The sequence below is a fragment of the Aquila chrysaetos genome, chromosome 5, assembly GCF_900496995.4.
Source record: "Aquila chrysaetos chrysaetos chromosome 5, bAquChr1.4, whole genome shotgun sequence".
In the NCBI taxonomy this organism is placed as follows: Eukaryota; Metazoa; Chordata; class Aves; order Accipitriformes; family Accipitridae; genus Aquila; species Aquila chrysaetos.
Genome location: NC_044008.1, coordinates 14,013,090 through 14,570,414, shown reverse-complemented (window position 1 = coordinate 14,570,414; position 557,325 = coordinate 14,013,090). Strand labels below are relative to the sequence as shown.

General features: G+C 40.5%; 6 protein-coding genes across 16 annotated transcripts; 4 read left to right on the top strand and 2 right to left on the bottom strand.

The window, feature by feature from the left end:
• Positions 1 to 43,765: 43,765 nt before the first annotated feature.
• On the top strand, positions 43,766 to 119,036 carry ORC5 (origin recognition complex subunit 5). 6 transcript variants are annotated; one of them, XM_041123824.1, is made up of 16 exons: positions 46,186 to 46,366; positions 46,740 to 46,923; positions 47,163 to 47,263; positions 48,524 to 48,616; positions 52,049 to 52,246; positions 57,016 to 57,090; positions 59,716 to 59,827; positions 60,174 to 60,304; positions 62,963 to 63,011; positions 63,558 to 63,648; positions 65,892 to 65,944; positions 68,170 to 68,282; positions 71,812 to 71,859; positions 78,674 to 78,784; positions 114,732 to 114,844; positions 118,484 to 119,036. In XM_041123824.1, the coding sequence occupies exons 4-16, from the start codon at positions 48,590 to 48,592 to the stop codon at positions 118,527 to 118,529; spliced, it is 1,167 nt and encodes a 388-aa protein (XP_040979758.1). In that variant the 5' UTR covers positions 46,186 to 46,366; positions 46,740 to 46,923; positions 47,163 to 47,263; positions 48,524 to 48,589; the 3' UTR covers positions 118,530 to 119,036. The 6 variants fall into 6 exon arrangements, with proteins under 6 accessions (XP_029871444.1, XP_029871446.1, XP_029871445.1 ...); XM_030015584.2 differs by lacking the exons at positions 46,186 to 46,366; positions 47,163 to 47,263 and adding an exon at positions 43,766 to 43,833; XM_030015586.2 differs by lacking the exons at positions 46,186 to 46,366; positions 47,163 to 47,263 and adding an exon at positions 44,515 to 45,338.
• A 29,954-nt stretch (positions 119,037 to 148,990) lies between these two features.
• RELN (reelin) lies at positions 148,991 to 454,071 on the top strand. 2 transcript variants are annotated; one of them, XM_030014297.2, is made up of 65 exons: positions 148,992 to 149,494; positions 201,046 to 201,156; positions 235,893 to 236,028; positions 273,427 to 273,497; positions 282,600 to 282,632; positions 284,279 to 284,357; positions 292,524 to 292,620; positions 297,996 to 298,047; positions 314,553 to 314,649; positions 317,409 to 317,649; positions 331,647 to 331,792; positions 335,892 to 336,043; positions 339,008 to 339,120; positions 340,844 to 341,052; positions 344,053 to 344,181; positions 345,339 to 345,448; positions 348,384 to 348,450; positions 349,399 to 349,632; positions 350,215 to 350,376; positions 355,283 to 355,519; positions 361,301 to 361,493; positions 364,128 to 364,240; positions 370,899 to 371,036; positions 371,681 to 371,867; positions 375,648 to 375,853; positions 378,776 to 378,947; positions 379,327 to 379,527; positions 381,666 to 381,901; positions 383,999 to 384,156; positions 385,027 to 385,234; positions 390,828 to 390,904; positions 395,004 to 395,162; positions 397,029 to 397,217; positions 397,439 to 397,712; positions 399,130 to 399,270; positions 399,366 to 399,543; positions 401,017 to 401,101; positions 404,320 to 404,502; positions 405,967 to 406,138; positions 406,221 to 406,323; positions 408,850 to 409,079; positions 411,834 to 412,054; positions 413,092 to 413,239; positions 416,569 to 416,827; positions 418,093 to 418,342; positions 420,777 to 420,945; positions 424,216 to 424,356; positions 425,716 to 425,893; positions 426,710 to 426,903; positions 427,433 to 427,689; positions 428,465 to 428,619; positions 429,441 to 429,655; positions 430,332 to 430,509; positions 433,049 to 433,224; positions 435,148 to 435,254; positions 435,673 to 435,915; positions 436,434 to 436,609; positions 438,243 to 438,316; positions 439,151 to 439,312; positions 439,657 to 439,814; positions 440,679 to 440,898; positions 441,905 to 442,102; positions 442,546 to 442,644; positions 447,632 to 447,637; positions 452,934 to 454,071. In XM_030014297.2, the coding sequence occupies exons 1-65, from the start codon at positions 149,266 to 149,268 to the stop codon at positions 453,028 to 453,030; spliced, it is 10,389 nt and encodes a 3,462-aa protein (XP_029870157.1). In that variant the 5' UTR covers positions 148,992 to 149,265; the 3' UTR covers positions 453,031 to 454,071. The 2 variants fall into 2 exon arrangements, with proteins under 2 accessions (XP_029870158.1, XP_029870157.1); XM_030014298.1 differs by lacking the exon at positions 447,632 to 447,637 and having other exon boundaries at positions 148,991 to 149,494.
• A 6,610-nt stretch (positions 454,072 to 460,681) lies between these two features.
• Positions 460,682 to 498,673, top strand: SLC26A5 (solute carrier family 26 member 5). 3 transcript variants are annotated; one of them, XM_030015241.2, is made up of 20 exons: positions 460,684 to 460,818; positions 461,608 to 461,699; positions 475,577 to 475,790; positions 477,538 to 477,677; positions 480,931 to 481,041; positions 481,592 to 481,773; positions 482,303 to 482,467; positions 484,527 to 484,679; positions 485,934 to 486,016; positions 486,111 to 486,258; positions 488,006 to 488,119; positions 488,428 to 488,505; positions 489,988 to 490,083; positions 490,862 to 490,968; positions 492,152 to 492,221; positions 493,690 to 493,782; positions 494,722 to 494,844; positions 495,736 to 495,948; positions 496,203 to 496,257; positions 496,811 to 498,673. In XM_030015241.2, the coding sequence occupies exons 3-20, from the start codon at positions 475,624 to 475,626 to the stop codon at positions 496,951 to 496,953; spliced, it is 2,241 nt and encodes a 746-aa protein (XP_029871101.1). In that variant the 5' UTR covers positions 460,684 to 460,818; positions 461,608 to 461,699; positions 475,577 to 475,623; the 3' UTR covers positions 496,954 to 498,673. The 3 variants fall into 3 exon arrangements, 2 of the variants coding, with proteins under 2 accessions (XP_029871101.1, XP_029871103.1); XM_030015243.2 differs by having other exon boundaries at positions 460,690 to 460,818; positions 461,618 to 461,699; XR_005932517.1 differs by lacking the exons at positions 490,862 to 490,968; positions 495,736 to 495,948; positions 496,203 to 496,257; positions 496,811 to 498,673 and having other exon boundaries at positions 460,682 to 460,818.
• A 2,099-nt stretch (positions 498,674 to 500,772) lies between these two features.
• PSMC2 (proteasome 26S subunit, ATPase 2) lies at positions 500,773 to 510,508 on the bottom strand. The gene is made up of 12 exons (XM_030015248.2): positions 510,341 to 510,508; positions 507,997 to 508,034; positions 506,683 to 506,764; positions 505,503 to 505,602; positions 505,032 to 505,163; positions 504,330 to 504,402; positions 504,081 to 504,176; positions 503,659 to 503,823; positions 503,059 to 503,146; positions 501,777 to 501,979; positions 501,139 to 501,235; positions 500,773 to 501,042 (listed from the first exon to the last, which is right to left on the bottom strand). The coding sequence occupies exons 1-12, from the start codon at positions 510,408 to 510,410 to the stop codon at positions 500,885 to 500,887; spliced, it is 1,302 nt and encodes a 433-aa protein (XP_029871108.1). The 5' UTR covers positions 510,411 to 510,508; the 3' UTR covers positions 500,773 to 500,884.
• A 278-nt stretch (positions 510,509 to 510,786) lies between these two features.
• DNAJC2 (DnaJ heat shock protein family (Hsp40) member C2) lies at positions 510,787 to 530,113 on the top strand. Of its 2 annotated transcripts, none has more exons than XM_030015244.2 (17): positions 510,787 to 510,966; positions 511,723 to 511,913; positions 512,539 to 512,614; positions 515,447 to 515,545; positions 518,315 to 518,456; positions 519,670 to 519,750; positions 520,558 to 520,623; positions 522,401 to 522,492; positions 522,595 to 522,716; positions 523,603 to 523,752; positions 524,063 to 524,151; positions 524,238 to 524,307; positions 525,913 to 526,097; positions 527,352 to 527,452; positions 528,423 to 528,530; positions 529,301 to 529,455; positions 529,993 to 530,113. In XM_030015244.2, exons 1-17 carry the CDS (start codon positions 510,909 to 510,911, stop codon positions 530,065 to 530,067), a joined length of 1,860 nt encoding a protein of 619 aa, XP_029871104.1. In that variant the 5' UTR covers positions 510,787 to 510,908; the 3' UTR covers positions 530,068 to 530,113. The 2 variants fall into 2 exon arrangements, with proteins under 2 accessions (XP_029871104.1, XP_029871105.1); XM_030015245.2 differs by having other exon boundaries at positions 510,830 to 510,966; positions 511,812 to 511,913.
• A 41-nt stretch (positions 530,114 to 530,154) lies between these two features.
• PMPCB (peptidase, mitochondrial processing subunit beta) lies at positions 530,155 to 538,894 on the bottom strand. 2 transcript variants are annotated; one of them, XM_030015246.2, is made up of 13 exons: positions 538,760 to 538,894; positions 536,456 to 536,596; positions 536,044 to 536,130; positions 535,436 to 535,565; positions 534,847 to 535,045; positions 534,595 to 534,674; positions 533,910 to 534,022; positions 533,105 to 533,248; positions 532,365 to 532,528; positions 530,917 to 531,002; positions 530,753 to 530,841; positions 530,463 to 530,538; positions 530,155 to 530,367 (listed from the first exon to the last, which is right to left on the bottom strand). In XM_030015246.2, exons 1-13 carry the CDS (start codon positions 538,847 to 538,849, stop codon positions 530,303 to 530,305), a joined length of 1,464 nt encoding a protein of 487 aa, XP_029871106.1. In that variant the 5' UTR covers positions 538,850 to 538,894; the 3' UTR covers positions 530,155 to 530,302. The 2 variants fall into 2 exon arrangements, with proteins under 2 accessions (XP_029871106.1, XP_029871107.1); XM_030015247.2 differs by having other exon boundaries at positions 532,365 to 532,525.
• Positions 538,895 to 557,325: the final 18,431 nt, after the last annotated feature.

The window sequence follows — 557,325 nt, the reverse complement described above, 5'->3', positions numbered from 1 at the left end:
CTGCCATCTCAGAAGGGTCTCCCAAGGGTCTCGACTAATGTTTGCCCCCATGTTTCTGATACCCTAGGGTATTTTACAACCTATTTGTAGGAAACCAAATACAGACCCCTTAATGTTCATTGCTGCAGAAGAAACCAAAGCAGGTATTTCTTTTCAAAGATAGATGGAAATCTAGGTACCTTTCTAAAGAAACTCATTCCAGTGACTAACACCAACCCCCCAGAAACTTTATTGCTATAGACTTTTATTCTGAAGACATGTTATGAATACTTTTTGTGACTTCTATACCTGAGCAGAGAAGTGTTCAGCTTGTAAGAAAAAGTACTTTTCCTGTTCGATAGGTTTGCCAATTCAGTCAGGAGTCTGATGGTCAATGTGTTCACTGGAACTATCACTGCAGAAGCTGTAGTGAGGATAAGTAGCTGTGTTAGACCCTAGATCTGAGCTTAAACAGCAGTTGTTGCTGAAACTCCAGCTTATTTCTGTTTAATGTAGAGCTGTATGCTTTTAAAACAGAAAAAAAAGTGACATTCTGATCCTGAACAATGATTTCCTCCTTCACCAGCGTTACCGTTGGAGTAGCCCTGAGTCAGTTTTAAGGGCCAGGATTCATACACTCAACAATTTTACATCAAAACAATGAAAAGAAGTATTTAAAAACAAGGGCTTGATCTTGACAGCACTTCAACTGCTTTACGCCTTGAAGATAGTATAAAGTTGCCATTAAGTCACTCTTGGTAGGAGAAATCTTTGGTAGCATACAGGCACCAAGTGGGCTTTTGTGTTATCCCCCCTCTGGCACCATTTAGAGCACGGCTGAGAAACACCAATCCCCACAATTTTGTTGAACCCATTGATTTAAGTAATTGTAGCTGTGGGGATCAATGGTGCCTGCTCTCATTTCAGGTAGTTTTTAGGCTACTCTATGAGTTGTGCTAGGCGATGATACTAATACATCTGGAAGTAACCTTATCTAACATCTGCTTAAAGTTGTGCTGTCACTGCCCTCATCAGTAGCCAAGAACTGGAGCCAAGTCCTCAGTCTACAGAGCAAATGATGGTAAAGTCAGAAGCAGAGCAAATAATGAGGAATAATGCAATCTGCTTCCAGAGGACATGGATCATTAGGTCGATTAGACCAGCAGATGGTAAAGGAAATTCAGTGTAGAATTCTGTAAAATAATTAGTCCAAGATTGAGGAAACAGCCCAAGAAATAGGTGCTAAATGGAACAATCAAATAAGACTGGGAGCTTGTATGAAAACAATAATTGGAATTTTCATGCCAACTAGTGCCTCAGAAAGAAAACTACACCTACTGTTGTACTGATAAAAGACAAACTACAAAAAGGCGATGCTTTTTCTGTATAAGACACTTGTCAAGCACTATTTCAAATACTGAGCACTACATCAGTCCCTGCCCACATCGATAGATTATTACTACCTTGGAGCAGGTACAGGCTAGGTCAACAAAGATTGCACGAGCTCTGCAAAACAGGCTATAAAGAAAAGTTAAAGGAGCTGTGTTTCTTTTTATTAAAGAGTCTTCAAGGGGACACAGAGGAAGTTTTTTCAGGTTAGGAACTAGATCAATAAAGTCAATGTAGATAGTGTTTTTAAACCAGTATGGGGTTAAGACTATTTTTCAGTAGGAATGAAACAGAGAACACATTATTATAAAAGGGTAATGTACAAAATGAGTTATAGGAGAGGCTTGCTGGTATCTGAATTGTAATATCACCATATCCAAACAAAGTAGAATTAATTGTCTGGTCTCGTGAATAATAAAAAGTTTATGAAAAAACAACCAGGACTGGCCTTTTTCTCTTCTCAGAGTCTGCAGAAGTCCACCTGATAGTTAATGATTTTGTTAACTGATATTGCACTACTTACCCTGATGAATCTGAACTCCATAGGTTTGGAGCAGACCCCAGGGATCAGAGTTACTGGGAGCCTGTTCCTGATTTGCCCAGACTGACCGACCTTGTAACACTGAACATGAAGCAGCTCAACATCTTTGGCTGCTGCCTTTTTGCTTTGCAAAGTGCTCCAAGATAACTAAATAAAAGGAACTAAAAGAATGTAATTGTTAATTATTTTTTGTGCTGGGTCTCCTACTAGTGAAAGAGAGAGCTACCTAATTTCTCTGTTAAATCCTTGAACACTCCCACGTACTTTTCATAGGTGCTTGTTTCTGCCTATAATAAAGGAAACCATTCATATGTTGTATTCCCCCTACTGTCAGCATCTTTAATGAATATCACCTCAAAGTGGCTAAATCACACAAAAAGTTCATAGCTGATGACACTTTCCCAAGCCAGAGAGCAGCCCCTGTGACCTACTTCTTAATAAGGAAACACAACATTTCTCTCTTGTACAGTTTTTTCTTATTTTACCACTGGTTGAAATAGGACTGGCACGTAATGCTTACACCACATCAGCACTCCGAGTGTGCATACCAGCACCTCCCCAGGTACTGCCACAGCACAAGCACCTTTTGTATTTGCCTTTTCAGATTTGCATTCTGGAGCTTCAGATCTCCTGCTTCCTCTGTATCACTGGAGATGGGATGCATTAATGAGCGATGGCCTATAGATCATTTCACTGCCAAGTTCCCAGTCTAAGTCCTGGCTAGGGCTGAATATGGCATGCACAAGTATAGTCAGGAGTACAAAGGCTGTATGAGACCAACAGCCACTGAAGCTTTGGGACCAAGGTTAACGGAACTAGAAGCAGTGCTTGGTAGGATCTGGTCTAGAACTGGTCCTGGTTTGAACAGTATCAGTAAAAGAGAATCAGACGGCTAGAACAAATACATGGGGTGTACCTTGCACTTGTCTGATGCTCAGTAGGTGTATAAAAAAAGGTGTCTTGTATGCTGGAAGGATAGAATAATGCTGCATCAGTGGAAATCTAGGAGGAGGATGTGCTTAATAAAGCAGGCCCTTTGCAGCTTCACAGCAATGACCCGAAGCATCCTGGAGCATGAATTCATGCCTGGCAGAGGTAGACGAGGACTAGAACTGAAGGCAGCTGTGAACAAGGGATGATAAAAAGGGAAAGTTTCTTGCAAATTACTCTTCACTGATCATGATCTTGTCCTCATTTTGCAAAACCGGAATCCTGTTAAGGTGGCTGGATGCTTTGTGGTGCCACTCAGGCAAGATACCTTTCAAAATATTCTTAGTTGAGACATGAGCCAGGCAATGATGAACAGGGCACAGCCAGGTTTCTGATCCCGTGGGCTGATGTGCTCTGGCTTTGCCTTGATCAAAAGTATCATGAAGTAATTTATTCAAGAGGAGACAGACTGACAGGCACAGGATTTAATTAAACTAACTTAAAGTCAGTTTTGAACTCCCAGCTCGCACCTACGTGGCACAAAGGCACTGATTCAGGAAGGTAGAGAATCTGCCCAACAACGGTGGACATACTCACCCCAGTAATATTTCAGGGGAGTTCCCTCCCTTCTCCTCTTCTTTGTACTTATTTCTCACAATATTCATTCCCAGAAGCCAGGTTATTCAATAGGGACCACGGAGCCAAAGTGAGGGCTACATGTGTGTATAATGCATGCGCATAAGTGGATCTTCAAGGTTGTTTCTTCTGTTGCCTGTCTCAATTTGCAGGTTAACGTAAAATAGGCTTTGCCACTTTGTTCTTTAAGCAGTTTTTGCCATCCTTGATTCCTTTTGGAATTAACTTTGAAGTTATGGAAAATAATTTAATAAAAGCAGTATTACCAAAAATTAAACGGAGAACTTGAGGTCTGTTCAGAGGAAAATCTTTTCCATTTCTGCAGCATTTTTAATATTATCTGCACGCCTTCACTTGTGTTATTTGCAGCAGGCTTATCGCTGAAGACTGGGGAGGTTTAGGTAAAGAAACAACCTACATAAAGAAATAAATCACTTTACTCACACTTCTTAAAAAAAATGGTGAAATCTTGTGGTAGCAGAGTTTGAATTTCTCCTGTTCAGTTTTTGCTTCTGTTGTGGGTTTCATGACTGTGAGATTTCATCCTTTAAGACTTTTATGCGATTTTGCTTTGCATAAGCATATTTCATTTTATATTATGTGAACCAAATTCAGGCTTGGTGAGCTATGTGCCGTTCCTTTTGAAGTCACTGGGCTATTAACTCTCACAGAAATGAGTAGTAAAACTAGATTTTTGTCTTTATCTCTTAGAATGGGATCACTGCATTGAAGAAAATAAATAATGAAGTCCAGACACAAATAATAATGAAGTCATGTAAGCAGTTCAAATTCATTGATTTATTCCTTGGACATTAAAAGAGTCTGAACTCTGATTTTGGTGGTTCAGGTTTTTACAGTGTTTTGCATCAGTTTCATTACTGAAGCTTTGTGCACTTGCAGCAGAATTTGCATCTTAAAGGTTCTGAACAGAAATGCAGATAGCAATTTTTCCAGTGACTTGCAAGAATGGTCTTATGATCCCCAGAAGTCAATTATTCATTTACCTTTATACAGAGGATTTAATAGGAAAAATATCCTTTGGTAATAAACCATCTCCTGTATTTCATGTGGATTTAGGAAAGCTAATAATTAAAAGAAAAATGCATTTAATATTGTTACAGACTGTAAACTTCAGAATTGTCTCTTCTGAAGAACTCCTATCACTGCCGCAGTCATGCTCCAGGTTAGAAAGGCTCCTTAAAACCAGTTGTAGTTCCCAGAAGTGAGCAGCCACCCAGCACAGCCACAGCATGCTCTTCTGCAGCCTCCAACAGCCACCTGGGCGGCTCCCAGAAGGGTGCAGACAAAAGGTGAGCCCACGGATCCTTACTGGGATGTTCACCCAGCAGCCCAAGGACACCTACTTACACGTCCTCTCCTCTGCTCCTCTGCCTGAAGTACTCAGTGCCCCACAAAGAAAAGGGAATGAGGTGGGGGGAGGAAGAGAGGGCTTCTTCACCTCCCAAGTACCCAGATCCTCAACTCCACATGCATGGTCCCACACCTTTTGGGTATTGTGGGATGATCCCCCCATACCTTTTCCACATTGATCAGTCTGCAGTGCCAATGGATTGATCTCCCCTTCGTAATTTCTAAAACTCTGCAGCACTCCCAAAATGTTTTACTGGAGAAAGTTGAAAGAAATATAGAATTAATAGAAATAGTATTTCTAATAATATTCAATATTATTAAATATTAATTAATTATTATTAATTATTAATATTAATATATTTAATAATATATTTAACATAAATAATACAAGCAATCATTCCTATTCATATTGAATACAACCCAAACCTTTTCATTCACCTGAACTTACCAAAATTCCTCTTTGTCCCAGAGCTCATAATTTTTCTGCCTTGAAGCCCAGTTTGGCTTTGGTGTGTTACAGCCTCTGTAAAGCCGGACTGGGAGGGAATAAAAGATGAAGTCATCTTCCAATCAGCCATGCATCATAATTACTTTTAGTACTGCCATCTTCTGTAATTAATACAAACTGCAAATGAAGTTGTGCACAATTCCTGCTGTGAGAGAGGAGAGCAACACTGATGTAATGCCTCCTGGAAGGATTACATTATGAGGAACCCATGTGGAAAGATGTCATAAATAATTTATTTTTGAAGAATAAAATGCTGTAAGATTCAGAGTAAAAATTTGTGTAGCTTTGGCTATTAACTATCTTCATACTCTCCTGCACTCTTATATAACTGCCCTTTGAAATGCTTTTTTACACGTTTTGAGATCATCACTGTAAATGCAGAGTTTCTTTGGCTTGAGACATACAGAGCAGAGGGGTTAGAGGTGCAGGGTGTGCCATTGCCATTGTTCTGCTTCCTGAGGAAAAGGAAAGAGCAGTACCCTTAGGCACTTTTTCTCTAACAATATCAAGCTGTCTGTTGTGATTCACTGAGGAATAATTGCTCTGGGATGTTTCAAAACTAGTTTTTAAGTGAAGGATGCAAAATTACTTCTTACTGGAGATGCAATGAATCTAGCTGACACTTTAATATGTTTATTAAAAGGCATGTGAGGCAGGTGAAGCAGTAATAAAAATCCATGCAGAGAAAGATCATGCATATCTGTGGGATGCTATCCAGTTAAAAGCATCTCTGAAAAATAAGTGAAGATTCATTGGTTTCTCCAAAGTTTTATTTCTGATTTATTACTGAGACATTTTTGAAAATTACTATCTTTGATAAAGTGACACAAGCTGAAGGGAAATATATACAAACCAATTTTATTTCTAACTTTAATCTCCATATGTCTGGAAAAGTGCTTGAAGAAACATTTTGATCTCTGCCTTTCAGCGAAGTGTAATCTGAGGAGTTTTGACCTAGTGCTGGTGCCTTCTCCACACCCTTTTCCTCAAACAAATGAATTACTTTCCCCTGTGGCTAGAAAACAGTAAAAAGAGCAGAGGTGCAATTTATTTTTATAAGGCATCGTGCATACAAAACCTTAGGAAGCACAATAATTGCAGCAAGGGAAAACGTTGTAAAATGTAGCAGTATAAAATCAGAGGAGATATGGGGCCATAAACTAGGGAATGCTTTGGTAGGAGTAAGGCACAGCATGGGGCACAGCCTGCAAGGCTGTAAGCAAGATAAACTGGAGCACTTTGGAGCTGTAATTTTCAAAGAGATGATGTGTTAATAAGGGAGGTGTAGAACAGCCTGCAAAACGATCACGTTTGTAGCTGGTGTGACAGCAGCAGTGAACCCTGTAATGGGAAAGAAGGTCCAAGGTTACAGCTCAGGCTGGTCTGAGGTCTAAGGAGAGCCACGACATGGAGGTCAGTGGGACTAACTGTAACAGTGCGCACAGATACCACCCATTAGCCCCACTAAGGGACTTTGGGATGATTAAGGTGTCTTTGTAGCTGATAGCAAGCCAAAAGTGGTCCTTCAAGAGAGGAATATAGACCTGAAGCTATACTGATAGGGCTTGCAATAGTCCAGGTGGAAGGGGAAAGCATGTGTAGATGCGCAACTGGGAACTGGCAGAAGTGGTTTATTAGGAGGCAGATTAATGGGGAATTGTGCAAAATGCAGCAACTAGGAGGGTAAAGACCAGTTTCCAGGTGAGGATGACTCCAGAATGGTAGGCTTTTCTTAAGATGTGGGAAGACATGATGCAGAAAGGTGATGACAAGGGTGTGACTGTGGGGATTTCTCTTGCCAAATGTTCCGTTCCTTACTGGGTGCTGAACTCTGGGAAATTAACCTGTCCCAGCTTGCAGTGAGCTTAGTGTGGGAGAGGAAACAGACTTATCTGAAGAAGATTTCAAATTGGCTAGTGTCGGCAAGTGGTAATGAGAAGTGGAGGTGATAATAGATACTATGATAAGCAATCTGTCCAGGTGAAAGGAGATGAGAAAAAGACATTAAGACACAGACTAAATTTTCTGATCTACTGCAGCCACTTTGTACCTTGCTAATGCAAATGAAATGGAGAATTAAACCTCCACTGTATGAAGCAGTCACTTTCAGAGAAGCCCAAAATTTCCTGAGGGACAAAAGCATATCTGAGTATGGCACTAGAGTTGTCAGTATGGACTTCAGAGTAATAGGAAATCAACCATATTCCTGTATAAATGATGAAAAACAGTGCACTTCTATCTGGAGCATTACACAGTGCCAGGAAGGCCATTAGCTGGTGGAAATGCCCTTTGAGAAGCCTGAGAAAAGTCTCACAGTGAAGTTCTCATACCCAGAATAGGATGTGTCAGGATGCGCTGCTACATCAGGAAGCTGGAAGGATGTAAGAAGACTTGCCCTGTTGTCCTGCAGGTGCAGGATAATTTAGTTAGGGTGCGGTGGTAACTTGAACTCACTAGCATGGTGGCTTGCTTGGAGAGTGTTTTCACAGATCACCTCTTGGTGCTCTTCTGTGTTTGAAAGCAGTTGATAATAGGTAAAGGCAGGTGAACTGGTCCCTCATCCCTTGATACAGCAGAGACAGGGCACACAGGCAAACTGCAGTGTGATCCACTAAGTGTCAACATGCTTCTGCAGATAAAGCTCACGTTGCAGCTGCAATCACTCTATCAGCCAATAGCACCTGCTCCCACAGCAGAAGACCTCCCAGTGCCAGAAATCTTTGGTAGCATTCATTGAACTTAACCGCGCAGTTAAGCTTTTTCATCCTCTGTTAGCTGAAGTATTTTGCTCACCTTTGGCAATTCCATTCCACCTTTTGCTTTGGACAAGACTGCAAGCAGCCAAACCAAAAACCTATTCCAACATTGAAACAAGTGACTATAAGCTATATTCGAGCTGCAGCTGGCAGGCTTACATACTACACACTGCAGCTATAACTGAACCAAGGAGCTCCCTCTGAGCTGCCAATACTTTATGAAGTTGGTACCCACTACAAAATGGGGAGATCTGGCGTTGCGTTCTGCTTCTGTGAACGCTGCTTTTTATTCTGCATGTACATGGCACTTTGTACACAATGTGCTCATTTTCTAGAGAGTCAGGTATCACAGCAATTTCAAAATCAGATTTTCTTCTGAATTAAGGAGATCTATGTGCTCTACCTTATGTGAGTGAAAGCTGGCGGGAATTCAAAGATACAGTCGCTCATCCCTGGGGATTCCCTGTAAATGCTTGTCTTGGTGAGCTGGGCTGCTACAGCCGTTATCCAGGGAAGCAGCACTCCAGATGGATCACCTCTGCGGACGTCAGTGGTACAATCGGATTAGGTAAGCTGTCTGCACACCTGCTCATTTCACTAACGGCTCCTGGCATTAAATGATCCAGACATGTCCTAAAATGTTTTTCCTCACCATTAGACTCAGGTGCCAACTTGTGTTTCCAGGTGGAGAGGGCAGTGTGACCTGCAGCCCCCAGTGCAGAAGTCAGCGGAGGAGCAGAGAACAGGGAGGATGTGGGGACAGGCAGCCAGGGCTATGTCATCTGGCACAATCCCCGACATTCAAAAGAAACATGTATAGACTCTAGGTCAAGAATAGCATCCAAAATATTTAACATCCCTTTTCACAAAGTGGATGAACAACCTTCCTGTAAACAATTAACTGAAGGATGTTTTACTGATGACAAACAGGCCAATACTACTCCTTGTTCTTCTCTTCTGTAGCTTTTCCCTTTCTTCCATAGTGTTTCTAAAAATGCTTAGGTTACAGAAAATCTACAGGTCCCCTTTAACAGGAACTACATCTCTAACACAGATGGTACCCCTGTTTTCTGGATTGCTTTTTTTCCTAAAAAACACTTCTGCCCCCCCGCTTCCCTTTTTTGTGTCAGACTTTCTGCAAACTTTATTGCTCTCTCTCTCTCAGGGGCATATCTTTCTTCCTCCAGAAGGAAGATATATCAGGGTCTCATCTTTTGTTCCACCAAACACTCTCTTTACCCACTTTTACTACTCTCTTTTTCTCTTCCTGACCTCCATTTCTCTGTTAGTTCTTCCTTCAACACCTGACTTCAACTCTCTTCCAAACTAGCAGATGGACTCCTGTTTTTAATTCCTCAGTGTCTTATTTCTTCTCCTTCAGTCTCTTTACTTTGTTCCCATCTCCTCTCATTATCCAGTAAGAGGAGGTCTGGAAACATGGGGAATACCATTATGTCCTTTTTAAAATGCAAAATACTGCCCGTATATTCATTTGAAGAGAGCCACCGCAGTGTATGAGATAATCATGGTGCTGGGAGCAAAGAGATACTAAAAAAGTCATTAACTACCTTGATAATTCTCTAATATTAGTAAAAAAATCGGATGTTAAAAGTTGGAAGACAATGTGCAGATTTACTCTGAGTATACACGGACTAATACACTTACATCCGGAAAGAGTGTATCTATCTGGCAGTTCTAGAAAGACACGGATGGACATTAACTGTGTTCAGCAGGAATTTTTGGATCAAACAGGCAGAGAGCAGAGGTGTTGGCATCTTCTCAGAACTACCTCCCTGACCGGTAAGAAGCCCATACAGATCTGGGAGAGGACTTCCTCCAGAGTGACATTAGCAGAGTGATCGAGCCAGAACGGGGAGAGGTCACAACCAAAAGATGTTCGCACACAGGCAAAAGTATGCAGAAAGTTAGTGGAAAAGGGCGAAGGTGGAATCTGCAAGGAAGTGCACGTGATGCTTGAACTGGGATGAGGTTTCAGGAATGGTGGGGAGGAAATGGAAGATAAGTCTACAGCTTATCACATGTCCTACTGAAATTATCACATATGTTTATGGTATTTGTTCTGGACCATAAATATGAAATCAGTCAGACTGGGCTGCCACTAACACTATGGTAAATACATACAGTTTTGAAACCAAATATAAAATTAGAAGAAATTTTACACTGAAAGGAATGCTAATGGCCATATGAGACAGCAGTTTTGTCTTCAATAGGGTTACTTGATGGTTTCATGCCTGTGAGTTAGAGAAACAGCCCAGGTAATGCAGCTGATGTTCTGGGCAAGACTGAGAGTCTTCCACCATTGGACACCTGAAGTCTGGACTCAGCCAACTTGGAAGTAAATTCAGATGCTCGGAAACCAAGTGCCTGCTAGAGCTCCCCCGTGGGACGTCATCACATCGCAGATACAGAAAGTAGATATCACCATTTGTGATGCTGTATTGGGAATGTGATGGTGCTAGAAGAGGACTGTCTTATCTTTCTTTTTCATAAGCTGGGCCCAAATCAGCGTGACTGCCACTGTTGGATCTCCTGCCAAGCTCTCTGTGGCCAAGATTATGTCTCAGAGCCTAGGCTCAAAGTAATGCTGGTTGTTCAAGCAGATCTGAAGTCACCTGCCCCGCTCGGGATACAGGGAGGGCTCAGCCATCCCACACACACGAGGGCTCTGCTGGTTTTGGTTGCGTGCAAGCACTTGCAGCAAAGCAACTTGCACCCACCTCACTGGCCCCGGTGCTGGGGCATTTGAGTGCTTACAGCTTTCAAGTCTGTAGGTGGAACAGCTTGACACATTTGCAAAGACTTTGAGGGAAAGCCAAAGCAGACTAAATACCTGTTACCAGTGGTCTTAAAAGGAAAAAAATTGTTATTTTTACCAATTTGAATGTTTCTCGCCTCTCCCAAGAAGTCTTTTTTTTCAAACTTTCACCATGTCCCTGTCAAGAACCTTCTAAAAATGCCTGACTTTTGACCTTACCCGTGGGAAGTAACAGGATTAGAACCAGCTCTCTTACTGTCTCCCTACAGCTAATTGAGTGAAAAATTACTTCAGCATAAGCAAAACTGATCAACTATTCAAGTACTACACTTCAAGATCAAACATGAATATAGGTTATCATGAGAGAGCGCTCTGAGGTTTATATGAATATGCCCCATAGTGGATGTCAAAACATTTTATAAACCAAACTTAAGTAGTGCATCCGCAGCTGCATTGCCCCCAAACGCCCTTATCTTCTGATTCAGCCTCTCATGATTCTCTCCAGCCTCCTGGCTGCATTAGGCAGAGCATCACCAGTAGGTCGAGGAGGTGATCCTTCTCCTCTGCTCAGTGCTGGTGAGACACAGCTGGAGTGCTGGGTCCACTTCTGGGCTCCCCAGTACAAGAGTGACATGGACATAGAGGAGACAGTCCCGTGAAGGGCCACAAAGATGGTGAAGGAACTGGAGCATCTCTCCTATGAGGAAAGGCTGAGAGAGCTGGGACTGTTCAGCCTCAAGAAGGTTAAGGAGGATCTCATCAATGTGTATAAATACTGATGGGGAAGAGCAAAGAAGATGGAGCCAGGGTCTTCTCAGTGGTGCCCAGTGACAGGACAAGAGGCAATGGGCACAGGAAATTACATATCAATATTGGAAAAAACCCCAACATTTTATACTGTGAAGGTGACCGAGCACTTGCACACATTGCCCAGAGAGGTTGTGGGGTCTCCCTCCTTGGAGATACTCAAAACCTGACTGGACACCGCCCTGAGCAACCTGTTCTAGGCTACCCTGCTTTGAACAGGAGCTTGAAGTAGATGACCTGCAGAGGTCCTTGCCAACCTCAACTATTCGGTGATTTGGTGACTCTAAGATTCTGCAGCTCACAGATTTTTTTGCATTTTTAATAGCCTTAGTTAGAAAAAGAAAAGTATTAAGTAAATAGCAGCAAAATACTGCAAATGCTTGGCAAAGGACAAAACTGTGGTATTTTTAGAGACGTAGAGCCGTGAGCTCTACACATGCAACCAACACAGTAAACTTCTTGGTAGATATGTGCTGGACATCTTCACAGAGGGTGGAAGCCATTAAAACAGCATTAAGTGGCACAGCTGGGCATTTATTCATGTTTTAGAGTAGTGTTTCTCAGCCTATTAAATGAAAGACCATCAAAACTGAAAAGAACCCACAGACCATCCTGTACAGTGTTGCCATAATTGTATTAATTTGCAATCAGTTAAAAGCTCGTTGCATTTTGAATGCCAAACCATTGGTTTTCTTCTACACCATTCTGTTTGCTTCCTTGTGTATACAGCAATTTTGTTGTAGGCGGATGGTTTTGTAAGTCCACCTTGTGTTTTTACAAACAGATAAAGAAAAGTACGCTATGCTGCAAAGAAAGTTGGTTTTGGGCTGATGGTTTCAATGACTCCTGCAGTCAGGGAGGGACATCTGTCTACTGCATGGGAGCTCAGCACATCCTGAGCTCTACTTCAGAGTGACAAATGAAAGAGTCAAGATTCAGATTTTCACTCATGATCTGAAGTCACTAGTCAAAACTCCAAATTCAAGAAATAGGCCTTGAAAGCCATGACATTTTTAAAATAAGATTGTTTGGTTGGTTTTTTAATTATTATTTTGCCATACATGCTCTATGTGAAGCAACCAGCTTTTCCCACTCTCCTGAAATTATTCAGAAAGGTAATCTGACCTTTTGCTGCTGCAGAAATTCCTGTCATTACACACACTTGCCACATCTTTCACTTTGATGTCAAACTCCTGTTTTCACCAGAAATCTGCCAGTTTACTGGCAGCCTACCAGTATTCAGGTACCTGGCATTCCAGGCAACAAACCACCTGGAAATCCTGGGTGAGTCAGCACTGCGTATGGAAGCCGTCCTCAAGCTATCCTCAAGCCATCCTCAAGCCATCCTCCCAGCTATGAGCGCTGAACACCTTCCTTAACATCTCTCATTGCCAGCTCCTCTCACAGAAAGCAAGCATTTGAGGCACAAATGGGACTTCTCCCAAGATCCACAGTCAATGCTTGTCAGAGGGTTGGTAATTATTGTTTTACAGCTAAACTGGCTCCAGCTCCCACTAAAATCCATGGCATGCAAAAGGAATTGCAAGAATTGTTTTGTTGTTCTTAAAATGTAATAAATAAGTCCTTGGCTGTTATTCTTCTGGAGTTGTGCACTATCCACACCATTCAACAAGTTCTGCATAGCAATTTAATATATGCATAGTATATTTCTATATGTGCATAATACATTTTTATTTCTTCCTGTATATGTAAAGAATCAAAAAACAAAGTAGCACTTAAGACATCTCTATATTAGCCCCTACCAACCAATTCCATATGTCTCATCATTTATGTTTTATTTTGTGCAACAGACTGTGCCATCTAGTTGCCTCTGTTTTTTGCGGGCTATTGATACCACAGGTACTGTCACTGCTGTGATGGATGTGAGCTATCTGTAGGCAAAGTGCGAGCATTGATTTGTGTGCAGATGAATAAGCTGTGCGGGGGGCGGTTGTTGACAGTGTGTCTGTACACAGTGGAGAGACCTTCCTGTGACAGCTTTCTATGTGCATGGCATATACAGTAGTGCAGATCCCACCCAGAGAAAACTGCTAGGCAGACCTGGTTGCAGCCTTCCACCCCATGGTTAGTGGGGCAGTACTTCTTCCTCTTTTTCCCTCTTTGCCTCTTCAATGACCCACATTTGAGGTGAAACCAGCTAACCAATTACATCAAGGTCCCGTATCCCCAACATACAAAACTCTAAATACAGGGTCAAGTCTATATGCATACACAAAACCCAAGCTCTCCTACCCTTTCTGGACACACTCCTACTTAGGCTCCCCATCTCTCCCATGTAGAGATGTAGGTTTTGATGTAGGTTTTGCTCGCCAAGCTCTTCCACATCAGCTTCAGGCTGACCTAGCCAATCCCTAATTATTCTCTGGCAGCCAAAGATGCACCTGTGCCCTGCAAGGACGACCTCTCCACAGTGAGGCTCTCGTCAAGATGCGTTTGCATTGTTGGTGTTCGCTAAGGACCATCAGAGCTAGTGCACTCCAACATCCCATAGTAAGTCCTTTTAGCAACCACCCCCCTTGGTTTGCACAGCACTGCAGAGCGACGTTCTTCTGTTGAAAGCCTTAGTGGGTTCTGCAACAGGGGCAAATGCTTAATCGTTCAACTGTGATGGGCTTAGGAGGGGCTAATTCCCACGGGCTGGGCTGTCTGGTTTCCTCTGATCACTGTCTGGCCTTCATGTGTATTTGGGTTAGCGGTTAACCACATATCCCCACAGTGTTAGCTGGGACTCGTCACCTAACAAAAGTCCAAGCTTCCTGACCATCCTTAAAACACTAAACTGTGAGTTCCCATTCTAGCCCAGGGCTGAAGAAAGCCAGCTGGCTTCACTAGCAGAAATATTTTTATGTGAGGAAGGAAATGGCCTAAGCTCAGATCTTGACCCTCTAGGTAGCATGTATGTTACCAATATTTGAATGCCTGAAGCTGTTTTCCCCTCCATGCTTCAAAGATCTCTTAGCAGGTCTTACGCTCTTGCATCTTTCTTTATTCCCTAATGCCAAGCTGCTACACTGTAAGACAAGCTCACATTTCTGAGAAACCTTTTAGCACAGTAATCAATGTTGCATGTTCAAGATATCCCTGAAGCTGTTAAGACCAGAGTTTTGGTCAATATTAAGAAGTTTGAAAACTTGTATAATTATGGACTTAGCTAAGAAGAGATATTACCATACCCAGGCATAACAGCAAGGCAATGCATCAACACAGTGAGAAAGGTCTGTGCTGGCCAGCCCAGAACATGGCACTGGTTAGCCTTGAGTTCCTGCTGGTAGGCAGAACATCTCAAGACCAATTCAACATAGTTAACCCCGTCAGAGGCCTCCAACAGCATCAGAAAACCCTGCCTATCCATACACGCTGTCTACATTAACAAGCATAGTGGGTTGGAAATTGAAACTGTCAGCTGCTCATGGAGACACTATCTCAAAAGATCTTTTCACCACTAACTTTGATGCTGTTGTCTTCAGAAAGACCCGAGAAAACATTTCCTGGAAACCTGAAGGAGTGTATTTGAATTTTACTGATCCAGGAAACCACGTTTATTTCCTGGAATGCTGTTGCATGTAATGGCCAGAATTTGCTGTTGTCACTGACTTTTCCTTGTTGTTCTTTGCTTTAGGGATATTCAGCTGGATTCATGTAGTTGTCCAGACTGTAGGCATCTTCATCTCAGCAAATGACCCTGCAGTCCCTTTACAATAGAGACCTAGTTGATAAAGTCAGTATCATGATTCATCTCATCCTAAAGCAGAAGCTTACTTCTTATCAGATTACTTATCCCCCTACATTAATTAATTGCCACTGACTACACTGACTAGACCGCCATTGGCTTTAGTGGGACCATAGACAATTGGCCGTATGTGGACACATACGAATCCCATTGAGATTTCCCTATTTTCATCATAGGCTTTTACTGGCCACACTGTCAAAGCTGACAGGAGAGAACCTCTCTTTCACCTGCTTGCAATGCACACTGTCTGTCTTTCCTTGACTTTCAGACCATCTTCCCTCCACAGCAGTTTGGCCTTCTGCCTGCAGGACTGGGCTGTCTTGGACTTGGTGAAGGTAGACCTCATTGTCTTGTCCATTGTGGTAGGACAAGACAAGGTCCCCTGCAGTTTTTGAACAATATCCTCTTTCTGCTGTTTTTCTCAGCTCCAGCTGACCTTCATGCTTCCTTTTCATTTTTCATCCTCCAGCCTCGAGCCTACTGCAGCTCCTGAAGTAATTGCTAACCCAGCTGGATCTCTTAGTGTGCACAGGTGTCAATGCCCATATGCATATCTGTTTTCCTTAATGCAAATTCCATCTGTGTTTTCTTGCATATATTTTGCCATGTTGATGTTAAGCGTGAGGTTTGACAGTCCAGCTTCAGTGGGGCCATAACTGCAGCTGAGAAACACACATGCGGTGCAGCAGCCATTTCTCATCATATACCTTGTGTTGCTCCTCTCCGGAGGCTAAGGGGACCATGAGGGAGATTTCAGCCCATACCATTGGTTCCCAGTCAATGATCTGCGGGCAGCAAGGCAATCCAAAGCAATCTGTAGCTCCCCTGGAGTCATGTCTCATTTGCTGTGTTTACAATCAAGAATTCTGTAAGGATTCGGGCTATCTGGATTTTTGAGGGTTAACACAGCAGCCCATGTTACACTGTTTGGGTACTATTACTTTACATGTATGTTGTTGGCAAATGTAAACCCATATAGTCGGCTATAATGTAGAACAATAAGGAATCGGGCAGAGAGATATTTTTCTCTCCTGGCCCTTTCATAGCCATTTCTACTAACCCATCTTCCTCTGCTTTCCAGCAGTCATTCTTTGTCTTCTGACCATATTTGATCATTCTTTTTTCAATGCAGTTTCCCGTTTGATTTCCTTTTACAGAAACATGTGTACACTGACATCGTAGATAACTACCGCAATCCCAGCTGTCTGAGCACTGATTTTTCTGTCTCTGAACTTGTGAACCATATTAAAAATTCAGGATTTATTGCAGTTGTTTCAAGAATTCCTGACAGACAGATGAGCATGATTTCAGAGGAAATAACTCCTCTGTAGTCAGCCTGTCCTGTATTCCCCTTGGCACTCTCTGGGCTTGAGAATATTAAAAGTGAAAGAAAAATGGCTCACAGTTAAAGCGGATTAATGAGACTGCATGTCTTTTTGGCATGCATGGAAACCACATGCAATTGAATACCAGTACCTTCTCAGTAGCAATAAGCAAATCTATTTTGAGTTTATTCCTCTTGGAGGAACTATGTGAATTCCTTCCGTAACATCACAGACAGCCTCCTAAACCCATAAACGTCTTTCAATACTTATGACCTGCTTTGATGGTACTGGTAGACAGCTTTGCTATTACTTTGGATTGCCTCCGAAGAGTGTGGCAGAGGGTCATATGCCCATATGAAAGGGTGAACTCTGTGTGTGACTTGTACTGGGTTGCAGACAGCTCCTCAGCCAGGAAAGGTGACTGGCACTTCACTAAATGACTGTCACTTAGGTGTCCTTCAGCAGGTAAGGGAGGACCGTTCTCTCTTCCCTGTTGGCCTGCTCCTATGGGACACCATTTCCCCCTGGTCTCATAAAGAGGATCAAGAGTGCATCTCAGGGTGGAAACAGCAGCATCCCATTCCCAAGCTCGTGTTCCCCTCTTGCCAGGTGATCAGTGGAAAGGTAGGAGAGCTCAAGTCCAACCAGAGCACTGAAAAAGCTCACCTAAGTGCCCAGGAGATGTGGTCAGGAGATCTTGGATACTGACTTCAGGTCTTGGGCTGGTTCTTTGATAGAAGCACCTGCAAGAGCTTTGAGCACATGAGTACCTTACCTACAGCCAGCCAATAACAGACCAAATGTACCAGCCGTATGTGTTTGTACCGCCTCACAATAATTTGCTGAGATTAAGGCTTTTCTCAGGGAATGAACACACATTTTTAGGGCAATTCCAAATGAATAGTTCTGTGCCTGCTCTCTCCCGGTGGTGACTGAGGAATGAGGAGCTCTTTTCCTCAAGTATTTTCTACTGATGAGCCTAAATTAGTCCTCTCCAAGCGCTCTGCTGCTGTCACAGGACTGACAGAGCTAGCTCCAAGACTGGATCAAGCATGATTTGATTGAGTTGAGGGGAGAGGGAAGGAGGAGCTGAACTGCACAGCTACGCTGCACTACGTGATACCTTACCTGACTGTGGTCTATTAATGGGTGTCCCATCAATTGTCCTCTATCCCACTAGTTCAGAGTTAATGTGAACATTTCTGCGGTGTATAATCACATCAGTGACTGCAGCGGAGGCATTTCCTAGGTCTGACTGTGCCAATGAGATGATATTCAAACACAAGGTTAGGTGGGATCTCTGTGGTACTTGGCACAGGAATTGCCAAGGGAATGCTCTTCAGTTTTGTCAACAAAAAAATTGGAGTTTACTGAAATGAATTTCTTTCATCAAATTTGAAACTGTCATAAATAACCATTTTGATCAGAAAAATTATCATCAAAGCTGTGTCTAATTTCTACGTGTGGTTTGTATCAAGTGCTTGAAAAATGATTGCTTTTCAGCTGGAAATTAATTTGAGGCATGTGATAGATTTGAAACGTTGATTAGCGCAAGGGTAGCAGGTGCCTCTGTGCCCTTGCTGTACACTGTTCTGTTAACAGCAATGGTTCAGTCTTTCTGCTGTTTCTACAGACTGAATTAATGCTGCATTACCCCACAGAGGCAGGATTTTCTGAAGAAGGGCCTGTGGAGAGAAGAAGCCGCCCTGTGTTGCTCATGGTGGGGGTGGACACAGGCGCTTGTGGGAGGTGGGAGTATGGACAGTGCTGGGCAGATCCAGGGCTCTGGTTTTTCATGCAAAGAGAAGAGGATGTTTTAACCTCTCCTTCACTGTGCCTTGTCCCATTCCATGTTCACTATCATAACTACTGACAGGTAAATGGAGGCAAACAGCGGTGAGTTTGATTCTTCACTTTTTTGGCTCTATTGGCATCATTCAGTACTATAAGTTAAATCTGTTTTGTTTGATGATTACAGCTGCAGGTGCCTTACCAGTTTCTGTTTAGATTTACTTTTAATCATAATGGATATCTTGCCTGACAGAAGTTCCAGTGGCTGTGTGTGGCACATTTGCGCTTTCTGTGTTAAAGAAGAACAAAGACAGAAAAGAACAAACAGTGGGGAGGCAAACCCAGGACAGGACAAGGGAGACACCAGCAACTGTATTAAGCCAAGCTGTAAGGAGACATAAGAGAAGAAAGTCAGTCCTTGGACACAGCAATCACTGTTGAATTGAATAAGGCTCATGTAGGAGACATTTGCTGAATGTGACTTCCATCCTGGTATTCACCTCATCTTGCACTTTTAAATCCATCTCCCAGAGTTAAGCTTTCATATTGTTGTCAGACTGATCAACAGATATGTGTGCATTGTATTACCAGGCCATCTTTGTGCTGTCTGTGAAATATCAGCAGGCTGTGTCCCTTCCTAAGAGGGGTAAATTTTGAATTGGTTTGACTTCTCAGGGCTGGATTATTGCAATTCTTTGTTTGCAGGAGTTACCAACCTTGTTATCTCCCAAATGCAGATGATACAGGATGCAGCAGCTCACAGTCTTTTGGGCACTCAGTTGTTTCAACCTAATGTTTGCATTTTAAAGACTCTGTGCTGGCTTCTGATGAAATTTCATGGCAAGTTCAAAGTCCTGCTACTAGTATAGAATATGTTGGATGTTACACCGGTTCCCTTTGCTGTCTGGTAGCATGTTCCTCACTGCTCAGCAAGACCATAATTATTATTCTTAAGTGTATGCGCAAGGAGAGAGCGTCTGCTCCCTGAAGGGTGTCTGGTCAAGTAACTTCCCAATGCAAAAGGGGATAAGAAAAGGAGGAAGCCACAAGCAAGAGGGCACAGAGACCCAAACCTAACCAACAACCAATACAGGAGGCAGTGATGGGAGTCAGTCACACTGATTGATAAGGATATGTGGACATAATAATGTTTATTTTGTTAAGATTATCTGATCCAGGATCTTGTCAAATGGGATGATAAGGAAGAGGGGGAAGCCATAAACCAAACAGACAGAGACTCAAACCTGGCAGACAGATGCAATGTAGAAAAAGGCAAGAAATCAACCTTGATGTGAGCAGCCAGCAAGGCAGCCTGGATACAAGGGGAAAATTACTGAACAGAAGAAATTGTCTGCTGAAAAAATACTGACAGGCAAAGTCCTGCCAGCCTGGAGCCATGAGCCTGGGAACCAGAAACAGCCTTGAAAAATGCCACTGGCCTCTTGGAACTGCAGCCAGGGTACCTACAAACTGGAGACCTCGGAAGGGGCAGGCAAAATCCCTCCTCCCATCTGTGTGATGTACTTATGCTCCCTGCATGTCGCATCCATTTCTTGTGTTTGGTGCTGACCCGACATCTAAAATTGCAGCAGCTGAAGTACTATGGGGGTCCTCATCCATTGCTATCCCAAAATACCTCAGGATGTCTCAGCTTGCTCTAACTTTCTTTCTTTCCTCTGCTTGTTTTTGTTTTGTTATTCTTTTGCCGCTTTAATGATATCAAAAGTTATCAAAAGGTAACTCTGAAAGACACATTTGGAAGGTAAAGGTCAAAATTACTCCTGTCTTCCCCATCTCTATCAGCAAGTAATTCAGCTTCTACAGTGTGCTGCCTGGTTTTGCCATAGCTCCTTCATTTGTGCCCCTGGTACCCGATGTTTACGAGCAATGACACAGGCCTGTGACATTTAGCTGCTGAAATCAGCCCAAATTGAATGCATTCAGCCACATGCAGTGGAGACTGAGATTCTATGGGAAGCTCAGAATGATGCACTCAGAGCAGTCGTTCAGACTTTGCCATGCATGAAATAATACCCTTTTATCAAAGAGACCTCCGTCTCCCTCCCCAAACCCTACGAAAATACCTGCAAATATTGAAGCAAATGGCAGGTGACCTCTGCACCCCGGGGAAGTGATCCTCCCTTGCCTTCAGTACCACATAACTGATGAAATGGAAGCTAAGCCTTTTCTTTCTAAATTACATCATTTTTTTCTAAATTACTTCCTTCTCTTTGTGGGGGGAAGTATCAAAGTCATTTTGCATATTTGCAAATATTTCTAAGCAACGTGGGGCTAATGCTCCTCAAAATGTTGAGGCCTGAAAGCTTGAACTGTTGTTACTGGAGAAACAGCAAGAAAGCTTGAGAACAGTTGAGGATACACTAGGACTGTGTCTTAACACATAGGCATAGTGTCTTGCTGGTGAAAAACTATTTAATACTCAGAAAGATGTTCCCCTTTTGAGTTACTTGGTTCTTCAGATTACTATAGAAACACAACTAATCTTTTCAGAGGCCTGGTCTGAAAGCGGAAAGAGAGAAGGGGAAAGACATTGATGTATAGGAAGAACTGAATGCAGTATATTGCCTTAAAAACTGGTCTATAGTTTTATTAAGTTTCAAAGTTATCTTAAGATGATTCTTAATGCCTAGCAAATGACTATCTCCCACTCCTAAAGAGATAGTTACCGACTTTTTTGCTGCAGTTGTATGAAATAGATTGATCATGGAGGATTATTTATTATATTTAAAAGTTACTTGGCTCTATGTCCTAGCCAGAACAGAAACCAGTATTCTAAGTTTGAATGTGTATTGCTTGTATAAGAGATAATAAGATTAGAAGCAAAAAGGTGCAAAAGTATGTCAATAGCCTGAGACAGAAGAGTAGCTTATACACTTGCATGCACTAAAACCAAAACAAACCAGTGGTGGCACTGCCTTTTTTTTTTTTTTTTTTTTAAACTGCCTGCTAAAACCTAGAAATTTGGGGTTGGATTCTTAAACCCAATGGAAATTAAAATCCAGCCCTGTGCTGTAGAGGCAGCGCTGCTGAGCGGGGCAGGCACTCTTCCCCTCATCTCTCACAAAACCATTCAGCCTCTCCAGTCCAGTTGTCAATCTCAGTCTGTTCTTTCCAGAATCCCTCTCATAATTTGTGTTACCAGAGAACTGAACTTATTTCCCTGTGAATTATAGACCATGGACCAGGGCTGGATGCCTTTCTGGAAGACAGGTTTTTGCAAAACACAGCTAAGTCCAATGCCAATAAACTTCCATGGGTCAATTCTAGAGGAGGCAAGACTAGACCATTCAGCTGTCTCCTCTCCATACTCTGGATTTTCTCCCTCTTTCCCCTTGCATCCTCAACTATTTTAAATTCATTTGGGTTATTTAAAAAAAAAAAATCTTTCTCTAAGTAGCTTGACCCATTTGCCAGATATCCTCTTTCTGTTCTCTGCTGTTGCTTTACTGTCTCTTGCTTTCTTCCCTGAGGATGTAAGGAGGAATTAAAAAGACAGACTTTGAATTGTTTTCATTTGACTTTTAGTTGCATATTTATGCTTTTGCTAGATACAATGAGTTAGCTCATAAATTAGCATTCCCCTTTATATTTAGGGGAATTGCACTGTACTGTGTGATCATGTATGCCTTGGAGATCATTTGCCAAATAAACTTAGATGACCTACTTATAAACACACACTGTTACCCAATCCAGCCATCACTACAACCAAAAGAGGAAGTATTTCTCACTTTATGGATGTGTATTCCATAACCTCTGAATATAAGGGCTGGAGACAACCCAGAATTGCTGCCCTTGGAGCAGTAACAGTCCTTGGTCAGGTACAGAAATCAGAACCAAGAGCAGAGAGCAACGGGAAGCTGGGGTGCCCTCTAAAGTAAACTTGTATCTATTTCTTAGGTCTTGCCAAAACTAGAATTCACACAATGTTATCCATACTGACTTAGGTACAGCAATACCATCCTCTTCATGCGGAGACAGTTTTCAATATCATTGGGGAAATAACGATTCTGGCAGAATAGGCACCCACACATCCAGTATATGCATTGATAGTAGGTTTCTAGTGATAAAACTGCATCAGTTTAAAAGAAAATCACACTGGTCCAGTTCTAAGTCTTTCTGATGTAATTGCTTTGGGAACTGAAAGCAATGGAAGACAAACTATACTCTAAATATTTTCTGACAGGGAAGGTTTCTAATCATTCAGGTGAAGAGACAGGCATCACCATCTCAGATTATGCAGTTTCTGAGTAATCACAACAACCCACCAGGGAAGAGAAGTCATTTCCCTGAGAAAGGCACCTGAACATCTTTTCATCGTTTAGCATGTACCGCTACATTTCCAAATTTATCTGCTGAAGAATGCTAATGAACTTCCTGGCTTCCTGGCCTACTTGTACCTTACAACTCTGACAACAGTGTTTTTTTAATATTAAGTAATGTGGCATATTAATTAATAATTTCCACAGGATCACCCCAAAGAAGATCACAGTTTAACTGCAAGAGCTGTTATAAGATGCTGGATGCAAAAATTCCTGCTCCAAACTCCCTAAAACCTAAAATGACCATGCAGACAAGTGAGAGGAGACCTGGAGGCACAGGCACCTCTTTGTGTGCTCTTGTGCAGGCAGATGCAAACTTATTTCTGCTCCAAGCCTGGAGTCAGCCCTGCACTGTGGTAACACAGCACTGAACCAGAGAAGGTGCAAGTCTCTCTCAGCAGGCTGTGTGTGTAGGGGGGTGAGCCTTATCTTAACTGTAGCTGTGCAGCTTCTGCTTGGACACAGATCAGCACAGCCTGAAAAATCCACACCTTATGCACATGGCAAAACCACTGAGTGGCAGACAAACAGAGCCCGATTTCCTGACACGGGTGGGGTCCATACTCCAGCTGATAAACCACACTACCTCTTCTACGAGGACTTTGGTCATGCTGAGAAAAATAATAACAATACCTGTTTTCTCTTGCATTTGTTTTAGAAGGACAGTTTGCTTTAACACTGGGGTACATTATCTTTTAAGTAGTAAATATCTATAGGGAGGCAACCTGAGTGTGGAGAAATGTGTTATTATTTAAAGCTTTCCAAGATGATCGGACTCTGACAGTGAGAAAAGTTTTGAGAAGAAAATCAACTTACAAATTATAGCAATTCCACATCAGAGCAGGTGAGGAGAGATATTTTTTACTGATAGAGACAAGGCTTGTGTGGAGACATTACTTCTCCATTTGGCTGCCTGATGCAGCTGGAAACAGAGAGCAGAACTTTCAGGCACAAAAGCCATTAGGGTAAGATGAAAAGCACACCCCTGTTACCCAACTTTTTGCTGATCTAGTAAGATGTTACCACCCCCTCGAAGGTCCACCTTGCTTATATTCTTAAATCATCACAGATATGACTCCTATTTAAAAAATCCTTTTCTTGAACATTTTACACTGAAGTCTATTGAACCCAAGAGAGTCTTTCTTATGCCTCAGACAATGGAGTCTCAACTTCTTAGCAGTCTCAGAAATGAGTAGTTTCATTCAGCAGCAGGTCTTTGCACTGAAGAAAGACCGAACAGCATTTTTTTCTTCTTCAGACAGAGAAAACAGCAACTGTTACTTCTGAATATTCCAGTCTGTCTTACAGGGAAACTTCTGTATTTCATATTCTGGCTTACTATCAAAGACAGAAAAAAAGGTCCAAAAGGTCCTACTTCTTTGACATCAGCAATTCAAGGATGCTTTTCCCTTCCTGGCTGCTGGCTGTGCTCTGTGAGTGTGAACCAGAGCTCTATACGAATTGGACCAACTAAGAGCCATGCAAATGTGGGTGTGATGATATTTACTAGACTGAAAATTCAGTAAAGTGAAATAAAATAGGGGAAGTACTGAGTTTCTTGCATGTCCTTCAGCGGAAAATTAAGGTGAGGCTCAAAACATCTAATTCCAGAATTTCTGGATCAACAACTGTAGGTTAAAATGCTATTGCATCAGGTGCATAAATGAACCAAACTGCTGCAGCCCAAGTCCTAGCAAACTGACTGCACAGCTCTAAGGCTCCTAGGATGAACTTTGTTAAAGTCTTCATGTATCTCTTGAAGATTTTACCAGTCAACATGCCTTTCTATGTAGTTGCAGTTAGTGAATCATATTAGGCATTTTGCATACTGTTATTGCTCTCTTCAAATGACAGTGAAACAAAGTCAGCCATTCCTCAAATTAATATCCTTGTTCAGAGGCATTTCAGCTGCCTTTTATCCTAACCCAAGATGCAAAAAGAAAGATTTGCGTAACTGAAGCATACTTGGAACTTACATTAAAAATGTGGATTAATTATGATTTGAGTATTACTTTGTTCTGTATTCCTCTGAAGATGAAGACACAACATCTGCATAAACATGCATACAAAAGTAGGTTTTTTGACTCACATATACAAAATTCATCTGCAAGTAGGATTGCAGCTACTTTCCTGGCAAAAAACTCTCCAAAACACACTAATATAAAAAAATAAGTGTAAGACAATGACCAAGTCCTTTAGAAATGTTCAAAATTCTTCATGATTAAATAGTAAATGATGAATATTTCCTTGTAGCTGCAGTATGTGTTACAGCTTTAAATTATGAAATGTGCAGCAGCAGTGATCAAAAGTCTCCTCCATTAATAATGTCTAATGGACTACTTTTGTACAGGTTTAGGCACAAGGGGCTACTGTGCATGTGGCCACGTACGCAGCATGTACTCGGTGGGTCTGCTGCATCCCAGATGTCTCAGAAATACGGTGCACAGAAATATGCAAGACCTAACTGCACTCTCCCATCTCATGTCATGCAGTTGCATCACCCACCCTTCATCTGGATCACAGCTCCGTTGCTTGTGACCAGTGCTATCTCTGCTCAGCTTAGAATCTAGCCTGAAGAGAGATGGCCAATACATGATATAAAATGTCTGGGGTATGTACAAAATACCCCAAAACTCATTGGGCTTCCTATCACGTCTTCTCCTCAAAACTCTTTCTTAACATCAAGCTTTAGTGAACCTCTCTAAATATAGGACACTACTGCCTTTTTGGAGATTAGGGATCACCAGCCTTCAAGCTAACCTAGTGCCCTGTCAGTGGCCAGTCCACCTAAAAACACGGCCTTCCTGACCTCATAGTGCAGGAAAGGAACAAGAAATACTATACTCAGTGAGGTCATGAGTGATCAGTTACTCAAAAATCCTGATAAAGAATGGACAATTCCCATGCTTGTTGTAAACACATAGAAAAGTTGCTTTGACTCCCCTGAACTATAAGTATTTTTAGCTGGAGCTCCTGAGCTGCAGTGCATTTGACTGCAGTTGGCACTGATATGAGGAAATCCGGAAATCCCTTTGATTCCAAAATTAAATTTGAAGAAACTTTATTAGGGTTTTTATGCTTAGCCGAAAACAGACTGAAATAAAAGTGAGATGCTGTTTACTGTTACAGGAACCAAAATATCAGGAGTTAAGAGAATGAGGAAGGCAGACTCAAGTAAATGCTAATTCCTTATGCTCAGACAAACTTTACTCACAGGCAGTACAGAACTAAGAAGACAAAAAGTTTACAGGCAGAAAGCATTCTGATATCTTCCCTGCTACCAGTGAGGAACTTGAATTGCTTAAGGGTTGTTTGATATTTTCTGAAGGTTTCTTCATATTTTTTAGACTTTTTAAAATCTAAGTGTGTTGGGACCCCTCCAGCAGTATTTGACGATGTACAGATGTTGAAACAAAAAACTTGTAGCATGGACTCTGTAAATTCAAGTATAGAGGTTGGATTAAGGAGGACTTAAAATGACCATTAAAATGTCCTCGTTACACTCACCTGTTTCAGTCTCTGTTCATGTTCTCTGTGCTCTTTGCTCTGTGGTGCTAAGAATATATTCAAAAGACCAGGTTATTTCTGATTTGTGGCTGTTGCAGAGATCGGGGAGCTGAGTGCTGAGCGTTGCGGGTTTTTTGTGAGGATTTTTTTTGCTAGGAATAGAGTGGAGAGTGGTCATGGTTTTTGTTACAGAGATGATCTGGATAAGATGGTCCCTGTAAAAAATTGCTGAAGATAGATACCTTATCCCTGTGGTGGCAAGAAATCATATCTGCTGTCAAGTTCACATGCTTTTTGGGGCACTCAGAGAGAGCTTCCCGCAATAGCGGAGACATGTGGGTGAAGACAGTTTCATTTTGGCTAATTTGGCACAGGGATTCTGCAGCTGGAGCTGCAGGAGAGCAGGTTGTCACTTGCTATTAGCTTTGTTTTAATCCTGCAGGCCAGTATGCATCTCAGACACTGCCTGGTTAACTCCTCTGCTGCTGACGTGGGGAAGGACAGCTGCTGAGGAAGACAGCCTGTGAGGTGGAATATGTGCACTCAATTCCTGCCTCTGCTGGAGCTCACCTGGTCATTTGTGCCTTATTGAAGACTCAAAGTAAGAAACAATAAAGCTGTAATAAGGATTAGTCAGTCAGTGCACTTGAAATTAGGAATCCATTGCAGCCAGGCTACACTGTCCCATTGTCGTGACCCACTCTCATGTAAGGACATGCAGTGCACTGGAATAGCGTGCTATTAGCAAAGAGACCAGGGGATGATTAAAGTACTGTACTTGATGTCCACAGGTTGTAAAGGACACTAGTACCTCTTTATATTATTTTAATAACTGCCCATTCTTAGGGTAGACTTGAAAAATTTTGCTTCCAGGTATGCTCCAAGATATGTTTCCCTCTCCCATGCCTGGTGAGAAGTATGCCCACATAATCTAGAAGACAAGCCTATGGGCTGCTGAAAGAAAGATGGCATGTAATTAAATGAGAATGGTTGGGCTTGCCATTTGCCTTACTCATTTCAGTTCATTTTAATTGTGTCTCACACTCAGTGCTTTGTGTGTTTCTCCAGAGACTGGAATGGATGTGCTGGACATACCATGGACAACAAAACCTGGAACTAAAGAAATGCCTGAGTGGCAGAGAAATCCCAAAGAATATGGACAAAACTGCAAGTATTTTGTCATCAAACTAATGCTTTGTTAATTACTCTGCTTGGACTGTGCCCAGTCCAAGTCTATGTGGATAGATGAGTAAACCCAGAGAATGGCCTGGGGTTTTGGCACGTAGTGCACTGTTCTGAATGATATAAACAACACAATTTTCAAAGATCCTTCTTATATTAATGCTAAACCAATCTCTTGTGAAATAGTCCCCTCTTCTTCGAAGCCATTGTAAAAGGAGGCAAAATAGGCAGAAGGCAGGAGCGAGCCCTGAGCAGCCTCTAGCCTAAACACAGAAGGAGATGAGGAATCCAATGCAGGTAGTTGGCTGAATGGAGGGAGAGGAGATGGCACTGATGCTAATCACTGTTTTTAGTCTCTTGCAGAGTACATACTACAAAAACCAAAGAGGATAGTTAATTATTTTTAAAGACAGTTTTAACACTTAATGGAAACAGCGAAACAAGCTCTGGTGAATTCAATGGTTCGGAAAGTCAGTGTGAAGCAGCCCTTGTTTGTCTGTCTGCCCCAGAACAGGCTGCCCCCCTGCCTCTCATTTCAATTCTAATGAAGACCTGCATTTGTAAGGAAGATAGGCTGGAATCCAAATTTAAGGCTTCTATTTTTGCCATCAGTAAGGAGCTGTATGAGCTTTTTTCAGAGCCCTTACCTTGGCAGGAATGGCTGATATTAGTTACAGCCTAAGTGATACGGTAGAAGTGTGAACATCAGTCTTCCTTATACTGCATATACTTCATGCTAGCTTCCTTCACAGGAGGTTTAGCAACTGATACAGTACATTAAAAAATCAGATGTTTTTCCCTGAGGCTATCACATGCAGTAATTAAATCAAACACACATAAGAGTTACACAGGGGGGTTGACAGTGCATTGGAAACCACTGTGCTTCAAATACAGGGTGATGCACATCAGTTCAGGCTGATCATTTTTTTCCAGTAGAGGTTTGTTCCAGTGCAGGTTGCTCAATTCTGCAAAGATTTAGGCATTCTGGTAGCAGTTAAGCATATGCTTTACATTAAGGATGTGAATAGATCTACTTTGTTTCAGTGTAATACCCATTTATTTAAAATGAAGCATATGCTTGCTCGTTTGCTAGTCTGTAGCCAACTTTCCTAGAATGAAACCCTAGGACAAGGAGAAAGGAACCAGAAAGATCTTTTATGCCCCCTGAACAGGCTGAGCAGCATTCAAAACAGAGGCAAACTTCTACCCTCTGCGTTCAGCTAAAGCTCCCATCAGCAGAACAGGGCCACTGAAAGGCATTGTAGCCACAGTTTGAAGAAAGAGGATGCAGAGCATCCCAGAGCCTGGACCATTCCAGGCTGAATCTGTTTTCTTCCATCCAGTTAGTGTGAGCTCACTTTGGATGAGCCAGCTGAGCTAAACGCTTTGGAGCTGGGTGTGAGCAGGGCTTTGGTCATCACTAAATGGTGTGGCATGTGGCCTCCCTGCCTGCCCGGGTTTGTTGATGGAGACTACAGTGCTAGCCAGGAAACGCCAAATAGTTGCTAAAAGTGGGCTATCGACAACCTGACTGCAATGTAAATGATACAATAAAAAACATTGGAGAGGTTCTTTCCTCTCTCTGCATAAATGCAACTCAAGTGAAATATTACAGTTTTAAAAACTGACTTGCAGATATCTTTCTGCTTTAATATAATGCATTGGAGGTGAAACATAGCTTTGGGGTAACCGTGGGAGCTCCCAAATGAATTTAATACCAAAGCAATACACCTGAATTTTGTTTTAGAGAGGCACTACAAAGCAAAAGTACTTTCTGGAATGAAAGCCTGGTTACGTGATAAAATTAATCCTTATTTAGGAGAACACTCTAACAAAGGCTGAGCAAAGTTCCTTCACTTTTTCTGAGCTGGAGCTGTAGATACAGGTTCCTTGTGTTAGCAGTTAGACTAGATGGAGTCACTATCCCACACAGCCTGGAAGTTGTGAATTGTTCTTAAGGAAATAGTATGTGCTGGTTTGCAAAAGGCTTTTTAGCCTCTGAGGTTACTAAGGAAGGCACAAAGGCCAAACTGACAGTCTCCACCACAGGAGAATGGGAAAACAGGTTACAGACATGAGGAAATTTTATTTTCATGTTCTGTGACTGGTGTTTCCTGGTGGCTATGTGTAATGTGTGTCCATGGGCCCTGAAATGAAGCTTAGCTCGGGGTGCTGCACAGGAACGTTAGGATGCTCTTTAAACCGTTTTGAATAACCCTGTTTCCATTCTCCACCGACACATTTTTGGCAGCTTGTAGGCACTGCCAAGCCCTGCAAAGCACTGAAGTAGGGGTCAGTAGCAGGGGACTTATCTTTAAACATACAGATTCCCTAATTATTTCTGCTTGCTCCCCCATGGCTTCCTCAACGCTTGTGGAGTTTCAGAATAGAACTACTACTAAGAAATGGACTCCACCTGGACCAGCTGCTGGCTAACAATTTCACTGCTACCTCGTGATCTATACTAATGTATATTTTGGCTAGCAGCAGCAGGCACGAAGCAGCCTCTTTTTCTTTTTAACCTTCTCCTATCTTCTGGGAATATGCAGCTATTTATAATACTGCCAGATGTTCCAAGGAGGCTTTCTTGCAGCATGTGTTCATCCTCCATCAATAACTTTGCATGCAGAGTGTGGGATCATCCCTGCAATCTGTACCAAGTTTTTTTATTTCTTGATTTATCTCTTACTATCATGGAGTCAAGAGTGTTCTTTTAAGCCAGTGCTGTTCATGCAGTGACTGTGAAGGACAGGAGAAGGCTCAGGCTCCCCAGTGCAGTAGCCCATGGTGCCAGGAGTCTAAGCAGCTTCATTTTCACCACTGCAGCACCGGTCCAGCTCCACATGATGCTGCAACATGAGTAGGAACCTCCTTTTCCCCTAATAGCATCATGTTCTCAGGCAGAAAGGGCAAAAAGAAGCAGTTTCTGGACTCACCAGCTAATTTTAATACATCTGTTGCATTGCAGATGATGAAGCCAGGTAACATTATGTGCTGCAAGCATCTAATCTGTGCAGGCTTATGAAATCTGTTTATTTACACTCTGCATGCTCTTTGTATTTAACACAGAATTCTCAGTGCTGTGACATAAATCTTTGTTTTAAAATCAGCTGTCAAAGAAAAAGTCCAGTAAGAAGTGGACTGATCAGTATATTACGAGAGGCATCTGCATCTTGGTGCTTCCCAGAAGGTCTCCCCAGTTATCTGTTGCTTGGTGGAATGTCTAAGCACTGAGTTTTGTAATTCAAGTAATACATAAGGCAGCTCTTCTTAAAACATAAGAAGCTGAGAAGTGGCTCTACTGGTAGGCAAAATGTGTCAACCATGGCTTTCAAATATGTCTAAGTGTTGGGCTAAAGTCAGAAAGTCCACAGAAGATCGAATCATAATTCATATTTTGCATATATGGTCCAGTGATAGGAGATGATTTGGGATGCTTACAATTCAGGGTGCCCAACATGAAACATTTAAGGGACCTGGTGAGCATTAAGATATTTTTGAGAATTCAATTTTTTTAGGATGTCACAGGAAAGTGCCACAAATCCATTTTAATATTTTTTTTTTTTAATCCAGACAGCAGTGCTGGTTATTTGGTGATACCAAAGCACACAGTAATTCAGCACAACTGAGTTTTTCTCTCCCCTCAATCAATGTAATACAGCAACATCACTGACATACAAGATTAGCAAATTGCCACAGCATTCTTCTGAATTGTATTTTCATAAAAAATGAATCTTGTATAACAAGATCAGGATTTAAGCTCACTCCTGTGCAGACAGGCCACGTTCTCTGGTAGGATTCTCACCATGACTGTAATGCCACAGCGTTAGCCATAAAGGAGCAAAGATTTTGAAAGACAATAAACAGAGAGGGGTGAGCAAACCTGAAAATAAATTGCATGATAGAAACTTTTAAAACTCCATTAATTGAGATAATTTACCTATAACAAATATATACTTAATGGAAGTTATTTGTTGCTGATTTGCACAACACCTAAAGGAAGTGGTTATGAAAATCCAAGGTTTCTTCCATATTTTGCGTTGTTGCTGTTATGAGAATCCAGTGCTTAAAATCAAAGGTGCTGTATAAAAAAGTGTAATGAGATGTAGAAACAGGAATCTTGTAAATACTAATACAACCAAAATCATATAATTGACCATGTCATCAAGTCTCACTGGAGGCTCGAAAAAGCAATTGTATATGATTTGGTTATCACTAAACCTGTAAATCTATTCTTATAAACGCTACCATATGCTAGTATACATTAGTCATATCAAACTGTCACTAAATGTTTGAAGAAAGCTCTCAAACAATTAATAAAAAATAAAAAGTAACATTTTATTAACTTACAACTGTTTAGTTTACTCCTTAGATGGATGAGTTGGAGTTATTAATAAACTGAATTGATACTTATTGTGATGTAAATTTGAAAAAACAAAGCTTTGGCAAAATAGTTACCTTGTATTTCATGTCCTGTTAGCCTGAAGGTGTAACAGCATGGAAATCTGCTTTAGGAAGCCCAGAAAGTGAACTTTCTCCCATTACATGATGTCCAAATGCTTTGGTAGCTAACCTTTGTAGTGAGGGCTTAATCCTTGCCAATTCTCAGACACAGCAGCACTCACCAAGTTTAGAGACACGGGCACTGGGCATAGATAAGAACCTGGGACAATACTTTGCTGGGGACATCAAATCACTGGCCACATGTGCCACTGCAGGGCATAAAGGCAAGACAGATAGCCATTGTCCCTCTGTTATCCCCTTTCAGAAAGATGGTAATATTACAGCTTTCTTCTGTGAAAATGACTGAGATGTCTCTCGTCAAATCTGTCTGAATCACACTTGCACTTCTTGTTTGATTGTTCCAGATTTAGTATATTCTAGGTCAAGGCTATTTCACTGCCACTATCTGAGCTGTCACCAAAATGAGTTATATCTTCAATTATAGAAACACATGGGATATCACACCTTTTGTTCATACTTGTTGTGGAAATGTTGTCAAGATTTAGTGCATTCTTACATGTTTCATTTCACCCTGAACTCCAGAAGAAAACTAGCATGCTTCATCATATAATAACAGCATTTTGCTGGATGGCTTGCTACTCCTTTGCTCTAGAACCAGCATCCCTGTTTCTCGGAGATATTTTTGTTAAAGAGTATTACAAACTGTTTTACTAGTTGTCAAGGATATATCCATACCTATCACAGCAACTCCTGCACATTCTTATTTCTCATTTGATGCTCGCATCTCCAGGACTCTCTATCACAGCCCTATTTCACTGCTCTCTGCCCAGCATTCGCACTCAGCGAGCTCCCACTTTCTGCCTTCAAATATTCTTGTCTGCTACTCCTCAGAGTCCCTCTGGTCTCCTCCTTCATGGCCCATTGCTGTCATACATGCTGTTCCCCTCTGGGCCGTTGTGTTATTCCTAATTCAGCCAGTAATTTGCACATTAGAATATATGTAGTAGGCATAGCAGACCATAGGATGTCTGCCACTGCTATACATCTTTTGCAGGAGGATGGAGAAGGGAAAAGCAGCAAAGACATCTCTAATTACTAACTTCCACTGGAAGTAATAATATACCAAGCAAATGTGTGAAATAATACATAGGCTTCTGTATTTTTTGAATGTGTGACAACCCACCAGGACATACATGAGGTCTGCAGTACTGGGCATTTCTTCCGTGCCTGGATTCAAGAATTGCTGATGCAGCTGGTTTTTATTTGCCATGGCAGTCTTGGTAACAATAACAACTTAAAAATTAACAACTTTGACATATCAGTTTCTGAATTACGCTGGGTTGGAGCAGAGGTAAGCATTCCCTTTTGAGCCATAGCCATATTTTGATCAAGACACTTTCAATATCGTGACTTGATTCATAAATAATTGATGTGGCTGTTACACCATTTTGCCTTTGATCTTTTCAGGATGAAACAGAATTCAACACATGCAGTGTCTTGACATGTAAACTAATAAAACTGAGGTATCAGCATAATACATATTGACACAAAGGCAGGGTTTGGCAGCATCACTGGTTTCACAAAGAAAACAGTTACTGTACTTTGGAAGTTTGAAATCATCGGTTGAAATGTCCTCAAATGACAACTGGTTTTACTCATAGGTGAGAGAATTCTTCTGGATAGAGTATCAGCAGGTATTTTTTTCTTTTAAATCTTCTCATGTTCTCTACCGAATAAAAACTTGGCTCCTACCTCTATTCTAGCTCAGCAATACTAACAACTCCCTCGCTCTCTCTCTTCAAGTCAGTCCTTTTTGGTACAAAACTAAAAATCACAGCCTCTCTCTCACACATCAGTCTTCGGAGACTATAAGTCATGCTGAGCTGAAAGGGTCTAAACCAGAGTTCTTAACCTGCCTGGACTCTCCCTCTCTTTCTTGACTTTCTGTGGGCAACATCTCCGTTCTGATGGTCACTTGTAGCCCAAGCACCATCATGGATCTCTTTATTCTCAAATGATGTCTCTATTCAGAACAGGACTTTTGCACATATAGCTCATGACCACACACACATCTCCTCATGTTTTAACAGGAAATGTTGCCTGCATCTCTGATCAGCTCATGGTCTCAACCAACATTGTCCTTCCAATCAACACCACCTACATTTAAAAACGTTTTTATACATCTCCTTAAATACCAGCAGAGCTATCTCTTTCCAATTCCTTCCTTAACACTGCCTTTTGTTACAATATATACCAAGGAAAAGAGAAAAAAATGGCAATAATTAGGCTTCCGCTATGCTATGATTATGGCTTATTCTGGTGATCAGCGTGATCCATCTCCAGTCTGTCTGTCTCCAGTCTTTTGGACTGCAACCTCACACATATGCATAGGAACAGAATATATAGGTCATAGTTACGAAGTATGTGATCATACCTTGGAATGAAATAATATTATACAAAGATCCTGGGGGATAGTGGGGGAGAGTCATCAAAACTAGCCTGTTGATTGTGAACTTCTCACATGAAGCTGTAAATTAAGGGGCCAACAACTGCTGGACATACAGATGGGGAACACCAAACAGAAGCTTGAAGGTGGAATATGATGCTCAGTATATGATATCAGTGAAATACTGCATGTGGTTTCAGAACCGATTTTTAAATACTCAGGTTTAACTATTAAAAGAATAACAAGCAAGAATATTGCTTGCATATCACAAGCACAGGGTATACGTGACTATGACACCATACTAGTAAGTAACAAGAAGAAAAAACATTTCTAAGTGTAGCAATTCTCAAAGGCAGCACAGATTTTTCTTTAGATAAAAGCTGAGTATAGGTTGTGTAGGTTAAGTGCTAGAACGCTTTGAGAAAAACTATGGTGGTTATAAATATTGACAAAGTAGCTGAAAGACATGAAGAAGAAAGAGGTCAGTCCTACATGGTCATTTATTGCTACCCAAAGGGTACTGTAAGGAAAAAAATCTGTATCTACCAAGGTTTGTACAGCTTTTCTCCCCAAATCATGTATTATTTATCATAGTTGAAAGAAACCACAACATGCTGGTGATAAATGCAATGAAAGATCTACTACCTAAAACTACCTTGCATTCCTTTGCTCATCATTCACCAGACACCTTTTTATTAATAGAGTAAATTAGAAATGGAAGATTATTACATTATCACTGTTAGTCTTACTGGTTAATTGCTTTCATTTTACAAGCAAATTATTTCAGCTCAGTACAAACAGCAAATCAATTTTTTTGCTTACTGTCATTAGAACTAATCAATAATGAATTAGGATTATTAAAAATTATTAGCACAGAATTTTTCTCCTCTGCACTTATTTAAATGCCAAATTTATTTTGCTGAGAGGCTGGCATAAGACTGAGACAGCTGCATGGCCATGGAAAATAAGCTGAAGAAAAAGTTCAAGCTGAGAAGTAGATAGGATTTCTTATTAGTCTCAGTAAGCAGTCTATCTGCCCAGGGTGAAATTTAGCTGCTTTTTTACTTTTATAGATTAAAATTGTGATATTAAAGTTTAGTCCACAATGTGATGACTCCGTTGCAGCTTCCTCTTACAGCCTTGATATTTAGTTGATTTTCTATTTAAAGATTACATTCATTTTCAATTCTACATTGACAAAAATGCATTGGGATCTATCTCTCATAATTTACTGGAAGCTAGCAAAAAAACCCCACAGAAATGAAGTCGAGCATGATATTGCTGTGACTATGAAACAGCAACTGACTCAACCACTTTTAAAAGAATACCAAGCCCGGATAAAAGAAAACCAGCTCACAATGAATGTTTCAGCAGCTATATGCCCAATTCAAGGAAAGGAAAACTCTCCCAACAGATTATGCTCCCTGGGAATGTGAAACCTGCATCACAGATGATGTCATGGGAGAAAAAAAACACTTAAAGTTTCTAGGACGTCATGTCCCAGCACAGAAGACTCTGTAACTGCAGTAAAGCTGTAAGCCAAGGCTGTCAGCACACTCTGTTTAGGGTACCTCAGGATATGGGCAAAGATAAATGCAGTGTGAGTTACTTTTTTAATATAAGTGAAAACAACTTCAGGTTTACTTTAATTTACTAGTATCTAGAAAGCTCCTGTATAAGCCTACAATTGAGGAAATGCGGTTGAAGTAGAATTAATGACGGAATTAATGAAGGTGTTAAGGGGTCTCTAACGAAGTGTCTGTGTAAACTGTCCATGGTGGTACCCCTGTTAAAACCACACAATTCAGTCAATGTGGCTGTGCAGCCCTTACCTTGCCCCAGCACAGCTACTTGTATCTGGATTGGAGTAGTAATGACCAGATGCCATGGTTTTGGTTCAGATGACCCATGAGAAATTGGGATTACAGATTTTGCATATCAGAAATGCATACAGAGTAACATCAGTCATTAGCTACTCTCCCAGTCTGGACCTGCATGTTTAGTTTTGGTTAATTTCTTGTTAATCGAGGTGCCTTACCCTGCTGTCAGTGCACTTAATAGACACATCTATAGCTTACAACCTGTCTTTGTACGTAACACACCACTCTGGCATTTTTCCCTGTTCCAGGAAACAGTGATGTGAGCTCCATTGCATCACATTGACTGGTTGCACCTTGCACATATATATGGCTACATCAAGCATATCCTCACATGATACTCAGATTCCATGTCTCTCTTGTGGTTCAGCTTTCACACGTTACATTTCTAGCAACTTCAGGCATTAAAACAATGTGGGAAGCTATCTTAACCAATTGTGAATGGATGATTTTCCTTTACAATGATGTGATACCTTGTCAATATTTCCACTACCAGATTAGTAGGAGAACACGCATGGAGTCATGTTGACTATGTTTAGAGAAACTTGGCAAATATTGCTGCATTTCACAGGAGAAACTTTGCAAGCCCCATCAGTGAGCTATATAGACCAGAAAGGCTTGGAGATGCTGGTTACCACCCTAACTTCTGACACAGAGCAAAAGGTATTGCAGCATTGTGAGAGGCAAACATCTCCAAACATGGCAATCTGTTCAGATGCAGTTTTGCTTTGAAGTTTCGCTAGTGCATGATGGGGTACAAACTCAAAGTGGAATGTTTCCTTCGGCTGGGCCATTCCTGCTTATTTTCAATAAACTTCTACATAGCTAGTACCATAGATACAGAAATTCTCCTATATATTTGAAATTGGCAAGTGGATACAAAAATGAAGTTGGCAAGAATGTCTGGACTGACGGAGACACTCATGCATGTATGCAACACAAAACATGATCATAAGGCGAGCTGTATTAGGAAAATGTATTGCCTATCTGTGACACCAAACTGCTGAGCAATGTGTCTTCACCTCTCATTTCACTGATGGGCATATCACTAAGTGCTTTAGTACAGATTTTGGAGCACTGATTTTCCCTGGGTAGCTGCATACTATGATATTTTAGGAAATAAGAAAAGTAAGGCATTACAAATAATGTCATGAAATGGAACATCCCTTTAATTTACGACTTGTTAATGTGCACATGCATGCTTAGTCTTTTGAAACTCTGCAATGAAAATTATAACAAAACAGAATTGGGGAAATAAGAAAGCATGAAGACTCACCTCCATCTTCACAGGTTAGCTGAGACAAATATTTCCTTTTTTGAGCTACAGATACTGTATTTAGGTAGCCAAATTGCTGGTTAGTGGCAGACACAGAAGAGCAGTCTTTTCACGTAAAAGTGACTGCATTTTTTTCAGTGCTTTTCCTCTGAGTCTGTCACTACCCTGTGAAAAACCAAACAGCATTATTTGAAAATTCCACCCAGTCCCGACCCTATCCAGGCTCCTGCAGGGACAAGAAAGTTGTTGGGGTTTTTCAGCCTGGAGAAGAGAAGGATCCGACAAGACCTTATTACAGCCTTCCAGCACTTAAAGGGAGCTTATAAGAAAGATGGGGACAGACTTTTTAGTAGGGTCTGTAGCGATAGGATAAGGGGTATTGGTTTTAAACCAAAAAATGGTAGATTCAGACTAGATATAAAGAAGACATTTTTTACAATGAGGGTGGTGAAACACTGGAACAAGTTGCCTGGAGAGGTGGTAGATGCCCCATCCCTGGAAACATTCAAGGTCAGGTTGGACGGGGCTTTGAGCAACCTGATGTAGTTGAAGATGTCCCTGCTGATTGCAGTGGGGTTGGACTAGATGACCTTTAAAGGTCCCTTCTAACCCAAACCATTCTATGATTCTATGATTCTGTGATAAGAAACAGTTTTCAGTTTGATTCCAGCATAAAATAGTTTTGCATATTGAAGTATGTAAATAAAACCTTGATTCACCTGAGAATAAATATTATGAACATAAGATTTTTCTAACACATAACTAGAGAAATACGTAGATGCTTGCTGGTGATTTGCTTAAATTTTGCATGCCATAAATATCTGCTTTTTACTGAATTCTGAAAGAGGATTGATAAGTCACTAACACATCAGATGCAGTCTCACAAACAAAAGTTCATTTTTCTGAAGTGCACACACAAATGCCAGTTATGGAAAGTCATTAAGTCCAAACTCAGATGCCTACTTAATTTAGTCTACGTGCAGGCATTTAGGCAAGTAAACCAAGAATATCCAGGTAGAACTAACTTCAGCTAGAAGTGGTGTCACTTTGGTATGACTTTCACAATCTGAATATATAATGATAAATAAAAGGTTTTGGTTACATACGTGTAGTGACATCCATCTCCATTGGTCCTCTCGGTTTATAAAGAGTGTAATGTAACTTATAAAAACTCAGCAATTTTTTATGCAAAAATGATATGCTCTTGGTAAAGCATTGTCTGTACCGACATTACTGCAAGCTGCTACATACCTTCTTAAAGAAATACACATTCTACTTAATTGAAGAGGTTGGCGCTAGTACATCATTTTCCCAGAAAAATAAATTGGAAAATAAACAGTGTCTAGAATTAATAGAAATGTAACTAAAAATTAAACTATCTCCAGTATGCGTTGCTGTTGTTTATTGGAAGTTTGAGGAAAAATATTTTTTTTTTCTCCTTCACCTTTAACAGATTGCTCCACTTGGGGCCTAAATTCTAAGCAAACTCGTATGATACTATGCAGCATACTGAGCAACCAGCTGAAATTTTAGCAGTATTTGGCTATGAAGATATATTTATCAAATCTCATTTGGAGATCTGAAAATCTAGATGGTTCATCATATATTTCTGTCTGCAAAATCCTCTGCATTAGATACTATGGGAGTATTTCATATATAGAATTACTGTTTTTCATAATAATGAGTTATAAATGAGAGCTTAATTACTACTAATTGCTTGAAAATCCACTGTCGGTGATTATAATCACTAACGATTAGATTGTTAAACATTCATCTTTGTCTATCTTTAGCAAACTTAGTGAGAAATTATGGATCAGATCCTCAGTTTCTGATTCTACTGCTAAGTGCCAGTGGAAGAGAACCTCTGCTCACCACTGGTATTACCCCCTGGCACTGACACGGGTTGAGTGGGAGACAGCAAAAGATGTGAAGGGAATATAGTGCATTCCTGCAATCCACAGCCCACAGAATTGTCCGCAAGGACTATTTATCCTGGTGTAACTGAATATTTTAGACTAAATCTCCTATTACAAAGCCTAACTACCCTTGATCTTCCTTGTTTCAGTATCAGGAGAAAGAGGGGCTGATACCCTGAAGGCACCTAGTAACTTTTGCAGTTACAAGTGCAACGTGGGCTTGCACATCGATTTATCTACCTCTGTATGATTTCAACTGACATTAAGTAATAACTGTTAGGTTTCTGGTGGGCATTGAAAATGTGTTCAGACTGCTTTGTTAGGCACTTCAGCACCTTTGTACAGCTGGTGCCTACAGCTACTTTCCCCAGAATGGCCAGCAGCAGAGTAGGTGTACTTCAGACTGACCGAAGTTATCTGGTCCAACATACTTTTGCCCTTCAAATGTTCTTTTAGTATGTGTTTAATTATGCATTTTTTACATATCACACTTGCAAAACGATACCAATTGGAATGACAGGTTTCCATCTGGATAAACATTAAGGAGTTTGCTTTTATTAGTGTATTTTACTGAAGTTTGTGTTCCTCTATTGCAGTATTGTACTTAAAGTATTTATTTGCTCTTTTACAACATTGTCCTTTAGTTTAAGCAGCTCTTTGCCCCAGTTTGGTGTCTATACTTCAACAAGGCTCAGATCCCACCCTTATTTAGGATGTGTCAGAAAGCCATTAGCAGATAAAGCTGGAACCTTTTTAAAAGTTATTGCAGGTATCTTTTCTCTTTCATTAAGATTGGTTCCTCTACCACAGTGTGCACAATGAACCACTTGTGATCTCTTCGTCCACTTTGAAGAAAAATCACCCAGTTTATATTTTAAATAATTTCTGCCTGGGAATTTAAGTTAAATGGATGACTTGTGTAGAGGAAGATGATGACACTATCCTTTCCACTGCCTCGGCCAAGAGAGCTGTATCATCCAACAAGGCAGGAAATGTAGTTGCAGTAATTTCTTAAACAACCTCAGTGATGCTTTGAAGAGAACATCTTTCCAGAGCAATAATTTCTTATCTTTTTGCTCTTCATCAGAGCCCTTTTCTGCACCTCTGTCAGCTTGAATTGACTTTTTTGAATAGGAAGAGACTGCTAAGTAATAATCCAGATCCAGTCTCAATAGCATCCTGCATAATGGCATCTCTGGTAAAATGTATCTTGGAAAGACTGAGGAATAAAAAATGAAATACTGCACATATTCTATATACATAATTCTCTCCCTATAGCTCTACATAGAATATGTATATGTTTTATACACAGTTCTATGTATATATGTATATATAGAATTACATATATAAAGAACCTAATGCTGTAATTCATTTAAGCACATGTTTGTAAATTTACAGAATGAGGAATCCCAGTGATTTGAATGAAATCAGTGTATATTCTATAATTAACAATTTTTGCTGAAATGGAGCTATGGATAAAAAAACTTAAGTGAAAATTGATCACTACTTGTACTGAAAATCTGTTTGATAAACAAAAAAGTATTAATATAAAATATTTGACCATGAACACAATGAGAAAAAATTCTCTCCTGCTGTTATACACAAGTTGCAAAACTCAGTTTATTATTTGCATTCTCATTTTGAATATATTTTATATTGTAAGCAACTAATAGTCAGAATAAGATAAAAAGACATGTGAAAGCTTAGTATAAATTAAGAAAACATTTAAAGCTGTGCAGAAATGTATATTCAGTAACAGTATCAATGAAAAATGTGGTCAATGTGAGATTTAAAGTGAAACAAAATTATTATGCTACAGATAACCAGCTAGATACTTAGGCATGAATCCTACCTCTAGCAACTGCTACTTAAGAGTTTCGACCTCTTGAATGAAAATTAAAAATCACACTTACTAAATTTAAGCAGTTTTACTGGCAAGTAGAGACTTCCTGTAGGAATATATGGACACTGATAGGCCTGAGAAACTGGACAGAACTGTTCAACAGTCTTCTGTAATAGTTATTCATCTGTGCAAACAAGAATCCAGGATTCTGTATTACTTTCTTCAGGTCAGTCCTGCAGAAACATAGCATTATAGTCCCATCATTTCAATCAATACAGATATTCTTAGTATTTTAAAATTATTAAAACTCTACAGATACATGTTTTCATTATTTAACTCATGATAATAATCATGCCACTTGGGATTAATAAAAAGCATTATTACTGGGTATTTTGTTTGAATTTCAGACTAGAGGCTAAATGAGATGGTAGTGGTCGTGCCACTCAATAAGCAGGCTTTTGGAAGTGAGGCTGCAACTACTGAAGTAACCATTCTTTTTGTTTGGTTTAATTTCGGCAGGACTGTTTCCCTGAGCTAGCTCTCTGCATAACCACCCAAATCCTAGGCCCAGGAAATGAGTGGAAGTGGAGGTGGAACAGCGAGAGTGAGACTCTCCTCTTTGAGGCAATATGGATTTATGTTGTGCTGAAATGACCCCAGGAGTGACTGCAGCCTGAACCATCAATGCTCCTAGAGAATCAGGAGATAGCCGCAGTGTCAGCAAGCACTGAAGTAAAACTACTTGTTTAAAGACTGATCCCTCATTTTAGGATTCTTGATCAATTCAAAGCCAAATTTAAGATTTGTTCAGATGCAAATTCTGAACATCACTAAGAACTGCTTCTGAAGTATTTTATTTCAGCTCCCACAGACTATACAAATGTGGACTTTCTGAGACTCCTTGCAGTTACTACATTTGTTTTTTTCTGAAACATGGCTTATCTGTATGCAGAGGAATCAGCCCCAGCAGATTTCATGGTTTCAAGAGCTAGAAAAAAGTATTTCATTCTGTTGGGAAGCATGTGCCTCGATACGATGCTTTAAAACTTACCTATTACTTCAAGTTAAAATTTTTTTAACAAGCAAAGAAGTGGACTGAATTAGTAATACTACAGTTTTTGCCCACACATATGCAAACCCAGTAACATTAAAAATAATAATTATATAAATATTATACATAATATTATTATTATGCTTTGGCAAAACTGTAATAAATAACAGACCATTTTAAAAACATGAGTGTACGCAAATTGGTGTATATATAACCATAAATCAGAACCAGTTGCATCTTTTTCTGCTTCTCTTTTCCTAATTCCGTTCAGTATGGGTTTGGTCCATTAATTTACAATATATCTGTAGATCTGAAATTCTGTTCAGGCCAAGATATGATGATTGTGCATGCACACATATATATACAAAAAACCTGTCTGTTAAAAATTAATCATGCTTGATTCACACAGGATTTATTCACTTATTTAACATTTCACCCAGCTCAGACTGCGGAGGGAGAATATCGCTTTAGCTTTCATAACGCTGCATGCAGTTGTCGTATTTATCCCGTTAATACAATGTGCGATGTTTATGCATAATACAACTTGAACTGTAATCTGAATGTATTACTGTGTGCTTTTAGAGAGCACTGTCTGCAAAGCTTGACTGGAGCAGGGACTCCACAGCCATTCCTTTAAGCTGTGTTCTCTATTAACATAAATGAGTTACACGTACAATTTCATGTCAATTTTCTTTTAACATGTTTTCCAGTTGTGAAGAGAGGATGGATGCAACGCCTCCAGACCCCGCCTGTGACTGATGCCCTTGTCCCCTCAGAGGATGCGCCTTGAAGCTGACCCTCATCCCTACGCATCCTACCAGAGACACCAGACGCCATGGGCTCGTCTGCGCGCCTGTAAGGGAGGTGGCTACAGTTACACTAACAAATACCACAACAACCACATACGCACCCACGACTTCCTTCGGACTCTACGCCCCAGGCCTAGGCCTGAGCCCTTGAGACCAGCAGCACCGCTCTCCGCCCCGGTGACACAGCGTTCCCTACGTTAACCTCAACATCCTCCTCTCCCTACGGGAACTGCTGCCAAGCGGCTTCAAACACAGGGCTACAAAGACACCTACGTCCAGGGACGTGCGTAATACGCGGCTCTCCCTGCGGGATGAGGCACTGCCTCAGCCCGCCGCGGAACGGACGGCGACCTCCCCTCACAACCGCACCACCTCGCCCGCCCTTTCCCGCGCCGCCAGACTCAGGCCAGGGACAGCCAGCTTCACGTCGCTACGGCGCATGCGTGCGGGCTCCGCACCTGCGCTGTGTCCGGGGAAGGCGGGGGCTGGCTGGTGGTGTGCGCATGTGCAGAAGGCGGCCGCGGGAGCTGGCGCCCGGGCGGCGTGGGTGCGGGAAGCTGGGGTGAGTCGCCAGGTGGAGCGAAGCGGAGCGGGGCGGCGGGGCTCCTTCGGCTCCGTCCGGCCCGGCCCGGCCCGGGTAGGGGGGTGGCCGGCCGGCCGGCCGGTTTCTGGCGCTTGGGCGCGGGGAGAGGAGGGGAGTGAGGTGAAGGGGCTGCTCCTCTGCGTGCCGGTTGGGAACGGTGGGGTGGGGGCGCCGGGGTCCGGGCCTGCCGGCGTCAGAGCTGCCCCCTGGGCCGAGCCCCGCCCTCAGCCTCACGGGCGCGCGGCGGAAGGAGCCCTGAGCCCGGGCTTCGTGGAGCGGGGCCGCGCCGTGGGGGCCGGGGGCCGGGGGCCGTCACTCCCTCCCCCTCCGCCAGGGCACGCCTGTGCCGGCGGCGGCCTGGCGGGGCGAGGGTGCTTGTGGGGCCTGAGGGAAAGCAGAACCGTGCGAGTCTCTTGAGTTCTGTCAACTTCCGTGCTGAAGTGTAGAAAGACATGCCAAGTGCAGGTATTTTAGGACCAATGAACTGAGGGAAGTGCTCCTAAATCATCCAATCCAGCCGTGGAATCTAACTTCTTGGGCTTTTGGTATCCTTACCTGGACTCAGCTAGAAAGTAGGTGCTTTTTGTCCTTCCTGATCTGGCTGGAGTGACACGTACAAACTCCGTGCAACCTTCCCCGGTCAGGAACATTCTAAATTCAGTCTTTGGCTGATGCTGGTCCTTGTGTCAGCATTGTCATTTAATCTAAATGAACTGTTTTGTGAACATGTTGCTCTAAACATCCTTTCTCTTGTGAACTTTAGGATGGGATCCTGTTGAAGGTGAAGACACCTACATATAGTCAGTAGAGATGTAGGTTTTTATCCAGTGACTTAAATGTGTGTGGTGTAAGCTGACATGTGCTAGGGTGTTTGAGAAGCAGATAGGGCTGGCAGATACAATGTGATCAACAGGCGATTCATGGTTTTCTGGAGTGCAGCTGGGCATCAGGGTGGAGAAGCTGAAGTACCTTACGGCTTCAGATATGTTTAGGACACTGAGTCAAGCCCTGTTCCCATGTAGTCAATGGAGCAAGAGAGCTGTCTTTTTTCCTTAAAGCCACACAAAGTTTTCAGCCTTTTTTAAAACTCTTTCCCGCCTTGTTTGTCCTCTGTTTTGGAGGCTACTGTCTAATTTTTTTTCTTTTCATCCTTCATAGTTACTCCTAGCTCATTTTTCAAGAGCAACCTTAATCAAGCTATTCAATTTTTTGTATCTCCATCTCCATGCCATTTTGAATAGATATGTGAATAGATACAGTGGACAGGTGGGCAGACTCTTATAATGGGCCAAGGCTATTTGTATGGTTGTCTATATGGGAAATAATTTGCCTGATACATACAATTTGGTTTTTTGATAGCTGCATTACTTTGATTTCTGATACTTATTATGTGATTGACTTGTTTATTTTTCAGGTTGCTTCAGACTTAGAATTTCTTGGTATCTAACTGTAGTCCTGGTTAGGTGTGATATGATTACTTACAAGTATGTGTAATTTGAAGTGCTGAATTTCATTATACTGGCATTACTTCTGTTGTCAGGGTTATCCGTTTTTCCTCATTAATTCCACTTGTTTTTCTGTTGATGATTCTATAGTCCCAATTTTACTTCAGAAAACACTGAAGGCGAAGTGTAAAAATAATAGGAAAAAAATCTTTCCTCAAATGTATTTATGGAAATACTTAATAGAGATTGGTACCAAAACGATCTCTATTAAGTATTTCCATAAATACACTTGTATTTATGAAACTCCTTGTAGCCCAACAGCTCCCCTGTCAGTGCAACCCAATACTGCTTTTTTTTCTTCAGAACAGTTTGTTTTCCATTTCTCATGCTATTTCTGATTTCCTTCTGCTAAACTAATCTTTTCTCATGTGGCATTGTACTTATGCCCAGCGTAACATATTTGGCTGTAAATACTTATATTTAAATGTGTTTGGAGTACTTTGTTTATTATCTTTGTCTTGATAACTTACAGACATATCTATTTGCTGATGAGATATCTTTTTTTGCACTACCTAAATTTCCAAACTTTCTTTTTGGGTGTCAAGTTATGTTACATTTCACAAAGTCAGAATCCAGCTCTTGAGGTTACTTAAGTTCTCTCTCTGCATGTTGTCCTTATCACTACAGACAAATGTACCATGTTTCCAGCAGTTTTAGAAGCTGCAGACAAAGTGGTGTCTTTGACTGAGGTGTTTTTCCATATGCTGTCACTAAAATCCAGCCTTTCCAGTGTTTGGACAATCAAGACCCTCAGTCTTCTTTGACTGGTCCTTGTCTAAAAGGTAGACTGTAACTAATATTACAGCTTTATCTAACTGGTTTGGGCTCCTACTATTTTTAAGGAGTGTTTACCATCAGCTGGGTTTTCTTCATGTGCCTCTGCTCCTTTTAAGGTGGGGTAAGTGTTCCTGTTGACATCTGAAGAGCTATTATTTTGTCATCCTCATCTTTCCCTATGCCCTACCTCTTCTCTGTTACTTGTAAATCCAGGTTTATTGGTTGTCCAGGTAGGTGATCATTTGTGACTAATCTACTTTCCTCATTGTATTCCCTTGCTACTTTTAAATGTATATAAAACCAGAACTAAGTATATATTTCTCCAGTTAACTGAACTATGACAATTCTTTGTTATGTTGATTTGCTTATACCCTGTATGCCTTGCCCTTTTTATTTGATTTTTTTGGATTCTGTCTGGTGTGAAAATGTCTGTACAATGCCTTACATAGTAAAGTTTGATTTTGATGAAGTCTCTTAGGTCTGTCATAATTATACCATTATGCTGAGCTAGAATGTCTGTTTAGATTTTTTTGTCAACTCCTGTTCATTTTCCTCCTTTATGTATGTGACAACAAATGATAATTAAAACATTTTATTTTACAGATCACTTTATTTCTTGTCTTTACGCCTCAAATGGGATGTGCATGTTTAGGTGACTAACTACAGGAACATCAAAATGCCTAACCTTGAACATCCAGCTTACCCAGCAGCTACACTGCTTCATTTGGAAAGTTTGGTGCCTTGTCGAGAATCCCAAGTGTCCATGTTGCTGTCAATATTTGGAGAGGTAGTGCTTTTTGTATTTTACGTTTGAATAGAACAAAGACGTTCTGCTGTCTCAGAGGGGAGAGTAGAAATTTAAGGGCATTTTTGTGATGTCATTATGAACATACTTTGGTTGTGTCTTTGTTGTTTGGTGGTGGTTTTTTTTGTTGTTGTTGTTGGGGTTTTTTTGTTACCTGTCTTTAACATTAGCGTTTGGCTGATAGATTCTAGCAAGTTTGAAGGTTGAAAGCTGTTTTGCAGCTGGAAGGACCCAAACAAGCTTACAGCTATTTGTGCCTTGCTGTCTCTGAAGCCTGGTTTCTCCATGACTCTCTTCCATCTTTGCCAGTTAGTATCAGGAAGTAAGTCTGTCGTCTTCCCTGGTCTAAAGTTCTGGGGTATTTTTTTTTCAGTGGCAGTGTAGAAATTCTGTTTGGTTTTAACCTGTTAATCTGATACCTGCATGCCTGAATTCCAAGTATGTGAAATTGGTCTGATTCTTAGTTCTGTTGCTGGCCATGAGATTTGGAAATCACTGGCTTGTTAATTGATTCTGTTACTGCTTGGCAAAGCTGTGGTAAAAAGTAATGGAGGTTTTTACCTGCAAACTTAAAAGCAGTTGATATATCCATTTACATTCAATTAACAAAATGGAAATTAGTATCTGTTTCTGGTTCTGCCTTTAATTATAGATAATAATAATTACATCAAATTACAGCATTTAAGTTTTATGTATTTATTACAAGCATAGTGGCAACAAGTCATCTTAAAAAAAATAGATACTTAAAATCTTGTTAAATATGCAGGTTGGAGTATCTGCATATCTTGCACAAGAGTGCCTTCATCTTGGATTAATTGAATATAATTGTTTTTCATAAAAAGTGTTTGTCAAATTTATTTTTGTATGCATTTTTTAAGTCAGTGTACAAGATTCTTAGAAATGAGAAAAACAAAAATAAATACCTGTTCAGAATGAAATAAAAAGAACAAGTTAATTATTCTCACTACATCTTAAAAAAAGTAATCCATGAAATATACAGTGTCAGTACCATTAAATAAGTAGAGGTATTCTATCAAATACTGCTTTGTGAGAGAAGAGCGAGCTCCTTTACCATCTCCTCCACCAAACCATGTAATTCTTTTCTATTTGGTGCTAATGGAAGGAAAAACAGTTTGTAGTGTTTGTAGAAGTTAGGACAATGTAAAGCTTGCAATTTGTGGTGCCAAGATTTTGTTTCAGTTAGTTAACTAATTTGAATTAAGAACCCACAGTTTTTCTCTCTTGGTGTGTGGTTTTTCGTTTGTTTTGGCTTGGTTTTTTTTGTTTGTTTGTTTGTTTTGTTTTTCCCATGAAAAATGTATCCTCATGTTATAGCAGTTTCACTGGTAGCTTTATGTGATACTTGATTCTTGGGACTTATCCTCCCAGCATTTCAGTGAAGATGAAACATAAAACTTGATGACATTGATTCCATAATAATTGGTGTATTTTATATTTAATGCCTCAATTGAAAAGATAACTTTTCTTTTGGAGGGGAACTTAATTGGTAAATCATTTATCTGTTGAATGAAAAAGAAGAATTGAAACAGCAACAACTTTTTTTTCCCTTCCCTCCACCCAGCGTCAGCAGTTTACTTTTCCATCCATCTTTATCTATGGACATACATCTAGTGGAAAGACCTATGTGATGCAAACTCTTCTAAACACCTTAGAGGTAAGAATGTTCACAACGGATATTGAATTTAGAATTTATCTGTAACAGATGGTCCTCAAACTAGCTTTTACTTTGTCAAAATGGTGTGTTTCCTCAGCCATTTCTGCCTTTTAGACTCTTTTTCTGCAGTTACAGTGTGATGAACGCATCACTCTTCTCACTTGTGCACTTAGGATAAAATGAAGTCATACATAGTGAGATATAATAGAAAACATAATAACTTTTCTAAGAAAGTTTAAAAGAAAAAAGGGAGCCAAATTTTGTTCAGCTCTCTAAAAGGGACTTAACCTGAAATAGCTCCAGTGACAAGTAAGTGCTCTTATGATGACTCCAGTTCATTTACACTATACCTTTTCTGAATCTTCTTGTTATTCTCCTTTAAATTAATTTTACTTTTATATGAAGAATAAGAAGAGTTTGCAGTCATAGAATTTTGTTTTATTTGTTTTGTATTAACAAACTCATTTTAATTATATTCAGTTGGATGTGTGTGATCTATTTAAATGTCAGCCTAAGAGCTTAAACTTAGCAAAATTGTTAAAAGCATTCAAAGCAAACATAAAAGCTACATGTTTGCTGGGGAAAAAAAAAAAAAAAAGTGAGTCTGAAATGGTGAAAATCACTGGCTGAATACCAGGCAACTGCCATTCTTTCTGATACCAATAGTTGTTTTTGCAGTCTCGAGATGAATTCATTGCAGCAAATTTGGTTAGTTCCAATCAGCCCTCTTGTAGAAGCAGGAAAATCTGTCTTTTGCTTTGAAAAAGAAACAATGCAGGAGTTCTAAAATGTTGGAGCAATGTTGCATAGGAACAACTGATTTAATTCCTGAACACTAAATGATTATTCTTTTGCTTAATGAATCAGCTCTAAATGGGAAAAAGTGTATTGATAGCCCTTTTTAGTATTATATTTTCAGAACCTGTTTCAAAACACATATTTTGTGCACTTTAATTTATTCTACATCCTCCAAACACAGCTTGATATGCATCATAAGTTAAAAACCCCAAGAAACAGGATGCCATTCACAGTTTCTAATGTAATAAAATTAATTCTTCAGGTGTGTTTGTGTTTACTAAGCTTGGCATTGCCAGGTCTTTTGCTCGTGGGATGGATCTTATTCTCCCATGCCAGTACTGTTGCTGTTTCCTCCTGTATGAGTGTCACTTTCACAAATGTTAGGACTGTATGTTATTTTTCAGCTTTGCCATCTAACATAAACTTCCTTTGGATTCCTGCTCTTAGAAAACAGCGTAGGAGTAAGTAAGAAGTAGGTCAAGGAGGGCTGATAAGACAGATGTTGTTGGAATAAGTGAAGTGGAAACTACTGAGAATTCATTGTACAGTTTTGAATTTGGAGCCTTACATTCCTAGGAAGGTGGGACTACGAACTTGTCTTCCCCTCAATTGTTAAGGAAAAAAACCCACTTTAATGCTGTCCACTGGGAGATGACTTATATCCTTGAATACTGGAGTTGCTGTATGTTACTAAACTGAAGTAGGAACTTTGTCAGGAATGGACTTATTTCAATTGCAATGACTGCAGGAAGAGAAACCTACTCTTTAAGCATCATGTGAGAATCTGAACTACATAGAAGTAGTGGGTCATTGTGGCTGAATGCATGTTTCTTACAAAAAAAGTTATCTTGAGGAATGATGTAGAGAGGTATCGCCTTAAGTTCTTTTCAGTCCCTCTCTGGTCAGTGCTGGCGGAAGGCTTTTAAGTACTAGGTCCTTGCCACTTTTGTGACCCTTCTTTTTCTGTTAGCAAATGTGTATATTCATGCTAGTTTTATTCCTTGTTCTAATTTTTCCCCAAACAGGTTTTAAAGTCCTCCTAAGTTGAAGGGTGTCATCACAGCAATTTCCATCTAAACTTCTTGGTGCCTGTTTTTTTTGTCAGTCATGTACTTCACACCAGTGACAGGTGCCTGCTTCATGCCTAAACCATAAATTTCCACTTGTGTGTTCTCATAGCCCTGATACTTTAGGCTTGTCCAGAGTGCACTTATGGAATGGTTTTTATGCAGAACACAGTGATCTGTTCATTAAAAATTCTGCAGAGGGAGGAAGGTGGAAGACAGTGGTCATGATCCTCTTTCATGCAGTAGCCTTTTGTGCAGTGCTCCTAACAGTGTGCCACCCACTTGTGACATATACAAAGATGTGGCCAGACCCTGGAAAGGAATAAGATTTAAGCAGCAACTCTTTCTACAGAACTTCCTGTTGCCAAGTATAAGTGTCTCCTACATAATGTGGTGTTGTGAATCACATCTGAGGCACCCAGCTTTCCTTCTGCTATGGAGGTGCAGCACTTTGAATAGGTGCTTTTGGAGACGTAGCCCCTTTCTTTTAGTAGTGTTCAAAATCATAAGAAAGCTTTTTATTACACAGTTTGAGTGGTTTGCTAGCATATACCCATGCTTTCCCACATCTGCTGAATCATATGCCATATATTGTATTTTAAGTAGAAAGACTGGAATGAAGTACTCTGTATTTTTTTTTTTGTTATATACGCACGCACACACACACATATTCCTGTATCCGAAGTTTAATTTTGCAAGTAATGCATATGTATCCCAATGACTAATGTTTTCCAGAGGTTTTAATGTTCAGTGTAAAAAAGAGCATATGCCTTACCAGAGAGTATGGAGCTATGCAAATAATCTATTTCTTAAAAACAGACTTGCTAGAAAATTACCTTTTTTGCCTTATGTAGGTTTGAATACTGGTACTATTTTGTAGTCTATAGTCTTCTATTTATAGACAAATGACCATAATTTTTCAATATTACTAAATTGGTACTTAAAAGTACATTTTATAGATTGTCATAAAATGTATCTCATACTCTGCTTTTTTCACATGGTCTTTGCTCTGAAAGGATCCAGTTTTCTAAAAATGTTCTGCACAAGCAGGCTGGTTACACGTGCCTGATATAGAAGCTTACACTTTATCATTTGTATGCAGTGAATGCCAAAAACATTCAGAGTATTTTGGGGAGTGTGCTTCTAGATTACTTTCTTTGTAATGTAAGTTTGAGAAGTTCATGTTATCCAGACGCTGTAATTTGTAATGGACTACTTTATGATAGTGTAATGTGTTACAATTGTCTAGCTTTTCTTTGATTTAAATGCTATTTAGTTTTCATTTTGTGTATTGCTCACACATTTTAAACATAGAAGGTGCACTGTATGTTTCATATGAGGCTTCATCAGATCTCTCTTCACTTTGTGGTATATAATATTTTGACTAGGTACATAAGTAATCATGCTTTTTTGGCAAGGTTTTTTGGTTTATGCTCTATATTCTGTTGGCAGGGTGTGGTTTCGTTCACTGTCTCATCTGGAAGGGAAAACTGATTTTGGAGTATTTAAACTGAAAAAGCCAAATAGAGTTGTTTTTGTTTTTTTTTTTTTTTTTTATCCTCTTCAGCTTCCTCATGTGTTCGTGAACTGTGTGGAATACTTTACTTCACGACTTCTTTTAGAAGAAATTCTCATCCAATTGCAAAGCTGTTGTTCTGAGACAGAACAGACTTCTCATGTGCCCTGTGATACTTTCAATGACTTTGTACGTCTGTTTAAACAAGCTGTCTTGAGTCGAGAGCTTCAAGATCAAACACTATACATTGTAAGTAATTTAGTTTTAGTGTTCCAGTTTCATTTTGGTTGAGAGGGTGTGGGTGATTGTTAGCAATAATTTGTATGTAAAACATGTGCATTATAGATCGGTTTTCACAAAATTTCCCTATCGACCTAATTAAGAATCTGTTGATACTGTTTAGGTTATTTCTGTTGGTTTACTGGCTTTAGATGAGGTTCTGTATTTTTCATGGTTTTAGACCTTTTTAGACACAAAAACTGTATAGCATAGCTAATAATGAACATAAATTATACTGCATAGTTAAATTAGGTATGTAATAATATTACAAAAATCTTTAAATATAGAGAGCCTGTATTTGTTTTAAAATTAGTAAGTCATGCTTATCTGTTTCCTTGTGAAGATAGCTTCACAAATGAGAAAGCAAAGGTGGGAAGCAGGGCAGAAGTGATTTATGGAACACGTAAATGACAAGAATTGGTTGGCTAGAATAGTTTCAAGTTAGAAGTTGTATTAAGGAGCTAAAATGCATTATTTCCTCTGTAAAAGTGCTGTTGTGATCTTGCATCTTTAACTACACTTGTGGCCCTTGGAGACCAGAACTGTAGTTTTAAAATTCAGATTGGAAAAAAAGACTGCAATGAAAAATTTGATGATATGCTCAAGTGGAATAAACAGGCAGACCGCAGGAAAAATAATCAGAATTTAGATCACAGGAATGATTGAATCAATATAGTACTAGAATGCTAGGTTTTGCTGTGGGTTTTTTTTGTTTGGTTGGTTTTTTTTTTTTCTGTGATAATCTTAACTACATAAAGGAGTCAAAATTTGAAGACATCTGTAACAGCATTTACCATGCTAAGATGAACATAGAAACAAATTTCAGGCATACAAGAGGTCTGAAGAAAGGATATAGACTCCTCAAAACTACTTTTTTTTTTTTCTAGCTCTCTTGGTTGAACAAAATCTATTATCTTAAAAATACGAACGCCATAGTATTAGTGATGTGTAACTCCATATATGCATTGTGGACCTGTGTATTGGTTTTGTGTGGCAAGGTTTTGGTAGCGGGGGGGGTTACAGGGGTGGCTTCTGTAAGAAGCTGCTGGAAGCTTTCCCTGTGTTCGAGAGAGAGCCAATACCAGCCGGCTCTAAGACAGACCCGCCGCCGGCCAAGGCCGAGCCAATCAGCGATAGTGGTAACGCCTCTGGGATAACATTTTTAAGAAGGAAAAAGTTGGGACAGGCAGTATACGGCAGCCGGAGAGAGGAGTGAGAACATGCAAGAGAAACAACCCTGCGGACACCAAGGTCAGTGAAGAAGGAGGGGGAGGAGATGCTCCAGGCGCCGGAGCAGAGATTCCCCTGCAGCCCGTGGTGAAGACCATGGTGAGGCAGGCTGTCCCCCTGCAGTCCATGGAGGTCCACGGTGGAGCAGATATCCACCTGCAGCCCGGGGAGGACCCCACGCCGGAGCAGGTGGGTTCCTGAAGGAGGCTGTGACCCCGTGGGAACCCCGCGCTGGAGCAGGCTCCTGGCAGGACCTGCGGATCTGTGGAGAGAGGAGCCCACGGAGTAGGTTTTCTGGCAGGACTTGTGACCCCGTGGGGGACCCACGCTGGAGCAGTGTGCTCCTGAAGGACTGCACACTATGGAAAGGACCCATGCTGGAGCAGTTCGTGAAGAACTGCAGCCCGTGGGAAGGGCCCACGTTGGAGAAGTTCGTGGAGGACTGTCTCCCGTGGGTGGGACCCCACGCTGGAGCAGGGAAGAGTGTGATGAGTCCTCCCCCTGAGGAGGATGAAGCGGCAGAAAACAACGTGTGATGAACTGACCGTAAACCCCATTCCCCGTCCCCCTGTGCCGCTGGGGGGGTTGGTAGAGAAGCCGGGAGTGAAGTTGTGCCCGGGAAGAAGGGAGGGGTGGAGGGAAGGCGTTCTGAGATTTGGTTTTATTTCTCATTACTCTGCTCTGGTTGATTTGTAATAAAGTGAGTTAATTTTCCCCAAGTTGAGTCTGTTTTGCCCGTGACGGTAAGTGGTGAGTGATCTCTCTCCTGTCCTTATCTCGACCCACAAGCTCTTTGTTATATTTTCTCTCCCCTGTCCAGCTGAGGAGGGGGAGTGATAGAATGGCTTTGGTGGGCACCTGGCATTTAGCCAGGGTCAACCCATCACAACCTGCAAAGGACATGGGCTGAAATTTCAGCCCAGCAGTAGGAATTAAGGGTTTTTAAAAGAGGTCAAATTGATTATTTAAGAAAACATGAAAGTGGTTCAAGATTGAAAGCTTAATGACCCTGGGTAATCACTCTGCGTGTTTCTCACAGCAATCAACACGCATACTGCATTGGTTTTTTTGCAGTCAAACAAGAAATTAATAATTACACTGAACATTCTTTGTTCTGTTTCACATGTTATAGTTAAATAAATTTTATTTCTGTTTAAAAATACTTAACCACTGAGTTAAATAACTTCATATTATGTTTAGTGGAAACAGTACTAACTCATGGTTTCCTACAGCTCATGAGGTTAATAAATTTGATATACTTAAAAATTGAATGAAGAAAAAATGTATCAGTACTTACAATAGATAAGAAGTTATACGTAGATAATGCATTTTAATCTACCATCACAAAAGTGGTATTGGCATCCTTCAACAATTCCATAAGAACAAAATTTAGCACTAAAATAACCTTTAGGGAATTTCAGAAAATACTTTTTATAGTAAAATTTTACTTTCAGATTAATATTTGAATTAAAAAACTGTTCTACATCAGTAAAGAATGCTTCATGTGTTGTATGAAAATTAGTATCACTCAGAAAATTAGAAAAGTTCTTGAACAATGGTTATAGAAAGCAAACCATTAAATACTTAAAAAGGTTCAATTATATCACGTAAATAGTTGCTGAATCAGAAGAATTAAGTATTAAATCAGTATTTCAGTTCTGTTTTGCATGGGAACAGACAGGAATGGGGGAAATCAGTTCATGTATATTAACCTGTGTCATGTGAATTTATTGTAGAGTGGTTTAAATTGAGACTGATGGAAGACCAGCATGCTGGTAACATAAACTGTCAATGCTAATTTATTCTATTTCATTTCGGTAGTAAATAATGTAATATTTCAGCCCAATTAAGTCAGAGCAAATTAAGATAAATGTTTACTTTCAAGCAAAGAATTCTAAATGTTTCTCTTAAGCCAAGCATGGATGCTGAATGCTTGTGATTACTTGTGAAAAATGAATTTTTTCATTCTAACTACCTGAAAAATGGGAACTGATATAACTTGTAGTCATTCATACATTTACAATATTTAGCACTTTACAGGAGTAACAAGCTCCTGTTTTTAATGTAAGTCGGCAGACAGTTCTAAAATGTGTAGTTTTTTAAAAAAGCTGAAGGGTGACAAATCTATATTAAAACTAAAGAATAACGTGTGGATTTATAGGCCTGTGGGTAGGCTGTTTCTGTGAACCACTTGACTCAACTAAAAATTAAGGTCTACTTAGGTCAAGACCTTAAAGCTTTGTGTTCGGTAGATGCATGTCATCGGGTCCAATAATCAGAATTTTATTAGTAAAAATATGTAGCCTCTATTGGTCAGTAATGTAAAGCAGTCTTCATCCTGAAGTAGTTTATTATATGAACCAAATGCAGATGTCAATATAAAATCATATGTTGTATAGTAGTTTTAAATAAATTCCCAGGAAGTGTGAGCTATTATTGCAGAGATACTGTTCTTTCAGGTTTTTTTTTCCTGCACGGTGTGATTTTGAAATACTGTTTTCATAAAATGTTTGTTGGTTGTCCACATAAAATTCTTTTGCTTACTGCAGGCAACAGAAAAGATACATGTCTTAAATGTTTTGGTGTGGGGAGGGAGTGTAAAGGGATAGAAAAATACAATTTTCCAGGGACCTATAGTTTCTCTTTCACGAGCAATAATTCAAACGAAGTAATGAACTTCAGAATTTAGATTTATATTGCGAGTAGTAAATAAAACACAAAATGAATGTGTTTCTATTACCTTTTTTCATTCCTGTCAAGATTGTAAGTGTACTGGGAATATGAATTTTTTTGCCAAAGGATAGCCGTATGTGTTTTCATGCTCCTATTTTTTTTTCTCTAGGCTCCAAAATATGTTAGTTGTTTAGATAAAAGCGTTTCCTGTTTAAGCTATATATATGCTACATATTTGTTAGTGCCATGTCAGGTTTGCATACAATACAGTAAATCCTGTAAATTTCTAGGGTGCAAACTATGGCAAGAAAAATTTCTCTCAAAGTTCGGTTCTGTGAGTTCTGGATGGTAGCTGAGTTTTTGAAAATATCAGCTCCTATTTCTGAAAAATAATTTCATAGTAGGAAAAGATATCTCTCTTACAGTAAGCATGGTGATATAGTGCTGCAGTATTACCCATAATTTTATAATATAAGAAGAATTCTGGACAAAAATTGAGGTTTCAATGGTTGTTAATGATGTCATGGCTTTGTCAGTGTTGCTTTTGACTGGTATATTTATCTTTTAATTCTTACTGCCATAAGGCATGAGAATGTTGCTTGTCTGGGGATTGTATCTTCTTTTAGATGGCATAGCTGCTCGGGCTTCCTGGAAGCACACCTCAAGCAATAATCTCTCCAATGTTGCTTGTTTAAGGGGTCTTGATACTTAAATGGTTTCTGCTGTCTAAGAGCCATTGGTGAAATGAGTTTCCAGCAGCTAAGAATTCATTTTAAGTCCATGTGAGAATGGAAGGTGACGTTGTCTATATAATAAGGTCATTGTTTTATTAAAAGGTACTGGATAGAGCAGAGCAGCTGAGGGAGATGGAAGCAAACATCCTGCCAGCATTTCTTAGGCTTCAAGAGCTGGTAAGTGTCTGGAAAAAAATTAACGTATGTTTTCTGCATAGTGAAAGTGACTGAACGTAGTATCTGTCTGTCCATCTAGGCTCACAGATCAACATAAGTGATTCTTTAGATGAGAAAAGTTGCAGAATTAATCTCCACCTCCCTCCTCCAATCAACTGGCAGTGGTCAAAACTAGAAACCAAAGCAGAATTTAAACATCGGCAGGTTTTTCTTACACCTTTTTTTTTTTTTTTTTTTTTTAATTCTTTTTAATAGTATCTTGTTTTACAGTATCTAATCTGTTGTAGATTCTTTTGAGGGTGGTATCAGATACATAGCTGTCTTTTCTAGAACATTTTTGTTTTTATGAAGAATGTAAAATTTTTCTACTCTTTGTTTAAAGTTTTGTAATAATTGCAGAAAAAAAAGGCAGACTATAATCTATAAGGGGAAAAGCTTCAACGTAGCTCCTATTGGCTTGTTACAAATAAATAAATAAAACCCCTTTTAGAATTTGTCAGATGTTTGTGTGGGAATCCAAAGTCTGCTTCTGAGTCAGCTGCTGATTCAGAGAGCTCAACCAGATTGAGTGAATTCAGCATCGGAAGCGTGAATTTGCAACTCAGGAAACATTTGTCTTCCTCAAGTTTCTCCCATGTGAAACTTCACAACATTGCATGGTGGCTGTCTTGAGGATGGTCAGTAGACCACCAGCTATTTAATTGTGGCTGGAGCTGCACAGCTCAGCAGCTGTGAATGTGCTTTGTAATGGCAGAGAGTTTTTACACTTCTGCTGGAATTGTGCCACAGTATGTTTCTGACTGGAGTAAACCACTGTATCTTTCCCTCTCTCACTTCTGAAGGATCAAAGCATATGCCTTGGCATAAGGAAAAATGGTGCATTCTCTGAAAAGAAACTGAAGACAAAACCAGAAGATGGTGGTACTTTGAAATGTCTGAACATCTAAATAGCTGAAATTATACTTGTTATCTCGAGACTTTTGTGTGGTACTCTTAATCTTCTGGTGATGTTGATTTCTGTATTTACTGAATGAAGACTGATTCACAGCTGTGTTCTTAATCCTGGCAGCTGGTGCATTTTCTGCCTTTTTGTTTGTTCTGCCTATGTTCTGGATTTTCCTGCCTCTGAAGCAGAAACAACCTGTCTGACAGAGAAAGGAGGAAAACTTAGGGCTATGATTGCTGTTCAGGGACCAAAAAAATAGGCTAAGACTTATATATGTTAGAGAAACACCCTCAAATTCCAAAGTAGCCTCAAAATAAGTTTGTCAGCTTTCCTGAATGCTGAGATTCCAGTTGCTTAAATTCTGGATTCTGGACTGAGGCTTTGTAAAATTGTTGTGCAGCTGATGTTGCAGAGGAATGTTATAGGAGCAAATCTACTGCGTTACTTCCTTTCCTGGAGTGAAAGGAGACAAGAAACTTCATCAGTGGTGAAAGATTTCATGGGAGTGGGGTATCATTGGCAAAGAATGGGTCATAGGATGCTTGATTTCTGTGAGGATTATGGTGGGAAGTACTTAAGTTTTTCATATTGAAAGGTCTGTCAGGAACTGAACTGAAAATACCTTAGTACTTTTCTCAGGTAAAATACTAGGACATCTGGGAGAGGATGACAATTGAAAGAAATCTACAGAAAGATGCTCTCTCATTAAAAGAAAGAAAAACCTCCATAAAAATAGAGAAAGAAGAAACAGTAAAGAATATGGGTGGGTGCCACTGGCAAGAAGTGGGAAGAGTAAGTAGAAGAAGATTCTCCCTGAATTTCAGGGAAGGGCAATAGCATTTAAACTTTTCTTTCAGGTCATTCACTGCTCATATTAAGCATCGTCAATTCAATCAGGTTACTTCCTTTTATTTTCTTGAGGTGCCTTCATAGTTTTGAAATGTCTTTCTTGAAGAACCACATTTAAAAGCATCTTTTGTTGTGCAGAATTTTTAGTATGGTTCCAGAAACCTTGCAAAAAGGAAGTAAGGAATTTTTTTTAATATGGAGTGTTTTGTTATCTATTGACCAAAACATCAAACTCAAGGCAAGTATATTGTCAATATAACTTGGTTAAAAAGAGTATGTTACTATGTACGGCCATTGTTGGTAACTAGTAAAACAGTTGGTAGAGTACATGGTTAATACTATGTTTTTGTTTTGGGATGTTTTTTGTCTGTTTTTAAAGACCAGCTTACCTTTGAAATAAAGTACTAGATAGCTTGGTTTCAGAAAGCATTGAGCTTTCTTTCACTTTTTAACTCTTCCTGTTTGTTCTCAAAGTTTGGGTTTAATTACCAAAGTAAAATGCTGTCTTAATTTTGGGAGTAAGAGATAGAATCTACTTGGTATTGTACCAGAGCTCTATCACTGCACAAAGCTTACATGTCAGTGAAATGGCAAGGGATGCAGAGAAATTGTATGTAATTATGAAAATCTGCAAATGTATGAGCTTCTTGATTAGGCCAGCTGAAGCTTTGTTACTATGCTAGTAATTTGTATTAAACTGGAAATTTGATGATTTTTGTGGAACAGAAAAGTCACAATAATAATTTTTCTCATTGATACTGTAACATGCAGTGTTATTTTTCTCTTTCTCTGCCTGTCTGTCACTCTGGTTTTTTTTCTTCTCTGTGTAGACTGACAGAAATGTGACAGTTGTCCTGCTCAGTGAAATAGTATGGGAACTGTTCCGTCCAAATATTGGATGCTTTGAGCCATTCACCTTGTATTTTCCTGATTACAGCATAGGTAAACTAATTCTTTAATCTGCTTTTCAGGGATACTTTGTCAAACAGCATCCCAATGCTTTTTCCATGTTTGTCATTATGCCTTTTGCAGAATATGGAATAGCTACTGGAACGTAAAAGTGTATATTCACACAACCTCTAAGAGACTTTTATTTTTCCACTTGCCAAAACATCTCAAAGTAACATTTTGGTTCCATTATATTTGCTGATTCTTTTTATCAGTGTAGTTTTTGGTGGATTTGGGGTTATTTTTAGTGATGATTATAGTTTGTTTTTCCACTTAACTTGTAAAATGTGGTCAGTTTAAGTTAGCTTTAAATAAACAAAACTTATTTTTGTTTAAACAGGACACCTGCAGAAGATCTTGTCTCAGAATCATCCCCCAGAATATTCTGCGGATTTCTATGCTGCATATATCAATATTCTGCTTGGTGTCTTCTACATGGTCTGTAGGGACCTGAAGGAACTTCAGCATCTGGTGAGATGAGCTCCTTTAGAGTTGTTGTTTTGTTTTGGGGTGTTTGTCAAATGAGCTCTGAAAGTCTGGATTTGTTGTTGAATATGGACAAAGAGAAAATCATAGAATCATAGAATAGTTTGGGTTGGAGAGGACCTTTAAAGGTCATCTAGTCCAACTCCCCTGCAATAAGCAGGGTCATCTTCAACTAGATGAGGTTGCTCAGAGCCCTGTCCAGCCTGACCTGAATGTTTCCAGGGTTGGGACATCTACCACCTCTCCAGGCAACCTGTTCCAGTATTTCACCACCGTCATCGTAAAAAATTTCTTCCTTATATGTAGTCTATATCTACCCTCTTAAGAATGTGTTAGCTCAAAATGCAGTTTCCCTAGAAATCCATAACAAAGGTTGCAATTGTTTTGGTGGCTGTAAAGGGTTTCCATTGCTATGTAATTTGCCAGTCAGAGGCAACAAAAGCTGCACTAATGAGATGCCCATCTGCATGTGGTTCACCCAGCCCAGAACTTCTGTTGGGGTTTTTGAGCTCAAGCTGTTCCTCGATATCAGAGAGTGACTAAGAAGACTAGGCTACCTGTTTTCATCTGTTGATATAACGAGATAAACGTGATGAAACCTTTTATGCCTACTGATAAGTATAGCAGAAGCAATTGCTGCAACTGCAGCAGTTTTTGAGGGACCAACTTCATTATAGGCTTGGTTCGTGATTTTTTGTTTGTTTGCAATTCAATCAGAGGAAGTAATAGTTATGATTTTACTCTTCCAAGCAATGATAGGCCCTGCTGTGCTTCTTTTCTCTTCAAGTTCTTTTTACATGTGGTTATGTGACTTTGCTCTTATTGCACTTTCTTGCTCACATGGACTCCTGTAATCCCTAAATAGCCTTCTGTTGTATTCGTTTCCTGGACAATGCAGTGGAATGTCAGGCAGTTGCTTTCAACATTTGAAGGAATAAGTTCGATTACATGGTTTCAGCATGTCCAACCTCAAGTTCCATTGTTTCCCATGTTTATTAAATGTAACTTGCCACCCAACATTCTTCATACTTCAACTTTATGGGAAATTTAACTTAAAATTGAAATATTTTCCTGTATTATTTAGGAGTGTAAAATTTTCCCTTGATTTGCTTCCTACAGAGGATTTTAAGGTAACCAAGCTGCTACAAGCCAGATCTGTTGCACAATTTTACAGAAACATAGCATATTAATTTGACTCAAAGGCCTAGAGAAGCAAGGACTGACATAAATGTTTTCATTGTCTCTCTTTTGGAATTAAGAATAAAATAGATAAGTCAAAATTCCTGCAATGTAGTCATGCCTGAGAGAACAAAAATACATTGAAGATATTTGGAAAAAGGAGTTTTAACCATATATCAGTTGAAGAATGTAATAGCAAACAAACTAGCAGAAGAAAAATAAAAATTACTTGACAGTGACCTTTGCATAAGAAAAGCTGAATAGCAATAACAATTATTAGCTCATCAGATTATTATTTAAATAACTATACTGTGTACAAGGAAATTTGATGAGTTTGAAGTGATCGGTGATTACAGCCGGTGAACAAATTAGTGCTGGTGAGATGATCTGAATGTCCTGCCTGCATTTCTGTCAGGAAAACAGCTAAACTTCAGCTGAACTTAATCTGTTAACTATACAGGTTTTATATTTAAATGAGATGGCTGAAATCTGGTGGAGACACAAAACTAGGGTCACAGTTCTTCTAGCTATGTACTGAGTGGCTCCGCTTATCAGAATAATTTCATTAGCTTTAGATGCACTGTTTGTGTGTGTGGGAAATACCAATATTATGAAAAGATTTACGTAATTGGACCCTAGATTCTTTTTGTGCTTGACAAGTCTCTTCTGTAGAAGGTAATGACAGACACATACAGCTGTCTGTAGGCTTCTGAACAACTCCATAGTGTCTAACACAGACTCTAAATGTGCATGTTATTATGGATGATTATTAATAATACATTCTGGAATTATATTAGATTTATATATGGAAGTTATTGCATTGAGTTCTGTAAACTAGCACAGAGATTTAATAAGGTGCAGTAGAACAAAAGGAGAATGAAATGTGAGGATTGTTATTTTACAAAATTGTGTAACATTGATTTAAGCATTTTTAGAAAAAAATCTAGATTACAACCTTGTCAAAAGTCTCTCAATCTTACCATAGGCAAAAGGAGTTCTTTTGAATATGAAATGTGTTAGCAGGGCTTTTTTTTTTTAGTAATTGCTGCTTTTTTGTGTGTAAGTATGTGTGGCCTACCTTTGAACATGCTGAACTGCTCCTGGAATGGAAAGTTTTATCTGAAAATGAAAGGAGTAAAAAAAGTTCATTAAAACATTTTTATTGCATTTATAATGTTTAGTTACATTGTTATTTAAAAAAATATGCAACCCCTGAGTACAGTAAACAGGTTTTACAGACATCAAAACCAAGTAACGTGTGATAGATTACTTCTGTTTGTATTTTAATCTACAGAAATGTTGTGATGTTTTACAGTATAATGTTTGGAAGCAAGCAGCATAATTATTGACTGAAAAATAATTAATTGGTTTTGCAAAGTAATGAATTATGCTGCTTGTTACATTCTGTAGCTAGGTCAAATATATAGTACCTTTTTAATATGTTGTACTTTTTCCTTTCTATAGGCAGCGCTCAATTTTTCTAAATACTGTGAACCAGTGGTCAGAGGAGAAGGTAAGTTTCTCTCTTTAATTTGAGCAGGGTATGAGAGTGCATGTGCCCCCCCTCCCCTGTGGATTTTGTGGAGGACTTTGCTTTGATCGTCACTGTGTTTTGACCATTTCTCTGGTCACAACAGCTTTGCTTATTCCAGTTGCACCCAATAGGCAACATTTGCAGCAGAAGCAGTAGATTACATCTGTTGGTGGTGTTTTATGGAAATGAAATGGAAATACCATGAAAACTTGCTTCCCCCTATAAATCTTTCTCCTAACTCAACCACCAGGACTTTTGCGAAGTAGTGAGATAAGTAATTTCTCTGTCAAGGCGAAGAGGAGAAAATGAGAGCAGTGGTTCTGCCAAACTGTCCTAGAGTATCTCAGAGTAACCACAGAGAAACAGTCTTGTGTGGTAGCATGTGCTTGCAAATGGATGATGATGGTGCATTGTCCTAATATAGCATTTCAGAGGCAAGGTGTTAGATTTACTGTGTCATGCCTGTGACTGTTCAGGTGTTGTGTGAGTTAAATATTTAACAGAGTTGATTCTGGCTTGGTGCAGCAAATGAACGTGACACCCGCAAACTCTGGAAGAATATTGAACCTCATTTGAAGAAGGCAATGCAGACTGTTTATCTTCGGGAAATATCCAGGTAACTTGGGGGCGAGGCCTTGTTTGTTTTGTTGATGTTGCTGTTTTTAACAAGCTTCCTCTCTAAATATTTACTCTCTCAATTATGTTTCATGGCTAGTGTTTCTTTTTTGCTAGATAGAATCTTTTTTCTTTAACATGTGTTTCTTTCTTGCCATATAATGTTAGAAATAGGGTATCTCGGGAGGAAATTTTTAAACAAAACTGTATTTGTAGCATATAAAATATTTAAGTAAAGCAGTGACAGTAGGTTGTGTTCTCTTTTTCACTGATGGTCATGCAGATAGATCCATTTTTTGTCATGTATGAAACTGCCAAGCATGGGAATCTGTCACCAGAATATACACAGGCACAGTTTAAAACACACTTGTAACGTTGACTTGACAGATCCTCACTGTTCTGAGGATGCATGCAAGCATCAAAATTCTTATGAGATGTTACAGATCTTGAACATCTGTGTTCCTTAGCTTTGTTTAATGGAGCTAGGTTTGTACCCTTACTGTGCTTTCTGACTGCTTTTTTTCTTCTCCAAGGGCAAAATTTTCGTTACATGGAATTACCATTTTTGATAGCATTAAAAGCTGGTGTCCTGCTAATGGGCTGAGTTTCTCTTGGTGTGGTTTTAGATTCCTTGTTTATTTCTCAAGTTGCCAGACTGCTAGAAAAAAGGTGGTGATGTTCATTTTTAATGGTAATAATCGGCTCGGTTTTAATGTCTTCCCCACTTTTAAGATGAGTGATTCTGATATTATGCTACGTAAAGAGAGATAATGCAGTAGTGTTTGATTTCTTTGTCTCAATACAAACATAATGATTTCTTTCCTTTCAATGTCATTGAGGCCATAGAGTATTCTGGTAACTGAACCTGGCTGTGTAGTGGAAGTCGATGCTAAATGTTATGGAAAAGTGATCGTTCCTTCAAAAAGAGAATTGATTTTACTCCATATGAGCCAGACTTCACTGTACAATGAGGCATTATTCTATTTGCCTTAAATATGTATTTATACTTAGTATTGATCTTCAGTGCACAGTCTACTCGGGTTCTTCCTGACTTATTATATCGTGTAATTGCCTACTCTAATTAGGGTGTAATATGAATTTATGATATAAAATAGTTTATGAATTGTTTCCAAATAACTGAATTTCCCTCTTTACAGTTTTCTTTTATTATAAATTTGAGCTTTACTGGGTTTTTTTATTATAAATTTCAGCTTTCTGCATAACAGTTCTAGGATTTACCTCTGTGTATCTGTAAATGCTTGAGGAATTAAAAGGACCGTATCAGTTTTTCTGGCCACAGAACTGTAATTACTCTGGGCCTTTCTTCAAGTTGTAAGTTACAGCAGTAGAGCTTTGCTATCAGCTGTTGTGCTACCTGAACTGAGATGAAAATGAAACTTTTCTACCTGTAAAATAGACATTGGATAAAAAATTTGCTCATTGATAATTTGGTTGATCATTCATTATAATTTGAGTATTACATCGGCTCTCATTAAAGTGTTTTCATAAGTTTTATGGCTTATGGCTGTTCATAAAGATCTTTAAAAAACAAAACCAAAAAAGCACTGGTGCTTTAACAGACTTTTTTTTTTTTTTATCCCCTTGTGGTATACAAAATGATCTAAAATCATGACATTTCTAACAATGTCATTCCTTAAGGGAAGTTTTAAAGTGAAATTTTTTGCTGTTGTTTAGGAAAACACCAGACTACTTGTAGACATTTCTCACTGACAAAATGTTCCATCTTGATGTCTTCAGAGTTTTTCGGTGCAGAATGAATATTGCTTTGTTTTTTATGTAGACTTCAAAATTACATTATGAAGTAATTATAATATTGTTCTCACTAGTATAAACATTCATTAAGCAGATAAAAAAGACCCCAAAACTATCAGAGTCTTTACTTTTCATCCAATTATGCATTGTTCTTGCAACTTAGAACGCTATTGATATTTTCTTACTGGTGGTAGTTGGATGGAAAGAAATCACTATTTTACAATTAGCTTGTACTCACTTTTATACCTTAATATAGCATTACTTTCTGCAGCTTTTTCAAATATGCATAGTCTGCACATCATTGAAACTTATGTGCAAGGTAGTAAGACTTGGTATTTTTAATTATTCTCTTAGTAACTGTATCCTGGCCAGTGTCATGAAATTAAAATATACATATACCAAGCAGGTAGTTCTCTCTAAAAGACTAACAAATACTTCATCTTTATATATTTGCATTATCTTGTCTTTTAGCTCACAGTGGGAGCGCTTACAGTGTGACAACGGAGAACCTGGGCAGTTGAAAGGTATCAGATACAATAACTCTGTAGGGGCTTGTAATGTGAAATATGTACTTTTCAGTTTGACTTGGTCATTGTTATCTGAGAACGTGTGAATGAAATTATACAAACGAGGCTACCTCTTAGCATTCAGTTACAGTTCAGGGTAATCATGGTTTTTTGAGAAGGTGTTCTACAAAGGACTGTTACTATTTTTTCCCCTAGCATATATCCTGGGAGTAATCTTTCCTAAGGTCCTTTGTGGGCAAAAGCAGATTTCTTTAAGTCAGTATTTCTCATGTAAGAATGGATGAGGAGTGGGCTGACCCCTGATGGTCAAGCCCATGTGTGCCAACTGGCAGAATTATCTGAGTGGGGAGAAGGGAAAATTATACCTGGTGTATTACGCTGGATTAGCACATTCCTAAACAAAACAGCTGTCCTGTGTCCTGATTTCTTGGCAAAGAGAAATGTCAGAATTGCAAGAATTCTTTCTGTTCTTTCCTTGGAGGAGTACAGCTTTGTTGATTTTATACTTTAGACAGGCTTGAAAGTTGAATGTCAATATATGTTGGCCTTCATTTACAATTTAGGAAAGAATACTAAAATACTTTCCTGGCAATGTCAGTTGGTCATGGTCTTTTGACCAGTTCGTAGTTTGGGAACACTTTTGCCATATTATTTATTGTGACAAGTAGTTTCTTCTTTAGATAGTAGGTAAAATAGCTACTTATTTTAAAATTGTCTTAAGATAATTGCAGTCATCAGACTGTTTGCTATACTTGCTTTATGATCAGTAATTTTTTGACATTGTTGACCAAAGGAGTTTGATTCACAGTGTTCTTATTAAACTCCCTCCTTCTGTGCCTAGATGATCATGAAATACTCTTGCGCCTGACAACCCCAAAAAGGGAGACTTTATTTAAAATGCATTTTGTAGGATTTTTAGGTATATGTAGTAGGAAAAATTGTCTTGTTGGTAAACAGCGTTTGATAATAACATGCTTAAAAAACTGTTATAATAAATTTTACTGTGGATGTAAATAAGCAAATCATTCAGTGCATGATGCAATATTGGCCGACCAGAAGAATGGAGTAGAAACAGATATTTCTGTATTAAACTAAATTGTCTATATGTAAGTATTTATTTCGTGTTGCATTTTGTAATTAACATGCAATACAAAACAATCTCTTGACTGTAAATGAAACTAAAACTGCTGTCCTTTTGTGCCTACATGAGAGGAAGTTAATACTAGCTATCATTTAGGATGCTTCTCATCACACTGGGGGCTCTTAAACATGTTTAAAACTTAAGATTAATTCCTTGATCTTTATTTGCTGATATTTGTGGATTAAAGCATAAGGGTATGGGTACTTCACAGAACAAGAAACTGTCGAAGTGAAAACCTGTAAGCAAAGAAGGCACAAGAGAGACCCTTTAGTCATCTCCATAGTTAGACAACTGATGAAGTAAGGTGGTTTGACCATCCTATTCATATGCATAAGCTGTGTAAAAGAAGCAACTACAGTGACAAGAGCAGGGGAATGTAAAGGGAAAAAAATACAAAGTAAAAGTAAAAAGAGGGAAGGAAAATACTCACTAGACTGTAGTTGTGTGTTTTAATGGGTGAGACTTCAGTCTTAATGAAGTATACATGTAGCGGGCTAGGTCAGCTGGATCAAGTTTAAAATTTTGAAAGCATTTTTTGTAGAAGGTAAAACAGTAGCAAAAAATTGTGAGATGCTGAGCTGTTTTTCTGAAGTGCAGCACTGCGCCTTTCTCCACCATGCCAGCCCCGTTCCTGGCTGAGCTCTCTGGCACAGTCTGGAGTAGCCTAGCCTGAAAGCTGGGTTTTTGAGAAAAGCTTTGCCGTTGTATTAAAATACATCTTTTATCTGCCCTGTTTGCCAGAAATATTACTGTAAATGAAAGTAGCCTGGAAATTTTTTTTATTTTTTTTTTTTTGGGGGAGATTACACCTTAGTGATTTATGAATCTCTGATCCTTCAAACGCAGTTTCTGAGATGAGTCCATAAGGAGTTCAGAATGTTAGTTTTGTTTAGCTTTGTGCCATTCCTTGGCCCTTCACTGATTTTATATCTGTGATAATGGGGTTGAGAAAGTTGCTATACTCATTTAGTTACAGGAGTAGAGCAGGAGAGAAGGAAAAGAAGAATGCAAACAAGTCTAATTTGAAGGTTGTGAATGTTCAGAGTGGGTTTCAACGACTCATAAACTGTTTGTTTTATAGGACTTTCTGCACATACACATGTGGAACTTCCTTATTACTCCAAATTTCTTCTAATAGCTGCTTACCTTGCCTCCTACAATCCTGTTAGGACAGATAAGAGGTTCTTTCTTAAGGTAATGAGATTTTTTTCTTAGTGCTGCTGACTGAATTCCTGCATACTGAATATCCTAGTTTACAACTCTTCAACCATTCATTTTGAGCTGTGTTCCTGTGTGTGGTTCATTTGATTTGATCAGAAGTTTTTCTGTAGATCACATGTTGTGATTGGTAATGATCACTTAGTCATTATTAATGTCTAATAAACCCAACTTCCTGTTAATGTCAAAACATGCGTAACACTGTTTTAGCACAAGTATTGTGCTTTGCTTTTGTAAGTTGATATAGCTCCGTTTTGTAAAGATTTTAGTGGAGTGCCTGGAGTGTCCTTAGGTATAAGCCACACTTAAATTTCTGGAGTAAGATACAAACCACAACTGCATTAGCCTTTAATGAGGTAAAATGACATAGTGCATTATTAACTTATTTATACAATTTTAAGCTTCTGAAACAGAAACATACAAACAGTTGCTCTTGCAGAAGACGTGCCAGCTAATGGAACAACATGTTGTGTTGCAATGATGGTAATGCATGTTTTAGGATGAATGTCTTAATCCTCACTACCAAATCATGAGCTAAACCCCATTTTCTGTAAGTTCTTGCCGTATATAGGTTGAATTTTTTTTTCTTCTTTTCTTCTTTGGGCTATGTTGTGGTCATGCTGCAAACAAATGCTGTGGTGCCATAGTTTGTAGTCTGTCTCTTTCTTACCCAGAATCTTCATGCTCCTCAAGCCTGCCTCGTTGCATTGTTTTTGATGTCTTAATTTGACAAAATGTAGGCAGGAAGACAGATATCAGAAAAGTGATTGGGCAATTATGCTTTCTATGCATTTTACCAACATCAAATTTTCTACTTTAGTATGTATTAATATATGCATGTGTATATAAATATATGGTACTCATGAAAGATAGGTGTGAACAATTGAAGAAGATGAGAGCAAGCCAAATTTGTAGAAATATGCTTGTTTTCTTCTTCCTTCTTGAAAAAAAAATTGTGGATACATGTTTTGAGAAGTTACTGCAGTTCCTAGTGATAATATACTAGTACGTTTTTAGTTTAAATACAGGTTTTGTGTTTCTGCTATTATCCTACATTGACAGCTGTAGGTGTTTCACCCTTCTGTCTAGTCCTTTCCTGAGAAGAGTAGAGGATTACTTAGAGTAAGTGCAGATTGACAAGTTTTCTTTATGGGCAACCTTTGTTCTTTTCACTTGGCCAAAGCAATTTCTTTGTAACAGATTTATTTACTGAAGAAGTGGTTATGCCCAGATTTTTCCACATCAGTCTTGGAACTCAAAGAAACAGGAAAGCTTCCAGGAGTCAAGTCAGTAAAGGACGTTATCAAAAAGTGCCACATCTTTCTTGTTTGTGTTCACTGAATAACCTGCTCAATTTTTTTCCTTTCTCCTTTTTCATTATCTCTGAAGTTAGTTTCCACTCTTGCACATGAACCCCACTAATCTTTTGTACAATAAACATGAGCTTCTAAGTTTTTGAAGCAAGGACCATGAAGGTATTTCATTCAGTGATATTAAGTATTTTTCCCAAGAATTGGTGAAACAGAAATTAGCCCTTCATCAGGTGCTAAAGTGAATTTCAGAAATAGCTGCATCTCAAAGCCCACCAAAACCAACACTTCTGGGGGAGGTGGTGTTCAAGTTGAGTGGTTTTGAGTCATGTGGAATGTGAAAATAGAATATGGTTTTATCAGGTTTGTAATGAGATTCCGAGTAGATTACAGAAAAGTATCTTCTGGAGTATTTACCTAAGGACTGCTGAACAGCAAAAGGGATGCAAGCAAAAAGATGGTCATTGAGCTGCTAATCTGCACTACCGGTATAGCTGCTAGACTGTACTACAGCTAATGTCACAGTTTGTGGCAGCCTGGAATGCTGATAAAGCAATGAAGTAATAATTGGCAGCGCTGCTATTAGTTATATGAAAATTCAGGAGCTTTGCAGTAGATAGAGAGAAAAATATGAAGTTGGTTTTGAAAGGTAGTCTTTAAAACAAAAAAGAATAGTGATCTATATGAAGTCTTCATTTTATCATTTTAATATTAAACAGGATTAAAAACTAACTGAAAATTAGCTCTGAATTTCGTGTGCTTGCACAGAAATAGGGCACCTGCTCACTTGCTTTGAAACACGTTTGATATAACTTAAATACACCATATGGAGATCCCAGCATAACCTTTGAAATGCATGAATGCAGTTTGTTGTGATCCATCACTAGCATGCTGTGTAACCTCAGGCTTGATCACTTTCCTCTCCAAAAGGTCTCTTTTATCACTGTAGTCTTCTTTCCAAAGGCATGATAAAAAGATTCCTGTGCTGTCTGTGTGTGTGTGTGATACGTATTAATTGAACGAACCAATTTTTTTTAGTCTGGCAAATTATGCAAAGAAAACTTAAAGCACTGTCTAATACTAAGCTCTTCAGAAGTCAGTCAAGAAAAGCCACAGTTACTGAGATCGTCTTGACTTGGCTGAGTATTGAGGTCCACAAATACTAAGTACAAGATTTTAAACATGATGGAAAAAAAATTCCTTCATTTGAGATATTTTTTTCCCTGATTCACTGAGCATGCTTATAACGTGTACTTATTAATAAGGTATACTTCTCAAGGCTGTGGAAAAACTCATCAGGTGATATTTTGAGAAATAGCACTTAACTATGTTTAAAGAATATTATACTTGTACCTCTCCACCAATTTTACATCATTTTCATGTCTCTCTGTCTTTTTTTTTTGTTTTTTTTTAACCCGTTCATTTGTAACATCCTGTTTACTATATTCCTGTCCTTGTCTTGCCCTCAGATTTTCAGTTGAGATCCAAGAACACTTGATTATTTTCTTTGGACAGCCCTTCCTTTCTTAATGCTGCTTTAAAGCTGCGCCTTTTTAAATGATGTTCCTTTTCCCGCCCCACCTTCTGTTTGTCGTTTAGCTCCTGCACCTTGAACTATCTTTGTATTTTATCGATTGAATTCCTGGTTGTCATTCTGCCAGCTTGCGTACCATCCAAATTTGAAAATGGAGCAGATAAAAGGTGAAAATTCAGATGGATTTTATGCATGGATACATTTAAAAAATGAAGTGACCATCATTTAAACTTCTCTGGAAATAGAAGGAAATGAAACGTCTGTCTTTTTCATTAGACGATTGAGGATAGGAGGAGGATGGTGGCATGAAGTCATATTAAAAACAAATTTTTACTGCCTTTTCTCATCAGTCCCTGATTAGATCAGAAAAAAAACTTATGCATGTCACCAAAAAATATTAGTGTGGTGGTTTTTGGCTTTGCACCATGTGGGACACAAGGAAGCAAGAAGTAAGCCAAGTGTAATTTTAAGGCTTCTGGTAAGAAGGATCGCTGGTAACATCAGAGGCAAATACTGGAGATGTAGTAAAGAAGGACACCCAGACTAGCATATTAACATACATAGTGTACAGTTCTTTGTTGACTGTTTTGATTCTGTCTTTGCTATAGAAGGAGCATAAAATAATTTACATACAATATTTGCTCTTTTCTGTTGTTTACAGCATCATGGGAAAATTAGAAAGACCAACTTTATGAAGAAACATGAAAAGGTATGTATTTTATCTTTCTAAGCTGAGCTTGGCAACAAGTATTTTTTTCTACTGTACTGCTGGTTTTGTGTTTTGTTTTGCCTCGTTTACTGTAGGAACAACAGAATTGCATAAATAACAATTATTGGTGCATTTTTTTCATATGATACAAATTTCTGTATGATACACACATTTTTATTTCACTGAAATTTAACTGTAGCATAAATTTGTCTTCTAAAGCCATATTTCTGTGTATAACAAAATGTGCTGCTTAAAGCTAGTTAAAGGACATCATACATGGAACAGCCAGATACCAGAATTTCTCTCAAAGATGTTAGAGTAATAGGTGGTTAGTAGTTTTGAAAGTCAAGTCACTTTAATTCCCAGTGAGGCATAAGAGCTTAAGTTTGTGTGTTGAGGCTTGGAAACTTTGCACTCCTCTCTGTTGTTTAGGATTCTCTCAGACTATTAACTAAACTTTTCATGGTTATAAATAGGTAAATATCATTGATTTCAGTGGAGCTATACCAATTTTTACTGACAGAGCCTTGATATGCTAGGAAAAGCAAATACCTCTATGTATATTTATTTAATTTATTTAATTGTAAACAGAGAAATCAAATTTTAACATTTGTAACTTGTTGACTTGTTTTTAAACAAATCTGTAAATGAAAAGCAGTGCAGACAGCATTAAATCCCTGCTGAAACAATCATTATATCCTTTTCTTCTCTCTGCTACAGCCAGTGTAAATAATATGAGAAAAATTTTTAAATGATTCTTAGCCCAATAATCCTTTGCTTCTCATCCTTCCTATAGCCTTTTCCCTAATTTTCCTCCTGCCCCTGCAGGAGGACAGAGTCCTTGGCTATCCAAAGACTTTTTTCCAAGTTCTCTTATTTCTGTAGGGGGACAATTTTTGCATGTGAAAGTGTAAGTGAGCATGGTTTTACTTCAACAGTGCAATGTGTTGCACCGCTAGGTACATATTTATGTAAATTTAAGAATTCTGAAGTTTCTGAATGTGTGTGTCCTGTACACATAGACCTTGTGTGTTTTGTGGCTGGCATGTGGACTCGTGAGAACTTCCAGAGCATTTAAATATTTTCAGGAGTGGTAAATTCTTGAAATACCTCCATGTCTTAATTAGCTGATAAATAATTTTCAGGAGAAGGAATAATTATTGTATCTTAGACCAAAATGTTCTTCTTTCCTTGCATCCTCTGCAGGAAAGTTGTTTTGTTTTATTCTTTCTTGGCAATAGATTTCCAGCTTGGGAACAAGCAGGGAGATGGGAACAGCTAGAAACATAAAAGAAATAGGAAAATAGAGATTTGATAAAGAAATACTGAGGTCGTGATCACCTTAACTGTACCGTAGAGCTTGTTCTCTTGTGTCATTATTTATGTTAAAGGGACTTGTATCCAGGTTCACTACTTAGTGTTCAGAAGTGCCTGCATTAATCATAAATTGGTTTTTATTTTATTATTGCTCCTGCAGCAAACTAAATGCTGAGTAGGTACAGAAACAGAACAGAAGGAGGTACTAAGGAAAGAACTGTAAATGAAGGTAACTCAAACAAATGTAAACAAACATAATGTAAACAAAATTAATGGTCAAAAAGATGAGTAAGATTTCAGTTACTTTTTTAACTTTAATTAGATTAATTCTAATTCTGTAGACTTTACATTTACCCTACAACCTAAGCATTGAACTGATTCTGAAAGCATGGTTAAACATGTGTGCAGCTAAAGAAGCTTGGTTTGTTCTCTAGCTGTAACAAGTAACTTGCATAATCAGGAAAGACTTCTAAGACTGCAAATGATCTAATTCTTGCACCTCTTTGTTGTATTAAAAATTAGTGTTACTTTGATGAGAATTAGAACTTCATAATCCTAGTAAATCAAATATAGTTAACAGAAAATATCTCTTGAGTTGACAGTGTTACATTAAACTCTGATTGCATGGAAGAAACAGGAGTGTGTCTTAGGGTTTAACAAACAGGACGGGAACTTTGTGGCATTTTGAGAGTACCTTTGCTTCTAGTTACAGAGCACTGGTTCTCTGCTTATGTGTTGCTTTATAGTTTACAAGTAAGGACCCTTTTGCTCTAAGTATTGATGCCAGAAACTGAAACTGCTTGTAGGTTAGAGAACAGTCTGGTCTTGAAAGTTTTTGAGGCGTGGTAGCTGTGATAGTGGGGAACAGGACTGCAGGTCCCAACAGGATTTTCCAGACCTATGTTCCTTTTACTGTACTGTAACCTTTATAAATATTTGCACAGAGATACAGTCACCCAGATGTAAACTTACATATTTTGGTACTATGATTCTGTAGTGAGGGAACCTGAAATACAGGGATAAAGGATTACCTGTGTAGTGTTACAAATAATGGCTCACTTGCTTCAGTTGGTGTGATAGCTTGTATCAATATACCTTCCCTCAGAGAAGCTTGTCTAAAGACTGATTTACAGATCAGATTCGCCTAACTCCAAGTGGGTTCCTGCATCTAAGCTAGTGTCTTTTTATAGACAGTGCAGAGCTAGTTGATGCAGTCATTGGAGTGTAGGGTGTGATTCGTCTCATACTAAAGTTGGTTCTACGTTCAGTCAGATGAATTGCACCATAAACTGTATTGGTTAGATTTCTATGGCTATAATGGGAACTTAGGAAACTAGTTTGGCTGTATATACCTACTTGGCAGGAAGCTAACATTAAGTGAAATAAATCTTTCCTTAAAAGTTTAGGTACAGCCAGACTAAAAATCTGTTTCTTGATTCTTAACTCTGTTCAGTCCAGAGGCCATGGGTTTTTTTATTAGAAAAAGCAAATCTTGTGAATTAGGGGCAAAAAATTTACTTTATCATTCTATTAATTGCCTTGTTGCTGATAGCAGCAGAATTTGTTGAGTTTCTTTGTGTGATTGCTCTGGAACAATGTTTTTCCAGTTTAGTGACAAGTGAGAGATCTTCTGGTGAAGCTACTTTTGCAGGAGTATGCTTTTTTCAGATGTCAGTCCATCAGAGGATCAAATGTGTTGGTGTGGGTTTTTTTTACTGGAAAAGAGTTTTGTCTAGTATATCTGCTTCAACTTCAGTCTAGGATCTGTTTTGTATCAGAATTTCTAGCTTACAACTAAAGATGATTCATTTCCGTAGCAACCAGGGAAGTTCAGAAATGCTTTCTGCTAAAAAAAGTGAGAAGTATAGTTCTGTCTTTAAGTATATGCTTAAAAGGTTGAAAATTCAGCCAGCTGAGGTTAAGGACTTTCTTTTGTGCAAGTAATTTAGTTTGGGTTAAGCTTTTACTCTTTAAAGAATGCTTTTGCTTCTCATTCTTGTTCATGAAATTTTGGAATGTGAACACATGGCTCGCAGTTGTGGGACAGTGAAAGACTTGGGCCAGTTAAACAGTGGGAACATGAAACTGTAGATAAAAAGCACAAGTATAGATAGTGGCAGCTGGGGAAAAGTCTTTTTTGAACCATTAGGCGAGTGTGTTGCCAAGGTGGAAAGATGATAGAGGACTCACAGAGTTAATTTGATGGCTATAAAACTTTTTGAAGAGGTTTTCTGAATGTGGAAGGTATCTTTGTTTTTAAGTGAGCTGAGGGTCCCTTGGATTTTTATAAATACTATTTTATGTAGTATTCTGCCCTAGCTTCTTGCTGAAGATTTCTAAATGTTTCACCATGTTCTGTTTGGAGGGACTTATAAACCATTCCTATTCATCCAGGAATTTATTTCTGTCAAAGAAATAAAAATGAAGTGGTGCTTCTAGGAGTTACACTCTCTTAGAATTAACTCTTCTGACTTCCAGAAGAAAGCATTTCTCTCAAATAATTTAAAAGTTCAAAATAGTATTCTGTCTAATCAGAGAGCTGATAATATTAAGAGTAAGAAACTTGTGAAGTAATTGTATACTAAACACAATTTCAGGGATTACTACATGCTAATTGTGCTTGCTAGCTGCTTGGAGTGCACACATTTTAATTACTGTATGTTTGTTGACTTTTTCTGTTGATAATAAAGAATATGCTTCACAGAAGTGGCGTATTTAGAAAGAGAAGGGCAGGGGATTGTACGGTTCATAACTTACACCATACCTCCATTCTTGACTGAGGGTGCCGTGCTAAAGTTGTGACTACATGTTTTCATTATTTTTCACACTGCTTTGTTAGCCAAGAGGTAGCTTTGGGGACACCTCCTGGATTTGAAAAGCTAAAGCATGTATTGGAAATATATACTTTTTGTTTTGCTGAAGAAATGAGTGGTTGTGTTTCACTGTTGATTAACGCCATAGATGTGCTCGTGATATATTTGAGACGTGTTCTTTCCCAGAAGCATTTTGAAACAAACTTTCTTTTGAAATTCCTCTTTAATCTTGGCTGCTCTGTTAGTAAGAAGAAAGCAATGTACACTACATTGTCAGAACTTTTGACAGTCTGGGTCATAAATAAATCTCTGTTGTCCTAACAATGCTGCCTGAGTTGTAATACTACCCAGTTCTGCCCTATGAACTGTACTTCTCCTTTTTGTAAAATGGGTTATTTTAAAAATATTTAACATTGAAAAATCAGGAACTCGTATTTCTGTGAATTCAATTGAATTCAACGTTACTGCATACAATAACCTGTAATGCCTAAAGTGTCCATCAGTGCCAGCTAAGGTGTGAAGATGATGTGTATGGTGCAAAAGAAGGGTAAGGGACAGAATAGCTCTGTAAATGCAAAGTTGAGTAAATATGCTGTGTTCTGATAACACAGTTTGTCTGTAGCTGGCAGGTGGCTCTTTATACAGCAGCTCTGACCAGCAAAGGAGCTGACCTTGGGCTCAGCCAGCTGAACTCTGCTTTAGCCAGCTAAACTTGTGTGAGGTGGATGCACTCTGGGCCCTCACACTCAGCACTCTTTGGGCTGCATCTTGAATGCTCTGTCCAGTTTTGCCCCCCTCCAGTACAAGACACATATCAGTAAACTGGAACAAGTTCAGCAGAGAGGTATCAAAATGGTCAGAGGCTGGAGCACTTGCCCTGCAAGGAGAGGCTGAGGGAACTGCAGTTGTACAAGCTGGAGAAGGGAGGCCTAAAAACAGCCTGTTCCTGTACCTGCAAAGAGATCATTAAGGCTCTATGATACAAAGGTGGATGGTGAGAGGGTGAGAAACGACGAGCGTAAGCTGAAATGAGGTGTTTATACTGGATATAAGGAAAACCTTTTTCTTTATGCGGACAGCCAGGCAGTGACACTGGTTTCCCAGAGGGGTGGTGCAGTCTCTGACCTTGGAGGTTTCCAAGACTGGACTGGTAAAATCCTGAGCAACCTGGCCTGACCTCCTAGCTGACCCTGCTCTGATCGGGAGGGGTTTGACTAGAGACCTCCTAAGGTCCCTTCCAGCTGGAATGATCTTATGATTGAGTGTATTTTAAGAAAGTAGAAATATAGTAGTAAAGGCATTTCCTGTGCAAAACAGCAAGTTGAAGTGTTCTCATTTCTAATTTCCTGATCAAAAATGTTTTCTTTGGTTTTGGTATCAAAATGGTAACATTTTCATTGTGGTATAAAGGAAGCAAAAGAGAAAATGAAAACTAAAAAGTTAAAATCAGCCAAAAATATAAAAAAATCAGCAATTTTGCTGGAAAAAAACCGCACAGTTAATACATTTTATTCCTGCAGAGATGGTTGATTGATTGATTGTTTTGGAGGTTTTTTTTGTTTCTTTTTTGGGTTCGTTGTGGTGGTTTTTTTTTTTTTTTTTTGTAAATTAATTTTAGAAATTGAAATTCACAGAAGAGCTGAGGTGGGTGAGGACCTCTGGTCTAGTCCAACCCCCCTGCTCAAGCAGGGTCACCTAGAGCAGGTTGCTCAGGATCATGCCCAGTTGGGTTTTGAATATCTCCAAGGATGGAGATTCCACAACCTGCCTTAGGCAGTAAGTTGTAGTGTTTAACAGCCCTTGGGATAAAAAAAGTTTGGGTTTTTTTCCTATGTTTAAATATAATTTCCTGTATTAGAATTGGTCCCCATTGCCAAGTTAGTCTACTCATGTTCTAGACCGTAAGGCTGTTTATTGGAGTAGTTTAGTATGGCATTTAAGATGAGGAACTCTTGTTATGATTTTGCACCTCTGTGAGAGGAAGTGAAAAGACTGGCTAAAACAATTCAAAGAAAGTGGATATGTTGATACTTTAGCAGAATCTTGTCTTTTTATGCTTTTTCAAAGTGCAAATGCTAGTAAAATATTTGTCTTCAGTAAGCAAAACACACTAAAATATACTTAAAAGTAGTTTGATAGTTTTATAGATTTGTAAAGCTATTGTTCTGTTATGTGCAGTACTTTGTAGGTGATCATGGATTATAGACTGACTGTAGACAATAGACTAAATCTAAACCTTTACATTTTTTCACTAGCTACAAACTCTGTGCTTTTAAGAAGCCCAACTTGTCTTACTGTTGATAAACTGAAGAAAACTATGTGCACTGTGAGAATGCCATAATATGCAGTCTTTCCTCTTTAATCCTTAGATTGGGCAAGGTAATTTAATAGGACAAGTAAATCTATAACTAGCGACAGGAAATTTGGCATCAGATCTTCTGTTATAGCTCAAAAATGTTGCTATTTATCGTGCAGTTTGAACTCTTGCCATGTTAAGTAGAGCTCTGTCTATGTCTTTGTGATCAATAAGCATGTATTCAGTGTTTTCCATAATATGTAAGTGGCTGTGTGAAACACTACTGTGAATTACAGTGCCTCCCCAGAGACTAAAAAGATGTGAGAATAACATCGTGTGGTACTCCAGGAAAGATCTATTGGATTGAAAAGTGTTGTTTCTGTTGCAGACCAGTAATCACCTCCTTGGGCCAAAGCCATTTCCCTTGGACAGACTGTTAGCAATATTATATAGTATTGTGGACAACAGAGTTGCTCCAACTGCAAATATATTTTCCCAGGTGAGTGTGTACTTACTTTCTTTATTTCCTTTTTAGTATCTGGCATTTTTGAAAAGGTTTTACATTGTTTTTTGTAAGTCATCATTCTAATTAAAAATAATGAGAAAACAACCACAACAGTAATTTAAGTTGAAGGCTCAGAGTAATATTTATCTGTATTAATAGCTATGAATTCAAGACTTTCTGTGTGATGATCTGAAACCTTCTAATAGCTAACTTTTTCCTGATCCTGGACTGTGATCTGTGTTGGTTAGTTCCTTGGCTTCTCATTGAAGTCTGTTAGCCTGTTTGTATTTCAAGTTAAGTGTATAAAAGTTCACTGTCCTATGGCCAAAATTAGTCACATTGGAACACATGTAACATAAATGTAGTGATGAGGAAGGAGCAGAGGAAGAATAAGGTATTTGGAGGTGAAAAGTGTTTACTGTGATACATGTATCTTAGGGATAATGTTTTTCATTTGGACCAACTTGTCTTGCAGAGGAGAGTCAGTATCCCGTTTCACTAGATGGCAGCATAACTATAGAGTTGAGTGGAATTAAGTAAATCTAGAGTTTTCTCTAGAGCTCTGAGTTTGTCAAGTGTAAATACTTATTCTGTATAAGTAAAGATAGGGGGGTTTTTGTCAGCTTGATCCTTAGATCTTTCATGTCCACCTTAGAATATCTCAATTTCTTTCCTGCTTTCCAGTTGTGGTTAACTTTTACTTATAGAAATATTTTCTACCTTTCCTTGTTAGGTCTCAAGTTTAACCAAGGATTATTTAAATCTGACGTCTGTATTCATGTAAAGTTCTAGGAAACATATGCTCAAGATACCTAAACAATTTTGCTACTGCTTTTATCATCGCTGTTCAGTGCTCACACAAATGTTTGGCAAAATTAATCTCCCAACTTTTTAGAATAACCAACCATAAATATACATATTGTAAAATCAGGCAATAGAGAAGCTAGATAATTGTAGTACTTTATTTAATGAGTGGTATGTGAATATCTTTGTTAATAGTGGTGGGGACCCAGGTGCTTTACAGATGCAGTAGGCAACTGACACCTTCACATAATATTTTCTCTCATGCTTCTTTAGTTAAAGGTTATTATATGATCTGAGGCACGAGAAATTTAGACAACCACAAAAAATCTGTTAATACAAGCATTTACTTTTTTGTAATTAGATGAGTGGTTTTTCAGCTTACAGTCTACACCCCTTGAGATGTCAATGGATTAGCTTTCAGAGGTGTTCAGGAAGTGGCTGAAAAAAAATCAAGTTTAGACACGTTTATGCATCCCGTACTTGTTTCTTGCCTTTCTTCTGTCATCTCACGGCACCTCACGAATTCACTGTGCTTTCAGAAGGAACCCTAACTCTGTATTTCAGAGCTATGTTGAAGTTTCCTATGGGCAAATGCCATATGAAGGGACACCAAAGGTGGCTGAGGCAGGCAGTTTCTGACCAGACTTTGGATGATGCCTGCAGTCTTGTAGCCACTTATAGGAACTTTGGCGTACAAAGAGCACAGGGACCTTACTGTTCATAAAAATGGATAAATTTGGTCAGCTGTATCTATTCACTTTTTTTTTTCTGGCTAGTGTCAAATGTAGCCTGAGATAAATCCTTTTTTATGAATGTTGTGTTGATTCTTTAATTCAGTGTACTGTGAAGTCTGTTGCTTGAGTTGTCAGTCAAGGTATTGGTCACACCCCTTTCCTTACAGGTTGCTGGTTTTGTGTTTTGCTCTAGGTAGTGCATTTTTTGATTTAAGACACAAAGTGTTGAAGCTGAAACTCAGAATACTGAGGCAAAAGGTGGTTGTCTTGTTTAATGATGTTAGTTTATCAACAACGATTGATCTAGGTTTATTTCAGTACGAAACGGGAGTCTTATGAGACTGTTATAGAAACTCAAAAGAAAATGAGATACAATCCAAGTAGTGTTCAGATTGGTTTCACTTGTGCTCTAAATCTACGGATGATCCACCACATAGGTACTTCTTGTTTTAAGCCTTTCTGCCTGCCTTTCTGCAAGCATTTGAAGACACTGTCACTGTGATCTTTCAACAAAATTTCATTTTTAAGATGGAAAGAGTGCAACCTTTAAGGCATAAGATGAAAGAACAGGCAAGAAGCAAAACAATTGACTGTCCAACTGCAGCTGTGAAATTTAGAGCTTTGCCTGAACTTTGACAGTCTCGGGGAGCAAATTTCAGTTTAATTTATTCAAGTAATGTGAAAGGGGATGATGGTGGTGACACAACTGGGACCACTATGTGGTAAAACTTTTGTGTTGGTGGTTAGCTGTACAGTCTCTTCATTTTTGGCTATCAAAACCATCTTGGTATACTTAAGTCCTGAATGTATTATATAACAGACTTTTACCGTGTATTTTCAAAATCAGTATGTCTGCATATTGAACATGCATTCCAGATGAGAGGAGAAATGTCATTATTCCAATGCACAGTTAAGTAGTACTGAAGACATAGTTTGTATATGGAGTGTAGTTCCCCCTTAGACTAAAATGCAGAATGAAAAAATTCAAATGCTTCATCCTAATTTAGAGTGTACACTAGATGGCAGTGTTATCTGTCATTTTTTATTTTTCTGACTATGCAGATTAATCTATGAAGATAGAAAAAGATTCTAGTAAACCTTAACTGGGTTAGGGCAAAGAAGTTGAAATTCAATCTGTTTATACCAAAATGAGATTTTATATTTTTATTATATTTTTAATTATTAAAACAATTTTTGCATTAAATTTTAGTTAAAAATTCTTGAAATGTCTAATGTAAAGTAATATAAAATACAATAGAATTTAAAATAGATTTTGGAAGTAGTTTAATCTGAGCATAATATATAATTGCATTTTTTTTCTTGGAATAGTTTAAAACAGTTTATATTTCACTGATTTTTGCCATTAGTTATTCTGTAAATATATTTTTCAAATAAAGTAAATATTTGGGAGCCGGGTTATCCTTAGCAGTATTGATCCATTTTATTGGTAGATACCGCAAGCTTTTATTTTCTTGTTTGTGTCTACAGCATGGAAATCATTCTTGAATTGTGCAGAAGTTTAAAATGTTTTAAATCAAATATTTGGCTTCTTAACTGATTCAACATTAATTTTTATGTGCTCTTTAATTTGTAAACTGAAAAGCTGTACATGAACCAAATACTTATTAATTCTCCCCATGTTCTGTCAGAAAATAGCATGCCTTGGTTTTAAAGTTGATCAACAATCTCAGTCAAGATTCAAGAAGGACTAGCAGCTGCTTTAAGATCTGTCATGTTGCTGATTTTGTGATATTTCTTATTGCTTCATGTTTTTTGTGCATAATTTCTATTCACATGAAAATTCTGGTTATTAGCTTTTAAAAAATGAAACTTTTATGCTAATAAGCAGCAAAAATTCAATTTTCTGTTTAATGCTAGGGTTTATTGAAAATGTTTCATTTTCACTAAATAGAATTTCAACTTAAAATTTGACTCTTAATCTCACTTCTGCCTTTTAATGTTAATTAGTCCGTAAAATGGTCTCATACTTATTTCAAACAAAAAGTTAACAAGTTCCTTTCAGATGCATTATCTTTGCAATTGATACGAGACTAAGTTTTTTCTGCTGTAACTTCTTGCTGTAATTGGGTTGCGTGAGAAAGAATTGGGCTCATTCATTTTCTTTCTCCTCACTAACTAGTACAGGGGAGTAGCACCAGGGAGAAAAAACAAACATGCAAATTTCTGCTTCTGCAAATGAAAATTGTTTCAGTTACCTCCATAAAAGTTGGGTTTGTGCTATTTAAAAAAAAAAAAATAATTCACACATCTAGTGAGGATTGTTTGAGAGGCAGTTGAAGTAAGATTTTTTTTAATTTTATTTTAATTTTAGATTATTGATGTCAGTACATATATGAATATAGGTCTATATTCACTTGAGAAGTTTTCAGTGCTCCTTTTCCTCCAGAACATTCATATGTTTTTCTTAGTAGTTCTAATTTGTCATGATACTGGTTTTTAACACATTATGTGTTACTGTAACATGCCACTGAATTTGTTTGAATTTATTTGCTTGGTTTTTAAACCAAGAGATAACAGACATTAAAGCACTATTGATTTCTGCAACCATTTCAGAGGACAAGATCTTTAAATGTTTTTCTTCAGATGCGCTTTTGTGTAATAATTTAACAAGTTGAATATGGTATTGCCACCAGCACTGGGCAGTTACACTCTGTGCCTGGGATGGAACTTGCACAGTTGATGTTCTGGTTGGATATATGGCTAGGTTGAGCATGTGGCTGAAGAATTTTAAAAGATAAAACATTATTTTTTTAATGATGAAAAAGTGTGAATGTACTTTCACACAGTGCTAAAAGCAGTGCAACTATGGGGTATGTTGTCTGCATCCTACAACAACAGATAAGTCATAGGGCTCCCTTACCCAGGTACAGCAGTTGATGCTTTTTCAGGCTTAGGGAACAACCAGGAGTATGATTTGTGTGTCCACATGGACCCACTGTGCAGAATATGAAATGTGCATTGTGTCCAAGTGCAATTGTTAGAGAACAGAGGGATACAAAGAAACTTTATAATGCCTCCCACAAGTGCATTTTGCAAAGGTTCTGAGAGTCTATTCAGTTCTGGTTTGTAGAAGAGTAGTATTTCATTTTAGGTTTCTCACATTTAGACAGAAATATAACATTATTCTCTTTATGAAAATGTGCCTTAGTGTAGGACACATGAGTCAATTTATGCATGAAACGTTCAAGAATTATCAGCACTGCTTTAAATTATATCAGCTTATTTTACATTGAAGGGGACAAGGGCTGTTTAATGTCATATCATAACCAGTAAGCAAGTAGATATTTTTGTTGTCATAGTTATGGTTTCCAAGCCAAAATTAAACAATACTTTTTCCTCTACCAAAATGATTTTTCAATTGCTTCTTCGAATCAATTCAGTTCTTCTAACCGTTTTTCATTTCCTACACGTTTTATCTTGCTTCTGCTTTGTTGTGAAATATGCTTTTCATAAAGAGGATTGACTAGATCTACTTGTACTTTTGAGCTATGATGTTACCTGTAGTAGGTAAAATGGAATTAAAGCCTTTGTCTTGCATACTTTCGCATATTTTATTCCTATTAATACATCCCTGAATGTTTGGAAAGACATCTGTGCAGAGAGGTGTGATAACTTCTCACAATATACTAATAGCTGAAAATTACTGACTAGGTAACTGATCAGTAACTTCAGTTCTGTTTGCATTTTCACTCTAATGCATTAAAGTTGGACTGTTAGGTCATCTTAAAGTTTGGTCTCCACATTCAGAATCAGGTTTGGTTTTACTGTTGCTCATATTCAGCGAATATTTTCAGGTAGATTATAGTACATTTGGAAACAGATTTCTACAAAGGCTATTTATCGCTGTGGGAATATGGTGACACATCAGGTATCTTACGCATCATAGTCTACGTTTCATTTATTAGACATTTCTTATCTGTTCAATACTGGATCTAAGAAAAGCATCTGAATTTCCCTAAGAGTACTACAAATTCCCGAAACTAATGTAGGTACAAATGTGTAAGAATTTGGAACAAAGGTTAACAAACTTAAAATTTTCCAATCTGGCAGAACGATAAACAGCACTGCAAGTTGTTGGCCACAGAGCAAGAGCTTTTTACCTGAAGTTAGAGTAAGTCTGCAGATATGAAATTCAGAGTAGTGTGTGAAGTGCCAATGTAATATGGGTCTATTAGAAATACACAAAAACACTGGTGAACATAGCATGCTTCCAGCTGGAGGGAGCCACAGGAATGTAATTTCCTTTATTTAAAAAAAAAAAAGTAGTGCCCTTTCCTGGAGCATAAAAATCTGAGAGGTTTGTTTTCTTTTTGTCTTGCTTTCTTGTCTGTCTTACATGGATAGATTAAGGAATAGCTAGTATTAGGTATGTAAACTGGAATGGTATGTGGCAATTTACCTGCAAGATTTCTTTGTCCCTGTTGTGTTAGAAGCATACTTTATATCTTGCTTCTTCAGATGAGAATTTCATATTTAAACTTCCCTTTTTTTGTATATTGCCAACTATGGTAAAATTCTGATTGCAAGATGGGAAAGGTGTCTGATTTTGTTATCTACTTATTTGATGAAGGGTTTGCTTTTATTATGGCATAGCCTTTTTGGACATCAGATACCCACATCAGGATTATAGTACTAACTCTGTTAGTGCTTTGTTAGATCACCTTGATGTAGCAAATTTGATAAAAGAGGAATACTGCCAACTTAACAGTTTTTTTCAAATAGAAAACACTGTAATTGCTTCTGTAAGCTCAGATTGTATTAAAGTTTGAAAATACGAAGTTTTCCATTCTACACTTGACAATGCTTGGCAGAATGAGAATTATTCATTTTTGCTAGATCAGCTGTTCTGTATTGTGTTCCAGCTTTCCTTGCTATTGCGGGAACTGCTCATAGGAACATTTTACATCTGGCCTGAGTAGAGCCTTTAACGCTAATAGAATACTCTCCATTGAAAAGTGAGCAGGCAGGTGAGTGTTTCCAGAGAAAAAGGTCTAGTTAAAAAGTGTGTTGTGCTATGCTATTCCCTAAGAGGCCTTATTATGAAGCAGAATGAAGATGAGTGGGAGCTGTTTTTATTTTAGAGTGTGTGAAAAATACAGAACATTCTCTAGTACTGGTTATATGTCCGTAAGTAGATTATTTTTTTGTCATGAGTCTTTTTGAAAACAAGCAAAGTGCTGGAAAAATGAAAGTTCCTGCTGATTCTGCTTTTTCTTCTCTGAAACCACTTTTATTTGCTTCCCCTTTACTGTGAAAGTTCCAAAGTGTTGTGCATGTCTTTTTTCTGGGTAGTCAGGTAGAGTCAGTGCTAAAATTTTACCTGAAATAATTGAGAAGTTTGTAGCAAACATCAGCTACATAAGGGTGTGGGATGACTTCTTGGTAGAATATATTTCTATACTGTTCTCAGATGAATTTAGCATTCAGAACTTGTGATTGAAGTTCATATTGTGGTGAGTTTTCTTGTTGAATTTTTTTTTTTTTTTAAAGAAGGTTTTTAATCTGATAGATAATATTGAGAGCTGATTCAAGACATAATTACAGTATATGATACATTTGAATTTGGAAAGTGTCTTACTTTGCTTTATACACCCATTAGGCAGTACTGAGCAGCAGTACCTCAAAATTAGGTAAAGATTCAAATAGTTGTATACAAAAATGTTGATATATTTGAATAATTATTTTATATGTTAAAATGTTGAATTATTGAGTATCAAGTAGTGAACATTCAGAAGTGAGATGATTGTAAAAGTTAATGTCTCTTGGAGTTGTGTTATGTACATTTTCTTAAATTTTGTTTCTGGGATATAAACAAACATACTGTTATGTATTTCCCTATTTTTATAACTTGAGTTCTAGGCTTAAATTGCAAGAGAGGATGTCATCAACGTCTGCTTCTGCCCTGTTGATTTAATCTGCAAATGATTGTTTGCATTTCACTGTCCTCCTCTTCCTTCAGAGGAAAGTACATAAAATTACACAGCTTAATCCAGTCTGGCCATGGGAGTTGTCATCCCCAGAATGGTCCTGCTGTAATTTCTTGTAGCGGGGAGCATTTACTTTTACCAAAAAATGGAACTAAATGGAAAAGGTCTTAAAAGCTTCTTTTTTCTTTTTTTTCTTTTCTTTTTTTCTTCATAAGAACAGTTAAGATTTATGGTATACCTCTCTATCTAGTTTATCAGAAGACCTTTGCTTCATAGCCTTCCAATGACAAGAATGATCAAATATAAACTGTAGACTCTGGGGTTATCTCATTCTCATTACTGGTCCAAATAAATTTCTCTTTCAGTGTGAGGGAAGATACGTAGACACATCTTGCCAGCAGAGAATACTTGTTAGTCTTATATAATGTCATATACAACATTATTATATAATTTGTATATCCCCTGCAGGTTTATTGTCCAAATGGGTTTGTAATGCAACCTTTTGATCCTGTGACTTCATGGTTCCCCATACCTAAAAGATTTTTTAAATTGTTAGAACAGCTTTCTTAGCGGTTGGGAAATTTGTAGCTGCATTTTTTTGGATAAGTTTATATTATTACTGTTGTACTTGATCCTAATGCCTATATTCTTTTATAGGTGTATTATACATCAAACATGTTTTATTTTGCTGGATCTGTCTATTGATTAGAAAGCGCAGTAATCTATTGATCAGTACTCTGTTGATTTTCAGTAGGTTTGGGAAGATGGTGATAAGAGGTAATAAACTCTTATTTTCTTATTTTCTGTTATTGGTCACTGGACTAATCTGGCAGAAGATCATGAGCTGAAATGGGAACTTTAGTGTGATGCACAGCATAGCAACATAGGTTAACACTTTAGCACTAACTATGGCAGCTTGAGAGAGCCTGCTGTTAAGCAAAAGGAGACGAGAAAACATTATTTTAACCAAATAGCTGACTGTATTTTTTTTTTTTTTTAAGTCTCAGCATGGCTGTGAATGAAAATAAAAGTATTCTTAGTTCAAGTAGTACTTCCTAATTAAAATTTTGAAGAAACTAATACGCTTGATTCCTTTTAGTTTTAGCTGATACAGAAAAGATCTTTTAGAAAAAACTGTTTGAGCTATGTTATGTTTTTTGACCTAGTTTGATCGTGTTTTCATTTTGGGGGTATACTGTTAATACAGCTTTACAGTCTCTTGGGAGGCTTTCTTAATCAAATTCCTTTCTACTCTATTAGAATTCTTTCTTTTCAGTAATTAAGGTAGAAAACTTACCTTGTTTCTGCAAAGAGCTTCTGGTATAATAGTGCCCAGCTTGGCACTTAATCTATGTCTTAAAAACACTTAAGGTATTTAAGACGAGATACTGTTGTGAATTATTGAAAACCAGTTTTATGGAAGAAATTTTGGTTATGACAGGTGAAAGGCTATTGAGAGGGAGGGAGCGAGGACTTCAGAGAAGATCGAGTTTATCAGGAAGATAAAGAGAATTCCTAAATTTGTTCTTTTACCTAGAAAAATTGACTCATTTCAAAACTTTCTTGTTACTTAATCTTAGTTTTTTATTTCAGTAGCATCTCCCTAAGATTTTTCAGACTCTTATAAAGCAGTAAGTAGCTATATGTTACGGCTTTCCAAAATTGATTTACAATAATTTTTACTTTTCAAATACAATCAAATTAAAAAATGTGATTTTGAGGTGGGTATGCAAGTTTGCTACAGTACTGATGAAGAGCTTTATAGAATCCATGAATCTGTTAATGTACCATTTTGCTACCTTGTGCTTTAACTAATAATAGCTTTCACAAATAGTTCTTGTGGCCCTGTGAACTCAGTGTTATATATTCTTTTGTGGCCTTCACATGTCTTAGATTGCATGCTATGTAACATAGGGAATGTGTTGCATCAACCGACAGTTTCTTTAACTTCTGTTCTCTCGGCACATTATTTGTAAACAGTATTTGAAGCTTCAAATTTTAACTTATCTATGAAAATGTGTTAGTGTATAAAAGTAGTAAATATGAATACATGAAAGATGAAACAGAGTTTCACTCCTTCCAAACTCTGACCTTTCCATCTCTTTCTTTACATACTTATTTAGAAATTGGTTTCATGTACTTAATAGAGGGAACACTGTTTAATACTCCAGGAACAAATTCACACTGTGTTTACATCAAGCAGTTGCAGCTGAAGCTTGTTAGTGATTGCCTCCCAGATTAAAAAAAAAATTCTTCACTGTGGTACATGAACTCCTATTGTTTGGAGATAAATAATCGGCTCATCCCCTCTTTAGGGAAGAACAAAGAACATAATAGTACATCTGGTTCATCTGTTAAGACAGCAAAGATTAATTAAGCAAGTACTGCACAACCTCTCTTGATAACATATATCTAAAAACAGCCTGTATATGCTAAGTTTTTTAATCACTTTGCTTTAACCATTTAGTGTATGCACATAATCTATTCCAGAATCACCAGCTATTCATAAAAATAAGTTAGGACACAATACTAAGTAAATTGGAGAATTAGGGTAGAGTTCATTACTTCTCTTGCAGATCTCTTGATTTAAGATGATATGACTAGGAAGGTATAAGACTAGAAAGAACCTGTTGAGCCCCCAGGTGACATAATTAACACTCTTCATAAATTTTATCTATCTCTTTCTTAAAAATAACTTGACTGGTTTCTCTGACAACTTGGATCACAACCTGTTTGGGGGAATGAACCATCTCTTTACTGAGCATCTGTATAGAACCTGGTTCAGTTAAGTACAATTTCAAAACTAAAACTAGCCCTTGTGGTAAAATAGTTATACTGAGGGTCCCCATTTCTTCACTTCTGTGGTGGCTAGAACTGATGTCTAATTCCAGGTTTAAGACTACTCAAGGCCAATTTTACCTGCTTTACTTTTTGCTGCCGTTGTCTTTTAGCCGAAGTAGCTTTACTTGCTCCTTGGTGTTTACTTCAGCAGAGTTGTAAGGACACAGATATCCTGTCAGGATCTTAATTTTGCAAGCCTTTACTTATTAAATATGTCTTTTACTTCCCTGCACATATAATAATGAATATAATTACAACTTCAGGAATAGCATGAAAGATGGTTCAGAATCAGTGGTCGAGGAGTTGGCTATAATTTTATGTTCTTTGTACAGATACGCTCCTTGGACTAGTTCTGATACGGTCCCTGTCTTCCTCTCCCTGCCTAATGTGCTCTTACATATCCCTATCTGGATTATGTTCTCTTTAGGTACTTACACCCCACCTGTTACTTCAATGCAGATGATTTTGCTGTATCACATATGAAATAAATTTGTAGCATTGTATCTGTACCATGGACCCCTTCCAGGTTTTGATGAGGGTGGAAGGTACTGAGGCTGTGTACATGTACAATGTTAGAGCACAAGGTAGCAAAATGGTATATTAAAGAATATGTTGGATCACTTTGGTGAATACTTGCACTGTTTCTGCCCTGCCAGCTGCAGTCAGTTCTAGCTACTGACTTTATACTTGACATCCCTCCTCCTCCCCCAAAGACCCTCTGCTGCTTTTTGTGTTCATTTGATAGGGGATAGTGGGGCTTGCCACAGTATGTTGAACAAAAGAAGAAGCTGCATTACAGTTAATTTGAAAGAGAATATTTCAGAATATGAAGCTTGTTGACAAAAGAATGCCTCTTGATAAATGAGGAATAGTTAAGAATTGACATAATCTCTTTATCTATGGAAATGAAAACTGGAAAACATTTGGGGGGAGCAGTGTGGAAAATTGATAGCAGGTTATGAGTAAATCTCACGAAAAGTTTATATTCTTAGTAAACATTGCAAATATTGCTTATTTAAAATATGAAGAGTGACAGAATAAGCTGAAACAAATCCTACAGTAGCTCAGACTTGGAAAAGCTTGATTCAGAAAAGTATGTTTTTAGGAAAAAATCCCTGTGATTTGGCTGATCAACAGGTGGATCTGCCATGAAATTTATTATTAAGGCTGAAAATGGTGCTGAATATCTGAAGTTGCATTAGGTGCTGCACAAGGTCTCTGTCCTTACCACCTTACAATTTAATTTCTCACATGAGGTGAAGGAGGGTGGATGACAGAAGAATTAATGTGATTATTTTGGATGAGATTGGTTCTAGCTATATATAAGTGTCTGCACAGTAAAAGTATATCTGAGCTAGTCACTTAGTGTGCTTTTCTAGTTAATGGAGAGAAATAGGCATGCAGACAACATCATCCTATGCACCCTGATGTAGAAATGAGCATCTAAAACCACTCTGTTTATGAAAAGTTTTAAAATCTATATTAAGTTACAGTGAACCATGTCCTGATGGACTGATTTTGCTCCATCAACTAGAAATGGAGTCAAGACAGCCTCAGACACAAATATTTACATTCTAGCTATCTAAAGCTATTCTATCCTGAGGGACTAAAAAGTGTTTTCTCAGTAATTATTCTGAATTTCTTCATATTGACCAAAAGGTGTTTTCTCAGTAATTATTCTGAATTGCTTGTAAAACAAACAGAAGAACCCATCATCAAATATCCCATCCTGAATGTCATCATATTCCTTGTCAAAACGTTTGCAGAGTAGGGGAAATAATTGATTTGTACACCTTCCTACTCATTCCTCCTGCAGAGTAAGTTGGCCAGTTCTGCTGCATTGTATACGTGGGAAGGGCATGCCCAGGGTTACATTGCATGGCTGGCCTTCCCATCCCTTTTTGCTGGACTGCTTTTGACTTGTTCCTGAGAACAAGTGCTGAAACCGTGTCTTTTCAATGACAAGGTGTCATGGTTTAACCCCAGCCAGAAACTAAGCACCACACAGCCGCTCACTCACTTCCCCAGGGGAGAGAATTGGGGAAAAAAAGAAGTAAAACTAGTGGGTTGAGATAAGAACAGTTTAATAGAACAGAAAGGAAGAAAATAATAATAAAATGGCAGTAATAATAATAATAAAAGAATTGGAATATACAAAACAAGTGATGCACTATGCAATTGCTCGCCAAACGATGCCCAGTCAGTTCCCGAGCAGTGATCCACCCCCCCCAGCCAACTCTCCCCAGTTTATATACTGGGCATGACATCACATGGTATGGAATACCCCTTTGGCCAGTTTGGGTCAGCTGTCCTGACTGTGTCCCCTCCCAGCTTCTCGTGTCCCTCCAGCCTTCTTGCTGGCTGGGCATGAGAAGCTGAAAAATCCTTGACGTAGTATAAACATTACTTAGTTAGCAACAACTGAAAACATCAGTGTGTTATCAACATTATTCTCCTACTAAATCCAAAACACAGCACTATACCAGCTACTAGAAGGAAAATTAACTCTATCCCAGCCAAAACCAGGACACAAGGTTTTTTTGCTAGAAACTTATTTTGCAGAATTCTGTGATGATGATCTGTCACTTTACATCCTTGAAATTGCAATGTGAACCATATGTCTTTGAACCGTTTTTTGATAACAGCAACTACAGAACAGCTCAGTGTCTTGTGGAAAACACTCTGAGAGTGATCCTTTTCCACATGAGAAAGCCAAATATGTCAAGAAAAGTAGGACCTTCTACCTTTGTTTTGACATGTGAAGAGGCAAAGTATAACCTCTGCAAGTGGAATTCATAGAAGAATTAAAAAGAAAATGGAAGGCCACGCAGTTATTTAAATTTCAGGAGGTGTTTTAGAGGTAAAATTTAAAAATAAATATGACTTGGATTTTTGGTCACAAGTGAACAACTGAAATTGAAATATTTGAAGACAGATCTAGTTCAGATGAGCAGATGCTGATCTGTGTGTTTCATTAACATGTGATGGGGCAACTTTAACTTCATTCAGATGAAATTCCATTACCCTGCTGTTATGCATGTAGAGAAAGATCTTAAAAAAAAAAAAAAAAAAAAAAAAAATCCCAGTTCCAAAAATTCTTTATTTTAATCTTCAAATCATTGTCGTGTTTTCTAACTAATATTTATTTCTGAATATGATTGTAAATTTATATCTGTTGCCATTTCTAACAGGACATGATGCTAGGTCTCCATAACAATTCACGTAGAAAATTGAAAGGTATCTTTCAGTGTGCATGTTTTTACATACTTTTTTTCTGCCTGCTCACCTTCTATAAATGTTTCTTGAAATATAATACAAATTAAGAGTGGGAAATTAATCATCCTTTTATGAACATATTAAAACATTCCAGTATGAGGAGTAGAATATACAGACAGAACATCTGTGTTTTCTGAAAAGTTCTGAACTCAGACTCTGGTTAGTAGTGAGTTTAAAAAAACAGGAGGTGTGGTAGCTGGAATATTTCTTAAAAGGCATAGATAGAGAAGATGAAGACCTAAGTTGATCTAGTTTAATATTTGAAGAGTGCTGGATATGTTGTAGGCCATCTGTGACCTACATAAAATGAAAGTGAGGGCGTGCCATGTTCTAGATATATAGGCAAGAAATATGAAAGAGAACGTCAAAACATGAACTAACGGATCGTATACATAAAAATTTGCTATAGCTGATACAGAGATTAAACGGATTGATTTAATAAGTTACCACACAGACTTGAGAAGAAAACTAAGATTGTTGTTACAAAATGATCTTTTCCAGGCTTTTTTATTTATTACTAGCATATGGCCTAGGAAGACTTCTTGCAACAGATATTTTCTGGCCTGGAGTGGCCTCTAATGGATGTATAACACTGATGGTGTAGAGAAAAGCTTTTTAATAATTTGTGTGACTGTAGTGCTTGTGAAAGATGCTAGACTGACAGTCTAGAAGACTGGGAGACTGAAGTAATCCATTCTGATTCACTGAACAGGTAGGTATAGCAGGGGCATCAATGGCATAATCTCTCTGTATTGCTTTTTAATTGTATCCTGAAAAATCTTATCTTTTGCTTTTAGCTGACTGCCTATTAGTTAATAGTGACAGAGACTTGCCATTTAACTTCATTCTGGATACTTAGCTTTTACAAATGAGCTTTTGACATAGCAAAGCTTTTTGTTTAAATGATCCACTTGTATCAGAAGATGCAATGGGCTACCAGTAGAAGTAGTGAAGGGGGAAGGATGGCTAACTGGGAACACATGGTGACTGACTGACTGGAGCTGTTGCAGGGTAGGCTGGTCTGCCGGTCAGCATGTGCTTGCAAAAAAGCATTGAGACCTCACTGGTTTTAACCTTGTGGTGGGCATTTCACAGGACTAGCCTGTGGAATGCTATTTGACCACTTAATTTAGCATGTTTTGTGTGCAGCCATGACCAGAACCAGACCACTGCTTAATGACTGGGAGAAATGGAGGTACAGGTAGAGAGTTAGCATGGCAGTATCTCCTTAGCAGAAAATAAATCTTTTATCACTTCTATGATTAGATTAACACCTACTCAAACCAACATCTTATTCTCATCTCCCATACCAAAAATAGCCCCAATTTTAATTCTGCTTGGTGTCTGGAATTCACTTCAGTGAGCCAGACTGCCATCTGATGAGAGCGAAGCCGTCTTGGTCTGGCTCAGGTGAGGTTTTTGTAACTTTACATTGTGCTTAGGCACTGGGGATAGCTCGGTGTGTTGGAGTGGTCAAGAAGAAAGGTAGCAAATGATAGGAATCATCAATACAATAGGAGATAAAAAATAATGCTTGAAGTCTTGATTTAATTTTCATGTTGATGAAAGTGTTTATGCAGATACTAAAAAAGATAAATACAAAGAAAAAAGATTAATTATCTGTACTCCAAAAACCAAAGCTGTTTCAGACTGATTGCCCAAAGTTGATGGTGCCTAAAACCTGGAAAAACAGAGCCAAACATAAAAATGAGTAATGTAAACAATTTGAATTTATTAGGCACTTCTGCTTATCATATTTTTAATAAGCTAAAATGCTGTACTCAAGTGCAGGTAATTTTATTTTTTTCTGTGGTTGTTTGACATGAACAGAGGAGAGATTTGATCCTGGTGTTTTATTGGGGGGGGGGGGGGGGGGGGGGGGGGGGAGAAAAAAAACCCAAACCACAAAAACCTACACACATCAGTGAAAAGTCAGGATAAAGTGGTAAATTTAAGCGAGCATGCATAAGTGGAAATGACCTGAAATAAAGCTGTTCAGAGAAAGGAAAATAATTGGAAAGTAGTAACACTTAGAAGATGTAGGCATGAAGAGTGGCAAAAATTAAAGGCTAGAAGGGAATGACTTGTGAAGAAAGATAAAAGGAAATGAACATATGTAATTATTACTTATAGCTATCTGTGTGCTTGGTGATGTTCAGATGAAGAAAGATGATCCCTACACTAATTTGGCTAAATAGCTACCAGGGGATGATGAAAATGAAAGTATTTATAGGCCTCAAGTGCCAAGAAGGATTCATTTAGAGGAGTCCAAGGAGGTCTAAGTAGGAATAATGAAATAAGATGAGGGGAATCTTAGCTTTGAATACCATAAAAAAAGCCTTTCTGTTGGAGATGTTAAAGTGCGTAATAGTCTCCCCTGAAGTTTTAGTGGAATGCCTCACTGCTTGAACTGTTGAAAACGATAGTGGACAAAGCATTCAGACAAACTGGAGGAAAGAATTCTGTTGAAAATGATAGTGGACAAAGCATTCGGACGTAAACTGGAGGAAAGAATTCTGTGTTGGGGGGAGGAGATTGAAGATGACTTAATAGATGTTTTCCATCTCTAATTTCTATGATCCCACATGGTATAAATTGACAAAATAGGACTCGTGGTACACTAGTGAAACATAATTTATGTAAATTTTCTTTAGAATAGGCATTAACGTTGATCCTTACTTCAATTCTGCATTAAGCCCTGCCTTTGATATAGTAATCTTAATTAAAACTGAATATTTCATGATTTAACTCCCTCTGCCTCATGAGTGGAACAATACTCTTATCTGCATTACCTATAAAAGTGCTATCCATATAAAGTATCTATTGCATCAGATGATAAGCTTGCTTAAGGTCATATTTATATGAATAAAAGTACTGAAACACAGGGGTTTAATTTGTAAAAAAAATAGCTAACTTATTTTACAACTAAATGTTAAAAAGCTAGTTAAAAAACTTTTCCTGCATGTTGAATTAGGAAATGTTGTACTAATAAATACCATATTCTTCTGGAAAAAAAATAAACCTGCATGAATGAGGAAGAAAGTAAGTATTGGCAGATGTGATGTGTGTCATCATGAAACTGTCAATCACTGTCATCTTCATAATACTTTTATCTGGATTTGCTTAGGTAGTAAGAGAAAAGCTCCTCATTTTCATGTTAAATCCTAATATGTTTTAAATAGGAAGAGGCAGGAATTGGAAACGAGGCATAAAAGTTTGCCCATGTATTTTTCATCTTCTGGGTTTTTTGGTTTTGTTTTTTAATGTTTATTTGTTTTGTAGTGATGTTAGAACAAAGGAGCACTGTTCTGGAGAAATACTGGAACTAGCCTTATGCTCCAGACAGATGCTCACACACATACATGCAAGACACATCCTTAATACAGGAGTACTCTGTAGTTGAAGTCACTGACACAGTACAGGCATCTTCATGGTGCCCACTGCTTATAAATGGAGACATTTGGAAAATGATGCTTTCCAGCTTCTGAAAAGACGTGCAAGTATTTGTCTTAGTAATGTAATTGAATCTTTAGATTGTTTAATATGTAATCGTAGTTGAGTACCTTATATGTCTTAAACTGTAGAAGGCAAGCAAACATTTGAGTATCCATCTGGAAAGCCATTTAATTTGTGTTGAAATAGGCCATCTCTTTCTGAAATTCTTTAATTCTTTGTTGAATTTAAGGTGATATGCTTAATGCTTCGGATAAAAATGCAGGTGTGATAAATCCTGATGTCTGGACTACATCTTTACTGAGTAGCTGACTTTAGTGATAATTTCATTTGTGTCACTGGGATCTTACGTTATGTCAGGTATTTGGATGACCCAATGTAAGTCACCAGTATTTTTCTTCCAAATATGTCTAATCTCTTGGTTAAATAAGATTTGCCAGTGACTTTCATCAGTACTTAAGATACTGTTTTTTCATTGTCTCAGCTTTTTCTTTGTCAGATCTAAATACAGAGTTGCAGCTGTGGTAAACTGGACATCCATAAACATAACACATATACTGCTATCTTTACTTCCCGTTCTGAGCACAAGGAATGTAGCAGTGTATATTTATTGTGAATAATGGTCATATAATTGAAACAATAAAGAGTATATTTTTGGGCACAGCTGCCTTCCTGTCAGTCTGTTAGATTATTGGATTCTCCCCTTACAAAGAACCTGGAGAACAAATTTGGAAAGTTGAATAGATTTATTTGTTGGAGGGAAAAAACAGAAAGTGAACAGTTGTTAATACCATATTACATCTGTAGTCCAGCCATTAGATCTTTATAGGAGAATTGTAACACCTGATCGTACTGAAGAAAATGAAACTCTCCTGGTTTGTAGCGCCATTTCCGTGCTCTCTGCCTGTGTCATCTGTGGCATTCTCAAATACACGATTTAACAGTTACAAAGAACATGGGAATTACTGGTGCTCTGTGTGTCCCTAGCACCAGAGGATGTCATGTGGCTGGTTCCAGGGACCCCTAAGGGTTAAATGCAGTTAAGCCTTTCCCCAGCTTTCTGGGAACCTGGCAGTGGCTTTCTTTCAGTTGCTTTGTAATGGGAGGAACAATACCTGAATTCAGCCTTGGGTTGTGTTGGAGAGGGGGAAGGATTCACGTTATAGTGTCAGAGGCAGCGGTTGCACTCGGGCAGTACCAGCAAGTGCTTCACCCTATGGCTGAAAAAAGTGGAATGTTAACAAGGCAAGTCTCAGATAAGACCATATGTATGTAGGGTTTTGTTGGGTTTTAATCCATTTCTCTCTGCTTGTGGTTTTCTTTTTAGTTAAATTAATCATGCTGTTTTGAATAGGCTGCATTCTGCCACTGGGAACTGTAACTCAGGCTCTGGCTGGTGATGAGCCAGCCTAAAAGCAGGGAGACACATTTTTTTGTGGATTGCACTCAGGCAGAAGTGCGAGAGTCTTGTCACTTGAAGAAAATAAGCATTTAGAGACTAAAAGCTAAGCCCTGAACCTAGATAACATGATAATGATCCTCAGAAAAATCTTACAGTGAGGTATCATTTCATTAGTCAACTGAATGGAAATTACGTTTCTGAATTAATAACTAACAGTTTATTTGTGAAGCAGATGATCCTGCATACATTAATAGTTACTGACTGTATTTCATCCTTGATTTCTTCAACAAACTACTGCTATTAAAGGCCACCGGGAAGGTTTGGTCAGAGGAGGCTGCATGGGAATCTTATGCTTGTTTCAGTTTTCTAGATTTTCTTTCCTTTAAATAAGGATTAAAAACCAAACCAACCAACCAAAGAAAAAACCACAAAACAAACTTGAAATAAAGGATAAACATGTCTGTTATTGAGTTGTTGCACATTCCTCCATATCCAAACATTGTTTTGTCTGGAGTACAGAGGGACTGCATAAGCTGTTGAGGATAATGCTGATAAGGCTGCCCTGCTCCAGTACTTAGTATGTTTGAATGTGATGATCTTTAGCATGTACCTTATATTCACAGTATCTGCTTTTCAGAGTGCTGCTTCATTTCTTGAGTATATTCTAGCTTGATTTCATAAGGAAACAGACTCAATTGTATATCTGTCAGTTCTTTCACCCTGTTCATATCCTTCACACATTTTTTAGCTTATCTAGTTCTGGCTGAGATTGACAGAAAGGCACAAGTTTCAAAGATACTCAGGCTTACAAATCTAATGAAATTTGGTGTCCATGTTCATACCCTTCATTCAGGAGACTATTTAGCACGTGCACAGGTTGGGTTTTTTGTTTGAACTGGTTCTGGCCATTTAGCAAGGACCTAACCAAGATCCAGGCACAGGGTGTGGAGCATCTTCTGGTGAGAAGTGGGGGAGCAGGAGGAGCAGAAGGTGTGTGGAGTGTAAAGGGATGTAATGAGCAACTGGAAGGAATTGCTGCTCTACTCAACACTTGCGAGTACCACAGGTGGAGTACTGTGTCCAGTTCTGGACTCCTCAGTACAAGGGAGATATGGACATACTGGGGAGAGTCCACTGAAAGGCCACGAAGATGATGAAGGGACTGGAGAATCTCTCCTATGAGGAAAGGCTGAGAGAGCTGGGACTGTTCAGCCTGGAGAGGAGAAGGCTCAGGGGGATCTCATCAATGTATATAAATATGCGAAGGGAGTGTGAAATAAGGACAGAGGCAGGCTCTTTCCAGTGGTGCCCAGTGACAGGACCAGAGGCAGTGGGCATCAGACTGAAACACGGGCGGTTCCCTCTGAACATCAGAAAACACTTTCTTAATGTGAGGGTGACGGAGCACTGGAACAAGTTGCCCAGAGAGGTTGTGGAGTCTCCCTCTTCAGAGATGTTCACAAGCCATCTGGACATGGTCCTGGGCAGCCTGGTCTAGGTGGCCCTGCTTGAGCAGGGGGGGTTGGACCAAGTAACCTCCAGAGGTCCCTGCCAATCTCAACCATTCTGTGATTCTGAGTTGCGAGGGGGATAGAAGTAGCTGAGGTTGTAAGAGACATGGGCAGAGGGGTGTTTGCACTAGGAAAGGCTTATGGATAAAAGTCTTCCTCACAAAACAATTTCTTATTTAAGTCTATTTAAATATTAAATGTTTTATCACTTATGTTTAATCATGTTAAGCATTTTTAATATACTGAAGTTCTGTACCCCAGAATTTACAACTTTTATATAAAGCAAAATTCAAAGAAGGTTTTGAGAGCTTCTGGCCAGAGAGGCTATTTCAGATACTGTCCCAGTTGACGATATGTATTTTTTGTAACATGCTAATGCTTTTATAAACTTGTTTTAAGTCAGATTATAAGGCTTTCAGAACATACCACTGCAGAAAAACATTGCTTTATAGTTCTATAGCAATGTTACTTTACTTTACTTCTAATGGCATTAGTTTTTTATGAAGTAACAGCTTTATCATCAATTTCAGGCAAAAAGCGTGGTTATTGTTCCTGTCTTGGAGGATACAGTACTTGAATGGTCATGATTAATTTGAAATACAACAAGCTTTAAATAAAACTTTTCAACTAGCACCTGGGCTAAGCCTTCCTGTGAGAAACCAGCCGACCCATGCATACACAGGAAAAATAAACTGCGGCATGATGGCTTTTGTTGGGTGAATTTGTCCTTATCATTTAGTTGTTTGTTAAATACTTCATATGCCCAGCTAATTCCCAAATGGTCACTTACTTTCTGTTCTTTAAAAAACAAAGAAGTCTCCACTGCTTCTGTGTGAATTATGCTTGAACTGGAAAAAGAAAGTGTCCATACAAAAACATACTGTCAAATGCAAAACCTAAATTATTGTAAAATGAGACATTATTTATATCTCTTCCACAGTTACAACACTCTTGGGATTTAACTGTTCAGCTGCTGTATGGGAAACATACATCTCTAGTGGTTTTGGTTCTATGTTTCTTAAGATTGAAAGCAGCTCATTGATATTTATGAAGTGAAATCCTGGTATTGGTTGTTGAGGGCTTTGGGGGAAGAGAGAAGGCAAAGAGTAGCCTTTTTTATATGGAGTTTTAAGTTTTACAGGTTCAACTACTGGAATTATATTTTCATTTTCTGTAAGAGCTTCATAAGGAGGTATTAAATATATTTAGTAGTATATGTGTGTGTGTATTTATGAAGGACATGCTGTTACAGTCTGTATTTCAGAAAGAATTCCGTATCAGGATAAGTTGTATTTGGATGTTTTGAAGCATTCCAGCTCCATGAAGACAGCTTGCTGAATTAAGATTTTGCACAGCCTGTATTGTATGTATGCCTGAATGTGCGTACACGTAAATTGTTCCTAGTAACTGAAGAAACCTACCAAGAAATAGCCAAAATTAGCTGCATTCTTTGTTGCTGAAGTTGGATGAGAGTAGTTTTGTTTCTACTCTTTAATTTGTTTAGGATTGTAAATAAACCAAAAAAAAGTGAGGAAGGTCTGTGGCAAATGAGATCATCTTTTTAAACAGTACTTTCAAGTGACTTCTTTAAAGTGACCTTTTAAAAACATGAATTTTATGTATCCCAAACATATTGTTTTGGCTATCCTCTAACTGTGAACATAAGATTAAATTCATTCTTTAACATTTTATATCAGGCAGGCAGATCCACTGCAAATGAAGTAAAAAGATCAAAACGGGAGGTAAAATAAGAATAATTTATCCAACTAATATGTACATGTGATTAGTTTTATCTTGTAGCCTTCAGGATAATACTGTTATTTTTTGTAAAATAGTTTTGTGGAGATCATTGCCTGCTTTGCTAGGAATGTGATTTTCTTGACAGTCACATAAATATATTTGTTGATATCTGTTAGTATCTACATGCCGTTTTATTTCTCTTAGAGAAAACCGAGTTTTGTTGTACATACTCACTACTTGAAAAACCTCCCCCACTGCTTCCAAAATGTCAAAGCCGAGCACAGGGATTTAGCCATACAACTTCTATTGAGATTAATTGGATTTGTATGGCTAAATCCATGCAGTTCTTCTGAAAATATTACAGTCCGTTGTATATAAGATATAACAATATGTTTGCAAACATAATATCACAAAGAATATTTGGACAGAACAGTAAAATCAGGTTTAATTTATGTTTGGAGATGAATAACTTTTGGTTTACTATAAATGTAAGGGTTCCTGTTTAAGTATACTGAGTGAATACTAAGCATGTGCTGTGCTTGCCTTAGGGCTTCATTTTTTTTAAATGCGTGAAGCCTTTACATAGGAGTCTTCTGTACTTAACTCAGGAGGGGGAAGAGCATTTCTGATTCATTAATCCCTTTTTCTTTTTGTAAGTAACTGGGTCCTTCACATCATGCACTCAAGAGTTGTAAAATATACAAAGAAGTGGGAGGGACAAGCGAAATGATGCCTGGCTTGCTATAAGGTATAAATTCAAAATCTATTTCTCTTTGCAAGAAGAAAAATAGCAAGGGGAAAAAGGGCAGCACTAAATTTACTGCATGTGCTTGCATGATATGCAGGTTTGGGATAATTATTTTCTCTCTTGTTCAGTAAAGTGAGTTGTTACCATGGTAGCATTCATATTGCACGATTTCTCTGTTATAAAATAAATTGAGAACAGTTTTAGAGACAGAAAAGTCTTTGTATTAATGTTTGTTCTGTTCTGTTTTTTGGTCTGTTCGGGTTTTGTTGGGGGGGGGGGGGCGGTTCTTTAGTGCAAAATTGCGTCTTAGAAATGTATTTCCTGAGGTTAGGGTCTTAAAATTATTCTTGAGATGATGAAGTCTCGGTACACTTTCCAGATAAAATCAGTCAAGTTTTAACGATATGTAGTGCTTCTGCAGGACAAGATGTGCAAGGATAGAGATAGCTCTGGGACTTCAGTTTTGAACACTGGTTATGTTGGAGGAGATCTGCACTGCTACTTTCCAGAGTGCTACTTCTGGTAGTAAAAACTGAATACAGCCAATAAGAGGGTGCAGGCTGCCAGGCACTTCAGAGGAATAGTCTGGATGTCCTGATCCAATAACTCAACTCCTGGCAGTAATCACCTTGCCTGTGTTCTGTTTTTAATGTGTCATCTTGGACAAGATGTGTTGACAACTTGTTGAAAAACAGGTCTGAGTCTTCAGTGGCAGAGAGGGAAAGGCCCCCAGGGTAAGTGTTTTCAACCAGAGTATACCCTAGATAATGTTTTGGTCTCTGCTGCTTGAGCTTCTCTTACTGAAGAGGAGCAGACTGATAACAACGCTTCCTGATCAGTTAGTTCTTTGATACCATTTTTTTAACATTTATTGACTGCAATGCAGATTCTGCTATGGATATTTTGAGCAATACTTCTGTTTCTACTTACTGAAGAGATTCCAGAAGATAGCCACGGGAGCTACTTACCCATTATGTAAAGCTTATGTGAAAGGCCTCCAAGGAGGTGGAAAAGCGTTTAGGATATAGCACAGTTGATTGGAATGACAAGTAGCTTTTCATCAGACCCTGGTAGTGTCTTTGTCAAATCATAACTGCTTCCCCTCTGTTTCTTCAATTTTTCTCCTTTTTCTCACTAAAGTAGGCAATAGCCCTATTAGTAGGAGGGTGACTATCTTTCATCCGTGAGATCAAAAGACTTCGTTGATTGCTTGATTCTTTCTAGCTTTTTTGCACCTTTCCATTGATCTCTTGTATGGATTTTTCAGAGTATATAGTACTTTTGGAGGGATTTAAGCCTTTTCATGGTGATTTAATTTTAACATTCAAAAAATTCAGATTTATAATTACTGAATATTAAGAAAAGTCTTGACAATGATTATTCAAAAATATATTAGCTATCACAACTGTCAGCTGCAAAAATAAGTTAATTAGTCATGGAAACTGAGAAATTATGTTTCTTGATTGCATCGTATTCCACTGAAACTAAAATAGGACACCTTATGTAGGTTCTTTTATGCTTTTAATCTATTCCTGAATTACGTGAAAATTGCCTTGTGCAGTACATTACTATGTTAGATTCTCTTGCTCCATAAATGATTTGTGATGATGTAGGAGCCATATAGTCAATGTTTACTAACTACACAAATTTTAACTCAATGTGTATAGCAAGATGTTTTGGGGAATCTATGGAGGGGTTGCGTCTTTGAATGTTTCTGTCCATCTAAATGGTATTATCCTTGAATACCATCAAGGCAGGAGAAATACTAATTGGCTGCATACTGTTCCTAAGCAATGCTTCCCTTTTGCAGGTATTTAAATGGAACACATACATAGTCAGTGCTCCAAAGAGCAAAACAATCCCTGTGGATTTCTTGAAATGTAATAGTATTTGATATAAAATTTCTCTCTTCCCTCATTCCAACCTGATCATTCCCTTCCTGCATATCACTTGTCTACAGATACAGCACAGTTAAATTCATTGATCAGCGTTGTTGATGGGTGTGCCAGCATACTGGTTCACTAGTTCATTGGTTGCCTTGGTTGGCTGCTAACTTTTTTACCCAACACATGTGCTTGCCAAACATGTGAGTGTCAGAACCTGTTTTTTTTCCAGGTTAGAAAAGCCAAGTGAATCTAAGTGATATATGTTATAACTAGCAGGATTTCACAGTTGCGTTAAAGGGTGACGGAAACTGCATGAAAAAGTGTTGTATTTGAAGAACAGGGCTTTTTCCTTTCCAGTTAATTGCTGACAGATGATGTTTCATGCTCTTTATCTGATAAAACCAAGTATAACTGAATAAAAGATGGAAAACTTGTAGTTATGACCACTTTGCAGGATCATCTATGCAAGAGGTATAAAGATATTTATAGATATGTTTTGCAGTTGCATCTAACATATTTAATGGGTCATTGAACCTATATTTTTAATATTTCATGACTTATCAATTCATGGATGACTGAAAGCTTTACTTCCTGTAGAAAGACTAACAAAAATGGATGTTATAAATTTAGAGCATCTATTGTAGCGTACCTATTTTTTTTAAACAAAAACAAAATTTCTCACTGTAGGTTACAACCATCAGCTTTGTGCTGTTACAGTAGGGTTTGTTTAATTGGTTTTCAAGCAACTAGAGGGGTCGACTGAGTTCCTGAGTGACAGTCTTCATCCTGGTCTTTCCCTTGCTCCTGGTAGGAGCAAAATGCTATAGATTTACTGATTCAGAGCAGAATATTCTCCTTGAGGGCAAGTATTTGGTTTCCTGGCATGCTCAGGGAGGGAGATTCCAGATCTGCCCATTTCCCACCACTGAGAAGAGAGACTTTGCAGAGTCCTCTCTTCCCTTGTGCTGTATGGTGACAGTGTGCCAACGTGGACCAGGAACTTGCATTCATCCTTGGTGTTTTGTCTGTTCTGCTTAAGGGTACCTGTGAACAAAGATACAGGATTATGTTAAACTTAAATTTCCTGAATTTGTTATGGAAGATTTTGAACAGAAATGTAACGGTTCCTCTCAATTGCTGTTGTATGAGAGCTTTCTTTGTAACTGTTGGTTTGCCCAGGATCCAACATCATGTATCAAATCAAATTCTAATTACAGTCTTATATGACAGTAAATCAGATTTTTTTTTTTTTTATTTCCCCTGTTTGATGGCATAAAACCTAGTGTGACTCAATGCTGTATATGCAGCTCTTGCTGAGAGCTAGGCAGTATTGTTGCTTCTGATGTCTTGGTGTTCACGTACAGCCTCATAATAAATTTTTCCGATGTGTTGATTAGGTGCATTAATGTTAAGTAATGCATTCAGCAACCTTTTTAGCTCCAGTTTGACAATACAAGAACAATGTGAAATGTATTTCAACAGGTCAGATCAATATGTGTGAACAATTCTATACCTAATTACTGAAGTACATGAAATGTAGATTACCAGGAGCCAGTGGTGTATATTGGGAAATTTCTCTTGGTTACAATTTTATTGCTCTCTTCCCTAAGCATCCTTTGCCGGTCCTTTCAAGAGGCAGCATGTTGGGCCAGGAGGGATCTTTGGTTTGTAGCAGTATGATGGACTTACGTACTTTAGTGATTGATAGAAGTTGTTTCTCTTTTCTTTTTTGTTACTATTCCTATTATGGAACCACTGAAATGTGCAGAATTTTATGTAGTCAAAATTAATATGGTGTTGATTGCAGTCTTCTGCAGTGCTTCTCATGAGCAGTTGGGATGCAGCATGGTACTGTGGAGAGTCTGTAGAGATTTGGTTTATTAATCTCAAGATAAAAAATAAATGTATCTTTTAAATTGTCATTTTTCAGAGCAGACTCCCACTTCAGACTACAGTGTATTTTACCATTTGGCTACCCTTGTTAAAATGTCTGATTTTTGTATTTCGGAAGTATTTGGGTCAAATCTTCCTGGGGTGGTTGTTTTAATTAAAAATTCTCAATATCTTGTTTCTTTATGCAAGATGTGGATCAATATTCTTTTAACACCTAATTAGCATAATCATCCAAAAATAGACTGCAGTTAAGACATATTGAAAATCTTTCTTTTTTGGAGAAAGCAAGGTAGTCTAGTCTTAGAAGATACTCCCAAATATCTGATTATGAGAAATCTCCTTTAATTTCATGATTTCTGCACATGGCATATACAGAGTACTGATTTTTGTCCTCAGGACAGGTTAGAAATCCTAATTGCTTTAAGTATTTTTGAATACAAAATTATATTTGCAAACAAAACTCCTTCATATAGCAGTAGAAGTCTAGTAACTCTGTGTACACAGTTCTATATTTTACTGATATAGCATTAAAAATTTAGGGCCTTCTCTAAATGTATCAACTCCTATCAGTATCAAAGATAGTAGTATTTTTAAGGTTACTTTTTTCTGTTCTTGATAGAACTTGTCTTGCAATATCTAGAAATGCTGCCATTATGGGACAGAGGTGTTATAAATTAAGGACAAAAAGAAGGGAAAATTTTCTAGATTTGGGGATTTAAGGTTATATGCTTGATCAGTTGCACAAAGGTTTGCTTCTGGAAAACAATCTTTGTGTCGCCTTCCTCATTGTCTAAAAAAAAGCTTGGAACCTGAGACCTCTGATGCAGAAATGAATCAGGGGGTGGCAGAAGGATACTTCTGTTGGCTGCCTATTGCCTCTGCCTTGAAAAGTAGCCAGCCTTTGTCTGGTGTCCACTTTATGAGTCTACCTGACTTAAGTAATCAAATTAACTGTAAACATCATTCCCCAAGTGTTTCTTTGACCATCTGTTACTATCTTTAGTTGCTCTGATTTTAAGGTATGAAATAGAAAGGCGAGTACTTTTGAATTATCTGTCTATAACTCATATCTGTAGTCCTACTTATGAGTGCCTTTCCTAGGTCATTATGGAGTAAATTAGATGCATGCACCTCCAATAGATTGCAAGTACATTCAAGCCTTATTTTTTGCATGTTTTGGAGTCTCAAAATAAACTCCCCCGTGACTGGTTCCAGGAGTCTTAAATTTCTGAAAAAATTTCCAAAGACACCCTCAGGTACAGAAAATAATTTGATCCTCTCAGGAAATACCATGTTAAGCAAATTTCTAGCATGCTTTTCAGGGCATTACGAAGTACTTTAATTGATCCTCAAAGTGAGGGAACTAACTCTGAAATACTGATTTATCCGTGCATCACTCTACAGAGTTTTTTATACTTTCTTTTAAAAATGATGAGCAGAGTGAGGCAAAGAATGTTGTGAATTGCCTTTTATTTTCCTTTTTCTCCTTAGGTAGATTAATGCTAAAGTAAACGTGCTAAGAGAAGAAAGGGGCTTTTCCCTAATTTATATATTGAATAAAAATAATGAAGAGAAAACAAATTCATTAATACTTTGAAAGATTCCTTTAATAATAGTTCCAAAATTAATAAATTATTGAACTGCTTTTAAAAAGTGATGTTACTGTAACAGTGAGTGAGTCAGCAGGGCTAATCTGTGCAAACGCTTTTGAGATACTGAGAAGTTTTCCAGAGATGGTGGGGGAAGCTGGATTCTCATCATCTTTCTTTTTTTTGGGGGGTGGGGGTGGGGAGGGTGGGTTGGTTGTTTTGTTGGTTTTTTTTAAGACTGCAGAGTATGGTGAGAATACAGTAAGCAATAGAGAGAGAGCCCTTGCAGAGACCCAAGAGAAGGGGAAGGGGGAAACACAAAGTGGCGGGATGTAGAAGATGCAGATGATATACTCTGCATTTGCTGAATGCATTATAACAGCCACATTAAGTCAGACCAGAAGTGAGTTTACCCACTGTTCTACTTCTTAAAAGACAGTAAAACTGTCTGACTGCTTTCCAATTAATGTCAGACATGCAGGAAAAACATAAGACTGCAAGCAGAGAGTGAGTTTAGTCTGATGTGCGTTATACCTTCATATTACCTGTGGCTTAAATGCTTGCTATGGAGTTGATGTTCTTTGTATTTAGCAGCTTGTGGTTGTATTTCCTTCCATGAATACATCCAGTTGCTTTCTTAACTCCATAAAACCCTCTACCACTGCACTAAATTTTCAGCGGCAGAGTGTGTCACAGATTAACTACAAATTTGGATGAAGAAATACATCCTTCTGGGTTTCTTGTTTGCTTTTTTAAATTCTCTTTTTAGTTTTCTGGGTTGTTTCATGAATCTTGTTTCAGTGTCCCTTTTTAAAAAGTTGCAGGGTTTTTTGGAAAGCACTGGGTTTTGGAAGAGAAGATGTGAGGACTAAAGATAATGAGAAAGTACAGAGGAGAGATGAAAGGGTGCTGCTCTGATGAGTCAAGATTTGCAGCTAGTCAGACTCGCTGAACAAAAAAACCCCTAGAAGACAGACTGCTAATTGAAGAGAGCAGATTCTAAAATATAAATATGAATTCTAGGGCAAGGTGAGGAAGTGTCTCCTCAGTGGAAGAAAATATGTTTGCTTCACTTAAGTTTGAAGAGAAAAGCCACAGGGAAGCCAACTGCAGGAGAACGTGCTAGCAATAAGGCAGCTTCTAGTATGCAGAAAGGTGTTCTGTGGCCTGAAAGACAGGAGAGGGTGGGATGGTGCAGAAAGGGTGGAGTGGAAAAGGACAAAGACAAAAAATTCCCACTTATGCCTTGAATAAGTCTATGAAATTGGCAACACTTTTTGTCAAATACTATTTAGTGTAAATGGGACACAAAAAATAAGACTGAGTGGTAGAAGACAGAAGTGGTGAACACTGATTATACGGTGTGGAACATAACGTGTAAAAATTCTTATGATCTGTATAGTAGAAACTGAAAAAGTTTTGCAGTGTAAAATTCAAGGTTATATGCCTTGGGCTTAGTAAACTTTTCTGCTATGAGGATATGCAAAAAATACCTTGAAGGTGATGAGTATGATACAGAATGGTTTTAACAGCATGAAAATCAAGGTCATATACTTGAGGGTAAATAAACATTTCTTCTAAAAACAGAGGGTTTGTCTTTTAGAAACTGAAGAAAGAGGAAGTTTTGGCTGTCTTAATAAATGGCTGAGCCACCAATATGATGAAGCTTGGAAAAAGCCAAAAGGGTCACGTGTTTAAATCTGTAAATCAGACAGATTTGCCTTGAGTGAAGTGAATTCAGAGGAGACGGTGAAGACAGAGATGCAGACTAACAAATACAAAAAGATTTCATTAAAATATAAGAGAGTATTCAAATAAATAGATCTTGAATAAAATTATGTAGGAAACTGAAACAAGTTTTCCTATCTGTGTATCAGTAAGATTCTGGAAGAGTCTTCTGTGGGACTCATTGTGTTGGAAGAAAAAAACTTCTTGTTTCTATGATAAAATTTAGTGCATTCATGAAAAAGATGGTATGACATGACGGCTTCAGTGACATGGACTGATCTCAATCCAGTAAATTCTTTATTGTACCCAAGACTGAAAGTAGGCACATTGCATGATGATTCTTAGGGGAAAATAGGATACAAATCTCCTTCCCTGCCAGGCTGTCAAGGGTGCTTCCTAGTAACAGCTAAAGATCCCTAACATCATGATAGAACAAACATTTTAAAATCCTTAAATGGGTGTAAAAATAAAAGAAAAAAATATCTGTTAGCCTAAGCAACATCGGTTTTTAAAGGATAAATGGTAGCAGAAGCAGTCAGTTATTTCCTTCCCCACACACTCCCCTGCCCTGTAGTAATTAAACATTTAGTGAATATAATGCTGTCACATCTGGAATTTGTCAACACATTTATGTCTTGAAAATTTGTTCAAGTTAGTAATTAGTGTTAAATTCTGTTTGACCCAATCTGAAGTCTTGTGGTAAAGTGTTGTCAACCCGTTGATGAGATATGCAGAAATTACTTAAAAATTTGGAAGTGTGGTATATACTACTACAGATAAAGCAATAACACGCAAGGTCCTAGAGAGTCAACACAAAATAGTGAGGTAATATTTATGTGGGAGAAATGAAAAAAAACCTAGTAGGGGACAAAGGCACCAAACGCAAACATTTCTAGAAGGCAGCTTTCAAAGCAGACTGGGTGACTATGTTTACTGTGCACTGTAGCATCCTATATGGCCACCTCTGTGTGTGTTACCAAAGTGAGGGGCATAGAGTGCAATCCTGTGGAGCACTGCCGAGGCTGTGGCTGTGATACCCCTGTTTGTTGGTGGCTCTGTTAGTGTCAAAAACGTTTTGACTGCATTCATAAGGTAGTTTTAAAAAGAGTTGGATTAATTTAAGCTGAGAAAAAGATAAAATATCTAGGTGAAGCATATAGTAATGAATGCTTTAACTGCACACTGGAAGGCCATAAGCAATTTGGAGAGGTGTCTCTTGTATTTTTTTCATGCATTAAAAGCCTTGCACAAAACATAATTCAGAACCAAAACCTGACTGTTAAAATGTAAGCATTCAGAAAAGTGTTGATTTATTTTTAATAATTTTTATAAAAACAGTTTTGATCAATTGCTGGCTTAAATATATATAATTGTAATATTCTATTGTTACCTTTCTGTATGAGCTTTTCTAACAAGGCTGACATACTGAGCATACTGAGCTATAATTTTGATTGAAATAATTTTGAGCAGGGTTTTTTTATGCTTACATAATTTGTTCTACGGTCATTGAATTTAACTCTAGGAGACTCTTGTGGCAGTCATTTTGACTGAAATGTGTTTTCTAAATGGCATCTGGTTTTCAAACTGTCTTGTTGCATAGCAGTGGTTTTAGCATGTGCGTGAATATAACTCTTGGCAGTGGTGGGTTTTGAACAAGTGCAGTGAGCTGCATGTTTGCTTTGAGAGCTGTGTGATGATGGTGCTGTGCAAAACACTAGGGTCCATATAAATTTTAATACAACTGTGAAAGAATATTGTACCATTGTCTGATGGTACTAAATACGGAAAGTTCTTAATTTCTTGATAGGTTTGAGGTTCAGAATGAAAAAGCTGTGCGTAAAAGTAAGCCAGACTGAAGAGTTACAATTAACATCACATCTTGGGCAAGATAATTGAAGATTATAGACTGTGGAGATGAAAAATACTTCGCAGATCATCTAGTATGTCTCTGCCAGTTTGAAATTGTTCCTGCGTGTGACTTTCATTAATGTTTTTCTACTCCAGTTTAAAATGTACCACTTGGTGAGATTTCAATCACACCTCTAGGGAAAGCGTTTGTTTTTTTGGTTTTTTTTTTTTTTTCCTATTAGTCAGCATCATTTCCTCTGTTTAGTTTTATCCTATGGGTTTGAGATGTGTCACACACTTTGTCCAAACTCTTTCCTGTGACAGTCAGTCATTGCTTACCCAAGCTAACCATGTGTTTCCCTGTATCTCTGGTCCTAATTCTGCTCATGTTTTGCACCTCCATGAATGATTTCTGGCTTCTCATAGTGTCCTCGGGAAGAGCCTGGCCTTTCTCAGTGGACAGCCCTCACTTCTGGAATCCTTCTTGCTTCCATACAGCCATGTGCTGACAAAGCTGGTCTTTGTGTCTGCTCAGGGAATGATGCAAGGCCCATCTGTTAGTCCAGGCTGATAGGAAAAAAAACAGCCTTTAAGGATGGCTTGTGGGTTGCTTGTTTTTTCCAGAGATTTCAATGTCCATATTTGACCAGCGAATCTTCAGAAGCAATCTGAGCAGTCGTTTCCTCCTGGCAGCAACTCTCTGCTGTGCTTTTATGATTATTCTCACCTTGCATCCAACCTTTCAGCAGCAGGTTTCTCACACAAATATATTTCAAAGAAAGCTCAGTCATGGATTATTTTTAAACATACCAGTGACACGTGTTCCTTCACATCTTTCAGATCAGTAACTTTTCTTCAGATTTTCTTGTTGTTCCTGCAGAAAATTCCATTTACTTATTAACTTTTGCTGGTATTAAATCATTACCAGATCTAACTCTAATTTTATTAATAGCTTTAGAATATTTCTTCCAACTGCAATTTCTTTTGTTCAAAAGATTCTCAATAAATATTCTTTCTTATGTCACCCACACAGTTTTTCTGGCTTGTGTCTAGTCTGTTCTTGCCAGATGTTTTTTCCCAAGCTTTTGTGATAATGAAATGGAGCCACTGTACCCGTGGTATTAAAAAAAAAAAAAAAAAAAAAAAAGCTTTGAAAAATTTTTTTTGCCAAGTGCAATTAGTTTGACATTGCATTCATATTTTTCCCACCTGTGTTTCACACTTTTGATGTATCTTCATTTAAGAACAGATCGCCTCCAAAGCTTTAGAACACCTGAACTTTTGAAGTAGTAAATTTTTCAGTGCTTAAGTTATAGGTGGCCCTTGGACCTTAACAGTTAATAGAATATGAAAATTGGTGATTTTTAAAATTTTGCTACAAATAAGCTGTCTTAAACCCACTTCATTCCATTGTATCCTGCTTTACCAGGTGAATGCCCTAAGTAGACACAGAGAGAGAGACTGTTTATATAAATGCAATTTTATGCAAAATGGCTCAGCTCCAGAAGCAGTTAGAATGAAAGTTAGATCTGGTAATGATTTAATACCATACAAAGCTTTTTCTTCCTTCCTCTGCTACCCCTACCCCAGTTAGCTATTACATGTTCAGCGAAGAGGCACTCAAACCCCTTGTGGCAGGAGGGAATTGAACCTTCTGTGTCCTAGAAGACTTCTTAACCTTTTGGTGAAGACAATTGTCTTATTTTTATTAATCAGGTCTAGACAGATGGGTTCAGTGCAAAATATTTGAGGAACTTAATAATTCCACATCTACCACAATTGAATCTAATCTTCTAACAAAGCAATTTATTGCAAAAAATGTGTGTTGTCCAATTCTGTGGCTGACTTATCAGCAGGAGAATCCTGCTATATTGTATAAAGCAGAAAAAAATGAAGAAGTCATTGCTTTGGGGTGACAGAACTCTCATGCTGTTTTTGATTCTCCCTGAACCTGTTGAAAAAGCTGTGCAAACAGAGCTCCAGGCTGCTGCCCCCGCAGCATGCAGGCTTTTGGATTTGTCCTTCGGAGATCTCTGCCCTTCTCCATGTACAGGCTAGGCATCTGTAACTAGGTTTTGAATTCCACTCCAAAGACTCACAAGTTAGGTGTTTTAGCTTCTAACACTTGGCTGTCTGTAGGGGAGCTGGTCCCTATTTACTCCCCTTAGATACACGTTCTTTCTCTTTGTCTCTGCTGAGCCTCTTTGGAGATAAAACTGTTTCCTACCTGCATGAATTGAAAATGGTAGTTCTCTCTACTTCTGTCTCTTTAAGCAATCTCAGGATCAGGACTCAACTGTTTCAGCACTCACTTCCCTGTGATGACATTTTTATTAAACTAAATAAATAGAGGATTTGTGAAAGAAATGAGTAAAGGGTTGCAGTTTGCAAAGTAAGTTTGTGTTATTCGTAGGATCAATAGCTTCATTTGTCTTGTAATACTGTATATTGAGTCTTTAGAGTTAATGTCTTGAGTCAAAAACATTTATGAAACTTAGTATCTAGTCTGATGCTATTTCAGTTTTATTGAGTCAGCCTTTAGTAAGGAATTTTATGTTGCCGACCTCATGTTACACACATAGCATTTGGTGCTAGTTGGAAAAGAAAATGGTTACAATTTGTTATTACAGTATTGCTGGAACATTTGTAAGGCAGCAGCAAGGTCAGTTTTACATCCCACATAAGACTGAGATGAGTCCAGCTCCAAACTATCTAGGCTTTTGCTGTCCTCATTGGCAGCTTTTAGGAGCCTCCTGCCATTCCTTCATTGGCGATTTCTGAACGTGAGGCCAGCTGCAAGTATGTACTGCAGAAGTGATTTGCCAGTAATGGTGCACAGGGGTGTAAAATAGCAGTTGTTACAGTAGATTACTCCATAATGCTTCTTCACTGAATGAATAAGAACTTTGTTGAATGAAGAATGTAGAAAAATGTGCTCTCAAACTCAAGAGTATTTGACCAAATAAACACCTAACAAGTTTGAGGCTGATCCCAATTCAGTGATGTTCAAAGTGATTCATGAACTGGATTTTGACCCATTTTCCTTATGCTAAGTTCAGTTTTCCTAAATGCTGTCAATGCTAACAATTTGTAAATCATGTGCTACTCTTTAATGTAATTTATAGACCTGAATTAAGTAAATGGAATTTGTCTTTGTGAATATGGGTGGGTCAGTATTCCTTAACCAAACTCCACAGACTTTGCAGAATGATGGCATCCAAACTATTGTTGTCTAATATCATATAAAAGAAAGTTAGGCACAGGCTGTTACAAAAATTGTTTCATTCTTGGTGACGGTAATTTTTTCTATTCTCCACAGTTGGTGTCATTTTTCTATATTACGTCGACTTAAGGGAAAACTTTAATAATTATTCCTACCTCCTGCAAGCACTGTCACAAATTCGAAGACCAAGTTCACTTTCAGCAAAAGAGTGGGGTTATTACTGAGTTAGGATTTTTTTTTTTTTTTTTTTTTTGATTGATACTGGTAGGACCTTGCTGCTGCTTTTTATAGCAATATGCTTCCTTGAAGGTTTGAACTGACACTCTTTCCTAATACATTTATTCCCAATACATTTATTCTTCACAAATTCCTTACTATGCTATTGTCATTACACAGAGATAGGTCACAGTTGGCTGTTTTTTTTGAAAAGTAGAGCTGTGGGCAGATACCAGTTCTTCATAAAGTGTAACCTTGTTGCCTTGAATTGTCAGTGGCATCTATACCAAAGGCCAGGGAAATCTTTACTTGTTTTCTCTTTTACCTTTTTCTTTCCCCTGGGAGCTGGGAAGAGGTAGGGAGACAGTAGAAGCACCACAGCGTTTTTTCCTAACTGAGGAAGAATAGACTGGCTGTGCTCAATGGTTACATCCCATGACTGCACTTTAGTGATACCACAGTCATCATTTGGAGGAATGAAGATAGTTGAAAATATGCTGGTACATTGCTATTTTGGTAAAATAATCAATGGTTCTGTCAAAACACTGTGTTTGTAGGCAAATTTCTCTCCTTTCAGGCTCTGCTCTTTTTAAGTACACAATTTCCCAGCCTTTCCTTTCCAACCTTCAAATTCTTTATCTGGAGTAATACATCCATCTGTTCAAAATGTGGTATGAGCTAGCACAGGAATATCCAACTTTGAGTGTGAAAGTTGAAGAGGAGGTTTTCGGGTATAAAGGAAAGAGAATCAGAGTCTCTACTGGTTGTCAGGCAGAGATTTGGAAAATGTTCAGCTCATGCCTATTATTCCTGTTCCTCACATCACCTATCTTTCTCTGATCAGAACTCCAGGATAACTCTTGATATGAAGGGTTTAGCCTGTGTGTCTCACTGCCTGTGCTGAAAATTTAATGGTGAAAATGTATATATGTTCCTGGGTTTGCTAGCTGCAGAACTATGTGAAAATCAGTAAGCAAGTATGAGTGACTTTCCAGACAAATACGGGAATGGTGCCAAAGAGGAAAAAAAAAATAGAAATTGGCCACTGCTATTCACGTTAGCAAAAAAATGACTAACATTACTAATGTCTCTTGTTTGTAGATCACCTCTCTTGTGACTCTCCAGCTGTTATCCATGGTTGGCCATAATGACCAGCTTGATGGACCACGATATAAATGTACTGTATCTCTGGACTTCATCAGAGCTATTGCCCGGTGAGCCTATTAGAGATCGTTTACTGTTGTATGTGCTGACTTGAAAAAGACTTCAAACCCAGTATTTGCTCGGTCTGTAGCTCTCTGCAGACCAGAACAGAAATCTATGGATATTTTCTAAGAGTGAATGAGTCGTCTTATTTATGAGAAGTGTTGAACTTGTGGTAAGTATAGTCCAATCCTGTTTTGAAAAAAATTTATGTGACAGTGGCAGTATGTGTTACGGTAACATACTGTCTTTGTGCTTAATAAAGGTCAGGGACTTCATGTGAAAATACTGCTCTAAAATGTCAGTCCCGTTTCATTACCAAAAGGCACACTATGGTATTTGAACCTGAAATGATATTTAGTTCTTAACAGCATTTGTTGTACATATGATATAAAAACTACATAGATTATAAGAATTCTTTCAGACAGTCTATCTTGTGTGATCTGTAGTTGATACAAACTAATTCAGTAAATGAACGTAGGTATCTCAACAGCTCTGTTCATTCAGAACCTTCAGGTTTGGAGTCTGAGAACAGTTCCAGGTCTATCAGGGGAGATGATGATAAATTACAGACAGAAATGCATGCAATACATAGGCAACAATCAAGCCTATGTCTCATTTTTATGAAATGCCAACAGCATTACCTCACACCTGTTGCTGCAGCCAGCTTATTAGCAGGTCTTGGATAAAGAGTCTGTAGCCAGAACAGAGCCCAGAAATGACACGTGGCGAAAAGGAAGAGAAACATTCTCAAGACCAACTCTTCTTTATAATGTGGGACTTCAGAGGAACCCATGGTGTAGACTGTATCCCATAACCTCAGTGCACATGTTGCTCTCCTGAGCTATTAAATGTCCAATAGCCTTGTCGGTAAACCCCACAGACACACTAATTTCAATTTGCAGTTGGACAGGCCATAGAACGAAACTTCATCTGGATCAGGCCTGGCTGGACCACACTGCCAGAACCTCCACGGCTTCGCTACGTCACTTTGCTATTCCCAGCAATAAAGTCACTTGTGAATGATGCCCTGAAAAAACTCCCACTGGTACCAAGTACAGCAGACCATCTGCTCAGCAACATGGATCATTGTGTATACAAACGTCCCCAAGTTCTTGTCTCTGCTCTAACTCCTACAGTGAATACAGAGACCAGTTCATTAAACTCTGTATGGACTATGAGGGTCCTTGAATTAAGGTACTTGAAATGACAGCCCTCTCCTTGCAACTTTAACATCCTTAGAAGTTTCATTGACTCCATTAAAGTTGCTGGAAAGGTAGAGATAGCCAGAAAACAGGACCCAAACTTGTGCTATGCAGCTCATGCTTACCAGAGAAAATAGTTGTGGGAGATGCTATCACTTCAAATCTCAGTGCACAGTATAGTGCTTTGGCTTGCTTTTCTTTAGGTCACATGTGTGTGTATATATATATATCCTGACTGACTTTTCGTACATGTTATGAGGAAGAAAGCAGGTCTTTTTTTTTGCCCTGTCCAAGTAGTTTGGAAGTGTTTATATGCTGCCTGGATAGGGCCAAAAATGACCTGACAGATTTTAAAGTTGGCCTGTTCTACTTTTCTCCTGTTCCCCCCCCCCTTTTTTTTCTTGCTTTGTTCCTTTGTTACACTTCTTTTATTAAGTATCTTTTGCAGCCTACAGTCTTTGTAAATCTTTGAGGATGATCCATAAAGTTACAAGGTTTCATGAGCCCATGATAAATGGGCTTCCCCCTTGTCTTGATGGGACTAGCTACAGGGCGAAGGCATGATGATCTGTGCTTTAAGAAATTTCATTTTCTAGCTGTGCTGTAGTCTTACAGCTGCCTGTAGTTTTTAACCACTCGTGGGAGAGGTTATATTTATTGCAGAGAAGGAACTACTTCATCATTTCAACCAAAATACACATCAAGTAAGCAGCCCATCTCCTGATTCTTTTTTCTCTGTTGCTGTAATAGTACTAAAGTAATTTTGTTAGTCATTAAAATCTTCAGATACCTCAGCCTTGTTACAATCTCAGCCTTGCTACTCCAGCGTATTTCCTAATGGAAGGCTGAAGAGTGTAAAGAGCAGGACAGAAAATGATGCTGTCTCCCTCCCCTCCCCACTCCCATTCAGGCTGTTCAGATTATCATGTCATTTTCTGTATTTTTTTAAGCAAAAGTGGGGTTTGCATTTAAAAAAACAAAACAAAAGCCACCTGGTTTTGGAAGAGTAAAAAAACTTGTGTGTCTTCCTGGTGGCTTTTAGTGTGATAACTACTGGCCATGCACAGTCTCTCTCCTTAGTACCACAGAACCTCATGTCTGGCTCTATTCTGTTGCATATATTCAGTGTTTGCAGAGATATTCCTGTGCTTTTTACCACGTAGTATTTACATGCTTAGCCGAAGGTAAGGTTAGACATTTCTTTGTTAGAAATTTTTAATTTCTGTTTTAAGAATTTCAGACCTAAGTTCATAAATTTTCTGTAGCTGAAGTGGGGATCTCTTAATGTTTGTTGAATGTAATGCGTCTTTTCATATAGTGTCTAATGAACCCAGTTGTTATGACAGGACGACTGTGTTTAATTTAGTTGATAAGGTCAGCATTTGTTAGAGTGTGTGATTTTCTGTCTGTGGAAAGCCTTGTAACTAAAGCAGTTTTCTTGAGTGACACAATGTCATGTGAGTCTAACAATGGCAGTTAATTTCTTTAATTTTGTCACTGGATTATTAAGTAGACTCAAACACAGTATTTCTTGTTGGGGATCTTGGGGATTTCTGAACTTTTTCTCTGCCCAATATGATGTTTTATAGAAACTTTTTGAAAAGTGGGTTACAGGATGATGCATGAACAGAGAATATTAAATGATTGTAGTCTAACAAATAAGACATTCAGCCAGTTAATCTCACTTAGCATTGTGAGTGGTTATTTTTGCATCATTGAATACTTTTAAAAAAAAAACTTTTAATTTTATACTTGTCATTATATGCAGTAATTTGCATTATTTATTCAAACAGTAAACCTCTAAGTCTGAGTGTTAGATTGTATAGCAGAATGAGTTTAGAGACAAAAAAATAATTATATGTTTTATTCTACTGCTGTTTCATTCTGCCTGCCATTAAAGTACAAAAGTATACATTAAAATCTTCTATCCCATTGAGAGGCATTCTTGGATTTTTCAAATTTAGCTATGAACATGGGTCAACTAGTGTCAAGACTGAAAGAACGCAGACTGCAAATGAGTACAGATGAAGGAGTTACATAGTACATGCTAAAACAGGTGGTTTGGAAGATGAACAAAACATTCAATAGCATAAAAGATTGCTGCTTTGCATCACCAACTAGAGTATCATGTTTACCATGTGAAAATATAATCTTATTAACTTTGATGTATTTTTACTGCTTGATGATTGAAATAAGAATCTTCCAGTTTTTACTAGAAATCTGCTTTATTTCTTTTTTAGAATCTTACAAAGTTTAAATAATCAGAAGACAGGTACTGTGAATAACACTAGAGGTTAAAAATTCATTCATCCTTGATTGCATTTCTTTTGGGGGTATTGCTTGATTTTGATTGTGCAGAATGTCCCGCGTGTGCTGTCTCCAAACAGGTTAAAGTCTTAGCACTGTTAAGATGATTGCTCTAATATACTGTGTTTTTGTTTATAGGACCGTGAACTTCGACATAATAAAGTACTTGTACGATTTCTTGTGAAAACAAGCTTCACAGCCATATGGACACTGTGACAATGACTAAGGCAAGCTGTGTTCATCTCTCTACTTAGCTGGCCAGAAAGAAGAGTATTTTGGCTCTTTTGGATTTGTCCAAACAGGTGCTGGCCCAGCATGGAACCTGCTGAAAATACTCTGATTGGTCTGGGTGGATCTGAGCAGAGGACTATTTACCAGGGACCCTGGCGTATTTGGAAGCAATGTGTTAATTATAAACAGCAGGGTTTGAGCACAATCTGTTCTACTCTTAATGATGTTATCTTAACACTGAAATTGCCTGAAACCCATTTACTTAGGACTGAATTTTGCTCTATGAACTCTCCCTAGTGCTTTGAACATGGCAGCAGCCCTTGTTTGTATGCCCAGTCTTTTCACTTCCTCTCCACAGGAATCTTTGCAATTGCCTGCCAAAGCTGCTTTTCCTGAGGCCACCATTTTAGGAGAGTGGAGTAGCAAAATATAATAAACATAAGAACATATTTAAAATCAAGCTGGTATAAATCCTTCTTTCTCTTCAGTCGTATGTAGGCAGACTGTTACACTGTTATAGGGAGATCACGATGATGGGAAACTCCCAATTAATCACCATACTGTCTTTTTTCAGACCATTCATAAATGTTGACTATGAATCTATTTTTACAAGGCTTTATTTAAAAAAATCGTTGATTCTTAAAGTTCTATCCTGATGTCAAACTTGAAAGGTTTTATTTTTGTTTAAACATTTTATAGTCCTTTTTCACTCATCCAGTTATATTAAGTGCTAATTATAATGCCATTTGGAATGAACATACTTTAAGATACACACTGTGTAATGGCTTTTGTAACAGTATCTGTCCTGTAGAGGAGGATGGCACAGCTGCGTTTCCATCAGAAAGGGAGAAATTCAACAGGTGACAGCGTATTCCTGCAGCAGTTCCCCAAAAGAGGCAGAATAGTGAATAATCAATGTGATGTTATAACATAAAACTTTAGCCTTGGAAATACATGATGGAATACGCTACGATTACATTTGTCTCCAGTTTACAAGTAGAGGATTCCCAACTGCCGCTACCTTTGTGGGGTGTTAAAATCCCCTGGTTCAGTTCTGAATTAATGTCTTCAAGAATCTGAAGATTTCTGTCACCCTTTTGAAAACTCCAGGTCCCACAGCCTGTTACTCATATGTTTTACTCCTGAATGCTGGGCTTTGACTGTTTGACCGTACAAGACCATGCCATGTCCTATGTTGACCGTATGGGTTTTTTCCAAGGAAAAATCATCATTCTTTCCTCCCCTTGCTCTGATACTGGAGATGGTCAAATACCCTGAACATGTGTAGCCTTTTCTTTCTCTATGCCCACCCCCCCCCCCCCCCCCCCCCAACTGTGGGTGTGTAGCCAAGCTTCTGGATTCAGACCCGAATGAACAAGTTCCAGGTGAATCTAAGCAACAAAAGCATCTTTCTGGCCAAGCTGTCGCTTCCCCCCTCAGGAGAGTGTGAAAGGGCAGCAATGAGTCATCTCCGTGATCCCTTTTCCTTCCTACCGCTGAGCTGAATCAAACCCTGCACCTGTCCATGAGGTGGCAACATTTGTCACACTTACTGAAGAGCTTGGATGCAAATACATAACCTGTTTCAAAATGTTTACTACCTGCTTTTGTTTTTACTAAGAACGTACATAAGGTGAACTTTGGGCTAAACTTTACAGCATCTTCCCCTTTTGGAGCTAGTGCTGGGCTGAGTTCAGCTCCTGTGAATCTCCTGTATGACTACCTAGTGCTGAAAGTTGGAAAAGAAAAGGTTTGAGGTGTTCATACATGAACTAGCCCATGTAAAGCAACAGCAGTACATCACAGGTTTTTGTGACATCTGATCTGGATTAGAATTTGATATATGAAACATGGTGGTACTGATACTAATTTATTAAGTGCTACAACTCGAGGCACAAAATTTCAAAAACTCTGCAGCCAACCTTGTTTACAGCTTTCAGCAAAGTGGGGCAGGGCAGTACTGCTGGGGAGGGACAGTGCGAGCTTGTGAAGCTCCCACATACTGGGAGTCAGGATGGCTGAAAACCTTAGCACCTACCAAGCAGAAGTAAGAAGTTCTTCTTGGGGAAGCTTTACTACCAACAGCAAGTTGTAAATAATATCACACTTCCACTCAACCTGCATGAAAATATCACAAATACTCAAAAATAGTTCCAGATACATTAAGAGAATACAAGGAGGGCATAGAAGTCTGCTCTCAGAATACATGAGTATATGGATGCACAATAAATTTGGTCATGTTAGAGACATTTTCAGGCAACATTTATATCTTCTTTCCTATGGGAAAGAAATTAATAGGATTTTTACCAGTTGGCTTAGTACACAGCCATTTCAGGAATATTTCTAATGCTGCTTATGATGGGGGTTGACAAGAGATGATATACAAATTCAAAGATTTCAAGCAGAAAAAGAAGAACCAAGCATAATGGTCTTTTGCTCTAGTTTAATAGCAAATTGGCCCAAGCTCAGTATTGTAGGGTTAAATTAATTCTAGAATCTTAGTCCATAAACATGCATAGTTACTTGCAACAGCACTTAATGAAAAACACTGTATTACTTGTTTTAATGTTAAAATTCAACTGGTTATTAGAAATGAGCTCATAAATATGGATAAATGATTTTTCTTTTCACTGTTACCATAGCTTTTCTAGAAAGAGGTCAAGATCAGAACCAGTTCAAGACTCAATTGCCTATAGCTGCTAGACAGGCAGTGTAGATGGAAGGGACTAAATATGCCGTATTTCAGAACTGATGTTTAGTATATGTTTTGGCAACATTTGAATGAGGAAGAAAATCAGTCATGCAAGTTCTGGTTTAGGATGCAGCTGGAAAAACATCCCTTTTGCATTATGTCAAATGTGCTCCCTTGGTTGTCCCACTTTTTCAGTAATCCCATCACTCCCACATAGCAGGCCAGACCCTCAAAACTACCCAGCCCCAAATTTCAAGCACGAAGTATAGAATACATGAAATAAGGGTCTTAGAAAATAAGCACTGAGGAAACTTGGTGCTGCTGATATTTTTTTCAATGTAATTTCTTCCATACTAGCCTAATGATCATTTCCAGTATAAATCCAAAGGATGAGGATACAAATTTTTGTGGCATGTAGTTAATTTGACTGAAATGAGTTCAACTGGAGAAGGAGCAGTAACTGAGGATCCATTAAACAGGACCACTGTCCTTACATTGAATGCACTTTTGTGACCTTTTTGAAAGACTCCTATCAGTGATATAAAATTTAAAGCTGAATCAGCAGAGTATGAGAATGAACAAGGTGACTGAAGCGGAGATGATTGATGCAGGCTATAACTATGCTGATGATGAATAGTAGGATTTATTCTGACTAACTAGAAATATTTCTATATATCCCTGTCAATGAGTTTATAAATTACTGCAGAGATTCTTACTAGGTACCCTAGCAATACTCTATTCTGTGACCCCGCTTGCATGGATGAGGTGTGGCCTCCTTTAGCCTCCCTGTGGCCAGGATTTCACTCCTTCTACAGGTGGTTTTAAGAACTGTGCAAATGATGCAGAGCAACACAGTTGTTAGATTAATCAAAAGTCCCTCAGTACTTTAGTGCAGCAGTATGTATTTAAAATATACCAGAGTTCTGGTTTTTTTCATAATTCATGAGTCACAAAGCATTGTAATACCGTAAAAATTACAGACTTACAGCGCCTGTCTCTAATGGCTGATCCAAACATCAGCAGGAGCTGGGGCTTGTTCTTACAAGAAGAAAGTAACAGAGCAGGAAATGCAGCTATCATCAGTTGCAAAGAAATTAGTGCCCTTGAATAGCTCTGACTTCATCAACAGCTGCATTTTCATGCACATAACATGGAGGTTTTTTTTTTTTAAAAAGGCTTGCAAGGGTGCATCCGCATGTAATACAGGAGGAGATTTATTCTTTTTTGACAGTGATTTACCTTCCTCTGGTTTTCCCAGAACGTGCTGCTTCTGCAATAACAATCCCCCTACCTATTGTGTTTGGTTTTGTGCAAATTAAAGAAGCATATTGATTATTTGAGCACTTTCTAAGTTCTCGCGCTTCTTTACACCATGATTTACACATGTGAGAATACATCCATTTTTACCATTGGTTAAATTTTTCCAGTATCCACCAAGTAGTTTTGCCAAGACCATTTGGGCGCTCTCTACTCCCCTCGTAACTGGAGCAGCCAGCCATGCCAGGACAATAGTGTGAAGGACAGGATTCCCAGTAGGAATGTAGGAGGTATTACATGTCTGTGACCTGTGAGCAAAATGTACACAGCTGAGTATCCCAGGATTAGATATTCCCTCTGTACTTGTGTTGGCAGAGATAGCAGGAAGAGTGAGAAACAGGAGGTTCTTGAGGGTTGCCTGGAGGTCATCATACTGTGTGTTTTAGTCAGCCCAGCTACTTTTGAAACAGAAGATTTACTTCATCCAGGGGTAAATGCTACCTGAGGTGACAGTAACTTCTCCAGTTTTCTCAACGACAGAATGGCATAAGTTACAAAAGAGCCTTATCGTTGCTAGTAAACATGCATTGGGATAAAGATGCAACTTGATTAGCAAGTCTAATTGTACACTATACCAAGTTTTTATGTGTTTGTAGATACCGGAATGGTTCCACCAGAATGTTTAATGGGAGATTAATACCAAAAACTGCGTGTGTTTTTTATCTCGGCTTCCATGTGACATGTGTTTTACTCTGAACAGGCAGATTCATATAAACTGTACAATACTCAGATAGAGGTAAACATGGAGTAAGCTCAGTTTCAATTTTTGATTCTTTATTTTTGTGTGTGTTTGTTAAAACCATAAAAAAAGTAAATCTGAAAACAATACAGAAATCGTTTGTGTATACCAGCAGAGTTGAAACTGCAGAAGTACAACCCTTATCATGAAGTTTGCCTGAAAACTATACATGAGGATGTCCTTAAAAAGCAACAGCTCAATATATAATAATATATATAATATGCAAATACTTTCCTTTCTGCATTTGATTCTTGCTCAGGGAAATATGTGCTGCTTGTTATTTCTTGTACTGTGTTCAGATATTTGAGTTCAGAGGAATAAAATAGGACCAGCACGGCTGGGAAATAGAGCTTCGCCAGCAGACTTTTCTGAAGCCTACGGACTGGTAGTTCAGCAGCTGAGCGCTTCCTCTGTCTTCACGTAGGTAATGAGGCCTTTCACACAGGTACCCCCTAAATCCTGGGGTCAGAGAATAGCAGGAAAAGGAGAATAGCAAAGAGTAAGGTACATAACCTCTCATTAAGACAACCTTGCCAGATGAGGGAGCATGTTTTTACAAAATTCAGGAAAAGAAGAAAGCACCCAAGAGACAGTGATGGGAAGTTGTTTACCCCTCTGATGGCAAAAGTCTTGATTGTATTCTTGCTGTTTTCATAGTTTCTCTTTAGTTAAAGAGTTTTTACAGTATTTATGATGGTGCTGTTTCTCCCTGTCCCCCATTTCCAAAAGTACAATCCCAGCTCCTTTTTTTCTTCCTACCCCATTGCACCCAGTGCACTGAAAGTTCCCACCTGTGCCAGTAATTTGCGTGGAGAAGCAAGTGCCCTGTGCTGTCCGTGACGCTGCCCCGGCTGCCAGCCCGGGTGTGGGCATCCCAGAGCACCTCTGCTGGCTAACTTCAGCAGCAGAGCACAGTTGTTCCACCTTGCAGACTGTAGGATCTTCAGCAACAACCCTGAAAAAGAAAGATGTGGTGTGAATAAGCGAAATATCTACAGGGGGGCAAATGACGGTACTTGCGTGCAATTACAGCAGTTCCTGAATTCCAGCTGCATGGCTGAACACCCATCCCATTTTCTCACAGTTACGTTTTCTATGCCATTTTTGATTATTCCTTAAGGATGCAAGTCATTAGAAACAACAAATAGCTGGGAGTCCTGCTTGAACTCCTGAGAGCAGCATCATGTTGAGATTTGGGAATTTAAGGGAAAATGAGAAGAACAACCAAAGACAAGTACACGGTTTCTCCGTTGATGTAAACAAACCCGTGGCTCCTGGCTCCTGGGGAGGGGAGCTTCCTCTCCTATCAACATGGGCTCTTTCACTTGACTTAGCTATCATTAGAGAGACATGTTTATGTGTCCTGAGCATGTTGTTTTCTAATGGCTTAGAAGCCTTTAAATAAAATCTCACCTAATTTCAAGAGTGGATTGTTTGGGGGGTTTTTTTGTTGATTATAGGAAAAGTAAATATGATGCTTGTGCAAATAGTCACAGTTACTTTCTGCAAAGTTTTCTTCTCAGCAATACCTCTGTTGCTCACCATCCATGTTTAAAATTAAAAGACTGGTTTGGGGTTTTTGCTTTTAATTAGATTGACTGTGTACATAACCTGGCTCTAAACTTGGTTCCACTTTTCCCTTTGCTCTTCCCGATCTAATCTTAAATACTTCCTCCAAAGCACAGAAGTGACAGAACTTTTCATTGAAGCAATCCCATTTCTTATGTCAACATCACAAGAGAAAACATTGGCTTTAGTTTTCAGTGATATAATTAACTAGATTTTGCTAAAGTTCCTTTACCCTCAAAATGGAAACTAGTATTGCAGACAAACCCACTATAGAAAAATTGAGCTGAAACTGTTAATCTTTGGCAAAATTCTGAGTAGCTAGAGTTTTTATCACAAGAAAAACAAATAATCTTTATTATAGTCACTAGTACTCATGCCAACAATAACTCTGAATAGCAAGTATTTTAAACTAGCTGTTATCTGTGTATCTAAGTACTCACCGGTACAGTTATAAATAGTTTTGGTGGTAGCCTTTTACTTTCTGCTGTGCACCACCTTCTTTGAAAATCAGACCCCTGAAGAGACTGAAGCTGATTCCTCTGATTCATTTGGGTTGTATTTGCAGAAATAAATCAATCTCTTCACTAAATAAAAAGTGGGGAAGCAGAGTATTAGACTGGAAATTCAAACTGCTCTGTAGTGAGTAGTCTGTGATAGCTATAAGCTTTCCTGTTACTTGGAAACCTTCACACTATAGGACGCAAAAGTCCTGATTTCAGAAAGATGCATAAATATGTGGCTGGTTTATATTTTCCTAGGATGGCACAACTTCATGAATTTTTAGTGCGGAAGGCAATTAAGTGTGTGAGTGTGGACAGCTGTTTTCCATCAGTACCTAAAGAATAGCTCATCCATCAGAAAAGACAGTGCTATTTCTGCATGTTCACAGCCAAAAAGATGTGGAGATATTGGAGGAAGTCAGGTGATACTGATTTTGGTCTGCTGTTTCCTTCTCAATTTCCTGTCCTGGGAAAGTGAGGATGGTGGTAGAGCACAGCAGGATGATGAATATCAAATGATACTCTCGGTAAGGCATGGATCACCGCGGGTTTCTGGTGATCCAAGGTCTGTGACTGCAGGCTGCCTTTAGGACTGTTGCAGTCTTTTGATGCTTCCCAAAATGTTGAGCCGGTCAGAGGAGAGAGAGAGGACACCTTTTCCTGCCCTCGTGCCAAGCTGCTGCTGTTGTGCTCTCAGCTAAGAAGGACGAGAAGTCTGTGGAGCAGAAGACCTGGGCTTACGGGTTCGGTCACGGGGATCCAGAATGGTTACATGGATCACTGTGTGGAACGGGTCTGCTCTTCATTCAGCTTGTTTAAATCACAGAAGCGAACCAGTCTCAACAGGGACCGGCCTAATCCTTTTTACTGTTTGTGTCAAGCAGTCCTCGCTCATTAAAAACTGGAATTTCTTTTTGCGTGAAACGAGTAAGTCAGCATAGGCTCCTTACCCAGTTCCAACTCCGGCTGCTGAGAAAGTCATTCTTTTATTTTTAGTAGGTTAAGGAACATCATTTTTATGCTAACCTTTTTTCTTTTGAATTCTTTTCTACAGATGCCTTCCAGAAATCTTTGGATGTTCGATATGTTACTATAGATATATGGTAAAATTTTGACAGCTTTCTTATTGCTCAAAACCTGCGGTTCCCTGCAGAGACCTTTTCTTCACTGTAGCCTTATTGCCAAGTTGTCAGAGCATTAATTAAACTAGAAGAATAAGGCATTGCATGTCATTTCCTATACTGGATGCCTTCATGTCAGGGGCATATCTCCATGGCAAGAACCTGTATATAAACAAAAAATAAGCCTGGCAACAGTACAAAAGCTCACGCAGGCTTTTAAGTGAAAAATGTGGCAAAAGAAAATATGGAATTTAAAGCAAAGTATTTCTAGGGAAAATGAAGAGTTTGCTCAATACTTCATTCCTTAAGCACAAATGTGATTATTTCATTTGGCTACTATGTGTATTCCTATGTTATTTTTAATCTCCATATTTTAGATATTTATTGGCTCAAACCTTAAAAGGTTTCTCATTCTAAAAACCCTCATTCATTATAGGTAGGCTGAATGTTCCTTAGTAGGATTACAGATTCTCTGTGCAAGCACATAAAATTGTGTATTGTAAAACTTTATTCCATATAAACTGCTAATAATTTGCATACGTTTCATTTTGCTGCATGGATCAAAATGTCTTCTTTTCATATATCGTACATCACCTCTCCATTTTATGTACATTTACTCTGCTGTTTAGAAGCCAAAAAATACAGCACACATGTTGATGCTTTTCCTGCAATAAAATGAATAGATGCTTAAACTATAATTGCAATCTGCTGCCTGCTAACCCTGCAGGCAGAGCCACCGCATTAGAGAAACTGGAGTATTTTTCATTCTTTCTCACATTTTCAGAGCTGTGGTTTCTTGTGACTCTTCACAAAACAAATTCGATCATTCACTGCCAAGTTAAAAGAAAAACAAGAAATATTTTCAAGAGCCAAAAAGAAAAAACTATGTTGTGGAGACTGTAAGGTGAAGAGGTGATACCTGGAGGATAAAACTGTCATGGGCATACAGGGGTCTTCCCTTTCTTCTTGCCACGTACAGAGCAGTTCCTGATGGGTTACATACAGAGGCTCTCCACGGAGGAACGCTTCAACTGGTTGTACCTAGTTGTGCTGCCGAGGCCTGGGTCAAGCAGAGGGACAGAGGGACATCCATCACTTACAGGCTTGGTCACGGCCCGGCCAGAGCACGTGAGTGTAAGCTTCTGTGCTACCAAAAAGAAAAGGGACCTGGAGAGCACTGGTTGCAGCTTCCCCCTCAGCTGAACACGGGAGCACCGACAGCATCTCAAGATGTCATTTGAAACATCTGCAAGCTTTAAAGATCCTGGCTGTTGTGAGGAAGCTAGATTAACTCGATGCATGTGTTTCTGGGCTGGAGCTGCACGGCTGCTCTCCACAAGCAACCTTCAGTGCTCCTCCAGGAGCTCCATGCCCAAGGTGGGTGACATGGCCAGAGGTTTCGGCATCCCCGGTGTGACTGTGGTGGTGTAGTCAGTCAGGTGCAAGGACTGCGCTGCCAGGAGCTGCCTGTGGCAGCATATGCGGCACGTTCCCTTTCTCTGGTGTCTTGACTGACTGTTGCCGGTGTTTTGGATGCATGTGCAGAAGCACGGCGTGGGTGCCAGTCTCGGAGTTACACTTCAGCAGAGCAGTTTCACACTTGCGCTACTTCCCATCCTGCACAAACCCTTCCCTGGTAAATCCTGTAAGACGGTTCTCGTGACACCCGGCTGGCTGTTTGCTGGGGAGTCGGTGCCCACGCATTTTGCATCTCAGGCAGCCTCTGAGGCTGTACCTGGGAGCCCAGCGGTGACGGGAACGTGTCCTCAGGACTTGGGGCCATCCCTGAAGGCGTGGGTGAGAGGTCTCCTCCTTCAGCAAAAAGGGTCACCCCTTCGGATGGTCTGGGGTAGTTGGGAGCTCGAGCGAGCGCTGGGCACCCCAGGTGAGAGATGGAAAGTTAAAGTGCTGCCGTGTTTGGCCATGCTTGCACCTTCTCTGAAGTGTCCGAGTGACACTCTGAGCCTCCTGCTTAGAAGCAGCCCCATTTTCAGCACAGTTTCTGCCACGGGGCGAGTTTCCCTGTGCCTGTCCGCGGTGCTGCCTCTGCCAGCAAGGTGCATGGGAGGCTTGTGGTGTTTCCCCGTGGAGAGCTTGCCTCTGCTTAGGGCCAGGGACGGCACTGAGATGCCTCCCACCACCGTGGCGAGGCTCGACGATCTCCCTGGTTCCCTCCCCGCCATCCCCTCCACTAAAGCATCCTCACCATTACTCAAGTAATTGGATTCCTCCTCTTTTTTTTAAAAAAAAAAAAGTCTGCAAAAATTACTCTTTTAAAATTTCTGATGAATAGCATTAATCCCCTAAGAGAGGAACACTCTAGATTGCTTAGCTGCAAACATCTTTTATTCATGAGCAGCATACGCCATACATTCACTCCCTCACTCAAGTCTCAGGCATTATTTCAGGCAGAAGAAAGCACATCTTTAGCATCGTAGGCTTTTGAACAACCAGAAAATGTATAATGAAGTGGCAACACCTCTCAGAGGCAATAAACTACTGAAATATTACAAGCCTTTATAGTCAGTGGGCATTTTAAAGCCTTAACTTGTAACCAACAGAACTTTGTTATTAAACGATTACTTTTGCGTACACACTTGGAGCTCTTTGTACTTTTCCAAAGGATGATGAAGTGCCATCCTTCTGTTTTAGATGCTGTAGAACTTTCTTCCTTCCCCCTATGTGTATGGAGTGAATCCTAAATGATAAACTGCGTCAGTCTGAGGGTTGCTTTCCCTCACAAACTGCTTTGTTTTGAACTTACAAGGCCCTTAACATAATTTTCCCCGGCACATCCAGTAACTCCCTTTCCATTTGTTTGCTGGGAGTCCCAAGGAGAGGCATACAGGAGTTTTTAAGTCTGCTGCAAGCTTATAACCTGCCATTTCCCCTCTCAGGTCTATTCTTAAAAACGCAGGTGAAATAGAAGGACGGGGGTTGTGCAAAAGTTGGTCTTTTCAATCAGTTTAACACATTTCTTTGTGAAGAAATGAAATAACAGCACAGGTGAAAAGTCTGTAGGAAAATCTGCTGCTTCAGCCTAACTTCCCAGGGTCAGCTACTAAGCGTATTTGGCCATCGGGAGAATTAGTTCATTGTTGCTGGAATTTTAGCTTTGATTTCTCATTATAAGTTTTTAAAATCTGAGGATTAACAGCATTTGCGGGGCAGATCCAAAGACTTTGTCTGACTCCAGTGGGTTTTGGAGCGGGCTCTAGATACACCTGAGGTTAATGATAGGAGAGCCCACCTCTGCATCTTGATCCCTGGAAATGGAATTGACCTTCTTACAGCTCAATTAGGGATAAGTTTATATAAATGTATCTTTAATGTTCGACCCCAATCTCCTTTGCATGCCCTGGTTCAGTTGACCTGTGAATAATACGGCCTCCTGTCAGCAAAAGGAGACAAGGTATTTGCTCAAATGTTCGTAGTCAGCAGCCGAGCAGAGATGGCTCCAGCTGAGGCTCTAACTGGGGTGGACTGGAAAGCTCAGACCGGCTGCACAGAGCTGAGCAAAGCTTTCTGCCTTTCACCTTTGGTACTCAGCTGCCGTTACTCCAACTTTTATATTTAGCAGTACTTTCACAGCTGTATGATTTTTGAAGGTGACGTTTCTCTTCCAGCTATAGTTTCTCCATCAAGGGTAAGCCAGCCTCTTGTGCCCAACAAATGCAGTTTTCACTCCTCCTGGCGAAGGAACACAAGAGAAGGGCTCAGCTGAGAGCTGTGCTAATAAATACGCAGTACCTGGGGCAATACCAGCTCTTCTGGGCACCCACAGACTCGGCACTCCTGATCTTCACAGGCTGTGCAAGGCTGGAGGGCAAAGCCTTGCCAAAGCTGAGCATCTCCAAGCCTCCACCGTGCCCCACCATAAAAGGGCTCAGTCCCGCCAGACTGGGTGAGTTATCTCCCCTTGCCAGCGGGTCCTGTCCTCTCTCCCCCCAGCCACCCTGTGCCATGTGCTTCCACCATTTGCTTTGTGCCAGTTCTGGAGCTGGTCTCACCCCGCTGTGAGCCAAAAACTAACTCAGCTAAAAAACTGGAGAGCTTTTTGCTATGTCTCTGGGATGGGCCAGGAGGGACAGGGAAGGGCGCGCTTTGGTAGCCACAAGCCATTAGGATCAGCTCAGCTGCCCCAAAAACTGCACCCTGAATATATGCAGCCCCTACTGTTTCCCTGTAGACAGATGTTCCCTGCGTTTGGCCGGTGGCACAGCCTGCACGCTTCTCGCCAGTCTCTATAGATGGAAATGCTGTTTAAGAAATACTATTTAAAATGAATTATCCGCTTAGTCTTGCAAAGTAGGGATTCTGTAGTCAGGCTTGGGGTATCTTCTTAAGGAGTTGTGGACAAGCTTATGCTGTAGCTGTACATATGACATTGCTAAACAGAGAACACCAAAGTTATTAAACCTGCCTTTTTCATGAGCTTTAAATTCATTGGCAACAATTTTTTTTTTTTTTAAATCACACTCTAATCTTTCAGAGAACAGAGCTTCTGCTTAGAGATGCTGTTCCAAGGAGAACCAGCCACCATATGAGGTGTCCTCTTGATTTATAGCTGCAGCAGCCTGAATTTCATATAACATGATAATATCCTATAAAGTCTCAGAGCTCTACACTGAGTCCTGCACAGATAACTGGTTGAGCAGTATGCGAAGTCAGGATGTGATAATAACGTCTTTCCTTCAGCATGAAACGATGCTATTTGGGATGCCATGCTTCTTGGATGTGGGAGCAGTAATCCTATTATCAGTCATCAACAATAAATGACACCGCTGTAGATATCCATTTGCTAGAGGTGATACAGAGAAGCTATTAGGAAGCAGCCTAGCCGGCATGCTGAGGTTTCACCTGCTATTCCTTTGCAGATTTTCTCTGCAGATATCTGCCCATCTGTGGATACTTTTTTTATCACTATAAATAGGAGGACGTTTACTTCACAGTGATTTGGTTATTATTTCAAGCCACCAGCTGTACTTCAGCACTGATTCAGGGGATCCCCTTCCAGGTCTCGGGGCTGTCTGCCAGAGGGTCCTCGGCCGTGGCCTTCTCCTCTGAGGTGAGGAGAGTGGAGTGTGGAGAGCACTCTCCAGGTGCAGAAGTGCAGGACGGTTTGTAGATACATTAATAACTGCACCTACGGGGATGGGTAGCAATAAATAGCAGCAAAATCTGCCATAAATTACCTGCGAGATCTCAGGAAAGGTAGACAAGTAACACCCGACTGACAGCGCCAAGCAAACAGATGAGTTTTCATCATCTTCACACCTAGCCCGTCCTTTCCAGCTCTGGCATACTTTTTGATTACACTATGTTATTTTACAGCTAGTATGAAATATTTAGGGCTTTAAATTTACATAGTCATAAGACGCCACGGTGCAGTACATCTTACAATTCAAATACAGGAGCTGTATAATTACACACATCCACAAAATTTTATTGGTGGGGGAAACATAATTTTATTCCAGCACACTGTTGGAAATTATTTCTATAATGAAATCATAGGAAGAATTCCTTTAATTAAAGTAGAACCATAAATGAATGAATTGGGTGATCCCTCTTTAGACTTCATGTGCTGGGATAGCAGCTGTGCTTAGGCCGGCCATTTGCCTTCCCGGGCTCCGAGCATTGGTTAATCCAGCACAGCAAAGCAGGCTGAGAGGGAAAATGTTGATGCTGCTGCTCACGACTCTGCCCATCCGTACCTTAGATTTATGCATACCCACTCACTTTGGTCCTTTATTAGCAACCTGAAGGAAGTGCCGCTGACTGCCGACGTACGGCTGTGTGTCACCCTCACGGCATTTCTTGAGCAGCTACAGGACTCTTAACTGTCCGTCATCCAAGGCACAGGTAAGCACTTCGTAGGCACAGACTTGCCCTGGTAAGTAAGATGGTTACTAAAGCGTCCCATCTACTTTTTTCTTGGTGATGAGTTACTACACTGCAAGCATGAGCTTTCCCCATGACAGATGGGCTGGTGCACTTCTGCAGGGGGGGTCCCTTCCCGTCAGCCGACCTGCACCTCTGACGCTGGGTGCCTTTGACACCCATCTGCAGTCAGAGGTTCACCTGAATTCACCCAGATTCACTTCTCCCTCTGTATTTCCTTTCTTCCCTAACTTTGCTTATTTTCCCCAAATTTCCCTACCTTCGCACATGTATAAACACAAACCTCCAGCACCTGACTCTGGTCATGGACGATGTTTTGGGGATCAGTGCCTAAGACAAGTGCTAGTGCCCATCCCGTAGGTGCCCACCTCTTCCACTGGGCACTTCAGCACCTTTCTCACGCAGGAAGGGATGTGGCAGAGGAAGGTGGACACTGTTTGGCCAATATGAAGCTGACGTTGGAGAAGATCACAGGGGGAAGATGCTTAGACAGCCTTCCCATGACCAAAGGGAGAGATGGAAACAATAATTTTAAAGAGAGAGAGGTCCTGCTGCATTCTTACAGCGCACATTTTTATCCTTTTACACATCTACTTTTTCCCTGACCACGGTCACCTTTTCTCACTAGTCAATAGCACTGATGTGAGTGGATTGCTTTCTCCTTTGGGAGATGAACATTTCACACTCCTCTTTGGCTGGGAATCAGAGGAGGCCCCGCAGCTCCTCGCGTAGCACCCCATGCCAGCAGCTTTTCTACGGGCTAGTTTACTTTACTAAACCTTGCACTGGACACCTTATATATTGACACAATGAATTCCTATGGAGAATAGCTTTTCAAAATGACATTTTTGTAAAATCAGCCATTGCCAATCATTTAAAAATACACATGGGATCAAAGTTCTGTTTACCCCAGGTTTAATAATTATCTTAGCGATGCAAAGCTGAGCCCAGTGACACAATAAACCTTCCTGTCCAGTTTGACATCCTGTATGTCAAGATGATGTTGACTCATGACTTCAGTCACTGCTTACAAATATTGGCCTGGGAGGTTGTTATAGATCAAAATAAATGATGTTATCAGGAAAGCGAAGATGGAGGAATCCTACAAAACTGACCCTGATCTAATGAAAATATCCACCAAATTAAGCAGATCATGGAGCTAAGCATCTCCTTCAGGCTTTTGCTCTGTTGTGATCTGTCGAGGGAAGGATTTACATTTATCTGAGCCTAAGGATTCATTATGGTACAGTTTTTAAATGCAATTTACAGAGCACTAACAAGAGGTGAAACCAGGGTCACTATTCAACTCATGGATCAATAAATCTTTTCCATCCTTGAACTGTAATGTCAAATGCCATTGCCTAAAAATTCCTCACCCAATACACCAATGTATATCCATTACAGTTATATCCTCCTCTCAGGGTACAATTAGCATGCACATAGCCTCAGCTACACTTCACAGCTGTATGTGCAAGTTCTTCTACTTGCGGGCAAAAGCATACCCTAATTTCAACATCTATAAATAAATAAATACATTCTGATTCTTTTTACACATCCATAAGTTTCACATTGCCAATGCAGTAATTATTCTCCAACTCTTCCATTTCTTAATCAAAATAAAATCTTTGCCTAAACTCCTTATTCACAGTGACAACACAACATTAACATCTTTGTAATTCAGATAAGCGAGATCTTCTCTAAGAAATTCAGGGGGAAAATATGCAACCTGACAGAACAGCATGAAGCTCTCATATGAGAATCCTAGCAGGAAGTGTCTACATATTTCAGAGTAAAATCAAAGGAAGCCATTAAAAAGGAGCACATTGTCTAAAATGTGTTGAAATGAGACATGTATTCATTCTCTCCCTGAGGTAAAAACCTGTACAACTTTGGGTTTACAACCCATAAATTATCAAGTCGTTTCTCACTTGTAGAATAAATAGCATCCGAGAGCGTCTGCATCCACACATCAGCTGAAGCTGGAGAGCGCTAAATTTACAAAACATTGAATCAGGAGGTATGTGAGACTTAGTAAACAGCACAAAATCCAGTGCCTCCAACAAGGAATATTATAGCTAATCAGCAGGTTTTCGACTTTTCAAGAAGTTTCTGCCAGAGCTCATGGGGTGCTCAGGGCCGCCCTGCGGAGCTCGGTGGAAAAGCGAGCGCAGCCCACGGAGGCAGATGGGTGTAAAGGATGGAGGAGCCGAGCAGGATGCTGACACCCAGCCTGGGCAGCAGCCTTTGGTTCGACCACACTGAACGGTGGTGTTCTGGGGCCGCCGAGCAAAGGCGGGAGGGTGGTGGGTGGTCGAGGGTATTCTCTGAATTCCTGGCTGAGCCGTGCCTTTCCTCCCTGCTCCCCTCCCGCAGCCCACCTGTCCTGGCAGCTGTCCTGCGTGGATGTAGGTCAATATTTGGAAAAGATCAGCAGAGCTGAAGTTCTCCCACCCGCTCCACAGTTCAGTGGCAAGTTGGGTGCCTGGCTCCCACGGAGTCCCAGGCTTGAAAGCTTTCATGGGAAAAGCACAAACTGAAGGGTTTCAGCACAGGGTGTCCAGGAGCCTCAGCCCTTCCAGTTGCTTATGACCCCCTCATAAGACCTTTTGGATAGCTTGCTTTTTGAGCAGAGGTTTGTACATTGGAATGAGCAACCTGGCCACCCAGCCTGCAGAGCAGGGAAGAAAGGGCTTGCGACTTGCCACAGTGCTGGGGTCCTTATTCAAACGGCACGTCAGCTCCGAGAGCTAGATAGAGGTGGTGAGAGCACCTCACGGGGGGCTTCTGGCTCCTGCAGAAACTTGCCCCAGCCTGGTGGTTGTCTGCAGTGATGCTTTGCCCTGGAGCAGGACTGGGATGTGGCCAGGATAGACCCCGGACCTGGGAGCTCTCTGACCCCGCAGTGAGGCACGGCTGGAGCGCTGGGTGTGGATCTGCCCCGAACTTCAGAGCTTGTCGGCAATTACCTGGTGCTTTCTTGGTTAATGACCTCCTGGTCTCATTGCATATTTTTAAGGGCAGGTGTCCGGAGGGTGGACCACACGGTGTGTCTTCCCCGTGCTAAAGATGTGCCCGCGCTGGCAGGCTCTGGAGGAACCGTGAGTGGTTTTGGCCGTGGAGGATTAAGCCAGACCTCGACCCGTGGCGTTCGCAGGGTCAGTGCTGAGCCTCCGAGGAGGCACGAAGCAGACCGGAGCATCAGCCCTAAAGGTAAACAGGAGAAAACACAGGCAAACAAATTACGGGGTGGGGGGAAGAAATCAACAAAGATGAATGTGGCAGATGAAAGGTAACCAAGTGTGTTAATGTGGGGTCAGACAACGACTTAAAAAATCTTGTACTCAGGATATTAAAATTGCACTCCCTGGTGTGTACCTACCTGCACCTCTTTTCTAAACATTATTTCTGCTACATTTGCCTTGAATTAAAAAAGAGGCTTTTCATCTTCGAAGCAGTCAGACCTGCAATTACACCGACCGAAGTTTTGCATGAAGTAATATTTTTTCCTGCCTTAAACACATTTTGTGCTCAAAATGAACTTGTTAAATAGTCTGTCATCTTGCGTTTCCTTCTCTAAAGATGTGGACAACACCTGAATAGTTAATGAGCTGCAGTGCAGTTTAATCAGAGTGGGAAAAACATTATTTCAAACAAAGAACAAAGTCATTCCCTCCGGTTTCTCCCACAGCCTCCAGCTTCTCGCACCGGTCACCGGGTCACCCTGCATGTGGTGTCCTTCGAGCACGCCCTGAGCCAACCTGCCTGAGCCCCGAAGGCTGCACACACAGTTTTGGGGGCTGATGGTCCCCATCACCTTGCTTCCCAAGCAGACATTTAGGCCAGTGGGAAGGCAAAGGCAGCGTGCTGCCGCAAGTCACGGCCCGACAAGCCTGGTCCTGGTCAGGCTGCACAGTCCCAGCGTTTCAGCCTGCATAAGGGCTTACAAGGGCTGGATGCTTACTCACCCAGTATGTAACTTTACTAGGACATGGTCGTACCAGTGTACAAGAGCATTGATGTGCCTCCAGTCATAGTCCTGAGCCCAGAAATTTCGCTCAGAGCAGTCATCACCCAGAGCAGCAAACAGCTTTGGAGCTGTACATGGGAGCGCAGGGTTGAGAGCTGTGCCAAATGTAATATTATTAAAATAGATTTTGTTCCAATACATTGAGCACATAGAAGGAAAAATACTACGTGTTGTCTGGGTTGTAAGTTCCCCTTTGTATAAAATATGAATAACATTTCTTACCTGTGTTTGCGAAATGCTTTGTCCCTGGGTACAGAGTCTATACACAGCCACAGCATTGCCGTTATTTATTACTTTCCTTAAGCACCTGGAGTTATGAAAACGTACATTTACTTTGATCCTTCACAGACCCAGTAGCCTGCAGGAAGAATACAATTCATCAACGGTTTCGTTATGTGTGTCACTGTATCGTAGGGCAGGAATGAGATACAGCACTCCTCTGCCACCTGGGAGCATCCTCTACCCAGCAGCATGAAGGCGGCCGGGTAACGTCCTCTCAGTGGGCGAAGTGCGTGAAAACGTGAAGAAATAAAGTGGTGATTGTGGCTGGGAAGTAGCCGCCAAGGAAATTTAACTCAGCTGACTGTGATGAGTAAAGATGCCATCGACAGTTCCTGGTACTGGCCAGTGAGTTATTGGATACGTGATTTCCAAAATCCAGCTCCCTTAGTGCATTGCTATATTAAATCTGTTGTTGCCTGCTTTGTTTTATCCCCAAAGAATATGAGAAAGGTGAATTGCTGACTTTCCACAGCTTGCTCCGACTGCAAATGGAGCTTCAGCTCCTCAGGGCTTCAGCTCGTGGGCAGTGAAGCAAACAGCGACAGTGGCTGAAGACGGAGCTGTCTCCCACCTGCCTGCCAGAGGTTACTGCTGCGCTGGTGGTGTCGGCAGCAGAAAACACCTGCCCGAGTCAGCTCAAGCTGAGGCACGAGGGTGGAGCAGCAAAGACGTAGGTGCTGAATCGGCTCTGTTTTGGAGCTCGGAGGGACGTTAGCAGCAGCATGGGGATGGGGCGGGGCAGGCCGGGAGCCCCCGGAGCTACTCCTGCAGGATTTGCTTAAGCTGCTATGCCAAAGCCCGCAGGCACTTTTTGCGCTTCTTGCCCCAAGATTATGCTTTGTTGGCCAATAATCTTTGAAAGAGGGAGAAACCGAACATTGTAACCTTGCTATTACTCACGTGAAAGGTCAAATCTTTCTGAGCCTGATGTTAATTTCGTTAGTGATGGGACGTGGCTTAATAAACACAAACTAATACTAAAGCAAACAGAGGGATCTTGCTTAAAAGCTGCTATTATGCTCAAAAGAATTAAAATGGCAAATAGTGCAGGAGCAAGCTGCAGTCCCTGTGGTTCAGTCCTTGCTGCATGTGTTGAATGTTGGGAATCATATACTTGAAAGTCTGCATTTTTGGTGTGTGGGGGAGAAAAATATAATGCACAATAGGGTGCCATGGAACAGAATAACACAGCCGGGCAGGGTCCCCATGACTCATGCCCAGAAGATCTTTCCTCAGGAGTGGGAGTCATAATAATCCACAACAAACTATTGTAATCCGCTGAATGTCGCAAGTGTCTCTGAAGCAGCATTAACTTCCCGCAGCAATGATTTTTCTAAATACGTGACATCGCGTATTATTTTGCTCCGTGCCAAACACATTTAAAGGCACTACCTTGACTTCCCTTTCAGAGGTTCGTCTGAACCGCTCGTTTCTCTTTCTCTCTCCTCTGGCCCCCTCCCCAGGACTGGGTGACGCTCTCTTCACTTCCAGGAGAAATGACAGCAGCATTCTGCTGCTTGGAACAATGTTCTGGTTTATCTCCGGGAGACAACAGTAGGTGGTTTACTTTTTGGCATTTCTGTCTCTTTTTGTTACTTTTCTAGGCCATTTGCCAAAGGGGGGAAAAAAAAAAAAAAGAATACCATGCTTTGCATTTCTATATCTTCTTCCATTCAAGGCTCCTAGAAGATTTGACAAACATCCTTTGATTTCGGGCCAGGCTGCTGGCGGGCGGACACAGCCACTCCAGCCCCACTGAGCAAATACTCCCCTGCCTGCTCCCTGGGTCGCTGGGAGGTGGGACGTGGGTGTTCAGCTGCAGGAGAGCGGCAGACGCGCAGCCGTAGCAGGGCAAAGGCAGAGGCAGCTACAGCCTGAGCTGCGTTTCCACCTCCTCCCGCAAACCAGAGCCGCGGTGAGCTCCCACTTGGTCGTGGTACCTCTGCAGTACCTCCTCCTTCAATAAAAAGCCCATTGGGAGTCACCAGGTTGGACGGCGGTTGCGCTCTCGCCCAGCCCCGGGTGCCGTGCCTGGCCGTTCGGCGAGGTGGACGGGCAGAGCCGGTCGCGGAGCGGAGCCCGCCGGCAGCCCCGGGCAGGGCTGCCCGTGCCCCCGCGCCTGCAGCAGCGTGGCAGCGGCACCCGTGCCTGGAAACCCAGGATTTCCAGCTCTGCGGTGAGGAATTAAGTCTGTGTGTACAGCTAACAAAGATAACTCCTTTCCTCTTATCTTACTGGAAGGAAGAGCAAGGGGAAGGCCAAGAAATGAGCCAGATAGTGTTGCCAGGAGCAGTGCCCCGAGCCCCCTGTGACGGCTGATAAAGCCGTGTTGTGACCATGAAGCGGCAGAGACAGCGCCGTGACCCCGACCCTGCCTGAGAGCAGGAGGTGGAGGATATTTATGTCACTAAGCTGCGAACTCCAGTCTCCCCAGGCCACTTTGGAGACATCACCTGCCTCCTCCTTAGGGACAGGAGGCAGTGGCATGTGCCGTTGTGGCACGTGCCCTTCCAGAAAGGATTTTGGAGAGAAAAAAGTCCAAACCCCTGAGAACTTCTTCCAAATAGCTGAAGGGAGTGGAGCAGAGGGGCTGTCCCTCACCACCAGTCACGGTGGGCATACACTGGGGTGCACCAGCCAACTGTGTGTCTTCTGCCACGGCTTTTGGCGAAAAGCAGCGGGTATGGATGTTCATAGGCATCGCTTTGGCAGATACTCCCTTGCCAACGGACCAGGTGCTGCAGGGACACACAGGCACCCGGGCTGGTCATCTGTTTTTATCGTAGAAGGAGCTACCATGGAAAAAGCAATCCAGGACCGGCACATTGACTGGCAGAAGTTCCTATATGGGTACGTGAAGCTGAGCAATGGAGCTGCACTGGAGCTACTGAGGTCCCCTTTCCAGGGGGGGAGGAGAGGGGGTGCATCCTGGGGGGCTTCAGGTGAACTTTGAGAAAAGAGAAGAAATGCAAAGATGATGAGGGGTTTACAGGTACACCCTAGGATTTCTTCCAGCTCTATAAACATCCATCAGAAATCTTTAAACCTGTTACAAGTCAACACATGATGACCCAGCAGCATATTTTAAGATACCAATTTCACAGGTTCGTCCCCTCCCCTCCGTGGCAGCTCTCCAAGAGCCTGCTCAGTTTTATGAGTGTCTTTTCACACTGTTGTGCGTCGTGTCATACAAGAAACGGGAGGACCCGCATCTGCCAGGGATGCTGCTCTCCAGGGAGTGCTTCTTGAGGGGTTACCACTGCGTGGAGGGCTGAGCAGGGAGCTCACTGGGACTTACAGAGGTTGCTCTACTCAGCTCATTGAAGATATGGAAAAGAGGAGACTTCTTCATAGCTGATGTGCCCCTGCCGTGACTCGGAGCTGATATCTAGCACTGGTGGAGCAAAGTCCAACATGGGGAAGGGAAGGACAATTGTATTAAAAATGAAAATATTTGATACAAGTCAAATAGTTTAAAAAGCACCCTTATGTCATCCTGAAGAGAGAGCAATAGAATTTCTGGCACTGGAAATCTTTAAGACCTTATAAAATGAGGTTGTAGCATGGCCAGAAAGCCCTGATCTGGAGCGAAGTGTCCCTGGTGGAGCCCTGTGATCCACCTTACTGGGCATTAGGATGATGTCCGGAGCACCTTAACACTTAAAAGCTGGTGAAGCAGACTCTTTGTTTTACTAAGACTACTTAGTATTGTTAGCGTAAAGGGAGCTTGGTAGCACTGCAATCGGTATCTAACCTAGTACAGTCACACCCTGAGCCTGCTGCCCATCCTGGGCCAGTTGATGTGGTCTCATGTTAAATTGATGACACTGAGACACGGAGGGACAGATTTTTCCAAGAGGAGCCAAGGGCAGAGATGGGAGTCTGGCAGTTTTCACTCAATGACCGGATAGCTCCTTAGCAGTATAGCCATGATTCCTCTTGAGGATAAAAATGCTGTGGTCTCATTTATACTTTATATTATACAAGAGATTCTCATTGACAACCGCTCTGAGCAATTTCTCAGTGACCTTCTCAAAGGGAGCTGGGAGGAATATTTGACTTGTAAGTGATGAATTTAGACTTCTGGTGGAGGATTTGGAATAATGAAAAATATCTGCTTATTCTATAATATTCTGGCTTATCCTAATGCTTTGCTTTGCTGCTAATACGAATTAAGATTTTTTTTAAACTAACCTATGAGTCTGATTTTCCAAGCAGACTTATTTTGGTTGAAAAAGTAATTTTGTGGGTCAAAACTGAAGTGGAGGTACCACTCCTAACTTCCTTACTGCATCCACATGGTCACTGTATGTTGGCTCCACGTTTTATGGTCCTGACGTATTTCTTGGATAGGGCTTGCTCTGAAAAACAACTAATCTTACAATTTACAAGCAGATGAAATAAATAAAAGTAGTATGACTGTGCAGCTCTGGGGATGCAAGGCTCTGACGAGATATTTTCAATAAATGAAGAGTGCTGGGAAGAAGAAAGAAGTTACCACCCATTTGTTTTCTGTTCTGATTTTTTCATCACGGTGTCAGCCTTTTCACATCACCTTATCATTACACCCATGTGTCAGGCCCACGTGTGTCGAGGTTTAAGGGTCCCTGAAGCTGCGACAGAGGTGGCTTTTTGCCCGGTGTGCCCCTCCGCAGGTCGGGCTTGTTGCTGGTGATGCCCGGCTGCCCCTTGCACATGCCAAGCCACTTGCAGACGGCCAGGCCCCGCGAGGGCACACGCGTGTGGTCCCTTCGCACTCCCGAACCGCCCCTCAGGGCTGCGCAAAACGCCCTGACCTTCACCCTCTGCGTCCCTCTCGCTCAGTGCCCAGCCAGTCTCTGCTGCCGGGCCGCCGTGGGGAGCCTGCTCGTGTCAGAAGCCAGAGCCAGGCTCCCAGTACCACTTCAGAAGATGCTCTTTAACCGCAACAACAACAACAACAACAACAACAAAACAAAACAAAGAAAAAAAAGAAATTGAGTTCAGTGCATAAATGCAGCAACTTAATCAGCGAGGGCGGCCAACACATTAACCCCTGTGTTGATGGGCTGAAAAACGAGTCTGAGCATTTGGTGGCCCCGGTGACCGGGTCTCACATAAGTTATGAGCTCTGACACCCCCGTGTATGTCCCGCGCTGGGCTGCGGGTCAGGGAGCGTGGGGGCAGCGGGATGGATGCTGCAGCCTGGTCGCTGCCCGGGGACGCCCTCCTCCCGCACGCCCCAGCCCGTCAGTGAGGCTCCTGGCTTATCCTCAGGGTTTGCATAAATTTGTGGGTATTTTAAATAGCTTTGATGCAATTACCATTCAGTTTTTGCTCGGATTGTATTTGCGCCCGCAGCTAGAAAGTTTTTGCGGTAGACAGTAGGCAAACAAAATACATGCTTGCAAAATGCTCGCAGCCCCGCAGGCTGCAGTTGTGTGCCTTAGATAAAAGTGTTGAATCTTGGATCTCCATGCACAGGTCCACTGACATCCGTCACACAAATTGTGTATTTTAGATATGTTTTAAATGCAGAGTTGACAAGAGAAAGCCCTCAAAACCTGCGGTAAAATATATATCCAGCTCTCTGCAAGTTTAGCGATCGTTAAATAAAAGAGAAGGAATATCTCTTCCAGGTCCCTGAAAGTTTAGTGATCATTAAATAAAACAGAAGGAATATCTTCTATAGACTGCCTCAGGATTTACATCCTGCTTTCCTTCACAAAGTAAACTGTTAAAACTATCCTCGCCTGTTAGCCCTGTGTACCTGGGGTCCTTGGGGTTATTCAAGCTAGAATAGCAAAGTAGAGAGATAAATTAGGTTGTAAAACAGACTAAGCGTTTCTTTTGTGGCCACTGACATTTAAAAAATTCTTCAGATAAAGGCTACCCACGATAAATATTTGCAAGTTAATGAAAGCCTTGGAAACTTGAGTATGCAGATGTAACACGGGTAAATACCCAGAATTTCTTCACCGAAATCCAGAGCAGTGAATGGATAGTAGGAAACAATAGTCATGGACATGAATACTTGTTGCAGGAGATGCCTCTTTATATAAGACATGTTTATTTAAAGTTGAAAAACAGGTTTGCGAAACAAGATCAAACATTAGAATTGTAAATAACCAGAGGCAAGTGGAATTTCCTTAAATATACTTAGGCACACTCCTCACACAGTGCTAATAGGGCACAGCAGCACAGCGGATTGAAAACAGAAAAAAGTATATTCTTATGACTGTGTTGCATCCAAAATCATACGTTAAAGGAAAGATCATCCAAATTAGGAACATATAAAAGCAAAAACCATAATGACTGTTCTGTATTTGTCTTCAGCAATTTTTATTTTTATGCGTAATAGATATTCAGAATAATTTTAAGCTCAAAGTCCCTCCCGCTACCTTCTTTTCGAAGCATGAGCATAGTTTATTTGCTGTAGGAGATTTAAATCTTTAAAGCAATTTCATAAAAATTAAATACATAAGGTATCGAAGCATAAAAACTTTCTACCCTTTGAAAGTATTCACCCTTAAATTCTGTTATTAAGCCAGGCAATAGAAAGTTGTTAATACTTGTTCCCTCGTTTGGAGGTTTTTTTAATCTTATATTCTTTTTTAATGGCTACAAGATCAATAGTAAATTTAAGGATTTAGGCTCACCTATTTGATAACATCAACAGTATTTGTAAAGCAATGCCTTTCTGAAAAAAGAAAAGCCTTTTAATATTCTCTTTTATATTCATACCTCATTAAAGTTAATAAGCAATAAAGAAATAAAAGTTCAAGCCCATTTGAATGAAATGCTATACAAGAGAGAGAAAAATGTGTACAGTTAAATACTCTATTTTCAGTTGAAATCATGAGATGTCAGTTTACAGAAGATGCATATCGTACCAGCCCACTGGAAAACGGAGCAGCCAAACAGCTGCTACTGTTCCCACCCTACAAAAATTAAAATCTCGTAATAACATAGGCATGGAAGTTGCCTATAATTTCACATTTAGGCCTTTGTTTAGAAATGACTTGGGCTCTACGTAAGAGCAAAGTTCATGTAACTGGCAAAGCAAGACTGCATTATTATCCGACTGTGACAAGTCCTCTGCACAAAAAAGGGATTCATCCCGAAGGGTTATTTGGCATGGCCAAGGCAGCTCCGGAGTGCCAGGCCTCTCTGGTAAGTCCCTGCATAAATAGGAGAAGAAAACAAGGAGGCTTCATGAACAGAAGACTTTGTTTTGGAAGAAGAGGCAAGATCGATTAGCTGCTAATTGCTTCTGACTTTCCTGTCCAGCGTTCACAGGGCAGAGGCTTCAGCTTTGCTGAAGCCAAACTTTATTGACACTGAAGCTTCAGCTTCGCTGATAGCCCCAAGAGACATGGGGTTCATCTCACTTTAGCATGGTCAGACCCATCCTCCCCATTTGGGGTTTGGGGGATCCCCATCTGGATTATGAAGAGATCCTGTACACCTTGGGATGACTGAGGAAGGGCTTTCCAGCCCACAGTTGAAGTGCATCGATGGTGTTGATGGCCCACCTGTTGAGGTGGGCAGAAGAGGTCCACCTCAACAGTTTGTATTTTTTCTAATCTCTGTCTGAGACAAGAAAGGATGGGATGGGATGGGACGGGACGGGACATGACACTGGCCCTGAGTATCTCAGTCTGGTTGTGTGCTGTGGTTTCAGTGTGAGTATTTGCTGAATACTTTGCATTCCCCATCTCCAGAAGACCAGCTGCTGCGCAGTAAAACTCATCCCTTATGTCTCAGGATGACAAAACCATGCCTGGGCTGCAGTCCCTGCCGGGCCCAGGGGTACCACTGCCACCACTAGCGCAGCAATGCTTCTTCAAGGCTGAAGTGATCATGAGCAATTCATCCCTTGTAGCAGCTGCAAAGGTGGTTTCGTCTGCACATCCATCACATTATTCTCCTCTAGCCATTGGTATATCTTTCTTTAGTAAAACCTTCCAAGCAGCAAAAGGGGCAGGTCTGCTTTCTGTGTCTGTCTGATGGTCAACACTGTGTGCTTGCATGGATGAGTAAAAAATAAACCCACTTGGCAGAAAGGTCTCGCTTTGGAAAGTCCACTTTGTAGTCTTTATTAGCATAAGAAAGTAAAAAATGCTTCAACTTACTGTCCTGTTCTCAGACATTACATGCTGTACCACAATGAATAAATGGTACTTGCAACCCAGTGCTCCATAGCTCTCTTATTTGCAGCTGATTGCGTAGAAAGTCTAGGCAGTTTCCTTAATTTTTGTCACAGAAAGTTGTTAAAAGCTGGGGACAAGACGTGCATCAGGACTCTCCACATGGTGACAGTGACAAGAGTGTTTTTCTACATTCTTCCACGAAAGCCTTTACCCAGACCCAAGGAGCTCAGACAAAGCTCATTATTGCTCGGTGTTACTTAATAGTTCCCCAGCCTACCCTGACCCTTCCAAAATGGTCTGCCGTGGCCACATTAATAAAGCAGCTACTCGCCTGTTAATGTGCTTTTCAATTCTGCTTTTGGGGTGCGAGCTCTCTCCCTGAATGAAGTGAGCAGCTCCACTGCCTGAATAATCACTTCCATAAATTAATATGGACTGCAGCCACGTCCATCTGTGCTGTGATTTCCCCCCACTGCCCATGCTTGGAAGGGGCCTGTACCTCCTAAGTAATTATTTACATTCCACCTATTGCATTCTCCAGTGCAGACCACAGCCTTTACTCATTTCTCATCTCAATTTACTCCTTGTTGTTTTCTGTGTTAAAAAAATACTGCACAAGGGATGAGAGCCTGTGGTAACCTCTGTCCTGCAGCGTTAGGTGCTTTCTGCCTTTAACAGGGAATAGTTGTAACTTACATGAAGAATCTTGGATCAGGGGAGTGTGAAAATAGAGTTTATTATGATTTTTACAAGCTTTTATTTTGATACAGGCCGGTTGGTCTTAGTCACTTTTCTTAAATAAACTGGTTTATTGTTATTAATAATAATATCTTAGCCTTGCTGTCAATGGGAGATGGATGAATAAGAAATACTGGCCAAAGATATTGCATAAATCCCTCGTCTTCAAAACCCAGATTTACCCAGAGCAGTGAGGGGATATTAAGCCAATGCCCTGCGAGCCAGCAGGGACAGCGTGGTGGGGCCGGCGGAGGCTCTCTCCTTGCCCGGCCACGCTGGAGGCTGCTCAGACGCAGGGGCAGGGGATAAGGGGGCCACGCCGGTGCTCATGGTCCTAACAAAATCCTTCAGACCGGGTGAGGTTTGGGGTGAGTTATGGGTAAATCATGCTCATGTGAGTGAGATCATGCTGGAGCTGGGACCAGGAAGAAATTTTCCTTTAGGTGAAGACTGGCAGGGTCTGGAAGTTTCTTTTTCTTCCTTCCTTCTGATGCACAGGGCTTGGCCGCAGCCTTGGCTCCCTGCAAACGTGCTCAGCAAATGTCTCCCTGCTATTGTAGGGACATGCAAAATTGTGGGTTTGTGGTTTTTGCAATATCTTGGGTCCCCCAGTTTTGCTGATGGGCATCATTCTTCTATGCAAAAAGGAGCCTGAAATTTGCAGGAGAGTTTTGAGAAGCACTTTTTGACCTAGAGGGATAGGGGCCGGGAGGGCAGGCATCTTGTCTGGACTACATGTCTATTACACTGGTGCTGGTGGCTGCAGGAAACAGGGTTTGAGGTCTCAAACAGTCCCTTTGAGTCCTCTGTCCTTGAATATTAGTGGTCCGGGGTCTCTGCTGGATTCCCCACCAACAGAGCCTGGATGAGATGGCAGGCCGTGACCGTGGGACTAAGAAGAGGTTAGAGGTCTTGTGAAAGTGTAAGGAACAAAGGAGAAAGAGGAGGTGGGGTGGAAGAGAGAGAGGCATAACATAAAGAAATGGAGGAAAGAGGTGACTAAGGAGAGACACAAGGCTTCCGAGTGGAACCATTACCTTTTTTGCCTTCCATTCCTGAATGTCCCCTCATTGGTAAGTGACGCAGACAGCTTGTAGAGGAAAGGGGTGGGCTGGCTGCACTAACAGTCCTGGCTGCTCTGGATACTAAGCCGCTGGAAACAAGGAAAATTGCCTAAAATTCATCAGCATGGGCCCTATCCAAATCTCAATGACTTCAGGGAGCACTAGTCCGAGCCCTGAAATCTGCTGGCAGATTAGCTACCCCCACGCTCCCAAGCTTATTTAGGGAATTATCTCTTGGAGAAAAAAAAATGAAAAGGCCTTGCTGGCAACTGGTATGGCGGCACCCCGGCAGACGCAGCCGGCATCCCCTCCTCCTGCAGCGGTGGGAGCCCATCGCCCCTTTCCCCTGCCACCTTCTTTTTTACAAAATAAGAGAGTTGGCTACATCTGGCAGCCCCCCCCCCAAACCGAGTGGCTGACTTTCCACGGATGCTGGGCAGAGGGGGCACGAGCCGAGGTGCGTTTGCTCAGCCGAAGCCCCTCTGGCACGGCCTGGCCTCGCTGGCGAGTTCGCGGTGGAAGGAAGCAGGAGCGCACGGGGGCGAACACGTCCCGTTGGCAGCGGTTTCGCCAGCGAGACCGCACACCTTTTGCCTGCATGAGATTTTTGGCATGAGGAAATTATATTATTAGTCCGTCACTTTTACAAGCATTGAAACTTATGGAGGAGACACAGATGTTTAAAAAAACCCCAAAACAAACAAATACCCAAATCTGAAAAATAAATAACCCAGCTAAAAAGGAAGCTTTGAAGGCAGATTGACTGCTCGACCGCCGCTGCAGAGCTCAGTTTCCACGGCAGTGGCCAGGGAACCCTGCCAGCCTGAGCGGTGGTGGGAGCTGCCCCGTCCCCTATGCCGCGCACCGCCAGTCCCTTTCGTCTTTACAGCAGGATCATGTCACAGCACGTTTCTTCATCCAAGCCAACGAGGGACATGGCCTCGCTCCATCCTTAGCGAGGCGCAACCCAGTAAGAGGAGAAACTGCAGCAAAGTTTTGCTGGTGGTGGTGAACTCGGGCTCGGTACAGAGCCAGTGGAAAAGGCAGGTCGGGCAGATGGCGAGGATGTCCCCCGGGCCACCGCGCGCGGGCTCTCCGTCAGCTGGGTGGGAGGTGGGCCAGCGAAGCAGCCTGCACGGACCTAGGGCAGCTGCGTGGTGCCATCCATGCGGCTCACGCCTCCGTGGAGGGAACCTTTCCCTCTGGCACTGAAACCAATCTAGGAGGGGAGCCCCTGGACCGTGCCAGTTTTGCACTTCAAAAATGCTGGCAGGTAGGCTCTCCTTTCCAATTACATCATGTCACTACCGCTCACCCGGGCTGTCTCTGGGCATCGGTCGGGATCCAGCAGCAGCGTGGTGGATGCTTTAAACTCTGGTAGATTTGCCCCCATCTCCTGACACTGTGGTCCCTCTGCCAGCCCTGCTTTGTTAAAAATGTATGTTTTTATGAATTATTCCACTTGCCAGTGTTATGTGCTCAGCTGCTCATCCCCCTTGTTGTACCTGTTGGGTTTGCTCCTCTTCCTGGGATGAAGGGCCTGGGCACACATTCTTGGGGGGCTGAAGCCCCCTCCCGGGGACCTGCCCTCCCCAGAGACTCACACACAGACCTCCCTGAGCTGCAGGGCCCACCTCTGGGGGTGTGTGTGCCTGTGTATCGTTTTGAAGATGGTAGTGGAGAAGGTCTAAGTAAAAATCTCCCTTTTCCCCAGCAGTGGGTGCGGGTACAGCTGAGGCAGGGCGGTGGCTGGGGCAGGGACAGGGGCAGAGGGGCAGGGGCTGGGGCAAAGGGGTAGGGGCGAAAGGACAGGGGCTGGGTCAGGTGCACAGGGGCTGGGACAGAGGGACAAGGACAGACGGACGGGGCAGAAAGGGGCTGGAGCAGAGGGACAGAGGGCTGGGGCAAAAGGATGGCTAGAGGGATAGAAGCAGAGAGACAAGGGTGGGGGCGGAGGGAGAGGGACACGGGAGCAAGGAGGGAGCAAGGGCAGGGACTCAGGTGTCGGGGCGGGGGCCGAGGGCAAGGACAGGGACAGGTGCCGGGGCAGCGGCAGCGGTAGGGACCCAGGAGCGGGGACAGGGGCAGAAGCTGGGGCGGGGACGCAGGGGCAAGGCAGGGGCAGGGACCCGGAGGCAGACAAAGGGCGGGCAGCGGAGCCCGGCTCGCAGCCCGCGTCCCCGCAGCGGCAGCACCGCGCACCGGCGCGCAGAGCGAGGAGCGGGAGGAGCGGGCGGCGGCGGCGGCGGCGGCGGAGGAGGCGGAGGAGGCGGAGGAGGAGGAGGGGAGGGACCTTCCCCTCCCTCCCGCCCCGACACCGGGGGAAATAAATTATTCCCAGCCCTCGCGCTCCCAGCTCCGTGCCCCGCACCCCGGCAGCGGCAGGCGGGGACGGCGCAGCCTTCGGCGGGCGCGGAGGGGCCGCCCCTGCCCGCGTCGCGCTCCGCTCCGCGCCCCGCGCCCCGCGCCCGCCTCCCCACGAACTCCCGCGGGCCGCGGCGGGGGGCAGCGCCCGCCCCGTCCCGTCCCGCCCCGTCCCGTGCGGAGCGGAGCGGCGCGGCGGCCCCGCCGTGCCCTGGATGCCCCAGCGGCGCCGGCGGCAGCAGCATGGAGCGGCGGCGGGGCGTCCCCGGGGGCTGGCCCTGCCTGCTGGCCGCCCTGGGTGCCCTGCTGGCGGCGGGCCGGGCGGCCGCCCCCCGCGCCCGCTTCTCGCCCTTCTTCTTCCTCTGCACCCACCACGGCGAGCTGGAGGGCGACGGCGAGCAGGGCGAGGTGCTCATCGCCCTCCACATCGCGGGCAGCCCCGCCGCCTACGTGCCCGGCCAGGAGTACCACGGTAGGTGGAGGCGCCCGCCGCGCTCGGCTCTGCGCGTCCCCCCGCGGCGGGCGGCCCCGGGGGGGGGCGGGGGGGGGGGGTCCCGCACCGCGGAGCGGCACCCCCGGCCCCGCGGGGAGGGCAGGGGGGGGCGCGGGGGGGGCGGGCGCCCCGGGCGCGGAGACGCGCGGCCGTGTGGCGCGGCCCAGGTCAGCCGCCCCGGCCAAGGGCTCCCGGGGCTGCCCGGCCGTGCGGGACTTTGTCTCCACCTGCCCCGGGTGGCCTGCGGGGAGGGCCGCCCCCGCCCCCGTCGCGGCGCCGCTTCGCCCTGCCCCGGCGCGGCTCCTGCGAGGCGCTGCCCTGAGCCGGAGGAAATCCCGAGTCCCCCCTCCTTAACCGGCCCAGGGCCGGATCCAGACCCCTCCTAAGGCGCTGGAAGGCCGTCCCTCTCCCACTCCGGTGGCTTTCGGACCCGGCCGGCACCGAGCGCATCCCCCCTTCCCCCGGTGGCTGCGCGGTGCCGCATCTGGCGGCTGCCACTCGCGGGCCAGCGGGACGCGTCCTCGCAAGGACCGCGGACCCAGCCTCGGCCGGGGCAGCCAGCCTGTTGCTCGCCGTGCAGGGGACGCGGGAGCCGCGGGCGAGAGCGGCGGGTCGGGAGCTCACAGGTGGCTTTGAAGATGGGAGGTCGTGCCCAGAATTAACAAAGCAACCCGCTTTTTGTAAACGCCCAGGCTGAGCAGAATCAACTAGAGCGGGCAAAGTTGTTCACGCAAGTAGGGTCTTTGCTTTCGTGACGTTTTGGGTGAGGGGCACAGCCCAGGGCTGACCGCGGCCTCGCGGGCAGGTTCGCTGCTGTGGAGAACTGCGTTCAGCTGCAGAGTGCCCCTGTACACCAGCAACGGCGTCGTTCAACAGCCTTATCACCATTTCGCTGTAGAGAAAACTTCCGTGTGGGAAACATTTTTTAATTCATAACCGTGGAAGACCGCTCGAAGGTATATTCACTGACCCTTCTTCCCTCTTTGTGTCTGCTTGAGGTTTTGCCATGCTACGTAATAACAGCTAATTCTGCAGTAAGCAATAGAAAGTCAGACGAAATACCAATATTTATTTAAAACACCTTGCTCAGAAACAGATACTGCGTAATGGTCCCTGGCTAAAGATGCAGTAAAACTTCTGAGCTCGATACATTCCAGCTCAGAATTCAAGTTTTAGGTAAATCATTGAATCGTTGAGTTATGTGAAGATGCTGATTGATTTTTTTACTGCAAAGACAGAAAAAAACAAACACGTCAAATATTCATTTTCACGCGACCTAAGGGCTCCCGAAATTTTTGCCCGTGAATAACCTTTAACAATATAGTTTTACCAAATTCATAGGAAACTTTTCTTTTTAAAATATCGGTGTCCTTTTAAACAAACCACGTATGTGAATTATATGACTTCATCAGATGATTTTTTTCCATAGAGCCCCATTTCTTCCGGCCCGTAATACACACTCAGAGCAGGTAAACTGCATTCAACCTGCTGAACCACGAACGTGCAGAGGAAGAAAAAGAAGCTGGACTTCCCATCTCGCACAGTTTTAAATGCTGGATAGTTAAAAATACGCTTCGGGCACGTAAATAACAGAATCGCCCCCTTTCCTCGCTGCTGCCGTGTTTTCCAGCGTGCCGCCGGTGTTGAAGCCCCGGTGCCGGTCTGGGGAGAGGGGCTTGTGGCGGGCGCGAGAGCAGGGCTGCGGGCAGGGCTGCCCGGCCGCCTCGGCCCTGCGGGCTGAGGAGCAGGGATGTGCGTGTTTCTCCGGAGATGCTCTTCTGCCTCTCGCCCTCTAAAAATGAGGTTTAAATTTTAAAATACCAGCTTGCAGAGAAACGCCCCAGCCGCGCGCAGACCTTCCAGGTAGCCAGGGCTGGGTTCTCCGCCGCTCTTGTGCCTCCGACAGAGCGAAACGCGCCGGCTTCGAACGTCCCGCCGTGCCTCCTTTGGGTTTGGTTGGTTTTTTGTTTTTTTTTTTTCAACCGCCCCGGTCTCCCGGGGCGCCCGGAGATTTTGCGGAGCCGCCGCTGCCCCGGCCGCGCGCCGCTCGCCCGGCCCTGCGCGCCCCCGCTGCGCGCTGCGCGCTGCGCGCCCGCCCCGCGCTTCTCCCCCCTCCGCGGGCAGCCCTGCGCGGGTGCGCGGCCGCCCGGGCCGGGCCCGTCGGCGAGGTGCTGGCCGCCGCCTCTTCCCGGGGGTTCCGCGCCCGCCGCGCCGCCCGTCTGAAATTTGCGCCCTGGTTGCGCGTTTCTGTCCGCCAAGCGGGCAGCGCTGGCGCGGCTGCTCTGCCCGCAGCATCCTCGCTGTCAGCGGCGGGCGTCTGCCCGCGGGGGCTGCCAGCAACGCATTTCGGGGTGTCCGTTAAAGCCACTGTATCGAGAAAGAATAAACAAATCGGACGCACCCGGGGGATCCCGCTAACTCTCCCGAACACGGGAGGAAGTCCACAGGCTGAACTTGAAAACCGGTTTGTTTACACAGCACAAGGTGTAGGCACGCGCTGCTGCGCGCCAGCCTCGTCTCTTCTTTCTGTCTTGCAGTGGTCATTTTTTGCAGTTCTGTGCGTTGATTAAACGCTTACCTGTGCCAAAAAAAGACAAGAAGCGCTGCCTGATTGCTATGCACGGCGCGGCCGACGTATCCTTGAGCTAAGCACGCTTATTCAGTTAGATATTTTGAAATATCTCATTTGAGTATTTTAAAATATAACAATTATCAAAGTTAAATGTAGCACAAGAAAAAAAAGCCAACCCAAAGTAGACAATCTGAAAAAAAGAATTTGAAGCGATCTGGGCTTTTATATAATGCAGTTTAATGTTAACTGAAACATGCCAGTCTGCACTGGTTGAGCATTTGTCATTTGAAAATCAAACTTTAAAGGTGGTCTTGTGGGGACGCAGAGGTGGAGTTTTGGGATGCGGTACAAAAGCACAAGACAAAGGGACATTTACATATGTACAAAGCAAATTCACCTGCTCAGAGAGCATATAAAAATACACTGCTCCCACTCTTCACAAGTTCCAGTGAGGCCCTGTTTTACACTTGCTGCCCTCTCATTCAAGAGGGACGGGTGACAGGCAGCATCCAAGAGCATTGAGTTCAAAGAGGAGTGAATTGGATGAAACCATACAGCAAGGGCTGGAGGAGAAAAAATTCCGATTAAAAAAATATCAGCTAACAACTTGCTGTTAAAAATGAAGGCAGTAATATTCCTTACTTTGCATAGTTAAATTAGATACTTTGGGCTTTAGCACTTCTCCCCTAACCCTTAAAAATACTCCAGATTTGGCCCTATTCCCGCAATCAGTAAATATTTAAAAATGCATTCACTGATTGAATAGGACCAGACCTACGCTGCATATAAATACGCTCTTTTATATACAGGACTGACTTGATAAATCGGTAAACAATTTTATTACCTTTGGCAGACTTTTATTCCTTGAATTAGCTTATTTCAAATTTAATTAAGTCCTTGAGCTGGCAAAGCACTTAAGCACTTGCTCAAATGCAAACTGACAAAGTGTGCACTGGTTTAATGTAGGCACCTGCTCAGCTTCCTTCCAGCCAAGCGGTGGTCGCCTGTTTGGAGAGCTGCATCAGGGCCCACTTGGCTTGCTCATAGCTTTTCTGGTAGATAGCAATGCTCCCGTTTTCTTTTTCTCCTGGGCCTTCCACTGTAATCTGCAGAGCAGAATATAATTTCTTTAGGAAAAAAACCAACAACAGTATAAATTTTTATACAAGTCCTTTTGGGTTCATTTCCAATCTGCGGTCAATTTTGATTATCCATGTCAATGCGCCTTCGGTGCTGAGAGCGTGTACCATGATTTACAGGCAGATGAGTACATTGGAAAAGCATAAAGAAAAAAGGATAAACTTGACTGAACATTGAGTCTTCTCTGCCTTTAATCACAGAAACCTAAAAATGAACAGTCAGATTATGTAGTGTTTAAAAAATACAAATGGATTACCTTTACACCATATTTTTTCTTATCCCTTAAATTTTTTTTTGCTGTCACTGCGAGCAGTGCCTTTTTCCCAAGGTTTCAAATTTAGAACTTTTAGGAACAACTTTGAACTGTTTTCCCATGATTGATGTTAAAACTCATCATTCGGCCCTTAAAATAGTTTTCTTTAATGAGACTTGAGTTTCTATTTCACTCTCCATTGTTTCTTTTTTTTTTTTTTTTTTTTTCCCCAGAACAGATTAACCTTCAGTCCCCAAATGTTATCAGTTTCCATCAATGACTGTTACTATTCTTAGATATACTGTATATTGTCTGGAACCATTGCTTTGATAGGTTGTAAAAAAAAAAGTTTTCAACTATTTTAAGTGGTAGTTATGCACTCTTTCAGCACTGATAAAAAGTTGTTTAAAGTCTGGCCAATTCCACCTTTGTTATTAACCGCTCTATTTAAGAAATACAGATTGTGACTTAGTATCTGTTTTCATTAAGGTTACTTACATTTCTGGTACCCACTTTATCTGGTGGGTATTTTCATTGCAAATTCTTATTGATCAGATTATTAAAAAATAAAAAGGTGTTGGAGTTCAAAGTGAGAGAGGGGAAGAGAGGAAATAACTGGTGAGTAAGCAGTGATGCTGGTTGAGGTATAAACCGGATTATAACTAAGCTGCAGAAACTCCCTTATGGATACTTTCTCTACCAGTTACACCAAAGTGTAGGAATCTTTTTGTGAGCCAGTAGAAGTAAAGAGTGCACAGGAGGTGATGTTAGTGATGGTGCATTGCTAACAGAAGAGCAGATTTCGGTCCATGTTTTCCGGCATCAGCCTGAGAAGCAGGTCAGCTTCTTGAGTCTTTTGCAGGGTATTCCCTCAAAAACTTTCATCTCATCCACTTACAGCCTCCTCTGATCTTTGGAAGAATGGAGTCTTCCGTCATTTTTTGTTTTAAATTAAAGAGGCGTGGAGAAATTTTTGCTCGTGGGAGGCCAGTTAGCTCCAGGGATTATTCTGTAACTCTTAAGGGACACTTAAATTAAAAATGTGAGGCTGGCAATAGGTAGCAATGGAGAGGGAGTTATTAAGAATGGGGAAGACCCTTGGTCTTCAGGTCTCTTCTTTCCTCTGAGGTCCCTAGCAATATCTTGCAGCTGCATAAGGGTTTCGTAGCACATAAAAATTTCATCTGGGGTCAGCATTTACTAAAAATGTCCTCATCCACCGAAGCCCCCGGAGCGCACCCTGACCGTGCTCTGCTGTATTGAGCATTTTCTTGCATAAAGTGAACTTTTGCAAAAGCAAGGCTGATTTCTGAATACTGTGGCCTGTTCTTTAGATGGTCTGCTTGAATTTATCAGATCTGAGCCTTACTTAGTGTGTTTTTGAGTGAACGTGGGTTTCTAAATCTTGATGTTGGCCAATGGCTTGTCTATATTTCTGAAGCTTTTGTCTGGCCCCAGAGTTCATGTGGTGTGTCCTTGCAAATTTTAAAAACCTGTGCTTTTAAGGTCTCCTGACCAGAAACTGATGAAGGATGCCAACCTATAAAAGAAAAAGGTAGGCAAGGTCACAGCTGACAGCCTCTTACAAACCGTGTTTTGCTAGGAAAGACGCTAAATTTTAACGGGTTCAGCTGTCATTGCTCTAATTCGTGGGCCAAATCAGCAGTCAGCAGATGGCTCAGCCAACGATGTGGTCAGGCATGGGATTGATGAAAGGAGGTAGAAGGTCCGCAAAGGCCTAAATGAGCCTTTCTTGCAAATTTGCAGAAGAGATGTAATCTCTGGTTAAATCCTTTCTCCCCCCCCCATCAGGGGGCTGCTCCCCCCTGCAAGGGAGACTTGATTGCCCCAAATAACAGAAATCAAAGTCAGCATGGCGTGCCGGCCTGACCCACATTTGTCAGGTGACATCTGACTGTAGGACAGAAACGGTATTGTTGGTATTATGGGTTTGCATAGGGCAGACTACGCTGGGCTTGTCTGTATACATTAAAAAATGATCTCTGCCTCAGTGAGTTCACCGTCCGAGGCCCAGAGCTCGGTGTGGGGGCTGGCGTGTGTGCACAGACCTTTCCCGTAGCACATCACCCAGCATTGAAGTCAAGGAAGAAAAGAAGCCTATCAATGCTGAAAGGGTGCAAAAATACTGTTTCAGTGGGGATATCGCACATATTTTCTGCTTTCTGAGCTTAAAGGAGATATTTTTTAATATGTATAATTTATCTGTGGGATTTATTGCTAAAATCTGCCCCTACTAACTGCTTTCAAGTCAAAATTTTTTTAAAAAAGATATTTTTCTTATAAATAATTAATAATTGTAATTAGATATAAATAGATGTATACAAAACAAGATATAAACCTTCTACTTCAAGGCCTAAGGTGACCAGTAAACAACTTATAAGTAGGTTACTGTGCCGTGGTGGCATGTAGTACGTTTCTCCAATGTTTCCCACATTGATTATTCCACCAAACCCGTGTTGGTTCATTAGGTAGAACAGAGCGAGACTGTCAGACCGGTGGCATTTCTCATTTTCCTTATTGTTCCCTTAATCTGGATTTTTGAAGGCCACTGCTGTTGAAATACTGTAGCATTTTATTTGCATATTGACTGGTTGAAGTACGATTTTCAATCTGATCATAGCCGTGGTGATACAACTGAGATGAATTCAGATGCAACCTTTATTTGCTTTGTGTGTCTCATGCCCTACAGCTGTGGCTTAGATTTGTCATGAGTGTTTGCTGCATGGAGAGGGAAGGAAACGGCACTGTCTTACCTCTGAGAATAAGCAACCTTTCATAGTGGCCCTTGTTATGAGAATTTCAATAGTCTCCGATGAAAGGTTCAGTCTTTTTAACATGCTTCCTTTCTTTGTGCTAACGTTTCCTGCCTTTTCATCGGGCATGAAAGGTGCACAGAGTGCAAATGTGTGTCTGGAATATTTGTGTAATTCCCACTTTCCCCCCCAGCCCCAGTTGTGACTAGCCTCTGGGATAAACATAGGACAAACTCTGACAGTGCAACTTTTAACATCTGTCAAAGCCCAAGAACAGATTGCTTGTGGAAAAGACTTCCCAGTTTGTCAGACGATGCCTTCTTGTTCAGTGGGCGGTTTTCCTCCATTCCCCCTCGCCTCCTTGAAAATGAAAGTCACAGCGTGTGTCAGGCAGTTCGCGCGGCGCAGGCTGGGCTGTGCCAATGGACGGTGGCGTCGTGGAGGCAGAGATCCTCCTGGTCCATGCCCGTGGGACCTTCTCCCAGGTCCCCCCCAGTGCTCAGATGCCTCCCATGGGCGACACCTTTTTTACTCTTTTCCTGAAGGGAAGAGCAGGGCCATGGAGATGGGTTTTTTTGAAGACTTTGTTTTGGTTTAATATATCTCTCGTTAAGCATTTGCCTTAAATAAGGCAAAGTCAGCGAGGTGTACGTCCTGCTTGGAGAGGGAGAACCGGGGTTTGCGAGGGGCATTAAGGCTTGTGCCCGTTTATTCCACAGTCTGGCACCAGGCATTACTCAGTCCTTCTGCAGCTGGAGAGGTCCTGGCTGGGGCTGGAGATGGTACCCAAAGGCTGGGCACAGGGCCACAGGCTCCCTGCCATCATCTCCTGCAACCGCCTGGAGCAGCTGATGCCTCCCGGGCACCACAGTGTTTCCTGGGCAGCTGGGTTCAGCCGAGCTTCAGGCAGAGGCACCCGTGGGCTCGTTCTTCGTCTCACCAACCGCAGCATCACCTGTGTCCAGACTCCGTTTGGTGCAGTTGTTGGCTATTCACCCTCGTCCTGCCGCTGTCAGCGTGGCTTTCTGTTTGGGGAGACTGGTTGGTATATGTGGTTTTTGCATGCCAGTAGCGATCTCCACAAGGCTACTCTCCCTCCACCCCAGTGGGATCCTTGGTCTTCCTGGGGAATGAGGACATCCCTGACTGTTACCTTGTAGTGTTTCCTCACAACCTGTTGTAGGCAATGCCTCTTATGTGAACATCTCAGTCTAGAAAGCAGGAGGTGTTTGGGGGGACTGGACACGAGTGGCCTGTGAAAGTTGCAGAGGAGCAGGTGAGGAGTTCCCTGGACACTTTCCCAAAGGCTTTCATTGCAAAGGGGAGGCTGTTTTTCGCAGTCTTTGTAAGGTTCCTCTTGCCATATTTTTTGATCCTTGGAACAAAACAGAGGAGGCTGATCCCTGCTCCTCTCCAGGCACTTTGATATTAATATTGGTTGTGAGAGTTTCACAGGCATCTCCTCAGGGGGTGAAATCAATGGCGCTTTTCCAGCCCACATCTGTTGAAGTTCAACCTGCAAGAGCCCTGAGTGACAGCAGGCGACAAATCCATCTCCCTTCAGGTGCAAGCTTTACATTACACTACCCTAAGTTTTCAAAAAAACCCCTTCTTTCAGACTTCTACCTTCTTCCTAAAATTGTGTGTGCTGCAGGTTTCTCTCTGACCTGTGCAAGTGCTTCAGTGCTGCCCGTTTCCCATGTCCCAGGGTGACAAACACCACAGGGTGTATCTAGCCCCGCGGCGGGACCAGTGCTCCCCACAGACCCTCTCTGGGAGGATGCCTTGCCCCGCTCCCCAAGAGGGAGGTGGTGTGCCAGCCTGGGGGACAGCCTGTCCCCACCTCCTTGCTGAAGGGCCGGGTGCCGGCAGGGGAGGACATCAGATGGATGGTGGCCCCGCATGCCTCCAGCCCCATCCCCTCCTCCCCTCCTCCTCTCTGCCTGCTCAGAGGAGGGAGCAGCTCCAGGGGACAGTTCAGAGTATTTGGTTGAGATGCCCAGAGTAAAATTTGATTTAGGTTTGGTGGATGAGAAGTCTTATTCATAAGCCCAGCCTTCTGGGTGTAGGGGTTCACTAGGCGTTGGAAATATTTGTGAAACTGCGGGTAAAACTACTGCTGTGTCTCCTCCTGAGGCAGAAGCCTTAGGGCATGCAGACATGCAGGGTGGTCGCCGGTTTCTCTCTTTGGTTTTGCAAGATACAGCGCAGGGGGAACTCCAGTGCCCTTGCTCTTCTTCAGCAGGGTGAGCAGATTAATCATCAGAGATTGGGCTGAAGATCTGTGTGTGTTTCCCTGAATGGCATCTGCTCACACGTATGCATGCGTGTCTGTGGCTGCTTGTTTCTCACAGGAGGCAGGGCCGTACACATCGGGCTGAGGGGATCGAATTATAAAGCAGACCGAGACAAAATGCTAAGAGCTCTTGCACCACGCTTAGCAAAATTATGATCGCCTCAGATTAGCCAGAGTTATTTATTCCTCCCCGTGTCTGCTTGAAGGATAGTTTTGTAAATAAATGGGTATGACGTGACAGAGCTGAAAGACAAGAAGAGGGCCTGCCTGCCAACCCCAGATCTGGCTGTGGCGGTGTGTCCTCCTCTCCGGCTCATCGTTCCTTGCTGCCATGGGTGGCTGGACGCTGGCTCCTTTGTCCCCCCTCCAGTGCCTGGCCACCACGCGGCTGTACACAGAGCGGTCCAGCTGGTGAAAACCACACAGCGTAAGGGGCCTCACCGCTTCCCTCTTTCCATCCCCCTGACGTCATTTTGAGAGTGCACTTAGATAATCAAAAGTTGGCAAAGAAAAACCCCAGTTCGTACAGGGAAATCCGTCAAACAAGCTCCCTTTCATGCACAGGCGTGCATCTGGGAACAAATGCTGTTTTCCCCTCCTTATCCTGCCGCATCGCAACCGCAGGCAGTTCCTGGCTTGTCCCAGCTTGGGTTTGAAGGGATTTGCGTGTTGGTTGTCCACAGGTAGTGTATGTAGGATGCTCCCTGGGAACGCATGGGGAAACTGTGAAAGTTGACAGTCTGTCCATGCGCTGTGCACATTATAGTGGAGAGGAGGGAAGGAAGAGGGAAAAGAGAGAGCACCTAACACTCACAAGCTGGAAGACTTGGAGAAATCTGGGAATTTTCTTCTCTCTGTGGCTGGGAGGTACTTTGTGGTCACATTATTCAACATGTCTGGAAGTATATTAATAAATGAGTTAGCAAGGACACAGAAAATCAGCCTTCCTGTGTAGGTTGCCCATGCTCTTGCAGAGGAATACTCCATGGCAGAGCTGGGTCTGCCCGCGAGTCCTGCAAGGGAATGCTAGACGTAAAAGCAATGAGTAGGTGATCGGCCTTTTTAACATCTGAAAACAGCAGCACGACCCTCTGTGGCCTCTCTTCGTGTCAGGCCCTGGGATGTGAGAAGTCATTCATCACGTCACGGGGCTTGGCAAGGTCTCCGCCGTTTGCCTTCCACTTCTCCCACTGCTCCCCAGGACAATACAACAGATAGGAAAGAACAAGAAATATAGATAATATTTATCTTTCTGGCTAAACAAGCTGTGGTTTCCAGGCCACAATAATCTTCCAGTGTTCCTATTTCACAGAGGAAATGCGCTGCTAGAAAAAAACAACCCTCCTTCCAGAATTAGACACATTCATCTGGACACTGGATGAAACAATTATCGATACCAAGAACTGCAGAGAGAAACAAAACAGCACAACTGGCCAAGGCAAAGATCCTGGTTTAACAAAGTGCTGCCCAGCCTTGCAGCGCAGCAGCTTGTGGGGATGCCAGGTATCACAATTAAAGAGTCAGTACTATAAAGTGCTGTAAAAAAAAAAGTTCCTAGTATGTTTGAAAAAAAGGATCTCTGGCTAAACTCCAGCGTTAAGCATTTTTGTAGAGCAATTCTGACTCTGGCCCAAAAAGACTGTAGCCTTCGGAAAACTTCATTCTGCTTAGTACGAAGACCAAAAACCTCTGGCAAATATTTTTATGCTTTCCAAATATTATAGTTGATTTGCTGATGACTGATACCCCATCAGATAGGTTTTCAAGTTGATAGTATTCTTGCATGAGACACAAGGTTTTAGAATTGATTTGGCTGGAATTGCCATGTTTATAGCGAATTCATTTAAAATCTGGTTTTGCGAAGGATAAAAACTGATAATGTATTTGAGTAGAATTTGGTAAATGTTTTAATGGAAAATGGGGAAATGAAGCATTTGAAATATATTACTGATATTTTCAAAACATATTTTTGATTTTTGTTTTGAAAAGGTATCTTAATTGTGAAACTGACTGTGAAAAAGAAAAAAAAGAAGTTGGCCGCATAATCAGAAAATGAGACTTTTCTGCTTGAACAAAATTCTTTATCTGATTTTTTTGGGTTCATCGAAGATTTTCATATTGACCTAACTGATATTTTAATTTATTTTTTTGTGCTAAACCCCTCAGTACTTCTCCTTTTATGTTAACCCAAGCTGATCTCTTTTTCTTTCTTTCTCTTTTCATTTTGGTCACTGAACCAAAAATCGAACAGTTCTACTTCTGACAAGTTGACCATTTAATTTCCGGCCACTGAACAGATCTGATTCAGACAAGTAACCCTCACCACTCTCCTCACGTTTGTTCCCAAAATAAATTACAGAATAATCATTCGCTCTTTAAGGCACCAAAGTGCAGTTGGTAGCAATACTGACATTTCCAAGGTAACAAACTCATGTTTTCTATAACGATACCTGCGGTTGCTATGTGGCTTCTGATGTATACGTTGACCACATTTTCCTTTACATCTAGTCATTGTTCAGTTTTCTTTTTCAGCAGAAGTCTTTTCCCTCATTCAGTGTTCAGTAAAAAAGGCTTAGAGGAGATCTGTCACTTGGCTCCTTCTGGATGTCTACAGTTAAAGGATATTTCTGCTTCCAAACTTGAAAACCTGTTGTAATGCATCTATAGAATTGGCATTCATTTAACTAGACAAACAGGCGTTTCTGCCTCTAAGATTCTCTTTTTTCCAAGGAATAATATTTATAGGGCTGTCCTCCTCAAATAGAAATGAACAGCTCAGAGCAGACATGGAAATTGGCTTGGAGATGCAGGTTTATTTCATTCAGGGAAATGATTCCCTATGTTCTTCATTGCCCTGCTTTTCCTTCAACCTGTAGTTAATGCAGTTATGGAGTACAATGGAGTTACAGCGGAGCTGTGATGTTTGCAGAATTTGCCTCAACCAGCGGAGATGAAAAGGTGCGGGTTTGGCTGGGGCTGGCAGCACCAGTCCCTCCCCAGCCTCAGGCAGCCCGGATTACTCCAGTGAGCATCTGTGGACCTTTTCACTCAAAGAGATGTAAGTTTTGTTTCATCAAGTGGTAGCAGATGTTAGGGAGCTTTCATGCCATTCATCACCGAGGGAAAGCCAATGTGATGGCATCTGGCCGGTTTCTTAGTACAAATTGTTTTTTTAAACTCTAAACTGTCTTTGAGCAGCAGTGGTGGTGTATTACACACTGGCTACTCTTCTTCTGGGACCTTGCCCAAAACTCCAATGTCCAACTCCCCCCAAGTGCCTTTTTCCCAATTAGTGAGATTACAGTAGAGATCACATTCTCCTGCTATTCGCAACAGTTTCAATTCGAGAAAACACATCGTAAAATTAATTGCAGTACAATATTTCTTCCGACTGCACATTGCTAACTGCTAAGAAACGCTACTGAGTGACTTGCACCGTAACTATTAACCTTTCATTCCAGATTTACAAAGCCTGCGCTTGTTGCAGTTGCCAAGTATTCTCTACATGCAAACAGTCAGAAACGGGGAACCTTTTCTTCCTAATTGACGTATTTTCTCTTAGAGCACGTAGATTTGCTATGAAGTGCAGAACTCATGCAGATGCTAGTAAGCATAGTACCTCAAATCTTTACACTGGCCAAATCGTTGATAAAAATTGCACGTTCTGTCTGATGCCTTGGAGCGCTCCAGCTTTTAACGCTCCAAGGTGGAGGAGGACTGTGGTCCCCATGAGAAGATCAGTGCCAGCAAAACCCACAGCTCCTTGATTCATCTTGTAATACCAGTGATGAGACAAAAGCTTTGGGCAGCAGGACAAGCTTTAACTCTACTCTCTTCTTGAAAACTTTACTGATTTACTCCTCGAGCCAGACACCCGGATGGCAGTTTCCACCCCTCTTGGGGCAGTGCTGCGTCGGGGCAAGCCTGACCCCAGCGTCCAGGTGCAGAAAGGTGAGGCAGAAGGGATGACCATGCATGAGGGAGCAGTCAGACTTTCAGTTTACCAGATTATATTCCCCTCTTTTCTCCTTTTTCAAAGAGCTGGGCTCATTGCTCAGAGAATGTAGCTGGATCGACAGCTTCTGTCTAGTAACTCCCCCAAAAACTGCTAGGCAGATGTATCAGTAGGAAAAAAAATGCCCCGGTCAAACGATCTGGATGACGTTCCAGCTGCGTGCCAGTTGCGTTCTCATCTCTTCTGCTGAATTTAACATGTGTTTATTATGTTTCGCATGCAGAGTGGTCGTAATGAATTTGAATTAGAGGGGAATCATCTTCTTTGTGCTTTTTTTACATCAAGAACACTGTGCTCTGGTATAAAGAGAGATTGATGCCTTTGTAATTAGCTAGACCAGAATTTCGTGGCCTTTTTGGTTTTTGGTTTTACCTGCTGGTACCTTGTATAGGTATTTACCATTGAGGCAAACCAGGAATGAATAATAACACATCACATTTCTTCTCTTCCTCTTGAACAATTTGGAAATGTTTAGGTATAATGAAAGTATAATAATACATTTCTTTTAGTTATACACTTCAGAGCATATTCCATGATGTCCTTTGTTACATACCTGGCTGTTTTGTTGCTTCTTGATCTTTTCTGTTGCAGGCAATCAGATCGCTGCTGGGATAAATAGTTATACATGTTGGGTGGCTAATCATTTAATGTGCTCTTTGGAATCAGAAAAGGTGCCACAAGGAAACATCCGTGAGTGGGGTGGCAGAGATCTTAATATATATTTCAGGATCCTGGGTATTTAGCAGCTATTTATTATGCTTACTGTCTGTGTCATGGCAGGCCTAACATAATTCCTATCATATGCCAAAAGATAGCCCAACTGTCTGGTGTCTTGAAAATCCCCCTTTAATATCTCCCAGGAGGACCACATTTCTGTGACTTAGATCTGGCTTAGGTTTTGTATTGGTGGGGGCACCTTTTATGTGGTACAAAGCTGGTAATATATTGGGCAGGAATTAGGAATTACTGGGACATCTCCCAGTTCTGCTTAGAGAAAAAAAAGAGTCCTGTGATATGCTTAAATATAAACTTACTTAAATGGACCCAAAGGCTCAGGCTCATTTTTACTTTCCAAGAGCACAAAGCTCTGGAAGGATGCAAACATAATTTAAGTTTTTGTGACTTGTTCACTGTAGGAATACCTTTTGTTGAATTTATAGCCTGCAAAATCCCGTGTTATTTAAAAAGCTACAAACTGGAACACTTCCCTGTGAGAAACAGAGGAAGAAAGAAACGTTTCTCAAACTTAAAGCAGGATTTTTACATATTAACTATAAATATCTTGCAACTGTCTGATTTGCTTTTAAATAAAATAAAGCCGCTTGCTGTCTCTGCAAAAATGAATTGGGGAAAAGGATTTATCCAGGGTAATTCAGTCAGATGAATGGAGAGATATGTCCATCACCACTAACGTGACAGTTATTCCTTCTAAATATAAACTGATAATATTATATATTAGAGGCTCGATTATGCCGTTAAGAAGATTAGTACATTTAAACAGAAAATAAAGGCTTATGTGCCCTAAATGTGAAATGAAAAGGAGAGAGTTTTATATATGGTAGTATCACAACATTCAGTACTTTTGAACAAGGTATTTTCCCCATGAAAATACCTGTAAGGAATAATCACTGCATGCTGCCTCTGGGAATAGGTGGGATGCCTTAAATCTAATCTCTTTCAAAGTGGTGATTTAAACATACGCAGGTATTAATCTTGGCATATTTGGGTGTGTTTATTGGAGTAGGCATGATGATTCGATGTAATCATGTCTGCAAGGGCAGTTTTCTGGCTCATCCATTTTCTGTAAACGTTTGGGCCATCTTCTAATTGCAGAAATGGTGGCACATCTATTAAAAAATGTGACAGAAGGGAAAAAATGGTTGATGATGCCTCTGTGATATTTCTGTGAATCAGATATATGAGTTTAAAATATTTAACACATATTAAAGATTTCAGTGTCTTTTAATATTGTGCTTGACTTTACACAGTACCGTCTCTAAGGACATAGTAGCTGAATCTTTTGATGGTATTGAATTTATGACAGTGAATTTAAGACTTTTGTGCTCATGTCATGAAGCTTGTTAGGTAGTGTTTAACATGTCTCCTTTTTCATTTTTATTTTTTTGAAATTCTTGTTCTTTATAAGCTAGTAGTTCTTCTCAGTGAAAGATTTATAGTGAGGATGGGGGAAGACTTGATCCTTTTAGTTATCTTCCTGATAGATAGCACTCCTTGATTTCCTTTTATGCACCTCTCAAATTAGATATTCTGCACCTTAATCACAACACCATCTTACTTACTTTATCTTTTAAGAGTAAAAGCACTACGATTATAAATTAACTTAGAAATATTACAAGATCTTCTGCCTCAAGGCTTGTCTTTGTTTCTGACTCAAGCATTGCTCCCTGGTCAAGTCCTGTCCAGAGAAAAAAAACCCTTAATTGAATCCAGCGGGGGCTGCAGTTTGAAGCGGCTGGTGTGTCCCGAGGCAGAGCTGGAGCTGGCGTGAACCCACAGCCCTGCTCCCGCCATGGGCTGGACATGGGCTGACACCAGGCAGGCACCAAAAGTGCTGTGCAGGTCAAAATTAAACACTTGCACTTCGGAGGGCAACTCAAGGAGATACGGACACCCAGGTATGTTGAGCGCTGGCTTTTCTACCCATTGGCTTCTGAAGACACCATGCAGAGGGGTGCCAGCCCCCCTGAGCCCGTCTGGCTGCAGGTAGCATGTCCGCCTGCCTGGTGCTGACAGTGCTTGCTCTGGAAGAGGAGGTTGGGTCTGGCCTGGGCTGAGATGCTCTGAATTTGCTGCCCTGCTTCCCCAGCGAGCTGGCCGGTGCCACGGGGAAGGGCTGCCCGGCTCCTCGTGTTCCGGAGGACAGGCTGGGGACACAGCCTCACCCATCCCTCCTTCAGGGCTGGAAGCTCAGTGCAGAGCCTGGCCGTTCCTGGGGCTGTATATGCTTTTTGCACTACCCATTTAAACTCTTCAAACGTGTGTTCTCTAAAATACTAAAAAAAAATGAACTTTGCTAGCTTTTACATATGTACAAGAGCTACCATCCTTTAAACACTAAAATTCCCTTTACACATGTTATTAGGACCACTGCATAGTAATGTCCATAATATTAAAATGGTCATGTATGTATTTATTGCTTCTGTTGCTTTGGTGCTATTTTCATTGGCATAGCAAGATGTTGTAGACGAATACGCTAAATAAATGTTCTTTACATTGCTGTGGTGTCGTTGCCTTTTCTGCATGCTTATGCTTGCAAATAAATGAATTTGTCCCTGAAGCAGATTTATGTGAACAGGCTCTTTTCTAAGGCACTCTCAGTACGCTGTCTGTCCTCCTCCCTTTTGAATGTGTTGGTTAACTTCAGTCAAATGTAACATAGGTCTCAAAGATGCTAGATAACTGAAAGCTTGATGGAAATCAGTGGCCAGAAGAGGGAAAAGACCCAGGGTAATGCCTTCACCGAAACGGAAGACAGTCAGGTGAGCTTGGCTATTTATTAGCTCCAGGAGAACTCATGCAGAGAGGCACCCTGCACATGCCGCAGGCACAGAAATACCTTGGTAAGACTCTGCTATACCCTACAGTCACTGGGGGATTTAGCAATAAGGCACTGATCCCTACTGAAAACAGTTTTTATTTCCCCACTGAAAAGAAAAACTACTCTACTGCAGCACCTCCTGTGGATCCCAGCCACAGGGTGTTGGGCATCAGGGCCTGACTGTCCTGGAGGTTGGTTCATGTTCAGGATGGCCTGGGGGCTGCTGAGCCATGGGGCCCTGTCCCGGCCGAGCAGAGGTTGGCAGTGATGGGGGGAGAGGCCTCTCCATTGGGATGTGCACAGATGAGGGACAGCAGGGGTCCCTGGGGGGACGGGAGTGCCCCAGCACGGGCTGCCTCTGCTCCCACCCTTGCAGCAAAGCCCTTAGGAGCAGCAGTGGGTTTTAGGTTTCTAGTCACATCTGGGAGATAATTTGTTGTCCTGGATGCATAACCAGTTCTTCTGGTGACCATCACAAGTCAGTGGCTTTTAAGCCAACAGCTGATCTAGTCCCTGAAGTTTTTTCTTCGTCTCCCAGTTAAAGAGGAGCTTTCTGTAAAGGGCACCCTCTGCAGCTGCGAAGCAGGGGCGTAGTGATCCCCGTGGGAATAAAGTGTCAGAAGAAATAGGATGAAGGCAATAATAACACAAACCCTCCGTAGACCTGTAGGGCCGAACTGCAGTGGTGTAAGATGGGTGGAAGGTGTCTGAGGGCACTTGTTCATCCCCTTGCCTGAAGCCAGCCCTGGGGCAAAGCCCTTCCCGGGCACCGGCCCCAGCAGACACAAGTCCAGGACCAGGTACAGTGAGATGTGGGAGAATATCAGCCATAAGCAGGTTATTTCTTTGCCTTTGATGAGATTTTTATTGTTGTTAGGAAAATTCTTCCTATCAGGTCTTAACTTTTGTGCTGTGCTCCACCCGAGTGTGCTTAAATATTAGATGATTTATTTCTGTATTTTCATTTGTCCTCCATGGGAATGACAAAGATTTTAATGTAGTACAGAAAATCCTTTGAGATCTTCAAATGAGAAAAGATCTACTGAAGTAGAGTCCTTTTTTTTCAAACATAAAATGATTTGTTTGTGACTCTAATTGATGATATGCTCATGAATCCCTTGAGTTAAATAAAGTGAATCAGGTAAACAAAGCACTTTGTCTTGCTCATATTCATTCTTGGAAAAACAAGGATAAAACACATCTGTAAAGTAATTAATTTCAATCAGTTTTACCAAAAAGACACACTTCTACTGCAATGGCAATATTTAAATTTTGTGCATCATCCTGGGATCACTTTAAATTTAATTTAATTTTTGTATGAAATTTGCATTTGGGTCATATTCTGTGCTGGTGGAAATGGGATCGTGACTCCAATGGGTGAAATGTTATCAGCGTGGTCCTGATGAGTGGGGAATTTGGCCTTGAATCGAGTCGTTATGATATCACGCAATGTCTAAAGCAATTGTAACAGAGTATTTTAGGCAAAAGCAGTGATACCACAGAAGCATGCTGGCTTGAAGTCCAACACTGATCAAGACACTACTTTCCAATTTCTCTTCCTGCAATCTGCCTGCCCTCTGCCAGCCACTGGTGTGTGATTAATTGACTGACACGAAGTCTGTTATTTACATTGCAGATATATTGTAAGTAGACTCCAGGTGAAGCTCACAGCATGCTGCATATTTACCACCATATGTTCAGGAGGTTGTGAACAGAAAAAAGTAAGTCTAAAGCCAGAGGAGGTATTAGATGACACAATAGAAAAGCTAATTATAAAAGCCTTCAAAAGCAGTCCCTGCTTCACCGTTTGATGTCCCAATATGTAATTACAGAGAACTAGGAAATAAGGGAAGATAATAAAAGGAAGATAATAAAGGGAAGATATAAAAACCAGGGCATGCTAGTTTGTGAGAGAAGAGAAAAACGGAGCTCCCAACCCATTTCTCCTTTAGCTGCTGGAAACAAGGGAGGGCTGTGAAAGGGGGATGGAGGGGGCAGGTGTCCTGGACAGTATAGGCAGGGGAGGTGTGAGCTCAGGGGGAATGGGCAAACTTTGTCAGTGCCTTTTTTCTGGTGCAAACTGGCGTTTCACTCTCCTGAGGGGGCTTTGCACCAGGTGGGATGGCCAGAAAGGGAGCGCTGAACCTGGCAGCTGTATCATCCCTATTGGCGAGCAATAATTTGTTCCCTTTAAGCAAGGACAGCATGGGATAAAATCACCCCACAGGATGCCACCCTTATTTTAAAGCCCATTATGGGCTGCCTGTGCAAGTAGAAAATCTTGCTCTGCATCTGTTGCTCTTGCCCATAATAATGTATACATTTTCCTTGCTATTTATATCACTTCTGAGTTAGGCTTCCTCTATAAGGATTACAGTGTGTCTCCTGTTGTTTCGCAGAGTGGCTGGTAAGAGTAGTTTAGTAAGGGTTATAATTTTCGATAAAATAGAAGAAAAATATGTATCTAAATCTTAGCCTCAAATCTACATTTATACTAAATCAATATTTCTTAGAAAAATAAAGGTGCCCTGCAATTCTCTTAGCTACACATGCAGTAGGGAGTTGGGGGTCAGGATACTCTTGGTCAAATGATGCAGCTTCTGGCTGGCTGTTATAGGAAGGTGCAAGCAATGCAGGGGGCTGGAAATGACAGCTCTAATTTTGCTGCGGGGCTGGAGGGAGGATGTCTTCACTTGTGCCTCAAAGGGCCTTCCCCAGCACACAGCTCAGTTATATGGACGGTAAGCTGATTAGAGGATTTGAAACCAATCATCCAAAAATGGTTGATGCCAGCCTCCAACTGACACATCAACTTATTCTCAATGAGTGCAAAGACGAGATACATTTCAAATTACAATTTTGTAGAAGTGTTTAAAAATGCCTTCAGAAGGTGTTTCGTAGTGAACGGGGTGAGCAGTCAGCAAACAGCTCTTTAATATACCTTTGTGTCTGTTCTAGCTGATGCTGGAGGCTCGTGTGGTGCCAAACAGCGTTTGTGTGCTGTGCCTGCTTGTGCGCCGTCCTGGCGTGCAGCTGGGCTCAAGGGGATCGGGGGTCCCCCGGGGCTCCCTCTTCTTGGGAGGCAAGAAAGGTGTTCACTCAGGAAGAGAAAGTAGGAAAACAGAATTATGTTGGTTCAACGAGAGGACAAGTTGGAAAAGGTGCCAAGAAGATTGGACACTTAAGAGTATCTGCTTGTTTACTCCTCACTTTCCTTTAAAGAAACACCCAAAATTCCCAAGTAAAAAAAAATCCCAAATTCCCTCTTCAAAACTTAATTCTTTGCAAAATTTCAGTTTCTTAGCAGATTTCCAGCCTGACTTCGCAACAATGATTTACGCAAGTAACCCTGTGGATTTTACTAGAGCAACTGGAGTCAATGAGGTTTACATGTGAATAGAAGTCCACAGAACCTAAACCATAAAAATTCCAGAAATTTATTTTTTTAGTGTTTTGCTATGAATCATTACTGGATGATTACATATGTATTTGTCCATGGTACATAGATGGTTTAATGTTTAAGGCATAAATGTACATTTTCTTACATTTATAATTACATTCAGAATGGAAAATTTGCATTGATAAAGCCTTGCTTTAAATGTATCCACTATTGCTGAAATTAATATACACATTATTATATTTATTGCACATTAAACTTCAAAGGCATTTTTCAATTGTTAAAAAAAAAAAAATGTGTTAGAGAAAGCACGTAAAATAGCAAAGGTGACAAAGAGACTAGCCATGAGCAGAGAAGCTCAAGTTGGCAGCCCTGCACCCCTCAGCCCGGCCATGGAGGTGGCTGGGTTGGAGACAGACAGCTCCTTTCCTTAGCACCTGCATAGTGCTGAGCACTTACGTATGTAGTTATCCATTTCTGCTTTAACCTTGCATAAAGCTGTGATTCAGCTTCCTTCACTGTTCCTGCAGGCACTGCTCTCAGTTTCCAAGACACCAGTCTTGAAGTGCACAATGATGTGCACTGCCTCATACTTTAAATGCCCATTGCGTGTGCTAATGACTTATTCAAAAGTTTCCAGCACACGTAAGCACAGGTGAAGTTAATGGGAATCCTGGTGGTCAAAATCTTTGCAAAATTCAGATTTTAGATATTTCTAGCTGGAGGCTCAAAAACTTAGGGCCCTGAAGTTAGCTGTTTACAAAATGTAGTACCTGATTTCTCCTGCCTTTGCATACAGTGTGCACTGAGAAGGTGTTTGTAACAGACCTCTGTTGTTCTTGTATAAAAGCACTTTCAACTGGTCTGACAATGTATTTTGGTCTGACAATGATTACTGAGTGCACCCTGAACTCAGCTTGCATAAGATATAGTGTCTTCTGTAAAGACAATAATTCTCCATTCACCTCAATGAGATTTTCCGATGTGTCAGTCATTTCACAACCATATCATTACAAGTCTGTGGAGTCTACTTTATAATGTCAAGTTTAGCACAGAAAAAGGTGCGGTATGTTTAAATTCAGGTGCCTTAGAAACATTACAAAGTCAAATGGAAGAAAACTACAACAGCTTAAGTCTGTGGAGACTTTGTTACAAATACAAAATGAACATGGTGCACCATATACCACCATTTAAAGGTTAAAGAAATTAATCCGAAACCCATGGACACTGAGACGACCTCAACATAGCAAGACATGCTACATTGCTCACTCCTGCACCCAGGTATTGTACCTTCTGCAGCAGAACCTGAATATAAAGAGCAATTAAAATATAAACTCTATCTCATGATATAGGTCTCCATGCTTTTCTTCCAACTGCACTGCAATCTGCGAGGCACCTCCTAATCTGCCTGGTAGGATGGAGGTTTTATAAGGATTTGATGTGACCTGGAACTTAGTGAACAAGGAAACAACAAAGAATCTCAAGGTGTAAAAAAGGGGCACAAGTCTTCTGCTATCGTGCTGGGGACTTCCTCTCCTTCCTTGGATTGTGGTTTGAGAAAAAAGATTTTAATTCACACTGAGGACTTCTAGGGGTTCCTGGCATCCTGCTGGTGGGTGAAGTACCAGCAATGTCTGATACAGCAGGAGCTGTAATTCTGGGAGTCCCCAGGGAATGTTGTTTTCTTTATATCCACATATGGGCAGAAACCTTCTGTTTACAGGAAAAAAGGTTTTTTTTTGAGTTTTCTTCTCAGAAAGCTCCCCTTCTGCTTGCAGTTCTGCCCCCCATCTGAGGGAGGAGAAAAGCGGATTAATACTATGTGAATTTCTCAAAGAGTTTCCTTAAATGCTACTGTCCTACAATGGGACAAAAGTCAGAAGATTACTTACTTTTACATCAGAATAAAACCTCTGGTCTAGAGACAGCTGAATGTACAGCTGAGACTCGCATGGGCCTAACCTGCTCCAGGAGCCCTCTTGCAACACAGGGTGTGTTCCTGCACCTTCTCTTTCTCTTATTCCCATCTCAGTCTTCTTGATGATGCCATGTTTTTTTACTACATACAGTACCTTCATAATTTGATATTTTATCCTTTTTGGGAGGGCTAATTATTTGCAAGGTACAGCATAAACTTGTGATTTTTCCCCAGAAATTAGAATACAGTTTTATTTGTAAATGACAAAAAAAAAAAAAAACAAACCAAAACAAAACTTTATCTGCTTCTAATCACAGTATCATTATTACTTTTAAAGGATAGTCCATGTTTGCCTGGATAGTTTCATGTATGATAGTCATAACTATGTAGGATAGTGATTTCTTAAGTGGTTATGTCAAGAAGCTACTGATTAAAGCAAAGGGTTGTCCATTACCAACAGAAAGAAAAATTGGAAACAACCCCACAAACAGCTGCCTTCTCCCAGTAGTTAACTGAGGGGAATTTATGAGCTCAGTTCCCTGTGGCTTTGTGTCTTGAGCTGGGATTAGTCCTCCTCTGCTGAGGCACAAGCTTTGCGTGGGGGTTTTCCTGCAGCTGGAGCACACATAATGTCTTGTGCCATGTGGGTTCTCTGGTGTCTACTAATGTGGCTGCGACAGCCTTCCCCTCCCTGGGGAATGAAGGGGGCCGTGGGCCTTTCTCACATCACTGATTTTTCAGAGGATTAATAGAAGCGTAGTAGTTTTCAGATGTTTGACTTTTTGTTGTGTTTAGTTGAAATCATATAGTGGGATCAACAGTTAGTGAGAGAAGTGTTGAGGAAAGACACTCGTGGTTCTGTTATGCTGTTTTCTGTATGGACATGAGACTTACCCAGTATGAAATGTTCCTTGCTTGACTGCCTTCTCTTAAATGAGAGGAAGCAGAATAGCCGTGGAAAAAAACTCATGTTCGGATTTAAAAGGAAGCTACAAGAGTAGGTAAATAAAATAACAGATTTCAAATGTGACTATGTTCTGATGGGACATACAGAAAGCTGAGGTGGGACAAGGAAAGAGGAAGAAAAACCTGTGATCTACAAATTACCTTGAAGCCAATAAATACATAAAGAGAGATGTTAAAGACCTTAATCAAAATCTGTGTCCCAAAGTGAAAATTTTAGTTTTATTTGTGCATCTCACACGAGGACACTGATGTAATTTGCCTATATTGCTAAATATTTAGTTGTCTGGTGACATTAAGTGGAAGAGCAAGGTTACCCTATCAAAATTGCCATGAAAATTTGACAGCTCCAATAGAAAATCTACCCTCCTCGTCCTTTACCATAATGACTTATGTTAATGAAAAAACTAATAATATTTTACTTAGCTGTCAAATGGCCCTGGGCAAGTGGCTGAGTAGAGTTTTACAGGCCCGGGTGAAGAATATTGAAGAGGAACAGTCTTTTCATATAAGAAGTAAGACTACAATCATTGGGGGCAGGGGGAGAGAGACTGGGGAAGAAAGAGAGGATGAGAACTTGGCCATATGTAATGGCTGTATAAATTTAAATGTGTTCTCTGAGGTGTCTGGGTACCTGTAGTGTGATGGACATATTTAGTAATAAAAATGTGGTTATAGTAATTGTCCTTCATAGAATACTGAGCTACCTGGTATTTTAAAATTCATTGAGGCCATTTTTAGGATATTTTTTCACATTTTGGAAAACCATTTTCTGAGCACTTGTACCAGAGTGGAAATAATTCCACAGCCATCTGACATATTATTTCAGTATGAAACTTTTAAAGTGCATTTTAGTTTTAGCATTAACTTGCCTGATTTTTAAAGGCATTTCATCCCTAGAAGTAACTAAATGGGTAAACCAGTTAACTGCAGGTGGTTACATTTGCTAATCAGATGGATAATTATTATACATTGGTAAAAGAAAGACAGCTGCAATTGCTATAGAAGATTGTTAGGAGTTTTTTAGCATAACAATGAACTGCAGCACCTGCCTTTCCAATATGCTTTACAGTTACACCACTAGTATTATTTCCTTGAACCCCCCCATAGCACAGAAGGATCTAGACAGTGCTCTAGCTGTAGCTAGAAGACAGTTTCATTTTAAATGCCTCTTTGTGCTTGCTTACAACTTTCCAACAACCTTACCTTTTTGATCAATGTTTATTAAAGCTTTGCTTTCATTAAAATGGTGCACAGATGTTTGGCAGACTTATGTATGGCTATTTTAGAATTACTGGTTGATTTGAAAAAGATTTTCACTTGCTGAAAGAAAATCAGGTTCCAAATCAGTATTTTAAACTTGTGCAGTTTTCAACTAATTTCTGCACATGTGTAACTCATAGGCTGCCTGCTGGGACCTTCAGGTTTCCTCCCTTTTATGATTAGATTGGTGATAAATTTGAAGGAATTTGGTTTGCAAGAAAGATGCTTAGTTATTTATAAATCACTAGTATGTCTTTGTTGTGCTATGTATATGGTATTTATTTCCATATTTGACTTATATATGCGCACATCAGTCACTTCCCATTCCCCCTTAATTTAATTTCTGCCAATCCCTGCCTTAGGATATCCTCTAGATACTGCAATCTGGCAAAGAAAGGCTGCTTGTGTCACCCCTCACACATGGCAGGTGTAAAGCAACATCCATCAATGCAAATTGGTGAGGATTTTGTATTTGTGAAAGCTGTGCTATCCTTGCTGTTTGGATCTACTTCCACTGGCTGTTTACCATTCTTCAGGTGAATTTGGGGAAAGCACACTGAATCTGCTGTAATTTGTAGTGATGTATTTTTTCCTACATCTGCTCTTTTACCTTTACAACCACAGTTCCCATCTTTATTATCTGTAGCTTTTCAGTAAGAGTTTGTAAATGGATGGACTGCTGTCTCAAGTGTAGTGATATGACAAGGGGTAATGACTTTAAACTGAAAGAGGGTAGATTTAGGTTAGATGTAAGGAAGAAATTCTTCACTGTGAGGGTGGTGAGGCACTGGAGCAGGTTGCCTGGAGAGGTTGTGGATGCTCCATCCCTGGAAGTGTTCAAGGCCAGGTTGGATGGGGCTTTGAGCAACCTGGTCTAGTGGAAGGTGTCCCTGCCCATGGCGGGGGGGGGGTTGGATCTAGATGATATTTAAGGTCCCTTCCAACCCACACTGTTCAATGATTCTATGATTGAATATCCAGGGTATTTACCCATGTAAAAGGTAAGAAACCTTACAAATATTTTCATTTTGCTCTCTGTGCTTCACAGAAAGTTGATTCTCCATACTTCTTCTCCACAGCTTATCAGTGTGGCATGATACATTGCAATATAATTTCTTATTTGTGATTGTTGGTTTGGAGACTGAATCCTAATGCTCACAAAGAACTATCTGCTTCTCTGTGCTTAAATGTAAAACCACTGGGCTGGGACAAGTGCATGAGAGGGTCTGAGATCCCCCTTTATCCTTACAGCTTTCCCACACTAGCATTTCCTACATCTGCTGTTTTACCCTTACAACCACAGTTTCCATGTTTATTATCTGTAACTTTTCAGTAACAGTTTGCAAATGGATGGACTGCTGTCTCAAATGCACTGAAATTTTAGCAGCTAAAATTCCCCTGAGATCTTGGGCCTCTGAAGAGGCTTTAGATGCTCTTTGCCCTTTCTTGCTGCCTTTGAGCTTCTGCCTGGGGAGACATGAGACCACAGCTCGCAATGGGCAGTTGTTTAGGGACCTTGAGGAGCTACATCTCAACACACTTCATTTTTAAAACATTGGGCTTTTATTGTCTTATAAGAGTTTGGTGCAGTTTTTGCCATCCTTAAATCTGAACAGGGTATTAGATCGTGTACTTGCTTAACTGTGAATCTTTTTCTCAAATTCCTATCAGTTCCAATCAAATCTTATTTTCCCACATTTCAAGGGGACAAATTATCTCTCCAGCATTGTCAGCAACAGACGCAGCCAATTAGGGGTTCACTTTCAAGCTTTTTTCCTGTGTCTATTGAAACAATAGCGATGTCTAAGCCAGTATCCACCGTTCTTTCATTTGTAGTCCATATTACATACTGGAAAACTTCCTTTCTCTGATACTGGTCTGCAAGTCCAAATTAACCTGTGTAGATACAAGTGTTGTTCTGTAATAATTTGTGTTTTGGCTCCATATTTATGCTCTGATACACCAGGAACAGAAGTTTCTTCAGGCCCTCTGTAACGCAGATTCGCTGTTTTCTTTTCCTCTCCTCCTACCCCTGGACTATGTCTGGCCAACTCAGACTAGTGGCCTTCTCCAGGACTTGCATGTGGGCATTGCACCACATGTGGATGTTAATATCATTGTCCAGAGGAAGATGTACCTAAAAACCACAATGAAATTCATATCCAGGGTTATTTTTTCCTAATACAACCACTTCTGGTGGTTCTGGAAATTTTGTTTATCTTCCAGCACATTAGACATGATTTTTGAACTGATTCAAGCTGGTCTGAGCTCACGGGCTTCCCTCTAAAGATTATTCTATCATTTATATGGGATACCCAGAGCTTTCCATTCTGGGACAGCTACATGTGCAGTCAGGGAAGAAAAATGTGGTGGATGTTTGCTGTTAGAGAAATCTTTAGGTCCACCCAACTCAGCATCCAAGTGGCTGGTGTCCTTGTGGGTTGTAATTCTTTAATCTCTTTCTCAAAGTGATTGCTCATCTCTTCAGGTCTGTGTTAGAGTTTCCTTTTTTTGCATACTCCAAGTTAGTCCAAATTTTCCTACCCTCCTGTTTTTGGGAAAAACTTAGTCTGTGCAGTCAGGTCAGGCTGCTAATCAGTTAATTAATTCACCATTCTGACCTGAAAATGGATTTCCCCCAGTCTGCCGTGGCTGTTTCAATAAGAATCTCATCTATCTGCAAGGTTCTTCCTGACTTTTCTGGAAAAAATTCAGAAGTTTTTAGAAAGTCTTTATGACGGTTTTGGTTCATCATTTTGGTTTGGTTTTAAACTCTTTCTGAACTCTTGGATGAGGGCCATACTCTTGTTTTGGGTTTGTGTGGCAGGGTTTTGGTAGCGGCGGAGGGGCCGCAGGGCCGGCTCCTGTGAGGAGCTGCTGGAAGCTTCCCCGGCTCCGAGCGGGACCCGCCTCTGGCCCAGGCCGAGCCCGCCAGCGATGGCGGTAACACCTGTGGGAGAGCAGAGTTAAGAAGGGGAACCTGCAGCAGAGAGAGGAGTGGGATGGGAGAGGAGCCCCTCTGCGGGTACCGAGGTCAGGGAGGAAGGCGGGCAGGAGGGGCTGCCCCCGCAGCCCGCGGGGAGACCAGACGGCGGGCTGTCCCCCCCAGCCCGCGGAGGGGAGCGGGGGAGCAGATGCCCACCTGCAGCCCGGGGAGAGAGGAGCCCACGCCGGAGCAGGGGGCGGATGCCCCCCAAGATGGCCGCGGCTCGGTGGGGAAGCCCGTGCTGGAGCAGCCTGTTCCGGAAGGACTGCAGCCCATGGAAAGGACCCACGCTGGAGCGGTTCGTGAGGAACTGCAGCCCGTGGGAAGGACCCCACAGTGGAGCAGGGGAGGAGTGAGGAGTCCTCCCCCTGAGGAGGACGGAGCGGCAGAGACAAGGTGTGAGGAACCGACCCCAACCCCCATTCCCCGTCCCCCTGCGCCGCTCTGGGGGAGGAGGGAGAGAAAACTGGGAGTGGAACCTGGAAAGAAGGGAGGGGTGGGGGGAAGGTGTTTTGTGATTTGGTTTTACGTCTCATTATCCTGGATTTGATTTGTAGTAAATTAAATTGATTCTGTTTTTTCCCCAAGTTGAGTCTGTCTTTTGCCCGTGACCATGATGGGTGAGTGATCCCTCCCCATCCAGGTCTCAACCCATGAGCATTTCTTTATATTTTCTCCTCCTCATCCCACTGTGGGGGGAGGAGTGAGAGAGTGTCTCGTGGTGCTTTGTTGCCAGCTGGGTTTAAACCACACCAGTCATTTTGATGCCATGTATCCCTCTGTGAGTGTTGTGACTCGTCTATTACTTGCACCTGTTTGATGCAATGGTTGTAACATCTCTCTGTTGATAGTAGATCCCACTGAGATTACCTCTTTTCAGGATCATATGAATCACTTGCTGGAGAAAAAGAAATTGATAACCTCTGTTTTTTTCTTTGATAAACTCCTCCTTATTCTAATGAAGTCTTATTTCCTTGAGTGCAGGGGGACATGAGATGGTCTCTGAATTATTTCCTTGAGTGACATGAGGAAGTCTCTTTGGCCGTTGTGGGACTTTTCCATCAGCCAAATAAATGTGTCAGCCTCATGGCTGTGCTCAGCACAGTTGTTCAGATTGTGTCCTTGCATTTTCTTTCATGCCTTTTCTCTGAACTTTGCCATACTTTCTTCTCTGTTTTTCAAAGAAACACAACCCTTCACAAAGCAACTGCCAGCAATACTGTTTCACATGTGTATGTCTGCTCTTGGACGATGATGTTCAGCACTGGGAATGAAGGACCTGCTTTTGTTTTAACTGGTTCTGTAAAGGAGCCTGGCTGCTGCTTATAAGCATCTCATTAGAGGACAGAATTATCACTATTTTTTTTAGTTCACTTACCAGCAATATTGTGAAATCAGCAAAGGGTATTCTCTGGGGGAGGGGTTTTTGTGTGTGGAAGCTTTGGTTGTCTGAGGTCTCTGGATATGAGTGTGGGTTAGCAGGAGCACAGAGTGGTGCAAGGACTGAAGTGGAACTTCTTTGTTTCATCTGCCACATATGAGCATTTGTGGCAGATTTGGTTACTAGAAGGGAATGACGTTAAATGATGATGCTTATTTTTCCTCAAAATTAAATGGAGAATAAAGGTTTGAGATCTCTTTCTGATTTTGGTTTTTTGGGGTTGTTTTGGGGTGAGGTTTTATTGAGGTTGTTTTTATGAATAGCTGATATGGGGGGCACGCTGTGTCTTGGCTAATGACCTATATATACTGATTTTTATGTGCTGTAGCTTCAACGATAGGGTATTCCTGATAGCTATCATCCTCTTTGAACTTACCAGTACTATTAGGTTTATAGTATGTTGATTTCAGTTTTGTGGTCTGTAATGAAAATGCAGACAAAACCATGCAGAATCATAGCTATATATTGAATTTACACTGACTGACAAGGGGCAAAGAGATGGGCAGGAGTTCAGGTGTTGCAGAATCTGAACTCCAGACTGTCAGTCTAAGCGACTGGAAAATGAGCATGTGTTCATAGCATAGGCTTTACACTGTTTGTTGTCCTCTTACAATTTCCACCAAACTTCAAAAGTTTTGTAGTGTTGTGGTTTTGTAGTGTTTTATCTAGGAATTTTCCAAGAAATTTTTACTTTATCAGGGATCAGGTTAAGAAAGCCAAAACCCTGATAGAATTAAATCTGGCCAGGGGTGTCAAGGGCAACAAGAAAAGCTTCTATAGGTACGTCAGTGATAAAAGGAGGACTAGAGAAAATGTGGGCCCTCTCCGGAAGGAAACAGGAGGCCTGGTTACCTGGGACATGGAGAAGGCTGAGGTACCCAACAACTTTTTTGCCTCAGTCTTCACCAGCAAGTGCTCCAGCCACACCACCCAAGTCGCAGAAGGCAAGGGCAGGGACTGGGAGAGTGAAGAACTGCCCACTGTAGGAGGGGATCGGGTTTGAGACCATCTAAGGAAGCTGAAGGTGCACAAGTCCATGCAACCTGATGAGATGCATCCACAGGTGCTGAGGGAATTGGCAGATGAAATGGCTAAGCCACTACCCATCATATTTGAGAAGTTGTGGCAGTCTGGGGAAGTTCCCACTGACTGGAAAAGGGGAAACATAACCCCCATTTTTAAAAAGGGAAAAAAGGAAGACCTGGGGAACTACAGGCCAGTCAGTCTCACCTCTGTGCCCAGCAAGATCATGGAGTGGATCCTCCTGGAAGCTATGCTAGGGCACATGGAAAATAAGGAGGTGATTGCTGACAGCCAACATGGCTTCACTAAGGGCAAATCGTGCCTGACAAATTTGGTTGCCTTCTACGATGGGGTTACAGCATTGGTGGATAAGGGAATAGCAACGGACGTCACCTAGCTGGACTTGTTTGATGCTGTCCTGCACGACATCCTTGTCTCTAAATTGGAGACATGGATTTGACGGATGGACCACTTGGTGGATAAGGAATTGGCTGGACGGTTGCACTCAGAGAGTTGCAGTCAAAGGCTCCATGTCACAGTAGAGACCAGTGATGAGTGGTACTCTTCAGGGGTTTGTATTGGGACTGGTGCTGTTTAACATCTTTGTTGGCGACATGGACAGTGGGATTGAGTGCACCCTCAGCAAGTTTGCCGACAACACCAAGCTGTGTGGTGCGGTTGACATGCTGGAGGGAAGGGATGCCACCCAGAGGGACCCTGACAAGCTTGAGCAGTGGGCCCATGCGAACCTTATGAAGTTCAGCAAGGCCAAGTGCAAGGTCCTGCACATGGGTCAGGCCAATCCCAAGCACAAACACACGCTGGGTGATGAGTGGATTGAGAGCAGCCCTGCAAATAAAGGACTTAGGGCTGTTGGTTGACGAGAAGCTCAACGTGACCCGACAATGTGTGTTTGCAGCCCAGAAAGCCAACTGTATCCTGGGCTGCATCAAGAGAAGTGTGACCAGCAGGTCGAGGGAAGTGATTCTCCCCTTCTACTCCGCTCTGGTGAGACCCCACCTGGAGTACTGTGTTCAGCTCCGGGGCCCCCAACATAAGGATGTAGACCTGTTGTAGTGAGTCCAGAGGAGGGCCATGAAGATGATCAGAGGGCTGGAGCACCTCTCCTATGAGGACAGTCTGAGAGAGTTGGGGTTGTTCAGCCTGGAGAAGAGAAGGTTCCAGGGAGACCTTACAGCAGCCTTCCAGTACCTAAAGGGGGCCTACAAGAAAACTGGAGAGGGACTTTTTACAAGGGCATGTAGTGATAGGACAAGGGGTAATGGCTTTAAACTGAAAGAGGGTAGATTTAGACTAGATGTTAGGAAGAAGTTCTTCACTGTGAGGGTGGTGAGACACTGACACAGGTTGCCCAGAGAGGCTGTGGATGCCCCATCCCTGGCAGTGTTCAAGGCCAGGCTGGATGGGGCTTTGAGCAACCTGGTCTAGTGGAAGGCGTCCCTGCCCATGGCAGTGGGGGTTGGAACTAGATGATCTTTAAAGTCCCTTCCAACCCAAACCATTCTATGATTCTATGATTATTCAGGAGTAATAAAGCAGAGAATCTCAGAAATATGTTTATAATCAAAGCAAGCATTGTAATAATGGAATCAGCATCATATATGACTCAGTCTCTTCTAAAGAAGTCTTCATGCCTTCATTTTCACCTTTAATATGTTTTTAAACACTATATTTTAAAACTATTCATAAAGTACTGGAACAGTTCTTATACATTGTATTTAAAATTACCAGTATTGGCAGCAGCAAAGACAAATTTAAGTGTTTGCTATTTACGGTGAGGGAATTTGTGAACAGATAAATTTCTATATATATTTTTGCTTACCACAGCTGGTGTTTTGGAGAAGATTTACTATACTAACACACTAACACTAATATGCTACAATATATAAAATGCCTTTAGCATGCCATTTACACTCATCTGAGAGATTTCATGAAAGTATGATATTGGTAAGCCTTCATGAGTAATCCATCATGCCTAGGAGACTTAATCAGATTGCACATGTACTTACCCCTGGCTTAATAATTGTTATTTTCATTATTACTGTCCTTATTCCTGTTTCATCTGTGGTGAAAATGTTGAGAATTTCAGTTGTAGTTCAATACATTATAATCATGGTTCTCCACAAAACACAGCCCAGCACAAAACCTACAGCCACAATTCAGATGTAATGTGTAGTAAAATCTCTTGCTATTCCTTTTAAAGGACCGTACGAAAGTTTAATATTTCTGCAGGACTGTTGAGGTAGCAGCATTAAATATTAAAACTTTTAAATGTGCAGAACTGATTAATTCAGAATATATCAGAGCTGCTCATAAATGCTTAATATCTGTATTTTGCCTGATTGGATATAATTTAAGCTATGTGCTTCTTCCAGCACTGTAGGACCAGGTACTCATCTTTTATTTCTAGGAATGGTTTAAACATCATTCCTTTTATTACAGGTTAATATTAATGCCTGGACCTTCCGCTGTTATTGTTCATTCTTTCATAAAACCTACTTCAGAATTAATCACCTAAAGTCTAACTGAGAGCAGCTGTTAAAGTTCTTTTTAAGTTCATACAGTTCAGTTAAAATTTGCACAAAATCGGTAGGCTGAAAGCTGAAATTTTGTCTTTGCAATACTTATGCATTTCCTTAGAAATGCAGAAATATTTGGGGGGAGGATTGGGACTAAACGAGTCCTGGACTTACGCTGAGGTTAAACTTGGAGTTGTGTTATTTCACAATGAACAAGTTACACTAAAAAGCTGAAGAATGAGCCTTAGTGTCTCTGGGGGAGGTGGGATAGACCTGGCACGCATGTTGGCATGTGGCTGCTGAACCCGAAAGGGATTAAAAAAAATCGCTGTAGTGGTAGGCAAGCTGAATGAACGATGGTGGAGAAAGAGTTTCTCTTTTAAGACTTTGAAAAAGTTCAAAACTTTTCTAAAAAGATGCTCTTTGTTAAGTCTGGTTATGCCTATGGGTTTTGGTAGATTAGAAAAGCTCCCCTCCTGTGTTCCACAAAATTCACGAGATCCCAAACAAAACAGCTTTACCACATTCAGAGACCTGGGAAATGCACCCTAAGTGCAACGCTGCCAGCTGGTAGGGCTGAAAGTGGCATCAGTCAGATTGGGTTTAGCTTTATAAAGTTGTAAATTGTTTACTGTTGTAGTTACATTATCCATCCAGACGTGCCTCTCCCGAGACCTCTCTTCTCTAGCACAGCAGCTCAGCCTCATGTGTTTACCTGTGGTGTATGGAAGATAAAGATCTACATGGAAGGCTATAGATCTGTTTGAAACTTAGCTCTAAGTCTGGTCTGACCCCCAAATGCCTGTATTGTTTAGCTTCCGATTTACTACATCAGTACTATTAAAGCTTAGAACAAACAAATCAGCAAATCCTATACAGGCAAACTCGTGACCACACGTTTTTCTTCCCCCAAAAGCTACTTTCTGCAACGGTGCTCTGCCTGGAAATGTTTCTTCCACTGTGACTGGTACAAGGACGTAGGAGGGATGGACCTCATCTTTTAGCTGTTCATTCTGCTGTAGCATGGCGGGGCCCCCACCAGGGCAGTGACCCACTGGGCTGGAAGAAAAACAAAAACCCTGTAGGAGCATCTGTCCCAAGACATATATGGTCTTCCAGCACTCAACAGGAAGCATGCTTAGCATACAGCATTAGCAATGCTCTATACTATTTCATTTTCTTGCTTAACAGGCTTTAAATTATCTTCATTGCATTTAGTGCTTTATCCTGATCTCTGTGAAGTTAATGGCTAAGGCTCCATTGCCTGTAATGAGGCCCAGCTGCCTGAGAATGCCTCAAGTATAATAACAGGCTAGCCAAGCAATTTGCTGTGGTCCAAGGTAGAAATTTTGCTTTGATGCAGTGTTTTTCTCTTTTGAAGAGTGCTTCTCTACAGCATGATGAATAATTCTGGTTGCTGCGAAAAGCAAACTTGAAGTTTAACGAAGAAGAGAATGAGCACAACAATGCTACAGGTTAATACCCTGGTGTGCATCTGTAAATACCAGTTCCAAGAGTGTTTGCCTGAATTAAATGTCTTGAATTTTTTGCTGTCTAACTTTCTGAGGTAGTTAGATGCAATTTGTCTCTGTAGCACATATTTCTCCTTGCCCTTGGAGAACTGTGGGAATGTGAAGGAGAAGAGGTTGCATACTCTCCATCTCGTTACAAGAATGAGGGACACAGTTCATGCCCTTGGAAGTTGTCCTTGGGTGAGAAAGTGGAAGTCTAAAACCAGCTTAAATCACACAATATGACCTTTAGCCAGGGAATTTAGAGGGATATTGCATCTTGAACTCGGAGGCAAGTCCTGCAGCTCTACAGTGGTCTGCTCAGAGATGTTGCCTAATGACAGCTTGGTTTCATTTTGACTTTGTTCTTCAGGACTTGAGAAAGTGCCAAGTTCTCCCTGTTTTCAAGAGGATAATATAAACAGCAAAATAAATACATTGCCCAAGCTACTTTTGCATGTGAGCTCTCAGGAAAACTGTGTTTAGTCATGTTTATTTCAGTGTTGGCAATAAGGAAAAATGTCAGATGTAAAAGAGAAAAAAAAAAATCATAAAGAGGTATTTCAATACACTCAGTAGAGGCAAAGTGTACCTTTGCCCTGTAGAAAATGGAATAAAAGCAGTTCCAGCAGGAATGATTTATAATAGAAAACACAGCTTTTGCAGAATGAAAACTTTTCTTGGAAAAAATCCTCTGTTTTTCTTGACAATTTTTTTTTTATTTGGAAAACACAATTTTTGAAGGGGGGGGTTGACTCAAAATATTTTTTGCATTTTTTTTTTCAAATTCATTTAATGCATTTTGTTCTTTGTCACCTCAAGATTAAATTGCATGTTCTTGGTTTGGTATGTAGTATCAAAAAGTCTGTGGTTAGGATCTTATTGCCTTTACTCCGTCAGCAGGTTGGATGTATTAATTAGATTGTGAAACTTGAAGCACAGTGAAGTGCTCCTCCTGGGTGAAGGGAGCACCCAGCACAAAGTGTTTGGAAAGGATATTTAAATGTTGATGTAAATAAAAAACAAACTTTGTTGTTTCAGTTAAAAAAAATGAACTGAAATATTCAATTCTAAGCTGAAATGATACTTGGGAAGATCAAAGTATTTAATTTTCATTGAAAAAAAGACATAGTAAGAATTTTTTATCACTTATGAATTTTTAAGCATTTCAGTGCTCTAAAATCCCTTCATTATTCCACCTTTTCATATTTGAGATAACAATAAATGTTCAAATAATATTGGCACTGCATTAATTATTGCTAATATTTATGAAAGAATCTTATTTAGCAAAAGTGCAGAGTCCAAGTTTCTTAAGATTTGGGGTAGTAGAATGTGCATTTACCTCTGAGCTAATGTGGTGGAAGATGTACAGAAGTGGATTCCTAGAACACCTTTTGTTTTGGTTTTTTTTTAAACGTATTTCAGTGCACTCTTGTTGACTTCTCTCTATTACATATTTTGCAAGTATAGTGTACAGTGCATCCCAACTGATGCATAGACCACACACGTATTCAGATATATCTTTCTGTACCAACCTCTGCTTATCTGATTCTCCTTACTCATTCTTCCATGTGCAACACTGAGAGGATTAGACAGATGTCAGAGTCATTCTTTGAATCAACTGCAGAATTTCAAAGACAGAAGTGGAAGAAAGTATTGAATATATGGTTTCCCAGATACGTGCTACTTATATTTATCTATACCTAATTCCTTTATAAATAGATCTTTATGACGTATGAAGTGGCATGACTACTTTTAATGGTGTCTGGCCATTCCTCTGTGCTTTAATTATTGAATTAGATAGAGACATTGAAGATGAACCAGAGACTTTTGCCATTTTTTCTCAAAATGTGACTTGTCAAAGAGTCCAACTTCAAACATCTGCAGTAAAACCAAAGTAGAGTCTTCACCTAAGTAGAAAGTTTCTCTGATTTTATTCAAGGTAGTACAGATTCACAGTGACCTTGCTTGGTGAGTCAGGACTGGGGAGAATGGTAGATGTTCCTCTTCCACATTCAGGCACATGTTTCTTCTCACCAGTTGCTCAGAATTTGCTTCCAAGTGTGGGTATCTGCTGGTGATAACACAGTGGAGTATTTTCTCTTTGTAGTTGTTCTGTGGGAAGGGATGTTGGGGTTTAGACCCATCACAACATATTGGTGTCACTTCTACCTTGACCTTAGTAATCCCTGAGGGGAAGCTGATTGAAGTGCCTTTCTTTATTTTTGCACTGGGACAGCGGGTTGGAAGAAGAACTTCAGCATTTAGGTAAGATGTGGACCAGCTAGTATGCTTGCATCAACAGCCTATCTTATTATAGGTGGCTGGTGTCCCTGGGATCTTATTTGATAACCCAGTTTATTCAGTGGTGTAAAGAGATGCCACAGAACAGGAGGCAGGATGACCAGTTAGGGTCTATGGATTTAACTGCATTCCCAATGTTACATTGCGTTTGTCCAGTCAATGATGTTTGCATCAAATACAATTGACTAACTTTGCCACTTTTTGGAGGGGGGAGTGTTGATTTCTTGGTTTTACTCTTAAAATTTTCATTGACAAACAGAAGAAGAAAAGACAGGAAGATTAAAAACCTCTTCATGTTTTTTTCTGGCACAGATCTGCTAGTTATCATGGCTCTTGGCTAGCTTGGCTTCTTGTTGAGGATACCAGTACAAGTTAGTTTGGCAATTAATTTAGTTCTTCCTGTTACTACCCACCTCTTCTCTAGGCGAGTGGCTGTGGTAGTAGTACATCTTAGTTTGCTAGGCAGCTGATTTTCCTATGGTGTAACTGCGCTTTCTGAGCCTTTTCAAATTGGCATGAAAAAATGGAAATTCTTAATCTCAGATAAGCATTTGTCAACATAGTAACAGAAGATGCCACAGGATATACCACCTATTTCCCACATTTGTCGCAGTCCTCTTCAAACCCCCTACTGTCAAAGAGCACAAGTTTCATGCTCCCAACAGCAAAGCCCTTAAACATGAGGTATGCCATGGCTTCTTTCTGCCCAACTGACTCACATCTCTGCATAAGGCATATCTGCTCTGAGCACCATCACTATGACATGAAGTTGCTCTGCTGATTCCTTGCATGAATACTGTCAAGGCTACATTGAAACATTACAGTTAGCATATTTACCATTTTAGCCCTTGCCATCCTCCTATAAAAATATGCAGAACATCACTTATTCTGGAGGTACTTCCTAGTAATTGTCTCCTTTGGGATGTGAAGACCTCTGTGACACAACAGTGCACAACCCCAGGAGCCATAGGCTTTCAGCAAACCAAGGCAGGCATCTGTGGGATTTTTTTTCCAGAGAGCCAAGTGCCTGTTTCTGTTCTAACAAGATATGAGTCATAGCAGGGACATGGCTGTGAATACTTATCTCTTTCACTGGGATGTGCGGAGCAGAAAGAATTTCAGCATGGAAAGAGGACATGAACTGATTTGTTAAAAACCTGTTATTTGCTTGGGGAATTTGTGCTGGTATTATCTGGGATAGTTGTGCACACCAGGGTCAAGAACCATCCTGTCCCGTCCCCGTCCCCGTGTCCCCCCCCCCCCCCCCCCCCCGTTTTTTTTAAGAACAGAAAGTGACCATTTGGGAATTAGCGGTGTATATAAAGTGTTTAACACGCAACTAAATGATAATGACAAGTTCATCCAACAAAAGTCATCATGCTGCAGTTATTTTTTCTGTGTACATGGCTTGGCTAGTTGCTTTATCAGAACGTTGGGCTCAGATCTTTGTGAGTGTTTAAAGGTGGCAAAGCATCTGTTAGAAAGTATCTAGAAAAAGGAGTCTGGAAGGAACCTCTTTTATCTTCAGATCCAATCCTTTGCCCAAGCAAAACAGAGAGAAGGCACTTTGTGGATTTTCCCCCAGAGCCCTGCCAAATGTTTCCTAATCGCAACCTGCCACAGTCCCACTGTTCCAGCTCTTGGTCTTTCTTGCTCGGTAATTGACCATTATAACAAACATAACACAAAGAAAAAAACCACTCGCCATAAAATGATATACCTACAGTCATACCCTTAGTGAGGTAGCCGTCAATTACTTGGCATGCTCAGGCTTTACAAACCACACTGTAAAGAATTACACCATAAAGGATAAGCATATGTATTGTATTACTGTGACCATCTCTGCCTCTGACCCATTTAACCACATATCCGTAAAGATAAGACAAACAGATGCCACTGAACTTTAATATTGCTCTTATTTTAGGAATTTTATTTCTTAAGCTTATTATTTTCATTATTTTGACTCAATTTTCATTAGGGGTGTTTTTAAATGTCAAGGGACTAGTGAATGTTTGTTCTTATTTTTTTCAGATTCTTTTCCATGTTGTTCTGATTTGAACCTTTGGAAATAAGTATTCTTCATGATTAGACCTTGCAATATTAATATACTATGTATGGTCAAAGGATTGTATTAACATTTGTTACAGTCCAATCATCATTCATATGCCAGAATTCAGTATAAATATTACTTTATATTTAGTATAAACCCTACTATATTTTTCCCATATGAATCCTCATTTGCTCCATCCTGTCTACTTTAACTTAAAATGTCAATCAATCTCTAGGCTATTTTGTAGTTTTGTTCCAGTTTATAGATGGGGGTTGTCTAGCTTGCTTTTTTATAGCATTCTGCGCCAACTAAATGAGGGACTGTGCTTAAGCAGAATTATTTTGTTGCATGAATCATACATACAAAATTATATCACATTTTTAAACTCTCGTGCCCTGTTCCCTTAATAATCAGCATCATGTATTTTGGTCCTCCTCCTTCTGCTCATGGTTCTCAGCAACTCTCAGTGCATTTCAGTCTTTACTTTCCTGTACTTGTTTTCTTTATTTTTGCCCTTCTAATCAGGACTTTTGTGCACTCTCACCCCCCTTGCTCCCCAGGAGGCTATAGCCAACTGTCCCAGAGCCCAACTTGGTATCTACTTTGGGGTTGGACAGGCTGCAACACAGACATGGCTGAATCTGCTGGGTAGATCCATTGTATAGAAAGGACTCTGAGACGAGCAGTTTGGGTGAGGAGGACGATGTTCTGCACACTGACGTCCAGGCAGATGAATCTCCAGTCTGGAATTAAAGAAAAATCTGAGCGTCCAATGCACAGCTGCTATCTTGGATGCCCAATGTATTTAGACTGCAAAGCACCAGGTTACTTAAGGTCTCTTATTACTGTGGTCCATTAAGCAATCCCATTAAGCTGTGATTTAAGGAAGATAAACACAAATATATGAAAGATAAATGGAGTCAGAAAATTTATTGCTCACTCTTGCTTATGATCTAAACTATAAGAGTATGCCAGCTTTCAGCTGAATTGTATCATACAAGGAATCCACTGTGAGGAGGGAGAACTGAGTCTGACGAGTAAGAAGTGTCATTGTCATGGCTTGATGCCTGAAGTTAAGAGTGGTCAAAGTGATCATGCAGGCTTAATAGCAAGGTAACAGCATCATATACCATGCTGCTCAAGGTAGTAAAATTTAAGGCTAACTGTTACTGTTAAAATGAAGGTGGGGAGGGGAGGGGCAGAACTCAGGGAAAAATAATGAATATGTGGGACAGGATATTGGGAGTGAATCTCAAAAGATATCACCTCAGTGCTAAGCATGTGTCAAAAAAAAAAAAGTCAAACTGAACCTTGGGAATTATGAGGAAAGGGGTGAAGAGTAAAATGGCCAGCGTCATTTTGCTACTGGGTGTGCACTACAATGATATGCCCAGATTTCAGTGTTATGGGCAGATCTGGTTGCCTCTGCTTGGAAAAATCATAGTAAAACTAGATGATGAAAGAGATGGAACATCTTCATGTGTAATGGGAAGCTAAAGCAAGTTTTCTCAATTTGGGAAAAGGGATGGTTGAGAGAGATGTGAAAGATGCCTACAAATGTTGAATGGTGTTGATAAAGCAAAAATGTTTTGCTGTTACTGAAAATGCAAGAATTTAGAGAAGATAGAGCTTAAAAAATAAAGGGAAAGCATTGTCACACACGCTTATAATCATGGAGCTCCTTGCCACCTAAAGCTGTAAAAATACACATACAGTTATTTAAATGGACACTTTAATGGTTCACTGATGACTGTTTTACGTCACAACGTGGCGTACCTGGAGATGGGAGTGTATGCAGAGGGGATGTGGGGCTCACTCTCTGCATGCCCCGTTTCTTGTACTCCTCAAAGCATCTGCATCTGGCTGGGGTCAGGACAACAAGGCTGGAAGGGACGTTTGGCCAGCTCAGTGGGACAATTCAGTTGCCTCAATACGTGTGTAGTGCTGTTTGCGATAATGTACAGCATGCCTGGCCCCTGCCTGCCCGTCCGCAGGGGCAGGAGCTTGCCGCTTGGCCTGTGGTGTAATTGCTGCCTTCCTGTGTTCTCGGGGTGCCTCAGAAGGCACCTGTCTTTAAGCAGCTGAAGTGAATTTTAGCATCCCAAATCTTGTACTTCACACCAACTAAGGATGCTCTGTGATTCAGAACTTCTGCTCCCTAGGAGGTTTTAAAAGAAGCCAGTGCTGAAAGCTTTTGAAACTAGTCAACACAGGTTGTGTGCATCACCCTGCAATCACTGTCACACTTGCACTGGTACTAGAAAATAGGTGTTAAATTTTATAATGCACCAATATAATTTTGCGGTACATTAGGACTTGGATAAACATTACTTACACGCTTTAAGAGTAACAAACAGGCCTTCAGTGGGTTGTGTTTAAGGTTTCAGTATGTTTCTGGGGGAAATTTAAGAAGTTTTAAAGCAAGGAAGTAGCTGACCTGTTTTATTTTTTTTTAATCTATAAGAAATGTAATTGGAGGATACAAGCTGTAAGGAATTTCTTTCAGGATGTTTAGGAAAAGATAGACCTATTGTCTTATATTTATCTAGGGTTATATTTTATATTACAGATGAGTAGTTACAAAAGAACACTGCATGTATGTATTTTGATTTGAAAATGCCTCCTTATTCTCCAGTATCACTTGAACACATGCACTTCACGATATTTGCTTATCATAATCATAATTCATGTGTCTATAAGAGGATTTATATTTTAGCCTGAGGTAAACATGTTCAACAGCCTGGTTTTAGTTGGTGTGCTTCCTTAGTTAAAATTAAGACAAAAGTTCTTGCAAATGTTAAGATATTACTGAGTTATAATAAATTCCCAGTAGATAATTACACTTGCTCTCTTCCAAGCCAGCCTTCATTTTATTTTTTAATGCTATTGTTATTTGTGTATTGAGTAGTTGTTTGTCTTTTGAGGACAGCAGAATAAAGGGATTTACCAAACTCTTCTGAAAATCCGAACACTGCAGTAATATTCAGACATTCTAAATAATTTATTGAGAGCACAGCCAACAATATGAAATTTTCATGTATGGGTATCAAAAGGCAACCTCACATAAACTTGAAAGGCATGAAAAATAAGGTTAGTCTTCAAAACGGAGGTCAATATTCTCAGGCTTAGAGTAATAAAAAGGTAATCACAATAAAGTTTAATCTGTTTTTAAGAAAAACCTTACGTTGGCGCATTTTATAGAAGCATGACAAAATTTGAATTTGAAACTTAAGGAGATTGGTGGTTGCTGAATAAGGACACAAAACAGTTCCAACATAGACCAGTGACCAGGCTTGCTTCATATCCTTTGTAGCTGATGAGGTCTAGGAATGACCATCATCTCTTCCCATCTGTTCCTGGGACTTTGGATAAGAGAAATAATACACTATGACTGGCAAAATAAGTTTCACAATTATTTAGGTCTAACCATCATGTACATACTGTTAAAGCATATGTTGCTGGCTGTTATGTTATGCTACTAACTTGCATATTAACAATATTTTGTTGCCCAGAGGTGCATTTTAACAAATAATATGATGGGGTTTGTGTTTCTTAAAACTAAAACTATAAATGACCATCCTCATTAATCATTATAGGAAATAGTATTTAGATGATCATTTTTGTTTTGGCTATAGTATGCAATATAATTCAGTGGTTGAATTTTGACTGTTGGTGGCTTCTGCTAGACACCATTTTTAGAGACATAGCTGATGTACATTTTTGTGAAACAGATTTTGTTTCATATCCAAATTATTGATCTTACTGCTTAAACTTCATTAATGTTGTTCAGGGCTCTGAGAGTTATCAAATGGAGTAACAGACATTTGCTGATATCCTTTGGAGCTTCTTGGTACTACAACAGTGCTCGCTAAGTTGCTAAACGTTAATGATATATTTGGCATAACACAAGAAAGAAGATAAATATAGTCATTGTCTCTAATGTCCTCGGGTGAGCTCTGGGTGCTGGGATGCTTAATTCCTGCTCAGCTCCCTCTGATGTGGGCAATAGCTGGACATCTAAATAGAAGCTGGGTAATTAAGTTATTCTGTGTGAGTGGCTCTTGGTTGGATTCATCTCAGTTTGGCCATCTTCAGTGTTGACATCTACAGCTGAGCTTTACAGTCTAGGCTCCCTTTATAGTTAGTGGGGAGAATCGGGAATTTCTTGAGTGTGATTCATCTGGCCTGTTTTAGACATCAACATTAGGGTGAGATTTACAGGCTAAATGGGGTGACATAAATAGATATGATGTTCTCAGGAGCTTTATTTAGCAGCAGCAGCACATATTCACTGGGCCACTGACTGAAACTTCCATCTCCTCCTTCCAAGAAGGCTGCCCCAACTGCGGGAATAGAGAGCAAGCCTCTCCCTGTCCCAGCTGGTATTCACTTGTCCCATACAAAATGCAGTGCCTGAAGCTAAGGGACAGTGGCTGGGCCACACGGACACTGGGCTTTAAAATATTTTAGGATATTTGCTCAGGAAATTCAGGTTTGAATCCTCTTACCTAGGTGAGAGCCTTAATTACCCATCTGTTGGTTAGGAAGCAGGCTGCTAGGGCAGCATCCAGTCTTATCCGTCCTCTGTCAGGTCTCTGGGGTGTGCCAACATGTTTGGCAATGCCAGCTGGAACAGCACCTTGCTGCTCAATGTGACCAAGTTTCCGTTGGCTTTGGATATGGTCAGAAACATATTTAAGTTAGGGATTTTGATGCATGAGAAGTCAGCCTCTTGGGTCTAATGTTGGAATCATGCACCTGTTTTAGGTGCCAGAATCTGTTCACAGGTCTAACCATTGGACTCTTCACTTTTAATAAGATGCAGGCTCTGAAGCATCTCAGACCTTATAAAAAAACGTGACCAATCTTTGTAGTTTAGGAATAGAAGAATAAACACTGCTTATATCGCTGCTGATGTCACTGACGCTGTCTTGTTATGAACTTTCAAAAAGATGTTATAAGTAGTGTCTCTGCAAATAGTTCTTTCACGAGGCTGATAGGCTACTCTTTGCATCAATGACAAATGATGTCTCTGTATATCATGTTACTGACATCTTGCCACACATCTGCAATCTATTTTCAGTTCTCTGTTGCTCATTACCAATTTAGGAAAGGAATTGAAAAGCTATGGAGACAAAGAGATTTGATGGAGCATGGGGCAGAACCACTGAAACAGTACCATAACATGAAGCAATACCAGATCTGCTTTTAAGCTGCCTAGAGCAAGGTTCAAAACTTGTGCATTTTTACTCCCCTCATCCCAAGAGCCATTGGTAACTGGAGTTATTGGTGAAGGCATCATGGGTTAGAGATGGTGCTATTCAACACACCGTCAGTCCACCTTCAAGAAAAGTTCACTGTTGTGCTGTTGTGAGTTCAGTGCTTTGGTGTGGGCGTTAGAAAACCATTACTTAAGTGAGAATGCTTTCAGTTGTAAGAGTGCTGTCCCTTGCCCGTGTCTGTTTATTTAACCATGCTGAAATGTCTGTCTTTTTTGTATTCTCCCACCTACCTGGGGAAAATCAAAACCAGTATGAGTAAGAATCCCATGGGTTTTCTGCTTTTGTTTTTGCTGGATGAGGTGTAGACCTGTGATTCCCACTGTTCTTGGGTATCTTTCTGGCATTTGTATTTGAAATTGCTGCATAATTATGAATTCCTGGATTTTGGTTTCTTTTGAAAGCAAAGTATTTCTGTGAGCAGTGAAAGTTAGTTTGATGTCAACATATATGTCACTAGTTTTTTTTAAATTCCTTCTTTTTTACTAATAAGGTTCTGAGCACAATTAAGTGTATACAGTTTCTGGATTCTTGTAACAATGCATACTCCACCATTAATTTACAAATACATTTATCAGCACACTATTTTGAATGTATACCTCTAAAATTCTACCTGAGTATTTATAGATTGCTTATCACTGTGGTGTCTAACCAGTGTACCTTTAAATAAGACATCAGAGCTTATTCTCTTCTTGCTAGCAATTTAATCTGTAGTTGACATTTCAGGGGTGGTCTGGTATTTTAAGGATTTGGGCTTAGTATTATCTGTGCGCTGTAAGACAGCTCTACATGCCAGGATGGGTTTACACTTGGGCCACTTGTCTTTGTCTTTGCATGATGGTAGCATAAAGGCACCATTGCCTAAAAGAGGGAACCAACTTGAGAAGGGACAAAGAGCATCTTCCCCATGTCGATTCATCTTTTGCACAAACCCTTCCCCACTTGCTGGGACTGCAGGTAATGAGTCCAGAAATCCACTCTGGGGGCACCACCTCATTTCAACTTTTAAAGCCATTGTGAGCAAAGCCAGAGAGGGAAGATTCGAAACAGGAGCAGCCCAGTGTGGGCTTTTGATCAGGTCATGTTGGCCAAGGGATGCTGAGATGCAGACAGGCATGGCACGTGCCCCCGCCGGAGCTCCTCACACTCACTGGGCTGCTGTTTGTCCCCCCACCACAGCTCTGTCTCTGAGCTGGCAAGGTTGGTGCCCATCCCAGCTCCATCTCTGAGCTGGCAAGGCTGGTGCTGGGACAGCATGAGACCCTACTGTGGGGTGACCTCTTGCCAGTCCTGGTGGTGTGGTGGGAACATGCTAATGGCAGAGCTGTCTCTGCTCTGCCTACTGCAACGAGCTGGTGCCTCTCTCAGCTGCGGGGAGAACATGCAGCACCATGACAATTTTGGCATGAGGTGGTAGCACACTATATACCAGGTGGTTTTAAACCAGGGTGACAATAGTTGTCAAATGCTAGTAAAAGAGATGTTGTTTAGGAATTGTGACTAGAGAAGGTGCATTATCTTTGATGTCCACGTTTTCATCCTCCTGGTATGTTGTGTGCCTAGTGCCTACATAATTGGCGTGGGTACAGTTTAACCAAACCCAGTATTTGCTGAGGCAGCAGAAAATGAGATTCAGAGGGTAGAGTGTCTCTGTGCTGGTCTCCCAGGTGAATCCTCCAACTTGTTCAGGAGTCGGCTCTTCTTCCTGGTCTTTTGAGCTGTATAAGGGAGGTCAGGGTTTGCACGCAAGCATGTGAGCTCGGGTGGTCCCAAGTACACTGCCATCAGATTGCATTCCTGCTGCTGGCTGTTTTAGGGAGTGTTAAGCTCTGCTTGGCTCTGAATGTAACGTGACATTGACGGTCCGGTGTATTTGATGTTAGTCTCCATTTCTTTTTGCAGTCTCCTGTGAAAGCCACAGCACTGTGGAGGGACAGAGGCCTCTCTGAACAGTGCCATTGCACACCCTGACTTGCATTACTTAAAAGACTGATACATTTTTTGAGGAGTCAAGGAAAAAAAAAAAGTATTACTTCAGTAAAAGTAATTTATTTCCTAAGAGGAAGGTTTCTAGCCATGGGTCAGCTGTGCAATGATGCAATATTACAGTATTATAAGGAACTGGCTTTGACCTTCAGAAGACTGTAAAAAAAATGCCTGTCCTTGCTTTGATGCAAGGAAGTATCATTTTGGGAAGTCCGCTGTCTGTGGTGATCCCATTTCACATACCAAAATGATTTTCTGTTTTATTCATGGTATACAAAAGTGCAGTTTTACACTGCGGCTATGTGTCTTGACTCACATAAACAGTATATGGGGCTTCAAAGAGTTTTGCCTTTGTTAATTCTTTCTTGAACTCTGCTACATCTCCACTCATGCTGTTTCATGTGTCATATCTGTATGTCTACATCTAGTCCTTTTCCTTGCCTTAAAGTTTTTTTAACTCTGTGACTGTTATCAACAGCAGCTGCAAATTCTGTGGAATTTCTGTATATATATATCAGCCATTTTAGTGACATTTAGCTGATGCTAAAGAGCAGTAAAATTTGGTAAGACCTGTCAGTGGCAGATATCTCCTGAGATGAGCCCATTCCTCCACCTGGCAGTTTTTCTGCCTTTACAGTTTAAATGCACTGACTGTACTTTGAGTATTTTGGGTATCAGTCAAAATGCAGCTGTCTTTTCAGGGAGTAAGTCAGTCACGCAAGAAAATGTAAGGCAAATTTTATGCAATTACGTACACAGATTAATAGATTTCTATAATACTATACAGTATATGTAGCATATAACACTGGAAATAGTGAAAATGATGTTCATAAGAATGGCATGAGTTTCTTAGAAAGATCTGAATATAACTACAGTTCAAAACCCACTTTATCTTTCCTGTTATGCTGCTACCTCCACCTGTGGTATAATTTCAGCAGCATCTTTGCCAGCCTCCTTCTTCCTGACCCGCTTCTTCCTCGAAGCATGTCAGCTCCCAGCATCACCGGAGGCACCACTGTTCCTTGCCCCGTGGGAGGGCACCAACTTCAGGGCTCTCGCAGAAACCTGTCATGGGAAGTGCGAGGCATCTCCAGGGACAGGCTGCTGCATCCCCTCCGTTCCCAAGGAAATAACACCCCAAAGCTCCCCAGAGATGTGTGGCTTTGGCAGGAGGAGGCCAGCCTGTGTGCTCATTTAGCCGGTGTCTGTAGCAACCCTAGGCGAGCACAGCAGTGTGTGTGTGCTGGGCATGCAAGGAGTTGCAGTCAGCAACTCTCCACATTTTTTTTTGGTGGAAAATGGAACTGGGGGCCTCCTGGTTCTCAGAAATACAGTTGTTTGTGACCACATCCATTGTACAGAAAGAAGAGTAGGGCAAAGCGGCACTGGAGGCTATTTCTGTGGTATTTCCCAGCCCTGATATGACTTTTTTTCATGGAGCCATTTCCTAGGCTTTTACAAAATATACTGAAGTTATCCACCTAGCCCATGTATTCCTATCCATGTGATTCATGGACAGGAAGGTTTCATATCCATCATGCAAACACTGTTCACTTGATTCAGAAGGTGGAGTAAGAGCTGCATAGCGGGTTGCCATTGTGGCTGTTGACCAGCATGTGAGGCTGACCCACACTTCGCCGTTGGGTTTTACAGGTGGTTTTGCACCTTGTCTTTCCCCCTGGTCAGTGTGATTGTCCCTTGTATTGAACATCTGCAGGGTTTCCAGGCCACAGCTTCAGATCCCGTCTCCTCCTTTTCATCACCATCTCTGTGCTACTTTGCCCAGCTGTGGTCCCCTCTTCCCTATTGCTCCCTGTTTTTTCTCCAAAAAGTCTCTCTTCCCCTATTCCCTGTACTGGTTCCAGTGTCATCACCTTCTCCATCCTAGTACGCTCACTGTCCTTTTGTTCTCAGGTCTGCTTTTGTGTCTCCTAAGTTTAAGTTATTGGGGATGGTGTTGGTCAAACTTTAGGAGCAACTTCGTTTTTGTGACATTTTGCACATTTTTCAGCTTTTTGAGAAGTGAGATTCTGCTGCTGTTTTCTCATCAGAAGGCTTAGACTTTTTTTAAACGTCCCTCCCTTTCCCCTTTTCTTTCCAACCAGCAGACATGACTTTCTGCTTTAAAACACTGAGAAACTTCCCAGATCAAAACATCATTGGAAATGATACCTCCACAAAGCACTTCTGCTCCAACAAAGTAGTATAGCTGGACTGAAATATATCTCATGCAACTTTTTTCAGCAAGCTCTATTAGTCAGTGAGTGCTCTAAGAGTGCTAAATGAGGACAGAATCTCCAGAAATATTTAGATGCTAAAAATGAAAATGTCTCTGTTGAGCATGTGTGAACTCTGATTTTTTTATTTTTGTATACATATGTAGAATATAATTTGTCCAAACTTAGAGGACAGTTCTCACACTTCAGAGTGGAAGACCTACTGAAAGCAAAGGACACTGGAATTTTTCAGCCAGGGCAACGTAACATTTTCCTCTAACCTCATCTCAGAAATGAATGAAGTGTTTTGACTGAAATTCCTTCTCCCTTAAATAATTAAATCAGTCTGACACAGACACTTACCATGAGAAAAAAACCAACTGAAAAAGCCCAAGAGGGTAAAAATTGGCAAAGATCTCAGGAACTGAAAATAGAAGGAAATGTTGGGCAACTTTTAAAGTAGCTGTTATTAGCTTTGCCTCTAATATTTGCAGTGTGCTGTTGCCTGATCAGTAGGTTGTTCCCAGTGCAGCCCTCTCAGGAAGATGTTCTCAGTCCCTCTCGCTGGGCTATTTCAAGGCAACCGACGGCTTTCTACCTATGTCTGCACCATGGGCTACCTGCTCCCACGGGCTCTCTCACAAGCTCCCTTCCCAACCTCGGTGTGAGGGGTGAGATGGGTCAAGCCGGGGCTCACCGCTTACCCTGGTGCAGCAGCCAGGAGGACTGGCACAGGGTGCTGCTCTGTGAGGGGTGGCAGGGTTGGTTGTCCCACCTGCCTGGGTTAGCAGTCCCCAATGATAGGAAGGGCTCCTCACTTCTTCACTCACCCAAATTCTCCTCCCAAGGAAGGGCATTGTGGAGGATGGAGCAGAGCCTGGTTGGACTTGTAGATGAGACTCACTGCTGTGTTGCCCATTGGGTGCTATGGGGCAGGTGGTGGGGCTGTGCCAAAGCCCCCCTTGCCTGCCCAGCCTTGGGTGCTTAGTGCAGCTGTTTCTCTCCAGATGTTTTCCAAGGTCCAGGTGGCTCTTGGCGTTGCTCCTTGCTCCTGAAGCACCAGATATTTGGGATGAACTACCTATGGCATGAGCCAGTGTAAAGGCAGAAACAAAGCCTGGCAGAGGGGATCTTGAAGGAATCTTCTTGTTGTTCTCGGAAGGGGAAGCTGAGGGCCCTCAGTAACAAGCCCTAGTCCCTACATAAAATCATGGTCCTGTTGCTGGGCTGTGCATTAGCACAGCTTTCCCGTTCTTGGTCATTAACACTTGGCATGGTGTGTTTTCTTTCATTTTATGGGAATTTGATGTATTTCACCACTGGGTAGAGAAAAAAATCATCACTGAGAATGTCATGATTAATTTTTTTCCTCGTGAAGAACTATGAAATTATTCTGAAATGTATGACACATGTATAATAACAGCCTAGTGCTCTGTTTTTAAAAAATGTGCTAGAGGCGTTGTGCAGTTTCCCAGAGGCTTAATGACGGAGCCATACTGTGTTGGAAATTTTTCAACAATAAAAAATGACCTATTACATGCTCATGTAAAATGAGGGTTGACAATCACACAAATATGTCCAAAATCAAATGCAGGCATTGTAAAATATCACTTCTTTCCCACAGAGAAGCTGGTCACCTGTTCACAGTAGAATTTTGCATTATATCCTATTCAGTAAAGAATAAGATGCTTCCCCACAGGGAAACAAAATGGCAGCAAAGTACTGGCCCGGTGCCCTTCTATCAATGCTTTTCACTGACTGTTTTGCCAAGTCTTCAAAAATAACGCATAGGCATATTTTTTCAACATATGTTTTGCCTCTTTGTTGGTTTAAAGGCACAAAGGGAAGAAAAGGTTCTGCATTATTCACCACTTCATCATCAAATGCAGGAAAAATTCATTGTTTGCTTGTTTGATTTTCTTTTTCTCTCCATAATACTTCTATTTTTTAGAAATCTAGTCTCTTTTGCTGCTTTTTTAACATATATATCAGAAGTGGCCTCTTAAAAATTGATCATATGGCTCTGAACCTGCATCTGCGTTCAGGGAAGCGTCTATTGCAAAACACTGAAATTTGGAGTCATGGGAGCAGAAAAGTTGGATTGAGGAATTATTCAGTATACTATTGAATAATCAAAGAAAGGAAGATAATTAAATATAAAGAGTTGAAGAATAAATTAATCATGGTAAAAATTGTTCCTCTGCTCAGAACAAATTAAGCTACTGTCAATGTTTATATGTTCTTTAAATATTTAACAATAAGTTTAGGCCAATGTGTACCCCAGAGGAAACACTAAATGACTATTGGGATTTAAAAACCCCCAACTGTTTCATTGCTGAATGTGTATTACTAGTGAATGTACTAGCAGTCACCTCGCAGTACCTTGCTTCAGTTCCCCAGCCAGTCACTGGCTTGTGATGTTCCCAGCAAGAGAGAGCAATATGGGCAGGTGGAACGTGATGTGGGGAGAGATGAGAGTTTATCAGCAATCCCCCCAAGGTGGGAAAAAGGATTAAAGTATGAAAGCAGAACCAGCATGGTAACTAAAGTCTTGATGCATCTTCAGTGTACGAGGCTACAAGTCATGAGACTCTTCTTCAGCAAGGAGATCTTTTTGCGTGGATTTCCTTGCAGGTTCTTTGCCCTTCATAATGCAGTTTAAAAAAAAAAAAAAAAATCCTATATGGTAGGCCATAGATTTGCAATGCATTTTATCCACCTTCAAATAAATATGGGTAAAGATTGTAGAAAAGGATAATATTAGATGTAGAAAAGTATGATATTACATTAGAAAAGGATATTAGACATCAGATGTAGAAAAGGATGATGTTAGACAGACAAAGGTGAGGAGAGAAAGAGAAGAAAATTTACCTCATTGTTAAGCTATTTAATTAATTTTTTTTGTAAAATTTCCTAGTTCTGATTTTCAATTCAGAGGTACGCAATGTTAGAATATTAAATTTAAAAAAAAATGGACAGGAGATTATTATGAAGCAAAGAAGGTCGCGTGCTGCTGTAGGATTAGAGAAGTCATTCTGGCTAGAGAGGATATTGCATTTATATAATACGAAAAACCTAAACCTATCACTTAATAATTTAAGTATTTCCAAGATAGAACCACTGAAGCTGATGTTAAGTATACAATGATACAATCTGAAAGATACCAAAGTAAAAATGTAAGAATTATTAGCGTTTACAGGAAGTAAATAAATATGGCAAGATTTATCAATCCTAACAAAGAATGTCTCGATTCCTGTGTTACTTACTTGTAGATGCTATTTGAATGATTACTTTACTGCTAATATCTAAGAATCTCTTAAAAGTACATTAATGAGTTATTTAAATACATACAATCTGTAATGACTCAGATGCCCGTATAACTTAAGTGTGTAATACTATAATATGCATGATAACCATAACTTAGCACTCTGTTTAGGTCCAGAAAGAATACCATAATCCTGGTTATTTCATTGCTTTTACTATATTCTGGTATCTTGACAATTACTTACAAGCCATATATTTCAATGCTATGTTTTACTAACTCATTGTGCATTTAGTGTATAGTATAGTTTTGTGCTTCTAGCAAAGGCAAATGCCCAAGCAGTGATGGCCGTGACCACCCTTTTGATGTTCATTTCAGATCCTGTTGTAATGCTCAATTTGTGTCTAGTTCCTGCTGCAGATGATTACTGGTACAGGACTTATGATTCATTTAGGAATAGAAGCTCATTCGAACACCAATAAATGCCAGTCGTTTACCTCTAAAACAGTCAATTTTCTTCAAGTAAACCCTGAGGAAGTTGTACAGGAGCATACTGAAACTTGGCACACACAGCTTGAATGCTGAACAAGTTGTTTGGGCAAATTACACGGGAAAGCTAATTTAAGTCACTGAAGTGTCATAAGTATTGGGGGAATTCAGATGAATTCGCTGTACTGAATGATGGGATCTCATTCAAGGGCAAGAGTCTGCTCACAGAATGTGTATAGGATCTTAAGTACTGCTTATAAATAATTACACATATTTTATTTCTCTCATTTCAGTGACTATTTCGACAAGCACCTTCTTTGATGGCTTACTGGTAACTGGGCTCTACACCTCTACCAGTGTTCAGGCTTCCCAGAGCGTTGGTGGTTCCAGTGCTTTTGGATTTGGTAAGTCCAGTGTAATTTATATTCTGCAACCCAGGGTAATGAATACTTGGTTGTACAGAGGACACCAATAACAACACAATTACTGAAACAGGTTAATTTAGACTGAGTAATTGACAATACATGCAAGTCAGTGGGAGTCAATGAGATAAGGCAGTAGTGGCTTTTAGACAGCTTTTATTTCTTCCTCTACTTCCTTCTTCTTTGGTCAGGCCTGGTAGTGGTATACTGAATTATATGAATTTTAAGAGAGAAAAGCCTCAGCATCTAAACTGGTTGAAATAGCCATTTCTAAATGGTGTAACATTTTGTATAAACTAAAGCATTTAGCCCAAAGCATCTAACTGTTCTTGGGCTGAAGAACTGATTCCTTTGAGCTTATGTCAACCTATTTTTTCCATTCACTTAACAATAGCATCTTCCTTAAAAACAGAATGCTGGTCAAGGTACTTTATATAACCAATTATTTCCCATGTACAAAACCCAGAATTGTAGTAAAAGGGGGAGGACGGGTTTTGCAGGTTTTGCTATTTATTTTAAGTTCTGCTGTAGCATTCAGCAGTGCAGCCAGGCCAGTTGTGCTAAGGACAAGTGCTTTTGAAAAATCTCTCCTAAATTTGTGCAAGTAATTTACAGCTATACCTTCTGCAGTTTGTTATTTGGTAGCATTTTTTATATCCTTGCAAATAATTGTAAGAATTGCATTCCTCCAGTTGGAGGAACTCAGTGACTCCTAACAAGCAATCTGGGGTGAAGGTACAAAAATAGGTACCAGTTGTATGGGACACCAACTGCGCTGCACTTCCAGTAGCATGTTTAAATGTTCATTTGTCTGTTAGGGTTAAACTTCAGTACTTTCTTCATAATAATCTTTCATGACAATTATGTCTGTTATAAAGCATGTGAAAAACGAGTGGCCTGGGCATGTGAGTGTCATACAGCAGGCATATGTTGACTTGTAAATGAAAGAATGCAATGTAAATAGCACATTATTTAAAACTGTATTGAGGAGTAATTTGAGAAGGGCTTTGCCTTTGTGAATAGCACCACCGATCAGCCACAAACCTTTTGCTCGGCCTTTCAAAGGGAAGAGCACAGCTGCCACAGTTATTTCATTCATGTCTTACGCAAAATGCACTGAAAGATCCACTTTTCTGGAAGAAGTAGTACTACTGTTTCTCCTTTCCCACCATACTCTTTACAAGATGAACAGGATCTGATGGAGCAAGCAGGGTGGAAAGCACTTAATAATGTGAAATTTTTGGGATGGTCAAGTTACTGGCAAGCTATTATCTTGCCACAAAATAGGTGTTTGTATCATGCCATTGGGGACATCATGGCCCTGTACGGCAAACTCACTGGGCAAGGTATACAGGTGATGTTTAATCACATATAAATATTTAAGAATGGAAATTAAGCAAAATTTTAAGAACCTAAATAGCTTTGTGCATTTACAAATATGTCTGTATTTTTTCCTAAATTTGTATCTTCATCTGTAGAACAGGGCTATTATAGTGGGTGTCTCACTGAGACAGATGTTAAAGTAACATGTGATGTGTGACAGAAAAAAGACGTGGCCTTTTTTAATTTGCCAAAGGTAATTTTCTATCTCTTGTGTTACTTTGACCATTCAGTCACTGGTAAGACAACAAACAACTAAACTGGTGACACGTGTGTTCTACGGACCAAAAGGAGATCCAAACCTACAGGCTGGGAAAATACAAAAGCTAAAGAGATGCGAAAGCAGTCACGCGTGGTTGGAGCTCCTTCATTTTGCTTGTCAATACAAATTCTCAAACATCATGCCCAGGGGAGATCTGCTGCTCTGTCTTGAGCGTGCCTCCATCCATGTCAGAGAAAAACTGCTGCCATCTCTGACATTTCTTTTGAACTTTCTGCAGACAAACTGTAGGGTCAGTTGTGTTACAGTTGTTAGCTATGCAACATTTTGAATAAAAATCTCATTTTGCTGTTTTTCTTTGCTATCTCCTAAGCTTGCATATATATTGAAAAAACACAATCTGAATGTTTCAAAAGAGCTGATGCTCTTGTGCAGTGTCTGTGCAGTCACAGTAAAAAGTAAACAGTGAAGCAAAAATGGCAATGGCTTTTAAACTTAATTTTATGTAGATGTTCAATCCACGATGTACTGATGGCTCCCAGGATTGAGAACTACACAAACGTTTCCTTTCTCTGCTCTGCAGTGATAGATGAGAAGGTTGGCCTGTTCCAAAAAGCATTTAGCATGCAAATGATATGCTTTTTAAAACAATTTGGTAGCTTTAAAAATTATTAATATTTTAAAATCTACCATCTGCAGTAGGAAAAGAGAGTAGTCTCCACAGTGTTTAATATATTGTTTAATAAAATAGTAGGTGGGAATGGCATTGTTTTGTTTTCTGAAGAAAACATAAAGCGCTTTCTCCAGAAAACCTAGATCCATCTGTTGTGTCATCATTTCCAATTAGCAAAGAAGCTGCTCCTCCTTTCCAGCAAGCGATTGTGGTGTTCAGGTTAGATTTAGCTTGCTGGAAATTATTTTTTTTTTAAATGTCAAGGACTATGTCAGGTTCAGAGACCTCAATTCAAAGACTTATGTGGTTTATCAGAGATTAGACGGGGGGGTGCGAAGCTGGGCCTTTAAAACCTGAAGATAGCAATATTCTGAAATTGGGTTGATAGCAGTTGCTTACGGAGCAGGGAAGAATATTTTTTCTCCCTTGGAATATTACCATTGAAATGCTCTTGTCTGTGTTACGCAGGAGGTCACGCTAGATTATCATAATCTTCCAGTCTACCCCGACAATACGAAGTCTTCCCAACATACATATATCTGTCTTTTGTGCCATAAGTTACTGTACTGTGGCTACAATTATCTTTTAATTACCCAATTTAGGAAGTTGCTTGACGGAGACACAATCATTGTCAGTTATCACAGTTAGTTAACCGTGTCAAGAAGCTTTGAAGAAAAAAGATAAAATACGTTAGTGCTAACAGAGTTAATTCTAAGGGTTATGTTTTCTTTCTTTTTCAGTATATATTGTGTAGCCAAAGCAATAGTTTCTGGTTTCCTCTGTGGGATTACACTGACATGAAACTTGCTGAAATTTTTATTTGGGAAGCCTTCTAACAACTCTTTTAGGGAGAAATGGGTGAGCTTTTGGGGATAAAACTTAATAGTGGTCGTAAGTATTAATCTTTTGTCCAAGCTGAACCATTGTCTGGGTTCAGATTAAGGTAAAACTAAAACTGCAAAGCTAAAATTAGAACTGGGATAAAATATAAATGTGTACTTGAATCTTCACCACCAAGCTGTGAGGATCCTTTAGCAAAGAAATGATCCTTAAATCTAGCTTTTAAGGATGGTGTTTCTTTCTTCGTTAGATCCCTTGATATAAGAGATACCCAAGTTGCATCTCTCCAGTAGCGTTTCCACTCTCCTTTCCTGATTGGTGCAGTGTGTACCTGGGATCATTTCCACGTCCTTCAGCGTTGCCTGCTGAAGGCTGAAGAGCAATCCCGCTCTTCATGTCCCCCTTTCTCAAGCCACATTGATACCCCTCAGTGTCACTCTCACCCTGTCTCTCTCTGGAGACACATTTTGGACTCCTGTGGGATATCTCCATCCCTCAGTGTCCTTCCCTTCTTCTGCTTTTGACTCTCAGGGTCCTTGCTGGCGTTTGGCCTTTTTTCAACAGCTTGGGTCATCTGCTGGCTGTGCTCTGGTGTTTATCAGCCCACCAAGGCTAACCTCCCATACAGCCAGGATGTCCATACCATCACTTAGGGGCTCTCACTGCTTGACTTATTCCAAACATGTGAGAGGAAAGCGGGAGACAGGAGTATTAAAAAACATGTTAGAAAGTTAAAATACTGTGGTGGGTTTGACAGGAATGATTGCTTGCAAATGAGATTAAGGTTAAATGGGTCTGGTGGGCGATAGGGGTACAGGTCTGTAACTTGGGATAAGTATGAAAATACAGCTCAGCTCCTCCGAAGCCATGTGCACTGGAAAGCGAGGAACGCAGTATCATTTCTACAATTAAAGGAGAAGATTACAGCATAATCCCTCAGCAGCGATAAGGAGCGCTGTGTGTTGGGACCTGAATCTGTCTCATTACACGGGATCGTCCCCGCTGACAGGCTGGTTGAGCAGACAGACGTGCTGGGCTGTGCACATCAAGGTTTGCCTTTGACCTGCCAGTCACACTGCATCTCCGCGCATTTGGGTTCTTCCCAAAGCTTTCTGGCTCCCTGGCAGATTTGCACATCATGCGCACATGACAAATTATTAAAAATTTAAGTTTGGTGTAATTAGTTTCTTACAAACTACAGTGGAAAATGTAAGCCTTTATAGTTAAGCCCCCAAAACCCTAATTTTATGCAAAATCATGATTACTGCACTGATATCTACCTTCTAATAAATGTGGAATAAACAAGTAATTTCATTATAAGTTTTGTATATGCATTAACCTTTCAACCTAAATTGAAAAGGTCCATAGGCTCTATTATGGTAGAGACAGTGGATTCAAAGCTCTCATTACACTGGAAAGTATTGCCTCAGGCCTAATTGGCTAACAGAAAATTTTTGGTTTATCTTCTGTGTAGGTTTATACAACTTGTAATTTACTATCTTTTAAAACAGATGTCTCCTTTCTACTGCAAGGTCATAAACTGCTGGTGATTTTAGATTTTCTTTAACTCTGTGGGCTACTTTATAAGAGGCTATGAGAGTGATGTTACCTGGAAACATTTTAGTGCCTGAACAGGGGAAGTGCATCTGCTAGAAAGCAAAAAAAAATAGAATATGAAAGATCATCTTGCAATCTCTCCTCCTTTGCAATTTTTTGTTTCTATACCATGAAGGTGATCTCACCTACTGTATATAATATTTTGAGTCTCTGGGCTTTTAAAAAAAAAAATTGAATAGTTACAAATGTTCCTTAAAATATGGTGAACAATAAATTTCCTAGAGGAAATCCTGGGGAGAGCAATCACCTGAAATAATTTACTTGGCATTGCATTTTACCTTATACTCTTTTCTTTTTAAATTATTCTATTGCTTTTTGACAGGATTAAGGCAGCCTTCACGTAATCCTCTGCTTGGTATTTTGGTGACATACGTGTTTGCATAGCAGACCAAAACCAAAAACCCCTTTCAGTTTGTAGACAAAGGATTATTTTGATTCAGCTCTGTATGAGCTGAGAATAGGGGAAAAGGATAAAAGTAGTTTCCTGGTCCCATATACCCCTTTGGCTCACAGGTCATGAGCAGTTTTAGGGCAGAGTTACTGTAGGTGGATGTCATTGGTGATGCTGCTGGTTTCATCTCCAGAAGAAGAAGGGGAAAGAGTGTGCCTGGGTGGCTGAAGGGCACCCACAGTGTCATCCCAAGGGGGTACCACAGAAAATGCTCTGGTCGTGCTCCCCAGCTCTGCCGGTGCATCGGTCTGGACTGTGCGTTGGAGGCATCTGAGGCTCCCGCTGCTGCTGGATGGGGCGTGTGGTTTCGAGCCTTCAGAGGCTTGGTTTTGGCATCAGTTTATGCTCAAACACTGATGGTTCTGGGGCAATGTTTTGCTTTCAGTTTTTGACAGATAAAGGAAAATATCCCCCACTAACATTGTAAGATGGAAAAAGGCCAACTGTTGGATTTTTCTTGTTAGGTGAGCATATAAAATTGATCCCTCCTGCTCAGTCTTTGCCTCTCTGTGCTTGTTCACAGCTTTAAAAAGTAAGGAATAATCAGTAAATGCCAGCTCTTAAAAAAGTTTTCAGCTATGTACATGCTACTGCTCTTGAAGTGCAGTTTTGTAACTTACTGAAATTGCTGTAGATCCCTGGTTTACTTTGTGACAAGCCAAATGGGCTCCAGGACCCTCCCTTCACACCGGAGATACTTGCCAGAAACCAAACAGATGGTAAACTAGGAAGAAATGACCCTCGGCATTCTCATTAGAACAGTTGGGGAAATTTTAATAGGCCCCCATTTGCCTCGTGCTGTATCTAATACCCTTTGAACTGCCACTTTTTTTTTTTTGTTTGTTACAAGTCAACTACTGCCATGTATATTTTAATAGGGTTTATCAAATACAATTTGCCCAGAAGATGTACCAGCCCTCTGCTGCTAATTAGCAAAGTTTAAATAATCACTGAGTTCTGGAATAATTGGAAAGAAACACTGTTTTTCCTGCCAATGCATAATTACCAATTAACAGGAAGATAAAATATCTGTATAGCAGTCATATCTTGGAGAATTTGATAACAGTCAATTAAATAGTGAGTTGGTGCCAAACTGACAATGGTCAAGAAAGTCTACATTTGAGTTTAGTTTAAAGATACTCCCCCCTGAAAATGGTATGTAATGAAACCATAATGATGATAAAAATTTCAAAACCCGTGTGTCACGATGTTTAATTACTACTTAAATGTCTTTATGGCCAAAAGTTGACAATTTCTACAAGTGGTTGACCATCATATGTGCCTTATAGAAGGGGTTTCAGCTTTATTAACATATATTCATTATCATGGCATAGGCAGTAATTGCCCATGCTTACCCAACAAGGAACTGTGTCCCCAGGTATTTTAGCTTCTGAGGAGGAAAATTCCCCACATGTAACTGGGTAAGGCAGAGAGTAATGCCCCAAGGTTGGAGAAACAAGCTAGCCAGAGAGGGACCTCCACAGAAAATACTTAAACTGACCTAATCTGGGTCTAGTTTGACCCAGCCCCATCACCCTGAACGCTTTCACCCATTTCTGCAAGTACTCTTGTATTTGTCAGGTTTACCCTAACCCCCTACCACAGCAGCAGCAGCTCTTGGACATCAAAATCCAATTTTGCCTAATCTGCTAAGAAGCTCTGAGTTACTCAGCAATTTAGCATTCATAAAATTGAGTGATGGTGTCTGCTCTATAATTTATTTCAAATGTCTTTGGAGCGTTACGAAGATGATAGTAAAATAACTCAAGCTTTTAACCTTTCAAATACACCTGTAGCTCCTGCTACTATCTGTGTGGTCAAGGTTGAAAAGGAGAATGAACCTCTGTAGAAGTGTGGCATGTGTAACATTGCTTATATTTGTTAGCTTTGAATAGCAGGTGCAGGTGGGTGTTTAATGCTATAGGCATCACTTAATGCTTTGTAGATGAGATGAGAGGTGGTCACTGCACTGGAGATGCAGAGGAACATTTTCCAGTGTGGCAGTGCTTGTAAAGGGCCCCCTGGCATTTTCAAACAAGAAAATGCCTTTGGAGATAGTTTTACATAGCCAAAACCAAAGTGCTAATTGAAGTGTTGGGGCCAATTTTGGTCTAATTTAGCAAGTACATTTGTTCAGTAGTGATGTTTTTTCAGGTCTTATATACATCTGGTTTTCTCCCCTGGGTGGGCTGGAAAATGGTATGGGGAAAAGTTAGAGCATCATTGAATTTTAATATGATTTTTTTATTGCATTTTAATTTTTAATAACATGCATGTAGTAAAAAAACTGATGTAAAAGTTTGTGAAGTGATCAGATCAGGTTTTTTGCTACCTCATACCTCTGAGAAGATTCTGGTCCCAATAAGGTACGGATTTAATTACAAATATATTAAGAGATTAAAATATTCATTGTGACAGGTTGTTGATTTTTATCTATACTAATACGTATTGAAAGTAATTAGTAAAGCTTTTTAAAGTGTGCAAATTGTAGGTCCTTTTAATAATGGAAAATAATATTTATATCAATATATACACACAACCCCATATATATACTCTTATACAGCACTGAATTCAGTAAAAACCAGACAAAGTGAAGACAGTTGGAAGAGAAGGACATGTGGGGCAACCAGATACATGGAGTTGGTCTGGCCATTTTCTTGCATCATAGATTAGCAATTAAAATACTTGTAGCATCCGAGGCCTTGAACTGCCCACCCTTCTACCCCAGGAGGCACTGAAGGGAGCAGCCAGGAAGCGAGCCATCTACCTCTTCCACTAATTCTCTGCAGTGTCCTCTGTGCATTGGGAAATGTCTGGAAGCTTGCTGCGCTGCTTGTTCTCACTGAAATCTCGCCTCAAAATCCATCTTCTCTGTTTTTCATGGGTAAATCACTCCTGTTTGGCATCAATTAGAGAAATGTCAATGTATGACTCAATTCTCTTTTATTATTATTTTATTTTCTTAACAATAACATTTGTCTTATTTGTTCACCAGTTAGAGCAGGATCTCTAAAGCAAGGACTTCCTTCTTTATTATTCTGTACAGACATGCTGGCACAATAAAACCCAATCTTTAACTGTTCATGACTGTTATTATAATATGGATAATAGTGCATAAAAGTCAAGGAAAAATGAATTAAGCCTTCACTGATTGCGGCAACAATAACAAAATACTTTCCCCTCTAAAAGACGTTGTCATTATGCTTTGAGAGCTATGTTCAGCTGGATTGACAGGCTGAAGTTGCGTGGTAATTCATAGTAACAGAGAGGTATCTTTATTAAAGTAGGGAAAAAAGGCCATCATCTAGAAATTTAGGGCCATCTTAAAATTGCATTCTGTCTGTGTATGCCTCAAGAATACATTAAGCAAATGTTCCCATGGCTGCATGAACTTCACACTGCCAATGTGCCTGGCTGCATTGCTTCTTGTCCCGAGCATGTTTCTGTGATGCCTGATTGTCATGTGTTGTGCTGCGACAGTCAGTCAGAACCCCCTCTTCCCAACTTTCCCGTTGTGCCAGGCCTATTATTTTCCCTGCATTTTGTGTTTATCAGGATGCGATCGCATATTCAAGCTGAAATTACTGGGCTCTTGGACTTCATCAATTAAGATGCATTGAAGTCTCTTGCAAATGTGAAATGATATTGGGAAACGGTTATTATTATAATTTTGAAGACAAGTTTGTAAACTAATTTCTGGCATATTATGACAAACAAATGTTGTGATCAGACTGCTTCCCCCATATCTGCCAATATTGTTATATTTCGAAGTGGAGTTGATTATATGTGGTGAAAAATCAGGCTTACAGGAAAATGGAGCTCAAAAGCCCTCTGTTAAGATCCTGATCATCACCTGTCCTACCAGTTGATTTCACTGTTTGCTTGCCTGTTGTCAGTGTTGTGACTGATAATCATTTGCGTGTTTTCAGAGATGCTTCACAAGAAAAATCTGCTCCAGGTCTTCTAAAAAGAATAATCCAATTTTCAAGAATATACGAATGAAAGTGAATTGCTGTTCGTAGGGAATGATTGGTATGGTTGCATCTTTATCAGATGCTAAAATATGTGAACTAGAGAAGAAGGCTACCAAGCCCATGCCGCTGTGTGGCACAATGGGAGCAGGGCTGGCTCCCCGCTCTCTTGGTGCACAGAGGGAAGGGCAGAGACCCTCCGCACTGCTCCCGCTCAGCTATCGCCGGCAGCGTTGGTAGGTGGAGAGAAGGGATTATGCCTTTGTGTGGGCAGAAGGTCATGCTCACAGCTTGTGCCATGGCAAAAGAGGCATTTACTGATTACAGTACATTGCTGAAGTTAGAAAATTTGAGGTTGGATTGAAATGAAAATTGTGAAGTTACTAAAAGGCACTTCTTCGCATGCAAGCATCATCTTGCAAGAGTCCGAGTCAGTCATAAAGTGATTTCAGTCCAGTCATCCTTGCTACAAAATCCACAGGAAGAAAAAGTGCAGTCCTTCACATGAAGTCCTTACTCCTTGCGGTAGGGTTGTTCCTCAGTTCTGCTCTGCTGAATTTTATTACTCAATGAAATCCATTATTCCAGGTGATCATGTCAGTCCAGGCGTGACTTTGCACCTTATTTTATAAAGTTCTTGAAAGAGAAGGAAAAAGAATGATCATTTTTAATTTAACAAAATATATGTGTTCATATTTTATTAGTTTATCTACTGCTTGAGTTTAATTATTTTTGGTGACCTACTGGACCTACTGTCATATGAACATTGACTTTTACTTCTGAAAAGAAAGAAAATAGGCCTTTTAGTTCAAAACTATAACTTCAAGATATTAATAGCCTTAAACCAGGATTTTTTTATCAAATGAATCAATATACTGTAATTCTTGCCTCATTTCAACCCTTAGGAAAAATAATGCAATTATTAAAATCAGTGCAGTTTGTAACCAAAGCAATTGTCTTTTCATAAGCCTTAGCTTGAGCTGGTTGAATGCTTGAAGGAAACAAACCTTCAGGAGAAATCCGTGAGATAGACAAATACAATATCCAACCTCATTGCAGGAAAGTAAAGATGTTTTGGAGCTGTGTGAGGATAGTTTTTTTCAAATGACATCAAATTAAATATTGAAAGACCGCATGGTGTTTTGGGAAGACGTGACATTGGTCAAAGCGCCCTCACTGAGTTCTAGTTTATTTCAATAAAACTATTTAAATAATTACTTGACAACGCTATTTTGGCAGCATTACAGAAAGCGATGAAACATTTTACATAGCAGATTATTAATAAAGTCAGTATTTTTCTCCTCTAACACTCTGAGATTTGCTATATGTCTGTTTCTGGATAAACAACTGACACAAATATTTTGTGACACTAGAGTCATACTCCAGTCATATGGCATCACAGTCACCTTGACATTCTCTGACATGCTGGAAAGATGATGTAATTATTAGAAGGCTGAATCAATAAATGCTGACAGCATTAGCTGTTAAGATGAAGAATATGAGCATTAATGAAGTCTAGATTAAAAAAAAAATCTTTAAGAGCTGTTTTATCCTGCAAGTCTTAATTTTTAGAAAGATTAAGTTTAAATTTTTAATTTTTATGTGAATAGTGAAATTGTTGAAATATTCCATCTGCTTGCTCAGTACATATATACATTAAGCTCATTATTTTCTCCCTGTAAATGAAACTTTACTATTTTTAGATTCCATAATAAAAGTCTTGGTAGAGATTTCTCCTTGTTAACTACCTACTTAAATTTATCACTGAACATGCAGTATCACAGGCACTAGTGACCACCCAGTAGTCATAATTTGCTCAAACAGGCAGCTTTGGGATAACCTTTGCTTAAGGAGGGCAAAGATGTAATGAACTCTTTAAAAAATCTTCAGTCATAATCTGCCAAGAGTTCAACCAAAATAAACTGGGATGTGCTTTGGCTGCAGTTTTCCCTGAGACTATCAAAGAGGTGTATGGTAGCTTTTAATTCAAGTTTGGCTAAAGATTTAGCATGAACACAGAATTTGGATTTGCTCTGAAGAATTTATTGAATGTGTGTGATAATCTAAGGACTTTTTGCTTAGCATGGAACAAATAAATGTTTAGTTGGTCTCCACTGAAATACACTAAGCAGGATATGTAAAATTCAAGAACATTTTCTATCCTGAGAAATATTTCTGAGGAATTGACTACCTGAATTTTTCACATTTTTAAAACCAGGAACATTGAGGGTTTTCTTCTGTGTTTTATTCCTAGATGGATCTCCTCAGCCTATTTCTGAGGATCCTTTCATTAGGATTACTTAGGTACTTTATTAGGTACTTCATTTTTGCTGTGTAGATGTTAAGGGAGAAGCCGCTGCCCAAGCATTCACACCCCCCCTGAGACTTTACCTGCTAGGACCAGAGTCCCTTTGCAGCAGGCGACTCCAGTGAGCTGATGGGTGCCCCTTTCGACTCCTCACACGCACACAAACACACACAGAGTGTCACCCTCGGGTGCTGCTTCTTTTCTCAGGCTCAACCCTAGGTTCCCTGAAGCAGAATCTCTAATCAAGGCCTTCAAAATAAAAAGTGTGATTTATTCTATCTATGGTGCACAAATTCAGCCAGCTCCAGCTGGGTGCCTCCAGAGAGGGACCCCCAACACTAAACTCCCTGGGCAATTATACCCTTACAATCTAAGTTCCTGCCCCTCACACCATAGTCTGGTCCAGCAGTAATATTTGGGTCTGCGGTCATCTTCTCTCTCACTGGGTCCTTTTTCTCATCTCCAGGCAGGTTCTTTCTCTTTCCTGTTTTTTAGGCTAGTTGTTACTATGGCTCCTTTTCCTGGCTCAAACTGGCTCTGGGGCATTCTGCATCTTCTTATTCCTCCTATCAGAGAATAGGTCAACCTTAAGCAAAAGCATTAAGCAAGCTATGAGTTCTGCTTTATCATGAATGACTACTTCTAAGCAGCTAAGCAAAGTCCTTAAAGCCCTCCAAAATATATTAACAGCCTCTATAATTTATATACGTTCCTGTGCTATTATAGCCTCACAATCTTATCCCATTATTGCCAAGTTTATGGCTCGTCCAGGTGCAGTCCGCATGCTCATGCAGCTCAGCTTTGCCACCTTCCACAACAGTATAAGGTGGGGAACGTGGCTGGCTGGCTGAGGCATTCACACACAGACCTGCCTTCAGGTGTCCTGTTTTCCAGGGACCGACATTGAAATGCAAAGTACTTCTGAAGATGTAATTTTCTGACACTAGCTGTTGTTCATCCAGAGGAATTTTGAAAGATGTCTGTCATATTCAGTTATGGCAGGGGGTTGTGGCGAGCAGCTGAGCTGGTCCCCCAAGGCTTCCTTCCTGCTCTGGGGAGAGAGACCGGCACTTTGGGGACATAGGTCGTCTTACCCTGCAGTAGCCATCTGAACTAGTCAGATGACTTCTCTCCAAAACTACTGATTTCTTCATGGTGATTTTAGAGGAACCAAGGTGAGTAGCTCAGCTCTGGACCTCAACACAAAAAGTTACAGATCACATTTTCTTCTTTATTTGACAGAACGATGTAAGATTGTAAAACATATAAAGCACAGGACAACTATAGGCTATCACAATATGGTATCAGTCATATTATTAATTGTTAGACTAACTGGGGGGGCAATTTTGGGGGAAAAAGCAAATGTGAAGGAAGCTGTAGCTGCGCGTGGTAGGGAGGATAGAATGTACAAGATACATGCTGTTCTTCAGGGCAAATGGAGCAGTGTGTTGGTGAGCTGATTAACCACTGAAGCAATAGGGTTAAAGTGGACTGTTCCTGAAGCTTTGTAAGTTTGCGGTCACATAGATATGTTCAAGGAAGAAGTTGTAGTCACTTCACATGGAAAAAAAGCTAGATTACAGTGAAATCAGAGCAGGGGGACAGATTGGCGCATAGAGACTGAGGGACTTTGTAAAGCAGAACGCTTTGTTACATAGGATTTTGATTTAATGGCATATGAAGATTTTTAAATTTAATTGATTGGGGTGTTCCTTAGAAAACTAGCTTTTAAGATCTTAGCTGTCATCATAAGAGATGTATAAAGTTTGTTAGAAGTGCCGAGTAGTCCATGGGAAAAAAGCTGTCTACTTCAAGTAGGTTATGAGAATTATAAAAGTTTAATACAGAGAAGTCAGTGGCATAGTATCTCTGGCTCATAGCAGAGGACTTCCAGCTGTAAATTTACTTTAATTAATATCCAAAGCATAATTTTACAAACCAGCCAGAAGAAATAGACTATGGTGTTTGTCCTTTAAGTAAAATGCTGACAAAACTCTGACTCTCCATTAAGAGCCCTTCCTATTCCTTCCCCAAAGATGAGGTAAGGTCAGCTTACAACTGGTTAATTATCCTTGGCTTTTCTGTGACTGAGCTTTACAACACTGACATTTGTCAGTAAAATATGGAGATTTAAATTGAGTATTTATGAAAAATGACTTAGGGAATTTTGGTATAGTTCCAACTTAGATTTATTTGAATGTAAAGCAATCATTGAAATACAGATTTTTACACTTAAGAAGGAAATACAGAATTTTGTCTTCTGAGATAAACTATCTGCAAAAGAAAATGTTGGGGCTCGTATGAATTCTTGATCTCTCCCTTCCATCCTTATCTTTAGGAAGGTGGATACTGCCCAATTACAGTCCCAAGCAAAAATGTCACCCTAAAGAGATTTAAAAATGTCAGCTGCGCCAGGATGTACATACACACATCTCAGAGTAGGAAAATCCACTGCAGCCCCCTTATGTTCAGCCTAGGGTCAGATTCAACTATCCATACCCAGACATCTGCAGCAAGTCAAGGTTCCCTATGCCATCACCCAGCCTCCAGGACCTGTCACAGGAGAGCATGGAGCCACATCAGGTCTTGTATCTTCTGGATGCCCCAAGCATCTCAGGTGTTTTTAGACATCGCTGTGCAGTTGATACAGCTTGTGACATGTAGAGAATTAGTGTCTTAAGGCAGATATGTGTCCCATGCCCTGGGCTTATCAGACCTCCACTGTCTGTGAGGAGCCGAGACCCCTCGCTCACGTGAAGGCACGTCTACATTGTCTCTGTCTGGAGCCAAGTCCCACCCTGGCTTTTCTCCTTCAGAGACTCAGGGTGTTGTCTGGTTTTGGTAACAAACCACTTCATAGTTCAGCCTTGGGAATAGCTGAAATGCAGCTATGGCTTCCTTTAAGCATAGCTTAAAGATTATAGGAAGCAACTTTTTTCTATATGTAATAAATAAGTTTATTTAAGTGAAATTCTATTTAATGTCACAGGGTAAGAAAAAGGAGGAAAGGTTTCTGTTAACATAATCTGGTTTTACGCTGGCTGTGGAATTTGTGCTATTGCAAACCCTCTGAAGTGCTTTTTCAAAAGCTGGTATAGAAGAGTCTTGCCAGGACAAGTGGCTTTTCATGCGTTGTTTTATTGACTCACATTTGATGGTTTCCCATGTGTGTTTAAAGGCTGAATTCCAGTCTCTAGTGAATGACTAGGAAAGCATTTAATTTTGAACTGAATTCATTTGCAATTTCCAACAGAGGCATCTGCCGACCACTTATGAGAGGGTCTAGGTTCTTGATTCCTACCTATTGTAATCTTGCAGCATGCTTTATTTTGAGCCTTCTGTGCTTATCCTAGAAATTTCTTTATAAATGAATGAAATGAAATATAAATAGCTTCAAAAAGCAATGCCAGTTATTTAAAAAATCCCATGTTAAAAACTCATTCAACTAGTGCTCACTTTCATGAATCACAGTCTAACACAAATAACAAAAGATCCAAATTTTCCTCCTTGTTTTACTAGTTAAAGAAAATGTCCAGCATTCCCTCTACTTGATTTGTCACAAAATAAAACATCTTGAAGGCAAGTAGTTGCACCAGAGGAAAAACATGAACTCTGGAACTGATAAAAATGGGGTACAGTCAAGTGGAAATAATCGTAGGTATGGTTTTATGAGTTCCACAAGCCATGAGAACTACCTACCTTGTTTCACAAAAACTTAGTAATAATTCTAAACACAGAGGAATTTGCACTTTTAACATTAGATCTGCATCCATTTTATTTGCAGTTTGTTTCTTGAGGTGTTTTTTTTAAAATATAGTTCTACAGTTTTCAGCGTAACAAAGTTGAGAAACTGTCAATCTAATTAGAGCAGCCAAGAAAGCAAAAACTGATAGCATGGTAGGAAGCTATAAGTAGTTTCAAAATTATTCTAATCAAGGGAAAATAGCTTAGAGTCTTCATAAGCAGATTTTGTATTTTTTTGTGCCCTGAGGACAAATAATAAATCTGAAGTGTTTCAGGAAGCTAGTGTAATGAAATGACCTTTTTTTAAAAAATGGGGGGGGGTGAGAGGAAAATATATGATCATACTGCAGCTAGATTGCTATTAAAGTAAAGCACTGGTTCACCACTTCATATGCAACAAGAAAGGTACTCACAGCAACGTTTATTTAATTGAGTCAGACAACATTAAGTTGAACTACTGTTAATAAATACTAACCTGTCTTTTTGTGGCTGAAACAGTGCTTCCTACTCACATGAAGTACAAAAGAAACAGTGAATATTTGTTTGATATTGAGATAATTCTTATTTTTGGCAGCCTGACCTAAAAACTACCTATTTGTGTATGAACCTCGACACAAGTCCATTTAACTATGGCATTTTCAGTGTAATTTAAGCTTGGCTTTGAAAAAAATAAATGAATGATTAGTGCAAGTTTCTAAAAGTGAATTTCTGACATTAACAGAGAGCCCAGAAACTATGCTGCTTCTAAGAAGACATAATTTAATTTTCTTTGAGAGAAGATAAGTTAGTAAGATGCTAACTTCAGGGCTTGATCTCAATTTAAGCTCCATGCTTGTTTCAGCAGTCCTTGCAGTTTGGGGGTGGTTGGCCCATTTTGATGCCTGACCCCTGTGGTGCCAGTGAACCGTCCCCAGGAGGGGACCTTTCAGTTTGGCTCTGGTCCCCAGTGCTGCAGGAACCAGGACAATGATGCTGTAGCTTGAATGTCTGTGGATTTAAGCTCTGTCTTAAAGCTGGTTAGAGTCGTTTATCTCCCAAATTCCTACTGCAAAATTGTTTCAATGCTTCATTTGCCTAGTGATTAAAAAGGATCTAAATTACAGTAAATTTATTCAAGTCCAGTTTCCACCCTTTGTTCTTACACCATGATTGTCCTTTGGCTTAGACAGCTCCTTTACAACCCCCGTTATATTTAGCGATAGCAGTCATCCTCTCTCTAAACAAGACAAGCTTTTTCTGTCTCCTTTTATGACATATTTTACATTCTTCTCATCATCCTAGTAGTCCTTCTCTGCAGCTGCTCTAGCCTAAGTTAATCTTTTTTGAACACAAGCATTCATAATTACGCACAATAATTGAAGTGATGTCTTAGCAGTGCTTTACCAGTACCGTACTAATACTCCCCCCATCGTTGCTAGAAATAATTAAGCTGATACATTCTAGGGCAGTGTTTGCCTTTTTTCACATTGGTAGCTCATTGTCAGACTGTGATTGACTAACGTGGATTGAGCTTTCTCCTCCTCAGTCATTTCTAGCTTGTAGCTGGAAGTATTCATGTTATTATCTAAAGTGCATGACCTTACACTTTCTACAAGAGGCAAAGAATCCACTTTGTATACTTTTTTCCAGTTGTTAATCATACTCTGTTTTAAAAGGTGCCTAATTTCTAATTTCAGTTTGTCTCATTTGAGCTTCCAGGAGCTAGTTCTCACTATGTCTTTTATGATGTGTCTGAAAGTCTTTTATTAGGGGATACTTTCTTTATGCTAGGATACTTATCTACTGATATTAAATCACTTCTCAATTTCAAGAAATATATTATAACCTATAGAGATTGAACTCTTAAGTTTTTAGTGTAAGGAATCTTTTTTTATGTCTAAGCAGAAGGTATAAAGCAGATTAGCTTTTCTCCATACTGTAGCAATTTTCAGCTTCCTTCTAAAAACATGAACCCCAGCAACAGGTATTCTTGTAGCCTCATTTCCTTGTCCCTACAGGTCTGTGGGGGTTTTGTTTCGTTTTGCTCTGTTTTTAAAGGTAGACTCAGTTTACCAAAGACTCTGTTTACTGTATTCAATATGACTAACCTGGCTCAGGATTTGTTCCCACTTGGCCAATGTTTGTATCATTCAGAAAGTGTCACAGTTGGTGATTTCAGATCTGCTTCCAGATTACTGATGAAAATGCTTACTAACAGCAATACTCATGAAAGTGCTATTTAATGGTGATTTATAAGAGACAGCTGGCCTAAGTGATTCGAGCGCTTAATGCCATAAATGTATGGTTTGATATTGTTTGGAACTATTTTTGAATATAGGGATATTGCATTTTTAAGTAAAGTGCCTCAGGAAAGGCTAAAAATTATATTCTGAAAGTAAGTGAATTGGAGTTGACATTTAAAATAAAAAGTTTCAGAATATTCTGGACACAAAAGTATTATTTCAGTGAAAACAGATTTTATCATTTTCCTGCTCTGCTAATTAACAATGGAGAAGAGTAGTTATTATGTGAAATTCAGGCAGTTCAACAAGAATTCACTTGATTAATACATGCAGAATAATACATGTTAGTCAAATACTGTTTTCCTCTGAGATCCCATTAAAAATTTGATCAAAGTTTAATTACAACATAGGCCAGTTATGTTTAGATGACACTGAAAACATCAAGGCCCTTCAAATAATGGGAATGAAACAAAGGGAATCGACAATTGTCATGGACCAAACTGGAAGTCTGCAGATTTCATTTTCAGCCAAATGGCTACACAATAAAGAGAAGAGTGCTCTTTTGGTGATGGCACATTGCAATGAAAGGCTATTTTTCATTCTTTGTGGGTCATTTTAGTTCCAGAAGTCACTTGAGGACTTGACAGGTATGCGCAGGAGCTCTTGGATTTTGTGAGCACACTGTTGTGAGATCAGTGACAGAGAAGCCCCTAACCAACATACACTGGATTTCATGAGCCTTGGTGGTTTGCTTTGGAATTAGCTGTTTGATATTTTCTTGGGTCCACTTCTTCTCAAGAAGGAAGGTGAAGATAGCTCTGTTCTGCATTTCTCTAGTGAGGATTGTCATTTGAGAGCTACTTGAGGAAACAGGGTCAAGGGGTGGGTTGTAGAGCAAATCTGAACAGGGATATTTGAGGTCTACAGAAAGTGTGGAAGCAGGTAGACTAGGAACAACAGGATGGTGGAGACATCGAGGGGAAGGAGGTTTGCTGAAGCAGTGGGAGTGAGGGAGAAGTAGACATGAGAACAGAGGAACTAACAGAGATGAAGCTCTTCAAATCAAAGTGTATCTGCTTCTTCCTTGTGAAAAATTAATCCAAGAACTCAGATGTTGGGTTCGGGGGAGTTAGAACTGATGGTTTGTAAAAAATGCATGAAAGTTTGTTAAGTCAGACTTCAATTCACGGTCAACATTCCTGGAATGTGCTGCAATAAGTGGCATAACTACATTTTTTAATTTAATGTAACACAATCTCGTAGTGATCCTTCAGGAAGGAGTAAAGAATGGGATGTTCTTTCTTTGAATAGTTATAGGGAAGAACTGCATGACCACATCATAGCTCAGTAAAGCTCCATGGGAAAAACATAAGCCTCAAAGCAGAATTACTGCTATTCCTGCTTAGATCATCGGACCAAAGAAAGGCTTTCCTTTAGGAAATCTCATCTGGGCAGAAGTCTCAGAAACTCTAAAATAAGGGTTTCTATGATATACTGGATTTTAAGACGTATTTTATGAACAAAAAATTTGTACTGATGTAACAACAGGAGCTCTAGGAAGGAAACTGTGATCAAACTGTTATATTCTCCAGCAGAGATCCAATTCTAACAGGATAAAGATATGTTACACTGTACTAGCTTATTCATTTTCCCTGTAAGAAGACCTATACTGATATGAAGCACACTTATACCTACAACTATACTTGGTAGAGATGTAGTTATTTAACTATTACTTTCCTGTCCAGATGCTCTGAGGCATTTCAGATGCAGCTTTGAATATAGCCATGCATTCATTTTTATGAATAATACATCACATTAAAATGATCCATTTCAGCAGCAAAGATTTGTTTGTTTCATAGGGTATTTGTCTTGAAGATTATTTTCAGCTTTCCTACACTAATATAGCATCTTTTGTTACCTTCATGATTTCAAAGCACCCCACAGAGAGCACCAAACCCACCCTGCTTCACCCACCACTACTCAGAGATTTATCATGACCTCTCTTCACTTTAGCCTTTTTTTGCTGTTCTTAATGGTCTTCTTTAAACAATCTTTCAGTAACTCTTACTTTTTCCTACTTCAAAAGTAAATTAAATTTACTGAGGTAGCTATCATTAATGGTATGATTCTCCTAAAACAATCCACGCACATTACATGTCTCTGAAAATTGCCATTTGCACAGAGTGAGTAGAATTAGTTATAAAAAGATTCAAAATCTCTGAATGCCACATCTGCAGAGAATACCGGGAATTTGTTTTGGCTCATAGACTGTGATCCCTAACAAGTCTTTTTTTTGATAGTGCAAAAAAAAAGGTGCCTGCTAGCAACAAAAAGATTTCTTTCCTTCATTTTCTTGGAAATAGCTGTATTGTAGGGCTAGCTAAGGGGAATCACAGTCTCTTTTTGATGCACATATTAATTTTTTGTGCTCCATAATCCTTATTATCAAGCAATGCTTGAAATTTTTGTGCAACTGAATTGGACATAAGTTATAGGTAGCTTTCTGTGGAGACCATCACAGGCACCTATCTCTCCATGTTGTTTATAAAAGGAGCATAATGATTTACTGTGTGAGGACTGGCTCATTAAGCATCTAAAGTATAAGTTCAAGTGGTCTGGACCATACCCGTGGGAGTCATCAGGGGCTAACTGCTCGAGTGTTTACTCAGTTTTTATAAAAGTTCTACAACTTTATATATTCTTATCAGTAGCTGACTTAAGCAGCTGAAAGCTAATTTGGAGATGCCCGCATGAGTCTAATTATTCAGAGAAGTGATTTCAGCATAGCCAAACTTAATGGTAGGATAGTTCAAGTGGTATAAGTTGCTGATACGGGTTAGACAGATCTGGGCTTAGGTCACACAGTGTGAGGGTCTGTGTATTTGCATGTGATAAAATGCTTTATTTCCTTTATTTACTATTTAAAAAAAAATCTCTTAAATGTAGCATTTAAGAAGGAACCAGGAAAAAAGAAGTATTCAAAAGTTGGAAGATAATATTGCATGTTTTTGGTCTTTCCATTATTATTATTTCTCTATGGCTATCAAAATATGACTATCTATTTTAAGCTTAGATGTATTTTCCAAAGAGCTATCTGTACTCTGTACTACACTGCATAGAGCTGTGTAAGTAATAATTACCTGCATGTATCTCCAAAAGAAATCCCATATACACCTATATGCAGAGTATCGGCAGCCCTTGAGCTTTTGATATATTGCCAGGACAACCTGCAGCTCTAGTTGTGCACTGCTGGTATTTCAAAATATTTACATGAAAAATAGGTGGAAAACTAATTATGGAAATTATTTCAAAGTGAAGTATGGTGATTCATTGAGATAAACTGCAAAATAAAGACCAGGCAGTGTTATAAGCATGGAGTATATCAAATTCATTACAGCCACAAACAGTGATCACAAATGTTCTGCCATGAATATTTTTTTGTTAAGCGGGACACAGGGGCATTCCCCACTCCTCCATGTCTTTGCTCGCTTGTAGGCACGGAGCAGCTTCCCCAGGAGGCCACCAGGGTGCTGTCTTCAGCCTCACTCCAGAATGGCTCTGTTGCCATTTGCATTCTACTCGTATGAAAGTAGGCTTCAATCTACCCAAGAAGCAGTTTATTCAATACGGTCTCCTTCCTCAGTGATGATTTGGCCAGGCCACTGCACTACATAATACGTTGTTAGCCAGCTTTAGGCTCCTCCCATTTTTCCAGATCAAACTGTCTGGTGATGTTTGGCCCGTATTTGTAGATCAGCTGGAAACTCCCTAATCTACTCAGATTTGGCCAGCGTATTATTTACCAGAAATATCTTCGTATATACTAGTTTCTCTATCAATGGGGAACAAGATTCAGAAGCACTAGCTCCATTCATAAATTAATAGGTGCCTTCCAAGAAAAGCATCAGTATCAGAATAGAGAATGTGGACTTGTGGAGAAGGACTGATACTTGTGAGAGCTGATGTTACAGCTCACACTACAGAGAGTGTGAGACAGCAAAGTTACAACTGCAAAGTATCTGGAAGTCCTAGCAAGAAAACATCTGAGTTAGCATACATGGCAAGGCTGAGATTAATGTAAATTAGGAAACCTGCTTGCTTCCTGAACTGCTAATCTGCCATGAACAAGAAAAAATGTAGAGACCTAGAGATGGAAATTCAAATTTCTCCCTTTGTGACACACACACTTTCCTATTGATTTCATCATATTGCAAAACAATAACGAAGGGGGGAACTTCGCTGTGGGGCTGCAGTTCTTTGAGATATTTTTCTTGTTAGGGGTAGATTAGCAGGTCAAAAAGCAGAGCCATGTTTTGATCTTCATTTTTTTAGCCTCATCTTTATATGTTAATGGGACTGCTGCTCCCTAGTGTAAGTTCCTTGGGTGTTACTTTGACTTACTGTATTTTTTAAAACCTTCTTAAAACTGCATTAAAATCTTGGAACATTTATCCTACTACAGTCACAGTGGGGGTCGTTTGCTTGGAGAGGCAGGCTTTCAGCTAAGTGTTCATTCATGGAACTGAATCAAGCAAGTTTTAAGATTAAATTCAAGCATCTAGTTCGAAGACCTGCAGCAGCAGCAGGGGCACTCAGGATGCTCTGCTCCCACTCACACCCTGCATGTAACAGCCTCGAGCCCAAATATTTTTTCCCACTTCTGTCCCAGATCCTGAAATGCAACTTAGACCTTTTACAGGTGATCATTTGCTTGGTTTTGTCCTCATATTGCCACAGCACTGGATAAAGCTTTCTTTCCAGCAAAGCCATGGGTCAGTTTGGAGGTCATGTAGTGGAGGCTCCCTGCACCCTATTTCTGTAGCACATGTAATTTTCACACATGGTGTGGCATTAGCTGCTATCACATGAACATTGACTAGGCTTCGGATGTGAATATTGTTTTCTGGGGTTTTTTCCCCAAAAGTGCATAGGACATCAACCACAGAGGGGGCTGCAGCTCACCCAGGTCCACGGAGTGGCCTGTGCTGGTCTGGGGAATATGGCTCAGCCCTGCCACTGCACTGACCCAACAGCAGGTTCATTACAGCTCTTCCAGGACAATATTTTAAGATCCTATATTGAACATGAAATGACTGCATAAGATTAGCCTTTAAGATTTAGTCATAAAGTGCTCTTTCGAGGACAAAGACTTCAATAACAGCAGTCTTTTTCCCCAAAATTACTGTTTACAATGACTGATGTTTTACAAGAGGGTTACTGTTCTTGGTAGCTTGCTTTTATTTGCCTTTCTTGTATCTGATCTGGAAGTGCTCTTGCATATTTGGAATTGGTAATGTTTTGTCTAGAAGAAGTAAGCTTCAGGCAAAGGAATGAAATGCAGAATTACTTTCTTCTCTGCTTTCTTGCGACTCTCAACTGACAGTATGTGTTGTCAGATAGAAATAAAAGTGCAGTGTTACAATTTTCTGTCTGTGGTATGTATGTCAATATATACCATATGGCTGGGGGGCACTGCACCAGATTTTTTCTTGTGAGTGATTTTTTCTCACTAGAGTTAAAAGTAGTAATATGGAAATGAATGAGTAAAATAATTTGCTCTCCCTCTGGGCTTGATGGCTGTGATTCTTGCTTCTTTTGGTGTGTAAAGTTTTGTATTTAGGTTTTGTTTCCTGAAAGTTTTGCTGCTGTTCATGTTTGTTAGCTTGTAATGTGTTTACTGAGGAGTTTTCTTCTTCATTGGTACCATTCTGCTTTCAGTGGGCAGAAATTCAGACTGCTTGGCATGTTGTTCTTCTCTTAGTAACTGCTTAGTGAAATACTCTCAACATTATAGTCTGCTGCTGATTAGTGGGGGAGATGCAGCATGAAGTTGCAAAGAGTGGGATCATTGCAGTATTTAAGTAAACTATTGTCCATGTCACAAGGGAAAGGGAACAACTGCCAGACTGCAGTGAACAACTTCCAGTTTTCTGTTTTGTCCTGTAATAATCATAAAAAAGATGCTAAAGATGCATAAAGAATTAAAGCAACTGTCTGGGTGTTTGTAGAAAAGGATTTTTTTTTTTTTTTTTTTTTGCCAAAAATACCACAGAGTCTGCAAATCACAGCTGATATTTCTGCTTTGGTGATGAAAGAAAGTGTGAGAAGTGTGTAATAGGGAAACACTTTGATTTTCAAACTCCACCTTTACAGAGTACCTGAATATCAAAACTTCTGCCTCTGTTCCCCCCATACACCTCCCTGGTGACAGCGAGGTGATGCTGCATGGCCAAGGTATCACACTGGCGGGGATCAGTCGGGTGCTGGTGGCTGACACTGGTCTCAGGCTGCTGTCACAGCCACGCTGGCTGTCACCTCCAGGCTCCCCCCGTTCCCCATCTCGCTGTTGGTACACATCACCTGCCTGAGCACACGCTCATCCTCGTGGCGATGCTTTAGCCCAGGCCTAAAGCCTTGTCACCACTGCCAGCCTGCAGCCAGAGCATCCTGAGTTTGGTTCTCCTACACTGTAAAAGCTGTAAATGTAATAGATTTCTGGTTACAGAGGAGGTAAATCCAGCAGTTTTTACCTTGATACATCAGAACATCTGTGGAGCATACAGGCGGTGTACAGGACTGTGCTTTCTTCCACCACTAATGTGATCCAGGCAGAGATACTGGTGGGTTTTAGCCAGTGGTATTGAATCTCAGCATAGTTTCAAAAAAAGAACTCCTGGAGATTGAGAATTTTAATTGAAATTCCTCCATTCAACCCACAAACCCATTTTTCCTTCCCCACTTCTCCCTTACCTCTCCCACCAATTTGTTAGGTGGTTTCTCAGCTTCCTTCATCCCTTTGCAGAGGCTGAGAATGACCATGGTGCCCAATAAGCAGCTTTACTTACAGTTCTAGTTTTTATATTCATGAATCCTGAGGATTTTTTAACTCTTTCCTCAACACTCAAAAAGGCAAACCAGTGCTTCTGTGTCACTGGTGTCAACTGCTGAAAAAATGCAAATGTCTTCACTGCTGAAAACAGTGTTACAGACACTGTAACTAGTGTTTACAAATTGCATGTGTTGTAGTGGTTGGCCATGTTTAGATGTATGAAGATAAAACCATATTCTGTCATTGCCACAGCTGTTTTTTCCCTCGCAGACACATAGCTCCTGCACATAATCTTTCCTGAGCAAATAGGAAAGGCTTTTATGAGACACCCCTGCCCCCAAAATCTCCCACAGGCTCTGGGACTGGCCACGCCACAGGTCACTTCAGTGTCCCAGTGAGGGGACATGCAGCTGTAGGAGACTTTACGCAACTCACCTGAACGCGGGCATCACGGAGGCTGATGTAAGCCGAGCCGTGGGGAGAGGATGAGGAGACCTGGACCACCTCCAGCACTGCTCCTCTGGATAGAAACTGCCTCCTGTCTCCAGTTCTGTGGAGATGTTGCAGCCAGCACTGGTGGAGGACACACTGTGGCTTCTGTACACAATACAGGGCTTCAAGTTGAGTTTCAGATCATCTGAGATAAGAAATTGGGGAATAGGACAGAATAACTTGCATCACAACATCACTTGAAAACAAGAAGAGATGTCTGTAAATGATAAATACTCCATCTGGAAAAAGATTTCCGTGAAAGTCCCTCTGGTTTCATTATATAGTTATCCTTATTGATTGGTTTGACTGACTTAATTTGCTTTGGAGGAAATTATCAATTTTAAAACATCAGAGTTCACCAGTAATGTCAATAACAGAAATATAAAGTGTAATTAAGGACAGTGCAAGTGCAAAGAAGATACCAGGCACTGAGTGCGTCCTTCAGCGACTGAGGCAGTGACAGCAATGTGGGCAAATGCAAAATATGTCTGCGGGCAACGGATCAAAATAGAGGAAATGCGTTACAAGGCAGACTGCTGCCAGAAACCATTAAGTTCATTTAAAATAAATTAAAGAGAGACTTAGGGGTTTTTAGGTAAAGCCTTGAAGCCATTATCCCAATTAGTCATACTAGGCTACAGAAGAGCAAACAGGATATTGGGATGTGTCACCAACGCCAGTATAGCCAAAGAAGGGGTGTTGTCAGTATGCAAACCACTCAGACCAGCACAGCTAGAATCTGGGGTGAAGATTAGTTAAAAAAAATTTTGTTTGGAAGCTACTGCCTTGGAAAGGATGCATTATAGGTCTAATCAGGATGTAGGTCTGTTACAGAAGAGTGTCGGGCAGTTTACATTTTTATTGGGCTGTGTAGTTGTTTTCCAGTTGCTACACAGCAACGTTTCATTTGATGTTTCTTGCGCCAGTAAGCAGGGAGGTTTTGTTGGTTCATGGCTCTGTTTAAGTGAGCAGGTCAGCATGGTTTTATCAGTTAAGACTGCTGGTTTGCAGTTTCACCACTACCAAAGCAAATTCGGGGCAATTCCAGGGGCTCAAGTACTGCCTTGGTGAATTGTCACTGCCGTAAGGAGAATGATGTGGTTACTGCTGGCCCTGAGAGTGAGTCTGGTGGGAGCAGATGTCTGGTGTGATAACAGGGTGGTCCTTTGTCACATTTGTCACTGGTTCAAGACCTATCAAGCGGTGTGTCTGATGTTTGGCTCCTGGGACACATATTAAGGTTTGCAAAGTGGAAAGATTCAGAACAATGCGGTATTTTTGGTAAGTTTTATAAGAGTTGCTCATATGGATGAGACACCAGCCAAATACAATAACAGTAAAAAAAAAAAGTGAGGGCAAACCAGGGACAGCTGGTTTTCTGCAAGACAGTAGACTGGAATACATTGCTAAAATAGACCTATGAAAAGCTAGTACAGAATGAAGGTATCAGCCTAACAGGTTTCTATAAAGAAAAATATAAAAGTCGCTATTATAAAACATGCTGGGGCTGTTAGGAAAACATTTAAAATAGATTTTGGCTCAAGCCTTTGAAAGGACATTTTTTTCTTCCTCTACATTTCAGCAACACAGTAGCTTTTTAGCATTTTCTGTTACTGCTGGTCCCTGTTTACTGTTACTAAATCTACTTGCTTTGGAGCACTTAGTACCCTGTTGCTCCCTATGGAGCACTTAGACTTCAGCTTTAAACTGTCCTCTCATCCTTCCCGACAGTGGCTACCCCTAAAACGACCAACACGCTGCAGACCAGGGTCTCACCACCCCCACTCCCCTGACTCATGCAGCCATATCACACATTACACAAGGGGCTCATTCAGTGTCTTGGGGAATTATGCAAATGAAATGGGATATTCTCCTCCCCGTGCACCACAATTTCCATATGTGTAACTCCTGTTAGGTTTAATGAGACTGGCACTCATAAATCCCTGAGATGAAATTATACCCCTAAGTGGGTTCTAACAAAAGGCTGCTCAAAAGTTTTGATCAATCCCTTAAAAGTAGAACATTAAAGGAGAGATTAAGCAAAAAAATATTCTCTCTTTCAGTGCAAATTTTCGTAAATCTGTACATTAGGGGTTCAGTCCTGCAAACCTGTGTTTCTAGTGAATTGTTCACTTCAGTAAGTATTCAAAAAATGTGAACGTAAAACACTGCTCTTGTTAGCACCTAAATGACCTAACCTGATCTGCTTCATACCTGGATCCCAAATTGTGAATGTATTTCAAATGTGAACTTGCAATAAATTGTTGTTTTCAGAACTATAAAGAAAACACATTTAAATTTTATATATGTAGCAAAAGGTTATAAAAGCCATACTTTTTGTCTCAAGTCTGAGTCACTTGAGCACAGCGGTACCCCCACAGGAATCAGATTGCTGTATTCAGGCTCTAGTTGGCTCCTGACCACAAAAGGAGTTATGGATTTTAGTGACAGACTTTATTAAGTTGTTATGCACTTAACCGTTCTTTTTCTGCTGTTCTTTATTAGCCTGTGGATGGTATTTTCCCCAATGTGGCATATGCTGAAAGGGTTTATTATTTAATAACAAAGCAGTAATAATAATAGTGAAATAAACACGACTTCAAGAAAGATAAAGGTAATATATTGCCAGTGGAAGAATGCATCTGATGGTTGCTGGTCTTTTCTTTCTTCATACTATTTAATAATTTATCAAACCATCCTGACCCTTAATTGATCACAAGGGCTACCAAGTGCTTTAGCAGTCTGGTACATTCTATCAAACGAGATGTGTTTTCCCTGTGAAGCAGAATGAAATCATTCCCCAAAAATCAATCAGCAACAGCATATTTTAGCTAGGTGGGTGCAGTTCACTTAGGGCCAGATTCTGCACCTTTACTCACTTTGAAAGGAACTTGCATGGGTAATTCAGTTGCCTTTAACTGTCTATTTGCTTGAGTAGAAACTGCATAAGCTCATAATTGTACATTTGTGTTCATGTTTTAGAAATTATAATTACCAGCTCCAGATATTTCTTTATTCCCAACAGTCCTTTTTAACACAGACCACTGATGTATTTCTTAAACATATATTTGTGAAAAAAACTTGGTTTTCTTCCTACCACTAGTTCTCCACAGAATTTTAAGAATTACATTTCGGAGTCCTGAAAGGGGTTCATAACAGGTTAAGGATGTTGCTCAAATATTCTTCCAGTAACTAAAAACAAACCATTATTTCACTTGCTATATCATTCAGGGAAAACACGTATTTAATTTTAAATGTGTTTAAAAGTAAGGATCAAAAAGGTCCTTTAAACATCCAAAAAGACTTAGGACAAAGGGAGGTACCTAGCTCCGAAAATGTGGTCTGAAAGCTGCAGCTCCAGCAGCTGTAAAATGCACTTGGTGTCTACATATATTCAGTGAATAGATTTTAGCCTAAAAACTTCCTTAGGGCCTGCACTTGGATTTCTGTGAATTCATGTCTTGCCAGCTACCTGCCCAACTGTGCCACAGCCTCTGTTGCTCCTCAAATGATGTGGAGAGACACATGGCTTTCCCTTCACTTGCAGGAGAACCCCAGTTCTGCGGTGGTCCTGGAGACCTCTTCTACAGGGACTTTACTAAAAAGCCAGGCTCCTTGTTAGTAGCCACCAAGCTATGTCACTTGTCCCAGCACTCTTGCATCTGACTAGTGCAGTCTTATATGCAACAGGAGAGTGGGAGGACCTCTATATACACTTAATCTTCAGCTTCATAGAGAGGATGTGCTTCTGGGAAGAAGAGACTATGGGCATAAGCTCTCTGCCAAAGTGATTGCTTTAAGTGATAGATTATTATAAAAAATGTGGCTACCAACATCTCTCCATTTTGAAAAAAATGAATTGTCCTACATATCCTCTCAGAACAAGTCCCTGGTGCTGCATGGAAGAAGCAAGCTGCAGGCTCTGGTTTGGCTGCTTTAGCATGGAATTCAGCACAGGAGGTGTATTCTGGCACAGTCCCGTTTGCATCACTCCCTGCTTCGTAACACCAGGCAGAACTGTGCTTAGCTTGTGGGTTTATGGATCACCCTTTGAGCTGCTAGAGCCTGGGTGGAGAACATAGGTCCCCAGCTCTGTTTTCTATGGGAAAAGTGTGTTCCTAGGACTAGGTACTTCATTTTTACATAATCAAAATCTAATTTGAAGGTGTCTGTTTCTGACTTAAATTTATTATCTACTAATCAGGAATGATTACTTTCCCAAAGATCCTAGAGTGATTTCGTTACTTACAGCTCTATTTTCTTGGTATTTCATCAATATTTCATGTTTGGCATTTTGCTGTCACTCATGCATTACTTTGAAAATGGAAGCATGGTGTAGGTAATCAGTTTAGAGGCAGCAAAACCCAAATGTGGTTATTCATTTTACACCTGTATTTAACATTAACCCTCTCCTTTAATATCATACTCAATTCATACAATAAATAGGAAATGGTAGACTACTTACCATCTGGTTCAGTGCTGGGAAGTCTATTGAGACTTAGCCTCGATGAAGGATTTACCAAGGACCTTGACATGCAGATGAGCTCCTTGTATAAAGTTCTGGTTTAGGAAACTGTTTTCTAAGGAGGATACGTAAAAAGGATACGTCATGTTGTAATAAGGAACATTACATAGTTACCATGTGTAAGTCAGGACAATTACAGATACACATTTCTCAGACTTAAAAAGCAAAGATGTGAATCTTACTGCATTTATCTGCACCATTAGATGCTTCCCAAGCTCTGCCAGTAGAAAAGATCATCTTTTAGCTTTCAGGGGCCCAGCTGGGAGAATAGTTCCTATCCTCTATAGCTCTCCCTTTTGGAGAAGCAACACAACAAAGTGAAAGTAATAAGGAGTTCAGGAACTGCACTTGCACTTGGCCATTTATGGACCACCTAAACCAGCATCGTCACATGTCACTCACCTTCCTGTATGCCACCTTATAAAAGAGGCAAAATATTTCCCTGCATTAGCTGCTACACCCCTATTAGTGATTTTGATTATCAATAAAATAATTTTCCACATGTAAAGGTTGAAGCTATGTATTTGTCATCCGACCTTACCTAAGATTTTCCATTCAATAATTTTTCTCTGTCCTTAGATTTCTTGTATTTAATCTTTCTCTTGAAATCTACCTCTTCACATAGAAGTTCTTTGATTCAGTGACTGTAGATGGTGCATCGAGTAGGGCTAAGCACATTTTTAAAAGTTTACACAATAAAAACAGCTGCTGAGTTAAATCTTGAGAGGGACTGAGCATGTCTAGTTCCTCTCCTAGGAGTGCTGTTGGCAGGTACAAAGCATGTCTAGGATTTGAATGATTATACTGAGAGTCCAAAAGCCTCAGAAACTTTAGGGGATGGAGAATCTAGAAAGTGCAGATGTCTGAAACACGTCAGTATGATGAGTGTAAAAAACAAGGGGAAAGGAGTTCAGAGAGATGTTAACCGCATCTTTGCATGTAGCACGTTTTAGAGCTGTGGATGTGCAGCTGTCACAAACCTTCAAACATTTCAGCATTCAGTAAATCACATGGAAACACTTGATTATTTGCAGAAGTGTTTATAGAGCTTTATACAGACAGATCTTAAAATTTTACCTTAAGATTATTACTTTTGTAAACACTAGACTTGAACGTATATAGTTGCACTGGTCAACCGGACGTGAGAGGGGATGCCTATAGAACAACGTTGACCTGAGCCAAGTGCCTTAAACGAAGGCACGCTCTGTCTCTGAAGCTGTCTGAGGTACATACAGGATACAGTTTTGTTCTGAGAACTGCTATATAATCAGGCTTGTCTTGTATTCATTTCATTTTTTGCAGTAGAACACTGTTTCATATTTGTCCTTCGATTTGTTATGGGGCAAACATTCAGTCTGGGAAGCAGCTTGCCAGGTTGGAGAGGGGATGGAGGAGAAGGGAGGAGTTGCCTTCCATAGCAGGGGACTGCAAAAAGACTGGAAGCAAGAGGGGGAAATAACATTCTTTATCCTTAATTTGAGGAGTTCTAGGTATCAACTGCATTGCTTCATTTGTGCCATTTTTATGATTTTTAAGTTTACCTTTTCAGTAGGGAACTTTGGGGTTTAAGCATCAAAAACATTTTTTAATATCACTTTGTCACTCACTGACATTTCAGTACTTAATTATTGTGAAATGTTCTGAAGGCTCTGAATTCCAAAATGGAGTTGATGTACCCAGTAAAGGTCCAGCAGATGAGGACTGGTTGTTTTTATTATAAAAATTATCACAATAAATTATTAATAAAATATAAAGATAAAATTGTGATAAAATGAAAAAATAGAATTTTGAATATTCTCAGTGCAATTCATTGACTTTTTTCTGCAAAAAAATGAATGAGTTGGTTTTTTTCATTGTTTAGAATTTATTCTAGTCACTGCAAAGTTGTTCTTTTTTTAAACTGTAAATCAAAGGAAAAAGAAATTCTCCACAGATGTTGTATGTGTTTGATGTATTAGACACATTTTTGCAGTCTACTGCCTGAAACCTAGGAAATTCATTAACTCACAAGTTGCTGCCAAAGAGGGAAGCGGTCACATTTCCCAAGCTGATGTGTCTGTCGCCCGGCTGGGGGATGTGGTAGGGCAGTCTTTGTCCTCCCTTGTATTTGGCTGGCTCTGGAGAAGGGGGGATTTCTTCAAACTGAAGGGCTGTTCCTGTTTCTCCCCAACAGCATCTGTTATTTAATTAACCTGATAAACTCTGTACCTCGCTCTGTTTCCCGTTGTGCAGCCAGAGATGATGATAGATGAGAGCTGGTGCTCCGCATCAGTCCCAGAGACCCCGTCCCACATCCCTGGCTTTAGCACAAACTTCAGAGAGGGACAAGACCCACAACTTTGGGAAAGCAGCAGAGTTCCCACCTTTCACCCTCAGCAAAGCAAAGCAGTTGCCTAAACACCACTCACCCTGCAAGAGGCCTCTCTGGGCATATTTTTGGACACATCTGTCTCAGCAGGGCGGACTGGGTAGACTTCAGCAGTGAGACCAGGGCAGTGAGCCTGGGCACCAGTCAAGTGGGTTTCTTTGAGGATGTTAATGCCACCCCTCCCAATTAGCCAAGGAAAGCAAACAAAGACTTAAAATGTCAGTACAGCATGGCAAGAGATGGCCAAACCTGATCTGCATCTAGTGTCTTGCAATAAACAAGAGTCAGTAAAATACTATCTCCCTGGATTTCCTTACTACTGCTCTCCAGAAAAGAGGCTCCACCTATGGGAGCCTGAGCCTTCTCTGTGGCCATCATGACCCAAGAGGCTTTAGCACTGCTTGGAGATTTGAGCTGAAAGGTGTAACTGTGTGAATGATGGAAAACCTCATGTGTATGCTTCAGTGGGGAACTAACTAAAAAACCCCGGGTGAGAAGGTTGTGGTCGTCTGTAAAAGATACAGGCATCACTTCCATCAGCCGCTGCCTCCTGTCATTCCTGGGATAGATTACTTAAACTCACTGTGGCTTCATTTCCCCCACCCCCAAGTTGAAGCTGGTTTAGAATTTAATAGCCCTCAGGATAAATAACATATATAACCCTGAGCTATAGTCTGTGATGCTCACCAGTACCTGAATGGGATTTCAGATGTTGCTTTTGATCTATAAAATGCTAAACGGTTTGCGACAGCCCCCCTCCCTGCACGGTGCTGCTAGCATGGCAGTACCTGGAGAGGCACCAGGTGGAGCAGCGTGTTTGCATTAGGAAGGATTCATCCGCCTCCTTAGTGGAAATCTCTTGCTTGCAAACTCCTTCCACCTCTGGATCTGTGAGGAGTTAAGAGAAATTGCTGGGTTCGCATTACAGAAGAATTGCCATGAAAAACAGCTGTAGAGGATTCTGAGAGGCAGATATGGGTTTTATTTCGTTGTCATTTGAATTGCAACAATGTAAGAAATACCAGCCACTATAAACTTTCTGAGATACAGCCACCCAACAGCTAACAGTGACCTTGTTGAGCCCAGAGGTACCTGCTACCATTCGCTTTTCCTTTTTATCCTATTAGCAATGTTTCAGCCCACATCACTATTTTCTGAACTGAAGGTTCAATATTTGAAGTAACCTGGAACAAGGCATTTCCTTCCGATAAGTGCATTCAAAAGAATAGTTTCAACATTTACTATTTAATGTACTAGGATTAAAGGTGTAGTAATCCACTCAAGTAAGATTGCCCTACTTTAAGGCAAAGGGTGTTAAACAAACAACCAAGTTTGCACTAATTTGTAGGAAACTACAGAAGGGCTCTGAGGGGGAGAAGATTGCTATCTGATACTGGGTTTTTTTGTTAAAAAACACAGTTCTTTTGTCTAGTGATGAACTGCAGTGAATTCCAGAGGGAGGGATTAATAGATGACATTTACATTCATCCGTGTATTAGAGGCTGATTCGAAAAAAAAAAAAACCAACAAAACAACAAAGGCATGTATACTGGTAAAACTACTGAAGGTTGCTGCTTTTATTTCACAACAGAAGAGGAGTTCATGAATCCAAAGCTCCTCTGTTTTTCCAAATAGGTGTGCCTGTCTACTATAAGATAACACCTTTCTCTAAAAGCTTCATTTTGCTTATTAAAACATGGCATTTTTCCTTCAGGTTTTATTTTCTTTTAGATCTGTAATGGGTGTTGTGGTGGTTTAAGCCCCGCCGGTAACAAAGCACCACGCAGCCGCTCGCTCGCCCCCCCCCCCCCCCCCCCGCCTCCCGCGGTGGGACGAGGAGAAAATATAAAGAAAAGCTCGTGGGTTGAGACAAGGACATGGAGAGATCACTCGCCACTTGCGGTCACGGGCAAAAGACAGGCTCAACTTGGGGAAGAAGCAAAATCAAATTAATTTACTACAAATCAAATCAAAACAAGGATAATGAGAAGTAAACCCAAACCAGAACACTTTCCCCCCAGCCCTCCCTCCTTCCCGCCTCAACTCCACTCCCGAATTCTCTCCCTCCCCCTCTGTGCAGCCGCGCAGGGGGACGGGGAATGGGGGTTGGGGTCGGTTCCTCACACCTTGTCTCTGCCGCTCCGTCCTCCTCAGGGGAGGACTCCTCACTCCTCCCTGCTCCAGCGCGGGGTCCCTCCCACGGGACACAGTCCTCCGTGAACTTCTCCAAGGTGACTCCTTCCCACGGGCTGCAGTTCCTCACAAACTGCTCCAGCGTGGGTCCTTTCCGCGGGCCGACCTTCAGTCACAGACCCCAGCGCGGGCTTCCCCACGGAGCCGCGGCCATCTTGGGGGGCATCCGCCCCCTGCTCCGGCGTGGGCTCCTCTCTCCCCGGGCTGCAGGTGGGCATCTGCTCCCCCGCTCCCCTCCGCGGGCCGGGGGGGACAGCCTGCCGCCTGGTCTCCCCGCGGGCTGCGGGGGCAGCCCCTCCTGCCCGCCTTCCTCCCTGACCTCGGTACCCGCAGAGGGGCTCCTCTCCCATCCCACTCCTCTCTCTGCTTCAGGTTCCCCTTCTTAAATCCGCTCTCCCGGAGGCGATACCGCCGTCGCTGACGGGCTCGGCCTGGGCCAGAGGCGGGTCCCGCTCGGAGCCGGGGAAGCTTCCAGCAGCTTCTCACTGCTGTCCCTGCGGCCCCTTCCCTGCTACCAAAACCCTGCCACACAAACCCAATACAGGTGTAAATCAGGTGATGGAATAACATTGATTTACAGCAGCTGTGATCCAGTACCTCCTTAAAAGTGCAAATAATTCCCCTGGTATTGGTCTCATGAAGAATAACAGCAATAAATACATGGAGCCTTGTAGTAAATACAAAGTCAGCCTTGGCTTAAGCAGAGGCCAGCTCCAGTGTTTTCAATGGCATTAATTCTAATTACTCAGTGGTATACTCTTGTTTGTTTTTTTCACTCTGTGTTGCCATGATGAAACACACAGCAGATGTATTTCTCAGTCTGTTAGCACCCTGTAATGAGCCATTAACATGTTGCTGTTTATCTCCCTTGTGTCTTTCTCATAGGAATTATGTCTGACCACCAGTTTGGAAACCAGTTTATGTGCAGCGTGGTTGCATCACATGTGAGCCATCTCCCAACTACAAACCTCAGTTTTGTTTGGATTGCTCCACCTGCGGGGACAGGCTGTGTCAACTTCATGTACGTATACATGCAATGCCTATGAGAAGATAATCAGTCACTTTGGAGATAATGAAATGATCTAACCTGCTTGCACTAGGACCTTATGGATTAAGGAGTCAGTCCTGCAAAGTGTAGATTTTAATAAGAATACTGAGTTCTTCCTAGCTGAAAAGTTTCTGTGCTCATTAGGACTTTATATTTCAAAGCCTGTTGGAAGGAGATAGTGTTTTGTAATGTAGCATGCCATCAGAGAAATGGTGTACAAGTGCATCAAGCCTAGCTTTTCAATAGAAATTGATTCCTCTTAGTTATTAATCATATCATTGATTTTTTTAAGTATACAGCATGTTTGCATTGACTTAATTTTTTATCTGTTGCATTTAATAAGAGTTAGAACATCACACAGATGTATTACTCAGATTGTAAGCATCAACACAAAATACAAGTATTCAAGAGTAGCCATACTCAAGTATTTACTGTTCCTTATAATAAACGCTTTTATCTTCTACTTAATTCAGCTAGTTTACAACCTGGAAAAGAAACAAGAGGTTATTCTTACAGGGTTTTTTGGTAATTTGTTTTAAAGACCGAAGTCATCATTTGATGATTTAGTACCATATAAAGTGCCAACAAAATACACAGCTTAACGTGAATTATTAGAATATATATTACTATGTTTTACCTTAAAGTAATTTCTAATTATTTGTCCCAAAATTTTGCTAGATCAGATTTGAGAGAGAAAACACACCTAGAATGGAGTTGAAAGTAGAAAATTTTTCAAGTTTCACCCATTCGTAGGAAAAATGTCAGACTGCTCCCTAATTAGATAAGTAAACAGTTGCAACATTTCAGTGTGTGAGATGTTTTCTGTGTTCCTGTGACTGTCCTGTTTGGCAAAACAAATCTTCCTCTGAGTATTATTCCCTTTCTATCTATACTGGGAATTTGCAGGTAAGTGCCCCACAAAATCAGGTTGTTTTAGTGTTTAACACGTTGTAAAAAGTAAAAAGTGACTGGCTTTTTTGAGAACATAAGTTGCTGATGGTGAACACAGTACCTGTTGGTTGATTGATTGATCTGTGTCATGGATATTTTCCTTTTCCTACATAATGCATTTTTTTTTGCCTATGCTATTACAGTACATTATTTATTAGCTGCAATGACAATGTCAAGACATTTTTATTTCTAGCTCTCTTCTTCTTCTAAACGTCTAACAGTAAATTGGGAAAAAAAATTAGTTTTGATGAGTGGTAACTAACTTCTGAGAATGTATTTGTTTCTCATTAACTTCTACAATGTACCAGAGAAGCTGTTTACAATAGTTAAGATTCCCATTCACTGTTTGACAAAAGACAAATTTGATGAAATATTTGAGGAAATATTGTCACTGTTTTACTTAAATTCTGTGTCAGAAAAGTTAGCCTCATAAAATAGTTGTATATAACTCAAGGAAATCTGTCAACTATGTTTTTTCTGTGGAAAATCTGTGAATTCTATCCTTCCTTTAATTCCTCTCTAAAAGTAGTTTCCTTTGTTGATCAAGTTGTAGCAGCTAAATTTTGTTCTTTGAGCTGCCTGAGAAAAATGAGATATGAGATGTGCGTTTTCTCTGCATACTCTTGCTTACTCCCTTTCTTTCTCGGACTTTTGTTTTTCCTGGTATTCAAGAAATAATTGTTGGTCCTAGCTTGCACAGTGACTGTGAATGTATTTATTTATCTGAGATGTGACCCTCCATTGCGAGTTTTGAGGTCAGTTTATAAACAGTTATTAATTTTCCTGTGATTTTTTTTTTTCCCCATGGTTTTGAATTGGTTATTTTTGTTCATGTTTGTCATTGTTGAAGAAGAGCTGACAAATAGCTCTATAGAAATACAAATACTGCTATGACTGCTGATTCCCATTTAAGTGAAATTAAAGCGACATTTTCTAAGGCAATGAGTGCTTGCCTATCTTGAAATCAATGGAAGGTTCGTCATTGGACTTCAGTAGAAACAGAGTTAGGTCGGCACCAAACAATTTTGGAAATCCAACCTGTAATTCCCTGTTTGTATAAGCCATAATGCACCACTTCAGCATTAGCACCTCTTCAAAAATAGTGTTGTTTGCACTATGTTAGTAAAGTCCTTAGCCATGCTGCAGTGTGCAGAACATACATAGCAGAAATCTGAATTTATTCTTGACTATGTAATTTGCAGCATGGATGTACACCTACGTATGTCAGCAGTCCGTGTGTAGAGACACCAAAACTGTCTTTCCTTGATGTCCATGAAACTGGCAGGGCTGAGAGGTCTGATTCTGCACTGACGAGTCCAGCAGTGCAGCTTGTCCCAGGGTCCCTGGCCCGGGTGTCCATCAGTCTCAGTGGCTTTACTGACTGCCTCACCCCATGGTATAAGGACACTCCATGGGTGGTACTCGTTTGTCTTTGAGGATGAGCAAAACGATGCATTTTTATCAGTTTGGTGTCCTGTAGGACAAATTCAGACAAGAGTGGAAAGGCTCAGCTTCTCTGAAGTCAGTGTTTACTCCAGGATCCCACTTGGCTGCAGGACTTCTGGGTAAATGTGATCATCCCTTGAAGGAAATGAAGGGAGGAGGAGTATGTTTTACCTCTAATCCTCCTCCTCATTTTTATTTCAGCTGCCCATGCTTTCTTGCTTCAGCTGTGTTTCCCCTGCATGCTAAATCACAGGTTGGAGTAAACAAAGCTATTTTTTTGGTGTGGTGTTAGTCTGCCTGCCTTACCCAGTTCTCTGACTTCAGGATTTCCAGAGTTGGCTCTACCTTCTTCGTCTTCATTTGCTCCTCTATAGCAAATAATTAACTTAAGATTTTTTAACACTTGAGACTAACTACCAGTCTAGTTTAAATTTAAAATAAATTAATTTTAATTAAAGTTTAATTTAATATAAATTAAAAATATTTACAAAAGGTACCTGAATTTATAGACTCTGACAACGCTGCAATATAGGGAAGAGCTTCCTACGCTGTTTGTTGCCAATACGTTTGTGATTCAGATCAGCTCATTAGTCTTTGAACTCTGTGGAGATGGATAATGAAGTTATTAATTAGCACTAGCTTTGGTGTGTGATTTTTGCAGTGTTGATACATCTCCCTGGACAATTCTTGGAAGGAACTGAACAAAGTCCACTAGGCAAATCTCCCACAGGCCAGTGCACGGCTAGCATTTATTAACTGCACATAATATTGACCTGATCTGGCTTCCACTGGGAGCATGGACATGACACAGGGAAGTCATGACCCTATAGACATAAGGGGCAAAATTCCCTTTCACTTCATCCATGCTTTTTGGTGTGCTCTTTTAGAGCTCAGTCCTGGAGGAGACTGAACCCCTAAGAAACAAGGTTTGTGTGGTGATGCTGTCAGTCTGTCCTCCTCTGTAGCTCTTGTACCCATTAGAAATGAAATGTGACAAAGGGGTTGAGATATCAAGATACTTAGTTTCATAAAAATCAGCAGCCAGGTAGAGCATTTATACCAGTAAATTCGGACATTCCCAGCAACAGTCCTGCCTGCTAAAACATGCTTGTCTATAAACTGCCAGAAATTTTCCTGGCATAAATTTGGCAGTTTCCAGCTACCAGCCCACCATGCATTTCCCAGGTGTGGCTAAGGAGGATGGCTCCTGGCCACGTTTGGTATACTAAAACAGCCAGTGATGGACACCCAAAGTACTGCTGCTGTTGCAGGAAAGGAGAGCTAGCAAAGCTTTCATCCTCTGGGATGAGGGGAACTGGGAATGCTGTGGGGAGTGATGTGGGGTTCAGTTCCAGAGGGGACTCCTGCAAGGAAGATGGGCTTATTCCTGGGGATGGGAGATGCAGGGATGCAGCAAACTGGGATTCACACCTTGTACAGCAGCTTGCTAGCACAGCACTCAGTTTCTTTCCTTCCCCGCTGGAAGATTCCTCATCTTTACAATTTGATGTAGTCCAGTTATTTCCATTGCACGCAGCGCTGTGTCACTGCCAGGTCTGAGTATAATGTTGCCTGATGGAGATACAAATGTTTTCTTGGCTCAGCATTTCACACAGCAAGCCTCCTCCCCTATTTCACTGGGGCAAGGGGTGGTGCAGAACCCTGTGCTCCATGGGGGAAGGTGGCTGGAGCCAACCTGCTTCTATGCAATATCAAGCAATAGCCATTTTTTTTACACCAATCATGTGCAAACTGTTGCTTATTCTTCTTTTTTTCTTTTTTTTTTTTTTTTGGTCAAAGTACTTTATTATGGCTAATAAATAAATATTTAGAAGTACCCTTTTATAAAATATACTTGTAAGAGAAACACAGAAAGCTGCTGGTGTCCCTGTAGTACATCTCTGTGTAATCCTTTAGTGTTTTTTCACCGTAGGTACCTCCAGATGAGTTGAGGAAATAAAAGCTAAAATGCATCATTTATTGCAGAATAGCTTGCTTAGCAGTAACTTAGGACTATTTTAAACAGGTGTGGAGCACCAGAGGCTCCTAAGCAAATTGCCAGGATCTGTAAATGCTCTTTACCACCAAAAAATAGAAGGTCTTCCTTTACACTAACAAGTGATTTCTCTGATTGTGTGCAAATTTGTAAAACATTGTCTTCATAATCCTTCAGCTAGGTTTCACTGTCTGTAATTTCTGCTTTAAGCTCATGCTAACCTAGTTAAAGCTCAGCCTGTCGGGCAGATAATAATGGCTGTTAAGCAGGGTGGCATGCTGGGTTACATCTTAGGTTGTTAAGCCTGTTGTTTTATAGATGGCTTAACTTACTAGTTTGTAAAAGTGATAAAGCTGACCTAAATTGCAAAAGCATATTGTGTCTTGACCATCAGCATCATTTATTGCAGAAGTTTGAGTTACTGTATTAGATAGAATAGGTTGCTATAGAAATTACTTTGGAAAATAAATATTTTTCTTATATAGCCATTTTTGCTAGTCATTGAACAGGTGTCTTGTAATAATGATTGTGTCTATACATATATTCACTCTAATGTCTATTAATAGTGGACTGGACTTCTGTAATGCTGTCTCCCTGAGTCTGTAAGCAGTGTCTAATAACCCGTGTAGGAGATGTGACCCATCACAACTGATCTTAAAATTCTGTACTTTGAGAAGTCTTTGAAAGTACTAAAAGGCCCAATCATATATTATTCGACACCTAATTAGCACAGCTTATAGTGCAAATGGCTAAAAGGGAACAGGAGTAGCTGTGGTGGTGTCCCCCTATGAAGAGGTAAGAGAGCAGTGGTTGCTGAGGCAGGGCACTGCCACATCACTTCTGAAGCCGGAGCAACTGGTTCTCAGCACAGCCCCTGGAAAAAGTTTGGGACTGAATGCTGAGGCAGACAGCTGAACTACTGAAAAACTTTCAAGAAAGGAGATGTGTTTTTCACTGAGAGTATGCCTTTTCCCATAATCACCTAATGATACAACTCCTTTCTGGGAAATTTAAAGTACCCTGTTCCAGAACTGGTCTCTTCATGCCCATGTGTTTAAGCCTGTTTCTAGGAACTGGCAACTGTGTTAATATATGAACTTGAAATATCATGCTGTGCAAACACTGCAGAACATAAAGACTGTGATTTAGAGGCTTGGTTACCCATTTAAAGCATTTATAGAAAACCTATGATAATAATTATGGAAATATTGAATAAACATCCAACAAGATTACATGGTTTGCTATATTAGTCCTCTAGCCAGGGTGGGAAAGGGCTATATTGTCTGAAGGAACCACATTCCCCTGGTAAACCACTTAGCTAAACCATCATTTAAGACACTGTTTACTGGTTTTTTTCCTTTGCTTGAAAGAAATGCAGAGGATTATCTTCAAGATCAAGTACACAATTATGTTTCCTTTATACATGATTATAATACATACAAATATTAAAACTGGAAAGTAAACAGAAAATAGCAAATATCAGAACTGAGGTCCCTTAGGTCCCTTGTATTTATATATAATCGCTCAACTCGTATTTATATGGTCATGTAAGTTTTTATCCCTCATGTTCTTATGGTGAAACAGAATTGTACAATGAAATACATTGTTGTTCGTAGCATCCTAGATGTTGCTATGATTTGCAATCTTTGCAGTCAGTTGGAGACTGTGTCATAACGCACATGTATAGACAGCCTTGGCTTTGGGGTTCTGTGAGGCACCAGCTCCCTGTTAAGTGCTGCCCTTCTCTTCCTACTCTTTATTGCAAGGTCAGGGTGAAACAGGATATTTCTTACCACTCTTTTTGGTATTGGTGTGGACCCTGTTTGAGACAAGGGTTGTACAGGCACCAAATAAGATACAGTCCTTGTTTACAGTTAGGGTAGTTCCGACATTAGCCCAGTGTTGCAGTCATTTTATTTTTCCATATTGCTTATAAATTATGCCTTGTGGAAAAAAAAAATCATCAGTAATTGTTCCTTGTTGGTGTGCCAGTTCAGTGGAACTATGAAGAAAAATTACTCTTTTGCTTGGTTTTCCACTTCCCTGGGTAGAGGCATTGTTGTACTGTCAATCAGCATTATGTGTAACATTCTGAAAATCACGAGCCAATATTTATTAAGATCTTGGCTCTGCTCTCATGTCCCATTTTGATGTGGTGCCCAGATTACCTCCTTCATCTTCTGTGTTTGTTAATTTTCCAGTGAAATGCAAACACTGTGCATGGAATCATTGTGGCTTCTCTAAGTAGGACCCCAAGCAGCATAGACTCAACGGACTGTGCAGAATTAGATTTAGCTTGTCTATTAGTTTTGTCTGAGTTTCCTCTATTTTGTGTGGTGATAAAGCAAACAGAGATGACCAATGAGGAATTCTGGGTGTTTTCAGAAAGTTTGCTAGCAGAAGATGGTAGCACAAAGTGTACTGTGATGGTGAGTATTCAAAAAAGTTCAGAGCAAAGGAAGAAAACTGTGAGGGAGGATGGAAACTGGTTGCACCTGATTTTCCACTCCTCAAAAGGATTTTCAGTTGTTTTCAACTGAGAAAGGATATGTAGATATCTCCAGGTAGGTATTTATGTATGAGCTGTGTGTCTGTAACTCCCTTGAGAGTTAATGGGGGTGCAGTCTGGTTCCATAGACATCTAGGGCCTGACATTCAGCTCTACATCTAGAAAGAGGTACCTGCAGGTCTAGAAGGTCTCTGTAGCTCTACTAGTTTCCTTAGGACCTTCCAAATTATTTTAGATATATTTAGACAGCTGAATCAAGCCCTAGGTCTCCACTGACCAAAATGGATCACGAGCTTCCTAGCTCCCATGTAGACCTTTATACAGGCACCTATTTTAAACTTTTTAAAATCTGGATCTGAATCCCACCCAGACTCAGCTGCCTAAACATAAGCACCTTGTGCCAAATTATGAAAACAAATTTTTCATGCCCACCACCCTTAACCGTCAGTAGCTTTGTCTGCATCAAGAATTTCCAATGAGCAGGCTGCTCAACAGTTGAAATCTGCTGAAGGCTATGAATAAAAGAGGCAGCTTTGTAAAGTTCATAAAATCTTGTAATTTTTTTTCCTTTTTTCCTTGGAGGTAAAACCTGTTGTTTAATATTCTCTCAGATGTCTGATACTCCTACTAAAAGCCCAGTTTAATGAGAGGAATATTCAGTTTTTCACATTTTCTCCAAGTTTGCAGACAACAGGCCATTTGCTATTTTAGGCTTCTCATACTGTGTAGGTACAAGAAAAGCAGAACCAACAAAGCTAGGAAGAATGGGTACATGAACATTTACTAAAAATAAAAGCACATGGAAACTCTATTGATAAGTTAGTTGGACTTAATTCAAAAGATGAGCAAAACCCACAAAATGCTATTTTCATCAACATTGTGTAATGCCAGAATAGAAACTGCAAGATGGTACAATATTAGGATGGTTTATTTTCTTTGTATGATACAAATTTAATGTATCACATACTGGTAATGTATGATAGCAGAAGGCAGCTCAATATAGCCTTTGGCTACTCTGTTAAGATTTTGGCGTAGTTCCATGTAGGACTCTGGCTCCTCCTGCATGAAATAAAATGAAATTCAGTCATTTTCTACTGGTATTATCTAAATAATAAAACAATCATGGTGAGAATTACTTCCCTTCTTACAAATGTTCATTTGGCAATTCTAGAAGCAGAGATTAGATTTTACTTTCTTCCCTTTCGAAGCAATGTACCCATTATTTTGTGCATGAGGCCATCAATTCACAATCCACAGTACAGTTATCAGGAGTTGTGTTTAAAATTCACTCTTGAACTTTGTTTTTCTCTCTCTGAAATTTAACCTCAGGGTTATTTTTGAGAGCATGTTTTAGTTCATCAACAACATAAATCTTTGTTTCATTCAAAGACATGCTTTGTCGTTCCCTTTTCTCAAGATGGCTTAATTTTGAAAACATGACTAGACTATAAAATGTATTACACACACTCCCATCAGTTTGCTTCCACTAGAAGTCTTTCCTGTGTAACAGAGGAATTGAATAAAATATCTTCTGGCTGCTAATAATTGATCAATAATAAACCCATCAAAATGACAGCCTAGAAGTATGCTTAATGAAATAGGCACAAAATGGTTTTTGTGAATTCTTTTGGAAATGTTGGTTATATGAAAAGTGAGCAATAAACATACATGGAACCATTCTATAGGGGTGAACATATAGTGCATAAAAACACGAGTACAGGCAAAGGCAGAGGACAATTGTAAGAGATGTTTTAGGAAGCTGAATTTCAGTACTGCAGACAAGCCCATACAACTGGACACTGTGTCTGCATTGAAGCCCTTTGTAGCTGTGGAATGTCCCCCGGGTTGACTGAGAGAGTCTGATCATTTCAATGCCACCTCTCAAGTAGATAATACAAGAAGTGTCCAGTGCATGAATGAGTTTGAGATAAGTGTATTGTCTTTATACTTCTTTGGGAAGCACTTCTTGCAAGGGACTATTACTAAGTAACTTTGTGAAGAGCTCAATACTGCAGGATGCTGAGCACTGGCCTTGATCCAGCAGAGCAATCATGCGTGTCCATGCTGTCATCAGGGCACAGACAACACTTTTTGTATTTTTTAAAATTCATGCCTTCAGATTACTTGTTTGAAATTTTGCTTTGTTTGTGTACACAGCTGAGGACATATAAGGATGCTCTGTCTGTATTCTCAGTTCAAACAAATTAACTTTCCTCACCTTGTTTGTTTGGATGAACTATAATAGTGATCTACAAAGTATTATGTAGACATGCAGTAATTTTCAGCAAGTCTTCATGTATGTGTATAAAATGTGAAAACTTGGATATGATGAATGTGAAAATCCAATAAGACAAAAAAATTTCTCCCTTTTTCTATACTATGATAGTCTCCTCACATCTAGTTCTAGCAAAAGTTTAAAAACAAAAATGAAAGAAACCCTATACTTGAAGATATAAAAAATGTTAGATCAGCTTTTGCTGCCCACATGCTGGGAAAATTTGGATTTGAGTATTCAGAATGACCATGATCTCAAGCTAGCTGACAGAGTGAACTCTGAAACATGTCTCAATTATTGTTTAAACTGTACTTAACAATAGGGTGTATCCCTCCCTTCTCAGTTTGAGAAACTCAAATCTATTATTAATATTTAGATAATTCTTATCTGTGGATATAGAATGAAATATAATTCAATCTATTTATAATTATAAATTATAAAATATTATAATAGTATTATATATAAAAATTACAGAATAAATAATAAAATATAATAATCCTTCTATAACCTCAGTATATACGTTATACAAATGTCATCAGAATGGAATTACACTAAGAAAATATTTGATAGTATCTGTCTTTATCTGATTTTTTTACAGTAGTCACACATGACAGTTAATTCTTTTGATGTCATTCAGAATACAAACATTGCTTATATGCAGTGGTCTGGACATGATCATATTGTGGTATATATATGTTCATGAACTCTGTCCTCCAGAGCCAAAGACCCCTAAGGTCAAGAGAGCTCCAAAACTTGCAGAGGTTTCTGCAAGGGGTCAGAACTACACACCACCGCGGACACAGGCTGGAACTGCCCTGCGCGGCACACGCAGGTCTCGTGCTGAAAAGCCACCCGCTGCCTTCGCCTGCGCAAAGGGGACTGCTTTGGGACAGCCCTCTCTCCTGCACTAACTTTAAAACCCCTTCCTGCAATTCCCAGCTTCGTGCCTTCCTCCCAGCCTCTCCCCAGCCCTGGTCCCTCAACTTAGCTTTCAGAGGGCCGAGGGTCTGAATCCATTATCCAGAAAAACCACACGGGCTAACTGGGATATTCCTGCAGTCGCTAGGCTCCTCTTCGTCATCTGCAGGTAAAAAAAAAAAAAAAGAAAAAAACCCCCACAAACCAAACCCAAACCAAACCTGAAAAGGGAGTAAGCATCCCGTCGGCCAACACAATCATCATTTGGCAGGTAAAAGAGAAAATATAGAGAGGTAAATGAAATAGTTAATAATAATTCCTTTGCTTTGTTTTTCTTCCATTCTTGACATTAGAGAGGTTGAAACCAGAATCTTTTTATAGCGCTCTCCCTTTTTCTTCTCTGTCTTGCGCTGTTTGTCCTCTGGAAAAATGGAAGTAATTCCTGAATGACTCCTGAATGGGAAACTCCTTCCTGAATCCAGTGTGACACATCTGTCTTGTCTCCTTTTCTCTTATGGCCTGGAATACACCCTTTTTGAAAATCGCTTGATAAATGGCACCGTGATCAGCATGATCAGATGCACACAGCCACCCCTAGGTGAGCGCCCTCCCTCCTCTACCATGGCAACGTGGTCCTTTTGGGCAGTAGCCCACATGGGGTCTATCTGTGTGATGAGAGAGCCATCAGATTTTAGCAGGTGTCTATTGCTAGCCTGTACAACAATGCATTGGAAACTTCTGTCTAGCGTGGAAGTAAAAAACGTAATCTGAGAGAGAGATGTGCAGCGTTAACTTCCAGAATTAATAAATGGTGCATCCATTTCCGAAGTCATCGTATCTACCTTAATAGCCCTGTTAAAAGGCCAGGATGGCTGTATTAAAGTGTTCCATTACTTGCGTCTTACTAGGTGTGATTAGTTGGACTGTGGCTGTGACATATCAGTGGGCCTGTGAGGTGTTCGGGGCAGAGACAGCACCACAGCAGGAGACCTTGGTCCAGCCAACTTTCCATGTCGGCTGCTCAGCAGTTCCTGGTGGGCAGCAGCTCAGTCATGGGAACAGAAGTCTCAGACAGGTATTGGGGTGGCACCTGATCTGATAATGATGATATAGTGATGTTGTAATGGTGGATGCCATAATAACATCATAATGACAGGGTCATCATCACAGCAGCTCTCAGTGAGAGTTCTTTTCCATTCTGGTTGTGATACAGAAGAGTTATCACCTAGGAGAAGGCTTGGCGATCCTACGCTAATTCAAATAATAATAAAATTTATTTTAAGAGCAAATTATTGAAGTATTTCACATGCCATTTTCTGGCTCTTGTTGCCAATTAATGGCTGTTCTCATAACATGTATTTTACAGATAAAATACCACCATAACATTATGAAATAGGGTTTTCCTAATGTGGCATTGTTTTCCTTATCGCTCTCAAGTGGCTTGGATCTTTTAGTTCTTACTAGAAATGTAACAAATAGAACATTTTCTCTTACAGCCTTCTAAATATCCCTCTTGGCTCATCATAAGCTGTTTAGCCCAAGTAGTAATGTACATTCACTTGAGACATTTTCTGTGAAAAATGTATTTTTGAAGTCTTAAACAGTAAGCAGCTCTCCAGCAATCTCTCTGATATCCCACCCAAGTAGGGAAGAGTTTAAAATAGCAAGTTTGAAGAAACGAATAATGGAGGAAAGTCAATCTCTTTGTCTTTTTTCCCAGTATTTCACTAGTTTTGAGGTCAAATTTTGCCCACATACAACATATCGGTTGTAGTCAGGAAGCAAAAACATGCTCCATAAACTCACCCAGCTCCTATCAGCATTAGTGTTTATGCAAAGGATTATAACTGATATGAACAAATTACTTTGCAGAACCTACTTACACATTCAAAGAGCAATGTCCTAAAATACAAAAGATAAACAGTAGAAACGCCTCCAATCAATATCACAGACTGTTTTGCAAAGCACTGAAGATGTTAGGGCCGTAATTTGAATGATGGTTTTAACAAGCAAATAGAGAGAGAATATGTATGGTGAGTTAAGCTGCATAAAGCCTTTCTTCTAAATCCAGATGTAGGCATTAACTTGCATATTTGAGATGGCATGCTTATTTGCTAAGTGCAAAGATGGTTAGAAAAAGGCTTTCCTGACTGAGGATAAAAGCTGGAGTACTCTTTAATTTTGGTTACTGCCAAGCTTATTTCAACAACCACAATAGTTATTTGGCTCTATACCAAAAAGTGGCAATACAGTACTTACATGTCTATGGATCAAAATTAGATGAAAAATTGCTGTTTCTCATCTCCAAAGCCATTTGCTGCACATTTTATAGGCCTCAAGATGCCTTTTGTAATATATGATAACAGAGCCAACTGAAGCATCTGCCTGAGAAGAGATTACTTTAATTATGGACTCAATGTCCTATTTTCTGCAAGTGTTCCCCAGAGAATTTCTTACTGCAGGATGAGAGGTGTTATGATGCACATTAAAACCTACAAGTCAAACAAAAGAGGTTGTAAAAGTGAGACAAGGACACCCATAAAGTCTCCAGTCTTGTATTCAGTGGCTAAAAAAATAACTCTGAATGCTGTGATGATAACTTTTTAATTGATCTAACACCTGTTAAAATAAATTTCCAATAATGTAGAGAAAAAATTAATGTTAAAAGAACTTACCCTTTTTTCCTAATCCTATTATGTTTTGTAAAATTGATTGATCTATAAAAGACTTTAAAATACTCATGTTTTCTTTTTAGTTTTTTTCAACATAGTAGTAGTTACTAATGAAGTAATGAGAAAAATGCAGCAAAGAGGTTTCTTGTTAGCTTCTATTTTTGTAACACGCTAAGTTTCTTGTCATTAAGAATTCATTTGCCTTCCGCTGTAGTATCATTGATCACAATTAACTCACTTGATATTAAAGTGGATGTGCTGTATGCTCCTATAGAAATTCTGTGTAAATCACCATTGATTTAGCACAGTTTAATGGCTACTTAAAATATTTGTCATTCTCTCTTTATCAATTAGAAGAAAGCCTAGAGATCTTCATTAGCAGCTGTTGCAATGATGAGCTAAAAGTTTTTTACACAAAATGTGATGGAAGAGCTGTAAAGATGGCTTGAAGATGCTGTGACAGCATGTGAGGTACTGGGAAACTTCCCTAGAATTTGTAAGATTGCCAAAATTAAAAGGGAAAATGACATGTTCAGAAGATACTGAAGTTTAAAAAAAAAAAAACCCAAACTATTTGAAGTGCATATAAATCAGAGGGCCATATCAGATAGCATTTGGAAGAACTGCTTCTGTTCCTGTACAATTATGAGAAAGGTTTATTCTCTTCAAACAGTAGAGTGAAAGCAATGCTCATCCTCTATAAATAACATCAACTAACATTAGGGATTTTTTCAGTTTGCTAATTATATAGTAACTGTCTTTATGGAAGCAAAACCGAGTCTGAAAAGGATGTTACATAGTCAGTAATTCCCTGTCTGAATGAAGGTAGTATGGAGATTTCATAGCTTAGCAAATGGAAGAATTTAGCTAGCCATGCAGCTTCCAGCCCCAGGAGGACATCCTCTCCTGTGAACTGAATATGTCAGGTAAGGGTCACATGTGTCTCTTCATGGTTTCCGACACCATTTCAGGTGCCTGGGGAATACCTGCCCCAAGCTTGGTCTGTGCTGTCACGTAGCCTAAGCCTGTAAACCCAGTCACAGCAAGACGTGCTAGTGACTGTGGCTCAGAGATACCTGATCTGCATCTGCAGGACTGAATTTGGGTTTGGAGGTGGTAGCACCTGTTCTGTCTGGGCTGTGGGTATGCTCATTAACTCACATGATGTAAGCTTTAGGTAGTGGATGGAGAAAGCTGAAATACTGAAGGTGGCTTTTTGTGGAGCCATCCTGGACTAGGAGAAGCTGGAGCTCAGCTCTCTGCTGCGTACGACATGGCATGACGTCCTGAAGTCTGTGGGCTGGAACAGGTAACTGCAGAAACACACGGACTCCATCCCCATGGAAGAATTAAGGATTAAAACTCAGATCTCTTGTCTATCTGCTGGGCTTTTCCTTGTTGTTTTTTTCCTGACTCCTTCCTCTGGCCGTAAGAAGCTGTGCAGTGCCAGGGTTTAATGGAAGGTTTTGACTTATAAGTGAGCGGGAAAAGCCCTGCTCTGTGAAGAGAGCCTTGGATCAAGGTGGGAATTGAGTCTATATCGACTGTTTCCAGGCTTGCTGCTTTGCCTTTTGGTTTGTTACTGAAAAGGTGGAGGAAGGGGTCACTGATATCCATGGTTTACTGAAGTGACTGAGGCCACTCTGCTTGGAGCTGAATTCAGGACATTGTTGAGAGGTAGATGTGCAGGAGCATCGCCGGTCGGACACCAGTATCCCTGCTGGGAGTTTGGGAGAGTCCCTCTGCCTTCATCAGGTTGTGGAAACTACACGTGTCTGAGTCCATATGCCTAGGAAACTTTCGGTGAGGCACCCTGGTGTATCTGGAGTGGAGCTCCCTGGGCTGCTTTCCCAGGCTCATGTGCCCTACATACCACCAGATTCCCTTGCGGCATTCGAGTCATGCTGAAAGTCATGCGAAATTTCAACTGTGATGTCTGCAAGGGCAAACATTTCAGCTGTGACACTTCACCTTGCCAGCAGCCACGAAATCTGTTTGGGTATTTTCCTGCTTGCCAGGGAGAGCTGACCTTTCCTTTGGGTGAAGTGTCCAGCTTTGGAGCTACTGTCCCTTTGCTCCTGGAGCTGGCACTGTTCATCGAGGTTTTTAGCCAGAGCTTTGTGTTTTAAATACTGTGGGCAATTAGGTCATCGTTCCAATTATCTATGTGTAAATTGTTGTCTTTTTTGTTTCAAGGAGTCTATTTTGGAGTGACCTCCACACAAAAAAGGTTCTAAGAGGCTGGACCTCTGTTGTTACTTAACATGATATAAACATCATTACTTCAGAGAATGGTGTTTTGTCTCCCAGTGGCTTTGAGCAATGGGTTTCTTACTCTGTGGAGCCTTTAACTTGTTAGGGGACTTATTTTTTTTCTGGTTGTTCTCAGCAAACAAGAGTCCCAGAGTCAAGTGAGTAAAGGGATGAAAAAGACAGCTCTGCTTCCAAGTTGGTCTTTGCACTATCAGCTAATGTTGACTGTAGCTCATGTCCCTGTCCTGCTAGCTTAGCCCAGCTGCAGCAGTCACTGCTGGGAGGTCTCTGCCCATCTGGACAGGAGGCAACAAGTGTCTGGTGGCTCCTGCCTCCTCCACCAGTAGAGATTGTCAGCTTGGTTTGCCAGGAGAAGGGAAGAAATGGAAGAATTGGGAAATGGACTCCCAATCCCCCCTCCTCCCTTGCAAACCCACGTGAGGTGTCCCTTGACGGGGAACCACTAGTTTAGCACTGTAAGCAGTTCTCTGTGCTAACAGATGAGGAACGTTGGCTTTATTTCTTATGGGGGGGAGGGCAAATAGATCTGTAGTCAATGATGACACCGTCTTTGCTCTGAAGTACATAATTTCACTTTTTCTAGCCCATGCAAGGATTTCAGTACCATTTACTAGGGAATATGAAATGTGGTCTTGCAAATATTTCTCTTTGTGTGGCATTTTCTTTAACATAGAATTTCCTCTTTTTTAATCCCTCCCCAATAATGCACAGAACATCCATGTCAGCCTTTTCTCCTTCTCACGTGGCTCATTTGTAGTTCTCCCGTGGCAGCAACATACACGGCAATAGTGAAAAACTTCACAATCCTGGCAGAGCACAGCAGTCCCTGTGAGTAAGTCATGCTTCAGAAAAGCGCAAATTGTTTGGTGTTAAATTTCTGAAAATGAATACCTTCCTCATTTATCTATTAGTAGATTTATTTGTGCCTTTAAAGAGATGACTGTTGTGATATTGAAGCCAAATTTCAATCTAACTTTGCAGTGCCATATGGCACAACCTGTAGACACTAAGACTCTGGGAGTTCGTGCATTAGATTGCCAGACTGATGTGGTGGATAAGTAGATTGTCATAAAAGTCATTAGTTTCAGCGCATATAGATTGCACTTGGCCTTTTTTGTTGTTAAGCTTTTAAGGGTTGATCTTCTAATGCTTTGTTGTGATGCAAAAACAAAGCATCTCAGGAGGATACTTTATGGCTACAAATCAGTTAGTAATTGTTAGCTGAATGAAATAAAAATAACAAAAAAGATCTCACTCTTGCTAGTATTTAGGATATGTCAGGAATGTTTACTTGTATTTGTAAGGATATTTCCATCGTGGATTTGTAACCCACTAGGGATCTAACTAGTAGCTAGGTTTACTGTTTGTGACTATGTTCAGAGCTCTGCAATACTTTTGACTACAAGTCCCCATGGACTAGGAGAAGGAAAGAAAAAAATAAATCAGAAACAAGTATTTCTGAGGTTGACAGATGTTGTGTAATGGGATATAGATGACTATAGGACAACTATCACATTTGTCAGTAAAGGTAGTTTAGTTGCAGTAGTTAGTTTGGTAGAGGTAGTTTATTTACTTCGGCAACTCGCGACTCTTATTCTGTATCTGTCTACTACTATAGGTAGTTAAGATGGATTTCAAAGCTGGCTTTTTGTCCCATTTTTGGAAGCAGGGCTTTTCTGGTGCAGAATGTGACTTGGAATGTGAATTCCCAGCTGGAGCTATCAGGAAGTGCCAAAGCCAGGACAAAGTAGTTAACCCTTCCCAAGGATGATCCCTTTTACCTGGGAGCCAGTCCAGAGCTGCGCATGCCCCAGACCTCCAAGGGTTGTGACACGCGTCTTGGGGCTCTCAGCTGCATGGAGATTTTGGTGTGTAGCTGGTAGATTCAGGAGCGCTGAACACCCAGTGACAGAGGGAAAGGGAGGGGTACAAACCTCAGCCAGAACATGAATGTTAAGCCAAGTGTATGAAGTTTTCATGAGTTTCCTTAGATTTCCAGAGAGTAACAAAAATCATAGGGTAAGTGAAGCTCAGTGTTTGCCACTAAAGCTTTGCATTACTCTGTTTAGTAGTGCTTAAATAATATCTTTAAAATTTCAGATTATATTTGAAAAATTAATAAATAGAATTTTAATAAACCTTGTTTCTTTTTTTGCTTTAAATTGGCAAAATAATGTTATTAGGACTTATTCTTTATGTGAAAGTGTGAGTGCAGAATACATTTTATGGTTGATTTATGAGCCCCTTGAAAATATGGTTTATAATGAAATTCTGACAGACCCTTAACAAAATTAGCATAACAAATAGCAGTGTAATAATACCTTTCATGCCTGTGCATTCCTGCACATTTACTCTCACTAAACACTTGCCAAAGGCCAGAGCACTTCCAGCTGGGGCTGGGCAGCACACCACGGAGAATGCAAGCACGGAAAGTTGACTGCCTGCTGCACCTAGATGAAGTTATGCATTCAGAGAGTCTGTGTGGGTGAAGTTAAATCAGCGGTAGTGTTACCAAAATAGCATCAAACTAAGAATAGCTGTCTTCAGCTACAGAGTGATTGCTGGTCTACTAAGGCAAAACATGAAAAGTGTAACTTTTGCTGCTGGCAGTACTTAATTTCAGGGTTTTGTTAGAATTAGGAAATATAGCTGAGATGGTAGCTAGAGAACCAGTACTGACTTGAGCTGTCATTGTTTGTATAAGTCTATATTTACCTTTATATTTTAAAGCTTTATTTTGATGAATTTTACAGTTGAGCCTGGTCTCTACAGACTGAACTTCTGATGCTTTGCCTGTATCTAATGCTTGCAATATGTGAGATTAGTTTCTGCTGCTGTGTTTCTTTGGGAACATTTCCTTTTTGTATAGAATAACCTGTGCCAAACCTGGATAACTGGGTCGGACTCAGTATTTTTTGTGTGGAGAAGTCTGGGCTATGGCCACCTCAGATTTAATGTACGTAACACCAGCAGTTTGCCACTAGGAATTTTGAGGGCATTATACTGACCTCAATCTGCTCATGCAACCACTGAAACAAATTAAAGAGCAAAAGTACCATGCAGCTGTTAGTATGCAAAGGGCTGTTGGAGGTTGTTGGAATAAAAAGCAAGGGGAAGACCTACAGTGAGTAGCATAATCTGTGGTCTCCCAGCAGCTGATACACAATTATGGATAGATAAAGCTAAATTTTAACATTGAAGTTCATATATGTAGAGTATAATTACATTTTTATTCTAAAAATGTAGTTAAAACAATGTTACACTAGTGGTTTCTTTTCAAAGGAAAAGTTAAAATGGGAGATATAATTCCAGATGGGATAGTTAGAAAGAACCATTTACTGTGTTTCCCATTGGCAAATAGTTAGGATTATTTTGGGAAATACAAAAATGGGTGGGAACAGAAAAAACAAACTGGGAAATAAAAAAGAGGAGTGAGCTTGTGGTGAGACAGCGAAGCTCATGGGGGTGCAGGTTAAGCCAGGCCTGGGAAGAGTTTGTGCAGAAAGTGAACACCCTGCCTACAGAAATTTTGGAAAAAGTAGAAACCGTTGAGTGACAACTGCGTTATTTGTCCAGAGCTGTTTAGTTTAGTTTTACAGGCATGTCTATGCCTGTAGCAATCCGCAAATCTCCGCTGTCAAAATATCAGATTAGGAGGTAACTTAGTACTGGAGATCACTGGTTTACTGGGGAGAAGGGCAGAGGTGGAGGAGCCAAAACAGTTTGGGGAAGCCCAACTAAGGCTTGACACAGATCCTGTTGTAATAATTGAAGCTTTTTTTAATTGAAGTGTTTTTTTTTTTTAAAGCACTGTTTGGTAACTAAGATAAAAAGTGATCATGAAAAGCTTTTATCATAATATGTATGAAATGGGGACAGTGTCCATCTCCTGCACTCAGCCTCAGCCCTCAGCTTTCTCACTGTGATTTTTAACAGCAGAATTTGTCCTTTGTGTTAATAGACTTATGAAGGAATAAAATATCCACCCTGAGTGCAACAGCATACAAATTTATCAGACTATTTTTCTCTTTTTTTGACTAGCCAGGCTAAGTCTCCTGAAAGAGCAATATTTGGGCTTCAGCCAGCATGGTTGGGTGCATGGTCCATTAACAAGATTTCTTAGGCTGACAGTCTTGCTCTTTTAGCATACTTACTTTTCTCTGATCGTGTCCTCTGTAGCCATTGGCAGATCCAGCAAGAAGGGAGAGATGTTTGTGCACAACTTTATGCGAGGGGTTTCCCTGTTAGGGTCATATGACAGGACTATGCTGCAGTTCCTGGGGAAGCAACTTATTTTGTGGTTGTTACATGGTTGTTACTCATGACCTACAGGGTCATAATCCAGCTTTACAGTTGCTACCTAACAAATTGTACAGCATATGAAATTGGATCTCTTAAGGATTCAAAAACTTATAACCAATAAGTTTAATTGGAGGTGGTTTTACTGTTTCTCAGACACAGGCAAAAAGATATATAACTCGTTTTAAGTAATTGCAGAAAAGCCGACACTTGAAATTAAGTTCCCCAAAATACTAGGAAGTAGGCCATAAGAAACAAATTAGCTCATTTCCCTGCCAAAGACTCTCAACCTTAGCAACTCTTAACTATCTTTAATGTCAGATGATTTGTAAATTAACCATTCATTGTCCTCTAATTTTAATTTTCTTAAGGAAAATGTTTCCTAACCAGATTCTGCTATTTGAAATCACATTGCACAGGATGATACTGCATGAGTAGTGAGCCTCACTAAGCATAGTGTGAGTATTGGTGTACACACGTGACATGAGATCTTCTCATCAGCTAAGGTGCTGATAACTCAAAGTCAGTGAGCTCTCAGGACCTGGGTCTTCATATTTAGTTGAAGAGCTGCAGCAGCGCTACTAGTTTTTGGGATAGTTGCCTATGCAGTCAAATCAGTAACTTGTAGAAGCAGATGGATAATTCGGAAATGTCCCTCCTGGAATACTAGCTGTTGCGATAGATGCCTATACAGTCAGTCAAGTCAGTAACTCATAGAAGCAGATGGATAATTCAGAAATGCAGGTACTGGAAGCAGTTTGGCACGCTGCGTTGTTGGACTTCATATAATGTTGAGGACGACATAGCTGCAGTATTTTCTTTGCAATTTGCTTCTTGTTTTAAAGAAAGAAAGTCTAATCCAAACCCAGTTAATCTGAAGTCTGATATACATGATGTGATTTGATAAAATTTCTTGGTCAGAAGTTTCACATTTTTACCAGAAGTGGCAGGTATTTATAATTTGCTGCACAAGTAGTTTAAGTATTTTAGCATAATTTAGAATGAATTAATGGATTGTTATTCATTGCCTAATGCTCTATAGGAGTGATTTATAAAACCATGCTCTGCACTGCTTGTTACTTTGTATTCTCTGTGTTAGATGTATCATCAATATCATTAAATGAATTCACAGTGACATTGCTCTGAAACTATGGTTTTTGATACAAGGGTAATGGAACATAAATCAAGAATTATGTTTAATTCATAAGAGGCAGCAGTCTCTCATTTAGGTGTAGGCTAGGCTAGACGGTGTCAAAAATATGCTTTACAATACCTCTTCTGATTGCATTTCAGACCCTCTCTATATGCCCTTATGTTCTGTGTGTGAATAATATATAGCAATACAGTGCAGTTTGTCAAGTGAATAACATCTGTGTTTTTATTTATTTGGGTGCAAATGGTATCATTATTTTCACCACAAGCCAAAAAGGAATATATTTACATTAATATACTTAAGGGAATCTATAAATTTAAAGATAAGTCTTGCCTATTCTGTGCAATAAATACTATTGTTGATTATTTAAATTACACTTTAAAAATCTAATACTTTCTAGTATTTCTTACTGTTATTTTTACTTCTCTCCCTGCAGAAATAAAAAAAAACCCTTCATTTTAGTCTTTACTTACCTCTTTAAATTCCTCTTGAATTAGTGCATTGAAATCCAGAGCATAGAAAAGCCTGTAAGAGTATTTATCTAATATCCGATTACTTTTTATTAATTTTGTCTAAATATTTGTCATCTTTAGCTTTTGTAAAAAAATTATTCTTACAGAGCCTAAATTTAGGATCAGCACTGACTTGAAAATGTGCTTTTACCTCAATATTGTTCCGAGTATATATGAACTCTTGACAGTGTCACTCACATATAATGGTAATTCTGAAGCAAGAAGGTTTAACTCTTCGCGCTGCTGATGCAGTTTATTAGAAGTGTTAATTATGCAAGATCTATGGATGACGTCAGGGCTGTCATTCGCTAGAATTTTGTTCATTACCTAGGTGCAAGAAGTGGGACATGTTCTCTTTGACATTTCTTGGAGCTACCAAAATAGTCATCGCATATTTTAAATGTGTGACTGAAAGGAGTTACATTCATGAGACAATACTAATGTTTACACCTAAATCACCAGAAAATAGAAAAAAACGTGTTTTGTGAAAATATTTTAAACTTTTGTTCTCAGTGGAAATGAAGTACTATAAAACAAATAGCATATCACTGGACAGGGAGAGAAATCAGATCTCAGGCTCCTTATGTCACAGCTTTCATGCCCTGTCGTGTGTGAATATAAATTTGGAAGAAGCATGGATCAATGCAGAAAAGAGTTGTACCCCCTGTATTCCTCACTGCAGCTTGCTATCACAGCTGCCTGTCCTTGGTCTGGAGCGCTGGAGGCAGGACATATCCCACGGCCCCTCTGCCCCACTGACACTAGAGCTGGGCTGTCCATGCAGTGGGGACAGCTATTCACTTCCCTGGAGCCCTGTGGCAAATGGCAAGCAGAAGTGTGGTGGCTGTAGAAGGTCTGGGAAGACAGTTATATTTTTCCTTTCTTAATGACTTTTCTTTTTAAAATTATCACAAAATATATCCTACATTGTAATTAAAGATAGGAAAATTTAAAGAAAATATTTTATCTGCTCTAAGTCATGCTTTTATTGTTTCATTTAATGAAAATTTCAGAGTGTCTGGATTTCTTTCTAAGGTGCAAAGGAAGCACACCTCAGAGTCCTGACATGCCTCCCAAAATGGGATTTCTGTTCTTTTTACAGGCCTGACTAAGGGTAAGGCCACAAAGAATCAAAAGCTAAAAGCTTTATTAATAGACAATATTTGAGCTTTCACTAAGATTAGAAGAACATTGGTGTTAGAATGAGGGAAAAATCAATTTAAATGTATGATAGAATTTTGTACACAAAGCTGGAAGAGATTTTTTTTCATTTTCACTTAAAAACATGCTGGAAGGGAACTTTTTGGCTTAATATTGTCTTTTTAACTCAGTTCTGCAATTCAAAATTCTATCCAATTTGTAAACAAGACTTAGACACTCTCCTAGAACTAAAAGCACCTATATGTGAAAATCAGAAATTCCCATTAGTATTGTATTAGTCCCAAATCTTCCAAAAATGCTTTATCCTGAACAACTCATTGGCTCCTCTTCTCCATTGCAATGATGGCTTGTTGGCCACCTGACACTTAGCACCCTTTCCTCCCACTGTTGTGCTGGCTGATGTTAAGGACGTGACTGGTGAGTTTTTTGGGAAGGTGTGCGGACCCTGAAGGATCTCTTGGTCTCATAAAAGATTGTGGCCCATAGATTTCCAGGTCTTCCTTACAGCACCCTGGGCATCCCTCCCACCTCTGCTGGCAGCCAGCACCCAAACTGCAGCAGAGTAGTTTGGGACACCTTGTCCTCAGTTTTGCAAAGAAAACAGGTATCTTGTTAGTTGTGGCATCCTTAGGCAGGGCATAAGGGTGCTCAGTAAAGAGCTATCATGTACCTGCTTAATGACATTAACATGTTCAAGACAACAGAGCTCCTTTAGGATCAGAAGTTAACACTTCAGTAACTAACTGCAAGCTCATTTCATCTTCTAGTACTTCCAAAATAACAGTGACTAGGGTAATTTTTCTTCATTATGTTGTGTGTCCTTTGATTAGGAAGGTTATGTTTTAAAATGGGTAACTGCTGTGCATGCTGACATGGTACAGATCCATTTCCTGGGCACCTGCCCAGTTTTCAGACAGTCACTGAGTAATATTAAAATTTTCTGTCACCAGCATTAAAAGGTACCTGTGCCAGTTAAAAACAGGAAGAGAAAACATGCAGGGAAATTCAGTTTAATTTGGCCTAAGATATATTGCTGGAGTGATAATGCTGTCTGTTCATCCCTCTTTCTCCCTACACTAATTATTTTTGAACTTGTAGGTCCATTCCAGTGAAAGCTGGCAGCAATGTAAGTGTTTTAAATATATTATCTGGGTGTTTGAATATAGAGGACCGTGCTGAAGGAAACATTGGGAGGGATTATCATATACAAGAGGATCACAGGGAGAAAAATTTGGGGCAGCTCATGCTTGGCAAGGAGCTCTGGCTGGGCATCTGTTTTATCAAAATCCTCCTCAACCAGCAGGAGTTTGAGTTGAATTGAGAGACCAAGAGAAAGATGATACCAATGTGGCTGCAAGTGATGAGCTTTCTGTGGCTTAGAAATCACCGCTCCTTCCTTCAAGTGGGCAATGAATGTGTACACACTCCCACTGTGTGGAGGTGCACAGGAAAATGCATTAAGTTAAACCACTATCCAATAAACTCATTGTAAAATCACAAAGCAGCATGGTTCAGCATACCTGGCATCAGGAATGCAGCCATGGGTTTCTGAGTTCAGGAATGCAAGGCTTTAAACAGGATCTTTTTTTTAAAGTGTGTTCCCAAAAATTAAAATGGGATTTTCTTATTTATTTTGATACAAGTTTCAGAAGTGTTAATTTGCATAAACATTTTTTCAAAGCATGAATAGTGTTTAAAATAGACTATTGAGGAATATAGGTACAGTTCCTTTAAAATACAATTCAACAGGACCAATATTTATGCTCTAGACAATAAACCTTAGCATTTGAAAAACAAATACTTTCTGAAATTTAGTGTATTTTGTTGTGCATAATGAAGCATATGAAGTAGTCTGGAAAAATAACAGTTTCAATCATCCTTCCTAAAACCAACAGATCAAAATTCTTTACAACGTTCTTAATGGTAAACTCTTCAAAAGACCAAATATCAGTGTGGAAAATATTGAAGAACAATTTTCCACAACACTACTAACAGCTGCAAAAAAGTAAGGTATTTCCTTACAGCAAGACAACATGAAAATTTTTGTGGCAAGCATAGATGAAAAGATTCGTGAATGGAAACTTGGATAAGATTCATGTTCTGGTTGACTAAATGTATCTAAAATTATTTATGACATTTTCTGTTTCTCTTAGTTCAGGAATTCTGATAATTTTTCATATAATTTTATACAGAGTCAATAATACAGCCAGAACAATGTTTAGGTGCGATATATATTGAGAAACAGAAATAAATACAGCATTTGAAATTCTGAAGCTAAAAGTACATGTGAGCATGTGTCCACTGAGTATTATTAATATATAAACCCAGGTCTTCAGTCTTCAGGGATTGGCCTCAAGTCAATAAAATAAAGAAAAGGAGATGGGCAGCAATGTCATGCAAGGAAACCAAACTTATTATGAGCTGTTAGATTGAGGGATCCTCAGAAATGGATGCACCTGGAAGCTAAAAGGCATAGATAACCAGCTGTATTTTAAAACATTTTATTTGTTGTTTGCAATATATTGCTTTTCACACTTCCTACTAGTATAACATAGCAGAGTTAATCTTTGCCAATGTATGAAGTCTGCCCGTTTCCTTAGCATGTGCCAAACAAGTGGTACTGCATAGTTAGTGCTGCTATTTTTACAGCATTGTTTTTAGATGCTGTTCTTGGATATGTCTTATTTTCTTCTAAATTGATAATTGTATCTCTGTCATCCGTATGCCTTTACCAGTTAACAGTTTAGTGCTATTCCTTCCATCTGTCTCATGGGTCTTACTTCAATTCTTTTGACTCACAGCCACATCCATCCCATCCATAGGGACAAGGTACCTTCCGGCTTGTGGTATATTGTTTTTTCACTGTAGTTTTTCAAGATTTCAGCCATTCTCTGTGCAGACATGGGATTTTTTTTCCAGAGATCAATGGATTTTTGGTGATCATTCAAAATGGGAAACTGCCATTTAAAATGGGAAATACTTGTGGTACCTTTACGTGACTTCCCATCAAATCTAGTATCTGTTATGAATCCATCTGTAACAGTGATGCTCGGACGTCTGGTCAGTTTTACTTAGACTGCGTGGGAAGATTTGTCTCAGGGATGGGATGTCACTGCTTCCCATTGCCAGGGGACTCTGCCTGGAGCTAATACTTCTGATGTTTTTGCCAAAGGGAGTGCTCAGAAGGACCAAAGTTTTAGAAAACCTGTCTGATTTACCCTGACACATTCCTGAATTTATCCCGAGCAGCTTATGGGAAGTGTCTCTTCCCTAATGGTACAGGGGCTTGTACTAAATGCAGTGGTGGACCTACTACCCAAAGTTCCTTAACTGAAGAGGAGAGATTTGCAAGAACAAACCCACTTTTCTTGTTGTTTTTTATTTGATGCAGTCTTTTAAAAAAAACTTAAAAACTGTGACACTCTGAAAACCCCATTAGAATATCAGTTTTGAGAAGAGGTCCTCTTTTATCGCTAAGTGTTAGCTCAAGTTTGCTGTTTTATTAATCAACCATAAACTTCTTAGCTATACAAATTACAGATGAATTTCCCTAATTTCCAGCACCACTCTGCTATGTACAACACCAGATGTGCAAGTCTCCAATGAATACCTTCATCTGGAATACTTGGTATTTGGGATTCCAGACATGGGAATTTGAGCTCCCAAGCAATATTTCGTGTAACAGCACAATAATTATTAGTGTGTATTTGAAAAGTTCACCTTCCTGGCAACATTACTGAACTGAATTCCCAATGTATTCCTTTTGATTGGAAGCTGTCATTAGCAAATAAATGAGGAGTTGAAGTCTGGTTGCATTTCACCCAATATTGCCATTTTTTGTTCAGCTGGGACATAGGGAATCCAGTGTTGGGACTGTGCTAAAGAGTCTCAGAACATCAACAGGATATTTTCCTACAAAGATTCATTCTAGTGTTGTGCTCATTCTGCCAGAGATTTCTGAAAACAGATCTGTGCTCAGAGGAAAAATGAAGTCAGTAACAAAGAACTGAGACCAACCATCTATTCTGGAAGTACTTATATTATTGCTTCGATTCTCTGTCACTTTGGTTTCTTTCAAGGCTGCAGTTATAAATCTCTTCATTAATACTTTACTTTAAGAGAAGGGGTTTTAGAGTTTGATGTCTTTTTTAATAATAGGCTTAAAGAATTATTATCAACGCAGTATCAAAAGGAGATATTATGGCAATGTAGCTTAGTGGGTAATTTATTTCTGAGTAAGATAAATAATGGATTGTTTCCTAGTGAGAAACATGGGTTCAAACTCATTATTGTTGGAGCAGTATATTATATGGGAGGCTGCTGTTCAAATGAGTTGTAAATTGAGAGTATTTATGCCTGTGTCAAGTGACTGACCAATTCAAGCTAAAGTTCACACAGCAGTTTTTGTTTAACATAATCTTGATAACCGTAGCAGTATTTTATTAAGCAAAAACATTCACAAATACTAGAACTGTGAGTTCTAGGCAATGTGGCAAAAGGCATAGCAGGGCTGTATGTGTTTGATTAGTGTAGCTGACCCTGCTTTGAACAGGAGGTTGGTCTGGAGACCTCCTGTGGTCCCCTCCAACCTGGCTTTTCTTACAATCCTATGATCCTCTCTGGGGTGTGAGGATGAGTCTGTGTGGGCAGGCCATGGTCTCTTGGGTGGAGGAAGAAAAACTTCTCCCCATGGCTCAGAAGCAGCTGCATTCATCCATTTTGGAGCTGGCAGCAGGGTGGGAAGTTGGGTCCTGACTGCAGCTGTCAGCTTGCAAAGACAGAGCTCCCATCCGCAGCAGAAGTGGAGGCCAGCACCAAGAGATGCTGGGCCATTGCTAGCACTGTGCAAGGGGAGCACAAGGGCTTTGCTTAGCCCTAACAGCTGCTGAAAGTTGCTGGTTTGGAAAGCAGGGCTGGACGACAGGACCTATTGAGAACAGATTGTTCTCTTTTAAATCTGTTTCTGTTTGATCTCTCCAGCTGAGGTGGGAGAGGTTGGGTATAATTTAGAAAATTTGGGTCTCTGAGTGTCCTTTAATCCAAACCTTAAGACATTACTCAGATGGGCATCTCTGAAACAAATGTCACTGTTGAAGAAACACCTAACTATCCTGTGAGCAGCAGGATCCATGAAGCCCAGTTTTCTACGTATTTGGGCAGTAAGTCCCCATAGCACCCACACCATAGTACTCCCAGGTGTCCTCACACCATGTCTCAGCCTTGCCTGCAATACCTTTAGGGTCCCTGAATAGACTCCTAGCCTTCCCCAGTACATCCAGCTCCTGCTATTGATGCCAGGCCTCCTCACCATAGCCTCTCCAGTTTATGCCGTCTGCCTGATACCATTCCACCTGCTTCTTTTGGCTGGAGTTCTGTGATACTTAAAAATTTTGTCATTTTTTCAGTGGCTGATAGAATTAATTATTGTTCTAAGGCAATATTTCACCTGCCAATTTCTATTTGTAAGCTGGTATGGTCTTCAGGGATATATGTTTTCTTCCAACACATAAATCTGGCTGAAAATTAAAAACCATGCAGGAGAAATAACTGTCCTTTGTATGATTAGTGACCCTGCATTTTTTTCAAGAGGTTCACCATATTCCCAGCAAGCAGGAGGCAAGTGAGAATAAGGAGACAATAACAGGTCTTCAATAACAACTGTAGCAGGTTCTTTCTTAGTTTGATTTTTATCAGTCTGTGAAAGGTTAGTGTACTTAATTTGTTTTTCAGTCCTCTGAAAATATTTAGGACAGTGGGAAGAGTGCAAAGAAACATTAGACAAGGAGTGTATTATTTCAGTGTTTGGTGAAGCCTTAGGAAAGGAAACGTGCCCCATGTTCTGTGGGGTGCAGCCTGTGGACATTCTGATTTTTGATGGAACATTTTCTAGCTTTAGAATAAAGAGGCAGGTTTTATCCTTCCCTTGTAAGCTGATTTGCACATTGTGGGTGCACCAGTTGCATCTCTGTAGTTAGTATTGAAATGAGTGTTTTTTAATAAATGGGGTTAATTTGGCTATTTGAAGATTTCTCCTTGTGGGTTGTAAAGCAAATAGAGGTTCCAGATTCTCCTATGGTCCAGCTTATCCACAACTGCTGGCAACGTCCTTCGGGAGCAGTAGGCAGCTAAAGCAGGTTAGAGCAGGCTGCTCAAACCCTAACTGGGAAATGGGTAGCGGTACAGATGGTATGAGAACAGTGAAATGAAAAGGTGGCCTTAAAATCATCCTTTTTTCCATTATTTAAGATCTTCTAAAACCAAAGTTGTTTTCATCATAGGATCTCGTATGCTGTTTCAGATTTTACTCTTTTAGATTTTAAATGTTTTTAAGTTTTCACTGTATTAGTTGAATATGTTATTTCTTATCGGCTTTCATGTAAAAACGTATCACACCAGAAAACCCCAGACCATCAACTACCTGCAAACTCTTGATTTTCTGGAATCATGCAAAACCCTTGGCACTTCTGGTGGATATTCTGAGATACACAGCCATAAACTCATGGATAGGGAGACTCAATATCACAGGTATTTATGCAAAGTGTTGGACATAATAAACTGGTTAATTCTTTTGTACTATGAAAAGCAGTTCTCAAAATAAGTGTTGATTAGTCTGATTAGATGCAAACCTTGCTTTAATTTCTTTACCTTCATCTGACGTGCAAAATCTTATAATCATGGGCTTGCAGGATAATGAAGACTGGAAGGGACCTCAGGAGGTCTCTAGTCCAACATCCTGCTCAAAGCAGGGTCAGACCAGATTGCTCAGGGCTTTAATCCAGTTGCATCTTAAAATACAGCAGTGATGGAGAGGAACTGCACAACCTCCCTTGGCTGGCTGCTGTCAGGTCCCCCCAAAGTCATCTCTTCTCCAGGCTCAGTAAGCCCTGGTCCCTCAGCTTCTCCTCACAGGGCAGGTGCTCCAGCCTCGACCATCTTGGTGGCCTCTGCTGAACTCATCCCAGTTGATCAGCATTGTCAAACTTAATTAGTACATGTTGTTAAGAAAAGGGTCATACACATTGTAGAAGCATATAGGAAATAACTATGTGCTGCAAGTCTATTTACTTAATACCTCTATGTTCCTTTAGATATGTCAAGTACTTTAAAATCCACAATAACTGTAACATTTCTTCTTGTGATACAGTAAAAGACAAAGGTTTTTTCATTCTTGAAGGATAATTTAGGTGATTGAATGGTATCTTTACTGAATATAGGCTTTAGAAGACTACACAAGCAAAATTTGGGAAAACCAGTAGGTTTTATGCCAAAAAGATGTAATATATTCATTAGCTTAGGGTTAAATGTAGATTTCAAATAGTTGTAAATACTCAATGCATTAAAAACCTAAAATCCATACAATTGATATTTCACTAGATAATGAAGTACAACACATTGCAAAACCTAAGACAAGGACAGCATCCTCTCCCAAACACCGAAAAAGGTGGAAAACAGGGACCTAGTTGTTGGCACTGTGTCAGCAGAGAGACAATGGATGCTTGTTCTATTATTTATATGAACTGACTGCTTGGCAGATGCCACTGCAATAACCCTTTATTTAAAATGTAGAAAAAATAGAATTTGCTTTCCTTTATAGTCACACAATGCAAAATACTAATGAAAATGTTGGATTTCCTGTAGCTGAGAAGAAAGTATTGTCCTAATCTGCTTTCAGTCAGCAAGAAGCTCTAATCATTCCAGTCACATAAAACTAGATAGAATTAAAAAAAAAAAAATCTTTTTATTCTCTGAGATACAAGGGAAAGGAGGATGAAAATGTTTATATACAGTTTAAAATGGTAATTCTTACTTTTTTCCTCTTTCAAAATGCATATGGACTGTTCTGCTGTATCCCTATTTTGTACTCACACCTTGCAACCAAAACTTTTTAGGACTACAAAAGAAAGTTCTTATAAATTGTAAAGTGTAGGGACCAGAGCTGCCTGTGAACCCTAATGCTTCCAATGCTGTAACCTTAGATCCATTCTCTGTAATACAGGCTATAATTATATGTTAATCTCATTTATTTTTCTACTTGACGACATTTGTTTTATTCAAATCTTGGTTAAAGAAAGTCCTTAAATATGTACTTAAATCAATCCCTATTCAGACCAGCACATCCTAAGTATACACAGCCTAGCATAGGTTTCTATGTTAAACCATAAAAAATTTAAATTCATTTCATTTTGGGCTGATGTTACCATTTAACTGCTGTATTCCTCCCCTTATATTTACCCCAAATCATCATATTGTCGCTCAAACATATCTCTTTTTAAATGCCAAAGAGCAACAAAACCCGTCTTGTGTCTTACAAGTGTCTTGTAAGTGCACTGGACCAGTCGAAAACGCACACATCAGGTCAACACACAGGAGCATGCACAGACCAATGCACACTTTTAAAAGAGGCTGAAGTGTGGTTGAAGTTGTAGGTTTTAAAAATGCATGTTTTGCATGGGATGCACTGAATGAGATAAAAGTTCTGCAAGACCAGCTGGATGCAGGTTTGGGTCTACCAACACTGAAAGAGTTACAATTAGCTTTTCAGACTGCATAGACAGTGTGTGGGAGGGAGAAATAGCCCATCTCTGCACATAGTGTGTTTTATCCCAACCCAGTGAGTTTCTGCCAGCCATATCAATGTTTTGGTGCATGTTTCGTTAATGTCAGTGTGGTCTCAGGTAAAGGTAGTTGATATGGGTACACATGCTCTCGCATCCATATGCAGAAATGCATGTGTGGCTTTAAATGTTGGTTTAATACCAAAAACATTTCCAAAAGGAGACTTTGTTTTCTTTCCTTGGTGTTTATTGGCTCTTGCTGAGAAGGCTTTTGACATTTGTTCTACATTTTCTGTCTCTTAGACTTTATTATTTTCAAATTTTTTTTAAAGAAAATTTTAATTTTAACAAAGATACTGACTGCACCCTTAGGTTGACTTTTGAGTCCCTTTCCCCACATGCACAGTCCCCAGAGGTAAATTCAGAGACAAGAGAGAAAGCGAAGTGGCTCTTGTTCCTCTTGCATTTACTCTATGTGAAGGCAAAGGAGTCTTAACTCGCCCATGAAGTAAGTCATGAGCATAATTTATGAATGTGAACCACAAACTTCAGCTCAGGACAGCTGCCCCAAATGAAATGATAGCTCTTTGCCCTCTAACACATACCCTAGCTTTTGCTGGCCACTTTAATCCTTTCCCTCTGAAGACTTTTCACCTCTGATCGAAGCTTTTAGAGCAAGTGTGCTAATTCCAGTCTCCTGAACAAATGTCTACGTAAGTAATTACATCTTACTTGCCAAATTTCCCTGCAAGTTTATGCTGAATATGGTCAGGACAGATGACTTTTTTTATAGCATCTTAGGGAAGAAACCATTGGGGACAGGGAGGGGAAGGCAGAGTCAAAAATGTGCCTTTCAGAACACACAAATCTCATTCCTGCTACTTTAATTAGACTGTGCTTGCATGTCAAGTGGAAACTGAAAAAGCAACTTAGAGGCATTTAACCAGTAGCTGAAAGCCTCCCACCCAAGCACCTTCTGGATCAGCAGCCACGAGTGCTCTGTGCATTCTCCCTGCTGACCCCAACACCAGCACCATCTCCCAGTCAGGTGTAATATGTTGGTCTTGGCTGCTCTTGAAGAAATTGTCACCGAAGATTTCAGCCATGGTAGGAGACACGGGCTAAAACGCAGACCAGCCCGGCCTCACCTCTGCCACACGTAGTAAATGGTCATTAAACCACCTTTGCAGGGCACTGCAAGAAAATGTTTCACACTCCCACCAAGAAAGGCTGGACGCAACTACCCTGTGTACTTAATCTCCAGAAGGCCTATTCTGCATTTTGCTTTTGAAGTTATTTTATTTGGACATCTCTTAATTAGGTGATATTGGGGGAGCATATTTTTTTAAAAAAGACAACAGCTAAAACAAGACAACCCTACAAGCAGAGATGGTCATGCAAATTTAACAATGCATTAAAAATCCACCAGTTCATTTGCATAAAGAGGGCAAATATCTACCCTGGCCTCTAGGCAGTGCTGCTGTGCATCCTTTCCACACATGGAGCTGGCAGAGCCAGGCAACACAGGCAGTGTCCGTACATGGCTCAGTCCCACATACCCTGTGCTTTCCTGAGCTGAAACACTCTCTTTAAAATGCAATCTGTTAATAAATACATGTTGCAATGCATGTGAATCCAATGTGAAATATGAGATACTTCAATATAAAATCACGACAGCAGTTATTGGGTATGCATTGCTTTGTTTTCTGTTCCAGTTCAGTCTCATCAGATGCCCAGCACCAAGCATCTGCCCTGCAGTAGCAGGGAGGGAGCATGGTCCGTGCTGTCGGTGGATCGGACCTGATTTGGGGGGACAACACTGTGGGGTTTGAGAAGACCAATCTCAGCTTCATATAGGCAGTCACTGATTTCCCTGGAGCTGGCGCTGTGGATGTCACCCTAAATTTCCTCCAGTGGAAGCAGTCATGAGCCACTGTGTACAGATATGCAATGCAGCTGCTAGCAGCGGGCACAGGGTTAAACTCTGCTAGTGTGGGTAAAAAATAACCTCATTTTCCTTGGTCCTGTTGAAAATCTTTTGGGGAATGTCATGAGATGAGGTATTTTACTGTAGGAAACCTGAGTCTTTTCCCAGTCCTGCCCCCCCCCCCCCCCCCCCCCCCCCGCAAATGAATTTGTCCCAATGCCTTTCCTTGCCAGGGAAGTTCGCAGATGCCAAGCACCCCTGTAAGGGCAGAGTGACCACTGGGCATGTGAACTCCAGAGCATGACCAAATGGTGACAGCTTCAGGGGAAGGCCTGGAACAGGTACTCTGCTCATAGACATGCATCTCAGCATGCTGCATCTAATCAACAGGAGGATGGAGGGATGTCTCTCTATTTACAGGTTCATGAATGTATGTGTTTCTGGATTTCTTTTCTCCCAAACCACCTGGCAAGAATTTGTGTCATTACACGGGACAAATTGATATTACTTAGGCTATGTTCAGAGGAGCTGGCAATACTGCACTTGAATAAAATGTTTTAAGCTTGTTGGCACTTGAGCAGGGTGGCGCTTCAAGTCTATTTCACAGGTGACGTGGACTATATGTAGTTCAAGTAGAGAATCAGCAAGTCATATTTCTTTTTTTGCTTTTCCGTGACAGACAATCTAAAAGTCTTTACTGGCACCCGATTTCAACTTGAATAGTTGTGGTTTAGGAAGGAAAATTACAGAATTGCTGTAATTGAAGCATGGGGTTGGTAATGTCTTGAACTGACAGTGAGCCTTGACACTCGATATAGTCTTCTTGTGTTCAGACCTCTTTCTTCCTCTGTCAGCAGTTTATCTCCTCTTGCTACTTTTAAAAAACACATTTTCCTCTCTGTCTTGCATAGCCCCAAGCGGACAAATACATCTAGGCTAATGGCAGTGTGAAGTTAATATAAAGAGGAACCTTATTACCTTTAAGTTGTTCTTCTTTCAAAGCTCTCACCATGTCAGGATGTTCCTGTTCCCTCCCATTTTTCTTTTATTTCACATCCCTTTGGAAAGATTCATTCCTAGTGAAGAATTACCTCTGGGGACACGCGGAGCTTGCATCTTGCCTTTCGGCTGACTGACAGGTTAGATTTGATTAGTCACTTGCCCTTTATCTGGAAATAAATAGCATACAATGACGGAGTGGGACTATAGACTGGTGTGGAGTAACACCAATTAATAGTACCCTTCATCTAAGCAATATTTAACTACATTAAAGACAGTGTATAAACTTTTGAAAAACAGCACAAAAATCAGTTACTGGATATATGTGTCAAGAAAACAAAACCCCATAGTGAATAGTTGCATGATTTTCTTTCTCTAGTAGAGTCTCTTTCAGGCATTGCCAGTATTATTTTTATTATAATTACTATAAATATTATGTAGTTGTTAGACTTGAGTCTGAATATAGGGATGGATGTGGTTTTGGATATGTTACATATTTTTAAGAGAAAAATCCAAATTCATGATCCTCTTCCATTAATCTCACTTGTCAGGTAGGAACATCACCAGCAAAGAAAGTTCAATACAGAAAAGGTACGTTTCGCATTTCTATCTAAAAGTAGCTTAGTTCATGCATAATTGCACTGCATTATTGTCATTTCCTCCATGAATAAAGCATAAATACAGAGAAAAACAAGGAGATAATACTGGTAAACTGACAGTAGCAATACCCTTAATAATTCTCTGAAGCTGCACCGGCTAGTGCAGAACTCATGCGTATGCCCATTGCAAAACTAATGCTAATGTGAGCATATGCTGTAGGAAGTGGTGCCCTTACTGCACGGCACTGTTGTCCCCAGGGTGCAGATCGCTCCTGCTATGGAGCAGCAATAATTGGCTCCTAGTGTGCGTTATCAAGCAAGGGATGATAGACACAGAAAGATGCAGATCATTCAATTGGCTGCTGGCTCTCTCCCCAAATCCCCTTTTTCTCACACGCGTGCAGAGATCCAGTAAACAGTACACGGTTTAGTATTATTGGTATTATTTGGTATTTGTTTGCATTCAGACACACACTTGAGCTCTGCTCTGCATGTGGTCCGTGTTTCGAGAGTTTGCTCCTATCTGCCTCAGAAAGGAATTTTGTGGTTGCCATTGTTGTTGTGTTACATCCTGAATTGTATCCCGAGCTGTTGCATAAACAGCATCTCTGAAGTCCCAGTCCACTGCTAATGCAAGTTTTCTTTCTCACTGCCTACAAAGAGCCCTCTCTTCCACCCTGCCAGCTTGGGGGAAGGATAGAAATGTTGTACAAAATACCTTCTATGCCTTAGGTGTGGCATTTTCTTGTATGTGCTCAGGAGCACGGTGAGCCAGGTTTTTGCTCAAGACAAGGAATTCCCACACTGAAACATATTTCCAAAACATGTCTGTTGGTGCTGCGTTGGACCCAAAGCTGGCTGTGGGATGCCCTGCCATTTCAGCTGCTAGAGGAAGTCACCATATGTGGTCCTTTTAAAGAAGCCTGGGCACATGTTTGATTTTGGAGATTGTTTGGTCCCATTCTGACTTGTGTGTCCACATACACCTGTGAGGAAATTTGCAGAAACGTGTGTAGCAAACATGGTTTCTTGCATATTCATCACAACACAGCTTTAAGAAATACTTTAGTTCATACTTTTAAATGAGACTTAAAGTCTCAGCTCTCTTGCCTTTATGCGCTGGGGCGATGTATTTGTTTTTCTTTCACTCCGTACTCAGTATGGTCACTGGTCTTGTCAGCAGATGAAAAATGCTAATGAAGAACTATGGCATGACGTTTTGCTGTATTTTACAGAAGTGTTGGAAATCCTAAAATAGTTTCCATGATGTACATGGTAGGGACTACAACCAAAACCTCACACTGGTAATCTGATCCTGGGACCGTGGCCAAAATACTATTGCTGCCAGGTGAGGCAAGGCTCCAGCTTTACGTATGCCTCTGAAAGTCCAAGCAGATGGAAAAAGCAACACAGCTCTCCTTCCGCAAGCAGAGGAAGGGAATGCCCTAAAAGCCATAGCAGCATCAGGTGACCATAGTTTTGCATTTCTGGATGTGCAAGTTGGTGTAAATAGAGCTTTTCTAAATGAGCAGGAAGCAAATTAGATCTCAGGGAAGTTTTCATTTACTCCTGTTTGTACTCTGACAGTTTGCAGATAGATTTTGCCTTGAGGATCCACTGTATATGTAAAATTTAATATTAGATGTGTTACTTTTGTTGTTCTTCCTTGTCAGTGTAACTGGCCTAGTAGCCAAGAAAAAAAGTGATATATTTTGACTTTCCTTTCGGACCATTCCTTTATGGTCCTTCCTGACTTTTTCATAAGCAAGAGAGGCATGATCCATTAGAGAGGGCACACAGCTGGCTGAGAAGTAGCTTTCAATGTCCTACTGTTGAACTGAGAGGCTATTTCAAGGAGTTCATATGGATCTATCTTGATCCCATTAATGTTAATTATTTTCATTACTGACTTGGAGAAAGGATAAAGAAGATGTATGAAGAGTGTATATGAATCTAGACAGATATTGGAAGAACTTTGGCTGCAAGAAATCAGACTTCAGAGGCAACACTGGCAAATAGAGGTTTTGAAATCCCTGAGATAAAACTGAAGTTATGAAGTACTACACTTAGAAAAGAGGGAAGAAATGAGCAATTGGAAATAAAGAACAACTAGCACTGTTAGTATGACAGCTCTGTAAGAGAAAACTAAATCAAATTTCATTGTATTTCTAGGTGATTATGAGAAAATAAAATGACAAATCTTTCTCCATTGTACATTAGCTGGTCTATTAGCTGTGGGTCATTAATGGGAAATAATTATTCTTAAGACAAAACTGGTGAGACCTCAAGTATAGAAACTCTATGTGCAGCTATAGGCATATCACTTCCTCAAAGATGGGGGCAGACTGAGACCAGAGGAGACCAAGAAAACGGTACATTGTTCAGAAAGTGAATGGTTAGAGGACAGGCAGTGTGAAGGTATCGGGCTTCTTACTTTGAGGGAAAAAAACAGAAAGCACAATGATGTTTTAAAAAAAAAAGGGGGGGGGGGGGGGGAGAAAGTAATCCACTTCAGCTTGTCTGGACAATGAGGGAAATAAAAAGAAGGAACAACTTAATTGGCAGCAAAACCCAATACAAAGAAATGTTGTACGGTCTCCTTTTTTGGAGATGTTTGACTGAGGCCTGGGGCAGAGAGCTTATTTGTCACTCCCTTTGTTTCCAGAGAGGATTTCTGGACACCCATTCAAGCTCTACATTTCTATCAGTAGCGTATAACAGTACTGGCATTGCTGTTGCCTATTGGGTCGTGTGACTATTAATTCCACGGGGCAGCAGCTCTGCAACCATTTCTTCTATTCTGTACTGAGACAGGAACGCTTTGTCAGACAGAGTGATGTGCTTAGCTTTGCAATAGGCTTACTTTTACTCATGTCCTTCATTGAATCCCTGTGCCAGTGCTGTTTATTACCAACCTAGCCATTTTGGTTTAGGAACTTTTCTTTTGCTATGCACAGAAACAATCCCTACAAATTATTCTATGAATTTCAAAGAGTGCAGAAAGAAGAACACAGGAAGAAAGCAGAATGAGACTTCTGATCTGATTAGTCATGCATATATATATACATATGCATATATAAATAAAAATACTACATGATTTATTGTTGTCTTTTTTATGTTCACAGGGCTACAGCTACTCATAGGGGCCAAGTTATATTCAAGGATGCCTTAGCACAACAGCTGTGTGAACAGGGAGGTAAGAGCCACCATCATATTAAAAATATGTGGCAAATATGGTTTTCCATTGTACTTGCATGTCAGTGTTACTCATCATGAAAGCTATTTTGTAGAAAACTTAATATGAGGATCTTATTTATATTCTTAAAACTGATATTTTCTTTGGCTTCATACTTCCCATTAGTTATCTGTGAAACTCCTCTGTCCTCTCTCTAAACATTGGGGAATATATAAAAGTTAAAGTAAATCCTATTGCATTATACACTTACCTGAAATCAGCCTGTAACCACCAACATTTGTTTTTTGTCAAAACCACAAGCTAAGTTTTAAATCTCACTGTATTAACTATAAGCAAAAAATGCAATATACCTGAAGCAAAAGCTTTGCTTACCATCCAGCTCACACGTATCTCTGTGAAGAGCCTGCCTTCCCATTTTGTGAAAGTAGGCCATGAAATTTTCTCCCGTCACCTGCAACATTTGATCATTTTTATAGCTAAACAAAATGTTTGACTTAGACAAACTTTAAAAATCTGATTGTTTGCACAGCTTATCATATATATCCTTTTGATGAATAACCTAAAAATAAATGTCCTATTGTCAGCTGTTGTCTACAAACAGTACACTGCTTTGAACCTGCTTCACTAAAGCAGTGGGAAGTAGAGAAGGTATCCATCATTTTTGGTACAGGAGAGAAAGGAATTTCTGTGCTGATTTTCTCTGCAAAATTCCAGTGATACTTCCATGTGAAAAGAGACAGTGAAACTTGGGCCAAACAGTCTAAAATAAATATTTCAAAATTAGAAATGTGTTGTCATATTAACAAACAAGAGAAAATCCCCCAAAATACATCCTTTGGGGGCATTAGAGCTATAGGGTTTTTTTCTCCTATGAGTTTGGGAATATCTGTGCAAAGACTTCTGCAATAAGAAGCTGTTGAACTTCATGTCAGGAGCATATACTGAGTTATTCATATAAGGTATGAATAGTACCTCTGTGATAATGAGGGAAAAGTTTTAATTTTCAATTTCAGTATTTGAGTTTTGAGTATTTTAATATTTCAATGGGAAGTAGGAAGTGGGATTCAGAGAGGTGACTGAAGATGTTAGCTAACAAGCTAGGAAGTTTAGTTATATTTCGAATGAATTAGAAAAATGTAACACAGGTGCTGGCCATCAGAGGGGAGTGTTATGATGGTCTGGATGGAAGGTGATTGGGCCAGGCATGTATCAGTATTTTTACTGTGTGGAAGGAAAAAACATCTGGAGAAATTACCAAAATGCATTTGGTATTCAGAATGGGAGATAAATTGTATCCCCATAATGTGGGTGTGCAAGAGTAGTGTCTTGGTGACTAGTATAAGGGGATTTGGGAACAGAAGTGTTGGGAGGATCACCATTTGGGATGTGCTAAGGAGGATGGTGAGGATATCTCACACAGGCTACTCACTGTATGGACACAAGTCAAGAGTGGAAAAACTAATATGCAGAGTCATCAGCATAAAATGATGAAAAGCCTCATAAGCGGATGAAAGTCTCCAAAGCAGGGCTGCATAGTGAGCGCACCACAGCCAAAGGCGGTCTGTGGTGGCCAGAACAGGTAAGGAAAGGAGAAGGAAGTAAAAGACATATTGATGGCAGAGTGAAAGGGGCCAGAGAGCTGGCAGTGACCAGCACAATGAAAGCTACATGCAAGCAAGCTGACTATCAGTGTCAGAACTGGCAGCATGGTCGAGGAGAATATGGGCAAAGCAACAAGATTTCTCCCTGCTAGAAGAAAATACCTTGATAAACAGAGACTAGTGAGTAGAAATCTATCCATACAGGCTTTGACAGTCCTTTCTTCAGACATGCTGTACCAGGAGATTTTAGTAGGACAGCAGACAGCAGAAATTATAATTCTTTCACCCTTCTCTGCTTTACATTTCTCCAATTTTGGAGCATAACCTAACCTCAAATCAACATTTTAGCAACACTTAGGTTGGTTAGAACAGTAAGTCATTATAGTACTGCGTGCTGTCCCTGAGTTCACAGGGACTCTGCAGAAAAAGGAGAAAATGGGATTTGCATATTGGTTGTGTGTAGAGAATAAAAGATGCTGAGATGTGCCATCCCTGGGCCTTCGCTGGCTGCTCAGCTGTGACAGTCACTTTGCCTCCTTCTCCCGTCTAGCCACTGATAGCCACATCCTGCACAGCTTCCTGAAAGGGCCTCCAGCTTCCCCACCTTGTCATAGTCTCCTGCATTCTCATGACTTTTGTCTTTCCTGTGATCTTCCCAGCAATTCTCTTTGCTTTGTATACAGTCACTTCAGAGACTTTGTGGATTTGTCTTCTCCAAAATATGTGATGTCATTGTGGTAACTCTGCAAACATCAGGTTTGACTTAGTCAAGGATCACCCAGAGGTACTGTTCTATGAGCAGGTGACAGTGTATGACAACCATGTAATCAGTCATCAAATTTCCCTGCAATACCGATGCGCAAGCTTCTCAGAGGTTCTCTTGGTCCTTCTCCCACATTTTTATCTTCACAAAGGCTTCTCTCCCCTTAGTTTCCTAGCTTGGCCACAGTTTTCTTGACTCAGATAGTCAACCACCCTGTTACCCATTGCCCTTCCTCCTACCCATTCCAGCACCAGGCTCTCTTCTGCCCTTTTGTACCTATTTCTTCAGCAGACAATGTGCATTGCATTAGTGCCCCTAACCAGTGTGTACTATTATAACTCTTACAATACTAGGATTAATTTTTCTACTCAGATAAAAGATGCTTTCTTTGAAGCAAACCTCACTTCTTTTATTCCATGTAGACAATCACAGTTTCATCAATACTATTAATGTAAACAAAGGATTCTTTCAGAAAGAACTAGTGAATTTATTTAGACCAAATATCATATTAAGATATATGCAGAACAGCAAGGTAGATTGACATAAATGAGGTTTTATGGTCTTTTTCTGGCCCTAAACATTACTATACTGAAATGCTGTAGTGAATGATGTGACATATTAAGTTAAGAAAATAAAACCACAGGGCAACTTTATAGATTTATTACAGGATATCTTTTTAATAAGTATGTTCACTGGAGATTATATCAGACTTCATAATAACTAGTACAAAGGATATACATGAAGACGTGAAAGTAGCAAAGAATCTCAGAAATCATGTTCACTGTGGCTGTCCACCCTCAGATGTGCATTAGTAAATCCTGATAGAGTTAATGGGATTTGTGCAGTGAAAGGAATGTAGTTATTATTCTGAAGAGAATTAGAGGATGATAAAGGGTAGCATTAAGGGATGGCAATGCCAAACAAGCAGCCCTATATATAATGTAAATGGAATAAGCAATGATGCCATAGGGAAAGACACCAAAGAAAGTAAAATAATCACTTGAAAAGCTGTGTGTTCAGCATATAACAAATATTTTAGGAAGATAGAGAGATCTCTGAGAACCGATGTAAGCTTTAAAGTTTATAAGAATTTTATTGGATATTGAAGAAAGGAGACTTAAAAATTATCACACAAAAGAGTTAATCCAGCAAAAATAGGCAAGAAAACAAAAAACGTATAAGCCAAGACAGAAAAGTTAGATGTCTTATAAATACATTTAAGGACAAAGAAGGATGTTAGTGACTGATGATGTTCTTGCCATTAATAATATCTTTAATTAACAATATCTTTAACTTGTTGATCTAATAGCAAAATAAATGGAAAATAAGGTGAACTTATTATTGTGCAGTTTGATTCATATTTATTCCTGGCTTGAGTAGAACAAAAATCACACATTAATAAACTGTAGCATAATTAAAATGGAGTTGACAAAACATCAGACCTGGCTGCATTACACTGTAGAACTCAAAAGAGTTTAGGTCTGTATGAAAACAGCGATGCTGCTAGGAGAAACAGCTCACGGTGCAGGGATGGATGCAGCTGACATGTCACACAACCCTGCCTGCCTTTACCGCACCAAGTAGTGCTAAAGGGTTAAGAAGGCCATTTCCCTGGTACACTATGTAACTTTTGACCGGTAGCACTGTTCTTTGGAATAAGGACCATACTGGGAGATTCGTGAGTGTGTAATTTAGTTCTGACTGACTAGAGGAGAACAGAATAGTAAAACCTAAGAGATGGAAAACATGAAGGATGTTGTTCCCTCCTAGTGCAAAATCATTCCTTTCAGCATAGTTCCTAGAATTTTATACAATCTCATGCTCAATGCCACAAATTACAGGATTGGGACTCCTTTCTTAAGAAACCAGTCTACAGTCTGACAGATGTCTCCATATGAAAGTAAATCCTGAGAATTAGCCCAGACTCTCTTTTATTTGATCACTTTTGCCTGAATGTTTGTGGCAGACCTTTTAGGTGTGTTTTGTACCTTGTAAAATTTAAGAACACTGAAAAACAAATGCAAAACAGATTGCAGGCTCTCAGGCTTGACCAGAGCAGTATTTTACAGAACAGAAGACTGGAGTTTAGAACTGACGTATTGTTCCTTGGTTTACGTGTCAGGGAGAATAATGCAGCCCTCGGGCAACACACTGACTGTCTCTCGGGAGATGTTCAGCCTCTATCATTCAATAGTAACTTTGTTTACCAGTAGAGCGAAAGTATTGGCAGGAGTCTAAATAAAAGCATTAATTTCCTTCCTCGCGTTCATCTGGCTGCTAATGACAAGGAGACTGGACTTTTTTATAATCTGCAAAATAGAATATACCTCTCTCCACATCTCCTTTGTGATGAATTGATGATCAACAGCTAATGGCTGCTGGCTGTTGAACCCTGAGCACGGTGTTTGTCTGGGAGCATTTGAGCATTTGCGTTTCTGTAATTAATTTTTCCTTTATATTTAAAAAAAAAAAGTTCAGGGTTCTGAGAGGAAAAAAAAGTCTATTTCAGTGAGCTTTAAGAATATTTTCTTATGCTGTATTCCCTCTCTATCCCTGTACACAGGCTTGACCCCACAGACCTATGGAATATGGGTGTCAATAGTACAAACTGATGTTGCTGGAACATGTGTTTAATTTGCATTATGCTAGCTCTTTTTATCTGGAGACTAGTTTTGCTTAACAGTTAACCATTACCATGTTTAATGATTTTGGTTCTTATTTTTCCATTGACATCAGAACTGTCGCCAAATCTTTTTTCCCTCCTCATATTCCAGCTCCTCTATGTGAAGATGACATTCCCTTCCCACTTCTCTCCTGTTTCCCTCCCTTCCAGTTTAACCAAAACAGGGCATATTTTTCTATTGGCTTAACCTTTCAGTAGCCTTACTTCATCCACAGAAAATTTTAACCTTTTACTCCAAAAGATGCCTTCATTCTCCCTCATCCCATTGACACAGAGCCCCACAATGACCCCATTGACTTTTGAATTCCCCATTAATTTCTTCAGGATTCTCACAGTTTGACTGTGGCCTTTCTGTCTCTGAATCACTTTGTATTGTGTACTTCCTTCTGTGCTTTTCCTTACCAAAGGGATTGCCTTGTCTTACAAGGCACGCACCCTACATTTCCTTACATTTTCTCATATTGTATTTGCTCATGCCTCTTAGATTGTGAACTCTGTTGAGCTCCATTTCCATTCTTTGCTTAGTACAATTCGTCTCTTGTAAAGCTCTGTATATACCCAGGGTGCTAGTTAAAAATCAAATAATAAATTCATTTACTTTACTTTTTTAAAAAGGTACAACATTCTCCTTCAAGCTAAGATGCATTTTGGAGCCACACAAATACTGATCCTAAATTTAAAACCACCCAGCCATGTGCCTAAGGAAATTCTAAAGAAGTGAATCATGGTTTAAAATACAAACAACGATGGCCTTTTTTTCCCCCTCTCAGTCTGAAGTATTGTATAATTCTTTTTAAACTGTAAATGTTTTATATCTTTGCACTGTATAGCTACTCTGCACCATATAATTTTTTTTAGCTTTGTCATGTTACATGAGGAAACTCCATTTGACTTCAGCCACACTGTATGGCCTACTGTACAATCCATATTGTTTTAAAATAAGTAGTTCTATAAATTGATAAAAAAGGCAGATCTGAAAATATTTTAACACTGGTACAATTGTTTTTGTGTGATGTTCTGAATTTCTATTATTTTGGGGACCTTAACTACAACACTTGAAGATCAACACAGTGCTGTTTTGCAATGAAATATAAAATGTAATACGGAAATTATTCATAGTGAGATAAAAGTCTAGGTTTATCGCTTATTAAATGGTACCTTCACAGTCTTTTGTCATACTCAGCTCTGGAATTTGAATTACAAATCAGATGAAGGAATACCTGAGGCAAAAATGCTTGGGCTCTCAGATCCTGTAAAGATTTGGGAACCATCACCCCTCCTCAACATAAAGTCTTTGTTTGTAAGAACAACCTTTTGTCCAACATTAAGTGTCTGCTTAATTTCCACCTTTAGTTTTTTAAATGAGTGAACAGTAGCACTAGTATGCATCTGCAAAATTTCCTTCATTTCAGTCTATTGGTAAGCAGTTTTGGTTTGCAATATGCTATGCATATAATTGAAGAACTGTTTTAGGAAGAATTCTCAGATCCCAATTTTGTATTCTTTAAACACATAAACAGCTAGTTATATTTTTTAAAAATGCTGAAGTCAAAGGATTTTGCAAATGTAAAGATTCCAAGTTTGTGCTATACCTGTGCCTTTTGGCTGAATGCTGAAATTTTGCATAATAACTTCGGAAAGTATTAGTGACTGTGTGTATCCTGGGCTGGACTGCCTTCCACAGAAAGCTTCTTCCAAAAAGCGATGGCAAGCGACCTGGGATGAATGACAATCAAGTCTTTCATTTTCATTTTGAGGTCTGAACTGCTCTCGTTGGAGAGGAAGGTCTCTTTCGATGGAGTTACTCTCAAAGGCTAATGAAATTTGCTTGGCCAACTAATGAGATGGCCTGACATGACCATCCTCCTCACAGATGAGCATTAGCAGAGTGGGCCTCAGCCACACCTGTGTTCACAATGGATCATCCCTTAGTAATGATCTGGAACTAATGAAAAGGGGTAATACAGAGCATCAGAGACAGCGGTCTTGTTTTAAGCTTAACATCTTAACATCTTACAATATCAGGAGTATTTCAAATCCCATGCCATAATGTACTTCTTTTCCTACAGGCAAAATCCAAACAGCTTGCATTGCTCAATCTGGGAAATAATTCAGTTAATCCAGTTTAATCCATTTCTTCTGTGCAAATAGTTTTTAAATGTTTTCTAGAGAAATTTATACATGCCTCCATGAAGAAAAACAATGCCTGGGACTGCAAGGAACAAATGCAGTCTTCTCCTGTGTAGTGTCCACCAGTGCATCCCAGTTTTATCCTGGAAGCAGCGCCAAGCTTAATGTGCAATTGGCATTGTATTGCTCCAGATTTTGTACCGTCATGATGAGAGGTCTTGGCCATTGCTAGGGTCATTATTGGCATTTTTACTGGGGAAGACAAGATGGCATGGATAAGTTGCTTGTATAAAAAAATGGAGCAAGTTAGCTGCATAAAGAAAGAAAGATTTCATATTTCTGCATGTCTGTGATTTCTATTCAGTATCAGACTCTTAAGAATGCCTTTGCTCTTCTCTGCAGTAAAGCTTTCAGTGGTTCTGTGGTTGTTTTCAGCATTGTGTATATATATATATATATATATAAGGTTACTGGATGGAGTGTCAGTCTTCCAAGCTGTAAGTCAGTTCAATGAAAGGTTTCTGTCTAAGCTAAAGCCAGACTGCTTGCCATCCTTTTCTGGTCTGCAGATACCTCGGTTGTTTGTTGCTCAGGCTTCTTAATCACCAACTTCCCCATGAAATGTTGCAATTTCATTACAGAATGTCACGCCTCCATGCAAACCCAGTGTTTAAGGAGAAAGCAGGAAGAGAAAAACAAAATTCTTTATATTTGTGTTGGTCTTTCTATTCAAATGACTATGTGTGAGGGCTTTACGCAGATTGCTGCATTCATTTTTATGTTTATTTTTAATCTATTTTTAATTTGTCAGATGTTATGACAGAAATTGCAGTACTTCAGTAATTTTTTGCAAATATGCTGAACAAATCAGGAGTAGTGATACAATTTAGGTCAGTGCCCAAGAAGAAACACAGAATCATCAAAAGAAGCCTGGCTTCAAAAATTCTCTTTTTTTGGTGTTCTATTTACCAAGTACAAAATACAGCTAGAAATATAGCTGCATGGGTGAGGTAAGGAGTGGCAAAAGAGGTAGCTGCTCCCCAGGAGCTTGCTTATTCCACCCTCTTTGCCTCCGTGAAAGAGGTGTAAGTTGCTTTGGGTTTAAGATCAGGCAAGGCTATGGAGGTAGTAGCTACCATGGAGTATCTAGCACACTGTGTTGTAACCACTTTCTAGCGTTCCCCATATTTTTTATGTAGCTGTGCCCTTTCAGATACATTCTGTTTTTGTTTGTGTGATGTTACACTGAGACTCCTCTTGCAATGTGTTAGGAGAAGACTACTTAATAAAGTTTTATCATTTCACACACATGCTGGCCATGCAGTGTGTCACTATGATATTAGATGTTTCTTGGAAGACAGAGACCTACTGGGGAATTGATTCAGCAATGCATGTAAAAATGTGCTCTAAAATAAGTGTTTGATTCAATGATTTGCAGAGTCAATCTGTTACTTGTTGCCCTAGGAATACTAGGATTTTTTCTCCCAACAATATACCCAGTAAAATGTTGTCCAGTGCAGTATAAATGGTCAAAGTGCGGCATTTCTGCCTCGCCTAGACTATTTCTTTTGTTCAGACTAATTCCCACTTTCTTTGTCAATCATTGAATTAGTGAATCTTAATCCAAATTATTTCTAATAATCTCTCATAATCCTAGACTATAAGTGATCTTTCTTACCTTTCTATACAAGCATTTCTGTCTTTCATTTATTATTGATGCTTATTTTAATTAGAGAATTTTTTTTCCTGTTATATTTTTATAACTTTCAGTATGTATCACATTTTTCATAATTAAACTGTCAGGATAGTTGACTAAAGAGAACATTTACTGTACAATTTGTTTTATGCTGAATCAATTTTTAATGCTGCAGTTAAGCCCTGATCATAGAAGATATTAATGCATTGTGCGTCTTTGTTCTCTGCAGCCCCAACAGAAGCTCCCTTACATCCTCACCTAGGTAGGTAATTTGTCATTCTTATTACTAAAACTCAGAATCACTAACTTTATTATAATAAACAATCTGTAAGGTCATATGAAACTAGCTCTGGGGAATTCAAATAAAAATGAGACTCATAAAATGAATTGAATTATGTCTAATTCTGATTAGTTGTTTTTTCGTTGTGATTTTTATTGCTGTTTATTTATTGCATTTGAACACTTGCAGTGCAAGTATATGATACTGCAGAGCTTTTCTTCTTAGCTATGTGTTAGAGCATCTGTTTGCATAAGGACCAGGACTGGAGCACCCCTCCTGTGAAGACAGGCTGAGAGAGTTGGGGAAGTTCAGCCTGGAGAAGAGAAGCCTCCGGGGAGACCTTCTAGCAGCCTTCCAGTACCTAAAGGGGGCCTACAGGAAAGATGGGGAGGGACTCTAACAGGGAGTGTAGTGAAAGGACAAGGGGTAATGGCTTTAAACTGAAAGAGGGTAGATTTAGATTAGATATAAGGAAAAAGTTCTTCACTGTGAGGGTGGTGAGACACTGGCACAGGTTGCCCAGAGAGGTTGTGGATGCCCCATCCCTGGAAGTGTTCAAGGCCAGGCTGGATGGGGCTTTGAGCAACCTGGTCTAGTGGAAGGTATCCCTGCCCATGGCAGGGGGGTTGGAACTAGGTGACCTTTAAGGTCCCTTCCAACCCAAACCATTCTATGATTCTATGACCTGTAACCCTCAGTGTGGGACAGCACCATCACACCAGTGCTGGGTCACTGGGAGGAAGGTTTTGTCCCAGTGCATCTCCAAGGTGCACTCAGGAGCAGGGTACTGCCTCTCCTGCTCTCCAAGCAGGGCACGGAGCACACAGCAGAGGTCCAGCCCTGCACCAACCCGTGTGTTGCAATTTGATTAGTCCAGGACAGATTCTGGCATCCTTGCTCCTTTTGAATAGTAGGTGACAGTTACTTCATTCATTTAATGGAAGTATTTGTAGAGAAGCGTCTGTCTAATAAAAATACAGGTGCCAAAGTTTGGGGATTTGGGGTTTTTTTTTGGTCATCATATGTAAATGATACAGTAAATCTAGGGGGAAAATTGAAGTCCAAAGCTTGCAGACCGATGGTTAGAAACATTTGTGTAACATAACTCACAGTTTATATTCCTTAAATGAGCTGACCTTTACTGCCAGCTTCACTGACAGCAGCAGAGAAATTCCAATGAGCTCATGGATTTTTGCTTATGAGTTATCAGAATGAACCCCCTGACTATTAGAACTGTAGTACATTCACTGGGACATCTCATCCCTCCTTGTGCCAGTGTTTCCAAAATCTGGATTTGGAGGGATTTTTTTTTGAACTTTCAGAACAACCAACAATTTGGAACAAAAGTTCTTAAAACATTTAGTACATACTTGATGACTGCACCTTTTTATAGCCATCACACTTTGGTGATAAATTGGGGTACTGCTTAATTTTATTGTGGTACTATGATCCAGAGTAAGCAAAAAAACCTGTAACTGAGAAAACCACGCTTTTGTGATTAGCATACTTTAAAAAGCTGATTTCCTCATTTTACAATGCATTGCTTTAGCTCTAGGTAAGGCAACACTTAGAAAGCACTGGACAATTACACTGGATTTTTTTCATATAGTGCTTTCTTTTCTTTGTAGCTGAAATGCACAGTGACAGCATTATCCTACGAGATGACTTTGACTCTTACCATCAGCAAGAATTGAATCCCACCATGTGGTGAGTTTCAGACTTCTGCTTTCCTTTATACATATTTGAGCAAATTACAACATTTTGGTTATTATAGTGAAGTATTTGTATTATATTAATTCATAGATACCTCAGCTCACATTGGTGTAAGTTTATGTGTGTCTTAACTCCATTGGGACCTAAATACATTAGTTTATTAATTAATTGATTAATGTGAGACTGAGAAATTCTAAGCCCATTGAAGTGAGTGACAAATTCTCATTGACTTCAAATTTTGAATTAATCCAAAAATATAAAGAAGGACTAGAGCTGAGCTCAGTGAATGTTTTTGTATGAAGATGTTAATTTCTTTAAATCATAACTTTTCATGGAAAAGGTGATGAATTTCAATAATTAAACTTTGTTTTTTCATTTTTTTTAATTTATTTATTTCATGTTCATGTAGTACATGTTTCTGGTGAAGCTAACTACAGTAAAAATTCCTTCTAAACTGAAATCAAATGTTTCCAAATCATTCAAAAGAAAAAAATAACTGGAATTAAATACCGCCATCTAAATTTCAGCTGCTGAAAATATTTAAGGTTGGTTTTGTTTATTTGGTTTTTTTTGTGGAAGGCAAACTTTTTCAAAACTTTCGTATTGTATAGGAAGGAAAATCCTTCCCTTCCCAGCTCTATACAGCAACTCCCAATTTCTAGGATTTTTTCGTTCATCGAGATTCCTGAGTAGGGTCATTCATATTATCACAGCCTGTGTTTGAAACAGCAAGCACAGGTTGTTATCATTCTTTAACCAGTAGATGCTGTTGGAGAATCTCAGGACTCCACGTGCATAGTAAGACAAGTACAATTTAGGACAGGTCAGGCAGAAGCTTTATTAACTATGATCATAGTGAGAGAGCACTCAGACAGCATCTCCCCCTCTGCTCCCCTGTTCTCTGCCAAGTGATTGCAGGGACCCAACCCATACACAGTTTCGGAAAACAAGGAAAGAGGTGAGGAAAAACAATCATTTCAACGTTCATAAAGCCAAGTACCCATCCCTGGGAGGGATGGACTCTTTAAGTTGCTGCCACAATTCTAAGGACTCCGACAGTAAATAATAGGACCATATGGAGAGATGGCTGTCGGCAGAATCTGGCACACCCAGTATTATCTTAGCTCAGAAGTGGGGAGTTGGAAACAATCACACTGTTAGCTTTTAGTCAAAAGGAATGTTCTTTTAGCAAAGATAACTCTTAGCCAGACCTCTCAATCTTAAATATTAATAATTTTACCACCACAATGATCATAGTGATAGAGTACCATTTCATATGATATATGTACGTATGTCACAAAAGAGGAAGTTATAGGTCTCTTATAGTACAAAACTGATTCTGTTATCTATAGTGAACATAGCTACTGGTTGTACTATACCCAGATAAACACATCTATCGGTCTTAACATTTATCGGTCGTCTTATCGGAAGTTTTGAGGGTTGGAGTCTCCTTTTCTGATATGAGATTGTTACTGAGTTTTCTATTCCTTCCAATCCTATTTCATAAATACAACTAATTTTATTGATTTAATTCATACAAGACACAGAAATATTTTACTGGGTTAGTTTATCTTGTTCAAATAAATTCTTGACAGGCATTTTAGCAGTTACCTGCATTTGTTAGTTAGGAATGTACACGCTCTGTGAAATCTGATTTAATTTTCCATTTTAGTAAGGCCTGTCACAGTTTTCCATCTGTGTAGGTCTTTCACAGTTTCACCATCTTAGCTAAAAAGATTGTGCTTTATGGAATTTTATGGATATTTTTCTTTTGCACATACTTATTGTAGTACTTTTTAATATGTACCTACTATTTTTCCTCCTTTTGTATCATCTCTTAAAAAGTTTTTCTGGACAGATGCATTAAGGACCTGGAATACTATATTATAAAAAACCCTCTTTCTTTATGGGAATTAATAGATCAAGGACTCTTAATGGGTTACAGAATAGCTGCCAAGGTAGATAGCGTTAGCAGCAGTGTGTTAAATGGACTTGAGTGGAGAGAAATGAGATGAGGCATTATTTCCCTGCAGATGTCTCATAACTCACAGAGGGCCTGTCTGTTGGGAGCCTCCGTAATTTATTTTTCTATTGCTCTCTTATCTTTAAATTCATTGTTGCTTTATAGAAGTCTCAACAGAGAAATTTCAGACTAAAAGAGCCCCCAGTCTCCTCCTCCTTTTGTCCCCAAGATTTGGATTTGGTCCCTCTGGAATAACCTTGATCCACCTTAGTCAGTGGGTCAGTGCAGAGAGGTGTGAGCTGGGAGAGAGGGTCCCAAAACTCAACACAATCCTGAGACAGATTTTCCTGTAATAACACCAGAAAGCCAACATCTTCAGCAATACTAACAGAAGTGGAGCACAAATAAAAGAAAGCTGTAATGAAGTGTCATGAGCTTTTCTGCATAAAGGACTCCTACAGTAGCTCTGCCTCCAGTGAAGACCCTCTTAGTGGCAGAAAGCTCATTCTCATTTGATTGTCTAGTGGGACTTAAATCAGGGATTATGAACAGTTTACACCATCCACCCTAAAATTGTATTTTTTCCCCTGGCAGCTGCTAAAATCCCATCTTTACCACACAAACAATTGTGGTAACTGCTAGAGCAGTATTTCCAGCCCTGCTCGGTCCCTGGTCTGCTACGCTTGGAGTGTGTGGTAGCAACTGCCTTGTGTGCGCCAGTACTCCAGCAGTGCTGTGTCACCAGGGGCCAGGTAGACTAAGCCACTCTAATAATTTCTGAAACCATTAGTTGTGTAAAGATGAAAAGAGGAATATTTGTACTTTCCTATGATCTTTTATTCCCAAATCCTACATAACACTGGCTTGGATGTGATTAATATTGTCCCACTCCTCCTGATCCCCTTTCTGGCATGTGCAGCTCTGGCAGAGACGTACGGTCCAAGTGCACAGCAAAGCATTTTATAGCTTCTGTGTGTGTCTAATTTTATGAGTCCCAGCAGAGCCTGTGTGTCACTCCATCGCTGGAAGAGGCCTCATATCAAATATCTATTTTGCACAAGGGCACTGTATGATTTCAAGAGTGACTGCCTGTTTTTTATGAATTTCTGCTCTTTCAAATGCATCAAGACACATCCTACCCAGCAACCATCTGTTTCTTTGGAGGCTCAGGAGCAGGGAAGGAGTGGCTACGAGTGTTTCTGGAGATGCAAGGGGAGGAGAAAGGGAAGGCTGGGATGGGGCTCTTTATAAACAGAAAAATCACAGCATCTGGGAATGGGTTGCTGACCTAAATCACAGTTTGCTGATTGAAAGAAAACAGGAGAAACTGCTAAAGTGGGAAAGGACAAGGAGACAAGGAGGCAGCGGAAGAGGACACATAAGAAGAAGGAAGCAGGGAGGATTTCTGTGCTGGGAATGCAGGAATGAGAGCATGTCTCATCGCTCTCATTTTCTTGGGACACAACCACCATGAGGATTTTCTTGCGTGGTGTGTCCAACTAATTTTTATATTCTTTTCTTCCAGCGTGCAATCATGTCAGAATATGATTATTTCCAAAGTCTCCAACCCGTAGGCACAAGCCTGCTTACTTAAGCAAAGATTTCCTCCTTTCTTGGATCTCATTTGCCACCAACTTTACAAAGATCTCTTTGGCTTGTGAAACGAGTGTGCTTCACACATTCATAAATGCCCAATGTATTTTAGGTCTAACATGTATTAACTGTGGAAGTTAAGGTAGGTAAGTGACTCCCACTCCACGGTAAACGTAGCACCGATGGCCATACTAAGCAGTTCACAGCTGACTTGCGGAACTAATTAGACAGTAACGTTTAGTGCATTTTTCAATAAAAAGTCTAATAGTGCACGTGATTGGTGGTACATGAGACTTGTGGAAAACTGGGAGGATTGTTTTAGTTCAGAAAGCTCAGGAACCATGAAAGTAATTGATTTCCTCTGTAGGGAAAGGGAATCTGCACCACGTACTACTTGCCAGGGAAGGGCCAGGGAATGGCTGGATGAAAAGAGGACCAATATGGGTGGTATCTGTAAGACTGTCTAGGTCATTGAGCACCTGTTTCTGTGACTATCTTGCCTCCATGTAACCTCATAAAATTGCACAGGAGAGTATAAAAAAGGTGCTATATAAGAACTAAAACAGGCCAAGCAGGAACAAATCTAGAAAAAATATTGTGTTTACTCCTATGATAAATGATGTGATGTTGAGACAAAAAGGGGGAAAAAAGATGTGTGAATTAGTAAAGAAGAGATGCTGGCATTAATGTATGTTTTTGTATAAAACAGTTTTAACAGTAGGGCTGTAGCGAACATGAGATTCAGTATGTTTAAAAAAGAAAGTCTCTGTATAGAAGCTTGTTGCTGGCTAAACTCTCCTTCCCAATTTGATGCCATGTTTCATCTCAAAGCCTATCAGCACTCCAAACAGCAATCACTTACAGAAGACATACCCTTAAAAAATGACATGAAGAAAAGCTGAGCATGTAAAAATCAATCAGTAAGAAAGAGGTTCCATCACTTCTTCATGGCATATGAGAAATGAAGAGGTACAGTGGTATTTCCAGTGGCAAAGAGGTGGAGGAAAGCTTTGTGACAGGAGAGAGAAGTCCTAAAGTGGTTTCCAAATTGCACTAAAACTGTGGGATTAAACTTCAGAAAGATTTATGTTTAAAAATTTCTTGGCAGCTTGAGATGTTTATCTTCTTTATAGTCCAGACATCGCAAAAGACATCAGTCAATATAATGTCCACAAACTCAGGTATTGTAGAGGGAAACGAGATGACAAATAGGGATGAGGAAACAGCAGATGTTTCCCCTTCAGCAAAGTGAAGAACAATAGCAGAGAGAGGTGGGACTCTCTAAGCCAGAGATGAGAGCAATGGCAGGTCTGCAGAGAAGACATCTAGATGAATATGACACATGTCAGCAGTGGCAGCGAGTACCAGCTGTGAAGAGAAAGCTGAAGTGATTTTAACACGCTAAGATTTTAGACCAGGCAGGTGAGAAAGATAATGTAAAAAGCTGCACCCAGCCAGGGCAATTAACTGTCTCCTGTTTGTATAAATGGAAAAGAAATTAACCTTCCTGTCTACACCAGGAGAGGAGCAAATTGGATCGTTTCTAAACATGCAATACTATGACGATCATCTAAGGAACAGCAGATCAATTATCTTAATCTTCATGCATTCCTGTCAAGCTAGTGAGCAATTTATTGTCAGAGATTTCAATTATTCACCACATCTCATTTCAAAGGGAGCACAAAGGTTTGAATCAGGATTACCAACAGCCATCCAATTTTTTATGGGAGGCATCATTCTAGAAAAGACGAGTGATGATGAAACAGCTGTATTAAGAAGGACAGTGTTTCTGGATTTCCGGACAGTATTTTGTAGACCACATTACAGAAGTAGAATAGAAGAACAGCTGAATCACTTTGTATTCATTGAAATATGAGAATTACAAAATTAAAATATCTCTTGGATTATGTGGCCTGACCTTTCACAAGGAACTAAGTGGTCCCTACCTAGTATTCATAGGCAAAGTTTTCCTGCAATATCTGTCTCTCCCTGCACATATCAGGAGTTCAGTCTGATGCTCCACTACAAAACTCCAAAATGTAGGGGCAGATAATGAAAATAATGCTCATAAACAGCCAGAATCCTACAGAATTCCAGGTATTCTTCTAGTTCCTGTCCTTCTGTTCTTCAGTTATCAGAGTTTAGGGATCAGGTGAAATTTAGATAGTGACAAAACACATCCTCCATGAACTCTGTTTCTGTACTTTCTCTTAAAGTACAATTTCATTCACTCACATGCTCTCTTCTTGTCTTATATTGAGAAATAAAATTATGGGCTGACTGTGGCTTCTGTAAGTAAGTATTAACTCATTGAAGTGTATGGGAACTACATTACTTCATTAGAGGATTTAGTTTTGCTGCTTAAATTCAAAATCCTGAATGCTATGAGTGTGAGATGCTGAATGACTTTATTGACATGCTTGTACAGGTACATAACTCAAGGATTTTTTACATCTGACTTTGTTTCGGGAAGTGGAGCTGAAACTGACCTTTAATAAAATCTTAGAATAAAGGAGGGATTTGGAAAGTGAGAACAAGGCATTTATCTTTGACTTCTGTAATGGACTTGGGCATAAGAAAGCCAGTCCTGTGCTGAATTCACCCAGGACCAACTGAAGAGACCCAAAATAACAAGTGCAATCAATTATTCACCACATCTATGCATCTGAAAACATAACATCTCTCGCTCAGCAGATCTTAGCATTCACAGACCTGCAGGGTATTGTGCAGGATATTGTACGCAGCCCAGAGTTAACCCATTCTGCCAAAAGTTACCCACACTTTGCTGCCCCGGGAAGCCAGGGGAGTGGTGAGGAGCCCCAGTCTGCTGCAGGAGCAGACCATGAGGTAGCTCCACTTAGTTAAACACATACTTTAAAGATTAATTTAAACATTATTTCTAATCACTACCTGGGTTCACAGCAATCCATCCTACCTCCTTTGCTCAGACCTTTTGCATGCGTGGCCCCTGCAGGGAAGAGCTGTCCCAGCCCCATGGGGTAGCTGACAATGCTACCAGCCTCTTCCTCACAATGCATCTGGAGATTTCATTTGCCCTGCTCAGGACCATGGTGGGCTGATGATTTTCAGATACTCAGGAACAGAAAAATCCTGCTCCAAGCAGTTTACAGAAAGACTTGCAGAGGCTTAACACAACACTTATTAATGGAAAGACAAAAAAGCAACATAAATTAGGAGAAGAGGTGAAAAAAACTCAAGGAAATTTGTATAGGAATCAACTATACATTGATAGTATGTATCAATATCTATGATCAACTATGATCATTGAAACTCTATCACATATGTTGACAGCAAGTCCCTATCTCCTTGGGATTTGTTCCTTTCCATCTGATTTCCTGTAAGATCTGCCATCCAGAAATTAGCTGGAGAATGAAAAGACAAGAAGACCAAACCTTTGCATGCTACTAAACTACATCTGGGTTGTGTATATGGGAATATGTATTTTGGTGACATTGTACATCAGAAAGGGTGGCCAAGTCTGAGGCACTCTGTGTGAGGGAAGCCAAAGAAAAAAACTGCCTAAACACCCCTTACATAAGTCCATTGCACTTAAAGCTCTAAAAATACCAGTTATCAAAGTACAGACAAAAATCAGCAAGAAATAAAAAGGTTTGGAGTGAGTTCACCCTTGCTTACAATGGAGTTGCTTGGGGAGCAAATGTTTGCCTGTAGGTTTGGTGTTAAAGCTGAGCTTTGGATGCCTGAAAGCAATATTGGTCAGCCCTGTCGCAGGCAGTTTGTCAGGAGCTGCGAGCATCTCCAAAATTTTTTTAAAATCTGCTGCTCATGCCAAGAACCAATACCCTGATACTCAAAGGTGAGGGAGAGGGCCCCTTCCCTCTGCTCTGCATTCAGGCTGCCCATGAAATCCTTCATATTAAATTAAGAAATATTAGGAGAGGTGCAATTAGTTGGCTCAGCAGCACTTACCAGCCTGAGTTTTTCTTCATACTTTTTTCCCCTAAAAGGTAAGCGGAGTGGCAACTCTCTGTTACTAGGAATAGGGGATATGACAAATACAAATAGAAAGCAGCAGCAAGACCTGTGTTACAGCAGCTGGGCTGTAGGAGCCTCTTGGTGCCCAGTTTTGGGTAGGGTCTGCAGCCTCAAGTCTGCCCTTTGGGGTAAATAACCCTGTGGGCTGGAGGGGGACTGGCCCTAACTCCTTTTCCTGACCTGTTCTGTATGGTAACTCCACGATGGTGGGTTTACAAATGCTGCACCAAAAGTGCAGTAAAGATTGTGGAAGAAGAGTAACTTCAGCATAAATTATACATGTAAGAGTTCACTTGGTTTCCCATGGTGTGGTGTTTTGCAGTCAACGAGCAGGGACACTCCTTTTTGGAGGGGGGACAGTTTGCAGAGAGCAAGTACTTATTTGCAAGGGCCTTTCTCGAGAGGCAGTTCTAGTACATCATACATAGAGTTGCTCAACATTTATGTTCAGCACCACGATAACAAAACAGTCCAATTTGTCTGACCACCAAGATACAACGGTCTTATTGTACAGTTTCCAAGCCTGATGCTGTCTCAAACATACGGTTTCTGATTTCCATTTTGAACATGGTGTGTTCTTCCTGCAGGTCTGAATGCAGTAACTGTGAGGTAGGAGAGCAGTGCGGTGTGATAATGCACGGCAACGCTGTCACTTTCTGCGAGCCATATGGTCCCAGAGAACTGGTAAGTGAAGCTTATCTGCCGGGACTGGGACTGGAGGCTATGAATTGAGGCTGCGTCAGCTGCAGAGATGTTGGTGTGCTTTGAAAGTGTGTTGTTCAGCAGAGAGGCTCTTAGGCAAGGCGATAGGGCCATAGGAGAGCACCCCAGGAACACCCCAGTGTTTTAAACTATAGATGCTAACCAAAGGTTATTGCAATAGCTTGCAAAGGAAAGTCTCTTGATCCAGTGTGCATCCAAGTTATTTAAAGTATCTATAAAATACTGGAAAGGCAAGGAAATAGAACTGTATTGTCAAACTGACATCATTCTCTTTTTGTTTCCAACAGTGAAATAGAGACAAGGTTCATTTTTCTTCTCTTATTTTATTAGCTGTGTCCTGTTTTTTCTTGTCGCTGTTGACAAATGTTAATTTGGTTGTAAAACATCACTTGTGAACAATGCATCCTACAGACTTCAATGCAGCCTGGAGCAAGCACCTGTCAGTCTCAGGAAAGTGTATGTAACAAACTGAGTCATGATGAAGGGGACAGAATTCATTTCTTTGGGGGGTAGTTTGGTCATAAAATTGCTGTAAGAAACAACATGGTGCAATTTGCATTAATTTGTGATCATCTGGGTGTGGAAAATGAATAGAAAGATATATATCCAATGCCCACATGCTAACGCTGGGCAGCTAGCTGCAATGATGTACATAAAATGGGAGTTTTGGAAAGAACTGAGAAATTGAAAGGCCAGCTCAAAGCCTGTGTAATTCAAAGTTAATTTTCATGTTTTCAACAGTCTTCTGAGTGGAGGGAGAGGCTGATTAGAGCTATTTGAAGAGCATACATGGAAGTGAGCCATAAAACAGAAGTGCTTTTGGCCAGGCATCTTCTCTTCATTTCAGACACTGACAATTCTTTTAACAGGGTTAATTTTACATCCTTAACTGAGACCAGAATTCCATAAATGCAATGCAGATATTGCTGGTGTAGTGACTGAAAGTCATAAACATATATAAAACTAATTTAGAGGCTTTACGGATAAAGGAGAATTTCAGTCATTTCCCTCACAGCCATCTCCAGCCGGGGAATCTTGACAGGGATGCTAAATTGTTTCTCTGCTACTTTGAGTCCTATTTGAATGTACTATGCTTCATTAACTGCCTTGAGAAGAGATGCATTGTTTTATGTCCTGTGCAAAAATGAAGTCACACCACTAGGATATTTTTCCCAATTTTTAAACTAATTTTTAGTTGTAGTATTGAGCATAGGTAGCACTCCTTGAAAAACAATCTATTTATGACATTTAGCAAGCCCAGGGTCCCAGCTCTGAGGGTTTTGAAATGTTATTAATTAGCTGTCTTCTCCCTGCTGATATGTAATTTAGACTATCCTTAGTAATCATGAATTGGCTCCAAAATTCAGTGTTGGACTGTATTACCATGTGGTAATACAGCACTACCATGGCATCAGGAACTTGAAAAAATTTATTATGATGCCAAAGTGGTGTGATTAAATAATCAGCTGAAAAAATCATTATGCTTATAAACAGTTAGCAGCCTAATAATGAAAGTGTTTATAAATATTATGGCAGTGTTGCAGAAAAATCAAATCCTTCTGAAGGAACATGCTAATGGCTTAACATTTTGGATGAGCACAGGACGGTGTTCATGCCAGAGGTCTGAGATAGTTTTATTTTTGAGTATGGACATAGGTTTAAAGCCCAATTTTCTTAGAACCAACTTGTTTCTGATTTGTAGTCATGTTTCATCGATTTCATGACATATCTCTTCCTGTCACAAATTTTAAAACCTGTTTCATTTCTCCAATCATTTCGCATTTTTATTCTATCACCCTTACTATTTGAATCCTATTCTGTCCCTGCTTGAAATGGCTCTTGAAATGTCTGTTTCTGTTCATGGCTCCTAGTGCCACATTATTCCTTTAAAATACTTAGTCAAGAAGAGTTGAATTTGCAAAATACATTATATCAACAGCTGTGACAGCTGCTGGTTTGCTTCCTTGATGTCCGTCTCTTCTCCTGACTCCCAGCAGCCACCTGTTACTGTAGACAGAGGGTTTTTTTTCATACCAACTGTCTATGTCTGTTGGTGAGAATTTACCACTGGCAAAATCCTGGAAAAATGTATAGCATCAGAGATGTTGCAAGTGAAGGAAAATAGCTACTGAAGGCTCCCTACCAGCCTCTCTGCACTGCCTGAACTCAGTAGTCCTTTGCAGAACTTTGCAGAAAGTTTTTAGTAAGTCTAATGCTTTTCTCTTAAGCATTACTGAAATGATTCACAACATAGTCTCTTTTAAGTCTACACGAATGCCTCTTCTGTGATAACTGATACATTTAATTTCTTGGTGATATGAGCCACTGAACATTGAAAAAGGGTTTCATTTTCAAATTAGAACTTGCACAACATAATTAATTGAATGTAAACTAATGTAATAGGTACTCGTAACTCAAGTCAGAAAGCACTTTATTATTTGGCATGATAGGTGTGATACCTAATACTGAATTGATCCTGACAGAATGGACTTAAATGGGGATGTGACTGTATTTTTTAAAGGGGTTTTGTAAATGCAGCTTCCCTATTTTTGTTTAAGGACTAAAATTACCTGTAAGGAATATTCCAAAGAGAGGAAAACTGTATTTTAAGTAAACGCACACTCATACAGATAGTGCCAAAGTGCCAAATTTTCAGGCATTTTTAAAAGTTGCTGTTTGAGATGATTGTGAAGCCTTGGGAATCTGTCCTGCTGAATCTGTCTTAGTTCACAGAGCATTAATAGCTGTGATAAATTTCCTAAATTTCCATGCACCCTCCTAAAGCACATGTAGTCTTGTTATCAGCTAATCTTCAGTGCATTTCAGTGAAGATCCCATTCTTTAATATTTATGAGAAGTTGCTCTCCGTATGTAATACGTATGTATAAAAGAAAAAAAACCACACCAAAACCCCATGCCAACTCATGCAGGTCTCCATCCATTATTTTCAAAGGCATAATTTCATGAATACATCAACTAGGTGCATGCCAGCACTGGAAGAAGTCCGGTCCCTTTTGCTCTTCTGTATCACCACCTGTCCCATCCCACCACGGGGAGAGGTGGTATTCGTATGAACATTGGTGGGCAGCATGGCAAACCACACCAGAAAATGAATCCAGGTTAAAACTGACTTGCAAAGGGAAAAGACTATTAGTTTAACAGAAGTCACTATTCAAGCTGATTTAACATGTAGCTACCCAGAAGTTGATGTTAGTACATGGAATGGAATGGAGGCAGCTGTCACCTAGAATCTGTTAATCATATACATTTGAATATACATTCTGAATATACATTTGCAAAGATATGAAAATTCTTTTGAAAGTCTCCAAAGACAGAAAAGCCAATACAAGTGACTGAGAGATAACATTTGTTCTGTGGCAGTGGAGTCCTAAATAACAGTCAGAAGACATCTGCATTTAGGACTAGCTTTTGTTCAGTGTCACGCAATGATGCACAGGGTAATAAGGGACTTCAGTCGTGAGAGAGATCTCTCTCAGCAGTTTTGATGTTTATCTGCATAGTAGATAATTAAAGAGCACAGGAATACCTGATAATGGAAGAATCTCTACTTTCACTGTGTGACTCGGAAATTATGCAGAAATTGTACTGTTCATCATTACAAAATGCTGATAAAATTGCCTTTGTAGTACTGCCATAGTTAATGGGTGCTTGAAAGAATATAGGATCTTCCAAGTCATTGAGTCTAATCTTTACTTGGGTGCTGGGTTTTTCAGACAATGACAGTTTAGTGTCCATGAGCTCAAATGTTCATCTATACTTTGCAGATTACCACTTTTTTTCATTCTTATCTACTGTTCAGTTTCCTCTACATCACTCATACAAGCAAAGAAGGAGGATCATTAAAGTCCTCTGGGTGCTCTACCTGGAGCTGCCTCCATGCAGATTCCCAGCTGAGCTTTGGTAGACAAAGCCTGCTAGCCTCGGGACCTTACTTCTGGGGCTGAATTTGCTCGGAAGTTTGACTTCTCTGTGGCATATCCATGATATAACGTGGTGCATGGATGCAGATCACAAGGAGCATATCCGATGGAAGATTCTGTCTCTGCTTTCATGGGAAATGACATGAATTACTGGTGTGTAGGGTCTGACATAGGAGGACAACTCCAAGGTCTTGAAATCTAGGATGCAGGTATCACTGGCAACAATATCAGATTAATTTATTTAAGGTGTTTGCTGTCCCTGTTCTACCAGTTAGATGACTTCTTTTATGACTGTGTAAACTTACTGTCTGGCCAGGTCATGCCGTTTTTCTTTTTCTCTTTTGATCTGAAGTTGCCATTGTCTTTCAGCTTGTACATTTTTCCTTCAATGTAGCCTCTAAATTCTGCTTATAATGATAAATTATATCTTTGCTGGGTCTTTTGCTAGTGAATTAACCAAACTTTGAGTCTCCTCTTTTTGGGGTGACCCTCCAGTTGGTCTTTCTGCTTGCTAAAAATTGCAATGATTTTTCAGCTCTTTGACAAAATAATTAGATCAGGCAGTGGTTTTAAGCAGTGCTTCTGCCTTGCTTATTATGTAGCAATATCTTTAAGTCCAACTTTCAAAAGGAATTGAAAATAAATAGGTGTCCTTCACAACACTCTACTGCTTCTTATCTTATAGTATTTTCAGGAAAACAGTCCTAATTTGAACTACTAAAATATGGGGGCATTGAAAGAAGGGAGAAAGAAAGGCCTCAGAGAAGGGTAGTGTGCTAAATAGGGAGTGAACTGCTTGGTGTTTTCTGCTTGTTTCTATGTCTTGGTTGGATGTCAACAGTGCGTAGATGCTACTACAAAATTTCATTGTATATATTATGCAGTATCACCAAGGTTTTGTTTGCTTTGCTGTTGAAGACTTAGGTTCTGTTATTCCCTCTTAATATTTAATTTTATTATTTTAGGTTACTTAATGTTATTTTTGTTATTTATTTATGGTAATTTTTGTTCTTGTTCTGTGCTGGGAGAAGTTAAAACTATTCTGTATATACAGATTTATGCTAAGCTGACCATAAACCACAGGGTTCATTTTTTCAATCTTCTAAATACTGGTCAAGCACCAGCGTTTCACGTAAATGTGCTTGCTTTGTAGACATTAATATGATGAAAGAAAAAAGTTTCCAGCTTTGACATATGATGAGACATCAATAATCAAAATGACATAACAGAAATGTCCATGATCACTCAACCTGAAAGGGTTGGCAGTGAATAGTTTTATGCACTGGAGATCTAGGTATCCAGAGAGTTTCCATGCTTTCAGAGAAGAACAAGTGATGAATGTATTGTTTTGCTGATCTAACACAACCTCTCTCCTATTTGCTTTTCTTCCTGTAGACCACCACTGGCCTTAACACAACTACTGCATCCGTCCTTCAATTTTCCCTTGGTAAGTTTAGCTTACTCTTTCACCTGAGAAAGTGTAAAAAGTCGTTTCTGCAAAGGAAGATGGCCCTCAAGTTCAGGTTTACCTTTCTGGTTGATGTTCCACTTGACATGAGGGATTAAAAAATCTTTTAAAAACTGCAGCACATTCATTCATCTCCTAATCTAGAGCTCCTAATCTAAACTTTGAAAAGGAGAAACTCCAGTGGATACTCCGATGACGGGAGGCATAGTCATGTTTGGGTTTGGTTTTTTTTCGGATAACCTTATAATCTCTTGCTCTTTCTCTGAAGTGTGATTACTGTTTCTAAAAAATGAACTTTTTTAACATTTAAGACCCTTGCTATGTTCCAAGTTATGGGTGGGTAGAGCTGTTTTTAACACATCCGTACAAACAGAATAGGTTCATATTGTTGTTCATATTATCAACAGCGTGGTTATACACTGTATTACTTAGAATACCTGCTGTAAGTTATTGCACATTTTCACTGTGTAGCTGTGGCTATAAATTATGGCAGAAGTTGTGGCTTGGGCTGAGGGCAAATTGTGAACACATTTGATTTGTTAACTCATATCTCAGTGTTCAAAATATGAAGGAAAAATGTTTTTGTATAAATGGTTCAATAAAAAAGCAAGCAGGAAGTGTAGCCTGCTTCCTCTGTGGACCCCTGGATATGTGTTTCCAAATCATATTCCTATTTTTAAAAAAGTAATTCTCCAAAAGTATCTCAGCAGATGTGTGATTAAATTCTGGAAATCTCAGCTGGATCTAAGAGCTATCAGGTAGCTTGGGAACCAGCTTGGTTTTTTTAATGGATTGGAAGTCAAAATACCAGAAGGCTCAGAAATATGTCATTTAAATTTGTTTTTATCTGAAGTTGTTCATTTGACTATTGAGGTCATCATTACCTGTCACCCTGCAATTGACTGGAATGTTAGTAGTTCTAAGGATTGGTATCTATCCTTTTATTTTGAATTACTGTTTTAAAAAAGCCAAAAGAATGTATCTACTCCTAAACTGAATTATTGCATAAATATTGGGCACCTGCAGTGAAAACCAGCCTGGAGCTACCCTGCAGTTCATTCAGCCAGTGAAAGGGAGCAGCTCACTTGATCTGTTAGGACGTATCGCTCACCTGCAGAAGCCCGCCCGCCCTTGGCTGTGCCCTAGGATAGGTGAATTTTATAATGCTGCAACTTTGCGATGATGGAGGAATTTTGTTTTTCAGGAAAATTTACAAAAATCTTCTATGGATTATTCTTACAGTGGCCCAGCATGGTTAACAGCAGTGTAAGCTGAATGGATTGGTAGGTAAATGTTTGCTGTCACAGCTCGTTGGCTGGTGTTTGCTGCAGGTGAACTGCAGAAAGGTGCAGGCTCCCAGAAGTTCCAAAATTAGACTTAAGATTTCATTAGTAGCCTTTGTACCTATCAGCTGGGGAAGGTCAAATAAAAAAAGGGTAAGAACAGGCTGAGTAGGAAATACCCTATATGACTAGATTGTCATGAATGTATGGTAAGAACACCTTAAGGTGTACCAGTAGGAACCAGTAGAATCCCCAGTATGATGGAGCAGGAGGGCGTGAATGCACATCTGAGTAAATCAAACTTCAGCCTGAAGTTCAAAATGTATCACATTTCCCTATGTGCCTGTGTTGAGCTTGAAATACAGTGCAGATTGGCTTTGTAACTGATAAAAACCGGCATGAGTCAGGGGACTGCTGCTGACCTCAGCAATACTTGGCTTTAAACTCATAAATCTAAACTAGGCATTTGCCAGTTTCCAGCTTATTCCCAAATGTCCGATTTAATCATAACCCTATTTAGGAATTCATCCAAGGGAATTGCCTTTTTTTTAAAGAATTTTTAACACTTTCTATCGACCATGGAATAGCTTAAGCTGTAATCTTTTGGGGGTATCTTTATATTAAATTCGTCACATAGCTTTGGCCACATTAAAGTGCATACCCTTTGATTTCTCTCACCACTAATTATCAGATGGAATTTTGTATTTGTAGGTATGTAAGAAGATGAGGACTGGGAAATGAAGCAAAAAAAATGGTCCTGAGTTCACCATAAATCCCAGATCCTTTTAAACTGTGTGGTCAGGAAGGGTAATACCCTAGTGAATTTTTCATTAGTTGATATTCTGTGTAGTTTCCTTCATGTACCACCTATTTGGTAGTCTTGCCCTTTAAAGGGCAACAGGGTTGAAAAGGTGCACTTAAGATGAAGGGTTAATTAGGATGAAAAGGTAATTAGTAAGGCCTATTCAGCACATAGGACAACATTAATGTGCAGTATCCTTTCCAAATGCGAGCAACTTTTCTGCCACTCAGCATTCACTTGGAGCTGGTGGCATTGCCTTTTGGTCTAGGGCTGGGGTGATGTTTACATTCATGCACTCCCTGCCCAAGTGTGCAGAAAATTTCAGTTACTTCAGATGTCTTAATCATCCATGACTACATTTCTCCAAGACCAAACGCTGACATGTGAAAGACAAAGTCTAGCAGTTTCCTTAATGTTCAGTGGGATTGTTAACTGCGTTATTTAAAGAAATGCCTTTGGGCTCTCTCAGGCCAGAACATCTAATTCAACAGTCTGGGACTGCAGGATATTGTGTAAAAGCCTAGGGACTCAGCTGCCACACAATGGTAGTCTGATTCATTAGCTGAAATATTCCCTATTTCTCACTCCAAATCTCAGGCTTTTCCCCTTAGCTAAATCCCTGGACTTCTCCAGGGATGAACATGATCTGTCATTCGCGTAGGCCACTGTGATGGAAGGTGACTCAGTACTGAGAGATTAGTGACTGAGCTAAACACAGGAAGAAAGAGACCCATGAAATCCCATATGGAGAAGAGGAAAGGCTCTAAGGGAGCAATGACGAGGCATGAGGTGTGCAAGAAGTTCTGCTCATGTGTTGTTCCTTGGGTGTCCTCTTCAAGCATATGCTCCTGTGGCTGTGGTGTATGTGGGCTGTACATGCTCTGCGTGGGCAGTTCAGCATTGGCAGGCTCTTCCCGTCCCTCCTTCCTCCGTGGTGCCTCTGAGTCAAACACCAAGCTGAAGCTGAAGGTGCTGTGATCAGTACCAACACTCAGCCTGGCCTCCAGGACAGGTGCTCCTTGGAGTGGTATGTGTCTCAACATGAAAATTGTTAATGGAAAATATTACATTGCCTTGAAAAAATTTGTTCCATAGCTCTCTCCTTACATCTCTGGATCATTTCTGGCTGTTAAACAATATTTGAAAATGGGAATGACTTGATAAGGAAAGCTCCCACTCTTCAGCTTTGTTATGAAAACTTTTGAGCACTCCTCTGAGAACAGAATGATTTTGACAGTATCCTGTACTGGATAAATACATAATGTTTGTAAGGCAGGATCCTGCTTTAAAAATGCTTTCCCTTTGACTTTTATGCCATTATCACAAAGATCCTCTGTCATTACTAGAGCAAATTAGCAATTCTCTGCTCCCCCGTTTTCTATAAAAATCTAACTCCCCTACTATTTTATATTAAACCAAAATTGATTTAGGGGGGAAGAGCTTGCTTTCATCTTCTGAGAGGGAATAAGTCTTCAAACATTTCAAACAATTGTCACTTCGGCTCCATTTTTTAAAGATCAAGCCGTTAGTTTTGCAAACAAAGAACTAGCCAAAGGGTCAGAAGTTTTTTTGCTTTATTTAGAAAAAAAGCTTGGGCTTGGACTCTCCTTTCCAAAAAAATCATGATAAAGAAGTTCTGTGAAAGTTGGGTTCCCAAATCTAACAGATTTTACTTTGGGTCAATCATTAATCCTTACTTTCAGTCAGCCCCCAAATTACCTTTCTGTGACAAATACATGACTTGCAATATCTTCAATTTGTTTCTAATCATAAACCATCTTTCCCTAATTGATTTTAGCTGAGTTATGGTCATTTCATACTTGTAGCATTGGCTTTGGTTTAATACAAAAGGGAATTTGAAATGAAATGCACAAGGTGCCACATAATATGGTACTAAAGCAAAAAAATAATTTGCATGAATTCCTAAGAGTCAAACCTCTCAGCAGCTTACTGTTCTGCACACTGCTGTCTGATATATAGAAATAGCACATTTCGACAGACATCTTTCTTATTCATTGTGATCTTGTGGTGGAGTTACTACTTTTATATAAGCATCACTTAATTATCCTACAAAGGACTGCATTGAATTTGAGAGAGGTAATGTAAAAAGGAAATTGTAAAAGTATGTAAAATCTTATTTAAAAGTCAAGAAATGTGAGATAAAGCTTGAAATCCATCAGTGCCCATGCCATATCAAGAAAAGTTAACTGTAATCTTTCTTTTGTTTTATGCTTAATGCAGTCTTCTGAAATGCCTTTCTGTTAGCTTAGTGGTGATCATGCCAGAATTCCTGGTATCCAGAAAAGGATGTACAGAAAGTCTGTGACAGCTACACATTTCCCCAGGATTTGCCACAGTTTTTATACTTCAGATTTAAAGTGGCAAGACCATGGCATACTTGAAAAAGTTGGAGTATATGTTCACCATGACAAATGAAACACCTTATAAGAAACTCAATATGATGCAGAATAACTCTTCCTGCAATAAATAAAATAATAAAAACCTGTCCCTAAAGTTCTGATGGGCACTGAGTACTACTGAGCTGGCAATGAAGGTGCCGCTCTCTGAGGGCATTATTTGCTATTAACATGAAAGACTTGAAGAGGCAGGATGCATGAGGAAAGGTGATCTTCAATGCCTGCACAACCAACAGGCTTGACACTGGAAATTCCTTAGGTATCTTTGCTGCATGGATCATATGCTTAGTCCCAGCTACTGCTAGAGAAAAGTCTTGTCATGAAGCAAAACGTGTCTAGCATATCAATCTTCCATTAAAAACACAGTTTTCAGTGTGGGGGTTTAGTAGTAGGCTTTAATCTGGGAGAGTGCTTTGTGATTTTGCCAGGTGGACTCAGTTTGTCCTCTCAGGAAAATCCCAGTAGGTATTATCCATAAGATCAGTCACTCATGTTATGATATTCACATTGGTCTGGAACCAGAAGCATTTGGACCTTACTCATAGAGTAAGAATGACCCTTTTCTCCTCCTGCTTCTGGGGTGGAATGGAATGGAATAGAATAGAATAGAATAGAATAGAATAGAATAGAATAGAATAGAATAGAATAGGAGTAGAATATTTCAGTTGGAAGGGACCTACAATGATCATCTAGTCTAACTGCCTGACCAGTTCAGGGCTGACCAAAAGTTAAAGCATGTTGTTAGCTTCTTTCACATCATCCAGTCACTTCTCTGCCATCTGTTGCTATTGTCCCTTCCATTGTTCCAACTTATTTTGTCTAAACATCCATCAGATGACCAAGTTCATTCTTGATTACAATATTTGACAAGGATAAAACCTACAGGGTTCCATATGGATAAAACGAACTTATTACAATCACTAGCAATACCTACCTGCAACTTATCAATCTCTGTTAATATCTTTCTAATGGAACCCTATAGCAAGGATAAATGTGTGTATCTATTGTTTTTAATATGGTTAAAATGTTACTGTAGAAGGATTATTATTGGTATTCAACTATTCAGGACTTTTTGGTAAGGACAAAACTCCACTAATTCAGGGTGCAGAGACAGTACTCGGGTGCTCTTCTTTCAGTAGTACCCTATTTGTCCCTGTTTTCTACCTTCCTCAAAAGGAAATAAAATGCTAAACTTTTGGCTTTTACATGCATAAATATTCCATTGATAATCTTGCCGTATAATCACTAAAACCAGTAACAAAGCTAATAATTTCTCCAATCTTGTTCAACACACTTTCCACTCTTGCAACTTTATTTTCTGATTGAGCAATCACCCCTGTCTTCACTTCAAATTCCTTGAGCTTTTAAAATCCATCAGACCATGAGCTGTTCTTAAGAGTAATTGTATCACCTGTGATGACTTTATATTTATACTGTCATTTTTTTCAAGAGGTGAGGCACATGTGCAATGCACATACCAAGAACTTCCATGCAGCTTAATTTATTTACAGTTTATTTTTAATGCTGGCTGATTTCACAGTCCTCTGTAAGAGTAATGGAGAAGACTGTTTAAAATATGCTACTGACTGCTTTTGATCAGCATATGAGTAGGGGTCATTGATTTCAATGCAGATCTTTGACATAATGGTTCCAAAAGGGTTTTCATGTCATGTCCTGCCTCGCCCTAAGACATCAGGTTAGTGAATCATTAACCAGTGGCCTCTATTACTCTTCCTGAACTACCCAGGTCGCTAGGGTCTACATGAGAGCTGTTTTACTCAGCAAGTCTGTGGGCTAAGTGTCTCAGTGATGTTTGTTGATGAAGCACAGATAGCGGTTATCACCTTTAGTAAAAAAAATGCAATTTTTCTTCAGGCTTAGCTTTTTTCCTTCATTTTTTGTAGTGGCATTTTGCCTTTGTTACCAGTGTGAGTCTTGCAGAATTAAATTATAAAATGTAATTGTGTAGATGATGGAAATACTTCTTTTTTGCCCTGATGCATATTCAGACTACAGATGATGATGATGATGATGATGATTATTAATCAGAATTGTTGAATGTGCCCTTTGGATTAGTCCTTACCTGCAAAGCTTCTATTCCTCAGAAAACACATTTACGTCCCTATTAACCTCAGCAAATAGAAGACCCTGATGGACAAAAAATAATCTTAGAAAAATTATCTAATACATAAACAGTGCAGCTGATTCACTGACCCCTATGTATTTCTGTGGAGGAAATAGCAGTCTCTGTGCACTGTCCTCTAGAGCAGCATCTGGAGGGCTCTGCAGAGCATCTGCACAAGAGCGCGATTCCTTCTCCTTCCCGCCAGAAACATCCTGACTCCACTTTGGCTCAGCTGTGTGAACAATGATGACTGCATTTGGCCCCATGTAACAGTCTGAAGGCACTTGTCATTTATATTTTTATAATGTTTTAATTCAGTTCTGGTGGCAGCTGTTATATTGACGGTACTGCTTTTATGTTTTCTGTTTATCCTCTGCTTGGATTCAGACCACTTGATAGAAATTCATGCATCCAAACATGTTTTGTTAAATAGGCCATAGCTTTGGCTGAGAGGAACCACTGCTGATCATTTTCTCTTAATTTCCACTTTTGTTTAGTCAGTTTTACAATTAGCAGAAGCTATCAGATGACTAACAAATGCTGTAATGGCCATTTCATGAGGTAGCACTGGGCTTGCCCTAAGCAGAAAAGGACAGAGATGAACAATTTCCTTCAGAATTGCTACGAAAATTCACTCACGTGTCTCTAGAGAAATACCAAAGTGAAAAACAAGTCCCTTCTGAATTCAGCATGGAAGAGTATTTGATCTTTTAAATCCCTCACTATCTTGTTAGCTGAACACAAAAACACTCATGGTAGAAACTGCGGTCCCAAATGTTTTGGGCATGTTGAGCCACCTCCTGCACTTTAGTCACCTGCATGGATGATTTCCTTCAGCCACCCAAATTTCTCCTGCTCCAATGCCTTCCAGGAAGCACCAGGTTTGCGGTGTGGGCGTGGCACATCCTTACGGTCGTGCTGACAGTGGTACCAACAGGGAAGAGGCTGGCCAGTTCTGCTGGCCTGGTGGCCACAGGACAGATAGAATATCTTGCATTAGGCAAATATGGAGCACTTTTGGGCTGGCATGAGGTTCTAAAGGATTTCATTACCAGGAAGCTGGCTAATAAAATTGTGTTAGAACCCTGTCTGAACTGAGCTTAAATAGTGCATAAAACCAGTTTTTAAAATAGGTAATTTAAAGCACTAATGTCCATAAGAAATGAATATTATGAAATGAAGCTTGATTGTTGCTATATTCAGATCCAAGCCCCTCTAAGCAATGAGAACAGAGCACTGAGTGTATCCGAACCCCCATGTTATTTTTTCCTGATTTCTTTCCTTTACATTTGGGAAAAACTTGAGAATTTGAAAAATTCAGTGCCAAAATTGGTGTCATTCACCATTCTGCATTTCTTCTGCTTCCTTAATTTCCCATTTTCCCCCGATAAAACAATATTAAGGTTTTTGACTCACCACCCAAATTGCCATTTGCTTTTGCCTGATGTGAAACCTACTAGTTTCACCTTCCTGGTGGAAAAGTCCTTTGTGTAGATACATAGGTTATAAATTACATCTAATGTGAAAGAATAAGGCAGGTAAGTAACATCATTTAGCACACTTCACATAGCATGTGGAAATGTTAGGTGGTATTTATTGATTTTGCTGAGTTATACAAGAGTGGCTGCCTAGATAATGTCTAGATTGAAACCAAGGTTTAAAGTTAATGCCATATTTGAAAGACATTTTAATGGCCTTGGGCAAAATGATTTGTGTTGTTTTGGCTAGCCCAAGGTTACAATGAAATACTGTCTTTATTACTTCCGTACCAGGGCTTCTCTGCCACTGTTAGGAATTAAAATGTGAGCATTACAGATTTACTACATGGAGAAAAGCAGAAAAGATAAAGAGAGCCTCAGGATTCAGAGCCAGGGCAGGTGGCTGAGCCACCGCCTCACAGTCAAACGCAGGCCATTACAGAATTGGTTGCTGCAAATAATGAATGCTGGATTACAGACTGACTTTCATCTTAATCCTGCTCATATCATTGTATGAGGATAACACTTTTGTATGATTAAACTTGTCCATTTTTGAATTAAACAACAAAGCATCTGTAGTTCCCGGGGGTGAAGAGAGAAGCCCCCAGCTCAGCAAAACGCTCCTGGGTCTTTCTCCAGTGGGCAAGGGAGGGGGTTTCCATGAAAGCAAAAGCAGATAAAAATAGAAAAGCCCATCAGGGCAAAAAAAAGCTTTTGCCAAACTAATTATTATCTACGCACATATAAAGTTAAAGGCAGGTAATCAGTTTTATAGGGTTTCAGAAAAGAGAGACTCTTCAGCTCAGGACTTGGCTTGAGAAAAAAATATTTCCCAGATTTTCTTGGTGCCAGGGAATTTCACTAAAGAAAGAAACTTTCTTACAAGGAAAGAACTTTCAAATCTTTATATTCAAGATACCTCCTTTTACACAGCAGTTCTTGCGACCAGTGTGTGTTTTCTACTGCCTCTCTAGATTGGGCTGGCTGTAGGGATCTAAATAAAACATCATTTACCTTCCTGCAGTCTTTTAATACCCTTATCAGCATCTTATGGTGCTCATTTTCTTGATTATTGACCTTTGCAGCTGTCCCAGGCTGCTAAACAGAGTTTTAACATCTCTTTCTACTTATCAATACATATTAGTGTACTGCTAAACTATTTTAAGTTTAAGATGGTATAATTTAAATTTTGCCCAGCTTCATTGAAAGGTGACCCTTTCACTTAGAGGATCTCCATGTAATCTGACATTAAGCATTTAATGGCAATAATGTTGAAGCATACAGTACAGGTATACCAGTAGAAAATGCTTGCTGAGCACAGGGCTTACTACTTGGTCAGACATTCAAGAACCACTGTAAGAGTATTTCTGTGGTGTTAATGATAGTACTGTTTCAGTAGCTGTAATTCCTGGGTGTCCATTACGTCCAGATCTTAAGAAGTTTGCTCACTTTGCCTTCAGCAAGGTGCTCTATACGATGTTAGTGCGCTTAAGAACATGGTTAAATTTAGAAGCATCATGTAATTATTTATTTGGCAACAGACACATTATCCAAGCAGGTACCTGCTGGCTGTATCTCAGAAAGAGACACTGTAAATAGCTGAGCATCTTTACATCAGAATAAATTGGAAACTGGCATAAGGGAAATACAGCTTTCTGCCTGGCTTATTTTTCTCCCCTTAATGTTCTCAGCACAAAAAGCATTATGAATTGTGATCTGATCTTGTTCATTAGAAGAGAACAAATTTGTGTGAGCGCAGGAAGCACATCATATCTCTGAATATAAATAGACTAAGAGGAAGTTGAGCCAGATAAGTATTTCCTCAGACTTTACTTCTCATCTAAAGGAAATTAGCTGCATTAATTTATAAAAAGTACATTTGCTGTTACTGGGAATCCTGGAAGGAGGTGGGCGGGAAGGGACAGTGGGAGGTCACCTGCTCCAGTGCTCCCCCCACACTCCAGCCAGGACCACCCTCTGGGCAAGGGCAGCTCGCTCAGGGCCCCCTCCGCTTGGGGTTTGACTGATTACTTTTTAGGACTTCATTTCTGAAGTCCTTCTGATTAATTTTTATCAAATTTATTTATTTACTAGTTATTCTTCTCATCTTTTGTAGTTTTACAGTGGAGGCTTTTAGTATGCTTGTCAACCCTTTATTTTTATTTAGAGGTAACTACCCAGCATTTCCAAAATGGAGCAATAGCCTAAAGCTGCCAGTGGAACAAAAGTTAGCTGCTCTCTGAAACCTGCGGAAAAATAAATAGTTGAGACTTTGCATTTCAAAATTCATAATTCTCACTAATACTAGAGTAGACCTGATTTTTACCAAAGGCAAACACCATTGACATTTTTGTTCTCCAGTGTCAGGTATTTATTTCAGATTGTTTATCAGAACATACACAGGGGTGCAGATAGTCAAAATCCTCTTCTCACAAGGGAGAAAAAAGCGGCCAGCAATAAAAATATTTAATTCTTTCCATGAAAATGTATGCTACAACTACAAAATAGAGTACAGTTCTCTACAGTTTTTAATTTGAAGATTTTTACACTTAAAATACTTATTTGTCCTCTGAACTTGTTCTATAAACAAAAACAAACTTCGAAAAGATAATCTGAAGATCTAAAATATGTCATAATTAAAAATCACACATAACTAAATTCAAATTTCAGAGGCAGAATGGGATGAACAGTGAGTTGCACATTTTTGTACTAGTGCTTCAGATATATCCAGCACAAAACATTCCATCTTTTAACATGGTTAAAATCATCTGGTTCTTGATCAGAAGCCAGTATAAATATACACCTAAAAAAAATTAGGATCCATGGAGCATCCATTATACCAAACTGTATGGTTCATTAATTTGGAAAAAACTATTAGCAAGCCAGCCATATTTGACCACTAGTAATTTATACTATCCAGTTTGGCTTAATTCAAGCAATATCAGCAAATCATAATCCTTAGCAAACACTAATCATTATTCATCACATTAACAAAATGAATAAAAGCAATCTTCTAGCATTAGATAAACGGGATTCTTTTCAGCTCCCTTTTGATTTTCAGGCTGCAGTCAGAACACAATTTAAACCCTTCTACAAATTTTTTCTGTGAATTTTTCTTGTACAGTTCCACATTAGACTCATTCTCCTTAAAGCCAGCATTAGATATCTCATCTGCTTATCCACGGAAGCACTTGCAGGAACTATCAAGAGGCTGTCAAGAGGCGGAGGACGTCACAGTCTATAAGGAGCAAAATATTGCTTTCCTTGCAGATGGCACCCAGTTTTATCTCAGCAAAACACCAGCTTCTAATCAGTGTTGTTACAAAATCTTAGAGACCAACAGCCGTATGACTCGGGCTTCTGTAAATCTGACACAGTTGGAGACAAAGCTGTAGTGAGAAGTAATTTTGCCTGCCATTGTCAGCCTGGATACAAATAACTGAATACCTGCATACAAATACCTGGTATGAAGTGTCTTCATAACATCTCTCCTGAAATACTGTGCTCTTAGTACTTCTACCTACATGATATTTTAAAAAATAAGCTATGTAAAATATTCACTCGTACTTTCAATGGCATTGGAGGTTAACAAGACTTACAAAAAATAGGCAAAAAAGTCATGACTATCTCAGTTGGACATGTTGCAGGTCGTCAGTACTTACTCAGGTCCTGGCTATGGGTTACCAATCCTCTGAAACAAGCAGCAAAACAATTGAGAACCATACTTTTGTTTGTTGAGAAAACAAACTTTTGTTTTCTATTCTTTCTTGTTTGGTTTAGGTAGAATTAACAAAGCAGTGGTCAGGAGCTGTTTGGCATTCGCATGCTCTACCAGTCAAAACCCTCCCCTATTAGCATCAGTGTCTGGATTCAACTTTAAGCAAATTTTATTTTATTAAAATTTGCCTTGGGGCAAAATCCAAGCATGTAAAGCACAAGCCAGATAAATTAATGTTTCAAAATACTTAGTATATGAAAATAGCTAGGTGTTATAACAGAAGCTGCTCATCATTTTTGGGAACAGACAAAATTGCTGTCTGTCGTGGTTTAACCCCAGCCAGCAACTAAGCACCACGCAGCCGCTCACTCGCTCTCCCCCACCCAGTGGGATGGGGTAGAAAATCGGGAAAAGAAGTAAAACTCATGGGTTGAGATAAGAACCGTTTAATAGAACAGAAAAGAAGAAACTAATAATGATAATGATAATACTAATAAAATTACAACAGTAATAATAAAAGGATTGGAATGTACAAATGATGCGCAGTGCAATTGCTCATCACCCGCTGATCGACGCCCAGTTAGGCCCTGAGTGGCGATCCCCCCCACACCCACTCCCCCAGTTTATATTATATACTAGATCTGATGTCCCATGGTATGGAATACCCCGTTGGCCAGTTTGGGTCAGGTGCCCTGGCTGTGTCCTGTGCCAACTTCTTGTGCCCCTCCAGCTTTCTCGCTGGCTGGGCTTGAGAAGCTGAAAAATCCTTGACTTTAGACTAAACGCTACTTAGCAACAACTGAAAACATCAGTGTTATCAACATTCTTCACATACTGAACTCAAAACATAGCACTGTAGCAGCTACTAGGAAGACAGTTAACTCTATCCCAGCTGAAACCAGAACACTGTCTGAACTTCAAATGTATCATTTAAAATTAAATCCATGAAGGTTGTGTCTACTTTATCTTTTTTCCAAAAGTTTTAGAAGTCTGTGAACTTCAGCTAGAAGCCTATCAAAAGGAGTAAAATAACTCCAAAGGAGAAAAATACTTTGTTCCTGAAACCCAAGGACAAGCTTGCCTATACATACGTAGAGAAAAAATGAGGCTATTCTTGGTTGGGAGGTGGTTTGGTCGCTGCCCTCCCGGCTCCAGTAAATATGTTGAAAGTATAATCCCAACTCTTAGTCAGATTTAGCTAGCAATAACCTCACCAAGGCATCAGGTTTGCTATGACATACTTGGCTTAAGAAAAAAAAAGGCATTTTTCTCTAATGCAGTAACTTACTAATGTAGACTTCTTTATGGTAATCATTGTCCATGGTTTATTACCCGTTTTCATGGCTAATTCAAAACCTGGGCATTCTTGATTTAAAACAAGCCTATTCTAATCTGATTCAAAAGGTCTTATGTCATCTTGTACAACTTTTTCTTTGGAGGACAGGAGGGTATGAAGATTTACAGCACGACATCCTGCCCCTGCCGCTCTGCTCGGAGCTGACAAACTGTTTATTACCATCTCTGGAGCAGTGTGAAGGACACCTCCCTTCCCCAGCTGAATTTGCCCTCAGTTCCTGCTATGTTACTACTTGAATTTTGATCATCTGTTTGTTCACAAAGTCAGAGTATAGCTTGGCTGGTCAAGGTAGAGGCAAACATCCAAACTGCAGATTTCTACAAAATGATTTAAATAATCCTAGTTTAGGATTACTGAAATAATAGTCATATGGAGTAATAGTAATAGTATTAAGTAATAGTAATATTGAAAGTAATATTGAAAATTATATTGAAAGCCACTGGCTTTCAGTAAACCCTGTCCTGCAGTGCAGTTGTATGTTCACCTTCGTCCCTTTTCATGGGGAGAAACTCTTAGGGTAAGCTAAGCTGAGTATTGGTTTTGTAAAAGACGCAAGCACTAGATCCATGTGCTTCTTGTGTATTTAAAAAAGATGGTTCAAATTGCAAAGAATATTGCCTGAACCTTGTTGATGATTTTTTCAAATAAATGAATTTCTTTTTTTTTCGTCAGTTCAAGTTTTGCAGAATTAGATACTTAAATGATAAATAATCTTGCTATTTTATGATTTTGAGTGAAGAACATAAAACACAATTGTCGTCACAGCCAGTAACTGCTACTTACATTGATCTTGATGACTTTCCCAAACTAATTTTAATCTTAACACAACCTGTTCTGCTTATTAAAATAATAATAGACGCAGCACTTGCCTGCTCTTTTAATTCTGTCTCCATTGCTCCCTTTCCAATAACACAAGGGAAATACCACATCTACCTTGCAAAGTCCTTTTTCAGTGGCCCCGTTTCTTTTAAGCAATAACTTTGATCTTCATTGCATAGTTTGAGGGTGTTGAGATTTAACAGGCAGCATTTTTCATATTGATTGTACTGACAGGGAACACTCATTTCCTATCGTCTTCGCAGTATGGGCAGCAAATATGGCCTTCTCCCCTGTTTTAGCAGAATATTTGGACTTGGCTTTGTTTAAGAACGCTGTACCGAAAGTTGATTGTAATGCTAACTGAAATGGCACATGTTATAAAGTCTATATTGCTGGTTGTTTTTACTGTTTATGTTCCTTTAATTTCTGTCTAACAGAAAACTCAGTGTGTTGCTGTTTTGCCTCACAGCCTCTGGCCAGCCAAAGTGGTTAAACTGGCTGAAGTTCACTGATTTTTGAACTGAATTCCCCTGAAATGAAATGAACAAGCGTGATTAAGGGTTGGAACTCCTAAATGCCACAGAAGCAGGAACCAACAGCAGATGTCACTCAGTAAAGTAGACCATCTGAGCAGATGGGCAAATATGAAACGCAAAGGCTTTTCCTGACATCATTTGATTTTAATATGATAGAAATAAAATGCCTTGTCAGTAAAATATAACCAGACAGTTGCTTTGTAGTCATTTTGGGTACATGGTTGGCAATTCAAAGTCCTGCTGCCTTTGAAATATTAATTATTCTGTGCCTCATTACGGCAAGAATACGTGTCAGACCAGCTGAACATACCACACACAGCTGTAGTGGCTCAGAAGTACCTGTTTCTCTATTTACAATTTAACATTAGTAAAAGATATAAGAAAGCAACTTTGTGGGTCATTTCCAGGATGCTAGTTGATGTATCAGGCAAAATTATAGAGGCAGGATTTCATCCCATGTTTTGAGGTGGTTTTCCCCCTGCAGAGGTATGTGCTGTGTATCTCAGAGTAGAAAAGCAGTTCTGTAGAGCTGAGAGCTGCGAATGTGAACTGCCTCGGGGGAGCTGGGGCTGCAAGCAGTGTACTTAATGACATATGTTCCCATTAAAATGTGTAAGCTGTTCTCTTGTACAAGTAGTTAACACCTTTTTAATCAGGCCATTTATTTCATTCCAAAAATAAGTACCTCTAGTTGGAAAATGATAATATTTTATGGTCAGCAGTTTCCACATCTGGGTATATATATACATTCATACATATATAAAAGTATGTATATACACAACTTTCAGTGTGACTGAACATACCTGAAGCACACATAAACATAACATACTACTCATAGCACACATAATACATACTCCTACTCTAAGCAAAGCTGTGGTACTCACTCAGTAGTATCCTGATGCCATCAGAGGTGCTGTTTAATTGAGAGCTGCTTCTCTTAAATGTGGAAGGTACCTGATGTCTGCTGCTCTGAATCTTACATTTCAACATGCTTATGAAGTAGAAATTTTGATCTTTGGAGCACAGGTTAGGATTTTTCTGTTTCACTGGGTGTTGAATTTTCTGAGGTGGATGAATTATCTGGTGTCTGAGGAAAAATAGTATTTTTAGTGTATTTAATTACCACTTAGGTTGTTTATCATGTTTTCTAGGTTGAATTTTTCAATCCCAGTATTTGTTATTTTGACTGTCCCCTTTATTAATTGTTAAGTGCATCTTTTGTGACAACACCCAGAAGGCACTCTTTTATAAATCAAAAGTAAATATATTACCCTACCTTGCAGGGGTGCCATAAGGCTTAATTAGTTCATTTTTGTAAAGTCTTGTGAGATTCCCAGATCAGCATCAAATGTTTATTATTAATTAAAGGCTCTAGTGAGTATATTGGATGATTTCTTAATTTAATTCTCTTCAGGCATCCTTAAAATAACTAATTTTGTAATGTCTGTATTCTTTTAGATTCCTGAAGCACATTTGCTCTTGGCTCAAGTAATTCTGTACACATTTTCCTATCACTTACTGTATTTTTAGTTCTGGAATTTTTTTTTTCTATATAGTAATATGAAAAACAGTCTTTTACTGTTTTCCCTGTGAATTCTGCTGTGTGGATTATTCTCTAATATGAAGGTTTTGTTTAAACAGTATATGGTGGGTTTTTTCCTGCAGTGGGGGGTGTTAAGTAATTTACTTGGCTTCCCCTGGGAAATTTGCAGAGATTACACAGCACTGCTGTGATTTATCATTTCTACTTTATTTCTGACTCATAAAGCATGCATTATTTTGTGTTTACCTTCAGCAACAGATCGCAGGAAATTTCATCATCAATCAAAGCACTTTAAAATCGGGAGAAGTGGTGATGTGACAAAGGCACAGTCAGCAACTGTGGTTATTGGAGGATCATTTATTGCTTCGTTGTGTCGTAATACTTCTCATTTTATTGCTTTTCCCAGGATCAGGTTCATGTCGCTTTAGTTACTCAGATCCCAGCATCACCGTGTCCTACAGTAAGAACAGTTCTGCAGATTGGACTCAGCTGGAGAAAATTAGGTTTGTTACAGCTTTTTAATAATTTTCATGCTTTCTGGCTGAGCAGGTGGTGTTTAAACCTGGCTCTTTTAAAACTTGTTTTAATTGTTAACTTTTCAGCTCTCACTTGTTCATGCACGTTAAAAGATGAGGGGTGAACTGCAGAACTGCCACTGGGTTTGGTAAATCACAATTTCATCCATTGATTATGCGGGAGGTAAGGAAGAAAATGACTACGGAGTTAAAATGCAACTCCAATAACCAGCAGGTTCAGGTGCCTGAAAAACCAAAACTTTGATGACTTTTGCATTTTAGCACTGATTTTAATGTCAGCAAGAGCCATAATTTATAGTGTTACAAGCTTCCACTTTGGTAGGATAAAATGTTCAATAAAAATAGTTTATAGTTTGATATGAACGCTTGGGTCCTAACACTGTTATAATAACAAGAATACGGTGATTTATGCCATGTTTTTAAACAAATTGGTTTACATGAAAGTGCAAAGGATTATGAATGGGGATTTAAAAATCTTTTATTGCAATATGCAGACCTTTAAAGAGAGAGTCAGTGTTGGAAATGGATTTTTCTAGGAGAGCAGAACCAACATTTTATTAAATAATATTAGGAGATGTGCATTGGCATATATAGATAGTTATACAAGTACAACTGGGGAAGAAAAAATGCCACTTATATGTAATGTCCTTAAAATGTCTCAGTCCACCCTCCTGCATTACCATAGTGTCTGTGCCACACAGGTGATTTGCTTGAGCCTGTTTTCAGTCCATTGAGACAATTTGCAGAGCAAAAGGCTACTTAATTGCTGGTGAGTAAGCAAAACTCTAGCTGCAAGGCTGTAGATTTCAGTATTTCATGCTCCCACTCCTTGTGGGATTATGAATTAATTGAAAGGCACAGATTATGAACAATTTTAGTAAAACAAATTGTGTTAATTCTTATCTCAGAAAAATATAAAGCAAGAGTAACTTCACTGCAGCCACTGGAGTTGCCTTAGAGTAACCACACAATATCTTTTATTTTTCTCACATTGATGCAGAATTATGCACCTAGTCCCTAACATCAGTTCAGTTACCCTCATAGCTCTGTAAGCCAGGAAATTTGAGTTGTGATGGTGCAAACACAAGCCCCAAATTTTTTGAAGTTAATGCACATATAGTTTGATCTGTGTTGCTTTAACTTTGACTGCTGGAGCCGGCAGGAGGAAAATAGGTCAATAGAGCAGTGTCGTGCAAAGTGGAGAGGATGAATTATGAAAGGATGCTCATTTCTCCTGTGGTCCGTATGAGTTAGAGTATTTATTTGCATGTGCTTCAGTGGCTTTCACTGCACTACAGGCAGCTCCAGGGAATTGTGGGAGAACTGGGGAGAGGTGGGGCAGGAGGGCAGCTGTGAAGGGGAGGTGTTGTGTCAGTGTGTCGGTGTGTGTTGTGTCAGTGGGATTTCAGCTTTGGACTCCCAGGAGGGAGGGGAAGGACCTCTCGGGGAAGGTGGGGGCTGTGTGTGGGCTCAAGGAGAAGCGAGGACGACGTCTCAGAGCAACATTGCAGTGGAGGGTGACAGACATAACATTTAGCAAGAGTAGGGTGATTTGTGGGGGCAGATTCTGGGTGTGAATATGGGACAAATACAGTTGCTTTTCAACATTTCACTACACCCTAATGTTTTGCTTTACAAAGAGAAGTTCCTCCGTTTGCTGCTATATGAGCAAGCTGTTGGTGCCTTTTTTCCCTAAATGCTCTGGATTGCCTCTGACAAGCTCTTCACCCACCAAAGCATTGCTACCAAGGCAGAGGCAAGGCTGAGTAGCTGACATCTTGCAAACCCGAAATTTGTAACTCCTTGCAGCCAGAGGTTTGAATGTAGATAATTCCCTTGCTGGGCGATTAATAAAACAAAAATAATAATTCTCAGCATCCCTTCCTTGCACACAGACCTCAGTCCTTTCACTGCCACTGGCAATGTAAAGACATTCACCCAGAGCTTGGGGTGAACCTCAATCCTTTCACAGCTCTGAGGACAGCTCTGGGAAGCGGAGCTCAACGCCCTGATCATTGCCTAATGCTAATACTCCAGGTCTGCCTCTCCTCCCCACATTTTCCATTTTCAGCAGCAAGAGATAGGACAAATGGGTTGTTTCTTCTGTATTGTTCTTGAAGCAGAACATGGAAAGAAAGGCAAGGTGGCCCTCCCCATCCACAGAATTATCCTGACAGCAGGGGTGTGGGATTGGAAGGACACGTTTGTCAGAGAAAATTCCCAGCCTTTCCCTCTGGCCATTCTGCTCCATCTAGATCTATGAGGGACTGAGGCACCAGAAGTCAGGAGCTTCTTTTGGTGAAAGCTCATGCAAAAATCACATTTTGGGAGACCTGTTTTTGTAAAGTGAGTCCTTAATATTTCCTTTTGGCCATACCTGCAAAATACGTGACAATGTCCAGTCACCTGGGAGACGTGACCAGCATTGAGTATGAATGTTGCCCTGCTGTTTCTTCCTGCTCTCCAAACATCTGCATTGATCTGTTATTTATTGCCTTAGCTTGCACTTTCTTTGAAGCAAGGCTGTCTGTTTGAGCTGTATGTGAACTGCCTGGCACAGTGGGACTCTGCCTCAGGGCAGGTATTTTCTCATCTCCATGGAAGATTTTTCAGCATACAAGGGACATCAGCACAACTGTGTCACACCTGGTAAATGTGTTAAATGAGGGAAAAATGTTCCTGGCTATGGCTTAAACTTAGTCTAATTCCATATCATTGTTTTTCAGCGCTCCTTCCAATGTCAGCACAATCATCCACATCTTGTACCTTCCTGAAGATGCTAAAGGGGAGAACATCTATTTTCAGTGGAAACAGGATTATGTTCACACTGGTGATGTGTATGAAGCCTGTTGGGCATTGGACAACATCCTGATCATAAATGCTGCTCACAGAAAAGTTGTGTTAGAAGATAATCTTGATCCTGTGGATACTGGCAACTGGCTTTTCTTTCCTGGGGCCACAGTTAAGGTTAGTCTGATTTTCTAGGGCTTAATGTTACGAATACTCTTGTATGTAGAAGACGACAGTAACATCTAACCAAACTCTGAACACACAGGGGTGTTTAGGCCACTCCATCTGCTTCTAGAATTGGGCTCTTTTTTTACTTTGTTTTTACCTCTCCTCTGTCCCACCGGGGCTTTCTAGAACAATGCAACTTCTCTGCCATGACCAATACCAAATGACAGTTTATACTGTCATGTCAAAGATCATGTAACAGAAAATGGGAAACAGCTTCCTTTTAGCAAAACAGTGCAATGTTTTTGAAACAAATTCAAGTCTCTCCGTTGGATATTTTGAAATCTACTTGTTTGTTTGCATTGGTGTTGTTCAGCTACTGCTACTTGCTTCATCACAAACCATCACAAAAAAATAGTTTCCCACTTTTTCTGACTGTGAATATCACATCTCCATTGCAGCATGCATTCAGGTAATGGCTGCTCCTTAAAAGTCTCTTTTTCAGTAAGATCCTGTTTTGATATATGAGATCCAGTAAGACCATACTAGCTTGGGAAAAACTCTAAGGAGCCCTACAAGATCTCTGTGCACAAAGTTCCTTCAAATGCAGAGTTGTTCAACATTTGGAAATCAGTTGGATTCTTGCTTTCTATGTTTCCCAGCAGCCAGAAGTTGAACAGCAGATGACTTTCTGTTTTCATCCTATTTTTCATTCACAAAAAAGACAATTTTGATGTTGGGGTTCATTTATGATGCTGGTAATGGGTTTGGCAGTTGCACAGGAAACAGATGTCGAACACTGAGGGCAGCAAGAGGTTGGTTATGGCCTCATCCTTTTCCCACAGAACCTGATACACGTGGCCTCAGATTACTCTTTTTAGAAATAAATACTCCCACTAATCTACTCGTAGTACCTGCATATTGACTTTTTTTTTCCTTCAGTAAGACCATTTAAACTACAATGACAAAGTTTTTATAAGAGATTTTAGAATCAAATAGTGTCCTGTGTATTTAATGAAGTAATTTTCTGTGATCAGTTCATATTTGTTGTGTTGTCAGTCTTATCTCTGGATTTTAAAATCCAGCCCACACACTTGAAGGTGTGAAAGCAAAGCAAGGATTAATGTGCCATAGGCGCAGTTACTTCTCAGCTGGCCGAGCCTAAACACTGCTTGCTCCTTCTGAAACATGCATAAACAGCATCTAAACTTTAGCAAGTAAACCTCTTTTTGTTGTTGATTTTTTTGTTGTTGTTGGGGTTTTGGGGTTTTGTTTAGTTAAACTCAGCCAGTTTGTATCAATACACAACTATGGTTACATGAAAGACGAGGGACCTAAACTCAGAGATCACTTAGTGCTTCTAGACAGAAATCCTATTCAAGCTCAAACCTTATATGAGACATGAGTGAGGATTCACCAACCTGCCATTCCTCCAAGGTCTTCTTCTGTTTTAGGGACAAGTGAAATGTGCAAATGTCTGTTCCCATCCAACATTTGGCTATGTGTAGCCACTTACACCAGATTAAGGCAATGTGTAAGACTGTTGTGTAGCCACACTGGATTAAGGCTATGTGTGACGCAGGGTTTTTATTCTTCTTGGGACCCTGTAGCTATTTCAAACATTTTTAGTGTATCTAGATTGTCACCCATACTCAAATTTCATTTTTAAGGTTTTTCCTCCAGTTTTCCTCAAATTTTCAGGAACAATCTTGCCAAATATAATTTGAACAGATTTTGCAATGTGAATTTCATGTTATGTCAAAAAGTAAAACTATAAATTGGGTCAAGATTTACATCAGATTCAGCATAGACCCCGTCATAGCATTATAACACCAAGAACAATTTGGGGGCAAAGATTTTGTGCTTTACAGGATTGGAACTTTATATAAAACTTTACAAAAACTTCTAATATTTTCTTTAAAACATTTAGCATAGCTCTAATCTCAGTTCATCACAAACACACTATGTTGTATAAATAGAAGCATGAGAATCTTTGTACATTGTACTAATGACGTTACATCACATTTTAAATGTAACCACACCAGTCACCTCTGTTTCAAGCAGCATTTCACAGCAGTCAGATAACTTGGCCAGTATAATGGCAGAATGACAGCAGCAATAGGTAGTACATCTTCACAGGATTCCCCATATTGTTAATGCTCTCAGGCTGCAAGAGTTCATAGAAACTGGGGGAAGCTTTTAAGAGATTTCTCTGTCATAGCTAAAGACATTGATCTGCCAAATAATGTTGGAGAAACCTTGACAGTGCTACAGGGATAGGTTGCATCAAAGCTAATTCTAGTTCTCTTTTTCCTACAAGTACTTTTGCTTCCCAGACATCTAGAACTTGCTAAATAGTCCTGATGTTTGTTCAGAAAGTCTGTATAGCAATTTTAAATTGTTATTTACATTTTTACTGAGGGATCGGCAAATTTCATTGCTATACTGTGCTACCTTTTATAACTCACCTATGTGCTTTTTGAAGAAGTTCCCATACTCACAGTCTATCACTGTGCCAAACTCCATATCAAGCTGATGAGACCTTTTCTCTGCCATCTAAGCGTGTTTGTGCCATACAAGTTTCAATTCATATCCTCCTGTCCTTTGTCAATTAGTATTTTAGATAAACTGGCCTTAAAAATCTTTCTTGAGGTTTGTGTTAACTTCTTCATTGGCTTCCTTCAGTGCTTTTCCTTATGGGTTTCCTTGACAATGCCAACATACAGTCACATTTCTCGATGTTATTTGTTGTCTAACTCTGTTTTGATTAGTATATACAAAACTGTGGGTCAATTCCTTTCCTAAATTGTGCCATAAAGATAAGTACTTTCACTGGACTGAGGGAATGAAATATTAAGAAAAACAGAAAGAAACAAGAAAAGTTCTCTTTCTAAATTTATTTCATTTACTGGGGTTATTTTCTGTATTCATCCTTTCTTGCTCACCACCTTTCACCATGCAGAATAATTGATATTGCATATTTCTCAGGTGGAAGGGCAGTGCCAGTCTGAGATAGCTCCAGTCTGGAGCTATCCAGCTGGCAGTCAGAACTGAAAGAAGAGGTAAAAATACATACTGATTTCTAGTAGAAAAAGGAGTAGAAACAGTCTTTCTCTAGGTGTTTACTTCTGGACTGCCCCAGCAGGTGTTGCACAGATGGTGGAACCTTCTCCTTGGAGGCTCTGTGGCACATGCAGGGTAGTGAATGAAGCAAACAAGGGTACGAACATGAGCCCATGATCTTGCACACCTTAGTTGTTACAACAGCCTCTTGCTTGGCTTTGGCTTGTGCAATCTCCCAGGCATTATCTTCCAGGGATGTACCCTCAAGGATGGGCCAGGGACTCTTTCCAGTAGGCCGCAGGGATCACACCACTCTTCTGGAAGGAGAGTGTTTGCCCAGGTGGATACAAACTCCACTGTGTCATTTGCTGTCAAGGCCAGAGAATGGTCCCTGGCCTAATCTGGTTACCATTAAGGTGCTAGCGTGTTAGAACTGCTAACCTCACCCATCCCTTCAGCCATCCCAAAACTTTTAAGGGAATCCTCATTAAATACCATTTCGTTGCCTTAGTGGGTTACTCTGTTAGTAAAGATAGGCGTTAAGATATGGTTTCTTGTAGTTTAGAATAAACGCTGCTGTTGCTCGCATAGTTAGAGGTGGTTCAGCAAGTTCTTTTGCAAGAGTTGCTCAGGAGGTAGCTTTTGAAATTGCTTTTTATGCCTGGTACATGGTCTTATTGGATGCTTATCAAATTGCAAAGAAAGTATATTCTTTTCTGTAGAAGGTTTACTTTGGTAGTACTTGAGATCTACTAAAATAAATAGCAAACATTACAAATCCAGGAATTTTGCTGGTAAAACTGCTTGGATTAATAGCTGCTTAGATTAATAAGGTAAAAAGACAGCTGAAACAAAGAAAAGTACTACCATGAAGACTGTTGTCTGGGTCCTAGGTTAGGTTCTGTGATGGATTCAGTCACTAGAGTAGACAGTGCAAGCATTAATGGTAATTATGCACAATGTGTTCACTCCAGTTTGGTGGATTTGGACAGTGTGTTCTCAATAAACACTTGTGGGAATCTGCCTGTGCCCAGCTTGGGAAGCCGTTTCTCCTCCTCTCCCAGCCTGCTTGAGCTTGGACCAGGAATTTCATTGTGTTTCTTGCTGCGCTCAGGAGCGGTTGCTACTCGTTTGAAAGCACATGGCTGGTTGCAGACGCAGCTGGAACTGGCTACTGAGATAGGAAGCAAGCTGAGAGATAAGCCACTGAATTTGTGTGTTTTGGTTCCAAAGAAGACAGCAAAAGACAAGAAAGATGCTGTTAGCAAGGCCAAGCAACCCTTAGGAGATTAATTGGATCCACTGGAACATATTTATCTGTGTTGGACTGTGTGGAAGGGTGTTGAACAGGATAAATTCCTGACTGCATTTCAGTATTTCCAGTAACAGCTCTGAGCATAAGCACGGCCTTGCAACCGAGCATCATTAGGATGTTGCACTGGTGGTTGAGATTGCTGAAACACATGAAGCAGTGCTATGCTCTGAGAGCTGTTAAAGGTCTGTGACCCTTCATAACTAATTGGGGGAAAAGATAAAATCTTCTTTCAGTAACGCTTCTTGGATCTCTACTCTTATAGAACAGGAAAGTGATCTCATCTCTCAGTGGACACTTCATATATCTTGTATATTTGACCAGAAATTGTTGTGTTTTGAGGTACAACACTTGCCAAGTTTTTTAGTTTTCTCTGATTGCCCTGGCCCAAGATTTAGTGTGCAAGCTCAAAAACTGAGGCTGAGAAAGGAGACAACCTCGGCAGTCTTATAGTTCATGTCTCTGCAGTGCTTTGATTCCATAAAAATAGCATTGAGACCAAACCACCTGTCTCTGAAATTTTTCCACATGTGGGAAACAGCAGTATAGATCATTATAGGCACTAGAACGGTGATGTATTTAGTCATGATGTGTTAACTTAGTGACACTTCTCACCTTTGAGAAGAGTCCAGTTACAGAATTGCTGTCTCACAGTAGTTGCAGCTGCTCTTCACTTGGTGGCTGAAGGTTGCAGTCCAGCTGGTCAGCTTAGTTTGTTTGGTCTACAGGACTTGCAGACTACACCTGAGGTTGTCCGTGCTGCTGAGCTGCAAACATGCAGCTTGGCATAGTATGGGATGGGACAAGGGGGGAAGGTCTGTGCCAGCCTCACTGAGCAAGTTGGGTTTAGGACCAGGGAATGGTACCTGATGCATGTTATTCACTACCGTGGACATGACCAATAAATCCTGAAAACATCCCAATTCCAATATCCTGATACAGTAAGACCCTTAAGTAACAGGTCATTACTATTCAGCTCATTTTAATTTCCCAGAAATGCATGCCAGCTTAGCAGAAGAGAAAGCTGCATAAGAAGAGAGTGGGAGAACTGAACACTCACACCCAGAAAAATATGCTGAAAATGTGTCTGTAAAACGCCATGACCTTTCACCACACCCTGAGCAGAGCAGGGCTATGCACATCCCAGATCCGCGAGTCCTTCCTGAACCTGTGTTGTTGTCTGTCACTGACCAGAGAAGACATGCGCACAGGCATAGGAGTTTGGCAAAAAGAAAGGCTGATTAAGCTATTCCACCTCCCCAGTTCCAGAGCAGATTTCCAAATCTCTGAATACCCTGTTAATTAATAGGAATGGCATTGGGTAGTCTTCTTTCAAAACAAACATCCTGATATTCCATATATATCTTTGTCGGGTTTAATTCTTTGTGCTGAAATGAACAAGATTCTTTTCCATTTTTTGGTTTTAAATTCTTGTTTAAAAAAGGGTTGAGGTACCCATTGTCTGAATCAGATCAAATATATTTGTTTGCAGGAGGAAAGATGATGCTGTAGGTATGCTAGTGTGAAAGTGGCAGATTGAAATTGCTATGACCTTACGTTGGACAAAATTACACAGATATAAGTGCTCCTGACAAGATGCTTTTGTTTTTTGAATAAGATATAGCAAGGCAGTATTTGGTCTGTGGGCCAAACCCAGCCTTCTAGCCAGCTGCTTTGCCTCGCAGGAGCTCTCATCTACCACATCTTCCTGGGAAGAGGCAAGCAGGCTTCCTGCTGCACCTCATCTGAGAGCCATTCCTGCTTCTCCGTGGGTGGAAGGAGGAGTGTGAGAGGGGAGGAGAGATGAAGAAAGCAGAGCAGGGTGCACAAAACCTGTCAACCGGCTCCCTTTAGTGAGAGTGTGGGCAGTCTGAGCTGTGGCCATGAGGAGGCATCTGTATATCCATAGGGCTGGATCTAGCCCATGCATGGAATTGCTCTTGCTTTTTTCTGTGTTAATAATCACACTTTTAATTAAAATAATAATACTTAGATACAATGCCTAGGGGTTCATTGGAACTGATAGGTGGTTGACTGTGGTGCTGTGAGTTGTTCAGACAGCTGAGAATCGCTGTCGGGCAGCAATGCTGAACATGCACCTTTCTCCATACCAGTTCCCTGTGGCTCAGAAGTGTGGTGGGGGGTGGCAGAGAGCCAGTGTTAGCTCTGAGTTGGCGTCAAAGCACCAGGGGTCTTTCCTGCCTCCTAGAAGGAAAGAATTTGGTCTTTGCAGGTCACTGTGAGATGCACATTAATAAATACAACATGAACTGAGCCATTAGATGCCAAAGAGTAGAAACTACTTTAGTTGACTCTTTCTCACTCTAATTTTACAGTGGTGTAAATACACATTGTTACTTTCAGAAGAACAGATGAGGTTTAATCATGATCACTGCAGAGTGCTAGAAACATCAATAGTTCCCAATAACATAGAGGAATAGTTCAGTTCATGCCAGTTCAATGATTCATTAAGGAAATCAGTCATTGCCAGAATGACCGATGTTGTACAAACATCATGAAAAGTCCTAGAAAATTAAGAACCATATGAATCATACAAATCACTCATAAACAAGCAAAGTGTTTTGAGCACTAGCCTTTGAGTAACAGTCTGTAATTGGAAATGATGAGTGAAAACACACTTTATAAACTGTTTGTTACTACGTCACAGGACAAGTTTCATCCCATTGTTTTGGAAAGGGAAGGTGCACTATAACCCGCCATGCACCTGGCCTGCTTGGTGCAGCCAAGGTTTTAATTCTGTAACCTACATTAAATGATGTAAAAATGTAGCACGTGGGAAAGATTAAAGCCCTGTTTTTCTCATGGGAAAGTATTCTAATCACATTGTGGGTTTTCCTTTGGTTAAAGGAGGGACTTCACCCCAGAAGGGTTAACAGCCAAATCCACAGAATGTAGAATTTAGAATATTTCCTAAATTCTGTCTGTACCTTTGCTGGCTAAGACTTTGCATACAGAGTATGGTTTTATCAAGACTGAATCCTTCCTTCTACCTGCTACCATGTAAAAATCTAAAAATTTTTAAAACCTGTGTGACTCATTCCCAGAAAGGCACAATATCTAATTTATGGCTACATTGACAATGCTGCTTTAATTAATTTTCTTCATCTTTTTTCTTGTTCCTCTGCTTCTCATATCTCATCTGTTTGCATTGCCTAGATTTTAATTAAAAAACCCTCTCCTCTCTAAGGAGCAATCTGAAGTGGCAAAAATAATCACTTAAAATATTACAGTCATTAAAAAATTGGCTGCGGTCAAAGCCATGCATTTTCAATTTGCCGACAAACGATATTTTTGTTTCCTTTTAAAGTGTGTTTTTTATTTGAATAGCATACGCCAGCCAGCCTGGCTATCAGAGATGCTCCTCCAGCTGGGTGGGCTGCGTGACAACTCCTTAATGGGGGAAATTGATGGCCCTCTGCTCGTGTAGAGGTGAAGGCATACTGGGCAGATTTCTTTCCATCTGCCGTCAGCCCTTTGCAAGCTGGCACTGCCCAAATGCCCAACACATTCATTCCAATACAAGAAATGTCGCCAAAAAATAAATTGTGAGGGTACAGCTGTCTGAAAGAATCATCGGGGCCATTAGGCCCAGGAGAGATAATATGAAGAGGTGCATCAGTGTTCGTCTCTGATAAAAACCTAATTAAATGATGGTAAAGATGACTGTGGATACTTTAAAGGCACAGAGGTGAACAACATTTTCATGGGAGCATGGGGATGAACCTCGGGAAGATAATATGCAGCACCTCAGCCAAAAATCTGTTTCACTGAGGAATTTCACACTAGTGTTTCCTGTTGATGCTTCTCTGAATGGCACAGTTGTATCATCTAGTTGCCCTCTGTTCTGCTCTCCAAGTAAAGAAATCCCATACTGTAAAGCCGAGAGGTATTTATTGATTCACAAGTTTGACTTGAACAACTGGGACAGAAGCTGCTTTGCATGAACTTCAGTGCTTCTGTTTACATTCCTAATCTTTGTCTTTTGAGCTTCTAAAAATCTTCAGGGCTGTGTCCTTAGCTGCAACTGTGGCATAGGCTGATCTGGTTGACGCTTGTGGTACTTCACATGGCAGGGTGAACGGGAGACCTCCAGAGGTCCCTCCCAGCCAAGAGATCACACTGAGGATAACAGCTGTCTCCTTACGTGGTGCTCTCATGCAAGTCTTTAAAGTCTTTAAAAATATAGCATGTTCCATGAGGTAGGATCCCAGATCTTACCTGGGGCCCTTAAGCCATTTAGATGCTATGGAAAGTTGGTCAGTATTTGTTTATGAAAACATAAATAGGTCCAGTTGGAAAGTACCTGCTTCACCAAATCTGATTTCCCTGCTTTTGCTGACCAATGGTTTTGAGCACTCCTAATTGAAACCCTTCTGCATTTCAGATGATCAAGAGGCTTTCCTAAAAGCACCTACCAAAAAAAGATGAAAGCTGTAGGTAGAAGATGTAAAATGTAAGGAGTATAGAGTAGAATAAAGGTGACAGACTCCTGACAAAAGTTTAATTTTGAAACCATGTACTACTCTCTCTCCCATAGTCTGTATCTTCAAATTATTAGCTAATGCCTTCATAATGTACAACAGAAAGCTCACCTGAATTAATGAGACTTGCTGGCTCTCATAGACAACTTGGCTAAGAACTGTGCTCATAGACTAGAAATATTCATAGATAACAGCAATTTTAGCATGAAAATGTGTTTTTTGTAGTAATGGTACCATTGTAGCGTCAAAGACCCCTGAGCAAGGAATGTACCACTGCTGCCTCTTCAGGCCCAAACCAAAAAGATAGCCTGTGTCCCAGGAAGTTGCCATCCATTTATAAAACAGGAGATAAGCTGAGGCTGGGGAGATGTGGGAGTAAAAGGAAATATTGCAAGAGGGGAAAGTGCTTATCCCGGTAAGCAGTGGATTCTTCAGTGTAATCAGTGACAAGGCTTGTTGAGGAAAGCACTAAGGAAGTGTCTGAAGGACATCATCTTGTGGGGAATTTGCCAAGCATGGTGGGCAGAATGGGCAAGGGCACGTCAGTTTGGTTGTCTCACCAGCAGACGTAGTGGCAAGCATCAGCAGTCAAGGAAAAGTGAGCCACGAGGTGGTGCATATGGGAGATGATGGAGGCAGATGAGGATGAGCCATGCAGGCCCTTACAAGTAGGGAAAAAGCAGTGATACCATACCTATCCAGCAGACAAACTTTAGAAACACAGAAAATTCAGAGTGAAGATTAGATTGAAAGCAAATCCAAGCATGCTGAGAGATGGGAATGCCTCCAGCCAATTTTCATTTTGCCCTATTCATGCAAAGCAATAGCTTAACAGTTGCAGCTAGTGAATAATAGAATTGGTAGTGCCAGATTAAATTAAACTGGTTTTTTTTCCCCTTGGGATGACCACAGTCCCTGAACAGAACTTGGCTTCTTTCCATTTGGCAACAGGCGGTGGTTGTTTATTTAGGAATACAACAGTTTACTTATGGCAGGCTGATAATCCCACTCCAGTTGCAAACAATGGGAAATAGCTAGTGGTGTGAAATGGCTCCATTCAAGTGCTTGCAAGTGTCCTATGTTCTATTATGTAGGTGATTTGGGAGAAGACTTCGTTTAATGAAGGTTATCAGATTTGTCAAAGGATTTATTCTGTAAATTAATTTTTCCTCACAAATTAGTTAACTTTTCAGTATTGTAATTTGCACAAGGACACACTAAATGTTCCACATGCCTTTAATCCCCTTTAAATAAAATTAAACTCTGCTTTAGTTTTGGACCTACAGCTGATGCTTCCATGGTAACAAGGAGAAATATCCTACAAGTTGCTGTCATTTGGCCTTTTTAGTTACAAATTTTGCACAGCAAGCTAATTTGTTCTTATCTTAAAAATCATTTAAGTGTAAATAAACATGAAACAGAGAACTAATTTAATCTGGAATTCGTAAAAGAGAACTCTCCATCTACACAGAGAGGTCTGCAGTATCTGCAGTTTAGGGAGAATTTAATCCAGTTAGTTTCAAAATACAGTACATGTTCATTCCACATTTTTTATCACTTTAGAATAACAACAACAAAAAAAAAGACCTGTAAAATTCCGTCCTTAAATACTGGAAGTATATAGACTACCACTGCAAGTGTAAAGCTTTTAATTTGGGAAGGAGACAACACAGTATATAAATTGTACTTTAGTTCTTCATTTCTAAAGGCTTGGATTCAAATCTTGGGTTGAACCCAAGAGAAAATGGGTCTGATGGTTTCAATTCAGTCTCTAATCTGTTCAAGCCCTATTACAAAACCGCAAAGTAATCCAACACAGTCAGTAGCCGCCTGGATGTTGAACAAGACTGACAAGGTAGTTGGGGGCAATGCTGGTGAGGGACCATCTCCTGTGGAGCTTCTTTTGCTCATGGAAAATTTGGCTGAGTGCTCTTTGAGGTTATTCACCCCTCAGCAGCCCATCGGATGAAAAAAAAGCAGTAAAAGCAGTGACAGATAGCGACTGCTTGGAAAACGAAAAGAAAAATATGGAAGCTAAGTGTGAACTGGGGGTGATGATTATACAGGCAAGGGAAATTTGGCAGGTGGGAGAGGACGAGATCATGAGCAGAGGAGCCATGGCCCTTGCTGGGGCAGCACGGCTCACGCAAATGGGACTCATCCTCATCTGCTTCTCCCATGGGCATGTGTCCAGGGTCCCAAATGGTGGCACTGGGGCAAAAATGTGCTAGAAAATGATGGCCCTCCCTCAGAACTTATTTAAAAGCTGTACCTGCGCTTTGAGCATCTTACTCTTTTTAAAGGTAATGAGCTTCTATTACTGGTTTCATAGGTATGCAGAATAACAGAAGGAGTTAAACCCCAGTCTGAACTTCTCTTCTGCATAGCTGTTTCACGTGAGATTCAAAGCTAACATGAGCAGAGGGTGATTTGAGCCATATGTTGTGTGGTTCATTAACACATAAAATATGCATGAAATACATATTCATAGATACCATGTAGCTGTGTATAAAAGCATGAAGATAGTTTTATAGAACTAATGAAATAAATGATGCTTTTGAGCTTTCATAAAGGGTTGATCATACACCACTGTATAAATAATTACTTATTCACCCCTTTGCCAAACTGCCCGTTTATTTATCTTGACAACGTAAATGGAAATTCCATCAGATGTACTTCAGTAAATATTCTGTTAGACAGCAGAAGGACATACAAACGTTAAATGATAATCGGGTTGTATCTGTTTTGTGTTTATTTTAATAGGTGGCTTTCATCAGCAAGAGATTACTAATTACATACCACACTATCAAGTATATACTTACATATAACTTAGCACCTGAGAAATAAGTAAGGCTTGTAAAGGATTTTCCAAAGCTTGTATGCAATTGCAATAACTAGCTCAGTAGGATCTATTTGTCTGTTTGTTTCCTAAAAGCTGAAGGGTTACATATAAATTTGAATTAAGTTTTAGCTTGAATATTTATTTTTAGTGTATTTACTTGACTGCCTGCAGATAATAGGAGTTTTGTGGCAGATTGATTGACAGATAAAGGAAACTTCTTTTCTGTTCAGCAAATGAAGAAAATTCTGAAAAGCAAGAAGCAAAATAAACGAATTATTCTTAAAATTCTGATAGTAGCAATATCTGTTAGCATGAAGGATAAAAATCAGTGAAAAAAAGCCATTTCTCAGTCAATTATAAATAACTGCATAGTAAAACCAGTGTTTTTCTAAGGGAAGTAAAATATAAAACTGTTTCATTAATTTCTGCTAGTTATAAAATATTTGATGTGTAAATTATTCTGCCTTTTCAGTGGCAGCAGCTTCATATATGGTGCGCTGTGTATATGGTGCATTAACAGAGCAAGGAGACTTGTGGCAAAATATATTTAATTTCTGTGATAAATTATCAACACTTCAGAATCTTTCTATTGCTTTGACGTTTCTTTGGAAGAAAAACACTTTAACAGCAATTTGTTTATTTTAGCAGTTGAAACAGTCTACATTTGTATAGTGTGTTTATTTCTTTAAGTGATATTTAGTCAGTGTTAATAAATATAGAGCTGTTGTCATTCAACTAGAGACCAGAAAGTCTCTATACAAAAATCAGACTTCAAGTACTCAGATTTTTTTCTAACTATGTGTAGGCACCTCTACAAATGTAGTCACAAATTACATTCCTAAATATAAATTAATTGCTAAGTTAGTGGCAACCATACTCAAAAACCATCAACAAAAGAATTTCAGTTATGTCTCTTTGTTGCATTGATAAATGAAGGAAGAGTTACAGAATCTGACAAAATGTGTTCTTTTATACTTTTCTCATAAAATCCCATAGACAAAGATGTACTGGGCAGTTTTCATTTCTTGCCGCATCTTTCTCTTTGTTAAAAATTTAATTATTCACTTACATGGCACTACCATGACCTTTTTAAACACAGATGAGGTGATTGTCATACTTTCCCCTGGCGCGTTATGAAGGTGTTCAGAGACAAGAGGGCACTGCATAGACGATACTGAAAAGGTCAATGCAATTTGGTATTATTGTATCTCTTTTTCAGATGTTGAACTATGGTAAGAATGCAGAATTATTCTAATTAATCATTTTTTATTTCAGCTTTCACTTTTAATGTGACCAAAATTTCCCCAAAATAAGTGTTTGAGCTAATTACTACTTTTATTAGTATTTATTGTAATACAAACAATTCAATAAAATGCCAAGTTCTCAGTTTGCATTAAGGCCAGGTAGGTCTTCTTTAGAAGCTCCCAGCATCTGTTTCAGCTACACATGTGGATTTGGCAGACTTTTACCATTTTATCAGACACACAAGAACGCAGAATTGGGATGGGAGAAAGAAGAAAATCTGTACTGTAACCTCCATGTGCCCCTCAAAGGTAGCTTCTTCCAGGTCGATACTCCTACAGAGTCGTAGTAGTTAGGGCATGTTGGGGCAGACACATGGCTTCATTTGATGCTGCTGAGGTGGTATAAACAGAAATGCAATAGGAAAAGCAGAAGAGTTGGGTTTGGGGGCAGCCTCAAGACCCCTGAGACTGCTGTATCACAGGAGCTAGTTGCCTATAGAGCTATTTGTTATGCTATTCAAATTAAAATACGGCAAATATAGCCTTTTCACTTGTACACTTCAGGCCCAAGGTTTACTGTATGGCAATTTTACACACAAACACCTCTTCTAGCAAAAATTCAGACATGGGGATCTGATGTGTTTCACAGCATGAAACTTAAGCTGACAAAATACCCATAGCAATATTTGATATACTACTGAAGTTATTTGTACACACAGTTGTGTATGTGCCAGACATAATGGCAATACTTCAAAATAGAAATAAACACCCAAAGATATGGTACCTGTCTTTTCTATGCAAACACAATTTTACAACGGCCTGTAGTGCATTTGTAGGGAAGCAGGTATGAGATTAGGAAGGAATCATCATTGGGGGTGAGCCAAGATAGATAAAAAATGACTGTCCATTTTTTATTTTTATTTTGTTTCAGGCATCAGTGAGTCATTAGATAACATACAGCTTGCTTTGAGCTCTGACAGTGCATGAGCAGGACACCTTACAAACCCGATGTAACGTCACCTCCCATGTGCTCCTTTTGTCCACAGCATAGCTGCCAGTCAGATGGAAACTCCATCTACTTCCACGGGACAGAAGGCAGCGAGTTCAATTTTGCCACAACCCGGGATGTGGACCTCTCCACAGAGGATGCCCAGGAGCAGTGGGCAGAGGAGTTTGAGAGCCAGCCTAAAGGGTGAGTGCCCCTCACCTGCGCAGGGCCCTAAGCAGGTGTACAGCATCCCTCCAGGGCTGAGGAAACTGGATAAACAGAGAATTGCATTTTGTCTTGGCTGTGTAGTCAGGGAAGACTGTAACTAGGATAAATACCAATACAATAACTAACAGGTGATTGTGGATTTTAGGAAGGAACAAGTCCAGAAAGCCCAGGAGGAACAGTCTGTTTCCAGACCATCCTGTCACCAAAATTTTTGATGAAAAAAAGTCATGCTTGTGAATTATGTAGTCACTCTGAAGAAACACATGATGTTGATCTGTTTTTTCATTCACACCTGAGTGTTGTTAACAAACTCCTATCCATATGAAATCAAATTCCTTGAGAAATTCATGCCCCTCCAGATCGCTGCTGTGAGCCATGCTTTGCCATGGCAGAGGTCCTGCTAACACAGAAGCCTGCAGGTGCCGGCGGAGGGGGAGGAGGATGTGGAGGCAGGACAGCTGAAGCAGCAGCCTGCTCTCACCTTCCAGCACCAAGAGCATGGCCATGCCTGCCGTGCAAGAGCTTGGGATCTGGCTGATAATTTACTATTTTTACTTTAAATATATACATTGGGATTCAAAGAGTACCTGCAAAGCTAGATCCAGCAGGGACTGCTGCAAGGGCACAGAAAGTAAAGAAACCATCTAGGACAGTAAAATTACTACTCTTACCAAAACATGAGTGAGCTTTAAAGTATCCTGATAAAGAAGTATCGTTTTATAGACCTCAGTGCATAAATTCTGACAAAAAGAAAACCAACAATGTGGTCTTGATTCTTTTTTATTTAAAAAAAAAAGAATTTCATTAGTTGCTGTAACCACAGGGCAATGAGAAACATACACTGTTAATTTATGGGTCTCTACTGAATGTTGATTTTGACCTACAAAGTACTTCAGATCATTAGCAGCTGATTCAAATGCTGCCTATGCTGTGCTGAAGGTAAAGAGCACTTTTTAAGAAATGCGTGCTGATGTGTCCTGTGGACATGTGGTTTAGTTGGGGCTTACAGAAAAAATATTCACTGTGAACTCTGTCCCAGTTTGAATAATCAACCCATGGTGCAGTAGGTGCTGTTTCAAAGGAAAGAAAATAAGTACGTGTGTGTTGTGTGTTAGGTGACCATGTGGGATACATTTGAGATATTCTCTCAGTCTCTTTTCCATCTTGAAAAACAGGATGGGAGTGTTACCTGGGGACATCTGCCCTGTCTGTAGATCCTGTGTCTGCTGGACCAGGTGTTTAGCTAAGCTAAGTTGGGCCAGTTACCACCCTGGTTAGGAAATGCACAATTTCTTCTGAATTAGGAATATTACATTTTCACTGTCACACAGTGTCTAGCTCCAATCTGCAGGTGTCACCGCTCCCAGCTAGGAGCAAGGCAGGGTGCAGCCGGCAGATGCATTTTGCTCTCTTATCCTGCGTGCAGTCCCAGGAATCAGGTCCTGATCTGCCCCCCTGCATGTAAAATCTTGGTGGTGTGACAGCCTGCCCTAGCAGGGGGTAATTTTGTTTTCTGAAGCACTAATCGGCCAGCCCAAGGCCTCAAAATTTTTCCGTTTGTTTTTTTTTTTAATTTTTTGCTTTTCAAATTTTATTCTATATTAAAAACTTCCTTCTTTCAATTGTTGCTATAAGAATGGAGGTTTAAATTGCATGCAGCCATGAATACACACTGAATTCGGGTGATGTTATGGACTACATCCCCATGGTATAAAATTGTCACCACCACTGTCCCTCTTTGCAACATTTCTGTGGGGCTTTGCTTTGAGAATTGTACACAACTGCAAATATATGAGCTTCCTTAATACCTTCTTAGAGAAATATTTTTGAATGCTATTTGAACTATATTTGAAATACTGTTTTACTATATTCAGATAGCCACAGAAACACTTTATACCCGAGACAGAGCTTGCAGGAGCTTCTCAGGCTCCCATTTGTAATGTCAGCTGGAGCCTGTCAGCTCTCAAAGGAAAGGCAAAAGCATCCTTCATAAGGGAGAGCAAAAGGAGGCTCACCACCTCCTCGTCTCGAAGGTGAAAGACCTCAAGAGTGAGGGCAGAGGAGCTTATCGTTGCTTTTTAATAAGCAGTTGATTGGTACTTTTTGCATGTCCCACCTAAAGCAGTAGGCTACATGGATAGGGGTTGCTGTTGTTAGTACCACGTGTTTTCCCACTGTCATTCTGCTTCTCTTTAATTGCATAAATTAGGCCCTGATCCTAAAAGTGGACAGATCCCCACATCAGGCTGCCTCTGCCTCTAGCAGGTACACTGCTGCTTTGGACCTCCATGTCCACTTGATCTAGTTTAGATCCATATATCATTCTATCACCTATTTTGTAAAGAAGAATTTCAAGAGTCATGTGAGGGATAAATTAATTCAAATGTAATGTTAAATCAAGAATGTCCACATCTCTGTCATGTCATCACCCAGATTTCTTCTCCATTTGTCCTTACAGACAGTGTGTTGATGTATTTCTGTTAAAGTGCCAGGTTTTTTTAACGTTGTAGAACTTTCTGGTTTTCATTTCTAATGCTACCTAAAAGGAGAGGATCCCTGGAAACATCCATGATCTGCATCATTCATGACCCCAAGTTGTTTTGTGGGTCAGTGCAGAGAGTATTTTAATTGAGCTAAATAGAGCATACAAAAGATCAATGGAGCATTGTGAAATTTTGTCATGTAAGTTAAAGTAGGCACAACTGTTTAATTCTGTACTTGCATTCAGCCCAAGAGACCCATTTTCAAAATTGTATTTTGATTATATTGCACATTACCTTTAAAAAGTCTGCACGACGAATTAGGGTTAGGTTAAACTATGCTTCCATTAAAATATTTATATTTATATCATAAAGCTTTTCAGTGATGTGAAGCTCACTAATTCTTGTATAAAAGACTGACAGTTTTAAAGCAGGATTTCCAAACAGGCACATTGTTGATCTGTCACAGCTTAGGTCAATAGGGAAACTGGCAGCTTTTAAGAAGATCCTAGAAATACATTTTTAAATAGTTGGAATGGTTAAACTGATAAATAGACTGTTAAGTTCTCAAAATGGCAGTTTTTGAAATTGTCATATGGCACATCGCTGCTAGAGATTGTTTCTGCTGGAAGGGGACAGGAAGAGGCTCTGCCTTCCCGCAAAGGTTTCCGAACTTCAATGTTTTCTCATTCATCCTGAATCACACTGGCTAGTTAAATGATTGGATTATCAGGATTTAGTGATTCTAAATAATTTCATTGTTTTATCAGCCTTATAATTTTAAAATACTTTATTATGAATTAATTAGGATTTCAGCATGGATAATAATGTATCAGACCAAAATAATGTACAAGTTTTTAACAGTTTCTAATATTCCAAAATATTTTAATCAAGTTTTGAAGAAACCAACGCTTTCATGATGAAAACATATTTTTAGTAAAAAATATTTAATTGAAAAATTCTGCAACAGCTCTTTTAATTATCACTGAATAAAAATAAGATAAAATGTTGTACAGAAAAACTGAGAAAGATCGTATCATCACGTTAGAAACACAGCAGTCTTTTTTCATACTCTGTTCATGTGTTAGTTAAAAACTGTTACCCTAAATGCTCAAAAAGATGAAAAGAGAACATTTTCAGCTATTACCTACATATTTAATGACTGTATAGCAGATATGGTGGACATGTGCCTTTTCAAGTTTCATTGATCTATAAACCTTATATTATGCAAAATGAAACAGAATGCAGTTATATTTTAAACATTTTTATGCCAGAAAAATAATGAAGATGATAGAACAATGCAGCACTAAATATTTAATAACATTCATTAAAAGCCTCATTTTTTTAATAATTCATGCTTTTCTGCCAATTTATTTAAAATATTTACATTAACTTTGCTTTATTTGAGCCAACTGAGTTTAAAAGCCAGTATTGAATATGTAAGTAATGTCATAGGAATCATATTTGAAACACTGTGTTTTGTTGTCCACTGTAAGAGTAGAAGCAGCTACTTTTGTATGTACAAATGAACTCCTAGAACATGTTTTGTATGAGTTTATAAGTAACATGCCGCTGCACATTGTTGACCTCTCCAGGTGGGACATATTTGGAGCCGTCATTGGTACTGAATGTGGGACACTGGAATCTGGCTCAGCTATGGTATTTCTCAGAGACGGAGAAAGAAAAATATGCACTCCATACATGGACACTACAGGTTATGGGAACCTAAGATTTTATTTCAGTATGGGTGAGTATATATTCCTAATGTAATACAACATGTGAAGCATGTGAGATTTAAATTGTGCGGTGTGCCTAGAACTATTTTAAATACTCCTCAGAAGAGGATAGCTCTGATTTGTCACTGTGATGCCCATGAGGATGTAAGACTGACCACTGTTGGTCAGATGAGAGTCCACCCTTCTGGATGACCACACAGGTGTACAAACACGGTGGGCACATAAACAGGCCTCCCAAAAATATTCTCCCAGATGACACTGACTTGCAGATGAAAACCTTTCTGAATCAGCCAGGGCACTCTGGGTCTAGTAGCCCTTGGTGGGCTTTTCTTCCATGGATTTACCCAGCCATTTTTTTGGCTGATACAAACATTTATCTCCAGGTTAAAACAGTTTAATATAGAAGTTACATGTAAGATCAATGTCTAAAGTTCCTTTATATTTAGAGGAGATGTGGTCAGTACCATTGCTGCAAAACCCCATTCAGCTCATGGTGAGACAGCTGGGCTACACCAGCTGAGCAGCTCCCTGTACTCCACTGACTGCATGGGTTGGATCTCCTTTGATGTAAAGGAAACTTAAGCACCTGGTGCACACATAGGTGTTGGTTCACTGGTGTTCAGTCCTCAGGCAGGTTTGTTACCCAAGCACATGTTATTGTTGCCACTTGAGGTGTCCACGCATATCTGAGACATCAGCACAAGCCTGGCAGATATAAGCCAGGACTTGGGGAAGAGTCACAGCCTACTGGAGTAACAGGTAGGGGAGGCAGGCCCCTCCATGGTGTCTAAAATGATCCTTGGTACTAGCATTTAATCAACTGAACCTGCCTGTTGTGCCCACAGCTCCATAGTTTAACAATTCTTCACGTGAAGAAGAATCTTCTTGTCTTGTATCTTCTAATTTCACTCAGTGGCCCTTACTCCTTCATTAGAAGACATAGTCGTATCTTTGTCATCCTTACCACACCATAGAGGATTTATAGGTACCTGTCATATCCTCCTGCAGTCATACCCATGTAGACCCTGGTGTTAAACCATTAGGATAAGATAGGAGTAGCACAGAGGTGGGACAGCCTTACCTGGTTGAACTGCTAGAATAGTTTCTGCTCAAAAGCTCTTACTATATTCATAAACATTTTCCTCTGCTAATGTATTGGTGCACAGTGAGATGCACACAGAGTGTGCTATAGTGTGCTACAATCTTGGAGGAGGTATGGCCTACACATGGTATCCCTCATGAAAAGCACTGATGTGGTGTTAGCATCATCTGTGGACCTTCCCTGCTGGGACAAAGTTCAACCTCAGTCATTTACTTGGGCTAAGAAAGCAGCCAAGAACAAACCTGTCCTGTCATTTCCTCTCCCCGCTGTTGTTGTCAGTGCAACTCCACTATTTCGGTGTTGCAACACACCAAAATCCCTATGAACATGGTGATTATCATTCAATACCTCACAGTGTTTTTCCAGAACTTTTATTTTGCACATAAAGGCAATTGCATGAGGTTATTCTCTCAACACCATGTTTAGAGGATGTGAGGATTTTTGCTTAAAAGTAGAGAATAATAGAATAATAAAGGAAGAAGCAGAGACTAAACTTGTGACCTGCACAAGCAACCTTCTGAATCAACAAGAAAAAACACACTTTATTTAATGAGTGGAAGACCTCATGTTGTTGTCCTGTATTGTCACACATCTCCTCTGTGTTACATGAATTACCAATAAAGCACAGGAAAAAGAGGATGCTTTTTCCCAGTTCTTCCAGGCATTACAACACCTGCAAGAGAAACAGGAAAGAAATTTGCTCAACCTTCTGAACTTAGGGGAGAAGTTGTCAGCACATTCAGACACAGAGGATAGTGGGACCTCACTTGAAAAACGTATTCTGTACATACTTGTAAATTAAATAAATAATAGTTTAAATATTCAGGCAAGCAGAGGATTTGAAAGGACACGTGAATGTTCCTTATTACAGTATAATATGCATCAAAGATTCACATCTTATCTAGTTCTCAGGACTGCTTTGCCTAGTCCATTGCAAGAACTGGCCATCTGTAGTGAAAAAAGCAAAGAAAGTGTTTCATATATGCAACCTTTCAACTTTACAGACTTTTCAAAAAAGCTTCCTCATCCTGTTTTTTCCATTGTTTTGGGGTTTTTTTTAATACCTGCAGTACCCATACTGTACAGGGAAATGATGTTTCCTGTTTCAAATACAGATACTTCTCTTTAAAAACTTTTTTCCAGAACATCAAACTACTGTGATGATGTCCATCTCGTAACTATAATGCAGAACTTAATGCTCATATTTGCCAATACATCTGCTCTTTTGGTGAAGATTAATAAGTGTTTTGGGTTCTACTGATATGAAGATATTTCAAATGCTGCCACATTCCAGTGAGGCAACCATGTCAGACATGTTTTGTGTGATACAATAGACTCCATCCATTCCTTTTAGGATATAGTGTAGACAGTAGAAGCGGCAGCACAACAAATAAGGTACACAGAAGTCTTCCTCGTTTCCTACTAAGGACAAGTTCTTAGCTGCCAAACTAGCAGCTGAGAAGTATTTAAGAGGTTCTCACACATGATGTGTGTGGCTGCACAGAGTCTGAGTACTAAATAACAGTTTACTGATGAGAATGCAAAAAGCAGAGCATTTCTATGTAAATAGGATTTAAAGCATACAGGTAGAAGTATTGCTTTGGGCACAGCGTTTTCTATTAAAATAATTTTGATAAACTGATTAAGAGAGGTACTTGAGGTTTTCGTAATTGTCAACCCCCTTGATCTCTGGCATGGTGTACCTGGTCAAATAGTTGTTATACACTGTGTCCTTAGGGCTGGTGTTCTTTTGTTTCATATCTTAAGTTAAATGGCATCTGGTTGTAAGTATTTTCATAATTATGGCTGATTCCACTTTCCAATAACAAGGGCTTCAATTAGTTTTTTTCCCCTGCATATGTGTGTTGTACAGGGGGAACTTGTGATTCTGGAGAATCCCATGAAAATGATGTCACACTTTATGCCAAGATTGAAGGCAGGAGGGAACACATACCTCTTGATACCCTGACCTATGCTGCTTACAAGGTAAGTCATCTTAAACAAAGTAGGTGGATGGGATGGATAGATCAATCTATTTTCAAGCCATCACAGCAATGTTGTATGTTGAATTCCATAGGGACAGTCAAACATGACCTTCCCAAGCACATAAATCATGCGCAGATCTTGCAGTGATAGGATGCCTTTGCAGCACGGCTGTGCAATTATTCCTGATTACTCAACCCCCGAGCAGGACTGTGGCATTGGCTAGTGCTAGGATAACAGGCAAATGGGCAATGGGCAAAAATTTTCAGCGATCAGCTGAAAACTTTAGTGATCATGTCTCCTCAGAAATAATTACTCCCATCTCCACTCAAGCTCCTGCTAGCCACTGTTTGATACTCAGGAGGTACATCCTGAGAGGGTCAGTCATGGTGGGATCAGTGGCTGGGAGGAGAGTGACTCGGAAATGCCTGGATGTCTTTCCCACGCCTAGTGCGGGGAATTTCACATTTTACACTTTTTCTTTCCATTTTAAAATACAGTTGTGTGCCCTCTTAGAAGGTCTGCAGTGATGCAGGCTTGAACTCAGCCATAGGAGGCGGTTGCTGGCAGTGTGCGCAGGCAGCGTCTCCTCTGCCGATAGCGCAGCCTCCTTCCAACCATGTCCACCACCCTCAGGCAGGACAATGAGGACCTCGAGCTTGCTGTTAGGATCCTTCCTGTCTAGAGCAAGGAAGCACTTAGGCCATGCCTACCCTGAGTAACCCAGTCCTCAGGTGTCCCTATTCTGCTGCTGTAAACAAGACAGCAAAAATTGATATGTAATACGTATACACATGGATGTGCTAGAGATTGAAATGCAGTATGCTTACAGAGTGTGTGGGAAATTGGGTGGTAAAGATGCAGCTGATTTCAAGTACAGGTCTGTGTGCATTTTCACTGTAACTCTAGCATTCAGAGAGCAAATGTTTACAGTAGGGTTTGGCCTGAGTTTGGTTGAGTCACTTGCATTGTTTCATTGTGCGTGGCTTCCCTCCTTGCCTGCTTCTGTGTGAAAGACGGGTAGACCTTTTTTAAAACTAAGGAAACTGTAATTGTAAAATAATAAAAAATTAATCGGGGAACTCAGGGAGAGATAGGATCTGAAATTAGACTGCATTCATTGTGGAGTTTTTTTTAAAACAAGCAGTTTTTAAGCTGACATCCTCTTTTGACATAATGAAGGTCTAATTACGTTGCTTTAGGACAAAGGCTTCATAAAGCAGTGATTTCATTTATTTCAACAACATAACATCCTCCCTACATATGCCTGTGAACTCATGCTGTTACTCCATTCTCACGTATTCAGACTAGACATGCCATTACCCTGTGTTTGCTTCTCTGAGCTGAAAGGCTCCAGGACAAATATCATCTTCCATTACCAACTGAGCACTGACAAAATAAACTAGTATTTTTCAGAACACAGAAGGTACAGTCTTTTCTACAGTGTCTTTACAACCAAACAATCCGATCCCACTAAAGTGATAAGCAGCACTGGTATCCAGAGTGTTCATAGCTATGCACGTAGTATAAAATTATGTGCATAGCTATTATTTGGGGTCTTCTGTGGAAAAAGGTGGCTAAAAAAGTTAACAGAAATGAAGCAAGGAGAGAGAAAAGCACATGTTTGGTTCAGCACATTTAAGTTGGTTTTCTATGTTAAATAATACCTTGTGATCTTTGTTAATATTATTTGTTTTACTTAAGCTTGATTTAATTTCTTTTAAAGGTTCCATCTTTGGTTTCTGTTGTCATTAGTCCGGACCTGCAGACTCCCGCAACGAAGTTTTGCCTGAAGCAAAAGAGTCACCAAGGCCACAACAGGAATGTCTGGGCTGTGGATTACTTCCACGTCCTTCCAGTGCTCCCTTCCACAGTGACTCACATGATCCAGTTTTCCATAAATTTGGGTTGTGGAACTTACCAACCTGGTAACAGGTACAACTGGCGAGATCTCTCTTTTGATTATCAGCTTTTTAGTACATTTTGGTTTATAACATCTACATGAGTATTTGGAATTATTTTTTCTCAGAAAGAATGAAGCCAATTAATAATGACAAATATAAGCTGCTCAAAAGCTAATGTTTCTCCTGATCTCCACAGGCCCAGGTTTATATATCATCTCACATGCAATAAGGAGTCTATTAAATAGCTTTCTAGGTCAAAACTTGGTTTTCTTAGTCCATTATTCTGAAATATGCTCATGATTTCAGAGCAACTTTTGCTTCAGTTTCTAATGGATATGAGATTTACCTCTTAATACTGTGTACGGGGGAAAGTATTAAAGGCAGTGGCAGAAACCTGCCCTGCTGACCTCCCAGAGATTACTAATGCCACAAAAGTATCTAATTCTTGTAAGACTGGTGATAAATGGTCCTCATCTTAACGACCATCAGTCTGAGGACCTCACTGTCTGTAGACTGACCACAGAACTCTTCTGCTGGCTTCGCTTCATCGGGACATTCAACATGATTTTTTCCATGGAGTTAAGGGAGAGGGAAAGGGAAAGAAGGGAGTCATTTGCTGCTCCATATTGTGTAGAATCATAGAAATGTTGGTTGGAAGGGACCTTCACAGGTCATCTAGTGAAACCTGCTGCTGCAGGTGGGGTTGTTACCAGCATAGGTCAGGTCAGCCATGGCTTTGCCTGTCTATGATTTGAAAATCGCCATGGATGGTTATTGTGCTACCTCTCTGCATGACCTGCTCAAGTGAAAAAGTGTTTCCTAACATCCAGTACAAAACTCTGAAGCCATGTCCTTACGGCCATTGCCCTTTCTACTGTGCCTGCCAGTACTGAGGAGAGTTTGGCTCTGCTTTCCTTGTGAGTGCCCTCTGCACCATCACAGGCTGCCGTAGCTCATCCCTCCTCACCAGGCTGAGCAAGCTTGCTCCTCAGCCTCTCCTAGCTCGGTGCTTGAGGCCAGGGACATCTTGGTCATCCTCTGCTCCACTTCTCCAGTTTCTTAACATCCTTCTTCAAATAGGGGACCCAAACTGTCCACTGTTCCTTTTTCCTTATGTACATGTGAGGCTGTTCATCCTGATATTTTACAAGGATTGAGTTACTTTATATTTTTCCAGAGTCAAGAGTTTAAAGTAAGGTGTAGATGCTTTCACATCCATGTCCCATGGCACCTACTTCCAACTGGAAAAAGCTGCATTAGCACTGACAGTCCTAGCAGCCATGCAGGGCAGCAGAATTCAAGGGGCAGCAAAAATCAAGGCATTGCACTTAAATTTGATAGGAAGGGAAGGCAGCAACATTCTTCTACATGGAAAGTGAAAATTTTGCCTGTAAACACTCCTAGCCTGTAAATATGTGTTATATAAAGTCTCTGTCTCAGTCTGTTATCTGATGGGGATTAGTACATATTTTGAAAGATTAATATTCTTCCTTTGTGTAAACTATTTCTGAAGCAGAAGTGAGCTTCTTCATAACAAAAGAAGCTCTACGTCCCCATTATCCCTATTTGTTATTCCCAAATACGGCAGCATTTCCCATCTCCTGGTGTACAGCATTATTCATAATGCTTTCATTACTGCAAATGTGAGAGACTTGCACTGAATATATGCAGTAAATATGACCCTCCAAGGTATCAGTATAGTTAAATCTGAAATAAATTAGTCAAAACCTCTATAAACCGTTTTAATACACACAAGATCACAGTGATGGTACATTTAAATAAAGTAATATTGTCAGCAAATTATAATGAAAAGGAAAAGTTATAATCTAATAATTTAGTATTGAGGTGATGAATTATGACTTTTATAATGTTCCACTGACATTACTTAAAATAAAACAGAATATTACAAGCTAATTATATGGAGGAAATTACAAGAGTATTTCAGTAAAATACTAAATCCATAATAAATCAAGCACTTTCCCTATTACTTTTTCAAGGTCTTCAGAATGCAAGACAGCTAAGGCTTTCTTTACACTCCTAAATTGTAAACAATGTTGTTTTTTAAAACATGCAGTGTAATAGGGAAGGAAAAATTTCTAGTAGTAGCTTTTTGAAAATTGAACTTGTCAATGAACTTTTGGGAGAATGGGTTTATTAACTCATTGACATAGATTCAGTGGATGGTCTCATAGAGTTTCTGAACTATCTGTACATGGATGGTTTGGTTTACTACTAGTCCATGAAACCAGAGAACAGCAGCCTTTTTCCAAGCAAATCTGGAGTTTTCACATATGGTTATGTCACAAAATTCATAAAAATTCACTACTGAGCGCTCCAGGCTCTCACGTGAGGTTGGAGGAAGCCTCCAAAGACCACTATGGCTGGGCACTCTCTGAAGGGTGCCCTTCCCCAGGTCCTCTCCACCCTCTGCAGTCCTTGGTGGGGGCTGGCCGTTTTAGTGCTTTTCTGATCTCCATTTAGGCACAAAGGGTGAAGGAGTCAGATGACTGAGGAGTCCAATGAAGTTGATATTTATCAGCAACAGAAAGGAAGAGCCAGCCAATGCATGAATAACTAGTGGTCTTTTACCACCTTCTGAAGATGTAATGGTTAGCAGCTGGCAGTTTAAGTGTCCTGTGCTCACATGATGCTGTCTAGCTCTGATTAATCCAAGTTTTCTCCCCATTATTTTTGAAACCATTTCTAGCTGAAATATGAGAGTAACAACAACTCACTTAGCAGCAGCAGCATAAAAACACTAGCTAGATGGTGGCCAAACAAGGATTAGGTGTTTAAACAATCCTCAGTCTGCAGACTACCCTTTTGGTTTTTAAACACTCAGATTTGTTTCAAGTTTGTACTTTCAGGATTTGTTGTATTCAAAGTCTGCTTAAAATTATTTCATGTTTCAGCATCAGTTATTAGGAATGTCAGATTTGGTGGTTTCTCAGTGTTGGTACTTCTACATTGATACCTATGCCAGGTAGGCTCACAGTGTCTTTCTCCTTTCTTTCCTTCACTGTGTTATAAGCGTCAGCTTGGAGTTTTCAACCAACCATGGTCGCTCTTGGTCCCTGCTCCATACCGAGTGTTTGCCTGAGATATGTGCTGGGCCTCACCTCCCCCACAGCACCGTCTACGCCTCTGAAAATTACAGCGGGTGAGAGTGTTCTCTGCAAAGCTAACTGGGATGCAAGATTAGAGAAGTGAATTATAGGTGACAGAAGAAAGCAGCAAAGCACACAACCCTGTGTCATCTTTCATTTTTGAATAGCTGAGGAGAGCAAGGCAGGAGTGTTCTGGTCTCCCTGGCTGCCCAGTAATGAAATTTGAAATATATGGGGCTGCTTCTCTGGTATAATATTATTTTTCTGATGCTAAAGATAAATTACAAAAAAAACCCCTGTGGACAGCATGCTGGTAATTAGAAGAAAAGTCATACTTTGTCAAAGCCACAAAAGTTTTCTTCTTAGTCAGAGGAACCATCAGTCAAAGCCATATTTACATCCTCAGACACCTTTACTCACTTGGAATCCCAATATTGGGTTACAACGAAGCACATCCTCTGTACTTCTGCAGATGGAGATGGTTGTTAGTGTCACCTTCTTATATCAACTCTTCTCTTTATTAAGTCTCTTTGGTACTGTTCTGACCATAAAATGAACTGTGACATCTTCTTGCATAGCGCAAATCCCATGACTGTATATCCTTCTGTATCCCAACTTCCACAGACACTTCAGAGCAGTGGGTATGACTATGAGAAGCAAGTGTAGTTGAAGCATTGCTGTGCTGGTGACCCTCCCATTCCTGTACCATTTTCATAGGGACCATGACCCCCAGTGTGCATAGGAAGTCTAGCCCCCATGGATGATATAAGAATGATGGCCCAGACCACAGCAGGCCAAATCCTCTGTGACCCTCTTCTCACCCCCAAGGGCTTCCACCAAAGAGAGTTCAGTCATACCAAAAGGTTTAATTCAGTATGCAATTTAGGAGATGTTCATTGTGATGGAGAAGTCACTACAGCGAAGCAGGTTAAGGTCTTTACTGACTTCATGCATTCACACAGGGGGAAAAAATGGCTGGGTTTTGTAATGTAATAATTAACATTCATATTGTATGAAAATGTCATGGGCCATGTTCTTTTTTTCATTTGTATTTTCCAAAGCTGCAGTAACTTCACTGCTTCATTTGAGCAGATTTTAGAATTAAAAATTCTCACAAAGCCTCCACTATAAGTAAACACATCTGCAAAACATACAGTTGCTTAATGACTATCAATGTAAAATGCTAGCATTTGTGTTATATGTATTTCAGGTGGAACCGAATAACTATTCCCCTTCCCAATGCTGCATTAACAAGCGACACCAGGATTCGATGGAGACAGACAGGACCAATCCTTGGAAATATGTGGGCAATTGATAATAGTTAGTATTCTTATCCATGATCATGATACATCAGAAGAGTAAATTTTTATGTGCTGCTTCAAGTAAACATATTTTCCACAATCACAAGTCAAAGGATTTTCAGTTTGTTAAATTCCTTTTCTTCTTATCTGCACTTGGTAACAGATGCATTTTGAAGCTAGAGCAGAATTCTGTTATTTGAAAAGACAATAGCCTACTATAGTACCCTTTTTTTTTCCTTTTAATTGAATACTTTCCAGGAAAATATATTGCTGGCAAGGGCTTAATATAACATTTCCTCTAACTGCTTAGTTCTACTTACATAAATAGGTACTACATGGCGCTATTAAGGACATGTACTGCACCAGACTAAGCAATAGTTACAGCATCTGGGACATATTTTTCCTTCTGGACATAGAAGACTATCATAAAGCAATGCTGCTACCAAAACACTGACAAAATTTTACATTGTTTACAGTACCTTCAGGAGGAAAGTACCATCTGTCTCAGGGAACTGTTCTTCTTTTAGGAAATTATTTTTCACTTACCTGTTCTTAAATGGATGTGGAGAACTGGGAGGAGCTTATATTGACTCATATGATTATAAAACTTAGTGCAGAGGATAACCAGGGCCAGTCTTGAAAGGAAATACTTTAAAGCACAGAAAAAGTTTTTAGCAACACAGGGTATAATAAATACAATGTATGAAATGCAGAAATAAGCATGATTGAAAGGGCTAACTATGAGAAGGTGCAAATTGTTTTAGCTTGCTTATTAGCCCTAAATGATTTGGGACTAAGTAAACTACATCCAGAATTTGTTTTGTTAGATGTGTGAAGTATGTAATCTAAAGATTACAGTGATGTACAATTGCCCATGAAATTTTGTAGTGATTCCCAGTAAGGTTTGATATGGAGCCTGGGAATGGTAAATAGTTACATTTTGCAAAATTATTAAAATAGATTAATGCCTAGTATTGAAACGAAAATCCTTGAAGCTGATAAGGTAATGCCACAAATGAAAGTTTTTCACAAAAAAGTAATGAAAATTATTCTCTTAATCGTATTAATGGGAAGTAGCATCATCTTGACATTCTGGATAGAGTATTAATGCTTGTCTTTAGAGATGATGATATACATCAAAAAGAAAATAAAATGAAGGGAAAATTTAGGTATATAAACATAAGAAGATGTTTGTGAGTATCTGCAAAGATGACTTGCTACCTAACAAAATGCAAACTGTAAGTGTTGGAGACACTCATAGATAATCACAGAAAGAAGAGTAAGATGAAATCAATCCAAGGGTCCAAATTCTTTACAACAGAACAAAACAAGATTTTGAAAATCACTGGACAATTCATATATCTGCACTACCTTTGCTTGTAGAACAAAATACAATTCCATCAAAGGATGCTGCATGCTCCAGTGTGTACCATCTCAAAAGCAGTTTTACCAACCAGTTGCCTGCTCCGAAATTTGTTTGAGGTGTAGAACCATGATATGGGAATCAAGTCTTAAAGATGAACATGTTTCTGAGGTTTTGCGTGCCTCCTTTGTTAGATACTAGTGAAACTGAAGCTTTACACTGTATTGTAGGGCAAGACTTATAAATATTGGAACAGAACTCAAATTCTTGAAGAAAGGAAGATTTTCAAGGATTCAGCACTCTTGACTTCTAGCTTCACAACTGTTCCTTATGTAAATTAAGTTTTAAATGAAATCTGGAAGCTGGCCATCTTTTAGAAACACTGGAAAACTGCCAATTTCCATAAAGCTTTTTCAATTTTGAATGACATCATTGCATCTTTAACCCTTCTACTTTTACCACCCCCTCAAAAAGACCTCAAAAGACACAAATAAATCAAACAGAACAGAATTTTTCCACCCTGAAAAGTGAGAAAATCTAGAAATCACATGAAATCTGATGGGGAGTTAGTTACAGGGAGTAGCTAACAGGGATTTAGAGTGCATCTGCCAGGGAGTACTGACACGGTGCTGTGACGGGCATCATAAAACTAGGAGAGTGAATAAGTACTGCTTGTTACAGATGATTTCAAATTGGTGGCTATTTGGATGACATTCCAAAAGCCACAGTGCAAGTGGATAACTCCAAGTAATAGTCATTCTTCAACAGAAAAGATGACACTATTCTTGGTTAAGGTCTGTTTATCATATTGTATTGAAAGAACACTGCCCACAAGTTGTGCTTTGGGCTACACCCAGATTAATGCATTTGATCTATACCCAGATTAATGCTTTTCTTTATAATAGTGCAATGAGATGTAGATTATACTGAGATTTGCTCATCTTTCCATCCTTCATAGTTTTCACAAATTATCAACACTCTCAATTAGGAGTCATTGGAAGAAGATAAAGTAAAAGAGTAAAACAAGTCTGGAGTATTTTTGAGTGCATATGATTTGAGTTTTATTCCATTTGAAACAATCAGTGAAAGTGTATCGTAGTTAATAGTTACTTAAGACATATCAGGGTAGGTTCTAATTCCAATTAAGTCCAGTGCAGTTAAGTATGTGCATTTCAGTGAGAGAAGCAGCAGCACATTTTTTAAATCTACAAGATTGCTATTGGAATGTACTGATATATATATATTGGATTACGTCTCTGAAATAAGATGAAGAAAAGGGAAGGCAAGAAGATGGTCAATGCATAGCAAATCATCTGATCTCATTCACAGTCTTAGAAAAATCAGGTACATTAATTAAAACATCACTAGTGTCTCAAGCCACAGATAGACATTACCTATTAAATAATAAATTGTCCCTGGCTATCCTTGACACAGTCAAATGCATTTTACCCTTTTGTAGACCTCTTGCAGCTAGTGGGATTAAGATAAATATACTAACTGTATGATCAGGCCTGTATACTTTCTTGTATTCTTTATATTCTGTTTATCACATAACATAACGCTTCATTCAACTGATTTCTTTTCTCTGCAGTTTATATTGGTCCAGCTTGCCTCAAATTCTGCTCAGGGCGAGGACAGTGTACTAGAAATGGCTGCAAGTAAGAGTTATAATTCAGTACTTGTATTCAATTTCTGTCACACAGTTCACTTGATGATCTGAAAGTTGAAGTGATTTTCATTTCAGCCCTTGCTTTTTGAGATGACTAAATATGAAACTAGCATAGACCTCAGAATGCATAAAACTCACTGGAGAGCTAAAGATCAATCTTTCTAAACGGCAGCATATTTAATATTTTTTTAATAATTTTCTTTTGGGAGAGAGTCTAACTTCCAGTTCACCTTAAAATGTGCTACAGAGCATGCTGAAATGTCAGTGATGCATGCTATATACTGGTTTTAGAGGTGATTTGGGACTGTATCACTTTTATATTAAATTTTGGGAAAGAATCACAATTTTCATAGTTCTAATATCCCGTAGCCTAACAGACCTCAAGGACAGAAGGTCAGCACTGCACTTTTTTCTGAAAGTCAGGCTTGTTAAAAGGGTTCCAGCCTAAAAAGTAAAGGTACTTACTCAAAAACAGTAAGCACATTCAAAATATTGGTGTAACTATTTTTAGGTATTAACAAGAATGTGACCCACAGGGCATTCTGTTCTGTTACTCAGTTTCTTGTAATCACATGTGACATGCTACAGATAAAAGCAAATTAATCATTTTATATATGAACAACTGTAAATTGTGTCAGCAGTATTTTTGTTCCGAAAAATGAATAAAAATATTTCTGTATTGCTTTTTATGTGTAGATTGGTGGGTTGTTCACAACTATGATTTTTTAAAATTGGAAAAGTAAGTACTACCTAAAAGAAAGTCATTGGCTATGCAATAGCTAAATAAAGTTTAAAGAGGTTCTTGGTCCTTAGATTTGAGAGGGACTTTGTAGGCATCTTCAGTTCATGAACAACTGCAGCCACTGTGTTGGTCTGCCAACCAACCACAGGAGAAGATGGGTCATTAATTACGCTGTTCAATCTTCCTCACCCGCAGGTGCGACCCCGGCTTTTCAGGGCCGGCATGCGAAATGGCATCGCAGACCTTTCCTGTATTCATCTCTGAGAGCTTTGCCAGCTCCCGCCTCTCTTCCTACCACAATTTTTACTCCATCCGGGGGGCTGAGGTCAGTTTCGGCTGTGGGGTCCTGGCCAGTGGCAAGGCCCTGGTCTTCAACAAGGATGGGAGGCGCCAGCTTATCACCTCCTTCCTTGACAGCTCCCAGTCCAGGTGAGAGGAAAAGAGCAGTAAAGTGAGGCAAAGAAATTGGGGAACCCCTTCCCTTCCAGCTATGACCTTGTGTATTATTAAGCTGATTGTTTTAGCAGGAAGAGAAGTTTTTTAAAAACTCCTAGTTCCATATTTTAATGGTGATTTCATAGCCTTGCTTTTTCTCCTCCTGCTTTGTAAACAACAGAGCCCAAAACAGACTGGAGGGAAGTTGTTGTACAGCAAGGATTGAAAATATGAAATGTTAATATCAAACCTGAGTGTCAAAGGCAAGTGCTAATTAATTATTTATAAGGTTGTGTTTATTTGACAGCTTGTGGCAGCTGATTAGATCCATTCACTATCTCTCCCTCCCCTTCAGTGCCTAATAAATAATTAAATGCTGTAATGATTGGCATTTTTTAACTATGTGTGCCACATTGCATTACTTGACAGTAAAAACAAATTGCATGTACAAAACCCCATAACTGATATTTATCAAAATTTGTCTAGATTGAAAAGATCTGAAAACAACCTGGTTAGGAGAAAAAAAAAACACTATGCAAATGGTACCCTATAAATATTTGTGTAATTCTGATCCAGGTTCCTGCAGTTCACACTACGCCTGGGCAGCAAGTCGGTACTGAGTACCTGCAAAGCACCCGACCAGCCTGGGGAAGGAGTGCTGCTGCATTACTCCTACGACAATGGGATTACCTGGAAACTACTGGAACACTATTCTTATCTCAACTACCATGAGCCAAGGTATATGCATAAATATTAGGAGGAGTGTTATCTACATGCAGTTAATGCTGGTAGTGGTAGTCACTGCAATGTGGAGAGTAAGTACATCTGCCCACACGGTACGGGAGTGAGTGGAATGAAGATCTTTTACTTCACACTGAAAGTTATCGCTTTTCCTTAAAATTTTGCAGCTGTTCTGGGCACTTCCCATTTTTGCCTGCTTCTATAAAAATGAACATATGGATTTAATGGCATTTGAGTCTCAGGTGATGTGACAGAACAAGCTGAGGCAGTGTGGGATGAGGGATAGAAATGTACTTGTAGGAAATAGGGGCATGTCTCTTCCCGTGGAAGCAGCCACTTGTAAAGAAAAATTAACATAAATTGTTTGTAGCTTTGAAGCGATAGATACCTTCACTACACCATCCTCTGGGATTAGGAGTTTGTAGGCAGCGCAGGACAGCTGAGACAAAATCCAACTGGGAGGGTCTCTCCAGGTCAGCAGGGAAATTGCACCTGCTCCCATTGTGAGGAGGATTACATGACTTTGTGCCTGTGCCTGTGGGTTGGACTCGGTGCCCTGGGAGGACCTGCTGGTGACTGTGCCTGGGAATTGTACAAATCATGAAGAAGCTGAACAAAGAGCTCGTCTCATCTAGCAGCATCTATGTTTGGCACCAGATTAGAGAGGAATGTATCTGATGTATTTAGAGAAGAAGGTATTCTTTACTGTTACATTTGTGAGACCATCCACCAATTTTCATAAAGCAATGCAAAATCAGGAGTCTCCATGAGCGTTCCTGTACCGCAAGCCCAGAACAATCTGGGCTGGCTCTGTGCAAACCCACTCAAACCTGGAAGCATCCGCCTTCATGGGGTTCTGCCAATAGAGCCAATAAATCCCAATGAAAGGAGATGCTCTGCAAGGGGGCATGAGAGGCAGAGCCGACAGTGGCATCATGCATCCCGTCCCAGGTGGTCCATTCCTGCCCAGGGACGGCTTTGCACTAGGTATTGCCCTGCATCCTCTTCTCTACCCCTCCACGCAGTTCCAGGATAAGGCCTGAGTCAACCCCAGGTAGATAGTCTGCAGGTCACTTTAACTATGTATAACTTTCATTATTTGTATTTATTGAGCTCAGATCAGTGCATTTAAAAAAAAAATACTAGATTTCCTCATCTTGTTAATAACTCAGTACAAAATATACAACATACAAAATGTGATTAAGAATATTCTAATGGAAAAAAACTTGTAACATTAAATCTATTTCCCAGGACCTGTAAGAAATACTGAAAAATCTGAGAGGAATGACTGTATTTGGTAGAAGTATACTGCATGTGGACTTTAATTTCTGAAGTTTTAAATGTTTCCAAAGGAAAGATCCTACAAACTGGAACAGTCATAAGCCTTCTTCAAAATTTCCTTTCCTGTCCTTTATTGTAGTCACATATATATTTTATATGGCCCTGTTTCTAATTCTTAGATTCAAGATTACAGCTGTAGGAATTCTATTTCCCTAAAGGTTTTTAATATATAGCACTATGAAATTTTTATAACAAAAAGGAAAATACACATTCCGGTGACTGATTTTAATGAAGTTTAAGATATAAATGTAGTAAATTATATTGATGCCAGAGACCTTTTTTTGCTTTTTGAGATTAAGTATGAAACACAATTTCTGTTGTTCTGACAGGGCAAAGAGCTAAGCACAACATACACAGGTTAGAAAGGTTTTGCCGTGGCATATGTATAGTCCACTCTGGGTGGATAGAAAAATGACAGACATACAAATCTGAAGATAATGCTGGCAGTAATTATGATGAAGAACATGAAGAAAGCTTCACTTTTGCATATTATGTTGTCTGAAAATATCAGCTTTTTTGGTAGCATAGATGGACTGCTGCAAAGTTTGGTAATCAATCTGTAACCAGAAATTTAATTAATCTTCAGTCATACAAAAAATAATTACACATTTAATGTTCTGCTGAAAAGGTGCATTTAATCTGCTAACATTTGACAGCTGCATTTTTCTTCTGAGCAGAACAGCGGTGGCTTTTCAATATTAGGTATGCGCATAGCTTGAAAGAATAAGATCAGAGCAAAGGTCTCCCAGCTGGTTTTTAAGAAATCTAATGGTAGCTGGTAATGTTAGTAGGAACACTTTTCTTCTCTGCAGCAGAAAAGTCATTAGCAAGAATCCCCCTCCCTCTCCATCTATCTCCAACAAATCAAAGCCAGACAGGAGAAGCTGTTATAACTGGAGATGTAGTCAGGTTCTGCATACTAAACGTATGTGCCATAGATGGTGGTTTACACCAACGTTTTTAAATTGTGTTTGCCTAATCCCCTGGGATGATAAATTTATTTTAACATGTGTTAAATATTTTAACATCCAATAGGTGTATCAGTGGTGTATGTCATGATTTAGGATTTTCTGTAAATTACTGTCAGTGAGAATTAGTGTCCACGTGGGTAAGCTTATAAGAGTTAAAAGTGAAAGGGAAGATGCAGGCATCAGAGACAGACACCAGCAGAGAAATATGCCCAGGATTATAACAGAGCATTAGCTCACACAAGTGCCAAGTGCTTCACAGCATATGCTGGATACAGTGCTCCTCCTAGCCAGGGTACCAGCTTTCCTCAGGTTCACCCTACTGAACCATGGAAGACAAAATCATCTGTTCCTTTTAGCATCAGTAGCTATTTATTGTCATTTGTGCCTATAAAAATTGACCCCAAAAGTCATAGAGTTGCTGCTTATTAGGGAACCCTTGGTAGAAAGAAAGTCCTTGTAATTTATTCACGTGCCAGAGAGTAATAGGGCTTGGTCTTTCTCTTAGAAGGGTATGAAGTCATTCAAGCATGTTTATTTGATTGGCAAAAGAAATGTATCCATCATACATAAAGTGTGCGCACTGCTGGTCCCTTGCCATGGGGACACGTCAGCGGTCACCTCTGGCTGTCCCTCGACACTGCTCTCCAGCCTACAACTGGCAGAAAGCAGCTCCTAGAAATGCCAGCCAGGACTTTCTGAGTGCTTCCCACCTGTTTAGCCAAGCCATTTGATTTTTTTCTTGCTAATGGATTAACATATTCTTCTTTAAAATCAATGTGACATTAAACAACAGTATTATAAGTATACTCTTCACAAGGTCAGTTTAGCAAGCCATTTTTAAGAGTGTGGTTTTGCACTAAGAGCACTGCAGGCACAAGACTGTTTCATATGCGCAGAGCAAAACATTGTAACAGGCAGCTTAGAAAGCCTTAAATCTGGAAAAAACTTCGTGCTAAAGGATAAAATGATGTTTCCGGTTTACCCAATTTGTCATTTTATCCACATTTCCTCTAAGAGAGAAAGAAGAACATCAGCTACATGATGAGCTTGCCAAAAACCCTTTTGCCAGCAAGTAACTGTACACCGATGGAGACAAATGTCCCTGTTGCCAGTCTGTTTCACAGCTCACGTGCGTTGCGTGGGGCACCATGGTCGTGGTGATTTATGGAGCTTTCAAGAAGGTGTTGTTGCTGTGGCAATTAATGCGTGCTCCCTGCTGCTGTGTATGATAATTGCTCCTGGAAATTAGATATTACTCTTAATTTTCTTTGCAGTTTGTCAATTACAGGTTTGTTGTCATAGCTGCCATGACAAATCAGGTGACCTTGCATACCAGGAGAAGAGCCTGGGACTCACCTCCAGTTGCATCTCTATGCAACTACAGAAGAGAAGTGTTTGCCATAAAAGACTACACATAATCACACCGCCTGACAAGCTGAACCTTTTCCACTTGAATGTGGCAATTTACAGGAGTGGGTTCTTCTAGGACAAGAGCAACACAGGCATGACGTCAGTGCTGTGCAGAAACAAGCACAGATGTTAAAAAGATGCATGTCTTCAGATCAGGATAAAATCCACTGAGTCTGCAAAAATGGAGCTGGAATTCATAAGTCCTTGTCAGCTGATCATCCCTTTGCCAGTCCAAGCTCCTGGGCTTCAAATGGAGGGCATTCTGGTTTCTTCTGGCAAGGAAGAGCACCTTTAAATTTACAGAGAAGTCCACGGTAGCAGCAAAATTTACAAAACTGGTGGAAACTCTTTTTTATGGCTTTTACACATGGCTGTCTTTCAATAAATACATTGACTACCAAGAGAACTAACGATTCCCCTGCCCCTGTCACTGGTAGAACCTGTACCAGTAGATGCTAAGGTATTTGTGGGCTGAATTTAACCCATGATTTTTAGGGTCAGTAAGAAAAAATAACGATAAAATACATCACTATGGAATTAATACAAACAGCAAAACTTTTGTCATGATTTAACCCCAGCCAGCAACTAAGCACCATGCAGCCACTCACTCACTTCCCCCACACCCAGTGGGATAGGGGAGAGAATCGGGGAAAAAAAAAAAGGTAAAACTCGTGGGTTGAAGAGTTTAATAGAACAGAAAGGAAGAAAATAATAACGATAATAATAGCAATCATAAAATGACAATAATAATAATAAAAGAAATGAAATATACAAAACAAGTGATGCACTATGCAATTGCTCACCACTCGCCGACCAATGCCCAGTTAGTTCTCAAGCAGTGATCTCCCCCTCCAGGCCAACTCCCCCCAGTTTATATACTGGTCATGATGTCACATGGTATGGAATACCCCTTTGGCCAGTTTGGGTCAGCTGTCCTGGCTGTGTTCCTTCCCAACTTCTTGTGCCCCACCAGCCTTCTTGCTGGCTGGGCATGAGAAGCTGAAAAATCCTTGACTTGGTATAAACACTACTTAGCAACAACTGAAAACATCAGTTTGTTATCAACATTCTTCTCTACTAAATCCAAAACATAACACTATACCAGCTACTAGAAAGAAAATTAACTCTATCCCAGCCAAAACCAGGACAACTTTCAATAATAGTTTTGGTTTGTTTTCCAGAATAATTTCAGTGGAGCTGCCTGAAGATGCAAGGCAGATCGGCATTCAGTTCAGATGGTGGCAACCGTATCACTCTTCTCAAGGTGAAGATGTGTGGGCGATCGATGAAATCATCATGACCTCTGTGCTTTTCAATAGCATCAGTCTGGACTTCACCAACCTAGTGGAAGTAACACAGTCTCTGGGATTCTACTTGGGAAATGTTCAGCCCTACTGTGGACATGACTGGACTCTTTGGTGAGAAACACATATTTATTTCTGTTCTACTTTTGTTTTCTTTGTCTATTCATCCTGCTAAGAACCAAGTGATTTCTGCAAATGAGTCTTTCTGGCAGCTCTTCAGAGTAATTGTCTCATCCTCACATTATGGACAAAAACACAGTTGCTAATCTAATTACAATTAGCAGTAAGTTTTTTACACCCCGTTGCACAGAGATTTATGTTTGATGGGAACCTTGAATGTAGCATTCTTACCCCACAAAATATTTAAAGAATATCCTAATAGAAACAATTCAGAAGATTTTCATAATCTTGGCTTAAAATACAGTCAGGTTAATATGGGTGTACAGGTTATGAATTAATCTGTTAAGCACAGGCCCTGAATATTTTGTAAGTGATGTTCAGATCTGTTTACATAGCCATTAAATTACACTCCAAAAAGGAAAGGCAGCAGAATGTTGGTAGAATGACATTAGTTATTTGTAGTTATTTTGTCCAGTATTATATCCATTTAGTCATTTACACTGTGATCAGCATTATGACATATTGCAATTATGCCCAAAATGTGCTGTGTATTTAGAAACAAAAGCAAGAAAACATCACCTGCCCCAAAGCAAAAAAAGGCAAGAAAAGAAAAAGAAGTGACAAACAAAGAAAAAGAAAATTCTGTTACGACTGTGTAAAAAAAAGCTTTTTTAGTAAAACGTTAACCTGCTTCACAAAAATTAAATGCTTGAGTACATAAGTGTAACATTTGGAATTAATACAAAGGAAGCTCAATTTAATCTCTGTGTTTTGATTAAAACCAAGTAAGTTTCATGCTAGTCTGATCAACATATAAACCCAGTACAGCTTTAATCGGCATAGATGTATTTATTTGGAGAAGGTACAATCACAGTAATTATAGAAAACCTCAAGAAAATATAAATAATTTTAGCATCCCCATGGACACTCGGAAAAACAGTGTTGCAATTTTATTAACAAGTATCTCTGAGCAATCTGATTTGACTTTCTGATCATCTGTCAAACTAAAAGGAGGTGGCTTAGCAGTAGGAACAACACCGAATCTGTTCTAGCGGTGATAATGAGGCAGTAGAAGCACCATTAACCACTTTAATAAGGACAAGGAAGGTACTCACTGCTCATTAAAATGAAACAACATGTTAGGGCTCAAACTGTTTGCATCTTCTTCATCAAAGAGTTGGAATGAAAGCCCTTTAATGACATTGTTTTCCTTCTGTTCTTGTAAGACCAGTTTATGGGGGGGTCAGGGGGCAGGTTATTTAAGATAGCAGAGGTTCCTCTATTTTCCTCCTATAACTCTAAATCAATTGAAATAATAAACGCTAAGCTAAATTCTCCATCCCATATATTGGCTAAGATTTGTAGTGCTCAGTCATAGTGTAAATGTTGAACTTTTCATGCATCAAATAAAGAATCAAAGCTTTGCAATATTTCCTTACTATTTATGTGTAAGTATTTTTCATTATCACTAGAAGACATGAACTCTATCCTTCACTGACCTTGTTTCTCTCAAGGGAAATTTTTAAACTTACACAAATTCTGTACAAATGGCTGCTAGTTAAATTAATTATTGTTGGCTTTTCCCAGCTGTGAGTCCATTTGGTTCTCATTTTCTAACTCATGACTTTCTATGAGCATAGTTTGCAGTAGCACTTACACCATTCTCTTGAGAAAAGTCTGACAACAGCTTTTTCATTAGTAGGACTATGGTAAATATGCTATAAATCATTTTACAGGGTGTCATCCCCAGGCCCGTTTTCACTGAATTGCCTTTAATTGTCTATTAGGCCTCTGTTTCTGCCTCAGAATCTGTAAATCTGAAATATTTATCCTTAAAATTGGGGAAAACTTAAAACTGAGGAGGGCAATTTTTATTTTTATTGAAGAGGAAGGTTGTTCTTTTCTATACCTGGCTTCGTTTAGAAAAGAGGGGTATGTTGATATACATAAGTTTTGAGAAAAGGTGATTTTTGAGTGTTTTATAATCGTCTATATCTGGAACAGTCACTTTATTTGATCATAGTCGTCAACATGCGGTTTCAGATTGGTTCTTAGACTTTATTACAGCAAGTGTGTTGAGTATACTGAAAGGACTCCAGAACACTTTTAAAATGAAATGTTTGATGATGTACATTAACTCATCACTACTCCAAAATGCTCATACACAAGCAAGGTTTTGACCCAAATGCCTCTGGAGCGTTACAGACTACTTACAACCACCTGCTGAAATGCATTTAAGTATTGATAAGGATGCTAACACTTTTTTTTTTAAATATTCATCTGGACACAAATAAAATAACGTTCTATAAATAAACTGTCTTCAGTCAGATTATGACATTATGATTTAACTCAATGTAGCAGACAATAGAGTGTCCCACTGTCCCTAGAGCAGCCTGGGGTAAGACTGTAAATCTGGCTTGTAATGAACTGTCCTCATGGAGCAATGTAATACAGTTGCTCTACATCAGCTTGATAGTTCACCTGTGTTTATAAAATGTTTTGTCTTTTAGATTGATTATTACTCTCTAATATGCAGAAAGTTTCTTTCAGGTAATTGACTTGATTAAAATATAGTAATACGTTTAGGAATTATTTAGCAAAATAGGTATGATGTGATGTAAAAAGACATAAATGTCTCCTGCCTTTGATGGAAGCAAAGCTGGGGCTAGCGTGAGCATTTGCCCATCACGTCAATATTGTCAGTCAATGCAGCTTTACAAAACCAGCTACATCCATGTGGCTTTTCAGTATTCCTGAAAGTACCAGCCATGAAAACGTTGTAACTCTGGGGATCCCAGAGCAATTTGGAGCAGCACAGATTGGCTGACATTGGCTGTGATATCATTCCCAGAAGTACCAATTAGTTGGCCGTGCTTGGAGGGAGAGCAATTGTTCTGAGGGCACCTATGGGTATTGTGTTCCTGCGCCTTCGCAGGTCTAATTATATACACGCTAGAAACCAACTCACAGCTACATATTTATACAAAAATGTAGCCTCTGCATTCTCATTTCTGAAGATTTTTTAGTTAATTATTGTTATGCCAGGGACATTACTCTGTCTTTTACAAAATCTGGAAACGTATTCCAGCTGTGTCACTCCCAGAACAAAGAAAACATTTGGTATTCCAGCAGAAGAGCATACCCCTAACCGCGAACACAGGAGAGCTGGAGAGCAAAGAAGTGGCAGATAAGGTGGAACCCCCACCTTTAATGCTACCCTTGTTCAGCTGGAGGCAATTTGTGGATGATAAAGGTCTTTGTGAACCCATAGTGTGATTTCCTCTCCTTAAAAGAGCTTCTTATGGAGTATCACAGATTGTCTTCATCTCATCACTAGCTTCCTTTTTCACATTTCTTTAATATCCATTTTAAAGAGCTGTTTTGACTTTAAAACAATGCTTACTTAACATACTGTGTAAAATATCCAGGGCTAAGTTATTAAATAAAAATGAATACTAAACTTAAAGTGTTTTAATCATGACCTGAATGCCACCAGTAAAGAAGATTAGAGTTTAAGATTTTTTTTTCTAGTTTTACACCAGTAATATTGAATAGAGGGAATTTTTGTGGAGACAAAGACAAAATGGAACATTTAATTCTTTGCACCTATGCTGAGTACCAGTCCTTCACTTGTGTTCCATCACTTTGGGGAAGACAGCTTCTGGGCAGATGCTTCATCAAACTGTTTAGTTTTAACTCCTTTATTCTGTTCAGATGAGCTTTAGGTAACTGTGATGTGTTGTGCCCAGGTTTATGTGTGCAATGCCAGATCATTTTCCAAAGCATTGCGACATATAACTTTCAGCTGATTACACTGCACATGGCTGACTGATACCTGAAGAGCCTGGTTGTACTGGCACAGATTTCCCAAGGTAAAACTTCGATTTCCCACATCAGCCATGAAATTTCAAGGTGCGTTGTAGAAATGAAAACTATGTCAGACAAAGTCAGCTTTACCTTTTAAATTTGCAGGTTTTTGTCATTTTGAAAAATACAAGATAAAGTTTGGAAGAAAAATAAATTCAGGCATTATCCAAACAGATTCTTCTGAGATGCATTCAGTTCTAACAATGAAGCCACAAACCATAGGTTGCCAGCTGGACCACTGACGAGCGTACATTATATCCTCTGCTCAACTTAAAATTATCCTTCCTATTGAGAAGAAAAACACTGACAACACTGGCTGAAAGAGCAAACAGTTGAGAGACAGTTTTCCAAGGCAACTTACTGCCTTCTGGTCCAGTTGTCCATGACAGTGCCCCAACAGTGAAGGGAATGTCCATCCACAGTCACTTCGTGGTGCTGATCGACGTAGACTAGGTAGTTTTATATGGTGCCATGAGTTGGATCATCCTTTAGGAAATGAAGTCACAGAGAGCAAGGTCAGAAAGTAAAAAGGAGCCTGGATCTTAACTTGTGCCAAGTAACAGCAATTTGATAATGACAAAACTAATGTCAGCTTTCAGTAATTTCTTCTAAAGCTTTAAGGTAGGATGCTGACATTTATGGCTTGACTGCTCTTTCTAGAAAGGACGCTATAGAAAACAGTGTGGGTCAGTGAATTAATTTAAGAGTGCTAAGTAACACTGACTTGTATTCCTAGTCATTACACCAACTTCATCGTGACCTTGATTTTTACAGGGTAGAAGCTAATATGTTTTATTGTATGATATTGAAAGATTAGGATTTCTTATTTAAGATGGTAAACTAACTTACTTGACCATAAGGGCAAGCTTGAACTAGATTATTCTGTTCATCACCACTGTACTGAATGTAGCTTTTTATTTTTGCATGATGATTTGCAGTGATTTTTCTTGAAAAAGATGCAATCCCTATCCTAAATTGTTCACGTTTAAGAATAGTCTTAGAAAATGTTGAAGGTGAAAGGACTACAGTACTTCTGAAGACACTAACTAAACATCTCAAACTAAGGAGAGGGAGGCGATTTCTTTCTTAAAAACATTCTGTTTTGAAGCCTAGCGTGCAGGATTCAAAGCTTAAGTTGTTGTTACTTCCTCCTTATACCTGTCTTGCATTTGACTTTTTTTTCCTTTTGAATAGTGCATAGAAGAAAAACCTGCATTTAAATTGAAATAACCTTGTAATTTCATATATATTGTGTTACCATGTATGTGATAACTGGGTACCTTGTATCATATATGAGGCTTGGCGTGTTCCAAACATTACTACTGACAAAATTATCTTTTCCAGTCCACTGGATAATATAACTCTTGTATCAGTACATCCTGCAGAAAAGAAGCTGAGGATAGGTGATATTAATTCTGAAACACAGTCAAAAGTCAGTGAATGCATTGCATATAGAATCACTTGAAAATCAATGGAATGAAAAGTCTATGTAATAAGGATATTTTAAACTAAACGCAGTGTATCTTTACTGTCCAGTGCTTGCATGAAATTACAGCTGTTACTGTGACATGACCTTAGGCAATGGACACTCCTGGGGAATGAACTTTCTTTGTGTTGTTTTTTCTGTACATTATCCTTTCCTTGATCCTAACTTGATCATTAATACAAAGAGCATATAGTAAGAACTAACAGAATTATTCAGTGTTTCACACTCTGGGATACATCAAGGCTTTCCTTGTAATTTGCAGAAGTACCAACAGAAAGATGCTTCTGCACATGGTCTCATCCCATGCACCAATCTCCAGAACAAAGAAAGAAGCATCACTGTACTTAACCCAGAACCATTGCTACTGTTCCTTTCTGAATTATTTTGGGGATGGATCCTGATTCTTTCCTTACATCTCTCAGTTTTACAGGAGATTCGAAGTTAGCTTCTAGCATGCGCTATGTGGAGACCCAGTCTATGCAGATCGGAGCTTCGTATATGATACAGTTCAACTTAGTGATGGGCTGCAGTCAGGCTTTTACTCCTCATATGGACAACCAGGTGAAACTGGACTACTCCACCAACCATGGCCTCACGTGGCATCTTGTTCAGGAGGTGAGGCTGGCATCAAGGACCTTTGTCTTCCATAAACTCTGCTTATACAAAGATCATCTGAAATATACTTGTGGCATTGAACAAAGGGAGATGTTTTCCTCATTCTCCTTTCTATAAAAAAATTCTCAATTGGAATCAGTCAAAATGACTAACAAGAGTATTTAAACTGTTCTTCGTGATATTTGGAAGAAAGGTATCTGAGAGCCTGAAACACAGAATTGTGACAGGAATGGACCAAGGCTGAGAAAAGAACTGGGGCACAGATAGACAGAGCTACAGAGTAATGGCCGAGATCTGTCCTGTGCTATTGCTTTGTTTTTCAAAGCAAAATGCATCTACTGTTTCCTGGAATTTAAATGGATAGAAATTTTTTCTGCCTTTGTGCGCAGCGATTTCGTAAATGGAAAGCGCATTCCTTTGGGGGATTGTAATGTAGAGCCTTTCATCTCCCATCCCTGGTTCAAACACAGTCCAGGGCCGTAATGACCGGCTGTTTCCCCGTCTCTGCTAGAAGTGCAAATAGCAGTGTTGGCTGCTATTTCCCCATGTGGCTCAGCCCTGTCTCAGCACAAATGCGAATAGCGCATTTGGGCATAATTTGTGCTTTTGTTTTCCATCTTAGATGGCAAGCTGGACTTTCCCTGGCCTCAGGGTGAACTAACCAAGGTCCTTCAGCTGCCTCTGAGCAGATTCAGAGGGTGTCAGGGAACTTGTCCTGGTGCGTTTTCACAGAGGGATTTGAATGTCTTGTCCCACATCTTCTGTGAGCAATGAAAGCATTGTCCTGTTACCTTTTGCCATGTTGTGTTTCGACATGTTTACTTTGGTGGGCAGAGTAGAGAAATGGCAATAACTGAATTTTTAAACTTTGCAAATCCAAGTAATGCTTTTTTACCTTAAACACAATTCAGAGGAAAGCTATAAACATGGTATTTCAAATTATGTTCGTGTCTTTTATACCTAGCAGGCGTCATCATGGTGTCCAAGAACAGTTCCTAGTGGTGGGTGCTTGGGATTTGTCCTTGCCATCAATGGAAGATCAGTTGCCTTCAGATTGTAGTGCTCCTTTCCTCTCTCAGCGGAGCTGAGTTCAGAGAGAAAACTTGCAGCCAAATTGTTTTTCTCACACCACCCAAGTTGCTGTGATAAAAAAGTAATAGAGAAGGCTATTTGTAGTATATTTCAAGGACATAATCTGGCAAATACACAAAACACTAATTAATTAAAATTTTTGAAAGTTTTGTTTGCTTTGCAAGGACTGATCAGATCCTGTTTTGTAAGATCTTTCAGGGGAGATGAATCAGCAAAAAATGTTTGAAAATTGCTGGAAAGGAAACTAAGCCTTTAGAAAATGTACTGAAAAAAAACCCAAAAACAGAATAAGCTATCAGATCTTCATTTCATACTCTAAAATATTTCAGCAATAAATTTCTCTGTAAAATAATATATTCTGCCCTTCTTCATATTTAATATATAACTATTACTATATAATTTAACTATATAAATATTCTTAATTGCTTTAACTACTGTAGAGAATCACTGCTTTATTATTAGTTTCAGAGCAGTCAAAGTAGGCTACTTGCATAGGCAGGTGTCTGTCCCAAAGGTCCCCCTCTTGCCTGACACCCCACATGGGGATGAGCGCAGCAGCAAAAGGCGAAACACTCTTGGAGAGGTGGTGACGGTCGAGAGGAGCTGTGCTGTGGCAGTAGTGGCAGAAGGGACTCTCTGAATGGGTACCTAGAAAAGGAGCACACAGGTTCATAATAATATTCAAGCACTTTATTAATATCTCATCAAAACAATAGCACAGAAGTTTTGGGTGCTGTTCTAGCAATATACAAAAAAATAAATGGAATATTGCAGAAAAATGGAGTAACATGGAAGGGCAGGTCTAGAAAACAGTAAGAGACTGAGATAATGGACTTCATTTATATTTAATATAAAAAAGACTTGATAATTATCAGATTTTCTGAAAAGAAAAAAGAAAATTTGGGGAACAGACCTCTCTAGGAATCTGAGTGGAAGGAATCCTAGGAGCAGGAAGGGAGAATTTACACCGTTTGCTGTAGGTGTCAAAGGTAATACAGCTGCAGAGCATGGTAAGGGCCTCTGGAGGCAGCTTCAGTAGACCGCAGTTGGATGCTCTCGTGTGGCTCTGTCTGTTCCTACTGCTGCTCCCCACTGCAGATGGAGGGACTGGGGGGAGCCAGCATCCCCCGGCAAAGGCTCGCAAGTAGGTCTCTAAAATGACTGGTATAATGGTCTGGAAGTCACTTTCATAGACTTATTCCATAGTGGACTTGTAGACTTACTTCATAGTCAGCAGTAGATGCTTGAGTGAGAATAGTAAAAAAAATGAGCTAGGCATCCTCATTGAGGAAAGCAAAACATCACTAGTCGCTAACGCTAAACTCTTTAAATGAGTCATATGGCTTTCTCCTATCCTTAATTGTACTACTGTTAGTTTTCTGACAAATTTCTCTGCATCATGCCAGGATTTTTCTGCCTCTGGGTCTTTCACTCCAACATCTGGACCCCGGCAAGCTCCTGGGTCTGTGAATGTTTAACCCTTGCTTCTGTTCCCAATTCTTCCTCAACATTAAATCTGGTTTTGAAATGTTTTACTTCAAGGAATGTCTTCCCAGTATGCCAAGCTGTCAGGAGTTTACATCAGCAAGTATTTACCACTCCAGCGAATTTACTCAGTGGAGGAGAATCACCGTCCTTTTACCACAGAAGACCTGGTGAGCATTTCTTTCTTCTTTTTAATTTTTTTTGGGGGGGCGTCCAGATAATTCATCTACTTTTAAATTGCTGTGACAAAGATCAAGTCCTCTGTAGATCATACTCAAGTGGGTGGGTGGGGTGCCGGGGTGCCAGGGTACCAGGGCTGACCCTGTTGCAGGTATTTAACATAAAACACCTTCCTTACATAATTAGAGAGTGAAATGTTGGTGAAGTCACCAGAAGCTATTGTTTAAGACTGTTTTTAATACATACTGTGACTCTTCTAATAAAGTTCAGACCTTTTCAAAAATAGTGGCGCTTGTCTGTAAATGCCCCACTGGAGGAAGGCTTTATTTGGATTGTTAATTTTTATTTTGCACATTCCTTATTGTTTACATCTTCAGACCAAAGCCTTGTATAAACAATAACTAATGATTCATTTCTGGGAATTTTTTACCTCTTGTTTCTTTTTATAGCATGTCTTAAAAAATAACATTCTCTTCTGCAAAAAACAGCAACAAAAATTATCAGAAACACTTACCCTGTTAATCTTATTGTAATCAACTTGTTTTGCCTCCCCTAACATTTTTATTTAACTAGATTATTTCTTCCATTATTTATTTTAAAATCTTTATTATAACATACAAATAAAAAGTTGTCATAAATCTCAATAATCTTCAGAGCTTCCTTCATTTGAGAGTTAAATTATTCCTATTAGAGTTACACTTTGCTTATGTTTGACCTGAATTCATCACAGCAATTGCAATGAGAGCTTGCTCAGATTAAATTATCATTGTATTTCCCAGTCCTTCATCATTCTTCTGCACTCTCCACAGCCTCAACACAATCTATTTCTATCAACCACCCCATGACACCTTCTTTCAACGCACTGGCCTTTTTTACTGTACAGCCAATATTCAGAATTTCCTATTTCCAGGCAAAACATCAGGGCAAATATTGAATCCTTAAAGCGTATCAGGTCAGTTAATACCAAATAGCACAAGTAAGTCTAAGAAGAACTGCTTTGTAGTTACATTATAATGTACTAAATCTTACACGCTGTTATGTGCCACCAGCTGCAAAATCAGTGGCTCACTTAGACACTTAGGAGTTTAAAAAGTGTCTACAATTTTGCAGGTTAAACTCTAAAGTAGGCTGTTATTTTTAAATTTATTTATAAGATGTATACTGTACTGAAAGTTATTATTATACAGTGTATAGTTGATGATAATACCAATGTTGTGGGCCTTTTTTTCTTTAGAATCTAATAATTTTCTTCAGCATATGAGGTAACAGAAGCAAATAATTCCACTTTAATTTAGGAGACTGTGGGGAGAAATTATGATGAAATAATAGGCGGGTTCCTGTTTTATGCTGCGCACAAATCATAAATATTTCACACTCTATCTTGCATCTGAAGGGATTCCGGTCTGTTAGCAGAGTTTTGTTTGTAATTAAGGAACAAATTACCACTGAACTTTGCTTTGCTTTTCATAAAACACATTTTCAATATGACTGTGTTGTACTATGGCACAATCAGGGTGAAGAGGAAGGATGGCTGCATGTTCCACACCAGAAGCAATCCAGCACACCAGACACATCTCAGCCGCTTTCCCTCTTTTTTCCTCTTTTCCACCGGCAAGGAGCAGATTGAGGGCTCAGTCACTCCTTTGGCTTGAGATTGGGAGGGGAATTTTTTTTGCATTTTTAAAGCACGCTTACTAACAGAGGACAATTTTCTGCCTTTACAAACCTGGGCATTACTGGTGAACATTTGATGTGCAGAGCTCCTCTGCCAGCCCGGCCACACAGAGGGCACCAGCCCGGGGGCCTGGTAGCAAAAATGCTCCATAGGGTTCTTCTTTGGGGCACCCTCCCTCCCTCTCCTACCACCCATGGGCAAAAACTTAGCAGTGGCCAGGAAGAACAGTGCAGAGGGGGAGAGCCAGGTCTTCTGCCTTCCCAAAACTGGGGTGAGGGGAAGGGACCTCTGGGGACCTTCCTTCTGGCTCAGCCCCACAAGACACCTAAATGAGGACTCAGGACCGAGGCTTGAGGTCTCGTTAGCCTTGCTCTGGCCCTTGGTAGCCTCAACATGCCCTCATACCCCTGCACAGCCGTGCTACAATTGCCGGAGCTTTTATCCCTGCATGCACAGCATTTTGCTGAGGGCTTGCACCTTGGGTGCACAGGTAGCATCAGGCTGCAGTACTGTGCTCATGCAGCCAGAAAATTGTTCATAACAGTACCTATTTCTCTTGTAAAACTTTCTGGGCATGCTGGTATTTCTGCACATCTGTAGATGTTCTGCATCTGGCAAGCGTGAGTTTACAAGGTCTGTGTTATCCGAGATTTGGGATGTTAGGAAATCTGCTGCAACAGTGAGACTTGTATCGGTGAAATGAAATGTATGCACCTGCTCACTGAAATTGTATTGTACTTGAACTGAACATTTCTAACACTGATGAAAATTAATTTCAGTTTTATGGGAGGCATTTACATATGAACAGGCCTTAATGAGATACAAGCAGCTGTCAGTTGCTGACTTCATAAACAAATCAACACCTAATGACTGAATGAGAGTTTCAGGATAATTGGGTAAATGTAATTATGGTAACTCAGAAGGTAGCAAATATAATTTTATCAGGTACAAATTTGCATTAGATCGTTAGGGTTTTTAATATCAGGAGAGAAGACAATGATTTTATTTTAACTCATATCTGAAAAATTTTATAACAGAAAGAACATCATTTCACTTGCAATACATCTGGGACATGATTTCCTTGTGCATATGTAAAATGTCACGCAACAACAGTGACTTTCATTTGACATCAACCTGACTTAGATATAATGTCATCAGAAAGCCAGATTGCCTTCCAGTAGCATCAAAAAAAAGGGGGGGGGAAGAAATATGAGGAACTAGGGAGGTATATTTTGCTTGTAATAAAATGCTTTCATAACTCCTCGGTACTGCACTTCCCATTTGAATAGCTGTCCAAACAGTGACTGTCCAGAAAACCAGTATTTTATCACTGAGAATGTGGCTGACACTCAGCTCCTTATTCTCTTTTCTTAATTAACATGGCTTTTTAAAATTGTTGATTACCATTTTTAACAGCATAATCCTCTTAAACTGTTGTTACCTTGAGGTGCAGAGCAGCCTTGGAAAGCTTTCAAAAACAGCGAGCAGGACTGGCTTTTCAGCGGCATTGCTTTTGCAATTGCGAATTCAGCCTAACAAACACGTGTTATCCCTCACCCAGAGAGGAATCTGAATCTGTGAGAGCTTTTGCTGCCCACAGCCGTGTGACGATGGCCCCGCTTTCCACGGACCCCCCATGACCGCCCGGCCGGGTGGGAAGGCGAGGGCAGCCCCTCGCCCCGCTCCAGCTCGGGGGCCCTGGGATTCCCGCAGCAGCGAAGCTGTCCCTGGGCAAGAGCTCTCTTTGTCTGCAGCTGAAAATAACCCCTGCCCGCTAGGATGTGGCTCCCCAGGGACCGTCCCCAGCTGCCTAGCTGATGCACGCACCTCCCTGTCAGCTTCATGTTCATCTCCAGGCGGCAACGCGACTCCTCCCTTCCTCCCCTCCCCTTAAATGAGGGAAACAGATCTCCTGCCGTCGCTGAATTCATCTGGGGGAGCTTCTAAGTAACAAGCAGAGCTGAGCTCAGCCTTAGCTTGATGTGCAGCCAACATCTGAGACCCGAGGAGGAAGGCAGAGCCACCCTGGCAGCATGTGGCTCTGTGCTCTGCCCCTGGCAGGGTGGCAGTCCCCTGCAGCAGGACGGGGACGACGAGCCTGTCCAGGGAAACATTTTGCCCAGGTGAAACCCACGCAGGCCCCAGCATGGGCTGTCGGCCCTGGTGTCGGCTTCGCGCCTTGCGGTGTGGGCCTGCTTTCCACGGGCCCACAGTCCTCGGAACAGCCCCACAGCGGTGCCGCACAGGGGTCTTCTCGGTGGTGTTTCAGGTGTGGTGCTCCCCTGGGCACAGGGGTGTACTTTGTTATTACCCACGGGTGGGCTCTCCCCACTGTTTGTGTAGGGCGGGTGTGAGCCTGATGCCCCAGAACCAGCCGCGATGCACCCAAAGAGCCACACCGCAGGGACATTTGCACCCAGCAGCAGCCGGCAGACGGCTGAGGAAATGCCATCCATGCCACACCAAGCAGCAACGGGAGCTGCGTTCGGGGGGGCACCACCACTTGTTGGGCACCATGAGACTTCCACGGGATGGCAAAATTGCCCCTACATCACTTTAAATCCCCCCCAGTTTGCTGTAAATACCCCCGGGCTGCAGAGTCACACACCCCACCTCTATCCACACACCTTCACTAATGAAAACCAGAGGAGCCCGGCCACGGTGCTGTCCCTCCTGTCACCTGGGCAAACAACATGACACAATTTTATTGGGTGTGGGGTGGGCTGTCTGCTCTAAAACCTTTCTTTGGTTTCAGTATTGTTATTTTCCTCAGCACACACGAGAGTTGACACCAGTCATGACAGCTCTTTCCAGAGCACACAGTCTCTGTCAGGGCTCTCTGTGGTGCCGTTGATGCTCTGTAGCGAACGTGAACACCACCACCGAGGTGGTGTTCAGAGCACTCCAAAAATAAACAGTAACTAGTTGTGGTGAATATTGACTGCCCATTATGCCTATGCAAGCTTAGGAAGTCCTTCGTGTGCAGATTACTGGCATTGTGCACTTCTAATGGATAATTCATAGCTCTTGTAATGTAACCCATCAATACATTATATCCCGAGAGAGTATTTAATCGGCAGATCTGCCCCCGCAGATTAACTCTGCATGCTGTAAAAGTGCTTACAGTATTTGCAATATCAAGCAGATACTTAAAGACAACAAGGGTGATTTCAATTAAAAATCAAGCCCTTGGGCAACTTCACTTGTTTTTTAAAGAAATTCAAAAGTGGTATTTTAAAAATTTCTCCAAGCATGTACTAAACTAATCTTTGTGTGCTTCTAGTATGTGGCTGGATGGCTTAACTGCTCTAACGTACTGTCCATTTTAGCTGCACAGGCCTCCTCTATCTGTTTTTTCACTTCCATACATGCAAGCAGGTGCTCAGCCACCTTTACAATATTCATTTTAAAAGGTCTTATTCTACATAAATTTTGGGGGGTGGGGGGAAGAGCTTTTTATCTTAAATTAGAGTAACAGCGTTATATCCCATGCCATCATTAACATAGCCACTTAGGAAAGAAGCTCCTACTTCTTATAGGAACCTCCTCAGCCCACCCAGTCAGCCCTTGGCCAGGCACAGGCCTGTCCCAATTTAAAGTCTGATTTTTAATTCTCTGCAGTCAGCCTTGCTTTCCCTGTCCATCCCCTCCACAGCTCTGTGACTCAGCCTCAGCGCGCTCATTGCCCCCACCACCCCTTTTTTCCCAGACCGAACACGCAGCCAGCACAGCCCCTTTTGCTCCATCACGATGAATGGTTTCCCATCTTTGTTTCACTTTACATGCACTGTATTTTTCTTAATCTCATTCTGGAACAAGCATGGAGTAGAGGGTTCCTGCGCCCACCAGCTGGGAGCTGCCACTAGCCAACGCGTGTAACCTGTTGGATGTGTACAGGTTGGCGGGGCAGCTTGGAAAGGCTCGACAGCGACAAAAATTACCCTCCTTGTGATTAAGTTTCTTCTCCAGCCTTGGTTTTTATGGATGTCAGGCTGGGTTTGGCTAGCAGGATTCACTCAGCACAGAAAATCTCAATGTCACATTGGACAATCTCCTAGAGGGCCAACATCAAGCACTTTTTAATAGATAATGTTACCTGACTTCACTATAATAAAGAAAAATAAAGCTGTTGAAGAGAAACTATTTAACTAGAAAGGAGAAACTACAGCAAGGTGGTCTGCTTGAAGAATATTACAAATATCCAGAGCTTAGTTATATATAGGCAAGTAATCTAATCCAATGATTCCCCACCACAATCCTTGGGTGTTACAGATTTTGTTTGAGTAGCTCGCCAAGAGCAAGCTATTTGCAATGTGGAAAAAAATAGGTGCTATGAAACTGGATCTTTGTCAAAAACTTGTGATCGCAATGTCACTAGTGATATGTGAGCAAAATCTAGTTTAGAATCATCCTGTCAAAAAGAAATTTCTATATCCAATAAAAACCGGTCAACTATTGTTGAATGGAAATAGATGGTATTCAAAGGGGAGAAACGCTTACACTCAAGAACTTTAATAGAATTTTTTTAATGATAAATATCAGAAGAAACCTTTTTACACAACTTATAGCCCGTTAACTGTGACCAAAACTATAAAAATCAAAGTCATGCCCTAGATCCACCTTTCTAGTTTTGCAGCCTGTGACCTGTGACTCTTGCAGAATGGCACTCAATAAAAATCTGATAATATCCATTGACAGGTTTATCTTAAGGTAATGCACAAAGGCCCTGTAACACCTCTGCAGCCTTCCTCAGAAATGTTATTAAGAACTGGAAAGCCCATTAGATAGCTCTGTGCAGCAAGTGGCATCATCTAGAAAGTTCATTTACAAAAATCTGTCTGGTTCTGCCAGTCTTTTGCAGGCTGGGCTGTGATTGTGATATCAACTTACTTTATTTTTTATAGTTGCATTTTATCTTTTTTCCCACAGTTCTGTAAAAAATCACAAATTAAAGCATTGTTATTGGTTTTAAGGTCCAGTGCCACACGTTTTCGCTGGAGTCAGTGCTACTACACAGCCCAAGATGAATGGGCCTTAGACAACATCTACATTGGACAGCAGTGTCCCAACATGTGCAGCGGACATGGCTGGTGTGACCATGGCGTTTGCAGGTATAAAGCATTTGCCAGTTCCTCTTAACAATGGTCTCCTGATACTTCAGGTATCCTATTAGTTTGCATAATCTTTTTTTTTTTCCGCTGTTGTTCTTATTTTTAGATTAAACATTAAAAAGTAAAAGCGCTATGAGGGGTTAGACCATTCAAGCAACATTAACAGCCTGTTGCTCCACACCTCTCTGTCCAAGAACCCATACCCTTGGAAGATCCAGGTGTTGGAAGAGCTTTCAGTGGCACAGGGCTGCCCTGCTGCAAGTGTCCTGGTGGCCACTCCAGTCCTTTGCACAAGGACCCCAGGGATCAGCTTAGTGCCGGAGCTCTTTTGCTGCATCAGAGTGATGCCAGGGACCAGCTTAGCGCTGCTTGGCAGCCGCTGTCAGACCAGGTGCAATACCAAGGGCACAGACTACTGCCTGCCAGCTACAAACTTTCTGGACACCACAGGCTTTTTTCTAGAAATAAGACATAGCTTTATTCCATTATCCAGTTATTCTAGTTTGTTTCCAAGATCCAAAATTCCAATCCCAGAATGATTTGCTATTTCACATCTAATTTTAAAAGGTCAGTGCACCGCCTTAAGTAACTGTCAATGTCAAATAAAGTCTTTAAAAGCTTGTTACATTTACATTTCCTTCCAGGTGTGACTTGGGGTTTCGGGGTACTGAATGTCAGCCTGAAAATCCCCTTCCTTCAACCATCATGTCTGATTTTGAGAACCCAGACAGCCTGAAGACAGAGTGGCAGGAAACTATTGGGGGAGAGATCGTCAAGCCTGAAGAAGGCTGTGGGGTCATCTCATCTGGCTCCTCGCTTTACTTCAACAAGGTACTAATGGGGGATGGGAGAATGAGAAAGGCATGTACTGTAGGTTTGAATGGAGCGTGATGTGGTTGTATGGCAAAGAAAAGGGAGGTGGCAGAAAGCTGCACACAGTATAAGAAGTGCATTAAACAGCACAGCTGTGCTCTGCAGGTAAAGAACAAAGCAATCAAAAGAGATAGGGAAAGACACGTGCATTATGTATTCAAGAAAAACCAGCTGTAATGGAAGGAAGTAAATCACCAGTGTGCTGGGAAGTGTGTACATTCGTACTGTCTTAATTATGTATTTTCTGTTTTAAGACTCAGTTCTTTCTCAGCATCCAGCAGCTCCCCTTTGTTTGTTCTGTACTGTTCTGGGCGAGGGATGGAGAAAGGTTGGCTTTTCAGGGGACAAGCAGCTCAATTTGAGGTCACAGGACCAAAACTAGTGAACAAACCAACCCTCTGGACTTCTAGAAAGTGGTTAGCCTGTGGGAGGATACTCTTTTGTATAACTTGGATGCTTTGCAGATGAAAATAATAGAGCAGGAAAGATATATAGGGAATTCTGCTAATTAATGGCAATTATAACTAAAATAAAAAGATATCTTTATGACCAGATGTAAGATTATGGGTTGTAATCACAGATTTATTTTTTATTGTTGCTCCTCGGGTCTAGTACTGGGTTTTGTTTTGTTCTTAATTGAAAGGAAGAGTATAAATGCAGCTATGTGCTTCTCTTTTAAAGGTTTGATCAAACTGCCACTGCTGTCATGATAGCCAGATTAGTCCCAGAAGAATAACCCAATATGCCACGCTGTGTAATTGTGTGTTGTTTACCTCATTACAAAAATCTAACCCATCAAATAATTTTCAGCACTCCTACATAGTCTCACATCCAGCTCCCCTGGAAATGCAGCTCTGTGCTGAAAATTTCATAATAGACCAATCAGTATAACTAGCTAATTGTGATAATTGGATTTTTTTATATAATCGTCTTCTCTGTTAGATGTTTTTCCTTCTGGCTCAGTTCCTTATGCCAAGTTTCTCAAAAGTAGTTTGCTAAATTAGAATTAACCTGCTATGATCTTTCTTCTGATTTCTGCTACGGAGGAGTGAAAAACTCATTTAGAAATTCTTGGCTTCTTTCTATTGATCTCTAAGGGTTAGGTTATCATTCATTTCTTGAGTAGTAGCAGTCTGTGTGCCATCAACAGAAGGTGGTTTATTTAATTTCTGTTTAGATCTTTTTCAAGGTATCTAGTGGCCATGCTGGTAGGTAATAAAAAATTATTTTTATAGTTGCCCAACAGTTCTGTGTTGTTTTGGGAGCTCATATTCACAGGCTCCATTTCTTTTTATTTGCTCAAATAGCCACTTTTTATTTGAATGTCTAATGTTTACTGCCATAATCAATTACTGCTACCAGAATTAATGTTGGCTTTGTTCTGCCGACCCTCCATCTTTTGTTTTACAACTCATTTTAATCAATTGTAGGTGTGTTTGTAATACAGAGCTCTTTCAATTAGCCCCTGCAATTCCTCTGAGGTTTTATGTCACTTGTGCCCTTTCTCAATTAACCTGGTTCTGTGGTTAACCCTTTGGCAAGCAGAGCTGTTGTGGGGTGTAGATACGGAAAACCCACGTGGAATAGTTTTACAGCCAGAGCTTGATCCACTACAGGTCAGTACATTGGGTACCCTCAGCCAGCTGGGACACATCTGCCCATGGGGCAGCAAGGGTGTTTGCATCTTAATTATCTGTTACTAGTTTGATTTGATGATGGTAATTTCAAATTCCTTTGGGTCTCCAAATGAAGCTGTGAAAGCAAACTACCAAGAGATTATCAGTGTCACCTTGGCCAGTATTAGCCATGTGGGGCTGCACCAGGAACCTCGGGGCTGCACCCAAGGCTGAGCCCATCTCAGTCTCATGGCACCATCCAGGAGGGCTTGCTCAGCTGGGGATAAACCACCAAATAAACAAAAATAGGAGGCATAGTTCAGACCAGATCAATATGACTGTATCCTAAATGAGTTTTTTGAGGGTCAAAGGATTCTTCACAGGTTTTAGTTGTCATCAGTGGTGCAAGCTAACCAAGTTTCAAAAACAGAAGCATTCAGCCTACAGAAATTAGTCTAGCAGTGTGATGAGGCCTGTTTGGTAGAGTCTACAAATGAGCTATGGACCCAGGCTGTAACGGCAGCAAAGTGAAATGTTCTGAGTAAGAAAGCAATAGACATGTATCTGTGCTGAGTTTACCCTGAACTGGGGAGAAAGAGGAAAGAGGTGATGAGTGGAACAGGATTTAAATTAATCTATCATCTTATTAAAAAACACAGATGATATTTTAAATCTCAGCTCATAAATCTTGTTACTTACGTCCAGCTAGATCATGTCACTTTATTATCTCAAATTTGTCTGGAAATTTGTCAGAAGGATCATGAATGTACAAGTGAGACAGAGAAAAACATAAATATTAATTAAAACATAGGCATAATTTTATAACTTAGCTCAGGTTTTCCTTTTTGATACCTTTATATGCTTGGAGATGGACAGGAAACCATGATTTTTTAGGGAATTAGAAACAGTAGGCATGTTGCTGGTTCTGCTCCATTTTGGGGGGCGGTGCCAGGTTGCAGCTACTTTTAATGAATGCAGAAATATGATCCCCACATCCTCCCTCCAGCTACACGTATTTGGCTTTGCCCTACCTATAAAAGCTTGTGGCGACACAACGCTGTGCTGGGGCAGGGCTGTGCTAGGCACAGGGCACGCGAGTCACCTCTGCAGGGACACTGCTCTCACCCTGTGTCCTGCCTCACCACAGGCAGCTTCACATCACATATCACCATCTTGTAGGCTTGTTGATGTGCAAGCCCACAAGCTCAGCCTCAAGCACCAGGGCACAAGGGGAAGAGGGGAACAGGATAATTCCAGTTACAATAAAAGGCTCTTAAACCTTAAAGCTTCTTTTTAGCTGAATATGCTCTGTCCTCCTTTGCCAACATGCACAGAGCAACCATGTTGACCACAGTGTAGACGTCCAAGAGCTGCATCCTGCTAGAACTCAAAAACATCCTTGGAAATGCTGTTCACTGCATTTTATGAGTCTATTTTTTCTGTCAGCTGTGCTTAGGTAAACCTGAAACCAAATCCACAGGTTGAGAGACTCCTGATTTACAACACTTACTAGGAAAAGAGCATAGTTTTGTGTAGGAACAAATCATACTCAGGTGAGGCATGAAGAGAAAATGCCACTCCCTTGTTCTTGTGTAGGAGGTGGGCTTCAAGCAACAGATATTATAGGGGCTATAATTTCAGATGATTGGGTAACCCTATACAGTGCAAGATTTGACTGGGGAAATGAGACTTCAGAAGTGTCCTTTTACTGCTTTATGCTTTCTCATTAAAAAGCTGAATACTTAAAAATTTAGCCCTGGTTGGTTCAGGATATCCAGCATCTTGCTCTTTGTCTCCTGAAGGTACCTGGAACCTTGAAGGAATGAGATGAAATAGTTGTGTGGAAATTGTGTTGTGCAGTCGCATTGTGTGTTGAAATCTGATAATAAAAATTCTTGTGAGATCACACCAGGGTGATTAAGACATAAAGGATGGCCAAGCAGAATTATTGTCTGAAGGACAAAAAAAAGTCATGTTAACACAAAATTCAATGTCCTCCATGTTGCACAATTTTCTGTGGAATATTCATCTGTGTTGGACTTTAAATATGTCTGTTCATAGTGAAGGTGTCATATTTAATATTATTATTGCATTATTGCCCCTCTGTGTTTTTGTATTGTAGGCTGGGAAAAGACAGTTGGTAAGCTGGGATTTGGACACGACCTGGGTGGATTTTGTCCAGTTTTACATCCAGATAGGAGGAGACAGTTCTTCATGCAATAAACCAGACAGCAGAGAAGAAGGTGTGCTGCTGCAGTACAGCAATAACGGCGGTATCAACTGGCAGCTGCTTGCAGAAATGTATTTCTCTGACTTCAGCAAACCCAGGTATAATTTTGGTCTAAATTAAATCCATACTGCATCAGGTCTTTTAAAAAAAACTATTTCTCAGTTTATGAAAACATGAATAATAATTTCAAGTTGTAATGCTTAAAAGCCATCATTATATGGAAACTTTTCCAGGCTGCCACAGTAAACTCCTGCCACTAGGAAGAAAAATCTAATGAAAGTGGGCCTTAAAACTGAAGTAAAATGTCAAGTTTCCAATCACTCACCTCCCATGTGAAACACGACTAAAATGCTAAGATCTGCAAAACATTAGCAAGCAAATACAGAACTTGCCCAAAAGAGGTATAGAAATCCGCCATTTCCTCTGGCTCTGGTTTCAGATCTAATGAACATGTATTAATGTCACATACAACAAAAACTCCTTTAAAGAAATATTTAAGGAGGAGAAGAAATCATGTTGAGCATTTCAAATTTGCTGTAAGATAGCTTATCAGTGAAAATTTAAATTGCATTTGTCTGCATAGGTATTAACATTATTTCTATTACCTGTAGTTCATGTCTTTCAATATGTAAATAATTTTATCTTCCCATCTTGTCATTTTGCATTGCAATGAACAATGTTTTCCGAAGGACTTCTGTAACTCAGTAAACTGTCCTTTTCTAAAGCTGATCTAGGCACTTGGAAGTATAAAACCATTGAATTTTGTTTAGAATAGAATAGAATAGAATAGAACAGAATATTTCAGTTGGAAGGGACCTACAATCATCATCTAGTCCAACTGCCTCAGCACTTCAGGGCTGACCAAAGTTAAAGCACGTTATATAAGGCATTGTCCTAATGCCTCTTAAAACACTAACAGGCGTGGGGCATCGACCACCTCTCTGGGAAGCCTGTTCCAGTGTTTGACCACCCTCTCGGTAAAGAAATGCTTCCTAATGTCCATCCAGTCTAAACCTCCCCTGGCGCAGCTTTGAACTATTCCCATGTGTCCTATCACTGGATACCAGGGAGAAGAGCTCAGCACCTCCCTCTTCCACTTCCCCTCCTCAGGAAGCTGTAGAGAGCTCCTCAGCCTTCTCCAAACTAGACAAGCCCAAAGTCCTAAGCCGCTCCTCGTAGGTCATTCCTTCCAGCCCTTTCACCAGCTTTGTTGCCCTCCTCTGGACACATTCAAGAACCTTCACATCCTTCTTAAACTGTGGGGCCAAGAACTGCACACAGTACTCAAGGTGAGGCCGCACCAACGCTGAATACAGTGGGATGATCCCCTCTTTTGACTGGCTGGTTATGCTGTGTTTGATGCACCCCAGGTTGCAGTTTGCCTTCTTGGCTGCCAGGGCACACTGCTGACTCATATTGAGCCTGCTGTCAACCAGCACCCCCGGATCCCTTTCTGCAGGGCTGCTCTCCAGCCACCCCTCTCCCAATTCATACTTGTCCCCAGTGTTACTCCATCCTGGGTGCAGAATCCAGCATTTTGACTTGTTAAATTTCATCCCATTGTTCATAGCCCAATGCTGCAATCTGTCTAGCTCCCTCTGCAAGGCCTCTTGTTCCTCAAGAGAGTCAACAGCACCTCCCAGTTTGGTATCATCAGCAAACTTGCTAATGGTGCATTCAACTCCTGCATCCAGATCATTGATAAATATATTGAACAGGACTAGCCCTAGGATTGAACCCTGAGGAACACCACTGGTGACCGGTCACCAGCCAGATGTAGCCCCATTCACTACAACCCTTTGAGTTCTGCCCTTCAGCCAGTTCTTCACCCAGCACACCGTGAACCCGCTCATCCCACAGTTGGACAACTTGTCCAGAAGGGTGCTGTGAGAGACAGTATCAAAAGCCTTACTAAAATCCAGAAAAACTACATCCACCACCTTCCCTGCATCTACTAGGTGGGTGGTTTAGCCTCTACTTTGTCAAAATTACAGGACACATCCAATAAAGAAGCTACATACTGAAACCTTCATCACTGGACTATCCAACACATTATTTTTAGACAAAACATTTGCCCCCCTGAGTAACCAAGAGTGATGGTCCTTACTGAATATAGCTATGCATATTTATTTTTCTGCTGCTTCAAATGTGGTCCAGATCTTATTTTCCAATTCCTTATTTTCCAACACATAAATCTACAAATCCTCTGGAAAAGAAGGTTCCCTGTACCCCTGAACAATTCCTCCACCTCTGTCTGCCTAACCAGCAAGTGAAGCAGGGTCTGTGGTACAAAATAACGTGGTATAAAGAAAGAGTACCGAAAGGAATATATGTATAAATACATGTACTTAAGGTGTCTGAAACAGGACTAAACAACTGATTAATTATTGTACTTTTTAACATAAGTATGATTAGGTTTGAAACTTCAACTTTTATTTAACATCATTTTTGTAAGGTGTATCCTAAGTTGAATGTAAAGCAAACTATCTGAGAAGACCTAAAGTTCTTTTATGAAGATCCATATAGGAGGGCTGAAATATTTTTATCCACAGCAGAAAACTCTGCTACATAATCTATTGCATTGTAATAGAAGGATGCTTTTGTCTACAAATAGGCCCAACCAGCAGAAGAGAATGAGAAATTAATTTTGCCAGCATATGTCACTATTACTTGCTGGCACCAGAAGAATGTTAAGACTTGCTGAACATGGATCAGCTGAACAGTTTAATTCAAAGCTGAAGAGTTCAAATCAGTTCCTTATTGTGCTAGGCAATATAGTAATAGACAGTAAAAAATAGCCATTTTCTTAAAGAGTTTACATTCTCCACAGACAAGAAGGACAAAGAAAGCTTCTTGATATGCAGTGTATAAATAGGTATGCAGATATGTAGAAGATTTCTGAGGGTTTCTACATGTAAGACAGACACTGGCTTTCCTGCCTCTTTTCCCTATTTAGTGGTATTTCTTCCATTTCTCTACAAACTCCTTTCCCTAAAGTCTGCTGAATTTCTGTTCTTCAGGTTTGTCTATCTGGAGCTGCCAGCTGCAGCCAAGACACCTTGCACCAGGTTTCGCTGGTGGCAGCCCGTGTTTTCAGGGGAAGGGTATGATCAGTGGGCCATCGATGACATCATCATTTTGTCAGAGAAGCAGAAGCACATCATTCCCGTTGTTAATCCCACTTTACCACAGGTAATAAGCAAGAGCAGGCTATGGGCATCCCCATGAAACAGGAACCATCCTCTCTGTTAGTAGACTTTTTTTTAATATAATTTTGTTTGAAAATATTGGGTGTCTTTAAAGAAACAGCCATAGTGTTTGCAGCTGTGTCTCTCTGTGTGAGAATAACCTGAGTCTTATCACAAAACCATCAGGCTCCTAATCTTTGTGACAGAGGATGTAATTATGTATCTCCTCAAAAAGTCAAGACAAATTTTGGAAATTACAATTTTTTGATAACGACAGAAAATATAAATTGCAAAATTTGAAAGGTGATCATTTTGGGAATTATTCTGAAGTCACACTGCAAGGTGATAGTATTTGTTGTTGCTTTCCTTTTCATTTCTAACAGAACTTTTATGAAAAGCCAGCATTTGATTACCCTATGAACCAACTGAGTGTATGGTTAATGTTAGCCAACGAAGGGATGACCAAAAACGAAAGTTTCTGCTCTGCCACCCCCTCCGCCATGCTCTTTGGTAAATCAGATGGAGACCGGTTTGCAGTGACTCGAGATTTAACGCTGAAGCCTGGATATGTCCTGCAGTTCAAGGTATTCCTTACACATAAATCCCTGCAGAATATCAGTAAATCTGCCCTTAGCCAATACTTGCAGGATTCCACTGAGGCTACAGTTCAAAACAAGGTGATAAATTATACCACTGTGTAAAAAGGTGTGAAGAGCACAAGTATGAATTCATACAGCATAAAATATCATGCTGCTTTCCAAAAGGATAGCCAAAACCTTGGTGCAGGAGAGCTTTTTTTTACCCCTCTGGAGAAGTTTTAAAGCTCATTGTTCTTCAACACATTTCAGAAGTGGGTTGAAGTGACTGTCATTATATTCGAGTCAGTACTAGGAAATGCTACTGCACTGTCAATGGAAAAAGGATTTATCCCATCTGGGGCTCCATGACTACAAAAGCTGCAATGTGGTTTGCGTACATATTTTGTATTTTAAACTATTTAAGGACTTACAAGCTGCTCTGTACTCCAGTGTGGGTTTTTCATATAATTTACTTTTATTGTGTCAATGAATATAGGCTCCAATTAGCATTCTCTTCTTTAAAGGGCTTACAAAAATTTCAGTGGTCTGACAATACATCAGAATATGGGTTCCAAAGAAAGTGTATTTGCTTTGACAAGCTCTTGTTTCTGAACCCTAATCAAAATTTTATTGAGTTTATAATGAAATCCCATTGGTGAATTCTGGAGGTTGGTTGCAATGCAATTTTAATGAGCTCACCACAAATACATGGTCCTTACATAATTGGTGGATACAGACACTGAATAATTTACAAGTGGAATTATTAAAGAGATCAGATGTTTACAGGCAGCTTTTCAAATATAATTCCCACAGTTCTATAAATAGGAAAGTTAGTTAGAAATAATGGGATTTGTAAAATAATCTCATTTCATCTAAAAGTTATGCTAATGAAATGCTACACAAACTGAGGGATTGCAGTACAATTTCTGAGTGAGTATTGCTTGTAGTTTTATAGTTTAAACTGTCTAAAACCCAAAAATATTTCAATATATAAATGCCATTTAGCCTGGAAAAGATGCTATTTGCCTCTTCACCACTTTCCTTCAGTGACTAAGTCTCCATTCTGTAGGTTTGATGATCAGCATTTCAAAAATTGTTTAGTCTAAAAAAGCAATACTTAAAGATATTTCATACACCTTCCATCGCTGAAACACTTGGCAATGTAACATACACATTGTTTATATTTTGTATATTTATCAGAGAACATTGAGTTCTTCTTTATGAAGTCTATTATTTGAGGCCTGAATTTATGCTCCTCTCTTTTTTGGAAAGCTTTTAAACTGGCCTGCACATAAATACGTTAGTCCTATTTGCGTGCTTTAATTTTAAACATATGGTTAAATGCTTTCCTGAGTTTGTGAAATTTCCATTTTAAATAGCTGCCTGGAATAATTTTGCATTGATAAACTCAAAGACAGTAATTTGTCAAAATTATTTCATTTTACATGAATGATTTTGTTTTACATTTTACATTCTACAGCTCAAGTAGAATTTCTGCAGTAAAATAATGAAAAGTAATATTTTTCTGATAGCTTGAAAAATGAAACTGAAAACTTCAAATCAGCAGTTGATTTTTGTCTTGGTTACATTCTCATTTCACATTTTAATACGCATTTTTCTACTTCATCCAATTTTGCTCTATTCTGGGGCCCAAACTTCAGTGCCAACTCCCAGACATCATTTCTGCGAGGCCAAAGACTAGGCTGTGGTCAGGGCTCGCAGCCCAGGGCAGGGGGGGACCCTGGAGTCAGACTGATCCTCTGGGCACATTGGGTGGACAGCAGATGGGATGGGTCTCAGGCGATACAGCTCTTCCCACTCCTTCTGGGTATGTAGGTGCCTGTGCAGAGTTTGCTGTTTGTGGCCTGCTATGCACCAGGACCTTTGACAAGTTATTTGCGCATTTCAATGTGCTGAACCCAGTGATCTTAATGAAGGGATAGTGGGAATTTTTACTGAGAAATTTCATATACGTGTAGGAAACAGACTCCAAGCATCAGTCACTGTTTGCCAGCAGGGTTCAAAGCAAGTGTTCAGAGCGCTAAGCCTCCCAAACCAAAAAGTCAAAGGTGGTTTGCAGCCAATAAATGCCAATAACAGCACAGGTTTCTTCCGCTCGTATCTGATGCTCTGCTTTTTTGCAGTTGAACATTGGTTGCACGAACCAGTACAGCAGCTCTGCTCCCGTTCGACTTCAGTACTCGCACGATGCTGGGCTCTTCTGGTCACTCGTGAAGGAGGGCTGCTATCCTGCATCTCCGGGCACGAAAGGATGTGAGGGAAGCTCACGGGAGCTGAGCGAGCCGACTGTGTATCACACAGGAGACTTTGAGGACTGGACAAGAATTACTATTGTTATCCCCAGGTCGCTTGCAGCCAGGTACTGTACATTGTAAACCAGTGATGCTAGTGGTACCCGTGAATTAGCTGCCTCTTCTTTGATATTACATTAGGAAAAAATTGCAAGCTGTGTGTAAAAGCGGTGTTAAAAATCAGCAGATCTGGGAAAAATACACCATGCTCTCCAAAACAGGGAGAAGCTTTCCATTTTAAAGGTGTCACAACAGTCTATAAAATTAAATTACAAAGCAACAAGGAACCCGGAACATTTTAATTTTACATCAATCTCTTCATCATGGTGCTGTCTCTCCTTACACATATCAGTTCGGTCAGAGGCACCAGCAGGAGAGTGATAAGTCACTTGAATCAAATAAACCATTGGAACAGGATTACTTTTACAGTTACCACTGGGCAAAGAAACCCTAGAAGGGTACTTGAGCTGCTGCGTAATGTGCTGTGTCATTGAAGGTGGCTGGGACAGCCGAAGTCAAAGGAGGGAGGAATGATAGATGTGCTCACCTGCGAGCACAACCTCAGCATCGGGTTAATACAGATGAGGAAACATCAGATGGTGGAAGACGCAAATAAGCCTTGAAATCAGGAGGCTTTTCTCAATCTTACTTGGATCTGGCTGAATTTTCTCACTCGCCTTGCTTGCTGTCTTACCCTGTCAGTAAACTGCCCCAGTCTGATTTGCTGCCTGCACCAAGTGCTGCCAGCGCAGCCGGCAGCCGTCCCCCTGAGCCCCTGGCCATGCCCTCGCTGCCTCCTGCCTTTCTCCCCCCAGGCAGCTGCTCTAGTGCTGCCCCTGGGTTCCAGCCCCATCCTGCCACAGGCTCCTCATCCTCAAGCCCTGGCACAGATTTTGAGTATGTGGCATATTGTGTAGCAGGAAAGCCACTGCCTTTGCCGCAAGGAGTTGAAATAGCAGCGTGTACCGTAACAAGTTTGTCTTTTCTTCAGTAATTAGCCAATAAAAGCAGGTGCCAAATTGCACAGATCTGACACCAGCTGATTTGATTTACCCAAAACAAGCAGTGCAGAATCAATAGCAGCAATCTGTTTGGCATTATGTTCAGTAATGTGATCAGGAATAAGAAGCTCATGCTAATACATTAAAAATGCAAGTAGTGTGAGTCTGATGAGGGTCTCGGCGTGTTGAAAACTGAATTTGTTGTGGGTCACTTTGGAAATCATGGTTTACGGGTTATCCGGAGAGCATCCCATTTCATCAGTTGGTACAGAGCACTAGCACGATGATCACCTACCTACCAAATCCCAGTGCATAGCAGAAGAAAAGCAATAGATTTATTATATTTTAGGCAGAGTAGCAAGGAGGATCTTAGTTAATCCATTGGATTGGCAATGAGATTTTAAGTCTGTTCCCCTCTCTGGAGCTCCTCTAAAGTGATTCAGCTAAAACTTAAAGACTAAAAATGAATAACCAAAATATTTTTTCTTTAACAGATTTCCTATGCAGTGGGTCAGCTGCAGTAACTTTAGTGTAGGCTCACTGAAGTCCCTGGAGCAGTTTCAGTTATGCAAGTTAAGGATTAGATCACTGTTTTCCAGGAATTTCATGTTGTTGTCCAAGAATAAAAATCTTGTATTTCTGTCCACAAGTCCTGTAGGACGCATTATTTGCCATTATTTTTAGGAAGTGGATGATTTTTCTTGTATCCAAATTACTTGAAGGTTTTTTACTAAAAATTGTACAATCCCATAATAAACTCTGTATCACTGCCATTTCTGAGTTCCTTTCATAAGTACTGTAAGAAATGGAGTTCTGGGATTTTAATATGTAATTAGCAGTTCAGGTTGAACTGAGTAGTGAAAGGCATCTTCAGAGTCATGTTTAATCATTCATTCTTTTTGGTAAAACCATTTATCTGTTCTTTGCATCACACTGGTGGATAAGGGCCGGAGAAATAGAGGAAGTCAAAATACATCTGGAGAAAAATATCCTTAAGTGAAGTTGCACAAAATGTAGGATGTCAGAAATATCTTCCGGGCATCCATTTGCATCTTACTTGCAAATGGCTAATTCAGGAAAAGCTCCTTCTAATCTTAAACAAGGAGCAGTAGATATTGAAGCTGGGAATAGTAATACCAAGCCTTCGTTGTTGTTTCTCTACAGTAAGACTCGATTCCGCTGGATTCAGGAGAGCAGCTCCCACAAGAGCGTGCCTCCTTTTGGCTTAGATGGCGTTTACATTTCTGAGCCTTGCCCCAACTACTGCAACGGTCACGGGGACTGTGTCTCAGGGGTCTGCTTCTGTGACCTGGGCTACACAGGTAAGACAACCCTTTTTAGGTGGGATTACAGTAAGTATTGGCTAAGCTAAAGCTGTAAATCTAGCATCTTGTTTTTCCTCTCCAATATTCTGGAAAAATATATGATGACATAAATTTCACAGGCTGCCAGCAGGAGTCTTTTCATTTTGTTAAATAAAATTCAGCACAGGCAAAACAGAGCAGCTGAAGGCAGCGGACACGGGTGATGTTTCTGGCAACCACAATCTTTGAACATCACCATCTGTATGAATGGGAAGGGACTAGCGATAAAAGAGAAAACAAAATATTATAAACTAAAAAGTCTACTTAAAAGCCTTTGGATCATCTTCAAAAGAATTGGTGCTGTTTTTGAGTCCCCTGGCCATCAGATGGCATGGGACCAGGAGGGAACATATGTTCTGACAGGCCCTTCTGTGGAAAATTCTGCTCACTTGTGGTTTCAGGGGCTTTTATGCTGAAATACAAAAAAAAAACCCAAACCCAATGAAAAAAAACAGTGATTGACACAACCAGTTGCACGCTGCAGTCTTTTCCACCCTTTATACCAACAAAGCAATAAGCTAACATCTTTTGTTCAATTTGCTTAAAATGAAATAAAAGGATAATATTTTTCTGTTTACATAAAATGCCTTATCAACATAAAATGCAGCTGTTTTTCACCTAGTGAAATAAGCCATCTTAGAGTTTAGAGGAAGAGGGCTTATTCTGCCTATGAAAATTTGTGAAGTGGGTTTAAAAAGGTACAATCCTGTCATCAGGACATTTTCTTAGAAAAGCAACAGAACCGTCTGCCAATGTACTGTATCTGACCTTTACTCTGTTCAGCACAGTTTCACCAAAGCATCTTCCATATATTTTTTTTTCTTGAAGCATCGCATGGAACCTGTGTGTCTAATGTGCCTAATCACAGTGAGATGTTCGACAGGTTTGAGAGGAAGCTAAGCCCTCTCTGGTACAAGATAACAGGAGGTCAGGTTGGGACAGGCTGTGGCGTGCTCAGCGACAGAAAATCTCTGTACTTCAATGGACCTGGCAAAAGGGAGGCGAGGACTGTTCCCCTGGACACCACAAATATCAGGTCAATCCTCAGTGCTGCTTCTCACAATTGTCTGTGTATTCATGTTGTCTCCTCTCCGCTATTAGAAGTGTAGATGTGAGAAGGTGAGAAATGTTTTTCTGGTAATTGCAACCTGTACAAGAAATCTTAAAGGAAGAGAAGTTAACTTTTTTGTTCATTCTGTTGTACTATTTCTTTTTCTATAGAGAGAATACTTAGATTAGAAACTGTGAAATAGCAGCATAAAAAAACATGAACTCTTTATCCTTCTGAGAAGATGGTTTGCATTGTATTCTAGATGGACAGGCAGAAGATGTGGTCTTAAGACTACACAAAACCTAAGACTCTGCTTATAGCTGGACAGAAAAACTCCCTTTCCCCTGACTGCATTGAATTGCAAGCATAGAGATGGCATAGCAATGAGCTGTTGTTTACTTGCCAGATGTTGTGAATTAGTCTACTTGTCAGCAGTGTAAAAAAATGGAATGTAAATTGTTTCTGTGTAGCCAAGAGGCTAACAAGCCTTCACCTCTCTCCCTGCTGCCACTGAATCCTGCTCCACTGGATGCAATTATCCTTTTTCTCTCAAATTGTCTAATTGATTAATGTAATTAGGGTAAACAAAGGGCTGTTAATTCTAACCATTATTTAGCCTGGAGTTTGCTGCTGCTTTGTCCAGTCTCATGAGGCATCATGCACCTGAAGCCTTGCCCACCCTACAATTATAACAGTTAGCTTAACAAAAGATATTTCTCCTGACAAACACCGCTCCAAGAGTAAGTAATGCCACGATTTGCTGCATTATTTAATTTGTGGGATCACTTGGCAAAGATTGGCCACAAGTTACTGCTACTGCTCTCCAGCTCAGGCAAGTGGCACTCCTTAGGGCAGTATGGGTGCTGTAGGTTTGGGGACATCCCTAGCTGCTCCCTGGCACTAAGCAGCACAGCACCAGCTGCCTTTCCTCTGTCCCCTGCATGTCTGACAAATAACATGAATTATTTATATAATTATGTAAATTACTTAATAATTAAATTAATTAATTGTTTGACAAATACGCTTTGGACAAGTACATGTTTGCACTGGAACTCTGGGAAGATCTGAGCACTTCTCTTCTGTTCCACTGTCTTTTTAAATCTTATGTTATTAATCCTGTGAAGCATAATATTGGAAGTAACCATATCATCAAGAAGTCTATATTCAAACAGTATTTTTGAGTTATTCCTTCTTTCCTGGAGAAATCTTTTTATAAAAGAAAAGGATTTTCTTTAGCTTTAAGATTACTTTGAAACCAATTTTAATGCCAGATATTCATATTTATAGCTTTCCATTTTTACAGAGTTCAAACCATTTTAAAAGCCAAAAGAAGCCTTAAAATACTGAACAATGCTCTTTCTTGACTTTTTAAATCTATCACTGCTTCTGTTTTGCACAAGAACATGGTCATCTGGTGTCTTAAAACTGCCCCAAGAACATAAATGGCCAGAGGGACACCTGGTAAGAGCAACCAAGATCCCTCTTCTGAGCATGTGCTCTCCATGTGAGCTGCTGTCCAGCTGCGACTGGTCATTTTGTCAAAACAAATCAGCATTTAATTTTTTTGTAAGCATCACAGTGAGCAGTTAAACCTCCTTGAACATTTCAAGCTTGAAGCCACATCCCTGGGCTGTTTGCTAGACAGAACAAACACACTGGTCATCTCAAACACAAATGGGACTAACATTGATTTTTTTGGTTTCTTCAGCCATGTGTGTGCTCAAGGGTAGTATCCACCCCATGCCACTTGACCAGAACATGGACTTAGACTACAGCAATTACCCCAGGCTGCTTTTATGTTCAGAGGAGAGAATAGCTGCTTCAAAAGGGCAATGCAACTCATCCTAAAATAGGGTCTAGCTAAGGCCAGTGCTTTGTCTTCTGGAAGCTTGTATTTTTTTTGTTAATTATAAGGCAGTCTAGGTTGGCCATGTAAAACAGACATTCAGCTTCAGACACCTTGCTTAGAACGGGTGCATCCCAGTTTAATGTTTGAGACCATCTGTAACATTAACTGGGTCTTTTTTTACTAGAAGCAAAGGCAGACTAAGTTTGTAAGAGAGTGTGGGGTTAACTGAAAGACCCATACCCTAAAAAGAAAATAATTCCTCAGCCTAGAATTTTTTTTTCCATTATTGGAGCTAAAACTAATGTCACTTGAAAGAGGAGATTAGAGGGAAGCACTTTTTCCCATTTTGGTATTACTTTTTGCATTCAATAATGCCTTGCATAGAATTCGGTTATCTTATTAGGGGTCATCTTAGCCCCTGCACAGTTATCTTTTATTTTTGCGTGGATTTTTTGGTTGGGGGTTTTTGGTGACTGAGTAAACAGCAAGAAAATATGCCTTGAAAGACATATCGTTAGATATGTGGATTGAGAGTTGTGAATAGGAAGGCTGAAACTCCTGCAGTAGATTTTAAGCTTCTTATTTTTCAGGTTAATAGTGTTTTCCCAGACCTTTTAAGATCTTGTTTCATTAAATCAGGCATGGAAGAGCAAAAAAATGAAAAATATTGCAAGACATTAAATTTTTATTTTCATTCTGAATTCCTGCAGACCAATGTATGCATATTCCCTATCATCTTTCTTCAGTTACAGCTTCTTGAATGTAAAGTGTAAATTTTATGTAAGGAATGTAAAGAATTTTTGTCCTTTTTTGTAAGAAGTACAAAGACCCTTTTCCCCTTTGCCCTTCTCTTCCCAGAGGAGGTGCATGGTGGCTCGGTGCTCCCAGTTTGCTCTGCTCCAAAGGGGTTGATTTGACAGCCCAAGGTGTGTGGTGCTGCTCAGGGAAGCACCCCAACAGGGCACTGCCAAACTCAGGTGTCATGCTAAGAGCATTTAAAACTAAAGCTTGCCCTCTGAAGCCAATGATCATAAACAAGCACTCAATGTTTAGCATATACATTAAGTGCTATCATCATCTTAGCTTTGTTTGTCCTATTGTCTCCTTATTCCTTTATATCATTGACTACACTTTTTTCACAGATATTAGGAGAATGTCCCATAGCGCTAAGAGAGCTGTAAGTGTCAAAATTCATCTCACCCAGACCATTTTTTGCCCTACACTTCAGAACCCCCCCGGAGTCTCTCCATCCCTTCCCTTTTGCATGGCCCAATGTGCCAAAGGCACAATTTCACCAGCAGTATTTCCATCCTCCTAACTGACAATACGATACCTGGATGCATTTTGGTTACTGATGAGCTACTGCCACCCATCTTGATGGCCTGTCCCTTATGACACTTTTCACTATCTGTTCAGTGAAAGCATTTGCACACAGTACGTACCTGGCAGCTAGATAAAAACCATGGAATATATTTTTTTTTTCCAAGCAGTGGCATCTGGCTTGTTAGCTGACTTGGCTCCCATCTGCATTACAGACTCCATTGCTAATGAGTATGCAGTCATCCCAGAGAGCTGTTATGGGTCAAATGCTTACAGATCAGATGGACCAATTCACCCTTCTGCAGAAAGGGATTTTTTTGTCTTTTGTTTTTGCTTTTTACCAACCTTTACATTTGGCAAGCAATAAAAAAGAATTTCATCATAGGACTGTAAATCTTTTCACCTCTGAGACCACTGTCTAGTGTTTTCTTGCCTGAAAACTGTCTCAGACAACAGAACTGCAGCAAACAATAGGACCTACTTGGCTAAATAGTGTAATACTGTGAGCCTGTCTGCTCTTGAGCTATCTATGGGGTTATATTATGAATGAGACTGATAAGTATATTCTGGCTTGTCCTAGTCGCTATGGATATACAAAACATCTCAGATAGGAGATACAGATTTCGATAACGGAACCGGAGTGTGGTTGGATTTAGAACCAGAAGAGGATCATGACATTGTGTATGTAGCAGAGGGAAACTGGAGTCCTGTCTGCACCATACTGGGCCTGGCTGTAGTCCTGTGGCTTGTCTGTGATTTTACTGATATCACTACAAATTAGGACCAGATCCCCTAAAGTTTTCACTCTTTTCAGAGTTATCTTTGTGGGGAATTATTTGAGTGACAAATGAAGCCTCGTTTCTTCACACAGAGATACAAATTCACCTCAGAAATAGTATTTAAAATAAAGAAGATATCTACAAGCAGTAGAATTAATAAAGCCTGCAGGCTTTATAAATACTTTAGATTTGTATCCTTTTTTCCCTCAAAACCCCTGTTTGGCAATAATGCCATCTCACCCTATGTGCTCCACAAGGACACCCCCAGCACAAGGGACAAGCAATTGCTTCCCAAAAACATCGTATCAGCGAGTACACCAATAGTCATAACACAACAGGCAGGCATCATCCTCAGTCAAAAACTGGCTAGGAAACAAGGAGGAGAATGGCATCACCAACTTTCAGCATGCAAAAGCTCATCGTAGGGATGAGTCCAGGTTCCCTGCTCTGTTCAGGCACTGTTTCAGGTGTGCAACACAGACAACCTGTGAGATAGATGAGGGGGCAATGGCATTCTCAATCATCTCAATGCTCTTTACATTAGTTATGACCAGATAAGACTCAGATGAATGATGGAGACATGCAATGAAATTTGGTGAGTGAGCAGCAGGACATTGATTGAAATGAATTGCTGTTACATAGCACAATAGTGCGCATCTAAGAGGAAATGTAAACTACTCTGACACCACAGAGTCACAATTAAAAATATCAGTTCAGCAAGGATACCAGGGCACCACTGCAGATTGAGAAAAAAAATTAACAATATTTTGGAGCACAAGGATGGGATAATTATTAATTCAAATATAGCTAAATAGGGGTGTTCCAGGCTAATCCAAAGTTCTGTCAATAAAACCAGCAACACTGTCTCAAAGGGATGTTGCAGCTTTAGAATGGTTGCAGAAAAAGGTTATGGGGAAAATCAAGGACATGGGAAAACTTTCATGCAGAGAGACAGATGAAAAGGTTGCCATGGTTTACAGTAGAAAGGAATAAGAGAAGGCAGGAAAGTGATAAAAGCACTGACTACAGGGAAGGTTGCAAGAAAGGCAGATCAGGAACATTTTTTCCCTGTCTCATGACATAAGAACAAGAGGATATTCAATGAAATCAAAATGTATAGGTTCAAAATCAAAAGGTCTACTTCACAAAATGTCCCATGAACGCTTTTCACTGAAAATTGTTTATATCAAGAGTTTAAGGACCAAAAGGGGATTGGTGGTTTAGTGAGGATATAATAATTTTATTAAAACTCTAATATTGTATTTTAAAGCTTAAACCAATTTCCAGTTACAAGAAGTCAAGGTAAGATCAGATGTAAGGAGCAGATTTGCCTGCTTTGGAGATTTTTCATCTTTGTGTGAAAGAAGGAACTGCTAAATACTGCTATTCAGTCCAACAATACATTTATTAGGTGCAGGATCAATAAACCACATCACCTTCTTCTGTCTTGGATCCTTCACTGTTTACTATGGCCATGCTTTATTTCACTGGGAACATTACCTAATCAATAAGCCTGGAATAATGACTTAACTGAAAATGCCACATTAGCTAAGAGAGGAGAGTTATCCTGACTGATCTTGCACTATCAGAACATACTTACACTTCTCTTCTGCCCTAATTTTTTTAACAGGCTAGTTCAATTTTATGTACAAATTGGAAGCAAGGCTGTTGGTAACTCCTGCAACAGACCAAGAGCCAGGAATGAAGGTAAAGCTGCTTTTCTTTATAAGCTTTTTGTATTTTCGGTCTTCTACAGTGATTTTGCCTTTTACTGCCTTTACAAAATAAAAAAGTTTGTCTTATTTTTAACATAAATCAGTTACTTCTTCAGTTTTCATAAATGGTGCAGAAAACTATTTACTTTTGTTCCACATTTGTATTTATAACTTTTTCCACCAAACCTAACGGTGATCTATCAGTAGGAGTAACTGTTGGAGCTGTGATGGTTTAGAAAGACAACATTTACAAGATAAGGAGTAATAGCTTTTATTAAACTGCTTGATAGTATTGGAAAACAGGTAAACTTACAAGTACGTAGGACTTTCTTCAGGTCTGAAATAAAAAGAATAAAATTAGAGTTCAGGATAAAGTGGGCAACCTCCATTTCTGACCTGAAGAAGAGCTGTGTGCCTGAAAACTTGTTCAGCTTCTCAACTACACCAGTGGGTCTAATAAAAGATTGCCTTCCAACTCAAGCTCATGCATGATTTACCTGAAATTCAAAATTATAAAGTCACAGCTGAATAAATATTTAGTCTAAAGAAATTCATCTTTCCCAGCTGGCTCCTCCCTTATTTTATCCACATGCTTAGAGTTTTTGGGACAGGGGGCTGATATTTGTGTTTGGGAAGGATCAGCAGAGTTTTGGGAGCAGATTACCCATGTAAAGTCGTCCAGTTGCATGAATCATAGAATCATAGAATGGTTTGGGTTGGAAGGGACCTTAAAGATCATCTAGTTCCAACCCAAATGCCATGGGCAGGGACACCTTCCACTAGACCAGGTTGCTCAAAGCCCCATCCAACCTGGCCTTGAACACTTCCAGGAGGTGACATCCACAACCTCTCTGGGCAACCTGTTCCAGTGCCTCACCACCCTCACAGTGAAGAACTTCTTCCTAACATCTAGTCTAAATCTACCCTCTTCCAGTTTAAAATGGTTACCCCTTGTCCTATCACTACACTCCCTGTTAAAGAGCCCCTCCCCATCTTTCCTGTAGGCCCCCTTTCAGTATTGAAAGGCCGCTATAAGGTCTCCCCAGAGCCTTCTCTTCTCCAGGCTGAACAGCCTCAACTGTCTCAGCCTGTCCTCATAGGAGAGGTGCTCCAGCCCTCTGATCATCTTCATGGCCTTCCTCTGGACCTGCTCGAGCAGGTCTATGTCTTTCTTATGTTGGGGTCCCCAGAGTTGAACACAGTACTCCAGGTGGGGTCTCACCAGAGCAGAGTAGAAGGGGAGAATCACTTCCCTCGACCTGCTGGTCACACTTTTCTTGATGCAGCCCACGATACGGTTGGCTTTCTGGGCTGCAGAAGCATATTGCCAAGTCATGTTGAGCTTCTGGTCATCCAACAGCCCTAAGTCCTTTATTTGCAGGGCTGCTCTCAATCCACTCATCACCCAGCATGTATTTGTGCTTGGGATTGGCCTGACCCATGTGCAGGACCTTGCACTTAGCCTTGTTGAACTTCATAAGGTTCCCATGGCTCACCTCTCAAGCCTGTCAAGGTCCCTCTGGATGGTATCCCATCCCTCCAGCGTGTCGACCGCACCACACAGCTTGGTGTCATCGGCAAACTTGCTGAGGGCGCACTCAATCCCACTGTCCATGTCGCCAACAAAGATGTTAAACAGCACCAGTCCCAACACTGACCCCTGAGGAACACCACTCATCACTGGTCTCTACTGTGACACGGAGCCGTTGACTGCAACTCTCTGAGTGCGACCATCTGGCCAATTCCTTATCCACAGAGTGGTCCATCCGTCAAATGCATGTCTCTCCAATTTAGAGACAAGGATGTTGTGCAGAACAGTGTCAAACACTTTGCACAAGTCCAGCTAGATGATGTCCGTTGCTATTCCCTTATCCACCAATGCTGTAACCCCATCGTAGAAGGCAACCAAATTTGTCAGGCATGATTTGCCCTTAGTGAAGCCATGTTGGCTGTCAGCAATCACCTCCTTATTTTCCATGTGCCTTAGCGTAGTTTCCAGGAGGATCTGCTCCATGATCTTGCTGGGCACAGAGGTGAGACCGACTGGCCTGTAGTTCCCCAGGTCTTCCTTGTTTCCCTTTTTAAAAATGGGGGTTATGTTTCCCCTTTTCCAGTCAGTGGGAACTTCCCCGGACTGCCACGACTTCTCAGATATGATGGATAGTGGCTTAGCAATTTGTTTTGCCAGTTCCCTCAGGACCTGTGGATGCATCTCATCAGGTTGCATGGACTTGTGCACCTTCAGCTTCCTTAGATGGTCTCAAACCCGATCCCCTCCTACAGTGGGCAGTTCTTCACTCTCCCAGTCCCTGCCCTTGCCTTCTGCGACTTGGGTGGTGTGGCTGGAGCACTTGCTGGTGAAGACTGAGGCAAAAAAGTTGTTGGGTACCTCAGCCTTCTCCATGTCCCAGGTAACCAGGTCTCCCGTTTCCTTCTGGAGAGGTTCCACATTTTCCCTAGTCTTCCTTTTGTCACTGATGTACCTATAGAAGCTTTTCTTGTTTCCCTTGACATCCTTGGCCAGATTTAATTTTATCAGGGCTTTGGCTTTCCTAACCTGATCCCTGGCTGCTTGGACAATTTCTCTGTATTCCTCCCAGACTACCTGTCTTTGCTTCCACCTCTGTAAGCTTTCTTTTTGTGTCGGAGTTTGTCCAGGAGCTCCTTGTTCATCCACGCAGGCCTCCTGGTGTTTTTGCCTGACTTCCTCTTCGTTGGGATGCATCGCTCCTGAGCTTGGAGGAGGTGATCCTTGAATATTAACCAGCTTGCTTGGGCTCCTCTTCCCTCCAGCACTGTATCCCATGGTACTCTACCAAGCAGATCCCTGCAGAGGCCAAAGTCTGCTGTCCTGAAGTCCAGGGTAGTGAGCTTGCTATGCGCCCTCCTCGCTGCCCTAAGGATCTCAAACTCCACCATTTCACAGTCACTGCAGCCAAGGCTGCCCTTGAGCTCCACATTCCCCACCAGCCCCTCCTTGTTGGTGAGCACAAGGTCCAGAATAGCACCTCTCCTTATTGGCTCCTCCATACTTGGAGAAGGAAGTTATCACCGACGCATTCCAGGAAACTTCTGGATTGCTTATGCCCTGCCATGTCATCCCTTCAACAGGTATCGGGGTGGTTGAAGTCCGCCATGAGGACCAGGGCTTGTGAACGTGAGGCTGCTCCTACCTGTCTATAGAGGGCCTCATCTGCTCAGTCTTCCTGGTCAGGTGGCCTGTAGCAGACCCCCATTATAATGTCACCTTTTAATGAAAACAGACCACTGACATCTGGTAGATGAGAAAACTTCATTTTCCTCTCAGTATAAATCATTTAACATCAGTGGACTGTTTCCTGATGTGTGGCATTTACATTGATACTGACTCAGAACTGTCATCTTTCAGCACAGATTACAGTGAAGGTTTGATTCTTCTCTCATTTGCACCAGTATAAGACACAAGAAAATCCTTTCTTTGAACATACTCCTGTATAGAAGAGTGTTAAGAGAAGAAATATACTTAAGTGCTTCTTTCTTGTATTATCCCCTTTGATGAGCTCATAAGTGACTTCAAAATTCTGCTATGTCCTAGTATTTGCCGTACTGTGTGATAGATACCAAGACTATCTTAAATTATCTAAATACTATGATAATTAACTTTTAAGGATGCTGTGAGCTTGCATAGGTAGCATGAGCATTGTGAACTACCCATATTGGGAGCCCAGCTATCAGAATTACAACTCAGTGTCCCACACAAACTGCAAGGATACCCAACATGAAATAAATACTGAATATATGAAGAATGTCACATTATTCCTATCGTTTCTGTGGTACAATCGTTAGTTTCACCGAGGTAGTAAAAGATTTGATCCTTTGAGTTTGGTGAAGACAAGCAAGACAACGTGTGGCAGCTGGTGAGCCCACATCACCTTTGCAGTAGGACTTCGTCCACAAAATGCTCCTGGACCAGGAGATGCCAAAAGGGATGGGGAGATGCCAAAAGTCACGTGCACTGAACGGGGATTGGCAGCTCCTGAGCACAGGCTGAAGAGTTGTCCCCCATTGCTCTGTACAGTCAGACTAACTGTCTTTCTTAATTTTAAATATAGGGCTTATTGTTCAATACACAAATGACAACGGGATCACTTGGCATTTGCTGCGAGAGCTGGACTTCATGTCGTACCTGGAACCCCAAGTTGTTTCAATAGACTTACCTCGGGAGGCCAAAACCCCTGCCACTGCTTTCCGCTGGTGGCAGCCACAACATGGTAAGCAACACCATCCTAAAAATTCATTAAGCAGCTTTACATGACCCACATGTCAATGCTTCTCAGTGTGGACGTGTTCTGCAGAAACCTCAGCTTGCCAAAAATACAGTATGGTGAACAGTTGGGTGCTGTAAGAACATATTTAGGCTTTCCTCAGTCACGCTGCAGACATGATTTTCTTTATAGCAACAAGTGGAATAGTGGGCTAAGAGTAAAATTGTGTAAGAGCTAAGTTTAAACCAAGGATGCTGAGACATAACAAAGGGGAGAGGAAAACAATATTACACAGAAAAGCCTAAATAAGATTAGAGGATTTACCTGAGTATAGAGTGACCTGGGATGCAAAATGGCTTACACACTTTATCTCATTTTTACTCTGTTTTGGAAGAGGAGGCATAACTTGGCCTTGAATCTGCCTACCTGGTGGCTCCCATCTCACTATTTTAATATCTCCACGCTGCAAAACAGGACCCCCATCCCCTGCCATTTCTGGTGTCCCAGCGCCCTGCTCCCCTGCCTTCTGCTGCACCTCCAAAGCCCACTCAGCCACTTCCCGCATCCTCAGCTGAAAGTAAATCCCTGATGCTGACTGATACCTACAGCCGCTGTGAGAGCTACCACCTTGCATGGGGGCACGCTACCACTATTAAATGTGTCCTGATTAAGTGTCTTGCCTTTGTGCAAGACAGCAGCTCCTGGATCCCTGCAGGTAATATAAGGTCATATTCAGAAGTATAGCAGAGTACATTTTAACAGCAATTCCCTGGGGAGAAAAGCACACAGCTTACATTCAGGTAATTATGGTATGCAGCTTCTTGGATATCATTTATCATTTTGATGGCTGTTTTTTATTCGTACATTTTCTTACAATGTATGTGCTGGAGTTAATTGTCCTCACTAGACAAGAGAGTAGGCAAAGCAAGAGGGATGTGATTTAGTTAAGGAGCCAGTTCATTTGGGAAAAATGCTGTGCACCACAGACCCTTGTTCTGCCACGATCATTTGCACTGGTGAATGGCACGATGTCAGACCAATTGCTCCCTACCTGTGTCCTGCCTGTGGCTGCTTGCTCTGTGGGCACCTAGATGACATCTGTCCTGGCTGAGAGCATTCACTCTAAGACCACCTGATGGCAGTCCTGTGACTCCTAGTAAGAGGGAGAGTTTATGACTGGAGGTTGAAATACCACCTTCCATACCAGTGCCCATAGGTGACAACCACTCCTCATTACAGATATTAACTCCTTCATAGACTGTCCTCTGTCTGCCATAACTCAGTGCAGAGTGGCCCTATCAGCCATGACCCACATTCCTCATACTGGCAAGACAAAAGTCCTGGCACATTGCTGTGAGCTTACAATTTATTGTCAAGACTGAGATGCCTGTAGGCTGGAGAGCAAGAAAAGAGAGGTTTTCAGGAAGGAGAAAGTGAAGAGCACTTCTATGACTATCATCTATATCAAGAGCCTTCAGCATTTTCCTTTGTGTACTATCCTCTTCCATACAAAAGGTACTTTGGGAACTAGACAGAGGCCTTTTCGATTTAGCTGTGGGGAACTGGAGGAAGGTTTTGACCCATAAAATGAAAATCCCCAATCCAGAGGCTCAGGGAGTGTCTCATTCAAACACAGGAAGAGCGTATGATGATGAAGGCACTGAAGCTTGAGAAATTAAGAGGGAAATACCTGTGTTTATCCAAAATAGAAACATACTCTAGAGTCCAGGTTCATCCTTGAGCGATGACTTAGTCTTGTTTAACAGTGCTCAGTCTACATGACTGAGCAGTGCTCACTGGGTGAACACAGGATATGGGCATAAAAAATAACTTACAGAGACTCCACTAACCTGCCCATTCTGCTTTTTATAGGGAAGCATTCAGCTCAGTGGGCTTTGGATGATGTCCTTATTGGGATGAATGACAGCTCTCAGACTGGCTTCCAGGATAAATTTGATGGAACTGTGGATTTACAAGCAAGCTGGTACAGAATACAAGGAGGTCAAGTAGACATCGACTGCCTGTCTATGGATACAGCTCTGATGTTCAGTGAAAACACTGGTATGTGTCACCAAACATTGCTACATTTGTACGAGTCTATTTTACAAATTATTTATGGGTCAAGTTTTTACAAGATGGGAGCTATAGAAAAAATCAGGTATATAGTAATCTGCAGGAAAGAGAAGGCTGAAAAAAGGTGAAAATACAGATAACATTTGAATGACTACTGAAAGCATATGCATAAGGTATACTTTTTTTTGTCTGTTTTTCTCTTTTCTTAGGAAAACCTCGTTATGCGGAGACTTGGGACTTCCACGTATCAGCCTCCACTTTCTTGCAGTTTGAGCTGAGCATGGGTTGCAGCAAGCCATACAGCAATTCCCATAGCATTCACCTGCAGTATTCTTTAAACAATGGGAGAGACTGGCACCTGGTGACAGAGGAGTGCGTCCCTCCAACCATTGGCTGTCAGCACTACACGGAGAGCTCCATCTACACTTCAGAAAGATTCCAAAACTGGAAGAGAATTACAGTCTACCTCCCACCCTCAACCAAGTGAGCACTGTTCTTCTGGCTGTTTAGCATGATATAGATTTTGCTGATCTAATTTGAGCAAACATCCCCCAGCTTGGGAGTTTTCTGCATGTCTTTTAAATTATTCAATGTGTGTTGTCACGCCATCGGAATTTTAAATTTCACTTCAAAATATTACATCAGATATAGTGTGAACTGCAGGAACTTAAGGAAGTAACAACTTTGGATGAGTGAATTCTTAAGTCTTGCCTATAATCTATGACAGCAAGAACAGGAATGCTACACCAAGCTTTTCTAACATTTACCCAATAAGAAGCAAGAATTAATGCCCTGACCGATCCTTTCATATAAAAGTATTTTCTGTCATTGCATATAAGTTGTCATCCAACATTTAGGCATGTTAGTCATGGCATTCAGCAAGTCAAAACACATGTTACTGGATGTGCCACCTCCGCCCTTTTGACCTGGAAGAGAGTTCTGCCTGCCTCCTAGTGATATCACATGGTTGTAAATGGATGTGGCAGATATGCTGGCATCCATCTCTCTGAATAAAACCGTGCACTGGTTTAGAAATAACAGATGATTATGATATTGCTTACCATTATTCTGAATAGTTCTGTAATCTTCAAAGCACCTTACACATTGCCTCTGTAAATTTCACCACCAAGAAAACACAGTGGTAAAAATGGGCACACAGTAAATGAACTGGGACTGGGGTTCACATCTTAGTTTCTAATTCCATAGTTTGCTCCAGAGGACCACACATCTTCTTCCAAAGAATCTTCTTCACAAATATGATGATAACCTGATCCTGTCAAAGTCTGAGGGCAATTCTCTGTGCGTTGTCCACAGCACATTTCCTGCCTGAACAAATGCAAGATTATTTAACCCATAGGATTTTGATAGACTTTTGTTCCCAAAATACTTTCCTCATCTGACAAGGCAGTCAACAATCACAGCAGTGTGTATGCATGTGCATGTTTGTACATATATAATGTTGTTATATATATGAAAATATGTAATTGTTTTTTCTTTACACAACACTTAGTAAAAAAGAACTTTCATTACTTCTTACTTTATTGAAGCAATTATATTGTTTTAACTCTGCTAGCAACACATGGAGCTGTGGAATGCTAATGTAGCTAATAGTTTCTGCTCAACCACTTTGCTGACCAGCAAGAGTTGCAGCAATGTTGACTTTCTTGGTTTTCACTTTGGGCACCTTCCTTTAGAGTCTGCTGGAATTTTGCCTAAACACTAAGCTGAGAAATTGAAACTTCCAGTTTCAACTGGAATATTAATCTTTTCCAAATACAGGGAGTCATGCTTATTAGTATGCTTTTCTTCTCCTAAAGTCTATGGCATTTTCTTTATTATTTAGCACTTTGTGGAGCAGACATTTTGAAGCCTGAAATACATTCACTCTGTTTTTTTCTAGCTCTCCCAGAACACGGTTCAGATGGATTCAGTACAACTATGCTTCTGGTGTTGATTCTTGGGCTATTGATAATGTGGTCCTGGCTACAGGGTGCCCCTGGATGTGCTCAGGCCATGGCATCTGTGATGCAGGTCATTGTGTGTAAGTAGCAACCTGCTTAACCTGCTTCATAGAAAGGATGTTGTGTTTTATCTAGGCCAGATGGATAACACCTTTTCCTCCCAATTTGTTGTTAGGTGTGACAGAGGCTTTGGTGGTCCGTACTGTGTCCCTGTCATTCCTCTGCCGTCTGTCCTGAAGGATGATTTCAATGGTAACTTGCATCCAGACCTTTGGCCTGAGGTCTACGGTGCTGAGAGGGGAAACCTGAATGGTGACACCATCAAGTCTGGAACAGCTCTCATTTTTAAAGGGGTCAGAGATTACTTACACTGAAAAAATGAATAAAACCCAGTAGAGTTAAAAACAGAACGTAAATTTTTTGTTGTTTCCCCCCCATACGTTTATGTCAAAGTCTTTAGGCTAGAATTTGACATTTTCATTTTTCTTGTCTTTTCCTGCCCTAAATATGCACCATGTTTGTCACAGTTGTTTCTTATGAACAAATGGGCTTCATCTGTTTGTTGGCTATTACTTTCATTTGTGGTATAAATTCCTCCTTAACCACCAAAGGAAAAGAATGAAACTCTGCGGCTGAGATTCCTGAGGCCAAGTGAGTGATTTGGAAATATGGTACACATTACAATCAACTGGGTTTGTGTCTTGAAATCCCCTGAATGGCTTTTGAGTATTTTGAATAATACAAATTAGTCAGCACTGTAGTCTATGTAATCAGTGTTTATGTAGTTAGCCTGTGTTTTACTTAATTCTATCGTTTTGAAGTTTTCTAGCTCTTTAAGAATTTTTTTGTTAATTACAGGTTAAAAAAGGCCAGGAAATATCATATTTTCTGAACTTCTCAGTTCTTCAACAAAACACATAATAGAAAGACTTTTGTTCACATAAGCACACAAATTTTAAGCTCACACATGAGTCTTCATTTGACACTGTGAATTCAGGTGCCCCAAAAATGCAAAGTTTAATAATGTTTGGTGTAGAAATGAATTCTTTAGAAATATTTCTTTGCAAAACCTTGGTTCCAGTGCAACTCTTTAGATCATTTAAATCACAAATCACAGGATGCGAATTGTCTAAAACTTGAATTGGTTGTTCCTGCAGGTTGTTCCCCTGGGGGAATGGGTCTGAGAAAGAGGGAAGCTCTGAGAGGTGGTTTGCCAGATCTCTGCAGAACAGGGACCGGCTCTGGCCCCAGGATCCACACAACACTGAGCTCATCTGTAGAGATGGACAGGACCTTAGGGGTCACAATGAGGTTTCCTGTCTGCTCCCTTTCCTTACTGCTCTAAGTCAAGAGGTTGCCCCAGAAGAGGATATTTTTACAAAATATTTTTTGAGGCACGGAAAAGAGCTCCTAGAGAGGAGCCTTCCTGCCTGGAAATTAGGGTCCTTGGCTACTATACAATTTGCCCAAAAAATTAGTATACTAGCTTGGACTCAATGTCTGAGTAAGTCAGCGCTTGCAGATCAGCTCACATCCCAGTGGTTCAGAGCATGAACTGAATGAGCTGTGCCTGTGTCTGTACTTGATCACGTAGCTGTGCCTCTGGTGGTGACACATACTTATATCTAGCCCTTTCCATTACTACGGCTCACTTTGCCAAGGCTATCACTGTCCTCATTTTCTGCCTGGGAGAAGGTGTGGAACAGAGAACTACCTCTCTCGCTGCCACCGGCAGTCAGTAACAGACAACGTCCAGACAATAGTAAGCTGCAGAGCATCTTTAATAGTGGGAACTGAGATTCACACTATATATTCTGTATTTGCAGGAAGGACTGAGAATGCTTGTTTCAAGAGATCTAGATTGCACTAATACCGTGTACATCCAATTTTCATTTAAATTTATTGCCAAAGGTAAGATCACTCTTGATTTCCTATCACTTCTCTAGCTTTATTCATACATACTAGCATCACAGAAAAGAATATGGATTTACATTTTCAGCGTCAGTGTACATGTTCATCAGTTTATGGTAGATAATGTCGGAATTTGTTTAGGATTCTACATCATCCCTACCTTGCTACCAGCCTACATGGCCGTCTGTGCAGTTCCTAAGAAAAAAGTAAACTGTGGTGGTGTCAAAACCAGCACAGCTAGTACAGACTTTGAACAGAAGAGAAACAAAATAGCTCAAGATTTTTTAGAGATTTTGCAGTATGTTGGGAAAAACATGAATTTATCAGTTTTTTAAGTCATAAAATGGGGCCTATAGTAGATTACTTAAGGGACTGATAGTGAACTACAGGGTTTTTCATTTTCAAGCTTCAGTCCACTGCATTAAAAGCTCTTACCATTTGACTTCCTAGTAGGTATCTTAGAAATGACTAGAACTCCATAATTCTATTTAATTGTGTATGAAGAATAGGCTTTGCAAGCCAAGTTTACATGTTGGTTTAACAAGCTTGAGATAGTTTCTCTAGTACAAGTATTTTCAAGCCAATGATTCAGTCTCTACCCTGCTCCAAGTCCTGCCATCTCTGGCTTTGCAAAATAATTTTATCCAAGTCAGAAGTGACATAGTGGAGACCCAATAACCTGGTTGAGGGTTTGAGTCACTACCAGGCAATTTCAGAAGTTTTTCCCAGCATTGCTTGTAGAACCATCACTTCCAGTCTGAACCCTCAACATGCAAAAACTCCTCTCCCTTTGGTGGAAGGTGGAAGACGTTCATAGCTTCTGCGGGAAGCTCAGCACTCTGGAACTGGACCCTAACTGACTTGCCATTTGCCAAAGGACAGCATGAAAATAGTTTTGAACCACCTCTTTCTTCCTAAATAAATATCTTAGCCAAATCTCTGTATGGGCAGGTAAAAATGTAGCTCTTTAATAGGCATTTAATCATATATATTTGGCTATTTATTACTATTGTTTAAGTACTTATGGAAAAGAAAGAAAACAGTAACAGCCAGAAACATAACATGCCCCAAAACAATAACATGCCCAATATTTCATGTTTAAAAGCACAATCTTTGTGAAGACTTCTTTTACAGAACTACGCCTTGAAAATATTTCTACATATGATCCTTGCCAAAATATTAAAAAATATGATGAGTAAAAACATCATTCTGAAAGGCAGGAATAGCCAAAGGCTCAAGGCTGGGTTTTGACACTTGACCCACAAGAGGTAAAGCAGTGAAACTCCAGGACAAATCTTTTCTCATTAAATATATATGGCTTGCTAGCCCTAGGCCTGGATCCAGGACTTAGTCCCAACAAGCTCCCTGATGTTGGATGCACATCAATACAGCTGGGCACATCTCTAGCTGTAAGCATTAAAAGCAGTGTGTTGTTTACTGTTAATTGCCACAGATAAGCCAAAATCAGCTCCTGACTGCAAATATCTCCTCCCTGCTCTGTTCCACGTGCAGTGGTTGGAGACCTTGCGCTGGAGCAGAGTGGAGGGGGAGTGTGCACATCAGGCACTTTGGCTTCAGCGAATCTGGTTAATGTAAGAACAGAACATGGGAGAAACTTGCACAGTAATGCATAGTGAGGCAGGGATGAAGAAACTGTCCCTTAGTCCTTTTCTGCTGCTAGTTCCTGCCCTCGGACTGAGTTTTTGGGGACGTGCCATCACTGTGCCACTACGAAGGGAGTAGAGAGTGTAAATTTGTCTGAGTGAGAACTCAGCTCAGAGATACCGTCACCCAGATGCTGATGTTCCTAGTCAGCAAGTCAGGCATGGACCAAACATACACTGGGAATGGACCTTGTGCAAGGTAACCAGCATCAAGTGCGAGTGCTGGTCTTTAATCAGCATGTGTTAATAGCTAGGGCTGTAAACAGCCTTTATTGACTCTTTAAAGCTTTAAGTAGAAAAAGGAGGAATTGGTAGTCAGAAAATGCAAATTTTACTCTCAGTTCTAGCACTGATTTTTAGGCCTAGCTCAGAATATTGCTTTTTTGTTGTTGTTAAAACATGCTAATAAAGATCCTCAGCGCTTTCCATCAATTATATGATTTCTGGGCATGAATGTGCTCATATCAGTGTCTGCAGTTGGAGCCATAGACTATAAATTTGTGAGGATAAGGACTGTGTCTTTTATCTGTGGGTGCTGCAGAAGGTGATGATAATGCCTGGTACCTCGGAAAAACAAACAAATAAATATTGAATTACTGAAAAATGTCTGTGGTAGAAGGAGCTGGTTTGTTCTAATCTAAAAAATTATAACACTGAGATAGCTTCTCATCTAAGTAATTAACTGTGACTGTCATGGTTTAACCCCAGCCAGCAACTAAGCACCACGCAGCCGCTCACTCACTCCCCCCCCACCCAGCGGGATGGGGGAGAGAATCGGAAAAAAGTAAAACTCGTGGGTTGAGATAAAGACAGTTTAATAGGACAGAAAGGAAGAAAAATAATAATAATAATAATAATAATAATAATAATAATAATAATAATAATAATAAAAGAATCGGAACACTCAAACCAAGTGATGCACAATGCAATTGCTCACCACTCGCTGACTGATACCCAGTTAGTTCCCGAGCAGCGATCCGCCCCCCCCCAGCCAACTCCCCCCAGTTTATATACTGGGCATGATGTCACATGGTATGGAATATCCCTTTGGCCAGTTTGGGTCAGCTGTCCTGGCTATGTCCCTTCCCAACTTCTTGTGCCCCTCCAGCCTTCTTGCTGGCTGGGCATGAGAAGCTGAAAAATCCTGGACTTAGGCTAAACACTACTTAACAACAACTGAAAACATCAGTGTGTTATCAACATTCTTCTCATACTGAATCCAAAACATAACACTGTATCAGCTACTAGAAAGAAAATTAACTCTATCAGCCAAAACGAGGACAGTGACTGTACATGTAATGAACAGCAATGTAAATTTAGCCCCTAATTTATTAGCATTTTGCAGACACTCAAGCAAGGGAAAGCACAGGAACACATATATGTACAATACACATGTAATGTCTCAACAGCTTAAGTTGTTGTTAAAGGAAGCCCATACTCTGTAATAGGTGTCAGAGTAACCTAATTGTATTTACACTTGAAGAAGTGTTTTTGAGCTAGTGCTTTTTAAAACCAGATTATAATGAATGTAAATGCATGTGCTCTCTGCTCCAGGCACCCCTGAGAGGTCTCATTCCATCCTGCTGCAATATTCTGTCAACGGTGGCATCACTTGGCACCTGATAGATGAGTTTTACTTCACGCAGACTACAGATGTCCTCTTTATTAATGTTCCTCTGCCCTATGCAGCCCAAAGCAATGCAACGCGGTTCAGGCTCTGGCAACCCTACAACAACGGTAAGGAAGAGAAACCCATGGGACTCCAGGTCCACACTTGCATAGCTAAGCATCTGTAGGAGGCTAGATTTTTGAACTCAACAATAATAGACACTCTTAAATCATGTTTTCTTTTATTTGAACTCCTTCAATTAAAATTATCGCAGGATTATGTTTACTGTTTTTGTAAAGCCGCTGTATGGTTTAAAGTGAAAGTACCTTAACTTAATACCCCTTGACTGTGTGCAGAGGACTATCAGCTTTGGTCCTGGAGGGACTGGGAGATCAAGCAACACCAATAAAGTTAACTTCACTCAGGTTCTTCTCATTATTTTTAATGGATCTGATTCTCGTTTACACTGAGGCCCCATTAGAATGCTCCAATTATACAAAAGTGTCCCAAGTGTAAATGGGAACTGGGCCTACCTTGCTCAGAATTAACTAGGCATTAAAAACCCATTTAGAAAGAGTATGTAGTGAGCAGTTAATCTTTTGATTAAATTGTAAAGGACTGTAGAAAACCACAAGAGGAACGCAGCTCATTCCTCCTGATTACAGAAGATGTGCCAGCTGAAGAAAGCTCTCCTCTGCTCTCAGTTACTTTGAGCACATCTCTTAGCAGGAGCTGACATTAAGGGCTCTAAAGAATTCCAGCAATCATTTAGACAGAGTGATACAGCAACAATTTATTCCATGCAGGCAAATGCCTAGCTCACCTCTAACAAAAAATTAAATTGAAATCCAGTCCTAAGAATCCAGTTCCAGTTCATTCTTCTGGTGGGTCCTGCCTAATACATTTAACTAAACTTTTCTTGCAGACGTTATCCTTAAGTAGTAATTTTATTTAAAAGAAGCCTTTTAACTTTCTCCGATCAACACAAAGGCTTTTAGATAGATGAAAAAAACAGTTACACAAAAGATCTGGCAATCTAATCCTTCCTTTCCAGTTTGAAATCACCAGTTTTCCAACATATTTGAGTTCATAATCCATTGGAGAGAAGGTCACTCAGAGTTGCCTTCTCTCTTGAAGAGCTCTTGCCAGGTAAACACAGGCTGCTGAGTGCAAGGAAAAAGGTGTAGAATGAAATCATCCTTTCAGGCTGCTTGAGCTGTACAGCAACTTCTCATTTAGACGATTCTTAATTAAAGAAGACATTGATGCTACCGTTTCAAAGTAAATGTGATTTTAACAGAAGATAATTGTTCAACACAGGTTTTTCACTCTTCAGTTTGCTGTGAATTCTATAAATTTTAGAGGAATAAAAGTTAATTCTGTAGGGTCAGGCTGCAGACCAGTATGGGGACTATTTTCATGGAAAAAGAAAATTTTATATCTTCCATTTCCATTTTCATGGAAAATGAAAATAGTGAAGCCACGCTTTTAGCACCCTTTTCTCCATGTAATCCATAAATACTGGCTACTGTTCTTCTCTCTAATAATAGTCGTATTAGGTCTTAATAGGAATGTTCCGCTTTTCTTTGTAGGCAAAAAAGAAGAAATCTGGATTATTGATGACTTCATTATTGATGGAAATAACCTAAAGAATCCCATGATCCTTTTGGATACATTTGACTTTGGTCCCAAAGAGGACAACTGGTTTTTCTATCCTGGTGGAAACATTGGGCTTTATTGCCCATATTCATCTAAAGGAGCTCCGTAAGCATCTCTCAGCAATAAATTAGAAAGAAGTGACTGTGTAATAAACTGAGTCTAAAGTACTCCTTTCCTTTTTTTACAGGGAAGAAGATTCGGCTATGGTATTTGTTTCAAATGAAGTTGGAGAACACTCCATTACAACAAGGGACCTGAGTGTAAATGAAAACACTATAATCCAATTTGAGGTACTTGTCCTCAGAAAGTTATTTTGCCTTTTGCTTGGAGAGTTCTGTTCTTTCAGGTTCTGCTCTTTGGTGTATTTGCTGAGCTGTTAGGATTGCCAAGTAGAGAAGCCTGTCTAATCTCCCCTGTAATTGCTTTGATATTACTTTCCCTCATGTAGGTGTATCATGAAGCTTTTAATACACAGATAAGGGAAATTTCTGTCTCAAAGTCTTCTACTCTCTTGCCTAAATTACTACTTTGTCCATGCCTATATACTTGCACGGATAGCATTAAAGTCCATGTCCTACGAGTTGGAGAGTCACCACTGGCAGACAAGATGATGAGCAAAATATAATGAGGGTCCATATTGCCACTTCACAGCCTGCTCAGGCTAAATGTGCAGCATTTCCATGAGCTGACCCAGTGGAAAGCTACGACTTCATCTGTGACACTAGAAATTAATTTTTCCTACCTGCTGGCTTAACTTCACTGTTGTACTTTCTCAGAGCGCCAAGGTTCTGCTTTCCTTTTGCTTCTACCCATGCTTTCATAGACACCCTAGAGGAAGCTGTTCTTTGGCCATGATGGCCTGAATTCATCCCACCTTAGGGAGTTATCTAAACCTCATGAATAAGGAGCATATTTTTTTTGCTTCTCATATAGTCAGTGGAAACGGGTACCCCAATGACAACACATAGTCTAAATTAAACTGTGTTTCTGGTTTATCCTAAAATCTAAACTGTGCATTGGCTAGGGCAGCTACTGAAGGGAGTAACCATTTAGCCTAGTATGTATTAGTTTAGAGGGGTCATTATATTGTAATTGAGAAATTGTAAAAGAATCTTTCATGTAAATTGCCGTGCCACAATTACCAGGCTGCTTTTAACAAAGATGTAGCATGCTGTAGCGTTAAACAGCAAATGATACCGGTTTATAAACAATTACTAAAATTATACTAAGGGTTTTCCAAGAAAACTAGGTTTAGCTGTGTACTCATGCACGCTTCAGTTGGTCATGCAACTAATTTATAAATTATTGAATGCAAACCATTTTCTGTTTTAAAATATAGATTACAGCCTGTAGAACAAAAATGTTTGAGGTCACTTTAAGACATTCATAAGTCTTCAGAGCATTAACCTCATAAAATCTACATTCTTACTCCCATATGTGGTAAAAACATTGTTTTCAGCTCACGTTTTTGAGGACATTGGTATAAATGAAGAAGTTATGCATAATGCAGTAGAGTTTCTCTCTATGTCTCAAGAGTCAAAACCTATATTGGGTCAAGCATTTCTCTAAGCTTCCAGATGAGTAGACAACCCTTCTAGTCAAATGTAGGTTGATGGGATGCATGTGCGCTGAGCAGTGATGAAGGAAATTTGATGTAGGATACGTTTTCAACATTCATGCACAGTTCTAAGTATTACTGGGTTTTAGAAATAAATAGATTTTCATTACAGAGCAGCATGTTAGAAAGACACTTATTTTCCACTACAAAGATACGTAAAAAACCCAAAACGTTTCATAGTTCTAGTACAGGCTTTGTATTACATCAGCAATGGGTTTTTATTTATTGCATGGTAAGTATAGTACATCTTATTTTATATAACAGAGTCACCCTGTAAGGGAACTAATTCTTCTTCTTTTATATAAGCAATTTGAAACTAAAAGAACATCTTAATATCAGTGTGAAAGAAAAGCAGACTAATTTGCACTGGGTGCATGCAGAAAATATGTCTTAAGAGGTCTCAGATTCTGTACAGAACATCATTTTATATTTTCTTTGGTAGTAGAATGGTTGTGCATGTAAGTTTTCCGCCTTTTCTACTGTTCTCTACATCAGGAAACTTGTAAGAACACCATGAGAAGTTTGACCCTGCCAAACTATGTTTTGGTGTGACATTGAATCTAAATCCAATCCAGCTATGATACTCTTTTAATGCTGTCTCCTAGGGCTTTGCTGCTATACATGAGCAAATGGGTAGAGAGTATGAAAGCTGATGAGCATATTGAAGTGATACAGCACACAACCTGTGGCATAAGGGGGTTTTTGGGGGAAGTGTAACATAAAAGAGGACCACAGTGCAACTCAGCAATTAATAAAAAGTTTATGTTTGCACATTTTGGTTTAATATTTCTGGTTTTAAAAATGCACATTTTTTTGGTGCTGTGATTACTTCAGTACCTGCCAGCGGACTGCAAGAGCTCATGCATTTGCTCCAGCAATGTTAGCAACTCTCCTTTGGGATTTTGTCTAATTAACTTTATGGTTTTCTCTTAGTAGAAGTAGTTGGGGATTTCATATTACATTCATTTTATGATAAGCCAGAGTGCGGTATGCCCATGTACTGGTAGGGCAATGTGCAAGAGTTCATGTTCATGTTCTGAGTGCATCACCCCAGTTGTTAAATGAGTTCCCAAATCACCATTTTCCTGGGCTAAATAAATGCCATACCAAATGGGGGAGGCTGACTAAGACGAGGAGTGATTAGGAGTCCCACAGCCTGCCCTATGTCATTCTCTGCATTTCATGTCTTGGCCTCCAGATCAATATTGGCTGCACCACTGATAGCTCCTCTGCTGACCCAGTAAAGCTGGAGTTCTCACGAGATCTGGGGGCAACCTGGCACCTGCTGCTCCCCTTGTGCTACAGCAGCAGCAGCCACCTCAGCTCCCTGTGCTCCACTGAGCATCACCCAAGTAGCACTTACTACGCAGGCACCACCCAGGGCTGGAGAAGGGAGGTCATTCACTTTGGAAAACTGCACCTCTGTGGGTAAGTGTCCAGCTCCTATTCCTGCCCAGCTGCTTGTTGGTTTGTTTTTATTTCTATTTTCCAACCAAAATGTTCTCCCAGCGCAAGAGTGGTGCATAAGAACTGTGGCACTAGAGCAGACCAGATGACCAATTTTTCTCTGCTTTTTGTCCCGAATGTTCGTTAGTGTTCAGGTGATTCCCAAAAATATGCTGGGCCTAACACTAACGCAGAATAACCACAGATAATTTCCTATTTATCCATATATCTAATTGGTGACATTTTTATGAAAGTGTGTTGCCTGGTAAAATTAATCCAGAACTGACTGTCCTTAAAGTGCTTTGAATGTTCTTTACTGCAGTGCATTAGCCATTTGAATTCATCAAGGATATTCTTGCATGACACTGGAGATCCATTAGAAAATGCAGTAAAATGTGAGCTAGTATAAACTTGATTCTACTTCAATGTAAGGAAATGGACTGATCTAAATACTCAAGGTTTCTTGTAGCTGTAAAATTCTCTGATTCTGAGAAATTAACTGCTGCAGTCACTCAGAAACTTGAAGTTTGTGGAACAAACCAGATTGGAAGATAAAAGATACATAGCATAGAAAAACAGTATGTGCTAGCAGGCATAATAATATGTAACTTTTCAAAGTACAAAACAGTACTGTTTACTTTTTCAGGGAAAACTGTCTTCTAGCATCAACTCAGTTTTTGTAAAACATCACATCATTAAGGATGAAACTGTAGCATGTATGAATGAAAATGAGCTATGCAACTATGAGACTGAGTATGAAACTACTGCATGCAATGGGCCCTCTACTAAATAAGTGGCCCTATATGTGCCTCTGAAAATATCAAAAGACCTATATAAGAGATGAGAACCAAGTTTGGGAAGCCTGGATCTTTAATAATTTAAGAAAATGTTTAAATTTTAAACGTGAATTTTCTGGTTTATGACAGTTAACGGTTCAAGCATGGAATAGGTAACCATCTCTTGCAGCAGCTCATTTGTCCTTCTGGTTTTGCCCAAAAGAATTTCATTTGACCCTTTACCCAACTACCAATGCATCCCTCCAAATGAAAATTTTGACTGTGAAGACTCCTAACTCAGTTAAGCCTTCCAGGTATTTTTAGTCCTCTGTTCCTGAGTGTTTCTGTCCTGTTCACCTGCCTTCCCTCCTATTCCTTGCCCAACATGCAAGGCCAGAAGCCAATTGCTGATAGCCAGCCAAACCCAGCAACACAGAGCAGCTTCCATAGAGCATTCGGTGCCATGAAATTCTTGGGCCAGAGGGCTGAAGGGGGATTTTCTCCACCAGAATCCACTGGAATAACAAGAAAAAAAACTCCAAACCTGAGTCCTTGTGTAATTATAAAAACAACCCAGCCTTTTGTTCCCCAAAGTGTCAAGTGATTGTATTTAAATGAAGATGAAGACATTTTCAGTTATTTCCACTACATATGTTATTTTGGAAATTAACATATGTTCTCAGCAGACAGCTGTAACTTAGTAGTCCATTTATGTCCTGAAGGAAAAGCCCAGAGCCTGTTGAGCCAGTGAAGAAACCCCTACTGACCTCAGCAAGACCGGTATTTCACTCTCTGCTTCAGACACAAGTCACGCTTAAGCCTTGCCGGGAGGGAGCCTGAGAGAAGGACCTAACGTGCCTCAGGGGTGGGATGAATCCAGCCCCTGGGGCAGAGATCTCCTGTGAAGAGGAGCTTACAACACCTCCAGCCTCACACTTGTGTCCTTCACCTCAGGGTGCACTAAAATGTTTTTGACTTCCAGCAGGACTCTGGTTCTCGGGTATCTTTCTCAAAACTCTTAGTAGTATCCCCACCCATCAGCTATCCCTTATCACCTGAATCCCCTCACAAAAATTCCTTTTTAGCAAATCAAGACCAAAAAAACTCATCAGCTACCAGTGCTATTGATTCACCTGCTGCACTTAGATATCTCTAACAAGACACATTAAACATGCAAGGCAATTAAGTGCTTTTCCCTTCTCACTCTTCTGGTTTCCTTCCTCCTTTAAAATGTTTTCTCAATTGGGAATAAAATTAGTCTCTCAAGTGTTTTTCCCCATTTCAATTTGTTTTCCCTCCTTCCCCAGTCAGTTCCTCTTTATATGCAGCACTGATGAGAGTAGCACTTAGGAGGTGAATTAAAAATGACAGGACAGCACCCAAAGGAAAATATAGTTTAAATTAACAACTTGCAATATCAGTCTGATTTAAGATTAAGCCGCCTGAAAGCAAGCTGAATACCTGGTGACATGGCAGATCATGTCTTCTTTCTGCATAATTGAGGGTGAGATCCTACCACCCCAGCTCCACAGGTGTTCTCCCTGGGGGCAGGGTGGCAGCACGAAGTAGGATTTCACTCTCCAGGAGAGGGTGAAAGTAGCCCAGTCTGACCCAGACACTGTACGCCAAAGCAGAAGGAAATCCATCAGATGATGGCCATTCATCCTTCCCATGAACGATGAAGAGAAGAGTGGTTAGATTTCAAATCCCATTTTCAAGTCCATCATTCAGTTTTGGTATATTTGAATAACATTTGAATAATGTTATTTTTATTTCTGTCCGTACTTGGGTTAAATGTCAACATAAAGATGCATGAAGTACTGAAGGAATTAGGTATAGCTATTTACCAAGCCAGTTCCAACAGAAAGAATACTATATATATGCATAGTTTGGTGTATATATGGAATACAAAAAAGATGGAACTGTTATTTAAAGTAAGTACACTTTATGCCTTTTTCAGGTTGGCAAGGTTCAGATGGTACCAAGGATTTTACCCTGCTGGATCCCAGCCAGTGACTTGGGCCATTGACAACGTGTACATCGGCCCGCAGTGCGAGGAGATGTGCAATGGGCACGGCAGCTGTATCAATGGCACAAAGTGCATCTGTGACCCCGGGTACTCTGGGCCAACCTGCAAAATAAGTACCAAGAACTCTGACTTCCTTAAGGATGATTTTGAAGGTATCTCTTTACGGGGGGGGGGGGGGGGGGGGGGGGGTCTGAATTCTGCCTGTCTTAGTGGAACCCAGCACTCAGGGGATAAAACAGCAAAGTCTTCCTCACTGCTGCATGCTTCTGAATGTAATTTATGCTGTGGAGGTATTTACATAAACCAAGTAGTTTAGATGTCATTCTCAAGCATGGTTTGTGAATGTCTGATGGCTATCAGTTGTCTGATTTGGAGCGTTTGACTCTTTGTGAAGTTGTTAATGCTGGAATACAAAATCTTCACCAAAACAGAATTTCCTGAAACTGCATGTAGAAAATAATTTTAGAAGAAAATGGCAGTTTGATGGTAGTTTTACTTCAGTGCAGAAAGAATGCATGCAAGCGAGGCAAACAACGGAGGGCTTTAAGGTTGTGTGGTTTCTCACTACAAGGGAAATCTAAGTGGCCTTAATACGGCAAACATCATTTCAGAGCAGACCATGTGTCTCAGTGGTGAGGGCCACCGCTTGGCAGGCACAGCAGACCCCAAGCGAGCAGTGCCAGGAGGGAACTCAAAGCCTCATGCGTGCCTAGGTACATACAGCATCCACACACACAACTCTAAAACCACCTTGAGGTTTCCCCCGCTAGCAAGCATGGCAAGAAGAGCATGTTTTGAATAAAGCAGCACCTGTAAACCAAACTCAGCCCTTCATAGGTGCTGCTGTTAATTTTCAATTTTGCCAGCCCTTGCTTGCATGCTACCACATGGCACTCAAAGTTTCTTTTACAGACCTGGGTACTTTGTTGTTATCTTTAAAAAAAATGAAGAAAAGTAGAAAATCCTGTGAATAACTGGAGACTATGACCCAAACTTCATACTTCTGTGTTTATTTTGTTTATTTTATTTTGATTCATGGCAGTTTTCTAGAAAACATTGCATCGGAAACACTGCATATTTGTTCACTCTGCATGTGATGTTTAATGTAGCTCTCCTCCTCTGGAAATAGTACTCTTGCAGTAGGACCCCTTCAGAGTAAATCATAAATATGTATTTACTGTGTATTCAGGTCAGCTGGAGTCGGATAGATTCCTGCTTGTAAGTGGTGGAAAGCCATCAAGGAAATGCGGTATCATGTCTGGAGGAAACAACCTTTTCTTTAATGAAGAAGGCTTACGTATGCTGATGACTCGAGACCTAGATTTGTCACAAGCAAGGTAACACAATTTCAAAGTTCTTTCAGGATTTCACTGAAGAAATAATATACTGAAGAATAATACATATGTGGTACTTCTGTGGTAAAGGCAAGCTGATATATTCTGTGGTCCTTACTCTAGCAAATATTCCATTTTAACCACTGTTACCATTTTAAATTAAATTTAACTTGAACTTTAATGGGATTAACCATTTAAATGCTACTTTTTTCCTTGAATAAGAACTCCAGGATCTGATGCCACACCTTCAGTAGTTTATGCAAGTTTTTATTTCTTAAATGCATAACATGAGAAATAAATTGCATGTCACATGCTCTGCTTGTCTTACAGTTTGTTGTATTATGAACCATTGCTGAAACAGGAGTATCTGCTGCCAGTGTAATTCTCACATTCATCATCTCATAATTCTTTCATTTCTGAAGCTTACTTTCTTCTTATTGTGCACATTTCTTTCCAATAATTCACTGCGAAATTCCCAGCAAGCTGCCATCAGCTACACTGAGCACAGCAATTGAAAAACAAATATTTTTAGTGTATTTAGAGATTCTGTTGTATCATTACAGACTGCAGAGGAGATATCTGATGAGTGAGACATGCTAAGCAAGCCGCATTAAAAAAATTTACACTAATACAAATTAAACCACATTCTAATTGCATGCATGCTAACAAATAGGCATAATTTTCTAATTTATTCAGTATCTTAGCTTATATCCTTATATTATTATTTCAGAGAGATTGCATTTTCTCTGGGACTTTTCTCTACTGATCTCTTGTAAACACCCTAATCTTCTCTAATGTTCTGTGGGAAACACTTTAATAGGCACTTCATCTCTTTTTGGCTTGTCTTCATTAACACTGAAGCTTTAAATAATAGTTTAATTGCAGAGCCTCATGGCCGGTCGACCTAATTTCTAACCATTATATTTTTTAGATCAGCAATTAGCTAACCCTCAGTGAGGTGTAATATTAAAGATCCCTGTACTGAATTTGTAAGATTCCTTACAGCAAACTTTTTTCAGAACTTGGTAAACACAAACATCAATTCTCTGCACTAATTTGATTTCCTATACCATTCTGAAATTAAAAGGTTGTTTAACAAAAGATACAAGAGATCTTGTAAGTTGCTCCATTAGTCTAAATGACATGTTTTTCTTACTGCTCATGTTCAAAGAACTGTCATTTATCTCTTCTCCGTGATAGTCTGTAGCTGGATTTGCATATATTGACCTCAAGGTGTTATATGGACATAAATGACTTCTGTCTTAGTAAAAGGAAAACAAGGCAGTACGTTTAATTTCTTGTATAGGCTGATGAAAAGTAACAGTTATTAACAAATAACTGTATGCTCTCTTCTGAACAGCAAGGCAGACGGCAGCGGCGTTGCTGGGGGCTGCTCTTTAGCAACCTAAAGTAATTGCAGTGGGATTTTCTTAATTTCCAGGCTGACTCTATTGGCCACCTGCAAAGCACAACAGATCTGGGGAGACGTTTCAATTTATGTCAGGAATTATGAGAACCAGCGTTTCTAATGGATCTTTTAAAGGGTACTAGACTCAGTAGTCACATTAAAACCTCCCCTTTTCTTCCAAGGAGAACCCCTGAAGTACACAGGCAAACAGTGCTGTTGGTGCTGCAAGCCCCGCTCAGCACCCGGGGATTGCGAGTGGACTCTGCAATGCACTGTCCCCTCCCATGACATCTACATTTTAAAGAATTTAACACAGGGGACAGTGCATCACCATCATGGTATTGCCAGTAGCTGAAGCTGCACAGCATGAAATATCAGTAGGGACAGCATATTTTAGGTATCACGCCTGATCAAATCCTTTTCAATTCTGAATTACTAGAAGAATATCCACACATTTTAGTGTCACTAGATCTACAAAAAAACTTTGCTTTTCCATTTCAAAACAGGCAGAACCTTTGCAAAATATCTGTGGGATGAGAAGCGAGATATTTAAAATTACTAACTTTTTAATCTGCTAGACGTTATGTTACCTGTATTTGAGTGGGTTATTATTATAGTAGTAAAAATTCAGATAAAAGAATAGCAATCCACAGAGAGCAGATTCTACAGAGACAAGGTCACCTGGGTTTATTTCCTTTGAATTATGTGGTGAATGTCAGAGTAAATCTGAGGAGGCACAAAGACTTGCCAGCAGTGAATCCAAGCCATTACAGTTGATATGTTGATCCATGAAGGTCCCCAGTGCTCCTTTACAGCACAAGCAATATGTTATGTCTGGGATGTGGAGGTGGATATAATCTATAGCGAAGGAAGTTATATACAGTAGCAAGAGAAACCATGAGTCACAGCGAGGACTAGAATTAATTGACTTGCGGGTCTGGTGTTTTATTGAAGCTTTGTCTGCCCAGCACCTCTGCAGCCTCCACTCCCAGCGGATCTACCTGCAGATCAAACCAGAGCAAGACTTTTGATATAAAACTTCTTTTGCACCGTTTCATTTAACAGTGAGCCAGGCAGCACTAATGCAATAATAATTAGAACAGATACAACACTCTAAAGCTGTGCAAAAGCTGTGCAAACATGAATTAATACTTGTAATATCCCTGCGAGTCCAATAGGTAAATATCATTACAGCAGCAGTTCCTTCCACTCCAAGTGCATAGTAGAGCTATTTATGAGCATCAGCTAATGGGAAGAATTTCGCAGTTTGATACGAGTCTATTGTGCTGCTTTGGAGAAGCCAATTAAATAGGGGATGAAAGCACTGGTGTCCCTGGGTGCCTTGGGCTGGCTTCAGGGAAGCCAGCACATTTAAGCGATGTGATTTAGACAAATTTCCCAGGCTGACTAAATGGACAAAATGATCCCTGAAAATGAAACGTGCTTTGTTCTCCTGTCCAGATTTTCTCTAGTTTATGCCAATGGAAAACCAGGATGCTTATTTTGAATTTAAGCATTTCAGCAAATTCATAGCAAATTATGATCTACTTAGGGCACCATTGCTTTTCTGCCACTAAAATCTGTACTCGTGGGCTACAAGATAAATATTTCACCCAGAATTACGTTTCTGATATTTGCAATACCACCTGCTGTGCAGACAAAAGCTCAAAACATAAATGACCAGCTTCGTTCAGCCTCTTCTGCCTGGCAAACTACCACACAGACAAAATTAATTTTTGTCATCCCACCTGTCTGTCTACTTCTATTCTGGAGGCCTTAAAAAGGAAATCATAAGATCTCCTAAAGCTGACTCTTACAGCAGGAAATCACGGGGCTAGTCAATAGACAAACTCCAAGTCTCTCTAGTTGGTTATCTAGGATGTTGCAGAAAATAAATCTTTCCAGTAATTGTTCCCTCTGTTAGATTTGTGCAGTTCTTCATGAGACTGGGATGTGGCAAGGGGGTGCCAGACCCCAGGAGCCAGCCTGTGCTGCTGCAGTATTCACTCAACGGGGGCCTCACGTGGAGCCTTCTCCAGGAGTTCCTCTTCAGTAACTCCAGCAACGTGGGACGATACATTGCCCTGGAAATTCCCTTGAAGGCCCGTTCCAGCTCCACTCGGCTTCGCTGGTGGCAGCCATCCGAGAACGGGCATTTCTACAGTCCCTGGGTAATCGACCAGGTAAGGAAACCTCTGGGTTGTTTTTTTTAATACAACTTTAGGCTGTTTTCAGTCTTAATATTTCCCGTTTGTTTGTGTATGTCATTTCACTGGGTCAAGCAAGAATGCTTTGTATAAAGATATTCCAGAATTATAGTAATCTAGCAAAATAATAGAGCACAATTACTGTTTGCTAATCTTGTGTTTTTAAAGCACCCTTCCATGCAGGGTACTGAACTCCCATTTTGGAGCTAGGGAAGTCTTTTATACATGGGTAGAGCCTCAGGTTCACATTGCAGAAGGCCTTACCATGCAACATGCAAGTCTGAGTTTAAACTTCAAAAAACTTCATTTAAAATCTATCCAAATATGTAATTGGCTTGGTAGAATGTAATAGAAAAAAAATATAGAAAAATGTCAATCTATATCCATCTTCTAAATTTGAAAACAAGGTTTTGTTTCATATTTGGGATTTGCTTCTATAAAGATTATTGTGTTGCTTTGTATGACTTGGTATAAATTTCAAGAAACCCCACTAAAGTGATTGCTCTCTAAGTCGTGTTATTGGGCTCTCCAAGTTCAACTTGCTTCAATATTTATGAATGTTTTTTTAAAGGAAATAGTTCAGGTCCTTAGGAGAAAGCCAGAAACTGAACTCCCAGCCATGTTTAATGACGTGGTTACAAAATTTTACTTCCCATCCCTGCATTTAAAAATCAAAAAATCCTCATTCTTTCATTCCTATGATCTTCATTGAATGTAGTTATATTAGTTCAGAACAATCAGAAACTGAATTCAGAGTAACAAATGAAGATTAATTCTACCTTGCTTGCTGATGAATAGTAAAATGCTGACGTCTTACAGTCAATGGCAAAACAGAGCCTACTTCCCCAGTTCTATCAGCAGATGCAATCTGATAGTAGTGCACCAGATTATAGTAGAGCTGAACAGTCAGTAGGAAAAAAGACAGTGTAATCACTTTGCGCCTACCAACATTTATTTTTGTGAGCAGTTTTACTTCATCCAGGATGGAGTTCACCTCCCTAAACTTTAGATTTGTATAGCTGAGCTGATCTCCTTAGGACACCTTTATAGGAAAAATATATTCCCCTTCCTCATAACCTAAACTCTTTACAAAGTAAATTTGTCTATTTTGGACCAGCAGAATATATATGTATAGATCGGTAAATCTCTTCCTCCTCCAGGATGCTATGTCACGTGTATATTTGTGAAGACTTCTAGACATTTTTTTCTTTTCAATAACAATTCCTTTCCTAATATTTCAGATTCTTATTGGAGGAAACATCTCTGGCAATACAGTATTAGAAGATGATTTCACCACACTGGATAGTAGAAAGTGGCTACTCCATCCTGGTGGAACAAAGATGCCAGTCTGTGGCTCTACTGGGGATGCTCTAGTGTTCATTGAGAAAGCTAGCACCCGCTATGTCGTCACCACTGACATTGTTGTCAACGAAGACTCTTTCTTGCAAATAGATTTTGCAGCATCCTGCTCTGTCACAGACTCCTGTTATGGTAATCACTTCGTAGTAATTCCTGCCCTTCCCCTTCCTCTCCTGTACAGGAAAGTTCACTTGTTTTCTGGTTCCATTATTCATCATAATGAGAACTGAGAAACAAAAGCAAGCTGCATGTTTCTGTTAGGAATTGTAATACCATCTTTTTTATTCTAGGGGTCTGAAGTCTAAGATAAACTAAAGTACATTATTCCCTCTGAGCACTTAAGTTGCGATTCAGTTCATTTAAGAAAAAACTAACAGCTGTCTTTCTTACTCAAATCCATTTACCAGTATATGGTATCCACTGCTTGGGGTGATCTTGTGGTTCTAATAACAAGCAGCTGCGTGTTTTCAGGATATGTTTCTTGCTTTGTGGTTTTGCATTTTTCGTGAAGTAAGTCTCAGTTCAGACCTCACTTGCACCTGTATAACTAAGAAATCATTTATATCAGCATATATCTGGCACACACTAAGTCAGCATCAACTGCAAAAATTTGTATCATCCATATGAAATAATAAACGTGTATATATGTATGTATGTATGCATGTATAAATGCATGCATAAATATATGCACATATATGTGTATATATACATATACACATAATGATGCAATTTTTAATTACCTAGCTTCCTTTTTTCCCATATGATGTGTATTCAGTGCAGAGCATGCTTTTATATGTGTATATGTATATATACACACATACACATATACACATATAAACAAAAACATGCTCTGCACTCAATATGTATCACACAGAAATTAAAAATTGGTTCATTATGTGAATTTTAAGATGCACAAGAAATAAGTCTTCCTAGCTTTTGAATGCTTGTTTGTACATCTTAAATTACATTCTTTTAGCATAGGGGTTTGGGGTATAGATTTTTTTTTATGAGGAGGAGAATACAATCTGTTGCAGCATGTAGCATGTGTTAATTCACTGAGCTGCTGAATATTCTCTAGAATTCTGCATAAAAATGTGTCCTGTTCTTATCTCAACCCACAAGTTTTACTTTTTTTTCCCTGATTCTCTCCCCCATCCCACTGGGTGGGGGGGAGTGAGTGAGCAGCTGTGTGGAGCTTAGTTGCTGGCTGGGGTTAAACCACGACAAAATGGAAGAAGATTTTACATGAAGTCCCAGAGTGGCTTCTCTGATTTTGCTGTTCTGAAGCCAGTGGAAGTAACTGAGATATCTTATTCACATGCTTAACAATATTTTTTTCCTTTTGTTATTAAAAAGACTGCGGCATCCTAAGGTCTTCTCTGCTAAGTTTAAAGGTGTTTTGGCAGCTTAGCTATATACTAGCAAAGAAACAGGTCATTCTTTTTTTGTTTCTTTGTCTACTAAACTTACCATTATCTTAACTTAGCATTAAATTAGGCAGGACACTACCTAATCATGCTTCCAGTCATGATGAGCAAAGCATTTCATTTTGGTGACAGAGATTTAACACTAAAAACTCACTTACCCTTGTTTGTAACCACTTCTCCTTGTATTTCTATAGCACTGTCTTCTGTGCGTAGACATCAGGTAGGACTGATTGGGTGATTAAGGGTCATTCTCTGTGCATGAGGGTAGAAGAAATGGGTCTGTAGTAATCTAAAAAGATAGCAGATTTATCACCCCTGTCAGTGCAACCACGCTCCATGTTTTACACAGCCAGAATGCCTGGCAGCTGGAACATTTACTTCAAGTTACAGTTCTGTGCCTATTATTATTTACTTTTTAATGGCTGTATAAAAGTTTAACTTGAAGTACTTAGTGAGCTTGACTAACCTTCATTTTTCATAATAAAAGTTTATAAGCTGTAAACATCAAAACAATGAAATTGCTGATTTTTGCTGAGAAATTAATACATTAGTTCAATATGGCTAGACTGTGTTTGAATGAAAAAAAGCTCACTGACTAACAAACTCAATTTAAAATTGTTTATGCTGGATAATGAAATGAGCTGATCTGGAGGGGGATGGAAGAGTGAGTAAACCATCTTGTGACAGAGCCAAAAGTTTTAATTTGAGTGTTGTTCTGCCTTACACAACAATTACATCCAGCTGAATCTCATCCTTCAGCCTGAAAAACAAAAAAAGTTGCTGGTCATGATGCTGTCACATCACTGTCTTGCACACTGCAGCTACAGAAATTGGCTTGACTTAACCCTGGCAACTTGACAGATGACTTTGTCTTTGCACCTGCAGTCCCTTGAGTTTGGTGGATGCGGAGGGGTACTGCAGCCTTCTTGTGAGCTATACCTGCTCAGCAACATGTAACATATCCAGCACTGCCACCGAAGGGGGTAGCTTTGTGCTACTGACAAAAGGGTTTGAAAAGTTTTGAGTGGTTATTTTGTCAGCATAGACTTGGGACTAATGCTCTCTGGGGTTACCAGTTTATTGTAGACCTATGGATGTAAGTCTCTAAATTAAGTAACTAACCATATTTCCACCCTTAGCTATTGAACTGGAATATTCAGTGGACCTTGGGCTGACCTGGCACCCGATTTTGAGAGATTGTCTTCCCACTAATGTGGAATGCAACAAGTACCATCTCCAGAGGATTCTCATTTCGGACACTTTCAACAAATGGACCCGGGTTACTTTGCCTCTGCCTCCCTATACTAGGTATCTCCCTCTGGTTTTCTGCAGAATAAATCTAAATGCATAACTGTGTATTGAGGCATGATACATTACAGTGTTAAAATAATTGTACCTTGCCATTTTTGTTTGGTCCACGTATATAGCAACAAGTAAGTATAAATAAATGAAGCCCCATCCTGCTTTGCATAAAAATTGCAAAGCTACTACGTGCATTTACTTTTCTTAGTTATTTAAAGATAGGAAATTCTTGTCTGTCTTGTCCTGGGGAGGGATGAGGGAACTTTTTAAAGAATCTCATGTTATCATCAGCCTCACTAAATTCTGGTTGTTTTGGTAGCTAATTGGACTGGCTGAATCCCCACTGCACCCTGTGCTTGGTGTTGTTGGCTATGAGCTGGTGTTTTAAATCTAGCACTTTCCAGGCTTCTTGTTTTTCTGTGCATTCCTTGTATCCTTTGCGTCTCTCTCAGCTTTGATGCTTCCGTCATTGTTTTTACACATGCCCCATTTTCACCTTCTCTTCCTTTTCCTACATTCTTTTGTCTTTGAGGGAAGGAAAATTGTGGGATTTGTTGGGAGGTTGCAGTGAAAGGAGCTGTTTGGGACTGACAGTGCTATTGAGAGTGCTGCCATGCTGTTCCCTCCAGTGCCCTGAAAACTGCTGGATTTTTGTTTTGTTTGTCAAAAAGATCCATCTAGGGACAACTGGGTAGTTCAGCCTTCCAGTTTGCATCCTTCTTGATGTGCTGTTTTGCAGTGATAGCTGTGACTGTTCTCCATGCAGTCATACCTGATAAAGCCAGCGTAGAGCTAGCCCAAATTAAAGCCCTACAAACACAGGTAGCGTGGACATTAGGCTCTCAGAACTTGACTCTACAGCTTTGCTCCTGTTGCTGAGCGCAAGCTCCTCCCATAGGCATAGATTGAGCTAACTGCAGGCACAGAAGTACCACAGCACAGGCAGAGCCTATGCCTGTTTGAGAAGGTTGTTATGAAAGATTCTAGCTAATGCACATGCAAGTTTGGAAACAGAGACCTTTATTCTTTAGCAATTGTGCTGAGAGCGCCTATATAGTTGCCACACATTTTTAAACTAGTAGTGCAAAAGCCCATGTTCTATTACTAATCATTTGGGGCATCTAGACACTTCCCTATCTTCAGTGCAATGCTTCATGTCAATAGTGCTTTTTTAGGACTTCTTCCCAGCATTGATCTCCTCTGCTTCCTCTTTTGTACTGCTTTACTATATATTGTCTGTAAAATCCATTACCCCAACAGTTCTTGTATAAAGTCTGTAAATTTCTGTCCAGGAGGGGCTTTCAGGGGCTGAATAGGATAAATCAGGACTGGGGTTGATGTTCCAAACCAATTGAATTTGGACGTGAAAGGAATCCACCACCCAAGATAAACTCAGGTTTATGAATAACTGTGATTTTAAGACTGAAAAGTTTTTTGAGCAGTATATGTCAAAAGAAGTCTGATGCCCTACTGAGGCAAAGATTGTTCTTCTGTCCAATCCAATAACTGTATTTGTTGCCTCAAGTAATACCATTTCCCAAAGATACTAAGATAGGGGTTGCATAAGAGAGGTTATTACAACCTTAGCTCACAAGCAAGGGGGACGTTAAGCTTTAGAATATGGAATAGTGCAGCTAATAGGCCCTTTAGTCTAGATGCAATATAATTTTTATGCTACTTTATTATTTCAAGCTGTATAATAGCAGTGTGTGTCTCCAATTGTTTGTTCCTGTAAGTTTTAGGGACATGCAGGCTACGTAGTCAAGAGCTTGGCCTGGCACACAGCACCCATACTTAACGTAGCCTTTTAGGGCTCATGTACCCCAGAGTGCTATCTAACCTCTGGCCTGTAGAAGGAAATGAACACTTAGTTTTAACTTACTCAGAGCTGAGTTTAAAATGCAAATGCAAATACAAAGCTTCTCCCAGGAGCATCAGCTCCATAAATTGTTAGTGAAGCACCAAATCTAAAGCAGGCAGTGTAAGATACAGGTGCTTGTCTTTATTCCTAAAGGACTTTGTCACAGTTTATGGATTTCTTTTAAAAATGCTATTTGGTGAACATCTAGACAGCACAGCAGTAGATTTCTCTTTGGATAAACTTGTTATTCATTCACCTCGTGTAACATGTTTGTAAAGAAATAATTCATAGGATAACATTGACCTTACCGTAAAAGGTGTATTTTTACACTGAATAAATTTTGGGAATTTTGCTGTTTATTTGTTTTGGTGTTTACAATAATTGTGACTTCTCTTTGAGTTTCAAAAGAGGACTACAAAAAGTTCAAGGCTGCCATCTAGTGCTATACAGCAAAACATGGACTAGGTTGAATTTAAAATGGGACTTTTGATAAGTTACAGAAATGCATGTACTCGCAGCTATTCAAATATAGATATCTACTGCTGCGTGAGCTGAATAGCTATGTGGTGTCCCCTAACTGTTTTGTCTAGGTTTTCATCGTCTATCTTGGGAGCTGAGACACTTAATTCACATATAGCTACATCAAAGCAAGGTGTTTGAATAGGGAGCTAAGCCCCCTTTAATCAACAAAATGAAAATTATTTACTGAAAGGAGCCAGGATCACACCATAGATAATTTCTTAACATTCCGAGCCAAGCCCTGGATGGAGGGGAGGGAGGAAACTGCAAAACCAAGGTCATGCCGCAAGTCCTGCACAGGCACTCTCACCTGTCCCCTGTAGATTTATAAATGGCAGCATCTTGCCTAGGAGCCAACGCACTCCCTAGAGCTGCTCTTACCTAAGTGTAGCTAGGAGAACTCATAGAGAAAAAGTTGGGTTAGTGTGTTGACTTGAACTGAAGCAATAAAACTCAGGCTCAGGATGAAACTTGGAGGATTTGGGTGATTCTGGCTTGATCCAGCTCCCAGCCATCCTTCAAGTTTGGATTTGTGCTGGGACGTGGTTACGACTGGTCTGAGCTTCCCTTTGGGCACACCACCTTCTTCCTACTCTCTTCTCCACTGCACCAACCACAGCCCACTTGCTTTGCTCTCACCAGTGATCCCTTTCCCACCTCCTGCACTTTCAGCATGCTACCGAGCACCTGTGCTTTGTCCTGCTCTCAAAATCTGGGCACCCTGTTCTTGGCTTTTCAGGGACCTTGTCATTGTCAGGAATCAGCCCTGGGTTGTGTTGATACCAAACAAATCTTCCAGGAGCAGTCTATCCTCAAGACTGACGTTTCCTTTCAGTCAAAATAAAGATTAGCTTAGCTAGAAATACGACCTTTCTGTTTTTCTTTCTCTCCCAAAGGTCTCAAGCAACTCGTTTCCGCTGGCACCAGCCTGCTCCTTTCGATAAGCAGCAAACGTGGGCAATTGATAACATCTACATTGGGGATGGTTGCATAGACATGTGCAGTGGCCATGGGAAGTGCACACAAGACAGCTGTGTGTGAGTGCCATTTATTCCTTGTCCTGCCCAGCGCTGTAGCATTTCACTCCTCCTGCCATGTTAATGAACTTGCGGGAAAGACTTTGATACAATTTTTAAAAGGAAGGTTGATTTTGCTGTTAAAACTGAGCAGGGCACTGGGGCCACTTGGGAATAGAAATAACTAGAGGAAGGGTAGGTGCAGGGGTTGGCTCTGCCAGACCTCTGCCTGTTCGCGCTTCATAGGTGATGCTGGCTGGTCCTTTCCTCAGTGGCAATGCATCGCCTCTGCTGTTGCCTATGCTGCATCTTGGCTTCCCTCCCACCAGGTAGGGAGAAGGGACCCCTTGAGTCTGCACACCCCTCTAGGGATATACAGTCCTGGAGCTTCCCAGAAGATGTCATCCTTATTCCCAAGAGGTTTCACACTGTGTCCCTGTGCCCTCGTCCTGGTGCTGGGTGCAGAGGACCTGGGCTGGAGGTGGGACACGTCCACTAAGCAGAACAATGTACACCAGTTCTTCACAGGGCCAGATTTTGCCTTGGGACTGGTGTTGGCTTGATGGCCTGATGCCTCTGCTCCATGGTAGGGTTTGCCAGTGGAGGCAGACTGGCTTGATCCTCAAACTGTCTGTATAACAGCCCACATAGAGCCCTGCAAAGCTAACAAACAACAACCAGATCTCCCCAGATTTGTCTGTCTGGCAACAGAGAAATACCTTCCAGATGGATGTATTGCTTTTTTCCAGCCACAAATGGCAACAGAAATGGGAGAATGGTTGTATAATTGTGCTGTGACTGTGTTTGTTAGAAATACATTCCACTGCAGAATAGACATATTATTGTGTTGTCCTCTATCCTGACAGCACTGAAGTACCAAGGCACGATCTCCCTGGTGGAATCTGCATAGTAGCAGAACACATTTCCATGCTGTTATCCAATCTTTGACACAAAATAAGAAGGTTTTTCAGAGGAGAAAAAAAAGGGGAACTATATAAAGAAACAACAGGAAAGTACCCATCCACTAAAATTTTACAGAAACTTACTTAAAATTTAACATTAGCAGAACATTGTTAGGCTTGGCACATTCTTTTAGGTTTATCTATTCAAGTACAATGTATTTTACTGATTTTACTCTGTGCTGTATTAGCAGCTTGAATGATATGTAATACTAGCCTTCCTAAAGTCATTTTTGTTTCATATTAACTACAAAAAGTGGCAGATGTTTGAAACCCCCATATACCAGTTGTGCACTAGTAAATGATGCAGACTGCCTCTGCGCGGAATAAGACGGCACCTTAATGTGGAATAACATGGCACTGATTAAACCTCCATGCAGAGCCTTTGCCAGCTGAATTTTGCATTTGTTTTCCTCTGCAGCTGCGATGAACACTGGGGTGGGCTGTACTGTGACGAGCCAGAGACCCCCCTTCCGACACAACTGAAAGATAACTTCAATCGCTCGCCATCGAACCAGAACTGGCTGACAGTGAATGGGGGCAAACTGAGCACAGTCTGCGGGGCGGTAGCCTCTGGGATGGCTCTTCACTTCAGCGGGGTGTGTGCTCAGCACGGGGGCCAACTCACTCCATTTGATAGTATAAATGGGACTGATTTAAAAAGTTAAATAAATAGCAAGGTGTTAAAAAACATCAGCATAACATATTTAACATACAAAAAAAGTTTATATCCTTTGCCTAGCTGAAGGTCAAAGTCAGACAGGTCCTACAGAGCAGGGCCAGCAAGAAAAAAAGGTATGCTTGTAGATCTCTTCCATGCACATTTATAACTAGTTTCAAACTGATGCAAGTTTTCTAAAATAAACTAACAGACACATTACGTTTCCATTTCCTTCCAGTAGGACTAAGTAGGCACCACTAACTAACTGACTAAGCAATGAAGCAATGTGAAATATATAAGGGATTATGGAACAACACACATATTAAAATTGCTGTGCCATTTGATGGTTTGCATAAATTGAGCCATTAGCACATAATCAGTGATTCATTAATTCTGTGTGGAAAACCTTGTGTTTTACACTGGAGGCATGGATTTTTTTAACTCTTGTATTCAGAAGAAAGGTGAATACAATTCTTGATACTGAATGTTGTAAAGCCGTAGGTACAAGTAGCAATGTGTATGAATACACAACAGGAATTTTTAAGATGGAACATAACTGAAATTATGTCCTCAGGGAAGAACATTTATTGTTCTGTTGTAGCTTTACCTTGGTTATAATTAGTATAATTTTGTACAATTTTGAAGGTTTTACAACATGAAGTCGTATTAATAGTGACTGCATAGTCTAACACTTTTTATGTTTGTAAGTTTTGCCAGCCAAAACCAGCCAACATATTTTTTCATTGCTTTTAAGGGTTGCAGCCGTATGTTAGTTACAGTGGACTTGAACCTCACCAGTGCAGAATTCATCCAGTTTTATTTCATGTATGGATGTCTGATAACTCCTAACAACCGCAACCAAGGAGTGCTGCTGGAGTATTCTGTGAATGGTGGAATCACCTGGAGCCTCTTAATGGAAATTTTCTATGATCAGTTCAGCAAGCCCGGGTTTGTAGTTACCTCCTTCTGCCTATATAATTTCCTGTACTAAAGGAAGGTGGCCTTGAATGTTTCGTAAGAACCTGTGGGACATATTAGTGCTGTGGTTTGGATGTCAGATCTTTGAGAGTTCAGCCTGTCCAGTTCTTGTGGACATTCTCCTTCTTAACACTTCCCTTAATTAGGACCTTATGGTCATACCCTGCTAGTCTAGACCATTGCATTTGGTCCCGTAAGTACCGTTGGAGCACATGAGGTCGCTCAAACCATGCCACAGTCTGGCTGCTGGCCCTTCCCACCTTGCTCTGAGCCCCTGTCCCAGGGATGACATTGGGAGTGATCAGGAAGGTTTTTGTTTCAGCAATTTCCCATAGGGGAATATAGGCTAGATCACCCAGTCTTTTCCTTCTTTCCCAACTTCCACATACTCTAAGAAACAACAGGAGTGGACCTGGTCAAAGCACCTGGCACAGAGCATTGAAAAGAAGTGTCCTCCTCTTGTGGCTTTCCTACAACTAATTTCCACTTTTTATTTCAGCTTTGTGAACATCCTCCTTCCCTATGATGCCAAAACCATTGGGACGCGCTTCCGCTGGTGGCAGCCTAAACACGATGGCCTGGATCAGAACGACTGGGCTATCGACAACGTGTTGATCTCCGGCTCAGCTGACCAGAGGACGGTGATGCTCGACACATTCAGCAGTGCTCCCCTGCCACAGCATGAACGCTCCCCCGCCGATGCAGGGCCCACCGGGAGGATCGCCTTTGACATGATCATGGAAGACAAAACTACAGGTAAAGGTTTCACGTGGATCTAAGTTAAAAAGCAAGAAGTCAGTGCAGCAATTTCCAAATCTTGCTGAGCCTCTGAATCTTTGTCTGACTGTGATGGATATCACAGACAATACCATCGCTATAGGGGGTCTTGTCTTTTGTTTTTAGTTCACAAAATGCAAAGTGAAAAGATGTAATGTAACTTTTCTTTTTTTACTGCATGAATTTACTTAGAAGATTAATTTCTCTTCAAAGAAAAAAAAGAGGATTAAAAAGTGCCAGGTTATTCTAAGCAGATTTCTTAACCTGAGTATCTGTTTCCTATTTCCTAACTTTTTTAAACATTCTTTAGGGAAGTTGTTACATTTTAGAACTAAATTTTGTAAAGGATGTATTTCTAGATGTTTACAAGGTTTAACGGCTAACAATGCTGGGGTATGCTTTGTGCAGACATGTAGGCAGCACCCATTAAAAAGTTCTCCCATAATGTACAGTGCAACAGAAGTTTATGTTTTGAGTAAATCTCAGATCCTTACTTCTTGAACATTAAAAAAATAATGCTATAATGCCTATGTAAGAGAGTAGTAAGAAGTGCTTTGAGCAATTAATGTGATAAATGTAATAAATATGTACATGGGAATGATGGGGTACTGACATTCTCAGGAGCAGTACGAAATAATTCTCACATAGGCTGAAAAATAAAGCCATGAATCACCTTTAGTGGTTAACACTACTCCCTGTTTTCTTTAATTTATATTGTCATTGTATATTACTGACATTGCCATTTATTTTCAAGTGAATGAACACTGGTTATTCCATGATGATTGCTCAATTGAGAGGTTTTGTGATTCTCCTGATGGTGTCATGATCTGTGGGAGCCATGATGGCAGAGAGGTCTACGCAGTCACGCACGACCTGACTCCTACAGAGGGCTGGATTATGCAGTTCAAGGTAAAATCTCTGTCTGCAATATAATTATTCAAAACCACATTTTTCTCCACATCTAAGTAGATTTTTCAGGAAGTAGGATGACGTATAGGTCTATGCATGAACCGTTCCCTGCAGGGAAAAGTGTTACTATTAGGCCATCCTCATTTTTCTCACCTACTCTGTGTTGGTCAGCTTTAATACCACAGGCTGTTCTCAGAGGTGACACAGACTTCTCTTCCAGCACAGCAGTTGTATGGACATCATGTAATGTGGATATTAGACATATACAAGGTGCCTGTTTTGTTACAGCTGCTTGGTGAATGAAAAGCAGCTCCAAAGTAGTCCACACCACTCCTAGGCTGTCATGCATTCACATCAAACCTGCACCCAAACTGCCCTTCATACAGCCCTTTACCTAAATTAAAGAAATAACCCATCAATGTATGGAAGTTGTAAGAGCTCGTTGCACATCTGTCCCATAAAGACAGTCCACCTAATATAATCGAGCTGGGTGCCCTCCTCCGAAATACTCAAATCTTAGGTTGTGGGGAGGGGACATTAACTTTATTAATTATGGTGTACTGAGGTATAAGGCACAAGCATCAAAACCTGGAAATCCAGAAATGTGAGCTAGCTAGAAGAAAATGAAACTCAGGATAAAGTGCCTGTTCTCAGTCTTGGGGATATTGATGAGGTCTGCAGATGATTCGTACCATACAAGCACTGTTACTGCCATCACTTCAAGCAAAATTCTGCAGTCAGTTTTCAGGTTCAAACATTTTTTTAAACCCTAACCACCACCACAATTAATTCTAATTTACTTATGCTCTCTTCCTTATTAGGTTTCTGTTGGATGTAAAACCTCAGAGAAACTTGCACAAAATCAGGTCCATGTGCAGTATTCCACTGACTTTGGCGTTAGCTGGAGTTACTTAGTACCTCAGTGTTTACCAGCTGATCCAAAATGTTCTGGAAGTGTTTCACAGCCATCTGTCTTCTTTCCCACAAAAGGATGGAAAAGAGTTACTTACTCACTGCCTGAAAACCTTGTGGGCAAGTAAGTATGAATTCAGTAGTCATTTTGTCTTGGATTCAGTACCTTCTGGAAAACACAACAGGGGATACATCTGCCTATTCATTTTCTTTCAAGGAAAGAGCAGACTAGCAGCGTTCACATTCATTTTGTATGCTGCATAATTTTATTTTCTGTCAGCCAAGATTGACCGTGACTCTTGGTCTGAACAACCAGCAGTTATCCTTGCTTCTCTGCAGTCTGCTCCTGTATAGCATGTTCTGCTCTGTTCAGACAGCTGCGGTCACTTAAAGAGTAGATTTATGACCTTACTGAGTGGAAAAGTTACCCTTATTGTCTGCAGTAGTCCGCACATATGCAAACCATTTGTCTTTTTCTGTAAAAGTAAAATATTTTATATTCTTTGAGTAATCTACTCAGGAAGTATAACCAAAATTGAAATTCTCTTGCAAGAAGCTGGAATAGCTTTTTCCAGCTTCAGCAGTGTCTGGAATCCATCCATAGATCACAGTTAGTACACACGTGAAGAAGAAGATACAGATACGTATAAAATCAATTTCAACAGATACTGCCAGATATTACTTGTGGAAGCTTGGAGCATAGTACAGTCATAAGCATATTGTGTTTCACCCACCTTTTTTCAATTGAGCAAAGTTGTTTTATACATATGTCTTGTTTTTCTTCATTCCTTTATATCTAGTCCCGTGAGGTTTCGGTTCTACCAGAAATACTCAGATATGCAGTGGGCCATTGATAATTTCTATCTGGGCCCTGGTTGTCTGGAAAACTGTAGAGGTCATGGAGACTGCCTGAATGAGCAATGCATCTGTGATCCTGGGTATTCGGGTCCAAACTGCTATCTGACACAAACATTGAAGGTAATTTTACTGCATGTTTTAAAGAGTGAATTTTGCCATGTGTTTGGCTGAGAAAGAGAGAGAGAGGAGAGATCGATCCCACTGGAAATTTAGCTTTGATTCCTGTCAGCCTAAAGATACTCAAATCCATTTTCAGCCCTTTTATCATTTTTAAACAAAACTATTACTGCAGTATCGAAGGACGGGTTTGTTCCTTTGCAAGTAACACTGCCCGAAAAAACTGCGATAAAGTTCACTGTTCATCCTTAGATCATCATTATATGATCTAAATCACGCTTGCACATATGATTATATTTGATCAAGACCTGTAGAAAGATTGTCTTTATTATGAAAGAGCTTACTGAAGTAAATAATACAAGAAAATGACATAAAATTACATAAAATTAATTCACCTAGCTACTAGTAGTGTTACCCTATAACAAGTGAGTGAAATCTAGTTAGATATTGCTAATTTAAAAGTTAAAATATTTTTAAAACTTAACATATTAGAAAAGAATATGTAAGGAACCCCAAATTAGTTTAAAATGCAGTGTTTACCATCTCATTTTTTCTACATCAGATAAGAACAGAATAGGTATGCGCTCCACAGAAACAAAAGGTTAAGCAGCATTCTGTCTAAAGAGAATGTAACTATTTAACTTTTCATTTATCATGTCATTTGAATTATTATAACCTTCTGTTTTTCATCTGAGATACTAATTACATGGACAAATATTATCTGTTTGCAATTTTTAATTAGTAATGTATTCTTCATATTAAGGACATTTGGGATAAAATGCTAGCAATTCTAGGGGAGTTTTACTACTATCTCCTTAAAGCAAGGATTTCACTCATGGCATTGCTTTTACTGCATACCTGGAGGTAAGTGGAAATCAGAGATATATTCTAGATGGGTTTCTCTGCAAATATTTGTGCATACAGTAGCATAAATGCATATTCACTACAATAACCCTAAAATTTCATTGCAGTACTGGTTTTGCTGGGGGAAAAAATATAGAATAGCAGTTTCTCCCACACATACTAGATATGTACTGGAGTGGTGTTACATACTCTTAAATAACCACAGTTATGAATAAGACCCATTGTGGTGGTTGACCCTGGCTGGATGCCAGGTGCCCACCAAAGCTGCTCGATCACTCCCCTCCTCAGCTGGACAGGGCAGAGAAAATATAACAAATGGCTCATGGGTCAAGATAAGGACAGGGAGAGATCACTCACCAATTACTGTCACGGGCAAAACAGACTTGACTTGGGGAAATTAGTTTAATTTATTACCAATCAAATCAGAGTCGGGTAATGAGAAATAAAACCAAATCTTAAAACACCTTCCCTCCACCCCTCCATTCTTCTCAGGCACAACTCCACGCCCAATTTTCTCTACCTCCCCCTCTCCAGCAGCACAGGGGGATGGGGGATGGGGGTTGGGGTCAGTTCATCACACGTTATCTCTGCCGCTCCTTCCTCCTCAGGGGGAGGACTCCTCACTCTTCCCCTGCTCCACTGTGGGGTCCCTCCCATGGGACACAGTCCTCCACAAACTTCTCCAACGTGGGTCCTTCTCATGGGCTGCAGTCCTTCACAAAGTGCTCCAATGTGGGTCCTTCCCACGGGCTGCAGTCCTTCATGAACTGCTCCAGTGTGGGTCCCTTCCATGGGCTGCAGTCCTTCAGGCACACACTGCTCCAGCGTGGGTCCCCCGCAGGGTCACAAGTCCTGCCAGCAAATCTGTCCCAGCGTGGGCTCCTCTCTCCATGGGGCCACAGGTCCTGCCAGGAGCCTGCTCCAGTGCAGGCTTCCCACGGGGTCACAGCCTCCTTCGGGCACCCACCTGCTCCAGCGTGGGGTCCTCCCCGGGCTGCAGGTGGAGATCTGCTCCCCCGTGGACCTCCCTGGGCTGCAGGGGGACAGCCCGCCTCACCATGGTCTACCCCACGGGCTGCAGGGGAATCTCTGCTCCGGCGCCTGGAGCACCTCCTCCTCCTCCTTCTTCACTGACCTGGGGGTCTGCAGGGCTGTTGCTCTTACATGTTCTCACTTCTCTCTCTGGCTGCCATTTCTGTGCCCACTGCAACTTTTTTCCCTTTCTTAAATCTGTTCTCCCAGAGGTGCTACCACCGTCACTGATGGGCTCGGCCTTGGCCAGCTGCGGGTCTGTATTGGAGCCGGCTGGCATTGGCTCTGTCAGACATCAGGGAAGCTTCTAGCAGCTTCTCACAGAAGCCACCCCTGTAGCCTCCCGGCTACCAAAACCTTGCTGCGCAAATGTGATATACCCATTCATTTGCACATGTAAGTTTTAGTGTGCTGGATTACCTCCCAAGTATTTTAAAATTTAGCCCTAACTTATTTTCACATTTAGCCAATACAGTTCAAGTGGCTAAATATTCAGCCAAAAGTGATTATGTTCAGTCACTCTGAAAAAAATTTTTTACAGTGTTCATGAGCCCTTCGAACATGTTTAGGTCAGTTCCAGCTGTGGTCATCAGAAAGGCTTAAGATCATAATTACCTGTGCTTTATGTTAAACACCTTACTTACAGACTTTCCTGAAAGAGCGCTTTGACAATGAAGAAATTAAACCAGATCTATGGATGTCCTTAGAAGGTGGAAATACATGTACTGAGTGTGGGATTCTCGCAGAAGATACAACTCTGTATTTTGGAGGTGCGACTGTGAGGCAGGCTGTCACTCAAGATCTGGACCTGCGGGGAGCAAAGTAGGTCATGTTTCCATGTCATTTTAATGGGGAACTCTGTTAAACGCTGACGAAGTAGCAGGCGACATAGCTTGTAGCTCAGAGAATTCCTAGGACACCACAATCATAGCACTATCTCAGGTAGACACTAAGGAGATTATGATTGTCAAGGCAATGATGCTTTCAGATGAGTCACAGAGAGCAAGGCTCACCCTAGCACAGTGGGAAGGGTCTGCAATGTCCAGGTGAAGCAGCAGGTCCCCCTTCCCAGGAATGTCCTAGGGTCAGCAATGCCTGTCCTGCAAAGTGGCGAGATACTGCAGTCTCCTGGGCATTGCTGTCTCCACTCCTGGTGTCACCAGCTGTGTCTCTGTTGTGGTTTAACCCCAGCCAGCAGCTAAGCACCACACAGCCGCTCACTTCCTCCCCACCCAGCGGGATGGGGGAGAGAATCGGGGGAAAAAAGCAAAACTCGTGGGTTGAGATAAGAACAGTTTAATAGAACAAAAAGGAAGAAAATAATGATAATAATAACAATAATAAAATTACAATAATAAAAGAATTGGAATATACAAAACAAGTGATGCACTATGCAATTGCTCACCACCCACCAACCGAAGCCCAGTCAGTTCCCGAGCAGTGATCTGCCCCTCCCAGCCAAGTCCCCCCAGTTTATATACTGGGCATGACATCACATGGTATGGAATATCCCTTTGAACCAGTTTGGGTGAGCTGTCCTGGCTGTGTCCCCTCCCAACTTCTTGTGCCCCTCCAGCCTTCTTGCTGGCTGGGCATGAGAAGCTGAAAAATCCTGGACTTAGGCTAAACACTACTTAGCAACAACTGAAAACATCAGTGTGTTATCAACATTCTTCTCCTACTAAATCCAAAACATAACACTATACCAGCTACTAGAAAGAAAATTAACTCTATCCCAGCTGAAACCAGGACAGTCTCCCACTGAGTTCAGAACATAACCTCTGCCGGTTGTCCTCTCTTGGATGCCCGTACAAGACCCACTCCACTCACGTGCTGTAGAAAAGGATGACTTAACTGGAGAGCAGTGGGATTATGTCAGTTTAGACAAGCTAAGGACATGATGTAGAAGACAACCTCAACATCATTTACCTTGACTGTATGGCTTTAATGAAGCCACACACTCTCACTTCTGTAATTCAGCAAGAGTTCGCTGAATCACACAACCTTTCAGGAAGGAAGGGGCCTTGGGGAGTCTCTAGTCCAACCACACGCTCAAAGCCAGGTCAACACTGAATTCAGACCACATTGCTCAGGGCTTTGTCCCATTGGGTCTTGAAAAAACTCCAAGGACGGAGATCCTACAGTCTCTCTGGACAGCTTGTTCCGGTGTTGAGTTACTCTCACAGTGATTTCCGTGCCCCCCCCCCCCCCCCCCCCCCCCGTTATATCCAATCAGAACCTCCCTTTTTTCGATGTGTGACCGCTGTCTCCCAGTCCCAGCCATCTTCTCCAGGCTGAACCAGCCCTGGTCCCTCAGCCTCTCCTCACAGGGCACATGCTCCAGCCCCAACCATGCCAGTGGCTTCCACTGACCTTGCCTCAGTGTATCGACTTCTTTTATGTCCTTCATTGATATAAGGGCACCTTGTTAACTCACGTTGAGCTCCCTTTCCACCAGGACTCCCAGGGAACCGTTAGCAAAGTGGCTCCCAGTCAGTCAGTCCCCAGGCGGTACCATTGCAAGGAGTTAGTCCCTCCCCAGGGCAGGACTTTGCTGAATTTCATGAGGTTCCCATGAGAATTACTAGGCCATGTTTTTAGGAACCCTTGTTCTACTTGTACATTGATGTTACTTGCTTAAAAATGCTGGCATTTTGAACATTTATAGCACATCTGCTAGCAGAATGCAAACTTCTCGATTTCTGCAGATCTTTAACAGATGTAAATGTATACATTTACTCTTAGGTTTCTACAGTACTGGGGCAGAATTGGGAGTGAAAACAACATGACAACATGCCACAGACCAACTTGCAGAAAGGAGGGAGTGCTGCTAGACTATTCCATTGATGGAGGCAAGTACATCCTGTAGTTTCAGCTAAGCTACAGCCTTGTTCTGTATTCAAGCACCATCAATATCTGAGAGGTTGTCAGACACATCCAAAATAATAAGATAATTTTTAATTGTAAAGTTATTTTTGTCCTTGTGAAGTTTTTTCCCCATCTAAAATTTCCATCTATTGCTCAGGAGTTTTCCATAATACTCCTGCCTGATTTCAGTAATCGGTGGCTTCCAGCCAATTTGATTCCTTTATACGCTTACAAGATTGCTCTTGCAATGAGTAACAGTTGCCAGCCACCCTTAGAAGTTAAGATTTGTCTATCAGAAGACCATAGCTATTATTTTTTATTTCCTATTGTCTTCCTTTAATCTTTTAGAAGATTCTACCATACACTTGTTTTTATTACTAAACCTGCATCTTTTCATTCTAGGGATATCCTGGACTTTGCTTCATGAGATGGATTATCAAAAATACATCTCAGTCAGGCATGACTACATCCTCCTCCCCGAACACGCTCTGACCAATACAACCCGCTTGCGCTGGTGGCAGCCTTTTACCATCAGCAACGGGATTGTGGTTTCAGGCCCTGACCGGGCGCAGTGGGCGCTGGATAACATCCTGATCGGAGGAGCAGAGATCAACCCCAGCCAGCTGGTAGACACGTTTGATGACGGTAAGACAGGCTGTGACAGCTAATCTGTTGTCTGGCATTATCTTATCTAAGATAAGCCCTGTGAGCTTGCAAGCACACTTCTTTTTTTTAACTCTGCAAATTTTTCATTTTGTAGACTAATGCTGTTTATATGCTATTCTTCATGCTAGTAATAGTGGTGTGTAAATATATATATACATGAATACTCAGATATGTATGTGTGTATATATATGTATATACGTATAAGAAAAGCAAAAATTTTTCTTTCAGTCCAACTCATTTCATTTAAAATCCTGGTAGTAAAGCTTTATTTAATCATATTTTTTAAAAGTACTATTATTTTAACATTTTAATTGCCTCTCTAGAGCTGATGTTTTTATTATGTCTGTTAGTAGCTTGCTTACTGTGTGTCATGACAGGTAGCATATATTTAGTGTATATATCACTAAAGTACTGTATCTAGTGATTCTATGGATTCATTACTAAGCCTTGATGTTTACCGAGACAATGCAGTAATTGTATTTAACTCATCTTAATAGAAGGCACCTCTCATGAAGAAAACTGGAGTTTTTACCCTAATGCAGTCAGGACTGCAGGGTTCTGTGGAAATCCATCATTCCATCTCTACTGGCCAAATAAGAAAAAAGACAAAACACACAACATCCTGTCCTCCAGGGAGCTCATTATACAGCCAGGATACATGATGCAGTTTAAAGTAAGAAATGTTCTCTCTCTCTCCAAAGTAAACTATGCAATGAAAAATCATCAAATGTGTCTCCAGAAATTATTCTTCTTCCAACTAGAATGCCCTATTGGATGAATAATTAATAATGACTTTTTATTAGAATTTAAAGAAAATTCTGAAGTGTAGGTAATGAGAACCAGAAAGATTGCATGAATGTTAAATGTCAAATTATTCTGACTTTCTGTATGCTTTGGGGGTTACTGAGAGGGATTGGAAGTCTCATCCCTTTTTCTTGAAATTACTGGATCATCAGATACAGTAGGAATTATTTTCTAAGGTGAGAATACACACCATGCAATGTATGCCATTTTCCTCTAATTTGTGAATAAGCAGAAACGGCAAGGTAGAAGCAGGCTGGAGAAGAGTGGCATATGGAAAATACAAAAGTGCTCTAGCAGAAGTACCCCTTCTACTTACTTGTGTCATGGCAAATGACCTAAATAATCAGAGAAACATTTCTGAATATTTTACTTTGTTTTACGGTAGAATTCTGCTTAGGGCCAAAGGCAACATGTACTTGTTGTACAGATATGTTCTAAGGCCTTCCCCAAGCACCATGTCTTAAATAAGCCAGAAACTAATAGGAAAGCAGGGTTATCAAAATAGTCATCCATTTTCTTGTTATGTTTTTTTTCTTGCTTTTCTGTTTGACAAGACAGTTCCAGAATTTTCCATCTTCTACTAATCAATTTTTTTCACCTTTTCTCAACATTGTTGTCTATTTTATATTGACTAGGATAATCCCTAAAGCACTGCTTCTCCCACTCACACAGCATGCCACCTTCAAAGACATTATATAAAAAAAGGAATCTGACATGCTTTTTACTACTGAATGCCAAGACCCCCCCCAAGCTGCTTATTTTGCCCAGCCTGTCATATTTTTCCTCTATTTTAAGGCCAAGATTATAATAACCAATCAGCATTTAGTAGTTCATATTACTAAAATCTCATTGCAAAGTTTTTCTCTCCTGACTCTCTCTTCCTTTTTCTTCACCAGGCACAACAAAGATTTTATTTCTAAACTAAGAACTCAGCTCTTGTGCATGGCTGCCATTTGGTTTTGAAGCTCTTAAAATTTAGCTTTTTGTTATCTATTCAGTACAGTACATTGGGTACTGTTATCTTTCCACTCTAATATGACACAAATATATTTATTGTTTTAAATATTCAGAATAATTCTATTCTTAAATTGGATTGACTGAAGTTTATATCCACATGTTTATCATTATGAGTTATAAATTTCATAGGTAATTAATACATAGTTAGGTACTTCACTTTCTGAAATGCCAAGGAACTATCACATCTTTGTGTTTCAGAAACAATGTTTGTTTAGATATTTAATTTGAACTTTAGAAACGTAGTGTTAGGTTTCTATTTGAAAATAACAGTAGCAATGAAGTAAAATTCATTAAGTAAAAGCAGTGTCTGAAGTACTGGGTCTTTTGTTTTCCATCCATTTTTGATGGATTTTGTCCAAGATCTAAGTTGGCAATCTCTTCTATACACCCTGTAAAGAAAAAAATAAGGAGAGCAAGATTTCATTATATATCACATTAAATGTCTACCTGACTTGCTATAGCAGCCGATTTTATTTGTGCTATAGATCGTGGTTGGCTGTGAGGCAACTTCTTGTGGGGACCTCCACTCTGTGATGCTGGAGTATACAAAGGATGCCAGGTAAATGACAGCAGAATCCATAGACCTAAAAGAAACCCACAGTATAATAGTAAAAACCTAGAGAGCTTTTATTTATTAAAGCAATTACTTTGCTATTCATCTTGTAGCAGGATCTCAACAAAGCCTGTGTGCAAGCACTGGGATTTGTCTACATAACTCCTGTAAATTCTCTGTATAATTTTTCCCAGATGTTGACAGATTCATGGCATTGAGCTTGCAGTTACAGTCACGGGCATGCGCCTGTTAAAAATGTGCTTGCAGAAAACCACATCCACAGGAAACTGTTGGTTTAGTATGATACAGGACTATATATTTAGGACCAAGCTGTAATGAAATGGGAGTTACTTAACTCCGAATTGGTCTTTAACTAGAAGACAATTAATAACACTGTCTCCTGTGCTGTAGTATAGTAGTGCATTATAATTTGTAAAAGTGAAGGTATATTCTGTGCTCAAATAACTGTGGATGAACATGGAGCAAATTCTGTTGGGACTCTTCTGAACACTGTAAGAGGGAGACTAAGGAGCAGATTCCTAAATAAATCCTTCTGTCATGCCAGCCCAGAGGAGCTCTGGGTTGGACTCTGCTGTGTGTACCACCACCAAGGGTTTCACAGCACTCAAACCTCGTGCTGGAAAGTGCTCCCTGGCTGCACTGGTGCTTCAGCCTCTCACCCCTTGGCTATTTGTGGCTACAGAGCATGGAAACTATTGCTGACAATCTCTTGGGTTTGTTTAGTAAGACAGGCAATGCCATGACCCTTAGAATTACCTGTTTCCCTTTCATTATTCTTTCAGTTGTTCTAAAACATTTTTTTTTGTTTGTTTCCTGCAGGACAGACTCATGGCAGCTTGTCCAGACACACTGTCTTCCTTCCTCATCTAATAGCATTGGCTGCTCCCCATTTCAGTTCCACGAAGCTACCATCTATAACTCTGTCAACAGCTCTATGTGGAGAAGAATAACTCTCCAGCTGCCTGATCATGTCTCATCCAGGTAGGTTACTGAAAGGTCAGCACACTGTGGACCTATAAAATGTCAGCTGTCTTGCTGGCACTGTTCGCTTGGAACAACTGGTGAATTAAAAATGTTTTGTTATTGCTGGATTTAGATCTGATACATAATTAATGTTTTTCAGGAAGCTTTTTGTTAATAGAAGTGGCTACTGCCAATGATGTAGCAGCCACCCATTCAGGGTGGGTCTTTCCAGTTATTGAAGTCACAGCCCCTTCATATGACATTTTTCATTACATCTGCTGCTGGTGTATTTGAATGTCACTGTACAGATGTGTTTAATTGCTAGATATCATAATACTGTGTTTGGATTTTGATATTTGCAGTGCAACTCAGTTCAGGTGGATTCAGAAGGGAGAAGAACTAGAGAAACAAAGCTGGGCAATCGACCACGTGTACATTGGGGAAGCATGCCCTAAGCTCTGCAGCGGCCACGGATATTGCACAACTGGAGCCATTTGCATTTGTGACGAAGGATACCAAGGTTTCATTTCTTCAGTTTCTTTCTTATACATCTGCTACAGTCTAATCTAGCCCAAAGTTAAACAAAAAGACAGAGTGATGTGTCATGTCTAAATTAATTACTGGAATGCTTGAGTAACAAATTCTAAATTAATAATTTGACAGAGCTGCAAATAACAGCTCTTCCCTCTCTTTACTCTTTCTGGATTGAGTCAGTAGTCTCCCCTGTCTGGTACTGTATGTAAAGCCCATTCAGCCTTCACTGAAGGCAGAACATGGCTACCTGCTTACCCAGAAATGGCTTCCACCCCTGTACTCCTTCCAAGGGTGTATGCACTCCCAGGCGATGTGTACATGGGATCCAGATGTTGGTGACTGGCACCTGTAAGGGACTCAGTTCTGTGCCCCGTCAGGACAGAGTGTTCTGCTCTAATCCCTCAATGCAGCTAAGCACATGCCTAATGGTACCTGAGTGCCCTCGTTAAATTATGAGTGCTTTGTGGGAGTGGAGCCAGTGTTTAATGTCTTCCAGGAGAGAGTCTCATAACTTTATAAGATCAGATCCCTTCCCTGTTTTAGAAGCATTTCCCTTCAACCAGCAATTTGAGGTTTCTCATACTGGCATCAATGAAAAATAGGAGAAACCGTACTGCAGTTCTTGAAGTTATACTGATGTAAAAAAATAAGACTCACAGCCTCAAATTTCTAAAAATTAATGCTGTACAGCAATGTGCACATTATTAATGGATCTGCTGAAATATATTCAGCCTGTAGTCACACTGTATATTGGGCCACAACCTTGAATGGAATTACAATGAACTGTAACTCAATTTTCTCAATTCTTTTGGGTTTTTTGTGTTTTATAACTTCACTGTGTCATTTCTAGGTGATGACTGCTCTGTTTTTAGCCATGACCTCCCCAGTTATATCAAAGATAATTTTGAATCTGAAAGAGTCACTGAAATAAACTGGGAAACCATTCAGGGGGGAGTGATAGGGAATGGATGTGGACAGCTGGCACCCTATGCCCACGGAGATTCGCTTTATTTTAATGGATGTCAAATACGACAAGCTGTGACTAAGCCTCTGGATCTCACCCGAGCAAGGTAATACTTTGAGCCTGAAATGCTCTTTTAGCAGCTCATGAGAAAAGAAACTCTTCATATGTACATGCAGCCATGTGGACCAGTACTGATGAGGATGGACTGACCTGGCTGTACCATGCAGTCAGATGTTGCTGGCAAATAAACATTAGGATTGGCAATATGCTTTGTGACTTCCATTTGGGAGATGGAGAGTCAGGAGGAAGCGATGTCAGATGAAAAGGTCAGATGTTTTTGTCATGCCCAACAGAGCACTCTCTAGTAAGCCAGCACTGACAACAAAGCCATTGGCAAAGACTGGACACCAGACTGTCTGGACCAGTGCCTGATCTGAAAAGACAAATCCCATGTTTGTATGTGCCTCCACGATGGTTATGACCAAAGATGCTATTAGTAATTACAGACTCATTTTCCTGTTTCAGTTGTCAGACAGAATCATATTCACCTGGCAATGAACAGGAGTATCTTTTTCATCTATTGAGCCTCTTTGGCCATGGAAAAACAAATGCAACCAGCCTGTACTGGCTCTTAACAGAGTGACAGCTTTCTGGACTGGTTTGTATTTAGTTGTCTGAAGCAAGATTAGAAACAGAATGAATTGGCAAGTGGGCCAGATATAAATTAGGCTTTTCCTTTCTTATTTGAACACCCAGGTAGAAAATGATAAATCTTTTAGGCACTTCATTATATTCAACCTTTATTTGCCCTTTTTTAGCTTTTCATACACTCATTTGCATGTTTATATTGTTTATGTATTTCAGTTTTGTGCAGATACATTGTAAAATTGGATCTATTGCCTCCAACTATATGGCAATATGTTATACGTAGTAAACTATTACTTTGAAAGGGGAGCTGTGTTTTTAGAGATGTGAGAACAGTTTATTTTGCATGTTAAAAGTAATGATTCTTGAGGATGCTCAAAGTAAATGCAATAAACCTGGAAATTCTATTGTTCCTGTTTGAATACTTTTTGCATATTGAAAATAGCTTTTCTCTCTGTGTTTTACAGCAAAATCATGTTTGTTTTGCAAATTGGAAGTATTTCACAAACAGACAGTTGCAATACCAATCTGAGTGATCCTAACACTGTAGACAAGGCAGTGCTCCTGCAATACAGTGTAAATAATGGAATTACATGGCAAGTAATTGCACAGCATCAGCCAAAGGACTTTATACAAGCCCAAAGAGTGTCTTATAACGTTCCCCTGTGAGTACCCAGTCACATTTCATTACCTCTAAGTGCACAAGATATATTTCTGCTAAGAAAGAATCTATCTTTGCATCACTGTGCAAGAAAAAATGTTGATGAGAGGGTAAACAAAGCTGTGCAAGAAAAAATGTTGATGAGAGGGTAAACAAAGAAGAAAACTTAAGGGGAAGGCTGATTAAGAAATTCCAGCCTAGTGTTTACCAATATACTTGAAAGAAAAACAGAATGCTTGTTTTAAAGATATGGTGGGGGGGGAAATATTCCTCCTTATCTGTGTGCATTTTTCACCATTAAATGTTTTGCACGTATGGTGTGCTGATGTTCAGGGATGTAGCAATAACGCTTTGACTTTGCTCTCAGTTCCTGTTGGGGGGTAGATAGGGATGTGCAAAACACCAGAAGTCTGGAGCTCTCATAGGTTCTTGCATTTGTGATGACAGGGAGGCACGAATGAAAGGAGTCTTACTGCGCTGGTGGCAGCCCCGTCACAACGGAACAGGTCATGATCAGTGGGCTTTGGACCACGTAGAAGTCGTCCTGTGAGTATCAGCTTCACCTCATCCCACCCCATCTCAGAAAGCACTGAAATTCCTCCAGCATGGCACAAGTGTTAAGCTCAGTAAGAACCACTGTGGCCCAGGGAAACCTTTGAGAACCAGTCTTTGCTAATGCTCTGCCCTGACTGCAACTGTCAGTGGTTAAGACAGCCATGAAATAAGTGGCACAGCAAGGGTATGTGTTGTGCATCGTGGAAAAATGCAGGAGGGAAAGTGGGGCTTTATCACCACCAAGTATTGGTGTGGTCCTGTAATGCAGCAATGACTGTGAAAAAAATGTTGTGCTGGGACATAAGAAAGGATATTCTTGTTCAACGCTGTGCTGCCATGTGAAGCTGATTTATATCCTTTCAAAGATACAAAAGAGTCTGCTGTATTGCTGTTCGCACAAAGTAATGTTGTTGTGCCTCTGAAAAGTTTGCATTAGCAACTAATGCCTTATTCATTTCCTTTTTTTAGTAAGAAGGATACTGTTCAGAAACAGGGTTCACTATATCAGGTTCCTATGGTCCGAGCTCTATATTCATCCCCCTGTCAAGATTTTACCAAGTAAAGTGTCTGCACCCTCCTGATTCTCCCATTCTTGAGATGGGTTTCGCTGGCAGCTAACCCGTTTTTCCTGTGTTACGTCACGAAGAGATGACCTGCTTTTTCTCTAACAATTTAGTTCCAGTAGAAGTGAAATTCTAGTGGCTTCACGGGCGGGAACTCATCGCTGACAGTGGTTGGCAGAGAGAGGCGTGCCTGCTCCATAGATAGGTTCAAATGTTCCTTTTATTGAACAATTTAAAAACCAGCAATAAAGAAATTAGGCTTGGATAAGCTCCAGACCGTGTAATTTTAACCATGAGGTTTCTGAATTAGCAGAGACACTGCAAGTAATGTTTTGTAACAGTAGCAAAGTGAATTATCTGATTGCTAGTTAGCCCTGTTCTTCTTTCCACCAAGAAGCACCAGCTTGCATGGCACTCATATCAACCCCAAATCAAACTGGTCCCAACACTGAGTAACTGTGCACGCTCTGCTGCTTTTACACACCTTGCTGGGCACTGCTTTCATAACATTAAGCTTAAAACTTGAAGGAACAGAGGGACGGATGTGATTCCTGACTTAGTTAATCAGTGGCTGTATGATGCTGCATCACAAAAGATATGGAAGAGCATGAACCTGCAGGAGGTTCACAGTGTTTAGGAAACCATGGAAAAGGAAACTAGTAGTTCTGAAATATTCCCATGTCTTTCCACCTTGCAATTAAAAAAAAATTAAAAAGAAAAAATCAGGTCAGAAAAAAAATAGAGCATAATATTACCGGTCAATCTGAGCATTGAATGAAGGAGTATAAGTAGGAAGAGGACAAATCTTTAAAAAGTGATTCTTAGGCTGAAATATGGAGAACTTCCTTGACAATGACATCTGCCAGGCTGCAGACTAGACACACTAGCTGAGTGGTGACAAGTCAGTCATAAGAGATATGTTATATTAGAATGGAGACAGCAATAGAAATGCTATAGCAAGTAATCACAACCTTGCCTAGAGAAGGAACCAGATGGGCAGACAGTGCCTCCTCCTTTCTCTTCTTTTTCTCCTGTTAAAGAGCTTTAAGGCTCTCCTGAATATTGGCCAAAATATCAGGCTAGAGACAGGTAGTTTCCACCCTGTTCAGGTGACACCTGGTACAACCCACAGAGGAATACAGACCAAACCAGAGAGATTTCTCCCTTATCAAGTACTGTGAAATGCAGTGCCATGGCAGTATCTTTCCCAAAGGCCAGATGTGGAGTTCCAGTCCCTGCTAACTACAACATGTGAGACATGCCACTCTCAGGAAAGACAGAACTACATGCTGTGGCGCATCTGGTTCATATGCTGGCATGTGCTCAGACCTGACAGGTGGCTTTGACCCCTCTGTTTTGCTTAAGTTCTATCTGCACCTTCTAATTCATCAAAATATTCTGTAGACCTCTTAAATTTTATTTGCAAGTAACCGGCAAAGGGTTCGATAAAGCCTTTGCCGAATGGAGGCGTACTGTTCCTTGTTGACAGATACTCTTACCTGGGTTTTCCTTTAGCTCTGCTGTTTCACTCAGCCACCTCATGCTGGTCACTTTTTCCCCAGCACTTCAGTTTCTTAACTGTAAAAGGATGAAGACACTCAGTCACCTCCACGGAGTGCTGGCAGGCAGAAAGAAGGGAGCCTGGATCAGTATCTGCTAGCACTAACCCTGGATGATCCTGCACACACCAGGGCTGCCAGGATCACACCATGAATACTAGGGATAGGACTTAGCTTTAATTCTTAATATTCCTGAAATCCTGCCTGCCCCGGGGAGAGCAAGCCACCTTGCCCAGGCATCTCTCCAGTGAGAGGTGAGGAGGCAGCATCCCTCGGGTGCTCTGCCCTCTCACCGAGATTGCCCGAGGTGAGCTCTGTGGGTGATAGCCACCCCAGGGCTCTCTGACATGGCTGCAGAGAGGCATGGCCTGAACTAAAACCACTCACCAGGGTGCTGTAATTACCTCTTCCCATTAATTCTATAGGGACTCACTGGAGAGTCAGTAGGCTTCTGCCTGGCTTATTCATCCCAAAGCTGGGATACCTTAGAAAACAACTGTGCCTCACAAATTGGAAGTAATCCCAGTTGGCACTCTGACCTTGTCTCAGAAAGCCATGAACACCCCTGGCTACAGGACCTGTTGGTGGTCATTGTCTAACACAGTCTGTGCTCAGTCCCCTTATAAGCCTGCATTGCATCACCCACCTGAATGAGAGTCCGTACACCTCTGTGGGCACCATCAAAATTATTCTCACTGGCCCTGGTTTAAGTCCTAGACTTTCATGTTTGTTTGTGATCCGTGTACCCACGTTGATGCAGCAGGCAAGCCTCTAGCCTGTGAGGCGTTACAGCTAGTAGCTGACCTATACTAGGACGTGTGGTTTGGGACATACAGAAATTCCTGGCTTTCCACACATCTCGTCTTGTGTTTCCTCCGCTACCCTGTGGGCTGACAAGGAGGTCTGATTTTCCCTCATGCCCTAGGTGTTGGCTTGGGTGCCTGCACCCCCAGATGCACACCTAGGTGCTGTGCCAGCTTTTCCTCAGCCCACGGGCAAGTGAGCAGACCAAGGGCTGGAGTAAGAGGGCAAATGGGGAAAGCACCTGCCAGCAGGGAGAGCTGGTCTGTAGGGATGTAGCACAACCAAGGATTTTCTTGATTTTTATTTCCCATCCAACGTGGGGGATGTCCCTGTTCCTCCTTACAGTGCTCACCCCACGGACAAATCTGTGAATACCTGCTTTCATGGCTCAACTCTTCTCAGCAATCCAAAGATTTGAAATTAATTCTGTCACAGGCCCAGCTGCCAAGTCATAGTACAGATACTGCTCACAGATGATGCATAGCCAGGGTCATGACACTCTGTTCAGTCCAATTGATTTCTGAGTCAAGGGCCATCATCCTCTCACCAGCAAACATGTTTTCAGGGTGCAATTTCTTTGTTTCCTTTTTGCTCCCAAGATAGTTTGCTGGGGGGAAAAAACTAACCTGCAGTTTATACGTGCATGCAAAATACCTGGCAGTGATAAGAAAGGCCAAAGATGGGTACTTTTGTATGTTACTTAAAATCATTCCACTTTTGAATGAATTATTTGAATCACTCATTAAAAAGCAGTCTCATTAAGAATGTGAAGCAGCTGCAAATGGTGCTCAAATTGAGCACCTCTTTTGAACAGGTGAAACACAATACCATTAAACCGATCTTGCCAACTAACCGCTTGCCAACTTATTTTAACAACGGTTGATGTCTATCCTGTGGTGGGGAGAGAATACTAGTTGTCAAGTTGTCCAGTCCTGTTTAAAGCTAGTGCTGATTATTCCTTGTTAGCGCAGCATTTTTTCTCTCCATTTGTAAAGAAAGCTTTGGGCACAACTCTCATATGTTCCGTGTGGCTCTTCTTAGGATAAAAAAGTATTTTACCCCAGACTTAAGAAGGAGCGTTTTTCTGTGCCCCTGTACTTCTGCCCTAAGAAAAGCCCATGTCCAACTCTGCATTTCATTTGCACATTGTTTTTCTCTGGAAGCACAGCTCTCAGCCTGTCTGCTGCACAGACACCACACACTTTTTTGCATGTGCATTTGGAATTGCCATCTCTTTGTGTATAGGGCAGGCCCTTATAGACCTCTCATAAACTCAATTCTGGTCAAAGGTATTGAGAAGTAAAGCGTAATGATAAGCTGAACATTAAGGGTCTGATGTTGCTTTCTTTGCACCCCAAAACTCATGATGTGATCCAAAGGAATTTGAGTTGTGCAAGGAATGCAAGAAATATTATCCCTACCTACTATTTTATGGTTAACTGTTGGATAACAGAACGAATCCCTCCATAGCCATCACTCCATGCTCTTCATTGTCAAGATACTCTCACATTTTTGGCACAAATGATTTAGTGAGAACTTGTGTTGCATTTGGTGCAAAGAATGTTTATTCTTATTTTGCAACATTAAAATACAAATTATATATTCTAGCTCTAACAACAAGTGCTCATGTGGAAAAGCATTTTCATCTGCTTCATTTTTTTAGTAAAAAGCAATGTTTTGAAAAAATCCATTTAAATTAAAGTATCAACATATTTAAAATAAAGAACAGAAATAGTTCAAACATTAGGATATTATCTGAATATTCTCAACATTTATGCCAAATATAATATGATGCAGTCTGTGCTTTTATGACATTTTTATTATGTTTCTAAAAAGTGCATGCTGAATTTTATAGAAAATAAAAATACAAGCATTTATTTGAAATATCAGGAAATAATTTGTTCAATTTTTATTTTCAAAAGAGACGAAAAGTCCTATATTGCCTCTAAACCTCATCAGGGTTTTATGACTAATCACAGTGCTGCATGCATTGAAAGGCATTTTCTAACTTGTGTTGTATTTCATTGTTTGCTGTCATTGGTTTTACACTAGAATAAGGTAAGTACTTTCCCTGAATCAGTATCAAATGTATGTTTCTGTTACAGCTACACCTCTTTCACAAACTTTTGTCAATGATGGGTTGGTGGAAAACTATTTGTACTCTCTGAGATGTGCCATGTAGCTCTTGAGAGCCCTGAGCCTGCAGCTCTTCCCAGGGAGCATTCAGGGAAGTTAAACTTAGCAGAAAGTGTTCAGCAGCTCACCCCGTACTGCAGTGGGAATTTCACTGGGGCTGCGGTGAGAAGGACTTCTCCTTCTCCTGCGGTGCAATGAGACCTGCCAATGGAGGGCTCCCAGCATGTTGCATGGGAGACCTCTCAGCTCCAAGGGGGAATTCCCACTTTTTTCCATAATTGATGACCACAGAGCTGAAGCCACAGCCAGGTAGTGCATGTCAGTGAATCTGCATGGTGGCTTAGCCATGCATGCCCCTTAGACACACAGTAAGTGTCTCCCACAGAGTTCTTTTGTTTCTTTTAACTCTGCTGCTTTGTCCTGTCGCAGTTAATAGATACCACTAACCAACATAGTTACTGAGCTCTGGGTTCAAATCTTGACCTCACCGGAGCCAAAGAACATTTGTCATTGATATCAGCCGTCAGGACTTCAGTCAGAGCACATCACTTTTCTTATTATAGTACCCTCCTAACAAAGCATTTGTAATTCAGCCTCAAAATTTACCCCAAGCCTAGTCCTGAGAGGCATGCCTTTGCTGTTTTCTAAGGCTTTGTTCATGTTTCATTTTGTTATCCAAATATTTTTGTTTCTGTTTGGTTCCTATTGTGCCCTGTCAATTAAAAATAAAAACACAGAAATAATGAATGACATTAGTATATACTGGGGGGGGGTTTACCATATATTTCTCATTCCATATGGCTATGTTCTCTTTTCATAAATTTTAAATTGAAGACTTGTAGTTCAAACTGTGCTTTAGGAAACATGCAATAGCCAGAATGCTCTATTAAAGACTAAAGACCCAGAGTGACTCCTTCTCATATATTGCTTTATTGTACGTATTTATTGAACATGCCCTAGACAGAATTTTGTTCTATATTGGCTGCATATTGTTTTCATCTAACTAGTTTAACTCCAGTGACTTCACTGGAAAGTTATGTAGGGTTTCCTACATAAATTGGAGCAGCATTATCTTTTTTTTTTTTTAATAATGCACTCAAAACTGTCGAACAGGTTATGCAGTAGTTGCTCCTATTAATTGCTTTTTTCCTGTCTGCTCCGTCAGCAATACACAAATAACTATTTTGGGTCTGTACTTTTCTGATTGATTGATGGTTCAGTGAATGCACAGAAAAGGCAGAAGGCTCAGCAGATGCTGACCAGTCCATTGCACACTTGCAAAGCAGCCTTCAAGTTGCCACTGATATCTAAAGAAAAGTTCCCTCTGCACCCTCCATTATGGAAGGGGGGGTCTATTCCTAATATAGCTTGATGCTGCCCAGCACATTTTGGGTGCTCCGAGCAAGAAAACAACAGCAAAATTATGGTAAATTCTTTTATCAGTCTGTGAAAATACAAATTAAATTTGTTATTAATAATATTGAAAGCATTCTTAAATCCACCAAATGCAAGAAATGCGCAAGTACTCCTGCAAGCTATATTACATAATACATATCGTGACCTTATAAAGCACTATTGATCTCTCTTATACAGTGCTTGTCTCCTACCAATATATAAAATTATTTCAAAAAAATAAATATAGACCTCCTCTGATTTTGTGGATACCAGACTATACTTACTGTACAATACAATATGATAGTATAATACATAGGGTATACATATTTACCTATAACAAGAGTGAAAATCATGCCATTTTCTATAGCAGGCATGAAGTTTTTATGTGGCATCCAGCTAGTAGTTGGAAAGTCTATCTATCTCAGACATCATGAGGACAAGTTTGAACCATGTCAGTGCAAGTAAAAAAAATAAGCATTTTAGTTCCTGAGAATTTAGATTTCTCTTATTTTTCACACACTACACTGCTCTGGTGTTCAGCATAAGACATAAATATATGTTTCTTTGTAACTTCTTGATCATGTTATAAAATAACAAAACAGAATTATATACATAAAAAATAAGTAAATCTCTTTTAAGTTATTAGGTAACCCTTTCTTTTTTCCTTTTTTCAATCCTTTCTTTTCCTTTCCTTTTGTTTTTTTTTTTCCTTTGTTCGTTGTTTTAAACATCTTCATCATAACTTTAAGGCCAGATGCAAAATGGTTAGGCATTTGAAGTGAAATAGAGGCCAAGTGCACCTAGCAGTGTCCAAAATGAGTCCTGAAAATCTCTGCTGAGCTGTTGCTGAATGTGAGCAGATGAAAGGCAAGAAGGAGATGGGGGAACACGAAGGCCCCTGGACCAAGGACTGTAGCTGTCCAAGTCCTGCCCAAGCTGAGGCACTCACAGCCAAGCTCAGTCCCAAATTTAACGAGGTCCAGAAATGGCAATTTTTTCAGCCAAACACATTGACAGGCTGTGTTTGGTTCCATGTACCTAGGGCAAGGCCACTCAAAATTGGGCTGTGCTTTCTCCCACGCCCCTGTCTCCCGTATTTTTGCTGCAGAGCAGCCTTCTCCCAGTAGATAGGTGCTCCATCCTCACTTCATGGTTAGGATGCTCTTTTGAGAGGTAGGATGTCACCCTGAAGGCTCTATGTCTAAGGAACCACCCACTTCCCAGGCAATGGTAATTAAAGGAGGGGCAAGATTAATACCTCCTTCAAGCCTCATGACCAATGGCAGCCACTTTCAGGAGTGTGTTCAGGGTCGTGATTTCCCTCCTGCCTTCCTCTCTGAGGGTGATGTTCCACTGAGATGACTACAGGACCAGAATAAAGACTGATCTTCAGTACTTCTTTGCACTTACGCTACCAAGTGGCATTAAAACTATATAAACTCACCGCTGTCACTCTCTCACACGAAGCTCTTACAAATCAGCACAGACCTCTCCTTTTCACTTGAAGAAGTCAGGTGAAAGTCAGGATAAGTCAACCTCAAACATTAACCCCTCTCTCAACTGCCAAATGCTCTAGAGCTCTGCCTTATTGTGAGAGTGCCAAAAGTTGTGCCAAGTATAGATGTGTTTGCTTTCATTGTCACCAGGAGCTGGACTTTGTTTCATTCTTGTATATATATTCCAGTGGCAAAAAAAAAAAAAAAATTTCAAAGCCTTGGAAAACTAGTTGGAAAGCGACTTGGATTTGCTTAGAGGTTTATAACCTAGATTTTGACACAACTGCTTTTATTCAGTTTAGTCAATTGTGTTCTAGATCAGCTGTTGAAAAGGGTATAATTTTGTCATACAGACTTTTTTAGATGAAATTAGCATACTACAGCAAAAGCTGTCTTTGCCTCTGGAGGATCATACGTGTTTTGCAAAGCATGCAATTATTCCTTTTTCCTAAGGGCCACATTCACTAAAAATAAGCTTATGCACTAGAGAGGAAAGTACGACTGATTACAGTATGAGTATTTACTTCTCATTCACAGAGAAAACTCACAAGTTAAAACCTGCCTTGCACCCACAAATGGGAGATTTGTTGGCTGTAATGTCTACTGCAGGGCTTTACTTCACAGATCACCTTTAAAATCTGATGGACTTGGTTTGGAAGGTCCTGGTAACATCGAGTCCCTTGGAGTAGAGATGCTTAGGCCAGGCATCCTTCTCCCACTGTGGGAAGAAGCTAGAAAGCACAAGGTCCTAAGCAGGCAGGGAGCATTAGGAGAAGGAGTCAGAAATTAGCCCGAGACTGCACAGATTCACTAAGACTTTGCAGCTCCTTTCCCCTGGAAACCAAAAGAAAATTTGGCCATGTAGTCACCAGCAGTTCCTCCTGGGTGAAGCTCCTTACACCTGTTGGGGTTGTCCCTGGGGTCTGCATGGTTAATGCTGTGCCCCGATCTCTTAAAGAAACTGCATCCTCTAACTGCTTCTGTGGGAGTACCTTGTATGCCATTTTTCCATGTGGAGAAAGGGGGTCAGGTGGCTCTAAAAACTGGAGTCTGGCAGCAGTATGTGATACTATTTTTATTTTTAAAAGTAGCTGTCCGATCAAAGGGTCTTTCCCATACCCTGGGACTCTACAGTGTAGAGTGCAAGAGTCACTGTCTCTCTTATAGCAACATCTCAGGTGCTTTATACATCTGGCCAAGTGCACTGCAAGTTGTAGGTCTGAGAGGAGACATCCTTTATCGGAACTTCAGAATACATAAACCTTTTCATTCTCATGTAATTCTGAATGCAGTTTGGCTGTAGATCTATGTAGACCTGTATTTGTGTGCATGTGCTAGGGGTTTGGATATGTATGTAAGCAGACCAAGAAAAGGCACAGCCAGATGAAGCTCTGTGGCTGTTCTGCAGTCCCCTGCCACAGCAGAGGCAGTAGGATATAGAGGGTCTGTGGCACTGCACATGGAGTTCTCTCCAAGGTGTATGCAAGTCTGTATAGGCCATAAGTAGACTCACAAGGATGCACCACAGATGTTACAGCTTCATTTCCAAAACTGCTGAAATTCGGAAACTGAAGGTGGGATCCAGCCCCTAGGGGTTAGATGGGTTTGAGGTATCAAAGTCCCAGACAGCCGTCTTGTCCACTGCTGCCCTCTCATGGTTCTTTCTTCCCTCAATGGGAGAAGTAGAAACCTGTGTTAGGTGGGATGGGTCTTGTCCTCCGGGTAGGTCTGAACAAGTGTCCCTTCTTCAATTAGGCTGCAGTCAGACTGTCTCTTGCCTGGTCTCCTCCCAGATGTGATGATGCTTATTTCCCAGATCTTCCTTTAATTTTGGATGGGGGCGTACAGGGGAGGGAAACATTAAGTCCGCATAAAAGTGTTGTACTTCACTTCCTATAAGGTAGAAGCAGAAGATAATGGAGTAAAGCTTTTCTTCTCTTCTCAGGATAAAGCAGTTAATGATTGAAAACAGAAGGGTAGCTGGAATATAAAACCACTGTAGAGAAATGCCCTGTATTGAGAGGGTATGAAGTGCATACAGCTTTAGTGAATCTGGCCCTAGGCAGCAGAAGTTTTCATTAGCTGAAAGCTCTTAACCTTTCCCTAAGATAATGAATTGTAAATAAAAGCAAAGTGGGACAGATTCTCAATTGCCTTGTACCTTGCTGTCATACAAAGGGTGCACTTCACACCACTTTACACAGGCTTGAAAGGTCATGCAAGGACAAAGAAGAATCTGTCCCACTAGCTCACTGCTCCAAAAGAATTTGAAGTACATATACAAGAAACTGACACTCTTCTCTTCCTCCGCCCTTTGATTTTAACAGCACTCGCAAACAAAATTACATGATGAATTTTTCACGGCAACATGGGCTCAGGCATTTCTACAACAGAAGACGAAGGTCACTTAGACGATATCCATGAAGAAACGAGACATTTATTTTTTCCTCCCAACATGTGATGTGTTGCTTTCCATTCTTTAAATCTAGCACTGCGTCTGGTATCAGGACTTTTCTGCAACTGGCTTGATGAATAACTGAAAGCCTTTCTCAAGACAGAGTGTACACCACTTTTTCGCACTGTGAACTAATGAGAAGTGACTTATTTTCTCATAGGTAAATGTTTTAATGTTGATGTGTCTGTGAAAATTGTGATCTGTTGTAATATCAGTTACAGTGGCAGTATTGGAAGTAAGCAACTAATTCTGTTTAACAGGAAAAAAAGGTTAAGCACAAAGACTTTTCAGATTTTATGTTTAAAAAAACCTACATACTAAGTACAGAATTTAACATTCTTTGTCACATAAGTATTTAAGTGCACTGTATTTCAGCTCTGTGTCATTTTACATGATTAAGTTATCATTGTTTGTCCTCTTTGTATTCTCTTCTACAACATGACACATTGGCACTGTATTTACTTGTTTTGTTGTTGTAATATTTTTGCTGCTGATTTTTGGGCTATTTACCTTCTGACAAAATGTATTAAAAAAAAAAATCAAGTACTTAATCAAGAAGATAATTGCAAAAGTAGTTGTAAAGGCGTTGATATCCTTTGGTCTTATTCTTTGGTATGTCTGTTGGTTAGCATTGTTTTGTGGATAAAAAAAGAATGCTTGACATTAAACTTTTTTCTACTAAGGAGTTGTGGATGAAGCCCCAAACAGAAGTTCCCAATTCCCTGTCTAAATGTAGTCAGTTCTCTGCAACTGATTTACTTACAGTAACTGCCATTTGGTGTCTGTAGTAATGAAGTGATTTGTAAACAGTGAACGTTTCATCGTGTTCTCTTTAGTGTTTGTTTCTATTGCGGGTCATGTTTGTATCTTCTGATAAAGTTGTATCTACACCAGCAACGTTATAATGCCCCTATAGCCCTAAACTGTCTATTATCGTAAATAAAATGCTTCACTTTATGGTGAACCAAGCTAAAGATCCATGCTTCAATAAAAATAATGTCAACAAAGAATTCTGACGTTAGACTTTTCAAGCCATGCGGGCCCTACATGAAATCATAAACCGAATTCTTTTACTAAATACCTAGATTCTAATACAAACATTGATGGTATTTATTAATAGTTAGTACGTCACACTTAACAGCACTTTGCAAATAACACAAAGCAAGAGATCTTCCCAGTCCCACCTGTGGGCATAACACGGTCATTGGAACAGGTCCTGGTGCAAGGAACAAAACGGGGCCACAGACCAATACACACTCTCACTAGTCTTTATCTGCAAACCCAATGTGCAAATCGGCATTTCCAAGCTCTGAGGACTACAGCACAGCACATAAGGAACCTGGTTCAAAACAAAGTTGTTAATTCTTAGAATCATAGAATCATTTAGGTTAGAAAAGACCCTTAAGATCATGAAGTCCAACTGTAAACCTAACACTGCCAAGTCCACCACTAAACCATGTCCCTAAGCACCACACCTACACGTCCTTTAAATACCTCCAGGGATGGTGACTCAACTGCCTCCCTGGGCAGCCTGTTCCAATGCCTGACAACCCTTTCAGTGGAGAATTTTTTCCTAATATCCAATCTAAACCTCCCTTGGCACAACCTGAGGCCACTTCTCATCCTATCACTTGTTACTTGGGAAAAGAGACCAACACCCACCTTGCTACAACCTCCTTTCAGGTAGCTGCAGAGAGCGCTAAGGTCTCCCCTCAGCCTCCTTTTCTCCAGGCTAAACAACCCCAGTTCCCACAGCCGCTCCTCATCAGAGAGAAGTACCACATACACCTGCTATGCTCTTACGTCAAGCGCATCTGCTTCTGGCACTATACTGGTCTGAACCAGAATGGTGTTTGTTACACACGCACGCTCAGCCACCTAAAATATGTTTAATTTTTAAGAGGTTTTTGATCAAAGGTACCTGAGCAGTGCAGGTAAAAAGGAAGTCATTCAGTGACCAGCTAGTCAAAACCTTGGCATGATCAAAATTATGCAACAGACCTTTGACACACCTGGAAACTTACTGCAACAGCCCAGCCTCCTGCAGCTGCAACATCGCCGTACTGTTCTGGAGAACCGTCCGTGTGCTTTCAATCCTTGAAACAAGATAAAGGATCTATTCAGAGAAAGAGCAGGAAGGAAAAAAAATGAGGTTATTAAAGAATATACTGGCTTAATGTTTAGGCAAGAGATTTTAAAACATTGTAATAAAAGTTTCCCCCATTGAACAAACAAAAAAGCAAGATATAAACACTCCTATTTTTAAAGATAATTTTATTTGCCCTAATATGTCAATAGATGGGTGACATTTCAATCTAAAATGTGTGTGCAGCTAGTATCTTGCTAGGGAATTAATTTATTTTAAAGATTTTAGATACAGCAAGGCACTTAATCTGACTTCTCTTTCCAGGTAAGAGACCAGCATAATCAGAGAAACTGCTTTTCACAGTTGTATTTATTTCCTTTGAATAACGTATGTAATCATGACTACTGAGGAATCCCACAAGGCACTTCACCAAAACTCACTACAAACTGTGCACAGGCTTTTCTCAAGAAAATCATCCCTGCTGGTAGATTCTCAAGTGGTACTGTCATTTGCCCTTTCCAGATTCCAGGAAGCCCTTCCTTACATTTTTTCCCATTCTACTGCACACAAGATAGCATGCACATACTGCATGCTGGGCATATGTGCTGTTTTATTTTTCCTCCCATATGACTGAAAACAATCATTCATCTGACATTAAATAGTTGTTAAAATAGCAATGGTGACACAGCACATAATCAATGGCAATAAAACAGTGACACTGCTATAAAATGTACTAATAAGCTTGTCTACTGGTATAAAACTTTGGCAGGCATAACTACAAAAATTGACATTTTTAATATGCCTTACAGTCTTCCTCATTTCTCCTATCAGCTCACTAACCCATGTTCCAGTAGAATAAGGACAACATAAGACAATTTAAATAAAAATACAGGAAGATGAAGCTCTGACCTGCTGGAGTTCCTGCGATAACCAAAACTTGAAGTTCTCACAATTTTGCCTAAATGTTCTTCTCTTGAGCTTGCTTCATCCAAAGGTGGCAACATTACCTGAATTGGAGGAAATGAGCAGAGCACAAGTATTTTGAAGGACCGAATTAGGCTTTGCATGAACTTGGCAATTTAGAGAGATGGGTAGAAATGAAATAACACAGCAAATACGCTCAAGGACAAGACATTGTCAAAGATCAGGGTACCAGCACACAAAGTGGGTAAATATCTGGCTAGGCAGCAAAACTATAGGAAGAGAATCAACAGTGTAAAGCAGTTTAAAAAAATGCCATTTTGCATTGTATCAATAGAAATGTTTATGGTAGAACATGGTAAATATATATACGGCTGCCGTGCTGGTAGACAGCAGTTGTCAGCTGTTGAGCCCTTCACTTAACTAGAGACGTAAACAAGTTGGAGAGATTGCAGAGTACAGCAGCAGAAACAAGACCCTTGAAACCATGAGCTTCCAAGTAGAGAGAGTTGGTTTGTTTAGTCTAGAAAGGAAAACATTTGGAAAGAGGCATGACAACAGCCATAAACATGCATCTATGTTTTATTTACTTGCTAACCCTTCAGGGCAAATGTCACTGGGTGGACATGCTGCCACAGCATCACCTCATCATTTATCCATCAGCGGGGAATGGGGTTTGGTTATTATCCAAGCAGGAAGCCACTGCGAGGCTCTGCAAGCCCCTCTGACGGACACAGAAAGGGCCACGCACAAGCAGCAAGGTAGAGCAGATAAACCCCACTCAGTTCGGCTCTGTAGCGAGGCTTAACTAAGCGTGACTCAACACTAGAGTTAACAGGAACAAGCTAGCTGTAGAGGGGAGCTACCTTAATCCTGAGCTGGTGAGAGAGCCTCAAAGCCAAATGAGGTCAGCAAAAGGACTTGCCTACCTTAAGCGTGGCCCTAAAGAGCTCTTCAAGGGCTATTAGCAACCTGGAGCTGCTGAGACCATGCTACCACTTGCAGCACGTCTCCTGTGAAGGAGCAGACACAGCACCCACCACCCGCAAGTGTGGATCTGCTGCTGGCAGAAACGACCGTGAGGTATGAGGCTGCAAAAGTCGTACAGGTGGCACGTGGATGAACTGCCTAGTGTTTTCCTGTGTTACTGATGTTTTATGACTGTTGCTTTTTCTTCCCCGTGTTCTTCTTGGGGACCAACCTGGCAGCAAGCCTAAGCCATGCATGGCTAATTACCACAGGGCCTGACGGGGAGAGTTTGAGCCGGCACCCGGCAAGGAGGGGCCCAGTAAAAATGGTGTTCCAGGGATGGAGGAATACTGTACTGCAGGATGCTGATAAGTACTGGTTTTATAGTTTGAATCTGTATTTCTTTTGAAAGAAAATAAGTTTGTTAAGCTTCTTTAGAAAAAAAAAGAGGATGTGGTTGTGCCTTTGAGCTGTGCTGCTCAGGGATGATCTGTGAGTGGCAAAGAAGCTGTTTCACAGGGCTCAGCAGCTTCCCGAATTGCCTCTGGGCTGAAGGCGGGACTCAGGGAGGTGCTGGGCAGTCACAGGTTTCAGGGCCGTTTCTGTGTTAGGATGCTATTGCTGATAGCAGGAGAGCTGGCCGATAGCCTCAGGTTCCTCTTTGCCGGCACACTGACGACTGTGCATATACACGCCAGCCTTCTGCTGATACCTTATTGCTCTGTATCGTGTGCTAGAAACAGCACGTGCAAAGCCATTCAACTGGTTTATATTCATGACTGGACACCCAACTTAGCTCATTTAAAAATCACACCCTTCTCAAGGGATGTTTTAAAGGATTTGAGTTCTGCCACTTTCAAGGAACTTCACACGGTAAAAAGGAAAATGTCCTAATGTTTGGGCCTCTCCTAGAATAATGGTGTTGTTATGAACAATAACAAAGCTTGACATGACTAATGTATCTGTATGGGATGTGGGTAGTAACTAATTAACAGGAGCACTTTGAGAACCAAGCCAACTGCCACTGAAATAAGTGGGAAAATCCCTGTAAATCTAAACGCGTTTCACTTCAATCTGGAAACGTCCACCTCGACTTCACTAATTCAGCTGGTTTGACCTGTCCTAGGACCTGCGTAAGACTCCATGGTCAAATATATACAGGGTTTTTTCTGCCTTGGAAAGTTGTCTCATTATTAGAAGAACTCTGAGCGTAGTTAGGGAGTGGCTGGGAGCGACCCAGTCGGCAGAGCCTGTCTGACGCAGTTTGCTAAATCGGGATGTCCCGTCTGGGATGTCCACGCCAGTGAGACAAGCAGAAGTCTCCGCGCTCCCCAGCCCCTCAGCTAGCTCCTGTGCCCGTACTCTACCAGCAGCTGTTTGAGGCAGTCGAGAACTAAACAGCGCGACGACTGGAGCTCTGAGCAGCTGCGAGCACTGGGTCTGGCCTTTGGCGGTGCCTCACAGCTTTCCTTCTGCTGCTGGAGAGCAATGGCTCCCGCTGCTCCAACCCCTGCGAGCCAGAAGAGCCCTCGAAGCTCACACCGGGCCCTCTGTCATCACGCAGCTCCAGTGGTGTGTGGGCCATTAACTTATTTCCCCCAATTATCCTTCACAGGAGTTTTTTCAGTCCCGCCAATTGTCCCTATTGTTTATTCTGTGTTAACTTCCCCTCCCTTTTTTCGCTTTGACCAAAAATCCTCTTTTCATCTTGTTCCTACTGACTTCAGCACTATATTAATCCCTGCCCTTCTCTCAGAGCTGAAGAACTGAAGCATCTTTTACCATTTTAGACAATGCTGGAAAGAAGCAATAAAAAACTACTAACCTTCCCAGTGAGTCACGCTAAAATGCACACAAGAAATTAAAACCAGCTTGTCTTTAAATGCAACCATTGACACAATTAGTGTAACATAATCCGCACTGTGGATTACTCTAAGATTCAAAGATTTATACTTTTGCGGATTTTTCTAGGAGGAAACCTGCCATTCCTGTGTTTGTTTCAGGCTTTCTCCTCTCCCTCCTCTTTGTGCAGGGTGTATAAGCAGAGGTCTGCCTGTGGTATGTTACTGCAATATATGCTTTACTGGTAATAAAGCATTTCAAAATTTCAGTCCCTCAATGGTGACACCACACCTTCATAAGGTAATTACAACTGCATTCTAACACAAGCTACAGATGCCCATGTTCAGAAAAAAAAATAGCTTTTTGGATAAATAAATAGGAATCAGAAAAGGTGTCTCTCCCAAACTATCTCCGTTTACCCGGTTCTGTGTAACAATGGCATCCAGCACCATTCCCTGTGAAGTCTGATGTATGTGGCGTATCTAATGTATCACTCTGAAATTGTTCATCAAAATCCCTTTTTGATACAGCCTATTTTGGATAAAACTGGTTATAACAGATCTCTCATTTCAAATGCAACTTTTGAAATGTTTTGACCTTGAAATTTCTCAGTATGACAATACTGAAATTTAAAGTACTGTGTTTCAGCTTGAATTAATTTAAATTTTATTTAAGTTACTCTTAAACTCTAACAAGGGCTAACATGTCAAGGAATCATTTTAAGGTTTTCAAAGTAATACGTTCCTGTAGACACCAGTTTTACAATTTTTTTTGTGGTCTCAGTGTGTAAGAATTTCAAAATTTTTGTTTTTCTACCAGTTCTGTATACAAAACCAAATCTCTAAGAATCTGAGAAGTGGGAAGACATTTTCCCCTGGGCAAGGGACCGAGCTGTCGTCGTGTTGGAAAACATTTCCGTATCACGGACCGGAAGATGAAACCTGTGAAGATATTTCACTACTAATTCCTGCGTATTCACAAGGAAATCGATACCTGCGTATCCTTTGCATCCCTAAAGAAATAAAACACTACATCCAGTCACGTGTGAGACCGACCACGCTGAGGCCCGGGCTGACGAGCGTGCTCTCAGACAGCAGAGCTGGCAAAAATATCCTCCTCATTAAAAAAGAAGGAAAATAACGGTAAGTCAGTCTCTTGAAGCGTTCAACCAACGTGAAGTCCTTCAGAAATTTGTACTTTTACATTCATTCACGTGACCGGCACACGGCTGCGTTGGCCGCCTGGCGTAGGTACTACGCTTCTTGAAGGACAGAGCGCTGATGTCTGCTTTTTCAAATTAATTTTAGACAATAAATCCTGAAGCTTCTTCACCGGCACTCTGGGACAACCCAAGCGGGGTTTATTTAAGGAACGCCGCGGCGTACCCCAGCGCCGCGCACGCGAGCCCGGCAAACGCAGCCAGGCCACGGCCTGTACGTCGCGTCCCTGCTAGCCAGTGCCTACCCCACGCTCCCCAGGTATGCTTTTATGTTTAAATTAGAAATAAGTCATATTTACACTACAATTACAGGTTCCGTGTGTGTGTGTCCCCGAAAGGGAGGGCGGGGGGTGACACACCGGCTGCACCCCGGGCGGGGCGGGGGGGAGCGGCCGCGAGGGCGCCGCCGGGCGGGGGCGCGCACCGGCCCCGCGCACACGCGCGCGGCAGGGGCGGCCCCGCGGCATTCTGGGGCTTGTAGGCGGCGGCGGGGGCGCGCCCGGCGGGGGCCGCGGGGGGGGGGACTACGAGTCCCAGCCGCGCCCGCGCTCGCCCGCGGCCGGCGGGGGAGGAGGCGGGGGCTGGCGGCCCGCCGCCCGCCCGCCCGCCGTGCGCTCACCTTGGGCGCGGAGGGGAGGCGCCGGGGCGGGTGGCTCTCGCCGCCGGGCTGGAAGGAGGCAGCGCCTGGAGGCGAGCGGAGCGCGGCCGGGCTGGAAGGAGGTGAGCGCGGCGTGCGGAGGGGTCCCTCCTGAGGGGATCTCTCCTGAGGGCGCGGGCCTCGCCGTGAGGGGCGCCGGGTCGGGGTCGTGCTCTCCCGCTGCCCCGCGGCTCCGGCTCGGTCGCCCCGGGCCGGGGGCTGGCCTGGGGGACGGGGACGGGGTCTCGGGCGGCGCTCCCGCCTCTCGCCGTGCCTTCCCCGCTCCCTCCTTCGCCGCCTCTCCCCGCCGGCCCCTGCCTCCTCGCCCCGCGCCCTCCCCGCCGGCCCCCGGCGGAGCTGCCGGAGCTTCGTGGGCGGCGGGAGCGGTTTAAAAGGCACTTGTCCTGAAGGCGGTGCCGGCCTCGGCGGCTTTCCGAGGCAGCCGGGCTGGTCCGCGCCTCCTCCTTAACGCGCTCCTTGAAGCTCAGGGGCTGCCCGGGCAGCGGGCAGCACCCGCGCTGCTAGTGACTGTCAGGTACACGCAGAACACCTGGGCTAACTTGCGGGGCGGGGGAAAGGAAAAAAAAAAAAAAGAAAGAAAGGGGAAACTAGAGGAAGGTCGAGAGATCAGTCATTTCCTCGTCTAGTGACTGCAACCCCTCTGACGTTAAGCTGCGGGCCGTCAGTTTAGGCCAGAGGGACTGTCCAAGAAGTCTTGTAATAACAAGAAATAACTGCTTTGTGCCTTGTTACTAGCTTCAACCCAAAGATCTTCAAAACCTTGACTGAACTATTTCCACACACACGCATCACCCACCTCACCCTGCCCCCTTTTCTGGCAAAGAATAAGGTTGTGGCTTTCCCCGTGTCAGTATTTTTCAGCTTCTGGTCTGCGAACTGTGGGAACGTTTTGAACTCCTGAGAAGGGATCAGCGAAAGCGACCAGGAAAAGCCAGCCGGAAAAGTAAGTAGGCTTAAATTTGCAGTGCTGGTGCTCATACTGCTGTTGCAAAACTTTTAATTGTCTGAACATTGAAATATGGTTTAAAGCTGTTTTCAGGATGCTTCAGAATTTCAGATAACCCAAATGGCTGTTGCAGCAGGCATTTAGAGATAGTCCAGTAGTAAGAAACAGAAAAAAAAAAATTAAAAGTGCTGCTGTTATTTCTGCTGATGATTCAGCAGAATGTACATTCATAATTCTCCATATCTATCACAGTAACACAGTTGCACAGCATTGGTGTGGATGGGGATGACTGACAGTCTTAACAAGGGTCTGGCCACTAGAACTTTTTTGGCTGAAGTTTTCACAGAGGAAGACTAAAATTTTCAGACAGACTTTTAAAATGTCTTCTACTGAATGTGCAATAGAATGTATTCTGGGCTAACAGGTGTCTTGATTTATATTACAGAATTTTCGTAAGATACTGCTTTACTAGCTGCTATAGAAATGGAAAAACTAAGGTTAATTAACTGTACAGTTTCAGAAGCAAGCACGTTTAGGTGACTTGCGCTGAATTAACTCTGTGGGGATCAACTCTCGCATTGGCCTTCCTCAAGTGGTAGTAATCGCACTTTGAAATACTTTTTGTTTGTGGCAATTCCAGGCCTTCTCGGGACACACGATAGGTGTTCCAGTTCTGCATTTAGCAGTATTCCTGGGCTGAAGTATTTTATTGTCTTGCAATGTACTGTGAAACATCTCTGAAATGGAATGGGGAAAGGGTGTAGGGAGAGAATGGAGTTTCACCCATGCAAAGCTGCTTTTGGTAGCTGATAAAGCATGTTCATTTGAGATAGCATTTACCCCCTTGTATAGACTTGAGGGCCTTAAATTCAGCAGTCTCCTGCTAAAAGCTTCACTATGCTTAAAGGTATATTTGTGGGGGGAGCTGGGGCAATATTGGGTTATAAGCAGAATCACATTTCAGTGAAGGAAAGCTCTAAGTTCAATAAGAAAAAAACCTGCTGCTAGTTTCAGGCTTGGGTTCTGATTGCTAAACCATATTTCATCTGCCTAAGTAATCTGTCCAGAGCTGATGTGTTTTTTTGATTGTAATGTACAAATTTTGTGTAGGGTAACAGTTTGCTTAAAGGCTGACACAGTTAAAAGAAGTGAAGATGGCTGAGCATGATCCTGGGGGAAAGGGCCTAGGAAATGGCAGTCTTTAGCCTCTGCCACAAACTGAGCCCAGTTTTCTGAGCTGAGTGCTTACTGAAGTGCTCTGTTGGGTTCAGCCATCACATCTTAAGACTTGGGGCACTAAACAGCCATCAAGTATTGCCTTTTGTTTGGAGTTTCTAATCCATTACTGTGATTCAAATCATATCTTTAGCACACAGTTCTTCATAGGTATAGTAGCCTGTCCCCAAGGATGCAATGTTTTTAGAACTTAAATATTCCAAAACTACATGGGAAGTTGGTTATTATTTAACGTGACACTGAAATCATGCAGTACTGAGGCACAGATCTAGCACGTGGCTGGAATTCCGTTGTTCTTTTGCTAATAACTTGAGAAAGAAGAACCAAACATGTTTATCTGCTTTGATTATTATTATAGTATAGACAGACTGTTATTGTTTTAAACTACTGTTTATTTGTACTGTAGCTGTAGCCTCTAAATATGACCAAAACTTTTGTGCAGCCCATGGGTTGCCTAGAGAAGCACAGAGTCCTTTGAGCTCTTCTGCCTCTCTTAGTTTGGCTGATCATCTGCTAAAGTCAACCCTGTTAAGGAGCTACAAAGGAATTCGTGACTCTCGAGCCTGCTGCTTTTTTTGTGTCTTGAGGAAGTTTTCCCCTGGAGAAGACAAGCCTCCACTCTACATTTTGGTGGGGGTTTTTTGTTCCATGTTTTCTCTGTGTTAGCCCTTCCCTATGCAGACTGTCCTAGCCACACTGGTTTACTCAGCTTTAACTTTGGTATGCCAGTTGTTACCAAGCTAGAGGTCAGTGTGGTAGTAGCAGCTACAAATAATGTAAACTTGACAGGATTGGGCTGCAACCAGAAATTACTAGGCCTAAGCTATGCCTGATTTAATAGGCAGCTATTAAGGCTTAATACATCATTGTCCCCTAGTTCCCAGTTTGAATGCACAGTGACTGAAGCATTTACATTATTGTAACTTTCCTAGCAACTTCTTAAAGGTATCCAGACAGTTTCTGAAATTGTTGTCCTACATGGTAGCATCAGACCTTTAGCCAAATAATGGAAGGATAGTGGATCTCAAAGAATAATGAAATGTATCTGTGCATGTACATTAGATGTCAGTTTGATGATTAAATCAGAGTATGCAAAATTCCTGGGAAGAGCTTGTGTTACTTCAGCCGTCCATTCTTCCTGTGCTAACATTAGCACACAGGGAGAAAGCCAAAAAGTCTTTCATTCTTGTCTACTAATTATGCCATCTTCTCTCCAACACTGAAACGGTTTGCTTTAATTCACAACTCCAGGTTCAGTAGCTTTCATGGGTTCCCTCATTTCTTAATACTAGTCACTTTTTTTCTGAATAGCTTTACACAAGGGTCCTATGGCATCTCTCATGCATTTCCCCATGATCCAGCGTATACCTCCTTCTGAATCTGATGAACTGCTGACTGCTATTTTTTCTTCTATTTCATTGCTGATAAGTTTTTTTTCTGTAAGAACTGGTTTTCTAAAGCATGTGTTTTTCTGTCTGATTGTTTGGTAGCTCTATAACTTTCAGCACAAGATGACCATGCTGAAGCTAAAATTCTCAAGATCAAATTAGCCTATTGATTTCCCAGTTAAGTTTAATGAATTAAACACCTGCCTTATCCTGATATGTTGTTTCCTTCCCTAGATCTGTTAGCCAGCAGAATGTTGTCCTGCTACATAGTATTTCTTGGTAGTCCTTCTTGATAGTATTTCTTAATATGGCTAGGAGAGCTGCTGTTGCTGTTATTTTATAGCTAGTTATCTGTAGCTTTTTGCTCTTCAGAAATATAAGCAGGAGCAAAGTCCAGGTCTTGTAGTTATTTTCCATGTGCCCAGGTAATCAGAAAGCTATAGACAATGTCAAGTACTTCCATGGGTATGAAGATACGGCTGTAAGTTTGTGCAGACAGCTGAATGGGTTTTGCAAGTCAGTTGCATTGATAAGATTTAGATTTTATTAATGATAAGAGTACATATGTTGTGAATAACTGGCCTATGTGGGAACTTGGACTACTGTTCTCAGAGACTTGCATTAACTGTTTCTTTTGTTTTGTGCAGTAGCAAGCTGGGAAGGCCTTCCATGTGATAAACAATAGTGTAATTGCCTTCTTGGGAGTTTTTTGACAATGAACCTGTATTTTCACTGCCTGGGTAGAGTCTCTGTCCAGCCTTCACTGAAGAATTCTTACCAGTTTTGCACAGGCAGTGGTGGATCAAGTTTTGCTGCTCTGCTTTGACTGTTGCCTACCATTTTGTATGTCCAATTTTGTTTGTGTTCTTGTGTTGTTGTGGGTTGTTTTGGGTTGGTTTTGTTGTTTTCTTTTTTTTTTTTAGCTAATTAATAGATTTTAATCTATTAATTGAAAACCTGAGATTGTGACACCTAGACTGGACTAGAGCTAAGGTCAAATTGTTCATTTTCATTTATTTTATGGAAATCAGGTTCTGAGGCAGGGCTGGGACTTTAGAGAACTTCTCAGAAAACCTCTCTTAACTAAAGCATGGGCAGAATTTTCCAATCCAAATCAAAGATCGCAGTGGCTGTCATTTGAAACATCCTTGTTGGAGTTGAGTCTAGTAGTGCCAGATCAAATTAAGGATTGAGCTGATCAGGCATTACAAAAATTCAATTTTTGGCACCTGTTTTTCGTGGAGCAGAATTCAAAACTCCATATACCATCCAGGAGAAAACTTAGATTGCTACTCAGAGGTGCCCACAGGGAACTGCCTGTTCCTGTTTTCACAGAGCTCTGCTAAGCTCAGCCATGTCTGAAGAGGCATGTTAGGAACAAACCCACAGATCTTTCATAGATACAGGCATCCGTAATATCTTCTCTAAATACTGAAGTTTTGCTGCTGCTGTCATAACTTTATGGCATAACATGGTTAAAGTCCTTTCCTAGAGAAAGCTAGACCTGAGTTCAGTTACCGCTTCAGCATGTTGGGATTTAACCTGCATGTCCTGCTTTACTAGGATAGTGCCATAGCTACACAGCTTTGACATAACATTGTTTTCTAAGCCCTCCCTGTTTCTTTCAGGTTTACTATTTCTTTATCTTCTGTCTCTGGTCCATTTTATTGTTCAGTTTTGCACTATACTACTTGTTTTCTTGTTTTCAGTTCTGTATTATGTGTTTCTGTTTTTATTTCTTTGCCAGTTTCATGTTTAAAATCGATGCTTATGATCTTTTTTCACTGTGGCATTGCAATGCTATAGATGGTGCTGTATTTGTGTACATATAGCTGAACAGGTGACCAGAATCTTTAACTTACAGATGTAGTGAGTCTGATTTTCTTTTTCCCTACTTTCTGGTGACATTTCTTTCTTTTGCGTATGTGTTTCTGAGGAAGGAAGGTTCTTGCAAGAAGTAGTCACCAGAAAATTATTCAATGAAGTTTTCTTCATTTCATTTGATGATCCTAAGCCCAGACACCCTTGTTGCTCTTCCAGTTCCTTTGTTACAGGACCCTGTTTTAGGGTTAGCTGTTGCAGAAATCCGTTCATGCTGGATTGTTCTGCCAAACACACTTGAAGAGTCAATTGGCGAACTCTTTTCCCCTACAAACCTGTTTGAACTAAACTCTGTGACTGACATCTTTACAAATCTGGTATAGATGATGTTTTGGTAGGTGGATTCTTAGCTTTACTGTATGCATGGATGATGAACACCACTGCTCTGTTAGAGCTCTTCACAGACCATACATATCTTCAGTTCTACCTAATAAATGCCATTGATTTATGAAGACCTGACCAACACATCTGAAAGTCCTGTGCTTCAATAGCCTAGTAAAATTAAAGCATAACTGCAAGGACATGAGCCTGGTAGGTTTTTTTATCATTCCTGTACTCTGTAGCATAGAACCTTCAACATATGAACATCTTCAGCACCAACTGGTAACTAGGGTCTGTCCAAAGTAATTTCTGTATATTGTCCACCTTATTTGATTGCTCTGTTTGGGATTGTGGAGTCATTTCTCTAGCTGTATGAAGGTTAAGCTTTTTACTTGTGTAGTTAAGAACAGACACAAGGCTGTCTCACATTAAGATGTGAGCTCTGTCATCAGCCACAGAAGAAACGTGAAGCCATAAGGTGAGTCTGCAAATAAAGCAGGAGTTTGCTGTGAAATACTTCTCAAAGAAACTTCTCTACGTGTTCATTTTGCTTACTATGAATTTTAAATATTTCAAGGAAAAGCAGCACTGGCCTCTGTTTGCTGTGCACTCATGGCCTTTATATGTAACCTTGGCATCAAGATGTTGAGGAGGGTCATTCCCACTGGCTGGTAATCACCTTCAGAACATGAAGCAACACCCTTAAGTACATAGGAGACAGGAAAACGCTATCGCTTGGATAATATAATCTTAACCAAGCAGCAGTTGCATAAATGGGGACAGGATCTATCACAAGTCAAGTCCTACTCACTGCTCATGTAGGATTTGGTTTGCTGCCTAGTGCACAAAAGATATACACAGAAACCGTGTGTTATAAAATAGCTACCAAGAATGAAATGTTTCTTCCAAATGCAGATCCTAACATGGATAGGGAAGTTGAACTTCTTTGTCAAAACTAGCAGCAAGAGAGTTGCAGCTTAGATAAATAGTTATCATTACTACTTTTCCAGAGGTGTCTGCCCTGTGCTGTGTTGTCAGAAGCAGCAGTTCTTCAGGAATTTCTTCAGGCACGGCAATGGCTGTAGCCTGTACTGCAGAGGGGCAAATCCTTTCAGAAAGTGTTAGGAAGAGAGCCTCATAGAGGATCATTGGAGACATTCCAAACCTTGTATTAGTTAAGTAAAGTAGTTACTTCGTGCCTTGTTTTCAGCAGTGAAACTGGAATATAAATTTATAATCCATCCTAAACTCCCTCTTCTTCCCTCTCCCCACCCCAGTCATTTCTTCCTGTGACCACACTGTGTTTTACTATCTATCCTTCAGTTTCCCCTGTGACTTGAGAGGTTTGCACTGTAAACATGATGACTGAAAGTATTCTGGTTATAAATAACAACCTTCTGCTTTTTTTGTTTTGTTTATTTTTAGCTTGATGCAGCGCTTGAGAGGCTAGTGGTGTGTGTAAGCAGGGTTGATGAAGCAGCTACAGAGGGAAAGGACTTTTGGTGGCTTCTCTGCTGAAGGAAGCATATCATGTAACTTCTCCCTTCTGCACAGACACTTGTTTGATGTCTGCTTGTTCCACTTTGCCAGAAAAGATGAACCAGCTGCTGGCGGTTATTGGTGCACTGAGGTCACATGAAGTATAGAAATTATTCTGAGTTAGCTTGGTGTGTATGCATGATCTTGGTTTATGTTCTCTCCTCTGATCATCAACTGGAGCTTTATGATGAAGTCAGCTCCAACAAAGTTTTTGGCAGTGGATTGCCTCTGGAAAAATGAAGCTAGCAAATGATTACCTGTCTCTGAGGGGATGTACATCCTTATCAGTTGGCTTAAGCATGACAAAGAGGTCATCAGCCGTGGTACCATTCTGATTAACTTATCTGATTCCACTATCACTTGCTACTGCTTTTGGATTTCAGAAGGGGTGAGGATGGCAGATTCAGACCCAAGGTCACTGAAGCCACAAAAAGCAGGAATAAGAATGATCGTATTTCCATGGGTTCTCATGGCCATCAATGTGTTTGCACTGGAAAGAGAAGCCATCTCTTATCTATATCTGAGAGGGGAAGAGACCAGTGTTCTGCTGCTCAAAGTGCTCCAGGTGTTTGTCTTACGTGGAGTTGATTACACAGCTCAATCATCATAACAGGTTCCCAAAACATTCTCTTGTTGAAAACAAACATAAGATTGCTGGTTGATAAGAGATACCATTAAGATACTAACGAATTCATTAGTCCATGGAGTAAATCTTTAGAGGCTAAAGTATTTTTTGGCAAGGCACATGAAATATAAAATACCCCTTATCAGTTACATAATTTTTTTTTTTTTTAATATAGGTCTAATTTGTTACTGTTTTCTGAGACAAGGATCTCTGTGCCTCCCATGTTGTTGTAATGCTCTTTTCAGTGGATACGATCAGTTTATTAGAGGAAAATATATCATACTGAATCCAACAGCCTCAGGAAGGTGAGGCTGCTGCTGCTGCTCTATGTCCCCAGGTCCAAGCAGTATCAAGGCTGAAGATATATTCCCAGCAGGCACATGCACACAGAACATGTATCTATACAACATATTCACATATATACATGGCAAGTTGCACAGATTAGGCAGGCAACACTGACAGCCTCATTCTCCTCCCCTCTCTGGCTAAGCAGGATGGAGGTCCAATAGTGAGAATATATATACATATATAGAGATATACACATGCACATACACACACATATGTATGTACAAGGTGGATCCCTCCAGCAACTGGGCTCAGACACTCAGTCTGCCCAGTAGCTAGCTCCTGCATCCCAGTCTCCCCAGTTGCTGTCAGCTGGGCTTATGAGCCCTCAAGGCCATAGCCCCGCTCCAGTTGCTGGTACAGACCATCACATGTGCACACACATGGCTCGCCAGGACTTCCCAGGTCCCAATAGCTGCCCCCCCCACCCCCCACCATGCTCTTACTCTTAGAGATAGGCATATGCTCTCACACCTAGAGCTGGCAGGGTCTCCCATGGTCCCATAGCTGACCTCCCGTGCTGCTCTGGACTAGTGGAGATGGGCCTTTGATGGGCTGATGACTCCTGTGATGGACCTGGGAGTAGCCCAGCAGGGTATTATCCAGGCTTTCCGTCCTGCCATTGTCCCTCTGAGTAACTGTGGGTGTGTGGAAGAGCTTTTATCACACAATCCAACGCAGTTTCTTTAACCATCTCACCTTCCTATGTGGAGTAGAGTGGAAATTTTGCCTAAGAGCTACATAGGAATTCAAGGTCCTGATTTTTAATTTTTATTTTTATTTTTTTCCCAAAGGTTCACTCCTGGAGTGCGCTTCTTAGCTTAGGACATACACAAGGAAAACTGTTTGCTTCACAAGTTATTTCTAAATTTGTGAAGCTTTACATGAAGGCTACAGGTCTAAACAATCTATTCGTTAGTGGATTTAGTGGGAGTAGTGGAGGAGGACTGAGGATGATAAGCACAGTCCAAGAAAACTAGGAGAATGCATTCTTTATGACCCCACCCAGTCATTTTACACCTTTGTGCTTGTTTTAAAAAAAAACTTCCCTTCCGGCTTGGTGTAATTTTATACGTATCACTCAAGGTGATAAGTGGAAGGGCATAGGGCACCAGGGAGTGAGGCCAGAGAGGAAAGAAAGAAATGAGAGAACATGTGGTTCCTAAAATTGCCTCAATTTTTGTGTCTAGCCTCTTCAGACAGTAGGAACCGACCTTGCAATAACTCTGCTTTTCAGTGTACATTTGGGAGAATGTATTTTACAGAGAGTGGCAGTTTTTCTACCAGTCCTTTGGCTGATTACAGTCACCTGTATTTGTAAGCTTAAAGATACAAAATACTTCATAGACTTTGCTGTTCATGATCTAACTTGGAATTCTGCAGCACAGATGTGTTTTTCTACTGTAATGCTGTACTAATACTGTCTACCTGTGCTTTTCCACTATTTAAGCCAACTCTGTGCTTAGCTACCAGAAGAAAGGTTTTCTGCTCCTTTAAAACAGGCAAGTCAATGGATCTGCCACTGACTCCCCCCGTTGCATTATGTAGTTCAGATACATGCAGGTTAGATACACAATGTTAGGGACAAAAGTGCCCCATTTTGTAATTATAAGCCTATTAAAGCTGCAACAGTCACACAGCATGCTATTCTTCATGTCTCCAGCTTCTCTTTTTCTTTTTTTTTTTTTTTTTTCCTCCCCATAGTCATATTTTGAATCTAAGGAACAGCAGCCGAATCGTGGTCCTTATAAATTTTATGGCTGCATTCTAATTCATGTGGACTGGATCAAAAATTATTGTCCTTTACAAGAATCAGTGTAGATGGCTTGACAGCCCTCCTTTATCGTCTAATATTGGTAAGAGGAAGTACTTAATTATTAGTGATAGTGTTATAAATTGATGTTTGCTTCACTTTTTTTATTTAACACCTTCAATTTGATAATAGCAGTAAAGACATAAGACAGGCCTTTATCAGTCAGATAAAGAATCACCAACTCTTAAGTCTTTTGCATACAGCTTTTAACTACTTCAGCTCAACTCTTATCTGGCTGATAAGATTAATGGCAGTGTTTCTTATAGCTTTTTAATTTTATGCTTGCCATGAAGTTCAAAGGTTGTCTAAGAGTAGTATTCCACTAGTAATTAAGACTCAGATGCCCAGAAATTGCCTTTCTCTTCCTTTGTATAATGGTCTGGGAGTTTTCAGAAATCATAGCAGTAAGCTTTGTCTTAATGAAAATGACAGTACCTGCTTTTGCTCTTCCTTGAGCATGCTGGGACTGAAGGGCAAGGCTGAATTTCCAAGCTTTGGCTATCTCTGTTGGCAGTTCGTCATACTGCTATTCAGCAAACACTTGGAGAAACACTTCAACCAGTCATGAAACGCTGCTCTTTTGCTACTCTATGGACAATGCATATCATTTGTTGTACGCACAAGTATCTCAGTCCTTGCTCTGTGTGTGCTTTTCAAGAGATGGACAATATTAACGACTTTCATCTTTATTGTATTATCTACAGCTTAGTATTCAAAATTATCATCAGAGAACATGGTTATGTTAAGATGAAGTTGGTGACGTGGCGTGCAATACATAAAATGATGCCTCCAGCTATGGTTTTAGGGTAGATTTAGGACCTCTTTTAATGGCATGTGGTTTGTTCTGTTCTCTGTGTTCTGGTATCCGCTGTGAACCATAGCTAGACACAAGATCCTCTTGTATCATCCCTCAGGTTTACTTTTGTGTTAGAGGGTTCTCATGATTCAGTGCAGTGTAACTTCCTTGTTCAAACAGAATCAGAAATGCTCAATCTACAGTTTAGAAACCTTCAGACTGAGTGATGGTGAAACTTGGGTTGTGACCTCTGGTAGTATTTCAGACTAACACTTGCCATCATCTGGATAACTGATTTAGAGTTGAGCCCTGTTCGGTTAGTCAAATACATCTGTATCATTTATTTCACCACGGTGAACGGAGGCAGGACCGAACTTCTGTTGTTCTGTATATGCTCATAGTACTTGGAAGAGTCTGGGCATGTGTACAGAAATGAGAAAGGAACTGGAGATTTTAAGACCTCTCCACGTCTGGATTTACATTACAAACTTGTGTGGCTCTTCCAAATATTAACCGATCTACTTGAAGCTTAACAAACTTGAATGTGGAAAGTATGTAACCCAAACAGGACCTGAATTTTTGGGGGTTAGCAGGGGACTGTTTTGTGTTGCTATGTCTTTTGGAACAGGAAGATGGGGTGCATGTTTTTAAAACCTTGGATAGAAATGTTTTGATTATATTCTCATTTTATTGGAACAGTTTGGCCAAAACTAAGCCTCTGAACTGATTTGGTTTGTGCTTTTTGTATGCAGCTGTAGTTTTTGTTTGTTCTGATTTGTTTGAGTGGGTTTTCTGTTTAAGACTGATTAAAATTGCTTCGTAATTTGTAAATGAGGCTGATGTTGCCAGAACACACCAATTAATTACCGGAAAAGTTACATTCTATGTGAATAATGACATAAGGGACCATTATGCAATCACAGAATGGTTGAGGCTTGAAGGGACCTCTGGAGATCATAGGAGTACAACCCCCCTGCTCAAGCAGGGTCACCTAGACCAGGTTGCCCAAAACCATGTGCAGTCAGATTATGAATATCTCCAAGGATGGAAACTTGACAACCTCTGTGGGCAACCTGTTCCAGTGTTTGATCATGCTTGCAGTAATTTTTTTTTCCTTATGATTTAACAGAATTTCTTGTATTTCAGTTTGTGCCCATTGTTTATTTACTCCCTGCTGCATCAGGTATTTATATCCATTGATACGATTTCCCCACCCCCTCTCCAGGCTGAACAATCCCAGCTTTCTCAGTCACTCCTTGTATGTCAGGTGCTCCAATTTCTTAATAATCTTTGTGGCCCTTTGCTAGATCCTCTCCAGGATGCCCATGTCTTGCGCTGGGGAGCCCAGAACTGGACCCAGCAGCACTCCACATGTGCCTCACCAGTGCTGAGGAGAGGGGAAGAATCACCTCCTCCAACCTGCTGGCTATGGTCTGCATAACGCAGTCTAGGATGCTGCTGGCCTTTGCCAGAAGGACACATTGCTGACTTACGTTCAAATTTTTTGTCCACCAGGACCCACAGGTCTTTTTCTGCACAGCCACTTCCCAGATGATTGACTCCTCAGTGTTTACTGTTGCTGCCACCTCTCGTATGCTTCTTTCTCATGTATGAGTTTAGTCGGGAGCTCCTTGTTCATCTACACAGGCCTCCTACCACTCTTGCTTGGATCCCTGTTGCTTGGGATGGACCATTCTTGAGTCAGGAGGAGGTAATCCTTGAAAATCAGCCAGCTCTGCTGGACCCTTCTTCTCTTCAGGACGATATCCCATGGGATTCTTCTAAGCAGGTCCCTGAACAGGCCAAAGTCTGCTCTCCTGAAGTCTGGGGTTGTAAGCCTGCTATATGTCTTGTTTCTCTCAGGATCCTGAACTCCACCATCTCATGGTCATTGCAGCCAAGGCTGCCCCCAGACTTCATATTCCTGACCAGTTCATCCTTGTTTATAAGTATCATGTCCAGCAGAAAATGTCTCCTTGTCAGCTCCTCCATCACCTGTGGCTGGAAGCTATCATCACTGCACCTCAGAAGGCTCCTGGAGTGCTTGTGACCTGCTGTGTTGCCCTTCCAGCAGACACTAGGCTGGTTAAAGTTTCAGTTTCACTGGGCAGAAGTTAATACACTAGGATTCATGGGTAGCTCACTGTGTGACAGGGCAAGATGTGAAGTAGGAAGTGGTATTTGTGGGTAGGTAGATACGGACGTGGAAAAAGAGTGCTACAGGTGTTAGTGGCCAAACATACATCTTAGTATGGACGGCATTGCTGTAAATACGAAATAAGATACATGTGATAATATGGAGGTGAGAAGAAAGCCAGAGGGCTGCTCAGATGGAAATTGCTGGTAGAACAATCCTATTCTAATGTTGACTGGATCAAAATCTGCAGGTAGGAGGAAAAAATTGTGATGCTGAGAGTTACAATTTGCTAAACAATAACATGAGAAAACAGTTCACAAAATGTCATTCGGGCTTCTCCGTGAATTGAAACTATGGAAAGATGTAAAAGAACCTTCAGATGTGTTTCAGGAGTACAAAGGTAACAATCTCTGATAGTACCCTTGATATGATACTGTTCTTACAAACAAGTTTTGGTATCTTATTTCACGCAATAAAGGTGAAATGAATCTTGAATGTGGTGTAAATAAAAAATTATAATTTCAGTAAAAATACCCTTTTGTGGCTGACTATGTAGGGAAAATTGCTTACAAAATAATGAGAACTGAAGAGATGCTAGGCTGTGTCTGTCCTAGGAGATAGAGAACAGCAAGCCCTGAGTGGAAAATTCCAGCACCTTCATCAGACTGAAGGCTTAGGTAGCAATATTGGTATTTTGCTGCCAGGCAGACTGTATTTGCTGAATCAGAACGTTCGACCAATTGTGGTTAGCTTTGAGTGTTTAGGTAGCAATTTGTTTAATTTCTGCGCAGTAACCCTTTTCTAGGAATGTATTGATGTACAGCTAAAAACTAAACACCTCTGGGTTAGCTCCCTTGGTTGAAGGCAAACACATGCTTAAGTGACTTGCTGGACTGGAGCCCAAGGGCCTTGTTCACAATTATGGCTCTGTTTCCCATTGCACTCACATTCTGTCATCAAATGTAGCGCTAGCCAGCATCTCTGCTTAACGATATAGCAGTCCTGTCATTTTGCTTGTAATTTGGAGTTACATTTCTTGCCCCATATTTCTAGAAGCAGCAAACACAGGGCAAAGGAATTATCAGAGTATCTCCTAAACGTGTTAAGATGTTTATGTCACTGAATCAGACAAAAGAATAGATGTTTACAATCCTTCTGGCTAGTTTTAAAATCGTGTACATCTCCTAACTCCTGTTTTAGTGGGTGCAGGACTGAGAATAGCAGTAAGTGGCACATCCATTGAAAGAATAACTTTTTGGAAGTAGTGATTTGTGTATCCTTGAGATGCTGTCTGCAAAAAGAAGTCTCTGAAATGGAGGAGAAAGCAGGTGGATAGATACAGGAAGCAACTGGCTATCCGGAAGAAAGAAGTGGCTTTCTTAGTGTTAAAATTGGAGTTCTGTCTTTTGGAGGTGGACGTGACAGTTTGTGAGTAAGCAGGAAGTAACTCAGCAATAAAGTAATCTCCCTTTGACACTGACATTTTCTTTAAAGGTTGAGGAGGGAAAATCCAGATAAGAATGAATATAACCTTCCAATTTTGTTTCTGCAATTATTTACAGAGTAATTAATGTAAAAGCTTTCTTTACCTAAGAGAAGCATAAATTAATGGCTTCCATATAGTAAAGATTGTGAGTGTGGTTTATTTACTTACTGCTGTTACAGACTATCTAATTAGTGCTTTTAAACTGCATTCACAGTTCTTGTCTCTAGCTTGTCAAAATAAATTATCTGAAAGGAAATGCCAAATCCAAGGTTAAAAAAGTAACCAAACTTATTTTGTCTACAACCAGGTTTTTCAGTGGAGACCGTGGAACTGTTCTTCCTTGGCTCCTGCTCCATGAGATCAACTATGGAACATGCTCAAGAACATGAAGCATGTCTTGAGCAAACCCAGATGTATTGTGTGGAGAGACCAATATATAACCAAGAGCTCTTGCAAGGACAGCTGCACAGACGAGAAAGAACACCTCAGACTTTAAGGCAGAAGATTGTACATTCTTGTCGGTAGGGTTTTTTGTCTTTATTTTATTGGTTAGAAATGTTCTAGTTCTTAATTGATTCATGCACATAGCTAGTAATCTCTTCAAAGAAACCTAAAAGATAAAAGCACTAGTTCTGTTTTGATTATTCAGCAAGAATGTGATGAAATTGTATGTGTGGTTTTATATTATAATATATAACTATTACAAAAAAATGGATAAATTAGTTGAATCTTCATGAAAGTGCAAAGGAAAAATATGCAGCATAGGAATGTGAAGTATTAGTCAAATCATGTGACAGGCATTCATAAGACCCAGAAAAATATCTGTCCTTTTTATGTGGAAATACTTACGGCCAGATTTATGCTTCACATGATCCTTTCACAGAAGAAAGATGGAGATGTATGATAGCTGAGTAGAAATCTAAATTACTAGTCTAATAGGGACTTAATAGAGGCATTCTGTAGCTTTTAACTAACTGCCTTGGAATCTAAGTATCATCTGGTTAGGGAATGTCTTTAACTGCAACTCTTGCTCTGTGGTACCAGAGGATAGTGAAGAAAAACTTATTCTAGTTAAGTTCTCATTAGCTTTATATTTATCTGTGCTCCATTTGCAGAATTCATTCAATTTCTTACTAGAACCTTGTTCTGCTAGGCAACAAATGATTGCTGCCTGACTGCTTGTCTGTAAAATATTTCTGTTTACATGACTTGACATTTGGAGATCTGTTTTGGTTAATGGAATGACCATTCTAATGGTAGTGGCACCTAATTCCACCTCAAAAAACTTACCTGTCCTGAATAAAAATATGTGGATCAAAATCCTCCTGAGCTATGACTTGTGATTCAGTCTGGTTAAACATGGAGAATTGCGGATGACTCTAGTTCCCCTCTCACTTGTAGCCATAAGCTTCTTCACTGTGCAGTTTAGTCCCATGGAATTCAGAAATGTTAACAAATCTCTGCAGTTCTCTTGCAGTTCCCCTACACAGAAAAGCATTTATATGATCCCAGTGTTATATTTTTACCCAACGTTAAACTTCCTTACCACAGTACAATCAAAGTATGATGTATGGCAGTACTGGATAGAGATATTTATTTCCTGGCTCTATTCACTTGTCATGAGTCAGGGTTTCAAAAGGTTAATAACTCTGCTAAAGAGACACAAGGATCAGTGTTGCTGGCTTCAGTGCATTTCCTTTCAGGGTAAAGAAGGGTTATGTTCTCAAATAGCCTTAAAGTTAGCCTATCAGTACCAGTGATAGTTACAAGCATTAGTAAAATAATAATTTTTTTTTAAAAAGCATAATAATATAAAATGTTGTAATCAAAAAAGTATAAAGCATGCAAATAGTAAATAAAAATAGGAAAAAGCATTGCAAAGCACTTTAATGAGTGAAAACTACTGTCAGAAAGCAAGTTATCCTCAGGGGATTGTTACTAGGAATGATCTCGGCAAAAAGTGTGTGACTGCTCAATCGTGCATGGACTGGAACAGTTTCACTTCCCACTGACCTCTAGCCTCACAAGACTGTGATTCTCTTCTACAGTTCCATAAGGTTTGTGCACAGAAACCAACATGTGATAAAGAGCTAAATTAACTGGAGTCATAGATGTTTGTGCTTAAGCTTTGTCGAGAAATTACTGTCATCGGGGGTCTGAGCCTGCCTTTAATGGAGCTGTTTCCCTGCACAGGGATGAAAGACAATTTTTTCGACCTGTTTGTCCCCTGCTAGTGTCTAACTTTTTCTTTCTGCTTTGTATTTTCAGTTGTTCTTCTAAGAAAGCCAAGTCTCATCTTTACAGTTTCTTACCAATTTTAAAATGGCTTCCCCGTTACCCAGTGAAGGAATACTTATTAGGAGACATTATCTCAGGTATAAGTACTGGGGTTATGCAGCTTCCTCAGGGTGAGTATCTCTCTGGATTTATTTATCCTCTTCTTTGCTTTTTCTCTCTGTGCTTTTATGGTAGTGCTTGGATTCCTGAACATGTGCTCATGAGAATAGGATGCTTATTTCAGGTGTGTGTGTCAAGATCAGTACAGCATTCTGGGGACCAGCCCATAATGATGATTCTCTTAAAACTGCAAGTGAGTGATATGGAGCAAACTCTGAAAGAAGCTTGCCTCTCTGATCAATACCAACAGCTCTTGGTGACAGAACAACTTTTCACAGTTTAAGTGCATGTCTAAACCTTTGCTGAATGCACCCAATTATTTTCTGATCTCGTCATCCTGACAAGTTGTAGCAAATTTCCTACAGAGGGTCGCAGTATCTAATAGACATATAGACATAATGTTTCAGGACAGCAGCTGTTGCAAAGTAACCAAACTGAATTCAACCAGAGAAGAACGTGCAAGAAATCAGAGACTGATCCCTCTTTTTCTCTTAGGGCTAGAAGTCACCAGTTTAAGCTGGAACCATAGTAGCGGGCAATGATTTACATGGTGGAAAGAAATCAAAAGCATCTTCTATAACAAGACAGCAAATCTGTGGAATTTCTATTAAATTACTTGGAAGTTTCACCCCAAGTGGAGCCTGGCCCTGAAGCAGGAGCAGGCTCTGTGGAAGACGAAGAGAAAGCCAGTGTTCACTGTTCTGTTCAGCTCTTGGTGACTGGATCAGTGCAATCTTTTGTTCAGCCTGACACCTTACTATCAGCAGTTTCAGAACTGCTATGGGGTTAGAAAATGAGAGCATTTTTACAGTGGTGTCATTATGGGGTGCCATCACTGCTCTGGGAATGACAGCTTCATGACAGCTGCCACAGTCCCAGTAGATTTCCCCAGGAGGTCTTGGAGCAGAGGGAATTCTTGAATTTGTGCAGAGCACAGTCCAGAGGAGTCCTCATGCTAAGGGTAATATAATTAAGCATATATAAGTTTACTTGCATTTTGGCTTATTTCATATTTCCACCTCACTTGTTCCACTTTAGGCTGAGGCAGGTCTGTAGAATTAATCTATAAATCCAAGAAGCCTAGATTTTAATAGCTGGTAACCCATTAAAGCAATGGAATATTCTAACTTAGTCTGTGCAGTTGACTTCTTTATTTCTGTAGCTTCCCAGTTTTGTGCTATTTTTTATAATTACGGATGTTTTTTCTTACACAAATATAAACATCAGCTTATCTTAAACTGATAAGTAGTGTGGTTAACTGTCAAGCAAATTTGTCATATACGAGACACAAACATTACCAGTTGTATACTGAAACACAGTTTATGTGATGACCAGATAAGGACAGTAAAATTTAAGTGGTCAGCAGTGAACTTTATACTTAATTTTGTGACTTTGTTTTAAACTAAACATTATTCTTTCCTTCGGTGACTGCAGACATGCCCTTAAACTCCTCCTAATCTTTCCCTTTCTAAAAAGACAAAAGTTGAACTTTTATTTTTCTGGAATGGATGTAATTATAGCAACCATGAGTTCAAAGAAGCCTGGGAATCATTCCAGACAGAACTACAATAACTGGGGTGTTTAAGCTGTGAACTCCTGTCATGTCAATATCTCTTTATTTCCTTGGCACTCGCAGCCTTTAAAAATGCCAGTACAAATGAAAAGGAAAAGGAATAAAAGGGTATTCAGATCAGGAGCTTCACATAGACCCACCCTCCCAGTTTTGAAACCACTGGTTTTCAGTTCTGGTCGTTTGTACTGTTAAGTTCATCACCATGTTAAAGGCCAGGCTGTTATGATACAGGGTGTTCTAATGATACTCTTGGCATGAGGGGTAGCCCCTGGGGCAGAGAATATATGTGGTGTGAGTTTCAGAAGTACTTAATGAAAAGCTCATTGCTGCAGGAGAATAAACGATATCATCAGTCCAGTTCTGATAGGAATATGAATTCTTGGTTAGGACTCAGACATTGCTTAGGGCATGAGCAAGGCCATGTGAGCTATTACACTGCACAAGCGTGCTTGGATGACACAGAAGATCCCTTCCTGGTTTTGTTCTTTCATTGTAACTTGATGCTTTGTCTCTCAACTTAAAAATAAATTAATAGGGAGAGGTGTTTTCGACTATCACTAGCTCTCCATGGCAGGTGAACCATTGCCTCCTTTTATAATTTGCACTAGACCGTTGAGCTTTTCAGTCCTAACTTGGACCAGTCTGCCCAAGCGTGGTAAAAACGCACGGCTTCCTCAGGTGTCACGAGTCTGCACTTGCAAAAGTGAATTGGAGAACCAAGCCAAGCCAGGACACAGCGTTTTCTTCTCGAGGCCTATTTGTTCAGTTCTGGTGTCTAATTCTCATTAAAGCAAGCCATATAGAACTATTGATGTTGCTGGAACTGCTCAGGACGGTTATGCGCCATATCACGTGGTGCCCAGAATTTGCTTGTGAGCCTGGTCCTGTGATAAGCATACACTCAGTCACGCAGAGAGGGAGCACCGTGGGAAGTGTTCCTCCCCGGTGTCCCTTAGAGCTGTTCCCCCACAGCTCCATTGCTGTGCTTGCCAGCCCCCACTACAAATAGGAATGGTGTGGATCGCAGTTCCACCGTGTGGAACTGGACGGGGCTTAATAACAAAAAGGACTTCATTTTGGGGGAGAATACCAGACTGTATAAGCTCTATGACCTTACAGATTGCAAGCAATGATTCTCTGCTTATTTTACATTTTGGAGCATATTTTGTGGAAACGTAAACTGTTATGTCATCCCACTCGTTCTGGGGTGAGGGAGGAGGGAAGCATTTAATTAGTCATAGATTACCATGAAGATCATGTCTGATGAGAAAAGGAGGAGAAAAATCAAACATGTTCCACTGGTTTTGGGTGTTTCTATTTACATTCTGTGACAGATGAAAACAAAAGCAACAAAAAGTGTTTGTTGGCTTTTAAGAAGTACTTCCAGCCCAAAAGGCAAAACAATGAGTGCACTGGTGCACAGATGTACACAAAAACATCCACTCACACACCTGCAGTGCCTGTAATTAGAGACTTCTGGTTTCCTGACTCAAACCATCAGGTTTCTAGGCACTGCCCTACAGTATTTTACATATTAAATAGTATTCCTTGCAAGACTTCTTGTTTTTTAAACCTGTGATATGTCACTAGACTTCCTATTAGGTGATTTCAATTTTACTAGGCTTAAATCCTTTTGCTTCAGATGCTTTCTGTCATTTGCCTAACATACACATTTGTGTCTTGTTTTCTAGGTTTAGCATATGCTTTGCTGGCAGCTGTTCCCCCAGTATTTGGCCTATATTCCTCATTTTATCCTGTCTTTCTATATACTTTTTTTGGAACCTCCAAGCACATATCAATAGGTATATATGTATGGATAACTGAAAGTCTGTGTGTGTGCATGTGTGTTTAATAAAGTTGTAAAAAATAAAATTGGATAAATAGAAAGTGTAGTTGTTTTCTATAAATTCAAATTTAAGTGAATAGGAGAAACACAAATGTGTCAAACATTAGCATTTTTTTTGTTGTTGTTAATTTATCCATCCTACTTCAGAAGGAACAGAACAGCATCTTTTATTGGATTAGATCTAGAAATGTGTGCTGTGAACTCCTGAACTATAATTTCATCACTGCAGTCAGCTGTCTGTGTGGTCAGGATGAATCTTTAATTTGCATAATAGAAACTGGGATAGAAAAAAATGATGGTGTTTATTTACCATAGAGGTCTATGTTCACCATCTAATTGCTTTAATGGTGCTGAGTATTGGAGCAGATTTGGGGACTAAAAAATACAATATTTAAGTAGAAAACTATTACAGTTTAATTCCACTTATCTCTTAATAAGAATGACTCCTAAAAAAAAAAAAACTGCCAGGATTTTAAACAATTATTTTCCTTTCCTTCTTATTTCAGGCACTTTTGCTGTGATTAGTATGATGGTTGGCGGCGTTGCTGTGAGACAAGTGCCTGATGAAATTATTTCTGTAGGCTATAATTCTACTAATGTTACAGATTCCTTTGAATATTACCATGCTAGGGATACCAAGAGGGTACAGGTAGCTGTGACTCTCGCCTTTCTTTCAGGAATTATCCAGGTATGTGCTTGCAGTTTGCTGTAAGGGCCAGTTCAGATGTTGCTGCTAGGCTTGCAGTTCCAAGGGGTGCTGGGTCACAGTGGATCCCCTGTCAATAGACTTTTGCTTCAGCACTGCACTGTGTAGAACACAGGCTGCTTCGTGGCAGCCACGTAACAGAAGTGGGGAGGGATACATTGGAGGCAAGTCTTTGGCATCTTGGCTTGGCTGGGAAAAATGGGACCTCCCCCTTTTCACTTTTTCCTATCCCATCAGAAAAACTCAACCTGATGTTCTCTAATCTGTCCATAAATGCATACAAACACCTATATTTACCCATATCCCACATTGCACCTGCCAGTGGCATGGGAGATTTGGTGCATTGATGGCTGCTTACTGAACTGTGGCTTTAGAGAGGCCAAGTTCAGGTTTGCCTCACCTGGCTTGGGCATCGAGGTAAGAAGAGGTGTCCTGTGGCCTGTCTGCTACCTAGTGCTGATGTTCAGGCTACGGTGGGAGTCACATAGTTAATATTTCTCTTCTTCATTAGTTATGTTTAGGTCTCCTTCGATTTGGATTTGTAGCCATCTATCTAACGGAGCCTCTGGTGCGAGGATTTACTACTGCTGCTGCGGTTCATGTCTTTACATCTCAGTTAAAGTATCTCCTTGGCATTAAGACTAACCGATACAGTGGACCCCTCTCAGTTGTATATGTGAGTAACTACATTTACTAAACATGCAAATTCTGCATTGTCTGGATCTAGTACTTAAGCCTTTTCCTATTTTTTTTTTTATTATTATTTTGGCACTAAGTAGAATAATGCTGCAGTATTCAAAACTGGGTATGAGGTCTTTAAGTGCCATAGCAATATATGAGCATCTTAAAGTGCAGCTTGGGTGTGACTTGATAGATCAGCACGGTCTGAGATGGGCAGATTTTAGGATTCTGCTTAATGTAGTTTTGTAATAAGAGCAGATAATGTTCACTGAAGCAAGTCTCTTGTACGTAGTGGAAAAATGTGCTACTAAAATGCTTCACTGTAGACCAGACATGTTTTGCAAAGCTAGGAAATGTTATTCTTAGAACCTTGCCCAGTCTGTGTTTCTTTAATGTCACACACAGTTCTGATGGGAGTATTCTTCATTTCCTGTTTGTAAGCTGTTTTGTAGTGTGGTTGGACACAAAGTGCTGTGGCATGATAAATGTACCTGTTCTTTAGAGTAGTGGGAAAAAGTGTTTTGAAATAAGGACACTCAGTGTAAAGCATTGCTATTTATCAAAGAACCTAAGCATTAAAACTGATTGTTCAGAGCATGTAGGGATCCAGTATTTGACATAGCTCATAGCTTAATCTTCCACTCGCCTTCTGTCTAACACATAGTGATGCGAGAGGATGGAATAAAAGCCATGCGGTGTAAAGCTATGATTTGGTTAGTATGACTTAAGTAAAACCAAAAGCTCTAAGTTCATTTGAATTTAAAATTGACAGTTGGGCTCTGAAAAAAATGTAATGGATCCCATGCAGCAAATTATTTGTTTAAAGGGACGTTTCTAATTGAAATCACAACTAAAGCTTTTAAGTTGATATGAGCATTACTTTTCTTGCTGTTATGAACAAGCAGAGTTGAAATGCATCTGAATCTGATTTGCCTGCCAGTGTAGGAAGCCCCAAGTTGTTATCACAAAATCAATGCTCTGATTTTGCAGACAAGAACTCCTGAGTGGAAGAATAGGGAAGATCTCAGATATCTGTGAAAACCCAAGCTTTTGAGCAGATTGATGGCTCAGCAATAACGAAGCTTCAGGATTTCGACTACATGGAGGCTACAGAAAATACTTTGTGGGAATATTTCTTGTATATTTGTGCAGATATTACAAACCTTTTGGAAACAAGGCTGCACTAATGATTTATTCCTAAATTTGCTGTTTAGTTCACTAATCTGGAAACCAGACATACTAACTGCTAAACAAATAGGAGGGAAGGTACACATGCAAGATGTACTACCAGGACATCTTAAATGTATAATATCCTGATAGTTGCTGTAATTTTCCTTATGTCTAAAGAAGGGTATGTATAGCTTCTTTCAAAGACCTCTCCAGAGGTCTTTTTTTTTTTTAAATGTAGTGGAATAACAAGCAGTAATTGGTAAGGAAATCATTTACCCTGTAGCAACTTGCATGTTCCAGCAAGCTTTCTTTCTTAACACCCTTTTAATAGTGTTTTCAACTAAAAGATATTTGGAATAATCACCAGTTAATAATGGCCAGCAGTGTTGCAAGATTACTGTTATTTAATCATATTGCTATGGTAACCTCAGTGGTTGTATCAGCAGCCTTATCATTTTAGAATGGTTTATGCAGCTCTAAGTAGATGTGACTTGCCAAAGAATATTTGAAGGTATTAGGAGGAGTTTTCATTTATTGTTTTCAGGTAGCTGCCAGTATGAAGTATTTGTGAAAATGTTGAAGATAAGGGATATGGTTTAGTTTAGACTTTTTTCCCCATAGTGGATTTTTCTCCAAATTTTTGCCCCGTTTGAGGAAGACTGATATTGTAGATGATTGCAAGTGCATCTCCCTCACTGAGATACTCTGAAATTCTGTGTTTTGTGGGAACAATGGGGATTTTGGTGAGGCACTGATTCACGGTGGTTATCAATGCAGAATAAAAACACAGCTGAACAGCAGTGTATAAGTTACTCTTTTATGGCAAATCTCCATGAAGATTATATTTTCTTAGGAATAATTATGATACTTCTGTTGTGTTACAGAGCATAGCTGCTGTGCTTTCAGAAATAACAACGACCAATATTGCTGCATTGATTGTTGGATTAACGTGCATTGTTCTATTGTTGATTGGAAAGGAAATCAATCTCCGGTTTAAGAAGAAGCTCCCAGTTCCTATTCCTATGGAGATCATTGTGGTAAGCCAGTTGTGAAATTCTACAGCTAAATCATATAACTGTTCTAAAGCTGTAGAAACTATCTCATTTTCTATCAAGCCTTATTGAGCTTTAGAATAACTTCGGTTGGACATAATTTGTTTGATGCTTGATCCACTTGAAGGTTTGGATACTCATAAGGTTAGAGACTGACATGCCCAAGTTTTAGGCATAAGCTCCCAAAGAAGAATTGAAAACCCAGTTAAAAACACCCACAGTCCCCTATGGAAATGGGTAGGTAGAGATTTGTTGTAAAACCCACTCTATCCTGGAGTTTTGGCACCTGAATGATTCTCTTGCAAGATATGCCTCCAAGTGGCATTTCCCACTCGGAGTCCAAGAGCTCAGAACCCCCTCCTGAAGGAAGGTGCTTACAGATGCCTGTTTCAGAGGTTCTGTGGGGCCTGCCTGCTTTTTAAAATGCAGTGGTAGAAAGAAGAGCAGGAACCAGTAGGATTTACTACTTAACCTTCCTTTCTCTGTTTCTGAGACTGATAAATGACTGCAGCATTGATTCTGTTTTGAATGACTACTCTAAAATACATGCATAAAGCAGACTATCTTAATACACACAAAGCCCACATCTCTGATAACCTTTCACCTTGAAAAGTGATTGGATTTTAAAATGAGTTCTTGGATAACTAGAGCTCTCAACCAACCTGCACAAAATCACACCCAAGAAAGGGAATAACTGAAGGTGTGGGTACAATCTAGATAGAAGGAACAAAGAAAAGGGATGCTGTTGAGAGATGGTGGAGGTGGTGTAATAGGGTATAGTTTGATAGTAAGGCAATAGCAAAGTGATCTTACACCTGTTCCTTTCACTGCTGCTGCAGCAGTTCTGTTTACAGATAGCATGCAAGTTATGCACGTGAAAATATGGCAGTGCAGACGTCCTTGGCTTGTCCTTGCATTTAATTTCTCAATACACTATTCTGCCTCAGCTTGGCTCAGGCAAAGGGAATTCGAGTGATTCAGATCATACCATAGCATGTTCCATTTAACTGTTTCCAAGAAAACTTTATAAAGTCAGTGAGGGTTGAACCTGATGGAGGGAAAATCGTGATACTTCCTCCTTTTTATCTGCTTCTTTATCCTCTAACTCTTAGAAAATTGATTGACAAAGAAATGTAAACCCTTGTGTATATTATTCATAATCAGCTAACTGTTATTAGTTCTTCGGGTGGCTTTATCTCTTTCTAGCTGATGTTTACAAATGTGTTTGTCGATTTTTAGGTAATTATTGGCACAGGAGTTTCAGCTGGAATGAATCTGAGTGAGTCATACAGAGTGGATGTTGTTGGGAATATTCCTCAAGGGTAGGGATGATATATTCTTATTCAAACTATACCTTTTCCGTATGGCATGTAGCTTTTATTATAGTAATTTGTAAACATTTATTTCATCTCCAAGGTTACGTGCACCAGCAGTTCCCGAGATTCAGCTCATCCCAGCAATATTTGTGGATGCAATAGCAATAGCAATAGTTGGATTTTCAATGGCTGTATCAATGGCCAAGATCTTTGCCCTTAAACATGGTTACACCATTGATGGGAATCAGGTAAAAGTACTGGGGTTGCTTTGTTGAAAATTCTCAGTAGCACCTTTGTTACATCATTAACATAGAATGGGATATTGGACAAAAATGAGTTTTTCTTTCATAGACAAATCAGGTCAGGTTTTTGACAGCCTACACATTTAAATCCCAGGAATTATTTTAAGTTCTTCTGGCTGTGTTTTAATAACCAGTTTCACTTTTAGCTTCATTTTTTGAAAACTTGCTTCTATTAGACTTAGACATATGCATGAATATTAATTGTAGGAACAGCAATTACTTAGCCTACTCTCCTGATGGCCAGCTACTTTATCTCTGTTTTCTGTAATAGAGCAAAGCATAGAGTTCCCATGTGATAAATACAATGCTTTAATTGTCAAAGAACTATTACCTAAGGTTTAGAAATTCCAATTATGTTTTATAGTTTCTTTTTATTCCCACCCATTGCAGATAGGCAGCTCGTCATTTTCTGGGGCAGCAATTGGCCCTATCCATAGTTAGCATTCTTATCATGATTTGAGTGACAAAGGCTGTGGTTAGGGACTCTCTAAAACTAAAATGGTATGTCATCTTCAGCTACCCTGTCCTTCCTGTGTAATTTAGAATCAGTATTGCAGCTGGATTATTGGTTGATATTGTTGTGGTGTCACGGAAGCCAGAAAGTTCATATGCTGTAACGCATGTCCTAGAGCAAGCATCTGACACAGTACAGATCAGCTGTTCCACCTTCTCAAAATGGCTGTCTTCCTCTGAGAGTAAATGGAGTTTAAATGACCTTAACCTACAGAGTTTTACATCTGGTCAGATGAATCTCATCCTTCACATCATTGTTCTTTGTTACCCAAAGAGAGAAAAGTCCATAGCTGCATAAATGGAATCAGCTCTGTTTATATTAGTTAAAGTAATCATCACTGACCTAAGTTAAGCATCTAGATCTTTTCCTCAGGAGGTGCCAGATGCTACTTCACCTGGATGTTAAACTATAGAACTCCTTGTCACAGGATGCAGTGCATGCTGAGTGTTTAAATGGACCAAAAAAGCATTGTACAAATGCAAAGAGAAAAACTCATTGAGAACTGTTCAAAACATATAACTCAAATCATCTCAGTTACAAATAGCAGGATGCAGAGTAACCTGGGGAGGCCTTATTACAAACAAATACCTTCTTAGGCATCAGAAGCACAGTACTGAGGTAGATGGAGCTCTGATCTTGCTCACAATAACAGTTCTCATGTGAGATCTTCCTGATGAAGCAGCGGACACACATTGTTTTTTTCATGTACAGCAATGGATTACCTCCCATGGAAACACAGCCAAGGCTGCTCTTGGTTCTAATAGTACTAAACAGATAGTTTAGGGTGGGAAGCAAAGAACAATGTTTGTATGAGAAACTATTTTCCATGTATATTCAGGGTTAAAATCCAAGTTATCCTCAAGCTGAAGAAATCCTTAAAACAAGCAATGCTGTCATTCATTTTAGTTTTCAGTCTGACTCATTACTGTAACATTTACGGATGGGAAATGTCTCCAGCACTTCATGAGGTACTTTATTTAAAAGATGATTTAACATGCATCAGTTAGCACATGTATAAGAACCACAAGTATAAGCTACAATAAGGTTGTTTATTCTCTATAGTAAGGTTGCTAGAAAGCACTGTACATAAGATGTGGTTATTAATATGTATTGATAGCTCCAGCTTTGTACAGTTGCTAGGTATAATTGCCTTTTGTTTTGCTCTATTGTTTAACACAGGAACTTATTGCCTTGGGAATATGCAACTCTGTGGGGTCATTTTTCCAAAGCTTTTCAATCACTTGCTCAATGTCTCGAAGTCTTGTCCAGGAAAGCACTGGTGGGAAAACTCAGGTATGTAAACCCAAATTTTGAGCCAAACAAAGTTTGCTTTTTGGAGCTCCAAAGCTAGAGCCTGAAGCTTCACTAGATTGCCAGATTTCTCTACCTGGGGCAGAAGGAATAACTGGAGTTTCCCATGTTTCAAATCCAGATTGGGCCAGGATAGAAAGCTGCACGACAGCCAAAAGGGGTGAACTGAGTGGGAGGGATCAAAAGTCACTTGAACAACCAGCCTTGTGACAAGCACAAGAGGGGTTAGCTAATCGGTAATACTGCCCTTTGGGGGCACTTATAAATCATTTTGGGCTTCTTTTGTTCAGATTGCAGGTGCTCTCTCTTCAATTATGGTTCTGTTGGTAATTGTGGCTATTGGATACGTCTTTGAACCACTTCCACAGGTAAGGGAGTTTTGCCTCTTAGGCGTTGCTTTGTCAGTGAACAGAGGCCAGTGAGTATTGCTTAAAAGAGAGATTGTGGGATGATTAGTAAGCAATACAGTTAGGCCTTGATCCAGAAACCTTTAAATTTTGTATGCATTTTTGCTATACGTTAGACTAGAAATGAATAATATTTTGAATTTTGAAGGATCCAGCATATTTTTTGTTATTGTTTTTAATATTGGACATTCTGGACTCTGTCTTTAGAACATAAAAATTATAACTTCAAACAACTCCCCTTTAGAATCATTTAGGTTGGAAAAGACCCTTAAGATCGTCAAGTCCAACCGTTACCCTAACAGTGCCAAGTCCACCACTAAACCATGTCCCTAAGCACCACACCTACGTGTCTTTTCAATACCTCCAGGGATGGTGACTCAACTACCTCCCTGGGCAGCCTGTTCCAATGCCTGACAACCCTTTCGGTGGAGAAATTTTTCCTAATATCCAATCTAAACCTCCCCTGGCGCAACTTGAGCCCACTTCGTCTTGTACTATCGCTTGTTACTTGATAGAAGAGACCAACACCCACCTCACTACAACCTCCTTTCAGGTAGTTGTAGAGAGCAATAAGGTCTCCCCTCAGCCTCTCTCTCCTCCTCAGCCTCCAGACTAAACAGCCCCAGTTCCCACAGCCGCTCCCCATACAACTTGTTCTCTAGACCCTTCACCAGCTTCGTTGCCCTTCTCTGGACACGCTCCAGCACCTCAATGTCTTTCTTGTAGTGAGGGGCCCAAAACTGAACACAGTATTTGAGGTGTGGCCTCACCAGTGCCGAGTACAGGGGAACAATCACTTCCTTAGTCCTGCTGGCCGCATTTGATTGCAGCATAGGAATTCTGGGAAGAGGTTAAAAATTTAAAAGAAAGTAATAGCTCAGCTAGGAAAGGGTTGGGGCTGGGTGGTGGGTCAGCATAATGAGTTGGTTTTGCTGCAGTTTTACTTATTTGTATAAAAATATATTTATGTGAATAAATATATTCTGACTTTAAAAAAAAGTTTGTTTCTGGTGACATGCATAGGATGATATGCAATTCCTGTTTCTTTTTATAAGAGATGTACCTTGGGTTACACCTATATGACTGTTGCAGGAATTGTTGCAATATATTGTAGAGAAACTTGAATTTGAGATTATAGTCTAGCTGCTTCAGGCACTACAGGCACTATAATTGCAGCAGCATGGAGCTCGGGAATATGTGATTTCTCTTGACAGGAAAGAGTAAATCAAACTGTACTGACTGGCTTGCCATTTCTGCAGCTGCAGTAAAAGCATATCTCCACTGAACTACTTGAAAAGTTGGTTTTTTTAAATTGAACATCTGCTCAGTAGATTTATCAGTTGTACAAAGCACAGAAATAGAGTTATTTGTGATGCTTTGAAGTTCTTATTTGGCATTGGGTTTATTTTGCTTCTGAAAATTGCATTTGTGTAATATTCTTAGACAGTGCTAGCTGCAATTGTCATGGTGAACCTGAAAGGAATGTTTAAACAGTTTGGAGATGTTGCGCACTTCTGGAGAACCAGTAAGATTGAGCTGGTGAGTAATCCACAGCTCAGTGCATATATTTTACTGTATTAAATTCATGGCTTCTCTTCTTCGTAACCCCCAAAACAGGGTAGGAACTTATCAAGGAGTTACAAATTGGTGTTGCATTGCAGATGAACATAAGACATGGAGCTGTAAGTACCCTAGGAGAGTGATCTGTTGCAGTCAAGAATGTTTTTGTTGTTGTTCAACAACCTTTAACTCAGGTCAGAAGTAGTTTGGTTGCAGTAAAAGCAAAGCTTTTCAGTGTTGCTATAGGAACTGCACTGGAGACTGTGGGAATGTCTGAGAAGAATTTGAAAAACAGAGTTAACAAAGAAAACTACGTGAAGGTATTTGCCATCTTTTAAGACAAAGCAAAAACCTGGCTCGAGTGGGCCAGAACTAAGAGTATCGGAGGGATCATTGTGGTAGCATTTTTCTCCTGGATTAACTGGCTGGTGGAAGTAAGTGAGAGCTACTTGCAGGCCTTGAATACTGTTTCCATCCTAAGGTATTTGGAGTCTGGTGGTAACACAAGATTCCTTGGAGAACAGGACTTAAGGCATTAATTAATATGTGACAATTTGTCAGATGTTATGTTAGTGCACCTTGAGCTTTTATGCCCTTCTGAAAGGTTAAGGCAATTACAGTCTGCTATCATGTTGGATTACATTATAGCCTATTCCTGAACAGAAGTGATATGTAGGTTTTGAGGTTGAATTATGCTATTGTTTTTGCTGTTAACAGAAGAGGATGCATAATAATTCAGACCTTTTCTTTGTTTTAGGCCATCTGGGTGGTAGCTTTTGTGGCTTCTCTTTTCCTGGGACTAGACTATGGTTTGCTTACTGCAGTAGCGTTTGCAATGATAACCGTTATTTACAGAACACAAAGGTCAGATTTCTTCTTTATCAAAATTAGTGTTTGCTGATCTTCTATGTGGTTTTGTTTGTTTAAGCGGTACAAATAAGCAGAAGACCTTTCCACTCTCTTCAACTGCATGCAGTAGAGAATCTGCTTCATAATATAGGTCATGCCCTGTGGCTCTGATCCAGGGTTCACATTTTATTTTTCTGAGAACAAAATTTCTAGAGGGTATGAACTTGCCGTTTCAAAGATAAACAGAAGATTTTCGATTTCTTACATTGGTTAATCTTCTTGTTTACTTTTTTTAATGCCTAGAGTTTAGACCTTCAAATCTGCTTGATGACAGTTTCAGTAAATTATTACATTCTGTGTGCACTGTCACAGTCAAGCAGAAGTTGCGTCAGGTTATCAGTAGATGAACGTTTTATAAGAAAGTTCTAATTTATCAAAAAATTGCGCTTGCCCTTCTAGTTTGTCAAATCACTTCTCCTCTCTCCCCATTCAAAGTGACAAAGCTTTTACTGTGAAGCTTTCCAGGTCTACAGTGAAATGATTTCTTGCATGTGTGGGTAGGACTGTCATGTGAGGCTTCTAGGCTCAAGGTCTGGGACATCTAGGTGGAAAATGTATAAAAGTCTAGGTTTCGGTCTGCATTGGAATGATACCAAATTCTGAGATTTCTGCTCTGCGTAAATAAGAGTATTTTTCTGCCATCTCTATATTGTTTTGTTCTTGCAAACAGAACAGTAATGTACTTTGCTGTCACACTGCTTGTGAGTTGGGAATACTTATCTCCTCAGGTGTTGTCCTGGGAGCAGAGTGGCTCTTTGAAATTGCAGCATGTATTCTGCCAGTATGAGTTTCCGTATTTGCAAGATAGTCAATGGAGTTGCACCAGTTCATGCCGAAGAGAATTTGCCCTGTACCTTTGCATGCTTTGGCCTATGCTTTTCAGAAAATGATAACATTACAGTGCTAAGTTTATAAATTGTTTTTGCATTGACAGAAGCAAACTTGTCTAGTCACCAACTGGCCCCTTTATTCTGTTCCTGCCGTAAACTGCCCACTGCATTTGCCCACATTTAGATAAGCCTGTACAAGACAGGCACTGCAGAATGACCATTTAAAATAAGTTTCAATCTGTATTGAACACTCACTTTTCCATTTTATAAGGGATAATACTGAAACAGTTGCTTCCATTTCTCTCTAGGCCTCAATACAGAACCCTTGGTCAGATTCCTGACACTGACATCTACTGTGATGTGGAAGAGTACGAAGAGGTAGGAGTGTATTCTTCTGCATTGAAGAGTTTTATGTAGTGAGCAAAGACAACTGTGGCAATTTTCTGCTTAGCCCTACCATACTGCACATATAGTGCTGTCTGCCTAGCATTCACCTGTGCTGAAGGGAAAGAAAATAAATTTGATTTTGGTAGCAAAAGCTTTTTTGTTGAAAATGCTAGCTTTTCATACTGTATATATGTTTGACCAGGAGGTGATCAAAAGTAACCTTTATCCTAGTTCCATTGTACTAGCTTGTACAAAATGGTAAGGTTTATAGGAATACCACTGCTAAACCTGCTATGTACACAAGCGCGTACAAGGCCACCTTCTTTACTTTTGTGGCAATATTGCATGAAATCCATGGAACCCAGGATCCAAACTGATATGTTCTTCAGAATTGCACGAACTGTTCAAAACAGCATCTCCCTGCCTCCACCCATCCCGTGCTCATTAAATATACATGATTAATGACACAATTGCTTGCCATGCACTTAGCTTCTTATAAATGCCATTTTGTTCAACCAAAAGTTGGTAAAAGCAGTAAATTTTATCAATATAATGGATGTAAACATTCTGTATTTATTCACAAACAGCAACTACAATTTTCTGCACTCTCTGTCATGTTCTCAGAGATGCTGCTATGAAGGCTACATCCCCCTTTACTATGGAACCAGTCTGTAAAAACCTATGGGAAAAGATGATTCTGTAATCTGAAAACATTCTCTCACCAGCAGTTCCGCTTTGAATATGATACTAAGCAAAAGTATATGTGAGCATGTTTATAGCTGTATGCAAAGAAGAGGAGACTCCCATTTTTGTTACACTGAATGCAGCTAGCGTTCCTCCTCCTGTATAAAGATGGGCTTGGCAGCATATGGCAGGCTGGATCTCAGCTGCTGGCCAGGCTATTTGCATGTAAAATGTCAGAGTGCAGCCTGGTTAGAGATGACTCATTTAAAGTAGAGGAAAAAAGTGATATTGAGGCCTATCTGAAGGCCTGTTTAAAACCAAAGATTTGAAAGGCTCTTTTTTTGGTACCTGAGGAGACAAGAAAGAAAAGGACAGAGAGAAACAGAGAAATAAGTCATTATGCCTGTATAAAGGGAGGCTAAAAAGAAGCATTCCTAGATCTGCAGGATTTCCTCATGGTAATACCAGCTGCAGATAGCAGTATCAGAGAACTGCAAACATTCAATTCCTTTTTATGTCTGTACATTTCGTTGTTATAAAGAAGGAGAAATGTTACATAGCATGGATTGTGTGCAGTATTACACCAGGAAAGGGGGAGGTTCTGACCTGATTGGCTTTGCTCACGACAGTGCCAACCTTTATTTGACACATGCTGATAGCCATTCAGAATTGGCTCTTGGGCTGCTGCATGTTCATGTGTCTTGTGATCACACAGGTGCTTTTCTTCTAGTGCAGGCAATACTTAACTGTGCACATCCAATATTCTTTTCCTTAGGTTAAAGAATATCCTGGAATAAAAATATTTCAAGCTAATGCATCACTGTATTTTGCCAATAGTGAGTCATATACAAGTGCACTGAAGAAAAAGGTGAGTAAACCAAATTCTTTAATATCTTGTGTCTTGAAAATTCAAACTGGCTTCGGAAACATGCTCAACTTTCAGCTCCTTTAGTGTAGCCCCTAGCACAGTGTTTCTCAGCCTGGTGATCAGTAAAACATGAGAGGGTGACTCTCCAGCCAACTGCAAATCATCTTAGGAAGCAACAACATGGTGGGAGGAAATAAGCGGACAGAGAGTAGCTTAATATTAACTGCTTGTGAATGGAAGGTCTGGTGGTTGCAGAGCACAAACTGGTCAAACACATTTTTTTTTTTTTAGAAGGAAATAAGTAGTTGCTGAACCAAAACCAAAATGTCTGGGAGTAAAAGCTTCTTTTGTGGGTAACGAACTTTACTGGAGTGCAAGACCATGGAATACTGTAGGCATTCAATGCCTCTCAAGAGCAACAAATTACCTGCATGCAGAGTATGCCTCGCCTCCTGTCTAACCAGTGTTTGACTGGGTGGGAATGGCAATAACAGAACTAGCTAAGGGCAGAACTACCTGACCCGGTAGCAATTGCACCCTTACTAACTTCTGAAAAATTTTTCTGTAGCTCCCATGATGAGTCTTATACAAAACAGGTGGGTGGTACTTGTCTTCACAAAGCAAGAGGTGTTGGCAATTTATGTCCAAATGCACTTCTCTCGCCTTTGCTCTCTGCACTCGAATCAGCACTCGGTTGAAACATGGCGCGCTCTGATTTCAAGAAAAGAATGTGATCCATCTCTTCCTCATCTTGTTAACATTGTGCTTGCCAAGATTATTCCTTCTTACTTTATACTGTTCTCACCCCCACCAAGGGAAGCTGAACAATGCAGGCTTATGTTTTAAATTTATGGCAGCGATGAATTCAGCGCTAATTGATAATGCAATGTCATCCTAACAAGCTGAATCTCCTCTGATTGTGCTTTCTTTTCGTGACAGACTGGAGTGGATCCTTGTGCCATATTAGCAGCAAGGAGAAAAGCCCAGAAGAGGCATGCCAGGGAAATAAAGGCGGCAAATGAACTCAGAAAGAAAGCTGTATTGAAACTAGTGAATTCTTCGGTAAATATTTACCTCCGCTTTATCAGCTAACATGCTGCTGCTTTCTGGTGTTACCATTGTTGTTTATACAAGGTGCAGGGTGCAACTCAGGTAGAAAGGCTTAGGGAGCAAGCACTGCGCAGTGCGGACAGGCTACTGGGGGAACAGCGTAAGGATCCACGGCTGGATTGGATAATTGTGTTGAACCTGATTATTCAGGTAGCACATAGCGGAGCAGAGCCTTTCCACCCTGTCATACTGTCTCAGCAGTGGTGTCAGCAGAAATTGGAGGGACCCTACCTCTGCCTCTCCCCACACACTTGGAATAATCATGCAGAAATAGGATATAATAAAATTAATTCAAATTAGCAGCCCCTGTAATAAAAAGGTGCCATCCGCACTGCTGATCCTGGCATGGTTAAGTGAGGCAGGTACATTGAGAAGGGTTGTTTGAAACATGCTTGTGCTTTTGTGCATGTTTAAATTCACCCCCATGTTGGGAGCTGGTGTGTGCTTTTTACAATGGGAAACCAACCAAACGCCTAACTTAAAGAGCATGATTGCTGTTGCTTCTTTTGGATATATAGGCCTTGGCAGGATCAGCAGGGATAAGGCAAGGAAATGGAGTAAAAACATATGAACAGGTGTCAGTGTTTGAAGGAAATGGGTAATTCACTCCTAAGAGAACAGCTTTAAGCTGCTTGCATGTGACCGTAGAAAGGCTGGGCATAAGAGAATAAACCTTGATATATGTAAGATATGGAAGTACGTGTGGATGTAAAGCCAGTTTCTGTAATGGTTAGGAGCTGTACAGCTTTTAAAGACTGAAAGAACAGATGAGTATGGGGAGGAAGGGGATCTACACTGAAAAAGCATTGGCTGTCATTAAGCTTTATTTATATTCTCTCCCAGAGTAACGACGTGGAAGCAAGTGTAAAACATGAGATAGCAAATGATGAGTTACCTGTAAATGGAAAATTCGCATCTGCAGATGCTAGTGTACAAGACATGTCTCCTGATGAGCATGAACAGTTTGTGGAGCCCAAAACAAACATCCACTCTTTAATTCTGGATTTCACCCCGGTGAACTTTGTGGATTCAGTTGGAGCAAAAACATTAAAATCAGTAAGTAGGGCTTTTTTTCCCCAGAAAAACCCATAGAAAACTTGTGAGATACTTAACAGGGAACATAAATGCCAGCTCAAATACAATCCAGTATCTCACCTAATCACGGTTTTAATTCTGTAGCTCTGTCAGTTCTAGCTGAATACTGGGGAATGTGGACTGTGCAGCAGTCATGGTAATTGGCTTACATCTTCCAAAACTGCAATGTATACAATGTTAGACCTGCGTTTAACTTTGGTTTAACTCTGTTGCAGATTATAAAAGAATACAAAGAAGTTGGTGTCTGTGTCTGTATTGCCAGCTGTAGTGGTGAGTTGAGATTTTTTTTTTTTTGTGAGCTTTATGCAAGAGATTGTGTTTTATCTCTTTCCCTCTGGCCCTGAATTTTCTGCTGCCAGGTGCCTCAGTACTATCAGCACTTACTTCACATAAAATTGGATTTGAGGAAAAGCATATATGCATTAGAGCCTTCACTTTAGTGAAAGTAGAGCACTGACATAATGAGTTCTGTGAGGACTAGATCCTGCTCCCATTTATTCCAGCTGGCGAACTGTAAATGCCACACCGAACTTTGCACCTTGGGATTGTTATAATAATGTAATAAGGAGGAAAAGCCTGCAATGTTCCAAGTTTCTGATATTTGGAATTGTACCATGTTCTGCCAAGAACAGGCCTCTGTGTATGTCTGGATAAAAGAATTACCCATTTGGAGTAGAAGTAGCATGTGATCCACCTGGCCGCTGTAAATGTTTTAAGTAATAACAAGTAAGAGAACAAGTTGTCATCTTCCTGAGATAGCATTGTCTTCCATCTTTGTGCTTTAGTTTATGCACTGATGCCATGTTTGTGTTTTATGTTGTAGGCCCTGTAATGACTGAGCTGACAAGACTGAATTTTTTTGATAACACTGTAACAAGAGAGTTGCTGTTTCACAGCATTCATGATGCTGTCCTTGCTTGCCAAGTGAAAGACGGGTCTGCTTCACAGTCGGATTTTAACCTCTGAAGAGTGGCATCGAGCAGAATGGAAGCCAGATTTATGCTGATGGAGACTCTTACTGAATATTTAATTTGCACACTTTAAAGAGAGCCTGAGGCTATTTGTATCTACGGGTATAGGGTGGTGCTTATTTTCTGTAGGAAGAGTGGATAAGGAATTGGAAAGCCTTCATGCTCTTGATTTTTTTTCTTCCAATCAGGGTGTAGCCTTCCAACAACATACAAACACAAAATTATGCAAGACAAGAAAATTCAGTGTATTCTGCTACAATCAGAATCTGATAGACAAGGTGACATTCCTATTACTGTTGAGAAAATGGGCACTTTAACTCACTATGAGGTGGGATCTTGCAGGAAATGACTGTTTCCGCAATTGCAATGCACTGTACCAGTGTCTTTAAAGAACTTTCTTAGATGACTTTTAAAGCCTGATGTCAACATCTGCATACAACAGATTCATATAAATTATAATAATCTGCCAGCTGGATTAATGAATTCACACTGGTAGCATTTAGCTGCTACTCTTTTTAAACCTGGATGGTACAGTTATTTTTTTAAAATATCTAACCTTTCTCAACTACACTCTTCATTGCCTGAACATTTTCACTTGAAGTTCAAATTAGAAACTCACTGTTTAATTATTACATTATCAATATGGTAATTCCACTGCCAAAACCTAGTTGTGCTTTCTAGAAAAGAATACAGTTGATTTTAAGCTAAGATTATTTTACCTTCAAAGTTTGAAGACAAAACTGGTTTTGTCAGGAGGCAGGAGTGAAGCCTGTTAAAATTAAATTAAGAACTGATGCCCTCTATGCAGTCTCTTAAGCTAGAATAAAAACACAGACAAGGTCTAATGTCTCAGTGGGCCAAAAAAAAAAAAATCAAACCCAACACTTCTCTGTTGCCTGAGGTATCTTCCTACCAGCAGTGCTGCTTCTGCCTCAGCTTTTAAGTGCTTTGAGAAATAGATTTCAACAGAAATCAAAAATGTTAAGTGTTTGGTTTTTTTAAAAGAAACAGTAGTGTGGAGTTTTTTTCTATGGTCTTCACAACCTGGCTGCTGTAGTACTGCTTAACTTCAGGTGGGAGATGAAAAACATGGAAATGTAACTCAAGAAAAGGAAAGAAATCTTCAATGCCTGTGTTTCCCTAACAACAATCACTATGAATCTGAGCAGAGGTAGGAACCTAAAAGTGTTTGTTTCTCTGTAGGTTATTTTGACAGCACAGGGGAAGAGGAGTGTCAATGACATTTCATTTAGCACCCTCAAATCAAAGGTCCTGTGCATAAGGGAATTCAAACTACTTTCTCTCTTCTGAATGCAGAACTTAATACTTTTATCTTGCTTTAAGCTGTCTTGCGATTAGGGCTTGCTTCAGGTAAACCAAGTTTCCCAGCCACCAGGGGCACTTGGGGAAGATGTTTTATTTCATCAGACTCCCCTGCCAGTAGGGATAGGAGGCTTTCTGCATCAGAAATTACCACTTAGCTGGAGTTCAAAAGATGAATTGAATGCATGTTAACACACTGTGCGTGTTTATTTAAACAACTTTTGGTACATTTTATAATGTTAACTAGTTTAACAAGCCTTTGTATCTACATACAGTATATTTTTCTACTTTTCAGCTTGTCGCAGCTTCAGTTTTTAACTATGTAGTCTCTTCAGTTCATGTCAAAATCCTGTCAACTTCTAAAATAAAGTGATGATCATGACTTGTCAAAATTTTCCACTCTGTCTTGGTGAGACTCTGCGCATGGGGTGAGTCAAGGTCACTGGATGCAAGTGTCTATTGCTACGGGGGTCACCACCTCCATGCAGCTCCTCCCTGCTGCTCAGGTTCCTGCTCCTCTCCCCCCGGGCTCCCCCACCCACATGAAGCCCTCTCCATGCCAGGCCTCAGCGTGATACAATTAGTGCTGCACTGCCCATCCTCTGGGGAGCTGCTGAAACGCTGGACTGAAAACCTTTGCCCAAGAAAGTCCTAGATCCCAGCCTGTGCGGCACTAGTACTCTGCCACCTGCTCCTGGGTACCACCAGCACTACTGGTAACTCATCCAGTAAAATAAAATCTGGCAGCTTTTGGCCAGCCTTGTCCAGTGCTTTGCTGCCACCAGCGGAAGCACTGCTTCCTTCTCGCCAGCCTAAGTTACCTACTGAAAAGTAAATGACAACATCTTTCCTATACTGATTAACAAACTGCTATCTCAAAGTTTAAATCCTGCCTTAGGCTTGTCAGTGCTAGATTAAACAAACCCCCATCCTTTAAACTCATAACAGGGCTCACCTCCTTCCCCTCTCCAGTTAGTTCGTGTGCCTTGACAGGGTAGCACCTCTAGCCCCTCACTGCTGAAGCCCCACCACAGCAAATGTCACTGGATAGCCTAAGTCCAGTTTGATGCCTCATAATAATGAGAATAATGCTCCTCTTCCCCCCCTTTTTTGCAAGAGTACTGATGATAATTCAGGATACCCAGTAAGACCCAAACTCTTTTTACATACTTCACTTACCCTTCTGAACTAAAAGGTACACTTGAGTACTGCTCTTGGTAAACAGATACTCTCAGTGCTGCTATCTGAACCGCTTTCCTCTCAGGCTCAAAATGAAAAAAATTCTGTCCTACCAATAAATTTGCATCCCTCCCCAAAATAACACATAACCATTGAGCTCAGCTTTTCAAGCAGGTGTGGGCAAAACCAGGGGATTGCCTAAGTTTGCTTATCAAGTTACTGACACTGGCCAAAATCCTGACAAAGTCCATGTACCACATATGCTTTTTCCCTGTTGTACACACCTCCTCTTTCAAAAAAAACATTAAGTGGCTGCTTCTAAGCTTGATAAATTGATGTCAGTTGTATCAAAATGAGACCTGATAAAACTTCTCTCACTTCCAAGACAAAGCAGTTCCCAAAAGCATTTCCCCCCACCCTGGTATTTCTTCAAGCTCTTCCCCTGCTCACCTCCAAATTTAATGCAAAACTTGAAAAAAAAGAAAACGAAAGGCTGTTGCTTTTCATTGACCAAACCATCCAGCGTGAAAGGAACATGCTAGATGAATGAAGATCAACCTTTTAATGTTGCCTGCTGCCAACAACTATCAGCTATTGCCCAGCTACCGGAGCATCAGGACCCTATCAGGGTCATCCTCCATGTGTAGTAGCATCTTAGACAAGTAATACGATGTATGAAAGTGCTCACTAGTACGCTGATGCCAAACTTGAATCTTTTTTAGAGCAGGAACAGGAAAAACCAATCTTATTTCCCTTAGCGCTAAGAAATTATGCTTACTTCTTCCTCCTTCTTGACCCACTTACTATTTTGTAAGAAACAAAGAATCTCAGCAAAAGGGATGAAGAAACCCACTGAAGGAAAAAAAACAAGTTATGATGGTACTAGAGCGTTCACCCAGGGAGAGAAAAAAATATCCCTTCGCGTCTTCCCTAAGCTGGGCACTGACTCAGACCACCAAGCACCTGAGCTGAGCTATGTACACCTTCTCCTCAGCTCTTGGCCCATGGCAGTTCCCGAGAGTTTTCTCGGGACACACTTGCACCTTGGTGCTGAACATCACGCAAGCGCACCTGGAAACACTGTAGTCACGTAGGGATCTTTCAGCACCTCTACAGCTTAGATGGTAAGTTTTGGGATGTAAATGGTGGCTAGGGATCTAAACTTTGGATTTCTAACATTGCCCAGGTATCCGATTTAAAAATATCTCACTGGTCTAGGCTGCATTATTAGAATCTCCCTGAGATTTTTTTCTTCTACAGCAGCAATACCCCACCAGTGTAGAACACACTCATAATGAACTCACACCTACTGTCTGGAATACTCCATTTATTTCTAGCTTCCAAGAACAAGACATGAATTACTCACTTGAATTTTTGTTTCACAGGAAGTTTAACAACAGGAACAGGAAAAACATTCCAAGATATTAGTTGTAGGTCATGTAGCGGGGGGTAGCACTGAATTTCGCATACGATTTAATGACTTTGTTCACTGCTTCTAAGAAGTCTTTCTCTGTTGCGATTTTTCGACGTGCTCGGATAGCAAACATGCCTGCCTCCGTGCAGACACTGCGAATCTCAGCGCCTTTGAAAGAAAGGGATAAATGAATTCAACACTGACCACCAGTGGAGATGAAGCATACACAGAATTGTTAAAAAGAAAAACCAAAATTCAGCTTACCTGTGCTATTAGGACACAGCCGAGCCAACAGCTCAAATCTTATGTCTCTTTCAACACTCATGGAACGAGCATGTATCTTGAATATGTGAGTTCGCCCCTGAAAGAAGAGCGGAGGATAGAAGTGTTTGTGCTATGAAAGAGGGGATGACTCTCAGCGTGCAGCTGTCCACATCCAGAGCAAAGGCAGATGGAAAGTAAATCTTTGCTGCTCAACTATAGTTCCCTATGTCTGGACTAGCATGTTTAAGTGTCCAGGATATAAACTAAGAAAATAACTTTAAAAAGAGCTTTAATGGTAGAACTACCTCAAGGAATCTCTCTCAAAAGAGCCAAACAAAACACGTTCCAACTTAAGAACTAAATCACGGATCTGGTTAAAGGATTCCTTATCTGTTGAGTCAGGAACATACAGTGAATATAGCTATTTACCATAGCTTCTCGGCCAGGGATGGAATCTGTGCAGTGTGGGAAAACCTTTTTGGCACATCCTTAATCCCCCAAATTTCCATGTAGTTTCAACGTAAGTTAAGAGTGCTGCTTTTATAAATTCTCATAAACTGCTTCCAGACAATAATGCCCTAACTGAAGAAACACTCCAATATCAGAATATACTTAGCTGTGAAAGAAAGGATTCTCACCTCAAGATCAGGCAAGCTAAACTCTATCTTCCTATCCAACCTGCCGGGCCTCATCAGGGCTGGATCCAGAGTATCGGGTCTGTTTGTAGCCATCAGCACTTTGATGTTGCCTCGTGGGTCAAAACCATCCAACTGGTTGATCAGCTCCAGCATAGTACGTTGCACTTCGTTGTCACCCCCAGCCCCATCATCAAAACGAGCACCTGGAGAGAAAAGACACACATTTCAAAAAATAAGAGAGGGACCTTCAGAGCATGGAGGAGAAGTCACAGCTGCGACATAGAAGACACCTGGAAAAATAATCTTAAATTACATACAAATATTTGTGACAAGTTGTTGTGGTTTAACCCCAGCCAGCCGCTTATTTACTTCCCCGCCACCCAGTGGGACGGGGGAGAGAATCGGGGGAAAACTTGTGGGCTGAGATAAAGACAGTTTAATAGGACAGAAAGGAAGAATAAATAAATAATGCTGCTGATAATAAAAATAATAATACAATAATAAGCTGAAAAATCCTTGACTTAGTATAAACATTACTTAGCAGCAACTAAAAACATCAGTTTATCAACATTATTCTCATACCAAATCCAAAACATAACACTATACCAGCTACTAGAAAGAAAATTAACTCTATCCCAGCCGAAACCAGGACATGAGTTTAAAAAAGGTGTGAGGAGATTATTTGAAAATGACACATTTCAAACAAAGAGTGAGTGCTGTTATCTGTCCATTATAACAGGCACTGTATCTTCATCCTTAGTATGAATGGGCCTATCTCCCTGCCTAATAACCAGCTGGGCTGCTGAAATTTATAAATGTAGTTTGTTTGTTTGTTTTGCCTCCCGTCAACCAAAATCTTCCCCTACCTTGTCTGTGTAAAAATTGTTCTGCTTTCAAAGGACCCATGTACTTCCTTTGAGAAAAAAAATTACTGAATTTTCAGGCAGTAATAAAGATTTAGTATGTAGTCCAGAAGCTGAAGGGGGTTTAAGTTAACAGTACCTTTTGCAAACACAATACAGAGATTCTTCACTGAAGTTCACATAATCTGGATGTTCTAAATGTGCAAAAATGAATTCTCATCTGGGCTAAATATGTTCAAGCTATATAAACCAATTCTTGATAGCTTCCTGGACATAGGACATTCTGGTACTAGTTTTGCTGAATAGGTATTTACAAGCACGTTTCTTGAAATGCAGCAATCCAGATAAAGAATTACAACATGAAAAGAAAACCTGGAAGTTGTCATATGAGATTAAAGCTATAGATACCACAAACATACCTCCAATGGCATCAATTTCATCAAAGAATATAAGACAAGCTTTTTTAGTTCTGGCCATTTCAAAGAGTTCACGAACCATTCGAGCTCCCTGAAAGCAAAAATCAAGATTTTGTTAAAGATTCAAGGCACATTAAAGGAAAACTATCAAAATTAAACTTTTCATGCTTCCAAACACTTCTAAGTTTCCAATGATAAAACTCTTATTTGTACACATATATATAATGGAACATTCATAAATCTTAAAGCAATTTATAAAGAAGAGACAAATTTCTACTCTTAAATTCAGAAGTACAGCTGAAGTCATTTACCTCAGGGCCAAGTGAAAAATAAGTGGCAGTGTTGAGAACAGAATCCTAATCCTAGAGTCCTCCCAAACTGTACATTAAACTCTGCACTGCAAAATCCATTTCATCAATGGCAGCATACTTCGGGTTTTACAACTGATTGCCTGACCTGCAGTGATTTGTTTGACAGTTCCTCCCCACTCCTTCTATCTCCAAGCATGCAAGTACATTCGTCCGTCATACCCACTATGGTGTCTGGTCACCACGACCGGAAATCTGCAAATCACTCCACACTCCATCGAATATTTGCTCTTACCTCTCCCACATACTTCTGCACCAATTCAGATCCAATTACTCTGATGAAGCAGGCATCAGTCCTGTTAGCAACAGCCCGGGCACAAAGCGTTTTGCCTGTACCAGGTGGCCCAAACAAAAGTACTCCTTTGGGAGGCTCAATTCCAAGGTTAACAAATCTTTCAGGCTGCAAGAGTGGGAAACAGAAGGCAAGGTTATGTGCAAATCAAAATTAATTTGCATATACTCTTTGATGCACATAAGAAAATCATCAATGAAGAGCAATATAAACCAGGCTAGGCTGGATTTCACTTGTTAAAACTAGACTTCCTTTCACTTAGGTGTTTATACTCAGCTACATTATCTTTTCTTGCTTTTTCAAATGCTAACGGATGACCAGAATACTTTCAAAATAATAAAAGTTTCAATCTGGAGGTTACTTACGTGAAGCAGAGGGGTTTCAACCACCTCTCTCAGCTTCTCAATCTGCTCTTTACAACCACCAACATCACTGTAAGTGACATCTGGTTTTTCTTCTACCTGCACAACAAAATTTGAGCGAGCAGTTAACAGTCTGATGCTTTGAAAGCTCTAGGCTTTCAACAGCCCAGAACAAAATCCAGCCAAAGTAATCAAAATTACAAGAGAAAGCAATGTCATAAGTAAATGTCAAATAAGTAAAGGCAGTCTCACTTGCATCATGGTGACTGTGGGATCAATCTTTGGAGGCAAGGGGATATGGATTTGATACTTGTTTCTGTCCACCCTGGTGAAAAAGCATAAAGACTATTATTTTAACACCAGTTAATTAAACTGTCATGTAGAAACAACTCTGTAAATTAGAAGCCGAATTCTTAAACTGTTCTTTTCTCTGGCATCAGGACAGCCCAGCCCTGAAAGCTAACAGTCAGATGGGCTAGAAACTGGAATTCCTTCTGCAGAAAAGTTTTAAGGTTTCCAAAAACATTAATTCCAAAGTATTGTGAAAACTAAACTTCAAAATACCCCACAGAGCAAACTGGCAAAATATTGATTTTAAAAGTAACAGCCTTCACCTCCTCAGTGAACATTTCCTGTAGTCACCCCCTGCGTGTAACTGCAGACTGCCAAAGAGGAAGCAGGCTACACAGGCTCCCTGAAAGCTGGGGCTATTGGGGCCCAAACGGAAAGGTTTCAGTCCATGACACACGGTTTTCATCAGAATGACATCAAAATCAAAAGATTCCAGCACAGCACGCAGGTGAGTTACCATCTTCCAAAAGAATGGCATTAGTGTTATAATTTCAACCACTGCAAAAATATGAAGTGATAGCTGTTGACATGTCAAACTAACGGATCAGATGAGAAAGCTTCAGTCTCCGGGAAAACTCATGAGAACGTAAAGATTTTGCTTACCCAACTCTCATGCCTTCTTCTATGTCAGTAGGTGCCACCTGGTCACTGAGATCCACCACAAATTTGGCAAACTGCTTGACATTGATAATGTACTTGGGATCCTCAGAGTCTGCATTGATTATCTTTGTACACCTAATACAGAACATACAATTAACACTGCCAAGCAGACAAACTAACTGGCTTGCTATTTGTATAAGCATCAAGACGAGAGACTCGTATTTTTCAAATACACCAAAATAGCTGTTGTACTTGTGATTCTATTATTAGAGCATCATACAATAATTACAGGAATAAGTATGAGTACGTAAGGCACCATCAAACATAAGACAGTTCCTTTCTGATACAATGGTAAAAAGCACTTTCAATACGCCTAACGTGTGAACCTTATTTTTTTAAAAAGTCTACACATAAGCTCTAAATCACATTTTTAACACTATGCACCTCCACTGTAAAGAGGAAAAGTGCACCCACCTTGCAACTTGTAATGGTTGCTCACTTTGAAGAGTTTGCTTATCTGCCGCCAGATCCCAAAGGGCAGGAGGAGCCAGGCCAGTGTCGGATTCCTTGATTCCTATGTACAACACAGACAAGCTGAGGAGGAAGCAGCTAACTGGTACATCAGCAGTCCTTCCCACACCAAGAACCTTAGACGTAAGCCTGCAGGAAGCTTTTTGAGAGCTCTCCAAAACACACGCACACACATCTTTGATGGACTTCCTAAAAACCAAGTTTCCTAAAGAAATGAGGCCTAAATGACTGTGCCGGCTAAACATGCAAATACCAGTCTAGCCATCCTCTAATACAATTTTGCAGTGTGGGGGCGATTACAACCAAGCTTGATAGAGATATCAGAGATAAGTGTATTTCTAAAAGTTTCAGAAAAGGAGCAAAACTCTGCAAGTGCTTTCACTCAGCGAAAGCCTTAGGGCAAGGTATCAGAAGCTAAGGGATTCACACAGATGAAAAACCTTATAAATCTTCCAAAACATGGATATAAAAAGTACCATCTCCATGATGTATTTGAAAGAATCAAGGATTTTACTGGAAAAGAGAAACTGCAGTCTTCCTGGCAGAACTGAGGGCCACTAGAGGATTAGCAACAGGGCAACAAACATATATCAGCAAAACAAATGAAGAAAAATTAGGGAACAAATTAATTTTTATTGTAACTGCCATAACTGACCAGCTGATTTTAAATGCCAACTGCTCTAATAGACGTTTCTTCGTTATACAAGGACTGGTACCACTACTTAATGATACTACGTTGAGGTTTTGCAGTCTATGGAAGTTCACTCACTATTCAAATGCAGCTTGACACAAATCAGAACAAATTATCTAGTGGCAGAAAGGGGCATTTGTTTCATGCCACCATAATATATAAAAATTACAGTTTTGAATAAAAATGTGTTAAACTACAAAATTACATAATCACAAAATTACATAATTACAATGTACAGATTAGCCCCGCCCAATCAAAAAGACCATCACCTACAAAGCAAAAATCTCACGTTACCAATTAAAGAAATGTATTCTTTCAGGAAAAATAACAATAATAAACCAATGCAGAAGTTGTTTAAAATCAGCTTTTTAAAACACTCATTTTGGTATATGTGGCTCTTCTACTGAAAGTTATCTTAAGAAAGAAAGATACCAGTGAGCTCATTGATTTTCTTAAGTAGTTGTTGAATATCATCTTCTACTTGCTTGATCTGCCTTGAATATGTGCTCTGGCCCTGGAAAAGAAATATCATGTAGATTTCGTAACTCAAATTATTTCATGTTTAGGAAAAAATGCCAACAGCTGCTGAGCATCAAGACGTTCAATAGACTGTCTTGGTGTAACAGCCAACTATTGATCACAGCCAAAAAAAGACAGTATTAAGGTCCAGTAACAATATTTCTGCTCGCAAAAACAGAGTGCAGCTACACAGTTGACCAATTGCGCAAGTGGAAATTTTTCACATTTGTAAACTTCAAGGACTTTTTTTTCTTTTAAACCTGTTCAGCCATATTTTTTTAAACTATTTTTTTTCTGAAGTTTAAAAAAGACTTAGTAAAAAGTATATACAGACAGAATTCTGTACACATTATCCGAAAATCACCTGTATGAGTGCTTTAACTACCTTACCCAAACTTTCTATCATCCAAAGAAGATAGCAGAAAGATCCTGGGGCAAATGAGAAGCTAGAGTCTTGCTTGTGATAGAATGCTTTACTATCTTGCCCTGCCTAATGCAGACAGATCTGGATCTGGATTTCCTTTACAAGATCTCCTTCGTATCAACTTGGCAACAAAAAAGAAGCCACAGTGGGCACAAGCCATATTTCAGAGCTTCGTAAAGGAGTCTCAGTGTCAACAAAATTCAGACTTCTGGCAAACATATCTAAATCCAGACATACACTAACCTGCAAGTTTCATTTTTTAAGAGTTCTTTCACAGACCCACCGTACCTTCTGGTGGAGATGGGAGATTTGCATTTTAAGCCTTATTGTCCGTGGAAAACGCCTCCCAAGATTACACTCTTTGACAAGGTCCATGTATCTCTCACTAATAGTTTTTTTAACATGATGGCTAAAAGCAAGTAAATTTGATGGGAGAAGGGGTCTTAAAGTTATTGTTCTTTATAAAGCAAGAAAACTGGTTAGTGAAGAAGCCCTAGTAAAGCCCTAGCTGTTAGACCCCTATGACAATCAGCTACGAGATACAAAACAAAAACAGAAAAAACCAACTTCATTACTTTCAAGCTAACAAAGCAACTGGATTATTTTTAGGGTTGTGGGTTGGGTTTGGGGCTTTCTTGTTGGAAGCCAGAAAGGGAGAAAAGATTTTGGCAGGAGAGAAAAGCATTAGGAGAAGCAGATTTACTAACTACTCACTAAGTACACATCCCTCCACTCTTGCATTCAATTCCTAACAGGACTTGGTTTTTTTCTTTAACACTCTGGTATATATGTATGCTACTTACATACGTTTTCAGCAAGGCAATATCTCCTTCATCCAGAGCTGAAACAAGACAGGAAAGACTTTAGCTTCCAATTTTACAAACAAAATCAGCCATTTCATTTCTGCTTCTAAAAGACGAAAACATGTATTTTAAAGGGATTCTTTTGAGTTTCTACTTTTTCACTAAACCAAAGTGGAACAAAAAAAGTATCAGACATTCAAGAAAAACAAAATAGGGTCTCCAGCTACTCTCTTCAGTCCAAAAATCTGTACCACCCAGAGCTCACAGCAAGCAAGCTACTTAAACCTTGCCTCGCTCAAAGTAGCTTACCGACCTGCATCTGTACAGAGAAGGAACTGAAGGTATCAAAACTTCATCTTTTTAACTTTGTGTTTCTTAATGTTTAAGAAAACATTGATGAAAAACTGCCACCACTTTCCCCCAGTGATGTGTCTCTTCCAAAATGCCCAGCGTGAGCAGGGAACAGCAACCAAATCTAAGCTGGTCTCAGCAACAAAAAACTACTGTAACCTACTAAAGCAGCCCAGAATCAGTAACTAATACAATGCCGAGTTCTAATATTTTAAAATGGAAAACATGGGAATGGTTGTACTAGATGAGATATGCAGTCTGGTCCAATATCCCTTCTCCAACAGGAAGGTCTACAAACATGGCAAATACACAGTGAGCTCCCACTCCCAGGTCACATGTTGTTATTAACAGCCCTTAAAAAATTTTCCGTATGTGACTATTTCTGTCAGTTTTTTGAATCCCCGTAAACTTTCAGCAGAATATGCAGGAAGGAATTCCCCAGTTTAAATCAGCACCCTGCTTCCTTTTACTTGACTTAAACTTGGAATCTAAAAATTGTACTTGAGCCTCAGAATTCCCACATCAGAACAAGAAGCATCAGCTGTTAAAATGCATATGCTTTTGCACAGAGTCCCACAAGATTGCTCCAGCGAACTCTAAGAAAAATAGAACTCTCTCTGACTGTCACCCCCTATTTACTTTCATATCACTTGACATTTAACAGACCTTTAACATTCCCCCTCCTTTCCCCCCAAAGCTGTTTCTTTTCCCAACTGAATGATAGCCTTCACCTTAAGCATCCCTGGCCCTCAGTTTTCTCTCTTTCCTAATTCCATTTTATCTTTTTATGATAGAGGGAGCCCAAACCACACAGTATTGAAGATCTGGGTGCAGTATGTATCCTACAGTATTTTGAGAGGATTTTTTTTTGTGTTGATCCTTATTTCTTTCCCGGTTATTTGTACTACCCCACTGATTTTTTTTACGTCTACTAAACACTCTGTTGTTATAATTTAAAAATCTTTCTTGAGTGGGAACAGTTCAAAGCCCATCGCTGATTACATAAAGTATTGCTTTTGTTTCCAGATGCATTATTCAATACTTACTAACATGAAATGAAAAAGGCAAATGAAATTCAAACATGAGAAGCAACTGGCATTCTTCACACTATGCCGGTATCACCAGAAAAATTTGCCACCTCACTCTCTCCCGCTTCCAGTGAATTACTTATGAAAGCAGCAACACACGGGGTTTGACAGCCAGCTCTGCAGGACTCCACCAGCGGAGACAAATTGCGATGTTTTATTAGGCTGACCTGTTCACCAATCATTAAAGCGCAAAAGGCCTTTTGTCTTACAGAGAACAAATTAGGCTTTTTAGGAGCTTTTTATAAGAGAACCTGAGAGATCCTTGGCAACAGAGAAGCCCGACCGTACCCTCTGGATCTCGGCTCCAGCGGCTCCCCCGCAGCGCCGGGAGGGACCTGGCACACCCCCCCCGGTATTCGTTACCCCCCCCCGGATCCTTCACCGCGCTCCCAACGCGCTTCTCCCCAAGGGGCAGCAGACTTCGCGGACCTGGCTCTCCTCAGTTTTCCCTCAGAATCTTTAAAAAACAGAGCGGTGTTGACGTCTAACACCACCGCACCCCAAACCGCCCCCCCCCGCTCGGGGCCGCACAGGCGGCACCGGCCAAGCCCGGGCGGGGAGGCCGGTCGCGGGGCGGCGACCGCAGCGCCAGAAATCATGTCAGAAAGGGTTTTTAAGTCTTTTTTTTTTTTTTTCTTTTTTCCTCCAGTCGCCCTCCTCCAAGCCCGCCGCTCCCGGCACCGAAATGGCCGCCGGCATCACTGCCCCGCGCCCGGCCGAGATGCTGCTCGGGCAGTTTCCCCGCCACGGACACGGGGACCCCGAACCCGGGTGGGGTGGGGTGGGGTGGGGTGGGGGACGCTGCCGGCTCCACCGCCCGGTGCTGCGGTAACGGCTAGTGGGCCCGGGGGAGACGGCTGGGCCCCGCCGGGCCGGGCCTGACCCCCGCCCGCATCGCCTCTCACCGCGGATGGGCTTATCCTCCTTCTCCTCCTCCTTGGTCTTCCTCTGGTCGGCGCCCAGGTAGTCCGGCATCCTGACGGCCCCCGGCCCGCGGCCCGCCCTGCCCGGCCCTGCCCCGGATGCGTTACGCAGCACCGCCGGGGCTTCCGGCCGCGCCGCGCCGCGCCGCGCCGGGGGGACACCAAAGGAGGGTGCACCGGCCCGTGCGCGCCGCGGGCCCGCGCCACCACCATCTCCTTCCCCCCCGCCACCGCTGCCGCCGCCGGAGAGTTCCGCCCGACACAGCCGCCGCCGGAGCGGTGTGCGCCGCGCCGGTTAAACCCGTCCCGGGCTCGGGCTCGGGCTCGGGCTCGGGCTGCCGCCGGCCCCGTTGCGACGTAGGCGGCGTGGAGGAGGCGGTGGGGCGAGGGGCCCCGGCGGGCCGTTTATCCCGCCGCACGCCGCCGCCCCGGAAGCGCTCGCGGTGCGCCTCCATGCGCCGGCTCCTGGCAACCGGCGAGGCGAGGCGAGCGGGGCCCGGCGGCGCCCAGGCCCGAGGCTCGCTGCGGCCCGCCGCCCGCCGCCGCCGCCATGCTGCGGGGGGCGCAGGAGGGGCAGGTCACGGCCGTCACCCGGGCGCTGTCGGCAGGTAGGTACGGCCGGCTCCTCGGGGGGGAGCGGGAGCGGCCCGGCCGCGGGGCCGTAGCTGGAGCCGAGCCGCGGCCGGCGGAGGCGGCGCCTCGGGGAGGGGAGCGGGGCGTCGCTGCCGGGATCCCCCCCCGCTGCCGCGGCTGCCAGGAGCGGGGCTTTCCCGTGGTTAGAGCGAGGGCGTGCTGCAGGGGGAAAGACCCACCCCTGGAGCGCCCGCTCGGGCTGTGCAAAATCGTGCGTCTGCGGAGGGCTTTCCTCTCGGTTTTACTTCAGGTCGGTGCCCTTCACGCGTTGCCTCTGCCCGGGTGCTCGTTTCGCGGCGGTGCGTGAGCAACAAGTCGGGCTTCGCGGCCGGGGGAGTGGCCTGTGAGAGGGGGAGCGGGAAGGCACGGGAGAGCGACCCGAATTCGCTGTTGTCTGCCGCAGTTTCCTCCTCCGTTGCCAAAGCCGGGAAGATACTAAGGATCGTTTCACGTGGGCGTTCCTTTAACTTGAAAGCACCTTTCCAGGTTGGAGAACGCAGGGAAGCGTTTGGAAGATAGCCGTCTGAGAGGCATGTGTTCGGGTTCTTGCAGTCTAGCAGTCTGGTGGGTTTAGAGCGAACTGGAAGGTTTGGCAATGTAGCCTTGTGCGATGCAGTGCTTTCGTGGGGTTTGATGTAAAAGAAGTAAAAAAAAAAAAAAAAAAAAAAAAAAAAACAACAAAAAAAACCAAAACGCAGAAGGTGAAGTCGTTTTTATGTTTTTGCTTATAGCATCAGTACTCTGTCAAGTGGAACCTGTGGGAAGATGGTTTGAAGCATTTATTAAGAGGAGAAACATAAATGTTTCTGCCTCTTTCCAGGAGCTAGAAGATGAGAAGGAACTGTCTGAAGAATCAGGGGATGAAGAATTGCAGCTTGAAGAATTTCCTATGTTAAAAACCCTTGATCCAAAGGACTGGAAGGTATTCAGTTGATATAGATTAGTGTTATTATTTTTGCTGGAAATCTCCTGTCAAAGTTATCTGCTCTTCCCAGCTGCTAAAGATCCCCTTCCTCCTCCCCTCCCACCCCCATCTGAATTGGTTTGTGTCCATTACCGTTATGTCTGGGTTTGTATTTCCCAGGCATAACCAGTTGATGAAGGCAAACTCAAGTGCACAGCAGGATAAGATCTTCGTCTTGAACTGTTGTTTTTCATTTTACTGCCTGTAAGCAGTAAAAGTGTCTCCCCTCCCTGTTGCCGCCTCCTTATTCTGGAATTGCGTTAGCACTCTTAATATTAAAGACAGCAATTCAGTTCTTCAGTAATTGAACTTTCTGGGATTCAGTGCTTGAATCCAATTTAGATTAAGCTACTTGAATTTCTGTAACAGTGGCTTAATTTATTAATATCTGGTTATTCAAAAGTTATGGCCTTTACGACAATTGTTCTTTTTCTAATATTTGTTGAGAGAGGGAAGAATTCTGCCTCTTGCTTTTAAAAGATGGGGAGAAGAACTCTTTTTCTGCATGTGTTGTGGCTTTTTAGGTTGCATTTACCAGTGTTTATTAGGGGTTTGTTTTTGTTTTTGTTTTCCCCCCCCTCAGAATCAAGACCATTATGCAGTCCTTGGGCTAGGAAATATACGATACAGGGCTACTCAGAAACAAATCAAAGCAGCTCGTAAGTACCTTTCCTGCATAAGCATACCTTTCTTTCAGATGTACACAACTGTTTTCCACATGAAAATACATACATGCCACGGACAAGATTTTTGCCATTTCACAGGCCTAAAAATGCCTGCTCTTTGATTTGCGTTGCTTACCAGCCTTCTAAATTCACATCACAGCTCCAAAATCCCCAGGCCTAAAGCTAGGGAATTCAAAAATATCACTGAGTTCACATCTCAGCTTTCTTGCTTGTGGGTTTTTTTTGTCAACAACCTTGAGACTATAACTGTACGTTTCTGCATTTTTGAGTCTGCACCCAGGCTCAGTGAAAGGCAGAGAAATACAGCTAGCCCTGCCCTATGTATTTCAGTAGGTTGGTACTGAAAGCCCCCTTACAGTGGTTAGGTGCCACGTTAATGCTAGCGGATGGTTAAGAAGTATGCTACTGTTATCATTCTGATTAGACTGAGTGTTGCATGGGAATGGAGCAGTAGCTCTTGAATTTTGGGGTATTCAAGTAACAAAAAGTTACTTAGGCCAAGCTGAGAAGCTTGGTTTTGCTCTTCTTTGGTCATTTTACCGTGTGAAAACTGTAGAGTTCCTGTGGCTGGATCTCTGGGATGTTTCCAAGCTGTTAAAAACGTAGTCTTGTGAGGTTAAGTTTCCTTGCCATTTTGGGTAAGTAAACCATAGAACTTCAAGTGCCACTGTGCTGCTTGATGATGTCATGGGCCTGTGTCTTAAATCAAGACATGATTCAAAAGTGCATGCAGGTGATTGGGGGTATTTTGTGGTACTTGCATGTGAAGGAACACCATGTTGGGCTTCAGAACATTTTTCCTAGAAAGCAACGTGACCAAGAGTTGACTTTGCAAGAAGGATGCAGGTATTTAGTGGAGAAAGATTTAAAAGTACTCTGAAGATTGTTCAGTAGCCTTTATGAAATAAGCTGATGGTTTTGTGAGCTGATCTGGCAAACAATTGCCTGTGTAACTGTACTGGTATGAGTAGAATCACTGTCCCCAGTGAAAGCACAGATGAAGATTAAGTTACTCCCAAATGAAAATGGGTGGAAATCAGCAAATTACCAACTGACTCAGGAAATTATGTTGCCTCAGGTACATGTTGCTTAGCAGTGCCATCATGGAGCATGTGCTAATGTAGCTGTCCTGGTTTCGGCTGGGATAGAGTTAATTTTCTTCTTAGTAGCTGGTACCGTGTGTTTTGGATTTAGTGTGAGAACAGTGTTGATAACAAACTGATGTTTTAGTTGTCGCTAAGTAGCGCTTATCCTAAGTTAAGGATTTTTCAGTTTCCCATGCTCTGCCATCAAGGAGGTGCACAAGAAGCTGGGAGGGAGCATGGCCGGACAGCTGGCCTGAACTAGCCAAGGGATATTCCATACCATAGAACATCATGCTCAGTATATAAACTGGGGGAGTTGGCCGGGAGGGGCGGATCGCTGCTCGGGCATCGGTCAGCGGGTGGTGAGCAATTGTATTGTGCATCACTTGTCTTTTCTTGGGGTTTGGGGTTTTTTTCCTTTTTTTAGTTTTATTGTATTACATTCCTTTTCATTACTATTATTATTACTATATTTTATTATTGTTGTTGTTAGTATTACATTTTATTTTACTTTAGTTAGTAAATCATTCCTATCTCAAACCGTGAGTTTTACCTTTTTTTTTTTCCCATTCTCCTCCCCATCCCATTGCGGGGGGGCAGTGAGAGAGTGGCTGTGTGGTGCCTAGTTGCTGGCTGGGCTTAAACCACAACAATAGCATAGAGCAACACCTATTCTGGTGATGATTAGTGGTCTCACTACTCTTCTCGAGCAAGAACTGGGGCATCTCTCTCTTCAGGATCCTAACAGCACTCAATTATCACGCTTTAGAGATGTGAGTCTTTCTCACCAATATATACTGTGCTTTCCTATTTTTAACAAGGATTCTCATTCGTTTCTCAAAAGGCAGGTTGCTGTAACTACTTGCATGATATCTTCTCTCTAGTATTTTATAGTGAGCCAAGAAGGTACATTTTATGTTGTAGGATAATATGGCTAGACCTATTGGCAAAGATGTCGGTTTAAAATCTGGTTTTGCTGTTTAAACACGAAGACAACCTTGGTAGCAACTTTAGTAGATAATCTGTGTGTGTTAGTTATATCTCAGCATTTAAGGCCTAAGTAGAGAGAGAACTTGACCATGAAGTCTCGTGTGTGTGCTTAATGTTATCCATGGGTAAGTGCAGCAGTCTTCACAGGCTCATGGCTGTAGTTTCCTTGCTAGTTTCATCTTGGATTGTGTGCAGAACTTGAGTAAAGGGATACAATGCAATTTTTATTTTATCTGAACTACTTTGCTTTTCATTAAAAATAACAACTAAAATTACATTAATGATTATTCTTTATTTTTTCAGTGTGATTGCACAGGGAATTGTACAATCTTGCACAGTTAAGGTCCTGAAATTGCATTATGCATTTTGAAGCTAACTGTACACTTACAGTTACTGAAGGACTTCGCTATGCATAATAGTAGAATAAGTCCCAGAAAATCAGTACTTCTTCAGCTGATGAAGGTGGAATAGAGTTTCTGAGTTGTGGTTATTTTGTGTCCCAGCAAAGATGAAATAATTTAAATTATGACAATAGCATTAAATCAAAGAAAAATTCATTAACTCTTATCTGTTTTCTTCCTGATGTTTTTTGGTGTTTGGGTTTTTGCGGGTTTTTTTAAAGTATCTAATTAGAGAAATGTTAGTTGCAATTATTGTGTTACTTTGCAGTTTGTGAGAAATAAACTGTTGATGATGAAGCATTTCTAAACGTAATGTATCTATTTGCTAGATAAATCCATGGTTTTGAAACATCATCCAGACAAGCGAAAAGCTGCCGGGGAACAGATAGGAGAAGGTGATAATGATTATTTTACATGCATAACTAAAGGTAAGCAATTGATCTCTTTTATTATACTCTCTCAATCTACCTGATAATCTGAAATGTATTTGTAGTGCTTTATTAGGCTTTTAAAGAGTTGTCAGTTACTAAAAAGCCAGAGAAGTTCTTTTCCATTTTAGAAAACTGCCTCAATAAATCGAGATCACACTAACATAACTTCCCTCTGGGTAGAAGCAGTATGGGAATGCAGCTGATAGTCTGCCGTGCTACTTGGTGACAGAACGTGAACGCTTGTAGCAGCGTATGCAAAGATGAACCACTAGAGGTAGCCACATACCTGGGATAAACTGGTGTGCTCTAAAGTGATTCCCTTAAGACACCAACAGCAACTGGAAAAACTGAATTCTAATTCGCTTACTCTGCCAACAGAACATCTGTTGATTTGATGTAGGATATCAGTTTCTTCAGCTGCTCTTTTTTGCCCATGGATGACCGAGTGATAACATTTCCCTTCTTGCCTGTAGTGACCTAGAACACCAGAACCATAGGGAATGTTCTAGGTGTATGACTTATGCCTCTAGAAATGCTGTGGAGTTTGGCTTTTTCGTTTATTTTAAACAATTTTTTTTGACTCAGTAAGGTCCAGGTGGGAGGAAATCTTGGAATTTGTGTGTTCTAAACTTTCTTCTTCTGAGTGTCTTCTTACAATACTAGTTAAAATGTTAGATGATATCTTAGACAAGCTAATGATGTCTTGAGCCTCCTTTGGAGTTGTCAAAAGGAAAAAAGTTGCCAAAGGACTTTTTTTTTTCCTGTAGTCGCAATCCTGTCAGCAACCTGACACCTGAATTAAGGAATACGCTCTGTGTTCTACATGCAAGGAGCGAAATATGTTTCCGCTTGACTTCTTACTATCCAAGTTTAAGGATAAACAGAAAGGAAAGCACAAAGTGGCATGGAAGAGGAGTAATGCTTCCAGGCAGCACCCTGGAGGAAGGAAATGCAGTGGTAGGGAAGGGGAATCTGGAGTAGGAGTAAGTGGTAACGGAATGGAGAGAAGAAACTTGGAAAGGCAGGAGTCCATAGGTGGGATTCAAAGCTGGGTCTGACAAAGGAATGAGTGGGAGATACAGTACTGGGAGAACTCAGTCTGTGGGAGTAGAATTGGGTATCTCTATGGAAAGGACATCTTTTAAGTGGGAGAGGAACCAACGGATGTGTGTGGAATTTCTTGCATCAGGAAAATGGTATGAGGGTTATTGAAGCTCCTAGCTTGCAATGTAGAGGGTAATTGGGGTCATTTAGAGTATTGGCAGAGGCAGGTCCCTTCCCAGAAGGGAAGGGAAGACTAGCAGACAGCAGCTCATTGGTGGTCCCTTGGATTCCTTCCTCTCTCCATTACCACATGCAGTGGGATCAGTTTACAGAACCACAGAGCACCACAGTCTCCTCCAGCTTATCATGTAGATCTCACCTTCACGGTGCGGTGGTCTGCAGTCAGAGAAGCCCGTGAATGATTGCAATGTGAATTTGATTCCTTTGACTTTTCACTCTTATTGAAAGATAGTGGGTATTGTAGAACTGACAGACAAAGTAATTCCACACTTCTTGAGAGAAAACAAGAGTTTACTGAAGCGACAGTGTGTAGCTTTTTCCAGGTTATAAGATTCAGTAATGAGGTGCTCCCCAGCTGCAGAACTGCAAGAACAGGAAAACTGGGAGCGTGTGCATGTGTTGGCTAGTAGCTATGTGGTGTTTTATACTCCTTCCAAGTGTCCTGGTTTTGGCTGGGATAGAGTTAATTTTCTTCCTAGTAGCTGGTATAGTGCCCTGGTTTGGATTTAGTACGAGAATAATGTTGGTAACACACCGATGTTTTCGTTGTTGCTGAGCAGTGCTTACACTAAGTCAAGGACTTTCCAGCTTCTCATACTGCCCTGCCAGCGAGGAGGCTGGGGGTGCACAAGAAGCTGGGAGGGGACACAGCTGGGACAGCTGACCCCAACTCGCCAAAGGGATGTTCCGTACCATATGACATCATGCTGAACAATAAAACTGGGGGGAGTTGGCCAGGGGATGGCTGCCTGCTGCTCGGGAACTGGCTGGGCATTGGTCAGCAGGTGGTGAGCAACTGCACTGTGCATTACTTGTTTTAAATGTTCTCTTATCATTAGTATTATTTTCCCTTCCTTTTCTGTCCAAGTAAACTGTCTTTATCTCAACCCATGACTTTTACCTTTTTTCTGATTCTCTCCCCCATGCCACTGGGGGAGAATGAGCGAACAGCTGTGTGGTGTTTAGCTGCCTGCTGGGTTAAACCACACCACCAAGTCTCAATACAACTTCATCATGAGCTGCAAAAATTCTAATGAATGGCTCCTGTTCTTGCTAGTTCTGACATCATAGTAACTTGGAGACTGCTTTTACTCCATGCCTGTCTTAGTAGACTGTTTTGTCAATTTATCTGCAAGGATCTGGTGTAGGATAAAAGCCTGAAGGTGTCATGCCCAAATTCCCACTGCCTAAACTGAATTTACTGCTATAAAATTATTTTAAATATAATCTGGTTTGTTACATTGTAATGGTTAAATGTGGTGTTTTTCATAAGCATTTTCCTCCTACTTAGTTTAACAGGAATTGACAGCAATGCTATTTGGTGTCACTAAAAGAACTAAATATCAAGCTGTACAGAATGATAGATCAAACACAGATCTGAGAGCATCTTTTTAAACATTTAGAAGCTTTTCTGTAACATTCGCACCTTGTGGGGAAGACTCACTTTAGTCTCATGTTTTATGTCTGGTAACTTTTTTTCAGCTTACGAAATATTATCTGATCCTGTGAAACGACGAGCATTTAACAGCATAGATCCTACTTTTGATAATTCTGTACCTTCCAAAAGTGAAGCAAAAGAAAACTTCTTTGAAGTTTTTTCACCAGTTTTTGAAAGAAATGCCAGGTAAGCTATGTCAGACTGCCTCTGCTGTTGCTGCACAATCAGTATTTGCAGAATCTTCTGGCATTGTGTTTGTAACAAGTGTGGTTTTAAGGGATGCTGGGAGATGCATTAATTTGCTAGAACTGTAATACAAGTAAAATAGTGCGTTCTCTATTACTTCATTTTAAAATAAACTGAACTGTCACACTGGTGGCATTGAGTTTGACCGATGAGATTAAAAAACCAAAAAAGTCTGTTCTCAGCGCCATATTACTTACTGTCCTTTTTGTACAACACGTTGTTTCATCTTAAAATTATTTACTATACCAAGTGTGTGTATGCTACTGACTAAAAATTCCTTTTTTTATGATTTTCTTATGAGGGTGAGACATTAACAGAAGACAATAGTTATGTTCACAATTTAGCTGGTTAAAAGAGAAGATAAGTAACTATCAATATTTGGTGGTTCTCTCTTAAGGTGTGTGACTTTTTTTCTGCATTTGATTCATGCTTGCCAATTAACTTTGTATTAAGGCTGTCACAATAGAAGTTTATTTCACCTTTTACCTGTATGAAAAAAAAAAAAAGTGGTTTATTGTGTGAGGCACTTTACAACACATTCTGAACAATCCGTTGATTATTTAAAGTAGATTTATTGAATCTTTTATCAAGTATTCCAGAGATTCAGACCTGGATCTGTGGTTGTCAGATGGGTTGTTCCCTTCTCTGCTTGGAAATGGATGCAGTGTCATGGAATAAAAAATTCTAGAGCCTATGGAAGATTTCCCTCTTTGTAGGGAAAAAATGGAATGGAGGCAGAGCATGCATTATTCCCTCGTACTCTGTTAGAGTATGTGGGAAACTTCCTGTAGCCTACCACAGAGCTGAGTTATTCACAGAGCACCTTTTATCCACTTTCTGTAAGCTTTTCTACCAGGAGAATGTGTGTGGAGAATTGAATATCTACAAAGATAGCTTGTGCTCCATCAGGTCTCCTTGTAGGCACACCAAACTCGGGCAGGAGGAGTTTGCTTTTCTGGGGGAGCTCCCCAAAAAAGGCCCAATCTGGAGGATGTTTAGAAGGAACTCTCCCATTTTCTTCCTCTTTCCTGGTGCCCCTCTGTGTTGGTGGGAGGGAGCCTCTGATGTGTTATTTTGATTCCATAGTTAACACTGCCATGTTATGAAGTAAGATTATGTATATTATTTCTTGAATATATCCATTTATTTTCAGGTGGTCAAATAAGAAAAATGTTCCTAAACTTGGGGACATGAACTCATCATTTGAAGAGGTAGATGCATTCTATTCATTTTGGTAAGTTAGCCGATACCTCAGTTTCTATTCACAGTATTCAAGACGTGATATGAAGGGCTTGCAGACCCTTTTGTACGTAGGTTGTAGGCTGTGGTCTGTTCTGACCTACTAACATCACAAAATTACCCACAGCTTTTTGGTGCCTTCCACAAACTGAGCTGGCTTTCTTGTAGCTAATGCATCTATGTTGTAAATTCACAGTTAAAGCGGGAGCTTCTGACAGTTCTCTGACCACAATGGCTGCGAACAGAGTTGACCCACAGACTAGAAGTAGGGTTCATCTCACGTAACTTGTGTTTTTTTAGTGGAGGTGTCTACTAGGTATTTAAGCTCCCCTAGTTAAGGGAGGTCTGTCTAGTCCAGTAAAGTCAGTAGAGTTTATGGCTTAACTTACCTGACAAATACAGATGCTTACATAAAGATTAAAATTAATTTCTCTCTCAACTCTAAAGACTGCACTGTATCTCCACTGCCTGTAATGGGAGCTTAGACAACTGTACTGTAGACATTTAGAGTTGGTGAGACTGATTGCATCCTAAAATACACTCTGTCCTACAGTACAGATAGATGTAAATCAGTACTTTCAATAGCATCTTGTGTTTTGACTTAACACAGTGGAATCACTGTAGGTGCAGTATAATTGTAAATTATGTAGTATAAACTGTAAATAACAGTATAATTGCCTACAAAAACCTAATAGTAAAAAAGGTAGATTATTTGTAATAGTTTTGCTGTTTGGTTGGGTTTTTTTCATTCATTCTTTGTTTGATTTTTTATTTTTTTTTTTTTTACTTTTGTTTACTGTAGGTATAATTTTGATTCCTGGCGAGAGTTTTCCTATTTAGATGAAGAGGAAAAAGAAAAAGCAGAATGGTATGTAAGTAAAAAGAAATTTGACAGGAGACTGAGAGACTGATACAGCAAGATTTTTCCAACTTTCTATTAGACTGTAAGTCATACGAAGAAAGGTAGCTGAACTAAGACTGAATTCCACTCTCCCAGCTTAGTAGTCAGTCATGGACTTGAACTGGACTGACTGTGGGCTTCTCTTTGTCTTATTTGTGTAATTGAAGTAGTTCTTGCTTGCATCACAGAGGTGTTTCTGAGGTGCTTTGAAATGTGTTCATTTAAGTTCAGACTTGCAGTTCCAGCAAGTCCCAAACACAGGTTGAACCTGGAGCCAGAACAGAGTGGATGAGTAAGCAGGTATCATTTCTCTCTCCAACTCTTTATTAACTGTGCTGAGACAAGCGATACTTTCTAGAATTTAGAGAGATTAGTTCTGATGGCTTGATATTAATAAAAATTGTGTATTTGTTGATGTAGTGATAGTTGCTGAATTACTCAGACCATGTTGCCATTGGAAAACACATTCTGTTTTTATCCTTCCTACAGTTATAACACAGAATGTTCAAGTTAGAGCAGCAAATCATTTAGTCTAACACGTTATTTCACAGGACACAACCTTTCACTTAGTCATCCTTGTATAACCATAACTGGCATTGTATGAACCTCTTCTTCCAAGTTTGAATAGAAATCAATTTTGTAGTTAGTCAGTGGTTAGCTTGCTTTGTGGCTAAAAACTGCCATATTTAGGCTATAGCTAGGCCTTCATTCCTCTTCTCTTAATGCCTTTTCCTGCTGTTAATTTTTTTGAGCCTCTCTGGACCCAATGTTCTTGCTCCTGTGAAGATTCTGTGAAAGCACTGTAATCAATTCCATATCACTTGTATGTTTGATAAATTACACAGATTAATCTCTAGGCTTCTCATTGGAAGGCTCTTGAATTATTTGCATAGCTCTTTTTTGTGCTTATTCCTGTCATTAGTGTCCTTTTTTAAAAACATTTAGACAAATGGTACATAGTATGCTGTACTTCAGAGAGAGAACTACACTTCAGCTTTTGTTCAGATGGTCATGATTCTTGTTATCCCTTCTTGTCAAAGGTGATGTTGCTTGTGTTTTAAACCTTAAACCTTCAATCTACTCTTAGTAGTCTCCTGCTCTGTTACGGGGATTGTTTTCTTTGTTCTAAGGTATATTGTTCTGTATTTGGTTGTGTGGATGAGGATATAGACCCCCATTATTTGGGGGCTCAATTTGCCTCTTTCTTGACAGCACTGACAAATATTTTCAGGTTTAGTCAGCCAATTTTTAATCCATTTAACCTGAGCTGTATTTTACTCAAGTGAATTCAGCATGATTTTACTGGAGTGTCCCAGTACTTCATAGAAAGTGTTCTTTCTGTGCAGATGGGTTTATGTGACAGGACCTATATTCTGTAAAATGGAGATAATTAACATTGATTATATTGCTGCCCTTTAATTAAACTGTATACCAGCACTTCAGTTGTTTTGCTTGGGTTTAATGTTAGGTCAACAAGTGGACTGCATTTTGGAAATAAAGTCCATGACCTCATTCCCTGCAATGACAGATAAGCAGCATGTTTTGTCAAGTGTTTTGAAGGTTTATGTAATTGTGTAAACGCCTAGCATTTTTGACATGACCTTGGGGCCTGGAACTTCATTTTTTGAAGTATTCAGAGAAGAGCGTCTGTGTGGGGAAACTTTTAAAAAGTTTGTTGGTGAATTTCTAACAGACTGACACTGTAGGATATTAGCACTGAACTAACCATGCTTTCCCTTTTTAGTCGAGATGAAAGGAGGTGGATTGAAAAGCAGAACAGAGCTGCTAGAGCACTGAGAAAAAAAGAAGAAATGAACAGAATCAGGACACTTGTTGGTGAGCATGCAAACTGCTGGTTTTTTTGAAGAGGGATTTGTTAACTAACAGTGGAAATCTCCTGTTTTTATTTTGTACATAATGCATCCTTTCTTCTGCCAGACAATGCATACAGCTGTGATCCCAGGATAAAGAAATTTAAGGAGGAAGAAAAGGCAAAGAAAGAAGCAGAGAAGAAAGCAAAGGTAGAAGCAAAACGAAAAGAACAGGAAGCAAAAGAAAAAGTAAGTTAACTGCTTTATTTGGGTTGAAAAACCCTGGTTCATTCACACCTGATCCACTGCTTCAGCTTCTACATGTGTCAGAAAGCTACTGTTAGAATTATATTGGGGTTTAAAGATTTGTTGTCTTCGATTCCTGTGCAACAGGCAGTGCAAGACTGACAGCCGTTTGAGAATGAGATGAAAACAAGGAGCACAGATCTGAAACAAAAAAAACTTCTAAAATTGAGTTCTGTTGTTGCATACACTTCCTCTGGTTTAGAGGCAGTCATTAAATTCTATGGCCTACTTTCCTTTTTCATAAAATGGATACAGCTGCTTGCCTTGTGCATATGGTCTGTGAATGGTTGATTGGTATGAAACACTTTGAGGTAACATAACATGTTTGATTAATATTAACAGCTTGGAAAAGATGGCTCCAAAACAAGTACCAGGAATGAAAGGGAACTGTAAGGTGCTGAAAAGTGACTTAAAAGACAATACCGGAGCACTGCAGGATTCTATCTTAATAATGATGCAGGAGAAATATTGGACCACTGTGTTTTTCAAAGCTCATATTCTTGGGGCAGGCATAGGAAATGTCATACAGTTTTGTAACTTCGTTGTCAAGGAATCAAGGAAGTCAGGATTTATAAACTAGGGGTCCTTATAGTGAGTATTTGAGTTAATGCCAACTGGTATATGTTTCTTCACCTCCCTCAAAATCCTTGGAAAACCAAACATTAAAGTATGGATGTATTAAAAAAAACAACAAAACCCACAACCAAACAACAACAACAAACCCCCACCAAAACCAGAAACACCACATTTTAATATTGAATGACTGAATGACCCTATAACAGTGTGGCTTTGTTGATTTTTTTTGTTTGTTTTTTCCTTTTGATTGCAGCAAAGACAAGCAGAATTAGAAGCAGCACGGTTAGCAAAAGAAAAGGAGGAAGAAGAAGTTAGGCAACAAGCATTAGTAGCAAAAAAGGAAAAAGAGATACAGAAAAAAGCAATCAAGAAAGAAAGGCAAAAACTGAGAACGACATGCAAGGTATTTAAATATTATTATAGTGAAATACAGGTTACATCAGTGAAATTACTATGTGTGTTTAGATCGGACCCTATCACACGCTTGCGTGTTCTTGTGGCTGGAGATGGGTATGGAAAGTGGGTTTACTAAAAAGCAAAATACTAAAACACATACTTATCATATGGTTTATATGGTTTTGAGTTGTAAGTAAAGCTGACCAAATAGGTCCAAACACAGTAGTGGCTGAAGAATGCTGTGTGTTAAGACTTTGTCTGAAGGAACAGGACAATAAAGTTCAAGAACTTTGTAGAACATGTATTTCTGCTTCCAGAACTGGAATTACTTTTCTGATAATGAGGCAGATTGTGTTAAAATGATGGAGGAGGTGGAAAAGCTTTGTGATCGTCTTGAGCTAGCAAGGTAAGTCTTCCTGCTGCTGATTTCTGCTCGTTTTGATACCCATCTTTCTACTAGCTATCCGTTGTAACTTAATAATTTATTTTTAGTCTGCAATGCTTGAATGAAGCACTTACATCCACAACAAGGGAAGGAGGAAAGGCGGCTGTAGTAAAACAGGTAATTATGCTGAGTGTCAAATCAAAATAACAGAATAATTTGATTTGTGAAATCTACATGACCAAATCAAAGTAAGATACAACATAGCTGCTGTGGAATCCTGCCTGTTAAACACAAAGACCTGAGTTTCAGAGTCCTCAGGCAGACTTGACCTCTGCTTCATTTTACATAGTGCAGTTCATGGCTGGTGAAATAACCAGGGCCAGCTGAGAAAAAAATACGTGTTTTTAATTAGTAAAGGACATAAAACCTACCATTTGTACAGTATACAGAAACAGTAGAGGAATTTAAGTTTTGCCCAACAGGTAGCAATTACCTAGAGGGGAAGGAGGGCAGTCTTAACCTATTCTGTTATGCAATAAAAATCCTAGCCTAAGTATCCATGACCTGGGGCTAGATCCACAAAAGGACTTAAGTGCTGTAGGCTGTAGCCACTGGAAGGGCCAGTGGGTTGGATACCAAAGTATAGGAAAAGCAAGACGCTTGTGATCAAGATTTAGAAAACTCAGCAAGGATCTGCCTAAATTTTGGCAGCAGGGAAAAGCCATTTGGACTAATAAGGCTGAACCCATGTCCTGCAGAAAGTGTAAGGTACTTTCTCTCATCTGCTTTGGATTCACAGCTGTGAACTTTCTTTCCTGGTGAGGAAGATGATCTGTTCCCATCCCAGCGTCAGGTTTACTCATCAGACAACTTAAGACTCAAACCCCTCTTGTTCTACAGGAGACTGAATCCAATCTTCCAGTCTCCAGGAGAGTGTTCCAAGCACGGGACAGTCACTTTTCTGTCTGTTAAAACTGTTCTACTTTTGCATTAATAAAAGTTATCTATCAGATAACTTTCCTTTTGCCAGGAAGATTTTATTGAGATAGACAGCGAGAAACCTAGTTTGAGCATCCTGCCAACAGGCATAAACACATAGCTTTTTTAATATTGCCAAGACTGGACTAGGCATACTCAGAAGCAGATACCTTAAAGATATGTCATGCCACAGTCTCAGGATGTCATTACAGTTCACAAAGGTGCGATCGATAACTTAAGTTCTGTTGAATTGCTTGCTAACAAACTACATGGAGCTATCTAACCCTGAGTAAGCACTTAGTAACTAAAATCTGGGTTGTTGCAGTTAATGCTAACTTAGTACAACCATAGTAACTGAGAATTTCAGGCATAACCAAGCTTGGGTAGCAGTTAGGTTGGAAGATTTGGGAGTCAATGTATTCAACAGGGATGTTTAACTGCCCTCACTAGTCACTTTAGGTTCTTAATACTTTTGTGGATCTGTCCCTGTAAGTCAGGTGTTAGCATGGACATTCACACTAGATTCAAGAAATTTTGCCTTAATCCTGGGAGCGTTCACTTAATTTCCTAGTGAACTTGTGATGGATTTCTGCCGTAGCTCCTAATCTGGGATGGCCAAATTTACATGCGGGATGGAGGGAAATAATACTGGAGCAGATAAGCTCCTCCATTTCCTTATGTATCATGTACAGAACAGAAACTAAGCAAAATTCAAGGCTCAAAGCAATGCCACAAAGAGGGGTTTGTGTTCGCTGTAAAACAAAAAAATAAATAAATAAATAATGCTTGTTTACAATCCTTCAGATAGAAGAAATAAATGAACAAATAAGGCGAGAGAAAGAAGAGGCAGAAGCTCGTATGCGCCAAGCAACAAAGAGTTCAGAAAAGTCATCCACTGGTGGTGGAGGGGGAAGCAAAAATTGGCCAGAAGATGATTTACAGTTGTTAATTAAAGCTGTGAACCTCTTCCCAGCAGGGACTAACTCGAGGTACTTCTCAGGTTTGGTGTTAAAAGCACTACTAACAATTTTTAATTAAATAACAAGCATGATACAACTTCTTTTCAGACCATCCTGAGTTTGATGTCAGTATAAGGACTCCCTAAACTTCCTCCTTTTCCTTGACTGTTGAGTAGCCTGTGGTTTGACTTCTCTTGGTACCATGCTCTGTGTGTCACTGGAGTTCGCTCTGGTCCTGTATCTTGTTTCCCCCCAAACTTGGTGCTGAGGTGCATGTTTGCACAGAGCTTACTTCAGGATAGGCTCCAGTCATTAAAACAGAGAACAAAACCGGAACAGTGACCATGATGCAGCTGGGTAGGAATACAAGTGTGTAAGCTACTTCCAGTAGCTCCACAATGAATGTGAGGCTGGTTTCTCCTCTACACTGTAGGAGGAAAACAGCCAGAGATATGAGTTAAGTGCACCAGCTCTCTTTAGGGGAAAAGGGAAAGGCTGGGCTTCACAGAAAACAGCACTGGCAATCAGCTTACTAATAAGCATCAAACAGGAGCATGCCTTAAATCCTGTTCTTTCCCAGGAGTGAAATGCCTTCTTCCACTTAGGATTCACAGATTTGAAGCCTCCGTTACAAGATGTGGATGCTTACTTTTAAAAAAAACCAAGCTGTCGTACTCTTTATGGAGATGATACCAATACCTGTTTCTGCACTGCAGCTCAGCAGTCACGAGTATTCATTGAGAACACAGGCCTACATATGATCCTACTGTCTATCAAGTGCAAATATTCCCCTCCATTTCCTAAGAATGCACTAGGAATAATTTGGGGGCTAGGGCTGTTCCAGGTCTCTCCTGTTGAAGCCCCTTTACCTGGTGTTTAGGTATTCTTTTTGAGGGCAGTGGAAACACGGTTAGTAACTTCTCAGCCCTTTCAGTGCAGTCTGCAGTATTTAATGTCAGAAGTGTTTAGGGAATTCAGGAAAGCAACAGCTGAGCAGAGTTTTGAGGATTACAGGTTTGCACTTACACACATATATTCTATCCTGTCCTTCTTCGATATCAGAAGCCAAGGAGCTCACCTAAGCTGACTGAATTCTTAAGGGAAACTTCTGCATTTAGCGACTGAAAGCTTTACAGGATAGCTACCATGACAGTTTATCTGTATTTAAGTATGATTAAACTTACTTAAGAGTTGATATAAATGTGCATGGGAGCTTGAAAGTAGCTTGTAGGAAGATACGCTATTATGTAATACGCTGGTTTACCCTATCTATTCTTGCTTTAGGTGGGAAGTTATTGCCAATTACATGAACTTGCACTCTGCTACTGGAATAAAACGAACAGCAAAAGATGTCATTAATAAAGCAAAGAGCCTCCAAAAGCTTGGTATCTCTATTACCTTATTTCTGTAACAAGATTGTCTGCATGCTTCTATACAGCTTGATTTTCTTTGAACAGCATTGAGTTTTTATTATGAGAAAATCCTCTATATATCCCTAAAAGAAATGTAGTTCAGATGGAAGATTTAGAGGAGTATTTATGTAACTCAGTATTTTCAGCCTAATACCTATCATGTAAGTCACCACCTCATGAGTGAATCTCAGGAATTCTTTTAATCTAACTTGATGCACAGATGTCTAGGCCACATGCGTTGCCTAGGCTCCTCTACACTCAGAGAGGGACTAGCTGGCCTCTGAAAAAGCTCTCTACAAAGGAAGGCATCTAGAAAAATGAAATTGATGAAGCTATAGAGATACTTTAAAAAGATAAATAGGATTCAGCAACAGACTCAGACACCTGAATTAAGGTGGCTTATCTCCTCTTGTGGTAAATGGAGCCTAAAGAGCTTGGATAACAAGAGGAGGCTCTTGAGCAAGTTCTTAAGGAAAATCGAAACATTCCAAAAAACAGTTTAAGAAGTTTCTCCATTCCAATACCTACACAAGGAGGACCCAAGCTTTCATACTGTTCCCGACTGCCCCTCTAACACACTGGTACTCTGGGTGTAATATGCAGGTTTTGTGCCACAGACCTTACTTGATAGAATAATCCCTTTTGATTTCAGTGAAGTTGCAGATTCAAGCTTAAACTTATACAGAAAAAGTACTCATCTGAGCAGTATAAAGCAGGATCGGGGTTGGAGAGCCTGATACTTTGAGTACAGTTTATTGGACCCTGATTTATTATTTTTTTTAATCTACCACCCTCTTTACCATCATTTCAAAGGAAGTAGGAATTAGGTTTTTTGATTATGTGATTATGAGTTTACAATAATCTGCTACACAGTGTTTTTATTATTACATCCAGCTTTAATTTTCTTGTACTAATTATTGTATTCAATGTCTGTTGCTCATAGACCCTCATCAAAAAGATGATATAAACAAGAAAGCATTTGACAAATTTAAAAAAGAACATGGTGTGGTGCCTCAGATGGATAGCGCTGCCCCCTCGGAACGATTTGAAGGTAAAGGTGAAAAGAGAGACCTTCTTGCAGAGTTGCGTCCCCTGTGCATCTTAGTAAGAAAGTAATCCAGAACTTAAGTACTTAAGACTTACTTACAAACAAACTTAGTTGTTACAAACTTACGTAGCAAGTAAGAAAGTGATCCAGGCTCTGTTACTGGATTTGAGGGTTTCTGGTACACACAGTACAAGCCATAGCTAACTAGTGACAGTTTGAAATGCTTCCTGGTGAGGCAACAGGTTAAGGCTGATGCTGAGATTATCTGTTCCTCAGAGGGTGCTACATTTTCAGGTAAGAGTAGGCCTGAGGGGATGCACTTGAGATACAGGATCATCCTACAGCTAAGCTTTGGTCTCCTGTTAAACCCCAAACAACTCCAAATTTTGCAGACGCTTGCAGAAGGCTGTGTTTCCTTACTTAGTGTTCCTTACTGAAACGCAAAAGGAAGAGCTACATTGCCGCCCTAACACTACTTAACAGGGCAGCTGCAGTGATCTAACACTCAGCTGACAATGAAAGATGTTACCTTCTAACTTCTCTGTGCTTTATTTAAAGATCCCAAGGGCCACTCGTCCAGTCAGTTTCGGGGTTGGTTTTTCTTTTCTTTCAGGTTTTTAGTACTGGGTAGCCCTTGGGACAGACTAATTGGATCACAAAACTGCAAGGATTTTAAAGCAACTATAATAGATTTTACAATATTTTCTTGGGCTTATCTCATAGATTCCTTATTAATTTTTTTTTCTTACTGTCATTTTTGCATTTAAAAACAGGATCACCTTTAGATTCATCCCCTTGGACTACAGAAGAACAAAAGCTTTTAGAACAAGCATTGAAGACTTATCCAGTAAATACTCCCGAAAGATGGGAGAAAATAGCAGCAGCTGTTCCGGGCCGGTCAAAAAAAGACTGCATGAAGCGATACAAGGTAAGGTACCTCACCTCCTTCTAGGATTGTAATTAGCTCAGGTCTTGTTAGAATCCTTTGCTTTTACTGTTGCTTTCCCTACCAGAGACAGTATCTGACAACTGCAAACTAGCACAAGATGGAGCCTTATGGGAAGACTTTTTTTTTTGGTGGTAACTCAACCCCAAAAGAGCAGTAAGGACTAAGTTTTCCTCAGTGAAATTAGTGGCTCTGGAAGCTGGGAAGGAAAGTCTGTCTCATGAGATCTGCCTTACAGTTTGACAACAAGCTCTTGTAGATGGTGAAGTCCTATCCCTAGCCTCCTGCAGGTAAAGTTCCTGCTACAGGGGAAGCAGATGAGCATTGACCTTCCATTAATTTATTTGTTTCTATGAGAAATTGTTTTAAGTTATTAAACTGTCTAGATTCCTCACTCTGTTGAGAGCTAGAGTGTTTCAGGCTGAATATATGTAGTGTTCAAAACCACAGCATTGTTAAGAAGTTCCACATTTAGATAAGGGTTTTTTTGGTTTTGTTTTTTTTTCTCCAACTCTCTAGGAACTCGTTGAAATGGTCAAGGCGAAGAAAGCTGCTCAAGAACAAGTGATGAATGCTACTAAAGTCAAGAAATGACTCTTACTGACAATCTTTGTTTTATAATAAAAATGCAAATACTGTACATGTTTTCATTCCTTCCTTAATTATACAGATACACAGGACTGGCTGGTTCTTGAGTTTTAATTTTCTTGAATGCATTTCTCCAACTCAAAAGCTTTTAACAGGGGTGTAGTTGATTTTTGGGGTTTTTTGTGTTGGTTTGTTGGGGTTTTTTTTAAAGCTCAAACATACTGAAAGTTGGTGTTATTCACTACTCACGAAGCCAATACATGCCACTGCAGATTTTGTTATACTCTGGAAGTTGTTCAATTGGACCTGGAAGTTAAAGAAAGTTGGCCATGACATATGCTAAACTGATACCAATTGGTGTGGAGGGGTTATGGGAGGGTAGGAAAACTTGTACAACATACCCACGGCAGCAACTGCTGGATGCTTATCATAGATGTACTTTGTGCAAACTTCTCTAATAGTCTGGGCATCAATAGCCTAAAAGGGGTAAAGAGACACCTCTGTTACCAATACCATCTAAAAAAGTATTAAGAGCCACTGATCTTAATTTTGTATAATCCAGGGGAATAGGCAACAAAACAGTTGAAAGTTTTCTCAGTTGGAAACACTCTAAGTTCTGTATTGTTACTTCCTGTAGCAATTAAATGTCTCAACGGCCTAATTTAAAAGTTGCAACATGAGTGCCACTTACTTCAATTCTTGCCTCAAGTTCTGGAATTGGGATTCGGCGCTTGTAACACAGCATTTGTCTTCCAATGTCTTCACAGATTGGTGTGGACCCTAAAATAGTGGAAAATATGCTTCAGTTATCAGCATACAACTCCACTAAGAATAAAAAGCTCTCATAAGTCTCACCATCAAGTTGTAGCAGCATATTTGTCTTTAGAAGATTTTTCGCTCGAGCTACTTCATTTTCTGTAACACTTGTGCAAAGTCTTATCCTGAAAAATAGTTTAAATCCAAAGGAATTAAATAATGGTAACTTGTAGCACACAAGATTGCCTGTGATATAGAGGTGCATGTACATTGGTACACCTACCAGGCACTTCTTTTCTATAGGTAAGAGAATTTGGTATGGAAACAAGCCATAGGATGCAAAACAGCAGCATAAGAGTAAGGTTTTTTGGAAGCATACCAATATACCCAAGAGCAAGTTTTTCCCCTTAGAGCTGTATTTCATTTTACTAATATTTTGAGCCAAGTGTTGCCCATACTTGCTATCTTGAGAATAGCTGTTGCTAAGATAGTAAGAGCCAAAAAATTAGAGGTAATTAGCCCAGAAGGCAATGCATTATGTCCTGGCTTTCCATGAGATAATGATTCACCACACTGCATAAGGAACATTTCACTAGGACGGGGATGCATTAGATGCCTTAACACACTTTTGTCATAGGGATGGTTCATATAGTCCCTGGTGCTAAGCTGCAGCAAATGGACAGCTAAAATGATGCCATTTGCTCTACAGGTTGTTTACAAAGATCTCATAGAATAACGGTATATGAGAATTGATGCACATAATTAAAGAAACTCTTCATTTTCAAGTTTTCTTTCAACTTTTGTTTCAACTTCACCCACTTTAAATCAGTGCTCTTAAATAATGTATGTCTGTTTCTAATCACATATGCAGTTCTAGCATTATAGTTGTACCTATGGACCTCTTTTCAATTTAGATTTAACCCTCAGATGAATGAATATTATCTCGAATCCCAGGTTTCAAAATTCCATATATATCAGCTCACCTACCTTACATAATTTCATTTCCCTGTGTACTCACTAGAGCTTTATGTAACACCACCACCTGGTACATCATGTGGGATAGCAACTGCAGAATGGGTAACTACAAATGGTATTTGTAGGTAATCGCACATTCATTATTCTCATTCATTAATATTTACTCTTTCAGTTGTCAGACATGCAGTTCGTGGGCACTGTACACTGACTTAGTAGTATTCTAAAAGGTTTGACACAGTTTCATAACTCCTGTCACTTTACAAGTCAAAAAAAAAAAAATCACTGCCATATTTTCTTGTACAAGGAATGCTATTAACTACAGTTAATATTTATTCTTCCAGGGCAGAACAAAAACCAAACCTAAACTTTAATCTATTCACTTAAAGTAAGGGTGCCAGAAACTGGCTGTTGGGACTCTGCATTGAGCATCAAAGTTCAGAACTTGATGCATTTGTTTTTTCCAGGCAAGCCTAAGCAGAGAAACAAAAATATTCTCTTTAAATGACTGCTATTTTTTTAAATTGTATTCCTCTACTGAAAATGATCTTTTAAAGAAAGAGTTGTTAGCTTACCATTCTCTCTGAACAAAGTGCACCATGTCCTGTATAGTGGATGGCTCACAGACCATATAGAGTCCCCACAGCCCTGTATCAGTGTAGCAGGTGTTGAAGGACTGGAAACTGTGACACAGGTTACCATGGCAGGCAATCTGAGCAAGTTTACTGGATAAATTCTGCTGAGGCAAAAGAAAAATACATTATTTTATGAAGTTTTTTTGAAAGTTTACTAGTCACCTCCATGGTCTCCTGTTTTCATTTCAGTGATGACAGAACATGCAGTAGTATCACAGGCTCCAGCAGAAGCTACAAGGTTAATTATCAGCTCTTCATCTCAACAGCTTCTTTTCTTGCATGTAATCTCATGTTTGCAATGAACAGCCCAGATTTAAGCCAAAATCATAAAGCTACTTAGGTTCAAGAAAAGGATAGTTATACCTACAGGTTCTGATGACATACAGGTAATGAAAGATCCTACTTTCCATGAGGGCTGGCACACCTCAAGTCACCTCTACTTTGGTGGTTTAGAACCAGTTCCTAAGTTTTTGCTAGATCTGGGGCAACAAATTCTCTCAGACTCACGACTGGATCCCCTTCTCCCGCTCCAAAAAAGGACCTTCAGAAATAGCCATAAAGTGGCAGTAACGCCATCAGATAGGTTTGAATGGGTCTGTATTGGCAGTACCCAAGTCAGAGAGATCTCACCAGCCCACCAGCCTCATTAACAGCAGGAAGGTGCTTGCAGGTTGACTTACCACACCTCCTCCAAAGGAACGATCCCAGTTACCTATCAGAGTATTTGCTACCATAAGTGGGATTGTATCTGGGTGCGACCAGCCCGCTGCTTCAACAGCTATCGCAATGTGTGCCAAGGGCATCTTATCATCTCTTATACGAATCTGTGGGAACACAGGAAAGTAGCTGTAGTACAACCTGTACACAGTAATGTATACAGGAAGCTAAGTGTCAGGAGACAGACATTTCCATTACATCTGGATTATAAAGCATGCACATAGAGAACCAAAAATTAAAGCATATGAAGCTTTATTTAACATCAGCCTTAACTAGTCTTCCCTGTGGCAATTTCAGAGCACTTCACCATCAGCAAGCCTAATGCCACATACACAGAGAGGGCATTACAAGTCACTTTACGACTAACAGCAGCAAGGAAAGCTGACTTTCCGAAGTCCGAATACAGCTGGGAATAGAATGCAGATGCCTCAGTTCTCTGCCATATCCTTTAAATTTGTGATTCTCAACAAGTGGAAATGCTCCAACACCGTAGGCAAGGGGATAAAAAGGAAGTAGCAGCAGGGGTAAGGGAGGTATTCCTCCACGAACTGATGAAACAGAAAAAGTGGTGGCAGTGAGGCTTGTCCAAGAAAGGTTAGAAAGTACAGCTTTGGAAAGTAGCTACTCCATTGCCCTCACTGGGGGAAAGAAACCTTTTAATCTGCTGAGTCTGTGGCTGAGCAGCTCACTCTCCTCAGCAGAGAGCACATGTCAGTTGTGCTCACAGTGGATATAGGGCCCAGCTCAAAAAGCCATCCAACAGCTTACCTCACTACCAGTGAAGCTACAAGGTGGCAGGGGTGGCAGTCCTCCTTCTGGAGCAGATGGCAAGTTACCAAAATGGCACTTTGCTAGGTCAAGTAGCTCATCATGAGAGACCCCTGAACAGAGATATTTCACATATTTTGTAATGTTACTCTGTAAACAATTTAAATTGCTGCACAGTTCAAAGACTCAACCAAGTAGTAACTTACTGTTCCCCCGCTTTAATGCCCCACTTTCAGATTCCTCACACTGCCCCATTAAACAGAGTAATATCATCAGGATCACCCTTCTTAATTCTCTTCAATAGCCTTCTATTAATATTACATCAAATCAAGCTGTTTGCTCTCAGTTTGAAGCCTCAATGTTTTTTCTCTTTGCCTCTGCTTTCCTTGCTACTCCCCTTTTCACACTGAACCCCTTCTAGGCCCCTCTTTTCCTGCCCACATGGAAAATGACCTTGGCCTCCAACTCACTTCTAGTTACTGGTTTAAGAAGGTTTCTGGAATATTACTGAGGGGAAAAGGGAACAAAATTTCAAAGGGTATGAAGGTACAAAACACACAAGGCTAACAGTGAGCTTCCAGGACCTATTGAACAATGGGTAATTCATCATGTTGTTCCCAGGAACTTAAAGACCATGGTTTTAAGCATAGTTTCACATGATCCAGGGTGAATGTCTCATACTAACCTCCAGCAGCAGCCAGGACCATTCTGGGTCCTTTGTAATGTGTTGTTATATACTCCACCAAGTCATTACGGTTTATGGATCTAGAAAGTCAAAGAAACATCACTACTGTGTCAGTAAAGTTTATTAGAGTAAAAAGAGATAAATGTGTACTGAATAAATGAAAACTGATGCTGTTCCCTACATTTTCAGATGAGTGTTTTCAATATACAGAAGTTACTACACAATTAAAGACAGCCACAAATTTTGACATACTTGATGTTTTCAGTGGGTCCTAAAATTGTCCGTCCTAGGGCTGTCTTCTGATACGCTGTAGCATGAAGGTAATCAAAGACAACTTCTTGTAAATTGGTTTCAACCTCTTGCATCTCTCGAAGTATAACTCCTCGCTCACGCTCAATCTCTGCTTCTCCCAGGGTACTGTTCTGAATTATGTCAGCAAGAATTTCCACAGCTGATTGAAAATAAGGATGGGAATGGAAAGCGTATTTTCAGACTACCAGAAAAATCTGGTTCCAAAAGTAAAACCCACCCCAAAGACCAAGTGGCCCAAGATTTGCTAATAAGATTTGCAAGGGGACAAAAGACTTGCTCTGCAGGAAGGGAGAAGTCCAAAAGGTATTTTCTTTTGGGAATCTAAAGACAAAAATATTTCAAATATTAACTTCCCTGCTGGCACTCGCCTTTCCAAATCTGCATTCTCACGTTCCTGTGAAGTTCAGGAAAGGACTTTTCACCCAGGAAGAAAGGGATACGCTGCAAAAGCATCATTCTGTGTTGTCTCATCAGGAGCTGGATAAGCATTTCATTCTTTGCTGCTTTTCTGAGGAATGAAAGCAGTTACCTCTTGGTAAGTCTTTTGAAAAAGCCTTCGCATAATAGACAGTTTGTTCCCTGGATGTATATGCATTCAGATGAGCTCCCATGTTCTCAATCTCTAGTTCAAGGTCTAACTGAGATCTCTTTTTTGTTCCCTGAAATAAAACAATAAGAAAATCAAACTAGACCCTTTAATTCACCTACTTGTCATTACTACTTCTTGTCTGGAAAAGTCAAGGTCAAGAGAAAGAAAAACTCTTCTGGAAAGAAAACTGGCATACTAATCTCTCCAAGCTTGAAAGTAAGATACAAATCCTACTACACTCCCAAATGAAAATAAAAAGCTGGTAAAAGGGCGACTGAGTGTCTTCTAAGACTACTACAAGAAGTTAAAAGTGAGTTAAAATTAGACCTGTGTTACTAATCTATAGTTGTGTATCAGCTACACAGACCTAGGACTTAAGTTTCATTTTCTAATGGAAACCAAAGTCTAAGTTGTCCACTTCTTTTTTTCCCTCCTCGATTTGGAGAATTATACAATTATACAATTCTGACAAAGTTCTTATCATTGATCTTTAAAGATAAATAACTTAGAAATCCATTGTAAACTTCTACGTCAATACTGATACTCACCTTGAAAGCCATATGCTCAAGGAAGTGAGCAGTTCCATTGTTCTTCTCATTTTCATACCTGCTTCCAGCATCAATCCAAAGTCCAACCTCATTGGGAAAAAAAAAAAAAAAGCCATTTTACCAGCTAATGATGCAGCTTTGCTGTTTTTGTGTATGAACTACACTTAGATTTTCAAGACCTATTTTTAAATGGCTTCTTCCTTAAAACGAAGCAGGTTTTCAAGAAAAAGAAAATTTTGATCGTCACAAAAAATCTAATCACATCATTTACAAAAGCCTTAAGATTTCTATTTCCTAGCTTAAGTTTTAAGAACAATTGTTAATAAACATTGAAAGAATGCAATTTAGTTCCACAAGGAAATGAACATACATGAACAGTTATGAAAAAAACTTCCCTTTACAAGTTACTTACTGTGCACGTTGAGAGTCCAGAGTCTTCAGAAGCTACTTGCAAGCCGTTTTCCAAAGGACTCACCCTAGTTTCAGGAACATTTAAGATTACTTCTGTTGCTGCTTTGGAAGCTCTGAGCCTGCCTGTTCCAACATGCACACACTGTAAGGAAAAAGCATCAGTCACGCACAGATTAAGTTATATCCTAGGATGTTCTTCTGAAAAATGTACTCCTGAACTTAAACATTAAGTTTGTGGATCTTTTTTAAAGCATGCATTAAAAAGAAAAAATTCAGCACTGATTTATTCACCCCTACTTCACAACAGGGATGCATTAACTTGACTCAGAAGAAAAACATGAAGATAACTAAAATGGAGTAGACTGCATCTGCTTCCCTCCAATCAACTGATCTGACAGAAAAGCACATTACTGTCATCAGCCAGCTACTCCGAGCGCCACATTTGTTTCCCAGTTCTGCCAGCAAGAGCCTGCAGGACCTTGAATATATCTTTTAACATCCAGAATTCTTTTGGGTACCCACTTTCTAAAGTGAAGTGAGATACAGTCCAAGGGCCTATGTCCAGGACTGCAAATCACAGTCACCTGTTGTTCAGAACAGGGACAGATACTGAAACTGCCACCTTTTATACAATCATCTGGCAGTTAAAGCACATTAAATCAGAATGGGGTAGAAAAGAAGGGAAGATGGAAGTTAAAAAAGTTTATTGCGCTTTTTCAACATGGAGAAATTTAATTATGTAGCCCAAATGCATACTTCAGGCAATAAGCTATTCCAAAAATTCTAAATGTATCAAATAAACAAAGTTTTCCCTCACCATGTAACTGGCCTAACCATGAAAGTAAAAAATCCAGCTCTCACCCACTCTCCTCCTGGAATACCAATAGGCTAGATCTCTCAAAACTTGCATATTTTAGGATCATAGGACAATTCAAGTTCGAAGGGAACTCAGGAGGTCTCTAGTCCATCCTCCTTCTCCAAGCAGGATCAGCTGTGGTGTCAGACCAGTTTGCTCAGGGCTTTTTGCAGCTGGGTATTGAAAATCTCCCAGGATGGTGAGAAACTGCGCGGCCTCTCTGGGTAGCCTGCTCCATGGCTCGACTGCCTCATGGGAAAAAACGCTTTTCATATATCCAGTTTTTCCTCTCTTGTTTCAACTTATGCCCATTGCCTCTCATTCTGCCACCATGCCCCACTGTGAAAAGCCTGGTTTTGTCTTCCTGACAACCTTCTCATAGGTACTGGCAGGCTGCTGTTAGGTCCAGCTGAAGCTGTGTCTTCTCGAGGCTGAACAAGCCTCAGACCCTCAGCCTCTCCTCACAGGGCACATGCTCCAGCCCACAACCATCTCTGCTGAACACACTCCAGTTCACTAATGTCCTCCTTACACTGAGGAGCCCAAAACCAGCTGCCATATACTAACCACCTGACAAGTGCAAACTAATCACTTCCTTTGATCTACTGGCTGTGTTCCTGTTTCTTCAGCCCAGGCTGCTGCCAGCCTGCTCTGCTGCCAGACACACTGCTTGCCCGTGCGCAGCTTGCTGTCCTCCTGTACCCCCAGGCCTCTTCCACAGAGCTGCTCCCCTGCCAGTTAGTTCCCAGCCTGGGTTGTTCCAAGGAATCATTTTCACTGCTAGTCTGCATTACAGGGAAGGAAAAACCTGCGTTTGAAACCAAAATCTCCCTCTCCTCTTTTTAGAAGGAAAGCTTAGGCTTCAAACTGGGAGGACAGGCAAGATGACAGAAGTGGAGAGCTCTGGGATCAGAGCCTCCGGGCAGCCTCCATCAAACCACGGGAGAGAAGAAGGGTTTAAACTTTCTCTGAGCTCCCCTGGGGTGAGCACGGCAGGACCCGTGCCGGGGCGGAGGCTCCCGCTGCCCCTCTCTAAGGCATCGCGCCCCAGTCCCAGCGCTGCATCGCTCCGGCTCCCAGACGCTGAGCCAGCCCCGACGCCTCGGCACCGCGGGGGGCGATATGGGGTAACAGCGGCCCCGGCGAGCAGTCGGCAAACCCTGGGGCCTGCGGCACCCAGGCTCATTTTCCACAATTTTCCACAGAACTGTGTCCCGCCGAGGGGCGGCCGCCGCCTTCACCTCAGCCGGGCGGAGACTACAATTCCCGCCATGCACCACGGCAGCCCCCCCCCGTTTCCGCGACTACAAATCCCAGCGTGCACCGCGCCTCCCGGCCTCCAGCTCTCCCGCCCCCATTGCGGCAGCCCGAGCACCAGCGTAGGGAGCCACTGCGGCGCTTGGGCTCTCCGCAACTCCCTCCCCTCCCCTTCCCCGCTCTGCCGCCTACCCGGTCCCCCGAGCCAGACGCTCGCACAAGGCGAGCAGACCAAGGCAGGAAAAGCCGCCGAGCCGCTAAGCCAGCTGTAGACGCAGCCATCTTGGCGAGCGAGTGGGCGGGGCGGCGGCGGACTTCCGGCGGGCGGTGCGCAGGCGCAGAGGCAGCTCCCTCCTTTCCGCCCCTGCGTTCGCCTGGGCTCCGCCGTGGCCGGGCGGCTTCGGGGCCCTTCCCAGCCTTGGCGTCACCACCCAGCCCCCGGTTAAAACCGCCTGCTCGCCTTTACCTGCCCGTTTCCTAACCAGCCTCTGTGGCAGCGCGGTAATCTCCCCTCTCCTCAGAGCCCCTCACGGCGCTGCCGGTGGCCCCGGGAGGGGGTTGACCCCTTCGTGAGGAGGCATCAGCACCGGGGCCTCGACCAGGCCTCCGCGGTATGGGCCCAGCAATGGGAGCGAGGCCCAGTACCTGATCAGAGCTATGGAAAGTTTGCATTCCTTGCAAAAGCGCTGTTTCCCCTGTAATTCGTATTTTCAGTGGGATGCTCCTGAACTATTCCAGAGCTGGCTAATTATAAACTGCAAAACAGGCCTAGGTTTTATTCGCCCTGCTCTTAACTCGGCTCCAGAGAACAGTGCAATTCAGGAAAGCCAGTTTTCCTCTCAATAAACTATTACTGCCAGTCTTGGTAACCACAAAGTCCTGTGTTTCTTTAGTTAGCTTGTGAGCTGCTGTGAGTAGAACTTACTGTCCGCTGAGGTTCCTTCGGCCATGTGTTTCCATGCAGTGTTAAAATAGGCCATTTACACACTGCTAGTTGAGGGCGCTGCATTTTCTGTGAGACAGATCCACCCTAACTGGGGAAATCCTGAGACTGGAACAAGATAATAACCTAAAGGCTTGTTTTATGAAGTATTCTGAATGTGTGCGACATACCTAAGAGGCTGGACTGTTACGGATAGGAAGGCTTCATCTACAGCAGTAAATGCAGTGTTCTGCCGAGGCCAGCTGGCAGGGAACAGCCCATGCCAGCGCTGGTGAACTCCTTCAGCTCCCCACACAGGACGGCCCAGTGCAGACTGCCGGGAACAGTCCCTCCCAGCTGCCAGGGGCTGGGAAAAGCTTGTGGGAACAGTACTTGACAATAGCCAGATTTGGGCTGGGAAAAGTTCTGGCAATGTACCCATAGAGGCAACTTCATTTCAGTGCCAAAGATCGTTCCTGAGTATGTTTGGAGTGTATTATGGTTGTGGATACATAGGTACAGACATGCAGAAAGCAGTGCTTTCAGTTTTTACTTCCTGTTTAAAATTTTTACTTTTTTCCCTGGAGTTTTAGGAGCTTTTCATTTGGCTAATCAAGTATTATCTCAAAAATTAAGGAAAAACAGAGGTGAAATTCTATTATTTGTCCAAGCCCCACAGTGTGTTAAGTGTGACACAATACAAAGAACCAAAATACTACTTTAAAAGAAAATCTGTACTACATATGCTGGGGGGAAGGCACTGTGTTTTGGTACTATTTTCCTAAGTCAGGAACTCCCCTCTGCCTCAGACTGCAGCACAGTACTTCTGGCATCCTCTGCCTCAGTACAGATACTACAAACCTTCCCTACTGCTGTGTTGCTCTGCTCCAAAAACAGAGAGAAAGCTGGGCTCTTGGCAGGTGATCAGAAGGAAAAGGATATTGGGCCCCAGGTGTAGAACTGGCTTTGCCCCAGGTCCTTCAGCACCTGCCTTCTGTGCCCCTTGTACTTTCCTTTTTAATAGATACAGCCAGTTTCTGAAGGAGCTCAGTGCTGAGTTGATGAGTGCCCTCAGTTGCTCTGTCTCTTGCCCAGGGCTCTACTTCCATGCTGGGTCTCAAAAATGGTGGGAACTGAGGATCCTTCTGCTCAGTGTGAGCTGTCTCCTACAACTGCCAAGGTCCTGTTACTCAGAGCTGATTCACCAGCGCTGTCAGAAGTGGTGCTCCCTTCCCCCTGAAATGTTAGCAGTCACATGCAGATTTTAGGTGACAACTACTGTGACTCACAAATGACAGTGACGGTTGTTAGTAGCTCCTGAGCCGTCTCAGATGCTAAAGCTTGAGAAGGCTATTCACCGTGATTTACCTTCTCAGACTCTAAAACGTGGAGCAATGTCAGAAAAAGACATTGTATTTTAAATACATAGCTTTTCTGGAATATTTTGTGTGTGTGGGCAAGTTCTTACTCCCTTGGCAGTTCAGAATGAAATTGTACTGACTGCCCTAAAGAATTTGCACTGCCACTTCATATGCTGTGTGCTTAAACAGCAGCTTTAATCCTGCACCAGGGCCTGTCCAGTTTCTGTCACAAGGACTGTAATTGCATGAAAATAGTAAAGGACAAAAGCATGATATACTGCATACATTTAAAAATAAAAGTGGAAACGGTTGTTAACACACTAGTTAAAATACAGACCTAAATGCCAAGAAACCAGATGCTACCTAATTTGACAATGACCCCTTGATTGCGTATGTAACTGTAGATCTCTGTGATTGAAATTATTATTGTTACTGTTATTTTGCTGCCTGTACTATTTTAGTACCCACATAACCTATGTAAGAAGGATCTTGTAGCTGCAAAGTAGGCACACCCTTTCACCAGAGAATTTACATTGGAGGCAAATTAGTTTCTGTGGAATAGAAAAACCAATCTTACATGAAGCTAGCTACTTCTGCTTTTTTTTTTCACTTTAGTTTCTCCCTTTTAGTTTATGCATATTCAAAAGATCCATCCAGTTCCAGCATTTTTTTAATTTCAGATATATCTCTATCAAGTTGTAAAATAAAAAAGCAAAGCACCAAACTGTGCATTTGAAAACTGAAATTAAGCTTCTCTTCCATTTTACAGTTAGATCTAACAGATCTCATTATGCTGGGATTTATCTCAAAGATGTTTTACCAGACTTCACTAAGCCATTAGCCATTCTCCATCCTAGAAATTTGAATCCTTGCTAGACATAGAATTACAGCTTAAGATAAACTGATTATCCTCATAATATGAATCCTACTTAACAAAATAGCAGTGTCTCATATGTAAATGCAATCTAAAATTTAGCATCCAACAAAGGTCATTAGACAGATGCAACTTTAAATCAAGAAATGTTATTATTCACCTAAAAATGCAATAAAATAAAACAAATACTGGTGTTCTAACAGTAGGAGCTGAATATATAAACATTCACCACTAAACTCTTACAAAACACTACTTTTTAAATGGTTTTAGCAATCTCTTTTTACAATGAGATTATTTAGAAATGGACTGTTATAACAACGAATGCTCACAATATCCCTCTCGTTTAGGTAAACAGTATTATCTGCAGCTTCCAGATGGAGAAAATGAACATAGTTCTTATGTGTCCAGTCTCGAGCAACAATGAAGTGGAAAGGCCAGGATTAGTAGAGGGGAGTTCTATATAAACGATGTCCTTGTCATTTATCCTGCAGTCATCAGCATAATACATAAATAGTTGCCTGCCAAGTTCAGGATGCCACAGAGCCTGATGAAATGGGTAGATGATATAGGTGAGATTCTCAGGATAACAATCTGGTTTCTTCAAATCCAGACTCCAGATTTCACCCTAAGTATGAAGAGCTTTGTATTTTACACTAAGTAGCTATTTTAGATTAGCATCCGTCATAAACAGGTTTCTGGAAAAGGACCTAATGGCACTTTTGGTTTTTAAGCAGGCTTTACCCTTCAAACTCATCAGGAACTCCACCAAAACCAGTAGAAATATACAGTCTGAATTATACAATTCCAACTGGTTTTCCGAGGAAAAGAGGTTTCCATGCTTATTACTGTGCAATATCAACCATGCTCATTACTGTTGAATATCAACCAAACTTGACACAGAGATCTCAAAAATAAGGCCCCTCCTACATCTCATGAAAATGAGCAGCCAGGAGCCATCAGCTGAGGAGAAGGCTGCTGTATCAGCTCACACACACAGGGAGAGACTCTACAACACCCAATATGAAAAAAGATTCAGCTGGTTCCAGCACTCATAGATCTAGCTGGTTGCTTCTAGAGTAAATACTTCTACTTCATAAAACAGTTCCATGTAGTAGCAGTGAAAGTGATATAAACCAGAAATCTGCACATACATACCTGATGCATATATAACCATGTGTCAGCACAGGCTGAACACAATACTTTGAAATCAGCACTGCTGTAACTCTGAACTGGGATGACAATCTTGATATGAGCAAAGCAAGCATGATCACATTGAAAGGTTTTTTCTTTCAATTGTGTAGATAAAATATTTCTTCTGAAATAAAGAAGAAGTTCATATCAGCAAGACACAATATCATGATCAGGTTACTATAGAAGTAGTCAGGAAGAGCTATGCTGAATTACAGGTTGATTCAACCCCAGACAAGAGGCCACAGCAAATGAGCATCAGAACAGCACTACTCATGAAAAAGACCTTCAAAACTGCTGAAACCAGCACACAGTAAAAGCATTAACAATTGAAATTGCCTTCAGCTAAACTACTGTTTAGTGCTGTGTTGGCTTTTTGTAGAGTCATTGTGTTCACTGTTTATTTACAATCCGCTATGTTTTTAAAGCAATGATACAGTATTGCACTTAATGAATATGTCAAAATCCTGCTGCCAGGAATTGGCTTTAGCTTAGCCAAGCAAGCAGAATTCAAACGAGCCTAAAAACATGGGCTCAAGAAACAATACTTTTTTCAGAGGAGAGTTTTTTTGTGAATAAAGCTGTTTTGAGAATACGAATTAAACTTTATGGACACTGTGTTGTCCGATTTTCGTGCCAGCTGCTTACTGCCATCTAACTGATTATTTTTATCAGTATTACCTATAGGTTATCCTCCAGCTAATTAAATTGCAAATAGCTTTTCTTTCCCATGGTTAATCACTGGGCAGCAACTGCAAAGGCCTACAGGCCACTGACACTGGTCTTTTGTACTCTCGAGCTGCAAGGAAGATTGTCTAAATTAAACATAAAGGCTGTTGGCTGAATATATAACATTTCAGTTGCTCATTAACAGAGCACTTCTTTGAAGCTGCTGATTAAAAACTTTCTTCAGGGAATATTCTAGCATTCTGCCTGCATGCAGTTCTTTTTCTCGTAGGTATTTGTGCACTGAAATAAGAACAAGGGACCTATCAGTAACTACCAAACAACTTACTACCTGACTTCTGAAGGTTTTTATCAGAAAGATAAATGAAGGAGTTTGGATAGTTCATAACAACACTTTTTCAAGAAGAACAAGCCAAACAAAAGATTCAGCCTGATGCAGTAACTCAATAGGAAATTCCTGTGGTTAAGTTCATCTGATTTAGCAAAACAGATAGGTTTCTCCTTGCCTTTTACCAGGCTCACTACAGAACAAGGATCTTACAAATTAGTCCTTTTTTATTACTTTTGTTGGCATTCTATACAAGTGTCATTTCTGTACCTTCCTTTGACTATAACCACATACAGATGCATTGTTTTATATCATTATTCTGATTTGATGGTGGATGACTTCCCAAAACTCCAACATTTATTTCAACCTTTTGCTTGTTTTAAGAAAAGGTCACTTTAGCAAAATATTTTCTCCAGAAAATAATTGAAAGGTCACTCAAGTCTCGAGTATAATTCAATAGAAATTAACACAGTTAGTGAAAAATTAAATTAATGCAATTACTGAAAATATTAGAATTTGGCACCTGATCAGGCAGCCAAGACAGCCACCATTCTTTGATTCTGTGATTCATTCTTCCTCTGTTCAGACATTGTTCAGGTAGCAATTCTGTGAGCAGCTTTTCTTAACAACCTATGGAAGGAGAGTAGATTTTCCATTACAGAAAAAATGCTGTTAATGTTACTTGTCACAGCTTATAATATAGTAAATGTACAGTTACATGCTATTCTAATATCCAGATAACTGAGTTTTCTCTTTTATCTCCTCCCTTAAACCCTGTTTTCTCAATCTCTAATCCCTATAATCTCAGTAATGCTTAAGTAAGCATTAGCAAACACAAACTACAGACCATGTAGTTTTATACAGATATTAATACAGTGTGAGTATAGACTTACCCAAAATAGTCATTGATCCAGGGCAGTTTTTGTTTAGCTATACAGTTCCCAGTTGCAGTTTTACTGTGGAAGCATTCAAATTTACAGCTCTATGCAGCTTCTCAGCTGGTTTTATAGCCTGGACTCACTGCCATGATGTTGTAGACTCCTCAGGGTCCATGATGCTATTGTGAACTGGCCAAATTCAAGTCCTGGCTCATCTCTGTGTGCTGTAGGCCTGCCTTGTGCTTATGTACTAAGGTGGTATCACTCATCACACTTAACTTCAGCTGTATAAAACTAGTTCTCCACACTCTCTCAATACTCAGTAGAGGGAAACAGGCACCTCCAAAATGTGGGTTATCCATTGTACTCTGGACACCTCTCTTAGGATAATTACTAAGAAATCTCTCCTGGTGAATGTAGAGGAACGAATAACTACTTCAGCAGACTAAAGATACCCAAATTCTAGGCACCTACCTTCAGGCAAAACAAATCTCACCCTGAGCTTCAGGCTAGTGGCTCATCCCAGGCTTCCCTTATCTAAAGATCAGATCCATATAATTTATTAAATTATTAGAGGATATTACATGGATTATAAATGTATTTACACAAGGGCACAACAAGTTGAACTTACATTCTGTAAGGGCCTCCAGTGTTTTAGTGCAACAACCTAGAAATTCTGCAGCAACTTTACTTAAATTTAAATACTGAGTTCTCATCATTAATTAAATACACATAAAGCAATCACTTGAGTATCTTTGTGTTATTTATCTTTACATTACAATAAATTTATTTTTTTATGCTTGCACATATTCAGGGTTCAAGCAACTGCATTTTGTGCTGATTTTTGTGAAATGAATAACCACACTGTAGAAGTTATTAAGGGAAAAGCTAGGGGTGTTGACAGATGGCTGGCAAAGAGAAAGTTGGGGATTTTATAACCTGAGAAGCCAGCAGAAGGAGTTTGGGAATGTGGGATAACATTGTTTGGATATGTCTGCTCACATAAGCAGCTAACTTGCTAAAGTTGATATTTAAACTTCAAGTTAACAATCTGATTGCACTGAGTTTAGTGGTGCATATCACTGAAGACCTTTTTTCAGATTGATTTCAGATTCACTGGCCTTGTTTTTATAGTTCTCTGAAGAAAACAATTTCTGGAGCTTCTCAAACCCACTGTGGTCTATATCCCAGATTGATGCCTTTCTCAAATCCTATTATAGCCCAGAGTGCCAGACCTGCCATTTTTTTGTGGGAGACAGCTGCTTTGGTGGTCATTTTCTTCCCTACCACTTTTCTGCATTTTTCTACTAACTTCCAGATGTTTGGCAGCTAGTGCAGAGCAGCAACTCCAAGCAGGCTGCCAAACACCTACTAATCCCAGACCTTATGCATGCACAGGTTTTCTCTGTACTTGATGCGCACTGTGATTCTTCTTCTTCACAAAAGCCATGCAGCTCAAGCCACATATGCTCAGAAAATCATCAGGTTTGCAATGCAAGAATCTCAGTGCATACATGTTAATGAGTTGGTCTGTAGTCAAGCAGTAAGTTTGAGATGTCCAGAACACATTCAAATTGAGGCACGTGCATAAAGATCCAGTATGCCTTAAACACATTTCCTTCCACATTTGCCTCTAGAACTTCAGATACTGACTGAGAGGCATGAGAGTACCTATGTACCTCTGGAATATATATTTCTTCTTTGGAAATCCCAATTAAGTAAGCATATAAGGAGGAACTAGGTTAATATGAGAGGTTTAAGAGATCTACCTAAGAGGCATTTTCAAACATGACATGGCCTTCATAGCAGATGAGCTGCAGTATGTCAAACAAAAGAAGGTTTGGAATAGGAATCCAAGTCACAACTACTAAGTAGATTCAACAGAATTAGGGGATGGACAGTTACTCTCTAGCTAGTTATTGCATTGATGGTATTGCATAGTGGCTGCACTACTTTAAGCATTAGCCATAATCTCATGTGTTTCTGACTATGGCTATCAGTCATCCTGCTAGTCTATTAATGCTGGCAGATCTACTTTTTGTACTATATGTAGTGTATTTATTTTATCCTGAAACAATTTTCCCCAGTCAGGTATAAAAAATAAACCCAGAAAGCTTCAGAATCTACTGCCAGCTGCACAGTGCACAAATCTCACAGCTATTCCTTTTGACTTTCCCTCTTTTTTTTTTTTTTTCCTGTGATAATCCATATTTTCCAGTCTTGGCTTTCTACCAGTGAAATTATTTACATCTCATATTTTCTTTTTTAATTACAAGTTAAGCACTAGGAGTAATTTTTAGTATAGTTATACATATAATTGATCAGAAGGGATTTATTGAGCAACTCTAAACTCCCCAAAGCCTCTTGAAACTATTCTTTTTACAATTTTTCAAAGTTTTCAGCAGCCTCTGGATAAATACAAGAAACAATATGTGGTATTTACACGCAATTTTCCTCTCATCCATGTAAGGCCCTCATACATTTCTCAGAAAAGTATGGATTGACTCTCTCTGCCTGCATAAAATCTACCCCAAATCATGTACATTTGAATAAGGAAACCCCATCTATACAGTTTGCAATAAAGCACCAGGAACTATGCACGTAGTTAAGATTTGCTATCTGATCTTTGCAGGCAAAGACTCTAAAGGCCTGAATCAAAGTTCAGCACAGTCAATGAGACGCTCCAGTTGAACTCAAAGTACCTGCTTTTAAACAGACAACTTGACTTGCATGAAATGGTGGCTGACACTCACAGCAGAACCTGGAATGGAATGGAATGGAATGGAATGGAATGGAATGGAATATTTCAGTTGGAAGGGACCTACAGTGATCATCTAGTCCAACTGCCTGACCACTTCAGGGCTGACCAAAAGTTAAAGCATGTTGTTAAGGGCATTGTCCAAATGCCTCTTAAACACTGACAGGCTTGGGGCATTGACTACCAATCTAGGAAGCCTGTTCCAGTGTTTGACCATCCTCTTGGTAAAGAAATGCTTCCTCATGTCTCTTTTTTTACCTCCTTGCTTTGACTTCTGCAAATGCTTGTGTATGTTGCCTTGCTTTGATTTGTAAGTTAGAGAAGGGAATAAGACTTCCAGATAGAAAAGGGAAAGAACAGATAAAGACAACTTAGATAAATTAAATGTTCTAAATTGCATCAGCCTGATATAGCTCCCTAAACCATTCTCTACTAGTTCTCAGAAGTAACTGCTTCATTCCCTCTCTAAGGAACGTGTAAGTTAAGAAAAGAAATGGTCAGGCATGCAAATGGAAAAAAGGGAGAATCCAAGACTCAGGAATTCAGGAAAGGCAGTTCTTTGTCTTTTAGTTCCTTTTGCCAAATAATAGAAAAAATAAAGTATTCCTAAGCATCTATAAAATAGCAAAGAGGAGATTATCAAGAAGATGGAGCCAGGGTCTTCAAAAGGCTGTATGGTGGGAGAATGACAGACAATGGGCATAAGTTGAAATAAGAGAGGTTCAAACTGGATTTAAGGGAAAACATTTTCACTGTAAGGCAGTCAAGCCATGGAACTGGCTGCCCAGAGAGCTTGTGAAGTCTACACTCTTGCAGGTTTTCAAAATCCAACAGGATAAAGTCTGATCTGAACTCATAGCTGACCGTGGTTTGAGCAGGAGGTTGGACTAGAGACCTCCTAAGGTCCCTTTCAAACTAAATTATCCTGTAATCCTATGGTGATAAGTAACAGGTAATGCGGTTTTACCAGAAAACAACCTATTAAAAGCAACATTCCAGAACTGGGACATAGGCCTTGCATATTAAGGAGAAGCAATAGATGCTTCATATCTTGACTATAATGAGTGTCTTAACCTGGTCTTGCAGGAAGCATGCATGGCTAGCTAAGGAAATACTCTGGATCTGTCTAGGGGCCAGATTCAATTTTCCTTGAAAATTCTCCCATCTCACGTCCCATTCCCTTTTGTCTTCTCCTGAGGGCCACATGGAAGTGGGCAGGGAGTGGTCATGGCATGCATGAATTGTGCTAGTTCTGCCCCATGACACCTTCATGAGTGGTGCATGGCCTTTCCTTAGGAGACAGGAAAGTGAATCTGTCACTTAATGCAGTGGACTAAGTGGTAAGAGTGCACAACTACATCACATCATAGGATAAACATCAGAATAAAAAATGGTAAAAACCACAGAAGTGGTCTGAAAAAAACAGGATGTTGTTGAAGATGGAAGGATGTAAGGTATTATTTTTAAGACTCATCAGCTGTACAGGAGATGACGGAGGGGTAAGCAGCACACCCCTCAGAAAAGCATCGAGGGGTAGCATTGCATCATAAACTGAACAAGCCAGTGCTGTCATACTGTTGTAAAATAAGCAGACTTCACACTGGGGTGTATAAACAGCTCTATAAAAGATACATGAAGCAAGGCTCTGTTCAAATCAGCACTGATAAGACCTCAGCTGGAGTACAACATCCATTCTGGGGCTCCTTACTTGAAGAAGGACCAATAAAGAAACCACAGTAGAGCCATGTCATTTTCAGAGGTATAGAAAATGTGACCCATGAGGTAAGATTGAAAGAGTTCATTTGTTTAGTCTAGCAATGAGAGGATTGAGGGAAGATATGATATCAGTTCTTAAACACATAAAAAGTATTGCAGAGATACAAACTGTTCTTCGTGTCAACTTGATATGGCATGAAGTAATAGCCTTAAATTGCAGCTTGAAGATTTAAGTTAAATTTTACAAAAAGCTTTTGAAATATAAGAAATGTTATGCAGTAGCTCACTCTGGAGAGGTCTGAAGAATCATCATGACTGCAAATTTTCAAGGTCAGGTTGAACAAATATCTGTCAGGAGCTGATTAGATAGAGTGGATTCTGCTCTGAAGCAAGAGGATGAACTGGAAAACCCTTTCAGATCTCTTTTTTAATCATGTCCAGAGAAGCAACTCCATTGTCCTCATTACTAAATTGGCATGAAAAAGGAGGAAAAAATGTACCAGTGTCACATCTCCAAGTTTTCTTAAATTATGCCAAGTATTTTTTTTCCTATTTGTTAAATCTCAGTATTGTTTTATCTAGAATTAGGTAAAAGAACAGTACAGCATAAAACTGGAAAATTATTGAGGTTGTTCAATTTTGTGTTTTGTAAATACTTTTTTAACTTCAATCACATGAGCAGCTGGGATAGAAAAACCCTTTGACTTGTAATTGCTCATTTGGTTTAAATAACAGAAATGGCAGGGATAAGAGAAGAACCCTTTGTTTAGCTTTATCTGTGCTGGAGAACATCCCTTGCAATTGCTCTGTAAATCACTGTTTTGTCTAGGTCTTTTTACACTGACTTTCTAAGCTCCCCAAAGTTCTCCTAGTGACACAGGTACACAGACATCAAGATTTGGTGTCCTTTCAGCTAGGCTTGAAAACATGCTCCCAATCTAACTTCTTCATTTCAACTCTAAAGAAACTTACTTTTGTAGAGGTCCTGGTGAAACTAGGGGAAATCCCACTTGAAACTTCCAGTACTTCTATGATTAAACATAAATAGCAGAGTTAAACATCAGTAAGAGAACACCAGTTGCTCACTTCATTTGCTACAAAGAAGCAAGTCACTTGTTCTTTATCTACCCCAAAATCCATAGAAGTTGTGGTTTCTAAAAGCTTCTATCCCAAGAAGCAGGAAGCTTAGAAGCAATCTTTTTTTTTTTTTCCATTTTAGAGGTAGTTTTATCCTCTGCTTATGTTGTTTAAGTACTTTTAATAACAATTATATTTTATTAATTAACACCATTATTTTGTTATCTGACTCCAAAAGCATTTTCTATGGAAGAAGGTTACCACTGTGCAGCATTGTGCTGTATGCTTGAGTCATTTATCGTTACTATATTTTGAAGAAAAAACTATTTATACCAGAATACTTAAAGAAGCATCAGTCATTTCCCAAGTTATTTATAACATACATGATAATTACATTCCCTTTAAAAAAGACAATGGCACTTTCGTAGCTTTGTTACTTTCATAGAGTTTACATTGTCAATAAACCACCATCAACAATTATTTATGCATTTTAAGTAACAGTTGTGCAGTTCTGCTCTAGTGTTGCCAAAACTAAAAAACTCTGTTCAGATGCATCTGTTTTCCAGTGACATCTATGCTTGCTTTCTTTCATTTATTCAGTGAACCAGCTGTGTTGACTGATTTCTGAGAAATCAAGTTCACTCCCAGAATAATTCCATTGTAGTCAATTTAGTTGCAGCGAGGACCAATTTGACCCATGGAGCTCAATATATTGTAGAAGGTCATGCAGCCTGTCAGTAGCTCAGACAGGATTTAAATAGAGGATCCTCCTGAATCCCAATTCAAATGAGCCTCTTTTGACATCATCATCATGTCTACACATTCAGAGTGACATTTTGTCAAATGCCACTTGGAGCATTGCTCATCTGCTGGCATACCAAAAAGTGACCTTCATGGCTTTAGTCACATGCCTTCATTCTTTATTTCCATTTATTTATAACTCTCTCCTCTGTTCAGTGCCAGCTGTTAAAACCAAAGCGGATTTCCTTTCCCTCTTCCTCCCGGGAGCTGTGGATGAAGAAGAGGTTTCAGACTCATTTCAGGAAGGCGGTAGCAGGGTACTGAGGTCAGCCTGGGAACCCAGTAGTTTCCATTAGTGCCAGAGCAGCAGCTTAGCATCTGAAAGCAGCTTCATGTAGCACATAGCATGCCTGCATGGGGTGCTGACAGTTACAGTAATACTCCAATTATGAAAGATCCTCACTGAATGTGGTGGTTTGGACTATGGAATTTCTTGAAGCCCCTTCTAGCCCTGTATTTCTATGATGCTTGTATAATAAAGCTACACAAACAGTTTGTGCAGGCAAGGAAAAGGATGGTCCATGATTCTGAGTATCTACAAGCAATCACAAGGAAGCTCTGGCTTACCTCATTGCTATACACCTTCTTTCTTATTCATGACTACTTCCCTATAGTAACTTTACAAGATTTAAAAAGTCTTTTTTTTTTCTTGTTTTCCATTTCATAATGTATTTTTCATTGTAATCTAAAAACTAACTTACTTGAAATTATGCAGAAGTTCTCGGTTACAATACCACCAGCATTATCTCATTTTAACCAGGTTTCTTGTGAAACATGCTCTGTGCCTTTCTGTCAAACTAATCTGCCAATTTCAATGATATTTGAAACAAGGAAAGAAATTTAAAGGGCTTTCTGTGGATTAGGATATCTTCGAGCATTTCCCAGTTTCTCAGTAAAGGTGGGCAACTCAAGCTACACCCCAGTTCACACTGTGAAGAAACCTGGGTATGTATCTGTCCTTTTCCCTGCAGCCTGGTTTTCATAGAAAGTAAATATTAAAAATCTGTGTTTGATGGGATCTAAATGATGCTCCAAAGGCATCTGTTCTGGTCAGTCCAGGGACCAAGGCCTCGGAGCATGTAATAGTACACCCCTGAAGTAAGCCTAATACAGCCCAAAGTAATTCAGTTCCTAAAATTTTCTTTTAACACTAGTATCTGGATATAGGAAGGAGACTCAAATTAGTTCCCTGAGTATGGGAAAAGTAGGTAGAACACAGCAGCCTGTATTATCTTAGCATGAGCCAGTTGGCAGTGGGCATGTGCACTTGCTGGCCAGTCTGCCTGCACATATGGCTAACTGGATTAACCACAGCACACACTGTCTCTTGCCCAAACATATGTCATGGAAAGCATGGAGAGAAGTGGGCTCGGATTATTGCGCTGGGAGGGTGAAAGTACAGAGCAGTGAATAAAAATGAACAGGATACCAAGCTTGCTTAGTTTCTTTCTGAAAAAGCCTGTTTATATATGATTTTATGTTTCTATGTGGCTTTGTCTTTCCCTATGTGCTCTGAAAGTATATGAGTAAACAGTGGCCCCAGTTCTTCCATGACTATCACTGGTTTTATTCTGCATTGTTGTCAGAGGTATTACGACTTTAAACTCAAAAATGAGACAGATAGTGAATTCAAAGAAGTTGTTCCAATCCTAGGATGTCTGAATGGGTATGTCACTGTTTAGAAGGAAATAAATGTCTATGAACCTCCAATATTGTCTAAGACTTCAAAGGTGTTATGTTCAAACATGAGAAGGAAGAGACAATTTTAACACTCTGCAGCTTTATAGACAGCTCTTATAAAGCACGTAGAATAAATGGTTGGACTGACTGTCACACTCCCACAATCAGCACATCGCTATTGGTGCACCCCCAAAATCATCCTGAGAGCAACCTATTTGGGATACTGCTGGTGAAAACTCAGGCTTGTGGTCACTATCAGCATTCTCTTCAGGCAGTCTAGATACTCTTTCTGCAGATGTACGCAGCCTGGAACACCCTCAGCCAGCATATTTCCACCATGAAGTTCGTAAGAGTATATTCTTCCATACTCTCATAACATGCCTCCTTCCTTTCCTACACATTTGCATCTTGTCCCTCTCTGAGCAGTCTGTAGTACTGCCAGTGCAGTAGCCCTCTCATTTTGCAGGCTGATCATATGCCAAACAAGGAAGCAGTGTCTTGGCAGGATGAATTTTCCTCCCATATTCCAGAGGACACAAAACAGGCACTTTCTGCCGAAGGGCTACATTCACAGCCATCAAGGCAGTCAGATCATCTTAAAGACCCACCGAAACCCAGCATTGGGGTTGTCAGATGATGCGTTCTGCCCCACAGTAACCTACTTGCTCTGTGGTGAATAAAAGCACAGAGCTAGAGCCAAATACTTCTTAGAGACACAAAAAGTGAAACCACAGAGATATAAATGGCATGAGAATAAAGATCATTACACATACAGACAGCGATCTTGTCATACCCGAAATTAAACTAGAGGGTATAGTTAAGATCTTAGCAATGCACATGGGTCGAGGCAATCCCAAGCACAAATACAGGCTGGGTGATGCGTGGACTGAGAGCAGCCCTGCGGAGAAGGACTTGGGGGTACTGGTGGATGAAAAACTGAACGTGAACTGAATGTGCACTCACAGCCCAGAAAGCAAATCGCATCCCGGGCTGTATCAGAAGAAGCGTAACCAGCAGGTTGAGGGAAGTGATTCTCCCCCTCTACTCTGCTCTGGTGAGACCCCACCTGGAGTATTGTGCTTGGCCTTGGGGCCCCCAGCATAAGAAAGACATGGACCTGCTTGAGCAGATCCAGAGGAGGGCCACGAAGATGATCAGAGGGCTGGAGCACCTCTCCTATGAGGACAGTCTGAGAGAGTTGGGGTTGTTCAGCCTGGAGAAGAGAAGGCTCCAGGGAGACCTTATAGCGGCCTTCCAGTACTTAAAGGAGGCCTACAGGAAAGATGGGGCGGGACTCTTTAACAGGGATTGTAGTGAAAGGACAAGGGGTAACAGTTTTAAACTGAAAGAGGGTAGATTTAGATTAGATATTAGGAAGAAGTCCTTCACTGTGAGAGTGGTGAGGCACTGGCACAGGTTGCCCAGAGAGGCTGTGGATGCCCCATCCCTGGAAGTGTTCAAGGCCAGGTTGGATGGGGCTTTGAGCAACCTGGTCCAGTGGAAGGCGTCCCTGCCCATCGCAGGGGGGTTGGAACTAGATGATCTTTAAGTTCCCTTCCAATCCAAACCATTCCATGATTCTATGAACAGCCAACATTCACATTCAAGCCATGGCACTATGCATAAGAAATGCTCCCTTAAATAAAGTATAGTCACAAACTCAATCCATTTTAGTATCAGTCTAAAAAGATTGTTAGAGGGACAGTTTTCAGTAATGCATTTAGACACAAAGGAACAGTTTGTCATCATCTTGCCTGCAATGAAAGCAGCACAATGTTCTACAATTTTTAATTCACAATTAAAAGTCAAGACACTCATAACAGCCTAACTGTGTTAGGAGCTAGCCTACATATTCTTATTTTTTTCTCTGTTGTACATCCAGAATGTCTTTTTCCTGTTTATTAAACCTGTTACTGTATCTTGTGCCCAATTACAAATTCAATTGCAAAAGGACAAGGATTTTTCTTTCTGCGCAGTGCCACTCACAAAGCAATCTGGATTTGATCAGGCCTTTTAGACACTGTAATTGAATTTCCTAAATAAATTTTAAAGATAGTAATTTTGCAAAATGTTATGCAATATTACAATACATTATCCAGTACTGACTGTAACAGCATCATCTCATGGCACTGCTTGTTCACAATGACACTGCCAAGATTCACCAATCTTGGAAACATATGTAACAACTTTATTTTCCCCCGAGATACATGGTTAAATCTCAAAATCGGATGTTGTCTAAGGATTGATGCATTCCTGTAAACTATGGCATGGGTCTGGACGTTGCCACAGTTTAATAACCACGAAATTTCTAGCAAGGTTGCTAACTCAGTTTTGACTCATGCCAACGAGCATTCTCCCAGATAGTGCCCAAGCATGCTTCAGGGATTAGTGTGGGCTAGGGAAGACTTTCAACAGCAATTTTGATGCCGCCAACTGCTCTTCAGGGCTAGGAAGGTTTATCTGTATGAAAATACATGCATTGTAGAATTTGGTGTCAGGGCTGGAGAATGCTCCTGTTACTAGTATAGCACAGCCTAAATGTCTCTGTTATGGTTCCAGTTTATTGTCTCCCCCAGTTTTGTCCCCTAAGTAGAAGTTAAAGAGATACCAGCTAGGCATCAGAGAGTATTTCACATAATATTTAGAAGCACATTTTGTTTTGTTTTAACTGTAGTTCATAAGTTCCTTCTCTGTAGTCCTAAAGATTGTCAAATTCTTTATCATGTAAGAGGTTCGGATTTGTAATGGTAAATGTAACATTTACAGTCATTTCATTAAGTATTGTATATCGATTACATATCAATTTTGTAACTAAGGCAATTCAATGTTTTGATTAAACATTACTGTGAAGCATTTTGTACCTATATGTGTGTGTATATATATATATAAATACATTAGCTGGTTGTGTAACCCTCTTTCACAGGGTAACTTAATATCCAACATGATTTGAAAGTCTGCTTGCCTCTGCCTACAACAGGTGCCAAATAATTTCTCTCCAAAACAGTGTGGATACCATAAGGGTGGTCTCTTCTCCACACTGTAATTAGAAGGGCTAGGCTAGGCTTTTTGATTATGTCCCGATATGGGCCAGTTTTGCCAGAGAGGCTTTTACTAGCCTAGTAGAATTTCTTTTAGTGCAAAACTTCTACACTAGTAAAAATTTCAGTATAGCTAATATTAGAGTGGTAAAAAACTTCTTTGCTAGGGTAGTTTATTTCACTGAGAGATCCAGCACAAACTGTTCCAGCAAGTGTGCTTTTTTACTGCGATAAACTGCATCTGCACTACAACATTTAACATTGCCTAGTATATAGCAAGCCTAAGCCTAAAGGGATTTTGGTCTATGACTTGATATTCTAAGATGGAGCGAGAGATGGTACAACATTTTTTATTTTTTTATCTAGGAGGATTTTCAATCAAGTTAAGACAGCTCAGTTATAAAGCTATAAAAATTTTAACTATAAGAATTCCTACTTTTTCCTACTTTAGATTGTGCTTCAGTTACTGCCCAAGACAATGAGTATCTTGCTTTGACACAGCTTATGTCAACCGACTAAATTAAACTTTGTGAAGAGGATATTAATTCTGCACTTCAGAGATCTAAAAAAAATACTGATAAACTTCAGTTGCATAGAAGGTTAAACTCTTCATCAAAAGAAGTTTTATAATCAAGTTAGTTGAGCTGTCCTGCCCATGATTAATGCATACACTATCACCAAGGGAAAGACACCACTGGAGATACAACTCATTAAATACTAACTGCGATTCTCATTAAGATATAGGTTGTTATATTAAGCAGATTAAGCTATGTTAAGGAACTTATCCTTCAGAGTGGTTAATGAAATGATATACCCCAAAAATTTATTCAATAAAACAGCTGTTAAATTTCACTGTGAGAAAATAAAATACACTGACCCCAAAATAACCTCACTTTGCTATCCCTCAGTATCTGTGCCTCTCTGACGTAGAAGGAAGCTCCCAAATCTTTTTTATTTCCATATATAGTGGACAATATATAGGGCCAGTCTGAGTAGTAAAAATGCCAGGAATGCATGCCACTGAAGAAAATAAAATTATTAAAACTCCCTTTCTTAAGACTAGGTGTCAAGCAAAAAACTCTTACCTCATGCACAGATGGCTGGAACCTTCCCATCTGTTAGTAACTTGTGGCCTCCAATTCCTGCAGGATCCTAACGTCAGTCCTCTAAGCTATTAGCATGTCTGGGGTGTATTAAGAGTCAGAAAGATCTCTGTTCTGGGTTTACACAACTATTTGAGCACAGATGTCCCATTGGGACTTTTCCTGAGTTTAAATGTGTTTGTGTGCATTGAAAGATCAAAACCTACCAAAGCAGCAAGACTAGACTGAGATCTTAGTTGGCTCATGGGAATACTGAAACAGTAAACTAGTTTAAAATACTGGTTCTGTTGAAGAGCACCTCTGCAGTTGAAGTTTCTCATGTTGTGCACACTGGCATGGCAGAGTAG

Excerpts from the sequence above, each read along its gene's own strand:
- ORC5 (XM_030015584.2), top strand. The coding sequence starts at position 46,813 with ATGCCTAACCTTGAACATCCAGCTTACCCAGCAGCTACACTGCTTCAT. Across the intron at positions 59,828-60,173 it reads TTTTCCTGATTACAGCATAG|GACACCTGCAGAAGATCTTG; the intron begins GTAAACTAATTC and ends TTGTTTAAACAG. Across the intron at positions 78,785-114,731 it reads CTGCAAATATATTTTCCCAG|ATCACCTCTCTTGTGACTCT; the intron begins GTGAGTGTGTAC and ends TCTTGTTTGTAG.
- RELN (XM_030014297.2), top strand. The coding sequence starts at position 149,266 with ATGGAGCGGCGGCGGGGCGTCCCCGGGGGCTGGCCCTGCCTGCTGGCC. Across the intron at positions 149,495-201,045 it reads GCCCGGCCAGGAGTACCACG|TGACTATTTCGACAAGCACC; the intron begins GTAGGTGGAGGC and ends CTCTCATTTCAG. Across the intron at positions 331,793-335,891 it reads TTTGAGAGCCAGCCTAAAGG|GTGGGACATATTTGGAGCCG; the intron begins GTGAGTGCCCCT and ends TGACCTCTCCAG.
- SLC26A5 (XM_030015241.2), top strand. The coding sequence starts at position 475,624 with ATGAGATCAACTATGGAACATGCTCAAGAACATGAAGCATGTCTTGAG. Across the intron at positions 477,678-480,930 it reads GGTTATGCAGCTTCCTCAGG|GTTTAGCATATGCTTTGCTG; the intron begins GTGAGTATCTCT and ends CTTGTTTTCTAG. Across the intron at positions 495,949-496,202 it reads GAGCAAAAACATTAAAATCA|ATTATAAAAGAATACAAAGA; the intron begins GTAAGTAGGGCT and ends ACTCTGTTGCAG.
- PSMC2 (XM_030015248.2), bottom strand. The coding sequence starts at position 510,410 with ATGCCGGACTACCTGGGCGCCGACCAGAGGAAGACCAAGGAGGAGGAG. Across the intron at positions 505,603-506,682 it reads GAAAATCAATGAGCTCACTG|GAATCAAGGAATCCGACACT; the intron begins GTATCTTTCTTT and ends TGTTGTACATAG. Across the intron at positions 501,043-501,138 it reads GCTGTGTCCTAATAGCACAG|GCGCTGAGATTCGCAGTGTC; the intron begins GTAAGCTGAATT and ends TTTCTTTCAAAG.
- DNAJC2 (XM_030015244.2), top strand. The coding sequence starts at position 510,909 with ATGCTGCGGGGGGCGCAGGAGGGGCAGGTCACGGCCGTCACCCGGGCG. Across the intron at positions 511,914-512,538 it reads TTGATCCAAAGGACTGGAAG|AATCAAGACCATTATGCAGT; the intron begins GTATTCAGTTGA and ends CCCCCCCCTCAG. Across the intron at positions 528,531-529,300 it reads CCCCTCGGAACGATTTGAAG|GATCACCTTTAGATTCATCC; the intron begins GTAAAGGTGAAA and ends ATTTAAAAACAG.
- PMPCB (XM_030015246.2), bottom strand. The coding sequence starts at position 538,849 with ATGGCTGCGTCTACAGCTGGCTTAGCGGCTCGGCGGCTTTTCCTGCCT. Across the intron at positions 536,597-538,759 it reads CGTCTGGCTCGGGGGACCGG|TGTGTGCATGTTGGAACAGG; the intron begins GTAGGCGGCAGA and ends TTTTCCTTACAG. Across the intron at positions 535,566-536,043 it reads TTGAGCATATGGCTTTCAAG|GGAACAAAAAAGAGATCTCA; the intron begins GTGAGTATCAGT and ends GTTTTATTTCAG.